Source organism: Pogoniulus pusillus, chromosome 30, assembly GCF_015220805.1.
Source record: "Pogoniulus pusillus isolate bPogPus1 chromosome 30, bPogPus1.pri, whole genome shotgun sequence".
Lineage (NCBI taxonomy): Eukaryota > Metazoa > Chordata > Aves > Piciformes > Lybiidae > Pogoniulus > Pogoniulus pusillus.
The window spans coordinates 3,148,436-3,704,173 of record NC_087293.1 but is presented as its reverse complement, the minus strand read 5'-3'; the positions used below and the strand labels follow the sequence as shown (position 1 = coordinate 3,704,173).

General features: G+C 44.7%; 8 protein-coding genes and 1 non-coding gene across 27 annotated transcripts in view; 3 read left to right on the top strand and 6 right to left on the bottom strand.

Annotated features, from left to right (window-relative positions):
• ZDHHC8 (zinc finger DHHC-type palmitoyltransferase 8) overlaps positions 1 to 36,956 on the bottom strand; it is a 162,585-nt gene extending 125,629 nt beyond the window's left edge. The window contains exon 1 of one of the 4 annotated variants that reach the window (XR_010307783.1): positions 36,728 to 36,795. Coding sequence is in view for 1 of the 4 variants with exons in the window: in XM_064168247.1 (XP_064024317.1) it covers positions 36,728 to 36,831 (104 nt within the window). In the remaining 3 variants the exon portion in view is untranslated. Of the gene's footprint in view, positions 1 to 35,815; positions 35,873 to 36,727 lie in introns of those variants that run through there. The other 3 variants (XR_010307782.1, XM_064168247.1, XM_064168248.1) reach the window with 3 other exon arrangements.
• A 6,018-nt stretch (positions 36,957 to 42,974) lies between these two features.
• On the bottom strand, positions 42,975 to 55,866 carry RANBP1 (RAN binding protein 1). Its single transcript, XM_064168416.1, has 6 exons — positions 55,763 to 55,866; positions 53,704 to 53,840; positions 51,849 to 52,006; positions 49,356 to 49,484; positions 47,493 to 47,558; positions 42,975 to 46,541 (listed from the first exon to the last, which is right to left on the bottom strand). Exons 1-6 carry the CDS (start codon positions 55,775 to 55,777, stop codon positions 46,417 to 46,419), a joined length of 630 nt encoding a protein of 209 aa, XP_064024486.1. The 5' UTR covers positions 55,778 to 55,866; the 3' UTR covers positions 42,975 to 46,416.
• On the bottom strand, positions 47,278 to 47,410 carry LOC135189089 (small nucleolar RNA SNORA77). The gene has a single exon (XR_010307920.1). It is a non-coding gene; the product is annotated as a small nucleolar RNA SNORA77 (small nucleolar RNA).
• A 508-nt stretch (positions 55,867 to 56,374) lies between the features above and the next one.
• On the top strand, positions 56,375 to 64,090 carry TRMT2A (tRNA methyltransferase 2 homolog A). The gene is made up of 11 exons (XM_064168415.1): positions 56,375 to 57,068; positions 57,803 to 57,911; positions 58,792 to 58,973; positions 59,820 to 59,934; positions 60,190 to 60,305; positions 60,882 to 60,993; positions 61,732 to 61,854; positions 62,445 to 62,520; positions 62,998 to 63,114; positions 63,330 to 63,426; positions 63,707 to 64,090. Exons 1-11 carry the CDS (start codon positions 56,458 to 56,460, stop codon positions 63,993 to 63,995), a joined length of 1,947 nt encoding a protein of 648 aa, XP_064024485.1. The 5' UTR covers positions 56,375 to 56,457; the 3' UTR covers positions 63,996 to 64,090.
• Positions 64,091 to 65,364: 1,274 nt separating this feature from the next.
• On the bottom strand, positions 65,365 to 84,783 carry DGCR8 (DGCR8 microprocessor complex subunit). Its single transcript, XM_064168414.1, has 14 exons — positions 84,645 to 84,783; positions 78,922 to 79,921; positions 78,318 to 78,480; positions 76,774 to 76,916; positions 75,770 to 76,052; positions 74,484 to 74,681; positions 73,073 to 73,174; positions 72,409 to 72,507; positions 72,019 to 72,101; positions 70,815 to 70,915; positions 70,309 to 70,415; positions 69,973 to 70,100; positions 69,481 to 69,594; positions 65,365 to 69,152 (listed from the first exon to the last, which is right to left on the bottom strand). The coding sequence occupies exons 2-14, from the start codon at positions 79,642 to 79,644 to the stop codon at positions 69,069 to 69,071; spliced, it is 2,328 nt and encodes a 775-aa protein (XP_064024484.1). The 5' UTR covers positions 79,645 to 79,921; positions 84,645 to 84,783; the 3' UTR covers positions 65,365 to 69,068.
• Positions 84,784 to 98,462: 13,679 nt separating this feature from the next.
• Positions 98,463 to 145,664, bottom strand: TANGO2 (transport and golgi organization 2 homolog). 3 transcript variants are annotated; one of them, XM_064168554.1, is made up of 9 exons: positions 145,593 to 145,664; positions 134,654 to 134,775; positions 125,176 to 125,264; positions 122,491 to 122,610; positions 120,150 to 120,264; positions 105,022 to 105,092; positions 101,665 to 101,818; positions 100,238 to 100,342; positions 98,463 to 98,818 (listed from the first exon to the last, which is right to left on the bottom strand). In XM_064168554.1, the coding sequence occupies exons 2-9, from the start codon at positions 134,707 to 134,709 to the stop codon at positions 98,698 to 98,700; spliced, it is 831 nt and encodes a 276-aa protein (XP_064024624.1). In that variant the 5' UTR covers positions 134,710 to 134,775; positions 145,593 to 145,664; the 3' UTR covers positions 98,463 to 98,697. The 3 variants fall into 3 exon arrangements, with proteins under 3 accessions (XP_064024624.1, XP_064024626.1, XP_064024627.1); XM_064168556.1 differs by lacking the exon at positions 145,593 to 145,664 and adding an exon at positions 145,480 to 145,560; XM_064168557.1 differs by lacking the exons at positions 101,665 to 101,818; positions 105,022 to 105,092.
• A 2,951-nt stretch (positions 145,665 to 148,615) lies between these two features.
• On the top strand, positions 148,616 to 470,870 carry ARVCF (ARVCF delta catenin family member). 10 transcript variants are annotated; one of them, XM_064168739.1, is made up of 22 exons: positions 148,616 to 149,082; positions 149,531 to 149,586; positions 166,994 to 167,062; positions 268,879 to 268,980; positions 273,496 to 273,733; positions 368,441 to 368,599; positions 377,692 to 378,299; positions 387,781 to 388,280; positions 398,955 to 399,138; positions 417,630 to 417,747; positions 419,029 to 419,200; positions 421,419 to 421,436; positions 425,737 to 425,808; positions 451,170 to 451,297; positions 452,234 to 452,384; positions 453,748 to 453,940; positions 454,702 to 454,813; positions 455,410 to 455,500; positions 456,696 to 456,749; positions 462,101 to 462,192; positions 464,159 to 464,272; positions 465,625 to 470,870. In XM_064168739.1, exons 3-21 carry the CDS (start codon positions 167,022 to 167,024, stop codon positions 464,258 to 464,260), a joined length of 3,135 nt encoding a protein of 1,044 aa, XP_064024809.1. In that variant the 5' UTR covers positions 148,616 to 149,082; positions 149,531 to 149,586; positions 166,994 to 167,021; the 3' UTR covers positions 464,261 to 464,272; positions 465,625 to 470,870. The 10 variants fall into 10 exon arrangements, with proteins under 10 accessions (XP_064024809.1, XP_064024814.1, XP_064024811.1 ...); XM_064168740.1 differs by lacking the exon at positions 148,616 to 149,082 and adding an exon at positions 149,211 to 149,228; XM_064168744.1 differs by lacking the exon at positions 166,994 to 167,062 and having other exon boundaries at positions 273,489 to 273,733.
• Positions 470,871 to 475,153: 4,283 nt separating this feature from the next.
• COMT (catechol-O-methyltransferase) lies at positions 475,154 to 503,884 on the bottom strand. 5 transcript variants are annotated; one of them, XM_064168845.1, is made up of 5 exons: positions 503,798 to 503,884; positions 484,808 to 485,090; positions 481,685 to 481,878; positions 478,901 to 479,032; positions 475,154 to 476,418 (listed from the first exon to the last, which is right to left on the bottom strand). In XM_064168845.1, the coding sequence occupies exons 2-5, from the start codon at positions 485,088 to 485,090 to the stop codon at positions 476,239 to 476,241; spliced, it is 789 nt and encodes a 262-aa protein (XP_064024915.1). In that variant the 5' UTR covers positions 503,798 to 503,884; the 3' UTR covers positions 475,154 to 476,238. The 5 variants fall into 5 exon arrangements, with proteins under 5 accessions (XP_064024915.1, XP_064024918.1, XP_064024912.1 ...); XM_064168848.1 differs by having other exon boundaries at positions 503,794 to 503,880; XM_064168842.1 differs by lacking the exon at positions 503,798 to 503,884 and adding an exon at positions 503,426 to 503,636.
• TXNRD2 (thioredoxin reductase 2) lies at positions 503,882 to 536,952 on the top strand. Its single transcript, XM_064168841.1, has 17 exons — positions 503,882 to 503,957; positions 505,121 to 505,186; positions 505,878 to 505,934; positions 506,092 to 506,236; positions 506,540 to 506,614; positions 507,169 to 507,247; positions 508,137 to 508,199; positions 508,719 to 508,789; positions 513,217 to 513,236; positions 513,902 to 513,993; positions 515,728 to 515,902; positions 525,101 to 525,237; positions 530,645 to 530,740; positions 531,036 to 531,128; positions 532,405 to 532,476; positions 534,245 to 534,342; positions 536,546 to 536,952. Exons 1-17 carry the CDS (start codon positions 503,882 to 503,884, stop codon positions 536,667 to 536,669), a joined length of 1,539 nt encoding a protein of 512 aa, XP_064024911.1. The 3' UTR covers positions 536,670 to 536,952.
• The last annotated feature ends 18,786 nt before the right edge of the window (positions 536,953 to 555,738 follow it).

Genomic DNA, 555,738 nt, shown 5'->3' with positions numbered 1-555,738 from the left:
AAAGGGGGGGAAGGGAAAAGAAAGGGGGGGAAGGGAAAAGAAAGGGGGGGAAGGGAAAAGAAAGGGGGGGAAGGGAAAGAAAGGGGGGGAAGGGAAAAGAAAGGGGGGGAAGGGAAAAGAAAGGGGGGGAAGGGAAAAGAAAGGGGGGGAAAGGGAAAAGAAAGGGGGGGAAGGGAAAAGAAAGGGGGGGAAAGGGAAAAGAAAGGGGGGGAAAGGGAAAAGAAAGGGGGGGAAAGGGAAATGAAAGGGGGGGAAAGGGAAAAGAAAGGGGGGGAAAGGGAAAAGAAAGGGGGGGAAAGGGAAATGAAAGGGGGGAAAGGGAAAAGAAAGGGGGGGAAAGGGAAAAGAAAGGGGGGGAAAGGGAAAAGAAAGGGGGGGAAAGGGAAATGAAAGGGGGGAAAGGGAAAAGAAAGGGGGAAAGGGGGGGGAAGAGAGAAAGGGGAAAAAAGGGAGAAAGGGAAATAAAAGGGGAAATGAATTAAAAAGAAAATAAAAAGAAAAGAGAAGAAAAGAAAAGAGAGAAGTGCAACGTGTGTGATTTACAGTGATTTACAGTTAGGCAGCACAAACACTTAAGGTGAAGTGAAGCAGCTTCGCCAAGAGTGAATTTTATAGTGCCTGAAGCTTAGGCATTACAAGAGCTCCAGCATTAAACAGAAAAACCCAACACCTGGCAGTCATCCAAGATACCACCCAGCACCCAAGAGATCTTATCTCCCAGATGGATGCAAGCATCTTTTCCTTAGTTCCTCCAGCCACTCAAGACTCCTGAAAAGAAAACTGGCCAGAGGAACACCAGGTGGGATCCTCTGCTGTGCTCCACTGCAGGCTCTGCCTGGCACACACACATGGAGAAAGAGACTTCCTACTTCTGAAAGGAGCTCAGCAGTGGAGCTGGATATTATCGCTGGAAGAAACCAGAGGAGATCTTGGATTCTTTTATGGTCTCTTCATAGGAAAAGGATTTCCCATGGATAGGGACAGATGAAACAGCTCAGCTTGGCAGCTGAGAACAAATGACTGCAAGGAAAGGGGAGACTACACTGGTGGGGATCATTCCCTCGATCATGATACAGATATACTTCGAGTGGAATCAACATCGTATAAATGCTACTCCTTAGCCTCAAAGCAGTCCCACTGCTCCTGCTTCCCTATGGTTTCAGCCATGAATTCTTAAAGCTTCTCAACTCATAACACAGCCTTTCAAACACGCCAAATGTTCACACCAAACACACTTGGCTTCCACATTTCATTTTATAAGCGAAACCAAGGGCATGGGACTGAGAAGTGACAAAGAGCAAGGCAATCCATGCTCTCTCTCCTGGGGAAATTTTGCCAGGAAAGGACACTATAAAAGTCAGGACTGTCCAGCAGGCTCTTCTCCCCCTCTACTCTGACCTGGTGACACCACACCTGGAATGTTCTGCCTAGATTTGGGCTCCCCAGTTCAAGAGAGACAGGGACCTGCTGGAAAAAGTCCCGTGGAGAGCCAGAAGGATGACTGAGGGACTTGAGCATCTGCCCTATAGACAGAAAGAGAGCCCTGGAGCTGTTTAGTCTGGAGAAGAGAAGGCTAAGAGGAGATCTGATGAATGTATACAAGTATCTGAGGGGTGGCTGCCAAGTGGATGGGGCCAATCTCTTTTCACTGGTCAGCAGCAGTAAGACAAGGAGCAATGGCTACAGATTTGAACATAGGAAGTTTCACCTCAGCATGAGGATAAACTTCTTTACAGTGAGGGTGACAGAGCAGTGGAAATGGCTGCCTAGAGAGGCTGTAGAGTGTCCTTCTCTGGAGACTTTCAAAACCTGTCTGGATGCATTCCTGTGTGAACTACCCTGGGTGATCCTGCCTTGGCAGGGAGATCGGACTAGATGATCTCTGGAGACCCCTTCCAACCTCTAAAGTTCTGTGATTCTGTGACTTGGAAAAGGCTATTCAAGCATAGTGACAACAGAAGCAGATTTTTTGCAACAGCAATAGATGAAATGAAAGACCTCCCCAACATCAAAGCTGTCAGCCCCTTCTGAAAATGATACAGATACAGAACACTTCACAGGTAGAGCAGCATCACAGCTCAGCTGTGTGAAATGCTATAACTCACTTCTCCTTCCTTTTCCACAAACAACTATCAAGTTGAATTCTTTCAGATGTGCCTGACTACCACACCTTAAAGTCAGATAAGGTGGAGATCTAGTCATTTTCTTTAGGGAGATTCACTTGTCCCTCTATTCTGTAGTCCCCTGGAATCTCAGCACTAGCTCATCAGCAAGATGGGATGAAGCTCATAGTGAAAGACAAAGGAAAATATCCTTTGTGGGTGGCCACATGATTGATGTGAGCATCTCTTCTCTTCTTGAAATTCTATGATTTCACAGAATCACAGAATTAATCAGGCTGGAAAAGACCTCTGAGATCATCAATTCCAACCTATCACCTAACTCTTCTCATCAACTAACCCATGACAGAAAGTGTCTCATTCAGCTTCTTTTTAAACACCTCCAGGGATGGTGACTCCCCAGGCAGCCCATTCCAATGCCATTGCTTTCCATGAATAATTTCTTCCTAACATCCATCCTAAACTTGCCTTGGCACAGTTTGAGACTGAGTCCTCTTGTTCTGTCACTGGATGCCTGGGAGAAGAGACCAATCTCACCTGGCTACAACCTCCTTTGAGGTAGTTGTAGAGAGCAAATGATGTCTCCTCTGAGCCTCCTCTTCTCCAGGCTGAACATCCCCATCTCCCTCAGATGAGATGAGCTCCTCGTAGAGCTGTGCTCCAGCCCTCACCAGCCTTGGTGTCCTTTTCTGGACACATTCAAGCACCTCAACATTTGTATCACCTTCTTTTCCTCAAGTTCACGAGCCAGCTTTAAACAGAATTTTATGTCCTTTCCTACTTCTACAGGAGATGCACACCTCCAGCTGGTTAGTATGAACCAATTTCCCTAGTTATAACCACGGGAAATAACTGCAGTAGTGCAGCTGCATTCATAAGAAGAAATTTGCATGTCCTAAAGTGCTTCATCCCTGACACTAGTCTAAAAATGCTCCTTCTTCCTAACTTAATTACCTGGAACTGACTCTTAAGTCCAGCTCATTACAGCAAGACTGCATTTAAAAATACCTCGTTCTGCCCATTCACCAGCTGCATCCCTGGTGCTCTGCAAAGCACAGCAGCTTGTTTTCATCATTTAAATTAGAGGCTTCTTTCAACAGCGGGCAAAAAGTTTTGTAAGTTGAACTGATGTTCAAGCAATTACCACTGATATTCAGCAGGAATACACACAAACTCTCTTTACTCTTGCCCTCCAGTGCTGCTTTGTGCCACGACCAATCTCCCAGCCAAAAAGTAAAGTATTTCCACTTCCAAAGTTCTGCAGTTTCCCTTCTGGATTGCCCACAAAGAAATTCACACAATAAAATGAGCGTTTCTGTATGCCAGAGGAAGAAGGGAAATGTGAGCCCTGCCTTCAGCCATCCTACACAAGACCTGATGAAAACTCAGAACCATACAAACCAAGGTCATGAGCTTAAAATACTGAGGTACACTGTTACTCAATGGAAAAAACCCAACATGCAATTCTTTGTGCATTTGCTACAAGCTGAATGATTATTCCAGGCTGTGAAATTCTTACATTACACATTCCTGGATTGAGTTCTTTTAGAAGTAGAAAAGTTTCCTTTGCTTTCCCCCCCCTCTAGAAAAGAGATGTTTCCTTTAGCTGAACCGCTTCATGATTGCAATAAACCACTGCAGGGTGCGGTGACAAACTGTCTAATAACCACCACACCTACCAGTGAATGAAGTCAGTGTGTCCCAGCACAGATTAGGTGTGGCCAGATTGAACATCATCATCATCATATCCTGTTGTGAATTATTACTTAATAACAAAAAGAAAGGCACAAGAGGGGGCAGGGAAGGTTAAGCGGTGCTGAACTTTCAAACAACTCTGCGTGTACAGCACACAAGGTGAAAAGAGAAGCAGAGAGAAGGATCCATCTGCATGCTTGAGAATGGAAAAGGTTTCTCAAGAAATCCTTTCCTGAATGTAGAATATGCAGACTTTTCCTTCCCTTTTTCCTCCTCTTCCCCTGTCAAAAGAGGTTAGGATAATTTTCCTTTGATCAGATCACTTGACACTTGCTGGGCTTTTACACTTCAACAAATAAATTACATTAGAGGGAAGAAAGCAAGCAACAAACATCAGAAACTGTCATGAGCCCTCCTGAAGGCAAGGTGCTGCTTAGCTTAGTCCAGTTTGATATTGGAGATTATCATGATGCTGACCAAATTTAATTCTGCCTTTTTTTCCTGATGCTGAAGCAAACCCAGGTTTTAAGTTTGTATGAAGTTTATATTAAGACCAAGCTCCAGACATGCAGGAGTCTAGCTGAAAGAGCCCATAGCTGCTGGAAGTGTGGCTTGGCATCTTATGGAATATTCTGCTTCAGTCTGAAACTTTTCTTTCCAAGAAAACAAAAGCAAATGTTGAAATTTTCAAAGCTGTCCTACAGCAGAACTATCTTTCCCTTACTGTTCATGCAGCTAGAGTTCAGACAACCAACATTTAAACTCTTTGCCCCTGTTTATAGAGAGAAAAGAAACAGGACTCCTACAAGAGCAAGCATGATTTAAAACTTGTGACTCTTTCACAACAGACATTCTTAGTCTGAAAGGTCTTTTTTTTCAGTATCATATCATTTCTCCTCTGTTTACACTCCAATTACTGCAACAGCATCAGTCTGAAGCACCAATTTTGAGGGGTTGCTTAAAGCAAAAATTGTCTTTCAAAATAAATGGTCCAAATATTTCCTTCTGCCCTTTAGGGAATTAACAAGTTTTAAGCATATGGTTTGTTGCTCATGCAACCAGGAGACACAGAGGCGACACTGTCAGCAACCCACAGTTCTCACAATGCAAACCAACAAATGTTAGGACATGCAGAAGTCTAAATATCAAATCATTCTGGTGGGGTTGGCTTTTTTTTTTTTTGGTCTTCCTAAGTTTTTTTCTTGCAAGAGGAAAAAGAAATTTTGATTATACTACTCCAGGTTGGAACAGTGACCACTTTCTCAGCAACATGTTCAGAGGCTCACAGGATGTTAGGGGTTGGAAGGGACCCAAGGAGATCATCGAGTCCAACCCCCCTGCCAGAGCAGGACAATGCTATCTAACACAGAGCACAGAGGAACACATCCAGACAGGCTTTGAAAGGCTCCACAGAAGGAGACCTCACAACCTCTCTGGGGAGCCTGTTCCAGTGCTCTGTGACCCTTACAGTAAAGAAGTTCCCCCTTGTGTTGAGGTGGAACCTCTTGTGCTGCAATTTACACCCTTTGCTCCTTGTCCTATGCCAGGGAGCAGTGAGCAGAGCCTGTGCCCCACTCCTGGCCAGCCCTCAGGTATTTCTAAACATTTATCAAACTTCTCTAAATCTTCTCTTTTACAGACTAAAAGGTCCCAGGTCCCTCAGCCTCTCCTCACAAGCCATGCCCTCCAGTCCCCTAACCATCCTCATAGCCCTCTGCTGGACCCCCTCCAGCAGATCCCTGTCCCTCTTAAACTGGGGAGCCCAAAGAATCACACAGAATGACAGGACCTTCAAAGGTCATGTCCAACCCCCTCTACAGTCAGCAGGGGCATCCTCAACTAGATCAGGTTTCCCAAAGCCCTTTTGAGCCTCACCTTGAATTACGTCCAGGGATAAGGCCTCAACCACCTCTCTGGGAAAGGGAAACCTGTTTCTTGTGTTAACATTTCTGGAATCAGAACACTTATAAAAATGTCATCTCAGGTGCCTTTCAGCTTCCTGGAGCTTGTAAGATATTTAGAATCATAAAATGGTCCAGCATGGAAGGGACAGAGACAGCAGAGACATCCTCAACGAGATCAGGTTACTTATCCAGCCTCACCTTGAATATCTCCAGGGAAGGGGCCCCAACCACCTCCCCAGGCAACCTGTTCCTGTTCCCTTGGAACTATCTAGGAACATGTTCCTAACTTCCAATCTAAATCTAATCTTCTCTAGTTTGATGTCCTCCAATTCTACTCCTGTCCACTCTCCCCACTGCATCTAGCAATGCCCATTTGATTCCTGCAGGAAGGAAGTATCTCCCTTAGTATTATTTTTTAAATCAGAAATTGATTAAAAGCAAAATTCTTCAAAATTAGAATCAGTCAGGGTTGGAAGGGACCACAGAGATCATTTAGTTCCAACCCACCTGCCATGGGCAGGGACACCCTATCCTAGAGCAGGCTGCCCACAGCCTCATCCAGCCTGGCCTTAAACACCTCCAGCCATGGGGCCTCAACCACCTCCCTGGGCAACCCATTCCAGCATCTCACCACTCTCATGCTCAACAACTTCCTCCTCACCTCCAGCCTGACCCTACCCATCTCCAGCTGTGCTCCATTCCCCCCAGTCCTGTCACTCCCTGAGAGCCTGAAAAGTCCTTCCCCAGCTTTTTTGTAGGCCCCCTTCAGACACTGGAAGGCCACAAGAAGGTCACCTGGGAACCTCCTCTTCTGCAGCCTGCACAGCCCCAACTCTTTCAGTCGGTCACAGCGGAGCTGCTGCAGCCTCTGAGCATCCTCGTGGCCCTTCTCTGGACACACTCCAGCACATCCACATCCCTCCTGTAATGGGGGCTGCAGAACTGGATGCAGTACAGTAATTAAATCTTTCTGAAATTCTTAACAGAATGCAAGCAATTATTTATCCTCTGCTGCTGGGCTCTTCTCACAGGTAATTGGAGACAGAACAAGGGGGAATGCCTCAAGCTGAGACTGGGGAGGTTTAGATTGGACATTAGGTAAAAGTTTTTCACAGAGAGGGTGGTCAGGGACTGGAATGAGCTGCCCAAAGGAGATGATGGAGTCACCAACCCTGGATGTGTTTAAGGGTCGTTTGGATATGGTTCTCAGGGATATGGTTTAAGGTGAATCTTGTAGAGCAGGGTTATAGGTTGGACCTGGTGATCCTGAAGGGCTTTTCCAACCTGGATGTTTCTTTGATTCTGTGACATACAGCTTGGCCTTCCACCCCCCTACCTTAATCCTTGGTTAAAACTACTAGAGGAGGAAAAAATATAAAGTCTCTGCAGAAGGACTCCTAGGGCACAATATTCTCCTTGTTTTATTGTGCCACAAAAGCCTGGTGATTATTCCTTCCCCCTTTTCCAACAGGGACTGATTTATTTAGTTGATGAATAGCTTTGCATGCAAGACTTTGAAATCCCAGTTATTTCTGTCTCAGAGAGTTGCTATGCTTGTAATTATTTCAAAGAATAATCATTACTTTCACTCAATCTGAGGTTATAAAAAACTAGATTTTTTGTTTAAACTAGAATCCATAAACTCACAACATATAAGGTCATGAAGGGTTGAAAAAGAGTCAAACTTGTGAAATATTAGAATCATAAAATCAGACAGGGTAGGAAGGGACCACAAGGATCAGCCAGGTCCAACCCTCCTGCCATGGGCAGGGACACTCTACCCTAGATCAGGCTGGCCAGAGCCTCATTCAGCCTGGCCTTAAACACCTCCAGGGATGGGGCCTCAACCACCTCCCTTTCCAGGCTCTCACCTCCCCCATGCTGAACAACTTCCTCCTCACATCCAGCCTGAGTCTCCCCACCTCCAGCTTTGCTCCATTCCCCCCAGTCCTGTCACTACCCAAGCTATTCTGTGATTAATGGAGAAGGCAAAGAGGCCTAAGCTTTTGTTCTGAGAAGATAAGAATGCAATGTATGGTACTGCTTAATACATCATATGATCCCCTTTTTTAGAAGTGAGAGATGGAACCTGCCAAGTTCATCTTGCAGAAATGTGACCACAAGAAACTGAAAGCCATAATTCTCTTTGTAAAAGCTGGCTGTGTGCTAAGATTAAAGGACTTTGCTGTAATTCCTGAGGAAGGAAGCAGTTTTTCCCTGCTATTTCTGCATGCAGTTAACATCTCCTACTTGCTCTGTGATCAGCTGTGAACGATTTCAACTAAAAAGAGGACAAATGCACCAAAACAACCCAGATCAACCCAAGGCAACCCAAGTTGCTTGGTAACCTTTAAGCTTTCCAAGGTCATGGACACTATATTGGATTTTTCATCTTCCTCAAACTAATAAGTGACTGAGGGGAAAAGAAAAGGCCCTAAGCCCAGCTCTTGTTTTTGCATCTGGACACTGAAAGTTCATATTCATCATCACATTTAAAAACCATATTGAAGTGACAAACCTGGCACAAAGGCAAGTGCTCAGAAAATTGGACTGCTGGAATAAAACTGTCCATGAATCTTTAAAGTCACTTGCATGTTACAAGAGAGCCAAATTTAATCTCTTTATTGCCTGTATTCCCTCAAGGGCTGCTGCTACTTTAAGCATGCTTGCTGAGCAGGTAGCTGTTGAGTATTTCTTTTCATTGTACCCAGTCAACGTATGGCCTCAGGCCATATTTGCTGCATGCTATGCACATTCTGTACTCAATATAGAATTGTTCTCCTTCTGGGATGTTCTGTTATAATTAACTTCATATGAACGTTGTGCTAACATTAGCATTTATCATCCTAACACCCTAGGAGTGGTTATAATCTCTCCATCTCAGTCTGATTTTGCAGATGGGAACCTAAAATGTGGTGTCTTCCCCAAAACCTGACTTTTCAGAGCTCTTGGCATTTTGCTGTCAGGGGAAGCTGTGATGCAAACATAACATGAAGCTGACAGCGTTCAGAGCTAGAAGCCCAAGTATATTACACTGCTCTTCAGAAAACCAAGACTGCAATCATGACTACAAGTTGATATGAGAACAGTTTAACCCAGCTACTTTCAGGCTCTTCACATTTACCTCTTTGCTCCTCACCTTGTTCCCTGATTTCCCACCACAGAAAACACAAGAGGCAATGTTCCTGCTCCTGTTTCCAATGGTAGCAAGATACAAAGCCTGGGTGAAGAGCTGTGAATGAGAAATGCCCTCTCTGCTCCATGCCTCCTCCTCCACAGTGTTGCAAAGTAGCCTCCTTGGGACAGGACAGACTCATTGTGGGTAGCAGTTTCCTCTGCAGAGGACCATGCTCTGAGGCTGAAGCACATGAAATGGTGTGACCAGCAGGAGTAGGGAGGTGATCATGCCCCTGGACTTAGCACTCATGAGCCCACACCTCAAGTATTGTGTCCAGTTTTGGTCACCACAGTATAGGAGGGACACTGAGGTGCTGAAGTGGGTGCAGAGAACAGCAAAGAGGCTGGGCAGAGGTCTGGCAAACATGACCTATGAGGAGCATCTGAGGGAGCTGAGGTTTATTCTGGAGAAGAGGAGGCTGAAAGGGGACCTTACTGCACTCTACAACTGCCTAAAAGGAGGTTGTAGTGAGGCTGGAGCTGGTCTCTTCTCCCCAGTTACTAATGATAGGACAAGAGGAAATGGCCTCAAGTCGGGTCAGGGGAGGTTTAGGTTGGCTGTTGGGAGGAAGGTCTTTACTGAGTGGGTGGTCAGGCATTGGAACAGGCTGCCCAGGGAGGTGGTGGAGTCACCATCCCTGCAGGTGTTTAAAAGGAGAGTGGATGTGGTGCTTGAGGCTGTGGTCTGGTGATGAAGGATGCTGGGATGAAGGTTGGACTGGATGATCCTGGTGGTCCTTTCCAACCATAGCGATTCATAATGATTCGATGTTGTGCTGAGGGATTTGGTTTGGTCAAGGACTTGTCAGTGTGAAACTAATGATTGGACTCAATGATCTTGAAGGTCTTTTCCAATCTAAGAATTTCTGTGATTCTGTGAAGCATTAAGAGACTGCAGCAGTCAGCCACTGAACACAAACCTCACTGCTCTTTGTCAAGACTTAAAAACGTGGCCAGGTTTAGGAAGATCTTCATGAGGGCAGAAAAATGCCTAATTCAAAAGTCAACCTTGCCCCATTTCAAGTCCCTGTGACTTTTTCTCTTGATCTTGAAGATTCCAATAGGTAAAATGTTTTTAAACATCATTCTGGCTTAACCTAAGCATGCACAGAGCCCCCCAGCACAAAGCATCTTTCTTGGCCCAAATGGCTGTTTTCAGAGAATTAAAAAATAAGGTCTTACACTGTTAGTGTTGGGGATAATTATGATTCAGGGGAGAACTGTGATTAAGGTAGCTTGTGACTGCAACCTGCAATTCAAATGACACAACAGTGATTTTGTGCACAAGGGAGCCTCAGGGGAAGTTTCACAAAACCTTAATGCCAGCAATCAGTGACAACTGTGGCAAGAGCAGCCCAACCCTCTCTTCCTCATTACAGACCCAACTGAATCAAGGGAACACCACATCTGGATGAAAACCAGCACCACTTTGGCACAGAAAGACTACTGCTGGCACATAAAACGAGGAAAGTCCCACCACAGGGGAGAGGGTATGGCAATTTTCTCAGAAGCAGCCTAGGGTAAGCTTCTGACAATCATTAAACAACATCTGACAACTGCTACAGTTTTGAGTAAGTTCAGTCCTTGCTTCTGTCTTCAACACGCTCAGGCTGGTATCTTTTACTGCATGTAGTTTGCTTTGCCATGGTTTTCCCTCTTATTCAAACAGTAGCCAAAGCTGGCCAGGAAAAAGTAAGAGAAAAGCCTGTATTTTGTTTGATTACCCTACTTTTGGAAGTTTTTCCACACAGAAGCAAAGAAAGTAAGTTTAAGAGACAGGAAAGACTGACTGAAGGCTTGAGAAGCATCTGACGTTACTTGCTTTAAACACGACTACAACTACTTTTTATTCCAATCGAGCAACTTTCTGCTTCTCATGCAAGCCTTCGTGTCAATAAAGCAAGCTGCAGTCTGGACAGGTGATCTGGTCTACATTGACAGAGTCAATCACAGAGAGAAGATAAAAACAGCCAAAAGAAATGTCTTCTGGCTCACAGGCTTCTTGTGAGTTATGAATGTCAGGGGGAAGGGTTCCCCCTTGAAAGCAGCTATTTAAAAAGTAGAACATAGAACAAATAGTGGCTTCCTACTGCTTTAGTCATCTGATTTCCAGACAAGCTTGCTACTCAAATGGAGGAAGGAATAGTAGAAAATTAAAGTGTTTCTTCATGCCATTGTTCATCTCTGAGCCCCAGCTGGAGCTCTGTATTCTGCTGCCCTGTGCCAGTCCCAGGCGCGACAGTTTAAGGGCCTGCCAAATGAAGCTGCTTTGTAGGGCATAATTGGTGAAGCTCTACCCAAACCAGTGAGCAAGAAGCCAAGGTTTTACAAAACCTGCAAGCTCCTTATTTTAGTTAAAAACATGTAGATCAATAACCACTCTTGTAGATATGCATGGCATTGGCTGAATTCAATCACTTCATTCTATTTTTTCCAGAGCAATTAATGAAAGCCATTTTTATTGATTAATCCAACAGCATCCTGGCTCTTGAGATTTTAGTGTAACACTGTGCTACTTTGAGCCTAGCTGGCATATTGTGGTGAGAAGAATTAGATTATAGGCTGTGAAAAGGAAACAACAGTGATGTTAGGGGACACAGTCTCAAGTTGTGCCAGGGGAAGTCTAGGCTGGATGTTAGGAGGAAGTTGTTGGCAGAGAGAGTGATTGGCATTGGAATGGGCTGCCCAGGGAGGTGGTGGAGTCACTGTCTCTGGAGGTGTTCAAGAAAAGCCTGAATGAGGCACTTAGTGCCATGGTCTAGCTGACTGGCTAGGGCTGGGTGCTAGGTTGGACTGGATGCTCTTGGAGGTCTCTTCCAACCTGGTTGATTCTATGATTCTACTTCACTGATAGGCTTGCTGAGATGTATAAGAACAAGAACATAAATATAGATAAGGGAGTCTCTCTCTGGGCTCTGGGGCTGCATGAACTTCTCTCTCTAACCTAACTTGCTGCCTGACTAATCCATCTGCTTCCTAACCCCCCAGCCAACACTCCAAACTCACCTTGAGCATAAGGCAAAGTCTGGGGTAAGGTAGAGGGGTGGGGAGAAGGTGGAAAGGTGGTCGGGAGTCCCTCCTGGGGACTCCGGTTTCTGGGAGGGCTGCTGTGTTTCTGTATTAACTTTTTAACTTGTATATTTCAATATATAGCTGTATGTATTGTAAATATCTGCTTGTATATTGAACTAAGCTGTAAATATAGCTTCTTTCATTCAATTTCCTGCAGCTGAGTCTAGTCTGGGTGATTTTGCTTGAGTGAGGGGGGCGAGTAACACCCAAACCATCACAAACACTGAAGCACTGAGCAAACAAAGCACTGTCCATGGGAGGAGAGAAAGCACACGTTTTCTATACATGGAGAACAACTATCTAATCTTGAGTCCTCTTTGCTTTCCAGACAAGGCCCTGCTGAAAATAACTGCAGCCCATAATACCGTTTGCTTGTTTTCAAAAGAACTCTTGACAAAGGAGCTTATCAAGGGCAGGTAACTTCTCCCTTCCACTACAAAGCAACAAAGAGCAGACAATCCTTCCAGCCAAGTCAGTTCCATTTCTCATCAAGAACACATCTATTTGAGAATTTGCATTTTCAGACTTTGTAACTAGACTCGAAAATTCATTCAGTGCACACCAGCGACTGAAGAAGATGCAAATTACAACCCAGAAATCCCCACACCTGGTCTCCATCCATACTAGCACCCACTTAACATTACTTTGGCACAGCCAGAGGAGTGAGACTGGTAACCACTGTAGTGCAGTTTATCACCTACAATTTCTCTGTAGTTTTACAGATGCACGAAAATGAGGCAAAGCTTACAAAAAGATTCCACTCGCTCAGCGCACAATTGCTGTTCAGTGATGTACCAGGGAAGCAAACCCCCCCCATGTTGTGATCAGAGCTCTTCTTAGAATCATAGAATCAACCAGGTTGGAAGAGACCTCCAAGATTATCCAGTCCAACCTAGCACCCAGCCCTAGCCAGTCAACCAGACCATGGCACTAAGTGCCTCATCCAGTCTTCTCTTAAACACCTCCAGGGACGGTGACTCCACCACCTCCCTGGGCAGCCCATTCCAATGCCAATCACTCTCTCTGCCAACAACTTCCTAACAACATCCAGCCTAGACCTCCCCTGGCACAACTTGAGACTGTGTCCCCTTGTTCTATTGCTGGTTGCCTGGGAGAAGAGACCAACCCCACCTGGCTACAACCTCCCTTCAGGTAGTTGTAGACAGCAACGAGGTCACCCCTGAGCCTCCTCTTCTCCAGCTTAAACACCTCCAGCTCCCTCAGCCTCTCCTCATAGGGTTTGTGTTCTAGGCCCCTCACCAGCTTTGTCGCCCTTCTCTTCCCATTAAATACCATGACAACTTAAGTCCTTTGCATTATTTGCTTATTTGAGACTTTGTAGTTCTTTCAGAATGACACAAACACACACTTCAGTGGCACTAAAATCCCAAACAGTCTACCTTAAATCAGTAAAATGGCTCGTATAGAAGTCAGCAGCAGACACAGAGCCACTTCATTTTTCTAATGTGTTTTTAAATAGCTAATACAGGACAGGCTCTTTATATAGCTTGGCACATGTGTTACAAATGTTTAAGCCTTAGGATTTGAATTTTTATTAGCCTCTTCTTTTGGACCTCTGACATAGCCCACCTGTCTCTGGTCACTCTGGATCATATGTCTCCTCAGAAACAAAACAGGATGCAACAGGATAGGCTCTTTCCCTTGCTGCCCAAGGACTTCCTAGGAAAGGTCTCTTTGGCATCATTCCTGAGGAGCAGAATCTCCCTACCAGCCCCTCGAGCACTTTTCTGAAATGGTCGACTCTAAATGAAAACCCAGAACTGTGACCAAAGCATTCAGAATCACCTTACCTCTGCTTCCCCATCCTGCCTAGGCAGGTTTGTCTTATCAGCCATCGGAAACAACTGGTGTGAGGAGTATCACAGTATCGCAGTATCACCAAGGTTGGAAGAGACCTCACAGATCATCAAGTCCAACCCTTTACCACAGAGCTCAAGGCTAGACCATGGCACCAAGTGCCACGTCCAATCCTGCCTTGAACAGCTCCAGGGACGGCGACTCCACCACCACCTCCCCGGGCAGCCCATTCCAGTGTCCAATGACTCTCTCAGGGAAGAACTTTCTCCTCACCTCCAGCCTAAATCTCCCCTGGCACAGCTTGAGGCTGTGTCCTCTTGTTCTGGTGCTGGCCACCTGAGAGAAGAGAGCAACCTCCTCCTGGCTACAACCTCCCTTCAGGTAGTTGTAGACAGCAATAAGGTCTCCCCTGAGCCTCCTCTTCTCCAGGCTAACCAATCCCAGCTCCCTCAGCCTCTCCTCGTAGGGCTGTGCTCAAGGCCTCTCCCCAGCCTCGTCGCCCTTCTCTGGACACGCTCAAGCATCTCAATGTCCCTCCTAAACTGGGGGGCCCAGAACTGAACACAGTCCTCAAGGTGTGGTCTAAGCAGTGCAGAGTACAGGGGCAGAATGACCTCCCTGCTCCTGCTGACCACACCATTCCTGATGCAGCACTGCTTCTTAGAGCATGAGAGGAACAGATTAAATACCCAATGGCTCCCAGACACTTTTGAAATACAACAAACCCAAAACAAAATCCACCCAAACATTCATTTGAGGTTCAACTGAATAAGCAAGAACCACCTGAGTGAACAGCAGGGACAGTCCAGTGCACCCCATACAACAGCCTTGTGCACTGGCAGGTGCTCAGAAAGGGACAGAAGCCTCAAGTGGAACTTGGTGCAAAAGGGTCACGTTTGGCTGCTTCAGGAAGTGGCAATGTCTGCTTTTAAGAGACTAAGTTTAAGGTGCCTACAAGTCACCTGTATGCAGCCCTACCCTTCCTCTCAGCAGGTGATGCAGGTGCTCAGCTACCTGGCTGGGCCTCAGAGAAGCTGATGTTAAGCAACTTCAGTGTGTAAAAGGGGAAAGTAATGAGGACAGCAAGAAAGGCAAGCCCTTTGCACCATACAGCTGACCACTGCAAAGCCCCAGCCAGACAGCGGTTGTGCACACAAGAACATTCTGTCCCCTAAACCCCAAAACTGCTTAAAACAATCTCTGTCCTGTTAATAAAGAGCAGGAATGTTCCTCGAAAGCAAAGGATGAGTTTGGTCCAGCAGGATTTTTATGCTTTGCTAGCAAGTTATTGGATGAGCCAGCTAGAATCACTACATCCAATTTGGGCTTCAAATATTCAATATATTCCTGGCAGCAGCTCTCCTCCTTGTCAAAAGAACTACTACTCCAGCAGATATTAGTTCCAGTTGTAATTCCAAAAAAGTAGTCCATTAAAATGCTGTCATGCTATGATAATAGTGTTTTCAAAAACCTGTAAATCATTTTAAATGCCTACAATCTCTTGAAAATCACAAGCATTTCACTACTACTCATATTAAGCAGGGCTGGCAGAAACACTGACAAAAAAGTTATCCTATACCTTAAATCAATTCCCCTCTCCAGCCAGCTCATTACTAATGATAGATTTTGAAATGCATGAGATCTTACAGGAGGATCTAAAAGGATCAACATAAGGAAGAACTTCTTTATTGAAAGGTCACAGAGCACTGGAACAGGCTGCCCAGAGAGGTTTCAAGACCTGGAGACTTTTGAGACCTCCTGGATGCTATCCTGTGTTGAGCTGTACTAGATTATGGTCCTGCTCTGGCAGGGCAGTTGCATCTAATGATGTCCAGAGCTCCCTTCCAACCCCTAACACCCTGTGGTCCTGTGAGCCTGTAAAAGTGAATGTAAGACAGGCACTTTTCAGATGCAAGCCAGGAAAATGTTGCCATTTGGTTCCTTCCAACACACACTGATACAAACTTCTCCATTATCTACAGCAGTTGCACCACCTGCAAACTAACAACTGCAATAAAGCTTCTGCAGTCAGTTTTTAGATCTGGGAGAGTGAGGGCAGAGAATGCCAGCTTTCCACTACCATCTGATTTCAGGGAGAAAAACCTGATGAGCCCAACAGTCTGAGCCTGGGCAGAAAAGGGACAGTAAGCACCAATCCCTTGCAAGTCATGGATAACTTGGGCAGCAGGATATTCACATGGGCAGGGGAGCAACATGGCAAACTGGCCTATGAAAATATTTGGGATCCTAATATCACTTGGAGCAGCAAGTTTGACCCACACAACTCCAGTCTTGCACTATCAAGAGTATTTGTTCAATGCTGACCATAATCTTTGTGCTTCAAAACAAATTTCTATCTTATTTTTTCGCTTCAAAGTCTTTCTCCCTGCTGTGAAAGACATTTCTAACAAAAAGTGCAGTTTCCACACCTAGCCTGCAGTTAATTAAGTCATTATGCATCAGGCAACATGCACTTCCTTTTGGAAAAGAAGTATGAAGGCTAAGAGATTAAAATCACTTCATTCAAGTGGGCAGAAAGCCTGTCAGCATGCTAAAGAGCAGCCTATACCTCACTTACATTTGCTCCAGGTGCTCACAGCAGTTATAAATCCAGCACAATTTTCATGTATTTAGGCTTCTTGTATCCAAAATGTTAACCCACTTTCAAAATTGACCTGGCATTAGTGCTTCACATGTGGACAGTAAATTAAAATGGTTTCTCGTGAAGTCATCAAGTTTAAATACAGATGACCTAATACAGTTGCTCATGTTCACAACACAGACCAGGTGTGGTAAGCCTGACTGCTGCAGAAGTAAATGAGTACCACAGTAACTAGGGTCATGCTGTATCATATGCTGCTCAAGCTTAGCTCAGGTGGCATTAAATAGGCAGCTTCTCATGGCATTAACTGTTAGTGCATGCCAGAGTCTGACATAAATATGCATTTGCAGAGCATCAGCTTTTTCTGTCCAGCCATGAGGCACTGGAATCTTAGAGAGGAGCCTCAGCTCATCGGACTAGGATATAAATGTACCTCTAGCAGTCTGGATACAGTACCAAAATAAATAGATACATGAAAAGCAGCTCTCCTGTATTTTTAAAGGGGCCCAGGAAGGCCAGACAATTGGCTTGACACCTGATGTGTGTGTGTGTTTGTTAATTACACAAGGAGCTGATGTGAGTACTCCTCTATATTAAGATGAAAAAACAGATTTCATAAGCAGATGGACAAATAACTCCCACGGACATGAATCCTGCATCCTGGTGTAACATCAGCCCCTCCCTAGCCATTGCTGCTCACACTCTTTACAATGCTTTCTTTGTATATTGCCTCTCTATACTTACCTATCAAAGTCTCCACATCCTCTTTAAAATACTATCTTATAAACTCTTTTTCCAGTTTCCCTCCATGTTCCCCTAACAGACAAACAAGGGAAATCATACCTGAGACCAGGCTGAACAGATTTCCAGCAGTGCTGGAAAACTTGGAGATCTGTCAGGATGTAGCTGTTGAGCTCACGTGAAAGCCTACATCCCCAGTAAGGATCTTTCTCAACATGCTCAGGTATCAAACTCCTTTTATCATCTTAAAGGTTTCAGTGCCTTTACTGAACTTGATAGAAATGGGTAATGGATTTAAAAGTCCAGAACAGAAGGAACAGATGGATGGATGAATGAACACAACAGTCTCATTTCTTTAGGAAACCAGGCTAAAACCAGTAAAAGTTTTGAAAAGAGATCCCAAATGCTATAACAGACTCCCTTTAATTTCTTGAATGACACAGTGTTTGTGAAGAAGTAGGTGTTTCCAGCAAGTATGTATGCACACAAAGTGAATGTGGATACAGGCACTAGTCAGGTTTAAAGACATACTAGTGAGCGAAGGCAAACCCTGCAGGGCTTAGGAGCAATAGGTAACATCTACTTACCTCTGCATACCTTTGGCACTGAAAAATGGCTGAATAATTACCACTAAATAGTTGTTCTGCTTGGCAACTCCTTTCTCTGCCCAGCACTTCATCTTTCTCGATAGCACAGGAAGCTCCCCTGAAGCAAGGATCAGCTGCTCACAGTGACCGTTCTGTATGTGTACCACAGGTTTTACAGCCAAGTTTCTCTACTGATACCTAACCCTGCCCAGGGCATCCAGACTGGATGGCTCCAGGCAGTCCCACCAGAACTCCTGGCACTGGGCAAAAGCAGTGCCAAGACATGGTTCTACATCTGTACAAGGAACAGAGAAATCTTTCACTTTAGCAGGAAGATTGGCCAAAGGGGAAACAGTGAAATTTTACTGTTTGGCATTATCTCCAGATTAAGGGAGGAAAAAAAGTGAGCAGACCAGGGCAAGTACCAGAAGATGGACACATGCCACTTCATTCTGGCAGGGCAAAACACACGGCTGTCACACCTCCCCACTTTAGTGCCTAAGAGTGTCATAGCTTGACAGGTGTAGCATGAGTAAAAGGCAATTTTGATGGAGTGCTTCAGGGTAGGAAAAGAAAAAAAACTATGAACTAGGCTAAAGCTTTAGTATGTCTGCTCTGGAAACTCCATTTTTCACAGAGCTTTTGACCCAGTCACTTCTACTGACATTGACAGAAGATTATTATTTCTGCTTGTCCCTTCCTGTGTACTTTCTTCTCCAGTAATAAGATACAGCTGCCAAAGTTACCCAAACAAATTCCTGGAAAACCAGTGGTAAATGTTTCATGTTTTGTTCTACTGGATCACTGACAGTACAGTCCCCATATCTGTAACCCTCTTCCTGCTCCCAGAGGAAAGGCAGATATTCTCAAGAAAAGGCTTTCTCAAAAATCTCAGCCCTGGAACCAAAATCCACCATTCAATAGGAATTAAACCAAAAACAAAACACTAGTAACGAAGATTTAAATGCAGCCAGAATTAATGCAGTTGACTTTTGAGGTAAAAAATTCATACCTGCAGCCAGCCCTTGTGGGAGGCCACTTTACAGCTTGTGCAGCCTTTCCATCAGCAAGGTCATAGAACCATAGAATCAACCAGGCTGGAAGAGACCTCCAAGATCATCCAGTCCAACCTAGCACCCAGCCCTAGCCAATCAACCAGACCATGGCACTAAGTGCCTCATCCAGGCTTTTCTTGAACACCTCCAGGGATGGCAACTCCACCACCTCCCTGGGCAGCCCATTCCAATGCCAATCACTCTCTCTGACAACAACTTCCTCCTAACATCCAGCCTAGACCTCCCCCGGCACAACTTGAGACTGTGTCCCTTTGTTCTGTTGCCAATTGCCTGGGAGAAGAGACCAACCCCACCTGGCTACAGCCTCCCTTCAGGTAGCTGTAGACAGCAATGAGGTCACCCCTGAGCCTCCTCTTCTCCAGGCTGCACACCCCCAGCTCCCTCAGCCTCTCCTCTCAGGGCTGTGCTCCAGGCCCCTCACCAGCCTTAGTGGCCTTCTCTGGACACCTTCCAGCACCTCAACATCTCTCTTGAATTGAGGGGCCCAGAACTGGACACAGCACTCAAGGTGTGGCCTGAGCAGTGCTGAGTACAGGGGCAGAGTAACCTCCCTTGTCCTACTGGCCACACTGCTCCTGATGCAGGCCAGGATGCCATTGGCTCTCTTGGCCACCTGGGCACACTGCTGGCTCATGTCCAGCTACTATCCACCAGCACCCTCAGGTCCCCTCTGCCTGCCATCACAGAATCCTGGAATGGCTTAGGTTGGCAGGGCCCTCAGAGACCATCTACCACCAGGAGCAGGGAAGCCTCTCAACTAAACTCAGCTGCTCAAAGCCTCATCCAACCTGGCCTCTAACACCCCCAGGGAGGAGGCAGGGAGCAGCTTGGAGAAGGCCAAGAGCTGTTGCAGGTTTGTGTCCCAGCTTGAATGAAACTCCCAGCTGAGGCTCGACAGCCTCCAGACCGTGCCAGAGAGGCTGTTACGGGAGCCACGCAAAGGGAAGCTACTCGAAGCCCATCTAAGGAGCCACATTCCCAAGACTCACAGAATCACGATGGAAGCGCTGAGGGATTCACAGACCGGAGCCAGCCACCTCTGCCCTCCCACAGGAGGGGAGGCTCTGAAGCGCCGCTAAAGCCCGAGCAGCTCACAGCAGGAGACGCTTAACGCAGCCCCTTCCCCTCCCAACCTGTGTAACTGACCTGCGCCGGGACCGTGAGCGTCAAAAAGGCTTCTGGCTGCCGCTGTCGCTATCGCTGCTTTGTCTCCTCCTGCAGCAGAGTCACACGGATGCAAACGTGACCCCGGGGGCTGGAGCTGCTCTGCTGCGAGCAGACTGCGGGAGCTGGAGCTGCTCGGCCTGGAGAAAAGGCTCCAGGGAGGCCTAAGCGCAGCCCTTCGGCGCCTGAAGGGAGCCCTCAGGCCCAGAGGCAGGCTGCGGAGGGGCTCCCCTGACCCAGCTTCAGGACATTTCCTCTTGTCCCATCAGTAACTGGGGAGAAGAGACCAGCTCCAGCCTCACTACAGCTTCCTTTTAGGTAGTTGTAGAGGGCAGTAAGGTCCCCTCTCAGCCTCCTCTTCTCCAGACTAAACCCCAACCAGCAATAGAACAAGGGGACACAGTCTCAAGTTGTGCCAGGGGAGGTCTAGGCTGGATATTAGGAAGAAGTTCTTCACAGAGAGAGTGATTGGCATTGGAATGGGCTGCCCAGGGAGGTGGTGGAGGCACCGTCCCTGGGGGTCTTCAAGAAAAGCCTGGATGAGGCACTTAGTGCCATGGTCTGGTTGATTGGCTAGGGCTGGGTGCTAGGTTGGACTGGATGATCTTGGAGGTCTCTTCCAACCTGGTTGATTCTATGATTCTATGTTTGCCAGACCTCTGCCCAGCCTCGTCGCCCTTCTCTGCACTGCTCCAGCACCTCAGTGTCCCTCCTGTACTGCGGTGACCAAAACTGGACACAGTACTCGAGGTGTGGTCTACACACACAGAGCAGTGACCCTGCACAGAAGGATCCTGGACCCATTGCTCCAGCATAAAGCAAGCTCCTTCTCTGCGGACAGTGGAGCAACAAGCACCTCTGCAACTGAGACTGAAGAGACTATGAGCATATTTGATCCATTCTGGTACCCACGAGCCAAACAAATTGCTGTTGACTATAAAATGAACAAAAGCAACAGAGAAAAAAACCCCAGTTGCCATATTTAAGTGCCATGTTCTCGTGATAACATGGAACAGCATCATATGCTGCAATAAAATGCCATAGCTGATAGTTTCTTGTCTTTTTGACACTCTGCTGACACAGAGTCATCAGCAAGTTTGCAGATGACACCAAGCTGGGGGCAGATGGGCTCTGCAGCGGGACCTTGACCGCCTGGACAGATGGGCAGAGGCCAAGGGGATGGCTTCAATAGCTCCAAGTGCAGGGTGCTGCACTTTGGCCGCAACAACCCCATGCAGAGATACAGGCTGGGGTCGGAGTGGCTGGAGAGCAGCCAGACAGAGAGGGATCTGGGGGTGCTGATTGATACCCGCCTGAACATGAGCCAGCAGTGTGCCCAGGTGGCCAAGAGAGCCAGTGGCATCCTGGCCTGCATCAGCAATGGTGTGGCCAGCAGGAGCAGGGAGGTCATTCTGCCCCTGTACTCTGCACTGGTTAGACCACACCTTGAGTGCTGTGTTCAGTTCTGGGCCCCCCAGTTTAGGAAGGACATTGAGATGCTTGAGCGTGTCCAGAGAAGGGCAACGAGGCTGGGGAGAGGCCTTGAGCACAGCCCTACGAGGAGAGGCTGAGGGAGCTGGGATTGGTTAGCCTGGAGAAGAGGAGGCTCAGGGGAGACCTTATTGCTGTCTACAACTACCTGAGGGGAGGTTGTGGCCAGGAGGAGGTTGCTCTCTTCTCTCAGGTGGCCAGCACCAGAACAAGAGGACACAGCCTCAAGCTATGCCAGGGGAGATTTAGGCTGGAGGTGAGGAGAAAGTTCTTCCCTGAGAGAGTCATTGGGCACTGGAATGGGCTGCCCGGGGAGGTGGTGGAGTCACCGTCCCTGGAGCTGTTCAAGGCAGGATTGGACGTGGCACTTGGTGCCATGGTCTGGCCTTGAGCTCTGTGGTAAAGGGTTGGACTTGATGATCTGTGAGATCTCTTCCAACCCTGATGATACTGTGATACTTTCTAAAGTGTTAATTACAAAAAGAATCAAACACACACTACAAATTGGATAGACTTGGGCCCTACAGTCTCTTCTGACCACTAATTCGTGGAGCTGGGGCTCAGCCAACTTCCAATGAATCTGTGGAGAGTTTCCAGCAAACTGTCATCGCAGCAGGACGCAGCTCTTGATAGGGTGATCATACGTGGCAAGTGAAGTGATGCTGAACTGTCACTAAACAAGTCTGCTTTATTGTGCCTGAATCTTCCTTTAAGGCTCAGCCAACACCAGAGATTGGAAGTTTATTGCCAGATAGGCAGTGCTGCTAAAATTCACCTAAAACCTCAGAGTATCTGCATGGGAGCAGGCTTTGGGGATTATTGGGACAGTTATTGATGGGATTCATTAAACACTGCCAATATTTGGTATCTGATCCACATGACCAAAAGTTCATGTTTTAAAGTACAAGATTCTGCACTTCTAAGACCACATTTGAAGAGATATTTCCAGGTGCAGGCTCACCAGCAGGAGACATATGAACCTAGTAGAGCAAGTCTAGTTAGTGGAGAAAGGGATTGGGGCACATGGCAGATGAGGAGAGGTTGAGAGAGCTATGCTCATTGAAATTCAAGAGGAAATGGCTGAAAGAGGATCTCATCATTGTCTTCACCTGCCCAATAGATGTTTATAGAGAAGACAGCAACAAAACAAGGGGACACAGTCTCAAGCTGTGCTGGGGAAAGTATAGGCTGGATGTTAGGAGGAAGTTCTTCACAGAGAGAGTGATTGGCATTGGAATGGGCTGCCCAGGGAGGTGGTGGAGGCACCATCCCTGGAGGTGTTCAAGAAAAAATTGGATGAGGCACTTAGTGCCATGGTCTGGCTGACTGGACAGGGCTGGGTGCTAGGATGGACTGGATGATCTTGGAGGTCTCCTCCAACCTGGTTGATTCTATGATTCTATGACCAGGACAAGCAGGATGATAGAGGCAGATGAAGTAATGCAATTGGCCAGGAGGACCAACAGCTCTCCAAAGGATTTAAACCAAGCACTTGAATACCTATGATAATGACCTTGTGGTGACATTCTAACTGGCATGCCAGGAGAACAGAATCAGGTTCTAGCTTTAGATGGACTTCATCTCATCTCTATAATTCTTCAAGCTACTTAAGCAGACATAGTAAGAAAGAGTGAGAAAGGAACTAAGGAGAGAATTCTGAATTAGATCCAAATCATTTAATTAGCTATCTCAATGCAAGTGTAAACTTGGTTTTATTAATAACTAACTAAATAAAGTAACACAGTACATAATTCTTTACTCCAAAGAAACATCTTCCAAAAGAGGCAGCCAAACTGGGACTAAAAGACAGAATGTATATCAAAATCAAAACCTTAAGTTTTCTAACTGAAGAGTTGGCAGGACTTGCCTGCCCAGGGCAATCAATCCCTCATCAGACATGCAGGCATCCACCCATCATACATGCACAGTATGCTGGTTTGGAGACACAGCACAACACACACAATGGCAGAAACAGGCCAAAGTATTTCTGGGGGACTCAACTAGTAAATTGGCAAGAAAAGGCACTTTATAAATGCCAAGTAGCAACCCCAAAATAGCTTTTCCTCCTGCTTTGAAAGCAGTTAAAGCCACGAAAATAAATAATGCCACTGTGAAAGATGCAAACAAAAGCATACAGCACATTCCTCACAGAAAATGCAGGGTCCCCACTACACAGAGCTCCTCTGTTCAGAAGAGGACAACAGAACTGTACAATTGCTAGGCAGCTCCTTCCTTGTTGGCCAGACACAACTCTCCTTACTTTTCTGGATCAAGTAAGTGCAGAACTCCTTCAGTGAGAAGGAAGATAGAGATGTGGGTTTACAGGCTGAGTTGAGCCTGATGCTGCTATTCAACACCATGCTGCTGACATGCCAACTTCAAAATGAAAGTGCTGGCTGGAGCAAAGTATCATGGGGCTTGAAGTTCAGATTGGAACATGGGAGGCTTCCTCTTCCAGGTTTTGGGGTGTTAGTGTTTCCTGCTGGGCTGGCTGTGGGTCAGGGGGTGAGAGGAGGTTGGTGGCTTCTGCTGCTGCTTCTGCATTGACTGCACATTCCTGCACACAGGCTAAAGGTAATGGTGCACTGGAGCAGATCTCAACTCTTTATCTCAACCTGGAGGCTTTTTTGTGTTGCACTCTGTCCTCTTTGTGTGGGGGAAAAGGGACTCGTGAGAGCAGGCTGTGTTAACCCAGGACAGTTGGTCAGCCTCTTTTGAGAGGGTACCAAATGTGAGTGAGTCACAATAAAGACAGTGACCCACTGAGAACACACAGTGTTTCTACACAGAAGAATTATAGCATCAACATATAAAAGCCACCCCAGCTCCACAGATAGGAATAGCTTTTGAACTGCATTTCATAACCCTGATTCCTTTATCTTTACTCTGGCATTTCAGCAGAAGGTAACCAAGCTGTGGGACACCTAGCGTGCCTGCACTGGGCAAAGAGCCTCATCCCTCTGAACAGACTCCTCTGGAGGTCACCGAGAGAGAGAGAGACTGAGAACAGCAAGAAAGCCCCCAACAAGGCAATAAGAACAATGCAAGAGACAGACAGCCTAGGAAGACCCAGAGTGACTGTAAAGACCACACAGAAGTTAGCCCAGAAGCCAGGGAAGTATTGTGTACAAGAGCTGTTGCTTAGACCAGCCCCAAGTCTCCTTAGAGTGGCTGGAAGTAGTGAGTAACTACTTGCAGCCTTTTAAACTCCCTATTTCCTTCTGCTGTCAAGTGCTTCTGACAGGGTAAATCACAAACTCAGATTATGCTAAAAGTCAGGGGTCAAAGCAGTGGTTTGCTACAGCAGCAATGCAGTCTGGGGTCAACACAAGTCCTGGGGCCAGATACCACTACAGATGAAGAGTTTGAAGGAAACCACAGGTAAAGAACATGTGAGTCTGGCAATCACCTTCTTCAGCAGCACTCTAGGGCCCAAAATCCACAACAGGCACCAAAGGAGGAGTTAGAAAAGCCTCACCTAGACAGTAAATGGAGAAGGTGGTAGCTGGCTCAGAAGTGCTTTTCTATTTTATCAGCTATGAACTGCAAATCAAACACAGCAGGCTAAAGGAGGTGTCATTAATTGTTCAGGTTTTGAACCACAGACACCACGTTTAGCTCTATCCCACTACCCTGTGCCATACAATGCAAGAAAAACCATTTGGCAGAAGTAATTAACTGTTGTGGAATGACATGCAAATGAAAATTTAAACACTACAATGTCAGCATTAAACTTTCACAGAGAGACAATGGAGCATTAGTGCATGTACCTCCATCATTATACACCCATGCAGATTTAAGTCTAAAAGAAACAGAACACTCTTGCTGGTAGCTGAGAAGGGCCTAAGCTGGCCCTGGATGGAAGAGAAATTCTAGAATAAACCATACCTTCAGCAACCCTCTCTGAAAGGATCATCTCCATGGAGTCTTGGGCTCAGGAGACATTAGCCTGGAGTTGGTATATATGTGTGAAACTTCTCAAACACTGAGACTCCAGTGGTACAGTGTCTCTCTGCCTCAGTTTCCCTTGTTGAGGCACAGGAATAACAGCAGTGGCAATTTAATTCACAAGTTATGCTGCTGGGGACCAGACAGGACACAGACATCAATGTAAGCACTGGAATGGGCTGCCCAGGGGGGTGGTTGAGCCACTGACCTTGGATATGTTTAAAAGTCATTAGGATGTGATGCTTGGGTTAGGGTGAACCTTGTGAAGTAAGGATATTGGTTGGACTTGGTGATCCTGAGGTCTTTTCCAATCTGAGTGTTTCTGTGATTCTGTGATAGGGAGTGGCAGAGTTCTGCCCCAGCTAGCTACCAGTGTAAGAAACAGCCACAGATAAAATCTTGTTCTTAATGCAGAAGAAGGATTAAGTGACTTGCCAGAGAGAGTACAGAAAGCTTTTTGCAGGATTAAGACCTGAGCCCAGGCACTAGGCTGCCCTAATAATAGTCCTAACCACAAAACTGTTTTTAAATCCATCCACACAGCCAAGACACAACAGAGTTTTCCCAGTCTCTGCTTTTACAGCCTTGCCCTCTGACTGAGTCCTGCCAGGCCAAACCCCAGCTCTATCCTAGAGACCTTAGAGAGCTACAGATTTAAAGTACAAGCACTGAGCTGATGTCTGCACCTAGATCACCAACTCAAACCACTAACCTCAATCTACATTCAAGGAGTGACCCAACAGAAAAGCAATTTGCTTGCCTATAGCCAGGTGGTAAGGAATGGGTTGCAGCAAGACTGTCAAAGATAAAAGACAGAGGTGAGACTTAGGCATCGTACAAAGGAAAATTGAGAAGACAATGAAAAGAAAGAAAAAGAAATCCTAGAGTCACAGGTTTGACCACATGAAGATGAACACACAGACTGGAGGTCTCTTCCAACCTGGTTGAGTCTATGGTTCTATAACCAAAAGCACTGTGCCTGTGTCGGAGAAGAAGCCAAGTTAATAGCGTGGGTCCAGGGGAAAGTTTGTGGGCAGTAGTTCCTGAGCTCACTGCTGGACAAAGCCCAGGGAAGGAGAGCATGTCCACCTACACAGCTAACGGCTCCTGCCACCTGGAGCCAAGAAACTGCGGCATCAAGTGCTGGGAGGTGGTTCAGCAAGCTGCTGGTGGCAGACAAGAGTTAACCACTGGTGCCTGGCGTTACTGGATCATAACACATCTGGAGAGCCTTACTGCCAGGGCAAACATCAATCCTCAGAGAAAGCTAAACATGCAAAATGAGCACTCACTCATGAGAAAGAAAAAAATGAAAGGGAGATTACACACGATGAAAATAATCCCAAATCACTTTTGAAACTGAACTGCCTGAAAAGGAGGAGAGGAAATGTTCTTCCCTAAGAAAATACTTCCCTCCCCCAGCTGACTGGGATCAGTGTAGGCAGAAAAGTCTTAAGGTGGACTTTTCCACTTTGAAGCACTTCTGTGATCAACCCAAGTTTAAATTACAATGATGCTTGTTTATAGAAATGTCCAAGCCTTCCTTATTCCCAGCACTGTACTCTAATTGTGCTGAAATAGATATTACACTGGATTATTTCCCTGAAGACAGAAAAAAAGAGTGAATGTAAAAGTCAATTTGGTTTTAAGAACCCTGGGAGGGTAAGGTTTTGTCTGACTTTATTTATGAAAGCCCTTACATATTTAAGCAGTTTCAAGTTTGCTTTTGTTAAGCTCCAACTTGAAAAGTAATCTGTCCATTAAAGAAGGCTCTGTGATGAGTTTAGCCTAAATGTGCACAGGGAGGGGTTTTCTAGAGAGTGTTCATTTCAAAGTGGCACACACAAACCTTGTCTCATAGAATCAACCAGGTTGGAAGAAACCTCCAAGATGATCCAGTCCAACCTATCATCCATCCCTGTCCAATCAACTAGACCATAATTAAGAGTAAAGCATTTCAGATAATTATCTTTATTATCCAAATGTAGATTTTATCTGATCTCACTTGTAAACTTATCATCTCTGTGTTTATGATTGCCTTCCTCCATTTCTCCATGCACTTGCCACAGGAATTACCAAGTAATCAGCCTCTACAAATGCCTCCATCAAAAAGGAATGACCTCACTTTACATGTGGCTTGACAACAACCTCTGTTTCACATATTCCCATCTTCACCTGGCCTGCCTTGCTCTACAAAGCTTGTTGTCCCCTTGCACAAAGGGCAGCATTTCCCAATGAGGTGACTTCACACAGTATTAAAGCACCTAACAAAAACGGTGCATGTGAACGCTGCAAACAGCTGCTTTGCTGTTTAGATCTCAAACTCAATAGCTCTTCTTTCTGCACCTGGCTCCGCTGTCCTTTGTTGCTGGATGATCTCAACACACAGCAGCAGAGTACAGATACTTCACAAGGATTTTGCATTTTAAGTCCAGAATCTCTCAGTTTACACTTTCATGAACAGAACACCATGGTAACCACTGCACTAAGTGTGGGTTACTGTACAGTTTATTCCATAATATCCACCCTGTGAAAAAACAAAGAGTCAAGGACCCACTAAAGTCTACCTAATAGGTTTAGAGCTCAGAATTTTAGGCACTTCGGAGAGCTTTGAAGCAAGTCGAGCTAAATCGCATTAGTAACTGCAGAAGAACAATCAGGGACTAATTAAATCCTCTTTCTGGGTAGAGATTACTGGCTGAAGATTTATGCAGCATCCACTGTGCTCTGGTCTACTTATTTGAATTAATTACTGCAATCACCAAGGAAGGATCCCCAAAACTGCCTGTCCTGCAGTAAAAGGAGAACTTGGCTGGCTATGAATTTCCAATCTCTGGTACTCCTTCCAAAACGATTATGAGGAATTTCCACTGAATTCTGCAGCATTACTGTTTCAGCCCCCATGCCTCTTCCTTTCCATTTCATTAGCAGCTCCCACAGACAAATGATTAACTAACAGGAGCTCTGTAACAGTGCAGCCAAATTGAACATTACTCTTGGATTAGGGAGAAAAAAAGTCTTGTATCTCCTGGCTGCCACTGAAGGACAGTAAATCACTGTCACACTTTTGCACAAGGGAAGCACTCATCCAGCTTTTAAGACACTTCTGCCCCCCTCCAGTATGCATCTATGTCATGTTGCCCATTGTCTTCTATCACCTCATTACTGTATTCTAGACATCCTCTAATGCAAGCTAACTCACAGCTTCCTTTTGCAGGCCTTAGAAAGTTTTCTTGCAGCTTATACACCAAGTAAAGCAAGAACAGAAAATGTTTCAGGTCATCTTTCTCATCTTTCACAGGTCCTACAGAGATCCCTCATGCCACAGGTTCCTACAACTATTTTCAGCTAAGAAGCACCTGGTAACAGATTAAGCTGTTTACACAAAAATGCTAAGTGTATAATTAGCAACTGCCTCAGATAACGAACCTCAAAACGCAGAGCTCCAAGACCACCACCTCTATCTGTCTCTCTGTGCAAGTTCTATTTGTGTTTTGAACAGCAGCATCCCTCAGTTTACATTTCTAACAAACTGCTCTCATTTCAGCAGTTCTGTAGACTGCTTCTACTTAGGAAAGGACACAGGTGTGGCATACTTGGGCAAACATGGACAGTGTTTGAATTAGCATCTTGAAAAGGACTTTAAACAAAGATAAATTGCTTGTGTATATTCATGCATAAAGGCTGAGAGGTCCACCCTGATCTGGTTGAGACACTTTCACTCCTGTTCTCCACACAGACCTAAGCTCTGCTCATTAGGAAATAGGAAGGAGGTTGCCAGCGGCATCAGTCATGCACTGACTACAGCTGCAGGTGGCCCATGTACAGGAATAACTTTCATAGCATTAACTGTTCTGCCTTTTAACTACACCTACAGTGAGCACTGAAATGCCACTGCGATGGCTGCACACCAGGGGATATTTAGGCTGGATATTAGGAAGCATTTCTTCACCTGAAAGGGTTGTCAAACATCAGAACAGCCTGCCCAGAGCAGAGATGGAGTCACCATCCCTGGTATCACAGTATCACAGTATCATCAGGGTTGGAAGAGACCTCACAGATCATCAAGTCCAACCCTTTACCACAGAGCTCAAGGCTAGACCATGGCACCAAGTGCCACGTCCAGTCCTGCCTTGAACTGCCCCAGGGACAGCGACTCCACCACCTCCCCGGGCAGCCCATTCCAGTGTCTAATGACTCTCTCAGTGAAGAGACTCTGCCTGAACATGACTCCCGCGTTCAAGTGGTACCTGGCCCTTAGAGACATGGTTTAGTGGCAACCCACCAGAGCTGGGTCGAAGGTTGGACTGGATGATCTTGAAGATCTCTTCCAACCAGATATATTCTGTAATTCTGCAGGTAGCTGTGCATCCCACAGCTGAAGATGTCTACCTACTTATCCATCACAAAGATGAGTCTCCTTGTCCCTCTCCCACCCTACAGAAAGCAAAAGAACATATTCTAGTTGATAGTAATCACTGGACTTTTTTTCTAAAAGGCTGAGTTTTAATAGCCTTCAGCATCTATGTGGCCAACTTTGCTGGTCCCCCTGGAAGAAAAGATGATAGAATTGACTAATTAAAAGCAGTAAGCCTGAGCTCTCTTACAGCATTACAAAGAAGTAAGGAAGTTCTCACACTTCGGTGAGATGGATTTTGCCTGTTGAGATTGCCTGTCTCTTTATCTTGTGTGACAAGGCTGGACAAGTTCTCTTTACAGAAATTAGATACCAAGATGAAGTTGCCACAGCTTCAAAGGACATTTCTTTGGCAAAAGAAGAAGAAATATTTTTCTGAAGCTGACAGACATGAGAGCTGAGATGACTTGGGTCGACCTGGCAAGCCTTTCCTCTGCTGGAGTGCAAGTTGAGTGGACAGGGAAAACCTGCCACTGAGGCAGTGTTCAAGACAGAAAATCACAGGCTCACAGGATGTCAGGGGTTGCAAGGGACCCAAGGAGTTCATCAAGTCCAACCCCCCTGCCAGAGCAGGACAATCCTATCTAACACAGATCACAGAAGAACACATCCAGACAGGCCTTGAAAGGCTCCAGAGAAGAGACCCCACAACCTCTCTGGGGAGCCTGTGCCAGGGCTCTGTGACCCTTACAGTAAAGAAGTTCCCCCTTGTGTTGAGGCAGAACCTCTTTTGCTGCAATTAACACCCATTGCTCCTTGTCCTATCCCAGAGAGCAAATGAGAAGAGCCTGTTAGGGTGTCTCAGGAGGCTACACTGCACTAACTGCAATCAGTGTTTGTGAAATCAGCTTTGAAATTCACCTGATTAAATGGATACCTTTTGCACACCCTTCATCCTCTGTATCCTGTCATCTGCATGGCTAACAGTGAATTTCTACTTGGTGACCTACCAGTTCCAGTAATTTCTTCTTTGGCATGTGGGAAGAATTAAAAAATATAATCAGAAACATGTTAATGCTCCAGGTAGCAAAGTATAGTTTGGAAAGAGTTTGAGAAGGGGGAATTTGTTCCTCTTCACAGTTAGCACTACCAGTATCAAACCAACTCCTAGGATAGCCAGAAACAGGCAAGGAAGATGAACTTTGTGCTGCAAAGGTTGTCTGCCTGTTCACTTAGTGCAGGGGAGAAGTGGCTTAGCAGAGTGGCAACGTTTCCATGTGCTTTCATGTGCACCACAGTGAGCCTTGGTCTTCTGGCATCATGTCACAAGCAACTGCCACCACAGCTACACCCAGATACACAAGCATCCTTTGGCAAGTCATTAGGCAGAGGCTAAGCCATAAGAGGGATGCAAAGTCACAGTCCAATGCAGAACTCATGCTGTCCAACAGCATATCTAGCTTCAACAATCTGAGCTATGATTTCATCTTTATCTCCATATTTGTATATCTGCTAATCAGCATCCAGTTCTTCTTTCTCTAGGCTGGTATAAAATGCACCTGTGCTACAGATGAATCTCCACAGCATGTGCAATATGTATTGTAAATTGCATTGTATCTTTGGTTGCAACTGAAATCAGAACACTGACCTAGCAGAAGTGAACCTCTGAGCATCTGGAACCAGAGTTCACTAAGTCCTTAAAATGCTTTCGGCAGGAAAAATGTCTTTGGATACAAACCAAGTTCACTAATGCAAAGATGATCTTCTATTAGCTTGACCTTTGACTTGGGTTTGTTTAGTTGCTAGCAAAAAGCAGATGATGCCTTCCTCTTTTTGTGATCCATGAACACACACAAACCACAGCAGGATGAGTCGAATACACGGTTCAAGAATTTCTGGTACACATAGAATTATGTTTCCATTAACTAACATCCAGAACAGTTATTATAGTGTTGAACTTTAAGATGCTATTACATACTTATTTTAGGTCTGTTTCAGTGCAGGATCAGATAATTGTGGGGTGGAGGATGGCAGTGCTTATGGATTTAAAAAGTGCCTCTATCATAATTTAAGTTTATCTGAATTTGTACCCAGCTAACTGATATGGTTAAGCCCCTGCAGAAATGCTGACTCCTGCTAGCTCATGAACTACAGTAACATGCTACACAAATGTGGGAGGAATACCATGAGTTGTTTTAAACATTCACTAATGCAGCCAAGCTTCCATTTTGCTAAAACCACCAGCCCTGCTACTGAGTACAGTTTCTTAGTCACTCTTCCTCCTTCTACCATCTGAACAGCCAAGGTTGAGACTATCTTTCTATTTTCTTTCCATCCCTACTGTGACTTCAACTTCAGTTGCTCCTCTACACCAATTTATCACTCCTTGGTTGTTTCTTGAAGGGTATTGATACTGAATTGTTACATCACAGACTGCATTAGAGAGCCAAGCACACACCTGTGGTGTGTATCTACAATTACCTCCCATTATGACTTCTAAGAACAAAGTTGAAGTCTCATTTTCAATATTGACTGAACAAATGTTATTCCTGCTTTCATTTCACTCAGAAAAGTACCTGTTTTATTATCTTGTATAAGGGAATAATACACAGCAGTGTTACTACCATTAGATCAAAAAAGTGGCACCTGCAACCCTTGTCATGAATTGGGTGTTTCTACTACAGAAAAGATGCTCAAGTGACAGCACACTACAGAAAACACAGTCTGAACATGGCTATTTTATCAGAAATTTCTAGCCTACAATAGTCATTGAGAGCAGGAAGAGCTTTTGTTCTCCCTGCTAAAATAAGAACATTTTCCCCTTAAAGCCTTGTGCTTTTAGCTTGCTGCATAATCTACAGACACAGGCACTACAGCTGCTAAACTAACTCAGAGGTTCACAGCACTAAAATCTATGGGGAAAGTAGCATGATTTAAACAGGTGAAGAGAGCCACTAGCTCCAGAATCATCAGAGAATCACTTAGGTTGGAAAAGACCTTTAAACTGGCAGAGTCCACCCACGACAGTTCATTGGACAACGTTATGCTTTACAGCATTATGCTTACAGCTGCATTCCCTACTAACACAGAAGAGAGCAACCTAAAGTAAGTTCTTAAAAGTTAGGTTCTGTGATGACCATGCTAAGGTTCATATCAGAGCAGTCATAAAAGCCCAGACTTCATTGAAATAGGTTAAATTGTGATATCTAACAAAAAGCCTTGTGAGGAGAGGCTGAGGGAGCTGGGGTTGTGCAGCCTGCAGAAGAGAAGGCTCAGGGGGGAGCTCATTGCTGTCTACAACTACCTGAAGGGAGGCTGTAGCCAGGTGGGGGTTGGTCTCTTCTCCCAGGCAGCCAGCAAGAGAACAAGGGGACACAGTCTCAAGTTGTGCTGGGGGAGGTCAGGCTGGATGTTGTTAGGAAGTTGTTGGCAGAGAGAGTGATTGGCATTGGAATGGGCTGCCCAGGGAGGTGGTGGAGTCCCCATCCCTGGAGGTGTTCAAGCAAAGCCTGGATGAGGCACTTAGTGCCACGGTCTAGTTGACTGGCTAGGGCTGGGTGATAGGTTAGACTGTATGATCTTGGAGGTCTCTTCCAACCTGGCTTATTCTATGGTTCTAAGTATGAACAAAAAAAAGTTTGGGTGGAAATAAGTTCAGCTCTGCTAGAACTGAATCGCTCTGGACTCTTGCAAGGTTAAAAAAAACCCAGTCTTTTCCTTCATTATTTCATCTGATTGGTTCATGTAAGTAAATGAACCTGATCATTATATACACCATTATTGATACATTCCTTCGTAATGCTTACAGTTACTGCTTGTTTACTCTCCTACTGTGACAATTAGATCACCTACTCACATGCTTGTATTTATTATTAAGGGTACACACATGGAGAGCTGAAAGCCTGCCATAATAGGGCTGTAACGTTTAGTTGCCTTTCCAGGCAATAATCTTGATAGCTAAACAGTTTAGTTCCTCCTGATAAAATGAGAAAGAATATAACAGTGACACAGTGAACCCTAAAAATAGTTAGCTGAGGAAAAAAAAAAAAGAAGAAGAAAGAAGAATCCTGAATGGAATTTTCCCAAATGAAAGCAGAAGAGTTCCACTGACCAACACCCTCATGAACTAATGGCATAGAGTGTGTGTTCCAAACACTCCTTATGTGCTGCTGTTTAGCAAAGGTGTTTGGACAGAAGCTAAAAATAGAGATACACTGCTAAAACACTGGCCCTGGCGTTCAACTTCAAAGAGCTTTTCATCTAGCGGAAGACACTCGTAACATGTGGCCTCCGCCCACAAACACATCCAAGGAGAAAGCCACCTCAGAGCCTCTGGGTTTTGTACATGTTGCTCAGAAACATTTGCAGTGATTAATTTTTGTATTCAGTAAGTGCTAAAAAGAAAGAAAAGGATTTTCATTTTCCACATATATTAACCTCCATCACCCAGTTCCACTGCACTCAAGTGCCTGACATCCCACCGAGTTCTGCACCCAACATTTGGTATCTGAGTCCCAGCTCTCACCAGTTTCATGGGTTTATGCACAGGTTAGTTCATTAACAAACACTGCTGCCTTAAAGCTTAATTTATGAATTAATAAACACACATGTGAATCTTCCTCTTTCTCCTGCTATGACAGATGGGCACAGATTGTATCAACAGCACTGCTTAAAGCAATTACTAGGCCAGTACCTCAATTGCTGCGTATCAGAGATCTACCTAAAATCAAGAGAGCTGTGCAAATCAACACTCCTGAAAATTCAGATCTACCTCAGCCTTTAATAGCATATCACAACAAAAAGATCTTCAGGACATAAAACAGTGCATGTGGAAAAAAAGACAAGAAATACAGATGCTCAGGCAAGGAGGAACAAAACCACCAGCACCCAAAGGACACTAATCCAACGCACACTATTTGCTTTGATTCCAAAGATAAAGATAGAGGTTACTAAAAACGCCCAGGATAAAAAATAGCAGCAATTCCATACAAATTTATTTGAGTATTTTTGAATGGACAGGACTTCAGATACTGCCTGACAACAGTTGCTCAATTATGTGTTACTTTTATTACACACAAGACTTGGCAGCAGCAGAGAACGTATGTCTGGGACAGTCCTCAAAAGATTTCCCAGCACTCTGAGATGCACAGGCCAAGATACAATATGGAGAGATCCTAAAAATACTTCATTCTGCATGTAATTATTCACTGATAACAGAGGGAGCAGAGCTAAGAATGAGAATCCATAACAGTCTGAAGCCAACTGCTTCTTCTGCACAGTAACAAATTCTAAACCAAACATCTCAGCTGATGTCCTGCTGCCAAAAGGATGTTTCAACAACTGTGTTACCAGGAAAGTCTTACATCACTAAGCCGTTTGTAGCTCTACATTGAAAAGTATGATGTGAAAACAAACATACAGCTTCCAAACAAACCTCAGCACACGTCAGGCATTTCTCGAGATGCAGGAAAGGTGAATGCCAGCATTAAGACTTTTTACTATGAAACCATGTAAAAAAATATTCACAGCACCAGTGACATCCAAGATCAGTATATGCAGGTTCATCACAAGAAGCCCAGCTCTGTCTTGCGTTTGCCCTCGAGCACCATACTATAATTAGACACCCAAATGATGAATGATAGGGCTTACATTTGTATCAGTTCTTGAAACACTGTAATAACCTGATAGGATTTACCAGCCCCTCACGTCAAACCCATTAAAAACAAGCGACAAGAAATCAAGTCACACTAAGTCAAGAGCGTAACTCGGCGTCTAAAGCAGCTCCGATTTAAGAAACCGTTAGGCAAAACAACACTTGCATTTTATTCTGAACTCCTCCAGCGAGACCATCGTACCAATACCCAGCACTTTGAAACAGCGAGAATCGTACCACAGCCAAACCAAGATGGATAAAGACACTGACACGTACTCCCACTGCCGTGCAGCCTTATGTTTGTAACGGCTTCAACGAGCTCGGTTTAATATTTGCGACGGCAAAACAAGGAAAAGTGAAAACAAGGCAAGAGAAACAATGAATCTCAATAGCCAACAGCAATCTTTCACCTTCCCAAAACGCAGCTTAGCCAAAGCTGATTTGAGAGCAGGCTTTTTGCAGCACCTCTCCCGAAATACCACCACCGCCTCTGCAGGGAAGCTGCCGTTACCCCGGCGCAGGCAGGGTTAGCGAGCTACACAGCTCAAGTTTATATAAAGGGAGAGGAAACAGAAAGCTAAAGCACTACACCGCTCACATATTAATATAGCCACAGGAGATCTGCGAGCTGACCGCCAGAGCTCAATTCTGCATTTCAGGAAGATGGGAATGAGAGAAGAGGAAACCGAAAAGGGGAGGAAAAAAAAAGAAAAGAAAAAGTTTCCCCCTCCCTCCTTTAAGCAAATCTAAATTTGTTCCTTAGGTCCTCAGGCTTCGAAGAACAGTTATATAAACATATGTAGAATCCATAACGCTCAGAACAGGACTCCTTCCAGTTCCAAAAGGCTCGGGATGAACCCCGAAACACGGCAGAGATGCCTGGAAGAGGCCAGCTCTCGCTGCTCGAGCAGGAGACTCGGGCAGCTCCAGCGCAGGCTGCATTCACGGCTGCCGGCACCCCGGCGGCTGTGGCACTCGGCGCATCCCCTGCCGTGCACCAAGCCCCGCTCCACGCACCGGGGAGACCGGGCTGCGGTTAACGAGCACCTTTGATGTGCACAGCCGGCAGCTGCAGGGGGCTGAGCGGGTTTATGTGCCATGAAATGGTGGATCTGGCTGTCAGGCACATTTTATGAGACGGGGTGGGGGGGGAGAAATAGAAAAGAAGCCTCTGCAAAACCAAGCCGGGAAGAGATAGCGGGAGGCAGGCAGGGAGCGGGACCAGCAGCGCAGGGCCTGGAGCAGCTGTCAAGCACGGCCGCCTCCCCCCGCCGGGTCGGGCGGCCTCAGCCCGGGCCCCCCTCCGCCAGAGCCGTACTTACGTGAAAACAAAAAATAAAGTAGTCGAACCCACTAATAAGGCAGCTGCTGTGGAGACAGGGATGTATTTAGTAGGTTTAAACCTCTTTCCAGTGCTGCTGGGCATCCTGTAGTTTACACATCACTATGTAAATCCGACCCGAGAGGAGGGAGCCGGGAGGATGAGGGGACCCTGCGGCGCGGAGAGAGCGGGACCCGGGCTGCAGGGAGGGACGGGAGAGGGACGGGGAGCAGCTGACCTCCAGCACAGGAAATCCCACCCACACCGCCCAGCCCACTCGGCTGATGTCAACCAGCCCCTTAAGGTAGCGCTGCGGGGAGACAGGGGCGCGCAGCCGGCGCGGCCCCGCTGGCGGCACTGCTGGAGCGGACCGGGCGGGAGCGGGAGCGGGAGCGCCGCGAGGGCAGCCGGAGCTCGGCCCCGCGGCCCCAGGATCGCCCTCCCGCAGCGGGCACCTCCGCGCCGCGGCAACCCTCGCTGGCGGCGCCGATCTCCTTCTCTCCCTCTTACAAAGGAAAAAACTACAAGACCAAAAAACCCCAACCCAGACAGGGAACGTATCGAGCTCTGCAAGGCTCCTTGTGGGACATTAAAGCTCCGCTAACAGTCGGCTCTACAACAGCGCTCTAGAGCCCTGCGCGCTGCCGCCCTGCAGCAGCGCCCCGCAGAACCAGCACGGCTGTGCCGAGAGGGTCCTTGCAGGAGGAGCGTTGCAGGATCAGGGCCTGCAGTAAATCCAGAAGTAGACAGCTGGACGTAGATTGTGCATTGCTAGATCAGTGAGTAAACCCCTACATTTCACTTAACTAACTCCTGATCCACGGTATCAAGGGCTGCTGCAGCCTGCAGATTTAACTGAGTGCAAACATAAGGTAATTTAGCGTAATTTCTGTTTTCAAATCTATCATTAGCATCGGAGGCAGAAATGAAGCAATTTAAGGTAACATCAGGAAGCTCACCAAGTCGGCTTTCTAAAGACCTCTGTGTGAATAGCATCGCTGTTCATTTTCAGAGGGCACCACCCAGAAGCTCTTCTTACTCGGAAGCAAACCTTCAGACAGAAGGAAGGGTTCAAGATCACTTGGAAGTTTAGAAGTCAAGACCAGGATCAGAAACTTGCTCACCCCCTTCTGCTCCCTTCATCCTCAGCTAATCCCCCCATTTGCAGCTGCCAGCAGGCAGATAAACTAACCACTGGGTAAGGCAATAAAAGCCACATTTGAAGCTTCTGAAGCTTGAGTGTTCTTAGAAGTTTGCCCTTGAAGGGTATATGTTCCAGTTCTGTTCTGAAGAGGCATTATATCAAGTAACACCCCCTACGCCCCCCCAAAAAAGGCAACTGAAGGTCTTCAGCTTTACAGCTTGAAAGAGAAAATTGTGAGCATCACCTTTAATATAAGCCAATTCAGCAAGTTTCAGCTTGAGGGCATATGGTTGGGCCAGATCTCAAGCTTTTGCTAACATCTGCCCCCTTCAAAACAAAACAGACAAATGAAAAAGGTACTCTCTCCCTCTCTGAGAACAGCTTTAAAATTGCCATGTTTTATCCAAAAGGGACTAAAGCCAAAAGGCAGCCTAAAATGAACTCCAGACTTGGGTTTTTGAGGAAAATGAGGGGCAGCATCTACTGAAATGATTTTTGAATGCATGGGGGCCATTAAACGTTTCCTATGCTTCACTACTACTTGTCATGCCAGCCTATTGAAATAAATGATTCTTAAAATCCTTGTGACTATAATCAGAAGGTCACCAACTTGACAGAGAACCAAACTTGCATGCTAATGGGAAAGCCTCCAAGCATGTCTACACCAGCATATTAGGATGGATCAAAAAAAGTCTACTTTGGAAGCAAATCTCTTGATCACCCTCACCTACCAGGATGCCTACTGCTGAGTGGTCTCAAAGTAGGTAACTGAATTCCTTTTCAACAAAACTAGGCTGGAAGATAGCTTTCAGGAGCACACCTAATACACTCAGATCATCAGTTTAGCATCACTTGCATAACCAGAGACTTACTCAAAAGCATTGCTTAGGGCTTGAAAAGTAGTGAAGTGATCTCTCAGGTAAGTCAGATTTGCGCTTTAAGTGTGGCCACGCAATTCTCCTTTCTAGCTGAACAGAAGCATCCTGCCAAGTTTCTAGCAAGAGGTAGGGAACAATAAGCACAAGTTAATTTTAAGGTACATATTTGGAGGTTGGCAATTTATTTTTTAAGGACAAGACCTTTCTGGAGCAGTAACATGCCCTGATATGAATATAGAACTTACTGAGAGTAATGAGGTGCATAAGGAACATTTTCTGATTAGGATTCTCACCTCTCTAGAAGGTCTGCTTCTCAAAGGCAGCTTTGCAAGTGGCAGTACTCATGGTCCTTCCATGCTTCAGAATGATTTTGGACACAATAACACTTCTTCAGTCTCCCTGTCTGAATTGCAGTCTCAATTTAGAGGGTTAAGAAGACTCAGCAGCAACTCAGGTGATTTGGTTGTTTTTTTGGTTTTAGGGTTTTAATTTGTGTCTTTATTTTTATTGTAGTTCCCTAGGCATGCAACACTGAGACAGACTGAAGAGCCAGTGTGAGTGTGTGGCATTGGGGGCACAAAGAACTGTAGCTTTGATAGCAACAAAAGGTGCATCTCCAAACCTCAGCTCATCTTAAAAAAATCACTGTGCAAGCCTGGTCATCCTGTGGATCTAAACACTTTGGCTGTGCAACTGTGCGCTCAAGCAAAGCCAGCAATGCCGGAAGAGCAGTTACAAGGCTACAGTGTCAGGCTGAATTGTGTTGTGAGGTTACCACATTTTTTTCTGCTGCACGTTGTAGATCACCTATCAGACAGCAATACATTTCTGCAGCTTGGTTCACCTCCTTTCCTTCCTGCTAACATTCCAGTTCTTGAGAAGGATGTTTTCAAGACAGAACAGTGCTCAGCAGTACTTTATGCTATCTCACTATTAAAAGGCAAGTACATTTAAAGCCATGAGATGGCTTCACACCTAAACAAGTCACTCTCCTGGAACACCTTTATTTCAAGGAGTGTAGTTTCTGGGTTTGCACTACCTTATTAGCATGCCAGAAGACCTTGGCAGCACTGAGGTAAACAGCAGTGACAGAATGAGTTAGGAAAAGATGTAATGACTACCCAAAGAGCTAGTACAGCTGAAAAGAACAATCTAAAAGTCATCTGGCAGAGTAGGACTAGTAATTGCATGCCTTTATGCAAAATTTTACTCTCAAGTTTTGCCCCAAAAGAAAAGGCCAACCACAAACAGAGTGTGGGAGCCACACGCCAGAGCACTATTCTCAAAGCTGGTAAGATGAACGGAAACTCAGAACAGAAAAGCACCAAGAAGTATTGATTGTCCTGCAATTCTCATATCAAATAATAGCACTAATATTTGGCATACTGGAAGTAGTGAAAAATCCATGGAATCTTTTACTGGTCACTATGCAATTCAGCTTGTAGCAGCTGCTGTCATTAAATCATTACAATAATAAACAATTTTGCTTTCCTTACTGGATTTGCTTACTACAATAAATGCATTTAGCATCCCATGTAGTACCAGCAACCTGCAAGCTGTTCAGGGTCAATGGCAGGACCATGAAGGATCAAAGTTATTTTTCCTCTCAAACTTGCAGTGCTCACTGCAGAGGACATCTGGACCATCATGCGCAGCACAGGGCTGGCAAAAAGTCCAAGCAGAGCTCGACAGCTCAGGGTACAAGCCAGACCTACTAAGCTATCCACTGGAACTTTAATAGAACATTTCTCATGTAGTTGTTCAAGCTTATTTTTATTATACAGATCACAAAATGACTACCCCATAATGACTTTTCAGCAGACTAAACAGATAACCTACGTAATCTTCTAGATGCTTCCAACAGATATTTTCCATGGAGCAGCACTGGCTTAGGGCAGAACTCATGTAAGGTCTTTTTCCCAGCTGCAGGGATGAGACACTTCAAGTTGCATTTATGAGTGATTAAGTAATAATGTGATGAATAAGTAGGCAGACCAAGTCCTAAACCATTCCTCCAAGGAGCTTCTTACACTAGAATGATGTGGGCCTCTGAGCAGTGTTGAAGGTTCACCCACCTAATGAAGTGCAGTTCTCCTCCACTGAGATGCTGCAGAAACTCAGAAAGCCAGCAGCAGTTCATGTACCAGCAAACAAATTAAGATATTAAAACTGATGATCTATTCATATGAAGCAATGTAACTTTAATTATACCTAGCAGAATACTCTTGAGAGAAATCCTCCACAGAATGCAAAATATTCAGTCATTTTAATGTCCAGTCCATCTCTGTTGATGTTTACATAGCTGTAATTGGTTTTATGGAAAAACAATGGTAGAAAACAAAATACTTTCAGCTACTTGAAATGAGGACAGGCAGCACAACATGAGTAGGCAACAACTTCTGACACCATTAGGTTCTCTGTTAACTCATAAGTAAATTGCATATCTTAATACAACAGTTAATATCTACAGTACAGTAAACCATATTTGTAGTCAAGACTGATAAACAACCATCACAAAAGTGTTGGACTTCTTCAGCTTGAAAGTTGAAGAGAAGTTTAAGACTACAGTGTTCATTAAATACTTGCAGCAGTCCACAAAAGAGAGTTTGCTGTACATAACATCTAGTCTAGAATTGTGCTAGCACCTTGTTTGTACTTAAAACATTGGTCATTATACTGGTTAAAAGCATAAGAGACAAAGTATACCCCACACAAACCCCCCTTTCAACATCAATACTTAAAGAAACTCTACAAATATAACTTATGCATCTAATGGAGATTGCATTTTCAGTGGGAAACTGTAGCAAACCAGTTACACAAACAGGTCTTGCAAAGGTGAGTAGGTCTTCAGTCACTGGTTAATGTCTGCTGTGATAGATGTGGACAAAGATATTCCAGACCTGAATTTGCATACTGAAAGAAAGGAACACTGGTCATAAATCCACTGCATAGCTGTAGGTGGTAAGAACTACTCAGCTCTTAACTGGAAGGTTTTTCTTCACAACTTCAAAAATTATTTCCTAATTATATAATTGCCCAAGGACCTTGTTTGTTTTCACAGGAACTAAGTGTGAGAAATCACTTCCTTCCATGCACAATCTACTCTACAGCTGATTACCTTAAACTTTTTTTCATCAAGCAAAAATAACTGATCTGTTGGTTAGCTTATCTTCTGACTCTGAAAATGATACATTGTTAAAGAGGTTAGTAAATGACTGACACATCATCATAAAAGCACAAATTAACAGAGAATGAATCCTTTATGCACACCTCGTTTCACTAAACAAGTCACAAACAGACACTTTGGAATTAGTTTGGGTACTCAAAGTAAGTAACTAGTTTGCCATAGACACCGCAGAAAATACAGCTTTCTAGGAACAAGCAGAACCAGCCAGAACACATCAGAGTACTGGGAGCAGAAGGGCAGAGACGAAGAGTGCTACAGAGAATAACTGGAGAGAGGTCTGGGTTTGCTTGAAACAACCTGACCATTGTTAAGTACTCAGCTTTGAAGGCTGATGGCAATCTGTATAGGTGATCAAAAACCAGTAAGGCAGTTTATAAAGTTATCTCCCCTACAACCTCTGTTTCTGCAGAGCTGCATTTCAATATGATGATCAAACTGAGTAACTCTGAAGCAGTTTTGTCTTAGAGAAAAGTTTTACAAACTTCTTCATTCAGTTTTTCAGAGGAATGCACAGAGATGAAGCAGCATAAGGCATAGCATTTCTGCTGTGGGCTGAGTTCAGCATAACTTGTTACTAGTCATGAATTACAGCATCCACCTTCTGGAGCTGGCAGATTCTCAGACTGAGAAACCCACACCAGTAACTGGCATCATTTGTCTGCAGGTGCTCCTTCATAGGTAGGGAAGGACTGCTCAAGCTGTGGATGCTTTTAAACCAAACACCTCCCCAACACATCTACACAGGATACCAAGAAAGGAAGAAAAAGATGGCATACCTCCACATCTCACCCATCCTGTGCCCCTTCTGCACAGTCCTACCACAGTTCTTCTCATGGTAAAGTGATGTGTACAAATTAAGCCTCACATTTTTTTTCCAGTTACATCCTTCAATTTCTTAACATTAAACAAGTTCCCAGACATTTATGCAACAAAAACTGAAAGAGCTATTCAGACTTATATCTATTTTTCCCCCTTTAAACACAGGTATTTCTTGAGCATGTAGCACCAAAGAAAGATTCACAACATTGTCATGCCTGCATAGTGTTAAGAAGAATTTTAATTGTCTGAGTTTTTGGTATCACAGAGAACTTGTTTGATACAAGCTACCTTATTACACAGGGTGGGGGGGAAATTCCATCATTTACAGTGTTATAACACAGCAAATTGGGTGGTTTGCAATTTGTGAACGAGACATTTAATATCACTTAATACAAGCTTATCCCTGCAAAGAAAAACACAGCTATTCAAAATTAGCACAGGATTTAGAGAACTATTTTGAAGTAGTTTTTGTAATATAAAACTTCAGGCTAATTTTTTTTTTTCAAGACTAACTACTTGTTAAGAAGATACTATTTTGATGCTCTTCAAAATGTAACTATTTCTGAGTTAAATCTACTATTCAAGTGTCCTCAGACACTCCTCCATCCAGTTTTATGCACACAAAACCATTAGTACCAACAAAGGGTTATTAAGCCTGGCTATATGGCATTTTTCTGAGCTTGAAGCAAGCAACATTTGTACAAATTGCAGACTTCAGCTTCACTGATCCTGCTGCAGATTCCATTTTTACTGAAAATGGATTAAAACCTCTTAAAAATCTTTACTTGTACCTTCTCCAAGATTCTGCTATATTCTTAGCAACACTGAGTGCTTAAAAAGACTTTATTCTCTAGCCAGCTGCACCAACAAAACCACATTCCCATTATTTTAGTCAACACTTAGGAGTTACCTTGCCTCACTGGGAGTAAAAGGGGAAGTAGCCACTACTCAACAGCAGGTATGAAAATAGCCTAGAACCCAATTTGTCTTTAGGATCCTAGAGACAAATTAAGTCTCAACAACCCCCTATAAAGTGCAGAAATTAAAGATTCAGCACATTCCTGTACTGTGTCTGAACAGTGAATCAGAAAAGCTTCTCCACAATCATTGTTACTGACACAATACCTTCAACCAGGTTCAGACATTTCAATCACACTGAAGTTATTGCCATTTCAGAAACAAGTATAAGGCAACTGAGACGTTTTCAGTAGTTGCCCACCAATTTAAGGAGGAGCTTTTTGCACTATGAGCCCATCTCTTTTGAAAGAAATCATTCTCATTTCTGAGCCAAGTTGTTACTTAAGGCGCTCTATTGCCTGACAAGTCAGGTTTTATCAGCTCACTCAATAAGCCTCGACAGTGAAATGGTTTGAAAGCATGAGTAACTGGTGACCTGGGCAGGGGAGACAAGACACAACATCAGCCACAACTCTAGCACACTTGCTATACAGTAAGCTACAAAAACAATTCAAGGACATCTCTTGGTAGACTATGTTACATAGAGGAAAGTTAATAATTACAGTGACTTACATAAAAGCTTTCTTTCACTGAGATCAATTGAAAAAATACTTACTGCTTTTTAATTTGTAGACCAGCACACCTATGGCTTCTAAAGTGACCAGAACATTGACTAACCATCCTTTAGTTTAGAAGGCTAAGACATTCTTCATTCAAATGCTATCCAGAGAAATTACTTTACTTAGTTGTCCCTCCTAACTTGCCTCTGAGATTGCAGACTTGGCTCAAGGATGGTTGTAATTCATGAAGTGTAAACATGGATCAGTTAACCTAAACAGGAACGGAAACATCATGCATGAGTAAGTAAAGAGGGGAAGAAGAGAGGGCAATAAAATTAAGCAGTTGCCAATTTCAGATTAAGACAAATTAAGCCATTCAAGTGGTTCCTCCCCTCTTCTGTACATTTGACAGTGAAATCAAACTCACCCATTTTGCTGCCTTCATCACTTTGCCCTTCCAGGCTAAAAATACATTCCCAGTAAGAGTTCTTTAAATAAAAAGCAAAGCCTTTAAATGAAAATTTAAATTTATTTTGAAATTTTAAAATGGAATTTCTGTCAATTTAGACACACTGTTCAACATTATCAGATCAGAGAATTTACAGTGACTCATGGATAAAGATTTTGCTTTTACATTCAAATGTAAAGTATTTCATAATAGCTTTGCTGTTATTTCCAAACCAGAAACACTGAAGAGCATTTTACTTTGCCTTTCCACCATCTTTGTTAATTCAGTTGGTATCTGCTGTACTTGAAGGGGAACATGCACAACACCCAAGGAATTACTTCATTTGAATGAAGTGAGTACCTTAATTACAGTTTCAGATTTAAGAGTGATTCATTGTAGCATCAAAAGGCAGTGCTAAGTAGAAAGACTTTTTTTTAAGGTGTTTTTCTCAAGTGGACTGCAAAGCCTGACCTACTTGGAAAGCCTCCTAAGACAAAAAGGTCTTGCCATCCAAATTTCACATCATACAGTCTTGAACATTAGCAAGTTCTGTCCATCACTATCCTAACACTGTCCTTGCATTCCTGGTTAACCACGAAGTTCAACCAATCAAGACTAAAAAAAAAAGTTATTGCTTACTATTTTCCTTCTCTGTAGCACTAACTTGAGATGAGATAAACAGCAAACGCTTGTAGGGAAGAGATTTGGTCACTTTGGCCCATTCTAACCAGGAGGGTGCCCCTCATTCACATACAACATAATTAACTGCTCCCAAGTGAATGTCAGACCACCACTCTCCAGGAGGCACAGCCTCCCACCACACATCTTAAAAGTTCAGGATCCCTTCAGTTAGTAAAACAAAAAGCAAGCTCCAAAGCCCTGAAAAAAACCTTCCAAATTTGAGTACAATTTTTAATATATGCTGACACAGGCAATCTCATAGTAAGGTACTTGAACAATTAAACACCGTAGTGTAACAGGCTACTGCTGCCTTCACTCAGCAAGCAGCACACCCTGGAAGATCCGGGACCACAGCAGCACCTTTGTGCTCATCACGCATTTGTAATACTAACAAGTTTGGAGAGGGAGCAGAGATTTTGTTTTGCAAGGGGAAAATACTTCTCAAGTCTCACAAAATACATTTTCTCCCCCACCATTAATTAGACTGCCTGATGAGACAGGAATGATCAATCATCTGATTCCAGAAGCATGCTGCATTTCGTGAATCCCAAGCACATTCTCTGCTCAGGAACATAAAGCAGAAGGGTGGAAGGTCTGTTACACTACAGTTTTAGAAGCCATGTAAGTAATATCTATGTTGCCTTAATCTTCCCTGTTGGTAAAGTCTGTTCACCTACAGAATCCCGAGTTACGATGATATGCATCTCAACACTCAATGAAACAAGCTCTTAAAGTATATAGAAAACTCAGTTCTGTCCTCTGATGCTGTGTTCAAGTTTGCTTTATTCACTCTTTCAGATGATAAATAAGTGTTTCCACTATGGAAAAGAAAGTTAGCACAGTACATTTTCATGACTGGGGAATGGATTTTCTGAAGACATCTTCAAAAGGGCAAAAGCTTAGAAAAAACAACTTGAATGGTGAGAATTCAGTTCCTTAAAGTCCCTTGTAAAAATTAAAAAAAAGAGAAAATAAAAAAAGATTAAAAGGAAAAACTGCAAGGCCCAGGATGACTTTTATTGCTTCTCTTCATTTTTTTCCTTGGTCTCTTTCTTCTCAGATTCTTTGCTCTCTTCCTTTACAGAAAGCTCTTCTAGTTTTTCAGCAACTTTATCAGCACTATCATTTTTGTCTGTGCCTGCTAAGAGATTGATTAGGAAAAAATAGTTACATACAGGCAAGCAATGGATTTTCCTGTTACAGGGGAAACAGCAGAGAAGTGGAGAGTGAGTGGGATGGTGTGAGACAGCTGCTATTTAGAAGAAGAACAAAAGTAAAGAAATTCGCCCCTGAACACTGATTATTGCCCCCTCTTTGGTAGTTAACCAAGATATCAGAATTAAAGAACTAATATTTGCATATTTTAGTAACTCTATAAAAGAGCCTAATCAGGATGACTAAGAAACACATACCCTTTGGTCAGCTTTGTTAACACCTGTTAACAGACTCCATACAGTGTCATACAGTAAATGTCTCTGGTCCCTAATTTCTTGCCTATCTTAACAAAAACACACCCCAAAAGTCATGTTCCCCAGTTTGGAACTATGGAATGGGAAGTTCTGAACACTACAAATATTCATCTGTATGTCCTGAAAAGCACAGCCTGCAGACCACTAGTGATCTGTACTTTAGAAAGGCCTAAGTGTTTATTTTACTTAATGAGGATCTTGTCACACAGTGTGTTCAAGGGACCTGTGAAGACAGCTTCACACACATTAACAGATACAAAAATTAAGTATTCTGCTTGCATGGTCTTTATATTTGTGTAGTTTGGGAAGGGCAACTAGAAGGAGGAAATATCACTGTCATTGCAGTGTTCCAAGTTTATCTGCGTACTCTAAACCCGAAAGGCTCCCTTCACAGCCTGCCCAAAAAAGAGCCATGTCCCCACAGCTGTTGTAACAGCCTCCTACAAGGAAGAAGGCAGTTGTCACTCCTGTGAGCCACTACTCTTGCAGACAGGAAAAGCACCTGAACTGAAGACTGCAGTTCAGTACAGAGTGAGTCTGCTAAAGCACAATGGCGCTCCAGTGGGCTATAAACACTCGAACAACTCAGTAAAAGCAGCATCATATTACACTTTTAACCTTACCTTTCTTTGATCTCTTTTCTACTTCATTCTTGCATTCTTCAAATTTTGCCTTGAATTTCTGTGCATCTGTTTCAGTAAAGATAGAGCATTCTTTCATTAGTTTTACCTCCTTGCAGCACTGAATACTTCCAATCTTGAGGAAAGACACAACTTGAGTGCTACACAAAATTCTTGAAGTACACCTTTGTGCAGAAGTAGTTTATTTTCTTTAGAAAGTCATTAAAGCAGTCTATTTTGCAAGATACTTAAGACAATGCCAGAAGCAGCTATTTTATAGTTATTGCAACCCCAGCTGTCCCTACCCTACAGGATTATATGCCAGAGACTCCCAATACAACTATCTGTGTGCAAAAGACTGAAGATTAGCTTTGTACTGCCATCTTTGCCAGATATGCTATACCCTGAAAGACTTCCTTGCCATAATTTCCTAGCACTAAGCAAGCAACAGAGAGCCTGCTTCATTAGTACAGCTTTCAGATTCAATACCCAAAGGCCTAGACTCAAGCTATTCCTGACTACAATAGCTGAGGAAGTGTAACCTGCATTATATTCTGGTCTAAGACACAGCCATTCTAAGCAGATGACCAAGATACAATCATGTTTCTACCAAATACAAACAACAATACACAAAAACTGATCAGCCAAGATAAAAACATCAGCAATTTGGTACGCCAGCTTGGTCTGACTGACCACACGAGGTCACTGTTGCCCCAGAGGAATTCCAAAGCCACTCTGTTCTAGAAGAATTTGCATCTATTCCTTTTCAAATATCCCCAAAACCGAAAGACACTTGAAGGGCACGCTTTGTCTGTTCACTTGTCTTCTGCTTAGTCAGACCTGCAAAGGGTAGAAATATAAAGGCACTACTCCCTCAAGACAAACGACCGAAGCTTAACAACCTCTAACATGAGGAAAAGACTTTCCAAAAATGAGTAAATAGCAACCAAGCCGCTTTTATTTCATATCTGACCAAGAGAAAAAGTAAGCACTAAGCAGGAGGATTAGAAAGACTTATTTGGCTAAACAACGCAATACTGGAGACTTGATAAAAAGGAAGCAAACAAGATACATCAAGGTCTTCCCAGATGTAGGCAAATCCATCTAGCTTCAAAATACACAGCCACTTTCCTAGCCATCTGATGTGCAGGGGGAAGGTGGTGGCTAAAACACTAAACTTGTGGCAAACAGTAAAGTAGGAAATGCAACATCTTCCTTTGAAAAAAAGAAGCAAGGTGAAACAGGAAAAACCCTCCACTGATTTGATCAAGTCCTAAGGGCCTGGAAAAGCTGCACAGTCATTCAGCCCTACTAGCTGATCTGTAACAACAGATCTACCTCCTGTTCTGATAGTAAAGCCACTCCAGGAAAAGCCACCAAGTAGGCAGACAGTTGAGTTTGACTAGTATTTTTCATTGAGTTTAATCAAAATAAAGACGACACTATGCTTCACATAAAAAGAATAAATATCAGCTGTACAGAAACCTCAGGTCAGTATTTCCTTGTTCCTAATGCAAAAATGTAATCTTAACTACCAGATAAACCAAAGTAAGCTGCATGTATTAACCTCTACTCCACAGTGTTACTGCTTTTCTAACTGGCATTATATTTGCATGAAATGGCTTAAGCTACAAAAAAAGTGCCTAAGGCAGAAAGCTCTATAAATATTACTGGAGACCTAATTAGTACACTGTTTGTCAACACATACAGTTAAATGATTAACTGACTTCTGTCAGAGCAGTAATTAGCTAACACTACCATGCAATAAGACACAGCTATCTACACAAGTGGTTTACAGCAGTGTTTAGACAAGTAGTATGACACAACAGTATAGAATCAATGCAAGCTCAGTGGCAGTCCACTCACTCTCTGCATTTAAAAACCGGATTGCCAGAAGTTCAGCCTTGGGGCTTTCATCTGCAAAGTCAGCATGTGTGTTCCAGACCCACGCCCTGTCGCTCCCAGCAATAGGCTTCAGCTCCATTAAGGGTGTGACTGAAAAGAAAGCATTAAAAGATGTACACAGCACAACAGTACATGTTTTACATCAGCCTCCCTAAATCTTACTGACAACTGTCTGTAACTTACGTAAAGCACTTAAAGCAGAATTACTTTTTGGATAACTAGAAGACAATGATGTCCATATACTTGAGAATGTAAGGAAAAAATACAACATGATGCAAGCCCATTACTGTATAAAAGAATGCCAGACTCCCTTTTGTTAAGAAACGGAAAGTTTGAGTCATTCCTTGTTTAAAAGAGATGACACAGATAATAGGAGACATGCAGACACTAAGCATAGCTCTGAATAGCCAAATGGCTTTGGAGGAAAAGGCACCCAGAGAAACAGTATACATTCCTCTTTTGGACACTGAAAATACTACATAAAATGCTTTTTATAAAAATTTATCACCCAATAAGTATAAAGCTCTACTACAAGACAATCTCACAATGCTGCAGTGTGCTCAATACTTTCAATACATTTGTTCCTCCCCAGTAAATGGAGCCTCTGGGACACTAATTACTTCACCTGACTGATTGGAGAAGTTGGAATGTTACTTCTCACACTAAGGCCTTTTTACACCGCACAAAGGTTAAACAGGGGTCTTTTTTCTTCCTAACCCCTGTGTCCTTTAAGAGAAATATAGTGTCTACTCAGTTTCCTGCAACTTTTTGGAGTTAGAGATCTAGTTCTACTTTCTTTTAATACTTTGCAAAAATGAAAAACACTTTATCTGCTGGAGAGAGTCCAGCAGAGGGCTACCAGGATGATTAGGAGACTGGAAGGCATGGCTTAGGAGAGGCTGACCTGGGGCTTTTTAGCCTGGAGAAGAGACTTTGAGGGGGTTTGATAAATGTTTATAAATATCTGAGGGCTGGCCAGGAGCGGGGGGACAGGCTCTGCTCACTACTCCCTGGGATAGGACGAGGAGCAATGGGTGTAAATCGCAGCACAAGAGGTTCCACCTCAACACAAGGGGGAACTTCTTTACTGTTTAAGGGTCCCAGAGCACTTGAACAGGCTCCCCAGAGAGGTTGTGGGTTCTCCTTCTGTGGAGCCTTTCAAGGCCTGTCTGGATGTGTTCCTCTGTGATCTGTGTTTGGTAATATTGTCCTGCTCTGGCAGGGGGATTGGACTTGATCTCCTTGGGTCCCTTCCAACCCCTAATATCCTGTGTGATCCTGTGATCCTTTCTAACGTCTGTGAGTCAACATAAATTCCATGAAGAAGTCTATACTGAAAGCAGATTTTCCATAAGAAACAGAAACACTAACCATTTATCAATTCTGTTTTGTATATCTGCAACATTAATTTTCATTAACAAGAGTTTTGCTTTCACTGATCAGTGACTGCCCTGCTTTCATATTTGCCACGGTAGTCACTGAAGAGGAACACCTGTGTCCTCTGAAGTCTGACTTTGCTGAAGAGATCTGCCCAAAGAAATGAGCATCATTGCTTCTGACATCACATTTGTATTGAATTACCTCAAGCAAGTAATTTCAAGTTATCTAAACGTAGCTTGACTACACACAATACTATACTTTCCATATAAAACCAAGAGTATTACCAAAGCCTTACTAGATTAGTTCACTTGCTACTGCTTATATTGACTTTCAAGTTTGTCTTGCCCTTTCATGTCTATTTTTTATTCAGAGGATTAAAAGAACAAACCTCTCCTGCTCCATCAGCTCTCAATACACATTCTTTTTGAATGAGTTGGCTGAATATACCATGGTCATTTCAGTTTATTTCACAAGCAGAGAAAGGCAGCCACGGATTAGTTTGGGACCTCAATATCAGTTTTCTGATTATCAGGCAACTGTTTCCATCAACTTAGACATTTAGCTCCAAGTAGTAAATTACATAATTGCTTGTCTCATTCTGTTATCAGAACAAGGTGGCATTCATTAATTTCTTATCCTAAACAGCACTAAGGCCATGATTTTTCTACACTATTAATTATTATATAATTAGACACACACTGGGAACAATCACATATCTGTGTATCCTAGATAAATTCTGAAGTATGTTTAGAACATTATCAGAGTCTGAAAAACAAAAATATCCAACCAAACAAGAATTTTTAGACTCGGCCTTGCAGGCAATAACCATACCAAACTGCAGCTTTTTTTTCCATTAATAAAAATACACACTCAGTGTTTCTGACACTTGCAGCCTTGTGTGCAGAGCAAGACACAACTGCACTTACAGTCTAATACAAATCTGCTGCCTCTTTAAAGACACAGCAACTTTCTAGCTACTACCAAAAAGCCACTGAGCTCTTTATCTACAAGATACAATTCTACAAGGTTATTCTTTAAAACAAAAATAGGAAGTATAGCAAAGGAGTAACCTACTATAATGGTTTGCACAGATTTTTAAGGTTTTATCCCTCCTCATGAGGAGGCGAATTGTTCCCTTTTCCTTGTGTTTCAGGAGTTTCACATCACCAGTTCCTCGTTCTTTCCATTCTGGATGGTCATTTGCAGATGCAAATCGGAATAGCTTTGCTCGCCTTGAAGAGAGAATTGAAGGAGTTAGCCTACAGGCAGAAACACTTACCAAAACAGCATGCTCAGCAGCACAGCACAGTTGTCTTGTAAAAAGCCACACAAGAATGAAAACAATTCCTTTTGTAAGATTCCATGTTCTACTTCAGCATATACATTCAATAACTGATACACATTCAGAAGTAGTTGTAAATATTAGGAATTAGATATCTAACAGCTGTACCAAAACCGAACAGGTTCTGAAGGCACTTTTAGGGGACTACAAACACAATTGGTGTTGGCAGCCTTTTGAAGTTGCTAATTAACAGGTTTCACTATAGCCAGAATTCTTACATATTGTGAATGCAACCAATAATATTCATTAACTCAAGAAATCGAGCAGCTTGAGGCTAGATTCCTGTACAATTCCAAGTGCAATGAGTTTGAATGCCTCACTGTCTACTCACTCATTTGCTTTTCACCCCAAAAATCTAACTTCCTATTGAAAAAGCTTAGTGCTGCACTGCAGTGCAACATACCTGTTTCAGAACATCACTGTTTCACCTTCCAAGATGCCAGTGTGCCAAAAGAGAAACAGGAGTAGCTTGGGACATTAGTCAGAGCTGACCCAAGAGACACTCTGAGCTCTGCTAGCAAGGAGTTTATGACACTGCTGTAGGAAAGGAAGCAACTGCTCACACTAGAGACATATGAAAATACACTTCTATTGAAAATAGAAAAGACAGTGACTTGCAATAAGGCAGATGTTGAGGACAGCCACTCTAACAGATGCTCTGATGCAGAGGAATTTTTGTTCCAAAGCAAGTCTTTCCAAGTTGGCATTCAGTAAGCAATTCCCCTAAATTCAGCTATCAGAACAATCAATATTGAAAGATTCCTTTCCTTCTTTACCATCCTACAGACATAAAAACCTACAGAGCACAGAAACGTACACTATTTTTTTTTAACTTAAAGAGGAGAGAAAAGGAAAAAAATTTCTTTCCATCTGATACTGCACATTGTATGTGCAGAGGCATAATGGTCAGAAATTTAATAATCACTTTTGTTTTCACCAGAATCTATAAGAGAACTCAAATCTCTCTTCCAGATGAGCACTATTCTTCTATGATTAAGAAAAAAAGCAGTACATTTTACCTTCTTAAAGCAAAAATATGGATCAAACTCAAATTATCTAAGCCTTTAGCCTACACATTTATTCAGGTAAATGATACTTCTCCAGCAAGCTATCTTGATCTGACCATAAGCCCAATCTAAAGATAAAACTAGATTTACAATAACAGAAAGATCTTGCCCCAGCATTGTACTGCATGTACTGCTTTTATTGTCTCAGCATATCATACATCACTCTCTACAGCTGGAGATGTATGGCAGCAACACTGTTTAGATACTAATTTTCTGCCCAAGACACTTGTTTAGACTGTGATTGCACAACTGCAAACCTCTAATTACCAGCCAAGTTAATGTATTATTTTGGCCTAAAAACCTACAGCCAGATTCCCAAAGCCTGCCCCCTTCTATTGTTCCAGACTTCAGTTTCTTGGGGCATCTTCACCACCAATCTCTGCCACTCCAATAAATACTAACCAATTTAGATTACCACTTCATACACAGAGCCTCCTAACAAATGACCTAGCTTTTTACAAACACACTCAAGAATAAGTCTAATAAACATTTTGATAATGTAGAGAAATATTCTACTTACATCTTAAAGAGCTCTTCCTCATCCTCTTCCAGAGTTTTTATTTCTTGTTCAGGAAGAGAAACTATGGGCTCAAATTGAGGATCGTGGTTAGAATCATCTGCATTTTCAGTAGAAGCATCATGCTCTTCATGTGTTTCCTGGAGAGAGGAAAAAACCATAAAACTTCCTACATGCTTAAAATCTTAATTACTCATATCTGCATTTAAAATAAAAACACTTAATGCCATTGAATGGCTAGACTTCAGGAGCTGAATACCCTGTAGCAGTAAAAAAAAAAAGCCTATTGTTTTCAGCTGTAATGAAAGTCAATATACAGTTATACTGGAGGGAAAAAAAGCACATTTGCAGTGCTATTTGTTTTAATGCTACCTCACTTATTAAATGTCCAGAGACTTGGCCTTGGAGCAAGAGTTCTTGGCTGTGGAAAAATAATTTTTACTATTTTTCCTATATAATGTGTTTCATGCTACTGTAGCACTATTGTTATAGTGCCCAACAACCTATCATGTAACAGGGAAAGAGAAAAAAACAATATATTAAAGCAATCAACTAACCCATCATGGGGAAACCATTACATCCAGAAGTTATTTTAGTCTTATGTATCAGAATCACTGACAATCAAACATCAGTTTGAAGCAGAGTTACAATACCCATGCAATAATTTAAAGTTTTTGGCTTTAAGGCTCATCGAGGAATTTCAGGTTATGGTCAAACAGCCAAAATACTACTTTCTATTTATTTACTTGGGAATTGGTCACAGCATTCATTAAGCTTAAGGATGTGACTCGGGAGTAAATGATAAACATCTCTAATACTTAATATATATGCACTGCTATGAAGCATTTAGTAGAGCAGCCTAGAAGGGAGATTAATCTGCAAGTTTGATGAGGCCACAAACAGCTATCTCAGGTCAAAAGAATCAAAAGAGGAAGGAAAATCAGTCTATACTTCAAACACACTTAAATTTTATTTGTACTTTAGAGATGAAAGAGTCACTCTTACACGGTCTATTTAGAACATCCTTTACAGAGCAGGTACACACCACACACAAAGCAACTGACACGAACAAGTTTATTTTTACTAAACAGTAGAAAAAACAGGAGCAGAGAGGGGAAGGAATTGCAAGAAATGCTGCAAAAAAAAAAGTTCTAGTTACGCCAATAACATCACACCAACTATTAATACTTTTATCTGTCTAGTATTTCGGTATGCAAGGGGGAAAAAACCAACGAAAAAGCTGTTAACACATCTGCTTTAAGATAAACAAGAAAAGTAACACCGGCCAAACTTTTATGTAGTAGTAGGTAGCACATCATCCGGCCTGTGGCTGACCAGTTGGTTACAGAGGGTATGAGAAACGCACAACAGCCACAAGTGAGAGAAAACGGCCCCTGTTGCCATGTTAAGATGCCTCCCTGCCGCGATATGAAGCACATGAGGCTACCCATCTCGCCGGGCCGCGGCATGAAGGGTTCGGTCAGCAGCGCTGGGGGAGGGGCGGAGAAGAGGGAGGAGAAGAAAGGAGGGAAACAGGGAGAGGGATCACTCAAAAGCGCCCGAGCCGCAGACGAAGCCATGGTGCCTACGAGAGGCTCCGGCGCCCTCACGCTGGCGAAGGGCCGGCGCAGGCCGGGTGGAGCGGGCGCGGACCGCCTCAGCCTCCCACGGTCGGTTCCAAGGGACAGGCCCCAAGAGACACACGTGCCCGAGCCGCCTGGCGCGGCCGCGCATCCCCGGCCCCACCGCGCCAAGCCAGGCGGAGACAAGGCAGCACTGCCGTTGACTGTTCTCCGGGAAGGCCCCGAGCCCGTCCTTCCCGACCCCAGGCCTTGCCTGACCTCGGGTCTACAGCCCTGCCTAAGCCTTTCTGCTCCCATGGGCCACCCCACGCCGCCTGCCCCGGCAGGCCCTCAGGCCCTCTCTCTGCCCCTGGCCGGGCCCCACCTGTTTCCGTTACTCTCCCGCCCTCATGGCCGCACTACCTCCTCTTTCCCCCCTCTCCTGCCTCCTCATCAGCTCCAGACCTTCCCCCCGCGGCAGCCGGCTTCACGGCCCTCACCTTGTTGTCCGCCATGGGCCAGGCTCGCTCGCTCCGCTCGCCGCCGCCGCCGCCTGCCCAACCGCTTCCTGCGCGCGCCCCCGCCCCTCCGCCGCTACCTCATTCCCGCGGCCCGCGCGCGGCCGCCGCAAGGCCCGATGGGAGGCGCCCGCCCGCCTGCGCCCCGCGCTGCGCCGCGCTCCCGGCGTGCCGCGGCGGGCAGAGAGCCGGGGACAGCGCCGCGCCCAGGCGCTTCGTGCCGCCCCTGGCCGTGCCGGCACCGGTCTGAGGCGCTGAGCCCCTCTGCCGGACCGGCGTGCCCCCGCCGAAGGTCTTTGTGCGTTGTTGTTGTTGTGCTGTTGCCGAGGCGCTGCCCGTCAGCCCTCGCGGCATGGCGGCGGCCGCCGCGCGGCTGGGCCCAAGATGGCGCCCACGGGCGTGAGGCAGCGGGGCCGGGCGGGAGGCAGCGGGGCCGGGCGGGAGGCAGGCGCTGCTCCGGCGGCTTCGGGCACGGCGCGCTTGGGGCGCAGCGGCCCCCGCGCGGGAGCAGCGGCAGCGGCCAGGGGCAGCCAGGAAAGGGGGGAAAAGACAGCAAAGAGGCCCCCTCGGCCCCGCGGCTCTTGCCGCCGCCCGTGGGTGACGCCACAGCCCCGCCCCGGGCGCCCGGCAGCAGGAAGCGCGGGGCCGGGGGGGGCTCTGGCGCCGGCTGCGGGAGCATGGCCGAGGAGAGCGATCGGTGCGAGCCCAACCGCGTCATGCCTCCCGCGTCGGAGGCTAAAGATGAGGCTGAAGCGGAAGGCAAGGCCGATGGAGGCGGGGGTGACCCGGCGGAGAGCCCCGCAGCCTGCCCCGACGTGTACAGATACATCAAGGGAGACCTCTTTACCTCCGAGATATATAAAGTAGAGATACAGAACCTTCCCAAATACATCGGATTTAACGACGTGAAAAAGTTCCTTGCCAAGTACGGGCTGAGTCCCCACAAGATAAAACTTTTTGGGAAGCAGACCTTCGCCTTCGTGACTTTCAAGAGTGAGGAGGAGAGGGACAAGGCCATGAAAGTCCTCCATGGCGTTCTGTGGAAGGGCCGGCACCTGAGCGTTAGGCTTGCCAAGCCGAAAGCTGACCCCATCGCAAAGAAGAGGAAGAAGGAAGAGGAGATGGAGCGGGGAGAGGTGAAGCGGCCGGCGCCTGCCGCTGCCGCTGAAGAGGAGCCTCTGAGCAAGCAAATAGCGGATGTGGTGACCCCGCTGTGGAACATGCCCTATGAAGAGCAGCTGGCCAAAAAGAAGCAGGAATGTGAACAAGTGCTGCAGAAGCTGACAAAGTAATTCCTGTTTGTAAAGCTACTGTAATGTTTACAAGACTTGGCTTATTGTGGGATATAGCTAAATTGCCCTCTGTAACGAAGTTAGAGGTAGGTCAAAACCCGGATCGCCTGGGAACATAAATAAAAGATAATCTGTGATAATAACACTTGAGAACTGCTCCAGCCGGCAAAAAAAAAACCCACCCCGAGTTTGCTATTGCTGTTCTTGCACCAGCCTTGAAATACCCGTAAATGAAGAGATAATATTTTAAGGGCTGTTGTACCAAAGGCCTAAGAGGGAAGATGTTTGGTCCTTAAAAAGGAAAAAAGAATACTGTCGAAGGGTGTAAAATAATCTGTAAAGATGGTAAATTACTATTAGGATTTTCTCTTTTAAAATCCACCTTCATTTTTTGTGCCTAGTCTTTGTGGATCAAAGTATCAACCACTTCTGTCTCTTGCCTTATTACTTACATAGGTAGAGCTGGCGTTCTTTTCCTGCATGGGTTCGTTGAGAACTCTAGTGCTTACCTTTATAACTGCTAGTAACTCTTACTTTTCCAGGTTATAGTTCTTACAAGGTTGGGAGGGGAGTAAGTAAGCCTGCTAAAAATCTTTTCTCAAAGAAACGATCTGATGATCTGATATTTTTATGCCCTGTACAACACCACCACCACCCCCGTCTTTGTGCAGCTGTTAACCTCACTTCTTACAAATGTGTACTTTACAATTCTCGTTTCTGATTTGGGCAGGGAAATAGGAAATAACAACCGAGCTTTGTTGCCGTGGCTATTCCTGCAGAAGCAGAAGTACAATAAGCTGTGCTGTCCAGTAGAGGGAGTGAAAGCATCACCTCTGCAGGTAATTAATCCTAGGTAAAGTATGGAATGGGGTTAATAAGATTAAATTAATCACTTCCACTTGTAATGAAGAAGACCCATGATGTAAACGCTTCATTGTGTAATGAATGATGAGTTTTAGACATTGGTGCTTTTCCTTTAAGGACTGTGGAAGTACAGAAAGCAGAATGTGATGAGTTTTAGACATTGGTGCTTTTCCTTTAAGGACTGTGGAAGTACAGGAAGCAGAATGTGATGAGTTTTAGACGTTGGTGCTCTTCATTTAAGGACTGTGGAAGTACAGGAAGCAGAATGTGATGAGTTTTAGACATTGGTGCTTTTCATTTAAGGACTGGAAATACAGAAAGCAGAATCTGATGAGTTTTAGACATTGGTGCTCTTCATTTAAGGACTGTGGAAGTACAGGAAGCAGAATGTGATGAGTTTTAGACATTGGTGCTCTTCATTTAAGGACTGGGGAAGTACAGAAAGCAGAATGTAATGAGTTTCAGACATTGGTGCTTTTCATTTAAGGACTGTGGAAGTACAGGAAGCAGAATGTGATGAGTTTTAGACGTTGGTGCTTTTCATTTAAAGACTATGCAGAATAGTCACTGTGAACAGGATAGTCTGAACTTTGAAATGAAGATGCTGTTCCTGCAAGCCTCATTGTAGGCCAGTACAAACATTCTTCAACAGAGGCAATCTATTAACTCATTAAACAAGACTTACTAATACTAGTTCAGTGTTGCTGTTAGTTCTTAAACGTCAAAACCTGTGAATATATTCTGCATGAACTGTGTCCATTTGCAAATACGTTTAACCATATGAGAGCTGAGAAACTTGGCATGTCCAGAGAAATGCTCTGTTAAGTATCTTACCCAACTTTCTTTTAAATCTAGACGGAATATCGCAATAAATGTGAGTTCTTGATTGGGATTGGTGTAAATCAAGAAGACAAAACTGTGGGTTGTCGTCTTGGCAAATACAAGGGTGGTACTTGTGCTGTAGTGGAGCCATTTGATACTATTCACATTCCTGCTATTGCCAAAAAAGTAGTCAAAGCTTTCCAAGACTACATAAGGTGAGCATAAGTGAAATGAGTTACTGAAAAGTTTTGATGCCTTACTCAAAAATAGTGATAAAATTAATCATGGAAAGCTGACTGTTCTTTCTGAGCTTTAAGACCTGAGATATGCCAGTCTCAATTTTCAGTAATTCCTTGATGTTCTCATCTTGAGCCTTCATCAGTATTTTCCTCTTGCTCAGCTTCTTATTCTGAAGTGGAGAGACAGGTACCAGCTAAACACATCTTGCATTACCAGCAGTAAGATGTATAAGTGTACAATAAACAGTGTCTGTTCTTTGAAAGCTTCTTCCACTAGCTGAAAAGAAAGAAAAGGCTTTTTCAAAGAGGAATTTGAATAACAAAGGTCAATTGCTTCTTTGGATGAAGAGAAGAATCATCCTACAATAAAGAATAACCCCAAAGTTGTACACTTAAGCCACAATATTTGTTAGAAAAAGGAAAGCTTTCCTTAAAAGGGAATTCATTCCTCAAAAGCAGAAACAGAAGAGTCATAAAGATGGAAAGTTTGAGCTTGGTACAAAGAACAGCAGTCAACGAAGGCATTATAGGATGTGCCATTCTCAGTGCATTGAGAGGCTGCCCAGGTCCTGCCTGTAATTTTGGGTGGGTTAAAATGGGTAAGGGGACTGTGAGAGTTAGAGAGCAATTCTTTTGCAGTAGGAGATATCTATTAGCCTCACATTTTCTTTTTTTAATTCAGAGTGGAAGTCATTCTTGACAAGTCTGTACTTAACATTTTTCATCACTTGGCATGATGAGCTCCTTTTGTTTCAGTAAAATGTGGAATTGTTAGTGCAAAGAAGTAGTTCTCTGTTGAGTAACTGAGCTTTGTACTTGCAGGTCGACTCCTTACTCAGTTTACAGCCCAGAAACCTATGAAGGTCACTGGAAACAACTCACAGTCCGTACCAGCAGGAATGGCCACATCATGGCAATTGTTTATTTCAATCCTCAGGTATTTAAGTGGATATATAATGTGCAGCCCAGACACAAAGCTTAAATCACTTACATTTGGGTTTATGAATAGTGCATGCAAAAGAGAAGCAGAACAATTACTTGGTAGCTTACCTTACCTTACTACTCCTCTGTGTAGACCAATCTGATGCACAGAAATTAACTAGTCATAATATGCTTGTAGAAGGTGTACACCAAGTCAAGTTTTTAAGTGACCAAGATGATTATCCTCCCTTCTTTCAAATGAAACCTTTAGAAATTAAGTAAAGAAGAGCTAGCTGACCTGAAAATTTCTCTGGCAAGATACTTCACAGAAGGGACAGGAAGGAGTAGCGGCGTTACTTCTCTGTACTTCGTGGAGGAAGGACAAAGGTGAGGGAGTCAACTTTGTTTTGGGTGATTTTGGTGCAACAGAGCAGTAGGTAGCACTTTCACACCATTATTTTGCCTATTTCATAAAAGTAGCAGCAGTGTAGCTAATCTGCTGAACAGTTACTTAACCTTTTCCACAAAAGACTCAGGAAATCTCCTCTAGCATTCAGTGGCTAAAGGCTGGTAGAGTTTCAGTGGGTGAAGCCACTAACAGTTGCTGGCTGTAAAGCTGTACAAACAGCTGGCTATTTACTGTCAACAAGTAACTTCTGCCTCCTTTCTTCCCTATTTCATGTTACTTTTTTTTCTTCATCTGCCCCTCTTCTTCCCCAGAGCACAAGGCTCACACTGTCTTTACCTAGAGACAATGTAGGTCCTGCTGTTGACATCACTGGAGCAGCTGTACATTGCAAGAAAGTAGTCCTAAAAGGATATGGTAAATGTTGGCCCACTCTGAATTACTGCTTAGTATGGAGCAGATTTGAAGATGACTACAGCTCTGTTAAAAATGGTGACAAACACATTTGTCTCTTGTTCTCTTTGTCTTGTTTCCCCATGCCTTGCCCTCTGCCCCAGGAAGTCTCCCAGTCTCGAGGACCTGCCTTTGGAGCACGTGGCTGGAGATAAGTACATATACGAAGAACTTCTTGGCCTGAAATTTAGAATTTCTCCTCATGCATTTTTTCAAGTAAGGATGAGAGGAAGTTGCTAATTTACCTGGACTTGCATTGTTGCCCTTAAGATTGGCTAATGCTGTGTAACAAGATAGTGTATGCTTGGAGCTTTAATCTTCTGCGTATTTGCTGTGATTAAATACCTTGGAGTGTTGTGTTACGTTTGCCTGTAAAACCAGCCAGTGAATGAGTGTGAACTTGCTGGGGGCATGCTAAAGACAACTCTTCCTTCCTTTTTCTTAGTTGAGTCTCATTTGCCTGCTGCTGAGTGGCAGCCATTGCATATATAAAACGTGCAAGATGTAGTTCAGGCATCTCTGCGGTATTAGTTTTTGTTTGCTTTTTCCAAACTTATTTCTGCCCTTCCAACACTTTCAAGCCTCAGCAAGTAGCTTATGTCATTGCAACAGAAGGTATTGGAGTAGGAAAGAAGTGCATTATCACATGGCACCCTAAATACATGGAAGCTAAACTATATTTTCTGTTATTTGCCAGAGATAATAGACATTAAGTCATGTTATCACTGGAACATAGGTAACAAAAAAAATACTGCTCAGAGTGGAACAAGACTTATGGAAGCCTGATCTGGTAGCAAGTGCCAGTCTAGGTCAGGTGTGTGTGATCTGATCTGAGGTGTGAAGCTCATTTGTTTCTTAGAAACAAAAAAAAGAGACAGATGCTTTCCTAAGACTCATTCAAGCACATTCACTGCTGATGGGAGAGGCAGACCCATCTGAAATGCAATTTCACAGGTGAACACGCAAGCAGCAGAAGTGTTGTATACTGCCATTAGGGAGTGGGCACAGCTGAGCCACAAGAGCACTGTACTTGACATTTGCTGTGGTACTGGAACTATTGGGATTTCTTTGGCAAAGGTGAGTAATTTCTCTTCCAGAATATAAGCCACTTTTAACAGATGTAGCTCTTTAGTCGTGCATACAGTGAAAGACTGCACTTGGTGCATGTGAAGTGCAACACACACTAATTTTTTTAGCTCATTTCTTGTTAAAACAGTCTGCAAACAAATTATTATGAAAGCTCATCACTGTATTGGGCAGCCCAAATGATTTTGAAACTAATTCAGTCAAAAGAGGCAGTAGTTCTGTAGCATAGCCAAAACTGACTAAAGCCTATCAATTTAGCTTGGGCTTTCTCAGAAAGCTTTGGACACGAATAACCAATGATTTCTTACACAATTTAGAGAGTAGAGCTTGCTAGACCATAGACTTCTGGCCCCTGACAGACTTCAATTGTGCTGGTGTCTTTTAACATACAAGTTGGGATTTATCAGCCTAAAAAGTCCCTATTTATTTGCACAGGTCCCTTCTCAGCCTTTTTTTCTGGCTGCCAGGCAGTAATTCTCTGACCAGGTAGTAGTCAACATTCATGTATAGTAGTTAAGTGCTGATGCTGTGAACAGTGCTTACAATCACATACCATATGTCTTTCTCCTTTGATTCCATAGCAAGTAAAGAAAGTGATTGGAATTGAACTCTGCCAGGAAGCTGTGCAGGATGCCAAAGCGAACGCCCAGATGAACGGTTAGTTAAACTGAAACGCAGAGATCAGTTGGTTAAGGAGCAAGGTGGTTGTGTAGCTCGTTTCTCATTATCTAAGCAGCTTGGAATTACATGTTGTTGATAGTAATCTTGTCCCTTCTAAACATTTAATCTCCTTTGAAAACAAACACCATGTTAGTCTGTGAGATCAGTTTTCCTTTTGACTAACAGCTTGGGCTTCTTCCCTCCAAAAATACAGTATTCCAGTGTAAAAGTGAGATGAAGCCACAGTTAGCCTCATATCTGTTTTTTGGTGGGGTTTTGCTTTTGGAAGAAGCTCAAGTTACTGTTACTTAAATGCTCTAAAGTAGCAGAGATTGTGTAAACGATACTGAGTTCAGGGCAGTCTATAACAGTTTGTAGTTTATAAGGCATCCAAACTTAGCATCCACTTTGAACTTACTGAAAGATGCTTTGACTAGGTAAGAACTCTGATAACATCTTTTCCTTTTTTTACAGAACTGGATAATATTGAATTTCACTGTGGGAAAGCTGAAGATATTGTTCCATCCCTGATCAACCTATTAGCAAATCAGGAGCTGATTACTGTTGTAGATCCACCACGAGCAGGGCTGCGTAAGTTCACCTTCTCTTTCAAATCTCTTCTGATTGGTGTTTGGTAGTGAACCTAAGGAAATGCCAATGGAATAAATTAAGCAGGAGGCTTCAGGTGCAGCTTCAACAGCTGGATAGTGCAATAGGTTTTGTTCATGCTGGAGGATAACCTGGAGTTCTTGTGCAAGTCTGTTGCTACATACAGAACTGGTAAACAGCTTGTTTTCATCATCTAGATTCCAAGGTAATTCTTGCCATTAGAAGAGCTGAACATCTAAAGAAGCTTATCTATGTGTCCTGCAATCCCAGAGCTGCAATGAATAACTTTGTGGAGTGAGTATGTCTTGCATTAAGTTGACTTAGCATATTCACTAAGAAGAGTATGTGTTTCCTGGGGAGGAGGACTGTTGTTGGCTTTTTATTTGGGAGGTTTACTACTCACCAGAAACAGCTCATAGCTGCTGCACAGCAAGCTTGGAAGTGCCCTAAGTGATAATGGAAGTATTTGGGGTGGCAAATAACTCAGAGAATAAAACCTATCCTTAGAAAAGCAGGAGTGCTGGACAGAGCACTAGAATAGTAATAGTTCTTCCTTCCTTTCTCTCCCATCAAGCCTTTGCCGGGCCCCTTCCAACAGGGTGAAAGGAGCTGCTTTCCGCCCTGCTAAAGCAATGGCTGTGGACCTCTTCCCTCAGACCAGGCACTGCGAGTTACTGATATTCTTTGAAAGGGTTGAGTATGCAAATGGAAGCTCTGCTGAGGCAACAGCTGATGCTGCCCAAGTCACAGCAGCAGGATACACCTCACAGTGCTTGGATGGCACTGACCCATCTACCACTGATGTGAGCCAGGCAACGTCTGTAGCTGTAGATACTGCACCTGAAGAGAGAGAATCAACCTGACTCCTGAGAGGCAGTTTCCAGAACCCACTCCTGCTTGTTAACTTCTTCAGGACCATTATTTCTGTAACATCCAGGTAATAAATCTCTTTACAACAGAGTAGTTGCAAGGTTTCTTCATCAGACCAGTCTGAATTAATTTGCATGCTGTAGTATTAGGCCATATCCTGCTTTTCTTCTCCTGCCCTTAGTATTTCACTCAAGTGAATTTCCCCCTCTGTGCAGTGGTCTTGGTCTTTAAACAGTTGAAAGAGCTTCAGGTAAAGTATTCCACAACTACATTCATGCACAACTCTGACACCTAGGCTGCCTTTTAATGCACACCACACCTAAAGGGGCAGAAAATGGCTGCAATTTATCAAGAGCTAAGCCCTGTAACAACCTCTGCCAGAAAGAAGAGTTGTAGCTATTGAAAACACTTCTAAAGGGAACAGATACCAGGTTGACCCTCAGCAGAGGGAAGTCATAGAATCAAGTCAGGGTTGGAAGACACCACAAGGATCATCTAGTTTCAGTCCCCCTGCTGTGGGCAGAGATACCCTACCCTAGAGCAGGCTGGCCAGAGCCTCATCCAGCCTAGCCTTAAACATCTCCAGGGGTATGGCCTCAACCACCTCCCTGGGCAACCCATTCCAGGCTCTCACCACTCTCATGGTGAAGAACTTCCTCCTCCCATCCAGTCTTAGTCTCCCCATCTCCAGCTTTGCTCCATTTCCCCCAGTCCTGTCACTACCTGATAGCCTAAAAAGCCCTCCCCAGCCTTTTTGTATGCCCCCTTCAGACACTGGAAAGCCACAAAAGGGTCACCTCAGAACCTTGTCTTCTCCAGACTGAACAGCCCCAACTCTTTCAGGATGCTCCAGCCCTCTGATCATCCTTGCAGTTCTTCTCTAGACACTCCAGCGCTCTACATCCTTCTTGTAATAGGGCCTCCAGAACTGGATACAGTACTTCAGGTAGGGTCTCGCCAGAGCAGAGTAGAGAGGGATAATCACTTCCCTTGGACCTCCTGGCCACACTTCTGGTAGCCCCCTGGGGTGCAAGTGCACACTGCTAGCTCGTCCAGCCTAAATAAGGGAAGAGCACGAGGATGTGGTCATCAGACAATTCCCCACTGCTGATCTTCCAAGCCAGATGGGGAGGAAGCTGCATCCCATAGCCTGAAGGGAGTGATCAGAGACCTTTTTCTGAGGTCCCATCTCTTAACATTCCATTATTCAACTTAATTCCAAATGCCGTCTACTGTAAGCATTCACTGCCTTCAAGGGTGCAGAGAATGTACTCATTTAATTTCCACTTTAAAATCCCTACTCAAATCAAGGAAGAGCAGCTCCTGTGCTTAAGCTATGATAGTACTGATCACGCTGGAGCATTTTATAATATCAAACTTTATTGCTCAAAACTAATTGTCTGAAAAATACACATGTAGTACTCAAAGACCAAACACAGAGGATTATATGATTGTGCAGAAATAAAAAAGCAAGCAGAGGCTCAGTGAAAATGAGGCTTTATAGTTGTACCAATTTAGCACTGGCATCAAGCAACTGCACCCAGCACAATTCAAACAGCAACCACTGTTACCTACTTGGGCAGCAAGAGTGAATTTTGCCATGTTGGTTTTTTTTTTTCCCTCCCACTTTCTCAGATACACATCAGAATACTGCAGCTGATCGTTTTATTTGGTTAACAACAGCATGGCTTCTTGCACTTCACATTTCTCCCCCCTGGAACCGTAGGAGGCTCTCACTTCCTGATTTTCACTCCAGAACCAAAATACAGTCTAGAGCTAATAAGGATGCTTGTAAATACTTGGATGTTACAAATATATTCGTATAAAGCCTAAGAGCATCACAGGAAAGTGGAAGTTTACATACAACAGTTACATTTATGCATAATAGTCTTTCCAAACTTCTGAGTACCCAACTACTTCATCGGTTTTGTTGAATAAATAGGTAAGAAAAAGCCATCTGGCTGGTGTTTAAATAGGTAGCATCTGCCTAGTTCATTGGAAGTCACAGTAAGTTTTCCATCAGTACCATGAAGATCTGAATGCACACTAATGTAATCCTTACAGTCACCATACCGCACCTTTGTTGAGAAGCACGTAATAGGCAAAGCAAAAACTAACTCCCAAAGGATGGAACAGTTCTCAAAAATACTCTCCATCCCTAGAAAAATACCCATCCTCCTCTGGCTATAGAAGGGATAAATAACGAATACCAGGGACAAAAGCAGCAGTTGTTTTATGCATTCATACAATCAAGATCTAAACCTTTACAGCCGATTACCTAGAGAACACACAAGAGTTACAAGACAAGTTTAGGATACATCCTGAATCACACTGTTAAGTGTTCATGCAGAAGCTGAAGTTAATGCAATGAACTATCCTCTATCACAGCAGCTCGTGCTTATGTGCAAATGCAAGACTGTTACACTCCAAACAATAGTAAACATTAAAACACAAGAATACTTCACAATGACATAAACAGCAGTTAAGTTGTTTGTTCCAGCAGTTATTGCGCTATTTCCTGGACATCTCTCCAGTTAAAGGCTGCAGCAAGGTCTAATACCATCTTTTTTTTTTGTTTGTTTTTGTTTAGAATGCATAATATACGTTCTAGGCTTTGGTTCACAATGAAATCTCTGGATGTTTTAATTAAGGGCAATGGTCACCTTGTGATTCTGATCGTGGCAGACTGAGGTAATACAGCAATCCTCTTAAAAAGAAAGAAAACAAATCTGTAAGCGAGGCATCTATGGATCTTCTGCAGGTGACCTGCAAATGCATTGACATTCTGATTTCAGAAGAATAGAAAGATCTGCAAGGGTGATTTGTCTTTTACAGTGCCATCCAAGTACAGATTCTTCTGCTGAAAACACCTAAGCTGAAGTAAAACCTACCTAAGAGTAATACATTTAGGCATAGAAGAGATAAGCCCTGTCTTTATCAAAACAAAGTAAAACTGAACAAAAAGCAACAACAAAAAGAGAGACAAGCAGTGATCACTGCTTGTCACTACTGCACCAATATTACATACCCTTCAAAAGATGGAGATTTATTAAAGCTATACCAAAAAAAGCAGAGGCAGTGTTTTTGTTTTCTTAGATAGGCCACTTCTTTAAGCAATAGTTTAGTCTTTCAACTACCCGTATCCTGGTATAGCAGAATTACAACTCAGGGAACTGAAAAGCTAAATACAATAGTAAAAAAAAAAGCAAACAAACATATGGGTGAATTCCTACTCGCAGAGACCTCTTAGCATATCAAACACAGAGTCAGGTAAGACTCCTCCTGTTTTCACCTCAAATATTATATGCATGGTAGAGAACATTAGTTGGAGATAAAACTGAAATCCACCTATTTCCAAAGGGATGGGTGAGCTTAAAAAGAGCTCTTACAATACTGATGCCAATATTGTTAAAACCCAGTAGGCACTAAATTCATTATACTGCAGCACTCTATATAGAACATGGTAAAAAACCCCAAACACACAAAAAATAACCACCAAACCAAACACCAACCCCTCTCAAAGCCCCAGATCACTGTCCAGGTAAGTACCAGGAGCTGCAGCAGTACAACTCTGGGACAATCACTGAAGCCCTACCATCAGCTTGGTGATCAATCTCTTAAGAGCAAACCAAAGAACCACCAAAACGGTTCTAAGAGAAGACTTACTGCAGTTGCCTAGCAAAGCACCCCATATGAGGAACACCACCACAAAGCAGTGCTTTTGCTACAGCCAAAAACCTGTTTCTTCTGTGCTTCATTTCATAAAGCCTCAATGACATAGTGAGTGCTGCCTGTTTGCTAGGATTGCATTTCAGAGTAGTTGCATATTTGTGATTTCTCAGTGTAACCTGTTATGGTCTCGCTCTACTCATTACTCTATGTCCTAATGTTCCAAATCTACATTCTAATTCTCATCGCAGAAGTTACGCTTCTTAAAAACCTAAAAATGTAATTAAAAGTAAAACCAGAAAAAACATCTTCATTAAAAACAAACTAATTTGCTGCAGTTATTTCAGATTACTTAGGGTTGTTGTATTCAGATATTTTTTTAATGGAGCAAATTAAGACTTAACTGATCACATCAGATGGATTCTGACTTTAAAAGAAATAGTGGGTTTATTGCTGGGAAAAGGGAATGGAAGGTCTTTGAAAACACATCATTGGCAAAACATTTTTAGCCTGTCAACCATCATCAGCTGCATTTTGGCTCCAAGCTTTGAAAACAGCCTTTCAAATGACAGTTTTTACTGTCATCAAATAAATAGGGTCCTATTTTCTTCTTTCAACTGACCTGTAAAGTGACCTAGACTCTTTTCAATTAAAATAAACCCCAGGAATTTTAGATATCCAGCCTGTTGCTCTTAACACTACCAGGTATACTTGTTCTTTTCAAGTAATAAAAGAATCTGCATACTGTGATTTTTGAATAACTAAGCCTGGCAGGAGACAAAACAAAACAAACAAACCAAAAAGAAACGGCATTACTGGCCTAATCCTATGACATTAAAAACATTGCTCATCACTTTCATGTGTTTTGTCACCAAAGTGTCCTATCAGTGCATATTATTATGTGCTGAAATGCGACAAAACTGTTCACAAAAATAGTTGTAGGCATGTTCATACAAGAGGGTGTCCACAGATTTCTTTGATATATACATATATATGAATGTGTGTATAGAAGAGAGTATCAGCTTCGACCTGTACATAGATACTTTGAATTTCATCCTTAAAACACATCCATTTCCAAACAAAATGGATAGCTTTCCAGAAAAACAACATAAAAAGTGCTTGTTTGATTTTTACCCTGTGTGAACATGCCTGTCCTCTGTGCATTTTGCCCAAGTAGAGATCGTTATGATCAATCCTTTAAACGTACATATCTCAGAGGTATCAAAACAAACAAAAAAAGTACTATTGCCCTGATGATGCAAAAAGAACAATGCATAACTGAAGCAGCTTGGATTGGAAAAGTTATCTTGCATTCTGCAGCAAACAATGTTTAAGTATTGTTGAAGATTTAAGTTCCTCCGTTTGTGTTATTGCTCCCCCACTGGTAGACTTTCTGGTTACACATCAACAGTACAGAGAGGCTCACTGCCAGGTTGAGCCGATTCCACTATTGTCATCTTGGGTTTCTTGCGTGTTTCCTCCTACAAAGGTAGGAAACAAACCACATAGTCGTAAAAATATCATCATAAAATACAGTTATTAAATTTTGAACCCTTTCAGCCAGACTTGTGCCAATCACTGCAAAAGGCTCATTTGTTCTAATGCTAAAAATAACTTTGCTCAAGTAGGCAAAATTAAGTTATACATCACTTGAAAGCAGAGAATGAAAAGCAGCCTCACTCCAAATCTCGAGTTTTGAGCAGCTCTCTTTACAGGAGGTACCGTATAAAACAGGCAAAAATCTGGATCATTTGAAGTGTGACCCATGACCTTCCTCCCATTTGCAAACCCAAGAGAGCATCTACTCACTCTTTCTTGTGCCAGCTTCTTCATTTCTTCCTGTAACTTGTTGAGGATGTGCAGATTTGGCTTGTTCTTTTTGGCATACTGCTGAAGTTCTATCACACTTTTATCAGAGGTTTCCTATTCAACAGAGCAATAAACAACAGGTAAGATTGTTTGATGGAAATAATGCATTAAGATATGTAGATCAGAAGGTTAATCTGTGGTCACTGTACTCCCTTAACTAACACCACCTATTTCCATGAGTTAAGTAGGTTACAGAATTTCAATCTGGATAATGTAAGATGAACACAGTTACTAATGCCAGTTCTGGCAACAGAGGTATGAGAATCAATTCAGAAGAGCACAAACACACACAGCCTTTTCCATGATAGGGAGAACCATTATGCCAATAAATACCATTAAAGCTCTCTTGGACTACATTTAAAACCCCAGAAAACCACAATCCCCAAAATACAAATCACAAGGTAGGTAACAACCAAACAAAAGCATGTTCACCTGTTTAACCATCTTGCTACTCTCTCTACCATACATACGCAAAAGAGAGCCCCAGTTTTTCACATGTGGATGCAGTAGCTGGAGGATTTTCTGAGAAGCTAATTGTTTCCCCACTCTCTTATTTTTGCCTGTAAAAATAATCGTGAAATCATGTCAGTGCTGGCACACCCTGCAATTCAGTGAACACCGAGATTTACTTGTGTTACTCAAGAGTGAAAAACAAAGAGCAGAATAAGCAGGTAACAAAGTAGAGCTAAATAAGCATTGGCAGAGTGGATTAAAAAAGGAGAGGAGGAAGAGACTACTACCAGAGGTCACACTGAGTAGTGTACTTACACCAGCCTCGCACCGTGTGCTTGCCACAAGTCATGACATACTCGCTCTTCTGATTTTTACCAGGAATCACTTCAAACTTTATGGATGTATCACCCATCCCATGGTTTCTTAAGCACAAACAAAATCAATATCATACACTAAGTAAGATTACAAATGGCCAAACTGGGTGCAGTTATCTCAGACAGTTCTTGCAATGGCAGTAATAGATTTGAGAGATGTGAATTAATAGAGTTCATTTTTGCATCAGGAACTTGCACAAGGCAAGCCTGGTCAAACAAAACCCAGAAGGCAAGAGGCATAAACAGCACACATGAATTAAAGGAAGATACAGCACTAACCAGTGCAGTCCAAACTGTGTCTCTTGCAACCACAGTGAGCTCAGTAAGCTTAGGCAGCCCACAAACATCCAAGTTGCTGAAAAACACTGAGGCTACCAGCAACTATGTAAACATCCTGCCCTGAACATCTGTACCCAACAGAATTAGCTCCTTATTCTGCAGCCTTACCTTTTAAGGCACTCATGGAGAATCTGATATGGAGACAAGAGTCCAGCTTTACTGGTGAGTTCATATACCCGTGAGTCCTCAATACTGATATGGTTAAAATACTACAAAAGAATTGAAAACAGTTATTGTGGTTTTGACCCAGTTGGGCCTTAATGTTATCTGCAACCCTCAGCTCTCCTCTGCAACACTAAATAAATTCCATTGCCCTGTGCTTGAGACTTAAAATATCATTTTGAAACCCACAATGGAGGTATTTACCAACATCATAAAACCTGCATACTTGTGGACAGAAAAATATTTTCACTCCAGTTTTACAAATTGAAGAAAAAAACCCCCTACAATCTTATAAATTCTTTATCAGCCTCTCTCCCTGTGAACCTGTCTATCTTATTTAACTAACTGCAAAATTCTACTTACCAAAATGCTGTGGTTCAATAAAAGAAAACATAACAGCTACAGGAATGTTTTGTATTTTATTGTAAAATGACAGAAACAAAATTGTCTGCATTTTCTTAATAGGATGCAAGGGCACAGAATATGGTGTTAGAGTCAAGTACAAAGACCTCATTCTGTATATTAAACTTTTTAAAATGAAAACTTTTCTTTCAGGCTTTTATGACCAATTTTTCAATACTCCTTACTGATGGTCTGTTACATGCTGAATTGAAAAACTGACCAACCAGACATCTAAACGTTTCCCACGTCTGTAAATACAGCACTTGCTGTCTGCTTAAAAGAAACTTTTCCTTTGATTTTCTTAAATCTCACCGTTTAAAGGCTGAAATTTAATCTGCCTGAGCTGGCACTAAGTAGCTTTCATAATCAAGTGAAAAAATGCTTCAGAAGCTTGGGTACTTTTAGTTCTTAGTTGGATCAGAGAGTCAGACAGCATCTAGCTCTGAGTTTTCCAAAGCATCAGGCCAGAACACTCTGGAAGCCAGGACAGCACAGGTTGGAACCTTTCAGGCACTGAAGTAAGTGACCTGGCATTTCAACAAAGGAATAGTTCTCTGCAACACAGTTAAGTTTTCTGACCAATTCCAATAGGAAAAAAAAAGGTAAAAAAAGAGAGATCTTGCTGTGAATGAAGACTTCCACATTTCCATCTGGATGAGGAAAAAAAAGCACTACAAATTTCTGACATTGAACATGTACATTTTTTAAAACAGACTCCAATGACAGCCAGCAAGCAAGAGTTCAGTACCTCAAGTTCCTCACTGTCTTTGGGCTTCTCCTCAGAGGTCTGTTTAACAAAGTCAGGAATAAGGATTTCCAGTGTAGCTCGAGCTGCAGAAAACATTTAAACATCTTGGTTACATTTATTTTAGACAATGATTGTACAGCAAAAGAGCACATGAAGCACTCTAAGCAAGCAACAGTCTCACCTAGAAAAATCCATTCATATTAGAAAACAGCTTCACAGATGTCAGAAAGTTTCTCCAGCAGCATCATCAAAAAACACGAGGGTACCTTCTCTGAATAGTCACCAAATAATTCCTACTTACTACTGCAAACACATCATCTTCAGGGCAGAAATTAGATCAGATAACTAAATCAGCAGTTGGTATTAATAAAGAAAACAAAAAAACATTACCAGCTTTATTCTTGGCAAGCTTTTTGCTGCTGGCAGTTCCTGCCCCATAAGTTACTCCATCAATAATCACTGAGGCTCCAAAAGGTTCACTTGGGTTCTCTGGAAATGGAAGAGGAATGAAAAAGCAAGCTGTTAATGTAGCTTTAGAGAGGGTCCCTGTGTGTCTGCAGAAGAATTCAGAATTCTTAGTAGCTTCCTAGTTGGTGGTCTACACATTTCAGAAACTGAGTTTACCATTTAACTTTCTTTTTTTGCCAGAGTTCTGATCATTCACTAAAACAATGTGTCCCTTACAGTCAAGTTTTCTGAACCTCAATGACAAGAACATTAAATAAGTATTAACTGTGCTCAGCCAGCAATTGCCCACAATTCACAGATACATACTTTTAGATGCATGGAAGTTATTGGAATCCATTCTCATGCAGCCATAGTTTTCCAAGTAAAAACTCACCCTGTTAAATATAAATTCAAATACAAGACTGCTCTCCATCCTCAAAAGCCATGTTTAAGAGACAGAAAAGACTTCCTAGCTAGAACTGGACTTGCAACAGACTTACAGGGAAAAAAGTCCATGTTTGTGGTTTTTTAGTGGTTTTAGATATCCAAGCATGAAATGAGCCCTTCAAAGCAGCATTTGGTGCATTAAAAAACTTCGTGGACTTACCACATTCAAAGAAATTGTAAACAGGGCGAACCTTTAGGACTCGTTGCATATATTCATGCAGTATGCAAACTTCAGATTTCCCATTGGGATTAATGACAAATTCTGCAAAAGACAAGAGAGGGAGGCAGCTAAGTAGTTCTGGTCTTTAAAAGGCAATTTGTACTACAAATAAACACATAAATAAATTACAAGCTCCACAGGATAAATGCCTGCTCAAATGACATGCAATGCTGTGGAATCAGACATGTGTAGTTATGACCTGAGGGTTCATTTTCAGGGGGTAAAAAAGTATTGAGGAAATGTGAGAAATTTCTATCAAACAACTGAAGCGCACCATTTATGAGCTATGTCAAATATTCTGTGTTCAATGTTTGCAGTTTCATGGCCTCTGCACCTCTTCAGAGTATTTTTGGCAGCTAACATCCATTAGAAATCCTTTGCTTCCCTTCGAACAACAGGCATGTAGACTTGAAACACACAAACCAAATTCATTCAGGGGTTTTCTCCCCTATGGAATCCTATTTAGTAAGCCATGGATTAGGGTCACTGTCCCCACTCCCTGAATATGCTCTTTATAGCTGAAAGGTTATTTTTCCCTCCTGCAATAGTACTGTTAGCCAAGAGCATAGACTCTTCCTCAGGGCACACTGATTTCGATAAAGTGCCATTAAGCCTTTAATTTAGATAGTTTCAATGTGACTCTAAACCTAAATTTAACACAGAGTGTATTAACTGAAAAAAAAAAAATCAACTGCATCTCCCCATGCCAGGGAACAGCCAATGCAATTCAGAAGCTTTAATTCTGCTTAAGAGGGAAAACCCAGAAGCATGACAAAGTACAAATCATAACAAAAGCCACATCAAAGGTCTATGGACATTTCATATATTAGACTGCATTTACATATACTGTCATGGCTACAGAGCCACTACAGACAGTAGCTAATCCCCCCCCAGCTCCTCATCAGACATGATAACCATTGAGGACAGCACAGCAATGATGTTATTTCTTAACTGTATCCATCAAATTTCTTATTTTTTTAAATTGTATTTCTAAGTTTGGATCATTCTGGCATTTTTAAGCAGTTTGTAATTTGAGACTAATTAGAACCTATATAGCACTGAGTGACCGGGCAGGAAGAGTTTCAGTGCAACCACGGTAACAAGTAGCTGAAGGCAGCGGTGACCAGTTCCCAGGACTGCAACTTCAGACAAAAATCCTTTCATTTAGGACTTATCCTTTTTTAATACCAAGTATATTTTGACAGTAGTTTTCCTTTGCTACACAAGATGGATGCAAGAGCAGAGCTCCAGAACAAGAGGACAGTAGACTTGTACTGGACTCGTTTCAATCAAGCTTAGAGCTGTAATCGGTCTTTGACAGAGTGCTGGTACTCCAGGTAGACAAACTAACCTTTCTTCGTAGGTGCATCTTGCACAGACAAGGTAATGAGTTTCTGGTTAGCAGGCAGGATGGGCCGCTCAGACTCTGCCTGCTTGCGCTTCATTTCACGATTGAATTGCCGCCTCTCGGCCCAGGTACGGAATTTCTTGACAGTAACTTGTTCGAAGTCAAAACGCTTCTCAAGATAGCGCCTAAAATCTTCCAGATCTAAGAAACACAAGCAAGTTAATCTCTCTGCCACTGAGCAAGCATTACTGTTTTAAACCTTAGTGTCTTTCTTTTCTTCTACACCAGGAGCAGAATTAACACATTCCAAGCAAAGATGCTATTTCCTAACAGCCAAACTAAGGCACGTTGGCCTTTTACTGCCTCAACCACAACATATTTGTGCAATGTGGAAAACAAAACAAAGAAACAAAAAAGAGCATTTTACTTCCTTACTTGAAGATCTTACTAAGCCCTAACCCAGCTAATACCCAACCCACTTTGGACAAGCTGCCAGAGTTGGGGCTGTTCAGCTTAGAGAACAGAAGGCTTCTGGTACAACTAACAGCAGCCTTCTAGTACCCAAAGAGGGCTGCAAGAAACTTGGGAAAGGAGTTTTTATAAGGTCTTGTAGTGATAAGAAGAGAGGCAATGGATTCAAGCTTGATAGGACATATTTAAACTGGATGTTAGGAAGAAATTCTTTAGGGAAAGGATGGTGAGCACTAGAACAGGTTGCCCAACTAGGTTCTGGATGCTCCCTCCCTGAAGGAGCTCAAGGCCAGGTTGGATGAGACCGTGAGCAACCTGGGCTAGTGGGATGTGTTCCTGCCCGTGGCATGGAGGTGGGAACTGGATGATCTTTAAGGTCCCTTTCCAACCTAACCCACCCCAAGAATCTATAAATCTGTGAAATTGGATGCTATTTGTGGATCCACAAGCAGCCTGGTTTTAGTCTGCAGCATGTGGAGGTTGCATAGAAAAGCTCAAAGAAGTCATGCAAACACTTGACAACAGCAATTCATATGTACACACTGACTTCATTGATTCTTCAACTGAGATAAAGTCTACAGGACAAACTCCAAAAATGTTCAGGTTTTGTCTGAAACCTTTGCACAAGTATTCTCTTCCTGTTAAAACCAAAACTCATTTCTGACATTGGATCTGCTTCTCCTGAAAGGCTGTGCAGAAGGCCAGTGGAGTACTTGATCTGAGGCAAGACACCATTCAGTTGCCCAGTCTGGAATAAAGCCAACGTATCTCAAATGCCACTACTCCAGCCACGAAAAGACTTCACTTCCCATACATACCTACGGATTCATCTTTACATACTTCAACTTTGGCCTTAACTTGTCCTAAGGCTCCTTGTGCTGCATCTCCCCCTGATGGGTCTTTGTCATCTAAAGGCCCAGAATCAGCAGCAGTAGAATCTGGTTCTTCTGTCTGGCAGTCCAGTTCTGAAGATTTATCTAAGTGCTTTACAGGTGATACTTCCCCATTTGGGGTGATGTCATTATTCTGTTCCCTTTCATCATTTTCCTTCATTTTTTTGTAATGCAAGCAGGGAATGCTACTAAGGGGAGGATCATGTTTCTGCAAATATAAAAGAATACAAAAGGTGTCAGTACCTCAAGGTTACCAAAAGCAAAACATAAAAACAAATGCTGTAATCAAGGTGGAAGTTACTTTTATTTAGCCTAGGCTCAAGCTTCTATTCGGTCAGTGATGATCTTCTGCTCAAGAGCCAAGCACACCCACTCCTATGGGATCTTGGCACTGTGTAGCACTGACACCAACCTTCAAAGCGTTTGCTGATTTAGATCCAAACTATTCTCTGTTCAATTACGTGCAAATGCTACATGCTTTCAGAAAATCCATTCAGATCTTTTGGGGTTTAAGCCCATGACATTAAACCAAATTTCTGCAGAATCCTTGGGTTCCTGAACATCACGTGCTTACTTCTGTAACCGTGAACCATAAGCCACAGCTCAGGCTAGTTTGCAGCTACAAATAAAAGATCAAAACATACTTTATGGCAAAACAAACCCAACATCTTTCAGCCATACGCTAGAACAAAAACGCCAAACAAGACCATCTCATTCACTTTTAACTGCCCACAATCATTGCAAAAATGAGAAAACAAAGCACCCCAAGAAACCTCTCATCATATTTTCAGAAACAGAGGTGTTTGTCAAGTATCTTAACTGTAACACCAGAGAGAAGCCTGCTAGAGTAGAACAATATTCAACTGTTTATAGAAGCGTATCTGATTTTCAAATCTCGAGTCGGTATTGAAATAACTGACAGCTCTCACCCTTATGCTTCCCGTTCCCAAGAAATAAGGTCTAGACCAGGTAACAACTCTAGATTCTCTATGCAGATACACAGGAATGCCTGAGTTATGGAATGTCATGATCCATCCATCTGGCAAAGGTTCTGTAGGAGGGCGGCCACGACCTTTAAAGCAAAGAATGACTTTAATCTTGGAGAAAATGCTTAGCATAGAAAAGGAATCAAGTTTTTATTGCTTTTTCTACCTCAAAGTACAAAATGACACTGACAGGAGACAAAAGTAGTTTCGCAGGAAGATTGTTTTGCATCACTAATGTTTACAACACTAATCCACATTAAATCCTGCTAAATTACAGATTCCATTATGTTTTCACCTGAACAGTAGCACTAATTTTTATATATACCGATTTGTTTCGTGAATTTTCTCTTTAGTCTTCTTTATGTATTGATCTAATCACAAGCACCCCTAAATGCCAGTCATACTGGCTTTTGAATCAAATGATTTTCCCAATAAAAAGTTTTTCACCTGACACTGAGGGACAAATTTACATCAAGACACCAGTAGACTCACAGACCCAAACAGCCAGCAATGAGGTAGGCCATAAGCCAAGACTTCCCTATTGTATGTGTCAGTGAAAGCACAATAAAACCCAGGATCAAGTCTACAAGCCTTTATACTTAAAATAGCTCCCAAGAATACTATTCCTTCCAGAAAATAAGGCTGAAATTAGAGTACAATAAGCCAATATTAGGAATCACACAGCAAAAGAAACAACACTGCAGTAAAATGCTTACACTCACACTCAAGTTAATAATGCACAGCCTCACTCCTTTCTAGTCCACAAATCACAGAATGGTCTCACTCTTTCCTACAGAGACCAGACTCAGCTTGGAGCTTCCTGACATTTCTGTGTTAGTGGAAAATTTCAGAGAGAAAAAACATTGCTTGGTTTCTTATTTCAGAATATAGTGAAGTTTAAAAATACTCTTCTAGAGCAGGTTACAAATCTAATTCTAATTCAAATTGTTTTCAGTTACATTCTCCTAGATTGTTTCACAGTCTCAGCTCTTCCTTATTTGTAACATTTACACAATAAAACTGCTAAAAAAAAAAAAAAATCACTGACTTTCCTAATGATTACTCTTTAGCCTAGTAGTACCTGCATAAAGACTCCACATAGAGCAGTTTCAATGACAGAAGCTATAACTAAATAGGAAGAAGGCTGCGATGACCACAATCTTCAGCTCTTTCACAGTACTGGAGAAAAAAAACCACCTTCACCTCCTCACCAATGAGGTAACACTTCATACAGATCCACACTCTAAAATGCATTCTTGTGACATACAAGAGGTGACGATCAAAAGCACCTGCAAAACTAAACTCTGCTGTGCAGGAACATGGAAAGTTCTCATACAGCAGGAAGCCTTCACACAATAAAATTCTGTAATGTATCAACTATTTCACAATCCTAAGCTCTGCTTGCTGATAAGACTTGTTCTACTGACATAAGCCACACAAACAAACCAACCCCCAACACTGGAGATATTTAATCAATATTAACTTACTTTTAAGTACAGTTTTAATTTTGGTCATCATTGGCTGCACACTTGTTTCTCCATCAGACTGGTGATCACTTTCACCAGCATATTTGTCATTTTCTAGTCTCCTTGTTTTGGGTGCTCGAAGACCCTCTTCCAGCAGAGCATCCACATCATTATCAAAGTCATCCTGAAAGAGACTTTATCAGACACTATCCTCCTGGGTCTACTAGCTTCCCTTTCCCCTCACAAAGAAAAAGTGTGCAGTCTTGCTATGTACTTCCACACAAAGAGAAACTAGCAATTTCCAATGATTGCAGTAAAAAGACTGAAAAATAAGAAAATAAGTTTTTGTAAGTGAGAACTAGTATTTTTCACAATGAAATCAGTTACAGCTGTGCAAGAAGCCATTTCAATATTATTTTTTAGACAAGATTATGGAACACAACTGAGACATGACCAAAATAACTTACACAAATTTTCAGGCAAATTACAGTCCCTGAAAGATTCTGCCTGACTCAAATATTGCACATTTCTAGGAGAGATGGTTTCGCCGAGTATCTTTGCACGTTTTTTTTCCCCCTAGTCACCTGGAAACCCCTTGCCCACCAAAACCTGTGGATTTACTTACCTCATATGAGTAATTCAAGGTTTCTTCATCCACTTTATCTCTTTGAACGATTGCTTTAGATGTGAACCCTCCTCCTTCTTCATCTATTTCCATCAAATTGTCGGTAAAATCTTCTAGCTCATCCAGAACTGCATATTCCACTCGCTTTTCCTGATCAATATCATTTTCATCATCCTTCTTGTCATCATTTTCACCTCCTACTCCTACAGTTTTACCATTGCTACCACCAAAAGGACAAACATGCAAATCCCCATTGACATTATTCATACCAAAATCTGTATCTGCCTTATAATCCTGCTCAACTCCAGTGTACAGAACTTTCCTATCTTTGCTTTTGCAGCTCTCTGTAAAGCTAACGCTAATCTTTACATCTTTAAGTAACTTAAGATCTGGGGTGAACTTTCGAACTGTAGGTGCATGACGAGCAGTTCTTGGGCTTTGGTCACTATTGTTAGGGTCTATTATAAGACGACTTTTGTAGCAGGCAGATCCCTTTGTGAGAAGCTGTGTTCTGCAGATACTGTGCGTGTCCCCAGCAGGGGTATCTGACTGTCCATCACCACCAGAGCCAACGTCCATTACCTCTGCGTCACTGGACGTTTGCAGGGGAGGTGGTGGAGGCTGTTCATTAGGCGGCAGAGGTGGGGGACAAGTATGATTCTCCACATTCATTTCTCTTGCAGGTTCTTTAGGGAGGGGTGGTACATTTTCACAGCTCTCCATTTTTAATAACTACTGTTTTAAGAAAAACAATCTTTAATAAATGCTTATAGCTATATTCCTAACATGCATAAGTCCATCAAGATTGGTTTATCATGCTCTATTCAATATGCAACACTGATGATTCAGTTAAGCTGACTACATTGTTCTTTTCATTAATGTAGACAGCTTTCAGAATCACTGTCTCAATTATTGGAAATCACAATGCACTCAGCTTAAATAGCTGAAGACTAAGACTGCATCTTCATTGGACAAGCAGATCTCCCTTTCTTCTTTCAACCTACAAGAAAGAAAAAAAACACAACAAAAACTTTGTCACAGGAAATAAATGGAAATAGTATCCCAGGCAAAAAGAAAAAAAAAAGTCACTCTTTTCAGCATAAATGTCAAGAGTGACATTTTTACAGTGAAAAAAATAAGTGTTTCTCATACCATTTTGAATGAGGCTGGCTTTTTTTACTACTTGATCTGTACACCAGCACGAGAACTTGCTAACACATATTCACTTGCACAACTGTCTCTGCTTGGTTAGCAGACTAGGCACTAAGCATGGAACGTGCAGGAACCAGACTCAGAAGTGTGCATTTTGGGGGGGCTGTCCCATGATTTAAAATAATCTGGTGTTCAAGCCATACTTACCCACACCACAGAAAGGACAATTATCCTACAGTTTAAGACAATCTGCAAAATCAGTAAGATTTCAACAACTATGGTCTTATGGGGGTTTGTTTTTCACATTGTGGGCTCTTTCTACCACATTAATTATATTTCTGTCATCTGTGGAGCACTTAGGGAAAGAAAGCATAATTTCTTACCTGCTATTTTGGCTTCTCCGAGTCCCCCTATGTCATCCCAAATTGGGCTTGAATCTTCCTACCAGCTAAAAACAAAGCAGTGCAACTCTGCCCAAGACAGATGGCTGAATCTGCTCTGTTCAAAGCCCTTCCAAGTAGTAGAAACTATTCTAGGAAGACAAGCTCTGAGTCCTCAGTGCTGCTGCCTAACATTCGAAGGCAATAGAGCAGAAAGTCTGGGTTGTCATGAGGGACTTCAGAGAAGCCAAATATAATCCTCTAACGTATCTCTGAGCCAGCCCAGACAATAAAAAAACAACAGCAATACCCAAACACCAAGTGGGGCAAGGCAGGAAGCTGGAAATTAGGCATTATAATGAGGTCAGTTAAAATTCAACAGCAGACAGAAGTTACCTACCTGGAAGCTAGAAGAAAAGCAAATTATACAAACAACAGAGCAAACTCTTATTTTAGTAATTTGACAATTAAGAAAGTTCTGCTGAGGCATTAGTTCATATTTTTTGGTTGGCTTTTGTTTGGGTCTGTTTCAAATATACTCAAAACTGACATATTAAGTATGCTGAGCTTGACATGTACTGTACAATTACTAAGGAAAAAGACTCCCTTTTGATAAAACTTCTAACACAATCCCATCTTCTCTGACACAAACACAACTTTGCAAGATGAAAACCAGCTCACTGACCAGTAAGACAACCAGTTCCATACATTTCAGTCTATATATCTGCATTTAATTTTAAAGTGGTGATTAATTCCTTCTTCCTTCAAAGGTTCTAAAACACCCAATATATTTCTAGAAGTGTTATGTACACATTTGTTCCTCGTCTTCAGATTAAAAAAGAAGGAAAAAAAGTCAATGACAAATTAAGTTCTCCACAATAAATAATTAGCATCTACACTGTTCATTCTGAACAAAAGAATTAAAAGTCACAGTACTTCAGTGAATTCTAATCTTTCCATCTTAAAGTCTTTAAAATATCACAGACCAATCCCACGCCATTTACACAGAACTGAAGCAGTGAAATTGATAGAATTCAAGAATGCCAAGGTCCAACTAGAAAGACCATCAAATTGTAAGGCATGATTGTGGATGCAGTTCCAACATTCCTGATACATATCCCACTCCTACGCTAAAGGATGTTTTAATGCCACCAATGTTAAAACAATCTTCATCTGTCTTAATTTGGTAGTTCCTTGGCACTACACCTCTGCTCTTTGAAGAAAAGACATCTTATTATTCTATTCATGTACTATTAACAATGAAATTCTTGTTGTCTTTCCCATCTTGCTGGCCTTAAAATAATGAACAGCATACCAAATCACTGCTATAGACTGTCTACTGCTTAGTACTGTGGCCAGAAAAAGTACCAGACCAAGATGAGTTTAAACTAGGTCTGCATTTCCAGCGATAAAACTGCCACTTCCTTAGGGTAAGGAAAACAGTCTGGCAGTGCTTCAGTTACACAGTGGGCTACAATGCACTCCTACAAACTACAAAAAGCCAGGGAGAAACTGAGTAACAGGGTCCAATTCCAAATTGTTTTCTTGCCAAGTGATGGTACAATGTGCCCTTTATATCAAAGGTTGGAAAAAAACAAGGAACACACAACAAAACCAGGAAGGATTTTCACTTTGATACTAGATACTTGGAACAAAAGACAGAACTGATGAAACCCACAAGGATGAGTTAGATAAGCCTGTAGATTGACCTTAGACCTAGGGCACTCAACCATCACATATAAAAAGCAGACTTAGCATACCAGCTAATTATTAGAACACAACATTAAGTTAGTCTGCCTACTGTCATGCTTAATTTACCCTGAAAGAATAAATTTTACTCTCCAAAGCTCCACCAAATTCTAGCAACAGTTTCCAGAAAGAGTCCTTAAAAAGACACGGAACACCACCAAAAGCTGCAACAGACAGCAGAAAACACTGAAGGAACTCGGGATGCACTGTGGAAAACATGAATACGCAGATCATGTTCTGTCTTTTAAGACAGGAAAAAAATCAGAATCTTAAAATGTGTAACCAGTGCTGCCCAACTCAAAGAGGAGCTCCTTCACTGCTTGGTGTGTCAGCAGTCCTACAAGCAAGTCCAGTGAAGAACTTATTTTCTTTATGAATGAACTTATTTTCTTTATGAATGAACTTATTTTCTTTATGAATACCTGTGGCTGTAATCAGGAACAAGGAACAGCATACCACAGATGCTCTCTCCTAAAAAAAAAAATCACTTCTAGAAAAAAAACTGAATTCCTTGTCAGGAACTGCTTACTTCAAATTCAGTGGATCCCAAAGGGAACAGTGACTCAGAGCAAACTGTCTGCATTTGCTACCTAAAGTCCTCATCTTGCTGCTGGCAACTCTACCAGTAGAATCTGAGGCACTGGTCATACTGAAAGATCCACCCCAGGTTTAACCACTGTCAAAGTAATTTCTCACTCAGAATTAACCTACATAATTTTTATCTTTTTTAATACATAGTCCTAAAATTAAGTTAGTTCTATTTACTACCAACTGCTAAAAAGCCTCCAAACCCAAAAAAACAAAACATGAAGTCTCACGAGGAAAATACCATGTAAGTTAACTAATACATACAGGAACCCTTTTGTCTCCCCACTACCACCTTTAAAATAAAACCAATTTCTGTAAGTCATCAAGGCAGGTTAACAAAACACAGTCAGGGCCCAATCATAACATTATCAGTGAGAAATACAGACAAGGACACAGAACTTCTCTAGTTTATAGAACTTCATTCCGTTTCAGAACAGAGTACATAACTTTGCCAATTCAGATGATGCCTTTCCAAAGTAATTGCTGCTTGTATAGCTTGACCAGTTTTCTAGCATGGATTAGATAGTTTCAATTCATTGTGTAAAAGAAAAATTTTGGGGTTGTTTGGGTTTTCCTTGAGATTTTTGTTTGTTTTTTAAAATCTGCAAATCAGAGGCTATGAAGAAGGAACATATTCTTACTTTACCATTACAAATAGCTCCCTCTCTCTAAGAGGAAACAACAGGCATAAGGAACTAAATTCCCTTCTCATCCTCTAAAAAAGCAAAACTGCTCAAACTAGTGACCTAACTCCTCATCCAGGTCTGGAAACAGGAACCTTTAAGTTAAATCACCTAAACAGAAGGAAAAAAGGATACACTTACAAAAGAAAATGTAAAGATCTGATTCCAACATCTTGCAACTAAAATGAATAAAGACATTAACTAGGCTCCTGCAGCAAGCCCTCCATCCCAGTTTATGAGGCAGTGACGCCTGGATGCGAGGGGGCACATGCTCTCATCAGGCAAACAGACTCTATAGATAAACCTGAATCCTACGGAAATGAGGTGCAAAAGAGAGAATGCAATTTTGTGGATAAAAAAAAAAGGAAAAATTTAGGACAATAAACCTTTCAGGAAACGGAAAGAGGTAATCTAAAGCAAGACATAAGCGTACTTCGCCATTAATAGAAGAAACACAGGAGGCCTCCTGAGAGCTACGGCGCGACACACAGGCTTTATCCTCACCGTCCCGACGACCCAGAACTGAATAAAGCGCACGGAAGTCGGCACACACTTGATGAATGGCTGCCTTCCCACCTGCGCACTGTCTTCTCCCCTGTATAAATGGATGTGCCCAGCGGAAACCCTCCCTCTCGCCCTCCCTTTGCCCTGCCTGCACGCGTGGTGCGAGGCACGATGCTGGGGAGAAACTTAATGCCAGAGTTGATACTCGCCATCACCCCCCTGTCAGAGACGTGCGGAGGACAGAAAGACACGGCGTTTCTACGCTTTTTACTGTCCTGAATACAGTTACACGATAGGACCGAGTAGGGTGGAGGCTGGGGAGGGGCGGGAAAGAGGAGAAAAAAACAACTCTCTCAAAAAAATCCCTGAACAAAACCGAACAGCAGGTCTCAGGGAAGGCCGCTACAGACGGGGGCGGGGGGAAGCGCCGCACGGCGACACAAGCCAGAAGGCCATTCGCCTCCGCCGCTCGGGGAAAGGCTCCTCACGGCTCCCTACTCGCGGCGCTAGCCCGGAGGCGGGAGGCCGCGCCACACAGGCGGCGAGAAGCGCGACGGCCCCAGCGGCCTGTGGGGACGGAGGGGTTACTGCCTGCGCCGCGGCGATTGGGCTGCTCAGGGCCCACTCATGCACGCCCTGTCCGCCGCCCCACAGGGCCGACACCCACCTGAGCCATGCCCTGTGTCCTGCCGCTCCTCCGCGAGTGCAGGCAGAGAGGGAGGAGGGCAAACTCGGCCGCCTCACGAACACCATCCCCCACTCCGCGCCACTGCCGCCATCTTTAAACGCCTGCTCCGATCCACTCCGGTCCCCGCGGGCAGGGCTCCGCGCTCAGCGAGCCAATTGCGTTCCCAGCCTCTTCTGTCAGATTTGAAATCCCGGTGGCCATTGGTGGATCCCCATGCATGTTAACTTGCTCCGCCAATAGGGACGCGAAATGCAGCTACGCTCACAGCAGGAGACCAGTGAGTGGCAGAAGGGGGCGGGCCCGAGCCCCGGGCGGGCGCGGCTGGCCGTGGCGGGCGGAGAGCGGGCGGAGAGCGGGCGCGGGGCGGGCGCGGCTGGCCGTGGCGGGCGCAGAGCGGGCGGAGAGCGGGCGCAGGGCGGGCGCGGCTGGCCGTGGCGGGCGGAGAGCGGGCGCAGGGCGGGCGCGGCTGGCCGTGGCGGGCGGAGAGCGGGCGCAGGGCGGGCGCGGCTGGCCGTGGCGGGCGGAGAGCGGGCGCAGGGCGGGCGCGGCTGGCCGGGGCGGGCGGAGAGCGGGCGCAGGGCGGGCGCGGCTGGCCGGGGCGGGCGGAGAGCGGGCGCAGGGCGGGCGCGGCTGGCCGGGGCGGGCGGAGAGCGGGCGCAGGGCGGGCGCGGCTGGCCGGGGCGGGTGGAGAGCGGGCGCAGGGCGGGCTCGGCTGGCCGTGGCGGGCGGAGAGCGGGCGCAGGGCGGGCTCGGCTGGCCGGGGGCGGGCTCCTTTGTCTGCTGCCCCGGGCAGCCGTCCGCGCGGGCTCGGGGCGGTCTAGAGCTGGTGTCAGCGCCGCTGCCATCGCGTTCGTCTCCAGGGAGAGTTCCCCGGCGGCTAGGAGCAGTGTTGAAGGAGATTGCTGAAGGGAGCGAGCCGGCAGGGCAGCCGCTGCGCGGCCGAGGGAGCGGCGCCGCGGCTGCCCCGGCGCACGGCGGCCCAGGACCTGCTGGGCCTCTGACAGGGCCCTTGGTTTCAGCGCATCCAGAATGCAGCCACCGGAGCTCCTTAGCTAGGTGCGGTGGTCTGCGTGCAGTGGAGCACGTACTGGTAAAGCCTCCGTACCCTTACAGGGCAACGAAGACAATTCAGAGCAGATTCTTGCCCCATTCATCTGTGCAGACGGTGTGAGATTCGGTACCTGGGAGGCTGGCCGGTTCTTAGCACTTTCTGTCCTTTTACTCAAGCTGCCGTTACTTTGGATTAGCCAAACAGCAGAAGTAAGGGTGGGTGGAAGTTAATTGCTTTATATCACAGCTGACAGGGCTGCTCAAGGCTTCCCCCCTGCACTAGCTAGCTTGAAAGCAGAGAGCAGTGCTTGTGGGGAAAACGTTTTCTATCTCAGAGCAGCACAACTACAGCCTGAGACTCTCAACATTGATTTACTTAAAAAGGATAAAGCAGGAGCATCTTTTCATGCCCTGCCCAGCAGTTCCCAGAATAAGCCCCAAATACGATTCCAGCATTTAAACAAGTCTAAATAATTATGAAAACCATTTCACACCACTTATGTAAAATCACTTCTAAAGGGTTAACAAACATCTGCTGTTCTGATACTTTATAAAGCTGCTTCTCCCTTTGAAATAGAGAACTACAGTAGCTTTTATTGATGCACTTTAATTACAGGGTTGCCTCATATTGATCTGAAATCAGTAAGAGATATTGGTTTAATCACCAATGGTGTAATAGCATTCAACTCTGATAGTTTGCTTCTATGTACAATTTCAAGACATGAGTGAAATACTGGGAAAAAAAAAACATTTTCATGTCTTTCCAGTGCCTAAATGCTGTTATGAAAGATATCAGTACTGTTTGGATAATATTGTAATATTTTGAAGACCTCTTAGGCCTCTTGCCTTTGCCTTTCTCAGATGAGACCAACATGTCTCAGGGATCAGTGCTGGGTCCCATCCTCTTTAACGTCTTCATAGATGATCTGGATGAGGGCATGGAGTCAGTCATCAGCAAGTTTGCAGAAGACACCAAGCTGGGGGCAGATGTGGCTGGGTTGGAGGGCAGAAGGGCTCTGCAGCAGGACCCTGACCGCCTGGACAGATGGGCAGAGTCCAATGGGATGGGGTTCAATAGCTCCAAGTGCAGGGTGCTGCACTTTGGCCACAGCAACCCCATGCAGAGATACAGGCTGGGGTCGGAGTGGCTGGAGAGCAGCCAAACAGAGAGGGATCTGGAGGTGCTGATTGATACCCGCCTGACCATGAGCCAGCAGTGTGCCCAGGTGGCCAAGAGAGCCAGTGGCATCCTGGCCTGCATCAGGAATGGTGTGGTCAGCAGGAGCAGGGAGGTCATTCTGCCCCTGTACTCTGCACTGGTTAGACCACATCTTGAGTACTGTGTTCAGTTCTGGGCCCCCCAGTTTAGGAGTGACATTGAGATGCATCATGAACTATCACTACCATCATCTATGAAAACCAGTTCCTAATGACCAGGGGATTTTCCTGTACAACATACAAGGCTGGACAGAAACAATTCCTGAAAACACAAAATACATAAAACCTGTAGTGAAAACAACTCTGAGCTTCCTTATGGAGTTAACAGGCTGCACGCATCAGAATGAAGATTAGGTGGAGCCAGTGTCTTTTTCATAGTCTTACCATGTCAGGAACTGAACGCTGCACTGCTCCAACAGGGAAAGCTACTGAAAGACAGGTTTTGCTCAGCCCCTATTATTTCTATTTCAGTAAAATAAGTTGGTTTGTGAGTTTGTTTGGTTGGTTTGTTGTTTTGAGGTTTTATACTGGTAAACTGGTATTTGCTTGCACTATACATTTCTGTGTCTCACTTCTGGCAGAAATCTGCTTTCCTCAACCTAACCTCTGTCAGTCATCACCTGACAGCCATGAGAAAGTACTGTGTCCAGTTCTGGGCCCCTCAATTCAAGAAAGATGTTGAGGTGCTGGAACATGTCCAGAGAAGGGCAACAAAGCTGGTGAGGGGCCTGGAGCACAAATCCTATGAGGAGAGGTTGAGGGAGCTGGGCCTGTTTAGCCTGGAGAAGAGGAGGCTCAGGGGTGATCTTATTACTGTCTACAACTACCTGAAGGGGCATTGTAGCCAGGTGGGGGGTGGCCTCTTCTCCCAGGCAACCAGCAATAGAACAAGGGCACACAGTCTCAAGTTGTGCCAGGGTAGGTATAGGCTGGATGTTAGGAAGAAGTTCTTCACAGAGAGAGTGATTGGCATTGGAATGGGCTGCCCAGGGAGGTGGTGGAGGCACCGTCCCTGGGGGTCTTCAAGAAGAGACTGGATGAGGCACTTAGTGCCACGGTCTAGTTGACTGGATAGGGCTGGGTGATAGGTTGGAGTGGATGATGTTGGAGGTCTCTTCCAACCTGGTTGATTCTATGATTCTATGATTCTATATAAGCAACTCAGATCCTTCCTCTAACACTAAAAGAAGTGGTTGATTGCTATTGAAGATAACTGAAGTAGACACATCCTTTGTCTCACTGGTACCACAGAATCACTAATCTTGCATTTGGCATCCTTGCAGATTTAAGACATACTAAACTGTGTGGTCTACAGAAGCAACTCTTAACTTCCATTTCTTCCATTGGAAAAAAAGTCAGTTGGTTCCATCTCTTAAGTTTCAGATTGCTGTTAATTTTTTGTCCAGCACCATAGTCATTTATCTGAAGACACTGTTGAAGTGGGATTTGACAATTAAGAGGTCAAATAAAGTAATTCAAAAAAAGGTAGTCTCCAAATTTGTATTAAAGAAAAAGTGCCAATTTCTAAGTAACCAGGTGACCTTCACATTAGAAACTGGACTGCACAAATCACTCATAAATAACATTATCTGCAGTTGCCCACTGGACCTGGGTTGGTGCCACTGTACATTACTTTTTCTTGATACACAGAACAAACTTAGGGATGAAAATCCTTCATTCTTAAATACACTCTACTTATCCATGAAAATATTAGAGAAAAAAAACACAAACATAATGTCTGTGTGGTACAGGATAGAGATTTTCATACTTTGCTTTCTATATGACCTCTCATCAAAATAGTCCAGAGCATTCTCCTAGAATAGATAATATTTAACTGGTGTTTATGAAGATTGACTTAAGCATAGAAGACTCCTCCCAGCCAGCCTCGTGGCTGCTTTTACCTCACACATCTCTACCATATGCTACTGCTTAGCTGTTAAACTAACCCTGCAAAGTCAACCTTGATGATTTCTCAAGAGCCACAGTAGTACACCACTGACAACTACTCCTTTAGACATTTTGGCTTCTTCTCCCAAACTTCTGTAGTTGGTGACTTCTCTTGAGCAGCATTTTTTCTTGCGAGTAAACTCAAATCATGATGCTTTCAATTCAAGCCTGTATTTTGTTGTTCCATAGGACCACTAAACTAGAGCTAAGAAACTGTTGCTCCAATTCCTTACCTTGGTTTGCTATATATACTGCTGGTGGCATGCAGACATGAATCAGGAGCATAATCTTTGGCTGCCAAAAATCCAGGTGTAATTGCACTTACATGAGCAAACCCATAAATGTCAGTACCTTTGTTTTCCCCAATAGAGACAAAATAAGTTATGCTTCTGAAAGCACAATTGTGCTGGTATGGCTGTTTTTTATGTAACTGCTGTTCAGGGATTGCTTTGCCAGTCTAAACACACACATTCTACCCAGAGAGTACTCAGACTTGACTGGCACGATATATTGCTGAAGAAAATAGAAGACTTTGCAACTGCCACAATGCAAGGATATGGATACAAAGTCCCATCTAACACTACCTGCATCTGTAAGTAAAGCAGGCCAACAAAAGGAGATTTATAAAGCAAAACATTTGATACTAGGTAATTAATCTCCATGCTATATGAATTTCAGACAGTTTTGCTTCAGGCTAAACCTATTACCTATTGAAGTATTCTTAGCGCATTCCCGAAGCACATTTACCAGTTCCATTCCACCTGAAAACAGCCTAATTTCTGCAATCTGAGGTTGCCCTGAAATGGAAGCCAAAGCACAGTAAACCAGGACCATCAGAAAAATCCTCTAGGAGCACTGCTGATCAAACAGAAGTTACTAAGGCAGACCCCTCTGTAATGGAAAGGACAGTTAATTCCTTTCCAAATGCCAGTCATTCAAGTAAGATGCGACAAACATGAGAGGGATAAAAGCATTTGACTAAGACCTTGAGTCTATGGTTTTAGCCTGGAGAAGAGGAGGCTCAGGGGTGATCTTACTGCTGTCTACAACTACCTGAAGGGTGGTTGTGGCCAGGAGGAGGTTGCTCTCTTCTCTCAGGTGGCCAGCACCAGAACAAGAGGACACAGCCTCAAGCTGCACCAGGGGAGATTTAGGCTTGAGGTGAGGAGAAAGTTCTTCACTGAGAGAGTCACTGGACACTGGAATGGGCTGCCCGGGGAGGTGGTGGAGTCGCCGTCCCTGGGGCAGTTCAAGGCAAGGTTGGATGTGGCACTTGGTGCCATGGTCTAGCCTTGAGCTCTGTGGTAAAGGGTTGGACTTGATGATCTGTGAGGTCTCTTCCAACCCTGATGATACTGTGATACTGTGATACTTCCAGTACTTACTGACAGCAGAGCTGGTACAGGGAGAGAAAGCCCCCAAGCTTCCTCATTTAGCTTCTTAAGAGAGCATATTGTTTGTAATCAGAGGCAAAAGCCTCAGCTATTGAATACTAATTATAATGCTGTGCCACAAGAAGAAACACTATTGGCTCCACATATTCTCCAGTGTATTATTTAGTCTATCTTAATTAATGTCCAAAATGTGATGTGGTTTCCTCCACTGAACAGAAGCAATCAATGTGTTTACCCAATCTTGTAAGTTACTGACCAAGGCTGGCTCTATGCCCGCATGGCTGGCATGTCAGGGGAGATACCCACTGACAACACTCCTCTGTCAACACAGGCAAAGCTTGTAAAGCACCTTATTGCATTAGTAGTCACTGTTGTTCTGTGACTACAAAAAGAACAGGCTCATAAAATTAAGTTTCATAAAACCAGCTCAGTTCCACAAAAATTTACTGCAAATATTTAAGCAGAATCACAGAATTTCTTAGATTGGAAAAGACCTTCAAGCTCATTGAGTCCAAACATTAGTTTCACACTGACAAGTCCTTCACTAAACCAAATCCCTCAGCACAACATCTAATCATTATGAATCACTATGGTTGGAAAGGACCACCAGGATCATCCAGTCCAAATCAGGCTGCTCAGAGCCTTGTCAAGCCTCACTCTGAATAGCTCCAAAGCAAAATGATTCTGAAGAATGTGCTGAAGATGCTTTAATTCAGAGGAAGATAAATGAGGAGTGAGTATGCTTCTAAGTGCTCACATAAAGTTTAAACAAACATGTGATGGTCTTAAAGTTATCATCACACAATTGTAATTGCAGACACCAACCATACTGTAGGACAATTGCATTTCATATTAATTTTCTTGGCTAATAATGTATTCTGCTTATTTTCATAACTATTATTTCTAGGCTATTCAAAATAAAGACGTTTAAATCTCATACCCATGTATCAAACATCGCTTCAGTGAAGGCTTTATAGTCAGCACAGGGCTCTTCTGCTTTGGGTTCTGGTGATTTTTTTGTTTAGGTTGTGTATTTGGTTTTGTTTGGGGTTTTTTTTTGTGTGTATGGTTTGTTTGTTGTGGAGTTGGTTTTGGTTGGTTGTAGACTGACCAGCTCTAGTAACAGGAAGTTGAGTCCTGTGTCCAGTTCTGGGCCCCTCAATTCAAGAAAGATGTTGAGGTGCTGGAACATGTCCAGAGAAGGGCAACAAAGCTGGTGAGGGGCCTGGAACACAAATCCTATGAGGAGAGGTTGAGGGAGCTGGGGGTGTTTAGCCTGGAGAAGAGGAGGCTCAGGGGTGACCTTATTACTGTCTACAACTACCTGAAGGGACATTGTAGCCAGGTGGGGGGTGGCCTCTTCTCCCAGACAAGCAGCAATAGAACAAGGGGACACAGTCTCAAGTTGTGCCAGGGTAGGTCTAGGCTGGATGTTAGGAAGAAGTTCTTCACAGAGAGAGTGATTGGCATTGGAATGGGCTGCCCAGGGAGGTGGTGGAGGCACCATCCCTGGGGGTCTTCAAGAAAAGCCTGGATGAGGCACTTAGTGCCATGGTCTGGTTGATTGGTTAGGGCTGGGTGCTAGGTTGGATGATCTTGGAGGTCTCTTCCAATCTGGTTGATTCTATGATTCTATGAAGACATTTTCTTCTGGGAGGGTGAAATGGTATGGGCAGGGTTTATTCCAAAATGAATGTAGTTTATTAATGTTGATATTCAGGAATCTCACCACAGACCATAGTTGTTAATAATAATAGCTTCTTTGCATGGTCATGAAAAGTATTACACAGAGGGAAAACCAGGGAATCTAGAACAGTTAAGAAGTAACTAGCAACAGTATAACAAACATTAATTCAGCTATCAGAAATTGGAAAGAGAATCTTGTGGTCAATATACCACTTGTCCACTAAAGGGATTCAAGAAGCTCCTTTCTGCTTAAGGCAGAAGGCACTTGGATTTAGTTAGAGAATATCTACTCACAAAATATTATCTCTGGACTCCTGGTGCTGAATTATGGTTTCCAGACAGTACCCAAACACTTGAAGGGAGTTCTGTTGGCATCTTAACAGCTGTTGAGGCTTCTAGATCTTTCCAGGCTCTAATGGTGCTGGGAAAGAGGCAGATGATCTCTGACATGATCCTGTCTCCTCCTGGACTCCAGACTTGGCGTGGATGTTTGCAGAGGTGCAGGCAGGATGTCTTGCAGATGTGCAGAGAGCACAATGTTGGTGGCACTTCTTGCCATGCCATGAGGCTCTTAATGCCTTCTCCTGGTAAACTTCAAGTACAGCAAGTTTCCAGGTAGTCAAAGCTTGTACATTAAAACTAAGCTGGTCTGAAGCACAAAGCAGAGCAGAACACACCGAGACAGGGCAGAGGACATAGTCAGAGCAGACTGCTTGCAACTTAGCTCCATTTACATTATTTGTCTGAGTGTAATGGCTTCTTTGGCCACAGAGATTCACCCACCAGCACGGCACTTTGCCAAGCTGGCCGTATTCGGTGAAACCAGAGCTTGCTTACCCTTATCTAACGAGTGGAGGTCCCTTCCAACCCCTGTCGTTCTATGATTCTCTAAGTGCATAAACACCTGTGGGTTTGTCACTTTGGGAGGGGACATAATGGCCCAAGGCTTTGTTTTTCTCTAGCCCTTGCTTTCCTCCATCAGCAGAATGGGGCAAGCCAGGACCTGTTTTAGGCCCATTAGCCTTCCACGACAGAGGGGGCACTTGTTGGTCACTAGAAGTTGGAGAGTATTTCAGAGAACTGATTACTGTGACACTTGGTCTGTAAATATTCCAGTCAATATATCCTGTTTACTGACCTGAAAAACAAAGCAAAATGCCTCACACTTGAGTTATTAGCTTTAAAGAAGTGTTTTCCAGTTTCTTACCTGGAAAGGACAAATATAGCTATGCCAAAGCACAGAGTGAAAACAGAAAACAAACCACAACAGAACCCCCAAAATTCTCAGGAAAATACAGTGCTCCTCAAAAGGAATAAGCTACCAGAAATGGACTTAGAAGCTCTTTCATTACTAATACTTCCTGAAAGATTTTATCTTACCACACAAAGTTACAGGCCAGTTTGCATAAAATGGGCAAAACTGCACAACCTATTCATGTTGACAGAGTGGTCATCAGATAAGACTTTATTCTTAACACAGATGTAAAGCACAATAGTGAAACAACTTTAAGCAAAAAAAGATAACTGAGTTTTTATAGATATTATACAATATCTTCCACTACCATTTGAATAGAAAAAAACTACCTGAAGGGAGACTGTAGCCAGGTGGGAGGTGGCCTCTTCTCCCAGACAAGCAGCAACAGAACAAGGGGACACAGTCTCAAGTTGTGCCAGGGAAAGTATAGGCTGGATGTTAGGAGGAAGTTGTTGGCAGAGAGAGTAATTGGCATTGGAATGGGCTGCCCAGGGAGGTGGTGGAGGCACCATCCCTGGAGGTGTTCAAGTAAAGCCTGGATGAGGCACTTAGTGCCATGGTCTGGTTGATTGGCTAGGGCTGGGTGCTAGGTTGGAGTGGATGATCTTGGAGGTCTCTTCCAACCTGGTTGATTCTATGAAAGACAGGGAATGAATATCTCTTGCAAATTTATGACTTAGAGAAGATTTGCTATCTAAGCAAATTTAGTAAAATGGCATGTAATGCTTTTCTAGATACACCTTTTGTTTCCTTTCTAGCCCTTAAAATTACTACTTTAATTCCCTTTTCATTCTTAAAAGCACTTTTATAAATATAAACCCACAGTTCACTTTTTCCACTTGATTCATTGCAACTATAATTTGCACATGGTAAATGATGCATTTCATGAATAGCTGATAGTTTCTAAGGACAAGCACCATTTGTTGCTATCTGCACTGCAGTTCTGATCCTTCTACTGAACCTGAAACTCATGAGCTTCAAAAAAACAATGTTTAAGAAGGTCACTTTGTTAACTATTCTGACATCATAGAATCAACCAGGTTGGAAGAGACCTCCAAGATCATCCAGTCCAACCTAGCACCCAACCCTATCCAGTCAACCAGGCCATGTCACTAAGTGCCCCATCCAGGCTTTTCTTCAACACCCCCAGGGATGGTGACTCCACCACCTCCATGGGCAGCCCATTCCAATGCCAATCACTCTCTCTGCCAACAACTTCCTCCTAACATCCAGCCTAGACCTCCCCTGGCACAACTTGAGACTGTGTCCCCTTGTTCTGTTGCTGGTTGCCTGGGAGAAGAGGCCACCCCCCACCTGGCTACAGCCTTCCTTCAGGTAGTTGTAGACAGCAATGAGGTCACCCCTGAGCCTCCTCTTCTCCAGGCTGCACACCCCCAGCTCCCTCAGCCTCTCCTCATAGGGTTTGTGCTCCAGGCCCCTCACCAGCTTTGTTGCCCTTCTCTGGACACATTCCAGCACCTCAACATCTCTCTTGAATTGAGGGGCCCAGAACTGGACACAGCACTCAAGGTGTGGCCTGACCAGTGCTGAGTACAGGGGAAGAATAACCTCCCTTGTCCTACTGGCCACACTGTTCCTGATCCAGGCCAGGATGCCATTGGCTCTCTTGGCCACCTGGGCACACTGCTGGCTCATCTTCAGCCTACTATCTATGAGTACCCCCAGGTCCCTCTCTTCTTGGCTGCTTTCCAGCCACTCAGTCCCCAGCCTGTAGTGCTGGTTGGGGTTGTTCATAAATAAAAAAGTAAGGAGGTTTGTTCATTACTGTTTTAATTGTCAGAAAAATCAAATCCCAGATTTAGAATTTCGGTTCAAGCAAAACAAAATACATTACTACTCATCTGCTTTTATGTCTGAGCTCTGACTTGTTTTTCTTCTGCCTGTATATAAAAAGAGAGTTCATTATTACAGGACCACTATAAAAGCTAAGCTTTATGAATGTTTTTAGCATGAAATGGCATGCATGCATTTTGCTTGCCACTTAGGCAATGTCTTTGAAGAAAACACCTTGTAAGTGGCAACCCTTTCTTAAGATGTAAGTCTGCTATGCAAGCCATTGGAATGGAGTTTTGGTTTTAATTGTGCATTTGTCACATTCCAACTGAAGACAGCTATGGCTGTTTCTCTGCATCTAAAAACAATAACATTTTTACTCATACATGGTTTAAACAGTCATCAAAAGCAGAAAAAGACTAACCATTTACTACTGCTCAGAAAGACAGCCTGGAATTATAGAATCAACCAGGTTGGAAGATTCTATATCCAAGATCACCCAGTCCAACCTAGCACCCAGCCCTAACCAATCAACCAGACCATGGCACTAAGTGCCTCATCCAGGCTTTTCTTGAACACCTCCAGGGAAAGTGACTCCACCACCTCCCTGGGCAGCCCATTCCAATGCCAATCACTCTCTCTGTGAAGAACTTCTTCCTAATATCCAGCCTATACCTACCCTGGCACAACTTGAGACTGTGTCCCCTTGTTCTATTGCTGGTTGCCTGGGAGAAGAGGCCACCCCCCACCTGGCTACAATGCCCCTTCAGGTAGTTGTAGACAGTAATAAGATCACCCCTGAGCCTCCTCTTCTCCAGGCTAAACAGGCCCAGCTCCCTCAACCTCTCCTCATAGGATTTGTGCTCCAGGCCCCTCACCAGCTTTGTTGCCCTTCTCTGGACACCTTCCAGCACCTCAACATCTCTCTTGAATTGAGGGGACCAGAACTGGACACAGGACTCAAGGTGTGGTCTGACCAGTGCTGAGTACAGGGGAAGAATAACCTCCCTTGTCCTACTGGCCACACTGTTCCTGATGCAGCCCAGGATGCCATTGGCTCTCTTGGTCACCTGGGCACACTGCTGCCTCATCTTCAGCTTCTATTAGTATCCCCAGGTCCCTTTCCTCCTGGCTGCTCTCCAGCCACTCAGTCCCCAGCCTGTAGCACTGCTTGGGGTTGTTGTGGCCAAAGTGCAGAACCCTGCACTTGGCCTTGTTAAATCTCATCCCATTGGCCTCTGCCCACCCATCCAGCCTGTCCAGGTCCCTCTGCAGGGCTCTTCTACCCTAATGGAAAGCTCCAAGCTTGAAACCATGTACAACCCAACAAGACTGTACTGATCCCCTTGCATTCAAGGTGGTCAAAAAAGTCATTTATATAGTACTCAATCAACAACTTTTGACTAGTCATGCGAGCAGTCCTGTTCTCTAGAAGCTATTTAAATATGCAAATACAAAAGGAACAATCAATTAAATGCTGCTTTAGCATCTCCTGGCAGTTAGAAATCTGGGAATGGCCTTTCACACTACTTCACCTCAAAGGCAAGTCTAATTTACTGTTGCCTCTATTACAGAGACACACACACAAAAGAATGCTTGAACACACAAGCCTGAGTACTGAAGGATAACTGCAAATCTTGTGAAGAGTACCAGAAATCTTGCTACTTTGTAAATATGATCACAAGCTTGCAAAAAGAATACATTCAACACATCCAGAGGAAAAAAAAATCGCAGTGATCCATTACTAAACTTCATATTCAACAAAACAGAACACCAATAAAAGCAAAATAACTTTGGGTTTTGAAATACCTTGGCATTAGCTAGAATCTTCTCTCACCTGCACTGGCACTGAATAATTGAAAAGAGCATGCATTTAAATAGCTTTTTAATTCACAGGTGTTAGAACATACAAAGTGCATCTTAATAGCCAACATTTCCAGCAATAGAAGACTGCAATAATGTCACCTTACTACAAAGAGCTATTTTTACTTAAAATCTGGGAGCAGTCACTCCAGGCTTTAACATATTACACCAATAAAGAAATTAAGCCAAAACTGCACAGGTATAAACCAACTGATTTACATGAACTTCATATTTGGCTTCTCTTGGCAAACCAATCCCTATGCCTTACCTGCCTTCTGGGGAAGAAAAGGAACACTGCTAATTAGATGATGAAGAAACAAGATGTCACAGCACCAATGTTTTTATTCCAGCCAAAGAAGAGCAAGTCTGCTCCTGTGATTTTTCCAGTAAAACAGAACAGAGACTGAACTAGATTTCCTTTATACTCTTCAAATCAACTCTTCTCTGCTGAACCCAGCCAGCAGCGTGCGCCAGAGAAAGAAGGAAAAAAGCCTCAAACCCTCCCCATACCAAACCAGCTCCTGTCAGTTCCTCAAAGGCAGTGAGGCATGGTGAAAACTTGGTCAAAGGTTACTTGTAAAACGGTGGGCACCCAAACAGAGCCCACCCGTAGGCATGCAGGCATCCGGGCAGCTGGCTACAAGGAGTGTTGGAGCCTGGCACTTGAAGTTGGGGGTGGCAGAGACAATGCCTGCGTTATCACACCTAGTGGCTGAACTGAAGGATGAAGTGGAAAGGCTAAGGGCTATAAGTGAATGTGAAAGGGAGTTGGATTTATGGCACCAGGCTCTGCAGACCCCCTTAGCAGAGGGAGGTGACCCAAGAAACAAGGGGGAATGGACACAGCCGCCTGTCAGAAGGGGCAAGGGAAAACCTTTCCAGCCCCCCTCACCTCCTCAGTTGCTCTTGCACAACAGATACTGAGCACTAGAAGTTGAGGGGGGGTGGTGGTTTTGGAGGCAGAAGCATCACCACCTGGGGGGTTGACTAAAGTAAATCAGTTGCCCCCTCCCATCAGAACTTGTACCCAAAAGAAAAGTAGGAAGGTAATTGTTATTGGTGATTCCCTTATCATAGAATCATAGAATCAACCAGGTTGGAAGAGACCTCCAAGATCATCCAGTCCAACCTAGCACCCAGCCCTATCCAATCAACCAGACCATGGCACTGAGTGCCTCATCCAGGCTTTTCTTGAAGACCCCCAGGGATGGTGCCTCCACCACCTCCCTGGGCAGCCCATTCCAATGCCAATCACTCTCTCTGTGAAGAAACCAAAGGCAAAGAATCCCTGTGCTCTGCCTTCCCCAGGCAGAACACTGCACCACAGCAATGCTGAAAAGTTTAAATGTTACTAAAGCACTTCATGCTTCCTTTAATGCACGTTGGAATAAGCTACACAATCTTAAAAGCACATGTTGAAATGAAAGCAAAGTCTGGTAAAAACTTCTGATAGAACAATAAAAGTTTCCCTGAACATCTTGAAGAGTCTACTCAAAACATCCTTAACCAGAACCAGAAAACCACACTCACTAAAAAAAGCAAAGCAATGACTTTGCCCTGGGCAAAGATGTTCCTGCACTGAAGGAAGGGTGTTATTAAAAGCTTTATTTCTGATTATAACTTGTTGCTTGATGTGAAAATAGTACTGTTTTCTGTTGCCTTTATCCCCAGGATTTGTGAGCCTGACAGGGTATGCTATCACTTTATCCAAACTTTTGCTTCCCTTGCTATTTTTAGCTTGTGGAGGCTGGCACAAAACGTTTACGAGGTCTTAATGGCTTGTCGTGTCATTGCTATTGTTACAAACCATTCAGGTGGAAAGTTGTTAAGTGTGCAGTTTGAATTCATAGGTGCTTGTTTTCCACTGGTTGACATCTGCATTGATCATGTTGCGCTCCGTGAAAGTAACTTGGCCTTCTGAATCTATGAGAACCACCGTGTTAGTCCTGAAACAACATAAGGGCAGAAGATTAAGCCCTGTGTCCATTAGGTATTTTTTTCAAGGTTAAATACCTCATCCCCAAAGGTTTTAGCACTTTTTTTTGCCCCCTTTTTATCTTGCCTGCATCATCATCACACTAACATGACAGAAATCATCCTGTCAAGTTCAAATGGGTATTTTCAGTTCCTTCTTCATTGCTCCACTGCTCTGATTCCCTGTTGCACCTGCAGCAGCTTATAGAGCTGCTTATAGAATCATAGAATCATAGAATCAACCAGGTTGGAAGAGACCTCCAAGATCATCCAGTCCAACCTATCACCCAGCCCCAACCAATCAACTAGACCATGGCACTAAGTGCCTCATCCAGGCTTTTCTTCAACACCCCCAGGGACGGTGCCTCCACCACCTCCCTGGGCAGCCCATTCCAATGCCAATCACTCTCTCTGTGAAGAACTTCTTCCTAATATCCAGCCTATACCTACCCTGGCACAACTTGAGACTGTGTCCCCTTGTTCTATTGCTGGTTACCTGGGAGAAGAGGCCACCCCCCACCTGGCTACAATGCCCCTTCAGGTAGTTGTAGACAGTAATAAGATCACCCCTGAGCCTCCTCTTCTCCAGGCTAAACAGGCCCAGCTCCCTCAACCTCTCCTCATAGGATTTGTGCTCCAGGTCCCTCACCAGCTTTGTTGCCCTTCTCTGGACATCTGCAGAAAGTATGATAAAAGGTTAATTTTTTTTTTACTGCCAAGTGTTTCATCCAGAAGTAACATAAAACTAAGGGTTGTTTTTTTTCCCCACATCCTACACATACCCTGCTGGGTTATTCATATCAATTGTACTCTTGCAGTTCAATTCCCCATTAAACATCATTAATTATTATCACAGGACCTTGACACATGATCACAGAAAAAAAAACCTCTCCTGCCTCTAGGAACCTCCCAAAGTGAAAATCTGTTTTCATCAAAAGCAGATTCCACTCATGCATCTATGTCACTCTGTCATGTGTAAGCTAATAACTCTTAATGGACACTGCAGTACCCCACCAGAAAGCAATGACTGACAGGAGTAGGAATTTTCCACTTTAAAGTGCAAAGTATCCATTTTTCAAGTGATGGCCTTTCACAGTTGTTCACTCCTATAAAAACCTGTTTTAATTCCTCAGAAGAAAAACCTGAGGCCTAATCAACAACTTCTATTCACTGTGCTATGTTGCTAAGGTAAATATAAGTGTGACTGTACAACTCCAGTAGCAGTGTTGTCAAAAGAAAAGGGTTAAGTCACTCCAGGTTTTGCAATCAGGTGGTCTCCCAGATGGCAAGGGAGATGTCAGATCACAATCAGAAGCCTTGGAACAGCATCATTTTGATTTGAGATATGCTTTGCTGCAGTACACATCTATTTCTGACTGTGTTCTTTTTACCTTGTTCCATAACCTGGGCAGCGAACGCACACAGCTGCATACTTGTTCATTATAGGGCGTATATAATCCTTCCCTTGGTCTTCAATGGCAGGGTCTGGTAACTGACTGAAAAAAAGTAGCAAAGCAGTTAAAAACAAAAAAAATCAAGCTGTGATCAAGCTGTGTTGCCATCAGAGTGGTTGACACCAATCCCTTTTCAAAAGGTACAAAAATGTGGACAGTGTTCGTGTGCCAGTTTGAGGCTAACTGGAATATTTTAGTGAGAAGATATAGGTGATAGGCTATGAAAAGGAAATGGTGGTGATGTCTGCTTCACTCATAGGCTTGCTGACATGCATAAGAACAAGAGCACAAAACATAGATAAGACAGTGGATGTGTGTCTCTGAGTGCCTGTCTTTCTCCCTGGGCTGCTTTCTGTGTAACTAATCCTTCTGCTTTCTAACTCCTCCTTGCTGATCCTCCAACCTCACCTTGCACATAAGGCAAACTCTGGGATAAGGTAGAAGGGTGGAAAGAAGGTGAAAGGGTGGTTGGGAGCCCCTCCTGGGATCTCTGATTTCTGGGAGGGCTGTTGTGCTCCTATATTACCTTTAGCTTGTATATTTCTGTATATATCTGTAAATATTGTAAGTATCTGCTTGTAAATTGTGCTAAGCTGTAAATATAAAGCTTCATTCCTTAATTTTCAGCCAGCTGAGTCTAGTCTGGGTGACTTCATAAGAGTGGGGGGGGAGGGTAACACCCAAACCATCACAGTTCAAATCTGAAGTATGAGGAAAACCAAAGATAAACCAGCTCATCAGCTGCTTCCCAAAGAGATTTGTTTAAGCTTTTAAACTATTATGTTGCTTTAAGAAATATTTGTCATATCTTGACAAGTTTTTCACTTTTCTTGTTACTGTTTGTCTGTCTTTCTGTATTTTAGTTTCAACTACAACACTAGTCCCAGAATGCTAGAGGTTGAAAGTAATGATGAAGAAGTTTTTACATTTGGAATGCAGTTCTTTTTGTGTCAATGCAGAGTAGCCACACAGAATAGCTAGCACAAAGCTGCTCACATCAACAAGTGCTTACTCTGCATGTCCTAAGAAACTGAACCTTACCCTTAGAGTGAGCCTCCACAAAGCTCACAGTAAGCAACTTACACATGCCTTGTTCTGCACTCATTCCCCTCACTAAGAACAGTGCAATCTTTAAGGGAAAAGGGCACAGAGAAATCAGTGTGCAGCCTAAGAACAGTAACACTGACTGCAATAATAATGCTTACTCTGTCTGCTGTTTGAAAATCAATATTGTTGAAGAACACTACTTTTACCTTTCATTACCCAGCTTTAGTCAGTTAACTCAAGGCTAAAGTTTCTTTCAGTGTCAAAATAATTTCTTAAACTGGTCCTATCAGATTTTGAGTAAGTTCTGGCTGTCTTACGGCTCTTCATTATTCATCACTGTAAGAAGCTCCTGCACCAAGTCTTCTTTTGTAAGGTCTTGACTTCTCTTGACCACTTCTGTGAAAAGCTGCTTTCCATACTGAAGTTTCTTCCATGGGGTATCCAACAAAGAATTACTCAATCCATATATTCCTGTACACACAAAACCAAACAAGCCACTTATTAAGGCCTAGAATGAAGAAAATTAACTTAGGTACTATGCAAAAAGTAACTTCTAATTTATCTCATCCCAGAGAGTCTGAGGGACAAAAGGAAATGCTAGCAGTAATTCCTTATGATTTGCACATTCATCCCATTGCCAGCTTTCATTTTGCTTCAGAAGTAAAAAGTCATTAAACTATGTACCCAAAAAGTAATGATTTTATCAAATGATATGCAACACTCCTTCAGAGAGTAAGAGTTTCCTAGGTGTGCAGCTCAATAACCAAACTATGTCTTAGCCACTCTTCTGGACCACTGCTTTTGACTGTTTTACTGGGGGGAGGAAAAACCCCACTCACTTCAGAGCATCACTGCTGCAAGTATACTAAAATAAGCTGAATTGAAGCTTTTCAACACTGTCATTCAGACAATGTACACTGTGGTATGAAACCAGGTAAACCAGCAAACCCCTTTTTTACCTTCAGAACTCCTCACAAAGAGAAACATGAGGGTGTTATGTAACCTAAGCACAGAAGAACTCGGAATCAGAACACTGTTGAGTGTACATCTGCAAAGCAAATTTAACCCTTCAAGCTTTACATGTCATGAAATCTGTACTAACAAAGAAAAATGTTCATCATGAGACCCAGCAGCTGTTGGAGTAACCTCTGACATTGGACACTTGAGATTCACCTGGACAGCATGCTGGGCCATGCTGTCTAGACTGTGTTTTTGCCAAGAAAGGTTGGACTAGATGACCCTTGAGCTCCCTCCAATGTGCAATCCTATCAACAATCAACTGTTTAGAGATCAGTGCCTGTGGACCTTTAATTACATTCAGGAGGGATTCTGTTTTTACTCTTGGAAAACACTGCAAAAGCAACATTTGGTGACAAAGGGATTTCTCTTTAAAGGTACCCTGCACATCTCACCACAGTCCAAACAAATAAGGACAGAGATTACCAAGCCTAAAGGCAGCCACCTACACAGAAAAGGCATTTGTTGTTGAAGTATGGAAACAAGACCTACCTTTGCTACAGCATGCAGACAGCTGAAATTTAGGATTCATTTTCTCACTACAGCAAGACTGTTTCTTTTTTTTTTAATTATTTGCATTAAAACCTGGTTTCTTGCTTGTAGCTGCACAAAATTTAACAGCTGTTTCCAAGAATGGATGCTGTAATTGCTACAGTAACTGTTTGCCTACTGGCAGCAACATTTTGACTATTAAGCAGGCAAAATAAGCCACTGCCATTAACTGCTATCAACCAACTGCACTGCTCAGAGCCTTCTACGTGTCCATTTAAATTGGCTTTTTGATGATGAATTCTGGAGTATTGTTCAATATTGGCTGGCAAATGACTAGATTTTAAATATTTTAAATCCATGCACAGATTTGCTTCTTCTTTAGTTTGGTTTTGTTTTTAAAGTCCACTCTGTCCCTAGGAGAGCACAGCCACGCTTTGACCTTATCGGTGCTGGGTAAAGAGAGTTAGGATCAAGTCTACAAATCTTTGACAATTCCATTACTGAAGACAGACTTCTGCCCTTCTGTCATAGCTACCTAATGAATGTCCCCTTCTTTATAGTGCAGGTGGCTACACTGAGAAGGATGTCCTAGCCAAGCTGGCAGCTCATGGCTTGAACAGATTCACTCTATGCTGGGCCAAGCCCACAGAGTGGTGGTGAATGGTGCCACATGCAGCTGGCAGCTGGCACCAGTGGTGTTCCCCGAGGATCAGTGCTGGGCCCAGTCGTGTTCAACTTCTTTATTGATGATCTGGACGAGGGGATTGAGTCCAGCATCAGCAACTTTGCAGATGACACCAAGCTAGGAGCAGGTGTTGATCTGTTGGAAGGTAGAAGAGCCCTGCAGAGGGACCTGGCCAGGCTGGATGGGTGGGCAGAGGCCAATGGGATGAGATTTAACAAGGCCAAGTGCAGGGTTCTGCACTTTGGCCACAACAACCCCAAGCAGTGCTACAGGCTGGGGACAGAGTGGCTGGAAAGCAGCCAGAAAGAAAGGGATCTGGGGATACTGATAGATAGTAGGCTGAAGATGAGGCAGCAGTGTGCCCAGGTGGGCAGGAGAGCCAATGGCATCCTGGCCTGCATCAGGAACAGTGTGGCCAGCAGGACAAGGGAGGTTATTCTGCCCCTGTACTCAGCACTGCTCAGGCCACACCTTGAGTCCTGTGTCCAGTTCTGGGCTCCTCAATTCAGGAGAGATGTTGAGGTGCTGGAAGGTGTCCAGAGAAGAGCGACAAAGCTGGTGAGGGGCCTGGAGCACAGCCCTGTGAGGAGAGGCTGAGGGAGCTGGGGGTGTTTATCCTGCAGAAGAGGAGGCTCAGGGGTGACCTCATTGCTGTCTACAACTACCTGAAGGGAGGCTGTAGCCAGGTGGGGTTGGTCTCTTCTGCCAGGCAACCAGCAACAGAACGAGGGGACACAGTCTCAAGTTGTGCCAGGGGAAGTATAGGCTGGATGTGAGGAGGAAGTTGTTCACAGAGAGAGTGATTGAGTCACCATCCCTGGAGGTGTTCAAGAAAAGAGTGGATGAGGCACTTAGTGCCATGGTCTAGTTGACTGGCTAGGGCTGGGTGCTAGGTTGGACTGGATGATCTTGGAGGTCTCTTCCAACCTGGTTGATTCTATGATAGAAGCATTTAATAAACTATTGATTCTTTACCAAAATTAGTAAATATTTGAATATAAGAATACTTCCCCCTCCCCTTTTTCAAAGAATGTAAAGAAAGGAGATGAAGACAATGTTTAAATAGTTAAATTCTTAAGCAATATAGCTACATTCTGTCCAGCACCTGAAATGAGCCAACAAGAAGGCTGCAGAGCGACTGTTTCCAAAGACTTGTAGTGATAGGATAAGGGGCAATAGTTAGATATTAGAGAGAAGTAAACTTAGATTGGAAGTTAGCAATAAGTTCTTTACCATGAGGGTGGTGGAACAATGGAACAAGTTGTCCAGAAACGTAGTTAAGGCCTCATCCCTGAAGATACTCAAACTCCCTCTGGACAAGGCTCTGAGCAACCTGATCTAGTGGAGGATATTCCTGCTCACTGCAGGAGGCTGGACTAGATGAACTTTGAAGGTCCTTTCCAACCCCAACCATTCCACAATTCTAGGCTTCTCTAAAATAGCAAAAAGTAATGTTCAGAACATAGTGCTGAAAGCCTACCAGGACTGAGAAAAACAGGTTCTGGTTCTCCTTTGTTTCCATAGTAGCAAATTACATCTCCTTTGGTGGTACTGAAAAATATAAACAAGAATTTCTCCTTGAAAAACCATCAGCTTCTAGATTTGATTATGCTTTAATTTCATGCAGTCTTCAAACACAGCATGACGTTTCTCCCACTGCTACTTCGATGATATCACTGCCCAGAGATTAATTGATGAGTTACATTAATCTCCTCCTGTCAAAATCCTGCATTAGCTGTACCACTGTCAAACAGGATCATTATCATTTTTAAACATAATTGTAATAAAATTCAATAAACTCCCAGAAGTGCTGCATGGAAAGCAGCCAGGCTTACCAAAACCACTCTGCATGGGTTTGAAGAACAGGAGGTTTGGTTGCTTGGGGGAAGGGGGCATGATAAAGGCAATTTTTAGGCTCACTTATGGCAGTGTTGCAGGGCATATTTAGGTCCTTTAAGTGACAGAGGCATTTTCAGGCTGATTTCAAGTAATTTTAGTTACTGCTTGTAAGGTTTTTTCTCTCTCTAATTTTAGGTAATGGCTCCAGTACTCGCTCCTTCTTGTGCACAGTTTAGCAGGGAGGATCCCACTTGTGCAAAGACAGCTGCAAATAACTCACTTGGCAGAGACAATACCAGCACACCTAAATAATGCAGATTAAGTAGTTGTACTGATACCAACAACCCAAACCCCAAATCAACTGATAAGAAAAATAGAAATAAATCAAGAGAGTCATCAGTAAGCCTTGTGGGGAAATTGGATTGCCATTAGATGGCTCACTCTGAACATCCTTCAGATCCATCAGCTGACATGGAAAAGTGACTCCTACCTGTTTGCTACTGCTTGGTGGGGAATTCTTTTAGTTTGGTTGAAGAGGGTTTGCTTTGTTTTTAATTTACCAGGACACAGCCATGAAAACATGGAGTTCTGTATTTCACTCTAGTGATTTACTTGCTCACTGTGGAAAAGGGTATTTATTCCAGTCCCACAAATATATTCTGACTGCAGTTCAGCTTTCAATTTGTCCCTCAAGCTCTAGCTCCTCAGACAGATGAACTTCTTGGATAAAAAACAAACACAAAACTTGCAGCTAAAATTGAATTTGGACTGAGTATCATAAAGCATAATACAGTAGAGAAGTAATTTCTAGCTCCCCATTGTTTCCTAAGGTAAAAAGACATATCTGTGCCTTAATGTGAGTATATAGAATTCAAGCCCATTAGTGTGTTCTGGCAGTTAAATTGCTCTGCAGAACATCCACTACTCAAACATTAAGAGCAAGCAAAACAGTCTTGATTTAGCTGCTGATATTCTTGAAAAGCCATTCTGAAAGACTTTCTGCAACATCCTCTGCAAGACACTCAGATGAAGAGGGAAATATTAAATTGTTCATTACACAAGTCAGAAAAGGCAAAAGGAGGAATAAAAATCCCAACCCCACAAAGCAAAAATAAAATTGCCTTTCCTCCTCCTCTTGCTCCCAGATATGTGGGACTCTTTGGGTACCTTCCAGAAAGGTGTCCAAGTTTCTTGTCTCCTTGTCTGCCAGCACCACCCTTTTGTTTCTGCTGCTCTTTGTTTTACCACGGGGGGCCCATCCTTCCACCAGGTGGGCAAACCCACTGCCATCCATCTGGTTGTACGTCTGGATTTTGTGTTTTCCCTTCCCTATGCCTCTTTGTAACTCCTCTACCTCAAATAGCTTTTACTTATCATTAAAGTTTTCCTTTTTTAACGTCCAAACCAAAATAAGACTATTTATTCAGGTGTGGTTTACCTTTTCCTCTCCACATCTAATTCCTTTTGATTTTCAAAGAAAGAGGGAGAGAAGGGAAGTCATCCTACAATGGTACTGGTTCTGTTAGATATATTGGGAGTCTCTGGGAAATTTAAACTAGAGGCAAGACAATTAATTTGGCATAGTTAGAAGACAGTAGTTACCTGTTGCTTTTGTTGTTAAGCCTCACCTGAAAAGCTCTCCTTCAATTTAGAGTTTACCTACTATTTCAAAGAAATGTGCCATTTCCTGACCTCTCTTCCAGTGGCTTAAAAGACATTTTTTTTCCTGGAGCTAGTTTTACAATTGTACCATCTACTTTTTTTCCTTTCTTTAGCTCCTTTGGTTAAATGACCTGAGATATTTAGTTTTGAAGCTAGATGGATGCTGTTAAAAATTCAGGTTATCAGCCTCCCATACGTTCTTCCCTCAGCTGGATTCTGCCAGGCCTTCAAGGAAGTATGAAAAACTTCAGCTAACCAGAATGGCTGAGACGTATTTTATTTGGCTGCTGATATTAAGCTGCATATCTGTGATGCCTGGGACCTTACAGGAGTAAAAATGAATGGAGTTCAAAGGATCAACACTAGAAGTAAGAGATCTGGGTGCATCAGTTCAGTTATTTGAAAACTGAAACCTCTGAAAAGAGGTCAGTGTTAATCCTCTTGCTCAGGCATGTTCCTGCCCTTGCAGAGCCTTACATAAACAAAGTCTAGACCCAGGCTGAGAACTGAATGTTCTTTATACTTCATCTTCTCAAGGCCTTGTTTATGAGTGTTTGGTCAGGACCAGCTGGCTATTTTAGCAATGTCAGGTCTTTCCCCTCCTCAGCATTCCTTGTATTATCTTCATGACTAGTTACTGGTTAGCATAAAGTGAAGTTAAGGTGTATGATGCATGTCTATCACAGCTGGGTTTAGACACCTTTTTACAAGCTTGGTTATGATGGGTACATAGAGAGTTGGCTCACAGTACTAATACTACAGAGAACCCCTCAGCAATCAAAAGTGGAGAGCATTGAGCTGAGCCATTGTTAGCAGACCAGTCTGACTTCTTGGTTCCAGTCACCAGGATACTGTGATGGTTTGGGTGTTACCCTCCCCCACACACTTTGGAAATCACCCAGACTAGACTCAGCCATAGCACAATATACAAGCAGATATTTACAGTATATACATTTATAGACAGAAATAGACAAGGTAAAAGGTAATACAGAAACACAACTCCTCTCCCAGAAACCTGAGTCCCCAGGAGGGTCTCTCTACCACCCCTTCACCTTCCCCCTACCCCTCTTAACCTTACCCCAGTCCCAAGGAAGAATGGAGGTTTGGCCAGGGGGTTAGGAAGTCAAAGAAACCGAGGGTGTGGTTAGAGAGAGAGATGCAGCTCAGATCTCCTCAGCAGGAGCAGTGAGACTATGTTTGGATTTTTGGTTTTATACATCTCAGCAAGCCTTTGAGGGAAGCAAACACTACCATTGTTTTACCTTCCACAGCCTGTAATCTAGCTCTTCTCACCAAAACATTCTAGCTTGCTTCAAACTAGCACAGATGCAAGGTACCAGACTACACTGGCACTCTGCACATGAACAGGGGCACAGAAAAAGCAATGTATGAGGAAAGGATTTTAGGTCATCTGAAGCTGCTGAATTAGTGCATTTCATGGAGCCAGCCATTTATATTGAGATTATTCCCCTTCACTCTGCTCTTGTGAGACCCCACCTCAAATACTGCATCCAGTTCTGGTGTCCTCTTCGTAAGAGGGACATAGAACTGATGGAGTGAGTCCAGAGGAGGGCTGGTAATATATTTAAGCAAATAAATGAACGTCAGTGAGGTCATGACATGTTGTATTTCTAGCTAAGGCACCAGCAATTACACAAACTGCTGCTGCATTAAATACTCTTTTCACATTGTAGAACCTGCATCTGCTGTGGAAGGGCTATGAACAGATCAGAGCAACTGTTATCACCTGAGGTCTCAGAAGATAGATTTTTGGATGGAAAGGTAGACAAATGGGCCAAGTAAGCCCTTGTACACAGCTGCAAGACAAATTCTGCCATAAATGAGGCCACATGCTGAATAAGTAGGCACTACTGACTTCCTTTAGCAGTGGCTTTTTATGTGAAAGAATATTATCATCTAGCATCTGTTCTGAGATTCTTGTGACTAACAAATTCAGTAACATGTTCCCCTGGAGTTCAACAAAAAGAAGGGGAATAGGCACAAACTGCAGGATCACTAATTTAGAACATCTGTATTGTATTGTTTCTACATTTCACATTCCCCCAGGAGTTTGTTTCCTATTACATTCACCTCCACTACAGCACTGCTGCTGCCTTGTGTCAAAGGAAGACTGAAGTCTTCCAAGAGACTTCTGAGATGAGGATACTGTGCCAATCAGCTACTCTTATCATTGGGCTCTACCTGTTCTTTTCCTACTGTTTGCAGACACTCAGTAATGCACACTGAGGCAGAAGCCAAGATGAAGCAAAAAAAGGAAACCCCCAAAATCACTCTAAGCATGATCATATCAATAGTCTGAAAATCCTGCCCTGGGCTGGGTTAGGAACTGGCTGGAGGGCCGGACCAAGAGAGGGGTGGTGAATGGTGCCACATCCAGCTGGCAGCTGTCACTAGTGGTGTCCCTCAGGGATCAGTGCTGGGCCCCATCCTCTTTAACGTCTTCATAGATGACCTGGATGAGGGCATGGAGTCAGTCATCAGCAAGTATGCAGATGACACTAAGCTGGGTGCAGATGGGCAGAGTCCAAGGGGATGGCGTTCAATAGCTCCAAGTGCAGGGTGCTGCACTTTGGCCACAGCAACCCCATGCAGAGATACAGGCTGGGGTCAGAGTGGCTGGAGAGCAGCCAAACAGAGAGGGATCTGGAGGTGCTGATTGATACCCACCTGAACATGAGCCAGCAGTGTGCCCAGGTGGCCAAGAGAGCCAGTGGCATCCTGGCCTGCATCAGGAATGGTGTGGTCAGCAGGAGCAGGGAGGTCATTCTGCCCCTGTACTCTGCACTGGTTAGACCACATCTTGAGTACTGTGTTCAGTTCTGGGCCCCCCAGTTTAGGAGGGACATTGAGATGCTTGAGCGTGTCCAGAGAAGGGCAACGAGGATGGGGAGAGGCTTGAGCACAGCCCTACGAGGAGAGGCTGAGGGAGCTGGGATTGGTTAGCCTGGAGAAGAGGAGGCTCAGGGGTGACCTTATTGCTGTCTACAACTACCTGAGGGGAGGTTGTGGCCAGGAGGAGGTTGCTCTCTTCTCTCAGGTGACCAGCACCAGAACAAGAGGACACAGCCTCAGGCTGCGCCAGGGGAGATTTAGGCTGGAGGTGAGGAGAAAGTTCTTCCCTGAGAGAGTCATTGGACACTGGAATGGGCTGCCCGGGGAGGTGGTGGAGTCGCCGTCCCTGGAGCTGTTCAAGGCAGGACTGGACGTGGCACTTGGTGCCATGGTCTGGCCTTCAGCTCTGTGGTAAAGGGTTGGACTTGATGGTCTGTGAGGTCTCTTCCAATCCTAATAATACTGTGATACTGTGACTCAGAGTCTCTTCACAAGTATAGATACCAATTTCACTGGAGAAGTTGTAAAGGCATAATTACAGTGATGATAATAGGACCCAGCAGACACATTAATTTATTTTTCAAATCCCAGCCATAGCTGATAGGAGAAAGGGAAGAAACTAAAACTACATGAAAAAATCATGGTCTTAGATATATCATCCTGTCAGAAAAAAATGTAAGCAATAATAAGTGTCCTAGGAAAGATTTCAGGCAGCACACATCTCAGTAGTAATAGATCACAGAATGTCTTAGGCTGGAAGGGACCTTAGAAATCATTTACTCTGATCTGCCCACCACAGACAAGGATGCCTCTCACCTAGACTCATCCAATCTGCATCCACAGCTTCCCCAGGCAACCTATTCCAGAGTCTCACCACCCTCATACTGAAGAATTTCTTTCCAAGATCCTGTCTAGGCTTACTCTCCCTCAGCTTAAAACCATTCCCCCATGTCCTATTGCAAGACACCCTTATGAGAAGCCCCTCTCTAGCTTCCTGTAGGATTGCTTCAGGTATTGGAAGGCAGCTCTAACATTCCCCTAGAGTCTTCTCTTGTCCACACTGAACAACCCTAGCTCCCTCAGCCTACTTTCAGAGCAGAGGTGCTCCCGCCCTTGGATCATCTTTGTGATGCTTCACAGCAACATGAAAGCCATGGAGAGTTTGCCAAGATTACTTCTTAGTTCTGATGCAATGTCCTTCTGCAACCCTGACCTGCTTCAATTTCAGGGTGGCTCCAAGTAATGTTCAACAAAAGCACTGACAGAAAGAAAAAGAAAAGTAATGAGGTAGTAAAGCTCCACAGGGGTGTGGTTATCACCAAGCTATCACTCCCCTGGGCACTGAGCTCTAATCTTCTATCAGGGTGGATATTTCAAACAAGGACATGGGATTGGTTTATGAATAATGTGTGCATGTATTTTTTGTGCAAGGAGAAATGAAACTGACAGCTCGAAATGCTGAGCAGTAGTTCTGGCTGAGTAATATGTTTCACAGATTAATTTTCTTCTCTTCAATGTTCATGAGCTCATCAGAAAACTTTCTGCTTTGAAACTAACAACAACCAAGCAAACACCAAGCCACACAATCATTTTTGTACATATACAGCCTACCATCAAATGAAACAGTGAAAAGAATACTGCTGGATACCACAGCACACAGAGCCTGCTTTCATAGAATCATAGAATCAACCAGGTTAGAAGAGACCTCCAAGATCATCCAGTCCAACCTATCCCCCAGCCCTAGCCAGTCAACTAGACCATGGCACTAAGTGCCTCATCCAGTCTTCTCTTGAACACCTCCAGGGATGGTGCCTCCACCACCTCCCTGGGCAGCCCATTCCAATGCCAATCACTCCCTCTGTGAAGAACTTCCTCCTAACATCCAGCCTATACTTCCCCCGGCACAACTTGAGACTGTGTCCCCTTGTTCTGTTGCTGGTTGCCTGGGAGAAGAGACCAACCCCACCTGGCTACAACCTCCCTTCAGGTAGTTGTAGACAGCAATGAGGTCACCCCTGAGCCTCATCTTCTCTAGGCTAAACACCCCCAGCTCCCTCAGCCTCTCCTCACAGGGTTTGTGTTCCAGGCCCCTCACCAGCTTTGTTGCCCTTCTCTGGACACATTCCAGCACCTCAACATCTCTCCTGAATTGAAGAGTCCAGAACTGGACACAGTACTCAAGGTGTGGCCTGACCAGTGCTGAGTACAGGGGCAGAATAACCTCCCTTGTCCTACTGGCCACACTGTTCCTGATGCAGGCCAGGATGCCATTGGCTCTCTTGGCCACCTGGGCACACTGCTGCCTCATCTTCAGCTACTATCTATCAGTACCCCCAGGTCTCTTTCCTCCTGGCTGCTTTCCAGCCACTCAGTCCCCAGCCTGTAGCACTGCTTGGGGTTGTTGTGGCCAAAGTGCAGAACTCTGCACTTGGCTTTTGTTGGTGATGTCTAAAAATTTCTTTGGTGTTATCCTGATTTTTTTTTTAACCAGGCAAAAAAATGACATCAGAGGTAAGAAATAAAAACATTTCACAAGCTTTCTTTCCTTCTTTTGACATTGGACTGTCCATCTCATTGGACTTGGAAATGACTGAAGATCTGTGCAGAAATATTTCAAAGGTGGTAGTACAGAAGATGTTAGAGATGTAGCTGGACACTTCATTTTCATGAGGCAGTTAAAAGCAGCAAGACAGCTGTGTTCTGCAGAAGGTGGTTCTGGGACAGACAGTGCATGAGAAGAAATGCCAACTTGCACAGCAATTATGATGACTTGTCTATCTACATTCTTCCCACACCCTCAATCTGATCCTATCTCACTTTTCACTGGAAAGGCTTCTAAATGGACATCTCTGGAGAGCAATCAAATCCCTCCCCCATAGCATTGTCTTGTTAGCCATACTGAACAAGACAGCCCATGTTTCTAAACGCTGGTCATGCCACTCAGGTGCTAAATCTGATCCTATCTCACTTTTCACTGGAAAGGCTTCTAAATGTAAATCTCTGGAGAGCAATCAAATCCCTCCTCACTAGCATTGTCTTGATAGCCATACTGAACAGGACAGCCCATGTTCCTAAAGCCTGGTCATGCCACTCAGGTGCTTTAATCTCATGAGGCCCTGCACTATCAACAGTTAACTCCTCTCCCAGACATGTTTCCTTCAGCATGCCATTTTTACCTCATCATAATGACACCAAGTTAGGCAGCATAGAGAGGCTCTTCCGAGGGACTTGGGTAGTCTAGATCAATGGGCCAACATCAATGGGCAGTGCTATAGGCTGGGGACAAAGTGGCTGGAGAACAGACAGGCAGAGAGGGACCTGGGGGTACTGGTTGACAGAAACTGAACAGGAGCCAGGAGTGTGCCCAGGTGGCCAAGAAGGCCTTCATAGAGTATGCCTCCACAGAATCAGCCAGGTTGGAAGAGACCTCCAAGATCATCCAGTCCAACCTATCCCCCAGCCCTATCCAGTCAACCAGACCATGGCACTAAGTGCCTCATCCAGGCCAATGGCATCCTGGCCTGTATCAGGAATATTGTGACCAGCAGGACCAGGGAAGTCCTTCTGCCTCTGTACTCAGCACTGGTCAGGCCACAGCTTGAGTGCTGTGTCCAGTTCTGGGCCCCTCAATTGAAGAAAGATGTTGAGATACTGGAACCTGTCCAGAGCAGGGCAGCAAGGCTGGTGAGGGGCCTGGAGCACAGCCCTGTGAGGAGAGGCTGAGGGAGCTGGGGGTGTGCAGCCTGCAGCAGAGGAGGCTCAGGGCAGAGCTCATTGCTGTCTATGACTACCCAAAAGGAGGCTGTATCCAGGCAGGGGTTAGCCTCTTCTCCCAGGCACCCAGTGACACAACAAGGAGACAGAGCCACAAACTGTGCCAGGGCAGGTTTAGGCTGGACATTAGGAAAAAGTTCTTCACAGAAAGAATGACTGCCCATTGGAATGGGCTGCCTGGGAAGGTGGTGGAGCCACCATCCCTGGAGGTATTTAAAAGGAGGCTGGCTGAGTCACTTAGTGCCATGGGTCAGTTAATGAGAAGGATGATAGGTTGGACTCGATGATCCTAGGGATCTTTTCCAACCTGGTTAATTCTGAATTCTGTAATTCTGAGTTTCAACAAGGCCAAATGCCAGGTCCTGCACTTGGGTCACAACAATCCCAAGCAATGCTACAGACTTGGGGCAGGCTGGAGAGCTGCCTGGCAGAAAGGGCAGATTGTAATAGACAGGGGGTTGTAAAAGACAGGCAATTGAATATGAGCCAGTAGTGTGCCCAGGTGGCCAAGAAGGCCAATGGCATCCTGGCTTGTATCAAAAATGCTGTGGCCAACAGGAGTAGGGAGGTGATTGTCCCCTTGGGCTTGGCTTTGGTGAGGCCACACCTCGAGTGTTGTGTTCAGTTTTGGGCACCACAATACAAGAGAGATGTGGAGGTGCTGGAGCAGGTCCAGAAGAGGTCAACGAAGCTGGGGAAGGGACTGGAGAATAAATCTTCTGAGGAGCAACTGAGGGAGCTGGGGATGGTTAGTGTGAAAAAGAGGAGGCTGAGGGGAAACTTCATTGCTGTCTATAGCTACTTAAAGGGAAGTTGTGGAGAGGCTGCTGCTGGGCTCTGCTCACAGGTAATTGGAGACAGAACAAGGGGGAATGGCCTCAAGCTGAGATTGGGGAGGTTTAGATTGGACATTAGGAAAAAGTTTTTCACAGAGGTAGTGGTCAGGGACTGGAATGAGCTGCCCAGGGAGGCCATTGAGTCACCAATCCTGGATGTGTGTAAGGGCTGTTTGGATGTGGTGCTTAGGGCTATGGTTTAAGGTGAATCTTGTAGAGTAGGGTTATAGGTTGGACTTGGTGATCCTGAGGATCTTTTCCAACCTGGATGTTTCTGTGATATTACTACAAAACTAACCAGATGCAGATTTCCACATTAAAAAAATATGTACAGTCTCTCTCTCTGTTTTTATAGAATTGAAATACAGACTTTTACATACATTTTATTATTCTATATTTATGTATCTATTCTCCTCTCCACACACACTTTCCCATCCCACTGTTCTGGCAAGCTGCAGTTTCAATTGGAACTCAGTCCTATCCATCATCACATCAAGGATTTCACTCTCCAGATCAGAATATGAAGAATTCTATTTCAAATGCAGTACCAAATTAGTCAATACAGGTGATGGCACAGTTCACTACATTGCCCCTGAAAACTGCCTGTCATGAAGGAAGGCAGAAAAACTGAAATGAAAGGCCTTTTCCTACAGCATCCTCCAGCTTTTCAGTATGGGACAATTCATCTATTCCTTGTGGAGAAAGTGATTCATTCCTACCACACAGGGATTTTATTGGACATAAACAACATGGACTCTTAACTGATGACCTGTCAGAGATTCTGTGCTTGCTGGGGGACTGACAAAAAAGCTGCCACTTCAGGTTGTCCTTCAGGGCAGTCTGTATTACACACTTGTCAGCGTGGAGCACAAGTAAGATGCTGCCACAACAGCCCTAACATAAATTTGAGATAGCAAGGGAAGTCTGAACAACTCCAGCAACTAGATTTGTTGCACACAAGCACAGGTTTCCCCAAGACAGAAATGCTGTCCCAATCACCAATAAAAGCAGCTCACTATTACTTCACATATGACAAAGGGAGACAGAATGAAAACTGCTCTGCATCTTAAGCAAACGTTTCCTTAGAGATCAGTCCAGGCTTGCTCCTCACTCATCAGACCTACTGATATTTAAAACAGGAGAAGCAGCAAGAATGCTTTCTTAGAAGCTAACCTTGCAGCCACCCAAGACTGCAAACACTGTGGCACGCCGTACATGCAGCGTTAAAGTACATTTAGCACACAATAGGTATTCATGATTCTTACTCTCAGCAGCCACAGCAAGATAATAGACTGAAGAGATTAGAAACCTGAAAGCACTCAGGGTTTTTTTTTCCAATACAGCATTCTTTTTAATAAGAGAAATGAATAGCATTTAGAGTGAGATCATGAGATGCCACAGAACAGATTACACTAAAAGCATCAAACTCTATCCGTGTTTCCAACAGCCACACAAAGCTGGGGAAATAAACCAGGAGGTTTTACAGCTCTGTGGCTCTTTCCAGCTCACCCTTCCTCACATCACTGTGCCTGTATCATCTAGCATATTGTCAGCATTAGAATATAGGAGATACAAATGTCTTTTCCTGAAATGTGTACCTGAAGGCTCAAACACTGTAAATCTCTCTTTAAATGTGCTGCTCACATGCTCAGATATAACCCTCCCAACAGCACTTCATTTACACTTTCAGCTTGAGTTTCCTCTTCACTTCACACCACTAACACAGCCAACAGAGCCCCTGTAGCAACCAGAGGTTTGTTACACAACAGAACCTGCTAAGAACAGCCTTCAGTCATAGAATCATAGAATCAACCAGGTTGGAAGAGACCTCCAAGATCATCCAGTCCAACCTAGCACCCAGCCCTAACCAATCAACTAGACCATGGCACTAAGTGCCTCATCCAGTCTTTTCTTGAAGACCCCCAGGGATGGTGCCTCCACCACCTCCCTGGGCAGCCCATTCCAATGCCAATCACTCTCTCTGTGGAGAACTTCTTCCTAACATCCAGCCTAGACCTACCCTGGCACAACTTGAGACTGTGTCCCCTTGTTCTATTGCTGGTTGCCTGGGAGAAGAGACCACCCCCCACCTGGCTACAATGTCCCTTCAGGTAGTTGTAGACAGTAATAAGATCACCCCTGAGCCTCCTCTTCTCCAGGCTAAACAGGCCCAGCTCCCTCAACTTCTCCTCATAGGATTTGTGCTCCAGGCCCCTCACCAGCTTTGTTGACCTTCTCTGGACACCTTCCAGCACCTCAACATCTCTTTTGAATTGAGGAGCCCAGAACTGGACACAGTACTCAAAGTGTGGCCTGACCAGTGCTGAGTACAGGGGCAGAATAACCTCCCTTGTCCTACTGGCCACACTGTTCCTGATGCAGGCCAGGATGCCATTGGCTCTCTTGGCCCCCTGGGCACACTGCTGGCTCATCTTCAGCTACTGTCTATCAGTACCCCCAGGTCCCTTTCCGACCAACAAAACAGCATCGACCACAAGACTATTTTCTGTTTACACATTTGTAATGTGTAGTGTACCATTTGTACTACAGTCCACTCTGGAGAGCTGCTCATTTCCTGAAATGACAAGTTTACACACCTTACAGAAATTGCTCTGCATCATTAGCTTGCCAAGAATCTAATTTCAAGAGAGTATCCAAGGCTAAGGACGTAACATATCAAAAGGGAGAAGTTAATCAACACATACAGCTTTCAGATACTCAACAAGGAATTAGGACTGCATCAGCACAGAACAACTATTCAGTAGAGCATACAAGTCCCTGTCAGCCCAGCACGGAGGAATAAACAAACAAAACTGACAGTGAATGATTTCCTTAACAAATGAATCTACTTCAGTATGACTGTACTAGCAGCTGCTACAACTATTCAACTTAACTGAAGTAGAACAAACTTACTGCTCGCTAGGTCACACCCCGAATATTATGTTTGCTTAAAACCATAGTAAAACTATTCCTTCTGTGTGCTAGTTTGAAGCTAGCTACAATGTTTTGGTGAGAAAAAAGGTAGATTATAGGCTGTGAAAGGAAAACTATGGTGATGTCTACTCCCCTCAGAGTCTTGCTGGAGAAGAAAGGACAACATCAGAAAACACTCTTGCCATTTTTTGTCTCACTCTGCCTTGGGTTTCTGACTGAGCTGCATCTCTCTAACACACACCTTCCACTCACCTTTGCTTCTTAACCTCTTGGCTGAACCTCTATTCTTCTTTAGGACTGGGGTAAGGTTGAGAGGGGCAGGGGGAAGGTGCAGGGGTGGTTGAGAGACCCTCCTGGGGACTCAGGTTTCTGGGAGGGGAGTTGTGTTTCTGTATTACCTTTTACCTTGTATATTTCTGTATATAATTGTATATACTGTAAATATCTGTTTGTATATTGTGCTAGCTGTAAATAAATAGCTTCCTTTATATTCCCAGAGCTGGCTGAGACTAGTCTGGGTGATTTCTAAAGTGGGGGGGGGGGTGGGGAACACCCAAACCATCACACTTCTGTTATCTTCTCAGTTCCTGAGAGCCTTTCCAATTATGAAAGCCAACCAGGCAGCAACATGCACCAAGAGAGAACAAAAAGTCAAATCCTCTGACCCTGGTAAAAATTGATGTAAGCAACAGAAAAAAAGATGGGAAGTGTCTGGTGGGATAATGAACCTTGTAAAGTAAGGATCAAAAATAACAGAAAAGCAGCAAAGCCTATGAACTCCTAACCTGCTTTTGGGTTAAACTTCTGGAAATGTAATTTAAATGCTTCTAAGCAGGCACACCAAGAAGAAATAGAGTCCTGGCATACCTTCACAGGTGCTGCGTGTCTGCCTTCCTGTATTCACCCTTTTAGACTCTCATCAGCTATGTGAGTTTCATGTGACTTTTCCATCACATCATAGCAAGTTAAAAAATGAAAATAACCTGGCAGAATAGGAAATAAAGGTCTTTCTTAACAAAAACTCAAACCCACAAAAAAAACCCAAGCAAACAAAAAACCCAAACCTGGCAAAACGCTTGCATGTAAGTGGGAGACCACAGAGTAGGTAAGAAATGACTGATAAGCCTGAACCACCAGCTGAATGTGGTCTAATACAGAAAGTGAATAGAGGAAATGCAAGGCCAGCTACTGTAGGGTGTTAGGATTTATGTTCACTGAAACCAGCAAACATTATGACCTCCTACTTTACAGAACCACAGAAACATTCCAGTTGGAAAAGACCCTCAGGATCATCAAGTCCAACCATTATCCCTGCTCTACAAAGTTCACCCTTAAACCATATCCTCATGTACCACATTGAAACGACTTTTAAACACATCCAGGACTGTTGACTGAACCACCTCCCCTGGGCAGCCCATTCCAGTGTCTGACCACTCTTGCTGTGAAAAAAATATTTCCTAATGTCCAGTCTAAACTTATCCAGTGGCAGCTTGAGGCCATTCCCTCTTGTTCTATCACTATTTACCTGTCAGAAGAGACAAGCAGCAGCCTCTCCATAATATCCTTTCAGGTAGCTGTAGACAGCAATGATGTCTCCCCTCAGCCTCCTCTTTGTCAAACCAACCATTCCCAGCTCCCTCAGTCACTCCTCATAAGATTTATCCTCCAGGTCCTTCCCCAGCTTTGTTGCCCTCCTCTGAACTCACTCCAGCACCTCCACATCCTTGTAATGACCTGCCCAAAACTAAACACATTACTTGAGGTGTGGCCTCACCAAAGCCAAGTACAAGGGGACAATGTACTCTCAGGATCCTTACAGCAGTTATCCAGATATCATCACACCACCAATAAGTACGGTGTGATGATGTCTGGGTAACTTTAGGTGCATGTGGTTTCTCAGAAGCATGCTGAAAAGCTGAGGGGGACAAGGCCCTGCACCATCCATCTGTCTAATAAGATTAATGCTTCTGCACAAAGTGTGCCAAAGCAGCAGTGTGCTCTTGGCATTTTACACCTCCTTATGGTCATGAAGTATGCACCTGAGAACTGATATACAGCCTGAAGATGCCTTAGTCCTGGATTTCCACCCTTCTGAATCAGGCATAATGCAAATGAAAACCAGCATACCTACTTGTGGACAGAGGCCACATGCACATGTCAGGGAAAGGACTGTGCTGACCACATGGCCTATAATCAAGTATCCAAGGTTGTTTCTTCAGTTACAGAAGCTTGAAGAAGGTAAATGTATTTGTTATGTGCCAATTCTTTGTTCATGTTTCAGCAAAGATTCATGATACAGCCACTCTGACAGGAACAATAGCTTGAAAGCTTTCAACTGTTATAATCCTGTCACAGCAGGCCATCTCTCAAGGCAAAAATGAAAAGGTTCTGAGGAATTATGGAGCTAAGGTTTTGTTTCCTCCAAAACACAAGCAACAGACCTCAGGGTAAATACTGGCTATGGCCTAGCAGGGAAGAAGTCACAGGAAGTTTTGTGGGATGCAATAATTAGAATACAAGACAGCCCTCCAGTGTTTGAAAGATGAAAAAAAAGGACACAGAAAACTATGGCTAGAGAAACATTAGGATCTTGCCTGCCAGTTAGCAAAAGAGACTGCATTGCCAGACTTCCATGGTAAGAAGTATATCTATGTCACTGCCATTAGCTTTCTCCCTTTGACATTTGAACTGTGATGTTTTGTAGACTTACTTCAAGTCAGCTGCTAATAAATTAAATCCATTGTAAAGATGTCCTTCTACTGAAACTTTCTTCAAGTAAGAGTAGCTGTCCAGATCTGCAGTCAAGAAGTTTGTTACAAGAGCACCTAAGAAAGAGAAGTATATAGAGCAACTTGTGTGTGTGAACTCACTCTTCTGACAGGTTCCATAACAAACAGTAAGATACAAAGATTCCTGTCATCAACAGGATATAGCAGTGAAAAAACCCCACACCACAGAAACAGCCAAACAGCCTTTAGAAGCTCTGCTGCACTGTATCACGTTCACATTAAGAACTTGACTTCTACTCTGAAGAGCTCAGTCAAAAGCTCTTGCTCAGACCTTCTACACAACACATATTTACTGACAGTTCTATAACAGGTGTTTTTCTCTTCTCACACCCTGCCAAAATCTTGCTTCAATTAACCAACATATGACTCTAAAACCAAATACCTAATTTGCTTCTCTGTGTACCACCTTTTGCCACTGCAACATATGCCCAGTGTAGCATCATGTGACAGTTACAGACCTATGCTTACTTTTTAAAACCCCATCAGATGCAGTCTTCTGGAAGAGGTTTGGTTTTTTTTCCCCTCTTACATCTCCCCCTCTGATTTATCAATGTGTAGTGGAGAAAGGACTACAATAACATTTAGCCTGACCTCCAGCATAATCCAGGCTGCACTGTTTCTCCCAGTTAGGTGTCTGAGCATGAACATACATAATTTAAAAGGCTAATCTAAATGTGACTCCATGCTTGTCTAGATGCCAACTGCATCCTGGGGTGCATTAAGAGAAGTGTGTCCAGCAGTACAAGTGGGCAGGTCTAGGGAGGTACTCCTCCCCCTCTACTCTGCCCTGGTGAGACCACACTGGGAATATTGGATCCAGTTTTGGGCTCCTCAGTTCAAGAGAGACAGGGATCTGCTGGAGAGAGTCCAATGGAGAGCTACGAGGATGACTGAGGGACTTGAACATCTCTCCTATGAGAAAAGACTTGAGAGCCTCAAGGCTGTTTAGTCCTGAGAAAAGAAGGCTGAGAGAGGATCTTATCAACATCTACAAATATCTCAGGGATGGGGATAAAGATGAAGGTGTCAGTCTCTTTTTTGTGGTGCCCAGGGATAGGACAAGAAACAATGGGTACAAGATGCAACACATCAGGTTGCACCTCAACACAAGGAGACACTTCTTTATGGTGAGGGTGACAGAGCACTGGAACAGTCTGCCCAGAGAGGTTGTGGAGTGTCCCTCTCTGGGGGCTTTCAAAATCCAATTGGATGGACCTGCCCTGGGTGAACCTGCTGTGGCAGAGAGGTTGGACTTGAGATCTGGAGGTCTCTTACAACCCCTAACATTCTGTGAATCAGTTTCAAGAGAGCACAGTGCTGCACATCCTGCCTGAAGGTAACTTCAGGCTCCAGGCACTACATCTTGTTTTACTCTTGCTCACTTGATTAGAAGAATCTCATTATTTAAGTTCCTGTCACAGGTACTCAAACTCAGCAGTCTACAAATTCCATTTACAGCACATAAGCATTTAATCTGTCCTTAGTGCTGCTAAAAATACTAATACTATAATCATCACTATTGTATTGGGACATCATAGAATCATAGAATCAACCAGATTGGAAGAGACCTCCAGGGTCACCCAGTCCAACCTAGCACCCAGCCTTATACAGTCAACTAGATCATGGCACTAAGTGCCTCATCCAGGCTTTTCTTCAACACCTCCAGGGACAGTGACTCCACCACCTCCATGGGCAGCCCATTCCAATGCCAATCACTCTCTCTGCCAACAACTTCCTCCTAACATCCAGCCTAGACTTTCCCCAGCACAACCTGAGACTGTGTCCCCTTGTTCTGTTGCTGGTTGCCTGGGAGAAGAGGCTAACCCCACCTGGCTACAATGTCCCTTCAGGTAGATGTAGACAGCAGTGAGGTCATCCCTGAGCCTCATCTTCTCCAGGCTAAACACCCCCAGCTCCCTCAACCTCTCTTCATAGGGTTTGTGTTCCAGGCTCCTCACCAGCTTTGTTGCCCTTCTCTGGACACATTCCAGCACCTCAACATCTCTCTTGAATTGAGGAGCCCAGAACTGGACACAGCACTCAAGGTGTGGCCTGACCAGTGCTGAGTACAGGGGCAGAATAACCTCCCTTATACTGCTGGCCACACTGTTCCTGATGCAGGCCAGGATGCCACTGGCTCTCTTGGCCCCCTGGGCACACCGCTGCCTCATCTCCAGCCTACTATCCACCAGTACCCTAAGGTCCCTTTCTTCCTGGCTGAGCTTGTTTGTCCTTTTCTTCTTTATTTCTACTCCCTCATACCTCTTCCTTTTGCATTTTTATCAGTCTTCGGCTGCAAATAGTTTGTCAGTGCTGCCATCTTGCCTCTCTTACTGATTCCCAGCCACGTTCCACCTTCTTTTCCTTCCTCCATATCCAGACCTAATGGAGTAAGTAAGAGTTAGGCTATTACATTCACTTAAAAAAAAAATCTCAAGCTCAACTCAGAATTTATTAATGTAAATCCTGAGTCTTGATCAGGCTGGATAAAATGCAGTAGGTACAAAACCTACAAGACCATTATGGATAAATAAATCCACTTAAATTACCTACCCTCCAATCTTGCACTATCAAATATTTCCCAGGCTATTACAATAATAGAGAGAATGGGAGAAAAAAAATGATGTAAAGGTAAATGATAAGTTTTGCCTTTATGTTAAAACACATAATACTTTAAACTGGGCTCAGAATACTCAAAAGCAATTTTCAGAAGATTGTTACTTACAAGTTTAAATATAATCAGTAGCCAGAAAAAGCATTTAAGAGTAAGGTAAGGAATTGACAAAAACATTAGACCATGGTGTTGGTGGTTTACATTGCAGAGAGAGACTGATGAAAGTGAAGCCCACAGCCAAAAGACAGGTTAAAAGGAACAAACAAAACCACCCAAACCACCATGTGCTTGTAATGAGCAGCTCATGTTAACCAACAAGCATTTAATGGAAAGGCAAGAACCAGTTCAATGCAACATGCATACTGTTAGAAACTATTTCATTCTGGATCATCAGGTGTGATGGTTTGGGTGTTCCCTGCCCCCCCACACTTTGGAAATCACCCAGACTAGACTCAGCTGGCTCTGGAAATTGAATGAAGCTTATTATTTACAGCTTAGCACAATATACAAGCAGATATTTACAGTATATACAGTTATAGACAGCAATATACAAGGTAAAAGGTAATACAGAAACACAGCAGCCCTCCCAGAAACCTGAGTCCCCAGGAGGGGCTCCCAACCACCCCTTCACCTTCCCCCTACCCCTCTCAACCTTACCCCAGTCCCAAGGATGAATGGAGGTTTGGCCAGGGGGTTAGGAAGCAAAGTGGATTAGTCAAAGAGGCTAGAGAGAGATGCAGCTCAGCCAGTTCCCCAGCAGAAGTAGAAGCGAGTGCCTTATCTATGTTTTGATTCTTATTCTTATACATCTCAGCAAGCCAATGAGTGAGGTAAACATCAGCCTTGTTTTCCTTCCACAGCCTATAATCTAGTTCTTCTCACCAAAACCTTCTAGCTAGGCTCAAACTAGCACATCAGGTCACAAGATAACTCTCACTATGAGATCAAAACAACAAGATTCTTATTCAGAAAACCCTTTCTCTCTTCAGTACCCAAAACTGCAGTCTCAAATTTAGCCATATGGTATCTTGACAACACTTTTATTGCTCTTCCTTAACAGAAGGCACACGAAAGAAAAATATAGCTTTGCTGAACAATGCCCAGTGATTACCATACAGCAGTTTCTGTTCTCCAGAACTGCTACAAATGCAAGATGTTTTTTTTAGATTTTTAAGTCACACAAAGCATAAAGTTGATTTATTTTGGTTCAGCTTGTTGCTGTTGTTTGAAATAACATTATTAACCTGAAGGCACTTATTCATGGGATCACCACAGACAAGAGCAGCCAAAGAACAAACCACTTTCTTACACCAAATATGGACCCAGCTGATGAGGGTATAAAAGACAAAAATTCAGGGCCTTTTAGTTTTCAGGAGAGCTTTTTGTTTGCTTGCTTTAAACTGCCACATAGCTGGGGAAGCAGCATCCAGAATGCCTGGCACAAAACAGAAATGTCAGCCAGACCGTGGCACTTGGTGCCATGGTCTAGCCTTGAGCCCTGTGGTAAAGGGTTGGACTTGATGATCTATGAGGTCTCTTCCAACCTTGGTGATACTGTGATACTGTGAACTTCAGAAGGAATGGAGCTGTAGTGCAGCAGGAGTAATTTATCCTCACAGGTCTCCTTGCCAACGACAATAACACACAGCATCAACAAAGAGTATCTGCAAAGTCAAAATCTTGCTTGTAGACAATGGTTTGTTTCCCAGAGCATCATTTCTGCTGCTGAGAAAAGGCAGAAGTATTGATTATGCTTAAAAATGACTACAGCTGAATTCCCTTTGAAGAACCACCAGACAGCTGGGTGACTGTGCTATCAGTTTAGCAAAATGCAGACACAAAACCTAATAAACTGATGGATCAGTAACTTGAATTATCCTGTAGCCTATAAATTATTAACTAATAACAAATTACATTTTTTTTGCCTTTCTAGAGGCTTGGTTTAATGATTTCAAATCACTATTACAGACTGTGAGTGGGTGAAATAATCCCACCTATCCTAAGAGGTATTTCAGTGTATCTGACAAAGCTAAACTGATCGTTTCTGATGGATAAATTAATCTGATCTCTTTCCACTGCACTGCTCAGAGTGAAATCAGTTAAAGAACATTAAACTGCAAAAAACTCCACAAGGCATTAAAACACAAATAAGATAGTAAGAGCACGACTCATCTTTCAAACTGCTGACATGTTTTCCCCAGAAGGGTAGAGAAGAAGCATATTTCCTAATCGAAATGCAACACCACCACCACCACACTAACAAAAACTCCAGGCCATAATGGCCTTATAAATTGTATGCAAACCACTGAAAACAACAGGCCATACATACATACCACTAAGGATCTCATTGCTGGTGTCCCAAAAATCAGCTGATTTGGATGGTCTGTGGTAAAATTCATCTCTATTAGCTGCTAGAATAAGCCTGGAGAACAGAAGAGGAAAAAGATACCATTACTCACAAATTGGAACTTCACAGTACAGGCAGGAACAGAATCCAATTCTTGCTGCAGCATTAGCTCATTTTAAGCATGAAACCACCCTTTATCATCTCACCTTTATCACTCAGTGTAAAGCTCAAAAGACATCTGACAGCAGCCTGCTCTCTCATTGTCTTGAGACATTCAGCAAGTCTATCTTGTGGGAATGGGGCAGCTATTACTTGTCAAAGAATAATACTCACAACATAAGAGATTGAATTAAGCAATCTTAAGATTCCTCATCATGTGAAGTTAAAGCCTAAAGGAAATTTAAAGCTAACCCACACATTTATAGGTAGCATCAAAAAGAATAAAAGCAGAAGCATGAGAGTAGTTTTTTGCTGGATCATTACTCAGGATCATGTACTCACAGTATTTTTTAATCTAACTTTGACACCTAAAGCTCTATTTATATGGTTCAAAGAGACAAGACAGATGCTTTTGTCTGTAAGTACTCAGAACAGGGCAGATTTGTGATAGTCTTAAAAGTCCAGTCCCATTGGAAATTCATTTGAGGAAACCTCAGCATGCTCAGGGAGGCAGAGAAGGGAAAAGGCATGGGGCTCTGTAATAGCCAAGAGGTATTCTAATAGGACATTATCAGTCTGTTTTTTTTCCTGTTAGTTTAGGGTTGTTTTCTTTACATGGGTAGTTGCCTGCATAATCTGAGTCCTACCAGAACAGTAGGACAAAGTACATGAATTGTTAATGAGAGTCAGCTCTTGCAGCAGAGGAACTACAAGCAGCCCTGGAGGCTACACATTCAGGAGGCAGGGAGAAGTTATGAAAAATAATATGTAGTTGAAAAATGCTGCTGGATGAAATCCATTATTTATATTTAGAAAGAAACACATTGTTCTCCAAGACCAAATGCTGCCCTGATGTAAAGCCTGCTGTAACTCTTCACCTGCCATGTAAAATTTGATCAATTTGGAAATTTTATACTTCTCTAATCATCTCTGTACTTTAGTTATTATCATAAATGGCACCTGCAGGCTTGAAAAAAACAAATTCAACATGATCACTGATACATAAGACAGGACAGGTCTCCCTCAGAATTTCCAGGCTTGGCAGCATTGTAGATCAGTCAAATTCAATGATAACACCATTTCAAGCCAGTCAGGCTGTGAATGTAAAGCAGGTAAGATTGAAAGAGTCAGTACAGCCAGCCAGCTTCAGAGGAATTTAAAACAGGCTGAGTTCTTGGCCTTTGAAAAACCAAAAAATGGTTTCTTTGCCCATTTCATCCAGCAGAAGTTATTAAAACAAAGTAATTTGTTTGGTGTACTCCCCTAGAGATCATACAAGTGCCTTAACTGAAGGGACTGTTACAGTCATTGCAGTAGCAGTTAGTGCTGCAACACTGAAGTCCAGGTTACTCTGTGTGCAGATCTTCCACCTTTTCTAAGTGAGAAAGTCAACATTTTCTGATCTTCAAAAGCAGCGGAAGACAGTATCAGAAACCAAATGTAGTGGCTTGCTGCAGCATCAAATAAATGCCTGGTATCTATAAATAAATCACTTCAGTGGGCTTCTATGCTGAGGAGCAGCATTCAGACACTCCAGTTTCAAACCTGTTATTTTGGAATTTACTTTTTTAAGTGTTTTTCATCAGTAGAACATCCTCACCTGAAGAGCAGGTTATGGATTTGGCTGATCCAAGTAACGGACAAAAGACAACTGTAACCCTAGGCATATGCCAGAGACTCAAAGCAACAGGTGACTGCAGGCAGACTTCTGCACTCCATCACACCATGGCATGAATCAAGAGCTAGAGCTTCCAAAGTGCTGCTCATTATTACCCATGACATGACTTGCCTTTATTTCAGTTGCAAGATTGTGAGCATTCCCCAATTTCTCCAGCTATGTTGTTTAATATTTAACTCTAATGAAATGACATCTTTCAGAAACCTGCAGATTTTCTGAACTAGTTTCCTATAACCTCAGCATCCTCTTGTCAGTTCCTCCTACTAGCTGCAAGTGAATTCAATTTACACAGCAGAAGCCGAGTTTGCTATGGTAAACTGAAGTTAGGCCACACAATTTTCATTCTCATCTCAAGCCACAGCACATGAGAACCAATTCCAACAGAATCTCATTACTTAACTCAATACTCAAATGTACTGACAATTTCTGCAGGTTTCTAGACTTGCCTGCAAATTCATCTCTTCAAGAATAGGGTTTTTAAACACGATCATGAGGTGCTCAGTTGCACATCAGAAATACTGTAGATAAGGAATTATAATCAGCTATAAAGAAAATAAAGAAGGCAAACACTTTGCAGCATCCATTCTGTAAGGAAGACGGTTAGAATTTTGCCCAGAGATAACATCTATTAGAAAGCACAGCACATGAACAGTTTTATCTTTCCAATGCCTTTCAGACTTGCATTATTTCTGCTTTTCTAGTCTTTGATCTGGCTTTCAGCTGTTTTACCAAATTTCTGTCACCTCCGTTTCCCACATGCATCCTCCTGCTACAGGTTTTTATTTAAACAGACATTTCTCATGTTAAAAAAATAGTCTGGCAGAAGTCTATTTCTCATTTCAGTATCACAGTATCACCAAGGTTGGAAGAGACCTCACAGATCATCAAGTCCAACCCTTTACCACAGAGCTCAAGGCCAGACCATGGCACCAAGTGCCACGTCCAGTCCTGCCTTGAACAGCTCCAGGGACGGCGACTCCACCACCTCCCCGGGCAGCCCATTCCAGTGCCCAATGACTCTCTCAGGGAAGAACTTTCTCCTCACCTCCAGCCTAAATCTCCCCTGGCATAGCTTGAGGCTGTGTCCTCTCGTTCCGGTGCTGGCCACCTGAGAGAAGAGAGCAACCTCCTCCTGACCACAACCTCCCCTCAGGTAGTTGTAGACAGCAATAAGGTCACCCCTGAGCCTCCTCTTCTCCAGGCTAACCAATCCCAGCTCCCTCAGCCTCTCCTCGTAGGGCTGTGCTCAAGGCCTCTCCCCAGCCTCGTTGCCCTTCTCTGGACACGCTCAAGCATCTCAATGTCCCTCCTAAACTGGGGGGCCCAGAACTGAACACAGTCCTCAAGGTGTGGTCTAACCAGTGCAGAGTACAGGGGCAGAATGACCTCCCTGCTCCTGCTGACCACACCATTCCTGATGCAGGCCAGGATGCCACTGTCTCTCTTGGCCACCTGGGCACACTGCTGGCTCATGTTCAGGTGGGTATCAATCAGCACCCCTGAAGCTCCAATTACATTTTGCCTTCAATAACTCTTGACACAAAACCGTGGTTTGTTTATAGCATCTCAATACTAAAAGTAAGCAAAGTCTTTCTGGTGTGATTAAATACTCCCCATCTCAAGTTTAATACCCATTATCCAAATTTAGCACAAAGTCAGTATACAGGATTGTTACAATCCAAGCATCTCCATTTTGTCTTTCATGAGACATAATCACACTGACAAGAAACAGCATTAAGTGACCCTCATCTTCTAATAAACTGCAAAAAGCCTATTCAGCTATTTTTATAGCTGGAATAATTCAACTATATTAGGATCTACATATTAAGATTTATGTTAATGTTGAGGCAGAGAGATGAAAACAGGAGAAATCATTCCATTAAAGCAATTTCCTACAATGTAACTCTGTTCCATTAAAAAAGATTGTATGATTATAGCTCTGAAGCTTGAAACATGTATTTATTTGTAAGATGCACACAGCATAGTTCAGAAAGATGTAAAGGCACTGTGTTACCTTTGACAGTAATAATAGACTACAGTCAAGTGTTTGTTACACCACACTATATTACAAATAGGCTGAGGGAGCTGGGATTGGTTAGCCTGGAGAATAGGAGGCTCAGGGCAGACCTTATTGCTGTCTACAACTACCTGAGGGGTGGTTGTGGCCAGGAGGAGGTTGCTCTCTTCTCTCAGGTGGCCAGCACCAGAACAAGAGGACACAGCCTCAAGCTACACCAGGGGAGATTTAGGCTGGAGGTGAGGAGAAAGTTCTTCACTGAGAGAGTCATTGGACACTGGAATGGGCTGCCCGGGGAGGTGGTGGAGTCGCCGTCCCTGGAGCTGTTCAAGGCAGGATTGGACGTGGCACTTGGTGCCATGGTCTGGCCTTGAGCTCTGTGATAAAGGGTTGGACTTGATGATCTGTGAGGTCTCTTCCAACCTTGGTGATACTGTGATGCTGTGAAAAAGGGTGGAACAGCAAGCTGCAAGGGCACAGGGAGGTAGATTCATTAGTGTATCACAGAGGTGAACTGTAAGCTTTTTGGCTGAATTAGGTGCTGAGGAACACTGCTTGATGTACTGCTCCAGAAACCAAAGTCTACCTGGACAGAAAACTTTTAAGTGTTATGGCAAACATTAGTTTGAGAAAGTTTATTGGCTGCAAGACAAAAGACATGCACAGACAGGGCTAAGTTCTTTTAATTGCAAGCTTTGGGATTTTCAAGTAGGACAATGCAGCAATTTGGAAAGATCAGAGCCTGGGCAGAACTTATCTGAGGCTTGTACGATCTGTGTAGTCATAGAATCATAGAATCAACCAGGTTGGAAGAGACCTCCAAGATCATCCAGTCCAACCTATCACCCAGCCCTAACCAATCAACCAGACCATGGCACTAAGTGCCTCATCCAGTCTTTTCTTGAAGACCCCCAGGGATGGTGCCTCCACCGCCTCCCTGGGCAGCCCATTCCAATGCCAATCACTCTCTCTGGCAAGAACTTCTTCCTAACATCCAGCCTATACCTACCCTGGCACAACTTGAGACTGTGTCCCCTTGTTCTATTGCTGGTTGCCAGCTTTACATTTCCTTTCTCATGTTTGGAAGGAACTCTTCTCACTTGCTCCCTGAGACAGGACAAGGAGCAATGGATGGAAGCTGCTGCACAGGAGGTTCCACCTCAACACAAGGGGGAACTTCTTTACTCTTAGGGTCACAGAGCACTGGAATAGGCTCCCCAGAGATGTTGTGGAGTCTCCTCTGGGGACTTTCAAGGCCTGTATAGATGCTTTTCTCTGTGACCTGACCTAGACTGAATGGTCCTGCTCTGGCAGGGGGTTGGACTTGATGATCTCTTTGGGTCCCCTCCAAACCCTGACATCCTGTGATCCTGAGAACTTGGTCTAATGGCTGTAGTACTGTCCAGAGATTTAGGAGGGCTGGGTACCATTCCCAACTGATAAACAGACATATGTCCTTCAGAAAGCTGAGGCAAAGGTGAAAAAAACCTCCAGAACAATTTAAGAAATAACTTCAACATTCTTAAAGGAGAGGAAAAAAAGATCTAGTGATTGCATCTTAAGGGGAAAAAAAGGAAACTAGTTATGTCAGCCTCTTCGCAAGCAGCATGGCAAAGCGCTGCGTGCTAGATCAAAACTTAACCGAGTTAGACCGGCGACTTTCTTGGCAGCAGGAAGGCAGGATTTGAGCGGCCGCCCCACGGGAACCGCCCGCAAGGCGCGGGAGGGCTGAAGCGGGCCGCAAGGGGGCGCTGCGCTCGCCCAGCGGAGGCGGCTGGAACCGCGCGAGGGGAGGGTGCCCCTGCTCACCGCGGCGGGGCGGGAAGCGCCGGGCACTGCTGAGCGAGGGGAGGGTGCCCCTGCTCACCGCGGCGGGGCTGGAAGCGCCGGGCACTGCTGAGCGAAGGGAGGGTGACTCTGCTCACCGCGGCGGGGCTGGAAGCGCCGGGCACTGCTGAGCGAGGGGAGGGTGCCCCTGCTCACCGCGGCGGGGCTGGAAGCGCCGGGCACTGCTGAGCGAGGGCAGGGTGCCCCTGCTCACCGCGGCGGGGCTGGAAGCGCCGGGCACTGCTGAGCGAAGGGAGGGTGCCCCTGCTCACCGCGGCGGGGCTGGAAGCGCCGGGCACTGCTGAGCGAGGGGAGGGTGCCCCTGCTCACCGCGGCGGGGCGGGAAGCGCCGGGCACTGAGCGAGCGGGGGGTGCCCCTGCTCACCGCGGCGGGGCGGGAAGCGCCGGGCACTGCTGAGCGAGGGGAGGGTGCCCCTGCTCACCGCGGCGGGGCGGGAAGCGCCGGGCACTGCTGAGCGAGGGGAGGGTGCCCCTGCTCACCGCGGCGGGGCGGGAAGCGCCGGGCACTGAGCGAGGGGAGGGTGCCCCTGCTCACCGCGGCGGGGCTGGAAGCGCCGGGCACTGCTGAGCGAGGGGAGGGTGACTCTGCTCACCGCGGCGGGGCTGGAAGCGCCGGGCACTGCTGAGCGAGGGCAGGGTGCCCCTGCTCACCGCGGCGGGGCGGGAAGCGCCGGGAACTGAGCGAGGGGAGGGTGCCCCTGCTCACCGCGGCGGGGCTGGAAGCGCCGGGCACTGAGCGAGGGGAGGGTGCCCCTGCTCACCGCGGCGGGGCTGGAAGCGCCGGGCACTGCTGAGCGAGGGGAGGGTGCCCCTGCTCACCGCGGCGGGGCTGGAAGCGCCGGGCACTGCTGAGCGAGGGGAGGGTGCCCCTGCTCACCGCGGCGGGGCGGGAAGCGCCGGGCACTGCTGAGCGAGGGGAGGGTGCCCCTGCTCACCGCGGCGGGGCGGGAAGCGCCGGGCACTGCTGAGCGAGGGGAGGGTGCCCCTGCTCACCGCGGCGGGGCGGGAAGCGCCGGGCACTGCTGAGCGAGGGGAGGGTGCCCCTGCTCACCGCGGCGGGGCTGGAAGCGCCGGGCACTGAGCGAGGGGAGGGTGCCCCTGCTCACCGCGGCGGGGCTGGAAGCGCCGGGCGCTGAGCGAGGGGAGGGTGCCCCTGCTCACCGCGGCGGGGCTGGAAGCGCCGGGCACTGCTGAGCGAGGGGAGGGTGCCCCTGCTCACCGCGGCGGGGCGGGAAGCGCCGGGCACTGCTGAGCGAGGGGAGGGTGCCCCTGCTCACCGCGGCGGGGCTGGAAGCGCCGGGCACTGCTGAGCGAGGGGAGGGTGCCCCTGCTCACCGCGGCGGGGCTGGAAGCGCCGGGCACTGCTGAGCGAGGGGAGGGTGTCCCTGCTCACCGCGGCGGGGCGGGAAGCGCCGGGCACTGCTGAGCGAGGGGAGGGTGCCCCTGCTCACCGCGGCGGGGCTGGAAGCGCCGGGCACTGCTGAGCGAGGGGAGGGTGCCCCTGCTCACCGCGGCGGGGCTGGAAGCGCCGGGCACTGCTGAGCGAGGGGAGGGTGCCCCTGCTCACCGCGGCGGGGCTGGAAGCGCCGGGCACTGAGCGAGGGGAGGGTGCCCCTGCTCACCGCGGCGGGGCTGCGCTCGGTGATGGAGGTCCCTTCCAACACGAACTGTTCCACGATTCTGTGAAAATCTGCCACCAAGAACGCCATGGCCTGGCACTTAGCACTGAAACAGATGGCTTAGAGTAATTTATCTCAGAGGTATAAGAAAAAGCACTTAACAAAAGGTACTGAGGAAGTCAAACACAATTAAATATTCCTGAATTTGGGCCAAAACGTCTCCATCCCTGTTTCCCTATTTTAACACTGATAGCAAGGTGCTTTCTGCTAGAAATCAATAATTTCAACCCTGATGCCTTTTTTTTTTATAGCAAGCAAGCTACAGTAGGCTTTTAAATATTGATTGTGGCAGAAAGTTCTCTTGCCAAGAAACTACAGTTCACTTCCAAAGGGCTTTCCCAAGAGGCATCAAATTGATGAATCTGTCTTTTGCTAACAGGTAACACAAAGAAAGTCAGACCAAATAAATGGATATATTAATTCAGCACCAGCCACATCATAAACAAACCTCCTTTTAAGGCAGATTGCAGATGCAGGAAGGAATGCACTCTATGGACAGCTAAAGTTTTGGTTTTCCTTTCTTTTCTCTCCATAGAAGAGCTACTCAATACAGAAGGGCAGGAAAACAAGAGAGTGAAAGGCATGGTGATTTACTGAGGTGGTGGAGGCACCATCCCTGGAGGTCTTCAAGAAAAGACTGGATGAGGCACTCGGTGCCATGGTCTAGTTGACTGGATAGGTTGGACTGGATGATCTTGGAGGTCTCTTCCAACCTGGTTGATTCTATGATTCTAAGCTGAGGCTGTTTCTGGATGAATACCAATACCTGTACCCCACAAAGTAATATGGAACCCTTACAGACTGTATAAATACAGAAGGCAATAGAATTCTACAGCTTTCTTACTAGCCTAAAGTGCTCTTTCTCTATTACATGCTGATGATACTTAAAGATACTGATGTTCAATGTGAACTTTAGAATAAAAGGCTGTAATGAGAAAGGAAATTATTCTCCTGGGCTGCATCAAAAGAAGCATGGCCAGCAGATTGAGAGAGGTGATTCTGCCACTCTGCTTTGGTGAGACCTCACCTGGAGTACTGCATCCAGCTCTGGAGCCCACAACATAGGAAGGATACAGACCTGATGAAGTAGGCCTAGAGGAGGGCCACAAAGATGATTAAGAGGCTGGAACACCTCTGCTGCGAGGACAGGCTGAGGGAGCTGGGACTGTTGAGCCTCAAGAAGAGAAGGCTCTGAGGAGACCTTATAACAGCCTTCCAGTACCTGAAGGAGGTCTACAAGAAGGCTGCAGAGAGTCTGTTTTCAAAGGCCAGGAAGGATAGGACAAGGAGCAATGGTTTGAAATGAGAGGAGATTTAGAGTGGATGTTAGGAACAAGTTCTTAACTGTGAGGATGGTGGAACACTGCAGTGGGTTGCTTAGGGAGGTAGTTGAGGCCCCATTCAAGATGAGGCTTGACAACCTGATCTAGTGGAGCATGTCCCTGCTGACTGCTGGGGGCGGGGGGGGGCAGGGCTGGACTAGATGACCTTTGGAGGTCACTTCCAACCAAAACCATCCCATGATATTAACAGAGGATAAATTAATACACAGTGTGGTTAATACTTCTGCTCTACTGTCAGGCCATTACTTTCTAGGATAAACTCAAATGGTTGGTTTCAATGTGAAGAGCCTCAATGTATTTACCCTACTGAAAGAAGGGTACAGCTATAACTGTGATGCTCCAACAAAAATTATTCCTCTTGGTTTAAATGATAAAATAGAAGGTGGGACTTTCAAACTCTCTATTGCAGCTTTCTTGTACACCACATGACAGACCACCAGCAAAAGATTCATGACTACAGAGCCCAAGACTTCTGTCGTAGTCTGAAAACAAAGGGTTCTCAAAAGGTTAAGTCTCCCAGTGGAGAAAGTCAGGAAGTTAAACATTACAAAACCATAACTGAAATGTAACAGAGGCTTGAGTTTATAATTCAACAAGAATTGTATTACAAGAACAAGAACTTGTATTAAAAGAACAAGAACTACAAGAACTTGTATTAAAAGTGTATACAACAAGAACTTGTATTAAAAAGTGTATATATAGCAACAAATGGTTTTCTATTTAATTAGAACCACCTTTACCTGTATGCATTTTTTGAAGCTGGTCGGGGGTCAAATTTAAATAGAAGGATGCACATTGAAGAACTGATGTTTAAATCTTGCTTCTTCCACAAAGGCTCACTGCAAGGTCATTCTGTAATTGCCTACAAAGTAAAGGAAGATCATGCTGTAATTTACAAGTAGAAAACCTTGCTTCTAAACTGAAGCTTAAAGATTGAAACTCTCTCACTAATAGCTCACAGTAGAAATAACTTAATCAGGACTTGAAAAAAAAATATTTTGCAGTTAGTAGTTTACTACCAAAATTCTCTTGGTTCTTATTATCTTGGCTAATTTATCTTTCTAGGAATGAAACAAGCATCAAGAAAATACTGACAAAGTGCTAGCAATACAAGAAACACTATTATGTAATTTTCTGTTCATCCTCAATGAAGTACTGTTACTCTCCCCCATTTTATGTAAGGAAACATGTTTCTGTCTGAATAAGGAGAAACTAAGACTCAAGGTGTTGTAGAAGAAAATAAAACCTGATCTAAGACACTCCCAAGCCTAGAAATAAAGTATACTTTAGGCCAAGCTATTATTAGAGCCCAGGATAAAGTATTGTTGTTTACTATCAGGAAAAACATCAGCTACCAACAAAAAAACATACTGGATCATAGTGCACATTTTGAGGACGAGTTTCCAGCACTTGTGGTGTGTTTAAAAACTCTGGCCATGCTCAGATGGCATAACAAATGTGCTTTCTATTTCAAAGCCACATTTCAAACATCTTGTGGTAACCCCAATGAAAAGTCTTCTGGTAATAAAACTGCAACTTGATCATCACTTTTTGCTGCTGCTAAAACAATGATCAGAATGCTACCAACCAGCTGTACATACCCAAGTTTGACTGCTACTGAGGGCTTTTTCCATGCAAGAGTTTTCAAGGGATGGGAATGGGACAGGCAGAGTTCAACACCACAAGGCTGTCTGAGCAATCTAGAGACTGATGCAACATCTACACAAAAGTAAGACTTTTAGTGGTACTTTCAGTGCCTCTCTTGCACTTAAATTTCCACATAATTTACCTTGAGATATCAAGAAATTTATGATCTTGACTACATTTCTTATTACCAGAAGCAGAGTTACACGTGCAGCATTTATGCACATTTTTTTCATTAACAGCTTGCCAGTAGCTGCTTGCTCCTGTTAAGTCACAGTACAGTACTACAACTAGCCTGCTGTTGCTGTCATGGCACAAGTTCAATCTTGCAATCTAATACTCTGCAGAGACTCTTCTGTTGCAGGAAATGAAATAACTTACATAAGAGGTGCAACACTTCTGACATGCTTGCCAAGGCACAAGAAGATTCATCAAGGGAGTGTGTGTGTGTACATGTACAATTCACACAGTATTTTGAACTCCATGACAAAAGGAATGTCCCTCCCTAGGCTTGAGGTGAGGAGAAAGTTCTTCCCTGAGAGAGTCATTGGACACTGGAATGGGCTGCCCGGGGAGGTGGTGGAGTCGCCGTCCCTGGAGCTGTTCAAGGCAGGACTGGACGTGGCACTTGGTGCCATGGTCTAGCCTTGAGCTCTGTGGTAAAGGGTTGGACTTGATGATCTGTGAGGTCTCTTCCAACCTTGGTGATACTGTGATACTGTGACTTCATAGTTTACCAGCTAAGAGCAACAATAGCCAACCTACCCCAACTGTTTTCTGTTTAACAGATTACACAACAAGGCATTACAGAAAACAGAATTAAATCACATCCTAGGATTTCTTCTCCCCTAGGAAGTCAATCTCTAAAGAACTGATTTAGTAATTAATCAGAAATTGAAGACACAGATTTGAACTTTGGAAAGCTGATTTACTAGCCACATGTTTAAAGAGATCCATAGCAGCTTCAGTGAGCAAATCCAATTAGGTTTAAGGTGTTATCACCATTCTCAGACTCCTGAGTTTTCCATAGACTGCAATCATACTGGACTTGTACAGCTGAGCTACCAGTTCAGAAAGATTTGGATCTTCTACACAGAGATCTTGTTAGCTCTTCACAACATTCAAGACCTTGTACCTCAGTTGCTTTATGTCACTAGGTGTAAGTACCACTGACCTCTTCACACCTTCAACTCGTGGGAAGAAACTGAAGCTAAACTAAAATTGCAGTCACAGTTCAGATCACAGAGCACAAATTTCCTAAAGCAACAGACAGCTTACAAATATAACATAACTAAAACACTACACAACTCTAAGGTACATCTGAAACCTTTTATACTTGCTTTTTTTACTTTACATTTCTGATGCTGTTCAGCTATCCGGGTGGTATCTGTATGCCATACCTCGCCTCAGTTTCTTTATTCAGGATATCATTTATTCTACCAGAAGGGATTTAAATTGCAGATCTTCCCATTAATTCCACCTCTGGAACATTACATTGTTCTTTATTCTGCACCTGCTACTTTTCTTTCAACCTTGTCTTGTCTCTGTCCAGAACCATTTTAGTTTACGTCCTTCTCTCACCTCCAAACCTACTCTGCCTTTCCATACTTATTCTGTCATTGGACATTCTTTTACCCCATTTGGTAATTTTTCTGTCTCCAAGAACGTGGAAGATAGGTTTCTTCATGGCACAAGTTCTCCAGCATGCTTACTGTACAGCCAAAACATAGTCAACAAGACTTCCATTAATTCTACAGCACCTTCTAAACAGGTCCCTACCATACACTTGTCAGTCCACCCAGTCTAGTGGGTGAACTAAACCCTGGCTAACAGTAGGAACCCTGAACATCACCAAGTCTCTCAGATTCTCCCTGTTGGAATACTGGGCTCTCAAAGAATCTTCTCAAGGATGCACAATTCTGTATCACACAAGCCTCTAGTGAATTTGGGGCAAGTAACACAGTTACTGCTCCTTCCCAAACCATGCAAATCTCACAGTGGTTATTTATACAACAGTGCACAGGCTACTCAGAAATCAAACAGCAGATTTTTTTTGACTACCTAAAAGGAATCTTTTTGCTGAAGCCATTCTTGGAGAGAGGCTCAAATTAGGACGGATGAGACCTTTCAACCCCTGTCCTCAACATTACAAGCAGAACACTGCAATAAATGTCAAGCTAAGAACAGAGGTTTATTTTAGCTGACTGATTGCTACTGTTCTGTTCCTCAAGCAATCTTCTCACAGCCAGCTCCACCAGTAAATGGAAGTGGTACTCCATCACTGGCAACAACTTGACTGAACAAATAATTGGGAGCAGAAGGAATGTCAGTGAACAACTGTGCTGCACTAGGCTCAAGGCTGGGCAAGACGTCCTCCTTCTGACTGGAAGCTCTGTAGATGACAGTGTCCCTCCTCTCCTCAGCCCCCCACATCTCAACAAGATATACTAGAAATTGCTGCACCAAAGAAAAAGAAAAAGCTAGATTTCAGTTATGCAAATTTCAGTTTTACAGTTCAAATCTTAGGTTGACCTCTTCCTTTTCTCCCTGATCCGCAGCCTACAAGGGATGCAAACTCTGTGTCTGTATCACACACACAGTATCACCAAGGTTGGAAGCAGAGCCAAACATTAAGCAGTGGCTCACATGACACACTGATGATGCCAAAAGGACCCAAATTAATACTCAAAAAATACTTGCAAAAGTAGTGCAAGACTGATCCTAACCATGGCTCTGAGAATTCATGCTGCAAAATCTTCCTTGGAAGCCCACAAAAAAAAAAGGACCAATTATCTGCCTTCTATTTCAGCAAACATAACTTCAAAGATGTTAGTCTGGTTTTAAGATGTGCCAAAAAGCTACATATATAAAAAATAACCTAGACTGAGCGATGTCTTGCCTGTTTGTTGAGCAATTTGTTATAAATGTAAGACAGCAACTTACAATTCAGTTGAATAAACAGTTCCATTATAATTACAACTTTTCACATCTTTTGGAAGGTAAAGGGCTACAGTTCCTATGATCAAGGCTGTATTACTGTCTGCCTATCATAAATTAACTTCACTCCATAAACCACATTGACTAAAATGCATTAAGAGTGGCCACGAAGCAAGCAATACACCAGAATAACACTCTAAGCCACTGGTCACTGCTCCCTGCTTTACAAAGTATGACAGCTTCATTCTCTTCATCTTTTCCTCAGTGTGAGCACTGACATTTGTATATGTTGTGGTAGGCCTTATAGGCTGAAACAGGCTTATACATGTACTGGCTTGCCCAGACACATTTTTCTGCTCTCCCTCCTTATGTTTTGGGGAGAAGCAACCGCAGGAAAGAGGACAAAGAACCTGAAGCCACTGAGTCTAAGGACTCTGGCCTGCCCAGACTTGTTTATACCCTGTGGTAAACAAGGTACACACACTTAGCTTGTGCCTGCCTTGTGCAAGGCCTATGCTTTCCCCAGATTTAGATAAAGCAAGCCTATGGCCTCACCTAATATGGTCAAGCTTGGCTAACTGCCATTCTGATCAGCTATTCTGTGTCCAAAGGCCCATTAGTCTCGGCTACATTGATAAAAGGAGAAACAGCAGGTAAACACAATGTGCTCTGCCACTGTATTCATGCCTGCTGCTATTGCTTACTGTCTCTGTGCATCTTGAATTGTCTGGAAACTGCTTGCCTTGAGTTTACCAGGAACAGGCTCCAAATGCCTCCACATGAGCAGCCTGCATAGCCAGCGTGACATTGTGCTAAGACTGCACATTGCAAGACATCCTGCCTACACCTGAAAGTCTCCTGCCAAGATGAGAAGTCCTGGATGAACAGATTGCCCAGAGGAGCCAAAGGACAAGGTCAGAGATTGTCTACCTCCTTTCCCCAGAAGCCTGGGAAGAATCAGAAGTTGCTGCAGCTGACAGGACAGTAACAGAATTCCCTGAAAGCATTTGGGTACTGTTTTGTGATGGTTTGGGTGTTACCTGCCTCCCCACACTTTGGAAAATCACCCAGACTAGACTCAGTGGCTCTGGAAATTGAATGAAGCTTTATATTTACAGCTTAGCACAATATACAAGCAGGTATCTACAATATATACAGTTATATACAGAAATAGATAAGTAAAAAGGTCATACAGAAACATAACACCCCTCCCAGAAACCTGAGTCCCCAGGAGGGGCTCACAACCTTTCTCCCACCCCTCTGCCTTACCTCAGATCTTGCCTTATGCCCAAGGATGGTTGGCTGGGGGGGAAGGGGGTTAGGAAGCAGATGGGTTTAGTCACACAGACAGCAGGTTAGGTTAGAGAGAGAAGTGCAGCCCCAAAGCCCAGACAGTGACTACCTTATCTGTGTTTTTGTTCTTGTTCTTATACATCTCAGCAAGCCTATGAGTGAAGTAGACATCACCATTGTTTTCACAGCCTGTAATCTAATTCTTCTCACCAAAACATTCTAGATAGATTCAAACTAGCACATGTTTGAAGCTGTAGCTAGCCCTGCGAGTCAGGAGATAATATTTTGTGAGTAAATATTTATAGCCTCTTGTAATTCACCATTGCCTTTTGCCATAAGCAGGAAGAGACTCCTTGAATCCATCCAGTGGGCAAGTGGTGTGTTGACTGCAAGCAGTGTGTTGACTGCAAGAACTTTCTCTTCCAGTTCAATTAATGTTTCTATATTTTGCAAGCTATTTCAAGATCCTATGTTATTATCTGCATAAAGTTTCTTTGACTATGGGAAGAACCCATTATAATTAAAATTAGTGGTCAGGGGTGGCAAGAGTTCTGAATATCAAAATTAATAAACAATGTTAATTTGGGAAGAATGTAATGTTGCATTAATTAATTACCCCTTCATAACAGTACATACTGAGTCATGCCAGTCTGTTTCAGAAGCAACGCTCATGGAAGAGATCCCTTTCAGCTCCCCAGCTGAGAGGTACCCATTTGCAGCATCAGCACGAATATGGTAGGTAATCCTTAAAACTTTTGGGTGTTTTGCCTGGTAAAGTGCAAAGAAACCCACTTGGTGAAAGCAAGGATATAAACCACCATTTTCATGGGCAGCTTTCCCTGACTACTCTTGCTGAGTATGGAAATATGGCTCCCAGTATTCATTACATGTCCTGCCAGATAATTAAATGGACTACTCAATAAAAAAAAAAACCAACCTGTTGACAATTTATCACTTTTAGGACTACTGTTTTAATAAACAGGTTTCAGGCTCCATTAGCTGATTTATTGAGTTCCCTTCAAATAATCAATTCAGTCCAGCTGTTAGTGCAAAGTTACTGGGCAACAGAGCCCACTCAAAAACTGCCAGTCGAGAAACAGCAGCAGAGTAAGCTTGTAACACTCACCACAACCATCTAGAGGGACAAAGACTTGAAACACTTGGATGCCTTTCTACAATCCACATTCATTACTATTGAATAGCACCGCTTTGACAAAAGCATCTTTATCCTACCCTGCTTGATGTTACTACAATTCTTTAAGTCATATTACTGCTTTTAGTCACTCTGAATATCAAAACAGGATTACTTAGCTTGGGCTCCACCTGCCGGCCCTGACACAACCATAAATGTTTTAGGTCCTATATAAACAGTTTGACCTTTTTCCCTGCCGTTTTCAGCCAGAACTGTTTAAGCCAGATAAAACAGTGCTACCCTTTAAAATAGCTGCTATACTTAATTGGCAAAGGAGGCCACCAATGCATTTTGGTATCTCCTTCAATCAAAAATGACATCGTATTTCCAACACCTGTTAGGGTTTTACACCCAGGGCTGGGTGTCAGCCTTAACATTCTTAAATAACATATTGTAATCCTGACTCAAATTTAGATATTCTGAAATGTAAAACAACTCAGAAACATTAAATATCTTTATGTCATAATGTATATGTATAATGTCATAATGTATATGTATATGTCATAATGTATATGTCATAGACATAAGCACATAATATTGCATTAAAAAGATCTTTATACAAGTGTCATTTCTTAAAGTTCATATTCACATAAAAGAAGCTGCTGTAACTATGAGGATGAGACAAACACACTGTGCAGAGCTGCCATTACAAGGCAGATGTGCTCAGCTCAGTGTTCTCATCATTCCCCTGTAGCTTGCCACAGATCAAGGAGAGAGAAAGATGAAAAAGATAAGGTCAGCACTGGCTTCCACACTTGCACTTGATCCTGAAGCAAATCCAAAGCCTGATCAAAAGTGGATTTCTAGCTCAATTTCCATAGAAAATGTGTCTTCAGAACTATCCTCAGAAATGCAAGAAGCAGCTTAGTTAAATAGGAAAGGCTAAGTGGTGGCATAACACATGCCTTGTGGTTTTCTTCTGTGAAGACACTGCAAGCCAGAACACACATACTGCACAACACAGAAGTTCCACAGAAGACAGGGAAAAACACTGTAAAGGTGGAAACAGTGAAGACTTGATGCTTTCTGGATAATAAGCTTTTACAAGATCCAGTCTGAACATTCCTACTCAGTAAGACAACAGCTATCAAGGATGAAATGACAGCAACAATCTTCTGTTCCTGTAATATGTTTCTAGTTTGCTAACTTATGCCTAATACACACAAACCAGCTTGACAAAAATTACAAACACCCTGTAATTAAGCATTCTGCTCCAAATGGCACTGCAGATTTGGAAATGACATTCAAGTAGCTAACATTCTTATTGTGTGCTACTGTACTCTGTCAGACAGTACAGTGTGTTGTTTTGCTCATTTTAATGATCTGTTAAAAGCCTGAGTGGATACATGCCAGCATAAGGTAGCTTTTAGAGGGACTATCAAGAGAGCAAAACATGATAGATTGTGTATGTTCTTTCAATAGGGTTCTACCATCATTTGGTTGATTAGAAGCAATCAGTTGACAATTTGGCATAAAACCATTTTACCCTTAAGAACTCCCAGCAGCAGCCTCTGAAAAATGAAGCCATTTGTTATGTATTTTGTTTTCACAAATGAAGCATCATAAATAACATCTGTCAGCTACCACAGTGATCTCAGTCGCTTTGCAACCGATTCAAAACTGTTGTTGAGGTGTAATCTAAGAGACAGCTAAAGATCATAACTCACTGGATTCTGATAGTTAATATACCACAACAACGACTGGTGGTCAGCAGAGTCTAAAACTATTTCACTATTTCTGATTTTGTCCAAAGGAAACAGAGCACTGCACTCTTCAAATGACTGTAAAATTGGATGCATTTTCTTTCAGTAGTGGAAGGAGATTTTTTGTTATATGCTGAACTTTAAAATTATGGAAAACAAGAGATGCTTGATTAGTTTTTGAAAGTAATCTACCTCTTTTTCCCCCACCACAGAAAAGCATCTCTTGATTGCCTTCTTTAAAGCCTTTTACCAATTTGCTTTTGCATTTCCCTTGTGTAGCACATGCCTATGCATACTAATACTAATAATTAATGATAGAGACGAGGTAGAATAGATTCACGACCTGATGCCTTTCAGGTTGGTCTATATAAAGAAACATTTTAAACTGACCTAATGTTTGTGAACCTGCCAAGGCAAAGAGAAGACAGTCTTCACTGCAAGAGGCAGCAATGCAAAGCAGAAGGAAACACAGAGCATACTGTGTAGGGTGCATGCCATTCCCAGGTTTAATGAGCTGATTTTCTTTTCAGCTCCTCAGTTTCTCCCTCTGGCACCTTACTGGATAAAGTCCACTGTACTTATTCCCAAGAGTAACAAAGACCAGTAAACATCACCCTTCCCCAAAACCAAGCTTTAAAAACATTTGCAAGAGATGAAGTAAGACAAGCCTCTGCCCCAGTTTCTCCAGAGAGCAAGCTTTCCCTGTGCCACCAGTCTTTTTGTTAGGATTCTTCCTCCTTTCAGGCCAAGACTGCTGATTCTAGCTTCCACAATTCTTTTCTTCAGGGAGGAACCAGCAAGGAATCACTCCTTTGGGCAAGGAAGTATTTTGTCCACTTCTAAGTTACAGAAAGTCTATGTTATAAATAGTTAGAGGAAGTAAGCAGTGGAACAATCACATATACTTGCTCCTGCCTAGAGGTGCTTCCCTAGGCCCTGCCAGAGGAATATCAGTCTATATAGACCTTTGACCTGGCACAGTATGGTTGGTTTTAGATTCTTAAGCTCAATTTCCTGTGAAGGAAAGGCTGCAATCACCACTTAAATGTGTTTTTACACTTTACACACGCAGGCCCAGGGCAGCTAAGTAGATGAAAGGAGCCCTGCAAGTATCCTTACTTCAAAAATATATTCATTTCTTTCAAGACAGTAGATAAAAAATGAGCACTGCAACACAAAAAGAGCTTCGAAGCTTATTGCTTTGAGTTAAAATAATCCTTCTAGGAGACATCACAGTATCACAGTATCATCAGGGTTGGAAGAGACCTCACAGATCATCAAGTCCAACCCTTTACCACAGAGCTCAAGGCCAGACCATGGCACCAAGTGCCACGTCCAGTCCTGCCTTGAACAGCTCCAGGGACGGCGACTCCACCACCTCCCCGGGCAGCCCATTCCAGTGTCCAATGACTCTCTCAGGGAAGAACTTTCTCCTCACCTCCAGCCTAAATCTCCCCTGGTGCAGCCTGAGGCTGTGTCCTCTCGTTCTGGCGCTGGCCACCTGAGAGAAGAGAGCAACCTCCTCCTGGCCACAACCACCCCTCAGGTAGTTGTAGACAGCAATAAGGTCACCCCTGAGCCTCCTCTTCTCCAGGCTAACCAATCCCAGCTCCCTCAGCCTCTCCTCATAGGGCTTGTAAGGCAAAAACAAAAGAACTGTGTTTGTTCTACAGCTAACAAAGTTGTTTATCAGTAATTTAAATGCGCTCTTTGAAAAAAAAAGCATAGCCATGAAAGGAATGTGGCTGATCACTGTCAGCATTCAGCAGGTTCACTTGGAACGTGAGCAACACCAGTGCCTAGGCATACTCATTCTGCTGCAGGTATGGGTACAAGGCTGGCTGTTTCCACACTCAAGAACATCATTGCTATGGTAGTAAACATCCTATTACTGAGTCTGGAAATAAAGTGTAGGTAGATTAACGAGAGAGGTACATAACTGCACTGAAGCACTGCCAAACATACCAAAACAGCTACAGAGAAAAATACCAGCCAAGCCTTTGGCCACCTCACTTCAGCTATTCACTGAGGCGTTTTGTAATGAAAGCAGATGGCAAACTGGCTTCAGTTAAAACCAAGATACTTGAATCTCCATGGAGTCAGGATCAATTCAGTCGAGCTGAAGCCTGAAAAAAACCTCAACTAACTAAATAAAATAATTAAGTGAGGGAAGTTTGTGTGACACGCTTTGATTTTTAAAAGCACACAACACGCAGCAAAGAATGAGCTAGCGACCAGCGTGCCCCAAGCCTCTGTCGTGTTGGCCTCACACGATCACAAAAGACAACTCAGCCCTGTGTTTTCAGCATCTACGAACTGAAACATCAGCAGTTTTCGTTGTCTTCCTATGACAATCTGCCGTCAGACGACCACCATATGATAACCCGGCTACTTTATTAGACTCTCGTACGCGACACAAGGGCCAAGCAGCCACCTCCAGCGCCAGAATGAGATGGCACCACACAACCGCGGAAAAGAAGTGGCGGTTGACGCTTTAAACCATGCCAATAGTTGCTCGTGGGTACATTTAGGACAAAGTTTCTCGAGTGCACGGTGCCGCGCAGCAGCGCTCTCCTCAGCGCCACTCGCCGCGGGGAGCGGCCACCACCACTGCCGAGGAGCGCTGGGCTGGGAGGGCCCTGCCGCTACCTGAGGCACGGCCAGCCCCCGCCCCGATGGCAAACCAGGAGCCCCTTAGCGCCCAGACACACCGCGCCGCGGGCTCCGCACCCGCCACAGCTGGAGGCTCAAAGCCATTTCCGAGCCTGGCCCCCACCCCTCCCACCGAAGCGCTAACCAGGAGAGGAGCCGGCCCGAGGTGACTCTGCCAAGACGTCACGGAACAAGGGGTGCGGGCTGCATGACCTCAGCAAAGGCCGCCAAGAGCCCCACCACCCGCTCCGCACTCACCCAGCGCCCGCCGCCGACACCAGCACACCCCAGCCGCCCCGCTTCCGGGAGCCCAGCCAGTTCAAAACAACGCCCGCCGCTATTGGCTGCGGGAGCCCCGTCCCCGCGCCCTATTGGGGGACGGATGTCCCGCCTCCTCCCCGCCAGCTGCCATTGGCTGGCTCGCACGCAGGTGCCCGGCGGGCACTGCTGTCGCCCTTGCCCCGTTGAGAGGCGCTGCGGCTTCCTGCTGCTCTCCTGCCCTGCCGCCTGCAGCCACCTTCCGAGGAGGGCCCGGCCTGGGTGCTGGAGGCACCGCATGTCCAGTACTGCCATGTGCCCATGCCCACCATGGCAGATTGGAGTAGCCATCCCCAGCACTGGGCTGTTTCTTGGCCACCTCAGCCTGCTTCGAGCACAATTCATTTCCAGGTGTGAAATAATAACGTCAGGGGCTTGACCTGATTGTCAGAGGGCTCGTGCCTCTGAGGACCTCTGCACCCAGGACTGAGCTGTTGACAACGAGTCTGGAAGTGGATACCTACCCCCTTCCTGAATAAGGTCACTGGGTGGCACATTAACATGACTCCCTGTAGGAGAGACGTCCTTTCCAAAGGCCCCAAAGTCACGCCCAGAGCTTGCAATGGTGTGAATTCAGGCCAAGATTGCTTTCCTGAGCACAGAGGAAAATGTAAGTGACAAAGTCCACATTGCTTTCAGTTACTGAGCACAGCATGATCAGAATTGATAACTAAACATACAGTGTTTTAATTCAGATCTCTGCAATTTTAGGCTGAGATTGGATCTGTGCCATCTTTTTGTCCTTTCGTACTGAAATGTTAGCATACATGCCTTGGGAGGAGAGTTGAGTAGCGTAGTCATATGTGTTCAGTATGCACTCATTTTTGCTTCTTAGCACATCAACTTTAACATTAAAATTGCAGTTAATTATGTAAAGGTCTTCGTTTGGGCACCCTGGTACTAAAATTCTGCTTTGAAATAGTCTGTTTCTGTTATTTTAGCCTTGGTTCATCAATTTAAGCCCAAACAGGGCAATTTTTCTCTCCTGTGCTTTGGCAGGCCAGCTTCACTGATCTTCATTTAACACAAGCACCTGCTGATTGTACATAACCTTGGTCCCAATGTGTACTAAATCAACTTGCTTTCCTCTCCCGTGGTAAGCTAGGCAGTTACCCCACACTGTAGAGTTAAAAATTAGTGGTGTTAGCTTTTACTGATTTTTTTGTTCATATTTAAAATATATTTGGGAATTTGGTATCACTTCAGAGTAATTTCAAACACTTTTTTTTTTTTTAATGAGGCTTCAGAGAAACAGCCTGCTGCAAGGATTTGTGAATATTGGATTTTGTGGCCATTCAAACTCTTCCCTCCCTTTTTTTGTGTCCTCTTTTTGTTCTGCTTACAACAGCTTGGTTATTGGTGTCCCTTTTAGACCCTGTCCTAGGAGATCTGTGTATAGCTCCCATTGTTTGTCAAACTTGAATAGTCTGATCCCAAGTAGCTGGCGACTGTGTATCCACTTTAAGTGTCTTTAATGAAGAGAGTGATGCTGGCTGTACAGAACCTCTATTGGTGAGAGATAAAACCCAAGCAGCTTAGTGAAAAGCTTATGGAAATGTTTTGAGTTAGTCTCAAAAATTAAGAGTCCTGACATTTGTTTAAAAACTTTGATCTTTCTTTTAAGTTCTGGAATGCATATTTTTTTGGGATGCATAAATCACAGCTTTAAAGGATTAAATATCTTTTCCTTGAGAGCTCTCAAAAAAGTTGTTTCTAAAGAGGAGGCTCAGAGCAGTTTCCTCGAGATCAGCTCTTGATCCTATTTGATATCTCTATCAATTGTCTAGATGATGAAAGATCTTTAGTAAAGTCTGTAGTTTAGTACACGAGTGGATAATTCACTCACATGACAGATTAGTTATGGAATAGTCTGGTGTGTCCAATTATACCATCCCCAGACCAGTAAAATGCATTTTAATGGGCAAAAAATGCAAGCAAAAGCATCTGGAAACAAAGAATGTAGGGTTGGATACCAGCTTGGTAAAAAGTACTTCAGAGAAGAATTTAGCCATTACTGTATTGTGTTTTCACATGACCTCTTTAGGATAATCCTGTGATAAACTTGACTAATGTAATGCTTTAATGTATAAAATATAGAGTATACATCGGGGAGCCAGGGATGTGATACTGCCTCTGCCCGCAGCACTGGTAGCTTGCAACACTGCACCATTTCTGATACCCATTATTAGGTAGGAAGGATTAAAAGCGCTAGAAATAATCCAGAGGAACATAAAAATAATGAAAGTGATGGATAGTGAGATATAAAATAATGGTGTAGGAAGCTTGAGCCATTCAGCTTATCCATAAGCTGCGAGGTGGCTGCATCGCAGCGCAGAGCCCACTGCAATGGTGAAAAGGTCAAGTCAGACAAATCCCTAGGGAATCACGGGCCAGCATTACCTGGCTGCATTGCACCTGACGAGCCTTCTTGTCACAGCACGCATTTCGGACATCAGTGGCGCTTGCAGTGCCTGCCTACAGCTGTGAGAAGTACCCATTAGCATCCCGAGACCAGGACGGCACTGCCGCCGGTGGGCTCCGTGCTGCAGACCGTTTAGCGCCGTTTCGTTTGCCAATCCAGTGAGGCGACACAAAAGTCCCTGATGCTTCGGCCAAAAGCGCACTGTCAGCGCACCCCTCTACCAGGCGGGCATCCCTGCTGTCGCACCGACCACTGCTACTCCTCCTGCCGCTCCCGCCGCCCGCGGCCGCCTGGCGCGCTGCTGCCCAGCTCGCCCGCCGAGGGGCCGGGCTGCGCGGGGACGGACAGTGCCGGTGGCCAATGCGGCGGCTGCGCCCAGCCACTGACCGGAGCGGGGTGGAAATGCACCAATGAGGCTTTGGTTGCTAGGTGCGCTCGCAAAGGAGCTGCCCAATAGGAAAATTCGCCGCGCAGCAGCACGCCGCCTTCTGTGTTCAGCCGCAGATCGGCAGCTCCAGATAGGCAGGGGTCGGCGGCGGGTGGGTGGGGGTCGAGGCTCGCTGGCGTCCGCGGCCCGCCCGTTTCTGTGGCCATGGGGCGGTGGCAGACGAGGATGCCTCTTCTCTCCCGCTAGTACTTTCCCCCTTAGTGTGAATGTGGAGGGATGATAACGCCCTGCTTTAGAAAGAGTTGGGCAGGCGGTACTGAGGCGGGCTAGGGGGCGGAAAATGCGTTCTGCGCTCCCGCTGGGTCTCTCCTAAAGGACGCTTCACGGGCGGTTGTTTTCCGGAGAGTAGTTTGGGAAGGGCACACATTTCTAAGCCTTGCCCTTGGACCTTTTTCCGGAGTGGCTTTGGGAGCCGTCGGGAGGACCGTGCTCCCCCAGAGCCGAGCCGGGGTGCGGGAGCGGGCATCCGCAGGCCTGATGGCAGCGAGTTAGTGCGCTTTGTAGAGAGGGGACGGCCCCTGTGTGCGCCAAAAACGCAGCCAAACAGCTTAGGGGAAAAGGTAAATGCACGAAAAGGGTTAACGATTGCTTCCACCTCCCCCTCCTGCCCCCGGCTGGATAAAGACGGTCTTGGATACCCTTTGTAAATAGGAATGTGGAGGTGGGAGGGGAAAATGAGCCCGATTCAGTCTACTACGTTGCCCTGGTGGGTAAGAAGGCGGTAGAGAGGCTACTGCAGCCCGGGTGCTCCCCCGAGAGAATGCGCGGCAGGACGGACGCGCCTTCCGCGGGAGCCGGGCACCCGCGGGGCTGCTCCGGGGCGGGCAGGGCGTGAGCGGCGGGCGGGGAGCACCGCGGCGGGGGCTCTTGCTCCCGGGAGCGGGGAGCGAGAGAGGAAGCGAGGGGTTTTCGTTGCTACGCTGCCCAGCGGCTGCTGAGTATTGAAGAGTTGGTTTTTTCCCTTCCCCCCCCCCTTCCTTTCTGTGTGGCACAACTGCCTCCTTGAAGCCAGCAGGAGGGAGGAGAAGAAGCTGAGGACAGAGAAATAGAAGACGGAGGAGATGGTAAGCAGATCGTTGGGTTGGGGAATGAACGAGGTTGCCAGGCTGGTTTATACTGTGAGAGGTTCTTGCTGGATATAGTACGTTTGGGATGATTTTTTGCATCGTGATAGCAGACTAAGTCTTCTTTGTTCGCTAAATATTGCTGGTTAAGGTTGACCGGCGTTCATCAGTTCATTGCGAGATACGCAGAGAGGAGCTGATGTATATGAACAGCTAAAATTACATACGCAAGCCACACACCAGCAACCCCTAAACAAACCAGCGTTGTGTTAATCCTGCAATACGATGGGCAGTTCTTGTCATGGAAGGAAGTCATTGCTCAGGTTATTTGTGGCATGCAGAGGAGATAGTCTCTTTGTAGCCAAGACCAAACAAAATTAGCCTTTTTATTCACAAACATAAAATCCATTACAGACTTAGAAGCCAAAGTTAGTTGTTGATTTTTTTTAAATTTCCATGCACTGTTGCTGTATGAGATAAAAATCTCATGTTTGCAAAACTTGACTGATCAACTCTTCAAAATGCTGACTTCTAGCATGCAAAGAATACTTTTCTGCCTTTTTTCCTCTTATTTTTTCAGTGTGGGTACTTGTTTGCAGATGTGGGAGGGGGAATTGTTACACTTTGCTTTTTGCAGTGTAGTGTGGTGCCATAGGTAGGTCACAAAACAGAATTTGATTCTTTGCGTGTTGAAAAGAACCAATCTCTAAGCAGATTATTTTATATCAGGGAGAGACCTGTTTTTATACTAATAACATCTAAACCACCAGATTCAAGTTTGGAGGGGAAATCCCACCCCCTGCTGTTTTGTAATAATAGAGTACTTCATGGTAAATTCGTGATTCTAAATGACAGAATAATGGCATTGGCTGATTGTTTCTTCCTATGGGTGAAGTGCTGCAGTCTGTATTGTACATCAGCCCTTTAAGGTTCCTTAAATTTAAACATTTTGTTTAGAGAATTGTGCAGGACAGCATAGTGCAGTAGCAAAACCTGACATTTTTGTGCCTTTAACCATGTTGCAAGGCACTGCAAAAGAGAAAAATAATGCAGCTTCATGTTCAATCTGCTGTGGGAAAAAAAAAAGACTTGTTAAAGTAATACAAGATTTACATGGCAACTAAAGTGACTGAAAGGGCTGGAGAGTTTGGAGTTTCTATAGAGAAAAATAAGTTGTAAGCTATGCTGTGATCTTTATCATGCAAGGTATTTGGTTAGGTGGCTGTTAAATTTATTTTAAGCAACATCCCTGAATGCTTGTCTGAAATATTTAAATTATATGCTCCATTAAGCAACTGGATTTATCTTCCCATTGCTTGGCTGAAAGAATGTGTGGGGAGGGCAAGGTTTAGAGGGACAATACATTTTGACTGCATAGTTTCACTGCGTAGTTTTATCTCTGTGTGTTGTTCAGAAATGCATAGAATGTATTTTAGTTGACATTGGTGATCTTTATAAAGTTGACTGCTGGTTTTATTTGTATGCCATAGTTGCTGTCAACACAAATAACTGAATTTTAATACAGCTGTAGATTTGAGCTACTATTTAGAGTGGCTAGAAAATAGTTCCCTTCTTCGGTTTTCATCTGTCCATTCAAAATCTCTGCAATGGAATTCGGTCGTAGCAATTCTTTGATGTTGGAAGAAGGGGTAAGAGTTACAAATGGGGATTGCTGTGGTAAGTTAGGATGCTGCACTAGGAATGGCAAAATTCCTGCCTTTTGCTTACACTTCACATTTTTCACAAACCACAGTGTAGAGAAGCTACCTTATCACGAAGACCATCTGCTTGCATATCACAGTTATATAAAACTGAGCCTCTCTATTTGATTTTATGTAATGCAACACAGAATTTCTGCATATTTCTGGATCTTGATTAGTGTCAGAATTGATGCACTGTGAGGAAAACATGTTAGAATTTTTGTTCTACGAGGTTTAGAATTTGTTACTCTTAATATTTTATTGTGTGCATATAAATCATTGACAGAAACATTGCAAGCAAATGCTGTAGCAGCTAAGCGTGAGGTTATGTTTATGTCTTTACAGGTTAACCTGAGTATAACAGGATCCTGTCTAGTCTGAGTGCATTCTGTTCATAGTAGCCACCAAAGTAATCTTCAAAGCAGAAAGGGTAGATCAAATTTTTGACGTTCTTACCCATCTTTATAGAAGGAGTAAAAAGGCCACACCAATATGGATAGAATTTATCAAATGTGTTGCATGCAGTTACCTTATTCAGACTTTATATGAGTCACCTGGAAATTGGCACTGAGTTTTCTGTTAAGATTAAAATCTGTGTGTTTTCAGAAAAAGTGTTCTTTCCACAATGCAAAACGTGGAGAGTCTGCATGTAACTTGGTAAACATCTTCCCTTCAGAGAAAGAAAGTAGCAACAGAATGGGTTTAAGCAGTAAAATAAGAACAAGATCATCTTGGGAAGCACTCTTGGATTGCAGGTAGGATGTGGTCTTCTTGTGTGCTGAAGCAAGAAAGACAAAAACCTATCTGAACTAAGTAGCAACCATCTTTCTTAGTGGTTTTTCTTCCCCTCAGCTATTTTGTCTAAAAGCCAAACCCAAAAACCCTGGTGCAAGCTTTGAGTTTCTTGTTTATCCTTTTTGCTCTTACTCTTGCATTTCACAGGCAATCCTAACCAAGCTATAAAACTACTCCTGGTTCTGTATGCTGAGGTCTAATGCATTGTTCATTTTAAATAGCATGTAAGAGAAAGAACTAATTCTAGTAATTCTGTTTGCTTTTCTGCAGCATTGTAAGAACAGGCAGCTCAATTTAGGAATGCCCAGCCTTTTGAAAAGCTGGCAGTCAACCCTCTGGCAGGCACATTTTCAAGAAGTAGCATTTTTGGCGTGTGTTACATAAATGGCTAATCATTTAATAGCAAGTGGACAGCATCATTAATTTGTACACACTACATCAAGCAAAGCATCCTACTGGAATCCCGATGAGGCTCATTGATTGCTCACATATCTCAGGATGACCTGACATATCGACCCACCAAAAATCATGCCTTTCTTGGAACATCAGTTCATCTTAGGGGGGGAAGAAATGTACAGGAGACCCAGTAGGAACATGTATTTGGCAGGCTTTGTATTTTAATCTCTGGTAGAGAATACTTCCATTTAGTTAATGAAGCTCACATCTAGTCTCTAGTCATTCCTACAAAGAACGTGACTGACTATATTTCCTCATCATAGCTGTCATTATTAGGAGGATACCACTACTGAAACAAATGGCCTCTTGCTGAAAATAATTAATCTTAACTAAGGCAGGCACCATTACACCCTCGACATGACAAGCTTACTTTATTTATTTAAGTGATTGCTTTATCAAATTCTGTAAAAGTTCAGAGTGTGTTTGTACCCTCATCTTTTTCTATGCAGCTGATATTTTGGCTGTCCAATCTGGATAAAAGGGATGGAAATGTCACTGGTTCCAAGTAAGAGCCATCTAAAGTTGGTTCTAAGAGGCTGGCTGCAATGAAGTCAAAGGAGCTGCTAAATAATGCCTTTCAAAACCAGGCCCTCCAAAGAGTTAACCTCGGAAAACAAAATCAATGGGTACTTGTGGAGATGCCTAAACTTGTGTTTTCTCAAGGATAGACTTTTTATGAAGACAGGAAATACTTACTAGCAGTAGTACACTGAAGAGAGAACCTGTGAACCTGAGTATCTGCAGTTCTGCATCTCTCCAAATACACTTTTGTGAAGGATCTCTTGATCTTGCTCTGCATGTCTTAATCCTCTGTAATCAGCAGGTATTAATAACCATGAGACAAGCTGAATATTTTTTTTAATATAGAGTATTATTAGAAAGAGCAAAATTGTATTGTTTACATCACAGATTCCAGGCCAAGTAGCCCAAGAAAATCATCTGTCACTTGTCATGATTGTGGTAGTGCAGTATTGCAGGCTACTGAGATCCATTAGGAGCACATGGACACGATAGGGCTGCTCTGCTTCGCTCTCCAGTCTGTATTGCACTGGAATACTGTTCTCTTTCTGAACTACAAGCAGTATGCCTTACATCTGCAGATACAACAACTTTCTTGGACAAGTTAGGGTCTTTATTCCATAACATCCTTGACTGCAATGTCAGACCCTTCTGTGCATGCTTCAGTTGATGTTATATATAATTGGATTTTTCTGCATCTCAGAACACATGCATTTTGTTTCAGAAGCTGCAACAGAGTTTCTGTGAGCTGCTGTGTGTATATATATGCCTGTGCACCACTCATCTGTTAGTTTATGATTTGTAGGTCAGGGAGAAATTGAGATTTTGCTATCTAAGCAGTATCATCTCTTTGCTGCTTCAGTGCTTACATGACATCCCAGGTTGGCTAAAGATTAAAAGGACACTGTCAAGGTATCTTTCACAATTCCATTTTTATTATTTATTTTGTTTGTCTTATTATTGCTGTCATAAGCTGTAGGAATCTTGAAGTCTAGTGCTTTGCCAAAAGGCCTTTGTCCTCCAGAGCAGTTACTGTTTAGCTGCTTATGGTTTATTTAAGAGTTGTGAAGCATTTACTGTCTTCTGAAATACATTACTGAAGAGTTACAGCCTACACACTGCAAGCGAGAGGGAAAGAGTAAATCAGTTTGGGGCCAGTCCTGACATTGTGTAGTTATGGTAAACTCAAAATATTTCTTATTTCCCTTATTTGCTTCAGAGTTTGATAATTTTTGGAAGATACAATCAGGCTTGCTTTGCATAGTCATCCTTGAGAGTGGATTTATCAGGGGATTTATATCCTGATACCTGTATTTTGAGTTCTCTAATGAAGTAATAATCTCTGTAAGAATTCTTAGAGGTGCAGTGGTATTGACTGACTTCTTGCTGAGCAGTAGCTCAGAATACTGGCTAGGGAAAAAAACATAAACCTTAAAAGGTTTCTATCATGGTTCCCTTTTTTTCTAAGCTTTTTTGATCCTCATCTCTGCTGTCATAGAAGAAATGATCATGTTTTTGGTGGGTTTTTTTGTACAGAAAAAATTACTCTCACTTGTTGCTGTAAGAAAGTATTTTCTTAATTGATCTGCATTCATTGCAGTGTAAAGTTAGTGAAATGAGAGCTACTGTTTCAAGTAATTGAATTGCCTGTTTTTCAGCTCCACCAGTGGTGTAATTTCTACCCAAGAGATGGAAGCATATTGGCACAGTTCCTTCATGGGACCTTCTCACTACAGTAAAATTTCTCTGTTTAATTTGGGTTCTGTAGTGATGCAACTTTAACTGCTATTCAGAACAGTGACAGAAGTGATTGCACTGACTTGGACTTGATTATTCTTATGGCTAAGAAACTGTATTGCAGTACTTAACTAAGCAGTACCCATGTCTACTGGATTCATAGCCTGATGAGAACCAAATGTATGTAGTGATGTTGGACAGACTTTATTTTTGCAGGTTTTAAATGAAAAAAAACCTTCTTGACAGTATGCAGACTAGCAAAGGTTGCAGAGATACCCTACAAGAGAGTGAGCTGCAGAATTACTTCAAATGTGGTTCATAAACAACAGTGTGCCCAGGTGGCCATGAGAGCCAGTGGCATCCTGGCCTGCATCAGGAATGGTGTGGTCAGCAGGAGCAGGGAGGTCATTCTGCCCCTGTACTCTGCACTGGTTAGACCTCACCTTGAGTGCTGTGTTCAGTTCTGGGCTCCCCAGTTTAGGAGGGACGTTGAGATGCTTGAGCGTGTCCAGAGAAGGGCAACGAGGCTGGGGAGAGGCCTTGAGCACAGCCCTACGAGGAGAGGCTGAGGGAGCTGGGATTGGTTAGTCTGGAGAAGAGAAGGCTCAGGGGAGACCTTATTGCTGTCTACAACTACCTGAGGGGAGGTTGTGGCCAGGAGGAGTTTGCTCTCTTCTCTCAGGTGGCCAGCACCAGAACAAGAGGACACAGCCTCAGGCTGCGCCAGGGGAGATTTAGGCTGGAGGTGAGGAGAAAGTTCTTCACTGAGAGAGTCATTGGACACTGGAATGGGCTGCCCGGGGAGGTGGTGGAGTCGCCGTCCCTGGAGCTGTTCAAGGCAGGATTGGACGTGGCACTTGGTGCCATGGTCTGGCCTTGAGCTCTGTGGTAAAGGGTTGGACTTGATGATCTGTGAGGTCTCTTCCAACCTTGGTGATACTGTGATAAAGCACAGACTGTCTTGGGGAAGGAGAATCTAAGGTGTAACACTTAGCTTGGGATAGTTACACCACTTTCAGGCATGTGAATTAGATGCCTGACTTGGAAAGGAGAGCTGCTTCTGACTGCAAGTTAAAACAGCAGAGAGAGACTTCTCTAGAGGTTGATTCAGTCTATGAGTTTGAGTCAAGCCTTTTAACTGGCACTTTGATTACTCTCTTTCTCTGTTGAGTGACAAATACAGATTATACATGCAGACTAGTTTCCTAAATTGAGCATGTATGATAGGTGCTGGAAGAGAGTAAACATGAATATAGACTTGAGAGCAGCCCTGAAGAAAAGGCCTTGGGGCTACTGATCAACAAGGAACTCAACCTGAGCTGTCAGTGTGCACTTGCAGCCCGGAGAGCCAGCTGTATCCTGGGCTGCATCGAGAGAAGTGTGGCCAGCGGGCTGGGGAGGTGATTCTGCCCTCTGCTTCACTTTGGTGAGACCCCACCTGGAGTACTGCTTCCAGTTCTGGAGTCACTATTACAGGAACAGTAAGGAGGTGCTGGAGTGTGTTCAGAAAAGGGCCATGAGGACGATCAGAGGACTGGAGCTCCTCTGCTGTGGAGACAGACTGAGAGAGTTGAAGCTGTTCACTCAAAAGAGAAGACTGTGAGGAGACCTTATTGTGGCCTTCCAGTATCTTAGGGGAACCTACAAGAAAGCTGTTGAAGGACTTCTTAGGATATCAGGTAGTGATAGAACTGAGGGGAATGGAGCAAAACTAGAAGGGAGTAGATTCAGATTGGATGTTAGGAAGTAGTTCTTCACCATGAGGGTGGTGAGACCCTGGAACAGGTTGCCCAGGGAGGTGGTGGAAGCCTCATCCCTGAAAGTTTTTAAGGCCAGGCTGGATGTGGCTCTGAGCACCTAGTGTGAGGTGTTCGTGCCCATGGCAGAGGGGTTGGAACTGGATGGTCCTTGAGGTCTTTCCCAGTCCTGACAGTTCTGTGATTCTGTAATACTGCTCTTGCTCTGTACTTTCATGTGGTGAGTATTCTGATTGCTCATGGATAGGTTGGATTTTCTTTAGACAACTATTCATGCATCTCACCTGTGAGGTTATTTGTATGAGGGGAAAAACAGTGATTTTGGTCACTTTGTGTGGTCATCAGAACTTTCTGTTAATGGTTGGTTGAGTTTCTTGTGATGTGTAATTGACATAGCTTGGCTTGTAGCAGTCCCTTCAAATCCATAAGCTTGCTGGAAGGGTTTGTTTTGCTGTTCCTGGGAAGAGCAGGAAGCCTTAGACAAGTGCATGTGGAGGGAAATGCAGGCATAAGCATGACTTATGGTGTTATACTGTGGCCTGTCAAGGAGAATCCTTCTACAATCAACAGGAGATGCATAGGAAATGCAATTAAAGTGTCTCAGCAAACCAGTGTTCCTTTAAAATGGTCTGGTTTGGTGGGGTTTTTAAAGCAGTGCTTCTCTAGAGTGTGCACAGAACACTGATTATTCTTTGAAAACAATATTCTGTTCTTTGATAGAGAATCCTTACATTCTGCTGCTCTTCTGTACTTGAATAAAATGCCATAGGGATTGGACTGCTGAAAGTAAGAAGTCTTCTCCCTCTCTTGCTTGGCTCTTTCTCTGTTTGGACAGGCCTGTGACAATGAGTGTTGTTCTTTTAAGATGTTTGCTCTGCAATACTCGAAAGAAAAAGCTTCTACATGTGAATATTTAAGTGTTTCATTGCATTGTGGGAGTAATGTTGTCTGTATTAACTTTTCAGTACTTCACAAATCTTCAGCTTGTGGTTAGTACCCTGCTGTTGTGTATCAGTGTCGAGTTTTTATTTGCAAATTAACTCTGCTTTAAAAGAATCATAGAATCAGCCAGGTTGGAAGAGACCTCCAAGATCATCCAGTCCAACCTATCTCCCAGCCCTGTCCAGTCATCTAGACCATGGCACTAAGTGCCTCATCCAGTCTCTTCTTGAAGACCTCCAGGGATGGTGACTCCACCACCTCCCTGGGCAGCCCATTCCAATGCCAATCACTCTCTCTGTGAAGAACTTCCTCCTAACATCCAGCCTAGACCTCCCTGGCACAACTTGAGACTGTGTCTCTTGTTCTCTTGCTGGTTGCCTGGGAGAAGAGACCAACCTCCACCTGGCTAAACCTCCCTTCAGGTAGTTGTAGACAGCAATGAGCTCTGCCCTGAGCCTCCTCTTCTGCAGGCTGAACAACCTCAATTTTCACCCAAAGGTGAAATAATCTAACATTTCTTCTGCAAACCTTAATCCAATGCAAGGGAGCTTCATTCATGTTGATCAGTAAAACGGCAATAGACCATCCATAAAACTTTGATTCACTTTGGCATAGCAGTAAGTGTATCCTAATAATGGTCCTGAGGTATTGGAAGTGTTTTATTGTATGCAGTAGCTATAAATTTCAGTGTTTCCCACTATGTGTAAGTTGCAATCGCTTCTGCCTGAATAAATATCACATCTGACTTCATTTTGTCAATGTAATGTCAAGTGAAGTCTCAAACACAAATTGTGACTTAAACAGGCACTGTTCTGCTTCCTTGCTCCACAGCCTGACTCATGCCATGCTGGTATAACCTCTCCACGTATTTCAGACTGGTTCTTCTTTAATTCAGTGTGACGATACAAGTGGTGAGTTATTGACGGCAGCTAAAGTGAGACCATTATGACTGGAATCAATAACACACCTGCATAGAATAACAACTACTACCAGGGACATATTTTGTATTGATTCAGGAATTTATACTGTCTCCACTACCCCCAGTCTGCTACTTCCATAATTTATGTAATAGAATCTCTACTTTAGAGAAGCTGTTGCTGAGTTAAATACCAAGAACTGATGACATATCAAAATATAAATTACAGATTGAAGATTTTACTACAAGCAAAAATAGCACTTGTTAAGTTCCTGTGGGTTCTGATTCAGGACCAAAGGCACTTCCTTACTGCAGGCTGAAAGATAATGGAGGTAAAAAACCATGTTCTCTCTCCTGAGGCAGTATTTTAAAGGTGAAGGGTAAGATGCTGGTTTTTATCTGATGTGGTGGTGGAAGCTTATTGAATTGTACAATCCATAAGCTTGAAACCTTGTTAGAATCATTCAGGCTGGAAGAGACCTTTAAGATCACTGACTCCAACCATAACACAACTACCTTGACCACTAAACTACGTCCTGAAGCACCACATCTACAGCTGCATTGACGCCTCTAGGGATGGTGATTCCACCACATCTCTGGGCAGCCTGTTCCAGTGCCTCACTACTCTCTCAGTAAGGAAGTTTTTCCTAATGTCCAATCTAAACCTCCCCTGGTACAATGTAGATCTATTTCCTCTCTTCCTGCCAGTGGTTACCTGGGAGAAGAGGCCAGCAGCAGCCTCACTCCAACTTCCTTTCAGGCAGTTATAGAGAGCAATGAGATCTCTCCCTCAGTCGTCTCTCCTTTAGACTAAATGCTCCCAGCTCCCTTAGCTGTTCCTTGTATGATGCCCTCCAAACCCCTCCCCAGCCTCATTGCTCTTCCCTGGACATGCTGCAGGGCCTCAGTGTCTTTCCTACCCTGTGGTGCCCAGAACTAAAACTAGTACTGGAGCTGTGGCCTCACTAGGGCTGAGTACAGGAGCACCATCACTTCCTGCTCCTGCTGGACGCTGATTTTGATATAGGCCAGGATGCTGTTGGCTGCCTTGGCCACCCAGGTATGCTGCTGATTCATGTTCAGGTGGCTGTCCATCAGCACCCCCAGATCCTTTTCCTCCAGGCTGCTTTTCAGCCACTTTCCCCCAAGCTTGTAGCATTGATTTGGGTCGTTGTGACCAAAGTGCAGGACCCAGCACTTGGTCTTGCTAAACCTCATTGGCTGAGTCTGTGGATTGAGGCTGTCCAGATCTCTCTGCATTGCCTTCCTCCCCTCGAGCAGATCAACACTGCCACTCAATTTAGTGTTGTCTGCAAACTTGCTGATGGTGCCCTCGATCTCCTCATCCAGATCATTAACAAAGATATTAAACAGAACTGTCCCAAATACTGAGCCCTGGGGGACACTGCTTGTGCCCAGCCACCAACTGGGTTTAACTCCATTGATCACAGCTCTTTGGTCTCGGCTGTCTGCCCGTTTCTAATCTAGCAAAGAGTCCACAGCAAGGTTCTTGGGGAGGATGCTGTGGGAGATCACATCCAAGGCAGAGTCCAGGTAGACAACACCCACCAATCCAATGGAAAATTACTGTGTTTTCTACACTGAAAAGAGGAAAATATCTTGATGGACTTTAAGCATGATCAGAAAAATTAAACAGTGTAGCACAAATCGTTTGGGCATGTGATGCCTATATGAAATGTCATACAGCTTCATGTACACTTCATTCATTCTTGAGTGTCAGAGCACTCAAATTTGCAAGGTCTGCATGCCCTGCCTTCCTAGATGTACAGCCTTCTATTTCTGATGGTGTTACCATCTTTATGTCCAAACATACCTACAGGTTGTCAGCAAGAGTCGAGATTTCAAGCTTGATTTTTTTGGACAGTTGCCAGTGTTCTTTTTTGAAGCCTTACTGAGAAGATGGACAATTCACAAAGGAATTTCTTGAGCTCTTGGACTTTCTGCTAACAAGTAGCAGAGATCTGCTGCGGTGAGCAGCCTGACCTTTGAAAGAGGGCCAGTGGTGCTTTGAATTCTGAGTAAAGGGAATATATGAGAAACTCTCTGGGTATTATAAATAAGTTGAGATGTTGGCTGAGCCTTCTAGTGATCCTTTAAGATTTTAGGCCCACATTCAAGAAGGAATTTAGTCTCCCAATGCCTGTTAAATTCCACTGTGTTTCTTTGCAATATTGTCACTGAAATCAAGGGAGTTGGGTTTAGGAATCCTTCGAGAGATCTGAATTGCAAGTATAAACTTCCTTTGACTTGTCTCTTTTAGGTATGTGTAGTTGTTCCAGCTTTGATTAATTTGAGAAGATGTGTTAAAGAATTAAATAATTACAACTACTTAAAAAATGCACTTGCAGCTCAATTGGAGAAAAAAATGTCAGCTTCCTCAGACTGCCAAACTAAAAAGAGGTTTTGACATAAAACAGGGTTTTTGGTGTTGAGATGTATATTTGTATTTCTATGCATTTGGATTTCATAGAATCAGTCAGAGTTGGAAGGGACCACAAGGATCATCTAGTTCCAACCCCCCTGCCATGGGCAGGGACACTCTGCCCTAGAGCAGGCTGCCCACAGCCTCATCCAGCCTAGCCTTAAACACCTCCAGGGATGGGGGTCTCAATCACCTCCCTGGGCAACCCATTCCAAGCTCTCACTACTCTCATGCTCAACAACTTCCTTCTCACATTCATTCTGAATTTCCCCACCTCCAGCTTCACTCCATTCCCCCCAGTCCTGTCACTCCCTGATAGCCTAAAAAGTCCCTCCCCAGCTTTTTTGTAGGCCTCCTTCAGATACTGGAAGGCCACAAGAAGGTCACCTGGGAGCCTCCTCTTCTCCAGACTGAACAGCCCCAACTCTTTCAGTCTGTCCTCATAGGAGAGGTGCTCCAGCCCTCTGAGCATCCTCATGGATTTGGAAGACTTGAGGTTGTAGTATAAACACCTGAATCCTATGGCCTTTTTCACCATGCTGGTTTAAAACAGCACACAGTTTTGAAGGCATTTCATACACAAACATGGTAAAAAAGGTTCAAAGGCTCTTACAACTCTGAAGAGTCCCAAAATACAAAGTTTTCATTCATCCAATTGTAAACCATGTAATTAAGTCCAATCTCCAGTTGAGACTGTGTAATTCAGAGACTATTGAACATCCCCAATTGCCTTGGGCTGTCTGGTGGGCTATATTGCCCACAATTAAACAGATGAATACACAAATAAGGGCAGGCATCTTTCCAAACACTTCCAGCTATATTTAGCAAATTCTTTTCATTTCCCTCTCTGTAGGAGGGTGGTGATGTTGGTAACCTTAACGTTGGCCAATAGAACCGTGAGTGTCTTAAGCCCTGTCCTACAAGATGGTTTACTTTCCTGTATTATTTTGACCTTGCATTCTCTCTCTTCAGTTTGGATTAATTCTGTTTTTTTATGTTCTGAATAAGAACTTTGCTTCCCCTTCACCATTTGAATAGAGGAATCAGTAGAAGTCAGTTCTCTGTACCACCAAGGAACAGGAAGAAAGTTTCACAAGTTAAATGTTCTGAAGTTTATGGAAGATATAACTCAGAGAGGAGGAACACTACAAAAAAAAATCACCTTTTAATGTAAACCAAAGCTGCAGACTCAGTATTTTTTTAATGATTAAATAGTTCTGCTTATTCTGTACTTATGAATCTGTGAAGCAGTAGGTTTCACAAAGCAAGGGATGCTGTTCTTTGATTTTTTTTTTTTGTGAGCAGCAAAGCAACCTATTTTGGTATTGTAAAACTTCAAAAGCACTACTACAAGTATCTGTCTTAAAGTACAGAGGTATTGTTTCACAAGTAGAGAAACTTTGGAGCTGTAATCTGTAAGAAAAATCCTGATGGTCTAAGAGTTTCTGTCTCAGGTTAAATTCAAAAGGATAAGGACTGCAGAGATCTCGGAAGCTTTATTGTCTGCATAGCTGCTCAATGAAGAAAGATAGGATTTCATGCAGGGCCTGTTTTAAGGGAGCTTTCTGCTGTCTGTGGATCTCTTAAGTACATCTGCATGTGCCCATGAGGCTGTTATACAGAGTATACAATTATTTTGTTTACTGTTTTGAGATTGATGTGGATAGAATCAATACTGGTTTGCTTTTCATTACTGGAGGCATCTGAAATGTGGACCGACCTTATCTTAACTTGTGTCAAATGGATCACAGTGCCCTTATCCACACCATTTGACCTTCTAGGATGTTCTTCTAAGAACTGGCAGGCTTAGCATGTCACTTTTTTTCCTCACCTGAATAAATGAAATCTAATTAGGAGGATCCTACTAATACAATGTTAGATACAGATTACAGGTGCATGCAGTGTGTGGAGAGTCCAGAATGAAAATAGCTGTAATGACAGAGGGGGAGGGTGGAGGGAGACCCTGAAATAGGCTGGCTTAATTTAGAGCACAAGATTGATAATTTAGTGACTGTAGTAGCTGCACAGATATAAAATATTTACAGCAAGTTGGAGGATTCTAATGTGGAAAAGAAATATCTGCAGACATTTCCTTCTAGAGACTATAAAATGAGAAATGAACTATGCACAAATATAACAATTATTGGTGATTAGCCACCTGATAGTTATTTCTCTATTCCTCACAGAGGTGCACTTTGACTGAATACACATGGATTATATGTTTTAAGAGGAGAATCATGAACAGAAATGACTTCTCCTTGGGAAACCTTTGACATTTCCCTGCCTGTTAACGTTGTCCTTCGTACAGCAAATGTCACTTGAGACTTCTGTAATAGAGCACAAAGAAAGATGCGTGTGCATTCTTGTCATTTCACATGAAATCAACTGACTCATTTCTGATAGAAATCTCAAGAGCAGTGAGTTTATACAGGTTTCTCCAGATCCACCTCAGAATCCACCTCAGAATAACTACTTGCATATGTTCTTGAGGCAAGGAATGTAAATAGCAGATTCTTTGCGAGGAACTATTTAATGCATCTTTGATGCTATGAAATGGAAACAAGCTTATTTGGAATGTACAATAACAACCCAACTGGTTTAAAGTAGGTGTAATATCCTAAAGTAAAAAACTCTGCCTGTTTTGCATGTCCTGGTGTGACCAGGGAATTCAGAGCAGTCATTGGAAGATGAAGGAATCCAGCTCTCTGCATTATTGGACCCAGAGGCCATACTGTGTCATTACTAATGCACGCAGGCATGTTCAATAAATTTCATGGTTATACATCTCATTGTCACTTTCAGAGTTCATTGACTTAAGCAGTTCCCACTGATCAAGAATACTCCAACAGGCAGCTCAGCCTAGTACCTATATAGGTACAAAGTGGAGAAGACTTATGTCAGTCCATCTTGAAGAAGAGGAGGCAAAGTTGCAAGGAAAGGATCTTGATGGTGCAAAGGGCAGAAGGTTTCAGGGATGTAAAACAATCTCCCTTTACATTTCTTCCTGGTGAAAATAACCCAACAGTGACTCTCCCTGCAAGGGGTGTGAATGGAGAGCTGGATGGACAAAGGTGCAGGCCAGGCTGGAATGTGGCTGCAGTTATTTGGTACCATTAGCAGGCATATTTATGAAACCATGCTTGATTTTGTTTGGATTTTTAGGGTTGTTTCTTTGTTTTTAACAACTTAGTTATACCCATTTCAATTAATGCTTAAGGTCAAAGTTCTCCCTTTAATGAAATAAAGAACTTAAAAAGGTTTCAATTTAAAGGCTTCCATTCCTGCTTTGTACAGCTGGCTTTAAAGCATGTTGAATATAATCTTCTAATGAGTTTTGGCTTTGCCAGTCCATACACGTTTGTTCCATTATCTCCTTTGTTTCTGTTTGGTATTTTGTACTTTGTGAGTAATATTTGCAATTACTTTTTTACAGTGCCACTTTAGTAACAGCAGCAGGAAGCCATACTTGGCTCAGATGGAACATTTTGGCCTCTAGAGCTCTTGTTATTGCAGTCAGAGTAAGAAATAACTGCCTGCTTATCTTTGTGGTATTCTGATTCCCTTCCTCTCATCCTCTTTTCTTCTTCAGTATTGCTTTATTGGTTAGACTTAAGGCAGATGGTAGGAATAGTAAATCCATGTTGATTGTAACAGATAGCATCTCTCGTTGACGCGTCTGTAACTAGGAAGATGAAAACAATGAGCAGTAAATATTTTGGACCAAGCTGATTTCATAATTGTTTTGCCTCTTGGACTGGATAAGCAGAGCAAAACTAATTTCCTTTTATTTCTGCACATTTTTTAAGAGCCTGAGATTTACTGTGGTGGTTTATTGAGCTGTACTTCTCTGCTCAGTGCTTGCTGCTCTTTGTTGACATAGTTAATGTTACCCAGAGCTTTCATCAGTGTGGCCTGCCTATTGGGAATGTGGCACACTGGCATGGTCAAGGGACTGGAAGTCTGTGCTTGGTGTTCACCCCTATAATTGGTCTACATTAAAGCTTCTTGAGGACATATTTGTAGTATTGAAATAAAGGTGCTTAGCCTTTGTTTAAAATCCTGTCTCCTGTGGAACTCGATTACCTAATGAGCATGTTTTACACATTTCATAGGGACAAAGCCTGAGCTGTTCTGTTTGTGGCAGCAAAATGAAACAGTTTTGGAACCAGGTCATCATTTTCAGCATCAATAGAAGGTCGTGCCCTTGTCAGCTGGCATTGGTTCAACATGAGGTTCCAATCAGAATTGGCTGCATTGTACTTAGAGATGTTCTTTGAGACCTTCACCCTTTACTATGTTTGGAACTGCTAATGTAGTGGGTCTTCTGAATATGTAGAAGAGACTTCTTAAGACAGTCCTTACCTTCAGAGCATATATTCATTAGTTCTCAGTAGCTGATCTGACAGAAAGAGGCTTTTTCAAGCTCATGATCCAGCACTTCATTAAGTGCTCTTCTTCGGCATCATTTCTTCTCTCTCTAGTGTTGTGTGCTAAGCTGTGATACTTATTTGACAAGTTCAAAGTACAACTCCACTTCTGCTGCCTCTGTGGTTTCACGTTGGCTTGGTTCCTGAGATGTTCAGAGCTTCTGGGACTGAACTTTTAAAACAAGGTTCTAAGATAAAGACTGGAAATCTCATTCTCTTGCTTTGCTGCTTGATTTATCCAGTGTTTTGCTCAGCTGTGCAAAACCACAGATATCTAAAATCACATTCTCTCCTCTCTATTGCCATTTTAAGAGTATATTATTGCAAAAAGTTAGGGATGTGTTTTAATAGCAGGTGCTTGTCCCCACCCAGAGTTGCTCTAGTCTGACCTTTTTACGGTGCATGTATCATGCATATGCTTGAATTTCTCTTCTCGTGAATCAGCTGCTGACTAGAGGTTAGCTTTTAATCAAGAGATTAGCAAAATATGAAGCATACTTTCTGATCTATGTTGCTCAAAAAAAAAAAAGAGACTAAATTATAAAGCAGAGAGATCTAAGTTAGGGATAACTGTAATTTCCTCCTGAAACCTTTCTAGGTGCTACAGGCACGTGTAGGTAGCAGAGTACACGGATTTGTAGCTCAGGTGTTATCTTGGTATGTTTAAAGTATAAATTAAACCAGCTTGCTGTTCAGCTTTTGATTTTCTTAATCACTGAGATTCTTAATGATGATTTTTAATTATTTTTTTTTAAAAACAGGCCATAGTTTGCCCACTTCTTTTTAAAGACTTGAAGCTTTTCAAAGGAGTTACAAGGGCTCGCCAGACTTACAAATAAAGATGGAAGGGTCAATGTAGGGTTTGCTGCAGTGTTTTAGAATTCAATCAAGATGTTAGTGGCATTTTGAAACTCTGTAATATTAGCCCCCTAAAGGCTGTTTAATGTTATTTCTGATTGTTATCACTGTTTGCATTTCTTTTTGGCTAGGGGCAATTGTTGTGGTTATTATTTTTGGAAGAATCTTTTTTTTAACAGGGCAAGCAAGGGCAAGGTTTTGCTTCTGACCTCTGGCTTGAATGTCTCAGCAAGCAAAGTCTGAATTGCTAATAAAAACGAAAATGTTGAATAAAAATCTGGCTTAGGGTTGGATTTGTACTGATTCAACATATTTCTGCCATCTCCCTCACTGCTGCTTCTGGATCAACATGACCCCTTTAATGGAATTGAACTGATTTTCCATGGATACACTCCTCCTGGTAGTATGCTTCATGTCTGTGATGAGGTTTCTACTTTGTTCTGCAGTACTTAAATGCATTTACTTACTAGAGTTGAGGATAGATAAAGCATCCTATTTGCTAGTTAGGTAAACTTTCATCAAATGCCATCCTAAAGTCACTGGAATGTGACTGTATTGAGGCTTTGTGTTGCCTTGTAACCTGTAAATTCTTATATGAAATCTAAAAATGACCATGGAAGGTGAAGGCACCCATGAAGAATATAGAGGTTTTTAGAAGGTACCCAAATGCTGCCTGGCTTACAAGAGTAGGAGGGGGAAAGCCCAAAATATTCCATCATAAAAGCAGTCTGCAGTGTATTTTGGCATGAGTTTGGGCTGTGAAGCTGTCTCTAGAGTTGTCTCATCACTCAGGTCAATGAGGCATTAGTCATTAGTTACAGAGTTTCAGGATTTGATCTGTCTCTTATGTTTTTCAGGGATATCCATAACTTTGAGTTGTGCTTTATGAACAAGGACAGGGACCTAACAACCTGCCTGAGAGGGTGGTAAGAGCTGTCAGATTTGTTTCTTTTATTACCTACATATATTTGTGAATTCTAGAAGGCAAAATTGTTACTAATTCAATCCTTCTTGTTATTTACTGTTCCAGGCAGTCTCACAATTGTCATTCTTTAGCCAACAATAACGTGATGACAGACTAAATTCATTTTATACTCACAGTCTTTAGTGGCCTTTTTCTCAAACAGGAGGACTAGTGAGCTAAGTATGACTGAAATATGCAAGGGTTTGAAGTGGTCTGCTTGGAGTAGCAAACCATCCTGTAAACCCAATTGTCTGTATAATCAAAATGGAGGATAATTAACTGCATACAATGTGACTAATAATAAAGCTTCCAAAACTTCAAAAAATGACTTCTGCACAATGTTTTGCTCTGCTGCTGTCTTTTAGCAAGGGAGTGAATTGACTTCCCAGTTAGAAGTGTCTGCTCTCAGCCACACTGTTTTGTCTTCAGTTGTCCCATCAGGCTTCATTTGAGGTTGTTACTGAGCTCTCTGTGCAGGAGTCTGTGATGGATGAATGTACAGTTACAAATTCAGGGTTTCTGTACCTGGGTGATGGGATGTATGGCTTTCTGCAGCGTTTGACCCTTCTGCTAACTTACTGGGTTTGAGTGAAGGCTCCTTGTCAGAACAGTGCAGTCAGTATAATCAAAGATTAGGTGATTTATTAACTTGTATGACTTCATGGAATCATAGAATGGACCAGCTTGGAAGAGACCTCCAAGCTTATCCAGTCCAATCTACCACCCAGCCCTGTCCAATCAACTTCAAGTGATTTGGGAAGTTATTCATGGGATAACTGTCCAGACAGAAGACTTTTTTAGATGAGGAAAAACCCTTCTACAGTAGGATAAATAAGCATAATTTTAAAAGTTGGTCTGTCAAATGACTAAATGCAAAAGACATCTGTTGGAAGGTAGGAGAGCCCTGCAGAGGGACCTGGCCAGGCTGGATGGGTGGGCAGAGGCCAATGGGATGAGATTTAACAAGGCCAAGTGTAGGGTTCTGCACTTTGGCCACAACAACCCCAAGCAGCACTACAGGCTGGGGACAGAGTGGCTGAGAGCAGCCAGGAGGAAAGAGACCTGGGGGTGCTGATAGATAGTAAGCTGAAGATGAGCCAGCAGTGTGCCCAGATGGCCAAGAGAGCCAATGGCATCCTGGCCTGCATCAGGAACAGTGTGGCCAGCAGGACAAGGGAGGTTATTCTTCCCCTGTACTCAGCACTGGTCAGACCACACCTTGAGTGCTGTGTCCAGTTCTGGGCCCCTCAATTCAAGAAAGATGTTGAGGTGCTGGAACATGTCCAGAGAAGGGCAACAAAGCTGGTGAGGGGCCTGGAGCACAAATCCTATGAGGAGAGGTTGAGGGAGCTGGGCCTGTTTAGCCTGGAGAAGAGGAGGCTCAGGGGTGATCTTATTACTGTCTACAACTACCTGAAGGGGCATTGTAGCCAGGTGGGGGGTGGCCTCTTCTCCCAGGCAACCAGCAATAGAACAAGGGGACACAGTCTCAAGTTGTGCCAGGGTAGGTATAGGCTGGATGTTAGGAAGAAGTTCTTCACAGAGAGAGTGATTGGCATTGGAATGGGCTGCCCAGGGAGGTGGTGGAGGCACCGTCCCTGGGGGTGTTGAAGAAACGCCTGGATGAGGCACTTAGTGCCATGGTCTGGTTGATTGGTTAGGGCTGGGTGCTAGGTTGGACTGAATGATCTTGGAGGTCTCTTCCAACCTGGCTGATTCTATGATTCTGTGATTCTATGACAGCTAAATGAGTCCCTGCTAAATAAGTCCTTGCTAAATGAATCCAGTTGACTGAATAATGCAAACATTTTTGAGAGTCTTAGCTTTCTAACTTTATTTAAATAGTCTCTTTCTCACTTTAAAGGAAAGTAAAATTTTGGGTGAAAGATGGGAATGGAGTTTACACTGTACAAGGAAAACTGAAAGTTGTTGCTGCTTAATATTCTGAACAATATAGAAGAGGTAGGAGATTCCTTAGGAGAGTTTTCACTGCAACAGCCGTCCTGAGGTCAAGTCTGTAGTATTTAGAGTGAAGGAAAATAATTGTAGGGGAGAAAGAGAAGAAAATGTCAGTAACTCCAGAAGGAGTTATCTCCTACCAAATAGCCTCACTACTTGTTCAAAATCAGAAATCAAATACTACATCCAGGTCTGGTGGCCTCAGCCTAAGAGGGACATGGAACTGCTGGAGCAAGTCCGGAGGAGGGCCACAAAGATGATCAGAGGGCTGGAGAACCTCCCCTGTGAGGACAGATGGAAAGGATTGGGGCTGTTCAGCTTGAAGCAGAGAAGGCTCCAGAGAGACCTGATAGCAGCCTTCCAGTACCTGAAGGGGGCTGCAAGAAGGCTGGAAGGGGACTTGTTACAAGGGCACGTAGTGACGGGATGAGAGGGAATGGCTTAGAGCTGGCAGAGGGCAGATTTAGACTGGAGATGAGAAAGAAATTCTTACCGAGTGAGGCTGGTGAGACACTGGAGCAGGTTGTCCAGGGAAGCTGTGGACATCCCCTCCCTGGAGGTGTTGAGGCCTTGAGCAACCTGAGCTAGTGGGAGGTGTCTGTGCGCATGGCAGGGGGGGTTAAAACTCGATCATCTTTAAGATCCTAAAAGGAAGTTGTAGTCAGGTGGGAGTCAGGCTCTGCTCCCAGGCAACTTGTGACAGAACAAGCAGGCATGGTCTGAAGCTGTGCCAGGGGAGGTTTAGGTTGGATATTAGGAAGCACTTCCTCACAGCAAGTGTGTTTAGGCACTGGAATGGGCTGCCTAGGGAGGTGGTAGAGTCACCATCCCTGGAAGTCTTTAAGAAAAGAGTGGACCTGGCACTTGGTGGTGTGGTTTAACTGTTGTCATGGTGTTGGGTCATAGGCTGGACTTGATGATCTCAGAGGGCTTTCCCAGCCTCAATGATCCTGTGATTCTATTCCTTCCCATATAAACCATTCTATGAATCTAGGAGATGAGATGCTGTTTGTGGGTCCACAATCGACCTGGTTTTAGTCTGCAGTGTATTTGTGAAGCAGAGGAACGTACACCCTTGAAAACGTTCCTCTTTCTGGTAGTAAATTGTGCTATCATCACCAAAGATGCTTTTTACAGAGTTCAAGACTAAGACTGATTTGCTTGTTTCAGCAGTGAGGTGTGCTCTGTACTCATTTGGAGGGGGATGTCACCCTTAATCAGAAGTGCCATGCATTTGCAGAATGATGCTGTTGCAATTTGTTGCTTGTCAGCCCTGAACGCTGCTTAGTTCCTTTACAAGTGCAACTTGTTGGCTGCTACTGCTCACTTAGAAAACAATTTTAGGTTTCTTTCTATTAGTTATCTGTTCAGAGCTTTTTATGATAAAATAGAGCTGCAATTATTATTATTTTTAGTAATACAGGTCTTGGTGGAAAATCTGAAATGCTGGATGCATTGGGAATTGCTCTTGCTCCATCTGAGGTCAGCAGTAGTATTTCTGTGGCTTTCAGTGGGAGTAATGTTGCACTGTCTGAGCTGAAGGTGGAGACTTTCCATCTTCCTTCAAAAAACATTTAGAGTCTGCTATAGCTAGGCTTGCATGAGACTAAGTAATTCTTACACTGCTTGATTATGAAAAAAAAGGATATTTCTTAAGTGGGAAAAAGAAGTTTTAACCTTTTTTTTTGTTGTTGTTATGCCATCATAGTGACTTTTCTGGTTGGTTGGGTTTTGTTGTTGAATAGAATTAACCAGGTTGGAAGAGGCCTCCAAGCTTATCCAGTCCAAGCTATCCCCCAGCCTATTGTGGAGGGGAAATGGTGTGAGATGATCTTTTCCAAAAGGAATATTGTTTATTAATGTTGCTATTCAGAACTCTTGCCACCCTCAACCACTTGTTTTAATCATATTTCAGTTCTTACACAGTCATGGAAACATTCTATGGATAATATAGCTGGGATTGTTTAGCCTGGAGAAGAGGAGGCTCAGGGGTGACCTTTTTGCTGTCTACAACTACCTGAAGGGTGATTGTGGCCAGGAGGAGGTTGCTCTCTTCTCTCAGGTGGCCAGCACCAGAACGAGAGGACACAGCCTCAAGCTACGCCAGGGGAAATTTAGGCTTGAGGTGAGGGAAAGTTCTTCCCTGAGAGAGTCATTGGACACTGGAATGGGCTGCCCGGGGAGGTGGTGGAGTCACCGTCCCTGGAGCTGTTCAAGGCAGGATTGGACGTGGCACTTGGTGCCATGGTCTGGCCTTGAGCTCTGTGGTAAAGGGTTGGACTTGATGATCTGTGAGGTCTCTTCCAACCTTGGTGATACTGTGATAATATCTAGATCTAGTAATAAGCAGCAAAACATATAAACATTAATTGAACTGGACGAGAAGATTCCCCTGGTCAAATGCTACTTGTGGTCAGTGTGCTGCTTGCCCTGTAGATGGGCTCAAGGAGCTCTTTCTGCTTATGGCAGAAGGCAACGGAGAATTACAAAGAGGCATGTAAGCATTTACTCACACATTATCATTACCCACTGTGCTGGTTTGAAGCTAGCTAGAATATTTTGGTGAGAAGGATTAGATCACAGGCTGTGAAAGAGAAACAAATGGTGATGTCTGCTTCACTCATAGGCTTGCTGAGAGGTATAAGAACAAGAATCTAAACATAGATAAGGGAGTCGCTCTTCGTCCGGGCTGTGGACTGCATTTGTCTCCCTAACCTCATCCTCCATCTCTGATTAATCCACTTGCTTCCTAACCCCCCTGGCCAATCTCCATTCTTCCTTGGGGCACAGGGCAATGTCTGGGCTAAAGTTGAGGGGTGGGAGAAGGTGGAAGGGTGGTTAGGAGCCCCTCCTGGGGACTCAGGTTTCTGGGAGGGCTGTTGTATTTTTGTTTTACTTTTACCTTGTATATTTCTGTCTGTAACTGTATATACTGTAAATATCTGCTTGTATGTTGTGCTAGCTGTAAATATAAGCTTCATTCAATTTCCAGAGCCAGCTGAGTCTAGTCTGGGTGATTTCTAAGGTGTGGGGGGGTGGGGAACACCCAAACCATCACACCCACTTGCTGGGCTTAGCCACAGTCCAAACAGTGCCCAAATGCTTTCAGGGAACTCTGTTTTGTTGGATGTTGAGACTTAAATCTTCCCAGCTTCTGGGGAAAGGATGCAGACAATCTCTGACCTTGTCTCCTGGCTTCTCTGGATGATCTGTTATGTCCAGGAATTCTGAGCAGGACTTTCAGGTGCAGAGGCAGATGTGGTGCAGTCTCAGCACGATGTCACGCTGGCCACATAGGCCGATCGCATGCAAGCAGCCAGGGTCTGCTCCTGGTAACTCAGGGCAGTGGAGTTCAGCAGGCAAACACTAAGGCAGCAGACAGTTGCAGCAGGCAATGGCAGAGCACAGCTGAGCACAGCAGAGAGAGCAGGGGAGCAAAGCATGTGTTTTACCTGCATATCTCCTTTTATCAACGTGGGCCGAGGTGGATTGCCCTTTGGACACAGAATAGCCAATGAGGATGGCAGTTAGCCAGACTTTACCATGTTAGGCAAAGCCACAGGCTTGCTCTTCCCCACATGTGGGAAAAGCATGGGCCCTGCACAAGGCAGGCACAAGCTAAGTGTGTGTGTACCTTACCACAGGACCCTGGGCAGGCCAGACTCAGTGGCCACAAGTTCTTTTGTGTTTTCTTCCTGTGCTTGCCTCTCATAGAGCAGAAGAAGATGCCTAGGCAAGGCAGGACGTGTATAAGCCTATTTGGGGCCTACCACAACACAGCCCTATCCAGTCAACTAGACCATGGCACTAAGTGACCCATCCAGTCTTTTCATGGATGTCTCCAGGGGCAGTGACTCTACCACCTAAACACCTACAACTCTGAACATCATTGCACCATAAAAACTGCTTCTTTATGATTATTTTGCTTATATACTTCAGTGTCTATTATTATATTGTAGACAGGAGTAGGTGTAGAGGCAAGAAAGAGCACTGCAGGATGGGTGTTGGACTAATGGTAGGCATAGCCTAAACTCTACAAAGTAATGACTTTTCCAGAAGTTAATACTATAAATAGATACTTCCAGAGCTGTGGCTGTGTGATTTAAATGGTCTGGTTTGATTATTACATGGAAAATGGAGTTGACATCATTTGAAGTATCTTCTGGACTGCTAGATTTCAGACCTGAGCCATCCAGAACACATTTTTTAATCTGTTATAACCCTTTTTTCCCCCCTAGTAATGACCTTTCCCCCTCTAATTCATTGTTCCCAGAGGAATGTCTGCTTATTTTGAGTTTCTACCATCTTTCCTGAAACAATCAAGAACAGTAAATTAATCTTGTTTAATTGATAGTAGCTTAATCCAACTACTTAATATGCTTGTGAGCAAGCTATTTTGCTAAAAAACCCAAACCTAATTAAGTTTAGTATTAAACTAAGCCTTGGGCATGTCAGATTCTTTGTCACACTCAGGAAGTTCAAGATATGACCCAAATACTCAAATGACCCAGAGAGCATTTTGGTTTATAAACATTTGCTGCATAAACAAATCAGAGCTAAGTAATTTTAGAAAGGAATTTCCCATCCATGTAGTGTGTACTGTATGTAGACATTAATTAGTGATTTTTCATCTGTAGTTCTTGGAGAACAGTTTTATCTGCTTTATCTGACATTGGGTTTGATTTTGCTGAATTTGAACTTTCACTATTGTCCCTGTGTGTCATGGGCATGCATTCAGTCTAAATCTGATGACTTTACTCTGTGTTTTATGCCTGACAATTTACTTTAAGGATCAGACAACCCTTCCAGAATTGATAATAAGTCCTTGTTTTGCCTTAATTATTATCCACACAATTTTAATCCTTATGGTGTTGTTGAATGGATAAGGTTTGCCTTAAACCAGCAAGTCTGCAGATGACACTAAGCTGGGGGCAGATGTGGCTGGGTTGGAGGGCAGAAGGGCTCTGCAGCGGGACCTTGACCACCTGGACAGATGGGCAGAGTCCAAGCGGATGGCATTCAATAGCTCCAAGTGCAGGGTGCTGCTCTTTGGCCACAACAACCCCATGCAGAGATACAGGCTGGGGTCGGAGTGGCTGGAGAGCAGCCAGACAGAGAGGGATCTGGGGGTGCTGATTGATACCCACCTGAACATGAGCCAGCAGTGTGCCCAGGTGACCATGAGAGCCAGTGGCATCCTGGCCTGCATCAGGAATGGTGTGGCCAGCAGGAGCAGGGAGGTCATTCTGCCCCTGTACTCTGCACTGGTTAGACCACACCTTGAGTGCTGTGTTCAGTTCTGGGCCCCCCAGTTTAGGAGGGACACTGAGATGCTTGAGCATGTCCAGAGAAGGGCAACGAGGCTGGGGAGAGGCCTTGAGCACAGCCCTACGAGGAGAGGCTGAGGGAGCTGGGATTGGTTAGCCTGGAGAAGAGGAGGCTCAGGGGTGACCTTATTGCTGTCTGCAACTACCTGAAGGGTGGTTGTGGCCAGGAGGAGGTTGCTCTCTTCTCTCAGGTGGCCAGCACCAGAACAAGAGGACACAGCCTCAGGCTGTGCCAGGGGAAATTTAGGCTGGAGGTGAGGAGAAAGTTCTTCCCTGAGAGAGTCATTGGACACTGGAATGGGCTGCCCGGGGAGGTGGTGGAGTCGCCGTCCCTGGAGCTGTTCAAGGCAGGATTGGACGTGGCACTTGGTGCCATGGTCTGGCCTTGAGCTCTGTGGTAAAGGGTTGGACTTGATGATCTATGAGGTCTCTTCCAACCTTGTTGATATTGTGAAAAGTGGCCTTTCATAGAACAGAATTACAGAATGAGCCAGATTGGAAGAAACCTCCAAGCTCATCCAGTCCAACCTAGCACCCAGCCCTATCCAGCCAACCAGACCATGTCACTAAGTGTCCCTTCCAGGCTTTTCTTGAACACCTCCAGGGACAGCAACTCCACCACCTCCCTGGGCAGCCCATTCCAATGCCAATCACTCTCTCTGACAACAACTTCCTCCTAACATCCAATCTGTACCTCCCCTGGCACAACTTGGGACTGTGTCCCCTTCTTCTGTTGCTGGCTGCCTGGCAGCAAAGCCCAACCCCATCTGGCTACAGCCTCCCTTCAGGTAGTTGTAGACAGCAATGAGGTCTGCCCTGAGCCTCCTCTTCTCCAGGCTGCACACCCCCAGCTCCCTCAGCCTCTCCTCACAGGGCTGTGTTCCAGGCCCCTCACCAGCTTTGTCTCCCTTCTCTGGACATATTCCAATACCTTAACATTTCTCTTGAATTGAGTGTCCCAGAACTGGACACAGCACTCAAGGTGTGGCCTGACCAGTGCTGAGTACAGGGGCAGAATAACCTCCCTTGTCCTACTGGCCACACTGTTACTGATCCAGGCCAGGATGCCATTGGCTCTCTTGGCCACCTGGGCACACTGCTGACTCACATTCAGCCTACTATCAACCAGCACCCCCAGGTCCCTTTCTGCTGGCTGCTCTCCAGCCACTCTGTGCCCAGCCTGTAGTGCTGCTTAGGGTTGTTGTAGCCGAAGTGTATAACCCTGTACTTGGCCTTGTTAAATCTCATCCCATTTCACATAGCAGAAGTCTATATGGTCATTTATTATGTGTCTTCTTGTGTTCTACTTCATGGCTCTACTTCATTCTTCTAAAATGCATTAGTATTGAAAATTAATCTGCTTTTATGGATCCAAAAGGCTGCTCATCCATGACAGTAGATGCACATGGAAACATGCTCATGTACACCTGTCCAGGGTAGGTTTAGGCTGGATGTTGGGAAGAACTTCTTCATGGAAAGAGTGATTTTCATTGGAATGGGCTGCCCAGGGAGGTGGTGGAGTCACCATCCCAGGAGGTGTTTAAAAGGGGACTGGATGAGGCTCTTAGTGCCACAGTTTAGTTAATTAGAAGGTGATAGGTTGAACTCAATGACTTCCAAGTTCTTTTCCAACCTGGTTAATTCTGTGACTCTGTGAAAGGAGCCACACTGCTCTTGAAAACAAACATGTACCTTCTGATACCTAGGATGTAAGTCTGAGTGTTTCCATCAGGTCAAACATCCAATTCCTCTGTGATGTCTTTGCTAGCTGATTCCCTGAAGCCATACTGAATTTCCCCATGTGGACACAATTGGCAGATTAGAAGTTTAGGATTTGATCTGTACTTCCATAGCAAGAGTCATCAGCAGAACTTCTTAGTATTCATTCAGTATTCTTGGGGCATCTCTGGCAGTGCTGGAGTAATGTTGACATGGGCTGTTAAAAATACAGTGAATAAAACTTTAAGACCCAACCTCTTGATTTACTTTTCTCACAGCAACATCTGATAGAATTGTTGAGGCATAAACATTAGGAAAGAAATCTCCTTGTATTTAGATGCAGTAAAGCCCTTTTCAAGCAGATAAAGGAAACAGATAATGAAAAGAATTAAGCAGTAAGTACAAAGGATTATCTTAGAAATACCTTACAGAACCTGCTCCATAGTATGGCCCTCATCAGAAACTCGTTCTCTTCAACTGAGGTTTTGAGCAGCTGAATCTCGTTGAGAGATGTCCCTGCCCATGGTGGGAAGGTTGGAGTAGATGATCTCCGAAGTCCTTTCCAACTTGAGCCATTGATTCTATGATTAATTAACTGTGAATTGCAAAATGGATACAGGTGGAGTTGAAATTTGGCAGCTGCTGTGCTGTGCTGTGTGAGTTTGGTTGTTTTCTTTCTTCAGGTGTTAAAAAGCACACTCTCTACAAGAGGACAGCCACTTTTATTTAGGTCTTGGTACCTTGTTGATTTCCTTTAATTCCACTGTTACTAAAGTTCCACTGTGAACTTTCAAAGGATAGTTTAGGAAAGGTTTGATGGTAAGCATTGATGGAAGAGTGCCTCTTTTCCTCCTTAAAGCTATGTACATGTACAAAGTGGTGCTGTTGGCTTCAAAAGAACAAGTCTTCCAAATCTGACTTAGCTTTGAACTAGAAACTTGTTGAAAATAGTGAAGAGTTTTGCTAGACTTTTCTCCTTCTGCAGCTTTGCCTCTCAAGAACCTGACAACTTTGTTACATTTTGGAATAGCCTTGTGAAATACCTACGCAGTAATATTGAGAGCATTAAACTCCAATGAATCCCAGAATCATAGAGTCAACCAGGTTGGAAGAGACCTCCAAGATCATCCAGGCCAACCTAGCACCCAGCCCTAGCCAGTCAACCAGACCATGGCACTAAGTGCCTCAGCCAGTCTCTTCTTGAAGACCTCCAGGGATGGTGCCTCCACCACCTCCCTGGGCAGCCCATCCCAATGCCAATCACTCTCCCTGTGAAGCACCTCCTCCTAACATCCAGCCTATACTTTCCCCAGCACAACTTGAGACTGTGTCCCCTTGTTCTGTTGCTGGTTGCCTGGGAGAAGAGACCAACCCCACCTGGCTACAATGTCCCTTCAGGTAGTTGTAGACAGCAATGAGGTCTGCCCTGAGCCTCCTCTTCTCCAGGCTGCACACCCCCAGCTCCCTCAGCCTCTCCTCATAGGGTTCGTGTTCCAGGCCCTTCACCAGCTTTGTCACCCTTTGCCATGTAGATTTAAAGCTGAATTTTCTCTCCATCTGGAAGGTTACGCTTGAACAACTGTGGAGATGCATTGTCCCATGAGAGTTCTGGCTGGGCTTGTTTCTCTGAAGCAGTGTGTTCAGAAACAGAAGGGAAACACAGGCTGATATGTCTCAGAAGCTAAAAGCATTGCTTGTTCCTCCCCTCCTTCCTGACTGGAATTCCAGGAATTGTTGCAGCTTTAGCCCTGCCCACATCAGTAGAAAGGGAGATTTGTTTCTTGCCACTGCTACCTACTGTTGTCGAGATGGATCTCAGGCATTTTTGATTGGGGGTACAAGGGCATATTTAACTGATTAAAATGCTCATTTGCATATAGTGCCATTGACATCTTCGGCATGTTCCTTCTCCTGATTCAACTGTAGTCTGTTCTGTGGTGATCCTGTTGCTTTCCTGAGGTGTTTCTATGAATCATGAATGGTTTGGGTTGGAAGGGACCTCCAAAGGTCATATAGTGCAACACCCCTGCAGTGAGCAGGGACATCCTGGAGGAACTTTTTAGGATATCAGGGAGTGACAGGACCAGGGGGAATGGAGCAAAGTTGGAGGTGGGTAGGTTCAGAGTGGACTTGAGAAGGAAGTTCTTCACCATGAGAGTAATGAGAGCATGGAATGGGTTGCCCAGGGAGCTGGTTGAGGCCCCATCCCTGGAGGTGTTTAAGGGCAGGCTGGATGAGGCTGTGGGCAGCCTGCTCTAGGGTAGAGTATCCCTGCCCATGGCAGGGGGGTTGGAAGTAGATGATCCTTGTGGTCCCTTCCAACCCTGACTGATTTAGGCTGGAGGTGAGGAGAAAGTTCTTCCCTGAGAGAGTCATTGGACACTGGAATGGGCTGCCCGGGGAGGTGGTGGAGTCGCCGTCCCTGGAGCTGTTCAAGGCAGGATTGGATGTGGCACTTGGTGCCATGGTCTGGCCTTGAGCTCTGTGGTAAAGGGTTGGACTTGATGATCTATGAGATCTCTTCCAACCTTGGTGATACTGTGATACTGTGACTCAGAGTCTTGTTGAGCCTGACCTTGAATACCTCTGGGCCTCCCTGGGCAACCTGTGCCAGTGTTCCGCCAGTATTTGGAGGTACACAGCCTTGTCAAAAGCAGATGTTCTGCAGTGATCTGTGTGTGCCAGTGATGTTGTAAGATAAAAGCTGCTTCATGGTCAGTTTTAACCAAGAAAAAGTCCACTGATTTACTGGACTCCTTCCTGCCTTCCCAGTGAAAGCATCCTACTGCTGTGTACACACTTTCTGCCAGCAGGTGGAAATATACATATACAGCTCATCCACTGCCTGACTCCTGTCTTTGGCTGCCTGATGTCTCTCTCCCAGTCACGGCAGCTGAAAATCCTACATAAGATTTGCAACATAATGGCACTTGCTGTGCCAAAATTTACAGGTTCAGCTCTTTTGTGGGTGCCTAATCGCTCTTGGACCTGTCCAGTGTCCCTTCTTGGTGCTGCAGCATTATCACTGAGCCTTTTTACATAGCCACACGTTAAATAAAAAGGAGTGCTTGTTTCAAATGAACGTGAGCAGTAACTTCTCTAGAAATAAAAGGGAATAGGAAAGAGGTAATTGTTTTTATAAGGCTTAAATCCTGATATTTTGTTCAAAATACTTAGCAGCAGTGATAGTTCTCAGCTGAATCAAAGGAGTAAAATGGAAAAGGGGATTGTGCTGTCTCAAGCCAGAGGAGCAGATGTTCATGGGAGGGTGATTTTTTCATCTGTCTGATGTTAGTAAATTTATGCTATGTATGGAGGCAGATTAGGAAAGAAGCTTATTTTGCAAATGTGAGACTCAGCTGCATGTATTCCTTTTTGTTTTCCCTCCTATTGTCATTAACAGTTACACCTGTGAGCAAAAGGTAGATCCTGAGGGAGGTGGTGCCAAAGCCTGAAACCAATATAATTATCCCTAGGTAGTTCTGTGGGCATACAGAACTCTGGTCCAAGGGGCATGAATACAAAGCATCATCTGCTGGGTAAAGACAACAACGAAGGAGGGAAAGAAATAACAGCTCTGCCTGTGTGGGAAAGTGATTTTATGTATGGGGGGAAAGTCCTGTGAAAGAAGCTAGAATTTGCATTCTCTCACTCTTGACTGGGCTTTCCATTCTCAAAATGGTAAAAATTAGTGCTATTTCTTTTGTCCCTTTTTTTATTGCCCCTGAAAAAACAAAACACAGAACTACTTCTCAGTACCCTTCTGATCAAGAGATGCAAAGGGTGATCAAGAGATACCAAGGGGTTTTACCCCCCCATAATATTAGGAAATGAATAGGAAAAGGTTATCTGGCCTTTCTGAGGAAACTCATTTATGAAGAGAGGAAGAAGACACAGTCTTACTCCTTTCTGACCAATAATGTGCATAGGTTATACTTTGCATCTTGGTCTAGAGTCTGATCAGTTCTTTGTTATTTCTGCACATGCTGTAATGCATTGCATTTTGGAGAAGGCAGCACTGGAAGCTATTGTGTGTGGATTGCTAATTTGTTTGGGGTTTTTCCTTTTCAAAGCAAGTTACTGGGGTGTGATGAATTAGAAACCCACCCTCAAATCAGGAGCATTTGATCAAATGTAAAATGAATAACCAAACTGTATTAAAGTATGCAAGTAAAATTATACCTTTAAATGTGATTCATCCAAAACTGCATGTGTGTAAAGCACAGTAGGGGAAAAAAGTGTCCAGTAAAGTCAGGTTAATGGGAAGAAGGACAGTGCAAGAGAGTGGCATTCTCTTTTGGCACGTTGTAACCACAGAGTATTTCAGAGTCGTTTGAGTTTGTTAAAAGGCAGATTTTGCTAGGAGGGATAAATGCAGGATTGTATTTGTCAGTTTATAATAGGAGTGGAATTTCATTAGCACTACTATTCATTTGTGTTGTGGGAGGAAGAGTAAAATAGATTCTCATTGACTTAAAATGTCACTGTCAATCCTAGCTGCTGGAATTCTCTGCAGTGTGTTGGCTGAATACATGAAAGGAAATAGGACCATGGGTCAGGCCTGCTCTCTCTAATTAGGATCCTTGGGGGATTGTGTGGGCTTATACATTTGGGGGGTTTTGTTGCAGTTGTATAACATTGTGTTTTTGTCTTCTAACACCCAGGCACTCTTTGCTTTCTGATACTGCTTCATTTTAAGTCCTGTAGTGAAAACTCTCCTCTCAGTTGCCAAAGCATAATCTGTTGTGCCTGGATTTCTCTCCTGGATCTCTTGCAAAGTCCCTGATAGTTCTTCACTTGGTTTATTCAGCTTGATTTTCTTGTCCTGCTGCTTGACTGTCCTTCCTTCAGTAGTCCTCTCAAGTGTCTGTTTAGTCCATCCTTCAAAGAAATGGACAACAAATCTTTGTATCACCTTTCGCTCTTCACATTCATTCTGTCCTCTGCTCTGTCTTTCTAAGCTTTGCTGCTTGCCACAAATTTCAGTATACTCCTTTCAAATCAAAAGTCTGCACAGTGGTGAAAGATACCTGTGATTAGTTTTGGCTTTAGTTTAAACTCAAGAATTATCATCTCTGCCTTTTCCAATTGCATGCTGGCTATTAAATCCTAGACTTCTTGGAATGAGGTCTCTTAGCTTATATATATATGTTTTTCATTAGAAATCCTTGGTGAAGGTTGCTGACAAATGCTGCCCTCCTTGCTGAAGGTGGCAGGTAATAATGATCCTGGAATTTTCTGCTGCTACTTCTGAACAGCCTTTGAATTATGGTTTTCATGAAGTTCTGTGTTAGTGTGCAGTGAAGTGATTTTTAAAACAAAACAAATTAAATCAGCAAACCCTGCTGTTAATCTCTCCTTCAGAAATACCACGTGAGCTCAAAATCACTTTGTCCTCTTGTGACTTTCTACCCCCACCTGACTTCTGAAAAGTATCATTGTCCTGGCATCATTTTCTAAGGAAGGATTTTCATTCCTAGGTTCACAGAATTCACATATTCATAGAATGGTTTATGTTGGAAGGGATGTTAAAGATCACCCAGTTCCAACCCCCCTGCCATGAGCAGGGACACTTCCCACTAGCTCAGGTTGCTCAAGGCCTCATCCAGTTTAGCCTTTAATGCTTCCAGGGAGGGGATGTCCACAACATCCCTGGACAACCTGCTCCAGTGTCTCACCAGCCTCACTCGGTAAGAATTTCTTTCTCATCTCCAGTCTAAATCTGCCCTCTGCCAGCTCTAAGCCATTCCCTCTCATCCTGTCACTACGTGCCCTTGTAACAAGTCCCCTTCCAGCCTTCTTGCAGCCCCCTTCAGGTACTGGAAGGCTGCTGTCAGGTCTCTCTGGAGCCTTCTCTGCTTCAAGCTGAACAGCCCCAACCCTTTCCATCTGTCCCCACAGGGGAGGTTCTCCAGCCCTCTGTTCATCTCTGTGGCCCTCCTCTGGACTTGCTCCAGCAGTTCCATGTCCCTCTTAGGCTGGGGGCACCGTAAGTAGCTGCAGTACTCCAGGTGAGGTCTCAGATGACCAGACTCACCATCATTCTCATCCAGCTTTGTAATAATTGCTCTTTTTTTCCCCTTTGTTCTGCATCTTTTTAGAATTGTGGAACAAACATTTAAATTCCCTCTTTCCAGTAGCCCCAGAGGGAATGATATTACCTGGAATCATAGAATCAACCAGGTTGGAAGAGACCTCCAAGATCATCCAGGCCAAGCTAGCACCCAGCCCTAGACAATCAACCAGACCATGGCACTAAGTGCCTCATCCAGGCTTTTCTTGAACACCTCCAGGGAAAGTGACTCCACCACCTCCCTGGGCAGCCCATTCCAATGCCAATCACTCTCTCTGGGAAGAACTTCCTCCTAACATCCAGCCTATACTTTCCCCAGCACAACTTGAGACTGTGTCCCCTTGTTCTGTTGCTGGTTGCCTGGGAAAAGAGGCCACCCCCACTGGCTACAACCTCCCTTCAGGTAGTTGTAGACAGCAATGAGGTCTGCTCTGAGCCCCCTCCTCTCCAGGCTAAACAACCCTAGCTCCCTCAGCCTCTCCTCACAGGGTTTGTGGAAAAGACTTCATTGTTTGGCCTCTTATTTTTTAAGTCAGCCTTAGTCATTAATAGACACCAGAAGCATCAAAGCCCTCAGCTTTACAAGTCTTCAGTGAAAAACATAGTGTCCCTTACAACACTTGAGTACTGGTTCCTCCTTGATTCAGAGGGGACAGTTTCATGTCTTTATAGTAGCAGTAATTGGTGCTAGTGTGTAAGACAGGAGGTTTTGCTTCTTTAAATCCAAACCAACATCCATTAGACACATACAATGAAAAATACCAGCAGTGTTAATCCCTTCTGACTCTTTTATAGTAGGTAGTCTACCACTGCCTGGTTTAAATATGGCTTGAGTTGAACTGCTGCTTTTCAAAATATTTCCACTTATCTCTGAAGTCATAATTATGGCATTCATCATATTTGAATATAATTGCTGCACTTTGCATTCTCTTCAAGTCGTGGGACTTAAGTAAGGAATGAATCTAAGATATTGCTTCTCTTGCCTATTAGAACCTGCATTTTAGACCCCATCTCCTTTGGTGTTTGTCAGTTCTATTTCTAATGAGGCTTTCTTCTGAAGAGTACATTTGAAGTCATGTAGGACTATGCAATAATATTACTCTGCCTTGTTTTGAATGTGTCACCTCTTGATGGGAGAGAGTTGAGCATCTGCAGTCTGAAGTACACAGCCTCAGTTTGGAATTGATTAGAAGAGTTGCTAAGCTCAATCCTTTTCTGTCACAGCCATGGTGGTTTATGTATTTGAACGTATCAAGTTTGCTCCTGAGAACTAATGAGTGTTTGTGTTTTGGCCCTCACTTTGATTGCTCAGAGAGGTAGTTGAGGTTGCATCTTGGAAGGGATTCAAGATGAGGCTTGACAGGACTCTGAACATCTTGATCTAGTTGAGGATGCTCCTTACTGCAGAGGGAGTTGAGCTAGATGACCTTTGGAGGTTCTTTCCGACTCAGACCATTCTGTGATTCTACAGTTGGGAGATGCTTTCAGGATGTTGTTCTTCTGAGGGACAGAACTGTCCTGATTTCTACCAAAGCACAAATAACTCCTCTTTTCAAAGCACTCAGACTAATGATTCTGAAATAAGAACTTTACTGAGAATGTTACTGAAACCTGGTGATGCTTGACCTTATTGTCCCTGCTACCTTTCTCTTTTTCTCATCTTTTTTTGAAGAAGATACTGAGTTCTGGGAGTACTTGCTCCCAAATAGCCTTCTTTCTTGCTCCTTTGGTGCTGGTCAGCCATTTCTGGTGCTCTCTGCTTTGCTCTGCAGTGACGTTCTTTCTGCATGCACTGAGGAGGAAGAAGTTCGTATCAAAGATGGTGCAACAGAGGATGGCATTTGTGCAGCCTTGCTGATGGTACAACAGAGGATGGCATTTGTGCAGCCTTGCTGATGGTACAACAGAGGATGGCATTTGTTGCATCGTTGCTGGTGGTGCCACAGAGGATGGCATTTGTGCAGCATTGCTGATGGTGCAACAGAGGATGGCATTTGTTGCATCATTGCTGAAGGTACAACAGAGGATGGCATTTGTTGCAGCATTGCTGATGGTACAACAGAGGATGGCATTTGTGCAGCCTTGCTGATGGTACAACAGAGGATGGCATTTGTGCAGCCTTGCTGATGGTACAACAGAGGATGGCATTTGTTGCATCATTGCTGGTGGTGCAACAGAGGATGGCATTTGTGCAGCTTTGCTGGTGGTGCCACAGAGGATGGCATTTGTGCAGCATTGCTGGTGGTGCAACAGAGGATGGCATTTGTTGCAGCATTGCTGATGGTACAACAGAGAATGGCATTTGTTGCATCATTGCTGGTGGTGCAACAGAGGATGGCATTTGTTCTGCATTGCTGGTGGTGCCACGGAGGATGGCATTTGTGCAGCATTGCCAGTTCTCCCCACTAGCTAGACCAGAGAGGAGAAAGGCTCAGAGTATGCTGAGCATGAGCCACATGAAGTCTTGCTTCACATTTTTCTTATCTCTATCAGTCTTTGCACTGGGATGCTCTAAAGTTTTTGTAGTCCTTGGGAATTATTTCCATCTGTGCCCTTGCTACTGAGCAATTGCTGTATTAGCAGAGTCCAGTTGAGCAGTATTTCTTCAAGAGCTTGAGTCCTTGCCTGATTTGTAGAGGACAAATGCAAAGGGCAATTGCAAATGGGTTACTGTGCTGTTGGAGCTCTAAACAGCCTTCCTTCTTGGCTCTGTGTCAGGTAGTACCTCAAGGGTGAGGTGGGCTGTGAACCTTGAAAAGATTTAAATACCTAAGTGCAGGGTCAAACATTTGTATTGGTGAGTGTCTTAGCAAACTGGGCTGAGAGTGGCCCAGTAACTATCATTTTGTTTAGTGTAATTTAGGCAGCAGTGAAAGTGGTGATCGGGTACCAAGCGTTTGGAGCTCTTACATTTCTTCATTAGCTTTCCCTACAGTTTACTGCTGATTTCACTAGAGAAGCTCAGGTTTGAATTAACTTTATGAAGCACAGTGATAGGTTGTTGTGCTGTGGGGAGAAGTTGTGTCTAGAGTAACAATACCTGCACAAAAACCTGGTAAACCAGGAGAGGAAGAGGTTGTACTGTTAAGTCTTCCCAAGGAGAGACATTAGCATACAACTTCTTTCCCCCTGTGGACTTTGTCACCACCATTCAGCTATTTTAGGGTATTCCATCAATGTGTAACACTAAGGGACAGGGAATTCCTACCTTGTGGACACTACCCTGTAGCTTCTGGAGGCTCCACCACCTCTCTTCCTGTACAAATGCATAGACTTCACCTCTTCTGGAGCCACCAGTTCAGCACAGTGCAGCATCCACCATTCTCAGTGACAGCCTCATAACTCTCCAAGCACCTCCTTTATTCCTCTCAGGTGTGCAGAAAGTGGTGGGCTCAGATTGGCTTTGGCAAGAAGCTTTGGCCGGGCGCGGTGGCGCACGCCTGTAGTCCCAGCTGCTAGGGAGGCTGAGCTCGTTGGATCGCTTGAGCCCAGGAGTTCTGGGCTGCACTGCGCTATGCCGAGCGGGCGTCCGCGCTAAGGCCGCCATCAATATGGTGAGCCCCGGGGAGCTGGGGCACACCAGGTTGACTAAGGAGGGGTGAACCGGCCCAGGTCGGAGACGGAGCAGGTCAAAGCTCCCGTGACGGTCAGTAGCGGGATCGCGCCTGTGAATAGCCACTGCAGCGTAGCCTGGGCAACACAGAGAGACACGGGCTCCTAAATGAATTTTTGGCCCAGCCAGCATGGGTTTAGGAAGGGCAGGTCCTGCCTCACCAACCTGATCTCCTTTTATGATCAGGTTACCCGCCTGGTGAATGTGGGGAAGGCTGTGGATGTAGTCTACTTGGACTTCAGCAAAGCCTTTGACACTGTCTGCCACAAGAAGCTCCTAGCCAAGCTGGCAGCTCATGGTTTGGACAGATTCACTCTGTGCTGGATCAAGAACTGGCTGGATGGCAGAGCTCAGAGAGTGGTGGTGAATGGTGCCACGTCCAGTTGGCAGCCAGTCACAAGTGGTGTTCCCCAAGGATCAGTGCTGGGCCCAGTCCTGTTCAATATCTTTATTGATGATCTGGACGAGGGCATTGAGTCCAGCATCAGTAAGTTTGCAGATGACACCAAGCTAGGAGCAGGTGTTGATCTGTTGGAAGGTAGGAGAGCCCTGCAGAGGGACCTGGACAGGCTGGATGGGTGGGCAGAGGCCAATGAGATGAGATTTAACAAGGCCAAGTGCAGGGTTCTGCACTTCGGCCACAATAACCCCAAGCAGCGCTATAGGCTGGGGACTGAGTGGCTGGAGAGCAGCCAGGAGGAAAGGGACCTGGGGGTACTGATAGATAGTAAGCTGAAGATGAGCCAGCAGTGTGCCCAGGTGGCCAAGAGAGCCAATGGCATCCTGGCCTGCATTAGGAACAGTGTGGCCAGTAGGACAAGGGAGGTTATTCTTCCCCTGTACTCAGCACTGGTCAGACCACACCTTGAGTACTGTGTCCAGTTCTGGGCCCCTCAATTCAAGAAAGATGTTGAGGTACTGGAACATGTCCAGAGAAGGGCAACGAAGCTGGTGAGGGGCCTGGAACACAAATCCTATGAGGAGAGGTTGAGAGAACTGGGCCTGTTTAGCCTGGAGAAGAGGAGGCTCAGGGGTGATCTTATTACTGTCTACAACTACCTGAAGGGACATTGTAGCCAGGTGGGGGTTGGCCTCTTCTCCCAGGTAACCAGCAATAGAACAAGGGGACACAGTCTCAAGTTGTGCCAGGGTAGGTATAGGCTGGATGTTAGGAAGAAGTTTTTCACAGAGAGAGTGATTTCCCATTGGAATGGGCTGCCCAGGGAGGTGGTGGAGGCACCGTCCCTGGGGGTCTTCAAGAAAAGACTGGATGAGGCACTCAGTGCCATGGTCTAGTTGACTGGCTAGGGCTGGGTGATAGGTTGGACTGGATGATCTTTGAGGTCTCTTCCAACCTGGTTGATTCTATGATTCTATGATTCTATGATTCTGTAACAGATGGATGCAAGAAGGTTATCATTGACTAGTACTGGGTAGTGGCTTCTCAATGTGAAATCCATTCCCTGCTCCTTTGCTGTTTCAGTGACCTTGCTTCAGTTCAGTCCAGTCTGCCACTGAAGCAGATTTGCTTTGCTGTTTACAATTGGTTCTCCCATCTCCAGAATATATATCTGAGCAAAGTGATCCTATAACAAAGAATCCATATGTTGCCATGGGAATCTGTGCCTTGAACTCACCTGGTAGAACTGTTGCTGATTTATGGCTTGGTGTGGGGATGTCTGCCTGGTCTCTTCATTTTTCTAATCCTTCACACATGCAAAGGAGGTAGTGCCCACAGTTAAAGAAGTGGGCTCATCAAAGAGAAAATATCATTGCAAATCAACATTAACATTCTCCTCTGAGGACAGCTGGTTGCAAGGAATGGTGAGGAACAGCAGAATGGAAAAGTGTAAGGATCGAGTGCTGGAGTCTCTGACCTCCTGTTGGAGCATCAGGCCTGCCTTGTATAATAAAAGCTATTTAGAAGTTGCTGCTGTGTTCAACGTGGACAGAATTTTACGATGCATAAACTGGGAAACGGAGCCAGCAAAGGGACTTAGCAGAGTGATGAATGGATGACAGGGTGCAAAACTGAAACTCTGTTTTATTCATGGCTTGTGAGGTCAAGAAGGACTGCTGGGAAGGGCTGGCAGTCGAGGGAGGAGGATACAGAACCCAGCAATCTGAGCATTCCCAAGCCACTCTGTCACATGTCTTCTTGCAGTTACAGCTGCAGGTGTGTGGGGTAGGGCTGGGCTGAAGAGCAGTTGGAGCCACACTGAGAATGGAATCCAGGAGGTTCCACCTTGACATGAGGAGAAACTTGTGAGGGTGCTGGAGGCCTGGAGCAGGCTGTCCAGAGAGGTTGTGGAGTCTCCTTCTCTAGAGATTCCAAGCCCTCCTGGTTGCATTCCTGTGTGACCTGTCCTTGGCAACCCTACTCTGACAGGGGGTTGGACTCAAATCTCCAGAGGTCCCTTCCAACCACTTCCATTCTGTGATACTTTGCAAGATTTTCAGTAGTATCTTTAGACCTTTTCCCTGCTCCAGTTTCACCACTGTCACCAGTATCACAACCCTAATCCTCCTAAATCTCAGCAGTTTATTCCATTAGGTTTTAAGCAACAGGTAACAAGAGGGCTTTTTCCTCCCCCTTTTTGTTTCAACGCTCCCACCCCACAACCTCTACTCTCCAATTATACTGTGGAGAATATGTGATCAAGAAACCCAAAATCATTATCTTGATCTGGAGCCTAGCTAGGAGTTGATTCATCTGTTCAGTTGGTTGTGACTGCTCAAAAGACTGTTAGAACCTGATAAGTCATTAAACTACCTTTTGATTGCATTGGTCATGCAGCTGTTTCTCAGCAGAATGCAGTTAATGTAACTTAATTCCAAACAGATGAGTCAAGTTAAGGTCCTGCAATTATTCTTTGTAGTGTTGTCACAGGATATGTTCAACATGCAGGTGCCTTTTTAAAGCCTCAGACATCACAGAGTAAACCAGAATGAAACAAGGCTAAACCAGAGCAATGAATGCAATCTGATTTCCAGTTGTTCTTTATTACTTTCAAAAATCTGTTGTAAAGTCTTCATGTATTTCATTTAAAACTGGCAAAGAGATTCTTTGAAGAGATGTGATTGCACTGCAAAATGCAGGCTTTTCTATCCTCTCTGTGTCCTCTGTGTCTTGCATCTCTAAGGATTTCTGCCAAAAAACATTGAAAAGAAAATTAAGGAGGCACTCAAGGTAATCATTACATGGAGAATTCCTTTACCTGGTTGCAAATGAGAAAATAGATCCTGATTAGTTTTACAAGAGCAAAGGCCTTTAGTTTTCTGCTGGTACCTTGTGGAGTATTTTCCTAAACAGCAGAAAGGACTTTTATGTTTGGGGGAAGCTGCAGTACTTCTTTTCCATGCAGAAATCACAGCCCCTTTCTCTTCACATACCCTTAATATTATAACCTTGTAGCGATGTAATTTGATTACAGAGGAAAAAAAAAAGCCAAACAATATTAAATTGAAAAAAAAAAAGAGTAGAAAATATTTGGTTGTGATTCTTTGTAAATGAAATATGTGACTCTGCCTGTGGTGTTGCTTTTGGTCTAAGCAAGAGGTATTTTTTGGCCAGAGTTCAACCTGCTTTTGCCCACCAGTGTTGCTGAAAGCCTCTTCAGAGCACGAAGGAAGTGGGTTGAAGGTGGATTCATTCTTTTCACCAACATCTTTTACAGCAGTGTGATATTTTTCAGGGAACAGCCTTTTGCTGCCCAACCTGACAGTTCTTCACTGAGAGAGTCATTGGACACTGGAATGGGCTGCCCGGGGAGGTGGTGGAGTCGCTGTCCCTGGAGCTGTTCAAGGCAGGATTGGACATGGCACTTGGTGCCATGGTCTAGCCTTGAGCTCTGTGGTAAAGGGTTGGACTTGATGATCTGTGAGGTCTCTTCCAACCCTGATGATACTGTGATACTGTGTGTGATACACTCATCTGTGAGTCCCCAGGTTAGGAACAGGTGAGTGGGAGAGCTCTAGATGCATAGCAGTAACTCAGTAGCCTGCACACTGCTAGCAGGCCACTAAGACACTCCTGCCCTCTGAACTGCTTTCCCTGCTGACTTGGAGTATTAGGAAAACTAAGTGTGCTGGGTAAGGTGCTTTTCTCAGCCCTGCCTTTGTCCTTCCAGCAGTATTGAGTATAGCTTGGTTTGCTCATTTACCTACATGTCAAGCCAAAATATCACTAACTCATTTGGTGCATCTGTCCTCTCTGAGCTAAGGTCCTCCACCACGCAGTGAGTAGGTGAAGGTGTCCTTTGAGGAGCGCAGTGTCATTTGACTTTGTCGCAGTCTGAAGTAGTCTGTATTTTAAATGGGAGGAGATATGCAGAGGAGTGCTGAAAACAGAATTTGTGAACCTCTTTGGAATTCTTTTGGATATGAGTATCAATACAGAAAAGCTGTTAGAACATTTTAAAGGCTACCCAAAAAGCGCTTTCAGTAGAAACTGTTCATGTGAATGTTCAGTGTCGCTTGTAGGTAAATATTTTCACCCTTTCCAGATACTTGTTATATAACAAATTGAATGCAATTATCATATCTCAAGAAGTGAAGGTCCAGATTGCTCTTGATTTACACAGAAGGCTGCGTGGAAACCAAGTAAATGAGATGAGGATTGTTTATTTAGAAGAGCTACAAATTGCATTGAAATGTTTATCATGTAGAAATTCTTGTGCAGCAGGGTTTGGTTTCTCCCCCTATGAGATGATTTCTCTATTCTCTGTTACTGATATGCTGTAGGAAGTTTAATAATAGTGCAGTTTTATTGCTGTATAAATCTCTGTTATGGCAACCTAAATCTCACATGACAAACTTGAGACAAAATCGCATTAATTGTGTCCTTCTGTTGACTTCAGCTGAGTCAGGTCCAGATTCTTTGACAAAATTAAAGATGAAGAAATGCAAAGAGGCTGTTTGTCAGTTATGCCTATAGAGACAAAGCTAAAAGAACTTAAAATGGGGGGGTCACTGTGCTAACACTTCCTGGGGAGAAGGTGGTGGGGGGTATAGATATTGATGAGTTTGACTCTTCTGCGATTGCAAAGTCTTGGAACCACACTTCTCATCTAAGTAGCTTTAAACAAAAGACTCTAGGATATTAAGCACAGAAATTGAGATTAATGTGTTGTAACAGGGAATCCTGGCAAGATGACAGGGGAAAAAACATTTGCTCTGGTAGCATAAACTCATCAAGACAAATGTGGATCTCTTTTCAGTATAGATTACTGTCTGTAGGGAATGCCATCACACTTCCCTTGTGATGCAGACGGCAGCCACTAATATGAAGCTTTGGATCAATTGGTTCATTTCTGACTGCAGTTGCTTACCCGTGCTGCACTGTAATGAGCTTATTTTCCATAGTGATTGTAGGTAGGTGGGGGCAATGTGGAGGGAAATAAAAAACCAAACAGGAGGGATTATAAAGAAAGCAAGGGAGGTGATTTAAAATCCTTCATGTGGAAAGAGAGGCTGAGAGATGGTTCTTTTCCCTCACTTTTTTGCATGGCTACTCTTCTTCCATTTTACTAGCATCTCTAGTTAACTAGCTCTGTTTCAGTGGCCTTCAATGTACATGCAGGGATTTGCATGAAAGGAAGAGATGTTACAGAGACTAAAATTTGGCTTTGCTTCTGCTCTGTCTGATTATTTTGTTTTTATTGTAATGATTTAGATTCTGAGGATAATTACAACAGTATCTGATACAGACTAAAAGGTCACAGGAGAGCTATTTTTAACCATGATACTAGAAATTACAGTAAATTATTAATAAATTCAACATCTAATGTGACAAAACCTGACAGTACTTGCCTTAACTGCTCATAAGCTACACAGAAGGCTGTTGAAAGAGTTCTTTCCAATTAAGCAGAAGTACCAATGTATAAAGCAGAACTGTGTTCTTTTGTCCTGAACACTGCTGCTGGGGTGCAGGTAATCAACTTGAGCTTCATAATCACAGGATCAAAGAATGTTGGGGATTGGAAGGGACCTCAAAAGATCATCTAATCCAACCTCCTGACAGAGCAGAATCCCTAGGGCAGGTCACACAGGAACACATGCAGGCAGGTTTTGAATGTCTCTGGAGAAAGAGACTCCACAGCCTCTCTAGGCAGCCTGCTCCAGGGCTCTGACACCCTCACAGTGAGGAAGTTTCTCCTTATGTTCATAGAATCAACCAGGTTGGAAGAGACCTCCAAGATCATCCAGTCCAATCTAGCACCCAGCCCTAACCAATCAACCAGACCATGGCACTAAGTGCCTCATCCAGGCTTTTCTTGAAGACCCCCAGGGACGGTGCCTCCACCACCAGCTTGCACCCATTGCCCCTTGTCCAGCCGTTGGCCATTCCTGAGCAGAGCCTGGCTCTGTGCTCCTGACACTGCCCTTCACATCTTTATAAATGTGAATGAGGGCAGCTCTCAGTCTCCTCTGGGCTAAAGAGCCTCAGCTCCCTCAGCCTCCCCTCACAAGGGAGATGTTCCACTGCCTTCAGCATCTTTGTAGCTCAGTGCTGGACTCCTGCAAGCAGTTTCATGAGGTCCTTCCTGAACTGAGTGGCCTAGAACTGGCCATAGTATTCCAGACGTGGTGCAATTTTTGGTTTGCTGATAGTTGTTGCTGCTCATCAGTAGTCCACTTGTTTCCCTATGCTGTGCTAGGAAAAAGAGTCTCTGTTAACTGCACCTTCTTCATAATTCTTACTCATGCCTAATGGATGTGTAATGTACTGCAGACATTAGATCTCCTGACAGGCAGGCAGATTTTGAATGAGGTGTGACACGTGGCACAGTTGACACCTTGAAGGATGTTTGAAATGCCTCTGACTCCTAGAGCCAGAGACCATCAGCAAGCTACTATCTGTATCTTGTCTTTTGGTGATGCTGCAGCTCCTAGTTCTGAGTTACTGCTGACATCTTTCACCTTTAACTGTGACAGCACGTTTAAATTTGAAGTATAATCTGATGTCAAGAGGCATAGACTGTAACCTCGGATGAATCAGTCTTATGAGGAGCAGAGATATGATTTGAGTAATAAAGTTACTACCTCGGAAAGTTAGGAGCACAGGTGATACTGGTTTTAATGTAACAACTCTGTTCAGGAGTAGGAGGTGTGAGGATTTAGGTATTTTTACAGAGTCCCCTGGCTGTTCCACTCGGGCGCTGCTCAGCAGTGCTTTCACGAAGCGTGCTTTCTTTCTCTTCCTTTGAATGTTGTTATTCATTTCATGTGAAAAATAAAGTCAAGAGAATTCTAAAGCCCCATGAAGAAGTTTTAAGAAAAGAGCTCTCAGGCCTGGAGCACAGCCCTGTGAGGAGAGGCTGAGGGAGCTGGGGGTGTGCAGCCTGCAGAAGAGGAGGCTCAGGGCAGAGCTCATTGCTGTCTGCAGCTCCCTGCAGGGAGGCTGTAGCCAGGTGGGGTTGGTCTCTTCAGCCAGGCAGGCAGCAGCAGAAGAAGGGGACAGAGCCTGAAGCTGTGCCAGGGCAGGTCTAGGCTGGATGTTAGGAGGAAGTTGTTGGCAGAGAGAGTGATTGGCATTGGAATGGGCTGCCCCAGGGAGGTGGTGGAGTGGCTGTGCCGGGAGGTGTTCAGGAAAATTCTGGATGAGGCACTTAGTGCCATGGTCTGGTTGACTGGCTAGGGCTGGGTGCTAGGTTGGACTGGCTGATCTTGGAGATCTCTTCCAACCTGATTGATTCTGTGATTCTATTCCTCCTGACTATGATTCTGTTCCTTCCTGGTGTTTGTCAGCTGCCCTGGCAGCAGCGAGGGCTGTCCCCTAAGTGTCTGAGCAAAAGCAGGAAGTTTACAGTTACTCTTCTGACTCCAGTTTTGTCCTGACTCCTTGTTCCCCCTCCTTATGAGAGCTGACTTTCCCTGCTTTTTCATTTCTTACTGGAAGCTGCTGCATGTCTTGAAAACACAAAATTCCTGTGTGTAGCACTCAGTCCTATGGAAGCAGACATTTCACCCACGAGTGAATGATGCTCTAGGCACAGGGTGTTGCAGTTGTTACAGCAATTCAGGTTTGGGCAAATAGGAACAGCTCTTTAAAAATGAAGTTTTGTAGGGTCTGAAATTGTTGAAAAACACTGCATAGGAAAATAGTGAGTCCAGAAATCCACACCAGAGAAAATCAGACATCCTTTCTCTTTTATCCCATACATTAGAGTACTGCCCAGGATGTGGGAAACCTGATTCAGCAGAGACTGTAAAAGATACCTCTTGCATCTAGGGCAGATCCTTACTGCAGGCTTCCCTGACCCAGGCACTCTCAGTATCTTCTACTGCTATTTCTCCAAGATAATTAAAATGTCCTAACTTGCTTTAGATCTTCTGTTTGAATTTAGTCTGAAGACTAAATTTGAGTGGCAGGAAACCTGAGTTCAGGAAGGTGTCTTCACTGCCTGCTTCTGAGGCAAGTCTCCTTTCATCTCTTCACTGAGGAAGATTCACTACTAATGCAGCTCTTGATCATGGAAAGATCAGTTTTGAGGTAGATCTAAGCTAACCTAATAGGCAGAGCTGCCAAAAAGGTCTCTCCCTTCACTTTCTTCACTGCTACTTGTGTTTCACAGTGGCAGCACAGGAGGGGAGGTAGTAGGATGGCTCCAGTCACCACTTGGTAGCTGTTGTGTTGGCTTAGCCATCTTGGGGACTCAGGGACAAGGGAAGGTGGAAACATGTGGAGCTCCTTTATAAAAGGGAACTCCTCTTTCTCCTCTCTGATTCGTGAATCTGCCCTTCATTTCACAGCTTTTGTTACAAGACTGAAATGGAACATGTCATGTCAAAATGAAATTTGGAGAGGGTCTGAGCAAGAGAAGGAGCTGTTTGAAATTCACTTCCATCTGCTGAACCGAGAAATCAATTATTCACACAGCCTGGGTCAGGATGTAAAATGAGTTAGTGTATTACCTGCACTTAACTTTGCTCTCTGTGCTTTGAAGCAGGATATTTGAACCTACACATAGGAGGGAGTGAGGAGGAGGTGGTGGGTTTTGGTTGTGGTTGAGTGTTTTGTTGAGTGATGTATTTTTGGGGTGGTGAGGGTTGATTGTTTGCTGTTTGTGCAGTGAGATCGTTGTCAACTGGAACGTATGGAGAATATGCTGTCAGGAGGGGAGGTTTAGGCTGGAGATTAGGAAGGAATTCTTTACAGTCAGGGTGGTGAGACACAGGCACAGGTTGCCTAGGGAGGGCATGTATGCCCCATCCCTGGAGGTGTTTAAAGGCCAGGTTGGTCTCAGCCTTGAGCAACCTAATGTAGTGGAAAGTCTCCCTAGCCATGGTGGGGGATCAGAATTAGATGACCTGTAAGGTCCCTTCCAACCTGAGGCATTGTATGACTCTAGAGATGGATAGCTGTTACTGCCTGTCTGGGGAGAATGATGCTTGAGTTTTCAAGGCAATTTCCTGTCTGTCCAAGGATAGCATGAAGCTGAAACCACTTAGACCTGCCTTCTGATGAGGTCATGGTCCACACTGTGGTAGTGGCTGCTAAGCTTACACAAATGAGCAGAGCAGAAGTACAAAGGTGCTTTCAGTTGTTGGTAATCTGTTTTGCTGTGAGAAAATAGGTCACTGAATAGCAAGAAATGCACAAATGTTAAATTATATCTATTTCAATAAATGAGGCTCTCTTTTTTTTTGTGTGTGTGGATCTAATTTTAGGCTCTTTTGATGTAATGCTGCAAGTTTGATTTTTATTTTTTTTTAACTTGCAACCCTTTATACTGGTTCAGAAAATATGCATCATGGTGGTTAATATTAAGGCAGTATATTCTGCATGCTTTGGCTTGCATGGAGCAACCTATACCCTAAAGGAATATTAGACTTAAGGGAAAAACGTTGCAACAGTTAACTGGAGGCAATATACAACTCAAATGGTCCCTTTCAGCATGTTAGTGGATGCAGAGATGCTGTAGCAAGTCTTTGTAGTCAACCAGAAGGTGACAAGTGACTGTCCTTCTGAAGAGCCATCTGTATAGGGATGGAATCATCTTTATTGTCTTCATTTAGTTACCCCAGGCCAGCGTGTGTCTCAAGCTCTCCCTGGGATTTAGTTGCATGGCTTGAAGCTATTTATATTAGGCAAGGAGGGAGTTAGCTATTCATAGCTGGGCATGCTTGCAGGGAGATGTCAGGAGGCAGAAATGGCAGCTGGATTAGGATCCTTTTGGTAGGCAGTGACTTCATAACTTTTCAGCTCAGAACTCTTGTTTGTAACGAATCTTCATTTTTTTGGGTGTCATTTCTGCATCCTGTCTAGGATTTGGTAGTCCATCATCAGGTGGTTTTTTTTCCTCCCTGAATTTTTGTGTTACATTTTTACTTTTCTCTGAAGTGTCTTTTCCCTGCCTGTTTCACCCCAGCTTCCTCATTAATGCCTAGCTTCATGCCTGCCCCTGTGTTCAACCTCACAGCCTCATTCTGTGTTTTCTGATCTAGGGTTTCAATTTTGACAACACTTTGCATGCCTGGTGCTTTATATTGCCACTCAGAGGACATGGGGGTGCTTTGCTGTAGTGAGTTATTTCAGTTTTCAGAAAAGAGAGGCTTTAAGTGACAGGAAGCCATTGGGTTTTAGTTTTCCCAGGATCTAAATACTCTCTGGATGATGCTGCATTTGTTGTGCCATCTATCAGCCAGTTCTAAGCTGTGGAGAGGGGGCAGCGTTTTCACTTTTCCATGAAGCTCCCATGCTATGCTGAATGAGGGAGAAAACTTCTCTAGGCAATAATTCAGGATGGTAAAAGCTTTTTGTAAAGCTCTGACTTAACATTCCTGTGTATTAAAATACCTTTACAGATGCAACTGGGAGCTGCAGCCAAATAAAGCTTTCTGTTCTATTTATTTTAGTTTTAGGACCGACTTAAAAATGCTTATTCACTTATTCATTAAACTGAGTAGGTGTTCTGAAACAGTTTCAAACCCATCTGCAGAACTGAACAGAGATTCTAATCTGGTTATAGGAGTTTGTAGGCTTAATGGAAAAAGTCCCCAAATGTGGTCTTATTCTTCCTTACATTCTAAATAGCTTTTTTTTCTCTGTGGCAGATGTGTTGTTTTCTTTCCCTTTGCTTTTCTCTTTATTTTCCTAGTTGTTGGAATGTGGTAACATTCCTGGCATCGAAGAGAGCTAAAAATTGAAGCTAAAGCACTGGAAATGGTCTTCTGTCTTCCTTGTGCTTAATCTATTTACATGAAAAAAGGCTGGATTATTGACACTGTATCATATTTATTGTAGGTTCCTGGATCTCGTTGCCATAGTTACATCTGGTAGTCAGAAAGACTTTTGCTGGGTTCAAAGTTATGCTAATTGACAGTTTCTTAGGGAGAATAATCCTCGAATTTCAGGGAATAATCATTCTCTTTTGCTCTAAAACTTGAGGAAACTCTTTAGTTTCCAACCACAATAACATCCCCCCCCAACCCAATACGACACCAAGACTCTGTGCACCGCAGTTTGTTGCAGAAAGTGCTTTTGTTCTTGAATGCTTTTCTGCTGTTTGTGCAGTCCTCCTCTTGCTTTTCTCATCTTTCCCCACCTCCAAAAACAACAGCCCCTTTCTGATGCTAGGATAGACTTGTCTGGAAAAATGACAGCAGTGTAATGTCTGTCTTGAGTTTCAAGGTCCTAGTTTTGTAGGTAATGCAACCTATTGTCCGAAGAGAGGCTGGGTTAAGCATGTGGTAAAGCAAAATATTGTTGCTGAAGCACCTTTAATGTTTTACATATTCTAAAGTAAATTGCTTTTCTCCTGCAAAAGAAACAAACAAACAAAAATAGCCCAAAATACCCAACAACAAAAGCAAACCTAAAACCCTCACCAGTGTTTGATCCTGGGCTTTCTCTCATGTTGCTGTCAAGAAAAGAGAAGCCAAAGCGGTGAAATTGAGCAGAGTCTTTGTACTGAAGATTGGTTCTAAACAACCCTTGGTATTTGGGAATGGTTCCTAACAGAAAGGCTGGATCTCCAAGCTTGTCACAAATGCACAAGATGGGGAAAGCTACAGAAGTTGTTAATTTAAGCTATTTGGAGGTAGAATCAGGCCACATCTACCTTGAGATCCCAGCTTACATTAGTGTAAACTGATTTATGGCATGGAAGGGAGAGTTTTACCTTCCTTTGGAGAAAGGACAAGCTATGCCTCCTGCAATTTTTTGCCACCTTATGTGAGTAACTAAAATCCTCTTACAGAAAAGCCTTTATTGGAGCAGACTTAGATTTTCTAATGCTAGTGTGTAACAGTACTCAGGTCTTGTACTTTTCGTTCTGTGGTCATCTAGGAAGAAGAGGAACAGTTTCTAGTCCAGCTTCCTTGTAATGTCCTCTTAATACTGCATATTCAAGGTATTCTAAACTGAGTCTTCTGAATGAAGATTTTACCTGGTGAAATTTATTTATTCAATTAAATGTTAACTTTACCAAATGAAAATATTGAACCTTAGGCACTTTTAAGTCAGCAAAGTTATCAGAAGAGCTTCTAGAACTGGATAAACTCAGTTAGAAGCAATTCAGGGGGAATTACTGCAACAATTGCATTAAGCACCTCTAATGGAACTCTGATTTGAGACCATTTAAGGGCTTTCTGGTCTAGTGACAACTAAAGACTTCTGCAAAGGTGGATTTTTTTATTAAGGAGCAGGCCAGAATCTTTTGAATATGCCTTCTGAAGCAGTTCAGACTGCTTAGCTTTGTGAGGGTTAGGAGCTTGTGGCTAGGTCCTAGCGAGTGGTTTAGCACCGACTGCGCAATGCAGCCGCTGGTGAAGAATCTTGGTCCTCAGAAACTGTTGAGCCTGCTGGTGAGGGGAGCTGCCAGAAACAGCAGGGTGGGAAGGCTTGAGATCTTGTATTTAGGAACTGGGGACTGGGCTGGGTAAGTTTGAGCTCTGTAAATATTAGCCTGGGTGTCTGGGGTAGGAGGCGATGCCTGTCTGCACTCTACCCACCTGCAGTCACTTGCCGTGGCTGAACTGCCAGCCAGGCAGCTTGCTCAGGCCACCTTTCAGCTCCTGCAGGCTGTGCCCACCCTCTTCATCTTCTCTTCCCAGACTGCACTTGTCAAGCTGCTCCTGGCAGCCTTGGAGTATGGCATGGAGGAACCTGAGGTGCTTACAGGTGTTTGGGGTTTTCAGTGGCAGCTTAGCAAACCAGCCAGGAGTACAAAATGTAACTTGCTGAAATCAGGGACATGGTCTAGTGAGTGAGAGAAATTACAGGGTACCAGGAGCTCTGCATTTTATGCCTGGCTCTTCTGCTCTTTTGCTGCAGCATTACACACTTCATATGTGCTGTGTGAGCCTTTAATGATGCTGCTTTTAAACAGGAATAAAATATGAAGTGAGTTAGCAGTGATGGCTAAATGGCTCCTCAAATAATATTGGAAAGATGTTCTGTATTTAAGTTTGTAGGATACTAGCAATCTTTGTCTGTGGAAGTGAAATACCTTTTTGTTATAGGTCTGTTGGAACTCAATGCAACAGCAGCGGTGTTGAGCCTGTTGAGGTTGACCAGCTTCAAACTTTAGCATGCATGCTCTGAGTGGGAATTCAACACTCTGCTGGGTTAGGAACTGGCCCAGCCCAGAGAGTGGTGGAGAATAGTGCCACATCCAGCTGGCAGCTGTCACTAGCAGTGTCCCTCAGGGATCAGTGCTGGCCTCCATCCTCTTTAACATCTTCATAGATGATCTGGATGAGGGCATGGAGTCAGTCATCAGCAAGTTTGCAGATGACACCAAGCTGGGGGCAGATGTGGCTGGGTTGGAGGGCAGAAGGGCTCTGCAGCGGGACCTTGACCGCCTGGACAGATGGGCAGAGTCCAATGGGATGGGGTTCAATAGCTCCAAGTGCAGGGTGCTGCACTTTGGCCACAACAAGCCCATGCAGAGATACAGGCTGGGGTTGGAGTGGCTGGAGAGCAGCCAGACAGAGAGGGATCTGGGGGTGCTGATTGATACCCACCTGAACACGAGCCAGCAGTGTGCCCAGGTGGCCAAGAGAGCCAGTGGCATCCTGGCCTGCATCAGGAATGGAGTGGTCAGCAGGAGCAGGGAGGTCATTCTGCCCCTGTACTCTGCACTGGTTAGACCACACCTTGAGTGCTGTGTTCAGTTCTGGGCCCCCAGTTTAGGAGGGACATTGAGATGCTTGAGCGTGTCCAGAGAAGGGCGACGAGGCTGGGGAGAGGCCTTGAGCACAGCCCTACGAGGAGAGGCTGAGGGAGCTGGGATTGGTTAGCCTGGAGAAGAGGAGGCTCAGGGGTGACCTTATTGCTGTCTACAACTACCTGAGGGGTGGTTGTAGCCAGGTGGGGTTGCTCTCTTCTCTCAGGTGGCCAGCACCAGAACAAGAGGACACAGCCTCAGGCTGTGCCAGGGGAACTTTAGGCTGGAGGTGAGGAGAAAGTTCTTCCCTGAGAGAGTCATTGGACACTGGAATGGGCTGCCCGGGGAGGTGGTGGAGTCGCTGTCCCTGGAGCTGTTGAAGGCAGGATTGGACGTGGCACTTGGTGCCATGGTCTGGCCTTGAGCTCTGTGGTAAAGGGTTGGACTTGATGATCTGTGAGGTCTCTTCCAACCTTGGTGATACTGTGATAAATACAGTCTCTATTCTATCCTAAAGCTCTAGTTCCCTTTTGCTGTTGTTTAGCAGCAATCGTGTACCTGTCTCCCCTTGCCACTAACTCTGAATGGTTGCTTTTCAAAAGTAGTGGAATATTCTTAAATTTAGCCCTTTGTGTTATCCATTTATTTATTAGTAATATTGTGATGTATATGTGTGTGGGTTTTGCCTTAGGTAGTTCAAACTGCACAAACTGCATTCTGTTAGCATTTCTTTGGAAGGTGTGATTGGTTTAGGAAATCATTCCCCAAATTAGAATTTACCAGACCAGCTCAGATGGCTTGGAAATAAGATCAAGCTATCCTTTACAGCAGGGCTAAATTTACACAATGTGTTTACAGTTATATACCATTTAGAAATAATACAGAAATCAAATCACAGGCTCACAGCATGTTAAGGGTTGGAAGGGACCCAAGGAGATCTTCGAGTCCAATCCCCTTGCTGGAGTAGGACAATATTATCTAGCACAGAGGAACACATCCAGACAGGCCTTGAAAGGCTCCAGAAAAAGAGACCCAACAACCTCTCTGGGAAGCCTGTTCCAGTGCTCTGTGACCCTTACAGTAAAGAAGTTCCCCCTTGTGTTGAGGTGGAACCTCCTGTACTGCAACTTACACCCACTGCTCCTTCTCCTATCACAGGGAGCAGTGAGCAGAGGCTGTCCCCCACTCCTGGCAGCCCTCAGATACTTAGAAACATTTATCTAATCCCCTCCAAGTCTTCTCTTTTCCAGACTAAAAAGTCCCAAGTCTCTCAGCCTCTTCAGCCCCTCCAGTCCCCTAATCATCCTCCTAGCCCTCTGCTGGACCCTCTCCAGCAGATCCCTGTTCCTCTTCAACTGGGGAGCCCAAAACTGAACACAGTGTTCAAGATGAGGTCTCAGCAGGGCAGAGTAGAGGGGGAGGAGAACCTCCCTTGATCTGCTGGACACACTCTTCCTAATACACCCCAGGATCCCATTGGCCTTCTTGGCCACAAGGGCACATTGCTGTGCCATGGGTAACTTGTTAGCCCCCAGGTCCCTCTCCACAGGACTGATTCCCAGCAGATCACCTCCCAGCCTGTACTGGTGCAGTTTATTATTCCTCCCCAGGTGCAGGACTCTGCACTTGTCCTTGTTGAACCTCATCTGGTTCCTCTGTGCCCTGCTCTCAGTCTGTCCAGGTCTCTCTGGACAGCCGCACAGCCTTCAGCCTTCTTCCCCACCTGGACAAAGAAAGAAGTCCAGAAGAGGCCAACTCCACTCTCTCTCCCTCTCCCTCTCCCTCTCTCTCTCTCTCTCTCTCTCTCTGTCCCCAGATAGGAACCCAGCAAGATCTCATGCATGATCTGGTCAGTCAAGGTTAGTATTCAGTGTGGATGAAGGAGGAACAAAGGAACAGGGACAAAGCCAGTGCCCATAGGCCAAGAGAGTGAAATTGTTTATATGTTGTCTTTTCGTACCAGTTAGCAAACCAATGAATAATGCAGACTTCATCATTGTTATTCTTTCACATCCAGTGCTCTAATTTGTTTAGATTCTACACTGAACTTTCAGGAGAGTCCTAATTTCTCTTAGTGGAATTTTCCAATGAGCCTTAAACTACCACAATAGGACGTTGTGGAGGTGGGGAGATTCAGGCTGGATGTGAGGAGGAAGTTGTTGAGCATGAGAGTGGTGAGAGCCTGGAATGGGTTGCCCAGGGAGGTGGTGGAAGACTCATCCCTGAAAGTGTTTAAGGCCAGGCTGGATGAGGCTGTGGGCAGCCTGCTCTAGGGTAGGGTGTCCCTGCCCATGGCAAGGGGGTTGGAACTAGATGATCCTTGTGGTCCTTTCCAACCCTAACTCATTCTATGGTTGTATGAAATGGCCTCAAATTGTGACAGGGGAAGTTTAGGTTGAAACATTAGAAGAAACTTCTTGACTGAAAGAGTGGTCAGGCTTTGGAACAGGCTGCTCAGGTCAGTGGTGGTCACCATCCCTAAAAGTGTTCCTAAATATGTAGACATGGTATTTTGGGGCATGGTTTAGTCAGCACGGGGGCATTAGGTCAGTGGTTGGACTTGATGATCTTAGAGGTCTTTTCCAACTGAAACAATTCTGTGATTCTGTGATTTTTACCCCCCTGGTTTTCCAACGTTCTGTGCTGTGCATTTGCTTCCAAGAGCTTGTGATTTAGACTTATGGATAAGACAAATTCAGCTACAGGATGGTGTTCAAATGATCTTGTAGCATTCCAATCTTCCTCTCTCTTAACTTGGCTTGTAGTGCTACCTTCAGAGAGAATAGGACAAGGGTCAGGACTATTTGTCTACTCAGAAGGATGCTGCTAGTTCCACAGCTGTAATGCCAGCAGTGGGAACTTTATTGGTACCTCTAGTTCAGATAAATCAATTTTGTAATTAAAAATCAGTGATGACTTTAAAAGGACTTTTGTCCAGTTTCTGGTTAGCATTAACCACCAGTTTTACTGTGGCAACACTGCCAGTCTGTGCTACTGAATGTTTCTTTTAACAACCCTCTGACCTAACTGGAGTAGGGTGGGTGTAGAGAGTGGTAGTTGCAAGTAATAGGATATAGTTTCATCCTTGCTGACAAAGAGATTTGTGTCCCTCTCCTGGTGTTTATGCCTAACATTCCAAAATGACCTGTCCAAATGAACAAAAAATACTTCCAGGTGATTCTTTGAATTGGATGAAGCAAATGGAAGCATTTCAGCAAACCCATGGACATCAGTTACTGAATATGTATCTGGATTATACCACAGCAGTTACTCAGGTGTCCCTAGCTAGCAGAGATGAGCCTCCAATATTCTGAGGCCTTACACTGAAGCATAGTGATGTATGCTCCCTAAGTGAAAAGGCAAATCCAGGCTGGATTCCATCCTGCTGGGTAATTCAGCCTAGACTTCTCTCACTGAAGTGGAATAGCCTATTACCACACTGTTTGCTTCAGTCTTTGTTTTACTGTTCTCTGCTCTTTGTTTCCAAAGGGATGAAACAGTCTTCACTACCTTATTTTGTGCTGCCATATTTCCTTGGGAAGAGGCAGGATTGCTTTTGCTCTATAAAGAAATTTGTTCTATACAGCTTTGCTCTATAAAGTAAGCAGGGAAGGACTGCACTCCGGAGGTGGTTTGTGGTGATGTACTGGTGGCTGTTCTTCTCCCTGGGTATGGTACTTCAGTAATTCTGAAGCAGTGGTTCTTCATGTTGTAAAAAGAGCAGTTGATTTAAGCCAGGCTGTTTGCAGCAAGGAGGCTCAGTGGTGCAGCTTAGGCCAGTTGTCACCTGTTTGATGATTAAGGATGCAGCCACTGTTGGTAGCCTTCCCATGGAGCTTCAGCTGCTGCTCTGAAAACAGCCCTTTGATGGAGGGCAGAGAGAGGCTACCTTTTTTCCTCCTGCAGAAGGGCAATGCCTGAGAAAGACAGCTGCTTCTGAACTCCAGAATCTGGAATGGATCAGTGGCCTGTAAGGGCTCTGGAAAATCACAGAATCACAGAAACATTCCATTTGGAGAAGCTCCGCAGGGTCACCAAGTTCAACCTTTATCCCTGCTCTACAAAGTTCACCCTTAAACTGTATCCTCAAGCACCACATTCAAATGACTTTTAAACATATCCAGGGTTAGTGACTCTACCACTTCCCTGGGCAGGACATTCCAATGTCTAACTGCTCTTCCTGAGAAAAAATGCTCCTAATGTCCAGTCTAAACCTGCCCAGTAGCAGCTTGAGGCCATTCCCTCATGTTCTATCACTATTTACCTGTGAGAAGAGACCAGCAGCAGCCTCTCCACAAGGTCCTATCAAGTAGCTGTAGAGAGCAATTAGGTCTCCCCTCGGGCTCCTCTGTTTCACACTAACCATCCCCAGCTCCCTCACTTGCTCCTCGCAGGATTTATTCTCCAGGCCCTTCCCCAGCCTCCTTTCCCTCCTCTGCACTGGCTCCAGCACCTCCACATCCCTATTTTGTTGAAGTGCCCAAAACTGAACACAGTACTCGAGGTGTAGCCTTGCCAAAGCCGAGTCCAAGGGGACAGTCACCTCCCTATACCTGCTGGCCACAGCACTTCTAATCCAAGCCAGGATGGGGTTGGCTTTCCCTGCCACCTGAGCGTACCTCTTGCACACAGTGCTGCGGTTTTATCTCTTGGTGTTAAGCTTTGTGAGGAATCAACAGGATAACGAAGTTACAAGACAGAATATTTTTAGCAGCAGGGTTGCCTGCAGTTTCTGCAGCATGGTTGTAGTTAATGGTTACAAACCAAGTTAAGCCTAAATATTTGAGGAAATTAGCCTGCCAAACTGGATGGGAAGGAACGAACACATACCAAATTGTTCTGATGAAGCAATATGAACTCGGGATGACTTTTTCCTCTCTGTAATGAGGGGGAAATGGTTCAGTTTTGCTCTTTAACAGATGCTGCCTTTGAGTCGTAACAAGAAGGAGAGAGAACAGATAATGATTTCCAGTGCAGCTTAGTTTGTTGCAAGGCACAATTAAGCTTCGAGATAAATGATTCGGTTTTTAGAACACCGAGAGCCAAGGAATTAAGCTCAATTCTCACCCACTGCCTGTAGGGTAGCTTTTGACTTCTGTAAAAGGCAGCATTGTGCATTTGGAAAAGAAAGCTCATTTTTATGCTTGTGTACCATCTCTGCAACTACACATGTGCAGTGACAGCTATTTTGCATCTATTTTAGGGCAGGTTATCTTACTTGATTCTTCTGAGAAGCTGAGCACGTTGCTATAGCTACTGAGCTTGTGGCTCTGCTGAGGGTTTTTTTTCCCATCAACTTCTAAATGTAATTGTTAAATAAGGCTGGTACCAAGCCTGTGACATTCTGCTGTCAATTCTACTTTCGGGGGGTGGGGGGGTGGGTTAAAATTGGATTTGTTTATGTAATTCTAAGAGGTACACAGAAAGATGGATATACCATTTAAATGTAAATATCCAGAGATGCCAAATGAAAAAATGAGTGTGCAGGCTTTCTACATCAGTTTTTGCCTCTTGCATTTGTTGAATCATAGAGTCTAGGTTGGAAGGGACGTCCTCAGGTTGTTCAGAGCCTTGTTGAGCCTCACCTTGCATACAGAATCACAGAATCATAGAATGGTTTGGGTTGGAAGGGAGCTCAAAGGTCATCCGACTCCAAGCCCTTGCCATAAGCAGGGACACCTCCCACTAGAGCAGGTTGCTCGAGGCCTCATCCAGCCTGGCCTTAAACACCTCCAGGGAGGCAGCATCCACAGCCTCCCTGGGCAACCTGTTCCAGTGTCTCACCACTCTCACTGTAAAGAACTGGGGGAAATGGAACAAATCTAGAAATGGGGAGATTGAGACTGGGTGATGGGAAGAAGTCCTTCACCATGAGAGTGGTGAGACTCTGGAACAGGTTGCCCAGGGAAGTGGTGGAAGCCTCATTCCTGAAGGTGTTTAAGGCCAGGCTGGATGAGGCTCTAGACAGCCTGTTCTAGAGTGAGGTGTCCCTGCCCATGGCAGGGGTTTGAAACTGGATGGTCCTTGTGGTCCCTTCCAACCGTGACTGATCTATGAAATCCTCATAGAGCATCATTGCTGGTAGCCCTGATTCTTTCACAGGAGTGGGAATCTCTTAGTTGCCTTCCTTCTGTGACAGTTTTGCAGAGTGAAGCTGCTATCAGTAGTAAAAACCTATAGCTTGACTTCATCTCCAGATCAAGCACTGGTGCTTGCATGATCACTCCAACAGGACAGTCTCCACATTCTTGCTTCATGTAGATCACAGATTATTTATATTTGGATCCTCTGGAAAGAAAATCCAAAGACCCTTTCACCCCACCTCCATTATCTTACTTCCCATTATTTTTAACTCTCAACTTTTTTCTCCATACCATTTTGGAGATAATTTTGGAGAATTAAGTGTTGTCACTTAATTTCCCTGTTTGAGACCCCTGAAGCATCCGTATTCAGAACGTCTTCGAAGGGCAAAGCCTCTGCTTTGTTCTGCCTGTCAGAAGGGTTAGTGATTTTCCTACATTTCCAGTAGAGCCTGAAATTAGTTGTGTGCTGATGTTCTACTGAAACAAGCATGGGACTCCAAATTAACATGGCTTTTATTTGTAGCTTGTTTTGTGCATGGTCATAATCTATAACACAAGTAGCACACTGCTTGCTGCACAGTCGTCTTAAGTCTGTGTGCTGCTTTTATGGCACAGCCAGCTGGGTGGCACCAGTTCCTGCCTGGAATCTTTGTGCAGAGGGGATCTAATAAGTGTTTATAAATATTTGAGGGCTGGGGGTCAAGAGGGAGGGGACAAACTCTTAGTTGCATTCTGTGACAAGACAAGGGGCAATGGATGTAAACTGCAGCGCAGGGAGTTCCACCTCAACACGAGGAAGAGTTTCTTTACTGTAAGGGTGGCAGAGCACTGGCACAGGCTGCCCAGGGAGGTTGTGGAGTCTCCTTCTCTGGTGACTTTCAAGCCCTGTCTGGATGTGTTCCTGTGCAACCTGCACTAGGTTGTACGGTCCTGCTGTGGCAGGGGCATTCGGTTAGATGATCTGTGGAGGTCCCTTCCTACATCTAACATCCTGTGATCTCTAATGCTGTAGTTACTTTGCTGCCTGCTTTCCAGGCAACAACACAGAGTAACTTTTGATTTGTCTGTTGTTTGCATTGTTGTTAAACATATAAACAAAGAAAAGGTGATGCCAGAACATTCCTGGTCAGAAGACTCTGGTTTTGCAGTACACTGAGGAGCAAGACTTGTTTGGGGTGTGGTGCATACACAGTTGAGCTTTGGCATCATTCACGGCTTGTTAGCTTCTTCACTTTTAATTCTTTCAGGAAAGTAGTAGGTATCATGTTTAAAAATATAGAATCATAGAATGGTTTAGGTTGGAAGGGACCTCAAAGATCATCCAGTTCCAACCCCCTGATTGTTCTCTTCAAAGAGAAAGTGGCTGGCATTGGAATGGGCTGCCCAGGGAGGTGGTGGAGGCACCGTCCCTGGAGCTGTTAAAGAAAAGACTGAATGAGGCACTTAGTGCCATGGTGGACAGGGCTGGGTGCTAGGTTGGACTGGATGATCTTGGAGGTCTCTTCCAACCTGGCTGACTCTATGATATGAGTGATATATATAGACATGTTCAGCATGGCACTAAGCCTTGCTTGTGCAACTCCCTGAGTGCAGCTGAACCCAGGTTTTGGTGTGAATTCTCAGGCACTGTGTGGCTTCCAGGCGGTTTGAGCATGGGCAGAGACTGCCCTCGAGAAACCAGTTTTGCGAGCAGAGGGAATGCAGAGGCTTCATGTAGTTGGTTGGTATTAATTTCTCAGTGGTAAATGTAGACATAGAATCAACCAGATTGGAAGAGACCTCACATCATCCAGTCCTACCTATCCCCCAGCCCTATCCAGTCATCTAGACCACAGCACTAAGTGCCTCATCTAGGCTTGGCTTCAACACCCCCAGGGATGGTGACTCCACCACCTCCCTGGGCAGCCCATTCCAATGGCAAATCACTCTCTCTGTGAAGAACTTCCTCCTAACGTCTATCCCCTGGCACATGGGTATTATGAGAAGAGAATATGTGTAAGAAGGTAAAATTTAGAGCTTTTGAGAAGAATTTCCTGCAAGTGTCTTTTAAAAAATGAAACAAAATGAAAGTTCCTCTTTTTTATTGCTGAAATCTATCTGTAGTCAGTGCCTTCCTTCACGTGTCCTGGTACCCATACAACAGCTGCCAGTCTTTGCCATCAGAAGTGCTGAATCCTATTTATTGAATAGGACTGAAAAAAACTTGAAAGCATTGGCATAAGATTCCTTTGTCCCTGAACATAACCTGGAGGTGTGATTGGAATTCTTCATGTTGCCTTGGTGTCTCAGTGTGTAATGGATGAACGAGGGTAATGCAGGTGGCAATTACAGTATCACAGTATCACAGTATCATCAGGGTTGGAAGAGACCTCACAGATCATCAAGTCCAACCCTTTACCACAGAGCTCAAGGTTAGACCATGGCACCAAGTGCCACATCCAATCTTGCCTTGAAGTGCCCCAGGGACGGCGACTCCACCACCTCCCCAGGCAGCCCATTCCAGTGCCCAATGACTCTCTCAGGGAAGAACTTTCTCCTCACCTCCAGCCTAAATCTCCCCTGGCACAGCTTGAGGCTGTGTCCTCTTGTTCTGGTGCTGGCCACCTGAGAGAAGAGAGCAACCTCCTCCTGGCCACAACCTCCCCTCAGGTAGTTGTAGACAGCAATAAGGTCACCCCTGAGCCTCCTCTTCTCCAGGCTAACCAATCCCAGCTCCCTCAGCCTCTCCTCGTAGGGCTGTGCTCAAGGCCTCTCCCCAGCCTCGTCGCCCTTCTCTGGACCCGCTCAAGCATCTCAGTTGCATGTGTTAGAGCTTGCACGAATAGAATGGTTGCATTTAATGACTGGGCAATAAGTGTATCGTTCTTCGAAGGGGTCATCTGCTGGACAGCTGCAGTGGGTTCACAGGGATAGTTGTGTTTTTTTTCTTTCTGGAGTGAAGATCTAGAACTTAGGGAAGTTCAAGTGGATCTGCTGAAAACTGTAGGGTGTTCAGCAAGAATAAATTGCTCCCTGCAGATCTGTGGTCTTTATTTTTCCTCTCTTGACATAGTTCTCTCTCTTCAAGCACCAAGCGATTCGCTGCTGCTGATTGCAGAGTCCTAGCTTTGTGCACAACCACCTTCACTGTGGCTCAGGTAAAACACATTCTGAAGTCACACATTAAAAAGAATGATTTCATAGAACAAAGTGTGAGCAGAACAGTGACCGTTGTGTGACCTGCAGACTGGGTTTAATAGGTAGCTGTTTTAGTGTTTAATTGATAGGAGACCTGCTGCTGGTGAAACCTGGTGCTTCATCTGGCCATAGCAGAGTTTCACTGACCCTTATTGATTTTTTTTTTCCCCCCTTTCTTTTCTTGGTTTTTTTTTCCTTCCTCCCTTATTCTGACTCAAAGTCTTGTTACAGTAAAAGCTGATGTGTGACAAAGAAAACTCTAGCAATAGATGCTTCTGGGACTCGCATACCAAGCACATCATTGTTTCTGTGCCTCTTTGAAACAGTTGCCTATCTCTAGCTCTAATGATACACCAGAGGAACGAATCAAAACCTGGTCAGCTCAGTACCAGAGTTTTTTTCTCTTAATCAAAAGAATATATTTTTGCTGCAGAGCCAGTTGCTAGCTCCAAGTAAAGCTGGAAAGTGCTGCCTTGTCCCTCAGAAGCATTTTTCTGCAGGCATGGTTTTGATGGATGTGTGAAGGGAATACCATCTGCCTTAGGGATGGTAGAGGGAGCTGTGTAACACAGGGTTCCCGAGGGGTTACAAAGCTGTAGGACGTTTAGAAGTGTCGAGGAAAGGGAAAGGAAAGGCAAAGGAAGTCTTTTCTGCTGAGAAGCAGGCTACTGAAGCAAGATGTGGATTCAATTTGTCCTGTATTTTTAATACCATCTAAGTGCATCCTGGCTTTTGCCTCTCAAGTTTTTTTACCAGGCTGTCTTCTTCCTGTCCCCATAAGTCATTTGGATTTACATGGAATCCTTTGTAGCCTCTGCAGGCTTAGCTGTCATTTAGATCATTGTAGCAGTGCACTGATGGGCTGCTCCCTCCTGCTGTCATTTACAGACTCCATGGGTGTCCTCACCTTTCCTCATTCATGAGTTTCATGATTCTATCCCCTTAAAGGCAAACGGTTGGAAGGACTCTAACATGAATGCCCTGGCTTAGAGATGCACATATTTTATGGATGAATTGAGCTCTCACATAGGTTGTAGGCCTGGTGTTTTGAACCAGATCTGCTGACCATTCAGATTTCATGGGATCTCTGTTGGGCTACATCAGTTTCCTCTGGGGTAGTTTAAAAGGAATTTCAGCTCCATTGTATGTACTGCTGTTTTACCTGTCCTAGAGCAGCATCTGAAGCTTGAGATGTCTTTCATTTGAGCCACACTAGCTGAGAAAATAACTTTATTCACGTTTGAAAGGAAATCCAACTTTAATAGAACTGGCAAAGAGTAAATCAGACTGAAATATTCTGTAGCTAATGGAGGTTGTTAGCACTGGTAATTGTATCTGTACTGTGGTATAACACATGCCCTGATCAGGGACCATGTAGCACTGTCTGCTGGTCAGGAGGTCACCAGCTCTAATTCTCCCTGTTTGTGTAGGTTTGGAATAGACAAGTGGAGATGGAAGGGATTGTGCTTGGGAAGATTAAAGAATTGCTTATTTGAAAGCATGAAGTCAGTACAAGAGTGATTGAAGAGTGTGAACTAGCGAAGCACTGAGGGGGACGTTCTGCAGTGAGGTAGCCAGAACAGTTTCCTCCATCACTTCAGTGTCATCTGGCCCCATGAAAGTGGTGTGAATTGATCTGGGAGCTTAATAAACAAACACTGTCCATGTGGGTGGGTGTATCTGTGGCACCAAGACTTAGAGTCAAACAAAAACAAGGGCAATATATGTTCAGCCTTCACCTTTCGTGCAGCAGTAGGTGAAATCAACAGCAAGAGTAAACCTTTTTAGTTTACAGCAGAGTTAAGAGTAATGTTTAATTCATGTTCAGACCCTTCAGCTTTTAAATCTTCTTGTTTCATTACTATAATTCTTAAACAGACTTAATAACCCCCTCAATTCCCATGATGACCCTTTCAGAGATGTCACAGTGTATCTCAGCTGCAGAGGAAGTTCTGCAGAGCATTAATTATACCCTGAAAGTACAAATAAAACACTTGACATTTCCCCCACATCCTTATTGTGTTGTTTTACTGAGGGTTTGTTTTTGGTGTGGTCTTTTTGTTTTGTTGTTGGTTTTTGTGTGTTCTCTTTACTGATTCAAAAACTAAGGTCTAAAAATGTGTTCCAGAGCTTGGTTTGGGTGTATGGAACTTACACCCACTTGTAGATGATAACAAAAAAAACCCCAAAAGTAGAAGAATCATCTGCTGTCCCTGATGAATGGTTGGGGCTACAGCTGAAAGATGATAACTAAAGGTAACTGGATGCATTCCTGTATGAACTACCTTCTGTGATCCTGCTTTGCTGCAGGGGTTGGGCTTGATGGTCTCTGGAGGTCCCTTCCAACCCCTAAGGTTCTGTGATTCTGTGATCGCTAAAGAGACCATGGCTGGAGCACTGTCCTCTGAGGAGAGGCTGAGACACTTGGAGCTGTTTGATCTGCTGAAGAGAAGACTTAGAGGGGATCTAATCAATGGTTATAAATATCTGAGGGCTGGGTGTCAAGAGGGAGGGGACAGACTCTTCTCACCTGTGCGCTGTGATAGGACAAGGAGCAGTGGATGTAAAGGACAGCACAGGAGGTCTCATCTCCTTCCAGCTTCTTTACTGTAAGGGTCACAGACTTCACCTGGAAATCTGTGTTCAGTTTTGGGCTTCCCAGTCCTGCAGGGACAGAGATCTACTTGAAAGAGTCCAAGGGAGGGCGACTAAGATGCCGAAGGGGCTGGAGCAATGCCCTGTGATGAAAGGCTGAGGGACCTGGGGCTGTTTGGTCTGGTGAAGAGCAAATTTAGAGAGGATCTAATCAACATCTTTAAATATTTGAGGGCTGGGGGTCAAGAGGGAGGGGACAAACTCTTAGTTGCATTCTGTGACAAGACAAGGGGCAATGGATGTAAACTGCGGTGCAGGGAGTTCCACCTCAACATGAGGAAGAGTTTCTTTACTGTAAGGGTGGCAGAGCACTGGCACAGGCTGCCCAGGGAGGTTGTGGAGTCTCCTTCTCTGGTGACTTTCAAGCCCTGTCTGGATGTGTTCCTGTGCAACCTGCACTAGACTGTACGGTCCTGCTGTGGCAGGGGGGTTGGGTTAGATGATCTGTGGAGGTCCCTTCCTACCTCTAACATCCTGTGATCTCTAATGCTGTAGTTACATCTTCTGCCTGCTTTCCAGGCAACAACACAGAGTAACTTTTGATTTGTCTGTTGTTTGCATTGTTGTTAAACATATAAACAAAGAAAATGTGATGCTAGAACATTCCTGGTCAGAATGTTCTAGCAGTTTTGTAGTACACTGAGGAGCAAGACTTGTTTGGGGTGTGGTGCATACACAGTTGAGCTTTGGCATCATTCATGGCTTGTTAGCTTCTTCACTTTTAATTCTTGCAGGAAAGTAGTAGGTATCATGTTTAAAAATATAGAATCACAGAATGGTTTAGGTTGGAAGGGACCTCAAAGGTCATCCAGTTCCAACCCCCTGCCATAGGCAGGGACACCTCCCACTAGAACACATTGCTCAAGGCCTCATCCAGCCTGGTCTTGAACACCTCCAGGGAGGGGGCTAACTCCCTGGGCAACCTGTGCCAGTGTCTCACAATATAATTAGCAGCAAAAGAAATCAAAGCGAATTTGGGTTCTGGCTACTTTTACACAGTTGAGATAGTCCTCTGTGGGTGGTGTTCTCATTTTGTAAAGAGAACTAAGGTACAGAAATAAAATATGAAGCCATCAAACCAATCTGTAACAGTGCCAGTGATAATAACTCCTATCATCTGACACAAAGTCCATCTTTCTTCTGTGATTCAGAGAAATTTAGCTGCAAGAAGCTACACTATTTTTTCTGTCTAGCCTGGAATACTTACAGAAAGAGCAGCAGGATGGAACTTTCCCATTTCTTTTCAACCTTTATACCTGAAGGGAGGCTGTAGCCAGGTGGGGTTGGGCTCTTCTCGCAGGCAACCAACAACAGAACAAGGGGACACAGCCTCAGGTTGTGCCAGGGGAGGTATAAGCTGGATATTAGGAGGAAGTTCTTGACAGAGAGAGTGATTGGCATTGGAATGGGCTGCCCAGGGAGGTGGTGGTGTTGCTGTCCCTGGAGGTGTTCAAGAAAAGCCTGGATGAGGCACTTAGTGCCATGGTCTAGTTGATTGGCTAGGGCTGGGTGCTAGGTTGGACTGGATGATCTTGGAGGTCTCTTCCAATCTGCTTGATTCTATGGTTCTTTGAAAAATGAAACAGTTAATAGAGAATGTCTTGGGTTGGAAGGGACCTTCAAGATCCTAGGGAGTCCAGGGAGAGACAATCCTTTGTTGCCTCTATTGATGCTGTAGTTGTTTTGAACAGACATCTCCCCTCTCTCTGCCGGTCTTCATCTCAATCCCTTGCAGCTACAGGCAGCAGCGATCATGCAGGTGTTGTGCTCTGGCCAGCATGGAGCAGTATCCATGCAAAGGAGTTTCCATACAGAAATCTGCTGAAATAATAACAATGGAAATGGCATGAGAATGTGTTATTTGTGCACTGTAATTGCAGAAATGCTTTGGAAATACATACTGTGCTTTGAGACTTGCAAGCAGATCTAATTTGAGTTAATTACATGTTGTCACATGAGTTAAAAGGTATTCAGAGGGACTCCTGCTCAATGTGTTGTAGTAACTATCATGTGCTGCTGCTGGTGCAGTAAGGGGAGTTAATTTGGAGTGATCAACTGGAACTTCATACAGCCCAGGCATGGAATTAAAAATGCTGAAACTGTTTGTTATCTCATTTTGCCTTAAAAGAAAGCTTCACAACAGCAAATGACTCTCGAAGAGCAGGGAGAGCTCTTTCTGTCATTTACATGCACATGGACTAGCTGTTTTCCATGAGGTTATCCCAACATTGCTAACTTTGGACTTTGTAGGTGGATAGGAACATGGAGTAGTGGTCAAGGTAAGCCAGTCAGCTTTTGAGTTCCTGTCGTGTCCCTGTGCTCTGATTCTGCTGGTTAGTAGTAAAAGCAAGTGTTATTAGTAAGGCAGCTCAGTGGGATGAAAAAGCATGGTCTGGTTTGGAGATGGAGACTCTGTGTGTAAACCATGCTGGGTTGAGAGAGTTAGAATACAAGAAGCTACACTGGAGTTTTTGTACCAAAGTCTGTCCTCATGAGAGTAGTCACACCAAAATCTCTAAGCCATAACCCACTGGAGGGGTGAGGAGCTGTAATTTCCAGTGACTTCAAAGGAATTGCTAATGCCTGATTTCTGTCAGCATTTGATCTCCTGAAAATTCAGAGGAATAAAGCCTAAAGGTGTGGGTCCTTTGCTGAAGGCTTTGGAATCCAGAGTGTGTGTTTTGTCTTAGAGCCACTGAATAATTTATGTTGGAAGGGACTTCTGGAGGTCATCTGGTCCAACCCCTGCTCAAAGCAGTGTCTTTAAACCTTTTATCACATCTTTGTAAGACTGGGCATATAAGAGTAGCTTGAAGCTACGTTGGGTTCAATCCAGCCCTAAACCATAAACTGTAACCCTTTTAGCTTGAGCTTCACCTTCAAATAGTGAGTGTTCACACTCTCCATAGCAAACTAACAGCACTAACTTCAGTATCTTTAGTCTTGAAAGACACCAGCAGTGGTTGGTATGATAATTACTGTGGAGGTGTTAGCACTGCAGGGTGACCAGGCAGGGGGCTGTGGCTTTTGGGAACAGAGTTTCTAGTGCAGATCACACATACACAAATAGATAAGTCACAAGAAAAATCATTGCAAACTAATATGCTAAGACAAGTAAAGGTCTTTCATGGCATGATAGCTAAAAAGTAGTTTAAATGTTCATTAATCCATTTTTGTGTTCTTTTCAATTTCCAACTCTTTCTCTTAAGATCATTAGAAACAACATGCAAAAGGGTGATAAGTGGGATCACTTCAAAGATAAAGTTAAAACTAGCTTGAATAACAGTGGATGGAGATGCAAGTTAAAAGAATTGAGGTCAGGTGGAGTTAATCATAGAATTAACCAGGTTGGAAGAGACCTCCAAGACCATCCAGTCCAACCTATCCCCAGCCCTAGCCAGTCAACTAGACCATGGCACTAAGTGCCCCATCCAGGCTTTTCTTGAACACCTCCAGGGATGGTGACACCACCACCTCCCTGGGCAGCCCATTCCAATACCAATCACTCTCTCTGTGAAGAACTTCCTCCTAACATCCAGCCTAGACCTCCCCTGGCACAACTTGAGACTGTGTCCCCTTATTCTGTTGGGAGAAGAGCCCAATCCCTACCTGGCTACAATCTCCCTTCAGGCAGTTGTAGACTAATGCAGGATGAAATGTGCAGTTTGGAAGATGGCTGAAGATCTACTTGAAGCAGCAAACCTGTCTGCATTTGCATTTCTTGGAACTGCAAAAATTAAAGTGGTCTCTGTATTTCTAGTCACATCATTAATATCTTAGGTGGAAGGTAAGCACAGTAATAATTTCTGCTGTATAGGATCAAAGTAGTTGCAGTTTACTAGCTGGACATAAGCTTTCTGAAAGGCTCTAATTTTTAATGTTTAAGTGGATAGAACATCATGAGGGAACTCTGGTCTTTTGATGCTGAAGATAAAGTATGTCCACAGTGACCTTATGGTTGAATGAAATTAAGAATGGCAAATGTTGGACATCTGTGGTGATATTTGCTCAATGTTTGAAACATATGAAAGGTGAGGTCCAAATTTTTTTGGTACCACTTCAGATGAACAAGGAAAGGGAACTGCCCTTGCAGTGTAACTTTGGGATACTGTTTGGGCATACTGTGTTAGCTAGCAAAGATGATCAGGAGCAAAAAGCTCTTGATTTGAGCTGCTCATGGGTTAAACACACCTTCACTGAGTATTTTCTGTCTTGGGTAACTGGGGAGGTCCCAGGTGACTGTAATTTAGTAAATGGGATGCCCATCTACAAGAAGTGCTGGAAGCAGGATCCAGGGAACTACAGGTTTATTAATCTGAAGTGTTTAAAAGTCTAGAGCACATTCCCATGAGGAAACTGGGGTTGTTTAGCCTGGAGAAAAGGAGGCTCAGGGGACACCACCTCACACTCTACAGCTACCTGAAAAGAGGCTGTAGCATGGTCAAGGTCAGTCTGTTCTCTTGACTAAAAAGTGGTAGGGCGGGAGGAAATGGCCTCAAGTTGCATCAGGGTAGTTTTAGGTTGCATATTAGAAAAGATTTCTTTAGCAGAAGGGTTATAAAGCCCTGAAACAAGCTCCCCAGGGAAGCGTTCGAGTCTCCATCCCTGGAGGTATTTAAAAGGTGTGTAAATGTGGCACTTAGGGACCTCGTTTAGTGATGGACTTGGCAGTGCTGGGTTAGCAGTTGGACTGGATGACCCAAGGGTCTTTGCCAACCTACATGATTCTGTGATTCTAATGTGCTGTCACATACTAGACTTTCTGACTCTGTGGCCAAGAGAAAGGATGTAAGCTGCTGCATGCAAGTTGCTGTGCCTAATCTGGCATTCTTTGCAATGTATAGAACATTTGGCTCTGTATCTTTCACAGTTTGTGTTTTCACAGTATCATCAGGGTTGGAAGAGACCTCACAGATCATCAAGTCCAACCCTTTACCACAGAGCTCAAGGCCAGACCATGGCACCAAGTGCCACGTCCCATCTTGCCTTGAACAGCCCCAGGGATGGCGACTCCACTACCTCCCCGGGCAGCCCATTCCAGTGTCCAATGACTCTCTCAGTGAAGAACTTTCTCCTCCCCTCGAGCCTAAATTTCCCTGGCATAGCTTGAGGCTGTGTCCTCTTGTTCTGGTGCTGGCCACCTGAGAGAAGAGAGCAACCTCCTCCTGGCCACAACCACCCCTCAGGTAGTTGCAGACAGCAATAAGGTCACCCCTGAGTGAACAGTGGTCACAAAATGATACTCAAGAAGCAATCTCATGTAGTTGAACCATTTTGTAGTGTAGAAAAGAACATCACTAGAACACCCCAAATCTGGATTATTGCTGGAGGATCTGACTTCTGAGAGAGAACTTCCCTTGTCAGCTGCACAGTCACCCCCCTCACTTATTGAGTCAGCAAAGGCACAGGTGACCTTTCTCTTCTGCCACAGCAGAAGGACTAGAAATAGTGTTTGATTGGGAAAAGTGGTGAGCACAAAACTGCAAAGCAAGGTGTGTTCTTTCTTAGAGTCTAGGGCCAACCTGATACCTTAAACACACCAGTTTCAGTTTTCAGATGTTCCACTCTGCATTTATAGTGCATCTGATTGCCCTTGACCTCTCCTCTGCAGATAGTAATCTCTTGTAGAGTGCTCATAACTTCTGCAAACACAGAAAGAGGAAAGTAATGGCACGTTTAGATTATTATCTTGGCTTAGCTTTACTGTCACTTTGTTGTTCATAGGCACAGGGCAGATAGATAGTCCTGAACCTCCTCCTTCAGACTCTGTAACTGATGGGTAATGCATCTGTTTCCTCTAAATTGGCAAGCTGAGATGAGACTTTGAGCAGCTAAGTAACTGGAGTCAAGAATAAGCGCTTAGCCCTTGCTTGGGTGATCAATCTCACAGGCTCAATAGGCAGCAGGCTACGGAAATAGCAGGAGAGAGAATCTGCAAAGATGTGGGATGATTTCTTTAGTGTAAATGTGGTTTCGTGTCACTTTATTTCCATGACTCACTGTAGCTAATATAAACAATACAAGACAGAAGAGGATTGGCTTTCTGAGGGTGGAATCAAATATGAATACATTTTAGAGGGATTAAAGCTGCAGAGAAATCAGGAGGAACTTTCCCGGGTTACCTCTGACAGTTATTGTGCCATTGCTGGCTGGAAAAGAAACGTTTCAGCTTTCTTATTCAGCAGTGCTAGCAAAGAAAAAAGAAACAGTTGAAAAGGAAGAGTTAATTTAACCCTCTGGCCCACTGTGTATAGTGCTTATTTTATGCTGTTCCTGGAGTAACCTAAGCACCTTTTGAATTATACCTGTCAATACGCCCAGGTAGAGGCAGCAACAGAACCAGGAGAGAAAATGGAGGAGTAAGGAGCAAAAAGCAGGAGTAAGCAGCTGTGCTTTGAAAGTACAACCGAGTCATGTTTACGCTGTTGCAGTGCTTTGTCCTCGCACCTTTCGCACTGCCTGCTAGAACTGAGGGGGTTTGCATCGCGCACAGCAACTTGCTTGTCTGGTGACTACGTTGTTGACAGCTCCTGGAGGCCTCAAGTGGGACTAAGACCATACTGTGCTTGGTACAGTACAAATGAGGAAAATTAAGTCAGTCCTTCCCCAAGAAACTCACTGGAGAAAAATCTAGCTGTGATGGCAGCTGTGGCTGTGTCTCTGTGGATGCCTATTAAGCTGCAAAAAGAGCCAGCTCCTGTTACAAAGAACATATAAAGTACAAAATATTCCTGTTTCTGTTTGGCAGTTGTCTTTTATCTGTACCAGTGTGTGAGAGAAGACAGCAGAGCAATCTACAACACAACATCCACATACAGATCGTGTTTGTTTTATTTGCCTCGCATATTGAAGTGGACCTACTTGGATTTGGTTCTAGTTCTCTGGCACATACTACAGGCACTTCTCTGAGCAGTACTTTGTAGCTTTATCTGACCAGGATGGAAGGGCAAGCCTGGTCTGGTTTTCTTTTTTCCCTCATACCCTCAGCATTTGGTGGGAGAGGGCTTTGCAGCTGGAGCATTTTCTGGCTGCAGGACTCCATCACTGCAGGCTTTTTTCCTCAAGTAATTCCTCTTTACATTCAGCTCTGAAATCCCACTGGGTGCCTGCTCAGCAGTGCTTAGACTTCTGAATATTGAAAGCAGCAGGTATGGTGAGAATGGAATATTTTAAAGAGCAGAAGAGACACTTGGTGTAGTGTATATTATCTGGCTCTCCATAGGTTGCACTGGAGAGAAAAGCTCTTTGAGAGTCGCTTAGGGTACAGCTGTTTATAGAGAAGTGACTGGGACTTGCAGGGTGTGAGAGAGCTCAGAAACAAGAGTGGTGCTAGGTGCATGGAGAAAGAGGAAACAGAAAGGCATCTCTGAATTAGTGACTGCTTTTAGACAAGATGGATGTAATTCTAAATTAAAAACTTTGCTTGGCAAGGGCCTGAGGTGAGAGACATTTATCCAAAAGGAGACATTTACGGGCAAAGCATCTTATTTTAGTGCCTGTCTGCTGGAAAATGGGAAGATCATTATGGTAAATGCTCATCCCTTTAGATTAAGTTGTTGGCTGTGATGTGCTCAGACTTTGTTATGTTCAGAGGGTTTTGTAACCAAGTGTGACTTCCAGCAGAACACCAAAAATGCAGTTGAAACTCCATGAGCATATCAAGTAGGTTTGTGTAGGTCAGGGAAGCAGAAAGAAGGGTGATTCTGGGCTCAAGTAGGATAGCTTCATGTCAGGCCCCTGAATGAATGCTTTACTGGCAGGCAGGCAGGCAGGCATGCCTGTGGAGGGGTGCATGGGGAAAGAGGGAAGTGGAATACAGGCCAGAAATCAGATTCTTGAGCAAGGTGTTTTTCTTTTCCTTGGATGGGAGAAGTAGCTGAGCAGTAACTTTCCTGTGAAGTCAAAAGAGGCCACCTCTGACATAAGGTCTCTATGGGGAATGGTACAGAATGTAAGAGACAAAATAACAGGCAATGTTTTTAAGGGGTCTGTTTCTTTTTCTAAGGAGGACTGTTGAAATAGAAAACCTCCCTGAGCGTAGCAAAGAGTAAATTCAACCTAGTTACATTACTGATACTCTTCTTCTGAAGTGCCTTTCTCAGTTGTCTAACAAACAGCAAAAGGAATGCTAATTCTGCCAGTAAGATTGTTTCCTTGCTATGCTGAATTTCTCTGCACATTGAATTCACTCTGAACTTTAAAATAGCTTTCTGGTGTTTGTCCTGGTGGCCTCTTGTTGCTTTGCTTGCTTTTGAATCGATTTGCAAGCTTTCACTTGCTTCCTTTCTGCATCAAGATCTGTGGGGATAAGAGGTTTGTGTCTTTTCCTCTGTCCTCTACTGCCCTGCTTCCTCGCCTTCCCCTCCAAAATGTGTTTCATGCAGCACTGAGCTCATCAGCTGAGTTTTTTAGTACTCAAATGGAAGAGTTCTGTGATGGGAGTTGGGCAGCAGTACTGTAATACAGTTGGCCTGTATGACTAATCAGTTAGATAAAGAATTCAGGCTGCAGAATAACAGAGCCTTCATGCTTGATTGATGATAGCAGCCAACTGACTTACTGCCCTTACTGCTAGCATCCCCCACACCATTAGAGAGGATTTCCAGCACAGCACAATAGATTTCTCCTAGTAAGCATAATGCTGGGGTTTGTGGTACATGACATGAGAAACAGAAGAAAAGCAGGCCAAAATGGTTGGTTCCCTGCATGTATTTAGAAAAGCAGGAGTGGAAGAGTCTGAAACCAGTGCTTGCTCATCCCCTACCTCCATACTTCCCACCAAAGGCAGTGGATAAGTCTCTGTCTTCAGCACAGTGTAAAGGATGTCTCTCATTCCTAGTGACTTTTACCATGGAGCTTGATTTGCTTTGGCAAATCTCCCAAAGCACAGGCAGGGCTGATTTTTTTTGGCTAGTAGAAGTAATTTGCTTTGAGTCAGGGCTTATGGAACTGGCATTATACACAAGCATAGAATATATGGATTTCCATAACATATATTTTATGGAACTCCTAAGAAATAAGGAAAGAAGGAAAAGGATATAAATGTATCTTAATTTCTTTTGTCTTGTAAGCTGTAAATAGCTCTCAGAAAATCATAGAATCATGGAATCAGTCAGGGATGGAAGAGACCACAAGGATCATTGAGTTCCAACCCTGCTGCCATGGGCAGGGACACCCTACCCTAGGTCAGGCTGGCCAGAGCCCCATCCAGCCTGGCCTTAAACACTTGCTATGGGTTTGTTTTTTCTTCTGAGATGTAAACTTACTGCACCCTCCACAAAACCATGAGTCATGCTGGCATTATCCACAAGCATAGAATATATGGACTTCCATAACATATGTTTTATGGAACTCTTAAGAAATAAGGGAAGAAGGAAAAGGATATAAATGTATCTTAATTTCTTTTGTCTTACCAGCTGTAAATAGCTCTCAGAAAATCTTAGAATCATGGAATCAGTCAGGGTTGGAAGGGACCACAAGGATCATTGAGTTCCAGCCCTACTGCCATGGGCAGGGACACCCTACCCTAAATCAGGCTGTCTAGAGACTCATCCAGCCTGGACTTAAACACTTGCTATGGGTTTGGGTTTTTTCCTGTGATCTAAACTTACTGCACCCTCCACAAAACCATGAATCACACTGTTACATTGAGGCTGCAAAGAAGAGCAGGTTGAGGTGGGAGAACTTTCTGTTGCAAAGAGAAAGATGGAGGTTTTCCTGCATGAAATCAAAACCCATTTATAAATCTCAGGAGAGCAATTCCACTCTCTTGCTTTACAGAGAATAAGGAGGTGAAAATAGGGATGTTTCTAACACATAACAATGCATTTTATGGACACAGCAAACTTAGCAGACGTAAGGTGTTGGCAGATTGATTGCATTCTGTGTCACTGCAGAAACCTAGCTCTGGGTTTTTTTTTGCTTCTTGAGTATCATTTTGTGACCACTGTTCTCATTACAGCTACTAAAAGAGAAGCAAGAGGAGCCTAAAATAATATCTGTAAGCTTGATACTTGATTTATATTGATGTAGATGCTGTTTGGAGTGGAACTCCTCTGAGTGCATAAACTAATCAGGTATTTCTGTTGTCAAACTGCAGTTGCTAGATGGAGATACATACTTTGATTTATTATCTGTACAAAGAAATTGTCTACACTGTAAATAGCTGCTGATACTGTCTGTCACAGAGCTTGAGCTTTGTGTTTGACTTAGTACTGGTAGGGTACAGCTACAGTACTGGGCCCGATTCTGTTCAATATCTTTATTGATGATCTGGACGAGGGGATTGAGTCCAGCATCAGTAAGTTTGCAGATGACACCAAGCTAGGAGCAGGTGTGGAGCTGTTGGAAGGTAGAAGAGCCCTGCAGAGGGACCTGGACGGGCTGGATGGGTGGGCAGAGGCCAATGGGATGAGATTTAACAAGGCCAAGTGCAGGGTGCTGCACTTTGGCCACAACAACCCCAAGCAGTGCTACAGGCTGGGGACAGAGTGGCTGGAAAGCAGCCAGGAGGAAAGGGACCTGGGGGTACCGTTAGATAGTAGCTGAAGATGAGGCAGCAGTGTGCCCAGGTGGCCAAGAGAGCCAATGGCATCCTGGCCTGCATCAGGAGCAGTGTGGCCAGCAGGACAAGGGAGGTTATTCTGCCTCTGTACTCAGCATTGGTCAGGCCACACCTTGAGTGCTGTGTCCAGTTCTGGGCCACTCAATTCAAGAGAGATGTTGAGGTGCTGGAAGGTGTCCAGAGAAGGGCAACAAAGCTGGTGAGGGGCCTGGAGCACAGCCCTGTGAGGAGAGACTGAGGGAGCTGGGGGTGTGCAGCCTAGAGAAGAGGAGACTCAGGGCAGAGCTCATTGCTGTCTACAACTACCTGAAAGCACATTGTAGCCAGGTGGGGTTGGTCTCTTCTGCCAGGCAAGCAGCAACAGAAGAAGGGGACACAGTCTCAAGTTGTGCCATGGGAGGCCTAGGCTGGCTGTTAGGAGGAAGTTGTTGGCAGAGAGAGTGATTGGCATTGGAATGGGCTGCCCAGGGAGGTGGTGGAGTCACCATCCCTGGAGGTGTTGAAGAAAACACTGGATGAGGCACTTAGTGCCATGGTCTGGTTGACTGGCTAGGGCTGGGTGCTAGGTTGGACTGGATGATCTTGGAGGTCTCTTCCTACCTGGTTGATTCTATGATTCTATACTGACTTAGATCTAAAGTTAAATGTAGTTAGACACTGAAATTTCATTGTGAAGTTGTTAACTGCAGGAAGCTTCTTTTGTGGAGAACTAAATTGGAAGCTTTCAAATCCTTGGTACCCACAGACTAAATGATCTCAGCAAATGATTAAGTTTTTTCTTCTATCACTGATTCATCAACAGTGTCCTTCCTTTCTAGTTCCATTACTCACAGCAAAAAGATTTCAGCATAAAAGGGAACATTACCTTTCACAGTTAGCCTTCTCATTCTGCTTGCTTAATTCTCTGTTGCCAAAATGTAAGCCACAGAAACACAATTACAACATTGAGTGACTGGAATTGATGAGATAATTTAGGTATTGGAAGTGAATTTGTTGTTTGTGATGTAGGGACCTGTCTGACTGGCTGAAAGCTGGATACCTGTGGCATGAACCAGAGACAGCCCTTCCCAAGTGACTTTGCTAATGGGAAGGTTGCCTGGAGTGCTGCAGTGTGTGTGTCTGACAAGGGTTACTCATTTTAGCAGCTTACCTTTTGATCCAGATGCACTTAACATCCTCCATATCACAGGCCTGAAAATCGAGCACTAGGTCAACTTGCAGCTGAATCTAACATTGTGACACTGTTCTCGACCTGCAAGTTCTTGTGTAGCTTAAAATCTAGCAGCCTGCAGCTCTGAAGCTGTTATGCTAAGGTTCTGGACTCTGCATGTGCATTACCTAAAAGATGCTAAGTTCGCAAGTGAAGAAGAATGAGTCACAGTATCACAGTATTATCAGGGTTGGAAGAGACCTCACAGATCATCAAGTCCAACCCTTTACCACAGAGCTCAAGGCCAGACCATGGCACCAAGTGCCACGTCCAGTCCTGCCTTGAACAGCTCCAGGGACGGCGACTCCACCACCTCCCCGGGCAGCCCATTCCAGTGCCCAATGACTCTCTCAGTGAAGAACTTTCTCCTCACCTCCAGCCTAAATTTCCCCTGGTGCAGCTTGAGGCTGTGTCCTCTTGTTCTGGTGCTGGCCACCTGAGAGAAGAGAGCAACCTCCTCCTGGCTACAACCTCCCCTCAGGTAGTTGTAGACAGCAATAAGGTCTCCCCTGAGCCTCCTCTTCTCCAGGCTAACCAATCCCAGCTCCCTCAGCCTCTCCTCGTAGGGCTGTGCTCAAGGCCTCTCCCCAGCCTCGTTGCCCTTCTCTGGACACGCTCAAGCATCTCAGTGTCCCTCCTAAACAGGGGGGCCCAGAACTGAACACAGGACTCAAGGTGTGGTCTAACCAGTGCAGAGTACAGGGGCAGAATGACCTCCCTGCTCCTGCTGGCCACACCATTCCTGATGCAGGCCAGGATGCCACTGGCTCTCTTGGCCACCTGGGCACACTGCTGGCTCATGTTCAGGTGGGTATCAATCAGCACCCCCAGATCCCTCTCTGTCTGGCTGCTCTCCAGCCACTCCGACCCCAGCCTGTATCTCTACATGGGGTTGTTGTGGCCAAAGTGCAGCACCCTGCAATCCCTACTCTGAAATGCATCTGTTGATAAACCAGGTTTGAAGTGATGAACTTGACTTATGCTGTGCCTCCTGAGCAGATGCCAGAGGTAGTCAGTCCAGTTACAGAGATGAGAAATCTGCTACAACTTGAGGTGCTGTATGTACAGTGTTCATCTAAGTCAGTAGTACTCAGTGGCATGGGGGGAAGAAAATCCTCAATTTGATACCTGAGTGGAGCAAGGGCTGTTCTGGATATATGACCATTATGAAGATGAAATTTTCAGCCATTTTGTCCAAGGGAAGCAATTCCACAATCTATTTGCTAATAATTTTTTATGTGTTTTAGGCTAGGCATGTCTCACAGGCAGCTTTGAATGGTAAATTAATTTTACTTCAGTCTTTTGCAATTGTCTTGCTCTCCTGGGTCTATAAATCAGAACAATTGATGTTTAGCTTGCTTAAAGTTCAATCACACCCAAGCTTTTGGCTCTGGTGGCATCTTAGCTGTAGAGCTCTGCACCAAAGGGGAACAGATGAGGCAAGAAGCGTTTTGTCATTTTCTGTTTTCATGTTTCCTTGGGGAGAATAAGCTGGGGAAAGGATTGTAACCCTCTGGTGATTTGGTGAAATGGATGGGTGGTACAGAACATGAAAACTGCCTGGAACAAGAAATCTCCTCTAGCCAAAATGTTACTTAGTTCTGATGCTCCATGGAAAGTAAAGGAAGTAAAAAAGAGACACAGAAGAAGGATTGTGCTAGCTGGGAAAAGTTTCCAAGGAAGCATTACTGTGTTTTGCCTGTAGTACTTGCTGTGTGGTGAGTGAAGAGTGTTCCAGCATCCACCAGGAGCCTGTTGTCCTACTGGACTCAGAGCAATGTGTCCCTCTGCAGGAGTGGATTCATTTCCCATTTTTGTTTACTTGCTGTAATTCCATATGGGCAAATGTGCAAACATGGGCAATGTCCTTGGGAAAATGCAGGAAAGATGCAGAAGAAGGGAAATAAAAGGGACTGTAGTGTCTGTAAGACACTGTGATGGGTAGAAGTCAGCTTCTTACAGTTCCTGCAGCTAAAGGAGGAAAATAGAGAACCACACAGGATGGGTCAAGCAATAGAGAAATACCTCTTTTTTCCTGCTGGACTTACAACCTGTGTTTCATATTTTGCCCATCTCCCTTGTACTTCAGCTTTTAGAGGTATTTAAAGGTCTTTGTTAAGGTCTGTGCTCTGCAGAGAAATCTTAGAAGCCTCAAAGCCACTCCTTCCTCCTTAGTCTAGACACAAGTTGTGCTGCTGATGTCTCATTTCCTGACTCAAGCAAAGGTATCAGTTCTGGGTGTTAAGGCTTCATTATCAGGTTGACATTACCAAATTAATATGAATTAATGATAAGATTAACATGGATTTGCACAGTCTTTGACACTGAAATGCTTTTCATTCATCGGTACAATCGGGAGACACAAAACCCATCTGTCCTTTCTCTGAGGACTTTCATTCCTTTGTGTCTTAGAATTATAGAATCAGCCAGGTTGGAAGAGACCTCCAAAATCATCCAGTCCAACCTATCCCCCAGCCCTATCCAGTTAACCACACCATGGCACTAAGTGCCTCATCCAGGCTTTGCTTGAAGTCCTCCAGGGATGGTGACTCCACCACCTCCCTGGGCAGCCCATTCCAATGCCAATCACTCTCTCTGCCAACAACTTCCTCTTCACATCCAGGCTAGACCTGCCCTGGCACAACTTGAGACTGTGTCCCCTTGTTCTACTGCTGGTTACCTGGGAGAAGAGCCCAACCCCACCTGGCTACAGCCTCCCTTCAGGTAGTTGTAGACACCAATGAAGTCCCCCCCTGAGCCGAGTCTTCATGTTCACTGTTTCACAAACCAGTTTGAAATCTTTGCCTTAGATGTTTCTTAGCAGTGATGGGACATTAAATGCTTATTTACCTGGATCAGCTTCACCTTTCTTAGCACCTAATTCAATTCCTTGATCAGAACCTATTTCTGATACTCAGAATTCAAGCGAGTCTGGGTTTGATGAAGTATGTGAGCCATAAGGTCCAGACATCCTCTGTCATTTGCTGAGGGATTCAAATCCTGCTTTTCAAATACATGTTTTTTAAATTTTGATTCAATGTTAGCATTTCTTTAAATGGTATCTTGGAAAAGTTGTTCACCTGAATGCTTAAGGAAGTGGAATATGGCATGAAAACTACTGATAACTACTGGGGTGCATGAAGAGGAGTGTGGCCAGCAGATCCAGGGAGGTTCTTCTTCTCCTCTGCTCTGCCCCAGTGAGACTTCACCTGGAAATCTGTGTTCAGTTTTGGGCTTCCCAGTCCTGCAGGGACAGAGATCTACTTGAAAGAGTCCAAGGGAGGGCGACTAAGATGATGAAGGGGCTGGAGCAATGCCCTGTGATGAAAGGCTGAGGGACCTGGGGCTGTTTGGTCTGGTGAAGAGCAAATTTAGAGGGGATCTAACCAATGTTTATAAATATTTGAGGGCTGGGGGTCAAGAGGGAGGGGACAAACTCTTAGTTGCATTCTGTGACAAGACAAAGGGTAATGGATGTAAACTGTAGTACAGGAAGTTCCACCTCAACATGAGGGAGGGGACAAACTCTTAGTTGCATTCTGTGACAAGACAAAGGGTAATGGATGTAAACTGTAGCACAGGAAGTTCCACCTCAACATGAGGAAGAGTTTCTTTACTGTAAGGGTGGCAGAGCACTGGCACAGGCTTCCCAGGGAGGTTGTGGAATCTCCTTCTCTGGAGTCTTTCAAGCCCTGTCTGGACTTGTTCCTGTGCAACCTGCACTAGACTGTACGGTCCTGCTGTGGCAGGGGGGTTGGGTTAGATGATCTGTGGAGGTCCCTTCCACCCTCTAACATCCTGTGATCCTGTGAACAATCAAATTGCATAAAATATTTTAAGGTAATAATTCTAAACCTGCTCTATTAGAAGGTTAAAAAGCACAATAAAAAAGTCTGTGGACAGTCTGGAATTCCATTTCTCAAGGGAGGGTAGTTTCAAAGCAGCTCCACTCAGATTTATTGGGCTGCTCAGTGGAACCTTCTTCAAGGCACTGAGCAATTAAACCTGTGCTCTTAAACAGCATCTCTTCTGTCCTAACCTGCTTTTGCTTGTCTTTGTGCTCACCAGTGGCAGCATTGTATAGGGAAAAAGAGCAGCATGGATTTTATGGAGACAGTCCTTCAGTGGAGCTAAGTGGATACTGAACTAAACAATAGAATGGAGTAGTAGCCACTGATAACTAAAACCACCAAAACAAAGACAAGGGCTTTTTTTCCTCCCTTTTGTCTTGGGCCTCTCGTGCATGTTTTGATGACCAGGACTAACATCTCCTAGCTGCCCTATGATTTTTCTATGTATACTCTTAAGGTCAGCCCTGTTTGAAAGATGCCAGGCTGTTAGGAGTAGACATTATTCAGTGTGTTTTGTGCAGCGTTAAGAACAGTTCATCATAGATGAATGGTTACTGGAAAAGCAGTAACACAATTCCTCTAGTAGTGTGCTTTGATGTTATTAGCAGAGGCAGTAGGTTTTTTTCCATCCAAGCCATCCTAGAATGTTGCTTGGATCTGCCAGGAGAGGGCACGTGTTATCCAGAGCAAGTCTCCCCCACTGCTGTCCTGTGATGCTTTGGGTGTTCCCTGCCCCCCCCACTTTAGAAATCACCCAGACTAGACTCAGCCAGCTCTGGAAATATAAATGAAGCTATTTATTTACAGCTAGCACAATATATGAGCAGATATTTACAGCATATACAGTTATAGACAGCAACATACAAGGTAAAAGGTAATACAGAAACACAACTCCCCCCCCCGAAACCTGAGTCCCCAGGAGGGGCTCTCAACCACCCCTTCACCTTCCCCCTGCCCCTCTCAACCTTACCCCAATCCCAAGGAAGAATGGAGGTTTGGCCAGAGGTTAAGAAGCAAAGTGGGTTAGCCCAAAATGGAAGGTGAGGTCAGAGAGATGCAGCTCAGGCAGCAGCCCCAGTGAGAGTGGTTATCTGGTGGTTTTATTTCTTGTTCCCACACATCTCAGCAAGCCTATGAGCGAAGCAGACATCACCATTGTTTTCCTTTCACAGCCTGTAATCTACTTCTTCTCACCAAAACATCCTAGCCTGCTGCAAACTAGCACACCTGCTGCCATACTGCACTGGGGAACTCCAGAGCTGGAGCAAATTCAGGCATCAGCCCAGAACAAGGCTTGCTGTTGTTCAAGTTTCTAAGAGAAGCTGCTCACTCTCACATGCCTCCTGCCATTTAGAGTCATAGAATCAACCAGGTTGGAAGAGACCTCCAAGACCATCCAGTCCAACCTAGCACCCAGCCCTAGCCAGTCAACCAGACCACGGCACTAAGTGCCTCATCCAGGCTTTTCTTGAAGACCTCCAGGGACGGTGCCTCCACCACCTCCCTGGGCAGCCCATTCCAATGCCAATCACTCTCTCTGAGAAGAACTTCTTCCTAACATCCAGCCTAGACCTACCCTGGCACAACTTGAGACTGTGTCCCCTTGTTCTATTGCTGGTTGCCTGGGAGAAGAGGCCACCCCCACCTGGCTACAGTGCCCCTTCAGGTAGTTGCAGACAGTAATAAGGTCACCCCTGAGCCTCCTCTTCTCCAGGCTAAACAGGCCCAGCTCCCTCAACCTCTCCTCATAAGATTTGTGCTCCAGGCCCCTCACCAGCTCCCAAAATGTTGTGACCACCCTGAAAGAGAGGCCTGAAGGTTAGCTGTGAGAGGTTTTAATCGTGATCCCACTCTGTCTTACCAAGGTTGCTGGCAGATCTGATTTCATCTGTGTTGCGTGGGGCTAATGGCTTGCCAGGTACGGGGATATCAATAAATAGTTCTTAATTATAAGGTGTATTGAATTACTGAAAGGGGAGCTAATAGCTCTTTATGACAGTGTTGTGCATAACACAGCTAGCCTGCCAAATGGAAAGGGGATCAAATAATAATTTGCACAGTCAGATGTTTGCAGCCACAGAGACAGGTAACAAGATTTGAATATCATTGATTCATCTGCGAGCTGAACCAGAGTGCAGGCAGTGAGACAGCAAAATAACCTGCTGCTGTGTCAATTAAATCTCTCTGGTAAACAATCCAAACAAGTGGAATTCTGCTGCAGGAATTTGCTGCCCTTTTCTATAGCAGTAGCTTGTTCACTGCTTGGACAGATCTGGTGTTGAAATGCTAGTTGGGTTTGGGGTGTTTTGGGGTTCTTTTTGTACCTTCAAACAAGGTTTTGCAAGGATTGTTGCTGTTAATTCCTGAGTTATCTCAGTTGTAGAGAGTCAAGATGAACAATTGGCAAGCAAAGCTGTAAACAAAAGGAAACAGAATTTCATACATTGTAAACATTTAGCTGCTTGGACACTGCCTGAGGGGGACATATCTTACAGACACTGGATAAAAAACAAGTCACACAGAATTTGTTTATAGAATCATAGAATCAGCCAGGTGGGAAGAGACCTCCAAGATCATCCAGGCCAACCTAGCACCCAGCCCTGTTCAGTCAACCAGACCATGGCACTAAGTGCCTCATCCAGGCTTTTTGTGAACACCTCCAGGCACAGTGACTCCACCACCTCCCTGGGCAGCCCATTCCAATGCCAATCACTCTCTTTGCCAACAACTTCCTCCTAACATCCAGCCTAGACCTCCCCTGGCACAACTTGAGACTGTGTCCCCTTGTTTTGTTGCTGGTTGCCTGGGAGAAGAGCCCAACCCCACCTGGCTACAACCTCCCTTCAAGTAGTTGTCAAGAGCAATGAGGTCTCTCCTGAGCCTCCTCTTCTGCAGGCTCGCTCTATCTGTCTATGTGTGATGGTTTAGGTGTTACCTGCCCCCCCCCCCCCCCCCCGTTGGAAAATCACCCAGACTAGGTTCAGTCGACCTGGAAATTGACTGAAGCTTTATATTTACAGCTTAGCACAAGATACAAGCAGATATTTACAATTCATACAGAAATATACAAGTTTAAAAGTAATACAGAAACACAGCAGCCCTCCCAGAAACCAAAGTCCACAGGAGGTGCTCTCAACCACCCTTCCACCTCCTCCCACCCCTCTACCTTACCCCAGACTTTGCCTTATGCTCAAGGTAGTTTGGAGGGTCAGCCAGCAGGGTTAGGAAGCAGATGCATTAGTCAAGCAGGTTAGAGAGAGAAGTGCAGCCCAAAAAGCCCAGGGAGGGACTCTTACCTATATTTATGTTCTTCTACATCTCAGCAGGTCTATGAGTGAAGTACACACCACCATTGTTTCCTTTTCACAACCTGGTTGGTTGTGTTGTCTCCCTTCTGTCATTTTGTTCATAAAAATGGGTATGGAGATTTCATATTATCATCACAGAAAGATTTGGGATAGTTACTGAATGCTCCCCAAAATACTAGGTTAACTTTAGGGCCTTTTTCTTCTTGTTCTAGTTTATATTTGCTTTGGTAGCATCTCTGGTGCCCAGTCATGGACCGCTCTAGACCTTAGAGAATAGGGATTTATAACTGACTCTTTAATATTTCAAAGTTCCCTCAAAAGCTACAAGCTGAGACCCAAAATTTAATCTCTTTGCATCAGCTTAAGTGCAAAGAGTTCAGAAAACACTTGCCTTGCAGTTCTGTAGTGTTTGGGCTGGACTGGAGAAGCACATCTCAATTCATCATGCAGCCTACATTCCTCCTGTGCGTAACAGTACCCTGGGAAGGTCCTACTGTAACTTCGTCTCTCTTTTCCTTGGCCACTGGTTGAGAGTAGGAGTCTGGAAGACTGAAATAGCTGAAATGTTTCAGGCCACTCTTCTACTTCAGTAGGCTTGCAGTGATGTTGAATTTGTTCCAGCTTCTCCCTATTTTTAGATGTTGTAGCATGAAATTTCACACTCCTCAACCCATGGCTCCAGGGCAGTAGCACTCATGTGGCCAGTTTGCCAGCTCCAGTGGGACTGGTGGTGTGAGCACAGGCTGCAAGCCTGCATCCAGTGGGACTGATGGGATCTTGGGGTGTATTAGGAAGAGTGTGTGCAGCAGAGCAGGGGAGGTTCTCTACTCTGCCCTGCTGTGTTCAGTTTTGGGCTTCCCAGTTTAAGAGGGACAGGGATCTGCTGGAGGGAGTCCAGTGGAGAGCTGTGAGGATGATTTGGGGACTGGAGGGCATGGCTTATGAGGAGAGGCTGAGGGACCTGGGTTTTTTTAGTCTGGAGAAGAGAAAACTGAGAGGGGATTTAATAAATGTTTATAAACATCTGAGGGCTGCCAGGAGTGGGGGACAGGCTCTGCTCACTGCTTCTTGGGAATAGGACAAGGAGCAATGGGTGTAAGTTGCAGCACAAGAGGTTCTGCCTCAACACAAGGGGGAACTTCTTTACTGTAAGGGTCACAGAGCACTGGCACAGGCTGCCCAGAGAGGTTGTGGAGTCTCCTTCTCTTTCAAGGCCTGTCTGGATACATTCCTCTGTGATCTGTGCTAGATTGTGTGATCCTGCTCTGGCAGTGGGTTGGACTCGATCTCCTTGGGTCCCTTTCAGCCCCTAATATCCTGTGATCCAGTGGGACTGATAGTGTGAGTACAGGCTGCAGTGCTGCACCCAGTGGGACTGATGGTGTGAGTACAGGCTGCAGTGCTGCACCCAGTGGGACTGATGGTGTGAGTACAGGCTGCAGTCCTGCATCCAGTGGGACTGATGGTGTGAGTACAGGCTGCAGTCCTGCACCCAGTGGGACTGATAGTGTGAGTACAGGCTGCAGTGCTGCACCCAGTGGGACTGATAGTGTGAGTACAGGCTGCAGTGCTGCACCCAGTGGGACTGATAGTGTGAGTACAGGCTGCAGTCCTGCATCCAGTGGGACTGATGGTGTGAGTACAGGCTGCAGTCCTGCACCCAGTGGGACTGATGGTGTGAGTACAGGCTGCAGTCCTGCATCCAGTGGGACTGATGGTGTGAGTACAGGCTGCAGTCCTGCACCCAGTGGGACTGATGGTGTGAGTACAGGCTGCAGTGCTGCATCCAGTGGGACTGATGGTGTGAGTACAGGCTGCAGTCCTGCATCCAGTGGGACTGATGGTGTGAGTACAGGCTGCAGTCTTGCATCCACTGGGATTGATGGTGTGAGTACAGGCTGCAGTCCTGCATCCAGTGGGATTGATGGTGTGAGTACAGGCTGCAGTCCTGCATCCAGTGGGATTGATGGTGTGAGTACAGGCTTCTGTCCTGCATCCAGTGGGATTGATGGTGTGAGTACAGGCTGCAGTGCTGCATCCAGTGGGACTGATGGTGTGAGTACAGGCTGCAGTCTTGCATCCAGTGGGATTCATGGTGTGAGTACAGGCTGCAGTCCTGCATCCAGTGGGATTGATGGTGTGAGTACAGGCTGCAGTCCTGCATCCAGTGGGACTGATAGTGTGAGTACAGGCTGCAGTCTTGCATCCACTGGGATTGATGGTGTGAGTACAGGCTGCAGTCCTGCATCCAGTGGGACTGATGGTGTGAGTACAGGCTGCAGTCCTGCACCCAGTGGGACTGATGGTGTGAGTACAGGCTTCTGTCCTGCATCCAGTGGGACTGATGGTGTGAGTACAGGCTGCAGTCCTGCACCCAGTGGGACTGATGGTGTGAATACAGGCTGTAGTCCTGCATCATCCCTCCCTGGAGATATTCAAGAACCATCTGGATGCATTCCAGTGTGGTCTGCTCTAGGTGATACTGCTCTGGCAGGGGAGCTGGACCTGACAATCTTTGGAGGTACCTTCCAGCCCCTGACATGCTATGATCCAGTGGGACTAGTGTTGAGTACAGGCTGCGATCCTGCATCCCTTTTTTTCCCGGCATTATTTAATGAAGAATGCTAACTGTCAGAGCTTTCTCCTTCAGAGCAGACTTTGTCACAGGCTCTAGGTTTGTTTGTAATTGTCAAGTCGAGAGGGGGATGCTTGGCTGTGTAATGAGAATGTTCCCTGGTACCTGTTGTCCTGGGCAGTACGTGTCTGAGTAACCAGTGGAGAAATTTACGTCCAGGGGCTGCTCATGGTGAGCAATCCTGAGTAAATTGATATAATAAACTGAAAAGAATACAAGGCACTTGGAATGACATTTTTAGCTTTGTTCATGTGTTTCTGGGTAAAGAGGACTTTTTTAATGGTTTGATTTCTTTCTCAATTGGACTCAAAAGAGCAATTTTACATAGCAAGGGAATAATGCGAGGGTTACACAATTTACAGGAGATGTAAACACTTAGTAGAGCTATGGCAGGGGAATGAATTTTCAGGGTTATGACTGGGCAACTTGTATTATAAGATGTGATTCAAGATGAACACTGTGCCCAGTTTACCTCATTTGATTTTACTGCATCCTCTTTAGTGAAAGAGAAACAAATTGATCACATATTCACTTGGCCGCAATTTTCCCTACATCACAAAAAGGTAATCCTCTCCTCTTTAAAATTCATTTAGTTACTTCCATTTAACTGTGATGCTTAAAAGCCTCTGTTTTGTGTACAACTTGACCAGTTTTGGGTTGCTTTTATTTTCCTCCAGCATTTCACTTCCATAATGAAGAGAGTGACTGTATCTGATGCTACCTTTAGTAACAGCTCTCTTGATTATGTACGTGGGTAGATGTTTTAGCACTGCAGCTGTTCCCATCCAACCTTTATGTGCTGATTGGATGTGCACACCAAAAAAAAAAAACCAAGGGTAATTTTTATTGAGATGTGTTTCAAAATAGTTTTCTAACACTGAGGTACTGGTGGTGCATCAACAGAGGGGAAATGTTGCAGCTGACTTTGTGGTGAATAGCAACACACCAGGTTGTTCTTTGTATGCTGGAGCTAATGCTGCTTTCAGGGGGAGAATGAAGCTGCTCTCACTTTTATCCAAAGAGAGTCAATCCTCAGACCAAAAAATCCCTGAAGGTATCACACACAGTATCACAGTATCACCAAGGTTGGAAGAGACCTCACAGATCATCAAGTCCAACCCATTAGCACAGAGCTCAAGGCCAGACCATGGCACCAAGTGCCACATCCAGTCCTGCCTTGAACAGCTCCAGGGATGGCGACTCCACCACCTCCCCGGGCAGCCCATTCCAGTGTCCAATGACTCTCTCAGTGAAGAACTTTCTCCTCACCTCCAGCCTAAATCTCCCCTGGCACAGCCTGAGGCTGTGTCCTCTTGTTCTGGTGCTGGCCACCTGAGAGAAGAGAGCAACCTCCCCCTGGCCACAACCTCCCCTCAGGTAGTTGCAGACAGCAATAAGGTCTCCCCTGAGCCTCCTCTTCTCCAGGCTAACCAATCCCAGCTCCCTCAGCCTCTCCTCGTAGGGCTGTGCTCAAGGCCTCTCCCCAGCCTCGTCGCCCTTCTCTGGACACGCTCAAGCATCTCAATGTCCCTCCTAAACTGGGGGGCCCAGAACTGAACACAGTACTCGAGGTGAGGTCTAACCAGTGCAGAGTACAGTGCATTGCCCCTTCCCTTCCCAAAGCAAATCCCAACAAACCAGCCCCCACAACCCACCCCAGGTTCTGTATTGGATAAAGGATTTGATCCACAGTTCTGATAAAGTCTTCATCCTTTTCTTCTGTTCACACTTTTTCACAGATTCATTGAATGGTTTGGGTAGGAAGGGACCTTAAAGATCTTCCAATTCCAACTCCCCTGCCATGGGCCAGAAGCACCTTCCAATAGACCAGGCTGCTCAAGGCCAAGTCCAACCTAGCTTTGAACACCTCCAGGGAGGTCCACAACCTTCCTGGGCAACCTGTGCCAGTGTCTCACCACCCTCACTGGAAAGAACTTTTTCCTAATCTCCAGTCTAAATCTCCCCTCCTCAAGCTTCAGTCCATTCCCTCTCATCTTATCACTGCAAGCCCTTGTGAAAAATCTCTTCCCATCTTCCTTGTAGCCCACTTCAGGTTCTGGAAGGTCAGGACAAGGGGCAATGGGTGGAAGTTGAGGCATAGGAAGTAAACATGAGGAGGAATTTCTTCACTGGAACAGGCTGCCCAGGGGAGTTGTGGAGTCTCCCTCTCTGGAGATATCCAAAACCCACCTGGATGCATTCCTATGTGATCTGGTCTGAGGTGATCCTGCTTTGGCAGGGGGGTTGGGCTGGATGAGCTTGGGAGGTCCCTTCCAGCCCCTGACATGCTGTGATACACAGAGCCTTCTCCATCTTATGATATCTAATTATTTATAACAAATTAAGATTGTCTAATTGTACAGCAAATGAGCTGATGCCTATGAGACTAAAAATCAGTGGTGTTTGTGTGCAAATTAAAGAGAATATTCTGTACATTGAAGCAAAACAGCTGAGTTTAAAGATAGGTAGAAACTGAATGAAAAAAAAAAATACATATATCTGTTCCTCTCTTCAACTTCCATAAGATTTCAGCAGTGTCATTATCATTTGAAGCACACTGATTACCACGTGGAAGCCTCTGTGTTTATCTGCCACAGTTAGGCTCCAAATGAAGAAGTTAAAATCCTCAGAGTCAGTTCCATTGTTCAGGCAGAGCATGCAGCAAGCCTGGTGCCTGCTCCCATCTCTTGGCACTCGCCTGCATTGAAACTGCAGTTAATGAGGGCTGCAGTTAGTGACTTCTCACAGGGGCTCTGAAAACGACTTTGAAGGTGTTTGAACACTCTGGTATCTGTGCGCAGGAAATCTTCAATGCATGTGGCAAATGTACCCCTGTTATCTACAGGTTTGAATTTTAATGGGATTTCTTGGGTTCCCTTTTGAGCAGCCCCATTCTTAGGAGTCAGCATGGTGATCAAAGGATAGGAATATGGATATGAAAGGGAAGAATTCTTTCTAATCCCAGGTTTTGCTGTGCATTTTGCCTTGGATACGTTAAGGTGTGTCTTACTGATGAGAACTTTACTTCCCTGGGAAAAATACATTGGAGTCTCAAGGTTAAAAAGCTCTATAAATGTTAAATATTTGCATTATGATGTTAATGGTGGTATTTCATTAGCTTCTTGCTGGTGAATGGAATTATGACAATCTCTTCTGCCTTTTCTCTACTCAACTTGCTTGCTTCTGTGACAGGATTTCAAGTTTTCTTAGGGATTCGAAACTTCACAGTTGACAGCAGCCTGTGCAGGTTAGAAAGAGGTCTGTGGCAAAGAATTCAGTGAATTAATTATCTCTCCAAATTGTCATTTTGGAATGTACCAAGATGTTAGATCACTTTATTTGCACTTTTTGCTCCTGCAGTAACTGACTGATAGATTTCAGCATTGCACTGCCTCGGAGGCAGCTCACATCCTGGTGTGTGGAGAGCTGTGATTAGTGATCACAAGGCAGAGTTTTGAATGATGGTAGCCAAGTGAATGAGTTTCTTGATTTGGAAAAGCAATTATGACCTAACCATTGTGAGTGCTTTGAAAATGGCCTATCAAAAATACAGGGATGTGACACTGGTTGTTAGTTTAACTTACTTGTCAAAGCAGCAGTATATGAAGCATGCTTACACCTTCCATTTTCATTTGACCCAGTTAACCTAATTAGTCATGTCTGAGAGTGGACAAAAGTCTTACAGAACTGAAATATACCCTGTAACATCCTGCTAGCTTAAATACAACCAGAATAATGCCTGTTTCCTCCAAAGAATTTAAGTATCAGATCCATTAAAGTCTTGGCAGAGCACTGTGTCCAGCAGCGTGGCCATTACTGTGATTCCCTTCAGCTTAATATATGCAAAGCAGAGCAGCTTCAGGAAATCTCAGCGATAAAACTTCTGTTCCAGTGGCCAAGTTAATCATCTGACTCTTCATTGGAAGGGCTGTGTTGTTTCCATGACAATTGGATGGGTTTCTGATTGACAGACATGCAATTAAAATCTGCCCTTCTAAAGTGTAACTTGCAGAGACCCCATGAAAGCTAAGTCATCTTCTGTGAGAATCTTTCATGGAGACAGTGTTAGACTCAGCAAGGGGATCACAATTGGTAGGTCTCAACACCAGGAAACACAGCAGAGTAATACTAAGATTTACTGTGCCCTTAGTCTTCAACTTTGATTCCACCTAAATGTGGACTTTTATTCTCTTATTGATTTAAGCATCCCTGGCCTTAGTGATTTCCTTTAATTAACACCTAGAGTGCAGTTCTCTGGTTCTTGGACAATCTAATTTCCTATTGCCTTCACATAGAGCTGTGCATGGCTAACAGTGGGAGAGACTATTAGGTTCTTAATAATAAGGTTATGCATATAGCAACTATGAAGAAAATATATGCTCTAGCTTGACCAAAATGTACACAAATTATGGAGGTTTTGTGAAAGATTAGGGTTTTATTCAATAACCTAAAATTCACTTTATGTTATTAAACCTCAGATACCATTAATCAAAGGGAGGTCATTCTGCCCCTGTACTCTGCACTGGTTAGACCACACCTTGAGTACTGTGTTCAGTTCTGGGCCCCCCAGTTTAAAAGGGACGTTGAGATGCTTGAGCGTGTCCAGAGAAGGGCGACGAGGCTGGGGAGAGGCCTTGAGCACAGCCCTACGAGGAGAGGCTGAGGGAGCTGGGATTGGTTAGCCTGGAGAAGAGGAGGCTCAGGGGAGACCTTATTGCTGTCTACACCTACCTGAGGGGTGGTTGTGGCCAGGAGGAGGTTGCTCTCTTCTCTCAGGTGGCCAGCACCAGAACAAGAGGACACAGCCTCAGGCTGTGCCAGGGGAAATTTAGGCTGGAGGTGAGGAGAAAGTTCTTCCCTGAGAGAGTCATTGGACACTGGAATGGGCTGCCCGGGGAGGTGGTGGAGTCGCCGTCCCTGGAGCTGTTCAAGGCAAGGTTGGACGTGGCACTTGGTGCCATGGTCTGGCCTTGAGCTCTGTGGTAAAGGGTTGGACTTGATGATCTGTGAGGTCTCTTCCAACCCTGATGATACTGTGATACTGTGATACTGTTAATAGCAGCGTTCCAGTGGAGAGCTTATTTGCCTCTGTGTTTTCTTTCAGTGTCTGGGTGGCCTCTGGACACACAGAAAATTCCATCTCCCTTTCTAAGGGACCAGCCTGCTCTAGGGTAGGGTGTCCCTGCTCATGGCAGAGGGGTTGGAACTAGATGATTCTTATGGTCCCTTCCAACCCTGACTGATTCTGTGACTCTAAAAAAAGCAAGACTTAGCTGAGGCCTGGAGGGAATAGCAGCTTGTTTTACTCTATCATGGAGATGTATTAGTGTTCTATCAGCAGCTTAATAGATAGAAGCTCTGCAAATTCTTTCTTCAGCCTGCACAGGGTGATTACATTGTTTTGACATCAAGTGAACTGTTCTTTGTTCATTCATTAATATTATTCCAGCAAGTCACAAACAAGGCTATTTTAGTGCAGTTTTGCAGCACTGATTCAGTGACCTTATATCTGATGTCATGTTCACAGGATCCATTTAATTTCTGTGTGTTTGGAGATCTCAGAAGCACCCACAGCCTGTGACACTGCTGTGACTGGCAATCAAAGTATCTTGCTGGTTTCCAAGGTATTTGTATGAAATATATTTTCTCTTTTAATGAATAACTAGGTCAAGCTGAGGTTTTTTGAGACCAGTACTTTTGGCCTGATCTATCCTTCGCTGCATTTTCAATGCCACAGAAACCAGAGACATCACTGAATCATTCAGGAGGAATAATGCAATGAGAGAGGGGAAAACTAGCATCTGAACATCCGTGGTCTGCCACAGCCTTATAGTGATGGAGTCAGGCTGGAAGCTGGCTTGCAGAGTCCCACACAAGTGTCACGAGTGTAGTATTTGCAGTTGCTTAGCTGCTTACATTAAAAGGCATGTGTTCAGATTAAAAGAACAGATGTGCAGCCACATTCTGTCTCTTAAATCTGAAGATTATAAATATTTAAGATGCAAATAAGACTGGTGTGAGGGTTGTTGCTTCTGTGTTTTTGATGGTTAGGCCTGTTCATCAGCTTTGACCCACGTGGAGCTCGCCAAGAGGACGCTGTCCAGGCTGGCAGAACTAAAATTAGATCTGCCAGCTCTTTTACTGCTTTGTGGTTTCCCCTGTCGCCTTACTCCCTGCTCTGCCTGCTTCATTCCTGTGTGTTTGAGCTGTAATGAGCAGTATGCTTCCACAGAAAGGCTCTTTAAGGCACAGTATCTCAATTCCATCCGAGACCAGAGAGATCAAGAATGCAGCACAGTGTATCCACGCTTTCAAATTCTGTGCCACTGTTAGTTTCTCTGACCTCTTTTGTTCTGATTTCTCTTTGTTTTGGGAGCAAAAGCAGAAAGGTGATGTGGTGCTGAAAAACTAATTCAACAACCCTATCAAATGTATACTGATAATGGTAAAAGCAAAGCAGTTCCACGCTTAATAACCCTACCAGGGATGAGCACTAATGCTACTATCGTCATGGACAGCAGGAAACTATAGCATGGCACAAATGTATGTGAATTGTTTACCCCTTTATTCTCTTCTCCCAATCAATTATTCCCTCTCCTGACCAAATGGGAGCTCTGTGGGACAGACTCAGTGTGTGCTTCCTTCACTCTTCTCCTTATTTTCCTTGTTTCCTCACTTGCCTGTGTTCTTTCTCTTCCATTTGTTTTTCCTCTGCCTAGCCACAAAAAAATAAAGAAGTTCTCTGCAGTCACTAAATCAAGTATCAAAAATGTTAATTAATACTGATTAGTCCATTGCTGCTTCATACTGTCTAATATTTAGGCAGGCTATCACAGCAGCCAGATGAAAGGCATCCACTGAGAGCTAAACGCAGTGATGGAGGCGCTACCGACAGGCGCAGTGACACTTCCCTGGTGCTAGCTCCAAGCGCGCCTTGGCACAGGCTCCTGCTGCCAGTTCACACTTGGCACTGCTGCCTTTGTTTACAGTGGAAATGTGGGTCTCTTCAGTGCCCTTCCTTCTCAGGGTTTTCTGTGTTCTTCCCACTCACAAATTCATTTGTTGTCAACATGTGCTGTACTCTGAGCACTGCCTCTGCTGCATTGAGCTGGTTGATTCGACCTGCCAAAGACACCTTTGTTCTCTTGTTTGTGTCTCCACTAGTAAGGAAATACTGTGTTAGGGACTCTGAGGTCAAGCTGCCACTGAACTAGATTAATCAGCTTACTCTAATTGTTGAACTTCTGGTGATCTAGGTCTGCAGGCATTGATTCATTTTAAATAGAAATCATAGAACCAGCCAGGCTGGAAGAGACCTCCAAGATCATCCACTCCAACCTAGCACCCAGCCCTAGCCAGTCAACCAGACCATGGCACTGAGTGCCTCATCCAGGCTTTGCTTGAAGACCTCCAGGGACAGTGCCTCCACCACCTCCCTGGGCAGCCCATTCCAATGCCAATCACTCTCTCTGACAACAACTTCCTCCTAACATCCAGCCTAGACTTCCCCAGGCACAACTTGAGACTGTGTCCCCTTGTTCTGTTGCTGCTTGCCTGGGAGAAGAGACCAACCCCACCTGGCTACAACCTCCCTTCAGGTAGTTGTAGACAGCAATGAGGTCTGCCCTGAGCCTCCTCTTCTGCAGGCTGCACACCCCCAGCTCCCTCAGCCTCTCCTCACAGGGTTTGTGTTCCAGGCCTCTCATCAGCTTTGTTGCCCTTCTCTGGACACATTCCAATGTTTCAACATCTCTCTTGAATTTAGGAGCCCAGAACTGGACACAGTACTCAAGGTGTGGCCTGAGCAGAGCTGAGCACAGAGGCAGAATAACCTCCCTTGTCCTACTGGCCACACTGTTCCTGATGCAGGCCAGGATGCCATTGGCTCTCTTGGCCACCTGGGCACACTGCTGGCTCATCTTAAGCTACTATCTACCAGTACCCCCAGGTCCCTTTCCTCCTGGCTGCTTTCCAGCCACTCTGTCCCCAGCCTGTAGTGCTGCTTGGGGTTGTTGTGGCCAAAGTGCAGAACCCTGCACTTGGCCTTGTTAAATCTCATCCCATTGGCCTCTGCCCACCCATCCAGCCTGGCCAGGTCCCTCTGCAGGGCTCTCCTACCTTCCAACAGATCCACACCTGCTCCTAGCTTGGTGTCATCTGCAAACTTACTGATGCTGGACTCAATCCCCTTGTCCAGATCATCAATAAAGATATTGAACAGGACTGGGCCCAGCACTGATCCATGGGGAACAATACTGACTTACTGTACTCTCCTCACTCTTTCTCAGTTAGGTTTCCCATACCCATTTCCCCTCCCAGTATTTCATAGAAAAAGCAACAAGAAGCTGCTTGAAATGAGCAAGATGTCAAAGTTTTAGTAACAGAATTCCATTTAATCTCCCTTCATGGCCTTACAGATAAATAGAGAACTACATAAGCCTAAGGAATCATTGCAGCTTCTTTACAGTAAGGGTGTAATAAATGTTCTGTATGGAGAGAACTACAGTAATACAGGAAAAAGAGATGAGAGCAGGCTCCATAAAAAGGGAAACACCATGGCAAAGCAAATAATTTTGCTTCAGAAGTGTCTGGAGAGCCAAATGCCTGCTGCTATCACATTTAGAAACTTTAAAAAGAAGAGGCTGAACTCTTGAGCCTGTAAAGACAAGATGAAATCCCACAAACTGTTCCCATCCTTAAACTTAATGAACTGAAAGCCCCAGGAAACAAGTGGTGTTACTAAATATGCTTTTACTAGACTTCAATTACCATGAGATTATAGGTACTGAGATAACCTTTCTCTGAGGGTGGAAACAGGTACTTCTGGAAGCCAGTGCTGCACATTTTAGCTGCTCTCCTTTGTCTTGGGAATTGCAAAACCTATAGCCAAGTAATTGAGTAAGTTGGAGTTTCTTTAAATATACCTGAGTTGCTGTATCTTTAAATAGCCTAAGTAATATGACTGCCTGGTAGCCTGTGTGTATTCAAAGGAAGCCTACAGCTTCTAAGAGTTCTGGGACTTGGAATGCAAATATTCCTTCTTCAGTCAACTGTCTGCTTTGCCTGTGAATTCCCAGTTTATCAGGAAAGGTTACAAAGCTCTGCTCCTCTGTAACAGCTACAAGTGATTGAGTCATAGAATCACAGAATTAACCAGGTTGGAAGAGACCTCCAAGATCACCCAACCGTTCTAATTCACTAACCCATGGCACTAAGTGCCTCATCCACCCTCCTCTTAAACACCTCCAGGGACAGTGCCTCCACCACCTCCCTGGGCAGCCCATTCCAATGCCAATCACTCTCTCTGTGAAGAGCTTCCTCCTAACATCCAGCCTATACCTACCCCGGCACAACTTGAGACTGTGTCCCCTTGTTCTATTGCTGGTGGCCTGGGAGAAGAGACCCAATCCCACCTGGCTACAACCTCCCTTCAGGTAGTTGTAGACAGCAATGAGGTCTGCCCTGAGCCTCCTCTTCTCCAGGCTGCACACCCCCAGCTCCCTCAGCCTCTCCTCATAGGGTCACATTATCAAATGGACAGCAACCAAAAGCTGAAAAAGGGACTTTGCAGTACAGCCATGAGTCTCAGCAAGCTCAGGCCTTCCAGAGTTTTGAGTTCAAGCTCTCAGCTGGCACCAGACTCTTCATTCCCCTGTGTTGGTTAGACTGCATCCACATGGTGATGGTCAGCGTTAGCCCATCCAGTTGTTTGCCTTAACCCAGACAGCACACTGGGGACTGCCACACACAAAACCAGGTAGAACAGAGGCAGCCCATGGGGGTTTGAATTGCTTGCCTGGCAGAAGAGACCAACCCCACCTGGCTACAACCTCCTTTCAGGTAATTGTAGACAGCAATGAGGTCTGCCCTGAGCCTCCTCTTCTGCACGCTGTACACCCTCAGCTGTGCTCCAGCCTCCTCCCCAGCCTTGCTGCCCTTCTCTGGACACCTTCCAGCACCACAACATCTTTCTTAAATTGAGGAGCCCAGAACTGGACACAGCACTCAAGGTGTGGCCTGACCAGTGCTGAGTACAGGGGAAGAATAACTTCTCTTGTCCTACTGGCCACACTGTTCCTGATCCAGGCCAGGATGCCACTGGCTCTCTTGGCCACCTGGGCACACTGCTGGCTCATGTTCAGCTACTGTCTACCAGTATCCCCAGGTCCCTCTCTGCCTGGCTGCTCTCAGCCTGTAGCCCTGCATGGGGTTGTTGTGGCCAAAGCGCAGAACCTGGCACTGGGACTTGTTAAAACTCCTGGCACTGGACTGTGCCCATCTGTCCATCCTGCCCAGGTCCCTTTGCAGAGCCCTCCTGCCCTGTAACAGATTGACACATGCTCCCAACTCAGTGTTGTCTGCAAACTTATTGATGCTGGACTCATTCCCCTCATCCAAATCATCCGTGAGGATATTAAGCAGAGCTGGGTCCAGCACTGATCCCTGGGGCACACCACTAATGACTGGCTGCCAGCTGGATGTGGCACCATTCACCACCTCTCTCTGGACCCAGCCCTCCAGCCAGTTCTTAACCCAGCACAGAGTGTCCCCTGTGTTTGATTTCTTCTGTACTTGGATATTGCTCCTAGCAGTCTCTCTTACACAGAGCAGTGAGTTTGGATGCTGTTTGTATCTTTCCCTAGCAACTGGTTTTCATTTTAGATTGCTCCACTCCTTCACCTTTAATTTCCACTTTGCTTTGGGAAGCAATTTGCATTAGTGATTATAATCTGTGCTAATGTAAGACTGTTTTGTGTGCACGCCTGAATAGAAATCCTCCTTTTCCCTCTTCATGTGAACTTCTCCCTTCAGGTCATCATTAATAAATAGAAGTTACAAAATTCTTTTTCAGCAAAGACAAACGGAATCATTGTTGTGCAGTTAAATAGAATCAGCATCATTTTGGTGTGAGTCGAGCAGACCTGCTGCTACGTGTCACTCAGGTACAGATCCTTCCAGTTTCTACTAGCCAAAGCCTCTTTAGTGAAATCAATGCTGCTCTGCCACATTAAAAAATACACATGGCAGCACATCTGAAGTGAAGTGACTGCTTCTACCTTCCTGCAGGGACAGGGCTCTGCTCGGAAGAGTCCAAGGGAGGGTTATGAAGGTGCTGAGGGGGCTGGGGCACTGCCCTGTGAGGAGAGGCTGAGGGACCTGGGGCTGTTTGCTCTGGTGAAGAGAAGACTTGAAGGGGATCTGATCATTGTTTATAAATATATGAGAGCTGAGAGTCAAGAGGAAGAGGACAAACTCACTTTTACCCTGTGATAGGACAAGGAGCAATGGATGTAAAGTACAGCACAGAAAGTCCCACCTCAACATGAGGAAGAGCTTCTTTACTTTAAGAGTCACAGAGCACTGGCACAGGCTGCCCAGAGAGCTTGTGGAGTGTCTCAGTTCTAATTTAAATTCCCAAAGACTCAAATATAGGCGATAGAACCAATAACAATTGTATAGAGTGCCCTTCCCTCTTCCCCCTTCTTTCCCAAAAGGAAGGAATTAGATGTAGGGAGAGGAAAAGGTAAGCACACCCAAATAGATAATCTCACTCTGATTTGGCAGTTAAAAAAGAAGAAAGGTTTAATAATAACTTAAAAAGGTATCTGAGGTAGGGAAGTTACAAAGGTATAGGGAAGGGAGAAAACCAAGATACAGAATGTGTAAATACAACCAGGTTTTGATGTAATGGGTTTGTCTGCTTCATGGGTGATGGCCACACGGTGAAAGAAAGAGAACCAGGAACAGGATGGTGATGCTGGTAGGCAGGGAGAGAACAGAAAGTCCCCCCTGCTTTTATGGACCTTTAGACAGTAAGGCCTTGAGCACAGCCCTACGAGGAGAGGCTGAGGGAGCTGGGATTGGTTAGCCTGGAGAAGAGGAGGCTCAGGGGAGACCTTATTGCTGTCTGCAGCTACCTGAGGGGTGGTTGTGGCCAGGAGGAGGTTGCTCTCTTCTCTCAGGTGGCCAGCACCAGAACGAGAGGACACAGCCTCAGGCTGTGCCAGGGGAAATTTAGGCTGGAGGTGAGGAGAAAGTTCTTCACTGAGAGAGTCATTGGACACTGGAATGGGCTGCCCGGGGAGGTGGTGGAGTCGCCGTCCCTGGAGCTGTTCAAGGCAGGACTGGACGTGGCACTTGGTGCCATGGTCTGGTCTTGAGCTCTGTGGTAAAGGGTTGAACTTGATGATCTGTGAGGTCTCTTCCAACCTTGGTGATACTGTGGTACTGTGAAGGGGGAGTGAGCTAACCATGAATCACCTGGTGGTGCTCAGACCCACCCCTGGGGAGGTCAAGACCACCTAGGGTCAGGTTCAGGGTCTCTCCCCCTGGAGGCTTAACTCTGTACATGGAGTCTCTGGAGGTTTTCCAGCCCTGTCTGGATGTGTTCCTGTGTGACCTGCGCTAGGTTGTATGGTTCTGCTCTGGCAGGGGGGGTTGGACTCGATCTGTGGAGGTCCCTTCCAACCCCTAACACCCTGAGATCCTCTGATTCCCTACCCATCTGTATGCAGTTTGCTAGTTGGGAGATGTTGCTCAGCTGCACACAGATGCATCCATTGGATGGTTTCTGGAAGGTGTGTGCATCTCCTCCTGTCCCTGAGAGTGCTGTGGGTTCTGCAGCTTTGCCATGGCACCTGAGGCCTTTAAAGCTATTTTTCTGTGCTTTGGTTTAAAATAAATCCTGCCTCACAGAAATGGCTGCAAGAGGTGGAGATGTGAATGAGACCTCATGCAGAATTCTTAAGGGCAAGCAGAAGGCATCACTTAGGTGTGAAGGATTATTTTTGAGATCCAGAACACTGCCTTCTTACTGATAGCTCTGACCTTCAGCAGGCTGTCACTCTCTATGTGATTTCTCCAATCTTACCTGTATTTTACATTCCTTTCTTTAACCTTGTTGGCATGGAGTGGTAATCTGTCTGCCTATGGTAGGTCTTGTGTCAGTTACAGGGGTTAGGAATAACTGTAAGAGTGGCTGCTTGAAGCGTCCTCGTTGTCAGATTAGACCAGCAAGACTTTGCAGTATGGATGCAGATTTATGGAGACAGTGTAGCTCTGAAGTTAAGCTGGGCTACCTATCATTTGGTTCATAAAATACTGCTAGTTGTTAAGCTGTCTTTCTCCTTCCAATTGGCCACAGAGAGTGCTTAGGGAGAACTGAACAATTTTCAATTACATATCTTTGGTAAGAAATGTCCTAGCTTGACAAAAAAGCTGGTATCTGCCTTTTGTTGAGAGTTGAGACCCTGCCAGCTTAATTGCCAAGCCAGTAGATGTTAGCCACTGGCAGTCAGCACAGCATAATTGCAATGCTGTGTAGCACTACAGGCTGGGGACAGAGTGGCTGAGAGCAGCCAGGCAGAGAGGGACCTGGGGATACTGGTAGACGGTAGCTGAAGATGAGGCAGCAGTGTGCTCAGGTGGCCAAGAGAGCCAATGGCATCCTGGCCTGCATCAGGAACAGTGTGGCCAGCAGGACAAGAGAAGTTATTCTTCCCCTGTACTCAGCACTGGTCAGGCCACACCTTGAGTGCTGTTGTCCAATTCTGGGCCCCTCAATTCAAGAGAGATGTTGAAACTAGAATATGTCCAGAGAAGGGAGACAAAGCTGGTGAAAGGCCTGGAGCACAGCCCTGTGAGGAGTGGCTGAGGGAGCCTGGGGGTGTGCAGCCTGGAGAAGAGGAGGCTCAGGGCAGACCTCATTGCTGTCTACAACTACCTGAAAGGAGGTTGTAGCCAGGTGGGGTTGGTCTCTTCTGCCAGGCAAGCAGCAACAGAAGAAGGGGACACAGTCTCAAGTTGTGCCAGGGGAGGTCTAGGCTGGATGTTAGGAGGAAGTTGTTGGCAGAGAGAGTGATTGGCACTGGAATGGGCTGCCCAGGGAGGTGGTGGAGTTGCCATCCCTGGAGGTGTTGAAACCAAGCCTAGATGGGGCACTTAGTGCCGTGGTCTGGTTGATAGGACAGGGCTGTGTGCTAGGTTGGACTGGATGATCTTGGAGGTCTCTTCTATGATTCTATGTGAGATCAACACGGAAGCATCTGAGTCTTGTCTGCAGGATGCTTCTCCTTGTTGTAATCACAATGAAGCTGTTAGAGTGTTGTGCTGTTCCATAGCAGCTAATCTGTGTTGTGTGAGTGCAGCAGGATATTAACTGTAAATTGCAGGTTTGTTGTTGTTGTTTTTCTTTAATTAAAATTGTCAACAAAGAATTTTCTTTTTATAGTTCACTGCTAAAAATTGCAGCCTGCTTTGGGAAATCTGTGCTGAAGGAGTTACTTAAAGACACACTGAAGTTTGTGCAAGTTTGACTGCACAGTAAAATGATTTTAAAAGCCAGCAGGGTAACCATGACATGGATGTATTAAACTTCCCTGTTTTTTTAGGCAAGACCTTTCTCAGCTTCATCAAAACATTTTCAAATAGAGGCCAAATGACAGAGCTTAATTTCTCAGTTCTTTTCATCTACTATGACAATGAGCACTCGAGGCAACATCTCAGAAGCAGCATTGGTAAGGGTTGTTGGTTTGGGACTTGTCACCTGCTGACCTCTGTATATGGTGTGTGACTCAGGTGTGTGATTCAACCTAGATTAATGAAATAATCTGCAATTTTAGTTGGAGTCATGAACCTAGAGCTTTTATCTGCAGCACAACTCTGCCACCAGCACTTGCTGTTCTTGTTTTGCCCAGGAGTTGGGTTTGCATGATGCTCTGGAAGGCTTTGCACGCTAAGCATATTGCACTGTAATCATGCAGTGATTACATGCACCATGAGAGTGGTGAGAGCCTGGAATGGGTTGCCCAGGGAGGTGGTTGAGGCCCCATGGCTGGAGGTGTTTAAGGCCAAGCTGGATGAGGCTCTGGCCAGCCTGCTCTATGGTAGGGTGTCGCTACCCATGGCAGGGGGGTTGGAACTAGATTATCTTTGTGGTCTCTTCCAACCCTGACTGATTCTGTGATTCTATGTTGTGGAGCAGTATCTCCTATTCTTGTTGAGCTGAGGCATGAGATAGCAGTGAGTCAGCTAAACCCACTGAAGTGGTCCCCTCAGGACTATGACATGATGGTAAAGGTCTGATTTTGAGGTAGTCATGTGGGCATGCACACACCACTTCTGGGTACAAGAAACAAGCATATTAAGAGGCTCTTGGTGTTCAATCAGTAACTTCAATGCTGTTGTCTTGAGAGTTTTAAGCAGCAGTTATGAGCCCAACTGTGCAGTTTCTATCCAGGCTAAAGAGTCATGGAAATTATTACAGAACTGGGTCTGGCTTGTTTGAGGAGAGGAATTTCTCCCCTGGAGAATATAACCAGCTGCCATCAGAGTTTCCCACAGTCATGAACTTCCCTGGCACTAATGTTGTGTTATCACTAAACCCAGGATTCCTTTTTCCTTTTCTCTTTTTCTCTTCCTCTTTTTCTTTTTCTCTTTTTCTTATTCTCTTTTTTTCTCTTCTTCCTTTTCTCTTCTTTTTCTCTTCTGATTCTTCTTCTGATTCTTCTTCTTTTTCTCTTCTGATTCTTCTTCTGATTCTTCTTCTCTTCTGATTCTTCTTCTCTTCTTTTTCTCTTTTTCTCTTCTTTTTCACTTCTTTTTCACTTCTTTTTCTCTTCTTCTTTTTCTCTTCTTTTTCTCTTCTTTTTCTCTTCTTTTTCTCTTCTTCTTTTTCTCTTTTTCTTATTCTCTTTTTTTCTCTTCTTCCTTTTCTCTTCTTTTTCTCTTCTGATTCTTCTTCTGATTCTTCTTCTGATTCTTCTTCTGATTCTTCTTCTTTTTCTCTTCTGATTCTTCTTCTTTTTCTCTTCTGATTCTTCTTCTGATTCTTCTTCTCTTCTGATTCTTCTTCTCTTCTTTTTCTCTTCTTTTTCACTTCTTCTTTTTCTCTTCTTCTTTTTCTCTTCTTTTTATCTTCTTTTTCTCTTCTTCTTTTTCTCTTCTTCTCTTCTTTTCTTCTTTTTCTCTTCTTCTTTTTCTATTTTTTTCTCTCTTATTTTTCTATTATTTTTCTCTTCCTTTTCTCTTCTTCTTTTTCTCTTCTTCTTTTTCCTTCCCCCCCCCCCCCCCCCCCCCCCCCTTTTTCTTTTTCTTTTCAAATTAAATTGAATTCTAAATGTTTGGAAAATCACCTTTGCCTTCAATTTAAAATGACTGAATTTATCCTGTTTCTGTAATAGATCTACGGTGACTTTGATTACTCCAGCAAAAGCTGTCATGTTCAGTTGGGATATCCTTTGTCTACTGGTAAACAAAATCAGGTCATTCATCAGCTAAATGAAATGAAACTTCCTATTAGCACAATGTAACAAAATTCCTTCTCATGATTTGCATAAAAGGTGATGGAATGCTGTGTTTTAATTTAATTGGGTGTGATGAATTCTTAGGAATATTAGGCTGTAACATTTTAAATTGCATCTTTAATAAAAGGTGTTCAGCTGCAGTTTTATTGCTGCATAAATCCTTGCGGCAGCGTTGTCGGCAAAGTCTCCCTTCCTCCATGTGTGTGTAATACAGATGTGCACCTGTGTGCTGATAGACTCTGCTTGTTTTCCCACTCCTAGATGTCTGTGGTTCTAATGAGAAATATTAGGGAAATAGTACTAGCAGCTGTCAGCAGCTTCTTGATAGGAAGATTATAATGCATTAACTTTGAAGAGTTAGGAATGTATAATTCATGGCAACTCGATGGATTTTGCAGATCTCCTCCTTGTGTACAGTTGCTAATCTATATGACATGATGGAAAACAAATCTGGGAAACACTGTCATTTAGGTTTGTGGCAATCAAGGAACTGTAGTTTTAATGCAACTTGCCTGTTTGATGTTTAGGAGAAAATCCTAGTCCTATATTAAACCCACTAAACTGTCTTATAAATATTAATTTACCAAACACATAAAGGCTGTGACATTTCCTTTGGTAGAAAAGATTAGCTCTAATTTACTTGCTTGTATCCTAGCACACTGAAGTGATTTACTGTACACTGCCTTTCGTGGTTAGAAATTTCAGAGGTTTTCTTCTCAAGTGCCATGGCTTCAGCAACAGACTGATACAGCCTGTGCCAGGTGAGAGAAAGCAGCCCTGCCAAAAAGGACTTGGGGGTTCTGGTGGATGAGAAGCTGGACGTGAACCTGCAATGAGCACTTGCAGCCCAGAAGGCCAAAGGCATCCTGGGCTGCATCTAAAGAAGTGTGGCCAGAGATGGAGAGAAATGTTTCTGCCCCTGAGCTCTGGTGAGACCTCACATGGAGTGCTGCAGCCAGCTCTGGAGCCCCCAACACAGGAAGGACATGGGCTGGATAGGTGGGCAGAGGCCAATGGGATGAGATTTAACAAGGCCAAGTGCAGGGTTCTGCACTTTGGCCACAACAACCCCAAGCAGTGCTACAGGCTGGGGACTGAGTGGCTGGAGAGCAGCCAGGAGGAAAGGGACCTGGGGGTGCTGATAGACAGTAAGCTGAAGATGAGGCATCAGTGTGCCCAGGTGGCCAAGAGAGCCAATGGCATCCTGGGCTGCATCAGGAGCAGCGTGGCCAGCAGGACAAGGGAGGTTATTCTTCCCCTGTACTCAGCACTGGTCAGGCCACACCTTGAGTGCTGTGTCCAGTTCTGGAGCGCTCAATTCAAGAGAGATGTTGAGGTGCTGGAAGGTGTCCAGAGAAGGGAGACAAAGCTGGTGAGGGGCCTGGAACACAAACCCTATGAGAAAAGGCTGAGGGAGCTGGGGGTGTGCAGCCTGCAGAAGAGGAGGCTCAGGGCAGACCTCATTGCTGTCTACAACTACCTGAAGGGAAGCTGCAGCCAGGTGGGGTTGGTCTCTTCTGCCAGGCAAGCAGCAACAGAACAAGGGGACACAGTCTCAAGTTGTGCCAGGGAAAGTCTAGGCTGGATGTTGTTAGGAAGTTGTTGGCAGAGAGAGTGATTGGCATTGGAATGGGCTGCCCAGGGAGGTGGTGGAGTCACCGTCCCTGGAGGTGTTGAAGAAAAGCCTGGATGAGGCACTTAGTGCCATGGTCTGGTTGACTGGATAGGGCTGGGGATAGGTTGGCCTGGATGATCTTGGAGGTCTCTTCCAACCTGGTTGATTCTATGATTCTATGACCTGATTGAATGGGTCCAGAGGAGGGCCATGGGGGCTGGATCAGAGGGCTGGAGCACCTGTGCTATGAGGACAGGCTGAGGGAGCTGGGGGTGTTCAGCCTGGAGAAGAGAAGGCCCCAGGTAGACCTAATAACAACCTTCCAGTACCTGAAGAGGGCTACAGGAAGGCTGCAGAGGGACTGCAAAGGCCTGCAGTGACAGGACAAGGACAATGGTTTGGAGTTACAGAATAGCAGATCTAGATTGGATGTTAGGAAGTTCTGCACCATGAGGGAAGTGGAGCTCTGCCAGGGAGGTAGTTGAGGTCCCATGCCAGGACGCTTCAAGGCAAGGTTGGACGTGGCACTTGGTGCCATGGTCTAGCCTTGAGCTCTGTGGTAAAGGGTTGGACTTGATGATCTGTGAGGTCTCTTCCAACCCTGATGATACTGTGATACTAAAGATCAAGCTTGACAAGCTCTGAGCAGTCTGCTCTAGTGGAGGATGCCCCTGCTTATTGCAGGGGGGTTGGACTAGATGACCTTTGGAGGTCCCTCCCAACCTAAGCTGTTCCATGATACCATGATTCAGTGGAGGAAACAGGTGCCTGCAGTTTGCCCAAGGTAGCAGAGCCACTGTTTTCTTACCCAGTGCTGTATTTACACCACGGGCAGCATGCAGTGACTCCAGCAGTGATTCCTAGGCTGTTGCTGAGTTTCAGCCCTGACGTTTTAGGAAGTGTCAGTTCTTATCCATGCCCTGTCTGTACAGGGGCACAGGCTCTTGTCTGCTTCTGTAACACTTGTATTAAATGTATTGGCAGTAACTGCTGCTACCCTGAACATCTCTTTGAAAGCTCTGTGTATCTCTCTGTGTTGACTGAGCTGTTTCAGAGGGGGGTTGTAACTTTCTGGGCATTTTGCCACTGCTCCTGTCCAAACTTTGTCCACATTTGTGTCAGCTGGTTTAGCTAATGGTTGCTGGCTGGATGTTAACATGCTGATTTACATTATAATGAAGAAGGAGTGGGAGTTTACAAGGGAACACAGAGCTCAGAAGTAACACAAAAATAATGCTGCTTTAAATACGTTTCTAAAGATAATTGAGTGTAAATATTGGAATATCAAACAGCTTGTAGGCTGCCTCTTTTGATGGAAAGCCTTGTAATGAGTGTACAGTGTTTGCATCACACCTTTAAGTGGAGAGACCTCGCCTCCCGTGGCTGTTTCATATGTTTTGATGCAAGTTGTGACAGAGTATATACCCACATACTGAGCTGTGTAATGTAGGTACCTCATGTCTGCCATCTGATCTCTTGTAGAAAAGCAGAACTCTGTTGTCAGTCAGAATATCCTACATTTCTCTGTGAAATAAAACAGCAGTTTAGCAAATAAGGCTATAAGGCAAAGGAAGAAGGAGCTTAGGGCAAAAAGGGGGGAAAAAAGATCCTTCTCCTTACCTCCTTGTCTCTTAAGAAAAGGAATTCACAGAAGATGCAAATGCAGCTCAAAGGATGCTCTTCAGCCCTGCCTCTTCTCTTGGAGAGCACAGTTGGAGGGTGTGAGCTTCTTGCAATCACTATGGATCAAAAAATGGAGAGACAATGTTAACTTGGGACCAAGTCAGCTCTTTTCCACTGCTCTCCTTTCCATCAGTGCAGACTTCCTGTGATACACTGTGGTAAGCAAGAGAAGGTAGTTCCTGAAGACTGCTTTTGGGATTTTAATGTGCAGTGAGGGTACAGGTGCAGGTAGTTTTCTATTACCAAATAAATTACAGCATCCAAACTCTTTATTAGTTATTTTAGTGTCAGAAATGCCAAAGAGAAGCTCATTCGAGTGACAGGAAGGAGCCAAAGACACAAGCTTTCCATTCATGCCCTTGGCAAGGTTTTGCAATACCTGCTCATAGTAGTATTGCAGCTGAAATGAAAAATGGTTTGCTTGCCTGCCCACACAATTTATTGTCACTCTCATTTGTTTTGGACTTTACTCCATGCCTTGGCAGCTTTAATTGCACCTGTTTGTGTGCACAGGCGAGGGATCTGCTCGGTGCCACAGAACGTGTTTCATTAGTGGCTCTGTGTAATGCTCTCTGATCAGCAGGCTGGCACTGAGTGAACCAAAGGCCAACAAGTCCACTGAATTCAGTGCATTTACCCAGGCTGCAAACTGCTTCTCACACAACTGACTGTGCTGTAGTCATTCTCAGGAACTGGGTTCAGAAGCTTTTTGGGTAAGGCACCAAGAATTGAGTGTTTCTGGATTACTGGCACAGTCTGGGCTTAGTGGGTGATGCAAAACAAACCATTAGGGAAAATGAGTGGTAAGACAGATTGCTACAGTGCTTTCCATCGGGCTGCTTGTGTGAAAATCCTGGCCTGTCACTGCTGCACACACTTGCAGTGGTCTCTAAGCTGTCCTGCAGTCCAATAAACTACTCCCATTCTCATCACGTTAGATAGAAGTTTTAATAACTAATTATGTTCACTGGAGTAGGACAAGAATGAAGTAGTGGTTGAGATGCAATTGTGGAACTTGCTGAATGGCAAGAAATGGTTCACTCATAGATGCTTCACTTCCCCATGCATTTTTGCAGTGTCAGCATGTTGTTGTCCTGTTAAGTCCTTTATGCTGAAAATATTTATCTTAATTAGTTATAGCTAGAGACTAATTGTCTTAATTTCATTTTTTTGTTTAGCCTTTTGTTGGCAAGCAAACATAAAACTGCTTGGAATCTCAAACTGTAACTGGGGTAATTAGTTACAAGTGAGAGATAATAAGCAATTTGCAATGGTTTCTCTCCACCTTTCTCATCTGAGAGCTGTAAGATACTTGATTAAAATCAGCAATAAAAGTGTATCACTGGCATGAAGCATCATTTTTGCAATGAAGTACAGGTAGTTTATTAAATGTCCTGTGGTTCAAGCTGGTGGTTTTTTCCCTTCTCCCTCTCCCCTGCAGTAGAGAATCATAGAATCAACCAGGTTGGAATAGACCTCCAAGATCACCCAGTCCAACCTAGCACCCAGCCCTAGCCAGTCAACCAGACCATGGCACTAAGTGCCTCATCCAGGCTTTTCTTGAACACCTCCAGGGGCAGTGCCTCCACCACCTCCCTGAGCAGCCCATTCCAATGCCAATCACTCTCTCTGACAACAACTTCCTCCTAACATCCAGCCTAGACCTCCCCCGGCACAACTTGAGACTGTGTCCCCTTGTTCCGTTGCTGCTTGCCTGGCAGAAGAGGCCAACTCCCACCTGGCTACAGCCTCCCTTCAGGTAGCTGTAGACAGCAATGAGGTCTGCCCTGAGCCTCCTCTTCTCCAGGCTGCACACTCCCAGCTCCCTCAGCCTCTCCTCATAGGGTCACATTATCAAATGGACAGCAACCAAAAGCTGAAAAAGGGACTTTGCAGTACAGCCATGAGTCTCAGCAAGCTCAGGGCTTTCAGAGTTTTGAGTTCAAGCTGTCAGCTGGCACCAGACTCTTCGTTCCCCTGTGTTGGTTAGACTGCATCCACATGGTGATGGTCAGCGTTAGCCCATCCAGTTGTTTGCCTTAACCCAGACAGTACACTGGGGACTGCCACACACAAAACCAGGTAGAACAGAGGCAGCCCATGGGGCTTTGAATTGCTGTCAAAACTCCAGCTGATGTAGCTCTTTGTTTTATCCACTCTGGATGTGTTTTGTTGGCAATGAAGCCTCCTCCAGGCTTGCCTTGATCATCATCTATCGCTGTCTTCTCTTACTGCTAAGCTTCCTGGCTGCACAAGGTACTGAATGTTTTAACAATACTGCTTAAGGAACAAAAGAAAACAATTAGTTTGAAAAGACATTTAGTCTTTCCTGATGCCAGCAGTGAATTTCAGACATGGCATTTAGTATGATGATGATTATCTCTAGCTAATGATGTCATTATGACCTCTCAATCATCACTAGGCCACCAGTTACAGTGTGAGTGTTTCTCTTCTGAAGCACCTGATACCTTATGACTTTTATATTTATTTATTTTACTTAGGTAATGACATCTGCCCCTGTACTCAGCACTGGTCAGGCCACACCTTGAGTGCTGTGTCCAGTTCTGGAGCCCCCAATTCAAGAGAGATGTTGAGGTGCTGGAACATGTCCAGAGAAGGGCAACAAGGCTGGTGAGGGGCCTGGAGCACAAACCCTATGAGGAGAGGCTGAGGGAGCTGGGGGTGTGCAGCCTGGAGAAGAGGAGACTCAGGAGTGACCTCACTGCTGTCTAAACTACCTGAAGGGAGGCTGTAGCCAGGTGGGGGTTGGTCTCTTCTCCCAGGTAACCAGCAACAGAACAAGGGGACACAGTCTCAAGTTGTGCAGGAGTAGGTCTAGGCTGGGTGTTAGGAGGAAGTTGTTGGCAGAGAGAGTGATTGGCATTGGAATGGGCTGCCCAGGGAGGTGGTGGAGTCTCTGGGGATGTTCAAGAAAAGCCTGGATGAGGCACTTAGTGCCATGGTCTGGTTGACTGGCTAGGGCTGGGTGCTAGGTTGGCCTGGATGATCTTGGAGGTCTCTTTCAACCTGGTTGATTCTATGATTCTATGATCTTATGAACGAGGAAAATGCAGTTTCTTCCCACATTACATGTTTAGAAAAGGTGAAACAACCCACAGCCATATATGAGGGCTAGAGTGGATCTGGGGCTTACCCAGGATGTCCCAGGTCAAGACAAATGCCTTAGGCTGCATGTCTTGTTGCCTCTGAATCAACCAGAAGAGAAAACACAGATGGGAAAGGAGCAAAGAAAAAAAATCAAGCCAAGTATTTTTTCAGCAGCTTTGGTCTGCTCCAGGTCACACCAAATATAAATCCTGAAATGTTTTTGGCTTATAAAAATGAGACTATTTTAATAAAATGCACAAAACTACCTTGCCTGCAAGAGATACTTATGAGACAAAAGCTAAAAGAAATTGGGCTTCACAGAGGCCCTCATCCTACATCAGACATCTTTAATTCTGTTTTAGCACCAGTTTGGTTACAGTGAGCCTGCAGGGTTGAAGTGCCTTTCCTTACTGACCACTGATGTGTTTGGCCTTGCTGCACCTTTCAACCAAAGGAGGAGGGGAAAGGAATGGTCTAATCATAGGATCATAGGATGGTAGGGGTTGGAAGGGACCCAAAGAGATCATCGAGTCCAGCCCCCTGCCAGAGCAGAACTATGCAACCTAGCACAGATCACACAGGAACACATCCAGACAGGCCTTGAAAGCCTCTAGAGAAGAAGACTCCACAACCTCTCTTGGGCAGGCTGCTCCAGTGCTCTGTGACCCTTACAGTAAAGAAGTTCCCCCTTGTGTTGAGCTGGAACCTCTTGTGCTGCAACTTACACCCATTGCTCCTTGTCCTATCCCAGGGAGCAGTGAGCAGAGCCTGTCCCCCTGCTCCTGCCCTCCCCCTCCTCCTGACTCCCAGCCCTCAGATATCAAATCAAATCCCCTCTAAGTCTTCTCTTCTCCAGACTCTCCTCACAAGCCATGCCCTCCAGTCCCCTCATCATCCTCCTAGCCCTCTGCTGGACCCTCTCCAGCAGATCCCTGTCCCTCTTCAACTGAGAAGCCCGAAACTGAATGCAGTATTTAAGACGAGGTCTCAGCAGGGCAGAGTAGAGTGGAAGGAGAACCTCCCTTGATCTGCTGGGCACACAGCCATGTTGCAGGCTGGAAGTGGAAGAATTGTGGCATGTTTGCTTTATGGCTAATCTTTAGCCTTAGTGAAACTAAGCAGGAATCATCTATTTTAAATGTTCTTGGTTTGAGAGAATGAGACTGAGAATATGAGACAGAGGAACCTGATGCTATGTGTCTGAGACACTTCTAGGATCAGAAATGCTGCAGTGGAAATAGCATCTGGAGCTGAAACCAAAGAAAGAAAAAAAGATATGTTGAAAAATGCTGAGTTCTTTCTGGTGGATTTCAAAGGTGAATCCCTTCCTGCACTGATTTCTCATATTTCCTACTGCTAGAAGGAAAAATGTCAGATGGGATGAGATGTATTTATGTAGCCACAGTTGACATTTTTAGAGTCAGTAGATGGTATTTAGACCTGGATGACTGAAAATGCTATGGTGCATACTTGTGGAGGAAGTACTTTTTGGCTTTTAAATCTATGAATAAGGAGGGAATTAAATATATATATATATATATATGGGATTAAACTCTTTTAAGTTTGGAAATGTTTGATATATGCACATATGGGTGGCACTGGGACAGAAATCAAGCTGACTGGAATAATTTGGTAGCCAAACAAGCTCTACCCATGGAGTTTACTTTCTGTATTCCAGTTCTGTGAGATTTAGTGGGGGGGTTCAGGTGATAGTGGCATAGATGTCAGAAGTAACACTAATTTGTACAGCAGCATGACTCAAGAAGGGAAGGGAAACCAAGTGGAGATACAGCTAATAGATTTCCACTGTGTTATCTGAATTTCATCGACTTAAAAATGAGCCCCTCCTTCCTGCTTCCTCTAGATGGAAAAAAAAATGTCTTTTTTCCCCCTGTTTCTTTGTTTCTGACAGAATTCTCATCAGACCAAGTGAGAATTTCTCTCTTAAAGCCACTGCAGGAAAGGCAGACTATTAAAGGTATTGTGTCTTTGCAGTTGCTCACCATAGCTGGAGTATTTTGCTGCTTTGTTCTTAAGTGATTGTCCTTTTCTCAATTATCTTTATACCTCTCAGGTATTCATTCCTTTGCATGCTATTGGAGGACAGCTAAAATTTGTTGTAGAAGAGTGGTAGAATAAATGAAGGGCAGAAAGAGGGAAGTACCCTTGATAAACCTTAAAACTGTGGATGTAGGACAGGAACCTTCGTGCTTCTGTGTTGTGTTGAGAGCTGATGCACTGCTCAGGGTGAAATACAAGTCCTAGCTGAGCAAAGCAAGATGGCACTTTTCTGTGACTTCACAGCACCTCTGGTCCATGTCTCCCTTCTCCTTCCATGGAAAACCCTAATTTACTTTCATTTTACCCCTGACAGAGCAGGGGATGTCTCTTACTGCGTGGCTTCTTCCTATGACCACATTTACAGCAGGTAACTCTTAAACATTTGCTTCCCATCCCTTTCTCAGCTTGTGCTGGTGCTTTCCTAGGGCTTTCCTGTGCCTGAACAAGCGAGATTAAAGACTGTGGTTATGTCTCACATCCCACTTCTGCAGTAAGGGTTATACTCTTAAGATGTGTCTTCCTCTCTCCATTCTCTCCCTGCCAGCTACGTTTCGCCCGTTCTTGAGATCAAAACCCCAGTTCTCTGGTGTCTTAGAGGATGGCCACAAGCATTTTCAGCTGCTGTGAATCCACCTCAATACTTTGGTGTGTCTGTTTTAAATCTGGGAGCTTGGTGGTGAACCATGGGTTTCAGTATTAAAGTACTCTGGTGTTTGTTTTCCTGAGACACGACTCCCTTCTGTGTACCGCTTTATTTTTCCCTGTGTAGGTGGATCATAGTTTTAGCCAAGCATCCTTCAAAAATAATCTTCTGAATAACAAGTATCACATTGCTGATTTTAATAAAGTGCTTTCCTTTTTCATTTGCTGATTTTTAGATTCAGCTTTGTCCTTTTTCTATCTGTTAAAACTGAAAGGGCATGTGGCCCATTTAAAGACTCCTTGTTGTTTGTAGGAAGGATTCTCAGAATACATCACAGAATACATTTGCTTGGCAGAGACCTTCAAGATGACCCAGTCCAACCTCAACAGAGTCTATGTTGCATTTGCTGTGGGAATTGTTTACTGCTTACCTCTGTTACTCATCTAGTCTTAATGACCTGAGTGAGAAGTGTTTGTTGTAGCTGGAATGCGTTCCTGTTGATATAGTGCAGGATTCTCATTTTGATATAATAGAGGGGATTTGGTTTAAGCATTTTAAGTGGCTAGACATATACAGCTAAATTACTGTTCTTCTCTGCTCCACTACTTCCCCCAGTCCCTCTGGATTTCAGGTCAGGGTCAATCACAGCACAGAAGACAGCTGTGGTAGCTGTCCAATCCAATTGAAATGAAGGCTTATGATGAGGTCAGATTCAGAACAGGTTGCATAGGCAGAAAATGAGGGATAGGGAACAGAGGGAGTCAGAGAATCATAGAATGGTTTGGGTTGCAAGGAACCTCCAAAGGTCACCCAGTCCAACCCTCTCTGCAGCAAGCAGGGACATCCTCCACTACACCAGGTTGCCCAGAGCTCTGTTTAGCCTGACCTCGAATATCTTCAGAGATGGGGCCTCAGCTGTCTTCCTGGGCAACCTGTTTCACTACCCTCATGGTGAAGAACTTGTTCCTAACATCCAATGCAATTCCAAGACCATGAGGACCTCTGCCACTCTTTCAGCTGCATAGCAGAGCTGAAGGGAGACCCTGTATCCCCATGCTGTGCTGACTGCCTTAGCATTGCTGACTGATAGCCAGATGCTTGCCTCTGTCGTCAGAGCCACTAATGGAAGAAACCCACACAACATTTTCTCTAACCCATACAAGAAACAGTCAAATTATTCCAGCTAAAGTTCTCCTAAAAGAGAAATGTAGCCTGAAGGAAAGATCTACCAGGGAAAACTTCAACCCAAACGTTTCAGTTTTGATAGAGCTCCAAGCCAATGAATAAAAAGCTCTTATAATAAAGATATGAATCTTAGTGGTGAGAATTGCTTCTTGTAGTGTACTATTGATAAATGTATGAATGTAACACTTTGCAGACTAAGCACAGCACTGCATTTCTCTTTCATGCAAGTGAAGACCTAAATGAGTAGAACACACTTGAGTCTGGACTAATCAATGGGGTTACTATGGCATCTTGATTTACCCAGTGATATGAGCAAGACATGTCCTGAATGTTATTCTCTGAAGGCTATTTTGACTGACAGTTTAACCTCAAAGAAGCCACAATGCTTGGCTAACATAGTAGAAAATGCTTCTGAGAAAGATTTCTGCTCTGAAGATTCAGCAGTGTCTTTCATGTGGAAAAAGTTGCAGCTCTTCTGGCACTGTTTCTGCCCCTCAAACAGGCAGCAGTGTTCCCCTTTGCAGGGTGTAGCAAAGACTGTTGTGTGGAGCAATACTATGTGCCAAAATCCATCCTATGGAATGATGAATCTCTCCAAGACTGTCATTGAAATGTCTCTGCTTGTCTTGCCTTTCAATGTTTATGCATGAACTGGATGATTATTCAAGGCATTGGATGAGCTAAATACTTTTATTTGGCTCAGATGATATTTATTAGCTCTCAAATGCATCTTTGCCATGTAACACTAAAAAAGCTTTGCTGTTAATCTGGATTGAATTCTAAACTTAAAAGGGTAAAATGAACTCGAGTTGCATTTTAAATGTACAGATGCTGGAACAGTGAAGAGTCCATCACTGCCATCTTCCAATCTGCACATACATTGCAGAAAGCAGATCCAATAGTTTTGATCTAATGGAGTAGGTTTACTTAGCGCCTCAGGCTTCCAAATTTAGCCTGGTGGAAAAGAGACTTGATTTAGAATGAGACAGATGTTACTGGAGAGAATTAGAGCTAGTGGGCTCATTCTGTTTCTTCCCTCTTTTTATATTGTTTTAATCTCCTCTTCATTGATACTCTGCCTGTTTTCAGGCAAAGTCAGGTCAAAATCTGGTTATGTTAATGAGAGAGGTTGAAGTATGGAGGAGTAATGTAGTAGGATTGGTTGGTAAGAACCTAACAGAATTAATTTGATTTAGTAGCTTTAAGAATTAGACATGAATATTGGCATTTTTTCCTCTCTTGCTTACACTAATGTTTTCAGGCCCCTGGTAGAGCACTTGAGCAGCCACAAAGCCCACTAGATACCACTGTGGAAGTTAAGACCCGTTTAGAAAACCAGGAGAGGGCTTTTTGGGTTGAATTTTTTCTCCTGAAAGCAGTAAAAAAACCACAGGGAAGATGTGGTCAACCAGCAACAGAACAAGGGGACACAGTCTCAAGTTGTGCCAGGGGAGGTCTAGGCGGATGTTATGAGGAAGTTGTTGGCAGAGAGAGTGATTGGCATTGGAATGGGCTGCCCAGGGAGGTGGTGGAGGCACCATCCCTGGAGGTGTTCAAGAAAAGCCTGGATGAGGCACTTAGTGCCATGGTCTGGTTGACTGGATAGGGCTGGATGCTAGGTTGGACTGGATGAGCTTGGAAGTCTCTTCCAACCTGGTTGATTCTATGATTCTATGTGTATTGAGATACTGGAAGGTGTCCAGAGAAGGGAGACAAAGCTGGTGAGGGGCATGGAGCACAAACCCTATGAGGAGAGCGTGAGGGAGCTGCGCATGTTTAGCCTGGAGAAGAGGAGGCTCAGGGCAGACCTCATTGCTGTCTACAACTACCTGAAAGAAGGTTGTAGCCAGGTGGGGGTTGGTCTCTTCTCCCAGGCAACCAGCAACAGAACAAGGGGACACAGTCTCAAGTTGTGCCGGGGGAGGTCTAGGCTGGATGTTAGGAGGAAGTTGTTGGCAGAGAGAGTGATTGGCATTGGAATGGGCTGCCCAGGGAGGTGGTGGAGTCACCATCCCTGGAGGTGTTTAAGAGGAGCCTGGATGAGACACTTAGTGCCATGGTCTGGTTGACTGGACAGGGTTGGGTGCTAGGTTGGATTGGGTGATCTTGGAGGTCTCCTCCAACCTGGTTGATTCTATGATTCTATGTTTGCTCTCAACACCTCAGGACTGTGATTTTTATCCCCCCCCCCATCAATGCCACTTTCCTAGTGCAGCATGCTATGGGAGATAGTGCATATTTGATTCAGATAGGTTAAAAGATCTATTTCCTTTTTGGTGCATTTATTCACATTAATCTTAAAAGCAGTAATTGGAAATACTCTCATAAACCCCGAGACTGGAGCCCTAGAATTAAAAAACATTTGTTATTACCTAGGAATATAGCTGTGCAGTTTTATTAGCCTTTCTTCTCCTGTAATCTATGGATCTCATTTAGCTGCATGCAGCCCTGTTCTTCTGAAACATAAAAGGAAGGAAATCTCTCAATGGCCTGAAATCAAATTATCTCTCTGTGCTAATCTACATGTTAAACACCCAAGCCCACTTCTTTAAAGGCAAATAGTTTTACTGATAAGCCAAGCTAGACTGTGTGCTTTGGGTACAGGAATTAAGTGGGGTTTTTTTTTCGTCTGCAGAGTACTATTTATAGCATCAATTAACTCCTCATGGTCGGGATAAGTCATTTGACACATCTGTTGCTGAGCTTAAACACTCGCTGTTGTGTGGGTCACAGTTGGATTTTCTTCCTCTCAAACCACAGTGAAATGAGGATTTTCTCGTGGCTGTTGGTTTGAATACACTGTCTGCTGGCACTGTGGCACAGATGAAGCAGGCTGTTGAGCTGACCTGATCTTTGTGGCTTGCCATTGTCTTTATTTTATCTGTGCAGTAATATCTTTTATGAAAGCATTATTCTGACCATCTGCAGGATTTTCCAGCCTTGCTGGAAGATTTCAGTCCCTGCATTTTGCCAATGAGAAACTGCTCTGGCTGCTGCCTACCCACTGACTCTCTTCTTCCACTGCTTTGTGAAATGGAGATTTAATGCTTGTAAAGACATGGCTGCCCTCAGCTGTATTTCCTCACATGCAGACCATTTCAGGCTGCATTCCCACCAGTAGCTTTTCCCTTAACATGGAAGCCTTTCTAGCAAAGCTCCAAACATCTAGAAGGCAAGAAAGATGAGGACACTTGGATTATTGTTTAGTGCAATCTGTTAAGTATTCTGTGGAAGTAATTGCACAAGGTTGTTGCAGTTTGCTCATGTGATTGGCTTCTTTGTGGCCAAATTGGATTGTATATTAATGAAGCCAAGCTTTAAATTACCTGGGGAAGAACTAGGGAGTAAAGTTATGAATTTGCTGGGTTTGATTTTGATCTTCTTCTCATTGAAATAGCCTTGTTCTAAGAATAGATGTATTGATTTTTGGTGGCTCTTCTTGCAAGGCAGCCTCTACAGTATTGCTGCTGCTGAAAGTGAGATCACACCCAGACCATCCACACAACCCTGTGCAGACAACAATGCCTTGATAGTTAATTTGATGCCTGATAATATCTAGCAGTCACATAAGCAGCCTGAGGTTGGGTTTTTTTTCCTCACTGCTTGGAGGACAATATTCTAGTAAAATGGTTACAGTGGAATTTTCTACTCAATAAGTTTGCACAGATTGTTTCTGCTTGCAGCAGAAGCACAGCAGCTAAAGTGTCAGTGAGAATCAGGCTGGGGTCAGAGGAAGTGGTGAGGCTTCATCCACACAGCTTCTGCTAAAAGCAGCTTTGAGAGGACTTGGAGAACTGAATATGCATGAATCAGAAAGGGCCCACAAAGTGCAATCCATTTCTGACTAGAGCTCCTTATTGATTTCAGCGGGGGAGACCTCTGAAAAATCAATGCCATGCAGCAGCTTTAAGATTCAGTGACATGTGTTGTCGGGTGTTAAAGTGATCAGCCTATGGACCAATCAAGCTGGTAGCAATCACGTTAGGAAAGTTCCAGGGCAGAGGAAAAGGGGTCAAAAGTTCCATATTCCAAAAGAGATACCAAAGTAGGAGCTTGTTCATTCTAGCTTTAACTTCCAAACCTCATATTACTTCTGCAGAAAAACCAAAGAATGGGAAGGCAAATGTAAATGTTTCTGAGGGTATATTAACATAGGCCTGGTCACTGGAAGGTGTCCAGAGAAGGGCAGCAAAGCTGGTGAGGGGCCTGGAACACAAACCCTATGAGGAGAGGCTGAGAGAGCTGGGGAGAAGCTGGAGGCTCAGGGCAGACCTCATTGCTGTCTACAACTACCTGCAGGGAGGCTATAGCCAGGTGGGAGTTGGCCTCTTCTGCCAGGCAACCAGCAACAGAACAAGGGGACACAGTCTCAGGTTGTGCCAGGGGAGGTCTAGGCTGGATGTTAGGAGAAAGTTCTTCACAGAGAGAGTGATTGGCATTGGAATGGGCTGCCCAGGGAGGTGGTGGAGTCACCATCCCTGGAGGTGTTGAAGCAAAGCCTGGATGAGGCACTTAGTGCCATGGTCTGGTTGACTGGATAGGGCTGGGTGCTAGGTTGGACTGGGTGACCTTGGAGGTCTCTTCCAACCTGCTTGACTCTATGATTCTGTGATTAGAGTGTCCAGTGCTGAGCAAATGGAATTGCTGAAATAATCAAAATACTCTGAATTTTTCCATGAGCTTTGTGCACATCATTCAGCTCAGCTGGTTACTTGGCTTCTCCATATGGGAGGGAGGGGGAAGTGCTGTCTTCCAAATGCTACCCAGCTAAAGCAGATAAATAGAAATTAAGTTGTTCAAAACAGTGATTCTCTTTGTGTAGGGAATGGACTATTAATGATGCTAAAATGTTCATGGTTGTGGTTGAATTGACAGAGTTTACACTTACACCATTCAAACTATTAAACATTGGAATGAGCTCCTAAGGGAGGTGGTGGATTCCCCTACATTAGACAGTTTCAAGGACCAGCTTGATAGGGTGCTGAGCTATCTCCTTTATATTCACAGAATCATTGAGGCTGGAAAAGAACTCTGAGATCATCAATTTCAGCCTATAACCTAACACCACGACATCAGCTAAAAGATCTTACCCTAAAAAAGTTGGACTAGGTGAGCCTTGAGGTCTCTTCCAAAGTGGTATTCCGTGGATGAATTCTTTGGTAGCAAGGGATTCTGACTGCCACAGTGACATTCAGCAGACACATCCTGAAGTCAGAATTCACCCATCTCTACCTTGTTCAGTCTTCTGATGCTTACAAGATTCCACCTAGACCCTCATTTGAAAAGAAATGAGGAGAGTTTGCTTACCCAGGGAATTTACAGTGCACAGTGTGAATTTATAGCCTATCACATACCCCATTAAACCTTAGGGTGGACATTGAGCAGCTGTGAGGTAGCCTGATGCCACTTTGCTGTGCTGTTTTATGCTTAATTAACACAAACACTGACCTTTGAAGGAAGTGTGACACAAAGAGTGCTCTGTGATGGAAGTTCAGCTTTCTTGGTGTAGACAGGTCCTGGAGAGCAAGAGCTCTGCTTCACAAAGATGCTGTTACACCTTGCTGGTCAAGAAACAATACATTTCAGGGAGAAATGGAAATCTTTTATGTTGGTTAAAAGTATTCATAGGCTAAAACATTTACTTTAAAAATGGCCCCTGTAAAAATATTTCCATTTGAAGTGTAATGTGTGGCTGAATGATTTATGCTATTATATGTATGCAGTTGTTAGAAAGGTGTTCTGGATTGCTCCAGTTTATTTGCCTTGCCATTTGGGAGTCCAGGGGAGCAACTGAAATGTTTCTATTAGGAAAACAGAGCTACAGTATAATTAAAGCTTTTTAGGCACACTGTATCACCAAGCCCTGAAAATAATGCTTCAGATTTGGGAGGGAAAACCCAAAAAAACCTCCTAGTAGCAAAATGCTGAGGTGAGGAATTGGTGCTGAAGGGAATGTGTAGGAAGATGACTGATGTCACTTAAAGATGAAATGATTCATCCACAAGAGAGATTCTAAAAGATGAAAGGCAGTTGTGTTATGCTGAGAACTGTATCTTATGTAAGTTAATACAGTGTGATTTCAGTGCTTTTAACTAAAAGGCTAATTAAAGTATTGATTTTTAGACAGACTGGGAACCATTGTGGCAAGATGGGAGATGCTGTGGTGCTATAGACCTGAGCCAGTTCTGTAGCAAGCCAAGCGCTGGAGCTGTATTGTGCATGCAAAGATGTGTCTGGATTCTTTAGTTGGTGTTGCCAAAGCCAGATCAGGTTATGATGTTCTGCAGATGTATTTGCAGTTTTGGGTTAGTTCTGCAGTGATTCCTGCTAGATGATTGGATGGAATCTGCTACTGAGGGAAGCCCCCAGGTACTACACACACCGGCTTGTTCACTGCCATCATAGAGCCAGTCAGGGTTGGAAGCAACCACAAGGATCATCTAATTCCAACCCATCTGCCATGCCCAGGGACACCCTTCCCTAGAGCAGGCTGCCCACAGCCTCATCCAGCCTGGCCTTAAACACCTCCAGCCATGGGGCCTCAACCACCTCCCTGGGCAACCCATTCCAGGCTCTCACCACTCTCATGCTCAACAACTTCCTCCTCACATCAGTCTGAATTTCCCCACCTCCAGCTTTGCTCCATTCCCCCCAGTCCTGGCACTCCCTGGTAGCCTGAAAAGTCCCTCCCCAGCTTTTTTGTAGGCCCCCATCAGGTACTGAAAGGCCACAACAAGGTCACCTGGGAGCCTCCTCTTTCCAGACTGAACAGTCCCATCTCCCTCAGTCTGTCTTCATAGCAGAGCTGCTGCAGCCCTCTGAGCATCCTCGTGGCCCTTCTCTGGACACACTCCAGCATTTCCACATCCCTCTTGTAATGGGGGCTCCAGAACTGGATGCAGTACTCCAGGTGGGGTCCCAACAGAGTGCAGCAGAGAGAATCACCTCCCTTGCCCTGCTGGCCACACTTCTCATGCAGCCCAGGCTATGGTTGGCTTTCTGGGCTGCAAGTGCACAGTGCTGGCTCATGTTGAGCTTCTCATACACCAGCACCTCTAGATCCCTCTCCTCAGGGCTGCTCTCCAGCCAGTCACTGCTTAGCCTGTATTTGTGCTTGGGATTGCCCTGACCCAGATGCAGGACACTGCACTTGGTCTTCTTGAACCTCCTGAGGTTGGCTTGTGCCCACCTCTGCAGCCTGTCCAGGTCCCACTGGATGGCATCCCTGCCCTCCAGCCTGTCTGTCACAGAGCTGGTGAGCTGCAGTATTCATTCCTATGGCCTCAGGATCCAAAGTCCCTTCACAAGGAGCTCTCCTGTTAGCATTTCCTCTGCCCTTGTTCCTCCCCTAGTTTAAGTCTTGTTTCACAGACTGCTTCTGTCTAAAGGAACAAAAAAAACCCAACCAGCTTTTTTTTTGGTTTTGTTTCTTTTGACACCACCCCAGTATGTCTGTCTGTGTCTAGCAGAGAACTCCACTGGAACAGTCTGCTTTGTGAATTCCTCATTGCTATTCACTGGTAGAGATTGTCACGTAAGGGTCAAATTAGAACTCAGTCAACCACAGCAGCAGCCAGAGGAGCCAGGCTCAAGATACAATTCTCCATAAGGTCTGAGAAGCAGTTTATTTGGGATTTGTTACATGTAATAGATGTGTTTTTAGGTCTGTTTTCCAAAGTGTCACTCTTTTGTCTGTAGAAACTGACTTATGCTTAATTTATTCCCTCTGGTCATTTACTTGAGAAGTAGTTTTTCTTTCCTCTGCCTCTTGACTTTCACCTTTGGCTGTATCTTTGCAGAGTTTTGTTTTATCTGGTAAATTTTGAGCATGGAATTTACTTCTGTTAGTTTAAGAAAAATAGGCTTTCTGGCTGGATTGTTCCATGCCCTCTGAGATTGGAGCCATGCAAAGAAAAGATGGTGTAATTTGGTGTCTGAACTGGCTTCAAGGAGGCAGACAGTACCTGGTCAAGCATTAAATCTGCTGGGGCAAAATCTCCCTGAAAATGTTCTAAACCAAATCTGCTGGGGCAAAATGACTCTCTGAAAACGTTCTAAACCATTTTAACCAGCAAAGTGACTTTGTACTGGCTCTGCTTGTCATGGTGGCAGCCTTTGTGATGTGGCAGGAGCTCAGAACTGGGCATGCTGCTTCACAGAACCGTGCCTTTGCAAAACGGGTCCTGCTCTCTTCGTTCCCCAGCAAAAGCAGGTAGGAAATATGCAGTTGCTGATCCAGAGGAGTTTCGGTGCTAAATGTAGTGAGACAAACCAGAGATTTACAGAGCTACACAAATGACCTCATATCCTAAAACCTGCTCTCACTTTTGTATGGGATTTTGTAGATGATTAGATTACAGAGGGCTTATACAAACACAGTGGCTGTAAGGCATTGTGCACTGTGCATCTTGCAGAAACCAAGGTTTGCTCTCTAAGTGGTATCTCTGAAAGGATCTCGGGGGCTCATACATCAGACATGAAGCCTAAAGTTGCATACCTAAATAATTGTTCTCATTTCTGAGTGTCAAGTTAGATTTCTGTGTTTAAAGAGTTTGGCTGCACTCTCCAGTTCTGTAAGGTTCCAAATCCTCGTTCCAGTCAGCATTTTTCCCTGGGGTAGGACATTAACAGCAAGTCTCACAAGAACATGCAAGTATTGATCAACAACAACAAATCAGATTAACCAGGGTTGCTTGGTTGGTTTTTTTTTTTTCTGTAGGAATCTTCAGATTGGCATCACTGAATATTTCTTTCTCCTCTAAGTTAGGGTGAAAGCAGTGCAATAAATAATGTATACAACGCAGTGAGGAGAACTGGGGAGACGACTGCGTGCAGACGAGGCTGCGATGCCTTATTAACTAACTCTGTCTTCTCTTTCCTCTCTCTTGTAGCTGGTTCTGCTTGAGGCTGCTCTCCTGCTCTGTCTGTACTTTTCTGTTGGTAGTGGGTGATGTCACAGCAGCTCTAAGGCTCCCAGCCCGGTCCTCCACGCGGTGTGTATCGCTCGGTTTGCTCTGCATGCTTCTCCCTACTGCATGGGGTGGAGGGGAGCTTTCATTCTGTGCTGCTCATCTCTTGTGGCACTTCAGGGTGAAAATGCAATTAGCATGCGTTATGCTGCAGTTCCATAGGTTATTTAAACCCCATATTTGCTTTCATTCTGATGGCTTTCTTCCTTGTAGAAGCACAGAGCTACCATTCCCATGCATGCTTACAGGCCTTTGCGTTTGCTCCTGCAGCTGCTGATTTGCTGTGTGTACAAGCTTCCTGGTGCTCATCATAGCACCATCTGGGTAGCAGGACCTAGTGGACTTGAAATTGGGCTGGGAGACAGCCATGCTCAATACTCAGACTACTGGGCCCCAGAAATCTCCTGCATGCCCTAAAAGCCACATCTCTTCTCCCTGAGAGAAGCCTCTGTGATGTACTGCAGCTGGCTGGTGAACACAGCTCTCTTCAAATGCAGCCCATTCAAGTACCTGATTGCCTTAAGCCTACATCGACACTTAGATGGGCAGGATACTTTGAAAAGTGCAATGAATTTGAGGTTCTCTAGGACTGTTAGGATTTAGGTGCCCAAATGTCACAGAACATGACCTCTCCTTAATCTGAAGGGCTCTTCAGAAGCTCTTGACTACCAGTTACATCCTGTAGCAGCAAAATTAGTGTGCAGGGTTAACAAGCTTCTCTGTAGAGGACCAACTGACCCTAGACAAGTCTATTTCCAAGGGCCTTCAAGCTGGGGTATTAGTGCATAGGACCCTCTTTTGGGCTCTTTGCACAGAGGTGATTGAGCACTTAAACTATATTGATTTATAGGAGGCCTTTTGATTCATTAGTTCTTCATATGATCAGTTAGAAAACCCAGATCCTCTTACTTTGCTCTAACTCTAATGCAACCCTAATATATTTGGAGTCACGTAGGCAGGAGAGATTTGCTGCTGTCAGCGTAGCCTTTGACACTCTCTAGGCAAGTGTTTGCTGTCTTTAGAAGTGCAGCCTAAGGAATAATCTTTACCTGGCTGCTATGGGTCTAATATTTTCATTTATTTATACCCTTTTCAGTGCACTTTAATTTATTTACAAATGGTAGCAAATTGCAAGTGGCAGCCTGAGTAAGTAACTCATGAGTCAGTGCTTTTATTTTTCTTCTCTAGTCTAGACTGCTGATAATGTAAGTTGTTGAAACCCTGGGTAAATAATTGGGAGTGCAATCAACAGCAAGCAAGTATTTATCTGCTAATAAAGCGTTTGAAATGCAGAAGTCTGTCTTTGTCCAAGAGTTCTTAAAAGGCAGTTATTGGTCCTGCTGCTGTTTCTGCCTAGCAGTTAGGATTTTTATGGTCACTAATTGTACATCTGAAAATTGATGCAGTTTATTTTCTGCCTGTGTTTTTCTTTGCACGGGGAGAAGAAGCACAGTATTTAAGATTGTAAGGAGGTTAACATATTTTCTGCACAGAGATCTCTGTAGCTCCTTAGAGATTTGTACCATTTATAGAACCCAAATTTTCTGGGTTCTCTCGTGTGGCAGCAAGGGCTTACAGCTCATTAAGAATTTTCTGAATGAGAGCTTTGTCATATTCTTAGAATGTGACCTGAAAGTTTTATACCAGCTCAGTCATCAGCTGTGACTTTTGTTATTGAGGCTGATCCTGCTTCAGAATCTGTATGAGAAGAGCTTCTTGATTTTTTTCCTGCTGCTGTTGGGGATGCTTTTCCTTAGAACAGAAACTCACATTTGATGTTCTAAAGGGAACTTATTTTAGAATTTCCAGTAGCTTACATCTCATCATTTTCTTCCTCCTGCATCCCTACTTGATTCACTTTCTAAAACTGGTCCATAGAAGTCTCCAGCCTCTTGGGCCCCTACAAGCTAATGGCTACGTCACAGCACAGTCACATGTGAGAAGGAGCTGGTTTAGCTGCAGAGAATGAGTCGCCTGAGAGATGGTCCTCCGTGGGGAGTGATTGAGGAAACCTGAGTTCCTGCTCTGCAGCACCTCTAAGGAGCCTTCTCCATTCATTAATCCCTGTCACAATTGGACTCTTTTTCTTTTTCTGAATGTGGAGCATCTTTTCCTCTGAGGTGTATTTGGAGCTGTGTCAGTCAGGCTGTTCTACTGTAGCATAAGGGCAGTGATAATTAGCAGTCAAGTAGCTGTCTTTAAGAATATATAGCTAGAAATGCCCCTTGCTTCAACCCCCATGCCTGCTTGCCCCAGAAAGGGACTAATGCCTTTTCCTGCAAAGTCCCCCTTCTTTCACCTTCCCTCTAAGGAGCCTATGAGCACTCCAGGGAGAAAAGACAACAAACAGAGCTGTCTCCATCTGTGCAAAGCAGGGAAGCACAAAAGCAGAAACGTGCAAGTTGGCTGCACATGAGCAGTTTAGGTCCAGAAAGTCTGGCTGTGTTTATGTGTAGCTGTGCCAGGGCTAAATCATGCTGAGATGTAGCAGGTGAGTCACACAGTCCTGTCCTGCCTTACACAGGCTTCCTGTGGATCACACTACCCTTTTAGATGGTGGTGATTCTCCTCTGCAGAAACCAGTGCACTCCCTGAAGGTTTTAGAGACTTACAATAATCTAGCTAAACAAGGTCCAGAGCACAAGGTCTCTGAAGCTGACAGCCTGGTCTATATTTGACTCATTTGTGACACTTGGAAAAGCCTTTGGTGGTTTTTGGTTTTCTTGTAGAATCTCAGCAGAAGTTAAATCAATACACAGATGAGAAAAGTGACTTCTGCTTACGGGTCTGGAAACATAAAAGGCTCAAATGGTTGTTCTATGCGAACATGAGGAGCTTCATACATGGTAACTTGTGGTTTCCAATCACCTTGATTCCTTCCAATAGCAACTCCCTAGGAGTTACCAACGAGCTGCACAGCTGCTGGTAGGTTATTTCCCATGAAATCAAGGTTTATGTCATTGGATTTAGGTCTGTTACTTTTGCCCCAGTGGTTTTTGGGTGTGTTGAGTGATTTCAACCACGTATGACCAAAGCAGGGAGACCCTGGGCCTCATGAAGAGTTCCCAACAACTTTTGTGAGAACATGCAGCTTAGTATCTATTGATAACCTTCTTGGGGAACTTAACAGTATATGGCCACATTAATTACCAAAGAATCAGCACAGGATAGAGACCTGATAAATGTAAGTTGTGGAAAACACATCAGTCAAGAGCACGCATCCTCTGAAGGCACCGAAGCACAAAATGCAAAGCTTCAGGAAAGCAGGGTTTGGTGGTACCATTGCTTATGGAAATGCTTGTTGATAAATGGCAAGCAAAGAAAGTCTGGCAGCAGGAAGAATGACTCCTGATTTGCACATCAAGGGGCAATTTCTAGGGACTGAACTCTTAGTGCAGAACATTACCTGTTCTCGAATTACAGGAGCTGGAGAAAATTGTGCCTCTGTGCTCATCTCAGAGGCGCTCTAAGTAGTTTAGTAGTAAATGGTAGTAAACTAGTTACTTAGCTTTAGGGAAAGAAAGTTGAAGCCCTCATTAAAGCTTATGTTGCTAATTTTATACTCTTATGAAAGCCCTTGAAATGATGTTCACATTACAGGTCTGTGGAAGCAGAGGGGAGTTTTGCTGCATGCACCATGGAGATGAAAGTAGGGTTTTAAATGGAATGCTTCATAACCCTGCTAGAGAAGGCATAGGGCAGAAGCTAAACCCCATCTAGCTGGTCTCTGAGGAGTTCTTTTCCCTGCACTAAGAGACAAGCAATGCTGTGTGCTTTCCATGGATGATGTTTGATTTTGGCTTTTGCATTTGCATTATTAGTGAGCAGCTGCATGAAAGACTGTTTCGCTGGCTACCACGCTGCAATCATCAAACCCATTTCAACTGCAATTGCACTGTCTGCATTTAAAAACGTTTTCCATGTGTACTCCTGTAATTTAAAAATGAAAACTATTTTCATCTACTGTCTACTAAAATGAGGGAGGAGGATGTGTTTCCAGTCACTTGGAAAAATAAGTGGACACAGCTATTTTTCTTATGCCATTAAAGAAAAAAAAAAAGAAGTTATCTCTTGGCCTGCTAAAAGACAAAGATTCCAGGTGTCTCTGGTGAGAAGGAATGTGGTCCTCATTCCCTCCAAAGCCATATCTTGGTGGGTTTTTTGAATATCTATTTCTCTTTTTTTAAGCACATTATTATTTGCACAGTGAAATTAGCTTTGAAGAGGGATGAAACCCCCTTGTCAGAGCATACTTATGCAAAAAGATCAAAGGAATAAAATATAAATTCTCTCCAAGGTGAGCATGCAGGGGTTTTTTTTGTATTATTTTTGAGCAGGGAAGCCTTGGATTAATTACTTTAAAATAAAATCAGTGGATGGAAAGGAAGTCTTTTCAAAGAGCACTGCAGTTTGCTTCATGAGTGAACAGTGTTTTTTAGCAGGCCAACTAACCATGTGCATTTTTATTTCTAACCTCTGACCTGTGCCCTCCCCACCCCTTTTACCTAACCCTTTCCGTTTGCCCTGGTCAGTTAACAGGCAGGAGCCTTTGAAAACAATCATGGATGACTATGATATCAGGTCTGCTGCCAGCATTTTAGCATCTGTTAAAGAGCAAGAAGCTCGTTTCGAGCGGCTTACCCGTGCACTCGAGGAAGAGCGGCGCAATGTCTCCTTGCAACTTGAGCGTGCCAATCAGCCCGCAGAGCGAATGAGCATTTGCAACATTGGCAATGGGCAGCCCCTGGCAACCGCCTGGCAGCAGCTCGTACTGCAGGTAACAGCCTGCTCGTTTTACCTGTTGCTAGAGTCCACCTGTTCCAGGAAGTCAGGTGCATCTTGTTTGTTGTCACCATTTCATTCTGTCTTGGGATACTCCCGAGCTGGTGTGCTTTGTCGATTTGGTAGCACAGACTAAGAGGTTGCTTTTACTTCCTGTTTGCTCATGGGATGCTTTAAGAAATGTATGCATCCTTGAGCATTAAACCTTGAAGAGAGATCTTCACACTCCCCTTGCTGTAATTATGGTGATGTGCTGGTGATTGAAAAAAGAAGGCTGAATCATAATCTCCACAGCAAACAAAATTTCCATTAGAAACAGTTGGACTTTGAATAGAGGGAGCAGTGTGAAAAGAAAGGATTTCCCTCCTGCATAGTCTTTTTGTTTGTGGAGGAAGGACTTCATAATTCTTTTCTCCTGTTTATTGGATTGATAGACCTTATTTTATTGGTGCAAACTGGCTTTGTGGTAGCCTGGGATTTCCAAATACTGTTTTGCTTGCTATGTCTTCTTTGACCATTTAAATGTGCAATGATAAACTGCTTACAAGTCTAAATTACTTAAGCTTGCAAATCACTGTGACGTGCAAGGTAAGTCATGCAGAAGCAATAGCACCATTTGTGAAGGTCTGTTTCCTCAGAAAACATTGCTCAATTCAGAGAGAAACTCCAAGCTGTGGGCATGCTGAAAGTTGTTTCCCAATTACACCAGACTGTTTTACAATTCTACTTGCATTGAGCTGTGTTCAGGCAGACTTTGCATTAGGTTATCTCAGCACAGTTTTCCTATTAAGAGCTACCCTGTTTCTGGAGGTGTGGCTGCTTGAATATTGGACCTCATGTGAAAGAAGCTTCCCCTGGCCAGGCTGAAAGTCTGGTAGGAGCTATAGGTTGTTATCCTCAGTTGGGCTGGGGAGAGAGAGAGAGGGAGATGTGCTTAGGTGTTTTTTTAACAGAAAAAGGACAAGTTCACCTTCACTTTTTCTCAATGACTTTGTGCAAAGTGCTGGATTAATAGCTCCAGAATGAAATTCCTTATCCACAAAACTGATGAAGCATGAGTTTTCTGCAGTGTTATGGCTTAAGGTCTAACTGCTTCCAAGAAAACTTAATGAAAGAGTTGAAGTTACTGGGCTCTACGTGACTCCTATGGAGAAACTGCCCCTGTCAGTGACCCCAGACTGAATCTGTGTATGCTCAGCTCGTCGCCACTGTGCGAGGGGAGCTTTAGTTCATAAATAATTAGTGTTGAGGTTTCCAGAGCAGCTTGTATATGAAATAAAATGATTGAATGGCTAAATATGCACAGTTAAGAATGAATGCAAGGTTATTTGTGTGAATTTTCATTAAGCGTGCTGAGAGCCAAATTCCTCTCTGACTTACTGGAATTAATTAAACCGTGTTTAAATGAAGGATGGAAGCTGTACATTCAGTCTTATGCAGAATATACAAGCCTTTCATCTTCACTCTCACACACTGTTTCATTGTTAAGAGTACAGGAGCAGAAGGCGCTCTGCTCTCTGCTGTCTGTGCAGATGCTCACACACTGCAGGCAAATGCAGCTCTCAGAAGCTGTTTGGGTGAGAGCTGATTTTTGCTTAGCACCCTAGTCGACCTTCTGTTGGAAGTAATAACAAAATAACTCCAACAGGAGCTTTCCCTGTTTAAATTTATATCATATTTAAGTATGCTGTGCGTAACCTAGCTGGTCTGAGTACAGCTGGGCAAACTGAGGAGCCCTGTGTCCAGTTCTGGGCCCCTCAATTCAAGAGAGATGTTGAGGTGCTGGAACATGTCCAGAGAAGGGCGACAAAGCTGGTGAGGGGCCTGGAGCACAAATCCTATGAGGAGAGGTTGAGGGAGCTGGGGGTGTTTAGCCTGGAGAAGAGGAGGCTCAGGGCAGAGCTCATTGCTGTCTGCAACTACCTGAAGGGAGGCTGTAGCCAGGTGGGGGGTAGCCTCTTCTCCCAGGCAACCAGCAATAGAACAAGGGGACACAGTCTCAAGTTGTGCCAGGGTAGGTCTAGGCTGGATGTTAGGAAGAAGTTCTTCACAGAGAGAGTGATTGGCATTGGAATGGGCTGCCCAGGGAGGTGGTGGAGGCACCGTCCCTGGAGGTCTTCAAGAAAACACTGGCTGAGGCACTTAGTGCCATGGTCTGGTTGATTGGCTAGGGCTGGGGGATAGGTTGGACTGGATGATCTTGGAGGTCTCTTCCAACCTGGTTGATTCTGTGATTCTGGCAGCGCTCCAGCTGTTTCCAGAGAGAGGCTGTGGCGCTGCGTGCAGCCAGAGCCTTGGCTAGCTGCGTGCTCTTGGGGAAGCTCGGTCTGAGCCGATGCATCCCGTGTGGCAAGTGCAGAGGAGGACGTGGCCTTTCTGCGGGTAAACACCGTGCTTAAGCCTCTCGCTCCCGCGGAACTTGCCGGTTTGCCTCCGGCGCTGGAGAGAGGTTTCAGCCTGCCCGCGCACAGCGCCGCGCCCCGCCCCGCTCCCGGCGCTGCCTGGGGCCGGTGCAGCCGCCCGCGCTGGGTGAGCGCAGCGCCCCCTGGCGGCCGCCGCAGCCTGCCCGCGCTCCGCTGGGGCTGCCGCTCAGACCCTGCCTGCCCGCCGCAGCCTGCCCGCTGCAGCCTGCCCGCGCTCCGCTGGGGCTGCCGCTCAGACCCTGCCTGCCCGCTGCCCAGCTCGGTCTGGCGTCATTTGGTGTAGCAGGCAGCCCTGAGTGATGTTGCTTCTGAGATGTCACCTCGGCCGCACCTACAAGGGTGACCGGGTTGGTTTAATTGGCACGGCTCCGTGAGTTTCAGAGAAACTTTGCCAGGGCTGATCAGTTGGGGAGCTGAATAAGGCTTGCATTCAGAGTTTGTTTCCTCGTTGGTACCTGACGATTTCCATTCCTGTTAATGTTTTATAACCAGAATAAAGCACAGCATTCAGTAAACCTCATTCACAGTATCACCAAGGTTGGAAGAGACCTCATAGATCATCGAGTCCAACCTTTTACCACAGAGCTCAAGGCCAGACCATGGCACCAAGTGCCACGTCCAGTCCTGCCTTGAACAGCTCCAGGGACGGCGACTCCACCACCTCCCCGGGCAGCCCATTCCAGTGTCCAATGACTTTCTCAGTGAAGAACTTTCTCCTCACCTCCAGCCTAAATTTCCCCTGGCGCAGCCTGAGGCTGTGTCCTCTTGTTCTGGTGCTGGCCACCTGAGAGAAGAGAGCAACCTCCTCCTGGCCACAACCACCCCTCAGGTAGTTGTAGACAGCAATAATTCACCCACATAGGTGTGATGATGCCTTCAGCATCTGGGTCTAGTTGAGAGGCATCCCTGCCCCTGGTGGGGGGAGGTTGGAGTGGATCATCTCTGAGGTCCCTTCCAACCTAAGCCATTCTCTGGTTCTAAGGTAATACACACAAGAAACTGGTTAAGTACAAATCCGGGGGGCGAGGGGGCAAATAAAGTGAGGAAGTTTTTGAGTCAGTCTTTATTGCTCTCATGATTATGCATTTGTTAAGAGGCATGGTAATAAGCACAGGCTCAAAATTCACTGTCGTGTTTAGTTACTGTCACACCTCTGTAACTAGTAAAAGCTTTGTTTTATGTTTCTCCAGGTCTGACATATATCCGAGCAAGGCTTTTCCTAAGTTGGTACCTAGTTTTGCTGCAGATGTTCTCTAACTCTGTGTTTAACCAAGGCATTAACAAAACAGAACTAAAAAGAAGAAACTTAAAAGAAATAAGAGACTGGTTTGTTTAGCTGTCTTCTGTTAGCACTCTAACCAAAAAAGACCTGCAGACCTCCTCCCAGTAATGCCCCAATAATGCCCCAAAAGGCCATCCTGAAATGTCAGTAATGACCAGGTTAACAAAATCCATTCTTTCTTCCCTTTACAAATGTGATTATACCTGCTCAAAGAAAATCACCTGATGGGGAAAAGCTCCAGAATATTTGCCTGGTTACAGTTTGGATCATTTATCACCTGCAGCACTGCATCTAGTTCTGGAGCCCCTATTACAAGAGGGGTGTGGAGATGCTGAGTGTCTCCAGAGAAGGGCCACTGGATTGATCAGAGGGCTGGAGCTGCTCTGCTATGAGGACAGACTGAAAGAGTTGGGGCTGTTCAGTCTGGAGAAGAGGAGGCTCCCAGGTGACCTTCTTGTGGCCTTTCAGTATCTGAAGGGGGCCTATGAAAAAGCTGGGGAGGGACTTTTCAGGCTATCAGGGAGTGACAGGACTGGGGAGAATGGAGCTAAGCTGGAGATGGGGAGATTCAGACTGATGTGAGGAGGAAGTTGTTGAGCAGGAGAGTGGTGAGAGGCTGGACTGGGTTGCCCAGGGAGGTGGTTGAGGCCCCATGGCTGGAGGTGTTTAAGGCCAGGCTGGATGAGGCTGTGGGCAGCCTGCTCTAGGGTAGGGTGTCCCTGCCCATGGCAGAGGGGTTGGAACAAGATGATCCCTGTGGTCCCTTCCAACCCTGACTTGATTCTATGATTCTAACTTACGTGCCAGAGCAAAACCACCTGTTTAAAACCTAACAAACCCACTTTCCTCTTCAAAAAAGAAAGCCCAACCAAACTTTTGGCAGGTATTTCATCGCTATAATTAAGCACCAATATTCTTCACTCTTTATGTTAATCCGAGGTGCCTGTGACTGCTGCCAAAAATGACATTCTGTGAACTGAGGCTTGGTTTCAAGTAAAAGGTGAACTCTAAAGCACACCAGAACACATGGTGAGAATTAAAATGAAAAAAAATGACAAGATGACCTCAAATTGCTTTTCTGAGAAAATCCCATCAAGTTAACCTTTCTGAGCTGCACTTCAAGCAACAATAACTCTTCTGCCTGTACCTAAGATTCCCTGCTCCACGGTGACACAGACTGTTAGAATATAGAGACTGGTTCCAGTGCTTTGACAGGACATGGGTGCAGTAATGTTGTGTTTGTGTTTGACTAAAAATGGGTTCTGAGCTGCCCTGAGTTGTTGCTTCACCTTCTTTTCTCCTCTCCCATTTCTTATGGAATGCAGTTCCATCTTTGCATGTAAATTTGTATGTAATTAGTTCTTGGCTTCTATTATTATATAACATATTTGTACTCATATTATGGGACTGACAGCATGGAAAATTACTACTTTTTTTTTTTTCTTCCATTTTCCTTGCCTTACTGGTAAGGTCAGGTACAGACAGCAGTGCTGTTGGTTCATGACAGCTCCCTGGTGTTACAGTACTGTTTCCTGTTACAATGCCATATAAGCAGAAAAAAATCTCATCTGTGGTTAACCCATGAGTGTTCTACTTCTGCTGGTCCTGAGCAGACTGCAAAATGTTGGGAAGTATTTTAAGGAGAGTCCTAATTCCTTTACAAAACCAGCTGAAGCCACAGATCCTGTGTGGTGTGCTCTAGGTGATCCTGCTCTGGTAGGGAGGTTGGACTGGATGAGCTTCTGAGGTCCCTTCCAGCCCCTGACATTTGTGATTGTGTGATTCTGTGAAATGTGAGTTCTGGTTCAGGGGTGCAGTACAGTTCTGTGTCAGTCTCTGATGTCAGGGCTGTTCTCCAGCCAGCTGCTGGTGCTCTCAGCTCGCCTCCCCCTGTAACTCAGCTCTTGCACTGGTGCTCTCAGCTCCCCTCCCCCTGTAACTCAGCTCTTGCACTCTTCTGGCCGGCAGCTCTCTGTGCAGTTGCACATGCACCAGCTATGCCATCAGCCTGATCCTGTGAATTTAGTACCTATGAGTGGTCTTACTGAATTTCTAGGAACGACCTGGGTCAGGTTTCAGGTTCTGCATATCTGCAACTATTCAAAGGTTCCAGGGAGGAAGGAGGAGAGGGACATTTGGGAATATGACTCCCACGGGAGAATGAGTTCTCAGATCAGAATTCAGTGTGAGATGAGAGATATTTTTGGTACCCGTGAATCCCAACACTGTTAAGAACTGGACCAGAGGCCATTACTCAGCTACTTTTCACGTTGATGTGTCCCTCATGCCTGGCTTCTGGTAAAGATAAGAGTGGAGTCCAACTTGGAGGCTGGAGTTTTTGCCACCTTTTTGAATAGGCATTGTCCCATCTCTGTAAAAGCATCAACTCCTGTGTTACAATAAGAGTCAGGATCTTCTGCTGATAGCTCAGTAACAATGGCAACTGGAAACAGGGAGGTGATGTTTCTCAGGCCTGGGTACTGGAGATGACATAAGACAGTGTTGCTGAGCCAGCCTGCACCTCACAGGAACTGAGCCAGTGTAGGAATTACTGCAGGTGTTTCAAACAGAGACTTTCCAAAGCATTCTTGCACTGCTGTGAGCTCCTCTTGTTTGCCTTTCTGCTGGGATTACCCAAATTCCAAGACAAATCCTAGAACTGCTTCCTGTGTTCCAGGAGGAACGTTGGTAGCACAAGGCTAGAAAAAGGAGAGTTTGTGCAACAGCATCGTGGTGTATCTCATACAGGAGCCTCTGAAAGATGCACTCAGGTAGTGTTTCTGGGGGAACTTCTATTTCCTGGCCCTTGTATTTCTTGTTAGAGCTTCGCCCTTTGATTATTCTTCAGTCTTCATTTAAGGCCTTAGATCTAAAAATATGGATACAAAAGTGAATGGGAATATTAGCATCAGTTTCAGCAACACCTAAGAGGATTTGACCAGTTGCATCAGAGGCTACGAAGTGCTTTCCACAAGAGATTAGTTGATAAGCAAGCCATCTAAACCCCAGTTATTAGAGTTGTTTGGGGCTCAGATCTGCTGGCATGCAGCAGAATCCACTCCAAATCTGATGAAGTGTTTGCATAAAGCTTTGTCAGCAAATCTAAAGCGTAGATCCCATAGGATTCATCAAAACATTTAAAAGAGGGAAGAATCCTGCAACTGGGAAACTGCCCTTCTGTCTGTTAAAGAAAGAAGGATTTTAATCTTTCCAACACAGTGTTTGGGTGGGTTTTTTTCCCCAAAATTTAGTCATGTACACACTTTACATTTTTACATGTGCAGATTGCAAATGAATCTTGAAGCTCCAAGATGCCTGCATTGGCAAAACTCTTACTTTCTATCATCACTTAACACGTCTCACACTTCATCTCTTTAAATGTGTGCTCTGCAACTCAGATGGTAGCTGCTGAATTCCGAAGTGCCACCTAATGTTAGTCAGCAGGACAGCAACTGGCTTGTGTTAATGGTTACAGCAGTGCAAAGAGAGCAGTGACCAAGTTTAGTCTCAGCACCTCAGAAATATTCTTGCAGTTTCCCTGGCCTTGAAGTCTCAACTTCTTTTGTTTTGTGTGGCTGTTTTTATTAACTGCGGTTTTGGAGGCAAGTGAAAGGCAAGGATTGCAGTACTTTGTTTGCCAAGGCTTGTGAAAGAACCTATTTTCCACAACTGGTAACCTTCCTGGCCTGGAGCTATGCCAGGTTTAAATTAAAATGATTTAATTTAAATGCCAAACTTAGTGTTTGGTAATAATTTTCTCTTATTTTGTGTTGCTTAACTAACAGAACTATGCTTTATTCTACAAGTGCTCTTGTGATACCTCTCCTCAAATACCATGTCCAGTTCTGGTGTCCTCATCATAAGAAGGACACTGAGCTGTTGGAGCAAGTCCAGAGAAGGGCCACAAAGATGATCTAAGGGCTGGAGCACCTCTGCTATAAGGATAGGCTGAGGGAGCTGGGGTTGTTCAACCTGGAGAAGAGAAAACTCCAGTGGCACCTTACAGCTGCCCTCCAATACCTGAAGGGATCCTACAGGAAGGCTGCAGAGGGACTTTTCATAACAATGTCTAGCAGTAGGACAAGATGGGATGGTTTTAAGCTGAGGGAAAGTAGGTTTAGAGTGGATCTTAGGAAAAAGTTCATCAGTACAAGGATGGTGAGACTGAAATAGGCTGCTCAGGTGAAGTTGTGGATGCCTCCTCGCTGGGGGTGTCCAAGGCCAAGTCTAGAGCAGCTGATTCTAGTTGAGAGGCTTCCCTGGTCATGGCAGGGAGGTTGGAGTAGATGATCTCTAAGGTCCTTTCCAACCTAAGCCATTATGAATAAATTCTGCTTGCTGTGTGCACCTTATTAGTTAAAGAGGTTGTTCTTTGCCTGATGTCTCAGAGTGTTGCAAGATCAGTACCTATAACTGCAAGTAATTATTAAAAACAGCTTAAACCGTGAGCATTCAAATGCAAACATGAAAACATTCAAGTGCAGTATCAGGTTTAGCAGGAGTTTTTTTTCCCAAAGTATTCACATTTACCACATTAGTTCCTTGATGATTAACCTCTTACATTTTAAAGCTGTCATTTATTTGCCGTGTTCTGCTGCTTGTTCATTTCTCAGCTCGCAACACAATTCATTGTCTTTTTAAGGATATTTAATTCTCTTACTCTTTAGTTCCCAAGCACACTGCTGTACCAGTTCAGATGAGATGTGCAGGAAAAGAAGAGTTTAAAGCTTCACAACCCTTTTTTTTTTCACTGTATCTCTCAATTTTATGAAAAGATTTTGTTCCTAATACAGGCCTTGATCCGTATGCGTGCAAGTGAGGCAGGCTTTTATCCCTACAAGGTGTTGCACAGGAGCTAGTTGGTCTTTGTAAGCCTCTCCCCTTGCAGAGCCACATGGAACTGCAAGAATGTTTTCCAGAAAGTTTAAAACCAACAAGCAGGCAAAGCAGCAATTTCCCCTTCCCCTGAGCCCTTTGAGCTTTGGACCTGAAGGGTTCAACCTGTGTTTTAAAACCAAAACCGCTCTACAGTTCCATTTCAGCTGTCTCCAGTTTCTCTAAGCTCTTTTGGACTAACACTGAAAGGGCCCAGAATGAATGTTGGGTTATGATGACATTGATAAATGACTGAGTCTTTTGCTAGTTTAGGCCATCTTATTAATGGCTCAAATTAGACTCTCGCTCGCTTTGTCACAGTGGACAAAGATGGCCATGGGCAGCTTGAGGCTGTGTGCCAAATAGAATTAAAGGCTTTGATTTAAATAAATGTCACAGTTTACTTTTTTTTTTAATATATCACAGTATCACCAAGGTTGGAAGAGACCTCACAGACCATCAAGTCCAACCCTTTAGCACAGAGCTCAAGGCCAGACCATGGCACCAAGTGCCACGTCCAGTCCTGCCTTGAACAGCTCCAGGGACGGCGACTCCACCACCTCCCCGGGCAGCCCATTCCAGTGTCCAATGACTCTCTCAGTGAAGAACTTTCTCCTCACCTCCAGCCTAAATCTCCCCTGGCACAGCCTGAGGCTGTGTCCTCTTGTTCTGGCGCTGGCCACCTGAGAGAAGAGAGCAACCTCCCCCTGGCCACAACCACCCCTCAGGTAGTTGTAGACAGCAATAAGGTCACCCCTGAGCCTCCTCTTCTCCAGGCTAACCAATCCCAGCTCCCTCAGCCTCTCCTTGTAGGGCTGTGCTCAAGGCCTCTCCCCAGCCTCGTTGCCCTTCTCTGGACACGCTCAAGCATCTCAATGTCCCTCCTAAACTGGGGGGCCCAGAACTGAACACAGTACTCAAGGTGTGGTCTAACCAGTGCAGAGTACAGGGGCAGAATGACCTCCCTGCTCCTGCTGACCACACCATTCCTGATGCAGGCCAGGATGCCACTGGCTCTCTTGGCCACCTGGGCACACTGCTGGCTCATGTTCAGGCAGGTATCAATCAGCACCCCCAGATCCCTCTCTGTCTGGCTGCTCTCCAGCCACTCTGACCCCAGCCTGTATCTCTGCATGGGGTTGCTGTGGCCAAAGTGCAGCACCCTGCACTTGGAGCTATTGAACCCCATCCCCTTGGACTCTGCCCATCTGTCCAGGCGGTCAAGGTCTGCTGCAGAGCCCTTCTGCCCTCCAACCCAGCCACATCTGCCCCCAGCTTGGTGTCATCTGCATATATATGTATTTTATAGAACAAGCCCCCAAACTGAAAGAGCTTCCCTTTTAAAGCTGCCAAATTACTGGTTGAATAGTTTGGGAGGGTTTTTTATCTCTAGTTGTGGTGACTGGGAATACTGTTAAGAGTTCATTTGAGGAACTTCATCTAAAATGTATCTTCAGCTGCTGACAGAGGGGCATTTTTAGGCTATTGTAGTTAAAGATTGAAAAGAACTATTGCTTTCATGTTTCTAGTCCATCTAAATCAGCTCTTGTTCCTCTCCACAGTCTGTTTTTCATATGTAAATATTTCAGGTACAAGAAACTTGCTGTGGAATAAGATTTCACACACAGCCCTTGATTCTTTCTTCAGAAGCAAGTCCAAACAGCTTCAGGTTTTGTTTTGAGGAGGCTAGGAATTGCCCTAAAAATGAGATGATTGTACAGATAGCTGTGATTCTATCAATCCACTACGTAATGGCAAAGCACATTTTTGCCCTCTAAATGAAAACATGATGTGTGTTAAGCTGGTGTCTTCTAAGCAAGTGATTGTAAGGTGTGCCTTGAAATACAGCACCAATCATCTGGAAAACCCCAACCCCCAAACAAAAATATAAGGAATGGAAAGTGATTAATGCCAGATCTTTCATTCCTGCAATTTGAGTGTCTTTGTTTTCCTTTCTGATAACTACTGGTCATGGTGTTCCCCAAGGATCAGTGCTGGGCCCAGTCCTGTTCAATATCTTTATTGATGATCTGGACGAGGGGATTGAGTCCAGCATCAGTAAGTTTGCAGATGACACCAAGCTAGGAGCAGCTGTGGAGCTGTTGGAAGGTAGGAGAGCCCTGCAGAGGGACCTGGCCAGGCTGGATGGGTGGGCAGAGGCCAGTGGGATGAAATTTAACAAAGCCAAGTGCAGGGTTCTGCACTTTGGCCACAACAACCCCAAGCAGCACTACAGGCTGGGGACTGAGTGGCTGGAAAGCAGCCAGGAAGAAAGGGACCGGGGGGTACTGATAGATAGTAGCTGAAGATGAGGCAGCAGTGTGCCCAGGTGGGCAGGAGAGCCAATGGCATCCTGGCCTGCATCAGGAGCAGTGTGGCCAGTAGGTCAAGGGAGGTTATTCTGCCCCTGTACTCAGCACTGGTCAGGCCACACCTTGAGTGCTGTGTCCAGTTCTGGGCTCCTCAATTCAAGAGAGATGTTGAGGTGCTGGAAGGTGTCCAGAGAAGGGCAGCAAGGCTGGGGAGGGGCCTGGAACACAAACCCTATAAGGAGAGGCTGAGGAGCTGGGGTTGTTTAGGCTGGAGAAGAGGAGGCTCAGGGGAGACCTCATTGCTGTCTACAACTACCTGAAGGGAGGCTGTAGCCAGGTGGGGTTGGGCTCTGCTGCCAGGCAAGCAGCAACAGAACAAGGGGACACAGTCTCAAGTTGTGCCGGGGGAGGCCTAGGCTGGATGTTAGGAGGAAGTTGTTGCCAGAGAGAGTGATTGGCATTGGAATGGGCTGCCCAGGGAGGTGGTGGAGTCACCATCCCTGGAGGTGCTGAAGAAAAGACTGGATGGGGCATTTGGTGCCATGGTCTAGTTGAATGGGTGCTGGTTTGGACTGGATGATCTTGGAGGTCTCTTCCAACCTGTTTGATTCTATGGTTCTGTGTCTCCCCAGAATTCATCTCCATTTCTATCCTTGAAATACGAAGGCAAAAAAAAAGATTGTGAAAAGCATGGTGATGGAAATGCAGGAAAAATCCTGATGGATCTGTTCTAGACTCATGCAACCATTTTGGAGCAAGTAGAGCTGCTTCAAAAAGGCTCCTGGAACTTTCCCAGTAGGTGTAAAAATGATGGAAAAGCTGAAGAGGGAGAGACTCCCTACACTGTTCTGTGTTCATTTGTCTGTGTTAAAATCATGACAGCAGGGCACAGCGACACATCCTGGTGTACTTTAGTTCTCTTACTTGTTTATTTACAGCATGAAAGTCAGGGAGCAACAATAAAATCCCCTTGGCATGGAAGCACCTATATGAATATCTAAAGCTGGGAGCTGCCATAGGTGATGCTGGTGCTTTTGCCTATATGGTTAGCTGGGATTCTTGTTTCATCTTGTGCATTCTTGCTCCGGTGGGTTTATGGAAGCTACATATCACCCAAGCCATATGTTATGTTTCCAGGCAGAGCTGTAAACCATTTCATTTTTACTACCTCTGAGAGCAGATCAATCTATAGTGCAGCACTCGTGATGCAGAATTTTTTAAGGATAATGGTAGAAAATGAAAAAAAAAAAAGAGGGAGAGAGAGAGAGAGAGAGAGAAAGCTTGGCCCAGATACTATACTACTCCATCTTCCAGAGAATTCAATCACTTCCTATTTATAAATGTTTAATTTCTCAGAAGAAAGGAGGTTTTCTCCCTACTTTTGCAGCTGGGGAAAAAAAATGTGACAGATTAAGAAATTAAGGAAAAAAAGAGGGGGACAGGGAAGGGAGATTGTGATGTAGTCAGCAGTCTGGTACTAATGGATAGAGCTTTTGTTGCCAGAATTTAGGAGTTCAGTGTAACCTTAGAGATCCAATCCATAACTCTTATTTAGGTAATTAGTTCTTTTGCTCCAGCATTGCCAAATCCAAGCTTTCAGAATTATACCAGCTGGTAAAATATTGCAGGTGGCTAAGAAATAAGGGGACTTGAGATGGATTTTGCTTTTTTTTTTTTCCCTCCCCAAATCTTTGGCTTTAATTTGAAACATGTTCAAAATTTACTTTACGAGCAGAAGGGCTACACATGATGGTTTTAAAAGAAGAGGAAAATATCTGTTTTCAAATAACAACCTGGCTCCAGAAGGTGGGACTTCAAAATCATGAAACGCTAATCTTGCATGGCTGCAGAGGGAGCTGGCCAGGCTGGATGAGTGGGCACAGGCCAATGGGATGAGACTGAACAAGGCCAAGTGCAGGGTTCTGCACTTTGGCCACAACAACCCCAAGCAGCGCTTAAGGCTGGGGACAGAGTGGCTGAGAGCAGCCAGGAAGAAAGGGACCTGGGGGTACTGATAGATAGTAGCTGAAGATGAGCCAGCAGTGTGCCCAGGTGGCCAAGAGAGCCAATGGCATCCTGGCCTGCATCAGGAGCAGTGTGGCCAGTAGGACAAGGGAGGTTATTCTTCCCCTGTGCTCAGCACTGGTCAGGCCACACCTTGAGTACTGTGTCCAGTTCTGGTCCCCTCAATTCAAGAGAGATGTTGAGGTGCTGGAAGGTGTCCAGAGAAGGACAACAAAGCTGGTGAGGGGCCTGGAGCACAAATCCTATGACGAAAGGCTGAGGAGCTGGGGCTGTTTAGCCTGGAGAAGAGGAGGCTCAGGGGTGATCTTATTACTGTCTACAACTACCTGAAGGGACATTGTAGCCAGGTGGGGTTGGTCTCTTCTCCCAGACAGCCAGCAACAGAACAAGGGGACACAGTCTCAAGTTGTGCCAGGGGAGGCCTAGGCTGGCTGTTAGGAGGAAGTTGTTGGCAGAGAGAGTGATTGGCATTGGAATGGGCTGCCCTGGGAGGTGGTGGAGTTGCCATCCCTTGAGGTGTTGAAGAAAAGCCTGGCTGAGGCACTTAGTGCCATGGTCTGGTTGACTGGCTAGGCCTGGGTGCTAGGTTGGCCTGGATGATCTTGGAGGTCTCTTCCAACCTGGCTGATTCTATGGTTCTATGATTTGCACTGATATCTGTGGGTTTACAACATGAGAGACTTCTTCTGTGAGCTGAGAATTTGAAGCCCATCCAGGAAGGTTCTCCACTCGGTCATTTTGCATGCAAGAGTAGCTGCTTCAGTGCCCTATGGAAACAGACTTCAGAATGGTTTTTTTTCTGTGACAGTGTATAAAGGCCTGGCATGTGGCCACTTGCATGCCTAAATTGAATGGTACTTTTCTGTGCCAGCATAACCTCGACAAAAGTTGAGCTACTTTAGGTTGTTAACTGAAGAAAAGTTGAACAAGGAGAAGGCAGGGAGAGTGCTGGGAAGGGACTTCTTGCAATAGCTTATAGTGATAGGACAAGAGGGAATGGCTTTAAGCTTGAGGAGGGAGGATTTAGGCTGGAGATTAGGAAGAAATTCTTTACAGTGAGAGTGGTGAGACACTGGAACAGGCTGCCCAGGGAGGTTGTGGATGTCCTCTCCCTGGAGGTGTTCAAGGCCAGGGTGGATGAGGCTTTTGAGCAACCTGGGCTAGTGGAAGGTGTCTCTGGCCATGGCAGAGGGCATGAAACTAGATGCTCTTCAAAGTCCCTTCCAACCCAAACAACTCTATGCATCTACGAGTCTGTGAGTGTTGTACAAAAGTTTCCCTTTTGCTTTGGCCTGTAAGTATTTTATTAGTGGCCACTACCAGTTTGCTCTAAGTTATTCCACTGTAAATAGACTCAGGGCAGGGTTTTTCTCCTCTCCATTGAAGCAAATCCTTTGCTTCAGGTAAATGTTATGCAACATCTACCATTGCCCTTCTCAACATTTGTGGCATTGATCTTTAAACAACATCAGGATCAGAGTTGGCTAACGTAGCTCTGCCCTTTTCTCTGCCCCTAAAATACAAGGCCTGGGTGCTAATATGCAGCTGAAGTGCTGACACTGCCGGTAACAGGAAAGCTGAAATTGGGATTAGATGGGTCTGAAACATTCCTTCCTGTCTTAGATGTCAGCATAGGAGATGCCACCTTTTCACGTTGATCTGGGAGGATTGGTACTAATGAACATGTTAATTATGTTGACACTGGAAGCATGTTTTAGAACGTGTAGGGAACCTGAAGCTGGGCTGAAAAGCTGCTTTTGTGCAAAGGTGCCTATTCTGATAAGTAAGAAGATGAAGTTTAACATGCCATCCTTTCTGCTGGTCTTGCTGCCTCTGACTATCTTTGTTTCCCAGGGATAGTCTCTAATTTGATTTGATTCCAGTAGCTTTTAGGCCCTAATTACCATTGTTCAGCCACCAGCTGTTCCAGTGGTGGGTTTATTGATTGCTTTGGTTTGCTGCAGGAACCCAGTACGAGGAGGAGACCCAACCACTGCTCCTCAGCTGGCGACTGCGGGCAGTGCTGGTGACTTAGCGCTGGGGAAGGACTTAGCTGCCTGCCTCTCAGACCTAGTCAACAGCTTACATCTGAAGGGCGAGGCTCTACTTCCAGTGCTGGCACCCTCCCGCCTCTGCGGTGGGTCCAGGGGGCAGAAATAGCTTCAGGTTTCGTTAAGATGGGTTTACACCTACACTGGTCCCTTTCTGGTAGGACTTGATGTCTTAGCGTATTTATTAACGTGTCCCCTTCTTTTTGCATTGTCTTGGGAAAGGCAGGAAGGAGGATCCGATCCTAGAATAAGAAGCGTGGGAGGCTCTCCTCCTTCCCAGGGCTTTCATGGAGGTTTGCAACCTGGCTGCCTGGTCAGAGACATTAAAAGCTGGGTACTTCCAATTTACTGGCAGTAAATGGATGTGAAAATCACGCTGCGAAGACCAAGGTTTTGTGCCAGGATGTGTTGCAAGGTGTAGCATATATGGCATTCACTTTCTGTAATGAGTGATTTAGCAAGACAACGTTTCGATGGATGTGGGACTGTTTTGTGGGAAGGTGAATGGCTTCAGAAAATGAGGCCAGCTGTGGTTTGAGCTCTAAACCTCACTGCATCTAGGCGAGATGGAGAAGGGAGGAGACTGATGGAAGATCCTGTGTCTCCGGTGTTGGTGCGCTGGGGATGGCATTCATCTCGAAGTGAAGTGCAGAAAGTAAGCAAGCAAGCAAGCGGATTTCCTTCCTTGTGCTTTCTTGTGAGACCTCCCTGGCGTTCCGGAGGCAGCTGCGCTTGCAGCGCGGGCGGCATCTGACGGGCTCTGCCGCAGCAGCCAGCGCTGCGAACGGGCGCCCTGTTAGTGCCACTCTCGCTCTTTGTCTCTGCAATCCTGCGGGAGGGCTCCGGGCTGGGGGGCGGGCCGGGGAGCGGGGGAACCCCGGGGGCTCCGGGCGCGCCGCCGGTCTGTGCCCGCGGGCCGCCGCCCTCCCGCGCCCGGCCGGAGGAGAGACGCCGCCGCGCCCCGCCCGCTCGTCCCCCGCGCCGGAGAGGAGAGGAGCGGAGCCCGGCGGCCGCTCCCCGCTCCCCGGGCGTGGCCCCGCTCCGGCTGCGGCTGCCCGTCAGTTCCGCCCCCCGGGACGGAGGCTCCCGGGCGCCGGGGCAGTGGAGGGGGAGAGCCATGTGAAGGGGACGCGTCCCTGGCGGGAGCCGCCAAACAACCGCCTTCTGCCGTCGGAGCGCTGGTGGCCGGTGGTGGCTTTGCCCTGGATGGGCTCTGTCTGTAGGGAGGCAGCGGAGGGACTCCCGAGCGGCGAGGTTGCCGGTCAGGTTGCAAAAGGAGCGAGCTGCACGGAGAAAAGAGGCAGTGAAGGCTGTCAGAGCAGAAGGCTGGGTCCGGAGAGGGTCCGCAGGAAGCTGGAGGTGTTCTCTGCTAGGGACCTTACGGCTGGCACCTCGCATAAATGCCTGCAGAACTCAAACAGGTTAGTGCTGAACTTGTGTCCTTCCCTTCGGGCTCCGGCAGTTCTGTGCGTCCGCATGTGCAGTGGTCCTGTGGCGTGGAGAGGAGAAGGCTCTCAGGAGCTGGAAGCGTCTGTTTACTTGTGTTTTCGTGTTCTAGCTGAGAACTAGGAGCAAAAGCTGAACTGCTCTTTCTGACAGAGCATTCGAGAGATTCTGCTTTTGTCTGGGTTGCGTTAACGGATGAAACACCCAAAAAAAGCAAGCCATTGTTTTCCTTGACCTCCTTGTCCTGCTCAATCCATCTGGGGAACTCTCTGACATGAACTGCTAGAAATCGTGCTTTTTAAAAGGAAAGCTTTGCCATTGTGCTTTTGTTAAGTGTTTGCTTTTCCCATACAGTGTTGCACTGCTTTCTCTTTGGTTTTGTTGTTGAACATACCAGACAAATAACTTCAGTTTTTCACTCTAAATGTTACCTTAAAGGGGGAAAAAAAAAAAAGCCTCTTGGCTGTCATCTTAATAATTACAATGGACTTGCAGCTCTGTGCAAAACTAGATATCAGATATTATTCTTTACCTTGGAGTGTCATTGCCGAGTAAAGCTGTTGAAGGCTCGATTTAAACAAATAGAGATCGTTTAGACTCCTGTAATTTGCAGGTGCTTACCTTGTTAACCTCCTTCATCTACCTCGTAAGCCTCAGGAAACCTTATAAATTGAGGTGGCGGCAGGGTAGAGCTGCTCCTCAAACTGGGATGAGGTGTTGTCTTTTTCTTAGCCCTCTTCTTTATTCTCTGCCTTTTAAATTTAAAACAGGTTATTTTAGGGTGAGGAAATGCAATGATAATCCATCACTGGTAATACATCTATGGATGTATTCAGGTTCACTGCACTGGAATTGTTAGAAGTGCTTCAGTTTGGTTTGTTCGTGCTATGTCCAACTTGTCTGTCTCAGGAACAGAAGGCTGAATCATTTCTCCATGCAAATAGGATGTTGGTTCCTTTCAGGGGAAGTAGCCCTTTCATCTGGGCCCTCTTTGTTTGTTGGCAGTTCCTGTGCTCACTGCCCTGCCTGCTGGAGGTGATCGAGTCCTGGTTATGCGTAGGTGCTTGTGTGCTGTGCTACCTGTGGACCTCTCTGGAAGGAAAGGATTTTGGTTGTGTACACAGCCCTGTCCGTACTGCCCGACACGAAGTAACTGTGGCTGTCAAATGACATGCAATGGGTTGTTGATTTTCAGATAGATAGAGTTAGCAGCTCTTTGGGGTGTGGGCTGTGCTTTTTCAGTACATGAAGAAAAACCTGGAGGGAAAGGAGCAGAATGCTAACTGTAAAAAAGGTGTATTTGATGTGTTGTGACTTGGCAGCAGAGCTGCATTTTTGTCTTCTGGGGTTTCTACTTAGATAGGAGGAAAAGCTTGAGTGGAGGATCATAGTTAATCACTTAAGGTCATACATTTCAGTTCACTTGTAAATTCTTCTTCCCTATCAACCCCAAATCTCATGGTTTTAGTGTTTCTGCTGCCTGTGATAGTTGAGGATCAGACAGAAATATGTTATTTTATCTTTGCTGGTGGAACAGGGGATCTTGATGTATTCTGAAGTCTTCTTGCAGTATAATTGATCAGTCTGTTTCCACAGCAGTGTGTAAGAGAATGCCCAGCTTAATGAGAGGCAGTAGTTTTAAACTGTGAGTTGTCAGAGAAATGTATTGTGCAGTTACAGAGCCTCTAGAAAGCAATCCTTTAGCTTTAATGATCACAATTAAGTAAGGCTAAGGTAAATGGATAAATGACTTTGAGGTGAGTGGCAAACCTACACCATCCATATGGACAGGAATGGGAAAGATACTGGTAGGAACTTCTGCCCCATTGACTAGAGACCTAATGTGTTCAGAGACTCCTAGCATTAAAATCTAAGTAAAGACAGTTATGAAATTGTAATTAAACAGACCCAAGAGTAACTGTCCTTTTGGTTTCTGCTGGGAATAGTCCCTGAAGTCCTGGGCCAGAAAAGCAGCATTATACCTGAGAGCATTGGTAGAGGAAAATGCTGAGAAATGGTTCTTGTTGCCATGAGTGTGCAGGGCAAGTGTCACCTCCTTGGCATTCTCACTTGGCTGCTCCCCTTCCTGCTGATGAGGGACCAAGACTGCTGAAGTTTGTGCTGAGTGTCTGCAGTCTGACATCTTGCAGTGGCCTGAATATAAGTACAGAGTTTATGAAATTCAAACTGATCTTGAAATCTGGAGCTCTTAGAGTAAGTTTGGTCACTGTATGACATGCAGCTTTGATCTGGATCTGAAACCTTAAGAGTTGGCTTGCCTCAGGGTCCTGAAGTGAGGAAGGAGAAAGGAGCTGCTTAAAGTGACTTATACCAGAAACTCTTCAGTTCTGCATTGCTGCTGCTTCAGAAAATACTTTGCTAACTTCCCTAATTCAGGCACTGAACTCAGTAAGACTGCGTGAATTCAGCACTTTGTCCCTGAAGTGTCTCACTAGAGGATGGTACCACCAGGAGACAGTGTGGAATCCTCGACCTGGCAGGATGGATAAGTGGTTAATGCATTAGTGCCATGCCTCATATGAGGCCGTACCAGTGATGGAAGTCTGGTGGAAGAAATGTTCATGGAGGTGCAGCACGAAAAAGCAGCATCATTTCTAAACAGTTGCACAAGTCACATTAGAAAAAAAACAAGAAGGAAGCTTAGTATTTAGCATGGATCTTTATATGGATTCCCACATATGATGAGCTGCACAGTGTGGGTATAGGCCTTGGCAGCTCTGAAGTGCTCTGCCACCTTGGAGTAAAGAGATAGAATCATAGAATAGAATCAACCAGGTTGGAAGAGACCTCCAAGATCATCCAGTCCAACCTATCACCCAGCCCTAACCAATCAGACCATGGCACTAAGTGCCTCATCCAGGCTTTGCTTGAAGACCCCCAGGGACGGTGCCTCCACCACCTCCCTGGGCAGCCCATTCCAATGCCAATCACTCTCTCTATGAAGAACTTCTTCCTAACATCCAGCCTATACCTCCCCTGGCACAACTTGAGACTGTGTCCCCTTGTTCTATTGCTGGTTGCCTGGGAGAAGAGGCCACCCCCCACCTGGCTACAGTGTCCCTTCAGGTAGTTGTAGACAGCAAAGAGGTCTGCCCTGAGCCTCCTCTTCTCCAGGCTGCACACCCCCAGATCCCTCAGCCTCTCCTCATAGGGTTTGTGCTCCAGGCCCCTCACCAGCTTTGTTGCCCTTCTCTGGACATGTTCCAGCACCTCAACATCTCTCTTGAATTGAGGGGCCCAGAACTGGACACAGTACTCAAGGTGTGGTCTGACCAGTGCTGAGCACAGGGGCAGAATATCCTCCCTTGTCCTGCTGGCCACACTGTTCCTGATGCAGGCCAGGATGCAGCAGTCTACAGCGTTGGTTCCTCCCCGTCCCCAGAGCAAATCTTTTGCCAGCAGTTGTGACCTCTGTAGCAGAGCTGGGCAAAGTGAATGCGTTTTCTGGGACTCGGCTACTGAGCTGTTGTACTACAAACTGCCACAGAGGCAGTAACTCCCTGCAGGAGGGCAGACATTGTAGTAACTCTTTATGCAGTTACTGCCTAATTTGGGTGTGGAGCTCACACCTGGTGGTGTGCCTTTACATCCTGATACAGGAGCTTGCACAGTGGGGTCCTTCACCCCGACTGATGCTCTGGAGCTGCAGCGGGGCGCTGTGTAGGTTGTGTGAATGGGAGTGCTGTGTTTCTGCAGTGCTCTGGCAAGAACCATGTTCTTTTCAAAGCGACACTGTGTGCTCTTTGAGCTGTTGGAATGCATTCCCTTTGTGTGTCTCTGTGCACACGTTTGTAACACAAGCAGAGCACCCCAGCAATTGGACTTCCTGAGGCTGTGTTGCTTAACCACCTGTCCCAAAAGTTGTGAGGCGAGGTGGTGCACAGGGAGAATCAGTCTGGCTGCAGGTTTTGCCACTATAGTTAAAGAAACCTCTACACTCAACGTCTTTCCTCATGTAGAAATACTCATTATGGAAGGGCAGAATGGGGAGGAGAAGCATGTTAGGCAATCACATTTGAAACTCCACTGGCTGGGCATTTATAACAAGACAGTTCTCCTACATGCAAGCTCAAAAGCCCTTCTCTGGATTCACCTCTGCCATGCAATTTAGGGTTTGATACTGATTTCAGTAGGAATAGAATCATGATCTCTGGTTGAAAATAGTTGTGGCATAGAAAATGTCTCTATATTTGGGTGTTAATAAGGCATTTCACAGGGTGTTAGGGGTTGGAAGGGACCCAAGGAGATCATCAAATCCAACCCCCCTGCCAAAGCAGGACAATACTATCTAACACAGAGCACAGAGGAACACATCCAGACAGGACTTGAAAGGCTCCAGGGAAAGAAACTCCACAACCTCTCTGGGCAGCCTGTGCCAGTGCTCTGTGACCCTTACAATAAAGAAGTACCCCCTTGCATTGAAGCAGAACCTCTTATGCTGCAACTTACACCCACTGCTCCTTGTACTATCCCAGTGAGCAAGTGAACAAGTGAGTCTTCTCTTTTCCAGACTAAAAAGTCCCAAGTCTCTCAGCCTCTCCTCCTAAGCCATGTCCTCCAGTCCTCTCATCATCCTCCTAGCCCTCTGCTGGACCCTCTCCAGCAGTTCCCTGTCCCTCTTCAACTGGGGAGCTCAAAACTGAACACAGTATTCAGTATTTCTCTGAGCATGAAGGTTTTAGTATGTCCTCACTGTGCATTTGTCTGTTCTGCTGCTGCCTGCCATTTTCCCAAAGGATGCAGCGCGTTTGCAGTTACGCAGACGTTCTCAGGACCATTCTAAGGACAAGACCAGTGTGCATCCACCTTAAAAACTGAAGCAAACCCTACATGCTTTATGAAAAGAGGAATGGCATCTTGCACCAGACTGTTTTAGGCCCTTGGGAGAGCTGTGCCTTCCTCCTGGGATGGAAGAGGGAGGAGAAGAAGAGGCTCACTATTAAGTAGCTTAGCTGGAGAAATAAAAGCACAAGAAGTGAACAAAGGCGAGTGCGTAGGATCTGTGGCTGGTGAAACAAGAAGACAATACAGGGCTTTCCTATCTCGAATGACTTGGCCTGGGAGCTCTGCATACATTTGCTTTGGTCAGATCCTCCCAAGGACACAGCAGAACATTCTTTGTATTTTTCAACATTCCTGTTGTTTCAGTCGCCTCTTCTGTGTGACTGATGTTGCCCAGCGAAGCCTGAAAGAAGCTAAGGATGCATGTGTGGGTTCCTAGTGGATGGGAACTTTATTCTGTTTAACTCTGCCTTCCAAGTTTGGGTTTGTTTTTTTTTTGTTCATAGGAGTCTTGCTCATAATTTTGTATTAGCCTCTGTATTTGTCATAGCATTGCACAGGCTTGTTTATACTACAGGAGGTAAGAGAAGGAGATAAATATTGCAGTAGCTTTAATGGTGGTAAGGTTGGGATAGCAGAGGTGAAGCTTAGTTTATATTCAAAGGTTTTGTTTCCAGTGAGCAATGGGAGGTGGGATTCTGCCAGTCAGTTTTCTTTGGTTTTGCTTTTCCTTATAAGGATGAGGTTGACCTGATGATTCCTATCTGTGTCCCAGCCGTGGAATAAATAGCAAGAGGAGAGGTTTAAGAGTGAATGGAGTCCCTGAAATAAATCCTGAGGTGAGAGAGAGTGTATTTCAAATTCCTCTATACAAGGAATACTGGGACTCCAAAGCTGATAGTTTTGAATTTCACATTGTCTTTTGTGTCTCTTGTTAGGTTGCAGCCAGGCTGTGGGATTTTATTTTGTTCATTTGTCTGCGTGCCCAGGCAGTGCACAACTCTAACTGTACCTGGAAGGAGCTTGATGGCACACAGAGGCTAAAATCTCACTTTCCCTGGGGAATTGTAATCTTTTTTATCTACAAATGGGTGGGCAGGATCTCTTCTGCCTTGCTAAGGAGTGGTTGTTCTACAAACTCAGTGCTCCCTGTACACCACTGTAATGTGAAAATTCATTACTTACAGCGTGTTCTCTGCCTCTTTGATGAGTCAAGCCCACACCTGCTTACAGCAGGAAATTGAAATGCCTGAGTATTCCCTTTTGGCTAATCCCACACATCTATCCTTAGCATCATAACACTTCTCTTTGGCATTCAGAAATAAAGTGAAAACTGTTCTTAAGTAAACCTGGAGAATTCTTTGAGCTTGGGAATTTCTGCCTCCGCAAGCACTTGGCACAGCTCTGAACTTTTATTTTTAGTAGAATTTTCTTAGCCAAACTATTGTAATGTTCAGAGAAAGAGATGTTCCTGAAAGCCTGAAATGAAAACCTTATCTGAGGGCTTCTTTTTATACTGCAGAGGGTGTACTTGTATGTGTACATGCATGTTTATGTATGTTTCAAATCTGCAGATGGTGGAGATGATTTTGGCAGCATTACTCTGGATGTGTGTAGCCTATCACTGCTCAGAATGATCTGAAACATGGAGAAGACTTTTCAGCTTACAAACTTGTAATTCATTAAGGAGCTGATAAAAGATAGGCAGCACAATTTGTTTATGGATGGGAGAGCCTCAAGATGTAAACAGTTCCTCTGTGTGCTCGGGATTATTCTGCTGTTTGACTTGTAAAATCTTTCAAATGGTTTTAGCAGGTTTTGCATCTGAAGCTATTTGCATCCCTCTCTTTTGATGAGAGGGTTCTCAGGTGAATTCAGTGTTAAGAGAATAAAGGCCCCTTTGGCTTCCAGGCATGGCAGCATGTGAGCCTGAGCTGGTTTGGTTTGGGATGCGTGTAGCAAAGAGCGTAAACCAGTGTTGATAGCAGAACAGTGTGCAGCTATGGGAGCTTTCCAAGTCTGAATGAAATGGAATTTAATGCAGGATATTGAAAGGTTGTCAAATTTCAAGTAGCTGTGGAGAAATGCTTGCTAAGGAAGGCCATCGATAGGACTCTGTATATGGCACTTCACACAGGACTGGCTTACAAGAATGCAAACCAAGTTGGTTTGCTCTGAATGGACAAAATGCCTTATTTGTAAAACAAATTATGCAGGTGCCTGGATTTCTCTGTCAAAGTCTTCCTGAATCCTTGCTCATCACTGGTAAACCAGACCCTTATTCTTTAGAATTCTCTTCCATGGCACCACTCTCATACTGGCATAAATCTTGTGGAGCAACTCCTCTGCTTCTGCATCAGGTCATAGAATCATAGAATCAACCAGGTTGGAAGAGACCTCCAAGATCATCCAGTCCAACCTATCCCCCAGTCATGCTTATGTTCTCCCAAGTAGGTGATTTACTCCCAGTCACCTTGCTGGCTTTGTTAGTATTTTGTCCTTCTTAACCCTTCCTCCTAATCATAGCAGTGATGACCAGGATCATTCTCCTGTTGTTCACACACATTAAATTAGGAGGAATGTATTACCATTTCAATTTAATCCAGCAGATGCTTTATGTGGCTGGCCTCAATTATACTGGTTATCAGCTCATCTGTAAAACCAGCAGTTCTGTTCTGGGAGACCAGTGTTGCCCAGCTGGGCTGTCTTGGTGATGTCTCTGCCATTTTAAGTCTCTGATGAACCCTGGATATAGTTTTCACTAGTTTAAGAATGCAGCTCTTTACAGATCCTTTTTATGATGCTCTAATGAGGGAACAGTTAAAAATACTCTTCTCCTGGGTTGTAAAAGATTTCAGCTTACATGCCAGATGCTGTGAAAGTAAAGAGTGACTTTGTAAATTATAGATGGTATTTATAAAGTACATATTGATGCTGTTGATGTCCCCTTGAACTCCTGCCTATTTTTTTTCAAGAGTAACCAATGATACTAAGAGTTGCCTCTAATGAAAAGGGAATGTTTATTTCTGTGCTGGTAACTTCCAAAGCTCTGTGTTTTCATTACCTCCCTTAAAAGTTGCCTGGCCTGTGTGTGATGATACTTGAGCTGTTTTCTGTCGAGTTGGTGAGTTTTTGGAAATGAGCTGTTCTGCTGCAAAAGGAATTCTTTACTGTCTGGTTTGCCTTTCCCTTTTTTTGCTGCTAGATCTTACAAATACAGACATGCCTCAGTGTGTGAGGAGAAGTGGTCTTCGTATCATAGGAGAATGAGGTGATTCTGGAATGCTCATGAGAGAAGTGATTTGACTTCATGGGGGAGAGATTTCCCTCGGGGTGCTCAGTCTCTGCTCATTTGGGTAAAGAAAGTGAACAGGTGGAGTCACTTCCTAAAGCAAGAGTTTGGTGCCCTGGTCATGCCTGGTGTGAGACTGTGACCTCCTCACCTTACTGGGGCATCAGTAGGGCAAGACTGGGCTGCCCAGGGAGGTGGTGGAGTCACCGACCCTGGGGCTGTTCAAAGCAAGATTGGACGTGGCACTTGGTGCCATGGTCTAGCCTTGAGCTCTGTGGTAAAGGGTTGGACTTGATGATCTATGAGGTCTCTTCCAACCTTGATGATACTGTGATACTGTGACTTAAGACATTCCCCAAATTTAAGAATTCAAGATATGTATAGTGCTGCATTTTACACATGTGCTGAAGCCTACATTGCCACGATAAGGGCTGCAAGAGAGCTCTGCATGGTTTATGTGATGTTCCAGATGCACCCTACAGCTGGTTTGCAAATACAAGGGGAAGCAGAGTTCTGCCTTCCTCCCCAGGAAGGGAAGCAGCAAGCCTGGACAGTGGGAGTGGATGTCAGCTAACACTGGTGCTTGGGTGAAGTTAAGCACACATCTTTCTAGGTGAAATATCAGTGAGTTAGATATGTGGACAGCCTGTTCTTGCCTTCTGGCATTGGCAGGTAAGTTAGTAGGGATTTAATAAAACATAGGAAAAGTTTCTTCAGTCTGCCAGTGAGGGCATGAATTCACTCCTGCAGGATGGTTGTGTTCTAGCAATAAATGTGTTGGAAGTCTGCAACCCCAGCTTCTCCCCTTCCCCCCATGCATTCTAATAAGCTTATTGTACTTTCTGGGTCTTCATTCTTGCCTTTGCCCGAAAGGAATGGACTATGGTATGTTTACAAGTCTTCCAAAAAATTCAGTTTCTCACATTAGCATATGCAAATGGGAGTAAATGTATGGAAATGTATGCTAGATGAGGAACATTCCACATTTGTCCTTAGCAATTTCAGCTCATCTGGGTCATTCCCTCCCTTCCTGCCATGACACGTTGTTTTATTACCTGAGGTTAGAATGCATCTTGGTCATGCTGACACATTTATCTTGTATTTTATGATGTGATCTTATCACATCCCATTTCTTTTCTCTTTCCTATTCAGCCTTTCATCTGTCAGTGACAGTCATGACACCAGCTAGTGGCACAGTAATACCAGGGCTATGTATTAGTCCATACTGTTGGCAATTTGTAAGGGTAATACTTTGCTCCTAAGGTACAATATTCTTTTTAGCAGGTTATTTCTGGAGGAAAGAGCCATTTGTAATTACATCAAATGCAGCAGCCATCAATCATTTTCCATGTAGGAGATAGCAAAAAAAAAAAGCCTTCCTTGGGTAACATCCAGTAAATGTGAAGCAAACAGAAGGTGACACTGCACCCTTCCCTCTTGGCTGCAACAGTGCAAGGAGATGCAAAGTGCTCATTTGTTGTTTGTGTAATGGTGGCAGACAGACCTTTGTATTTGCACTTGCAGCCTTTGTGTTTTAACCTATAAAAATCAGTCTTTTCCATCAGCTTGGAGCATGTGAAGCGAGAGTGAGAAGGTTGTTCAGGTCCATTATTGAAAGCGTTGTGGCCATTTTGAACATGTTGGATTTGCAGATGTGTTGTACATCTTCAAAGGCCAAATTTGCACAGAGAAAGCTGCTGCTGTGTAAACAAATCAAAAATAAGGGGCAGGCTTTCAGACCTTTCAAGTTTACACCAACTCCAAATCACAGAATCATAGAATCATAGAATCAACCAGGTTGGAAGAGACCTCCAAGATCATCCAGGCCAACCTAGCACCCAGCCCTAGCCAGTCAACCAGACCATGGCACTAAGTGCCTCATCCAGGCTTTGCTTGAACACCTCCAGGGACGGTGCCTCCACCACCTCCCTGGGCAGCCCATTCCAATGCCAATCACTCTCTCTGTGAAGAACTTCTTCCTAATATCCAGCCTATACCTCCCCCGGCACAACTTGAGACTGTGTCCCCTTGTTCTATTGCTGGTTGCCTGGGAGAAGAGACCACCCCCCACCTGGCTACAATGTGCTTTCAGGTAGTTGTAGACAGTAATAAGATCACCCCTGAGCCTCCTCTTCTCCAGGCTAAACAGGCCCAGCTCCCTCAGCCTCTCCTCATAGGATTTGTGCTCCAGGCCCCTCACCAGCTTTGTTGCCCTTCTCTGGACACCTTCCAGCACCTCAACATCTCTCTTGAATTGAGGAGCCCAGAACTGGACACAGCACTCAAGGTGTGGCCTGACCAGTGCTGAGTCCAGGGGCAGAATAACCTCCCTTGTCCTACTGGCCACACTGCTCCTGATGCAGGCCAGGATGCCATTGGCTCTCTTGGCCACCTGGGCACACTGCTGGCTCATCTTCAGCTTACTATCTGTCAGTACCCCCAGGTCCCTTTCCTCCTGGCTGCTTTCCAGCCACTCAGTCCCCAGCCTGTAGTGCTGCTTGGGGTTGTTGTGGCCAAAGTGCAGAACCCTGCACTTGGCCTTGTTGAATCTCATCCCATTGGCCTCTGCCCACCCATCCAGGCTGTCCAGGTCCCTCTGCAGGGCTCTCCTACCTTCCAACAGCTCCACACCTGCTCCTAGAGATGTAACTCGAGATCAGTTAGTGCTGCATCAATCCACTGGCAGTTGGATTTGGTGTCTAAGTAGTGCCTCAAACATCTGCCCTCAAGTTGCTTTAAATCTGCTGTGACACGCTCTTAATCCAGTATGGTTTTCTGCCTCTTGCTTTTTGAGACTCCAGTCAAAATCATCTTTGTGTTTCAATTACATGGGATCAGGGCTTTTTCTTTTTTCCTTTCTCAAAGCTGACATTTTTAAATTTCAGCTTAACAGTGCCAGTGCCAACTTTTCACTACTCCAAAATGTAATTTCCTTCCTTTGCTGCCTCTATCAAAAGGCAGAGCAAATATTGTGTAACTTGGCTGGCTTCCAGAGACTTCCCAGAATCATAGAATGGTTTAGGTGGGAAGGAACCTCGGACATCATCTACTCCAGCCTCCCTGCCATGGCTAGGGAAGCCTCCCAGCTAGACTCAGATGCTCAAGGCTTTATCCAGCCTGGCCTTGAACACCCCCAGGGAGGAGGCACCCACAGCCTCCCATGGCAGCCAATTATGGAGTCTCACCACCCTTGTACTGAAGAAGTTCTTCCTAAGATGCAGTCCAAACCTCTCCCTCATCTTAAAACTGTTCCCTCCTGCCCTATCTCTAGACACCCTTATGAAAAGTCCCTTTGCTGCCTTCCTGTAGGATCCCTCCAGGTATTGGAAGGCAGCTGTATGGAGCTGTCTTTTCTCTAGGCTGAGCAGCCCTCAGCTCCATCAGCCTGTCCTCGTAGCAGAGGTGCTCCAGCCCTTGGATCATCTTCGTGGCCCCCTCTGGAGCTGCTGTAACAGCTCTGTGTCCTCCTTACGATGGGGACAGCAGAACTGGATGCAGACAAAAGAGCCCCTGGTAAAACCAACAGCCAGCATGCATCAAGATAGCAAAGGAGGAGTCCTGTCCAGAGCAGCTAAGTGCTGGCTGTGCCTGTGTAAATACACTGCAACTGTGTGGGTGTGTTTCAGGAATTGTTCTTTGTATTTTCTTGCATTCAGATTTGGCCAGGGTGCATTATGTGGATACTGTTTTGGCAACTGGAGTAGCAAAAATATTTACAAGCTCTTATCCCTCCTTCCTGTATTTAGGATTCCCTTAAGTGTTTTGTTTTATTCTTCCAAAAAACCCAAAACCTGTTTTTCCTTTAAAGAGACAGGGAGAATTCTAGATTAGTCTGCTTTTAAAGATGCCTTTAAAATGCACCACTTCAACTAGATTGATTTTTAATATTTCCTGTGGAGTACAGAGATTATATTTTAGAATGGCTAACAAATGGGGAAAAGGTATTTCTCCTCCCTCTTGAAATGCAGCTCTGCTTTCTCCTCAGGAAAAATGTCAAGCTTTGATGCTTCATGCAGTATAGCTCAAGCAGAAATACTCTTTGGTGGTTCTGCTGGGTTGCATTTCCCACAGTGGTGGTAGGAATCCAGTGTGAATGCCCATAGGATCGTGTGGGCTCCTGGTTTCCATCCACAGTGGACACAGGCTGTGAACATTGATGGGATCAGTCTGGTTAGTGTGTGGGAGGTAACACCGGAGAAGAGGAGGCTCAGGGGGGACCTCATTGCTGTCTACAACTACCTGAAGGGAGGTTGTAGCCAGGTGGGGGTTGGGCTCTTCTCCCAGACAACCAGCAATAGAATAAGGGGACACAGTCTCAAGTTGTGCCAGGGGAGGTCTAGGCTGGATGTTAGGAGGAAGTTGTTGGCAGAGAGAGTGATTGGCATTGGAATGGGCTGCCCAGGGAGGTGGTGGAGTCGCTGTGCCTGGAGGTGTTGAAGCAAAGCCTGGATGAGGCACTTAGTGCCATGGTCTGGTTGACTGGATAGGGCTGAGGGATAGGTTGGACTGGCTGAGCTTGGAGGTCTCTTCCAACCTGGCTGATTCTATGATTCTACTTGACTCTGTAGGGCTGGGTGCTAGGTTGGACTGGATGATCTTGGTGGACTCTTCCAACCTGGTTGATTCTATGACTCTAACATGAAATGCTGAAGACTGACTACTCCACTGGGCAAAATAAGCTATATATTAATCCTGGCAGTTTCTGGGACTTGTTGCAGAGTTGGACTGGGTGAGCAGAACCCCTCACTGGTTGTCACAGTGCTGCTCAATTTTTTTCACTGCTCCCTGAAGTTCTAGATTTGGTTCTGCTGGCACACAGCAATTTAGAGCTGGCTTTCTGGTGTAAGCCCTGTCTTGTTAACTCTGGGAGAAGCACTGTCCCAGGCTGGGCTTCGGGCCAAGGTACAGGTCCCTGTGAAATGTCTGTGGATTTGGCTGAGAATGGAAGGAAGGTGAGGATTTGGCTGAGAATGGAAGGAAGGTGTGGATTTGGCTGAGAATGGAAGGAAGGTGAGGATTTGGCTGAGAATGGAAGGAAGGTGAAGATTTGGCTGAGAATGGAAGGAAGGTGTGGATTTGGCTGAGAATGGAAGGAAGGTGTGGATTTGGCTGAGAATGGAAGGAAGGTGTGGATTTGGCTGAGAATGGAAGGAAGGTGAGGATTTGGCTGAGAATGGAAGGAAGGTGAAGATTTGGCTGAGAATGGAAGGAAGGTGAAGATTTGGCTGAGAATGGAAGGAAGGTGAAGATTTGGCTGAGAATGGAAGGAAGGTGAGGATTTGGCTGAGAATGGAAGGAAGGTGTGGATTTGGCTGAGAATGGAAGGAAGGTGAAGATTTGGCTGAGAATGGAAGGAAGGTGAAGATTTGGCTGAGAATGGAAGGAAGGTGAGGATTTGGCTGAGAATGGAAGGAAGGTGTGGATTTGGCTGAGAATGGAAGGAAGGTGAGGATTTGGCTGAGAATGGAAGGAAGGTGTGGATTTGGCTGAGAATGGAAGGAAGGTGAGGATTTGGCTGAGAATGGAAGGAAGGTGAAGATTTGGCTGAGAATGGAAGGAAGGTGAGGATTTGGCTGAGAATGGAAGGAAGGTGAGGATTTGGCTGAGAATGGAAGGAAGGTGAAGATTTGGCTGAGAATGGAAGGAAGGTGAAGATTTGGCTGAGAATGGAAGGAAGGTGAAGATTTGGCTGAGAATGGAAGGAAGGTGAAGATTTGGCTGAGAATGGAAGGAAGGTGAGGATTTGGCTGAGAATGGAAGGAAGGTGTGGATTTGGCTGAGAATGGAAGGAAGGTGTGGATTTGGCTGAGAATGGAAGGAAGGTGAAGATTTGGCTGAGAATGGAAGGAAGGTGAAGATTTGGCTGAGAATGGAAGGAAGGTGAAGATTTGGCTGAGAATGGAAGGAAGGTGAGGATTTGGCTGAGAATGGAAGGAAGGTGAGGATTTGGCTGAGAATGGAAGGAAGGTGAAGATTTGGCTGAGAATGGAAGGAAGGTGAAGGCTGTCACGAGCCGATCAATCGCATTGGACATGAAGGAGTTAAGACTGGAAATCTGATTGCACAGCTGAAATCTCTATTTGAACTTGTAGTCTCTTGAGAGAAAATGCCATTCAGCACCGTTGCACAGAGTTATTCCATTCTTAATTTTAATTGACATGTCCCAGAATGCAACCTTCTCTTCTGAATCCTTCCAGCAGAGATGTTTGTGAGGCAGTGTCTCTGTGTGGGTGGTTTCTGTGGTTTAAATTCAGGTCATCATTAATTTCCCTTTTGGTACCAACATCCTTTCCACTCTCCTTATTCACTCAATAAGTCTATGAAATTTGAATGAATCTTTCCCTAACTATGGTGTTGCTCACCTCCTGGGATTTCAGCTGAGTGATCTGACCCTGCTCCTTTTTCTCCCTTGTCTCTCCCTTTTTCCTCTACCCACCCCCGTGGATGCCTGTCAGAGGTAGAAGTGATGCTTTCATGGCAGTGGTAGCCACTTGCCTTGGTGACAGGAGTATCCTGTGCAACTTCAGTGACAGAAGAGTAATCATTTGAGTGGTGTAGAAGATGGCATCAATATTTCAGCTCTTTTGGAGGTGGGGGGAAACTTCAAGCAAAAACTTGGGCCTGGTTTAATATCACTTTTTCATTCCTCAGCTGGGTTTGAATTTTATCTTTGACTCAGATGTTGTAGAAATGATGCAGTTCAATACAGTCTTCAGAGTGTTGGCTCCAACTGAGAGCATGGTTCTTGGCCACTTTCTCTGCTTCCTACTTACAAAATGCCTGTCCCTAGGCTGACTTTAATTTGATAAACTCAGAGCTAGAGCCTAGAGTCTTTATAAATTCTCCATTAATCTTGATCTGTCACACCTCTATACTCTGAATATTTCCTGTGTGCAAACTCTCCTCTGCCTTCTGGTGTCCTGGATGAGCTCCTGCAGAGCTTGCTTTTGCCTGATTTCAGTCTGTTTAGCATAATAGCAGGGCATGCAAATAGTGAGCATCTCTGACCTGGTGTTCCTTAGTAGAAAGTTATCACTGCTGGCTTATTTTTTCTGGTGTGGAGTTTGCAGCAGGAAGGGGACTTTGTCCATGGGTCATTCTGTGAATACCAACTGTGATCAGAGGAAGGGAGCTGGGGGTGTGCAGCCTGCAGAAGAGGAGGCTCAGGGCAGACCTCATTGCTGTCTGCAACTAGCTGAAGGGAGACTGTAGCCAGGTGGGGGGTGGCCTCTTCTCCCAGGCAACCAGCAACAGAACAAGGGGACACAGTCTCAAGTTGTGCTGGGGGAAGTCTAGGCTGGATGTTAGGAGGAAGTTGTTGGCAGAGAGAGTGATTGGCATTGGAATGGGCTGCCCAGGGAGGTGGTGGAGTCACCATCCCTGGAGGTGTTCAAGCAAAGCCTGGCTGGGGCACTTAGTGCCATGGTCTGGTTGATTGGCTAGGGCTGGGTGCTAGGTTGGACTGGATGATCTTGGAGGTCTCTTCCAACCTGGTTGATTCTATGATTCTATGTCCCTACTTACTGCAGAGGGGTTGGATAAGATGACCTTTGAGGGTGCCTTCCAACCCAAGCAATCTGTGAATCCCTGTGATCCAGAGGAAGAGAAGCTACATTTATTTCTGTTACCTGGCCATTGTCTTTTGGTATTCTGCTTTTCTCTTTGAATTTCAAGCAGGTGAATTCAAAATACTGTAAATCACTGTGTTTGTACTCTTGCCCAGCTGCCTGCCTGCCTTAGCTGGGGTGGTGGCTTTATCAATTATTAAAGCATGAATTGGTTTTATCCAGCCCCAGTGCAGAACACAGCCTGCTGAAGATGCTGACTGGAGGTAAGTAGGAGAGCTTTGTTCTCAGCAGAATCATTCCTCTTTTGTATGTTTCCTCAAAAATCTAAAGGGTTTGGAACCTGTTAGCATGCCCATGTGTCTCTCTAAACTACAGTGTCCATGAGATTCCAAAGGTACTCTGTCATATTTGCAGTGTATGTCTGTGTGTTGTGGTTTTTCTTTCTGTAACTTACTTTCTTCCCTCCATATCCCTATGCTAAATGTCTTGGGGGGGGGTGAAAAAGTTGTTTGTGCAGCCTATTGCTTGGCCCAAGTGCTTATTATCAGTGGTCACGTGCTTTGCCTAAATATTTCATAAGATCAGTGTGTAGTGTGCAAACTAACCCTGCCTTTTCTCTTCTCTGTGCATTTCCACTTGTACCTCATTAGTAATTTAGACAGGCTTGAGGTGTGTAAGATTTTAGCAGATAGTTTATTTCAGATGTGCTTTGGTTACAGTTTTCCTCTTGTTGTGCTCAAATGACAGTAGTAAGAGACTTTGTTTTCTTGCTTTTCTGACTGTATAATGCTGAGGTCATCTTGTATCTGTAAAGGGTGTCTTCTGTCTCCTCGTGCCTCCAGCATGCCAGTAGGACAAAATATGAAGGCAGGTTTTGGACACTGCTTCAACCTGACTCCTGTTGCGGCTGGGTGAGAAGTACATCTGTGAAAGTCTCTGCACAGCAGTCAGTGTGTCCTGTGGTCACAAGTCTGAGGCATTGCTAGGACTGGACTCCAACACTTAACAGTAACAAAGCCCTCTGAAGGAATCCTAAGAAACTAGTCAGGGGAAGTGAGCTGGCATTCAATAGCTCCAAGTGCAGGGTGCTGCACTTTGGCCACAACAACCCCATGCAGAGATACAGGCTGGGGTCGGAGTGGCTGGAGAGCAGCCAGACAGAGAGGGATCTGGGGGTGCTGATTGATACCCTCCTGAACATGAGCCAGCAGTGTGCCCAGGTGGCCAAGAGAGCCAGTGGCATCCTGGCCTGCATCAGCAATGGTGTGGCCAGCAGGAGCAGGGAGGTCATTCTGCCCCTGTACTCTGCACTGGTTAGACCACACCTTGAGTGCTGTGTTCAGTTCTGGGCCCCCCAGTTTAGGAGGGACATTGAGATGCTTGAGCGTGTCCAGAGAAGGGCAACGAGGCTGGGGAGAGGCCTTGAGCACAGCCCTACGAGGAGAGGCTGAGGCAGCTGGGATTGGTTAGCCTGGAGAAGAGGAGGCTCAGGGGTGACCTTATTGCTGTTTACAACTACCTGAGGGGTGGTTGTGGCCAGGAGGATGTTGCTCTCTTCTCTCAGGTGGCCAACACCAGAACAAGAGGACACAGCCTCAAGCTACGCCAGGGGAAATTTAGGCTTGAGGTGAGGGAAAGTTCTTCCCTGAGAGAGTCATTGGACACTGGAATGGGCTGCCCGGGGAGGTGGTGGAGTCGCCGTCCCTGGAGCTGTTCAAGGCAGGATTGGACGTGGCACTTGGTGCCATGGTCTGGCCTTGAGCTCTGTGGTAAAGGGTTGGACTTGATGATCTGTGAGGTCTCTTCCAGCCTTGGTGATACTGTGGTACTGTGCACTTGCAGTTTGAATAAGGCAGGCTGCAGCAGTGAGCTGGTGGCACCATAGTAATGCCACAGGGAGCTCTGTTCCCTTTTCCTTGCACAGAGACAGAGAAGTGGCTCTGGTGCCTTTCCCTTCCCTGGAAAGAGTGTGATTTCTGTTGCACTAAGTGCTTCTAACACAGCTGCTCTTCTTGGAGAAGGGGTTGTTACAGGTACTGAGTTTGGACAACTCTTGCTTTGTTCCTTGCAGTTTGGAGCACAGCCCTTTCTAGGCTCAGGCCATACAATTGGAGAATAAATGCCAAGAAAAGATGTGGATCTGTTTGAAAGAGTCTCTTCCTGACTCAGGGTGGAGAAAAGTTTACATGCTGCCCTCTTCCTGCTCCTGAGTGCAGCAGTGTGCCACTGCAACTGCTCGTTTGGTCCTTCTGGGCTGACACAGAGAAGGATGCCTCTGCAGAGGGTCTGCTTTCCACTTCCCTCTCAAAGTTTCCAGTCAGACAGTACAGAAATTTACAGGAGATTTTTCCACTGAGTGTGACAGAAAAAGATCTGCACCATCTGCAGACTCAGTAGACAATGAAGAATCCTGAGTACAGGTCCACAGTGGCTGAAGTTGTAAGCAGTAGTGATTTGTTATTGTTTATTTGCTGTTTGAGTGGATTTGTTTGGGGTTTTTTGGGGGGTTGAGTTTCTTTCCTGTTTGGGCCAGTGAAGAGCTGCTTCTTGTTATGTTAAGGTCACTATGCTGAGGGCGAGAGAAAGCAGCTTATTGTTTGGGTTCAAGCTCTAGAGTTTCACCATCCAAGGATGGTGGATTTTGCTTCTACCCATCCAGGAAGATTCAATGGACTGGATTTTTGATGCTTTGCTTGGTCCAAGTTCTTCCAGGAACATCATTATCTCTGAAGGCAATTAACTGATGGGAAATGCATGCAGCTTCTTGTGATGTGTGCATCAAGAAAAGTCGAGTAGGTAATTAATTTCCAGTTCCTCAGATTAATTGAGAGGGAAATTGTTGTCTTTAAAGAGGTGCTAAATAATCACCATTTGCTATATTTAGCTGTCTGTTGAAATAACATAAGATTTAGGGACAGTAGACCCCTATAACCTGGTGCTCCTTTTGGAGGGACAACAGCAATGCAAGCAGCCAAATATTTCTGCCTTTCACTTGCTGGAAGTGCAGAAGGCTGGCTGCCAGCTATCAGGAAAGCTGGGAGCTGCTGGATACCTGCCTTACTGTGACATGCTTTTGCTAATTTCAGCCTTTGTGGCTTTCCAGAACTGAAAGTCATCCACAAAAGTACCTAAGTGCATCACAGCACAGGGGCCTGGAGGCTCTGTTGTCCCTCAGATTCAGTGATGATGGCTGAGGAATGACTCTGGGAGTAGTGTGACCCTTCTAGAGAGCCAGCTGTACCTCCTGAGTTTGCTTTACAGAGCAAACAAAGCAGTAGTAGTGGCAAGGTATCTCTGAGCTCTCTCCTAATAATTAAGTGTTTGAAGAAGCCCTTCCTCAGTTTTCTTCTGGACTTTGCTGTAGATACCTGTTGGTAACCACCACCACTTGATAGACTCTGAAGTCACTACTGAGTGGGAAATTATGTCAGAAGCACACTGGGGGTGTGGTAAAGCTGTTTAGGGTGTTTGGAGGCATGGGATGTTATGAGGAATAGTTTTACACTAAAAAGGCCTTGTAGGAGGCTTAAATGCTACCAACTGTCAGACTAGATCCAGGCTCTGTGTTATCTTTGGAAGTCTTAGCTTTGGGGGGCAGTGAGTTGCTACCAAAAAAAGAGCTGGAGGCTGTTAAAAGCAGGTGTTGATGGCACAGCAAGTTATTTTTTGCTGGTGCTGAGTTGAACTTTCAGCCATCTGGTGCTAATGGTGCCAGTCTTGAATTCAGTCTTTCCTTGGTAGAAATTTAATTGCAGTGTGATGAATGAAGGTTGTGTGCAGTGTATCAGTTGCATTTTTGAGTCTGATGGTAGCAAGGATCACTCTAGCGAGAGGTGCATTAGAGCATGCTGTGGGTGGCTGCTGAGCTGGAATCTCATCGAGGACCTCTTTTCTCCTGAAGAGGCTGTGAATGTCAGTGTGTAATATGATGGGGTGATGTGTCACTACCATGGAGACAGCCCACTAGGAATTAAGTGTAGGCAACAGTGGTGTAAAGGTTAAGCAAGCACAGAATCAGAGAATCATAGAATCAACCAGGCTGGAAGAGACCTCCAAGATCATCCAGTCCAACCTAGCACCCAGCCCTAGCCAATCAAATAGACCATGGCACTAAGTGCCTCAGCCAGGCTTTTCTTGAACACCTTCAGAAATGGCAACTCCACCACCTCCCTGGGCAGCCCATTCCAATGCCAATCACTCTCTCTGTGAAGAACTTCTTCCTAATATCCAGCCTATACCTACCCTGGCACAACTTGAGACTGTGTCCCCTTCTTCTGTTGCTGCTTGCCTGGCAGAAGAGACCACCCCCCACCTGGCTACAATGCCCCTTCAGGTAGTTGTAGACAGCAATGAGGTCTGCCCTGAGCCTCCTCTTCTCCAGGCTGCACACCCCCAGCTCCCTCAACCTCTCCTCATAGGATTTGTGCTCCAGGCCCCTCACCAGCTTTGTTGCCCTTCTCTGGACATGTTCCAGCACCTCAACATCTCTCTTGAATTGAGGAGCCCAGAACTGGACACAGTACTCAAGGTGTGGCCTGACCAGTGCTGAGTACAGGGGCAGAATAACCTCCCTTGTCCTGCTGGCCACGTTGTTCCTGATGCAGGCCAGGATGCCATTGGCTCTCTTGGCCACCTGGGCACACTGCTGGCTCATTTTCAGCTACTCTCTATCAGTACCCCCAGGTCCCTTTCCCCATGACTGCTTTCCAGCCACTCAGTCCCCAGCCTGTAGTGCTGCTTGGGGTTGTTGTGGCCAAAGTGCAGAACCCTGCATTTGGCCTTGTTAAATCTCATCCCATTGGCCTCTGCCCACCCATCCAGCCTGTCCAGATCCCTCTGCAGGTCTCTCCTACCTTCCAACAGCTCCACAGCTGCTCCTAGCTTGGTGTCATCTGCAAACTTACTGATGCTGGACTCAATCCCCTCGTCCAGATCATCAGTAAAGATATTGAACAGGACTGGGCCCAGCACTGATCCTTGGGGAACACCACCAGTGACAGCTGCCAGCTGGATGTGGCACCATTCACCACCACTCTCTGGGCTCTGCCATCCAGCCAATTCTTGATCCAGCACAAAGTGAATCTGTCCAAGCCATGGGAGCTGCCAGCTTGGCCAGGAGCTTCTTGTGGCAGACAGTGTCAAAGGCTTTGCTGAAGTCCAAGTAGACTCCATCCACAGCCTGCCCCACATTCACCAGGCAGGTAACCTGATCATAAAAGGAGCTCAGGTTGGTGAGGCAGGACCTGCCCTTCCTAAACCCATGCTGGCTGGCCCTGATCCCTTGGCCATCCTGTAGGTGCTTTGTGATGGCACCCAAGATGACCTGTTCCATCCCCCAGCCCTATCCAGTCAACTAGACCATGGCACCAAGTGAAGCATGACAGAGAGCACATATTCATGCTACTGTTAAGAATATGTTGCAGATGTAAAGAACATATGAGAGAACATGCCTCAGCCCTCAGCTGAGACCATCTGATTAGAAGTGCCTGATCTGAGGAGGTTATTTGCAAGATGGGAACTTCAGAAACCTATTCTCTAAGTTCGAGTGTGGAGAGGGTTTATAATGATGATGGAAGAGCTGGATTTGAAGGAGCTTTTTAACAGAGATCATGGAGTGTATGTTTGCATGCTTTGACTTCTTAAAGCAATCATGTTAGCAGGATGACAGTGTCTGAAGGTGTGCAGAGGTAGCTTTGCTGGGCTGTTTGATATAGCTGGGAAGAGTGGAGATGAAAATGGGCAGGCATTAAGTGTCCCTGCTTTAAAGACATCTCTACTTTCCTGTTCAACTGCTAAAGATAATTTTGAAAGATCCTTTTAGTGTTTCACCCAAGGTAATGACTGCTGGAGGGATTGTCAACACCTTGTTACTGAGACAGAGGTTAGGATGTTACAGTTCCTGCATGCACTGAGGGATATGAGTCTGCTGGTGTGGGTCCAGAGGGCGCCTAGGAAGACAGGCTGAAAGAGTAGGGGCTGCTCAGCTTGGAGAAGAGAAGCCTCTAGACAGACCCTAGAGCTCCATTGCTGTGTCTGAAGGGGACCTACAGGAAGGCTGGGGAGTGACAGTTTAGAAGAGCCTGTGGGGACAGGGTGAGGGGTGATGGTTTGAAACTGGAGCAGGTTAGATTTAGGTTGTTTATCAGGAGGAAGTTCTTCACAATGAGAGTGGTGAAACACTTGAACAGGTTGCCCAGAGATGTGATTGAGGCCCTGTGCCTGGAGACATTCCAGATCAGACTCATTGTGGCCCTGGGCAGCTTGATCTAGTTGGAAGTGTCCCTGCTGACTGCAGGGGTGTTGGTCAAGATGACCTTTGGGGGTTCCTTCCAACCTGCTGCAATCTATGAAATAAAGGAATGTACTTAGGGGTTATCTGAGGGAAACTTCAGTGCTTCTGGCTTTTGAGAAGTCTGACTTTCAGACCATACCTGAGTGGAGCTAGGAAGAGCAGAGATGTGCTGTAAAGTGCTGAACAAGTATTCAAGTGAATTCCTTGTTTTAATGTGTCTCATTTCAGATTATGGCATATTAATTATTTGGACATACATGTTGTGGATAGGGTAGATATCTGCAAGACAAACTGTTCTAAAGTGTTCCAGTCTTATTTTTATACCTACTTGCCTGTCTGATGAGCAAAAGGAAACTCAGGATCTTTTGTGTCACAGTAAGTAAGCAGTGCTGACTGAAGCCTGTTTATTTAGCCCCAAGTAAAGAAGATAATTACTATGCCTGCATTTAGAGCTGCTGCAGAGCCGAATGTGGGGGAGGCGATTCAGGATGGCTTTGAGGTTTTCTTTCCTGTTGGCTTGTTTTAGGTGGGGAGTGTCTAGAGAGAAACTGGAATGCAGATTTACAATTTCAGAACCAACAGGATGTATTTTGGTGGCTAAAATGGAACAACAGAATCATGCAGTGGTTGCAATTGGCAGAGACCTCTGAATGTCTTTTGCTCAAACCCACCTGCTCAAGCAAGGTCATCTAGAGCTGATTGCCCAGGACCATGTCCAGATGGCTTTTGAATGTCTCCAGGGATGGAGACTCCACAACCTCCCAGGGGAGTTTGTTCCAGTGCTTAGTCACCCCCATAGTGGAAAAAAAATCTTAGCTGATGTTCAGCCAGAACCTCTTCTGTTTCAGTTTTGTGCACACTGCCTCTTGGCACTGTGCACAGCCAGAAAGAGCCTGGCTCATCCCTGCAGCCTCCCCTCGGGTATTTATTTACAGTGATAAAGTCTTTCAGATTCTTCACCTCCCTGCCTGGCCCACATTCCACTTGCTGTGTGCCAGGAGCTCCCCCCTAGCCCTGCTTTCTGCCAGCTTTCTGTCCAGTTGGTGGCCCCAGGATGTGTTGGTGCCTGGGGCTGTTCCTCCCCAGTTGCGGGACTTTGCACTTTGCCTTGTTGAGCCGAAAGTGAAATTCAAAGTGAAAGTCGTTGAAGTGAGAGCACTTTGGCATATCTGTACATGCTGGTTTTAAACAATGACCTTTGGTCTGAAACACTGGAAAACAATGATGTGGGCATGCCAGAATGCTGAACAATTCCAAGCATTGCCTATACTAAAAGAGCCAAGAAATCTGGTGCACAGACCCTGAGCTCAGGTGATGCTGTTAAAACCAATCTGCTGATTTAGAAGGATGTGTGTTTAGTTCACACAGCTTGGAGCAAACAGAGTACTGACTTCAAGGGTATTTTATCACAGTATCAACAAGGTTGGAAGAGACCTCACAGATCATCAAGTCCAACCCTTTACCACAGAGCTCAAGGCCAGACCATGGCACCAAGTGCCACGTCCAATCCTGCCTTGAACAGCTCCAGGGACGGCGACTCCACCACCTCCCCGGGCAGCCCATTCCAGTGCCCAATGACTCTCTCAGTGAAGAACTTTCTCCTCACCTCCAGCCTAAATCTCCCCTGGCGCAGCCTGAGGCTGTGTCCTCTTGTTCTGGTGCTGGCCACCTGAGAGAAGAGAGCAACCTCCTCCTGGCCACAACCACCCCTCAGGTAGTTGTAGACAGCAATAAGGTCTCCCCTGAGCCTCCTCTTCTCCAGGCTAACCAATCCCAGCTCCCTCAGCCTCTCCTTGTAGGGCTGTGCTCAAGGCCTCTCCCCAGCCTTGTCGCCCTTCTCTGGACACACTCAAGCATCTCAACGTCCCTTTTAAACTGGGGGGCCCAGAACTGAACACAGTACTCAAGGTGAGGTTTGTTTCCAGAACCCCTCTGTTCAAGTAACCAGCTCAAAAGAGGAAAGTTGCAAGGCATATGCCCACGTTAGCAGTTAGGAGGTGCTGCCTGCTGCCTGTTGTCTTTTCAAGTAGCTTACTTGTGGTTTCCATGTGAATGTTGTTTGTGCAGGGAAATCTGGATTGGTTGTGGAATGGGGTTAGGTGTTTGCTCTGTGGTTCTGTTCATGCAGTTACAAGGATCTTCTAGAGAAACCACAAGCAACCTTAGCTTTGGTGCATCCGTGTTGAGATTGATACAAAGATCTTTGTTTCTGCACTTTGGAACTTAGAGGAAGGACCATCATTTTGCACTCCATGTTTCTAAAGAGATGTGGATGAGTGGAGCTTGAATCATTGAACTTGGAACCTCTGAATGATGGGTAGTTGTTTCATGTCTTTTGAGAAGCCCTTGGGGGGCTTCTTGGTTAGCAGAAAGGAACAAGCACCTCCAGGAACTAATTACTCTTCTCTTCTGAGGCTCTGTGCACCCCAAAGACTTGCTGTTGGTGGAAGGGGCATGCTTGTGCTTTCCAAGTAGTCATCTCACAGAATCACAGAACTTTAGAGCTCAAAAGGGACCTCCAGGCATCATCAAGTCCAACTCCCCTGCCAAGACAGGATGCTGAGGGTAGTTCATATAGGAACACATTCAGGTGGGTTTTGAATGTCTTCAGAGAAGGAGACTCCACAGCCTCTCTGGGCAGCCTGTTCCAGGGCTCTGTCACCCTCACTGTAAAGATGTTTCTCCTCATGTTGAGGTGAAAGCTTCTATCTTCCAGTTTGTAGCCGTTGATCCTTGTCTTATTGCTGCTGACCACTCAAAAGAGATTGGGTCCATCCACTTGACACTCACCCCTCAGACATCTGTATACACTGATCAGATCTCTCAGCCTTCTCCAGATTAAGCAACCTTGGCTTTCTCAGTCTCTCTTCCTTGGGGAGATGCTCAAATCCTTCACTTTCATGCAATTGCACAAGGCAAAGTAACCCTGATGTTGCTGCTTCCTTTTCACTTCTCTGCATGATACAACTTGGGAGAGAATGGCAAATTCTGGGGCTTGTGAAAGCTCAATGACTATTTGTAGGTGTGTGGAAGAGCAGCAAGGTTCTTAAATTGGAAGAAATGTCAGGAGAGAAATTTTAGTTATAATCTCTTGTAGGACTTCAAACTTTCTTTCTAGTCCAGCAGAGAAAGAGATGCTTTGAACACTTTGGATTTCCAGGGCAAAGATGTGAAATGGAGACATCCTTCTCATACTGCACTACCTTCATCGAGGTGATAAGGAGAATGAAACTGGGTACTTTGTAAGGTTTGTGCTTCCCTCTTGATCACTCAGTGACTTCTGTTCTGGGACAGCAGATGTCATCAGTGCCTTAAAGTCTTAATGTGGCATCATAGAATCAAGCAGGTTGGAAGAGACCTCCAAGATCATCCAGTCCAACCTAGCACCCAGCCCTAGCCAGTCAACCAGACCATGGCACTAAGTGCCTCAGCCAGGCTTTTCTTGAATACCTCCAAGGACAGTGACTCCACCACCTCCCTGGGCAGCCCATTCCAATGCCAATCACTCTCTCTGCCAACAACTTCCTCCTAACATCCAGCCTAGACCTCCTTTGGCACAACTTGAAACTGTGTTCCTTGTTCTGTTGCTGGTTGTGTGGGAGAAGAGCCCAACCCCACCTGGCTACAGTGTCCCTTCAGGGAGTTGTAGCCAGCAATGAGGTCCTCCCTGAGCCTCCTCTTCTGCAGGCTGCACACCCCCAGCTCCCTCAGCCTCTCCTCACAGGGCTGTGCTCTGTTCCTCTATGGATAAGCAGCATGTACCCCTGGCAGGGCTCCTCCCTCCCAGTTAAAATAGAATGCTTTAGAGAATGACAAAAAGAACTTTGAACTTAGATTCACTTCTTCCCAAACAGAGTTGTGAGGTGGGTTGGGAAGCCAAGACAGAAAAATCAAGCTGTTACTTTTATGTTTAGTGACAGTGAGAATGAAGAGATTAGTCTTGAGTTTTCAGCTCTCAAGTGGTGTTACTGACATCAGGAGCTTGGCTCAGATCCCCCAGAGCCATGATTTACAGCCAAATGCTGGGGAAGGGTTGTTCTCATGCAATGGCAGTGAGTCCTCAGCATAGGATAAAACCTTGTGTTGTACCTGTCTGATAGGGTAACTGTTAGGCTTTTTAGGTGAGGAAAAGGTGGCAGTTGTTTTAACCAACAGGTGCCCAAATCTCACTTTTCATTGCATCTTTAGTGGTTTTGGACTTCATGTTGACCCTGTTTTGTCCTCACCAGGCTGTTTGAAGACCCACCTCAGTGGGATTTAATGGGTCCCCATTGAAGTACAGAACCTATCAGGCCAGTGTGGGTGCTTTAGTCATGGGGTCAGTGCAAGTTCAGGCTGGAAACTCTTAACTCTGAATGATCAATCTTCCTTTCTGTTCAGAAATGTCTCAATTAAATTAAGTGGAGCTGAAATTGAATCAGAATTGCCGTGTGCTTACAGAGACAGAATGCTGTTCTCTTGCCATTAGTACTTTTTATTTTTGCCTTTATTTTTTTCAGTTAAAGATTCCTGAGGAAGGGAATAGCAGCAGGTTCTTTGGAAATCTCTGGAATAATGGTAAGACAGAAGAGGTTGGTGACAGTGAGAGTATGGAAGGCAGAAGGCATTTCTGCTGTAGTGGTGCACTGTCGGTGCTTGCTGCATAGGGTCGGAGTGGCTGGAGAGCAGCCAGACAGAGAGGGATCTGGGGGTGCTGACTGATACCTGCCTGAACATGAGCCAGCAGTGTGCCCAGGTGGCCAAGAGAGCCAGTGGCATCCTGGCCTGCATCAGGAATGGTGTGGCCAGCAGGAGCAGGGAGGTCATTCTGCCCCTGTACTCTGCACTGGTTAGACCACACCTTGAGTGCTGTGTTCAGTTCTGGGCCCCCCAGTTTAGGAGGGACATTGAGATGCTTGAGCGTGTCCAGAGAAGGGCAACGAGGCTGGGGAGAGGCCTTGAGCACAGCCCTACGAGGAGAGGCTGAGGGAGCTGGGATTGGTTAGCCTGGAGAAGAGGAGGCTCAGAGGTGACCTTATTGCTGTCTACAACTACCTGAGGGGTGGTTGTGGCCAGGAGGAGGTTGCTCTCTTCTCTCAGGTGACCAGCACCAGAACGAGAGGACACAGCCTCAGGCTGTGCCAGGGGAGATTTAGGCTGGAGGTGAGGAGAAAGTTCTTCCCTGAGAGAGTCATTGGACACTGGAATGGGCTGCCCGGGGAGGTGGTGGAGTCGCCGTCCCTGGAGCTGTTCAAGGCAGGACTGGACGTGGCACTTGGTGCCATGGTCTGGCCTTGAGCTCTGTGGTAAAGGGTTGGACTTGATGATCTGTGAGGTCTCTTCCAACCCTGATGATACTATGATACTATGATAGCTCACGCTCTACAAGCTGACTTTCTTCCTTTGCATGCCCCTTCCAAAGTCCCACTCTGCTCTTTCCAGAGGAGGCATTTTGTATGAGGCTCACAAATCATGAGTTGGAGCTTTAGAGCACTGCAGAGAAGGTTAAACACATTTGTGTACCATTGTTTTGCCATATTTAATCCCTGTTGGATACAAATTCTGTGTGTGGTGGTGCAAGCCCTCCCACCTCATCTTCTGAGTTACCTATTCCTGCATTTTTGTGCTGTGGATTGGATTGAAAACGAGGCCTTAGGTAATGGTAATGTCCACTCTAGCAGGTTGAGTGTGGGAGATGAAGACAGGATGTAGTTGCATCAGGAGGATATAAATGAAGTCCCTAAGATCTGCTTATATCCAATAAAAGCTAGTTGGAATGACAGGAGAGCCTTGGAGACAGGTTTTAAAAGCTTCTGTGAGTAAGAGCTAAACTGAGGGCACTGTGTCTAGAAAAGCTTCTCCTGTTTTGGATTAGGAGGTGATATATTTAACTACAGCTACTGCAGACTTCCCAACCTGACTCTTGCCAGTGCCCAGTGCAGTGCTGGAGGAGCATTTTTGCTGAGGCAGTTGTTGTACAGTAATTGGAGGACAAACATTTGGTAGTTCAGCAGCGTGGTTGAGTACAGGCCAGCTTTTAATTGTGGTCTGTGGATCCTGCTGATGTTTCCAGAGGCAGCTGGAATGGCAGCAGACTAGTTAGCCAAGTGCTGGGGAAATGCTCCCTGTGGAATTTCCAGGCTTGAAGGAACTGGAAGGGTTTGGGTTGGTTGTTTTCTTTTGCCTTCCTTGACATGTGACAGTCTTAATGTGGAATATTACTATGTGGTTTCATTCCTATGTGGATAAGCAGCATGTGCCCCTCTCAGGACTCCCTGCCTCCCAATTAAAACTGAATGCTTTCCATACTGTTAGAGAATGATACAAAGAACTTTGAACTTAGATTCACAGATGCCAATCAAGTGGAGAAATAGTAAGACTTTTTCTTTCCCCCTGTGATTGCTGTGAGATTTCCATTCCAGTGGTTTTGCACAATCCCAGCTCCATGTTTGTCATTGTGCTGGTTTGAAGCTAATTGGAATGTTTGAATGAGAAAAAATAGATTATAAGCTGTGAATATAAAGCTTCATTCCTTAACTTCCATCCAGCTGAGTCTAGTCTGGGAGAGTTCACTGGGGAGTGGGGGCAGCAGACAACTCCCAGAACCACTGCAGTCATCTGCCAGGAAGAAAACACATCATGATGTTGATGGAGCAGTGAGGTATCTTGACTGCACCACAGCTGTTGGAATGTGGTCATTGGCATTTCTACTGCCTGGATTAATGCCTTTGTTACCCTTTCTTGCACTCAAAGGGCTTACAAAAAACATCTAGAACCTCCTATGCCAGAAGAGTCCCTGGCTTAATTTATCTTTGTGAAGACAGAATCTGAGGAAATGATCCTGGTTTATTCTCTCTCTTCCCATCTTCCATGTTTTATGCCTTGTTTAATTAAATTGGAAAAAAAAATAGTTGCAGTCCAGAAATGCTCCTGCCCAGAGTCAGCACAAGCTCTGACAGCCTATCATCAGACTGAGGAAGGGTTTGGTACTGGCTGCTGTCTTGGGGAGCCCTGCTCTAGTGTACTGCTTACAGAAAAGTAGTTCAACTCAGCTGTGAGGAGCTAATTTTCATAGAATTGTATGAATTTGGCATCCTCTGTGTTTATCAACTGGCTCTATGAAAAGAAAATATCATGGGGCAGGGATCTGCTGGAGAGGGTCCAGCAGAGAGCTAGGAGGATGATTAGGGGACAGGAGGGCATGGCTTGTGAGGAGAGGCTGAGGGACCTGGGGCTGCTTAGTCTGGAGAAGACTGAGAGGGGATTTGATAAATGTTTATAAGTATCTGAGGGCTGCCAGGAGTGGGGGACAGGCTCTGCTCACTGCTGCCTGGCATAGGACAAGGAGCAGTGGGTGTAAGTTGCAGCACAAGAGGTTCCACCTCAACACAAGGGGGAACTTCTTTACTGTGAGGGTCACAGAGCACTGGAACAGGCTCCCCAGAGAGGTTGTGGTGTTTCCTTCTGTGGAGCCTTCCAAGGCCTGTCTGGATGTGTTCCTCTGTGCTCTGTATTAGATAGGATTGTCCTGCTCTGGCAGGGGGGTTGGATTCGATGATCTCCTTGGGTCCCTTCCGACCCCTAACATCCTCTGAGCCTGTGAAAAGTTAATTTGATGACAAGATCTTTCAAGATTTGGATTTGCAGAGCCTGAGATGATAAAAGTATTAAATCTGCTGATTTGAATCCTATGTAGGATCCCAGAAATCTTAGATAATGAGGTGACAATATAAAGATATATTTGAATGAGTTGTGTGATGGTTTGGGTGTTACCTGCCCCCCCACACTTAAGAAAATCACCCAGACTAGACTCAGCTGAACTGGAAATTAGAATGAAACTTTGTATTTACAGCTTAGCACAAGATACAAGCAGCTATTTACAATAGATAAAGAAATGTACTAGTTAAAAAGGTAATACAGAAACACAACAGCCCTCCCAGAAACCAGAGTCCACAGGAGAGGCTCCCAGCCACCCTTCCACTTCCTTTCCACCTCCTTTCCACCCCTCTACCTTATCCCAGACTTTGCCTTACATTCAAGGTGAGTTTGGAGAATTGGCCAAGGGGATTAGGAAGCAGATAGGTTAGTTAGACAGCAGGTTAGGGAGGCAGCCAGAGCTAGAGAGCTCAGCTGTGTTATCTGTATTTATGTTCTTGTTTTTACACATCTCAGCAAGCCTATGAGTGCAGCAGACATCAGCATTGTTTCCCAGCAAGTCTATGAGTGCAGTAGACATCAGCATTGTTTCCCAGCAAGCCTATGAGTGCAGTAGACATCAGCATTGTTTCCCAGCAAGCCTATGAGTGCAGCAGACATCAGCATTGTTTCCCAGCAAGCCTATGAGTGCAGCAGACATCACCATTGTTTCCTTTTCACAGCCTATCATCTAATTCTTCTCACCAACACATTCCAGCTAGCTTCAAACTATCACATGCTGTCATGTATTGTCCTATTCAGGGACTTAGATCGGGAGAGGTGTGCCCCCTCTTTGCTTTCTCTTCATGTGACCTGTAAAGGCTCAGGACATTTCCTTCTGCTGTTATCTGTTCAGCTAGGCACAGCCTAGCAGAAAGAAAAAGGAGCTGTAGGAGCCTTTCTTCATAATGATGAATTTCTGTCTCCTTCCCTGTAGTAGGCAAGTGGACAGGTGTGATGGTTTGGGTGTTCCCCACCCCCCCCACACTTTAGAAATCACCCAGACTAGACTCAGCCAGCTCTGGAAATATGAATGAAGCTTTTTATTTACAGCTAGCACAATATACAAGCAGATATTTACAGTACATACAGTTATAGACAGAAATAGACAAGGTAAAAGGTAATACAGAAACACAACTCCCCTCCCAGAAACCTGAGTCCCCAGGAGGGGCTCTCAACCACCCCTGCACCTTCCCCCTACCCCTCTCAACCTTACCCCAGTGCCAAGGAAGAATGGAGGTTTGGCCAAGGGGGTTAGGAAGCAAAGTGGGTTAGTCCAAAATGGAAGGTGAGGTCAGAGAGATGCAGCTCAGGCAGCAGCCCCAGTGAGAGTGGTTATCTGGTGGTTTTATTTCTTGTTCCTATACTTCTCAGCAAGCCTATGAGGGAAGCAGACATCACCATGGTTTTCTTTCCACAGCCTGTAATCTAGCTCTTCTCACCAAAACATCCTAGCCTGCTGCAACCTAGCACAACAGGCCTTGGGCAGGTTAAAAGTCTCTGACCATTTCAACCCAGTGAATCGTGTGCCCTGTGTGAACTGAGATGACAGCAGGAGGTGTGCCAGGAAGCATGCATGGCTCTGGGGCTGAAGACTGGACTTGTAGCTCTGTGTTGCCAGCAACAGTGATGCTTCCAGATGCTTATGCCTGTATGTTCACTGGGTGGCAAGAGACATGGCAACTGAAACATAAGTTGTGAGCACTGCCCACAGAGCACAGATGTAAAGAATGTTTGCACTTACTTGGACATGTGACCTGTTCCTGCTGGACAGTAATAAAATCATAGCATCAGTCAGGGTTGGAAGGGACCACAAGGATCATCTAATTCCAAACCCCCTGCCATGGGCAGGGACATAATAAATGAGATCAATTTGTAGGTAAATGTGTGATGCTTCTATGCAGCAAGAAGCAAAGCCTCCTGTCTGCTTTCTCCAAATTGATCTTTGCTTCTCAGCTTAAAAAGAAAGGCAGCAACAAACCAACAACCTGAGACCACAAATCATAGAATCATAGAATCAACCAGGCTGGAAGAGACCTCCAAGATCATCCAGTCCAACCTAGCACCCAGCCCTAGCCACTCAACCAGACCATGGCACTAAGTGCCTCGTCCAGGCTTTTCTTCAATACCTCCAGGGACGGTGCCTCCACCACCTCCCTGGGCAGCCCATTCCAATGCCAATCACTCTCTCTGGCAACAACTTCCTCCTAACATCCAGCCTAGACCTCCCCTGGCACAACTTGAGACTGTGTCCCCTTGTTCTGTTGCTGGTTGCCTGGGAGAAGAGGCCACCCCTCACCTGGCTACAGCCTCCCTTCAGGTAGTTGTAGACAGCAATGAGCTCTGCCCTGAGCCTCCTCTGCTGCAGGCTGCACACCCCCAGCTCCCTCAGCCTCTCCTCATAGGGTTTGTGTTCCAGGCCCTTCACCAGCTTTGTTGCCCTTCTCTGGACATGCTCCAGCACTGCTTATTTAAAAAAGGCAAAAATAACCCTAAAAACATGGCTAAAGTGAATATTTTTCCCCCAGTGCTGGTATTCAGAATTGCTACAAAGATGTGTCCTCAAAACTGAATTTTGGGTCTAATAAACTGCCCTGCTTGTTTGGAATGGATTGGTTAGGGTGCTGTTCTCTGGCTAATGGCATGTCAGCTTAATACAGATTCTAATGCTCTTGGCTGGGATTGAATGGAAGCTACTCGAGTGAGAATTTCCCAATGACACTAGAGCCTGGAAATTGCCATTGTGCAATATGCATGGCTACAATGGAGCAGCTTTACTGGAATCAACAAAAAGACTAAGTTCTTAGTTAAAAAAAAAAAAAAGAGAGCAGATTTGATTGTTTTCTGCAGTGATTCAGAAACTCAAACTTCTTTCTTTTGTTTTTTTTTTTGCATAGAGGCTATCAAAGTGTCCTTTTGAAATCGTTGTCATGAGTAATTCTTGCACTGCATTTGTAGTTATCCCAATGAGCAGGGTTGGACTAAAACCACGTTTTAAAAGTTCCTGCATCAATGCTATTTCTGCAGCAATGAGAAAGCAGGGATTTGATGGAATTAATCGATTTCATCTGTGCAAAAGATAAATGGGAGGCTAGGAAGGAGCTAGGAAGGGCTTGTAATAAGATCAAGACACAAGAAGAAAAGATGAAAAAAGATTTCTGTTGCCTGGTTTGTAGACAGAAATACGTAAGAGTCTAGCAGGAAGAAGCAGAGCAGATTCCCAAGGCAATCCCCAAATGCAGCAGATGGGGTATGGAGTGTTCTGGTTCAAGACAGAAGTGGAAAGAAATGGGAATTCTTCACAGAAGGCAAATCTAGTGGGTGTCAGCTCTTCCCCCCGAGGGAGGGAGAGAGGTAATTGAGCAGCCAGCTTCTACTCCATCCTTGGTAGGCTCCAGATCTGGGCCTCTGTTCCTTGTCTCTGACTAAATTTTACTGAATGTGACCATTTTTTACATGGAATCATAGAAAAAGCCAGGTTGGAAGAGACCTCCAAGATCATCCAGTCCAACCTAGCACCCAGCCCTAGCCAGTCAACCAGACCATGGCACTAAGTGCCCCAGCCAGGCTTTGCTTGAACACCTCCAGGGACAGTGACTCCACCACCTCCCTGGGCAGCCCATTCCAATGCCAATCACTCTCTCTGCCAACAACTTCCTCCTAACATCCAGCCTAGACCTCCCCTGGCACAACTTGAGACTGTGTCCCCTTGTTCTGTTGCTGGTTGCGTGGGAGAAGAGACCAACCCCACCTGGCTACAGCCTCCCTTCAGGTAGTTGTAGACAGCAATGAGCTCTGCCCTGAGCCTCCTCTTCTGCAGGCTGCACACCCCCAGCTCCCTCAGCCGCTCCTCATAGGGTTTGTGTTCCAGGCCCCTCACCAGCTTTGTTGCCCTTCTCTGGACACATTCCAGCACCTCAACATCTCTCTTGAATTGAGGAGCCCAGAACTGGACACAGCACTCAAGGTGTGGCCTGACCAGTGCTGAGTACAGGGGCAAAATAACCTCCCTTGTCCTGCTGGCCACACTGTTCCTGATGCAGCCCAGGATGCCATTGGCTCTCCTGCCCACCTGGGCAAGCTGTTTTTTTTTCTGGATGAAATGCTTCTGCAAAACTTCCCAGCCTAGCAGAGAAGGACCTATTCTGCTGCTTCATGACCCATCACTTGTGCTACTGCTGACATCTGGAAGCTAGCCACTGATGACTGAAAACACCATGTGTGGTACTCATGTGATGAAATGCCACTATGAAGTTGAGTGCTGCAACTGGTGACCCATCAGAAGTCACGTACCAGGGGAATGTGATTAGCCTAGTGGCTTGGTGTTCATCTCACCTAGAGACTGGCTTCATCTTTGTTCTTCCTGTCCAGTTAGAGTTACTCTGGTGTGAGGTGGCAAAAAAAAGTGCTGCATTTTCTAAGCTTCCAAGGGATGTCTGAAACCAGCTTTTCATTCTGCTGGGCTGCAGGATAGTTCTTCTAGGCATGGGAAGCTTCCAAGGGGAAAAGCATGTCTTTATTTGCAAGCATGGAAACACATGCCTGGTGTCCCTAAGGTCAATGCCACAAATCCTCTTTAGTTGAAGCTGGAGAAGAGTTATCACCCTTTGACATCTTCATAGATGACCTGGATGAGGGCATGGAGTCAGTCATCAGCAACTTTGCAGATGACACTAAGCTGGGGGCAGATGTGACTGAGTTGGAAGGCAGAAGGGCTCTGCAGCGGGACCTTGACCGCCTGGACAGATGGGCAGAGTCCAATGGGATGGGGTTCAATAGCTCCAAGTGCAGGGTGCTGCACTTTGGCTACAACAACCCCATGCAGAGATACAGGCTGGGGTCAGAGTGGCTGAGAGCAGCCAAACAGAGAGGGATCTGGGGGTGCTGATTGATACCCACCTGAACATGAGCCAGCAGTGTGCCCAGGTGGCCAAGAGAGCCAGTGGCATCCTGGCCTGCATCAGCAATGGTGTGGCCAGCAGGAGCAGGGAGGTCATTCTGCCCCTGTACTCTGCACTGGTTAGACCACACCTTGAGTGCTGTGTTCAGTTTTGGGCCCCCCAGTTTAGGAGGGACATTGAGATGCTTGAGTGTGTCCAGAGAAGGGTGACGAGGCTGGGGAGAGGCCTTGAGCACAGCCCTACGAGGAGAGGCTGAGGGAGCTGGGATTGGTTAGCCTGGAGAAGAGGAGGCTCAGGGGAGACCTTATTGCTGTCTGCAACTACCTGAGGGGAGGTTGTGGCCAGGAGGAGGTTGCTGTCTTCTCTCAGGTGGTCAGCACCAGAACAAGAGGACACAGCCTCAGGCTGTGCCAGGGGAGATTTAGGCTGGAGGTGAGGAGAAAGTTCTTCCCTGAGAGAGTCATTGGACACTGGAATGGGCTGCCCGGGGAGGTGGTGGAGTCGCCGTCCCTGGAGCTGTTCAAGGCAGGACTGGACGTGGCACTTGGTGCCATGGTCTGGCCTTGAGCTCTGTGGTAAAGGGTTGGACTTGATGATCTGTGAGGTCTCTTCCAACCCTGGTGATACTGTGATACTAGAGGCAAGGCTGTCTACATTTTGGTAGCTTTACAGCTGAGCAGCACACCTGCAGTTCATGGCAGTGCCTATGCAGTACAAGTTGCCTTAGCTTAGAGATGTATTCCCTCCCTGCTCCCGAGACTCCTCACAAATTGACAGGACCCACTTCAGTTACATTCTTTAACTTTTAAACTTGTTTTTATTCCCCTTTGCCTTCTGTCTTCCGTCCCTAGAGGTGGCCCAAGTGTTTTAGAAACAACATAGTCAACTGGAGCTCATTGAATAATTCAGCTGTTGCCTGAAGTGATAGGGAAAAGAGGACGACCCATTTAATAAATCAACCAGAGCTAAAAGCTCTGTGGTTTGTAAAAACTGTTCCTCTGCCCTCCCTTTGAACTACTGGAATTTCTCCTCTGAAACACAGTTTTTTCTTCTCGCAGTTGGAGTTTCCCTGCTCCCAAAGGGTGCCTGATCTACCTGCTGGTTATTCCTGCAAGTTGTTTCTGTTAAATGGATCTTCTTTTCAGAGAGTACCGAGGGTGTTGCTTTGGCAGCATGGGGAGAGGCTGAGGGAGCTGGGATTGGTTAGCCTGGAGAAGAGGAGGCTCAGGGGTGACCTTATTGCTGTCTACAACTACCTGAGGGGTGGTTGTGGCCAGGGGGAGGTTGCTCTCTTCTCTCAGGTGGCCAGCACCAGAACAAGAGGACACAGCCTCAGGCTACGCCAGGGGAAATTTGGACTGGAGGTGAGGAGAAAGTTCTTCCCTGAGAGAGTCATTGGACACTGGAATGGGCTGCCCGGGGAGGTGGTGGAGTCGCCGTCCCTGGAGCTGTTCAAGGCAGGATTGGACGTGGCACTTGGTGCCATGGTCTGGCCTTGAGCTCTGTGGTAAAGGGTTGGACTTGATGATCTGTGAGGTCTCTTCCAACCTTGGTGATACTGTGATAATGTGACCCTTCTCTCCACACAGTGTTCCTGGCCAGTTGTCCTCTTTCATGGTGGCTGCTTCTTATTCCTCACTAAGGCCTTCTGAGATGCTCTTATCAAAGCCACTGCTGCAGCAGTAACATCCCAAGAGCTACCGAGTGTCGCCTCTGACATTCCTTGACCATTTTTAGCCCCAAAAATAAAGATACTTGGGGGCTGCTGAAGTTTGCCTCGTGAAGTAATGAGAATTGACCTTCCCTCTCCATACCTGCCTTTACTTTCCTTTAAATAAATGAGAACTCTCTAAGTGCTCTTCCTTTCTTATTTGCCTCTTTACAATGGATCTAAATGCAAAACGCTGCCTTCGAGGGACATAGCACAGGAATATGCCTGTCTAGGGAAGTTCATAAACCTTTTGCTGAAGACATTCTTCTGTCTGTAGTCTGTGTCAGACTTTCATTTAATCCCACTGGACAGCTGCTTGCCAGTCCATCAGTCTGTTACTCTCTAAGTTGCTTTTTCATTGTGGCTGTGACTGTGGAATAATCCCTTTATTGCACCCACGCAAGGAGCGCTGCCTTAGCTGGTGTCCTGCCCGCTGAAATCAGAGGTGTTTATTAAATTGCCTTTTCACTTGTGGCTCAGTTGAAAAAGTGGCATAGTGATCAGTAGGAGAGACTTGCTCTGCATGCCTCGAAGCATCAGCATCTCCACTGTAGTTTATTGGGGTTTGTTTTGTTCTTACAAATGGGCCCTGCTTCACTCTGTGTATATTGGCTCATGCTAACCGTATTAGATTACTGAGCTTTGTGTTTCAGAGGCTGCTGGGGATGAATGTGTGAACACTGCTGTGCATAAATAAATGATTGTAGGTTTAAAATCAAGGTCTGGGGAGAAATGATCCATTTGCTTCTCTTGCTTGTTTTGACTGGAAAGTTGAATTAGCAGCTAAAATGTGTGCGGTGGTGTGTTAAACAGCATTGAATAGGAGGCTACAAAGATAATCCTCTGGGGACAGGCTGTTGAGGTTGGTGTCTTTCAGCACTGAACTCGGAGCAGGCTTTGCTGTTCTGTTGTCAGAGCTGAGGTGGTGGCTTTTTCAATAAAGTTTTGTACCCCTTGGAGCATCCCAAACCTCTTCCTTAATCAAGAGGTGGAGTGCAAGGTAACACTACTATTGATCAGTTTCAGGAGCTTTTGGCTGGTTTTGTTTTGTGCTGTGTTTCTGTGTTTGTAAGTAGTTGGGTTGCTTTCTCTCTAGCTAGAAGGCAAAGAGCTTCCCATTACAACATGTGGCTTCCTCTCCAGCCTCTTCTCACAAGTGTATTCCAAATTAAACTCTCTTTTAAAAGCCAGAGCGTTCTAGTTCGTTTCTCTTGAAACACAATGAAATTCAGATGACTTACTCCAGACATGGGCCAAAGAGACTAAACAGCATGTCTGGATTTTCTTGGTCCCTTATCTGCTCTCCAGTTGTGTGTAGGTTGGTGTACTGTGGATAACTTGGGGGGTCAGAAAATGTCCCAGGTCCAGAAGTTGACATATTCAGAGAGTGAAAAAAAGAGAAGGAAAAGTGAGCATCTGATGTCTCTTAGTATGCTTTCTGCACTTGAACCTTGAGAGAACTTAGAGTTTTAGGTTTTAACCTCCTGTCACTAGAGTTAGAAGTAATTCAAGTGAGTACTGAGCTTCCTAAAGAAGCTTGGAGAGCTTTCCAGTGGCAGGGAGTGGCATGGTGCCCTGCTATGGAAAGACAGAGCTGCAGAAGTCATGGTGAGAAAGTTGCCAGCATCCTGGCTGTGTGATGAAGAAGGATTGGGGAAAGGATGAATTCTTGCATCTCTTGTGCCCGTTTTGTGTTTAAGAGACTTCTTTAGAGAAAACAGAGTGAATTTGGAGGCCCTTAAGAGTGTTTTCCAAAGAGAGGTAAGGGGTTGGGTTTTTTTCTAGTTTGGGTTAAGTTTAAGCTCCATTTAAAAGTAAGCCTGCTAGTTTCCACAGCTCAGCTCTGATTTTATTTTCCCCACTTGCCATACCAGCAGCAAGCTGTGTTATCAAATGTATGACCAGGCCAAGTCAATACATTCTAAATGTATCCTAAGTTGTTTTCTGTCTGCCTTAAACATTTTTGTGAGGTTACTGAAAGACTCACTTGGTGCCTGTTCAGACAAGCAAGGGAAATTAAACTCTTCTCCCCTTTCCTTACTTTTCTGTCCCCATGTTAGGCTGAGCAGGCTCTGTCTTGAAATTACAGAATGTGCTTGGTCTCTGAAGTGGAGGCAGCAGAATTGGTCTCAACTGCCCTTTTCCAAAAGGCTGTCATAGAATCACAGAATGGTTTGAATTGGGAGGGACCTCCAAAGGTCTCGTCCAGCCCCCTTGCAGTCAGCAGGAACATCCTCCACTAACGAGACCAGCTTGCTCAGAGCCTGGTTGAACCTGACCTTGTATCCAGAGATGGGGCTTCAGCTCCCTCCCTGGGCAATCTGTTCCATTATTACAGCAGCCTCATGGTGCAGAACTTGTTCATAACATCCAGTCTAAATCTCCTCTAATTTCAAACCATTGCTTCTTGTCCTATCACTGCAGGCCTTTGCAGACTCCCTCTGCAGCCTTCTTGCAGCCCCCGTCATGTACCATGTGCTGGAAGGCTGCTATTAGATCTCCCTGGAGCTGTCTTCCTTTTTTTTCCTTCTTCTTTTCTGTTCAGGAACTGGAGAAGGTTTTTATTTAGTTGTTTGGGCTTTTTTTCCCCCCCTCTTGAAATCTTATGCTACTACTGAAAGACTGTCCTTGTCCTGGTGGAAAATACTTTGTGTTGCTATAGGACAAAACATTTCAGGGCTGTGGTTTTCACCTTGGTGCAGCTATGTTAAGGTAATTGTCCCCTGTTACTGCATTACCACGGTGAGGGATCTGCCCCCTTTGGGGTTAAGAGCAGCAGAAGCTAATTGTGTTTTAGTGAGTGGTTGGATGCGTTCAGGCAGAAGCTGGCTGGAGCACAAGCCGTTCTTACACTGCTGGGTGCCAGCCACACGTTTGTTTGTGCTGTTGTGGAAGCTGCTTCCAAACCACTTTGCTCCATCTTTTGTCACCTCCTTAGACCACAGTTGCCCTACTTATGTTTTCCTGTGCGTAGGAGATGAAATATTTTGTTGCTGTAAGGTTTCTGCATTCACTTATTACAAGTGAATTAATGCTTTGATGCTGTAAAGGATTGTGGTGCTTCCAGATACACCTTGGCTTATGCTGGTGGGAATAATGCTGACTGTTAACAGAACCTGGGTGCTTTTGAAAATGTTCAAAATAAACTAGAAACAAACAAAAAAGCTTGACAAAAATCCAGCCTGTAACCCTGTGGGACTATTTATTGACTTCATCTGCAGTGAGCAGTTTTATAGGTGTCATTCAACCACTGTATAAATAACTGATTATAAAGCCACCCCTCTTGACCAACCCAATGGCTCTTTGCTGCTCAGCTGGTCCTGGCCTGTTGTCTGTCAGACTGGCTGCTGTTCTGTGCTTTGTTTCCCAAAAACACAGGGAAATAGTTGGGTAGGCTTCTGTACATAACCCCTGACATCCTTCTGATGCAAACCCATTCTGTTTCAAAGCTTGGGAGGTATCTTCACATGAAGGTAGCAGAGGGATTTGGGTGGCTCAGTTGGAGAAGAGTTGCTCTGTGTTTGTGGGAGAAGGATGTGGTATTTTTAACAGAGAAGGATGATGATGTTGTTAGGCCAGCAGCTATTTGGCTGCCTGCCTTGCAGCCTGCCAGCAGATCCTGTTGCACAAGCCAGCCTCACCAGTGCAGCAGATGGTGAGACCAGTGCCGTGGTGAGCCATATAGTAACAAGGAATGATTGCTTAGACTGAACCACATCTACTGATTCATTAGCACAGAAATCTGCAACAAGGATGCAAAGAGAAAAAAGAAACCAAAACATTTTTTCCTAGAAAGATCCCTATAAAGTAAGGGCAGGAGTGAGCTGGTGGGCTCCAAAGAGAGCTTGAGGGACTTCATAAGAGAAGCCTGTAAACATGCATCCTGGGCTGCACCAAAAGAAGTGTGGCCAGCAGGTCGAGAGGTGATTCTGCCACAGGTCATAAAGCTTCTTGTAAAGGAGATACATCTCTCTGTCCTTTTGCCTCTGTAGTTGGATGCCATTAGGTTAGTTGCTCTACATCCCTGTTCCCCAAGTTCTCCAGTGTGCCACTGTTGGAGTCAGGTGTCCCACTTGAGCATCCTGTTCCCTGCACCTCTCTTAAAATGAGCAATCTCTGGAACACAGTGCAAAGCAGAAACAGGCATGCTAGGAATGGCTATGATGAACAGTAGGTTGCAGGGCTAATAAGTGAAATGGTTTATTTTGGCCCAGTGCCTTTGATTGAAAGGGGCTGGTAATAAAAACTCTGAGGCAGAGCTCCTGTGACTTGTATTTGATGGTTGTAAAAGGTTGCTGTGAAAAGGGAGGAAGAAATAGCTCATGCTGATGTATTGGTCGAAGAGCTGGCTGCCTTTCCAGAGTTACTAAATGGGAGGCTGACTGCTGCGGGCATGTACTGAAGGAGATGGATGTTGGGCATCAGATGCTAAGGTAGGGTGGGCAGTAAAGAAGCAGAGGGGATGAATGCTGCTAGAAAATAGCAAAGGAGATTAGAAGGGTAGCTGAGGTTGAGAAAGTGAGAATATTGACTGTGTACTGAGGGAAAGCAAGGACTTTTGGCATGGACAATGCTTAGGAAAAGATTAGCAAAACTAATTTGAACTGGAGTTAAAGGAAAGGGGGAAGAGGACAAGATGAGGAAAGGCTTCAGGGCCCAAGCCAGGCACATCACTGAGAGGACTGCAGAGTTTTTTGCCTTTGTGGTTTCACTGCATACTGCTGGTATATTCTCACTGCCATGAGAGGGAATTACTGGCAGTGTTCATGGGAGTTCTGCAGTTTAAAATCCTGTGGAGTTAATCCTTCCAGCACCATTTTGCATTTTAGCAGGAGCCTGAAGTGATACACAACATCTGTGGAGAGCATTGCTGAAATTCCTGGTAAATGAGTTCCAGAGGCAACCTTCCAGTGTGGGGCATTTCACAAAATCTGATGCACAAGTGAAAGAAAATTTAGATCTGTTACTCCAGAGTAGCCTGGAAAGTTAAAGAATTGGGAGTCTTTTCTTTGGCTGATGGGAGAGACAGAAGTGTCTTTGTCAGGCACTTGAGACTTGCTGGGACTGACGACTGATGCATTGCATAAGCATAGAAGGAGTGGGGAGGCACTGAAATGCAGGGGAATAATCATAGAATCATAGAATCAGCCAGGTTGGAAGAGACCTCCAAGATCATCCAGTCCAACCTAGCACCCAGCCCTAGCCAGTCAACCAGACCATGGCACTAAGTGCCTCATCCTTTTCTTGAACACCTCCAGGGATGGTGACTCCACCACCTCCCTGGGCAGCCCATTCCAATGCCAATCACTCTCTCTGCCAACAACTTCCTCCTAACATCCAGCCTAGACCTCCCCTGGCACAACCTGAGACTGTGTCCCCTTGTTCTATTGCTGGTTGCCTGGCAGAAGAGACCAACCCCACCTGACTACAGCCTCCCTTCAGGTAGTTGTAGACAGCAATGAGGTCTGCCCTGAGCCTCCTCTTGTCCAGGCTGCACACCCCCAGCTCCCTCAGTCTCTCCTTATAGGGTTTGTGTCCCAGGCCCCTCACCAGCTTTGTCACCCTTCTCTGGACACCTTCCAGCACCTCAACATCTCCCTTGAATTGAGGAGCCCAGAACTGGACACAGCACTCAAGGGGTGGCCTGACCAGTGCCGAGTCCAGGGGCAGAATAACCTCCCTTGTCCTGCTGGCCACACTGCTCCTGATGCAGGCCAGGATGCCATTGGCTCTCTTGGCCACCTGGGCACACTGCTGGCTCATCTTCAGCTACTATCTATCAGTACCCCCAGGTCCCTTTCTTCCTGGCTGCTTTCCAGCCACTCAGTCCCCAGCCTGTGGCACTGCTTGGGGGTTGTTGTGGCCAAAGTGCAGAACCCTGCACTTGGCTTTATTAAATCTCATCCCATTGGCCTCTGCCCACCCATCCAGCCTGTCCAGGTCCCTCTGCAGGGCTCTCCTACCTTCCAACAGCTCCACACCTGCTCCTAGCTTGGTGTCATCTCTGGATCCTAGCTTGGTGTAATCTCTGGATACTCTGTGCCTCAGTTGGCTCTTCTCTGAAATGAGCAGCCCTTGAAATGAATTCTGGTTTTCAACTTCTCAGGATGTTGAGGAGGTGGTGACTGTGAGCTGCAAAATATTGTTGGAAGGTGGCTGGATTATTTCAGGTTACACAGCCCGGATGAAAGCAGAGCCTTTATTTGCGGGGCACATCTGCAGCACTGGAGGGTTGTTGCTGTCCCTGCTTTGTAGCAAGGTCACTTCTGTCAATACCATCCAGATGTGTATCCTCAGGGTTTGTCTAAACAGGGTTTGCACTGCGTGGTGTTAATAGCTCTTACGCTGGCTCCCAGCAGGGTCCCACCCTTGTGCTTTCACCTCAGTGTTTATTCACTTCTGCTACCCTCCCACTGCTTCCTATTTTTTTCCCCTGTTTAACTGCCTTGATTCAACAATTTGGGGGGGGGGAATAAATCTTGTTATTGTCCTTATATAGAAGAGAAAAATAAATTAAAACCAAAAACAACAAAAAGGAGGGACTAGAATGCCCATTACAGAGAAATGATGGACAGGAACAGAGCTGGGAACTTCTACCCCTGGGACTCATTGTAGAGGCAGAGAAGCAGTAAAAATTTTGTAGTAGAGAAGGCAGTGCAGAGTTAACCATTTCTGGAAGTTAATCTCATAGTAAGATACTTGTGGCATTCCAAATTGATTTCAGTGGTGGGAATCAGGAAGCTCAGGGCTCCATTAATATTCACTGCGTGGTGTAACAGGAGTGGCAATACTTGCACAGGGTGTTGCAAGAGAGGAGGTTCAAGTGCCTGCTCTAAGCTGGCATTTGTCTGCTCTGCTCTTGCTTCTGTTGACAAGTACCAGGTGATTTTTACTTAAGCTCAGGAAAAGGTTGTGAAAGGTTTTTGCTTTTTGCTGGTGGGCAAAGAAGGGATGCTGTGGTTCTGAAAACATGAGGGGATGAAGCCAAGCACATCCTCTTCAAAATGTGGTACGTGATAGTGTCATTGCTCCAGGCACTTGGTGCTGAAGTCAGTGTAGGAGATAACTGCTTCAAGCCAGCATGGCCATAATCCAATCAAAACTTCATTTTTTGCCTGATTGTGTTGGCCTGAGCAAGTCAAATGTTACCCAATTTTCTGACCCAGTTCTGTTTTGTGCCTCCAGGACAAACTCTGTTATATGCTTCTGTCTCTTCAAATACGTGTTTTCAAATGTGTTTGTGTGAGTTCCTGAACCATTTTAGAGGTGGGAGAGAGCAGGATAACACTCAAGAAAATATTATAAAAGCTTTCAGTTGGATTTTTTTGTCTTTCCTACCCTCTGGCTTTTGTTTTCTTCCAATGGCTTTATCCTAGCAGAACCAATCTGTTCCTTCATTTGTACTGCTGAGATGGATTTAGCAGAGCTGTGCCTGAGATCATAGAATTATAGAGTGTTTCTGGTTGGAAGGGACCTCCAAAGGTCATCTAGTCCAACTCCCCCTGCAGTAAGCATCCTCCATTAGATCAGGTTGCTCAGAGCCTTGTCAAGCCTGAACGTGCATATCTCCAGGGATGAGGGCTCAGCTTCCTCCCTGAGCAACCTGTTCCAGTGTTGCAGCACCCTCATGGTGCAGAATGTGTTTCTAACATCCAGTCTAAATTTGCTCTAATTTCCAACCACTGCTGCTTGTGCTGTCACTGCAGGCCTTTGGAAACAGTCCCTCTGCAGGCTTCTTGTAGGCCCCTTTCAGGTACTGCCATGCCACTGTAGGTGATAGCTAAATGAAACTTGCTGCTGAAAGGTGTCCTGCATCACTAAGCCTTCTGCTCAGCCTGGGCTTTTCTTTTTAGGGTTAGCTGCTGTGGTATTGGTTTCAGCTAAGCAGACTGAGGTTGCTGCAAAAAATAGTATCACAGTATCACCAAGGTTGGAAGAGACCTCACAGACCATCAAGTCCAACCCTTTACCACAGAGCTCAAGGCCAGACCATGGCACCAAGTGCCACGTCCAGTCCTGCCTTGAACAGCTCCAGGGACGGCGACTCCACCACCTCCCCGGGCAGCCAATTCCAGTGTCCAATGACTCTCTCAGGGAAGAACTTTCTCCTCACCTCCAGCCTAAATCTCCCCTGGTGCAGCCTGAGGCTGTGTCCTCTTGTTCTGGTGCTGGCCACCTGAGAGAAGAGAGCAACCTCCTCCTGGCCACAACCACCCCTCAGGTAGTTGTAGACAGCAATAAGGTCTCCCCTGAGCCTCCTCTTCTCCAGGCTAACCAATCCCAGTTCCCTCAGCCTCTCCTCGTAGGGCTGTGCTCAAGGCCTCTCCCCAGCCTCGTTGCCCTTCTCTGGACACGCTCAAGCATCTCAATGTCCCTCCTAAACTGGGGGGCCCAGAACTGAACACAATACTCAAGGTGTGGTCTAAGCAGTGCAGAGTGCAGGGGCAGAATGACCTCCCTGCTCCTGCTGGCCACACCATTCCTCATGCAGGCCAGGATGCCACTGGCTCTCCTGGCCACCTGGGCACACTGCTGGCTCATGTTCAGGTGGGTATCAATCAGCACCCCCAGATCCCTCTCTGTCTGGCTGCTCTCCAGCCACTCTGACCCCAGCCTGTATCTCTGCATGGGGTTGTTGTGGCCAAAGTGCAGCACCCTGCACTTGGAGCTGTTGAACCCCATCCCCTTGGACTCTGCCCATCTGTCCAGATTAAACTCAAATAAGTTTGTGACAAATTAGTTTTTGGAAAAGTAAAAATGATTCTTGGGATACAAGAGGGGATCAAAAGGAAGGAGCTGGACTCTAACCTCAAAGTGCAGTTGCTGCTGTAGCATTTGGTGGGCAGCAGTCCACCTGCAGAATGGGCAGTGATGGCATTTTTGCTCAGTTTTGTGAAGTGGCTGTGACATAACCCTGATGTAGTTGTAATTCAAAGATGCCACTTCTCACTGTGTTTTGTTTTTCCCAGTTTATAACATTCAGTGGAGGAATTTCCTTCCAACATTTTCCTCCTCTGATACGTAACTGTGCATTGGCTGCGTTAGCCAGGCTTGGCTCTTGACTTACATGTAGCCACATACATTTAACAGAGTTATGCTTAGAGAGGAATTTTCCTCTTGGTGCTAAATCTGGGACAGCAGTCAAGTAGGTTCTGCTGGCCTACTAGTCCATCACTGCAAGGTCAAAGGTCTGCACAGAATTCAGCTGCTCTAAATAATGGCTGGGAGGCAGACAACTACAAACTGAGATGGCTGGCTTTTGTTTAATGGTTTTAACTGGCATTGAGTGTGCTGGGTAAACTCATCCCCCCAATATTTGGCCAGATTTAAGTCTTTTTGCTCTGCCACACCCAAATGATGGTCATTTTTTCAGAGGAGCATCCTGCTTTATATAAAGCTCTACAGTTGCATTTTCCAGCTAGATCATGATTATTTTTTTTGCTTCCTGTGTAAATGTTCAGGCTCCCATCTCTAGTGCCAGGTGGATATAAAGTGATCTGCATTGTTTCAGGTGCTCAGTCAACAGTCAACCTTTTGGCAGCTTCTGTACTGTTGCTAAATGGAAAATCAATTTCACTGCTTTTTTAATGCTTTAATTCGTTATTTGCCTAAGAGCTTTTATTTCATCAAGAGATTGGTGTTAGTAATTGTTCTGTAATTACAGTCACAAAGGTCTGTGTTCACCTCTTCTCAGCACAAGCCAGGCCGTGGCTAAAAACTGCTGTGTGAGGAAGGGCAATTAAAAGGAGTTATTTCAATAAACAGTTTGTACTGAAGGCTTCGACTCCCCACACCCACCCACACTGACTGCTGTTTGGAAAGAGTTGAGGAAAACACCACTCCCTTAGTAGGAACTCAGGCATGGCTGAGCCTTTGTTTTGATTTGTTCCAGTTGTGATTTGTCTCTTGAAGTGGGCCTGGGCTTGTCATAGAATCAGCCAGGTTGGAAGAGACCTCCAAGATCACCCAGTCCAACCTAGCACCCAGCCCTATCCAGTCAACTAGACCATGGCACTAAATGCCTCATCCAGGCTTTGCTTGAACACCTCCAGGGATGGTGCCTCCACCACCTCCCTGGGCAGCCCATTCCAATGCCAATCACTCTCTCTGGGAAGAACTTCTTCCTAACATCCAGCCTAGACTTCCCCTGGCACAACTTGAGACTGTGTCCCCTTGTTCTGTTGCTGGTTGCCTGGGAGAAGAGACCAACCCCCACGTGGCTACAGCCTCCCTGCAGGTAGCTGCAGACAGCAATAAGCTCTGCTCTGAGCCTCCTCTTCTGCAGGTTGCACATCCCCAGCTCCCTCAGCCTCTCCTCATAGGGTTTGTGCTCCAGGCCTTTCACCAGCCTTGTTGCCTATCTCTGGACATGTCCACCAAGTCTCCTCCCTGCTCTTACTTTTCTCCAAGGCTCCAGCTGTTGCTTTGTACCTGACGATTAGACCACTCCTCAGGAGTGGATGAGAGCAGTGTTTGAACTGCTAATACAACCTCTCAGGCCAGTAATTAACTTCAGTTGCCATCTCTTAATAAGGTGAAAGTACCCCAATTTGAGGCACACTTAATCATATGTTAAAACTGCCAGAAAAGGTGTCATTGTCTCCTGTATAAATGGCAAACTGAAATGAAGCACAGAAAGGTGAGATGCACTTTGCCTTTCTCTTAAAGAAATCACAAGTACCCTGCCTTGTTGAAGGGGAGTGGATGTTGGATATAATGCAGGGCATGTGGGAGGTGCAGCTGCAATCCCCTCTGCCTTCTCAGAGGTGAGCTGCTCTTGCTTCTTAAGTGAGCTCTGCTTTGTGTTTATGCAGATCCTGATTTTCAGAGGAACAGTTGCAGCTCTGTGCAAAATAATGTGTTAAAAAGCAACAGGTGAGGAAAAGGAAGGTGGATTAATAATACAGCAGTTCACACGTTCCTTCTCTTGGGGAATGTTATCCTAGTTGGAAGGCAACCTTTGTATCCTGAAATAAAGTTGGAAAATTATAGGTAACCAGCCCAAAAGTTCACCCAAAGGCTACAGAGGAGCTGATGTTAGAAAGCACAGCAGAAACCTTTTTCATAAAGCTGTGCTGTATTGAGCTGTGGAATGACTGAACGGTCTCAAAGGAGGTCAAAGCAATGTAAAGCTGTTGGGTGAGGCTTCAGAGGACCAACCCAGAATGAGCAGAAGGTTAGATGGTTAAATAGTCTAAACAGTGAGCAGAAGGTTAGATGGTTAAATAGTCTAAACAGTGAGCAGAAGGTTAGATGGTTAAATAGTCTAAACAGTGAGCAGAAGGTTAGATGGTTGAATAGTCTAAGCAAGTTGTCTTCAATGTCTCTGCTCTCAGCTTATGCTGAATGAGCTTATTATTTAGATGCTCACAATGAATTAGATAAGCAGTGAAATAACTAACAAACTAGGCACTGAAATGGTTATTGCAGATTTTAGAGCTGGCTTTATTTAGATGAATGAGGTAGTTCTTTCTGTCATTAGCTGTGCCCTAGCAGAAAGGAGTTGGTTTCTTAAATATATTTCCTTTGTAATGTATGAACATCACAATGAGAAAACAGAGTGTGGAAGGACAGCACACAGCTGCTTCCTTTAGAGGGGGAGCATCAGAGACTGTAGGTGGCTCACCTGCAAACTCAGAAAATGCTTTCTTGGTTTTCTTAGATGTCCAAAAATTCTCAGGTTCTTTGCTACAGCAGTAGAGACAATCAGCTCATCAAATCATAGAATCACCCAGGTTGGAAGAGACCTCCAAGATCATCCAGTCCAGCCTAGCACCCAGCCCTAAATGTGGGTATATAACATTGATTAGATATTTAGGCAGTTTTTCAGGTACTGCTAGAGTATGGGTAGAAGTTGGTCTACATTTTTGCTGTTCTCTAGGCTGCTGTTTCTTTTTCCTTCAGCCTTTTTTTTAGGGCTGAGCTATCAGTCAGCAGAGTTGCTTACTCTGGAATGCTTATAGGTTCTTCCTGCAACCCCTGGTCAGCAAAGGGACTTCAGATACTTTACACCTGCTGACTGGATCCTAAACTGGGAATCTTTTGTGCTGGGACTTCTGGCAGTATTCTAATGTCTCTAATGTCTTTTCCTGATGGGCGTTTGTCAGCTAAACTGAACCTAAGAGTCTCTTTTATGCTGCTTGGCTTTTGTGATTCTTAGTACAGGTAATTTAACAAGACTTAGCAAGCTGTTTGCTTTAGCTTTCATTCTTTCACACACACCACGTGCAGCCTGCTGCCTCCCCAGTGAAAAAGAGTAGCAGTTACCAGTGGTGTAAACCCCCTGACCTCAGTTCTGCAGGTTTTCTCTTTATGTGTTGCAGTGCAGCATCCTACCTGTGCAAGACTCCTGTGTTGTGTTAGAGAATGCAAGGGGATTCAGTAGTGATTCACATCGCTGCAAAAGCTGACCGAGTTTCTGACACTTCAAGGTGTGTCACAGATGAGATCTTTTCCCTTCCTCTTTTCATTTGTTTAAAGAACAAAGTGGGGAAAGTCTGAGGAAGTTGAGTGCACAGACCAGTGCTGGGAGTAGATGCTGCTCTTGGTACCCTACCTGTGGTTTGCTTTTCTGTCTTAGAGTGTTAGCAGAGATCCAAAACGTAGCTGTCAGGTGAAAGCTTTCTTAGGAGAACATTACTCAGAAATCCTGAGCTGTGAATTACAGTATCACAGTATCATCAGGGTTGGAAGAGACCTCATAGATCATCAAGTCCAACCCTTTACCACAGAGCTCAAGGCCAGACCATGGCACCAAGTGCCACGTCCAGTCCTGCCTTGAACAGCTCCAGGGACGGCAACTCCACCACCTCCCCGGGCAGCCCATTCCAGTGCCCAATGACTCTCTCAGGGAAGAACTTTCTCCTCACCTCCAGCCTAAATCTCCCCTGGCGCAGCTTGAGGCTGTGTCCTCTTGTTCTGGTGTTGGCCACCTGAGAGAAGAGAGCAACCTCCTCCTGGCCACAACCACCCCTCAGGTAGTTGTAGACAGCAATAAGGTCACCCCTGAGCCTCCTCTTCTCCAGGCTAACCAATCCCAGCTCCCTCAGCCTCTCCTCGTAGGGCTGTGCTCAAGGCCTCTCCCCAGCCTCGTCGCCCTTCTCTGGACACGCTCAAGCATCTCAATGTCCCTCCTAAACTGGGGGCCCAGAACTGAACACAGCACTCAAGGTGTGGTCTAACCAGTGCAGAGTACAGGAGCAGAATGACCTCCCTGCTCCTGCTGACCACACCATTCCTGATGCAGGCCAGGATGCCACTGGCTCTCTTGGCCACCTGGGCACACTGCTGGCTCATGTTCAGGTGGGTATCAATCAGCACCCCCAGATCCCTCTCTGTCTGGCTGCTCTCCAGCCACTCTGACCCCAGCCGGTATCTCTGCATGGGGTTGTTGTAGCCAAAGTGCAGCACCCTGCACTTGGAGCTATTGAAGCCATCCCCTTGGACTCTGCCCATCTGTCCAGGCGGTCAAGGTCCCGCTGCAGAGCCCTTCTGCCCTCCAACCCAGCCACATCTGCCCCCAGCTTGGTGTCATCTGCAAACTTGCTGATGACTGACTCCATAGAATTCGTTTTCAGCAACATAAAATCAGATCAATCCAGGCAGTTTTATTTCCCTGTCATCTTTTGCCTGGTGTGTGCACATTCACCTGGCCTTTTTTTATTCAAGCAATCCAGCCGTTTAGTCCTTTGCATTCCGTAGTCATCCAGCTGAGGCTGTTACTTCCCACTGGTCTCAGAACATCTCACAGATTTGGATGGGAATTGCCATTTGTCGTCAGAAAACAAAATTCAGGGTGGGGGGGGAAGGCATTTAAACTATTCTGTAATAAAATTGTGTCCTGATTTCGTTTTTCTTTGTATTTTGATATTTTGTGTGTTGTGCATATGAAGTCCTCACCTCTGTGATCTCCTGAATTCCTGTTGCAAGCCTTCATACTAAGGAAGAAATCCTGTGAGTTTGGACAAAACCAGATGAGTTAGGATAGCTCCTCTGGTCTTTGTAGTAACTTTAATACAATGCAGTTGTCCTTGCTTGGGTTTTTTTATGATTATTAAAAGTGGCTTTTCTCCAGAGTAATTGCTCTGCTTTACCAGTAGTATAATTCTATTTGAAAAGAGCATTGTTTTTGCTTCAGGACAGAGTATTTGCATCAGGAGTTACTCTAAGAAGTTGTAGCTGTGTCTTTCCTGCAGTCAGCCTCCAGGTAATGCACAACTACAAAAGACATCAAGACATTGTCTGACAATCTGTACTGTGAAAGCAAAAGTTGGAGACAGAAACTTTTGGAGAGTTTTTGGTGTATTTATATCTTGCAAGAAGTCACTGGTGCTTTTTGTCTGGGGAGAGCTTTGCAGGAGGTTCCTTTCATCTCTCTCTTGAAAAACCTGAACAGTATTTTCCTTTTCAGAAGGAGACTGATAGGTGAGGTAAATCTGAATCAAATGGCTCAGTTCCAGAGACTGCACAAGCTATGGGTTTATTGGTAATTAACATGTAGCTGTGGCTTTTTCCCTTTTCACCGCTCCCTAATTGGTGTTTCCCCCTTCCCTTTGTCAGATGCTTTCACATTCTGGCAGTGGAGGTGCATTACCTTCCCGTGGTCTGCTCGAGTTAGCTCCTCGGAAATACCTTTAGAGCATGAGCTGTCTGTAAGGGTCTGGACTGGTGCTTAATGAACTGAGTGTGTGTTCCTTCTGTTGTCAGCTGCCTTTTGGGCTATGTTTAGCCATTCCCCAGAGCTGCACTGCAGACATGAAAGCACAAATATGACATCTTTCAAAAGACTGGGCAGGGAGTCGTGGTGGATTTCATTTTTCACCACCAACCGAGTTGTGGCTGCGTGCAGAGATGCTTCTATCATGGACCTCACAGCAGTCTTCACTTGCTCCTTGGTGGCTGTGCTCTAAGATTGAAGGTGGAAGTGCAAAGCACATCTTCAGGTCCTTTCCCTTAGTCCATTTTAAGTGGATTTTGTGTAAATCAATGCTTGCAAATGAGCCCATTGTATAACAGTTTCCTTGTGTGACAGAGGACAAGACTTCACCTGGCATACATTTTGTGTACTTAAAATCATTTCTCCTAATCCATATTTTTTTATTAAACCCTTTGATTCCCCAGCTACTGTGCTGAGACTTACAAATACTGCCATTTTTTAATCTCTCTAGCTGGATTTTGTGTGATGTTTGTTTGGGTTTTTTTTTTTCAAAGCAAGCAGTGAAGAAACAGAGGAAAGCCCAAGAGCTGCCTGTATTTGATTTACTTGCTAATTAATCATTAGTGTCTTCCAGGTGGACAGCAAATGTGTTATGATGTCTTTCAAATGTGCATGCAGGCTAGTGAACCAAACCAAAATGAAGTACATGCAAAAGATCTCCTCAAACCTGAATCCTTGAAGAGCAAAGTAGGTGGCTCTAGGAACAGCTCAGTCTGTATGCGAGGAGGTTACTGCGGTTGTATTGACGCGGTGATGTGGGTACTGTGGTTACTGCTCCTTCTAATCCTTTGTGTATCCTTCCACTGTATCAGAGGGGCTGGAAACGGAACATTTATCATTTTTGTTGTCTAGCATCTGGAAGAGAAATACCTCCTCCTAACTGAAATGTCAAAGGATTTAATCATTGGATGGGACAGATAGCCTGAATTAAAGAGGAGCGGTTCATAGCTTTAAGAGAGATGTGCCAGCTCTCAGAAAGATGAAGTGCTCTACCTGCTTCCATATGGCATGTTGCAAATCTTTCACAACAACTCTCCCAGACAGGAGGAATCTTCCCACCTTTTTCATTTGCTGCATTCCTAACTGCTGCATTGTGCACTAATGGTTTATATGGATCACTTCAAAAGTCTTGGCTGTCGTGAGCCCCATAGAAGATGAAAATGTGTCTGCCAGCCAGCGCCGCTCCTGCTGCCTCGCCTTCGCTGTCTGCTTCACAGCAAATGCTGTTCTCTGGAGGCAGCCTGCACTTTTGTTCTAGGTATTATGTGCTTGCTAAAAAACTGATTGCTAGCAAGGCTAGCAATCACATTTAGGAATGTGATTTTAAGCCTTTCTACAACCCCTTCTGGTTTTCACCAGTGTGACCTTAGCCTGGAGAAGAGGAGGCTCAGGGGTGACCTTATTGCTGTCTACAACTACCTGAAGGGTGGTTGTGGCCAGGAGGAGGTTGCTCTCTTCTCTCAGGTGGCCAGCACCAGAACAAGAGGACACAGCCTCAGGCTGCGCCAGGGGAAATTTCGGCTCGAGGTGAGGAGAAAGTTCTTCCCTGAGAGAGTCATTGGACACTGGAATGGGCTGCCCGGGGAGGTGGTGGAGTCGTCGTCCCTGGGGCAGTTCAAGGCAAGGTTGGATGTGGCACTTGGTGCCATGGTCTAGCCTTGAGCTCTGTGGTAAAGGGTTGGACTTGATGATCTGTGAGGTCTCTTCCAACCTTGGTGATACTGTGTGTGATACTGTGTGTACTGTGTGTGACCTGGCAGCATCTACCTCTGTAGGAAGGTAGTTTTGAATGTACTGCAGTCATGCCTGTGTCTGCCAGTATGTGTTTCCTTTAACCATCTCCTGCAGCAGAACTGTCCTGCTGGAGTTCTGTTAGTAGGCTGCTTTCACATTCATATTCTTGAGGTCTCAAGTATGCTGCTCAGGACCTTTCTGATGTTGCAAGAGCAGTTTGTCTAAAGAGCAGTCAAGCAACTGGTCACAGTATCACAGTATCACCAAGGTTGGAAGAGACCTCACAGATCATCAAGTCCAACCCTTTACCACAGAGCTCAAGGCCAGACCATGGCACCAAGTGCCACGTCCAGTCCTGCCTTGAACAGCTCCAGGGACGGCGACTCCACCACCTCCCCGGGCAGCCCATTCCAGTGTCCAATGACTCTCTCAGGGAAGAACTTTCTCCTCACCTCCAGCCTAAATTTCCCCTGGCATAGCTTGAGGCTGTGTCCTCTTGTTCTGGTGCTGGCCACCTGAGAGAAGAGAGCAACCTCCTCCTGGCCACAACCTCCCCTCAGGTAGTTGTAGACAGCAATAAGGTCGCCCCTGAGCCTCCTCTTCTCCAGGCTAACCAATCCCAGCTCCCTCAGCCTCTCCTCGTAGGGCTGTGCTCAAGGCCTCTCCCCAGCCTCGTCGCCCTTCTCTGGACATGCTCAAGCATCTCAATGTCCCTCCTAAACTGGGGGGCCCAGAACTGAACACAGTACTCAAGGTGTGCCTCTTGAGCTTGCAGCAGGCAGTCTGATGTTGTGGTGGTGGTACAGGAGGAAAACCTTGGAGTGCAGGATTGTAATTTAGCTGGGACAGTGCTTTTCTACAATAGATGTCAACTTGAGGATACTCCAGACAGGGAGCTGGGGCATCCAGGTTTGGCTGCATCATATGCTGGTGCTGCAGCCTGAGTTCACCACTGGGTGTGGTAATTATAGCTGGTGTTCAGGTTTCTGAATTGGACTAAGTGGGTATTGCATATGTGAGGGATTGCTGAAACTGGAGACTTGAACTAAGTAAACATCAAAAGCCTTTGACTCTGCTAGAGAGCCTTGTCCTCTGTTTCACAAAGGGGTTTGCTGGCCTGTGCAGGTGCATCCAGGAGATCTGGGAGGAGAGGTGGCAATGCAGTGGAGGAGAAACATCTGGGTGAGTAACGGATGAGAACGCACAACCTGTGCTAGGGTTTTACAAGAGGATGGTTGTGGGACTGTTCTCCCTCTGCTGCTGCTACACTCTGAGCTTACCCAGGATGGGGAGGGATGACTACTACACCAGCAGTGAGTAGAGTTGTGGCCCCTCGCAGCTGTCATTGATGTGTGATGAATGAAGCCTCTCAATGAGATGGATAATGTTGGAAAAACCACATCATGCAGAGTTGTGCCAGGTGTAGTCAGGGTCCAAAAATACCTCTCCTGCACTGATGAAAGGGAGTAGGAGGAGAGGATATGGTGGATGTACAGATCCATTTGGTAGTAGGGACACCAGCTACTAGGAATAGGTTGGTGTAGAGAGAGTAGCAGAAAGCATACGAAAGGAGCAGCAAGCTTAACGGAGCGAGTAGATGAGCTGATGGCCTCACATCAGCTGCTTCTCTTTACCTGCAGATGCCACACTTGTGGCTGCACTGCCAGCATGTAGTGGCTTTTCTTTTTCATTAAGTATGGATTGGAGATTTGGAAGGTGGTTTTCATGACTTGTACATATATGGACAGACTTTGAATTTGGTTGCAAGAAAAACTTTTTCTTCTTTTTGACTGAAATATGCTGGTGTCTTGGTTCTAATTCAAGTTTTCCAGAGTCTCAAATATAGGTGATAGAGCCAATAATAATTTGTAGGATGCCCTTTCCTCTTCCCCTTTCTTTCCCAAAAGAAAAGGAATTAGATGGAGAAAGAGGAAAGCTGTGCAGACCCAAATAAATAATCTCACTGCGATTTGGAAGTTAAAAGAAGAAGAGTTTAACAATAAATAAAAGGTATGTGAGGTAGGGAAGTTACAAAGGTATAGGGAAGGGAAAACAAGGTACAAAACATGTAAATACACAACCAGATTTGATGGCAGTGGGTTTGTCTGCCTAGTGGTGGTGATGGCTACATGGGAAGACAAAGAGCAGCATGAAACAGGAATGGTGATGCTGGCAGGGAGGAAGAGAGAGCAGGAAGTCCTCCTGCTTTTATAGGTCTTTAGACAGGAAGGGGGAGTGGGCTAAACCATCACCTGGTAGGGTTCACACCCACCCCTGGGAGGGGTCAAGGCCATCTGGAGTCAGGTTCAAGATAACTCCCCCCACCCCCTTCCCCCCCGGAGGGTTAACCCTGTACAGCTGATGAACTTCCTGGGTAGTCACCACACCTGACACCTTTCCAGAGTATCTACGGGGCTGCAGTCTCAGAAGCACAGCAAACCATATGGGGAGCCAATTAATTCAGTAGATATTAATTAATAAGCACTGTTCCTCTGGGGAGCATCTTTCAGCACGTCGCTGTTTGGCCCAAGATGCGTACATGCATGAATGGATAGCGAACGTGCTTTGCTGCACTGTCACTTGTTATTTCTCTTGATAGGCTGGGGGCTGCCTCCTCTAGACTGCTGCTGCCAGGCTTTTAGAAGAGCAGGCTGCAGTTAACGCTGAAGCTGTCTCTCAGCCACCAGCCTTCTCACATCTAACTGGTGTCAACACATGTCGGTTTTCACCGTTGCCCTGTGGGCTGCTTAGCTGAGTCTGGCCAGCTCCAGGCAGTCTGTGGTCTCTGTGTTTGGAGAAGCACACTTCAGTGGTGTGCATGTGGAATGCCCAGCTCTGAGGATTCCATGTGCATGTCCATGCACTTGTGGAAAAGAGCTGTTGCATGAACGGAGAGTGCATTGTGTGTGCCTTCTGCTTAGTATGAAGCAGCTTTGTTTGCATGCGGCAGTGCGCTGGCGGGAGCGGAGCAGGCTGCATAGTTAGCAGGCACTGCAGGGCAAGCCAGCTGAATTCCAGGCTTCCCTTGAATTCCTCTTCCTTTAGAAAAAGCTCCACTGGCCTGTCATCAAGATCATATAGCTGCAAGACAGAACAGTAATCGAATGCTTGTGTTGTAGTGTGGTGACTGATGGTGAAGATGTTAAAATCTCTCCATCTGGTCCTGACAAGAAATTAGTTCTCTCGTGAAGCATTTTTAGTGGTAACAAGATATAAATGGTTTACAGAAGCTGTTTGCTGCTGACCACTTGAACTTGCTTAACTGCCAAAACTGCAAAATGCTGCTTAATGCTATAAGCAGTGGATTTCACTGATGATTTCTTCTGCTGGGGTGCTGCTGCAGGTGTGAAGGCAATGTTCTTGGAACAGCTCGATCGGTGATTTCTTCCAAAGGGGTTTTAATCTGTGTACAATTCCATTTGACTAATTGTGGGGATTTGTATTGCTATTTGCTCTGCTTCCTACTGCACAGGCAGATAGAAACCTATTATTGGAATGCAAACACGCTAGGATGGAAAATGCACCTTCATTGCACAATGCAGTGCTGCTTCAGAATTGACAGTGTGCTGAGATGTGACCTTGCTGCTAGAGGACTGAACCAGAAAGGCTTGAGTTACTCTCCCTTTACAGCTTCTCTGGTTCTTATTAGAATGCTCTCCATTTAAAAATGGTCTTCTGGTATGTATGGTCCAGTTGATTGGTTAGGGCTGGGTGCTAGGTTGGACTGGATGATCTTGGAGGTCTCTTCCAACCTGGTTGATTCTATGATTCTATGATTCTATGCAGCTATGTGAAAAAGAGAGAACTTTCTTCATGGAAGTCTGCAAAGAGTAAAGAGGCTTACCTGATGGTCTTGCTTCCTCTTGGAGAGGTGTGGGTATAAAATGCATTTGTGGTGACAAAGCCATTTTTACCAATGATACCTTTTAAAAAGCAGTGCACTTTCCAAAATACTTGGAATTTAAATATCTTATTTGAACTTCATGGAAGAAATTGTGAAGTGCTTCTTCAGTACTTCTTTGCTGTGTATATTTGTATGGCTTTCACTCTCAGCTTTCCATAGAACAGTTTAGGTTGGAAGGGACTTGCACCCTCAGCAAGTTTGCTGACGACGCCAAGCTGTGTGGTGCAGCAGCCAGGCTGGAGGGCAGGGATACCATCCAGAGGAACCTGGACAGGCTGGAGAGGTGGGCACAAGCCAACCTCAGGAGGTTCAACAAGACCAAGTGCAAGGTCTTGCATCTGGGTCGAGGCAATCCCAAGCACCAATACAGGCTGGGCAGTGAGTGGCTGGAGAGCAGCCCTCAGGAGAGGAACTTGGGGGTGCTGGTGGATGAGAAGCTCAACATGAGCCAGCAGTGTGCACTTGCAGCCCAGAGGGCCAACCAGAGCCTGGGCTGCAGCAGGAGAGGTGTGGCCAGCAGGTGGAGGGAGGTGATTCTACCCCTCTGCTCCACTCTGGTGAGACCCCACCCAGAGTACTACATCCAGCTCTGGAGCCACTATTACATGAAGGATGTGGAGATGCTGGAGCATGTCCAGAGAAGGGCCACGAGGATGATCAGAGGGCTGGAGCTGCTCTGCTATGAGGACAGACTGAGGGAGTTGGGACTGTTCTGTCTGGAGAAGAGGAGGCTCCCAGGTGACCTTCTTGTGGCCTTTCAGTGTCTGAAGGGGTCCTACAAAAAAGCTGGGGAGGGACTTTTCAGTCTGTCAGGGAGTGACAGGACTGGGGGGGAATCGAGCAAAGCTGGAGGTGGGGAGAGTCAGACTGATGTGAGGAGGAAGTTGTTGAGCATGAGAGTGGTGAGAGGCTGGAATGGGTTGCCCAGGGAGGTGGTTGAGGCCCCATGGCTGGAGGTGTTTAAGGCCAGGCTGGATGAGGCTCTGACCAGGCTGATTTAGAGTAGGGTGTCCCTGCCCATGGCAGGGGGGTTGGAACTAGCTGATCCTTGTGGTCCCTTCCAGCCCTTACTGATTCTATGACTTTAGAGATCATCTAGTCCAGCTTTTGGGGGATTTTCAAAATATCATTAGTAAGGGACAGGTTCAGCTTTTCTTGCAGATAAAATGATTTGTGAATTGAACTGTTTTCCTGTATTCAGATTCCTTTCAGAATGAATGGAGGCAGTAGGGCAGGACACAACTACTGTAAGAGGTCTCTTTCCCAGTAGTAGCTGTGTTGTATCTCCCCCAGGGTACCTTCTGAAGTTTTGCCATTTCTTGCACAGTCACAACTGCCCACCACAGGTCAAAGGAAATAGAGCTGGAATGCATCATCTTCTGAAGAGCAGCAGGTATCTGGGTTAGAGAAGGACTTAGATCAGCAGCCTGTCAAAAAGTTTGAGATCTTTAAAACTAATCAGTTGAAAATAAAGCATCTTTTACTGATGGTTGAATAGTTATGATCATATATAAAGTAGTCTGATAGAGCAGCTGCCACATGCCATTTCCCTCTCTCAAGGAAACACTGTCTGAATACACCTATAAACAGTGAATAGTAAATAAAGAAGGAATCAGTTGGTTATTTCAGAGCATGATTCAGTGCTCTAAGCAGTGCTGTGCAGTATTCAGTCACCTCCAGACTGTTGATGTGCTTTTAGCTTTTTAATGAAGGACCATGTCTTCCATTAGTACAATTTATAGTTAATGTCTTTATTGGTACAGTCAAATCTCACCTATCAAAATGTCACCAGTCTTTTTCAGACGTGCATAACCTTTTCTTCTTAGTACTTGCAGCCTATATCCTTAGCAGGGGAAATTATTAATCCCTGATGAGTGCAACTGAAATGACACATGAAGTCAGCAGAAAGCTTTCTAGCCAGTGAGCTGGCAGGGCATGTTTGTAAGCCAGGGAACTGCAGTGCTTTGCAAAATATTAGGGACCCAAAAGCACAATGAATTATGTCTACAAGGTTTACAGAGCTAGCATTAAGAACAGCCATAATGCCTACTGCTGAGGCTGTACAGAGCACATTATCTTCTGTGTTTTCTGGGTTTCCAGACTCATTTTAGATGTAGAGTAAGAGTCTACTATTATGTGTTGGGTGGCTTTTTTTAAGTGAATGATACAGTTATCCTTAGGTTCCCTTTCATTTTCTAAATGCAGCTGTACTTAGCTTAAACTTCTTGGCAAAAATAGTTTGCCAGGTTTAGTTTTCTTTTCTTCTTCTTTTTTTGTCTTCTTTTCTGCCTTTTTTATTTTTGTTTATTTTTCTTTGTTCTTCTTTTTTTTCCTTTTTTCCATTTTTTCTTTTCTTCTTTTCTGCTTTTTTCTTTTTCTTTATTTTTATTTTTCTTCTTTCTACTTTCTTCTTTCTTTCTCCTTTCATCTTTCTTCTTCTTTCTTCTTTCTTCTTCTTTCTTTTTTCTTCTTTTTTCTTCTTTCTTTCTTTCTCCTTTTTTATTTTTTCCTTTCTTTTTTCTTTCTTTTTTCTTCTCTTTTGTCTTCTCTTTTGTCTTCTCTTTTTTCTTTTTTCTTCTTTCTTCTCTTTTTTCTTCTCTTTTTTCTTCTCTTTTTTCTTCTCTTTTTTCTTCTCTTTTTTCTTCTCCTTTCTTCTCTTTCCTTCTCTCCCCTTCTCTCTCTTCCCTTCTCTCTCTTCCCTTCTCTCTCTTCCCTTCTCTCTCTTCCCTTCTCTCTTTTCCCTTCTCTCTTTTCCCTTCTCTCTTTTCCCTTCTCTCTTTTCCCTTCTCTCTTTTCCCTTCTCTCTTTTTCCCTTCTCTCTTTTTCCCTTCTCTCTTTTTCCCTTCTCTCTTTTTCCCTTCTCTCTTTTTCCCTTCTCTCTTTTTCCCTTCTCTCTTTTTCCCTTCTCTCTTTTCCCTTCTCTCTTTTCCCTTCTCTCTTTTCCCTTCTCTCTTTTCCCTTCTCTCTTTTCCCTTCTCTCTTTTCCCTTCTCTCTTTTCCCTTCTCTCTTTTCCCTTCTCTCTTTTCCCTTCTCTCTTTTCCCTTCTCTCTTTTCCCTTCTCTCTTTTCCCTTCTCTCTTTTCCCTTCTCTCTTTTCCCTTCTCTCTTTTCCCTTCTCTCTTTTCCCTTCTCTCTTTTCCCTTCTCTCTTTTCCCTTCTCTCTTTTCCCTTCTCTCTTTTCCCTTCTCTCTTTTTCTTGACTTTCTTCTTTTTTTCTTTTCTTTCTTTTTCTGCCCTCCCTCCTTCACCCTCCTGCTCCCCTCCTTCCTCCTTTCTGTTTTAGACTGTGTCCAGAGTTGCTGATTCCTTATTAAGAATCTGATTTAATTCCTGCCTGTGTGAACTGATAATTGATGGGAAGCTGTAAATAGCCATGTGTTTGGTCACTGTTGACATGGATAATTGCATTAAGTTTAGAATCAGGCTGGGTTTCTACCTATGGTGTGTGAAGTGTTCATTGGTGTTTGACAGAATTTGCCGTTGAGGATGGGTACCTTTGTCTTCCACCCAAATAGCTAGGTTGTTCCTTTTGCTCTTCTTGACTAACTGTCATCCCTTGTAAGCAAGATTTATTAATGTGCCTCTGTCTTTGTGTTGTGTTCTTGCTCTTCCCTGGCGTGTGTAGCTCAGGGCAGTGCTGCTCCCCCATTGAGAGCACAAGTGACAGATGCAGGGGGGCTGGAAATGGGATGGCTGGCTTGTGGTGTGGGAGATGGCTCCTGTTGCATCCTTGGTTATGCTTTCCTAGAGGGTCTCAGAAAGACCCTTTCTGTCATTTCCTAAATGGAGTGCTGGTATGCTGTGATGGTTTGGGTGTTCCTCGCCCCCCCACACTTTAGAAATTACCCAAACTAGCCTCAGCTGGCTCTGGGAATATAAATGAAGCTATTTATTTACAGCTAGCACAATATACAAGCAGATATTTACAGCATATGCAGTTATATTCAGCAATATACAAGGTAAAAGGTAATACAGAAACACAACTCCCCTCCCAGAAACCTGAGTCCCCAGGAGGGGCTCTCAACCCCCCCTGCACCTTCCCCCTGCCCCTCTCAACCTTACCCCAGTCCCAAGGAAGAATGGAGGTTCGGCCAAGATGTTAAGAAGCAGAGGTGAGTGGAAGGTGAGGTTAGGGAAATGAAGCTCAGTCAGCAGCCCAAGCCAGAGAGTGAGAGAAAATGGTGAGAGTGTTAGCTAATGTTTTCATTTCTTCTTCCCAAACTCCTCAGCAAGACTTCTGAGGGAAGTGGACATTACCATTGTTTTCCTTTCACAGCCTATGATCTAGTTCTTCTCACCAAAACATTCTACCCTGCTTCAAACTCGCACATATGCTTGTATGGAACAGTTCAGGCACAATCCTGAATCCCAAAGCCACAAGCAAGGCACTGTGCTGTTGCTTGTGTTTGCTTCTGTCAAATCAAATGCTGGGCTTGTGTTTGGGTTTCTTGTATTTTCTACCTTCTATCCTGTCAGAACCAGTACGAGCTACACATCTAATAGGAGCACAGCAACAAAAACACAGGCTGGGCAAACCACATAAAAACCCCAGGAAGGGCACTGCCTTGTTTGGGAAGCCTTAAAAAAGAACCTTGATACAGTGCTGTGTGTGGAGAGAGCTACCACTTGTCAGAAGATTTATACAGAGAACTAAAGCAGTGTTAGCATGATGACATTCAAGGCTGAAATATTTCTCTCCTACTTCCACCATCTCCCCTTTTCCTGCAGCTGTTTTTTGATTCTTTCCTTTGTAAAAGTCACTGGGGTTTGGCTCTCACATGCCACTTCCCATTGTGTAGATTCTGTCCCTTCTCATTTTTTTCCTGCTCACTCTTTTCCCTGCCATGCTTTGGTTCGTTTTTTTCCCTCCCTGAACAAACTCATGCATTTCTACTTTGCCCATCTTTTCCTGCTATGCTTCTGGCTCCCAGGGTCGCTTTTGCAACTTTCAACTTTCTGCCAAGCTTGCTCTTTTCCACACTGTTATAGAGGGGTTTGAGGCTGAGCTTGGGGTGACAGCCAATGGCATCCTGGCCTGCATCAGGAGCAGTGTGGCCAGCAGGACAAGGGAGGTTATTCTGCCCCTGGACTCAGCACTGGTCAGGCCACACCTTGAGTGCTGTGTCCAGTTCTGGGCTCCTCAATTCAAGAGAGATGCTGAGGTGCTGGAAGGTGTCCAGAGAAGGGCAACAAAGCTGCTGAGGGGCCTGGAGCACAAACCCTGTGAGGAGAGGCTGAGGGAGCTGGGGGTGTGCAGCCTGGAGAAGAGGAGGCTCAGGGCAGAACTCATTGCTGTCTACAACTACCTGAAGGGAGGCTGTAGCCAGGTGGGGTTGGTCTCTTCTGCCAGACAACCAGCAACAGAACAAGGGGACACAGTCTCAAGTTGTGCTGAGGGAAGTATAGGCTGGATGTTAGGAGGAAGTTGTTGTCAGAGAGAGAGATTGGCACTGGAATGGGCTGCCCAGGGAGGTGGTGGAGTCACCATCCCTGGAGGTGTTGAAGCAAAGCCTGGCTGAGGCACTTAGTGCCATGGTCTGGTTGACTGGATAGGGCTGGGTGCTAGGTTGGACTGGATGATCTTGGAGGTCTCTTCCAACCTGGTTGATTCTATGATTCTATGATCTGAGGCCAATGCAAAGGTTATTGAATAATTTAATATATACAAAGAGAACTCTCCCCCAAACTTATATGCACCTAATCCCCCACAAGTTCTTTGATACGGTTGGTGAAACTCTTTTGCAGAATGTCTGTATGCAGCCAAATGAGGCAACTTGGTAAAGGGTTTAGAAGTGTTTCTGGTCAGTCTTGTGGCGTTGCCTGCTGCTGGTAGAGTTAATGAAGTTCCTTTAGCAACTCGAATCAAGAGAGTCCAGATACTCACAAGCTGGAAGTCTCAGTATCTGTGTTCCCAAAATACAGATATACTGAAAGCCACACGGGGTTGGTTTCCCGCGGAGCTGAGAGCTCAATTCGAATCGGGGCAGGCTGTCTGAGAAGGTTCCACGGGCACGGCAGAGGTGTCCCGTGGCTCCCAGGACGCCATCGGGTGGTCAGCAGCCGCCTGGGCAGCGCAGGGCTGCGGCAGGCCGGGGCCGTGCTGCGGGCGGCAGGGCGGCGGCGCTCGGGCCGGAGCCGCGGGCGGGCCTGGAAGGCGTCCTTCGATCTTCGCTCGTCCGCTGGGTCGGCGCCAAGGGTCGCGGAACAAAGCAGCACGGAGAGCAAACAGAGGTAGTAGCCCCGGGCAGGGAGAGGTGAGCGGAGAGAGTGGCAAGAGCTTCTTGTTCACCTGGCGTGCCCTGTTTATCAGATGTGGGCCGAGATGAATGGGCCTTTGGCCACGGCGTCATCCAGTCGGCCAAAACACAGCAGATTCGGAAGGGTCCGCAGGTCTCTCCCCCCCGATACGGGGGTAGCGTGGGCCTTGCCCCCGTGGGCCACAAGCTAAGTGCGTGGCTGTGGAGCCGCTTCCACAACGCGTTACACACCTCGGGGCAGGGCAGGGCAGGCTTTGTGGCACAAGGCCTGGTGTGCCCCTCTGCTCCGTTTAATGTGTTTACCTCTGGTTTGGGCAGAAAAACATGTCCAGGCAAGGCATGTATAAGGATATCTGGGCCTATGGGCCCTCCAGGACACACACTTAGGCTGTATCTGTTGATAACTGTTGTCCTGCCTCCCCGATTTCGCAAGCTGAGCCGTGCAATAGTGCAGGTTTCTGTCAGCCTCCACCCGAGGATGTCTTCATTTCAGAATGTCAAACCGGATCAGCAAACCTGACTCATGGCTTCAGCAGTACTTTCTGGGAACACTTTTGTGCTGCTGGGGACAGAGAAGCCTTCCTGTACAGAATCACAGGAACAGTGTGGCCAGTAGGACAAGGGAGGTTATTCTGCCCCTGTACTCAGCACTGGTCAGGCCACACCTTGAGTGCTGTGTCCAGTTCTGGGCCCCTCAATTCAAGAAAGATGTTGAGGTGCTGGAACATGTCCAGAGAAGGGCAACAAAGCTGGTGAGGGGCCTGGAGCACAAATCCTATGAGGAGAGGTTGAGGGAGCTGGGCCTGTTTAGCCTGGAGAAGAGGAGGCTCAGGGGTGATCTTATTACTGTCTACAACTACCTGAAAGCACATTGTAGCCAGGTAGGGGGTGGTCTCTTCTGCCAGGCAACCAGCAATAGAACAAGGGGACACAGTCTCAAGTTGTGCCAGGGTAGGTCTAGGCTGGATGTTAGGAAGAAGTTCTTCACAGAGAGAGTGATTGGCATTGGAATGGGCTGCCCAGGGAGGTGGTGGAGGCACCGTCCCTGGGGGTGTTCAAGAAAAGCCTGGATGAGGCACTTAGTGCCATGGTCTGGTTGATTGGATAGGGCTGGGTGCTAGGTTGGACTGGGTGATCTTGGAGGTCTCTTCCATCCTGGTTGATTCTATGACTCTATGATTATGGTTGGAAAAGACCCTCAGGGTCAAGGGATTGAAGGGATCTGTGAAGGGATCCTACAGGAAGGCTGCCGAGGGACTTTTTGTGAGGACATCTAGCAGTAGGACAAGGGGGAATGGTTTGAAGCTGAGGGAGAGTTAGGTTTAGACTGGATCTTGGGAGGAGCTTCTTCAGTACAAGGGTGGTGAGACTCTGGAATGGGATGTTCAAGGAGGTTGTGGATGCCTCCTCCCTGAGGGTGTTCAAGCCCAGGTTGGATGAAGCCTTGTGCAGCCAAGTCTAACTAAGAGACTTCCCTGGCTATGGCAGGGAGGTTGGAGTAGATGATCTGTGAGGTCACTTCAGACAGAAGGCATTCTATGATTAGACGTCGCTATTTCCCTCTTAGAAACAAGGTAACCCAAAAGCTGAGAAACAGAGGAGGATGAAGCCTGCTGTCTATTTATGAGGATATTTCCAGTGCTGTGCTGAGGGTGAGTCCCAGAGGCAGGCACCCTGCTCGTTGCAGGGTGTCCATCGCTGCTGGTGGGCTTGCTGCTGCTCAGCTGTTCTGGCTGAGTCTGTCCAGCTGTTTAAAATAAGGTGGGTGGGACGACTGGCTGTTTATGACTGAAATCTTTGCAAGGAGTTGGAAGAAAACTGAAACACTTCCATTTGAACTCTGAGAAAGACAGCTGTGTGTATAGCTGATATAAGGACTTCTGATGCTGTCTGGAGAACTTTGTTCCTCTAATGCACTTACAGGAGCTGGACTGTAAAAAATAGCTTTTTTTCTTGCCAAAATTTTACTAGTGAGGGATGGGTCTATTGGAACCAGTTCTTTTTATGTGAAAAAGACAGAAGGCAAGACTGGGTACCTTGATGCTGCATATTCTACCAGAACAGATGAAACTGGCACATCCTGCACAATCCTGGATAACAAAAGGAGTTTAACACAGGAGGCTGGTCTGCCTGAAAGGGAAGTACTCACTGCTGCCAGCATGTATGTAGGGAATTAAGCATTTTGAAGAGTTCTGGCCAGGGTATGAGCAAGCTGGCTAAAAGCTACACGCTGTATCCTATTTGCAGCTTCAGCTTGGCAGGGCTTCTATGGAAAAATTAAAGATTCCCCTTCCTGGCATAAAACCACAACAAGGAGTGGGAGTGAAACACAATTGTCCTAGGTTGAAATAGCAATCCTGTAGCTTTCCTTTTCAGCTGCAGGGAAGTACAGCATTTGGAGCACAAATTGAGTTTACTGACTGATGCTTCGTAATAGCAAGTCCTTAATTTCATCCTGTATGATCCCTTGTTGTTATCTGTGTGTGTTTAATTGAGAAATGGTTCTCTGTAAAAGCCCTCTGAGAACCTGTTTGAAAGCAACTTTGATTACTGGCTCTAGGGCTGTGTCTTGTTTTAATCTTTATCGTATTTGAACTCCATTGTCAAGTGCCAAACAAAGGCATATCAGAAATAATAATGAAAAAGATATCATGTAAATAATTGGATTGTTGGCAAATGTGATTGGATTTCAAATACTTTAATCCAGGAGTGCTGACTCTGTGCGCAGTGCCAGCAGGAGTGGTCACAGAATGATGCTTATTTCCAGCCGCTATGTGCAGTGCTTTAGCCACCACTGATGGGAAATGAAGAAAAGCCACACACACTTAACTAAGATACTGAGATCTGTGAATGTATTTACCTCTGGGCAAGTAACTTTCACCTTAGCTTAAATGACTTTTCCTTTCTGAGGTCATGCTCATCATGAGGTAATAGCAGTCCTTGCTCAGTGGCCTGACTGCCACTCTTTAGCATTCTTAGTATGCACAGAATGGACTCTCATGGGTTCCCATGAATTTTTGGAGTGACAGTGCTTGGGTGAATGATCCTCATCTCTTCTTTCTTACCTTTTCCCTCTGTCACTGATTCCTACTATTACACAGCCATCTCAGTTACGCTGGCAAAACAGGTTTGGGGAGCTGTGCTGTAGATAGAAAAGGTTGAAGGATGGGAGAGGCAGTCATTCCTTGGTGATGGTGGCTTCTTACTTGAGTTGGCACGATGCTCTGGTTTGCAACTTGGCTTTACTTGAAGTACTGCTGGCCCATCTGACAAGGGGATTCACCAGCACTCACTAGTGGGAGAGGGAACTCCTTAAGTCAAAACCATTGCTAATCAGGTTACCTTCCCTAGCCTCTTCCCTAGCAGACAGAACCCACCTGTGTTACATTTAAATATAATTTGCTGGGGGGGAGTCCTTCACAGGCTTCAAATAACTTGTTCTTGGATGGAAAAATCTTCAATTCAGTGTAGCAATCAAGTAATAGCTGTGTGTGTGTGCACATGAACACTTCTCTATGGTCAGGTTTCTGGTCAAATAGGAGCAGGTTTTCTGAGAAAAAATGGGTCTGCCCTATTAAGTGGTTAGCAAACTTTTACCCACTAAGTTTTTCTTACTTGCATCACTCATATTTGCTATCCAGAAAGTTGAAATGTGTGTGTCTGTGTCTTACCAGCCCTTAACTTCCCAACACTGGGACTAGTTAAACCTTCATGTGTGAGGTTCAAGGGTTCTGTTACACCTTTAGGCCACTCTTTGACCTTCTATTTGAGGTGAATAGCATGGACCTTAGGGCTGAATGAGAGACCTTTGATCCTTCTCAGTTGTTCTGTTAGCTGTGCTCTGAACCCACTGCAGTGTATCTGCACCTTGCCACAACTGTGAATCCAAGAGCTGAACAGGTTGTGCCAGCAGTCACTATGTGGACGCCAGAGATGAAATGTTCTTAGTCAGCATTTTCCCCAGTCTCTTTCTTTTTTTTTCCTTCTCTTTATACTGTTTGTTGCTATTTTAACACTGCCTTAGCAAGTCTACCTGCTGTCTTCCCAACCTGTGTGAGGATTGTTCATGTGCAAGTAGGGAGTGTAAGCTCAGGCTTACAAAATGAACAGACAATGTGTGAAGTAAACGGACTAATGGAGGAAAAAAGCTATTGGTGAAGTCTCTTGGGCAGCTGAAATAGCACAGTAACTGCGTCGCACTCAGGGAAATTGTCTTTCTGCTGGAATCTCTTCCCTTTGGAAGATTTATGGCAGATGGAGTGGCCTCTGGCTTTGTTGGCTTGTTTGTGTCTTTTGGTGTTCAAATGGGCTTGTAGTCATCCAGAGACCTCCCGCCCAGATTGTTCCCTGCTGTCTGCGGTTACATAATGCTGAGAGCCTGGCCTCTGCCAGAAGCCCTTCACACTTCTCCTGCTAGGTTTTGTTCAGACGGTAGCTGTCGGTGTGGAGCTTGGAAGGGGAAGGAGGTGAAATACAGAGGGAAGAAGTAGAATGCAATTTAACACGGGTAGTCTCCTGAGGAGCTGTTTGGACTGAAACAGTCCTGCTGTCTTGGTGCCAAGCAAACCTGCTCTGGTGCCTAATAGTGGGAGACGTTGGCAAGCACATTTCTTATGTGCCAGATGATTACATTTATTGACAACCCCTTTTGTATTCCCTAGAATGAGAAAGAATTTATTTAAGAAACATCTTTCTTGGATTGCAGACTTAAAAATTAATCAGTGATCCATTTGTTCTGTCTCCCTCAAGATTATACAAGCTTGGGTTTGGTTTTCAGTTGGGGTGGGTTTTTGTGTGTGTGTGTGTGTTGTAGCGGTTTGTTTTGCCACAAAAGGCATTTTTGTTGCATAGTTCAGATTTAGAGGCAAGATTGTGGGTGGGTGAAAAGATTAGTTAAATTTAACACTGATCTGATCTGGCTGCTGGAACACCCAAATAATATTCCAGTCTTGGTCATAATTCAAAGAATGCAGAGATGCTTTACATCTGCCTTGAAGTTCAAAAGCAATTCTCTAAGGTAGTTTTGTAGCAGTGGAAGCAGACATGGCTGTGGTAGCCTGGAACTGATGGGCTGGGTCTGGCAGATATTGATTTAATCCAGTAGTGATGTGTTTAAGTGGCTGAGCTAGAGTCTGGGACACACAGACGGTGTGAAGAAACTTGCTGCTGTAATCTGCCAAACTGACAGCCCTTTTTGTTTTAGATGGAGGACCCAACTTGTACTTCTGACTCTTATGTGCATGTGAGTTTGTGGACTTGGTGTCTAGCAGTACATGCATCTGTTTAATTTATGACTCCAGCTCTGTAGGGCCAAGAAGAAATGAAAGCTGAATGCCTGTCTTGCAGAAAGGAATGTGCAAATGAGTCATCCCACACCACTCTTCATGCCAGCATTGTAGAGGCAGCAGGTGGAGATGAAAGACAATTTTCCAGTAAGCTTTTTAATCCATGATGTAACCTCATCTCACCAAAAATCTCCCTAATTTAGCCTTGGTTTGCTCTTCTGAAAGACTCCAGAGAGGAAGCAAGTCGGATGCATTCTGGGTTGGGTCAAAGATTAGGCATGCAGATTTTCCTTGTGTTTGTCTTTGGGAGGTAGCCTGGCAACTTGGAGTGAACTGTCCATACAAATCTTGGTGAGAAACAGTAATTTCCTGCTCATTTAGTATGGTTTCTTAGTGGGCAGACTTTCCAGATAAACAGTAACCAGGCTGCTGACAGCTAAAAGAAATGGGGCTAGCCTGAACACTGTGTCTGCCAGCTGTTGGGTTTTTTCCCCTTCATCACATTCATATTGGAATATAGAATCAGTCAGGGTTGGAAGGACCACAAGGATCATCTAGTTCCAACCCCCCTGCCATGGGCAGGGACACCCTACCCTAAATCAGCCTGGCCTTAAACACCTCCAGGGATGAGGCTTCCACCATCTCCCTGGGCAACACGTTTCAGGCTCTCACCATCTCATGCTGAACAACTTCCTCCTCAACTCCAGTCTGAACCTACTCACCTCCAGCTTTGCTCCATTCTCCCTAGTCCTGTCACTACCTGATATCCTGAAAGGTCACTCCCCAGCTTTTTTGTAGGCCCCCTTCAGGTACCGAAAGGCCACAATAAGGTAACCTCAGAGCCTCCTCTTCTCCAGACGGAACAGCCCCAACTCCGTCAGTCTGTCCTCATAGCAGAGGTGCTTCAGCCCTCTGATCATCCTCATGGCCCTTCTCTGGACATGCTTCAGGATGTCCACATCCCTCTTGTTTATAGGGGCTCCAGAGCTGGATGCAGTACTCCAGGTGGGGTCTCAGCAGAGCAGAGTAGAGGGGGAGAATCACCTCCCTCGACCTGCTGGCCACACTTCTCCTGCTGCAGCCCAGGCTCTGGTTGGCTTTCTGGGCTGCAAGTGCACACTGCTGGCTCCTGTTGAGCTTCTCATCCACCAGCACCCCCAAGTCCCTCTCCTCAGAGCTGCTCTCCAGCCACTCACTGCCCAGCCTGTATTGGTGCTTGCGATGTGCTTCAGATAATGGCTAAGATTTTATTTCATCTTGCTGGACCACTGAGAGAGAAAAAGGGGTTGTGGCTAAGGGAGAAAACGATGGATTGTGATACCCTCGGCCAATTCTGAGTACTACCATAGACTTCTGACATCTCAAGTGTCTGAGGCCTGGATTCATCCTTCAGCTCTAATGCCTTCTCAAAATCATAGAATCATAGAATCAACCAGGATGGAAGAGACATCCAAGATCATCCAGTCCAACCTAGCACCCAGCCCTATCCAGTCAACTAGACCATGGCACTAAGTGCCTCATCCAGTCTTTTCCTGAAGACCTCCAGGGATGGTGCCTCCACCACCTCCCTGGGCAGCCCATTCCAATGCCAATCACACTCTCTGTGAAGAACTTCCTCCAAACATCCAGCCTATACCTACCCCAGCACAACTTGAGACTGTGTCCCCTTGTTCTATTGCTGGTTGCCTGGCAGAAGAGACCACCCCCTACCTGGCTACAATGTGCTTTCAGGTAGTTGTAGACAGTAATAAGATCACCCCTGAGCCTCCTCTTCTCCAGGCTGCACACTCCCAGCTCACTCAGCCTCTCCTCATAGGATTTGTGTTCCAGGCTCCTCACCACCTTTGTTGCCCTTCTCTGGACATGCTCCAGCACCTCAACATCTTTCTTGAATTGAGGGGCCCAGAACTGGACACAGCACTCAAGGTGTGGCCTGACCAGTGCTGAGTACAGGGGAAGAATAACCTCCCTTGTCCTACTGGCCACACTGTTCCTGATGCAGGCCAGGATGCCATTGGCTCTCTTGGCCACCTGGGCACACTGCTGCCTCATCTTCAGCCTACTATCTATCAGTACCCCCAGGTCCCTTTCCTCCTGGCTGCTCTCCAGCCACTCAGTCCCCAGCCTGTAGAGCTGCTTGGGGTTGTTGTGGCCAAAGTGCAGAACCCTGCACTTGGCCTTGTTGAATCTCATCCCATTGGCCTCTGCCCACCCATCCAGCCTGTCCAGGTCCCTCTGCAGGGCTCTTCTACCTTCCAGCAGATCAACACCTGCTCCCAGCTTGGTGTCATCTGCAAACTTACTGATGCTGGACTCAATCCCCTCGTCCAGGTCATCGATAAAGATATTGAACACGACTGGGCCCAGCACTGATCCCTGGGGAACACCACCAGTGACAGCTGCCAACTGGATGTGGCACCATTCACCACCACTCTCTGGGCTCTGCCATCCAGCCAGTTCTTGATCCAGCACAGAGTGAATCTGTCTAAACCATGAGCTGCCAGCTTGGCTAGGAGCTTCTTGCAGCAGACAGTGTCAAAGGCTTTGCTGAAGCTTGGTGTCATTTACCTGCAGAACTAGTGACAAGAGCTGGATGCATCCAAGGAGGTGATTAGACTGTGCAAGATCTGAACTGTTCCAGAGCTCCTGTTCTTTTTCAGTAAAGAAGAAGTAAGTTACTGTGTGTGTAGATACCTTGCTGAGCTGCATGAAGGTATTTGCTGTGAATCTGAATTTTTGTTGTGTATCCATTTTCCTGCCTGGAAGATGTGTCCACACTTGTCTCTTCTAGGAGCTGTTTAGGTCAGCAGAGTGCTCTGTCACATTGCAGCGGTATTGCCCTTTTGCAGTACAAAAGCTCCTGGTGATTGCTTTGTTCTGAAAATCAATGGGCATACTTGATTTGCTGAGCATTAGCTTTAGTGGGACTGATTAACACATGAGTTTTAAGTATATATTATCACATCTCTTGAAGCTGCATGAGATGTAATGTCTTGACACCTCTGGTTAACACCCAGTCGATCTGGAAAGCAGGGCAAGGCAGTAGGGAGCCCTGAGAGACATCTTACTTGTCAAAGTGACAAATTGCCCTTTCTGATTCAAAGGACCAGCTTGCACGGCAGAGCTAAGTAGCTACTGGAGAAAGGGGAGGAGAGCATGGGAAAAATACCCTATTCGTTTGGGCCTTCCCCTGTATTTCTTGTTGTTTGCTGCTCTGAGTTGAAGCCCTTTGTTTTCCTTAGTCTGAAACAACAGCAGGTTGAGAGGAGCAAAGCCTCTGGGATTCTGCCGCTCCCACTTCTCGCTCTTATAAACTGTTTACAATCTCCTTCAGTTCCCTAGCTTTGTATGGAATAGTTCAGTGGGTCAGCTTTCCCTTTAGCTCCATCCATCATTCCAGTCAATTAGAAATAGTTGAAGGCCAATTGCCCGGTCTTCCATTAACTGAGACACTTCAGATTTGTTTAAAATAGCATAAAAGCCGCCTTTGTTGACCGTTGGGCAGGCACTGTGGATTTCCCCCTGATGGGCAGTTACCGCGTGGCTGAACAGAACCCCAGTGTGTCTTGCAGTACTTGAGGGATGAACATTGCTACCGCAGGCCTTGTCTGGGTTTTGATTCCTTCTCCTTCACCTCCGCCTCTTGCTTCGCCTGAAAGGTGTGATGCCTTCAGACAGTCAATTACCAACCCTACTTGCAATCATAAAAAAGCTGCTCTTTGTGGCTTTTCAAAACTTCTGTCGTTGAGGGTTTTCTTTTTCAGTTGCTGAAATGTTCCTTTTTAACCTTGGCGCTTTAAAAGCTCTTGGCATTATTTGTTAGTCGCTTGTCGTGTGTGTTTCTAAAGGACAAAGGAAGTGTGTAAGTGTTCAGGAAACAGTTGGTGCATTGTGGTGTGTAGCTGAGTTCATTCTGGTACCCCATGCCAGGACTGCCTGCTTTCATTTAGGGCTAACGTTTTCCTTATGTTCAGAATGGACCAGCCTTAGGGCAGAGCTTGTGTGAGAGCTCTTAACACAGAGCTTGAGGCTTGTCATAGGTTAATGTGTTTGGGTTCATACTGGAGTGAGCTGAATCCATTGTGTGTATAGCCATAGTTAGGTATTTTTTTATATATATATATATATATATATATATATATATATATATATATATATATATATATGAGCCACGTTTTGTTTTACATGACATTTATCCAGAGAAGCAGACTTACTAAGTGGAGATCAGTTTCTGTGCAGCAAAGTAGATATTTATGTATTCCTATCTTAAAGTCATATCTTGTATCTTGCAGCCTCCCCATCTAGTGTGTACTGCCTGGGTTTCAGCACGGGCCGCTCTGGGTGCTTTGTGTTGCCTGCATGGGTCATCGGTTGATCCTAGCTGTGCAGCAGTGCTTCCCCTGGTGGTGAAGACCTTGGTTAGATGTGACCTGTGCTTGGTGCTGAAAACGTGTACCTTGCTGTGATTTGTTTGAACTGGAGGAGTGCAGTGTGTGGCAATCTTGGGCTCTGTGCTTTCCCAGAAGGTGCCCTGCCTCAGTAGTGCAAGCAGGGCTTGCCTATTCCTCTGTTCCTGAAGCATCACCTGAAAAGAGTCCTGTAGTCCTGTATGGCTGCCTTTCAGATGGAACAGGCTTAGTGATGTGCACATACTGTAGTTAGGCTGGATTCCAACTGTTGCTCTACTGAGATGCACAGAAAGCTCTCTGGACAAATGTAGGGCAGAGAGCACAGCAGGGATCTTCAGGCTCTGGTGAAAGAAAGGGTGCTCTGCCAAGGCAGGAGATGTGATGGTAATCAGATTTGAGAGTCTTTAGCTACTGGGGAGATGAATCTGTTTCTGGAAAGAGATCTGCCACAACTACACCAAGTTAAATAAATTCCACCAGTGATTTTTCTTCCTCATTGATGTGCCATTGGGATACCAATCTAATGTAGATCTCAGGACAGACTTTTCAATTGGTGTGTTCTTTCAGACTTGTCTTTTTGTCTTCTTTCTCCTCTACATGCCTTCAGCAAATATCAGCTTGAGGACAAGACTGAACTTGAAGTGCAGACCTAAGCTGGAAGGAGATCAGTGGGCCAGAACATCAGCCTCAGACTTGACTCTGACAAAAATGAATGTTTGCCTTCTTTGCACTTACAAATTATCTTATGCTTTGCAGAGGATGAGGCTTTAATAAGTAATTTAAACAAAGAGTAGTAGGAGGAGAGACAATCCACATTTAATTCAATTAGCATTGTTGTCCAATGTCATTAATTATGCCCAGACTTGTAATGAGTTTCACAGGAGTTGATACACTTGAGCTTTGTCTGCACAGAGGTTGGCTGAGGACAAGTATGTCCACTGTTGTAGAATCCAGCCTTTGTGCTTTGCAAAAACCTTCACATTTGCTGTCTGACAGTAGCCTGCAGTAAGCAGTAGCCTGAATAGCCTGCATTGCAATCTCCTGAACAAAGAGTATCTCTGGGAGAGTGATGATTCGATGTACATGTTTTCAGTGGCTTTGAAGAGAGACTGTTGTAGTGGAAGTAATAATCTCCTGCAATTTTATATTATTTCCAGGCTGGTTTAAATTGTTTCATAGGCAGAGAATAAAGAACTTTGTTTACTGTCTTAACGTAGGATGTCTAATCCTCCTGGGGGAGGTTATTCTTTTATTAAGAAAGATACAAAATAGCTACTTTGATGGAAATGCAACTCCTAGGAACTGGAATGGTGATGATTATAGGAGCTGTAGTATTCTAATGCAAAATAAGCCCTAGGAGATATGTGCCCTAAATGGTAAATCGTTCTGGTTTTTAACAGAACAAGAATTGCTGTTATTTTATGATTCTTGCTTATTTTACAAGGTCTTTAGCTGTTTCATCTGCACTTAACTTTTACAGGCTAGGGATAAATTGATTGTTGTTTTACTTTTAAAAATAGCTTGGGTGTTTTAAAGCACACTGGAGGTGCAAGCACAGATCAGCAGGGTGAGATTCGTTTGGTACCAAGAGAAGCAGGGAAGAAAAGCCACGACTGCTGACACCATATGCAGCATATGTACCTGAATGGGAATCTGTTCTCGTCCCGTAGTGGTCTGGATTCTTCTTGGAAGGAGATAAAGATATTGAGAGGAACCTCATGGGTAATGCTCAGCAATACTGGGGAGGGTATTACCTTGAAATGTGTGTTTATTGCAAGAGAACTTTTGCCTTTTTCAAGGGCCCTGAGAGGTCTCAGTGACCCTGACCAGCTTTGTGTGAAGCTTCCACCCAGACACCACCTATTTATTGAAACTTAGCTCTGGGTCTTGAGCCCATGCTTGGACTGTGCTGTGCTGGAGAAGAACTGGTCCCAGCCAAGCTACAGCCATGCCTGTGCCTGCCCATGGACCCCACCAATCAGACCCTGACCTGCAGACTGACTGCCCAGCCTGACCTCAGGCCTTCCTTGTCACTGGGGGCCTTTCTGGCTGCCACTGATCCTAACCCTGACCTGCAGATTTGCTTCCCAGGCTGGCTTTGAGCCTCTCTCATTGCTTTGTTACTGGACTGCTACTTGGACTTGGCTGCCATAGCAAGTCTGTCCTGCTCACCTGCTGTGGAAGTAGGCCCCTGCTCAGCCATCCAGACGATTCCTCTCTGCGCCATGTCACTCGGGGAGCCGCTGCCCACTGATGCTCCCTCTGACACGATTTCTGTAGCTTGGCTGTTATGCCTTGAGTGTTTCAAAGGGAGGGTCCCTGCAAGAGGAGGGAGCCAGCCTGCAGGATTATCAAGGGTCCTGACAGTCTTCCTCTGAAGAGGACTGGAAAGAAGCTCCCTGTAGATTTAGTTTTCGCAGACGCTCAGTTGATGACCAGGATTCCTGTGGCATGGCAGATGCCTTTTGTGCTGAGGAACACCCTCTTTGTGACAGTAGGGAAAGGACCACAGGGTCTTGGCTAGTTACAGGAAAAGAGGAATTGTCTGGCTGCTTTTGCTTTGAAGGCCCCCAGCAAGGTCAATGAATGAGTGTGTGTTGTTCTAAACTGGAGTTGCCTGCCTCTAACGGGCAGGGATTTGCTGGTAGGATTATTCATTAGGGATGTCAGGTCCCAACTCTATCTGGCAACTTGTGTTTCACTTTGAATAATTAGACTTACCTGCCAAATGATTGGAATCTGAGATGCTGAAATGTGTTTAGCAAACAAGCGTCCTAAATACTGACTCAGAAGCTGAGCACAGAGGAAGGCAGTTGAAAGGGGTAATGTGTCCCAGTTTCTGCAATTTCTGATGACCTAAAATCCTTAATGATGGGAACTAAAAACAGATAGCAAAATCTTTGCATCTTTTCTACGTTAGTGTTAGCTTGTGAGAACTCCAGGTTAGCAATGTGGAGAAAGTAGTGGTTTTGGAGATCAAAGAATCATCTCCTTAAACTAAATCAGAGCCTAAACTGGGTGCTACATTGTCCCCTTTGCTCACTACATCCCTTAGTAGCTCACAAAGTAAGAAGGAAGAGACACGGTGAGTCTGGCTAGTTCTCTGTCTGGAGATACCTACCTTGAACTTTGCAAGCTTTTCTTCTTTTTGATCCTTAGGACAGTCTCTTGCTAACAATAGTTTTCTCATGTAGGAATTCAGATCTGTGCCCTATCTCCCTGAATCTTCATTTTAGAAGCAGCCCAAGGATAAAAACTAGCACAGTGCTCGTTTAAAGTCAATATGCTCTAGTTTGCAATTCGCTCCTCTTTAAGTGCCCGGATTTAAAGGTTTCCTTTGCCCACAGGCAGTCTGAATACAAAGGGAGACTTTTTTTTTCCCCTAAAGAAAAAGTTTTGTAAAAGCCCAAAGAGCAAAATGTTTCTTTCTGCCTTCCATCTCCCCAGGTTTATTATCACAAAGCATAGTTCACCTCTGAATAATCCAGAAGGGAATGAAGAGATGTAAATTCATGCAGTGCCTCCAAGATGCAGCTAGATAGTAGAATGATGGATGTATGTTTGCACATGTGTGTGAAGGGAGTGATAAGGTCCTACCTTGAAGCAGTTTTGGTATTTTGATGCCTTGGAGGTGATGATGTGGTTTACAGGGACAGGTTGTAGTGGAAAACATCTCTGTGTGTAACTGGTTTCTTTGCTGTCAGCAAGGCTGGGGTTGCATGATCGCAAGTAGAAGTTCAGAGTCTTTACTGTTTTGCAGTGCAGTGTAAATTCTTCTGTTTAGTGGGAGGCTTTACTGTGGCTGAGGAAACAGGAGCTGAGGATAGAATATAGTATCTTCAAGAAAAATATGAAGGGATTCATAGATTTGTCCCAGGAGCTAGTTTCCTCCTGCAGCTGTGGGCAGAAGACATAATGTGGCATCTGAGCTCTCCCATAAAGCGTTGGTTGTGTATCATAAGTGAATGACCATAATGATGCAGCACTGCAGACTGGAAGGAGTGATTTCCTCCAGGATTTTCTAAGCCTTATTCACACTGATTGATTTTATACTCTTGAGTTATTCTGTGGTTTCAATAGTAGTGAAATTAGTGCCTGCTTGTACCACCGCTGGTGCTTCAGCATGTGTTATCTCTGGAGGCTGTCTGTTTCAGTCTGACTGAGATGATTGCCTAAGGCACATTGTCGTGGTCTTGGTTAACCTGAAAATGGAAGCGGCTTCCTAACTGAGTTTCCAAGTTCCAGAGTACAGCTGTAAATAATGGAAACAGACCAGGGACATCTCAGCTTGTTTCAAAAGAAATTCCAGATCACGCAAGGATTAAATGACACTTTTCACTGTGGAGCTTTATTGACACCTCAGTACTTTGCTCCTGCTCAGCACCATAAGATCACTTGGGAAGATACTGTCCTTCAGGGCTCACATAAAACAGGGCACAGCAAAAGGAGCAATCCAGAGTTCATCACTGGAATGAGGTATATTTTTTTTCTAACTAAAATATTGCAGAATCAAAGATTGTAGTTCCCTGGTGGGTGAAGTTGCTCACAGAGAGAAAATATACAAACCTCTATGCAATTGGAGTTCTCATTTTGTTCTCCCGTGATGTGGGCAGGTATACTGAATGTGCCCACTGTCTTTTCTTTAGGTAGGAGGTCTTCACTCAGCAGTCTGGGGCTCTAGGTCAGAAGATAAGTGTTGTGGTGATGTTTGTGTGAGTGTGGATATTCACTAATAAAGGATATGCCTTGTGTGACTGTTCCACGAGATGCGCGAACAGAAGCGCTGCTTTTGGCTTCGAGGCCTGTGTAGCCTGATACCTTCAGGGCTTATAATGAAATGAACAGGCTGTCTGTCATTTCATTTTATGGAATTGAGGATTCATAATGCTGGGGAAGTCTTGTTTCTCAGTATGCAAGCCAGTTCTTGCTGTGAAACTTCTGAAACACATTCATCTACCAAAGGGGAGCTTCTTGCCTATGCTGAGATACACAGTTGGGTAAGAAAAAGGAAAGGACAGGCATTAGTGCTGGTGAGAAGCAGAAATGTGCCCTTTGGGCAGAACCAGCCTTTGATCTGCTCTCTGCTTAGTGTTTCTTTATGTTGTCTATCTGTTATAAATTTTAAATAAACTTATATCCAGTTTAGCTATTCCAGACCTAGTGAAGGGAGGATGGCAGAAGGGTAACTCTTCTAGGATTCAGCTGTTCATCTCTAGCTATCTCTTTCTTTATCATTGCTTTGGAGAGTTTGAGAAAGGTGTCAGTTTAATAGTAGGTCTTGATGGTTTATAGACTTAATGGAGTCTGAAACTGAGTATATTTTACCAAATGGAAATAAACTTGTGATAGTGTGTAAGATTAACTGCTCTGAAAGGCCATGGTCCTGTTCATTGTGGAACAGCATGAATTTTTCTGTAGACAAAAATTCCACTCCTCCTACGCTGGGCACTGAAGAGAAAGCTTAAAACAGGTTTAAATACAAACTTAGAAGTCTGTTAATCTGTAGTAAGTTACCTATAAATATGAAGTCTCTAGATGCTTCACATGATTTCCACTTACTGAGCTGAGCCCAGCTATAACAGCTTTCAAGAGAGAGCAAATACTTCTTTCTCTGAATGTCTACTTGCAAATGGTTGGATGAGAGGTGTTTTTTCAATTGAGAAAGCTTAAATCAACAGAATAGTTAATATTATGATGGTGGAAGCAAAAAAAGTTAATTTGTGTTTTTACCTGCTGCTTTAGGAACAAAGCCCCAGTAACCAGACATCAATAGCAATGATGCAAGAGCCTCAAGAAATGGTGGAAGAAACAGTCACTGTGGAGGAAGACCCAGGCACTCCCACTTCCCATGTGTCTATTGTCACTTCTGAAGATGGAACCACAAGAAGAACTGAAACCAAGGTGAGAGGTGAATAACCAGGGAGGAAAATGGCAAAATACCACCTAATCAAAACACTTGAAGTAGGAGGAAGCGGCTTGAGCAATGACAGTGATGCTGTTGTGATCTGCAGCGATTCTGAATGTTCTGTTTGCCAGCAAAGCTCAGTTCAGGGCTTCTTTATTTTCACCTCTGAGTCAGTTTTGGTCCCTATCAGCTGTGCTGGTTAGTTTGTGACTTCTTTGGAAGAAATGCTGTTTTTTCTCTAGTGGCAGCAACTACTGTTACTTACAGGAAGGAAGTGATAAAATTACAGTGGGGATGGACACCTCTTTATAGGCACTAACAGTAGTGCATAGTTTTAGGAGACTGTAAGCACAGATATGCAAGTGAATAAAATGATAGCTACGACTGTAAAAATAGAGGAGAGGCCATGCAATGGTCCTAGATAACAGGGCCACAGGGAACAAAATAGTTTGTCTGAAATAGTCATGCTACTGATAAGGCTGCATGTTTGTCATAGCCTAAAAGGTGAGATGTTCTCCTACGTGTGGTGTACCTGCTATTTTTCCATCTTCCCACAGAAAAGGGTGGTGGCAGCTCCAAAACAGGCATTGTGTCTGCCTATGGGATAAGAACATTGTTAAAACAGCAACCCCAGAGCTACTGTTCCATTTCAAAGAGCAAAGCCTGATGCTGCTACTGGAGTTCATTCCAGACACTAAAGTGTGTCCAGAGTGGGGAAGTGTGCATAGGTGTCTTGCTCTGCAGTTTTGTTGTTTCAGATAATGTCACTGACTTCAACTTACATAGTACTTGGAGATGTTTCCTCATATTCATTGCTAAAAAGAACAACCCTTAAAGTAAAATGCAGTTGTTGAGTGAAGTGATCCTGAAGTGTCAGGGTTGGCTTGCCCTAACTCTGCCAGAAGAGACTTTGCTAAGTCGGTGGTTGTCTCATAAGTGGCTTTGTTTCGACTTTTCTGTGCTGTGCTAGTATGGCAGAGATTTAACATCTCTTAGATGTGAATCTGAGATCAGACTTTATTGTTTGTTTTAATCACATTGGTCCTCTGTTTGCTTTTCGTTTTGGTAAGGAGTGTGAGAAGAGTCACTTGGGTTTAGTAGCATCGCTTAAGCGTTCTGGAGTTAATTGGCATTGACTTGCTATCACTTCTAATAGGTATCATCATAGTGCTGTTATAAATCATACTGTTGCATTGAGAGCCTTTCAGAGAAAGGTACCTCTGTGCAGTGCAAAGTTCTGACCTTGATGCCCAGATGAGTATATCAAAGGAAAGCATTTCTCTAGGGTGAGAGATGCAAACACGTGCACTGAACATGCCCTGTGCAGAAGCAGGATATTTGTTGATCCCAGAAACTGCTGTTTCACGTCTCTGCCTGTTCACTTCTGACAGAAAAATCCCTCAGCAACACCAACAAGAAAATACCAAGAAAAAAACAAAATCAAATCACACACAAAACAACAACTACAAACCAACCCCCAAAACCATACCAAAACACCAAGCAAAAAACTCCAAACACAAAACACACCAACCCCCACACACCAAAACACTCAAAACACACACAAGAAGCCACTCCACCGCAAACCCTCCAAACCTCCAAAACCCAACCAACCAAACCAAAAACCCACATGACTAATACGGCCTCGCTCTTAGTATTCACATACTTATGCTTGTAAAAGAGAAACACTGCTTTTGGTGGGAATCCTCATATGTATTTTTAGTAATAACTAATTTGTTATTTAATACAGGTAGTGTGTATTTGTCTTGCAAAGAAGCTGGCAGCACAAGATCCTTCCTCAGACTGAGTAAATAACACAGGTCATGTTTTTTTAAGAGCCGAAGAGAGCAGAGATGTTTTCTAAACATAAGCTTTCTTTGCTGGGTGGTTGATGTGGGGATTAGTCAACCTAATACCATTTAGCCTGCATTTCTTGATTCTTCAAAAGTATTTTCTCCTTTATTTTTGCTAAATAGTGTGAATTTTTGGCTTACTGGAGAGTGATGCCTCTGAAACGCCTGCTGAAATGAAGCAGAGCAAAAGCCGTATCTGTGAACCCTCCTGTGTGCTGCTGTTCCTTTATTCCCCTTTCCCTCGTTGTTTCAGAAGTGAAATTTACAGAGATTATTCTCTTCAGTAGTGTATTAAATAAACAACCTTAATCTAGAAGCATTGACAGTTTTGCTCTGCTTTTCCACACGTCTTCGAAGATGCCTGTAGCAGTGAAGCAGGAAGAAGGTATAATGGAATTTCCTATTTGACATGTTTTAAATAGAGAACATCTGCCTTTTCAAAATGAGATATCTCAGAGTCATTTTCCTCAAACTGTTATTCTCTTAGTGCTGTACTAAGTCCCTACATAACATTCACTGCACAAAAGATGTAGCAGATAATACTTCATTTCAACTTTATAATCTGTCTGGAAGCCAAATACCTATCGTGCTAAAACAGTGAAAGTCACCTTGGGGAGAGACTGCTGCTTCTTGCCTGTCAGCTGGATCTGTGCCACGTGTTCCAGGGAGCCTGTTTGGAAGTGGCTCAAGAGAACTCAGTAAAGCAAATTAGATGTGCATGTGCTTGTGGTAGTGTTTACTCGGTTTTTTTTCCATCAGGCACCTTTTATCTTTGAAATGCTAAAAGATTGAAGTGATTTAGGTCACTTTCATTCATTGAAAATGATATTTTATGATAAGGAACTGTGAAATCAGTCTGACTACAAAGTTGTTTGATTTGTAGTCCATCCATGTGCTTGATGCTTTCTAACACCCAGCACAGCCAAATCTTTCCCAACAGCTATTAAGTGCTGATTCCACTTCCTAGCACCAGCAATGGCAAAGTGCTTTTGACTGAAACTTCAGTTGTGGCAGTGCCAGGTACCCTAAGCTGCTGTTCTTTTGAAACTTTGCAGAAAATTCAAGGGAATCAGGTAATAGAGCAGGAATGGATAAAGTTGAGAGCCCTTTCAAAATGTGAAACTTTAAGCTTGAAATCAAAGGGGAGAAATTTGAGCTGTTGTTTTGAAAACCAACAGGGCGAGTTCTTACATAGCGTTTAATAGAAAGGTAATAGCCTCAACCCGCTTGGGTTGATTAACTTCTGCAGTCTGCAGTTCAAAAACAAGCTCTCAGAAATGTCAGAATGCTTTTATCCTCATGAATTCCCTCTCATTCTTTGTTTATGACACAGTTTCAACAAAACTTTTAGCCCTGTCAGCTTTTCCAGTGCACTTAATTCATCAAGATCCGTAAAAAACAAAACAAACCAACCCAAAAGACAGGAAAGGCAAAACAAAACCAACCTCAATAACAAAGTAATAGAATGGTTTGAGTTGGAAGGGACCTTTAAAGATCATCAAGCTCCAAATCCCTGCCATGGGCATGCACAGATTACTCAAGATCCCATCCAACTTGGCTTTCAACACTGCCAATCTTGGGGCAAAGGCAAAATTACAGGTACCTGCTCACTTTAACTGACATCACAGCACTGTCTTTCCTTCTCTTGTCACTGTGCACTTGGAAGGATCTACTTGTCCCACCTGCACAGGTAGCCAGTAAGACTGGTTTTCATGTTTGCCCTCCCACCCTTCAGGAAGAACAGAAAAATGAGGAACAGAAAAAATACAGAAGCTGCTTCAAATCCATGAATATTTCTTTTGTGCTCTGTTGGCAAATACATTTCCAGAAATATAATTAGTGAAAACATTATCCTGGGCCCTGTAGCAATTATGTTATTAAATAATTCCCCCATCTGCAGGGGAGAACAAGGGTAAGGTCAGTAAACCTGGAATGTACTTCTGTGCTGGAATGGAGGGAGCAGCAATGACAGCACTAACTGCAGCCTCACAAGACTTTGGATGCAGGGGGCCTGAATAATTTGGTACATGGGAACTTTTTTTTTGCTGTGGTTGAAACTTCAATATATTTTTCAAGAAACAAAGAGTTGCAAATGTATTTTAAGCATTCTTAGGGAAGTCATTTGAGGCTTTCATCTGACGCTCTGCATTGAAGCACCTTTGATTTGTAATTGAGTTTAAAAAAAACCCCAACCTTTAAACAGGTTTTCTTTTGAGATGGAAAGTAAATGGGAAGTCAAATGACACTCTCAAAGTAACTTATATCTCTCAGTTTTTCATTAGAACATATCTGTAGTGAGGAGTTTGTGCTAATAAATCTTTCCTGAGCTGGGGTGCATCTGGAGGATCAGGTGTGTCTCAGATAAGAGAGTCTGCTGGGACTCCCATTTGGAATAGCTTCCTTCTCTCTGGCTAATGCATCAGTATTAAGGAAACCACAAAAATGCTGGGAGAGAAGATTGCTGTGCTGTCAGCTCTTATATTTTAAGAAATACAAATGCAACATTCCCTTGAGATGGATCTCCAGAAATAAAGAGGGGGGTGGGTGATATTTGGTTGGGGGTTGTTTGTTTCTTTGTTTTGTTTGCTTTTATTTCTTGGAAACCTAATAAATGGACACCCCTCTCTGTGCTAATTGCTTCCAAAAAGCTTCTCTTTATTGTCCTGCAGGCAACAACCTCTGCTTATCACATGATAAATCTTGTGTCTCAGTGCCTGCCCCTGACAAATGAGGCATGAGTGAAATAGTCTCTCAGAATACAAAAAGACTGGCTTTGATTGCCCCACCATAACACCTTTAGCATTATTGAATGCTTTTATGCTATGAGAAATGTCTTCTTTACTGCTTGAGTGAAATGTTCCTTTTTATGTCTCTGACAAGGGGGGGTTGATTCTTTCCACTCCTTAACAGGGGCAGCATTCAGAAAATAATAGAGGTGAAGCTGCGCTAACATCATAAACCTGTTCTTACATGTGCTGCCTGGCACTGATTCTCTTTGGACTAGCCACAGCCATTGAAAACTGGTCTGTGCTACATTCAAATACAGGAAAATAAGGCAAATTGTGAAGAGCCTGCAAATCAATCTCCAGCATTCCATCTTGGTCGTATTAAGAACCCAAATCTTTGTAAGAGCATGCTGAAAAATTCATTAAGTGATTGGTAGGTCACAAATTGTCTAGGAATTGATCTTCATAGTGTTCCAAAATTCTTGTGCTGTTTTTGTGTACTTGTGCTGCATATTGGTAGACAGTTGCCCTTGCCATAACATGCCTGTGCTGTTACCTCATCCTCTTTGACAATAGCAATGAGCAGTAGTCCAGAATTGAGAACTGGAATGCTGAGTGAAGACACAGCAGCAAAGCCTTTCTCCAAGGATCCTGCAGGTCAGAGCTTGTTGCTGCAGCCAGATGTGGTATATTAGGTTCTTGTACTGTCTGCTGTTGACAGCTCTATGGCAAGTGACCTGTGACAGACTGTGCATGCATGGCAGTGTGTGTCTTGGAAATGAAAACTTGCAGTTAGATTTAAAAGGACCTGGCTCCTGTTGAGTAGTGCTGAAAGAATGGGCCTTAGGAGCTTATGTGAGGACTACAAAGATGATGAGGGGGCTGGAGCACTGCCCTTTGGGGAGAGACTGAGGGACCTGGGGCCTCTTGCTCTGGTGAAGAGAAGAATTAGAGGGGATCTAATCACTGTTTATAAATATGATGACCAAGGGAGGGAGCAAGGAGCCAAACTCTTCTCAGTTGCACCCTGTGATAGGACAAGGAGCAATGAGTGTAAACTACAGCAATAAAGTTCCACCTCAAGGCGAGAAAGAACTTTACTGTGAGGGTCATGGAGCACTGGAAAGGCTGCACAGAGAGGTTGTGGAGTCTCCTTCTCTGGAGACTTTCAAGCCCTGTCTGGATGTGTTCCTGTGTGACCTGCCTGCTCTGGCAGGGGGGTTGGACTTGATCTATGGGGGTCACTTCCAACCCCTAGCATCCTGTGGTCCTGCAATCTTCTTGGTGTCTAGAAGCTATGTCTTTGTTCCTTCCTGGGCAAAAGTATCCATTTCTGATCCATCAAGTTGTCAAAATGCAGCCTTGCATCCTGATATTCCCATCACTGGTTTCTAAATTCAAGAATGCACAAGTCCAGCACTTTGCATCCAGGTTTCTCATTGCTCTGCAAAACTGGCATGTTCCAGGCCTGAGAAATGCTGCTTTTTCTACTCTGATGAACATACTCCATTGAATAAAACTGTTGTTTCAGCCTTCAGCAGGAACACTGAGCTGTGCTGCCTTGTGCCTATCCTCTTTACAAAGAGCTACTGTCAGCTACGCCAGCTCTTTTGCTGCCCACTTTTGTAAATGCCATGGCAGTTCTCATGTTGATGAGTACAGGTAATAAGCAAAAACTCTTGTTGAATTCTTTGTCATGAAAGAAATGTTTAGTTTCCAGTTTCAGGTATTAAAATGTACACTTTAAGAAAAAGAGAGTGGGAGAAAGCAATTTGGAGATGATGAAGGTAGTATCTTGCCTGATGTTTCTTTGCTGAGGAAATGCCTTTGGATGGAAGAGGAAAATCCTTTCCTCTCTGGCCCAGATTAGATACTACAGCTGTGTGATTACCTGGCTATGCTTTATTCAGCATTGTGCTGCTGTTCAGTGATGCTGCTGGTGGAGAGCCATTTGTGCTGCTTTCAGTCATGCAGGATTTCATTACTTCATTAGGCTGAAGTATCATTTGCTCACAGATGTCTCTAGGAAAAGAAATGCTGTTTGGGTGTTTTTTTTTCTGTTTAGGGTTTCTGTGTGAAAACATCTGGCTAGAGGACATGTCTGGAGCTGTTTCAAGAGATGTATTCTAATTATTTTGTTTTAGCAGCAGCTTGGCTAATCTGGTGCCAATCTAAATGTTTAAATCAAAGGCTATAGGTCAAAATCTCAGTTTGGATTTCAGAGCCACTGAGTAATGCAGGAATAAGTGTTCTAGTTTCTGCTTCTTCCAATGTATGCATTTCATTCTGTGACTTGCATGAAGAAAACTAATTTATTGTTGCTTTTTTTGCTTCTATAATACTTTTAAACCCCAAATATCTCTTAACAGTTTTGGTTTGTGTTCCTCCTGCCCCTGTGTGTAATACTCCCTAGTGGATAGATTCTTTCTCTCATCTCCATGGGTGCCTTGTTTTGTTGCTTGGTTGTTGTTTTTTCCCACAGAGGGCTGAAAATCAGCAGTTATTAGGGTTAAGGTAATTTTAACCTATAAAAAGTAATATATTAGGGTTAAGGTAATTTTAACCTATAAAAAGTAATAGGGTTAGGGTAACCAAGATGAGGTTGACTTCTGCTTGTCTTTGTATTCTTCTGAAAGGAGTTTTTGCTGGTCACTCTGGAAGACAGTACAGAAATGAATAGAACTGAGATACCAAACACAACAGAAAGTCTTTGGCTGGTTTGTAAATAGAAGTTGCTTTTGTCTAGCACTGCCATCCACAGATGACCAGAGCTTTCCCATGAGACAGAACATTCCTGGAAACTCTTGAGGCCTCTTTGTTCGTACCCTTTAGCAAGAAACCCTGAACGCAAGTGCCCTCTGGGCACTTAACAGTCTTCAGTTTTTGTCAGTTCCTGGCAATAGTCTGATTCTGTCTGTGGAAATGTCATTTGTGCAAACAAGATAAAGCTGTACTCGTGTACATACTTTCCTTTCATGTTTCACACGAGCTTGTCTAGCCCAGTGTGTTCAGAGGAGCTACAAAAGCTGTGTGGCATTAATGTTCATTCCTGCAAGATTTGTTAGTCACTAAAACTGTGGAATGACAGGAATAGAATCATAGAATCAACCAGGTTGGAAGAGACCTCCAAAGTCATCCAGTCCAACCTAGCACCCAGCCCTAGCCAGTCAACCAGACCATGACACTGAGTGCCTCATCCACTCTTTTCTTGAACACCTCTAGGGATGGTGACTCCACCACCTCCCTGGGCAGCCTATTCCAATGCCAGTCACTCTCTCTGGCAACAACTTCCTCCTAACATCCAGCCTACACTTCCCCCAGCGTAACTTGAGACTGTGTCTCCTTGTTCTATTGGTGGTTGCCTGGCAGAAGAGACCAACCCCCACCTGGCTACAACCTCCCTTCAGGTAGCTGTAGCCAGCAATGAGGTCACCCCTGAGCCTCCTCTTCTGCAGGCTGCACACCCCCAGCTCCCTCAGTCTCTCCTTACAGGGTTTGTGTCCCAGGCCCCTCACCAGCTTTGTTGCCCTTCTCTGGACACATTCCAGCACCTCAACATCTCTCTTGAAATGAGGGTCCCAGAACTGGACACAGTACTCAAGGTGTGACCTGACCAGTGCTGAGTACAGGGCAAGAATAACCTCCCTCGTCTTACTGGCCACCTGTTTGGCTTCTGTGATGATGGTCAGATGCAAGCAGGTCTTAAAAGAGAAAGTAGTGGCCCTGTCTAAACGCTTGAAGCCCAAAATGTTTGTGTTTGAGATCTTGGTTTCCTAAATATTGCTGCCAAATGTGAGCTCCATCAAGTTATGGTGCAAACTTGATCCAGAGCAGGCAGGAGCCTACCATAGAGGAGCTTTTATGTCTGTCCAGCCAGAAAATGTGATGTGATCCATGCAAATTGTGCGAGGACAGGCTCTGGCTCCTCAACATCATAAAGTCTACTCTAGGAGAGATGCCTCCTGAAAACATTTGGGCTAAATCTGAACTGGTGTGATAAATTTGCTTCCATGTGCTGTCACGTAGTTTAGACTGGCTCTTGGGAAGAAGCTCTTGAGTACAAAAGTAGGATACTTAGGAAGGTTGTGGATGCATCCTCCCTGGGAGTGCTCCAGGCCAGGTTGGATGAGGCTTTGAGCAGCCAAGTCTAGCCAAGAGGCTTTGCTGCCCATGCTGGGGAGGTTGGAGTAGATGATTTTTAGGGTCTCTTCCAGCCTAAGCCATTCTAGGATTGATGCTGTTTTGATTTGGTAGGAAGAGCCTCACAGTGCACTCAGCTCTGCCCCTCTATAACTTGAGTTTTCAGCTTTTAATAGAAATATATCTCCATTATAAAATCCCAAACCTATCAGGTGAGCTCATGAGTACACCAGTGCTTCCAGTCAACAGGCGTGGCATGGAAGTGCTTTGTGCTGCTCTTTCCTCTCTTCACTGTTCTACCTCCTTATATGCGTCTCATCACATTGTGCAGCAGGGAGAAAATGCCAACAATTGTTTGCTGTTTCCTCACAGGTTACCAAAATGGTCAAAACGGTGACGACGAGAACAGTGCGCCAGGTGCCGCTGGGGCCCGACGGGCTGCCGGCCATGGACGGCTCCTCTCCCATGGGCAGCTACACGGATTCCATCGACAGGAGGTACATGAAGAACGGCGAGCGCTACATCACGCCGCAGGCATCCTCCACCCTGACCAGATCTTACAACAACTACAGCGATCCTTACCCCGAGAGCCACGAGGGGCAGTACCGCCCTTACGTCGGCCACGACGGCTACGGAGAGCTCTCGGAGAACTACGGCAGCTTGTCTCGGGGCGTCAACTACCGCCCTCGCTACGCCTACGTGCCGGGAAACACTTACAGGCCAGACGATGGTAGCTTCACCTTGCCAAGCAGAAGGGATAACTATGCTCCCGTTGCCCAGCCTCAGGTGCCAGTGGGTAGCAATGTTGACTTGAACCGCTCCCAGCCAGAGCGCTTCCAGCCAGAGCCCTATGGACTGGAAGATGATAACCGCAGCCTTGGGGTAGATGATGAAGGGTATGAACTGGATCCTGATTACTCCACTGTGAACAGGAGGACGACTGCAGGTGTGCCAGAGAGAGGAAGACCTCACAAAGGAAGGTAAAACCCATTTGTTTTTTGTCTTGCTAATCGGCACCTGCTTTGCTTTGTTTAAGCTCGTTATGGTCTGGTAAGTTCTGGAATTGCTTAACTGAAAAATAGGTGGACACACCCCCCCCATTTCATTAGCTCATAACTGACTGCAAAATGCACATGAAAAACAGAAGAGTGAGGGTGCTGCTCAAGAGCCCTTTTCACTGTGTCTCTAGTCTGTGTAATTGAGGTTGATTTCAGAAAGCAAGCAATAATCTTGTGGAAGAGGAGTAAGTTACCTTTTTTGTTCTTCCTAAAACAGAGTCGTGACTCCATTATGTTGTCCTAGAGCCATCTCACACCAGCAAGGTGAAAAGAGGGATTTGTAGTCTGTGAGACTTCTGGCAGGTCTGATTATGTGCACATCTGCCAAGCAAACATTTTGAACAGCTGGCTGGGGTTGCAGATGAGCTGCTACCTGGTGGTGAAGGGATGCCTTGTTACATAAAAGCTGTCTTGTGAGGTGTTCGACAGCCTCAGCTCCTGATCCTGTGCTAATTGCACAGTCTCGGCTGCATGACCAAGTTGTGCTGAACCTCGCTGTGAAGTACTTCAGCATTTTGTAAGACCTGATCATTATTTTGTTCTGTGCCTAGAGAAAGAGGAGATAAGAGCATCTGTGTGGCATTTAATGTATCTGAAGTGACCAGTCTCACAAATTACACGTGGTTCAGTGCCCTTTCCAAGGCATGTTCTATTTTATGCCTAATTTTCTGATATTAGTTGTTATTTGCTGGGCTTGTAGCTATCAACTCTTGCTTTTGGAGGAAAAAGAAAAATAAGCCAGGCTTGGGAATAGAGTCTTCTTACTCAGCTGAATGTCATCCTCTGAGTATGAACCTGAAAAACTTGTATATTTTGTTTTCCAAGCAGTGTACAAACTTTTCTGGATGCCTACATGAAGTCATACTCTCATGTTTCATGTTTTGATATAGGTTTAGTTCTCATTCTTTTCTTTTTTGCTTTAGAGCTGTAAAGAGAGTCTGGAACCCAACTTCTATGTCTGCAAAAGATCTCTAGTTTGAATACTTCTGACCAAGGGCTTCACTTAAGCAGCAGTAGTTGCTGAGATTTGGGTAGGCCTTTTTGCTCTCGGGAGTCTACACGTACTTCAAAGATGATCCCAGGGCTGGCATAGCTCTGCTGTCAGGATAGGCTGAGGGAGCTGGGCTTGTTCAGCCTAGAGAAGACTTCGGGGGACCTTAGAGCTGCCTTCCAGTACCTGAAGGGAACCTACAGGAAGGCTGGAATGGGACTTCTCATAAGGGTGTCTATCAATAGGACAAGAGGGAATGGTTTGAAGCTGAAGGAGAGTAGTTTTAGACTGGATCTTGGGAGGAAGTTCTTCAGCACAAGGGTGATGAGACTCTGGAATAGGTCACCTGGGGAGGTTGTGGATGCCTCCTCCCTGAGGGAATGTTCAAGGCCAGGCTGGAGTGAGGCCTTAAGCAGCTGACTCCCATAGTGGGGAGGTTGGAATAGATGATCTCTGGGGTCCCTTCCAACTTGTTCTATGATTCTCCTTGGAGGTGTTATGTCATTTATCCTGTCATTTTCACAGCCATGGCTCTATCTTCTTCACATTTCTGAAAGTTCATTTTAAAGCTAAATGGAGTCAAGTACCTGCAAATTCTCATCTATATTCAAATGTGAAAAATAAGAGGGAAAAATTGTCAAGGCATATCTCCCAGAACTCCCTGTTAAGTCCCTCGTGACATCTTTGATCTTGCAAGCTTACCAACCAGTGGAACCACATCAGCATTTTATGGGGCCAAAGGGAATACCTGCAGCCAGTGGGTGCCAAAATACCGATGGGTCCATCGGCTTTGATTGTTGCTCCTCTGCATCTAAGCAAGTTTCCAGTTCTCTGTAATAACAGTCAGGCAGCAGTGCTTTTAAATTTTTATTAACATGTTTCCAGCTCTATGCCTGATGAATAATTAAATGTATTCTTAGAACACACTATTTGCATTTTTAAATTCTGTTGGATTTTTAAACATCCCTTTGATATATTGTTCCATGCAGTTTGGATAGGACCAATCCACTGTTTTCTGTTTTACATTTCTCTTGTTGTGAATTTCTTTTCTATTTTTAATATGATCAAGAGGTTTTGACAAGTAATTAGCCTGACTCTGACAGCAAACATTAGCTGGTGAGAACATCAGAAGATTGCATGGGGGCCTCTTCCTAAGTAGTTACTTTTTGACATTTCAAATAAATACTTAACAGTTCAATAAACCTGCATTTCAGATCTGCTACTGATCTGCAGGAAACTAAAGACTACAAATGGTGCTTTGTACTAGATGAAGGTAATTACTACTTGATTGTTCCTCTCTAGGATTTTTAAAATCACTTGGTCTTAGTGAAAATGATTAAATAAATGTGATAAATGGGTAGCACTTTTGATTTTTAAAGTTGGATGTCTGGAGTAGGTATAATAACACTGCTGGAAGCTTTTCTGCACATGCTGCCATTCAGATTGGGTGTCTTCATCATGTTGGAAATGGATTCTTCTGGTGGCTGAGTCACTGAAGTTATTCTCTCATTTTCTCCCCAGTAAAGCGCTGCCCTCATTTGTTAGTAGTTTAAAGGGAAATTAAGGATCCTTAGTGTCAGTTCTTAGTTTCAGTGCTGTTATGAGAAGACTGAATGGAGGCTTCTCATTTGAATCTGTACGTGGTAAGGAGGCAACTCAGCTCTGTTTGGAGGGAAGCCCACTCAAGGGGATTACAAGTACAGATTGTTCTTTCCATCCGTTGCCTGCTTCATTTGATCAGAGATGAGTATCTGTTGTGCCTTCCTTCTGTCATCACCAGCCACAGCAAAGGATTCAGTCCAGTTTTGAATCCTCATGTGTGCTCTCCTATGGGGAAGTGGAGCCTGGCAAAAGCAGGACCTCATTCTACAAAGTCTTTAGAGTTCCTCTTCAATTTGGCACAAAGTTCCCTACTGAAGTTCCAAGCCTTTCTGGTCTTTTATCCTAAGCAGACACCAGCTGCAAAGTCTGTGATGAATGTAACACTTGTATGAGTTGTCGAGGATTAAATGTGTAAATCCTTCACCTGTTTACTCAGATCTGCTTATGTTGAAGCCACAAGGAAGATGATAAATCCACGAGCTCTCTCCCAGTTTTTATCTATGCTAGAATATGTTTTGATCAGTTCCCTGAGACAGGTGATTAGTGAGACCCAAGGCATCCTGAAAACTCAGCTGCCTTGCTGCAAACAGATGGAAGGCAAGATGCTTTCAGTCAGCAACTCTGGCATGCTACCAGATCTCTTCAGTCCTGAGAGTACAAAGCTCTTGGCCTCCTGAGCACAGATGATTTTATCTTCTGAAACTCTCATTACTCCTTCTGTGTCAAGTGTCTTTCCTTTCCAGTGTAGCTGCTCAGCTGGTATGAAGGTGAAAAATCACATTTGGTCCCCACAAGCCTGACTCTGAAAGATGATTTCTTTACTCTCTGTATGTAAATGTGTTACTAATTTTGCTCATTTGTCTTCAGAAACTGAGTGTTTCACTGCCTGATAGATACTTACTTTTCTCATCCCTACTCTTTGCCTAGTCTGCTCTTCTCTGTCCCCCAGTCCCCCTGTTAAAGGAGGGGAGATGTGCCTTTACCTTTGCCAGAGTGGGGATCTCTGTCTGCTAAGGCAGTCAGAGGCCTTGAAGTAGCTCTGCTTGGTGCTGCCTGAGCCATTTGCTCCTTTGCAGGTGGTCTTCTGTGGTAAACTGCGTCACTTCAGTGCTGATAAGCAATGGCAGAGCTGATACTTAAAAACTCCCTTGCAAAATAGTTCAGAATTGTTTCTCTTTAATTAGAGCAGGTTCATTTGTTTGGGGTTTTTTTGTTGGTGGGTGAGTTTGTTTGGTTTGGGTGTGTTTTTTTTGGGAGGGTGGGTGGTAGTTTGGCTTTGGTTGTTGTTTTTTCTCCTTTGTTGATTTGATTTTACTCTCTCCAGATTTGATCACTGTATTTAGCCATTGAGCCTGGTGTGGTACTTGCCTTCACTGAGGTTTCTTGTGCATCTCTTATGTGCATGCTAGAACCTCAGAGTTTCTAGATAGTTACCAAAAGTCTTGAATGGTCAAGTGTCCAGGCATTATCTTTGCTGCCAGGTGAAGTTGCTGGGGTTTGTTACTGGTGCATTAACTAGTGGCTCTTGACACTGTTTCATCTTACACAGGTGTGTTGAATCTGTCCCATGTGGGCTTATTTCAGCAATAGTGTTTCTTGTGTGTGTCTTGTCTCTCTAAATACTTGAGTGACAGTGTCTTACATCAAAGTATTTGGCTTTCTGGACTAAAATACTTGTCAGACTTGCAAATCCTATTTTTTCACTAAGGAGATGGTCCAGCAGAACCAGGCTGAGATTGGCAGAAACAGAGTTATCAGCAAGTGGGACTGTATGAATAAATCTTATGAGGAGCGACTGTGGAAGCTGGGGCTGTTTAATCTGAGTAAGAGTAGGCAGAGGGGGGACCTCATTGCTGTCTACAGCTAGCTGAAGGGAAGTTGTGGAGAGGCTGAGGCTGCTGCTGGTCTCTTCTCACAGGTAATTTGAGACAGAATAAGGGGGAAATGACCTCAGGCGGAGGCTGGGGAGGTTTAGATTGGACATTAGGGAAACGTTTTTCACAGAGTCATGGTCAGGGACTGGAATGAGCTGCCCAGGGAGGTGGTTTAGTCACCGACACTGGATGTGTTTAAAGGTCGTTTGGGTGTGGTGCTCAGGGCTATGATTTAAGGTGAATCTTGTAGAGTAGGGTTCTAGGTTGGACTTGGTGATCCTGAGGGGCTTTGCCAAACTGCTTGTTTCTGTGGTTCTGTGAAAGTCACAACAGCTGTTAAAAGTCACTTAGGGTTCAGAGTGTGTTTCCTTCAGAAAGTGCTGCTGTCCTCCTTACCACCACCTCCATGTTTCATCCTAAACCATCCACAGTTCTCCATACCCGCTCGCACTTCGGAGTGCAGTCTCTTCCCTCCAGCATGAAACAGCATCTTCCCATGTCCTGTTCTGCCCAGCTCTGTGTCCTGGGGATTTCAGCAGAGGGAGGGGATCATGAAAAGCAAGGATCATAAAATCAGCCAGGGTTGGAAGGGACCACAAGGGTCACCTAGTTCCAACCCCCCTGTCATGGCCAGGGACACCCTAATCTAAGTCAGCCAGGCCAGAGCCTCATCCAGCCTGGCCTTAAACACCTCCAGCCATGGGGCCTCAACCACCTCCCTGGGCAACCCATTCCAGGCTCTCACCACTCTCATGCTCAACAACTTCCTCCTCACATCAGTCTGACTCTCCCCACCTCCAGCTTTGCTCCATTCCCCCCAGTCCTGTCACTCTCTGATAGCCTAAAAAGTCCCTCCCCAGCTGTTTTGTAGGCCCCCTTCAGACACTGAAAGGCCACAAGAAGGTCACCTGGGAGCCTTCTCTTCTCCAGACTGAACAGCCCGAACTCCCTCAGTCTGTTCTCACAGCAGAGCTGCTCCAGCCCTTCTCTGGACATGCTCCAGCATCTCCACATCCTTCTTGCAATAGGGACTCCAGAGCTGGATTCATTACTCCAGGTGGGGTCTCAGCAGAGTGGAGTAGAGGGGGAGAATCACCTCTCTTCTCCTGCAGCCCAGGCTCTGGTTGGCTTTCTGGGCTGCAAGTGCACACCACATCATCAAAGCCTGCTGTCTGTTGTCAGTGCATCAGCAGCTTTGTTTAGAATAACGGAAGAAATAAACCTTTTTTCCAAAAAGCATTGTTAAAAGAAGTAGCAAGTTGAGATGTGAGTTGGTTTTCCTTTTAATGGCTGGTTCTTTAGGTCTTCAGATTAATACTTGACACCTAGTGATTTGCAATTAAAAGTTAGCATTGTTGGTACAAGAGTTCAGTGGTGCTCTCTTGTGGAGGTTTGTGTGACACGGGGGAGAGGATACAGCATAAGGAAGATGGATTCTGTTTGGAAGGCTTTGTGGAAGTAATGCAAACAAACTGCATCCCAAGACAATAATTATCTTTGTGTGCTTGCATGGATGAGAAGGAGAGAGAAACCTAATTGTGCAGCTGTAATTGAGGTGCTGTGCAGTTATCTGGTGGGCAGATCATGGGACTGGTTGAGTGGCAGGTTACCAAGTCAAGCAAGCAACAGCTGTGCAGAGGCCAATTATTAAAATTAATCTTCTGCTACTTTTCTTCTATGCAAGCAATAAGAATTTAGCATGAGGATGAGTTTGAGAAATGAGGTTTTGTTGTAGTTCTAATGCTGCTTGTCCCAAATTTGCATATGTAAGACCAGATTTTTTGCTTCAGGAGTATTTAAAGGGGTTTTGGTATTGCCTCTGCTCTATGTATATGAACAAAAGGAAATCTTTTCACTGTTGCTGCTTTCTTCTCGCAATGATGGAAGCAGCTTTGTTCTGAAGCAGAAGACACAAAGACTGTTTGGATATTGTAAATTACTGTGTAGAGCATAGACTGAGTTGTACAAGCACACGTAACTGCATCATAGAATCAAGAAGGTTGGAAGAGACCTCCAAGATCATCCAGTCCAACCTAGCACTCAGCCCTAGCCAGTCAACTAGAGCATGGCACCAAGTGCCTCATCCAGTCTTCTCTTGAACACCTCCAAGGACGGTGCCTCCACCACCTCCCTGGGCAGCCCATTCCAATGCCAATCACTCTCTCCGGCAACAACTTCCTCCTAACATCCAGCCTAGACCTCCCCCAGAACAACTTGAGACTGTGTCCCCTTGTTCTGTTGCTGGTTGCCTGGGAAAAGAGACCAACCCCCAGCAGGCTACAGCCTCCCTCCAGGTACTTGTAGACAGCAAAGAGGTCTGCCCTGAGCCTCCTCTTCTCCAGGCTAAACAACCCCAGCTCCCTCATCCTCTCCTCATAAGGTTTGTGTTCCAGACCTTTCACCAGCTTCATTGCCCTTCTCTGAATATGTTCCAGCACAGTTTCAGTCCAAGCTTTGGCTACTGGCTTGTTTTCATCCTTTCATTCAGTTCATGGTTTAGAACAGCAACTAAAGTCAGTGAAGGTGCTTTTAACATTAAAAGCATTAATTGTACAAGCCTAAGTTCAGTCTCCACCTCCAGTTGCTCTGCTCCCCAGAGTCTAGTTTAATTAGCAGTCCCTTTAGGATAACAGCACACTCAGTTTTCTTTTTGAGTTCTAATGGTCTGTACTTCCTTTAGCACGGCAGCAGAAATTGACATCAGTCAGTGCTTAAAATGAGAGTTTATAAGAATCACCTTGCAGCAATTAAAACCACTTGTTTGGCTGAGGTAGCTACAGTATTGAATGTTAGCTGCTCTGGCCAGGAAAAAAACAGGAAGGCAAGGAATTGTAGCTGGTTTGAAAAGTAGATGTGTATAAGAAGTCAGTTTATGTTAACATCTGTTAAAAGTAGTAGTAGAGGATGAAGAAGAAAAATCTTCTATAGACTTGAGGTTTAAAATAATGGGAATAGATGGAATTTTCATTCAGCTCCTCAGTTGATCTCCTCAGCTCTTCGTTTTCTCAGCCATGTTGGTGAGTTGGAGTGAGCCTTTGGGGCAAAGCCTCTCAGTTTTAGATGTTAATACATCACTCATATACAAAATTGACATGTCTGTGACCAGTGGCTCATTAAGCACAAGCTTCTGCTTTCCCTTTGTATTTCTCCTAAGGACTTAAGTGTTACCTCACCGGCGCACGGCATGTGCACTGAAGCTGCCTTATGCAAACTGTGCACGTTCTGCAGGATGCAAGGTGTCCCTGTGAATAAGGGGTGAAGTATTATCAGTGCACCTCACTAACAAGTGCTGAAGTTGTAAATGCCTTTCCTTACAAATCTCTTACAGAAATGTTCTGTCTTAGCAGCTAGAGGTGGGAGCAGTGATCAGAGAGGGAGATTTGCTTCTAAAGGTTAGAGATTATAGTTGCAGCAGTGGTTGTTAAAGAAAAAACACTACACAAATACTGATGTAGCTACTGGGGAGTGGGGGGTGTGAGAATATGGTGGTTTAGAATATTTTCAAGTGTGTTGCTTGTCACTTGGCCCTTAGAGTGAACAAAGCTATGCTAAAAGCTGTGCTAGCTGGTCATGACCAGCCTTACTTCAGTTATACCAAGGCAACTGTGGCACAAGGAGATGAATGCCATTTATTTTCATAGAATCATAGAAGCAGTCAGAGTTGGAATGGGCCACAAGGATCAGCCAGTTCCAACCCCCATGCCATGGGCAGGGACACCCTACCCTAAAGCAGGTTGCCCAGAACCTTGTCTTACCTGGCCTTAAACACCTCCAGGGTGAGGCTTCGACCGCTTTCCTGGGCAACCCCTTCCAGGTTCTCACCACCCTCATGGTGAAGAACTTCTTCCCAACATCCAGTCTGAATCTACCCATTTTTACCTTTTTTCCAGTCCTATCACTACCTGACATCCTAAAAAGTCCCTCCCCAGCTTTCTTGTAGGCTCCCTTAAGATACTGAAAGGCCACAATAAGGTCACCTCAGAGTCTTCTCCTCTCCAGACTGAACAGCCCCAACTCTCTCAGTCTCTCCTCATAGGAGAGGTGCTCCAGCCCTCTGATCATCCTCATGGCCCTACTCTGAACACATTCCAGCACATCCATATCCTTCTTGTAGTAGGGGCTCTCCAGTTCTGGACACAGTATTCCAGGTGAGGTCTCACCAGTGTGGAGTAGAGGAGGATGATCGCTTCCCTCAACCTGGTGGCCACAAGTTTTAACACTGTAAATGATCTTAAGAGTGTCTGACTTCCAGGTTAGTCACTGGGGAAGAAAGCTCAGAGTACTGGACTTGTTTTTAATGTCCAGCAGCTTACTCTGCTCTTAAAAGTCTGAGCCAGGTTTCTTGACCAAAGGCTTTCCTGTGTTGTGTGTGATTCTGTACAAGCTGGACTTCAGGGCTTAGACTTCCCACCACCTTTGACATTGTTACACATATTGATGAGGTCGGCATACTTGCATGAGTACCAACATGGAACTCTGCAGACTTGTTGAAAAGTGCCTGTGTTCTCTGCCCAGGCCTTGAATGCTTTTAATTAGAGATTTGGTTTGTTGCAGAAGTAGCAGCATTAATGAAGCTTGATGTTTCCTACTGAATGTAATCCAGCTCTATCATAATTGTTTTGCTAAGTGACCAAAATGAAAGCAATCTGTCTGATGACTTGCAGTTGCTGTCATCTTTTCATTGCTAGCCAAACAAACGCTGTGCTGTAGTCCCATTGCTCAGTACCCAGCTATGGTTCATTTTCAAGTTACTGCAAATAAATTATTTGGAAGTATAAATATGCTGTCCCTAATGATGTTTGTGATCATGGAAGCTTTGCTCATAGCTGAAATCCCCATACTGGCTCAGAGACACGGAGTGTTTCAATCTGCTCTCTGTTCTTTTTTCTTCCCCCACCTCCCTCACCCATTCTCTTGGGACTGTTGCTTCTTACAGGGGCTACGATGACCCCATTGAGACAGAGATGGTTGAAGAGAGGATACCTTACCTTCACGGCAGCTACGCGGCCCCGCTGGCACAGCCAGAGAGAGGGAGCATGGCCAGCATTGACCGGCTGGGGAAGCGCTCTCCCTCTATTGACAGCATCCGTAAAGACCCCCGCTGGAGGGACCCTGACCTGCCCGAAGTCATCGCCATGCTCAGCCACCCCATTGATCCGGTCAAGTCCAACGCCGCAGCCTACCTGCAGCACCTCTGCTATGAGAATGATAAAATCAAAAAGGACGTGAGGCACCTCAAGGGGATTCCCATCTTGGTGGGCCTGCTTGACCATCCAAAGCCAGAGGTCCATCGTAAAGCCTGTGGGGCCCTCAGAAACATCTCCTATGGCAAAGATAACGAAAACAAGGTGGCCATAAAGAACTGTGATGGGATCCCTGCATTGATCAGGCTGTTGCGAAAGACAAATGACATGGAAGTCAGAGAGCTAATTACAGGTCAGTGTCTGTAGTTTCTTTAATTCATTTTCTTTAGAGTCAGCCTCAGGAGTGAGGAATTTCTGAAGAACTGAGGGAGGATTGAGATCACAGAATGTCAGGGGCTGGAAGGGACCTTGAGAGATCATTGGCTGCAGCTGTTTCTAGCTGCCCCGGGTTTGTGGTGTGAGAGAGGCTGAGGGGAACGTGCCCATCAGGGGGAAATGGAGATCAGCTGTGTATGTAGCACGCTCGGGTTTCACTGGCTGCTGAGAGATGGATGATGCTTCTTGGATGCAGCATATAACTGCGTGTGGTTGAGGTACTGAAGCTTAAATGAGTTATGGCAACTTCATTGACAGGTAATTTGTAGTGCATTTGCCCTCAGCGTGTTGTAATGATGAGGTAAGATATGCTAATCTAGAACTTGCATTTTTAATCTCTTGGAGAACAATCCTGCTGCCACATCCACACCACTTCACATTGGTGGAACAGTCAGTCTCCTCAGGAACACTTCCAGCCCCCAGTTCTGGGGTTTCTGAGGCTGTATATAAAGTTGCACTGCTTCTGGGCTGGAAAACTCAGATTTTAAGGAGTATGGAGTCTGCTGTTGAGATGCTGTGAGTGTGGGGTTTGCTTGTTGCCATAATCAGAAGAGGAACAATTACATTTTAAAGTTATTGAGTTAGTGCACACTTTGCAGGGATTTTTCAATCACTTAGAACACCATTATTCAACCTGGTTTTCATTTGATCTTAGTCCTGGATAGCTTCCAAAAAGAACAATAAAGTATATGCCAACTTTCAGAGTTTAGCCATTAAGTGGAAGAGGGTGGAAAAGGATGTCAGCTCTTAAACTGAGGAGAAATAGATTGTTCTTCAGTCTCCCATAACTCATGAGGAGTGAAATGGATTTCCCTTTCTCTTCTCAAAAGCAGCTGAGATGTTTGGATGGAGACCAGAACAGTTGCAATGAATTTCAGTGCCAGAACAGAATTTTTCAGGAAGTTTTGTGAGTGTGAAAATGGGTCCAGGACTAACCATTTGGCTGCCTTATCAGTGTTGGATTCTCCGAGCAGAGCCTATTGCAAACGTTGGATTGAGCCATTAAAAGTAAACAGCATAATTCTATAATCCTCTCCAAAACATTACAGCAGCTCTCCAAGTTTTTCCTGGTAATCATAACTCTCTGAGATGAAGAGTGGCCTTGGGTGTTCCAACTGTTCTTCTCCAGGCATTATAGGATGTTCATCAAACTCCATCTGAACACACAGCATAGAAACTAGCAGGGATGTTTTCCATTGAGCTGTCTGTTCTGTCAGAGAGTCTCTGAGGAGTATGTGTTGGTTGTGCTTTGTCTCTTCATGGAAGCTCTGTAGGTAGTATTTATATTCCATTTGCTCCACTCATTTAGTGTGATGGCTGACTTAACACTTCTTTCTTTAAATAAAGACTATCAATTTATCTACTGCTCTGGTTTTACTCAAAACTCATTTCTGGAGTGCTGAAAAAGAATGAAGTTGTTTGTTTAGATGCAAGAAAAGAGAAGCCAGTCTATAATTTACTCTGAAGGAATATCATTATGATGCTAAGTTGTAATCAGTCACTTTGGAGATGGCAAAACCAAACTGGGATGTTTTCACTTTTCACTCTAAATGGTCATTTCTTTGATTTCCCATTGAACAATTATTTTTACAGTTCCAATGCATTTTGTTTGACTAATTAAATGTAGTCTTTTTCCTGTAGTTTAGGTTTAGCTCTTTATTTCCCCTTTCTGACAAACACTGGGAATAGTGTGGCCATTAACCTAAACAGATGTCCAATAACAGATGATGTGCATTTGATCTCCACCTAACCAGGAATAATTTCATCCCACTTCTAAAATGATACCACTAGATCCGGTGTGAGACATTCAAGCATCAGCATAGAAGAGAGGAGTATTCCAGCAATGCCTCTGTGACTGATGCTGGTGGGCTTGCAGCCACTGTTCAAAGCCTCAGCTGATAATGTGGAATTGTCCATTCGAAAAATGAGCTCCAAAAGTCAGCAGAGAAGCAAGAGCCAGCTTGAAGTGCAAAGGGAGCATTCAGCCAGAGCAGCTACAAAAGGACTTTTTTTGCAGCCTCAAAAATTCAAATGACAATTCTGTTGGTTCTCATGGTAGAAGTCTTGGCTTCCTATCTGGGTACTTTTGCCATCAAAGTTTCCTTTCGTACCTTTGCCATGAAAAGTTCTTACTATCTCTGAAGTGAAATCTCTGGGGACTTCTGCAGCAGTGCAAGAAAAGAAAAAGGGAGGGAGGGAGGAAGGAAGACAGGGAGGAAAAAGGAAGAAAGAAGGAAAAAGGAGGGAAGAAGGAAAAAGGAAGAAGAAAAGACAATGAGATACAGAGCTTGCTTTTTTATTTCTTTAACACAGTACTGTCTGCTTCTCAAAAGCTGACTAGGAATTGTGAGATGCTCGTCCCAGATGGGGACCAATGACACAGTAACTCCACTTTCCAAAGAGGCTGAAGTCATTTATAGAAATGCAAAGCATTCAAATGTTTGAATCCAAGAGCACTTGCAAAATATTTCTTCTCCAGGTGTGGGGCACTACCTGCAGGACAGGAATTACAGGAGAGCATACACTTAAGATGTGTTATTTGCAGCTGGAGAGGGAGCTTTCTGGCAAAAGAAAGCATCGTTCTCATCTGATCTGAGAGTCTTTAATACAGCTCCATGGCCTCTGATTGACTTGAGCTGAGGCAGCAGCCACAGCTGTCCAGAGCAGTATGAATCAGACCACAGCCAGCTGGGTCTAGTCTGTGGGTTAATGGAGTGGGGAAATAGCCACACCAATATGTTAAAAATGCATAAAGGAGACATGCAGTGGCCAGGGAGTGTGATGGAGGAATCAGGTATGTGATGCTCTGTGCTGGATGAGCAAGACTTGATGTATCAGAAGTGTGTTCATTTGGCTGATTCCCAGAATATATGTTTTGGAGAATCCAAGTTAGACAGAGGCACTGAGATGCAATTTTGGAAGCAGGCTGAGTATACTGATACAACAATGCTGCCAGATAAAGCAAGGCAGCAGCTTTTTTACTTCCAGATAGCACTCATTTTAGCAGAATCCTTCAGGAAACCTGCTCTGGGTTAGTGCTACTTCTGTTTTACCAGTCTGCAAATGGCACTGAAACAGGCTGTCCTTCAAGGTAAGGCATGAAAAAGTAGCTTCAAGACTCAAATTACATTCATAAATCACCACAGATCTAATTATTCTTTCTTTTTAAAGTGTGGGATTGCAAAATATTTCCCATCTACTGTTCTGAAAACAACACCCAACCAACTATTTAACTATTAGCTGCAATAAGTGAATCATGAGCAGGGCTGTGATGTGGAAACATTCCTTTTGCATCTCTTTGTAACCTTGGGACTGTACTACTGAACTTCCAGTGGATCATTTTCCTGAGCAGTGGAGATAAATGAGGATTAAGCTGACAAGGAATTAAATCTGCTCTGATTGGGAAAGGTGCAAAAGTTTTATCTTGAGTGATAAAGGGAGAGGTTTGGAGGTTTTTCTTGGTGAAGGAAATGTTCCCATCAGATATGCAGGACAAAAATTCTATTACATTCTTTGAGAAGCAATCAGAAGTTGGTAGCTTTAATGAGTAATTTTGTTCTTTGTGAGAAGATTGAAAGTCATTTTGTTGTTTAATGACATTGCACTGATTTTAAGTGGTGCAGAACATGATTTTCCTGATGCTCTCTGTTGCCAAACTGGTTTTAATTGAAAAATGATTGACCTTCAAAATGCTCTGCAGAGGAAATATTTTGATCTAATACTAGAATAGAAACTTGCAGATTGATCAACTTGCTCAGAATTCACACCTTCTAGGCATTTATCTGTGCTAAGATGCTGTCAGCTGATCAGACACTACCTTCTCTTTGAAGCACCCTGCTGCTGCAGAATTTCTCATTACAGATCAGCATTCTCCTTGTGTTTTCTAGTGGAAGGTTTTTCAGAGGCTCTCCCTTCATGGTGTGTTCTGTGACACAGCTGCCTTCCAGCACCTGGAGAGACCTACAAGAAGGCTAGAGAGAGACTGTTTAGAGAGGCCTGTAGTGATAGAGTGAGGGACAGTGGTTCGAAATTAGAGAAGAGTAGATGTAGATTGGATGTTAGGAAAAACTTCTTTAGCATCAGGGTGGTGGAGCCCTGGAACAAGTTGCCTAGGGAGGGAGCTGAGGGCCCCATCTTTGGAGCTATTCAGAGTGAGGCTTGACAAGGCTGTGAGCAGCCTGATTTGGACTGGATGATCCTGGTGGTCCTTTCCAACCATAGTGATTCATAATGATTAGATGTTGTGCTGAGGGATTTGGTTTAGTGAAGGACTTGTCAGTGTGAAACTAATGATTGGACTCAATGAGCTTTTCCAATCTAAGAAATTCTGTGATTCTGTGGTCTAGTGAAGGATGTCCCTGCTGACTGACAGGGGTTGGACTAGATGACCTGTGGAGATCCCTTCCAACCAAGGGAGGTTGTTCTGCCCCTGAACTCAGCACTGCTCAGGCCACACCTTGACTACTGTGTCCAGTTTTGGGCTCCTAAATTCAAGAGAGATGTTGAGATGCTGGAATGTGTCCAGAGAAGGGCGACAAAGCTGGTGAGGGGCCTGGAACACAAACCCTATGAGGAGAGGCTGAGGGAGCTGGGGGTGTGCAGCCTGGAGAAGAGGAGGCTCAGGGCAGAGCTCATTGCTGTCTACAACTACCTGAAGGGAGACTGTAGCCAGGTGGGGTTGGTCTCTTTTCCCAGGCAACCAGCAACAGAACAAGGGGACATAGTCTCAAGTTGTTCTGGGGGAGGTCTAGGCTGGATGTTAGGAGGAAGTTGTTGCCAGAGAGAGTGACTGGCATTGGAATGGGCTGCCCAGGGAGGTGGTGGAGTCACCATCCCTGGAGGTGTTCATGAGAAGATTGGATGAGGCACTTAGTGCCATGGTCTAGTTGACTGGCTAGGGCTGGGTGCTAGGTTGGACTGGGTGAGCTTGGAGGTCTCTTCCAACCTGATTGATTCTATGATTCTGTGATTCTGTGTTGAAGTTCTCAACTTGACCACTGCTAAAAGAAGCAAAGCTCCTCCACTCTTCAAGACTTAAAGTGAGACAAACAAGTCTGTCAAATGCTTACAGGACCAATATACAAAAAGACCTGGCAGGGGAGTTGAAGTTGATAATCTCCAGAGGTCCCTTCCAACCCCTAACATCCTGTGAACTGCTCAGAGAATTGAATGCAGAATGCTGTTCTTTTCCAACTGATACATTACTTGGTGTGGACCATAAGTAAAGAATTAAGCATCTTCTGATTTCTTAGTGTCCTTGGATTTTTGTAAGGAAGCAAGCACAGCAGGAAAATATTTCCCTTGGATTTTGGCAGATAGGAACCTGTCTGTATTCTGCCATGATTTCTTTAGCAATCTTCCTGCAGCTCCAAGAAGGCAGAGATTCAGGAATTTTTGTCTGTGGCCAATAACCTCTTCTACTATTGCATAAATTCTACAGCTGTGTTTATAGATTATGGTAATTTTTAGTGTCCTCTTAAATCTGTATCTTTAAACACAAACTTTTAGCTGTTGTCCTTGCTTAACATGCTGAAAGAGTAGAGCTCATGGTTGTAGTTAGAAATATTTAAGTAGATTGCAAATACTATTTATGGACAAAATAAAGATTGGTCATAGAATCACAGAATGGCCTAGGTTGGAAGGGCCCTTAGTGACCATCTACTTCAACCTCCCTGCCTCTCAGCTGGACTTAGCTGCTCAAGACCTCATCCAACCTGAGCTTGAACACCCCCAGGGAGGAGGCTTTCACAACCTCCCCAGAGTCTCACCACCCTCATACTGAAGAACTTCTTCCTAAGATCCAGTCTAACCTTACTCTCTCTTAGCTTCAAGCCATTCCCTCTTCCCCTTGGATCATCTTTGTGGCCCTCCATGGATTCCACTCCAACACTTCTGTGTCCTCACTTTGATGGGGACACTAGAAATGGATGTAGAGTTCGAGATGGGGTTTCACCGGAGATGGTTGAGTTGCTGTCCCTGGGGCTGTTCAAGAAGAGACTGGATGAGGCACTTAGTGCCATGGTCTAGATGACTGGATAGGGCTAGGTGCTATGTTGGACTGGATGAGCTTGGAGGTCTCTTCCAACCTGGTTGATTCTATGATTCTTTGAGGGTAGGAGGCTCTTCAGAGGGACTTGGGTAGGCTCAGATGAATGGGCCAACATTAATGGGATGAGTTTCAACAAGGACAAATGCCAGGTCCTGCACTTGGGTCACAGCAGTCTCAAGCAATGTTACAGGCTTGGTGCAGTGTGGAGAACTGCTGGCAGAAAGGGACCTGGGGGTTGTAATAGACTGGCAGCAGTGCCCAGGTGGCCAAGAAGGCCAATGGCATCCTGGCTTCTATTAAACATGCTGTGACCAGCAGGAGCAGGGAGGTGATTGTCTCCTTGGACTCGGCTTTGGTGAGGCCACACCTTGAATGTTGTGTCAGTTTTGGGCACTGTGATACAAGGGAGATGTGGAGGTGCTGGATCAGGTCCAGAGGAGGGCAAAGAAGCTGGGCAAGGGTCTGGACAATTAATCCAATGAGGAGCAACTGAGGGAGCTGGGGCTGGTTAGTGTGAAACAGAGGAGGCTGAGGGGAGAGACCTCATTGCTGTCTACAGCTACCTGAAGGGACATTGTGGAGAGGCTGCTGCTGGGCTCTTCTCACAGGTAATTGGAGACAGAACAAGGGGGAATGGCCTCAAGCTGAAACTGGGGAAGTTTAGATTGGACATTAGGAAAAAGTTTTTCATGGAGAGAGTGGTCAGGGACTGGAATGAGCTGCCCAGGGAGGTGGTGGAGTCACCCACCCTGGATGTGTTTGAGAGTCATTTGAGTGTGGTGCTTAGGGCTGTGGTTTAGGGTGAATCTTGTAGAATAGATCCTGAGGATCTTTGCCAACCTGCATGGTTCTGTGATTTTGAAAAGCAATAAGTCATCTTCTTTCTCCAGTCCTAAAATTCATGTTACCTGTGGTCCAAAAAGCCAATATTTGTAGTGAAAGTGGATGGGAAACACAGGTAGCTCATTTCTCTTGGAGGTGGTTGTTCTACTGCTGTTGAAGATACTGAAACCTAGACACAGATCTTCAAGTCATAAAACAAAGATTTGAGCTCTGGAAAACTTTAACACAATCCTGCCATATGAGAGCTCTTGGAATATTTTATTGTAGGTATTTTTGGCTTTTTAATTCTATGTCTGCCTGATTCTTCTTTAGGCAGTAGAATTGGCCTTTGTCGTTTTACCATCCAGATACACACATTCAGCCACTCCTCCAGGAAAAAAACAGTGTAAATATCAATTGTTCCTGTTTGTTTCTTGCATAATGTCTGGTTTGGAGCCAGTTTGTTAGGAGAACTGAAGGCTTTCTTCCATGGCAAAATGGGGGCAGTTAGCACTTTCTGCTTAGTTTTGAGATTCTTTTCCCCTGGTATCTACTGATTTACAGTGACAAAGAATGATATGTTGTAACAGATAGAGAAAGTTAATTCATATTTCACCTATACAGTCTTGTTTGAAAGCCAGGAACAGTACAGGCTGGGAGGTGATGTGCTGGAGAGCAGTCCTGTGGAGAGGAACCTGGGGGTCTGGTGGCTAACGAGTTAACCATGGCACAGTAATGTGCCCTTGTGGCCAAGGCGGCCAATGGGATCCTGGGGTGTATTAGGAAGAGTGTGTCCAGCAGATCAAGGGAGGTTCTCCTTCCCCTCTACTCTGCCCTGCTGAGACCTCATCTTGAATACTGTGTTCAGTTTTGGGCACCCCAGTTGAAGAGGAACAGGCATCTGCTGGAGAGGGTCCAGCAGAGAGCTAGGAGGATGATTAGGGGACTGGAGGACATGGCTAATGAGGAGAGGCTGAGGGACCTGGGGCTGCTTAGTCTGGAGAAGAGAAGACTTAGAGGGGATTTGATAAATAAGTATCTGAGGGCTGGCCAGGAGGGGAGGACAGGCTCTGCTCACTGCTCCCTGGCATAGGACAAGGAGCAGTGGGTGTAAGTTGCAGCACAAGAGGTTCCACCTCAACACAAGGGGGAACTTCTTTACTGTAAGGGTCACAGAGCACTGGCACAGGCTCCCCAGAGAGGTTGTGAGGTCTCCTTCTATGGAGCCTTTCAAGGCCTGTCTGGATGTGTTGCTCTGTGATCTATGTCAGATAGTATTGTCCTGCTCTGGCAGGGGGTTTGGACTCGATGATCTTCTTGAGTCCCTTCCAACCCCTAACATGCTGTGAGCCTGTGAAAAGCAGGCTCATCCAGTGTGTTGTCTGTGAATAACAAGGGCCAAACTGCAGTACTGTTGTAAGGTTTTGGAAAAAGACTGAAGGAAACATGATGGTGCTGATTCTGTTTCTGTATTAATCAATGTGGTGTCTAAAGAGATGCCTGGGTTTTGTGACCATCACCTTCAACAGGCAACACCACAGCATTTGACTTCTGAGGCCCTGCTAATCATCAGCCTTTGAGGTTGTTGTGTAAGTGCCAATCACTACTCAAATGGAGATAAAATTCCTGTCCCTGGTACCTGTCATGGCCCTATATGGATAGTAGTCTGCTGTTGGAATAGGACGTTTGGCATTTCACACTGGGAACTTCTAGCAGGGAGAGCCTGAGTGTGGAGGAGAGTTCCCAGGAGATAGCTGCAGTGGCTCCCCTGAGGCAGGGCTGCTGGCTCTGGCTGCTCTCCGCACTGCTGCAGCGCTTCCACTGATGGGCTCCAGTGAGTCTGGCTCTTGGACTGTGCCAAAGTAACAGGTACAAAGTCATTCTCCCCTGATTTCTAGAAGTTTCCACTTCGTATGGTTGGAAGCCCCTCGATAGAACAAGGGGCAAGGGTTTGAAAGTGGAGCAGGAGAGATTTAGATTGGACATCAGGAGGGAGTTCTTTCACAGCAAGAGTGGTCAAATACTGGAACAGGCTGCCCAGGGATGTGGTTGAGACCCTGTCCCTGAAGACATTCGGGATCAGACTCATAGCCCTGGTCAGCCTACTCTAGTTGGAGGTGTCCCTGCTGGTCACAGATGGGTTGGTCAAGCTGACCTTTGAGAGTCCCTTCCAAGTGCAGTCTGTCAATCAGTGGTGCCTTTAAATTGCAGGTTTGGGGGGTTTTGTAAAGCTCCATCCACGGTTGTGTAGTGTAGCTGGCTCCTGTTAGAGATTGTGGCTTTCTTTTTCTTGATCATATGGATGCTCCTCTATAGAGAAAGAGGAGCACAGAAACTTGTAAGTAGTTTTTTCTGCTGAAAACACAGCAACATGTGGTGTATGAAAGAAGAGTGGCAGTTCAGTCAGCACAAAGCTGGTCTCTTCTTTTTCCCATTCAAAGAGTGCTCTTTGCAAACCTACCATTGTCTTGCAGATAATTGCTCTAACTTCCTAATCTGAACCTGGAGTTTGTGTGGTTGAGGCCCTGTCCCTGGAGACATTTGAGATCAGACTCATGGCTCTGGTCAGCCTCATCGAGTTGAAGGTGTCCCTGCTCACTTTAAAGGGGTTGGACAAGATGACCTTGGGGGTCTCTTCCAACCTGGTACAATTTATGACTCTTGGAGTGATTGAAAGGGACTGAAACAAAAGATGCACCTGTGCTGCTCTTCTGTGTTTCAGTTTGCACATGTATGGTAAGGGATGAGTGTCTGCAATGTGCACTGTTGGAGGAACACAGAGAATCCCTCAGATTTATGTTGTGCCCACTTAGGGAAGATTCCCTGTGTGCTCTGGGGGGATCCAGCTCTTTCAGTTGGGCTTCTTTTCACGTTTTTCCTTGGCAATCAGAGGTGGCTATCTGGCTCTCTCCAAGTGTTGTTACTGATAGTTCTCAAATGCTACCAGGCTGGGACTATGCAGAAATGATCTCTGAAGTCAGTGTCCTGGTTTGGTCCTAACCTGGTAAGCATCAACGGTCAGGTCACTCTGCAAGCCTGGGTAATTTTACTGTTAAGTATAAGTTAACTAAGACTCTTAAGTTGTTCTGATGTTTGAGTTCTGTCTCCTTTGGCTCATAACTGGGGTAAAAATGAAAAGAGAGAAGTTTTGGTTTTCAGCTTCTTCATGGAACCATGTCCTTGTGTAACCAGGTGATTTGAATGCAGATATTGTCTGTGACAGGAAGATGTGAGAGTAAGTAATAGAGAGGAGTCTTGAATGAAATATTGCCTTATCCAGTGGATCAGCATAAGATCAATGATCCTCCATAAATTCATCCCTGTTTTTAAGACTTGCTCAATATACTTGTCTACTGCACTGGATGGATTTTTACTTTATGAGGTATAGTTAGACTTAAAGTTTGTATATAGCAGCAAAACTCTATTGATCTCCAACAGTACATCACTTAAATGTACTCTATCCTAGGTCCTGGTAACTTCAGAGATACCCATGTCAGGATAAAAGCCCTTCCATGCTTTCAGGAATGCTTCTGTTGCAGCAACAGTGGGATTTTCCCTAAGCTTTGTGCTAGTCCAGCATCTCATCAGGTGGTTTTGCCTTCTTAGTTCTGCGATTTAACCCTCTAGTGACTGTCTCTAAATCCAGGGGTTCTAATTAGTCTAGAGATTTTAAGTAGTGATTATTCTCTTGTTATTGAATAAGCACTCTTCCTCCTGCAGGCACCCTGTGGAATTTATCCTCCTATGAGCCCCTGAAGATGGTCATTATCAACCATGGTCTGCAGACACTTACCAATGAGGTGATTATACCCCATTCAGGTTGGGAGAGTGAACCTAATGAGGACTCTAAGCCTCGTGATGCTGAGTGGACAACTGTCTTCAAGAACACTTCTGGTTGCTTACGGTAAGGCAGTACTGTGGAGTGTTTATCTGTTCACCACGTCCTCTGTTTAGGATTTTGGTTGGAATTACTTTGATTGGAAATCAAGTATCAGTTCTCTTTCACCTCTGCAGAAATAACCCCCTTTCAGCAGCCACAACAGCAGGACGTATTGGCCTGCCAGGAATTCTCTTGTAGAACTTGTCCACTGAGGTCTGTCCAGTGGAGTCAGTGCAAAGAGTAGGTCATTCCTCCCAGTTAGGTTAAGTGGATCTATAGGGTGCTGTATAAGATGATGGAGAGTTGCTGGGGTCGCCTAGATCGTGCAGGGACCGGAACGATGCTGAGACATCAATGTGATGCGTAAGTCAAACCTTTATTGCAGATAAAAACAGTGCTTATATCGAGAGCTCATACAATGTGTATAACCCTCATAGGTTGCACAACAGAGTATGGGCTGTCCACATGCCCTGGGAAGAAATCTGACTGACCAGCCCCCTTAGTCCCCTTGCACAGCTAACTTTGCAGCTTCTCTGCCGACTTTTCCAAGGTTGTTTTCCCCCAAGCTGCACTCCTTATCTCACATCCTTCTCTGTGGCCTGATAGTACCCCTCTTACTCTCTTACTTCAAATCACTCAGCGCTGCCCAAGCCCTAACAGAGAGTGATGCAGGTAAGGAGAGAAAAAGCCCCAAGTACTGAGAGTCACACTTGTATTTGTCTACTGTACTGTGGTCACTGCACTGTTTCTACAAACACTGCTTCCCTTGATGATGCTGATGTTATTTGAAGAGTGTGTTTTCAAATGACTCCCTTCTTGGTTTTGGGCCTTGTTCTATCAAAAGGCAGTTTTTTGCAGATTGTGGGGAACTGGTGTCATGGAATTACACTGAGCCTGAAATGTGGATCTAGTTTGAGCCACACTTTACTAGACACACTTGTAGTTTAAGCTAACTTAATTAAGGTCCTATAAGAAATCACTTAAAAACTGAGTTATTGATCATCTAAATAATCTATTTCTACCATTCCTTGCAAAGGAGCCTTTTCTGGTTAGAAATTCTATTCACATTTCTGAGACTTAACTTGAGAGTAGGACATTAGATGGTAGAAAGTTGGGGTCAGGAATCCTAGTACAGTCTCAAGAGCCAGTGTTCCTTAAGCACAGAGTCCTTCATTTTGCTTTTCTTTGACATAAAGTAATGGAGATGTCCTGTTAGATTCTTCATCTTTGTGATGAAAACTCAGTTAAGTTGGAACTAAACTAATAAAGATTTGGCATCATCACTTCTGATGCCCTGAGGTATATTTCTGTCAGGTTCCTTCTGATCTTCACAAGTTGGTTCATTTCTGTTTCTCGAGCTTGTGGTCTCTAAATTGCAGGAGTTATTCCCCTGAGTAAGTACACAAATGAAGAACATAGTGAAAAGTGTTCTGAAAGGATCCATTACTGAAATTATTGCCAGTCCCACTGGAACCTGAGGTCCTTAAAGAGGCTCCAGACATCATAGGATTTTACTTATTGTTGTCTGCTATTCTAATAATGTTCTGCAAGAGGAAATTAAAGGAGGGGGGAGGGGAAACAAAAGATCTGTCTGAATAAGTATTAGATTCTCCAGTAGAAGTAGACAATAAATTGATCATTAGTAGACTAACATAAACTACATCATAAATTTTTATTAGTGTATCACAGTATCATCAGGGTTGGAAGAGACCTCACAGATCATCAAGTCCAACCCTTTACCACAGAGCTCAAGGCTAGACCATGGCACCAAGTGCCACGTCTGTATTCCAAGATAGCTTTGAGGAGGGGTTGTTGTTGTCTGGCTGAGTTTTTCATTGTAAAATAAAGTAGTAGTTTTACAGGACATTTAAATGCTTGGGTCACTTTGGACAATGTATTTTTAAGGCTGAGGAAGAGGTGTGGGGCACAGTAGTTCTGAGATATGTTAGAGAATTTGAATTTGAGATAAGTAAAAGTGGTCCTGATGCACTTTAAGTGTGTCAGGACAGCAGCCAGTGAATGGTCACTGCTTTTGTTGTTGGAAACATGTTTCAGTCCTTCCATCTGCAGTCTGCTGTCATAGGCCTGGAGGACTGTCTGTTTCCATGTGAAAAACTGGAAGCTTCAGCCAGGTGTGGGGCAAGGTGATTCCATGCTTGAAAGTAGTTCAGTGATGATGAGAGGTGTAGCAGGTAGTATAGCAGGGGGTAGCAGTAGTTCAAAAGTGGTGAGAGGTATAGTGGGGAAGGGTAATCTGAAAAAGGTCATTTGTCCATATCTTCTTATGTCTCCCTGGAGAGAGAGATCCTCTTGCACTGTCTTGATGTCTCCTTACTCCTTAAAGTGAGTTAAAGTGAGTCCAGGCCAACAGACAAAGATGCAGGAGTCAGTGAGATATGAACTTAGAATTAATTGTACTTCACAGAATCACAGATCACAGAATTAACCAGGTTGGAAAAGACCTCTAGGATCATTGAGTCCAACCTGTCACCTAACCTTTCTAATTAACCAAACCATGGCAATAAATGCCTCATCCAGCCTCATCCTAAACACCTCAGGGGTGATAACTCCACTACTTCCACCACTTCTTGTTACAGCATTGCTGGTACTACATATTCTACTTTTGTAGAGCACTTCCAGAGCTGGAGATAAAAGTGGACTTATCAAAAGTAATTTTGTTACTGATGTTGGAAATCATTTTGCATAGTTTGTTGAAATCCTCTATGGCTCTTTCTTAAAAGCACCAGGAAGATAAGATAGTTAACACCAGCAGAGAACAAATTGTTGCAGCCATCTGTCTTGACAGACATTGGTGTTTTAAACCCTCTTTTCCTACTCTTCTCTCATTGACAGGGTAGCTGGTTCTAGAAATTCAATTTTCCATGAATGGAGCTTATTGCAGACTACACACTGATTACCAATTTGATGGTTAATTGGAAGGTTGGTCCTCCTGATGGTGTGCCAGCCTTCTTTATCCCATTTGGAAGCGAGCCTCGAGTGTGTGCTGTGCTGTCTCCCAAAGCAACTGAGAGAATCTTCGACATTCAGAGTTTTCAGCTGTCCTTGCAGTTCAGATACCTAAGCAGGAGACAGGCAGAGTGCATGCAGGGTGTCATTCATTTCACTATCATCTTTTCACTTAATGAAGTTTATCAACAGATGTGGGTGATTTTGTTTCAAACTCAGTGATTCACAGCATGAGCAACCAGTTAATTATTTTGCCTTTTCTTTTTTTTAACACTGCTCTCTCATCTTTACTTTGTTCTTAGTCTAGGTCTCTTCTTTGATAATGTGCAATCTTGGAAACATTTATTTCCAAATAATTGAAAGCAAGTAATTAAAAGCCAAACCAAACAAACAGCAAAAACACCCCAAACAAACTGAAATACAAACAAAGAAAGCGACACAAAAAACCTCCCCAACACCACAATAAAAAATCAACAAATCCCCAACACTTACTTGGCTTCTGTCTCCTCTCTAAGTCCTGATCCATCCCATTTTCCTTTCCACTTCCATCCTGTCAACAATACCTTTTTCTCCATCTGCTATTTCTAAGTCTCCCTCCTCACTTTGGGATTTCAGGTGCTGGTGTAGTGTATGTCCAGGTCTGAGTAGGGCAGGGTCAATTGTATCCTGTGTGGTAAACTTAGTCTGCATGTGCCCGTGGTTGGATTAGCATCTGGTATTAGCAGCACAAGAGGCTGTAGCCAGGTAGGATTGGTCTCTACTGCCAGGCAACCAGCAACAGAACAAGGGGACACAGTCTGAAGTTGTGCCAGGGGAGGTCTAGGCTGGGTGTTAGGAGGAAGTTCTTGACAGAGAGAATAATTGGCATTGGAATGGGCTGCCCAGGGAGGTGGTGGAGTTGCTGTCCTTGAGGGTGTTCAAGACTAGATGAGGCACTTAGTGCCATGGTCTGGTTGACTGGACAGGGCTGGGTACCATTTTGGACTGGATGATCTTGGAGGTCTCTTCCAACCTGGTTGATTCTATGGAAGAATGCTTTAGCAGAGGGGTCAGTACCTGGGGGCAGTGTCTTAGGTGACATCTGCACCTGCACCAGAGCTGCTTCCCTTGGGAGTTAACTTTTCAAGGTAAGAACTACAATTCGTGCACTCATAGCCAAGGTAGCTTACTGACTTTGTGTAGCCCTGCTTCCTACCCACCTTTGCAAATACCAAGCCTAAAATCCACCTGTGGTGCCTGGTGTGGAATTTAGTCTGCATGGGCAAAGGACTGGTGCTCAGGAGTGGATGTGCCTGAGCTACTGTTGGAGAAAGACCTGTGCATGATACTGAGTAACACTGGACCCAGTCGTTTACAAGCTGGAAACCAGAGAAACAGCAGAGTTTGTGCAGAGTTTGTTATCCTCAGGAAAGCCATTCAAATACTCCCTCTTCTACCATGAGTTAACTAACTCTGGTACATAGAATCATACAATCAACCAGGTTGGAAGAGACCTCTAAGCTCCTCCAGTCCAACCTAGCACCCATCCCTATCCAGTCAACCAGACCATGGCACTAAGTGCCTCATCCAGGCTTTTCTTGAACACCTCCAGGGACGGTGACTCCACCACCTCCCTGGGCAGCCCATTCCAATGCCAATCACTCTCTCTGCCAACATCTTCCTCCTAACACCCAGCCTGTACTTCCTCCAGCACAACCTGAGACTGTGTCTCCTTGTTCTATTGCTGGTCACTTGGGAGAAGAGACCAACCCACCTGGCTACAACATCCCTTCAGGTAGTTGTAGACAGCAATGAGGTCACCCCTGAGCCTCCTCTTCTCCAGGCTAAACAACCCCAGCTCCCTCAGACTCTCCTCATAGGGTTTGTGTTCCAGGTCCCTCACCAGCTTTGTCTCCCTTCTCTGGACATGTTCCAGCACCTCTACATCTCTCTTGAACTGAGGAGCCCAGAACTGGACACAGCACTCAAGGTACTTAGTTACATCCTTCCCAAACTGTGACAGCTCTCTGACAATCTACACATAGCTACTAAGAATCAAAACAAGAAAAGGCAACTGGTTAAGTTTGAGATTGACTTTGAAGACCTGTGTTTACCTTAAGGGTTCCTTCCCCCATGACTGTGGCTGCTCTAAGGATCTTTAGAATCCTGGTATCATCTGGAACACGACAAGTGGGCTGTGTGTGCCATTCCATTCTGTACTTGGCTTGCCAAAAACTTGCTCTGAACAAATGTTTTTTGGAATCTTGTATTCCCCTTTGCAAAATAAAGATTTAACAGCAAAGGCAATTTGCAAACTGTGATCTGATAATGAAATTCATGAGATGCTTTGTCTGTAATCTTTACCAAGAAACACTGAAGTGTTCAGAAACAGTGCAGATGGTGATAATTTTGTCTCCATTCTCATCCTGACATCAGGAAAAAGGTGTTTCCTCTTAACACTGCTGTGTTTTGTTTCTAGAGGCAGACCCTATATGGTGGATCTGCAATATCTGTAGTAAGTTTACTACTTAAAATGGGTAGATGCTGCCTTGGGTGTAATCTTAGGAAATAAAGATATTCTCATAGTCAGTTGAACCTGTTGGGAGAAATAAATGTAATGGAACTCTGAAAAGGAGCAGTAAAAAGACAAAGCAAAGACTGATTTATTGAAATTAAGTGGGCTTTTTGATTATGAAAAAGTAGGACTGGAGAAGAAGTAAGAAAGAGATTTGCTAGGAGAATCATTAAACATGTGCAGATGTTCCTTTTATTTCATTTGGAGTACAAGTTTCATGTCTTTGCATTGGATTTTATTCTTTTAGGTATGCAGAGAATCTCTTCTAGTAACTGTCTTTTTTATTTCTTTAAAGCCCTCAATCCCTGCTGGGATTTGCATTCCAGAAGCATTCATTTTTGAATTGCATTCTCTTCCAGTTTAAATAATGTCATCATTTGGTGCTTCTTAGCAAGGCCATTTCATGACCTTCCTACAACTCTGATCCAGATGTGAGAGTGGTTTAGGAGCAGAGTACAAGCCGAATCACTGCAGGACTGCTGGAGCTAAGTCTGCCTCACTTGCACCCTGGCAGGACCAGAAACTGTCTCCCCAGGTTTATTCTGGGCTGTTTCTCCATTATAGAGGGGAAGTGCCATGTCTGTGGGTCAGCTGCAGTCACTTCTTGTTTTGTTTGTGTAGCTACCCACCAGGATTTCTGCTTCTCTGGAAGCATCGAGAATTTTAATGGCTTAAAAGTGAAATTCATTCTAGGCTTAATTGCTGCTCTCTGCCTAATTACTTTTAATTCTCCTTTGGATTTTTTCACTTCTAAGAAGACGGAGTAGAACTTAGTTCCTAAATTGCCAACTTTCTAGCCTGATGCCTGTGCTAAACTGACCTGCTGTCAACGAATGTTAAATGAATTAATTTGCATAGCAAGCAGATGCAAAGTGCTCCTTTTTCCAGGGTACCATCTGTAGTTGCAGCATTTCTTGTCAGTTCTCCAAGTACACAGCAATTCACATTCACAAATAGCCCCAGGGTTCAGAGACCTGGCCATGGGTGTACCAACACAAACAAACTGCACCCACTTGACTTCCACTAAAAACATGCATTCTTCAGATCAGAACTGCACAGAACAGCTTGTCCAACATCAGCTCCTGAGAAGAGAAGGGACAACCCCGTGGTTAAAGCTGCAACAGGGGACTCGAGAAGTACAGATTTAATTGCTCTTCTGCAGCTATTCTGGCAATTACAGGCAAGATTAATGATATAAACCTTTTTGAGGTCTAATTTTTTAATAGCCCTATCTCCTCCTGGTTTGGGTGAGATTCAAGCTCCTCAGTGCTTGAGTGGATGTGAATTTCAGTCACTGATCTTCACTCTCCTGTCTTCAATGTGGGATTGGTACTTCTGTCCTCACCTTCCCCTGAAGTTGGTAAATAGCAGTAGTTCAAGGAGATTGAAGTAGTTGGTCCTAGAGAGAACTGCTGAGGATAAGCACCTCCTCTAGGTGTAAATTGAGAGTTTGGTCCCATGGAATCAAAACCTAAGAGTTATGATAAGTGTGAGATACAATAATTGAAGATGAGATGAGAACTCATAGTTTCAGAACTGCAAACATACTCCACCAGGATAAGAAATGATGTATAAGTATCTGCAGGCTCCTGTTACCTACTTCAAAGGAAAGAGGCCTGCAGGCACTTGATGGTGAATCATTAACACTTGGGGTGTACCAAATAACGTTTTTGTGTGACAATGTTTTCAGCCTTTTACTGAGGACAGAGAGCACTAAGGTCCATGCATGCACACCTTGTCCTGCAGGTGTAGCTGACAGTGCTTGAGTTGTACTCAAGGGAAGTGTCTTTGTGTATTTTGTGTGTATGCATGCAAACACCTACTGCACACCTGGTGTGCAGCTGAGGCACATGGAGGGTAAAGAAGGCTGCAAATTCTGTAGTGTTTTGGCCAAAAGTTCTCCTGCTGCACCTTGGAAATGATTCCATGAATGTCTCAGTGATACTGGTGTGTCCTTTTTTTAATTTACATCTCTGTGTGCTGGATTTGAGGAAGGGAAGAATGGCTGTCAAAGGCAAATGCTTATGCCCTCCTTTCTTATTAATGATTAATGTGTGGCTCTTCTCTGAAGAAAAGTGCTTGGGAATTAGAGCATTCAAAGTGAATTACCTTCAAGCTCTAGCCATCTTTAAATCCTGTAGGCATGGGAGTACTGTGTGGTGACAGTCACATAATATTTGTCCTACCTGCACTCTCATATACTTCAGGCAGCTTTAATCTCCAAAGTGAAGGAAGAAGGCCCTTAAATGCAAATCTTTGGCCTGGAAGCGCTGTCTAGTGAAGAGCAGAACACAGGAGGTGAAGCTCAGGTGATACTGCTACAGTGCTGCCAGCCAAGCTGCCTTTGGTGTTCAGGGGAACTTTGCTTATTGAAGCATGGCAGGATAGAGAAGATACCTAAATGTGAGTTTTCAGGTGCCAGCTTTTTATTGAGTCCTTTTTATGAGCAGCAAATTAGTAATTGAGCTTCCTGAGTCTACAGCATTAGTACAGAGCCCTTCTTGCAGCAGCTACATTTCTCCCCCATTGCAAAAAGGATTCTTTGACTAAGTCCTGTGTTTGACTTCTCTTCTTAGTTGGTGTTCTCCATTATCACAGTTCAAGAGGTCCTTTAGTACTCCTATGCAGGGCAGTTGTTTAACCAGAAGGCTGGACAGAACTTCTTAACAAAGCTTAGTGCTTTCATGTCCTACCAGAGGAGATGGAGGAAGATGTTGCTGTGTCTCTGTCCACCCACACACCATGCTTGGAAGCTGGTGCACTGCATCAGTTTTCATATTGGGTGCAGCTTTTGGGAGACTGCTGCTGCAGAAACTGGAGCTGATGATACTGTCAGTGCTTTGCTGTCCAACAGGTGCTCCTGAGCTGGACTTTATAGCTTTGGAAAAAAGATAAAAACCCAAACAAATTTCCTGGTAAATCTTCACTTTGGAGGCAGCAAGCAGGATGGAAAAGGAAGAAGCTTATCTGCCCAACCCAGACTGGAAAAAAACCAACTCAAATTAAAACCCCACACAATAGAGAGGAGTGAGCAAAGGCAGTTTCTTAATTAGCTTACCAGTGCTGTGCAGGATCACAGCATATGGCTGTCCTGGGGCTTATATGATGAGCAGAGCGTTTAATTCGTGCTAGTGAGGAGCTGTTAGGGTTCCTCCTGACAGTTCCTGATGTTTAGCTTGTAATATAAATAAATTATGCATAGATTTTAGCAGCAGAGACATAACCTACTTACATGCAACCTTAATGCTTTACAATCAAATCTGGAGTATAAATTTAAAGTTGTGCACTTGCTTATTGCCTTCTGTCATTACTTAGGAATGAATCTAGGTCCCTTCTCCCTTGACTGTCAGGAAGGGAGTCTACTGAAATGTCTGCCACTCTGGTGGGATGAAGAGCAGGACCAAAAGCAAGCTCACTGCAGTGGACATAGTTTGCTTGGAAGGCACACGGACCATGATCCTTTGTTAGATAAATACCACCTCCTTTTTGTCATTTCCAGATGCTTTTTGCATTGCAGCAAGAATGTGTGATAAAGGAAGCAGACAGAGCTCCTTAGCCTGTTCTCCAAGCAGAGACTGGAATAATTTGGAAGTGAAGTAGCTGCTGGGCATCATGGAATTCTTGTGTAGTGTTTCTGCATCATTTTGCACTGCAGGAGAGCAAGCTAAGGCCCTTCAAGTAGTTCATGAAGTAACCAATCAGCATTTAACTGAAAAGATGTGGCACAATGTTTTGGGTATAGAAAGCCACAAATGACCTTAAGATAAGCCTTAAGATCTGTGCTTTGTTTGTTAAACTCTCCTGCTGGCTGTTGAGCCCCTGCTTACTGCAGGTAGCTCTTCTAGGCAGTGCTGATGTGAACATGAGACATGTAGCCATGTCTTGTAAATCTCTTCCTCTGTGCCCGTGTCAGTGGAGCACAGACTAAGCTTGTGAAGTTCTTTTTCAGTGGTAGCTACCATGGTCTGTACTCTGTTGAGCATCTGACCAACTAAGCAAAACCAATCTTTATGCCAATAGCTGGAAGAGGTTTACATGCAAGGCACCTGGCGATGCTTCATTGCTTGTCTCTTTGGTCTGTCTGGATGCTTAAGTGGAGCTGAGGTCTCAAGAGATCTGCTCAGACCTGATACACCTTTTCTCAGCTGAACAGCTGCTGGCTACCTAAGGTCACCATCAGCAGAGCTCCCCTATCTTTCTGTTCATTTCATTTGGACTTTGACTGCTTCTTATTTTCTTTACCACATTCCCTGCTTGATTTCTGACTCAGCTGTTTGCTGCCAACCCCCATTATGTTGTATGGTGTCTGACCAATGCTGCTTTGGTCAGGCTGTCTTTGTATCAAAGGCAGCTGCTTTCTTTTTCTCTCTTATTTTTAGAACAATGAACTTAATACCAATTAGACTTTTGGTATTTCATGTGAACTGAAGTATGGAATTCATTCTGTTCCTTGGTGAAATGATGGAATAATTGTTAAATGCTGCACATTCCTGCTTTGGGACATTCACTACTGAGAAATCTGCTCAGAAATAGAATACATTTATTGTAATATTATTTATCAACCCCCCTATGTTGACATCCACATTTCTTAATAGTGCACCAAAGTGTGGGTGTGGAAGAGTGACTTTATAGCCAGGGTTCAAAATAGATGGAAAGAACAACTAATATATTTAGACTTGTGAGAACCTTGTAACTCTGTAGGAGCCAGTTACATTTTACCCTGACAATACAAAAATAGCCATCAGAAGGTTGTTTGCAATGATAAGAAGCAATCTGAGACCCTGTGGTGTGCACAAAGATGCTGTTGCAAAGAGCTCATTGCTGTCCCAGGTGCAGGTCTCCTCCATGCTTCTTCAAGAGAAAGGTGGAAATGTTTCTTGAAGGATATATGAAAAAGAATTCCAGATCAGCTTTCTATTTATATAAAAAAATTCCCCAACTTGTTGTCTTCATCCCCAGCTGGATCTCTAAGCAAAGTGCTTTTTACACCTCCTGAGCTGATGCAGGGTGGTTAAGTGTTCAGTAATACTCTAACCTCTGGCTTTCAGCTCCATCTGCAGCACTGTGGGATAACAACTGATGGCCCTTTCCAGCCAGGTGGCAAACACAGCAATAGCTTTGGAGATGGTAGTTTTAATGTTCAGAGAGAGAAGATGTGCTTTTGATGCTTGTATTTTCAGGTTTCTTTATTATTGGGGGGGGTGGGGCAAGAAAAGGCAAACCAAATGCCCCAAACTCTCCACATCTCCACTCTGTCTTTCATATTGTTAGGAGGAGCACACTGGGGGCATTACTGTATGCTTGACTATATGATTGCAGATGACACCAAGCTGTGTGGCACAGTCAACTTGCTAGAGCGCAGGGATGCCATCCAGAGGGACCTGGACAGGCTGGAAAGGTGTGCCCAGGCCAACCTCATGATATTCATCAAGGCCAAATATAAGGTCCTGCACTTGGGTCAGCGCAATCCCAAGCACAGATCCAGGCTGGGTGGCGAATGGCTGAGAGCAGCTCTGAGGTAAAGGACCTGGGCTCTGGGTTGATGAAAAGCTCAACATGAGCAGGCAGTGTGCACTTGCAGCCCAGACAGCAACTGTGTGCTAGGCTGCAGCAAGAGCAGTGTGGCCAGCAGGGCAAGGGAGGGGATTCTGCCTCTTGGCTCTGCTCTCCTCAGACCCCACCTGGAGTCCTGTGTGAAGTTCTGCAGCCCCAATACAAGAAGGACATGGAACTGTCAGAGCAAGTCCAGATGAGTGCCACAAAGATGCTCAGAGGGCTGCAGCAGCTCTGCTATGAGGACAGGCTACAAAAGTTGGGTCTCTTCAGCCTGGAGAAGAGAAGGCTTCAAGGATACCTTATAGTGGCCTTCCAGTATCTGAAGGGGACCTACAGGAAGGCTGGGGAGGGACTATTGACAAGGCCTTGTAATGACAGGACAAGGGTAATTGGGTTTAAACTGTCAGAGGGGAGATTTAGAATGGATGTTAGGAGGAAGTTCTTTCCAGTGAGGGTGGTGAGACACTGGCACAGGTTGCCCAGGGAGGATGTGGCTGCTCCCTCCCTGGAGGTGTTCAAGGCCAGGTTGGATGAGGCCTTGAACAACCTGCTCTAGTGGGAGGTGTCCCTGCCTATGGCAGGGTTTGGAAGTGGATGATCCTTGAAGTCCCTTCCAACCTAAACCATTCTATGATTCTTTGACTTTAAAATAGTGAAAATTCAATGCCATGCATTTAAGTATTTTCTTTTGAGGGCAATTTTGGTGTGTGGCACAGACAATAGTAGCAGCTCTCTTATTCTGGAGGTAGTGAATACCAGCTCTTGTTTTGCAGCTGTGAATGTTACATTCAGCCTTGCATATTATTAAGACAACTTATTTGGTGCTAATAACCTGATCTAAAGTATGAACAGATTTCTCAGCACGTTCCCCACCATTTTCTGAAGCCTGTAGTGCCCGCAGGCTGGATTCCTACCCTGGTGTGTTTCTGTGCTGCTAGGTATTTACTTTCATTTAACGTTTACTCAGTACCTCTCTCTTTTGTTTTCCCAGCAGAAGCATATATTTGAACAGCCTTGCAAATCCTCTTCCAAAAGTCCTGTCTACAGTCTGAGCTCCAAGAATTTGAGGAATAATCCAGGTTGCTTTTTCCAGCTAAAGACTGGGGGTTTAGTCTTTAGAGTGAGATTTGTGCTTTACTCTTTTACATAAAATCAGTCATACAGTTGACTTCTTCCCCATGTACTTTGAGTAAAAGGGGTAGGATTTCTGTGTCTTGCTTCTAGAATGGTTCATTCATAGAATCATAGAATCAACCAGGTTGGAAGAGACCTCCAACATCATCCAGTCCAACCTAGCACCCAGCCCTAGCCAGTCAACCAGACCATGGCACTAAGTGCCTCATGCAGGCTTTTCTTCAACACCTCCAGGGACAGCAACTCCACCACCTCCCTGGGCAGCCCATTCCAATGCCAATCACTCTCTCTATGAACAACTTCCTCCTAACATCCAGCCTAGACCTCCCCTGGCACAACTTGAGACTGTGTCCCCTTGTTCTATTTCTGGCTGCCTGGGAGAAGAGGCCACCCCCCACCCGGCTACAGCCTCCCTTCAGGTAGTTGTAGACAGCAATGAGGTCTGCCCTGAGCCTCCTCTTCTGCAGGCTGCACACCCCCAGTTCCCTCAGCCTCTCCTCATAGGGTTTGTGCTCCAGGCCCCTCACCAGCTTTGTCATCCTTCTCTGGACACCTTCCAGCACCTCAACATCTCTCTTGAATTGAGGAGCCCAGAACTGGAGTGTGTTCTGTATTTACTGGGAAGCTTGCTGTTGCCCCTTGCAGTGTGCTGTTGTTTTAAAATACATTTTTTTTTAGTTAAATGGACTCTTGGAAAAGCATTGAAAAGCAGGCAGAGCAGCAGAGGCCTCTTTGGAGGCAAAGAGACAAGGCAAGGGAAGCAGACTGTACAGAGCACCAGAGATGAGTGGCAGGTGTTATTCATCCCTGATTTGTGCAGTCAGGCAGTTCCTCCTCCCCATTCCCACCCATTTCACAGTATCACCAAGGTTGGAAGAGACCTCATAGACCATCAAGTCCAACCCTTTACCACAGAGCTCAAGGCTAGACCATGGCACCAAGTGCCACGTCCAGTCCTGCCTTGAACAGCTCCAGGGACGGCGACTCCACCACCTCCCCGGGCAGCCCATTCCAGTGTCCAATGACTCTCTCAGGGAAGAACTTTCTCCTCACCTCCAGCCTAAATCTCCCCTGGCACAGCCTGAGGCTGTGTCCTCTCGTTCTGGTGCTGGCCACCTGAGAGAAGAGAGCAACCTCCTCCTGGCCACAACCTCCCCTCAGGTAGTTGTAGACAGCAATAAGATCTCCCCTGAGCCTCCTCTTCTCCAGGCTAAATAATCCCAGCTCCCTCAGCCTCTCCTCGTAGGGCTTGAATAGGCAGTCAGTTTTGTTTTCATTTATAACAGGATTTTGCCCATCAACAGTGCCTCCAAAACCCTGTGGAGTTCCTGGTTTGAGTTGTTCAAACTTTTCTTTGGCTGTAGAGGGTTTGATGTGAAACTGCCTGAGCAAGCAGGTCACTGAGATAGTCTTAAATTCCAAAATCTTGATGCTGTTCCAGTTGTTGCATGGCAACAGAGTAACAGAGTTGAGAAGCACCTCAGCCAAGGTTTTGGCTTCCTATTCTGTTTGATGTCTTGTGTCAAAAGCTCCATCCAACAAAGAATGCATTTCTTCTGATATAAAAGGATGCTTGTCTGAGAGGTTCAGTGGAAAGCAAAACTCCACTTGATCCAGGTCTGGATGCCTTATGTTGCTATCTGTCTGCTGAATGAACTTCAGGAAGTGCCTGCCCTGGGTGAGGCTTTGCATTCCTTCTGTGGAGTGTTGCCTTTTGTGAGATGATTGTAGATCCTCTGTTGATGGCTGCTGCAACCTCTTGCCTTCTACTGTGAAAGCTGCCTTTGGAATGTGATTTTGTCACGTCCTGCATTCCATAGCATGTAGTAGATCCCTAAGATGCACCAAGACCAATTGCGGGGTGGATGTGAAATCAGAAGGTGTTGTTCCTAACTCCGGCCAGTAGAGGACAATACCAGGTTGCCTGTTCCCTTGCCATTTCTGTCCCTTTTAATGACCAATACTGTCACTTTCTCTTCTATGTGGTCACTTCTGTCTCCATGCTACAGCCCCTTCTGAAGATCCAAGATGTGTATTTGACCGGTAACTGTCAGTTGATGTTGCTCAAGGGTGTAGATAGTATAGAGTCTTAACATCCTGAGACAAAGAAAGGCAGCCTGGCATTTTCCTGGGATGCAGGAGCTTTTGAAGGTTGCTGTGGATTGTGGAAACCAGCCCTGGGAGCACTTCTCCTATCTGTCAGTCTCAGGAGCTTGCTTGAAGCATACTGTCTTCATCTTCACCATACTCACTTCGCTTTAGGGATTCGTTTGGTGTGCTTGTGCATGTATCTGCAAGGTGAATATTGCTGTGGGACTGGGGGCATCTTCGCTGCAATTTGCAGTGTTGGAGCAGCAAGAAGAGCAGACTGAACCACATGCTGATCTCCCTGTGCTTGGTCTTCCTGAGATCTGTTAGCGAGACTTGGGTGGAGAAGAAAATGAGCTGAGTTCTCCGGCAGGGCTGGGCTGTAGTTAAAGACATGGAATTGATTTTGTTGTTCCATTCCATGTTAGATAAGTCCCGTGGGCTGCAGGAACTGCATTACCCAAGGAAGGAGGACTATCAGGATCCCAAGGGTGTTGGGTATTTATAGAGCAGATGTTTCTGCATGAGATGCTCGTAAGGATACATTTCCTGAATTGTTAGTTACAATGTGAGAACTGCAAAGTTGGATGTCTGGATAACTTATTCATTGCATTAATTAGCTATTAATTTGATGCTTCAGAGTTTTCATGCTTATTTCTGCCTGATATATGTGGGATTTTTTTTCTCCAGGCATTAATTTTCAGGAAGTTGAAGATACAGCAAGTGATACCAGTTAGACACACTTACTGATGTGCTTCTGTGCTCTCTTTTTCAGTTATGACCTTGTTGGTGTCTGCTTTAATCCTAATACAGATCAAGAAATAAAACAAGGTGCAAAATACTGTGCTACAAGTGGACCATTAAAAAAAAATCCCTTAGGATTGGGCATTGGGACAAGAAAGTTGTGAAAATTGGGAGCTTTGGGCAAAATTTGGTAGCTTTTTTCTTTTTTTAAGGCTGCATTTGTTATGTATTTTAGCTCATTATTTCTAAGACTTAATGTGGTAATGAGAAATGTGATACAGAGCTCCAGATAAGCCCTTTTTTAGTGCATTTCTGTCACCCTGAAGCTCAATAAATAATGTCCCACTTTAGTAGATGTGCTTGGAGGTGGAGCTGCTATCATTTATTGTTGTACCTCCTGAAATGTATCACAAGGAGTTTGAATTTCTAATTTCAGTTTCATAAAGACTTTACATTCACATTTGTGTTTGGGCTTTTGATATGAAAGGATTAGTACAACAGAGATGGGGAAAGAGCATGTAGAAGTCTCTCTTCCATGTATCTCTTTGGATTCATGTTTTAATATCCACTTTACCAACCCTGTATCAGCCACTGCTACAGGTGAGGCTCTGTTAGGATTTAGGAAAAGAATTAGGAGAGAGTGGCTGGAGAGCAGCCAGGAAGAAAGGGAACTGGAGGTACTGGTAGATAGTAGCTGAACATGAGCCAGCAGTGTGCCCAGGTGGCCAAGAGAGTCAATGGCATCCTGGCCTGCATCAGGAACAGTGTGGCCAGCAGGACAAGGGAGGTTATTCTGCCCCTGTACTCAGCACTGCTCAGGCCACACCTTGAGTACTGTGTCCAGTTCTGGGCCACTCAATTCAAGAGAGATGTTGAGATACTGGAACATGTCCAGAGAAAGGTGACAAAGCTGGTGAGGGGCCTGGAGCACAGCCCTGTGAGGAGAGGCTGAGGGAGCTGGGGGTGTGCAGCCTGCAGAAGAGGAGGCTCAGGGCAGACCTCATTGCTGTCTACAACTACCTGAAGGGAGGCTGTAGCCAGGTGGGGTTGGTCTCTTCTGCCAGGCAAGCAGCAACAGAACAAGGGGACACAGTCTCAAATTGTGCCAGGGGAGGTCTAGGCTGGATGTTAGGAGGAAGTTGTTGTCAGAGAGAGTGATTGGCATTGGAATGGGCTGCCCAGGGAGGTGGTGGAGTTGCTGTCCCTGGAGGTGTTGAAGAAAAGCCTGGATGGGACACTTAGTGCCATGGTCTGGTTGACTGGCTAGGGCTGGGTGCTAGGTTGGACTGGATCTTGAAAGTCTCTTCCAGCCTGGTTGATTCTATGATTCCTTTATCTCTGTGTTTCATTCGTGTTCTTAATTGAAAGTTAATGTGCTGTTACAGCAACCAGCTCCCAATTAAATGTCTTCAGATTGTGAGATGTCTCTGAGAAAATGTGAGGGTTGTTTTTCCTGGTCATTCAGTTAACATAGCAGCCTGGCTAGGGGATGGGGAGACCTGGGCAGGAGCCATGATTGATTTGTTAATTACCAAGAGATTGACAGTCCTTCCAGGTAGTTTAAAACTGACTGCATGGTGGTGAAAGCAAGAGGTGATAATTGTGTCCTGAGCTTTTTACATGGGTTTATGGAATTCAGAGGCTTTAAAAGCCTGAAGGTTAGCTGGGTTCTGGTCTAAATTAGTGCAGTACACTTTTGAGCTGCCAGCTCAGTTGCCAGCAAGCACTGTTAAGAGTCATTTTATCACTTCATTCCCACCCCCCTAAAAATCAAGGCAACAGTTGGGAAATTGACTTTATTTATTTGATAGTATGTTGATGCTTATGCAAGGCTGAGGCTTCAGCCCAGAGTGTACATGTGCTCTGGACAAGGGAGGCTAAGTTCCTAACTCCCCTCCACCAATTTCTGCAGTCACTGGGGTGTGCAGCTTTAATAACTCCAAGTAGTCTTTCAGTGTTCTGTCTCCCATATTCTGTCCAGGCCATTCTTTTGTGCAGTTTTGAGACATTTAAAGCCATCTAAAGATACTGACTCTTGTCTTTTGCTTTCTAAATGTGACTGATCCAGGCTTTGTGCTGACTGTGCCATACACAGTGTGATAGGTGAGCTTTAAATGTCAAAATGTTGGATTTAAACTGGCTGCCAATAACTTCCAGTCAGAAGGCTGGAGAATATAGAGAAGATTTGCAGAACCTTTGAGCTGTCAGCTTGACAGCAGTTGTACATGGTGACTTCTGCATCTGTGGAGGAATAACAACAGGCACCAGTACAGGCTGGGGGCTACCCTGCTGGAAAGCAGCTGTATGGAGAAGGACCTTGGAGTCCTGGTAGACAGCAAGTTCTGCATGGGCCAGCAATGTGCCCTTGTGGCCAAAAGAGTCAATGGCATCCTGGGGTCCATCAGGAAAAAGTGTGGCCAGCAGATATAAGGAGGTTCTTCTCCCCCTCTGCTCTGCCCTGGTGAGACCACACCTGGAATGCTGTGTCCAGTTTTGGGCTACTTAGTTCAAGAGAGACAGGGAACTGCTGGAGAGAGTCCAGCAAAGAGCCTCGAGGATGACTGGGGGACTTGAGCATCTGCCCTAGGGAGAGAGACTGAGAAACCTGGGGCTGTTTAGTCTGGAGAAGAGAAGGCTGAGAGGAGATCTCATCAATGTCTATAAATATCTGAGGGGTGTCAAGTGGATGGGGCCCCAATCTCTTTTCAGTGTTCTGCAGCAATAAGATAAGGAGCAATGGCTACAAATTGGATGATAGAAGGTTTCACCTCAACATGAGGAGAAACTTCCTTACAGTGAGGGTGACAGAGCACTGGAAAAGGCTGCCCAGAGCAGTTGTGGAGTCTCCTTCTCCAGAGACTTTGGAAACTCACCTGGATGCATTCCTTTGGACTACCCTAGGCATCCTGCCTTTGCAGGGGTGTTGGACTCTTATGATCTCTGGAGATCCCTTCCAACCTCTAATATTCTGTGATTCTTTGGAGCAGAGGCCAAAGAAAGTGAAGAAGAATTTTCTATGCAGATTGATTAAATAAAATAGACCTCACTGTAGACCTGGTTTTAACCTCTTTATTTTTCAGTTTCCGTGGCCATGGATACTGCTGAGCAGTCTTGTAATTTTCCATGTTTTCCTTCAGGTGCTGAAAGTACTTTTCATGTTAAATATTCTGGCTTTGAAATTAACTTCTTTGTTTCTTGTATTCTCTGAAAACTCCTGGACAGGCCACTGGACTCGCCATCAACTTAGCAAAGTGTCTTCGGAGCTACCTCTCTGACTGTGTTAAACTTTCTTGTTCAGATTCAGGGAGCTGCAGATATGTTCTACTGAGATCTCATAGGCTTGTCAGACTACTCTGCTTCCAAATTATTCACCCAAGATAATGAGTTCTTTAGTAATTGTAGTACAAATTGATTCAACTTTGATGGTGAAGGTTAGAGAGCTGAATTTTCTTTTCAATCTCTCCTTTTGTAGGAATGTAAGTTCAGACGGAGCAGAAGCACGCAGAAGACTAAGAGAGTGTGATGGCTTGGTGGATGCCCTTCTTCATGCTCTCCAGTCTGCAGTTGGCAAGAAGGATACAGACAATAAGGTGAGCTTGACTACTAAAGCCTTATGTGTGCTTTTGTTCATTTAGGCTAAGGCCTTGCACAGGGATCTGTCTTCTGTTTGCTGTTGTCAGAGGGGGATTGTGCTTGCCTGAGGAAGTGCAGTCATTGCCTTCCTCTCATCTCCGTCATGATACCCAGGGTATCAGTATGGGGTATCAGTATGATGCTGCTATGTTGCCTTGTGTGTCTGATGAGGTGAGCAAAGGCAAGTGGCTGTGATAGGTGAGGAGAGTCCTTTATTATTGTCACTGACATCATTGCTGCTGTTCTGTGTTATTTAATTGACATTTGTAAGCTCCATCTCCAAATCAAAACTGAGTCTCATTGTGTTGTGCTTTGCACAGTACCAGCAAAGGAGTCAGTTCCCATTTTGAACACTAGATTCAGCACCCCCTCTGAAGGCTGCAGTGTTTAGGCTTTAAGACATCTTCAGACTTGCAGCACTTACATTGTGATTGGGGCTTTTTTAGATGCAGAGTTTGATTAATCTGGTTTTATGAACATCTCTTTCTGTAGTGCTTAAAAACTTCTTTATATGCATAAGGAATGTGGTAAATCTAACCTGTTCCAAAAGGAAAAAGCACACTATTGCTCTACAGCAGCAAGAAGGCTTGTAAAGCATTGTTGCTTTATTCTTTTTGAGTCTCACTACGTGATGGACTGTAAGAGGGAATTCTAAAGCCCTGTCACTTAATCAGATAATTTTGCAAGTGGATTTTGTAACCACCTGGTGGTTTCCATTGCAACCTAGAGAGCACTGCTCTTGTCAAAACCTGATGTGCTGTGGATTAGCTATTACTACAGGACAACGTGTGTGCTCATTGAAATCCTCACAAGGCCTAGGTTTTGACCTAGAGAAAGTTTAATAAAATGGGCCCCTTGGGGATTGTAAAGGTTGAAAGAATGAAAGAGAGGCTTATATTAAAATAAGATCCTTATATGATCATTTTCCACTGTGTGTTTGATCTTCGGGTGAATTGTGTTCTTTATGTAAGACCAGGTAGTATTTTTTATTAGAGTTTTCATTTTGAATGGGGACTATTTATGAAGCACTTCACTTTGGCAAGAGTAAGAATTGGGTTTAGAACAAGAATGAGCCTTAATTTAAGGGGTCTTCACTAAATCTTCCTTGAAAGCTGTATTCTCTTCCTGGGGCTAGTAGGCTTTTCTTTGAAACTTCTCCAAATCCTCTGCTGTGTAATGTGATGGTTTGCAAATAGCAGAGTGCAGTAGCTACTGTAACATAAACTTCTCTCTGACAGTCTGTGGAGAACTGTGTGTGCATCATGAGGAACCTTTCCTATCACGTCCACAAAGAGGTGCCAGGAGCTGATAAGTACCAAGAACTAGATGCCAATCAGACCACAAGCACGGGAGGCTCTCAGAAGAAGAAGAAAGATGATGCTGGCTGTTTTGGGGGGAAAAAAGCTAAAGGTACGTGTTGCAGAGAGCTCAGATCTAGAAATGGGTTTGGGGACACATTTTGCTGTGTAGGCTGCTCTTGCAAGCACGTTCATCATGCTGGTATAGAATGATGCAGTCTGTGTTTGTAGTGTTGTGGCATGTGTTTGTCTCTCTCTTTGCATTGCTGCTGTTATTTGGGAGTGTTTTCCACAATTGCTGCAGTTCCGTTTGGCTTTGTATAGGAGTGGAGCATGCTGACAGATGACACTGCTGCTGTACAGAGGCAGGTGTGCTCTGCCTCTCTTCCAGGCTGCAGTGTTCTTGCATCTGTCAATTCTGTGCTGAGTCCACTTGCTTGGCTGTGTAGCATGTGTCTCCTGGCAGCCAGGCTGGCATGTGTTCATGCCCATGCACGGTAGCCCTGTCTCTGTGTCTGTCATGCCTCCAGTCTCTCACATTTGAAAACAAACTAAATGCCTACCCTCCTACTCACAACCAAAACATACAACCTCCCAGATCTGTCACTCTTTGGCTAATTTAAATTGCAAACATGATTTTATAGCTTTTAATTGTCAGTCACTTTTAGACCTGTTCTCTCCTCTGGGGCATGAGTGTTGCAAATGAATTTCATTACATGAGAGGATTAATAGTCTCAGTAACTCTCCTTCCATCTTCCCTTTGGAAAGAGACACTCGAATTATATCTGTTTTCTTTGTTGTTTTGGAGAAATGACTATTATAGGCTGAATTTAGGGATAATTAACTTCATTTGCTGCCTAGGCTCCATTCTCCTCACTCTTATGTACTCACATCCTAGTTAATATTTATAGCCAGGTCCAATGAGATCTTGGTCCTGGAGAGTCTATCTAGAATTGTTTGAACTTGACAGCTTGTGTGCAGCACACAACTCTTCCTGTGATCTGACCTGTACATGTTGTTAAAATGTGTTGTGTTTCTGTGTGTTAGGGAAGTCATCACAAGGTGAACTTGCTTTTGCAGACTTGAGAGCCATGCACTTGATTGAAACCATGTTTCAAATAAAAAACCTATGGCAATCTTTTAATGACCGGAGGGGAAACGGAATGAGTAAACCTTCAGCGTTACATCCTTTGGAAACCTTGACTGAGTGCTGACTCGAGCCTGTTCCCTGCCACTTGCAGTCCCTGTTGTTTTGCTGCTTGAGATCAACACAGTCAGTGAAAACATATTCAGACATGAAAGCTCTAAGTGTGCACTGTGGGAAGAGAGGAGCGTGCTGATTGAGAGCCATCATCCTCCTCTGGGTGACAGTGAAAGGAGAGCGCTGTCAGGTGGCTGCCCTTTGTCAGGTGTCTGCTGCTTTCCTTTGGGGCTGACCTAGATATACTTCCTGTGTCTGTACACCCTGATAGCTTCAGTTTATCAGCCAAAGCATCTGATCATGTCTTTTTGGACAAATTGGTCTCAAAATTATCTGACACTGGGGATGAACCCACAGATTTCGGCGAGCAGTGCCGGCACTCGGCGACAGCTTGGGTTTGGCTCTGTGTGTTCAGCAGGAAAGGACAATTTCCAATGTATATTTCAACATATTTTTTTCTTCTCCCTTTTTGCAGTGCTCTTTTTAAAGTGTGCTCTAGAGGGAAATCAACTGGTAATAATGCTGAGCTCGCAGCTGGTAGTACGTAGATCAGAAGGATAGAGGAGAAAAGGCAACTGCTGTGTTTAAAAAACAAAAACTAAAATCTATTAAAAAGCTGCTTTTAAAATTGTAAAGAAAAGCTTCCTTTTCTCACTGTTAAATTGATGTGAATATGTGGTCTGAACCTCTGTTGGTTTTTCTCAGTCCAGGAGCTTAAAACAGATCTATACACTTCCCTTTCAGTTCACTTCATCTTGCAGTGTTTCCATGTTTATTTTATTTCATGGTCATTGATCATAGCATTTCAAACACCTCTGCAAAGGGTTAGGCATCCTTCTGTCCCCTCAGTTCTGTGGGCACCTTTTCTTTTCATGAAAAGAGGAAGAGAGGAAAAAAAAAGCTGTGCAGGGAAAGGAAGGGAGGGAGGGGAGGTGGCGTTTGTTTCAGGAGAAACAAGAGAGGAAGTCTTGGTTTGGCTTTCTTTAATTTGTGTGAGTTCTGTAGTCTTCTTGTAGTACTCAGGTTTTGAACCTGTGCTGTGAAATTCTGCCTCTTTGTGACTGTTCCTTTGTCTTTTCTTCCTTCCTGTAAATTTTTGTTTTTCTTTCGCTGCTTTTCTGGTAATTAGAGGAGTGGTTCAATCAAGGTGAGTCTTTGCAATTCTTTCTTTTCATCATCCCCATAATATGCTTTGTTCAGCTTTTATGTGCAAGGCAAAGAGCTGAGATCAAGGTCTTGTTCGTTCACCTTCTCCTCTGCTTCCCCTGTGCATCCTCCCATCCATTTCAGTAGGCATGGAAATCCTCAAATTGAGTGAGCTTTTGCAGTTTGGTCTTTTCAGACTGAGAATAGAAAAGACAAGGGTTTGTTCATTCCTTGTGAGTGCAGGAAGGGAATTGATTTGCAACTGGTCTGATAACTCCAGGAGAGAGGAAACGCCTAAGTGTGTGAGCTGCCTCACCAAGTAAAGCTTTACTAGCTGGTGTGGGTAGCAGTAGCTGTGGAAATGCAGTAGTTTGGATGCATGTTCTGAGGGATCCTTGGTATTTTGTCTTCTATGGGCATGCATGCCTGGGCTGCTGAGTCTTTATTACTGACACTCAGACTAGCTAGATGGAGCTACCCCCAGCCAGTGCCCTGGGGGATGTGCCCTTTAGTTTCTTATGCCAGCACAATAAGTAAAATTGCAATTGGAACACACAAGGCTGAGGCTAAACTTTGCCTCCCTTACTTCACAGCTGGGAAGTTGTTAGGCTGGGAGTGCCCTGGGGATTTCCATTGTGTTACTGAGGCTGATTCGGGGTGTGGGGGGGTAAAGGCAGAGTCATTTTCAATTTGTGACACTTGCTTCAGCTCTGTAGGTTCTGGAGGGTTGAGCCAAGGAAGAATTGTTAGAGAAAAGGCCCAAAAAGCAGCTGCTCCACCCAGCAAATGCTGCCTGTAAGACACTGCTGCCAGGCTGTGAGTGCTGAGCCTGTGGAGAATGGGCATGTGGGCAAGCCAGAGCTCAGCCCTTGCTTTCTGTCACTGCGCTGCAGTTTGGTTCAGTGGCTGTATTAACAAGTGCAGTATTGGCAGGGGAAGGTTGTTAGGAAGAATCTTTCCCTTCAATTTTCTTGTTTTTTAACCAGAAAGAAAGCATTTGGGAATTAATCCTTCAGGGGTTAACAAAAAAAAATACAGTGTCTAGCTGAAGAGCTGTTTTGCTTATCCAGTAAAGCAAAACGACGTTTGAGGAAGATCAACAGCAACATTTAGTGGTTAATAATTCTGGGTCACACTTCAAAGTCCACACTCAGTTTCTGACAGATTGAAAATGCTGAAGGTCATGTTTTGGTTGTTTCTTACATAATGAAAAGTGAGGGGGGGAAGGGGAAAGGGAAAGAATTTTAATCCCACTGTTGCAGAGACCATAAATTGCATCTCACACACACACACAGAGGTCTCACGTCAGGCAGTTTTCCCAACCCAGAGTACTGTGCCAATTCCTGCAGCCAGGTCTCGTAAAACAGACCTGTCAGCAGGCATGTTCTGGGCTGTCTGTCTCTTGGCAAAGCTTGGAGCTATGCTTCTGATCCAATGGCATCGTCTTCCCTCTGGCATACCTTGAGTTGGAAAAGATGGAGAGCGGGGAAATGGCAGACACTGGAATGTACAAAACCAGAGCCTTAAGCTGCTCTGCTGCTGGTGTGGTCATTTCAGCATCTGCATGCATTAAAGTTACTGACAGGTCTGAGTGCAGTTAGAGCTGCAGAAGCTGGCAGTGAAGTTGGTTCTCTATGGTATCAGGCCAGGCTTGTAATTATTAGGGCCTTGAGCCTGCTAAATTTGGTCATCTTTTTAGAAACTCCAAACCAATACATGTGGGTCCTGTGAAAATCAAATGGGAAGAAGACCAGCTGGGCTGCAGATTGAGACCTTTGCCTTCTGGATGGGTTTCTCTGAAGTCTCCTTACGTCTTAGTCCCCTTCTCTCAATAGGAAAGCCCTAGGGAATGCAGGTGCTTTGGATATTTCTCAACCTGGCCTTTGCTCAGTTTGACTAAGCAAGTAATTTTTAGGGCTGAAATCCCCTCTGTCTTCTGAATTGCTTTCATTTGTAAACAGCTGGCAGCTCTGGGTTTGAACAGATGTGGGTTTGCCTGCAAGATGGGGTAGTTTCTCAGAGGCCTGAGAGACAAACTAGCAAAGGCTTCACAGAAGATGGTCAGTGTTTGCAGTCTGGCCCAGAAATTGTGAGGCAGTGCCTGCAGAGCACAGGTGGTGTGTGCTGTCCTGATGAAAGATGGTTTGGTAAATAGGCAGCTGCTTCTGCATTGCCAGCTCAAAAGACATAGCAGCCAACGCTGCCCTCCTGGACAATCTCTTCCTTACAAAGCAGTGCAGAAATAACCTGCTGCTTACTAAACACTGCACTGCAAAGCAGGGAGCTCCTCCTGTGCTGTCTCAGTTCTGTGGGGTAATAGAAGTACCAAACCTCAACGTTTAAATTATAGAGAGGACTTCTGAAATGAGTAGTTGTGTTGAATAGGGTCTGGCTTTCCAAGTACACGTCCTGAGGTTTAAAGTAGCTAATGCCAGAGTCAGGAAATTTGAGGTCATGTGAAAAAAGCAGTTTGTCCTGCTTATAGATACGATGGAGTCATATTTATTGGTCTGCCTCGAGTCTGTAATCTTTACCAAACACTTGACTTCCTTCAATGCCTTTTTATTTTTCACCTTCCCTCTGCCCAGTTTTTTTTCCTGTCAGTGCTCTAAGAGCCAACAAGGCTTTGCAGCCAGGAGCTGGGTTCAGCTGCCATTACGAAATGCAGTGTCCTTCGGTGATGCACAGCAGTTTTGTTTCTGGCGTTTGCCTCCCTGCCCAACATGTTTCTCATTCTTTCTTGGAGTAAAACCTTGATAGAGGGCTGCAAAGTGCAGCTAATTCCTGTCCTTCCCTTTAGAAGAGATGTGTTCCAGAAGAGTGGCACAGTAGCTGGCTGCAGGACCTTTTGGCAGCTTTGATGGCCTTTCTCATGCTTTAATCCAATTACTTCAGATGAACAGAATTTCTAGCTGCATGTTTTGTTCTGCACAACAATTAAAGTTGGTTGGGGTTTCCAAATGAGTCTGTGGTGATAATTCCAAAGAAAGGGAGGGGATGGAATGCTACCTTGAGTTGTGTTTTTCCCTCTTGGTGTTATTTCTGAATATTCTTGGGTGGTATTTAAAAGCTCTTTTTCTTCTCTGTGTAGTACCGCTTGTGTTTATCCCTTTGTCGAGAGGGAAGGTAGAGTGGCCCATTGAATTCACTGTGCAGAAGCTGTTCTAGCTCCTTGCTGTAACAGGGCAGATTGGCCTTTCCCATTTTGTGAGCTATTCCCAGTCAAGAGTCACAGTAATCTTCAGGTTACATTTTTCAAGGACCATTTTCCTTTTTGCTTTTAAGCATCTTCACTAGAGGAGCTTTCAGCCCTTCCCTTAAACCTCCCTTAAGAGCACAGTAGGGTCCTTGTTCAGAAGCCACCTCTGGCAGCTTCAGTTGTGTTGTTTTGACTTCATCCCATCACACCTGCCTCCCCTGCTCTCAAGGGACAGGGAATAAGCAACTTGATTTTCCCCTCTCTAAGTAATTGGGGAAGGCTAAATTGTACACTGCAGTCCTCAGAAGTCATGCAGATTCCTGCACTTCCTTCCAAATCCCTCTCTCTGCTGTCAGTACTCCTGATGGCAAGGTGCCTGCTTATCCCACAGCATCCACAGAGGCTTACCCAAGGCAGTGTGTCATCCTTGAGAAAAGGAGATAAAAATTAACCCTTCCTGCCCAGATATGTACATAACCTTGAATTCCCAGCCTAAAACTGAAGCCCAAGTTTTTATTCTGCTTTCTGTGAAGGGTTGTATAAATTAAAGCTGGTGTAATGGTTTGAAACTCTCTCTTAGCAAAGTTACTTTCTAATAAATAGCCAGAAAGGCACTTTATTGATTGAAGGGCAAGTCAAGGTTAAGTTGTTGGCTGCTGTCTGTACAATATATTAAATCTAGGTTTTCTTGTCCAATAATCACAGTAGAATAGAGGCCGCCAAGCAAGCCTGTTTTTTGCTCTGCTGCTCAGTTTCTGCTTCAGGTCCAGTTGTGAAAATAGCAGTTCTGGGCTTCTGAAGGAGGGGCATAGCTTTGCCAAGAGGGAAAGTGACCCAACTGTCCAAAATATTTAAGCACTCTTAAGACCCACTGAAGTGCTACTGCTAAGAATGCTTGCTGATCAACCTGAAGGTAGCACAGATTTTTGTCCCTAAGTTGCTCACACTGAAACTGCAGCTGTGCAGTTGGGTTGCAAGTCAGAGATGTAGCAATACAGCCTGTGATTTATATTCTGAGTCTGTATCTTCTCTCATCTTGACAGTAACTTACCTGTCAGTATGCTGACACTCTTTTCCATCTGTCTTGTATTTTTTTGCACAGGAAAGAAGAATGGAGATTTGGACAGGAATTTTGATACACTTGATTTGCCTAAGCGGTCTGAAGCAGCAAAAGGTAATGCTAATGTTTCTGCTTGTGGAAATAACAAAGAGCCTGGAAGCTGATAGCTCTTAAAGGGACATGAGAGCTGGGGGATCTTCCTCTTGCATTCAGTTAATTGAAATAATAGATGTGTCAGTACTTGTTGCTATCTAGCACTAATACTGGGCATAACCAGCTTTTAGAGAAAGCTGCTGAATTGATGGAGTCTTGTGGGAGCCCTTTTGGTTTGGTGTTAGGTGATTGTAACTCCACAGAGGGGTGAATGCCTGCTCTCTTCCTTCACACCTCCGTTGCACATCACCTGCTCTAGGCGTGCAGGAGCTGTGAGATGCTCTATGTGTACTTAGCAAGAGCCTCTTCCCTTCCCTGGCATCTTTGCTGTTCTTTGGTGTGTTAATGATCTGGAGAATGAGGGCAGGGAAGGAGTCCTGTTTCTTTGTCTTTACTGACAATCACTCTTCTCCTGCTTGCTGTGAGTAGTTCTTGTAGTTTTTCAGAATCAGGAGTTCCACAGAAAAATTCTGCGCTGCAGAGCTCTGGCAGAGGTGAAATCTTTCACAACCTGCATTCCCTTCCTGCGTGCATGGGCCTCTTCTTAATTGGAGATTAGGAGATGCTTTGGGAGCTCAGCAGACTTCTGGATGGTGTTTGGAGGCTTGCACAGGTTTTCATTTGTCTTGTGTGCAGTCATTGCAAAGATTCAGCCATCGTCATGGCAACTGCTGCAGTGCCACCCTGTCGGCCTAGCCTTGCAGGAAAAGCTCTCCCCAGCATCCTCACCCTAATCATCTGTGAATACTCAGACCTACCTGCACAGCCTTCAGCAGGAAAATCTGCATCACCTGTTCTGGAGAGTATAAAGAGCCAGCATGACTCAATGGAAAGATCCTAGGGCTTGGGATACCTGAATTATGCTACTTCTGTGACCTCAATTCAATCAACTTTGTGCTTCAGTTTCCTTGCTGTTAGCTGAGGGCAGCAACAGAGCCTAATTTAACATCCTTAGAGATACACTGATAGTAATGGTATAATTGTGCATGTAAAGTGCTGCACTCTCCCTTGGATTCATGGCCCTGTGATTGATGATATGCAAACTAATCCCAGTATATAGATGGAACTAATCTATTTGCAGGCATCATTTACAATGGGTACAGTTTGTAGTCTAATGTCTAAACACTCATTTCCATTTGATGCATTATTACATAAGATACTAATGCACCTCTTAGAAGGTACAGTGCCCTCCAGTTCTGAGAGCTGCAGGAACCTCCTAACCAGTGTTCACTTTGCCATCAGCCCAGGCTGTGCAATGATTACATTGAAAGGCAAAGAGACATCTTAAGGATGCAGAAAAAGAACAAAACACAAAATACAGCAAAGGCTTCATCACTTTCATTCCTTTCTGACCATAGGTGCCACCAAAGGGAAAAGATGAGAATCAAGGATTTCTGCAGATAAATGTGTCTTGTGTAACTTTGAGATACAGATCTTTCACCTGGCTCTGTTGATGGTAGAAATGTTGTTGCACACTGGATGGGAGATTTCTCTCTGAGCTTGCACAGCTCATTATTCACCTGATAGAAATCATACACTCTTGAAGAGGTTTGGTTTGCTAATTTTGAGATACACTCATTTAATACAAGCCAAACAGATTTTAGTCTGACTACATGTCTCATGCTAGATGAGATAAGGAGATTAATCCCACAGCATTTTGAAAGAAGCCCTTTGACATGGAAAAAAGGCCTGAGAAACTATTCACATGTGTGCCACGACTGAAAAATAAATCCAGTGATTGCATTTTTCCTCACTTCTTTGCTACTAATGTGCTACTAAGCATCTGGTTTACATCAGAGTTCCTGTGGATACCAAAGGTTCTAACAGGATTGGTAGGACTTTGAATTGTTCAGTAGGATAAGGAAAATAAAATTGCCTTTTATAAAACCCTTAAAAGCTCTGGTCAGATCTGTGCCAGAGAGGATAATTGGCTCTGATGAGATCAGCTCTCAGCTGAAGCAGAGCCTCCTTACTAAGACTGAAAAAATCACACAAGTTTTAATGATCAAAAGCACTCAGTTTGAGTGACACATTGAAGTGCTATTTCAAAAATCAACAATTATAGATTAATCTCTTTCATGTATTATTAAAGCCATATGAAAGTTAGTTTTCAGTTGGAATCTTCGTGGGCAAATGAAGCTGTGGAGTGATGAGATTTGTTCATGCAGTGCAGCAAACGAACAATGTGGTAGTTAACAAATATTGGGATGCAGTCTTGTGAAGTTCCCTCTAATCCTTTAGTCAGCATCCGTGGGGCTTATCTGATGGATCTAAGGGTGAGGTTTCAAGAACTCAACATCATCATTGCCCTATGAAATACTGTTAGGTGTGATTACTGAGCTTAACTGCTGGTGTGCTTACAATCACCTGGAAAAACATGGACTAGGAGCAGCAAACTGATGCAGCCTGATCTTCTGTCATCTCTGGAAACTTCACCTGGTCTTCAGGTGACTTTAACTGCAGGAATTGCTGCCTATCCTGCAGCCAAAACCCAAAAACCTTGGTCATTTCTAGCTGGGAGGCTTGGGGGGAGAATTGTCTGTGTGGAAGACAGAGATTTTCTTAGCCTTTGTTGAAGATAGTTTAGGACCACCTGCATGTCCTGAACAGTCCAAAGGATCCTCTGAGTTATTACCTGATCTGAGTTTTCATTCTTGGAGCTTGTTTTATGGAAAGGAACAAATGAGGGCAGTAGTTTTTTTTTGTTGTTGTTTGTTTCAGCATTTTCAAAATTATAAACTTAGAGTCTCCTTTTCCTGTTTTTTTAATGGAAAGCAGATTTTGCTGCAGCACAGTATTTGAGCAGTCTTCAAACCATTTCTAAGCCTTAAGAATTTTATGTGCTAGAAATTCTGGCAGGGGAAGGCTCCCAGTTCAGGGTTGTTATCTGTGGTAAACTGGATAATGTCAATTGGGAGAACTTGCAGTGCTTTCAGAAGCTGTCTCATCTGATGTTAAGAAATAAATATATGTGCTCTGGCAGTGTCCAGAGTGCTGCTGTCCTCATGAGGAGAGACTGCAGAGGAGAAGCTTCTTATTTCCTCTTTGTTGAAAGGAGCATATTTTTTTTTCCCTGACAGTCAGAGAGGGGATAAATTTGGGGGGGAAAGTGATGAGAGCTTGGATAGAGCTCTATGAGAAGAGGGCCAGCACTGACAAGAGATTCTGAATGCTGTCCTTGGACCTTGATAAATTTAGTACTTCCAAAACTGGTGTCTGTGAGGGTCTGGGGAGAAAGTCTTGCTGAAATCCTTTCCCTCAGTATAAAGTAGGTCACTGGTAGTGGTATTGGCTGCTTCTGCAGTGTGTTCTCTTCTGCACCACCACAATGTGAATGCTGATTTCTCCTGTGTGCACATTAAATACACAGCATAGTACAATTCCTTTGCTTTTTTCACAGAGTCCTTATTTCTGAGCAGGAATAGTGACAGGAGGCTGATGCATTGGGGGAAAGATCAGGATTAATCATACCTGTGCACTGGAAAAGCAGTGTCTCAGATGGCAGACTGAGATAAGGTTCTCTGAAAAGAATCAGCCTTGATATGTGTCAGCCCTCTGAAGATGTTATAAAGGTTGTAACATTTAATCCTCCTGATGTGAAGGTGTTGGATTGTCCATCTCTGTTCATCAGTGCTGGAACGTGGGAAGAGAAGGTCCAGAAGAACAATCCAGCTTTTCCTGTGGAATCAGCAGGTTGCTCCCAATTAAATCCAGATCTCTGTGCTGTTTAGTTTAAGCGAGTCTCAGGGCTTGGTTTCTGCATGCATACACCTAATGTATGAAAGCTCCAGTGTGCTTTGGGTGTTGAAGTTCAGCTGCCTCGTTAGGGAGGGGAATGTTTTCAGCCATAGAAGGACAGATGCAGGTACATTTCAGACCTGGTGATGAGCTAACTCACTTTCCTGCAAATCCCTTATTAAGGTGGTTATTAACTTCTCTTTTCCATTTTGATTCTCTATGCTTACTTCCATGTTAAGGGGAACAGAAGCTTAGGAGAGAGCCAAATAAGAAGAGAAGTTTAGGAGAGAGTCAGGCAAAAATACTGCACTAGTGCTAAAGCTGCCTCTAGCTGGACAAATCTGGTTTGTTGCAGCATGGACCTCACAGAAGAGCAAAATTTATTTGAAAGCTCAGCTTTGTATGCACACTTACCCTGGTCAGCAGCCTGTGTAGGTAGGGAATGAGATTTGGGGTGAACTTGTCAGCAGGTGGATTTGTTCTTTCTCCATTATCTGAAATCCTCAGCTGCTTTCCTTGTAGCCTGATGCCGATGATAGATTTTCTCTTCCAGAAGGTAAGTGTTCAAATTCACTTATAAATCTTTGTGTTACTGCTCCAGGAAATTAGACTTCCTGGCACTGTCAGGGTAATGACTTTAACTTAGTAGATTACAAAAATGCCAGCAATTTATCTTCAGCTAAAGGCAACATGGTGAGGGGAGAGAGAAACTTCACTGACGCTTTCCTCTGACTTTAGGTTTGTAATTAAGATGAGCTGCAGTTCTCATTTCGCTGCTGGATTAATTCCCTTTCTTTGAATCTTCACAAGTTGACTCAAGCACTCACCTACCCTTTCTAGTTCCCTTCAATCATTAATTTTGATTGTCCTATTGTGAATAAATGAGTAGAACTGATTGATTAATGGAACCGTCCCCACCCCTCCTGTGGCTGATAGTGGAAATTGAGGGGCTGGGAAGATCTCCTCTGTGAGAGCAAGTAACATGTTCTGGTATTAACAGGAAGCTTTTCATGCATGTTGAGAATTCCTATCAGAGCTCTTAAGTGTCTCTCACTTCTGTTGCTGTGCTGAGCAGGGTGTTCATTTGGGTCCTGTGTGGCTTTAATAATTTACAAAGCAGTGAAAGATCTCTCATCTGTCTTGCAATGCTTTCAGTCAGGGAAAATTTATTACCTTGAACGGGGAGATTCCCATATGAAGCCTGCCCTTGCCAAATTTCCTTGAGGCTGGGACCTGTAACTTCTCATTCCTTTTCCCAGCATCTGTGAGGGGTTCAGAGTAGGTAGCTGGGAATCCTTTCTTTCTTGCATACCTGATCTTGCTCTGGAGGCTGAGCAAGCAAACAGTTTTTTCTGAGAAACACTACTGCTGTGACTGAAACCCGACAGAGTGCAGTAGTGCTGCTGAGACTCTCACAGCTCTGCTGTGTGGCATTTAGTTATTGCACTGAATCATGTGAGAGGAAAACGAGACTGTTACAGGACCAGCTCTGCCTCTGCCTGCTCAGGAATGTGAAAAGTAGTTTTGGCTTTGCATTCTGGTAATTGCTGCCATGTTTGTCACATCGTTGCTCACTTCTGAGAATGCATCAGCCTTGTAGCTCTGTGCCCTGCTTTCTGCTCCCTTGCTTTGTCCATGGGGACATCTAGGCAAAAATTGTATTTACAGATGAGACAGACTAGGTTGCTGGTAGAGATGAAATGACATCAGTGTAACAGATGAGCTCTTGCAGCTGTGGTGGGGGGAAGCTCAGTGGTTATGTGACTGTCCTATAAACGGCCCAGTTAAGAGAGATTTGGGAGCTTGAAGAGTTGTGCTGCATGGAGGAGATGGAAACTGAAGAAGAAATTTCTGCTGCGCTAGCTAAAGGCCACCCCTGTCCACCCCCAGTATGGACACTTCATGGTGTGAATGTCTTTTTCAGTTTTAGATTATGCAGCTTTGAAGTTTAAGGTGAGAGAGCAGTGGTAAATAACTGCTGGGGTGTGGAGGCAGGAGGAGTGATTGTAGTGAGGTGAGAAATTCGTTCATCTCTCTATTTGTTCAGAGATGTGAATATTGTGAAGCTCTTCACTAAGTCGTGAGATGGTGGCTCTTGTCCATCACTTCTTGGCTCTGCTCTAATTTGTTTGCCTGTAGAGCTGCTCTTTTCCACTTCATCTTCTGTCTCTCTCTTAAGGGTAGAGGTCACAGGCATGATGAGTTAGGAAGACAGCTCTGGATTGTTTCAGGCTACTCCTTCTGAATGAGAAAAATCTGACTCACCTCCAAGGTACTTACACCAAAAACAGTGAAACAACTATTCCTCCTCTTTATCTTTCTCTTGAAATCTTGAATGTTCAGCCTTCCTCAGTGTATGGAGAGGGAAAGCTGGTGGTTGGAGACAAGATTCTTCTCCCTTTCCACCTTGAAGTCCTTTCACCTGCCTTTCTCTCATGGGCCTCTAAAATAACTCCATTAGTCAGCTTCCAGCTTCTTGCCTGGGGCTGACACCTGAGAGTTACAGTGCATTGCAATAACCAACAGTGTCTCCAAGACAAGAATCTCAGGTGGTGAATTCCCTTTCCTGCTTCATGTGAGTTTGTGGCCAAGTTACAAATGCACAGAAAACGAGGCTTCTGCATGTGGTTATAACATCTTAAACTAAACCAGCCTCTGTATACTTGCATAATAAAGTAGGCTATGGAAAACTAAACAGCAGGAACTCCAGTCAAGCACCTGATAATTACAGCAGCTACCAAGGAGATGGAATGGCAAAGGGACAGAGTTGAAAGTAAGAAAGTCTCATTTTCACATTCTAGCATTGCTACTGATTTGCTGTGTGACCTTGGGCAAGTTAATGGCATTCAGATGGCAGAGCTGTAGTGAGCTCATTCTGAAGTGCCTGCTTCCAGTGCCTTCACCAGCCTAATTCCTGGCGTTTTCACTGCTGCTGCTCTAAGCACTGCAGATGGAGTGTGCAAAAGCAGAATTCTGCCTAAGTACTGTGTCTCAACACTGTGTGGTAGAACCACAGCCATGAAACAGTCAAATCAAACCCTTTCTGTTAAGGGTGGATAGCGCTGGCTGGCCCCAGTGCAATGCTGCGTCAAAGTACAGTGGAGTTCACGCTGTAGAGAGTGTTTTGGAGGTCTGTAGTGCTGTGAGTGGCTTTGTGTTCTTGCTATGCATATTGTTACACTTTGTGTTTTCATGGAGAAGTTCACCTGTATAATTTATGATGCTGTGTATAGACAGGTACATAGAGAAACCTAAACGTAACTCAAGCTCTTGGCAAGTTTTACAGCCCAGCTACAACGTTTACTTTAGTTAGTGCAGTATGTGCTCTCTGGCAGTGCAGGATCTTAACCCTTCAGCACCTGACTGGATTTTCATGTCCTTTATACTTGGTCAGTATTTCTGATGATAAAACACTTAATGTCAGTCATACTTTTTTTCATTTCACAGCCCTCCCTGTACTGGTTGCCCCAGCTAAGAATGGTTCATCCTCTCTTTTTTCTCCCCCCACCCTTTGGCTTATGTGTATGTTTTTCCATGTCTCATTTAGCATTTCTGTTCTAGAAGCAATTCTAACTGTTGCTCTAAAATAGAATGCCTGTTGTTACAGGGCATAGCTCATTATACAGATGCTGCTCAAGGACTGTTTATAAAATGAGAATATGCCAAGAAAGTCTGCCAGGTATAAAAGCAGGAGTTGGCAGGAAGGTGATTATCCCATGTAACTAACTGCCTCAGTCTTGAGTTTTAGACACTGCAGTAAAAAGCTCCTTGCATCCATCCTTCCATCCATCCATCCATCCATCCATCCATCCATCCATGTTGCATTATGTCAGGTTTCTGCCATGCCACTTACTCAGATTCAGTTAAGAAACAGCAGTGAGAGCTCAGATGCTTTCCCCACCTTTAGCATAGGTGTAAAAACTGAGGTGTGCAGATCAGAAAGTTGTCCTGTTGCCTAGCTAGTATTATCATGACGTGCAAGGAAGAGGAGCTTGGCTTCCATCAGACTTTAGAGATGAACTTTCATGTCAAAATCAATTACAAAGCCCTTGCTGCACCAAGTTAGGGTTGTCTCTAGTGTCCGTCAAAAGTACCGCAGCGAAGTTCTGCTGACAAAGCTGCTTGACGAGTTAAGAGAACAGTGAAAGTTTCAGAACAGCTGAGGCAGAGAAATGGTGTAATGTTGTTTTAAATCCCTTGCCAGATTTCCAGAAATAGTAAAGGAAATAGCTCCAGCTCCAGGTGAGTGTTCTGGAGGCTGTGCCTTCAGGAGTAATGGGAGTCTGGAAGGCTTTCGCAGAGGCCTGCATGGCTCTTGCCTTCAAAACTCCTGCTTACATCTCGCCAGTCTTACTTAAAGCATCTGTCTGGGAGGCTCTGGTTGTCCTCTGTGGTGTTCTGCCAGCAAAAATGCAGAGTAATGCCCCATAGTTAACCATTAGAACAGGTTCCTCAGAGAGCTTTTGAAGGTTTCTCTATCACTGAAGCATTTCAAGACCTGACTGGAACAAAGGCTCAAATAACTTGGTCAAAATCCAGCATTGAGCCTGCTTTGAGCAGGAAGCTGGCCCAAGTGACCTCCCTGCTTGCTCTGTATGACTCTTGTTAACTGATCACACAAAGCCAGCAAAAAAAAAACCTGCCTGTAAAAAAATCCAACTTTTGACTGGCAGGGAGACTGAGATGGGAAGAAGAATGAGAGAGCCCATTTGCCATGGAACCTAGGAAAGGAGCACCTTAACTGGTGGATCTCAGGTTAAGTGATTGTTCTATGGCTCTTTTTTTCTGCCCCCTCCCCACAAGGTATGGCTTTTTAAAAAGACAACTGTCTTTTGATCTCTAATACATTCTTTCTCTGATGCCAGCACAGTAAACCATGGAGTCCTCAAAATACTTCCTTCATCAGTCTTTGAGGGTCTGCTTGTACCAGCTAATGATGGGGGAGTCAAAGTGGAATAAAAATGAGCTAACTGCAAATTAAGGTACTAGAGATCAGGTGAGGAGGCCTCCTTACAGTGCAGCCAGGGCAGGAGAGGTATGTGCAGTAAGGTGGCTAACTTGGACAGTAGTTATTATAGTTAATGGAGAGCTTTAATCATAGAGTTAATCTGAAAATTAAACTAAACTGAAATGTCAGCTAACCAGTGCATTCTAAATTGCAGGACTCACTGATGGTGCTCATTAGTCAGACTGAGGCTGCATTTGTGTTTTCCAGAAATGCAAATAAAGAGAAGCCAAAAATTAGGACTTCTGCTTTCTCAACATTAATTTCTAGTATGTTTAACTACACAGCTGCTGCAGTCTTATTATCTGACTCATTACTTTGTAAACCACTTTCAGATACCTTGAATGTGAAAGCTGCTGTATGAAGCCATATTTATTCTTATAACCCTGAGTGCTCTGCACAGCCTTAAAAGCTTCCCCCCACCTTCTCCAACGTGACAGGGGAATGATACAGCTTAATGTGCCATGTACCTCTGAGTGTGAATTGAAGAAAAATGACCTTGAACAGAGAGGCTGAAGCTTTGCTTTGTAATGCAGACACTTACATTTACCTGTCAACTGGAGGTGGGGGGAGTCTTACCTCTGTGTGGTTTAGAAAGCCCATGTCAATCCAGCTGCTCATTGCTCTGAGCCCGCTGAGAGCTTGATTGCTGACCCAGCCATTTTCAGCTGATCAGTGTGAATGTCCACCAGTATGTGGTAGAAAGGAGAGCCCTTTTATTTCAGCCACTCAGACCATTGGTTTCAGCTCTGGATTTTCAGTGTCTTAGTCACAGGGAAGGCTGGATGTCACAGTGTGACATGTAGCTGGTCTGTGTAGGAATAGACACATGGGTCAGGCTTATGTGGGAGGAGGATGTGTGAAGTGCAGTCCTTCCATCTCATGTCCGCTTCAGTCACACTTTGCACACCTTGCAGTCTCCTCACTTTACTGAGTATGTTGCTACTTTCATGGAGAAACTTCTGATTTCCTTTAACCAGTAGCCTCAGTGGTGTATAAGCAGCTGACAGGGAAGGGGAAGTGGGACATAGAATCGTATAGAATCAACCAGGTTGGAAGAGACCTCCAAGATCATCCAGTCCAACCTAGCACCCAGCCCTAGCCAGTCAACCAGACCATGGCACTAAGTGCCTCAGCCAGTCTTTTCTTGAAGACCTCCAGGGACGGTGCCTCCACCACCTCCCTGGGCAGCCCATTCCAATGCCAATCACTCTCTCTGGCAACAACTTCCTCCTAACATCCAGCCTAGACCTTCCCTGGCACACTTTGAGACTGTGTCCCCTTGTTCTGTTGCTGGTTGCCTGGCAGAAGAGGCCACCCCCAAACTGGCTACAATGCCCCTTCAGGTAGTTGTAGACAGCAATGAGGTCTGCCCTGAGCCTCCTCTTCTCTAGGCTGCACACCCCCAGCTCCCTCAGCCTCTCCTCATAGGGTTTGTGTTCCAGGCCTTTCACCAGCTTTGTTGCCCTTCTCTGGACACCTTCCAGCACCTCAGCATCTCTCTTGAATTGAGGGGCCCAGAACTGGACACAGCACTCAAGGTGTGGCCTGACCAGTGCTGAGTACAGGGGCAGAATAACCTCACTTGTCCTGCTGGCCACACTGTTCCTGATGCAGGCCAGGATGCCATTGGCTCTCTTGGCCACCTGGGCACACTGCTGGCTCATCTTCAGCCTACTATCTATCAGTACCCGCAGGTCCCTTTCCTCCTGGCTGATCTCCAGCCACTCAGTCCCCAGCCTGTAGTGCTGCTTGGGGTTGTTGTGGCCAAAGTGCAGAACCCTGCACTTGGCCTTGGACAGCTGAGTTGAGTTGTGCAGTTACACTGCATTTCAGTGGCAGACCTGAGAGCAGAGATGAAGTTCCCTGGCTCCTAAAGTGGTACCTTGCTTGTTGGTTCATGCTAACAAGCCAGGTAGGAAGCCCACTCCATTTTGAAATGTCAGTTGTTCTTGTTCCTCTCATAAAGCCAGGAAGAATATTTCATCTAATGAGTTTTGTTTTGAGACCTCTAAAATTGCAACCAGCAAATCTGTAATCACTAGCAAGCATATAATTGCATCTTGTCCTGCTGAGAGCTTAGAAGTGATGAGTAGAAAAAGCATCTCCAAAGACTCATTCAGAGTGTGGGAGGACAGGAAGATCTTCACAAAGGACCAGCCCTAACCAGAGTGTCCCCTATGACCTTTAAAGCACTTGGGAAACTGGAAGTCTGTGTTCCTTGCAGAAGCAGGTTTCCTGCTCCCCTTTTGGGGGCACTTTGCACTTCAGGTCATAAAGTGTGCTAGTGATCACTGCAGAGCACAAAAGGTGACTTGGAGCCGTGTGAAAGCAGAGAGATGAGTGATGCCAAGGGTGAGTGCGGTGTTCACTGCATTGCAGTGTGTTGGGGATTTCTCAAGGAATGAAAAAGTGGAGGGGGGGGGTGAAGAGTGTGAGACCTAATCCCATTTATTGAATTACATGAGTGCTGCTTCCAAGGAAGTACTTCCCTTCAGGTAAGTGCTGCTGTTGGAAACTTCAGTCTTGGTAAAGAAAAGCATGACTTGGATTGGGGCACTTCTGTCAGATTTTGCTCAAGAGTTAAATCCTAACAAGCTGGTCCCTTCCAAATCCTACATGCTGAGAACAATGCTGAGATTAAATTCACTGGCATAAAATTGCATTGGCAGTTTTCTGTGGCTGGATCCCAGCTTCCCTGAGACACTTAAAATTAGATTCCACTCCTCTCAGTGCAGTCTGTAGGCCTGTATCTAAATTCAGCTCCAGACTCAGATGGCCCTTGAGAAGCCATCAGGGCATTCATTAACACTGCCTTACTTATGTGAATGAGTAGAAATGGATACAGGTGGTAAAATGATGGAAATTCTGATGCTCTTGAGGAAGAATCTCCCCTTATTTACACTGACACTGACCTTTTCAGAGTTTTCTATAGGCATGAACAACCTCCACAGTAAATGTCAGCTTCTGATTAGAATCTTTTCCATGGGTGGCTTGAAGCTCGTTTTTTAACTGCTTGGTATTACCAGAAGAAAGCTGCACTGAAATGGAAATCTGTCTTAAACAAAGCAGCCTTTGGGTTAGGGCTCTTTGTACCCTTTTAATAGTGATGAAGTTGTTTCAAAGAAGCTGTCAGAGCTGCTTTGAGGTAGGGTTTGCTGGGGCTTGTAAAATTTCTCCTACGGCTTTCTGGAGGTTTGTGAGTGCAGCCATTGCTGTGGGATCATCAAATCACAATCACAGGACAGCTTAGGTTGGAAGGGACCTCAGACATCATCTACTCCAACCTCCCCACCATGAGCAGGGACACCTCTCAACTAAATTCAGCTTCTTCATCCAACCTGGCCTTGAACACCCCCAGGGAGGAGACAGCCGTAGCCTCCCTGGGCAGCCTATTCTGGAGTCTCACAACCCTTGTACTGAAGAACTTCTTCCTAAGATCCAGTCTAAACCTTCTCTCCCTCAGCTTCAAACCATTTCCTCTTGTCCTGTCACTTGACACCCTGGCACCCTTGTGGAAAGTCCCTCTCCAGCTTTCCTGTGAGGGTAGGGCCAGGCTGCCTTTGGATGCTGTGTGGTGTTCCCCTGTTGCCTCTTGAAAGATGCCCTTGTGCTTCCTCTGCTTGTTTCAGTTGTGTATCCCATTCACTGCTCCGCTCTGAGGCCCCAGTTTTTAATTTTCCTCCCTCCTCCTTTCTTTTTTTAACTTGCAAATAGATTTATCTGTGGCTATAAAATGCTTGTGTGGATGGCCAGCTAAGTTCAGAGGACTGCTGCTCTCCAGATGGTGTTGTCTTATCTCACAGTTTTGCTCCAAATTTCAGTTTTATAGCAAGGATTCTGTTTCCAGGAAACCTGTAATTCTCTGGCCAAAGCTGCTTTGGTGTCAGTTCTGTATCAAGCAGCAGAGTTTGTTTGCATGTCATGGGAGCTTCCCTGGTTTTGTAAAAGCTGGCAGCAAGGAGAAGGGTACCCCCTCACTCCATGCCTTCAGTGTGCTGTGCCCCAGTCAATCCCAATTCAAATGATGGAGGGGCAGCAGCATATTCTTTTGCCTCATCTGTAGTCCCTGCCCAGATACAGTGCCTTGAGGATGAGTGAAAACATCTCTGTTCTTGAAGGCATTAAGATTTGCAGCTTATGCTGAAATCCATGAGAGTTAAGTACTCAAATACTATACTTTGAAAACCTGGGCTGCAAGGTCCAGTTTTTGTTAGAGGAGGTGAAGGAAGCCTTTACTTTTTGCTGGTTCCACTGACATTTCTTTGACATTGAAAACATCAAATTCTTCTTCTTTTTTGGCTGCTTGGGAGCTCCTTGAATTGCCTGACAGCAGCATGGTGACTGTAATTGAGACAGATTAGAGGCACTGGGCTGCCTTTGGGTGCATGTGGCAGCTTTCGTGAAACAGAGAGAAGACTCAAAACACACTTTTGACTTTGGAAGCTGTAGCAGGAATTAATTAGCAATTTCAGGACACAAACAGGATTGGAGGAAGTGTTTGGGTTGGAGTATAATGAATTATTTAGTAACATGAGGGAAACTTTCCATATGGCACTTGCTTATAAAATGCTTATAAAGGCGAGATTGCAGGACTCTGCTTGTGAGGAACCAGACAGGCTGCCATTGTCAGGCCTGGTGGCTGGGTGTCACTCCCCTGGCATTCCTCTGGGGCCTGCTGGCTGCTTCTCAGCTGGGACTGTGGTAACATTTCTCCCAAAAAAAGGTTAGTTGTTTATATCAGAATATTTCCTTCCTACTGGGAAGTATTTTGAAGTGTGTGATGGTTTTGTGAGGGTAGATCCACTAGAGAATGGACAGGTTTATTCTTCCTTCTTATTCAAGGGATTCCAGCTGTGGAGTTGTGCTGCCCTTCACTGCCTTAAGCTGCCTGGCCTCTAACAAGCAGCTGAAGTGATCTGAATAACCAAATACCTGTGTAATGGCTTATGACCAGTTAGGAGACTTCATATAGAAATGATGAGGAGAAGCAGGAGTGTGGGGAGACTCAGTGAAGCATGAGTAACACAGAAAGGAGGTTTCAAATTGGCTTCCAAGAGTAGTTCAGTGTCTGTGAGCTCTGAAAGATTAGAGGTTTCTCTTGAAGTTGTTTCTCCCTTGGCACTGAAGGTGAAGCTCCAGAGAGGATGTGCCAGCCCAAGTGCAGACGCTGTGTGTTGATTCTTGCCCATCGCAGCTCTAAGCAGTGCCCACTGCTGACACTCCCAAACTCTTGTCAGAAGCATGCAGGCTTTCAGACCAGAGCAGAAGGTCCCTCAGCAGCTGGCCAGGGTTTTGAAGGGCAGTCAGTGGAAACCCTCACAGTCCCTCACCTGACAAAGCAGTCCTGTTGCTGTGGATTCCCGAGTGATGGAGGACTGGGTTTGCCTCACTGCTGACCATTCAGTGCCAGCTCTTCAGTGCATGAAGGCAGAGGAGGGCTGATCCCACCTGGTGCTGTGGGTCCCCCACACCTTGCCTCACCACAGGCTTTGTGGGAGATAATAGCATCCATGGATGCTGCATCCAAGCAAAGCAGTGGCCGCTTGCTGCAGTCATTCTCAGTGACACCAGCCAGGCTGCCAGGACTGCTGGCTGCTGCTTCTCTTAGCTGCCAGCTCTGCAGTACCACCTCAGGGGTGGGGAGGCCAAGAGCACTCCAGTCTGACAGCTGGTTCCCACCTGATGCTGGGTCTTGCAGCTTTGCACTGTACAGCACTGTGGCTTCTCTTGCCCTCCACAGTCCTTTATGAGCTCTGATCTACTGACCTGCTATGTCCAGTATCTGACAGGGAGGACACTTATCCAGTGCCCATATCCAGTCTCATGCTCCAGCACATTTCCTGTGGCCTTCTCTTGGAGACAGGAAAGAAGATACTTAAGAGGTCTGCAGAGGTGAGAAAGGGTTTTGTGCTTTTCCCACCTTTGTTGCATAACTTGGTACTTAATGTCTGAGGATGTGTGGCTGCTTTGGCTAACCAAGTTGTGCCAGGTAGCTTTTTGAATTCTGCCTTGCAACTGTCTTCTGTAGTGTTTCCTCCCTTCAGTGCTTCCCTACCTGCTGGGGTTTTTTGACAGTAACTTTATAAAGCTTTTCATCATCTAAGCAGTTCTGAATAACGTCAGAATATTTTTAATCAAATAAATTTACTGAAGTGGCATCTGGAGCCAAGGACTAATATATGATTCCTTTTGCAGTAAGCTTTCTCTGCAGACAGGTTTCTGGTGCTGGGCTAGGAGGAAGCTAAAAGCTCATTAGCTTCCTGTAGTCAAAGCAGCTGATTGGCATCTGGAACTGCAAAGCTGAGTTTTACTGGGGCTTGAGGCCAACAAAGAGTGATTTGGCACACATGATCCTTAGCTAAACACACACAAAAGACCAGAGGAAAGAAAATGCTAGGTCCAGGCAGCCATGAGTTGAAGGAAAGACTCCCTGATCATTGCTGTTGCTTTTCTGTGATGACTTTAGTTCTGAGATGTTTCTTTCTGTCAGTGATTCTCTTGGACTTGTTGATAAGATACTAACAGCAACACACTGCATTTCATTACTGGACATAGCTGTTAGGCTTTTTAATGGGCTTTCCTTCAGGGGATCAATCACTGTCTCTCTCTTTAATAAACACAGTTTACACAGTAAGCTCAAACCTTCAGACAGTTGGGCATCTGCAGCAGAAACAGTAGTGGGCAGACCCTGTCTCAGATGTGAGGTCTGTTCAGGTGCAGCACATGGCAGCTATGACCAGAAAAGCAGTGGCATGTTTTACTGAGCAGGGTAGGGTCATGTAAGGAAAATGCTTTTACCTGACTTTGGGGTTTTTTTAGTTTAACAAAAGTCCCTGAAAACATAGACATCCTGGCATGCATACCTGAGTGTGCAGTTGTAAAAGCAGTTTTGTTTATGTAATGGGAAAAGTAATAATTTTCCTCAAGTTCCCAATCCTCATTAGTTTTGCCAGACATCTCTCTATTTCTTTTGTGCCTTTGGGAAAGCTTAGCTAAATGGAAAAGGCTTGCAGTGTGCTCAAATAAAGCAGTGAATTCAAACCCTACCGAGGCAGAGAGTAAGCAAATTCTAGTCTAGAGTTGCTCCATGTAAAAGCTTTTCCCATTAAGAAGAGAAGTCCCTTTCCACACCTGCTTGTATCAGGTGAGGCTTTCTGTAGTGCAGCTCCTTGCTGGCACAGTTCCAGAGCTGTACATAGCAGAGCCAAAATCATTCCTTATGGATTTGGGTTATTGTAGCATTCCTGCATGTTCTCGACTTGTGCTTGTAACTCTGAGAACATTAAGTTGACATCTCTCTGAGCTTCCACATTCTCTCCTGGTGTATCTGGCCCAAACGCCTGAAGCCAGACTGGGCAGCCAGGCTGGGCACTGGATAGATTGTGCACTCCTTGCAATTGCTGTCTGTGGCTGAAAAGGAGGGGTGACAAAATAGAGCTGTTTGGTGCCAGGCACTAGGAGACACCCCTCAGGGCATGTGAGTGGTCACCAAGCACCACCATCTGGGTCCTCTCAGAGAGAAGAAAGCAAACAAGTCAGTCGTGTATTTCTGGGCTCTCTCAGAGACAGGAACAGATGTGTCAGAAGCACCCCTAGCCAACTGCAGCAACAGCAGCAGCACTGATCTCTAGAAGAGTAAGTGTGGACATTTGACCTTGCCCACTGTTCTGATATTCCTATTATGTAGCAGACAGCATCTGGAAATTCAGCTTTTCCCTCCCAGGGAAACATAACATGATCGATGACACGCTTGGTATTGATCCTGTAGGCATGGGCCAAGCTGCTGCCTGTTTAAGAAATCCCCAGTGCATTGCACATCGTCTCTCTGCCCAGTGGCCTTTTGGTATCTGCTGTTTGAGGTGCATGCCTAACCTGAATGCTTCAGGAACAAGCTTCCCTGGAGGCAGCAGGCAAGATTGCCCACATCTAGGCACGCTTGCCTGGCTGCTCTTCCTGGCATATCGATCTGCTGTCAGGGAGATCATCAGCCTGAGGATCTAAATCTGGTTTTTGTCCTAAGGTACCGTAATGGCTGAGAGTAAGGGACAGCCTTTACTCTCTGAGGGTACTGCAGACACAGAATTTTTCTCCAGGCAAGAAAGTGTTCACCCCTAGCTTAGAGTCAGGTGTGCCTGAGCCAGCAGGAGTGCAGTACCCTTGCACAGCTAGCAATGTCACACTGTGAAACCCTGCAGAGCTGGCAGACCTTTGCTGCAAATTAGTTTGCTATTCCCTTGTGTATGTGAGCCAGGAGTTTGAACCAAGTCCCACTTTGAGACCTTGCAGTGGTGATGCGGGGCTGGGAGCTGATAAGGTAACAAGGGGAACTTGCACTTACGCATACTGTGCTCGGTGTGTTGCTCACAGAGCAGATACTCCAGTGTGTGTTCTATCTTATTTAATGTTTGGGGTTTAGATACAAATTGCATTTAAAACCAGACTTGTTTTCAGAATAGCATAGAATCAGAAAACATGATTGTTCCCTTTATTGCTGTGTAGTAAATAAAACCAACTTTGGATCAGAGAGGCTGGCAAGAGAGGAAGTGTTAACATTTAATGTGCTGTACTTAAAGCCTCCAAGGTCAGATGGAAGTCTTCTGGGAGTGGGGTGAAGGCAGCTACTTACATGAGCTATCCATTTTAATCTTTCAGCCAAAGGGCTAAATGCTGACTTTGGGTCTGAAGAATTGGGTGTTTCTGAAACCCAAACAAACCACACTGCAAAAGGTGACCTACAAATGCTTGGATGTTCTGCCCTCAACCTCGCGCCTGCTTGCCCCTTCACTGGCAACCTTTGGCAACTCCTCAGCACCAGCCTGGCTGCCAGACATTTCCTACTCCTCAGTAACAGGCCTATGGGGACAGCACAGTCCCCTTTTGAACTAGGAGCTTGGGTAGTGCTCTAGTTCTCTGCTGTAACTTCCAGATCCTTATTAAGTATTGGTCCTCCAGAGCTTTCACTACTGATTAGCGAAGTGAGGAGAGAAGGTTGTTAACAGAACATCTCCAGTTGCCAAGAGACTTTGCTGCATACGCTTGAAAAAGCCTTTGTTATTGGGCAGCCTGTCAAACGCTGCTGGGAGAAATGCTGCTTGCAGGTCCTTTGGAAAGGGAAAACTCTGTTAGCTTTAAAATCTCTGCTCACGGAAAACAGAAGTGCTGGAACTCACAACTCACACAAGGTCAAAGCGGGTTGTGTTTAATCGAGCCACCTCTTTGTTCAGTTGCATATTCTTTGGATATGAGGTGGAATATGACCAACCTCTTACAAAGCACTCTCTGTAAGAGAAGTTACTTTGATGACAGCTTGTGGAGCTTGGGAAATGTAAAGAATAATAGAAATAGCAAAAGACAGTTTGCTTTCCCAGGCATCCTTGTTTCTTCTGCACTGCCTTGCCCTCCCGTTTCCTTTGCTTGCTGCCTTTCTGTCTTCCCTGCAGTCAGCCGAGTTGTTTTTTTTGCATACCTCCATGCCTGGTAGTGCTGGAGACATTTCCTGTTCCATCCTCCGAGGTGGGGGGTTGCCTCCTTCCCTTTTTAGCTAGCGTGCCATTGCTTCTTTCTTTGTGGGAGTATGTGGTAAGCTGGGGAGAGTTTATGTAATTTCAGAATTTGTGAGTGACTTAGCCAGATGAGTTGGAAAGGTCACACAGTGTGCTGCTCATTTTCTGCACAGAAAGGCCCTTAAACGTACCCTCAAGCCTGATTTGAGTCTCGTGTGTCCCACAGTATTCTGGTGGTTCTTTTCAGTGCTATTCAAAGGCAGTTCTGTCTGTCTTCAGAGCCTCCTGCTCAGTGGTGGATGCTGCATTCATGATTGAATCTCTGCAGTAAGCGTAATACCTGTGCTGACTTGTGCTGTGCCTTGAAGTGAAAGCTACAGGGACTATTCAGAACTTTTCCACCTCTTATTTCTCCTTCATTCGTTGCAGGAGTTGGCTTTGCCTCTGCTCTATGACACTCAGTATTCTACATGTATCTGCATCAGGCTGCATTCTCCATCGATTATGCCAAGCCTTTGGCTCTGTTGGAGCTGGCTACGTTTTCTCTACTGTTAAGCCTTTCAATTAGAAGAATCTTGCAAGTTTATGTTGGCATTCAAGCTGCTTTGTGCACTGGGTGCTGAAGCACAGCATACAGATGGAATGAAGCCCTTGGGTCTTTTTTCCAAGGATGTGATTACTGTAACCAGCTGCCTCCCCCCTGCCTCCTAGGGGGCTGCTGCAAAACCATACTGCGGGGTGAGGCACCCCTGGAAGGGGACTGATTTGCTGCTTGCGGTTCTGAAAACGTTTCTGCAGCAAATAATTCTGAACTCTGCTTTGCAACTGTTCAGCTTACAAACAATTAACTACAGGGGCTGGAAGGAAGCTACCAGCCTGTTGTCAGCAGAGGGCAGGAGTCCAGCGGCTGTGGAGCTTTTCGTTCACGCAGTAGCAAATTGTTCGTTCCTTTTACTGACATGAATATTTACCCTTTTCAGTGTTTTCTCTTTCTTCCTTCCCCTTCCCCCCCCGCCCCGCTTTAATGTCTTTCTTTTTGCTCATACCTTCCCAGTTGCTTAGGGCGCTGCTTTCTTATCTTCCAAGCCTATGACCTTGCGGAGGAAGTTGCGGTTTGGGCTCCTCTCGCTCCATCTGCCGGTAGCTGTCACATCTTGCGCTTGAAATTGACCAGCACAGGGCGAGCAGATCAGCCCTTGAACTTCCACTCCTGCTTGGCAGCACCCTCGGTGTGGCCCTGGAATGCATCTCTTGGTTTACTGTCATCCCAGAAAAAGTCCAGGTGGTGCTGTGACTTCTCTGTACTGGGAACTAAAGTGCAGTCAGTGGGAAATTGCTTCCAGAGCAGCCTGAATCCAGACGCTCATGTAAAGATGTCTGTGGACCTGCAAGAAGGAGTAGTTGTCACAGTTCATTTTGGTGGTGGTTATTTTTCCCAGGGGCTAAGGTTTTGGGTTTTTTTCGTTTTTCCTCAAACTTTGCCAGAGTCCTTCAAGCTTCTTATGAAATTTGTCTCTCTTTTCAACCAGCAAGCCAAAGGCTTTTTTAGGTAGAAATCAAAGCAGCACATTTCTGCTACAGTAGTGGGAGACGTCTCTGAGCAGTACTCACGTGTCTGACCAATGCTCAGTTTCCCATGCCTGTAGGAGGAAAATGGAATGGGTGAAGTGGAATAGATTTGGCAGCCTTGCTCCAAAGACAGTTGTCAGAGTTTGAGATGAAGCTGGTATATCAGAGATAGGCACCTGGTGCAGGAATCTGTGTGATTGCCAGAATGCAGCTAAGTGTAGGTACAGGTTCAGCATTGCCAAGATGAGAGCAAAGAGGTTTGTGGAGGAGATAATACAGAAACTGCTGCATCATTCTTCGCACAGGGACCGAGGGTTGAGTGGATGGAGGTGGTTAATCAGCCCCAGTTAATTCCTCAGGTGTTCCCTCTTCAGGATTGAAATTGCTGTCTGTGCTGTCACTGTTCTGTGGGCAAATAAAGGATAATCCACTTGGCATCTCCTGCCAGTGTGAACAAATCCATTTGCCAATTTTGAGCAACTCTGCTGCAAAGCAGCTCACCCTCCTCTTGTTTCTTCTCAGAAAGATGAGACCACAGCCTGTTGGTGAGGGTGAGTCAAATGTGGAAGATTTTCCTTTATCTACACATTGGTGCCAGCAGCTGGCAGGAGTGGTTAGATGCTGTAAAATGCCTGACACTGACAATGACATCAGCAGCCAAGGCATTTTCTGTTCCTCTAACAGGCAAAACCTAATATAGAGAACTTATTTACTTTGCTTTCTGCAATGAAAGAAGCAATAAACGACTTATCCCCATGCTTTTCCAGGAGGAAACAGTGTAGATTGCAACTCAGCACAAATCTGTAACCGGTGGAAAAGTCTCATTTATTCCAGGAGAAACTGTTTGTTTAAGGACAGTGCTGAAACTGGGCTGTAATTAAACCAGCTTTTTAAAGGCAAAACCAGGGCAAGTTTCTCTTGGTTGATGCACTGCCTGTCACTAACGACCCTCTTCTCTCATTTCCATTCAAAAAATGGCTGTAAACAATTAGCCATATAGTGCACAAAAGTAGCATTACCTGGGAAAAAAACAATTAAGATGATCTTGAAATTAAGGAAATCAGTTTTGAAGAGAAGCAGGTGCTTAATGGAGGTGAGACCAGCTGTGCTTCCCAGGAACGTGCTTGAAGCGCTTCGTGGCAAAACGTGCGAGGCCTCCACGCAACCCTGGAAGGGGATTTTGAATAATTCAGACAAATTGCACCCTATAAATAGCAGAGCTGGATTCATTAGGACAGGAGGCAGATGGAGAAAAGAGAAAACTTGTTTGTTTCTTTTTAAGGGACTCTAATGCTTATGAAAAGTGTCAGCTTGCTGTCAATGAGGGAAAAACCCTCCGGTGCAGCAGGAACTTTCTTGCTATTAGGTTCTCATCTCTGCTAATGAGCAGCCATCCATGAGGGACATTTGTAACACTTTGTTTTAGCTACTCCTTGCCTGCCTTTTTCTAGCATAAGCAGGCTGACACACAAGTGCTGCAGTGCTGGAAGAATGCAGCAGTTGAACAGGGAAGCTGTCAAAGAGGACAGAGTTTCATATATGGTGCATGGCGTTTGCTGACTCCATTTAAAACTAATAGGGCAGAGGCACAAATGTAGTTGGAAAGTGGGGATGTGTGGAGCAAGGTGGGAATCATCCACCAGACTGGTTCAGGGCTTATGCCCCAAAGCAGGAACGTACTGGTAATTGGTAGAGGAGATGCTGTGCGTTGCTGAAGAGAGAAGGTGAAGGCATTTTTGAGCTGCTCTTACACTAGTGGGTAGGAAGAAGCTGGGGGAGAGGCTTTTCATGCATGAAGAGAAGTAATGACAGAAGGCAGGGGGGAGATTCGTGACTGGAATGCAGCTCTGTTCACAGGAGGTAAGCAGAGGTGAGAGGGTTGTTGCATCTTAGTATTCTTGTATGGGGAGATGCCAAGAAGGAAGAGTGTCCAGCCAAAAAGGAACATGCAGCCTGTCAGAAAGGGCACTTTGTAGACCTCACTTCAAGAACAGGAGAGGGTGAACATGTCAGGCTCTTCCCCAGTGTGCCAAAACTGTAGCTAGACTCTTCAAAACAAAGCCATCAGAGAGCAATTGCTTACTGTTCACCCACAGACCAGTCTGAGCTGAAGTACAGAAGTGATAAATGCTCTGTGTGGATATTATCTGCTCATGAAGCCACCTTCATCTCTTTTGTTGGTCTGATTTACATCTCAGCAAGGCTTCCTTAACTGGTAACAGTGTCCAAATTCAGTAGGCTATCCTAAGAGATTTTTTGTTAAGTCTCAGTGTTGAGGAAAGGAATACTGCACACTTAGCAGGCAGCAGGGGTCTTTCTTGTGGAGTTCTTAGATTGCCAATTCACCTTGTGAAGTGGCAGAGGAAAAAGGTGATGTGAAGGTCATGCTGGAGTCACGTAATCACAAACTTATTTGAGGGATGGAGAAAAGCTATACAACTGTTCATGCTTCATGTATTAAGTAACTACAGTTTTTCTCAGCGTTCAATATAGAGGGCAATGATCCCAACTCAAGGAGAGGACATTGGAGAAGAGAAAAGTAAGAGGTATGGATTGGCAGGGTGCCTTTGGGGATTGCCATCTGTTGCAGCTTGCACATATTGGTAGGGTGTCATGTAGCAAGCAAGTGGTGGCATTAAAACTAGTCACAGACTCATGCAGCAGGTTAACTATCTGGAGGTTTGGGAAGAATGCAAGCCTGGTGGGATGCACGTGAGGAGCTGAGCAGGGAAAAGGGTGAGCCAGCACGTGGCAGCTCGGGGATCCTTGTGCATAGATGAACTTTTTGGTATGGAGAAAAGAAAGCCTTGGCTGGTGAAGCGTTTCCTTGCTTCCAATGGGGTAAATAAGCCCTGCCTGTATCTCAGGGAGTAACATGGCCTGTGGTTAGGGATGGCATTATTCAAGGTTATAAAGTATGGAGTTCTGAGACTTTTAGCAGAGCCCCACAGCAATATCTAGTGTGAAACACAGAGAGAAAGAGTTAGATTTGAAAGGTTAGCTTTTGTTTCAGAAAGCCTTCAGCAACAGAGACTGTTTAGAAGAAAGCACTGATGAGATAGCCACTGGGTAGGAGAGCATTGCTCAGTTTGTCTGCTTCCAGATTTGATTTCAGGTGCCTGAAACACAATAATCTGTGATATGGGCTGGGAAATGTGTGTGTGAGATGGGTAATTTTGAAGAGAAAGGACTTAGGATGGGAAGTGGTTTGTTGGTTTCCTTTCTTGTTATTGGAAAGCTTGCTTTGCATTATGCTACTGTTGTCACATGCAGAGCATTCTTTTCGTGTGCATCTGTAATCTTTTACAGTTGTTCTGCTCAAAGCAAGCTTTCAGTTTCCTCTTAGCTCAGTCACACCTTTATGCTTGCTCCCATGCCATGTTTTTTCCAGAAAGCCTTTCCTTAGGTCGTGCCTGCTGACCTTTACTTATGCAGACACCAGGAAAGCTACAAATCCAGAAATACCTCCTAGCTACAGTAACTGCAGAGGAGTCTGTGCTGACCACGGTTTGCTTGTGCCTCCCTGTGCTCACCAAATCACAGAAACATTCTGGTTGGAAAAGTCCCTCAGGATCACCAAGTCCAGCTGAGATCTCTACTCTGCAAGGTTCACCCTGACCCATATCCCCAGGCACCACGTCCAAATGACTGTTAAACACAACCAGGCTTGGAGACTCCACCACCTCTCTGGGCAGCCCATTCCAGTGCCTGACCACTCTTGCTGGGAAAAAAATTGCTCCTAATATCCAGTCTAAACCTACCCAGTCACAGCTTGAGGCCATTCCCTCTTGTTCTGTTGCAGTTTACCTGTGAGAAAAGAGCAGCACCAACCTCTCCACAGTGTCCTTTCAGGTAGCTGTAGACAGTGATGAGGTCTCCCCACAGCCTCCTGTTTTTCAGACTAAACAGCCCCAGCTCCCTCTGTAGCTCCCCATAAGATTTATTCTCCATATTCACTTGGGGGGATTTAGGTTTGTGTTCCCACAACCTGATCAGCACCACGATCACAGAGATCATGTTTGTCTGGCAAGCCCTTTAACTGGGTGCTGGCATACTCTTCCCTCATCAGTGCACCATGTCACGCCACAGTGTGTGAGGAAAGAGGGATAAAGATTGCTTCCAAATATGCAACAGCTCGGAGTGATGAAGTTCTTGCCCAGGACCTCTTTTTTAATGTAGGTGGACAGATAAATCCTAATCCAGTGGCTGAGGAAGTGAAGGCAGGGATGCTACTGTCAGTTACTCAGCATGACAAAAGGATATCCCTGGCAGAGCTGAGAATAGTTCTCATTCCTGCCGTGCTTCGACTGCAAAGCTGATACGGTGACCCTGGGGATATTTAGTTACCATATGTGTCTGTCCCAGTCTCTGTGTGCTGCCACTGCACACAGTGGTGTATTTCTTTACCTAGGATTCAACTGGAGTCAGCATTTCTGCCTGCCCCTACCAGTTGGAGATTCTAGTCACTGACATCTTGAATCTGCCTCTTGTCACTTAGGTGTGAGAAGTGGGAGGCAGATATGATTGTGTAGCTTGCTGGGTTTGGCCCTGCTTGTGTCTGGAATGGTGTAGAGGTAGATTTGAATGAGCACATGTACAGGGTTAAGACTCTTGGGAGAGTGGTGTTGAACTTGACCCCAGGTGGTCCTGACCCCTCCCCAGGGTTGGGTCTCAACACTACCAGGTGAAGGTGATTAGCTCACTTGCCCTACCTGTCTAAGAGCCATAAAAGCAGGGGGACTGCCTGGTTGCTTTCACTCTCCCCTGCCTTCAACCCCCATCCTGTTTCTGGTTCTCCTCTGTCTCACCACGTAGCCATCACCCACCATGTGGACAAACCCATTGCCATCAAGTCTGGCTGTATACTCTCAGGTTTTGTATCTTGTTTCCCCTTCCCTATACCTTTGTAACTTCCCTACCTCATATACCTTTTATTTATGCTTAAACTTTTCTTCTTTTAACTTCCAAATGGCAGTGAGAGAATTTATTTGGGTCTGCACAGCTTTCCTTGCTCTCCATCTAATTCCTTTTTCTTTTGGGAAAGGAGGGGGAAGAGGGAAGGACATCCTATAAATTGTTATTGGTTCTATCAACTGTATTTGAGTCTCTGGGAAATTCCAATTAGAACTGAGACAGCAGAGGATAGGAGGGCAAATTTGCAAGCCAGTCTGGAGGTGCAAAGTAAGAAGCCACAAATCGCTTCTTACAGCCTTGTTATTGCACTCATAGACTCAGCCTGCTAGGCAGTGTGTAGTGTAGCACAGGTTGCAGAAAGGATTGTCAACTTGAAGACAAGCAAAGGGACTTTCAGCCCAGGTCGAAGATCCTGTGCACAAGTTCCTGTGGGCACCATTTTCTGCAGTGGATAAAATGTCCTGGACATGGCAGAAGCCCTTCTGCTTGTGGTGCAGCTTTCTCTTGGCTACAGATATGATTAAGTAAAGGTCTGCTCTGTGTTTATTCAAGCATTGCCTTCTCTGCTTGTCCTCTTTCCCCACCTGCAGGTTTTGAATTACTGTACCAGCCAGATGTGGTCCGACTGTACCTCTCCATCCTTACTGAAAGTCAGAACTTCAACACTCTGGAAGCTGCAGCAGGGGCTTTGCAGAATCTCAGTGCTGGCAACTGGACAGTGAGTGCAGGCTTCTCTTTAGCCTTTTTTGTTTCTTCTGTGTCAATAAAGAACAAAACTATGTCCCATTATCACCATGCTGTTACTTTGTGTATTCACATCTCTTGGATAAGGGAAGGAGGTGGTAACTCCAAAGAAATTATTTCCATTGTATTTGCCCACTTAAGATATTTTGCATCTTCTGGACAGATGATGGAAGTGTCACTGAGCTCGTGGTAATTTAATCATGAGCAGGCTTTACTGCTTAAAGCACTTAACCATTGCTTCATCCATTCAGAGAAGCCTGTTGTTAGATGGTCGTGTCCTGAATACTTATGTCACTGGATTGTCAGCTTGCTCAGGAAACTGCACTCCAGAGTGTCCTCTGAAATCCTCTCTGAAGCATCCCCAGCACTAATCAGGCAGTTCTCTCAAAGGTATGCCTGACCACTTCTGGAACCACATGGCAGACTGGGGCTGCTCAGCCTGAGGATCAGCAGTGTGGTGTTTCACAGCTGTCTTGGATACAGTTTGTTTAAAAAACAATCATGAAACAGAATAAAAGCTTGAAATTGGAGTTGGGAGATAACAGATGCTTTGGATGCTTTCCTGTTCCCTTCAAATGACCTCCTTTTTCCTAGTCCAGAGGGATGTGTTTCACTCTGAGGTGTGTGCAGAACAGATGCTGGCAGATGATGCTCCTTCTTTCTGATGTTGTCCACTTTCCCTAGTGGCTTGCTAAGCTTTACAGCAAACCTCTGCAGCCTTTCTACCTTGGCATTTGATGAACGTGAATGATGGGTTAATTTATAGATGCATCAGCACACAACCTAAGTAGCCTTTGCAGGGAAAAAGAATGCATTACAGCACTGAAAGAAATGCCATGGGCAAGGAGAGGGCAGGCTGTGAGCTCACAGTCCTCTGCGTTGTTTCTTCTCCCTTGTGTGTTCCAATCAGTGGTCCACATACATCCGTGCGACGGTGCGGAAGGAGAGAGGCTTACCGGTGCTTGTGGAGCTGCTGCAGTCTGACTCCGACAAGGTGGTGAGGGCTGTGTCAATTGCCCTGAGAAACCTTTCCATGGATCGGCGCAATAAAGATCTCATAGGTATCTTCTGAACTGTTTCAAGCAGGCTGGGATGTTGGCTGCCCTTGGGACCTCATTTTCTGCCATCTGTGGTGAAGATTCCTTTAGTATCCAGTTTCCATCCATGCTCTCTAAGATTACTCTTCAGCCACCAGTCAAGAGCTGTCATCTCAGAATGTATTTCCAGCCTAGTCGCAGGAGCTGTGGTTTGAGGGGAATCTCTGACTGAGAGTAAGACCAGATGTAGGTTTTTGCAGGAGAGGGCAGTGTCAGTGTGCATGGGATTAGGGGCATTAAGAGGTTTCTTGACTCCTTAGCTCTGGCTGGCATGGCATTTGTGCCCCTGTGTTAGCATGGGTGGTGTACTAGGTGGTCTCCAGAGGTCACTTCCAACCCCCAGCATTCTGTCACACACTGCTCTTAGGCCTGCTATTTAGAGTAGGAGTTTTGCCTGAGGAAGCACAGTGGACTCTAAAGTGGTCTCTTTTTTGTACTTTCTCCTTCCCTTCTCATTATTTTGTGTGGTAGGTACCTGTAGAAGCTGGGCACCAAACAATTTACTCTTCATGGAATTAGCTCTTAAGCTGTGCTCGCTGCTTCTCTTCCAGGGGCTAAATAAGCATTCACCCACCCAGAAACATTGAAAGATTCCACTGTGAGTTGGGTCTTCCTCTGGTTGCTTCTGTACTTAACTGATGTATTTGTTTAACCTATAACCTTGTCAGGGCAGGAAATATTGGTGTCACATTCAGGACTATCATCAAACTTGATACTAACAAGTAGCAAGGTGGGACTCTGCTTTAATATCTCAGGTTTCTTTTTGAATAGTTCAGAGGTGCAGCTAGGCAAATGGTACAGACAGGCACTTGGGAGTGATAAACTCTGGACTCTCTGGTTTTCCTCCAGTACTGTACACTGAGAAGGCTAACTGCACCCAGGAGGAAATCATCTTACTTTTGTTGGGGGAAGGTTAATAAATGCATGGCTGCACACCTTGCCCCAGAAGGCCTATTACAAGGCTAAGTTGAGTAAGCCATGTGCGTGTATTAGCATGAATATGTGGCATTAGCAGCAGCTACTGGATGCTTTTTGCCTCAGGCATTGCAAAGTATGATAGATGTTGGCTGTAAAATTATCAGTAAAGATTTACTTTTTTTTCCCCCCTCAATACCTTTTAGCATTCATCATGAAGGACTTTTTCTTGGGTATCAACTCTCAATCCCCTTGATGTGAATGATAAATTGTAAAGTTACAGTCTTGAGTTTCCAAACACATGTATCATAAAGTTCTTCACCATGGCAAACACCCTTGAGGTTTATCATTGAGGATGGGAAGCTGAAATGATTATTAGGGCTGACTAATGGTATCTCTTCCCCTTATCTAGGTAGTTATGCTATGGGTGAGCTGGTAAGGAATTTGCCTAGCAGGCAGCAGAGATCTGCAAAGAACCTGGAAGAGGATACAGTGGTCGCAGTATTGAATACCATCCATGAAATCATTACTGACAGCTCAGAAAATGCCAGGTCTCTGATCCAGACACAGGGCATTCAGAAGCTGGTAGCTATCAGCAAGTCAAGGTAAGTGACAGTTGAAAACAGAATGCTTAAGAACTCACTGAAAACATGAAGATGTCACTGGGAACAGCAGCTTGTGCTTTGTGGAAGCGTGCAAGAATCCTAACCTTTCAGAGCAGCTAAGATAGGCACAGTAAAAACAGCCAGCACCCTTAGTAGGGTGACTTAATTAAAGCCTCTAATTGAGCAGTCACTTCAGTCCTGTTAGGACATGCTCTCCTCTTGTCAGATACATCTTAGCACCACGTAAGCATTTGCAGTGAAACCATCATCTTTAGTTATTAGTGTGGGAGGCTTTTTTCCTGTGGCAACATTCCATTCCTGAAATGCCACTGATGAAATCTGTTTCTTTGAAGTAAAATGGTTAACGAGGTACAGTAATTAATGTTTATAAAGGTGTGAAGGGTGAGTGTCAGGAGGACGGAACCAGACTCTGCTCAGTGGAGTCCAGTGACAGGACAAGGGGCAATGGGTGCAAGCTGGAGTAGAGGAGGTTGCACATGAACACAAGGAAAATCTTTATCACTGTGAGGGTAACGGAGCTCTGGAGCAGGCTGCCCAGAGAGGTTGTGGAGTCTCCTTCTGTGGAGACCTTGAAAACTTGCCTGGATGAATTCCTGTGTGACCTGCCCTAGGTGATCCTACTCTGGCAGAGGGGTTGGACTGGACGATCTGTCAAGGTCCCTTTCAACTCCTGACGTTCTGTGATCTGAATGGTCTCACACTGCTTGATACTTAAGCTCTCGTTTTACCTTGCAAATCAGCCAGTCTCCCAGAGAAACAAAAGCAGCATCTCACGTTCTTCAGATGATATGGAGCTATAAAGAGCTACGAAATGCCCTGCAGAAGGATGGGTGGAACAAATCACACTTCCAGGTAAAGATGCTGGGTCTTAGGCATTTCCATTAATACTGAGTCTGAGTGGAAGTTGTTCTAACTTGGTCTAATACTACAGTGTGGTGGGCTGGGGGACCTTGGTTCTGTTTTTCTGGGTGATAGAACAGTGTGTTGCAATTCATTCAGTCACAGCATCGTGCAGGTACTGCTGGGTGTGTTTTCCAGCAGTCTGAAACGTAGCTCTTCAGGGTTTTGGAGGATTGCCACCTGATACAGGCCTAATGTCCATGCTTTTCTGGAGGAAGAATTAGCATGAGCATGGCTTTCCTCAGTTGTCTCTCATTTGAAACATTCCATCTAGCAGTGCAGGGCAGCCACCTGTTCCTGACATGCAGCCTCCTCGTTTTTCCTTCTGAAAAGGTTGAGCTCCTTTTACAGACCAACAATGCTGCCATTTAGATAAGAGGGAAAGTATTCCACCAGCAAATCTGTGTGAGAATAAAAATACTTCAGGGCCATGCCCTCAACAGAAAGGGGGGTTAGCAGCATTCTGTAATCTCTCTCTCTGCTCTGAGGTTTTGTGACTTGAGAAAAATGAGTAACAATGCCATATTTATGTAATTTTTGTTTTCTAGTCTGTTTCTGCAACTCCAAAGGGTTCCAAAGGTACTGCTGGCAAGTCTGGCTATGACGACAGCACTTTGCCTCTAGTGGATAAAAGTCAAGGTCAGTTCTTCTCTCTAACACTTTTTCTGCTGTGCTTTCTTTGCTTGTTTTCTGGATTTGCCACATCTGTGCTATGGGAGTGCTAGGGCCAGGAATGAGGAGGTAAAAATGTGTTATTTATGTGGTGCTTTCTACCCCACAGTTCCCAAATGATCAGTCCTATTAGCTGGATACAGGTAGTGTTCCTCCCCTTGTGAAATACACACTACTGATGTTGTCCTCTCAACTTGTGTGCAGTGTAATCAGTTAAATCTTCCTGGGAGAATCTGGGGTAGACTGGGTGAGTTAGAATTTTGGAAGATGAGAACAGCCTCGTTTGGCAGTGAAATATCTGTTTTAAATATATACACACACACTAAGAAACGCAGCCTACAGCTGGGCAGTGGGCTTGGCCTTACCCCTCCTTAGGAGTGAGGTCTTTCCTTTGTCAAATGAAGTGCCTGCTTTGGCAGTGCTTCCTGCTCCACTGTGCAGGTTTTTCACTGGAGATGGTTCATCCAAACTCCAGCTCATCAGGCCTGATGCAGCTCCAGCTCCATTGTGACTGCTTTGTCTCTGGTTCTAGTTTCTAACACTCAGATGTAAACATTTATTTTCAGAAGTCTTTGGTCTCCTAAGTCAGAGTTTCCCATGTGGCTCTTGACCTGCTCTAACTGCAGAAAAGAGCCCCACACTGCTTTGTCTGTTTCCACCTTCCCTGTCCCTGGTCAGGTAGGTGCTGCATGTCATGCAGACATCATGCAGTGGTTTGGGTCAGTTTGCTGATCTGACAGTGAACTTTCTCCTGTTTGCTCTGTGGGTTAGCTTTCTGTTGGCTCAGCAAGCTGCTAGCGTGGATTGTGTGCCATGTGAAGCTGCACTCTTACTTAATTTCTTTCTTTTCTAATATGGGGAGACCAGACTGGAGCTGGCAGTCCAGAGCAGAGCTGTGGTTTCTGTTACCACAAGGGGAGAGAAGGAGTTCTGTATCCAGTGTCAAAGCAGAAAATGCAAGGATTACCATGTGCTCCTTGGAGAGCTCAAATCAAACTTCCCTTTCTGTATGGGTAGCAGTTGGATAGTTTGGGGTTTGGTTTACAGTAGTCTCTATATTCAGCACTTTATAGACCTCTCTGGTCCTGTGACTAATGTAAAGCTGCCAGGTGCTGAGAAAAGCTACTGTAGCTCAAGTGGATCCCATGTTTGTGTTCTACAGATAATGAGAAGGCTGGGAGTCGGGACATGATACCTATGGATGAACTTGGCCCAGGTAAATTCAGTCACAGATCAAACCTTCTGTCTGTTTCAATAGAGCAGACTGTCACTCACAGCAAAGTTCAGCTATTTCTCTAGGTGCAATTCTTTCAGATGGATAAAGCTGACATTTAAAAACAGAACATCACCTTACCAAAAATTGGTCTTCAGCTTCCCTCCCCAGCCCCCACCCCCTTCTTTTTTGTCTGTCTTTCTTTTAAATACTTGTGGAGTGTACAAACCAATTCTGTAAGTGTATAATGGAGATCTCTTGACCTACTTTCCATACCAGTCTCTGCCCCTTGAGGCAGCTGCATTCCATGTTAGAGATCTGAAAGTCTGGGGATTCAGAATTGCAGAATGTCAGGGGCTGGAAGGGACCTCAAAAGCTCATCCAGTCCAGCCCCCCTGCCAGAGCAGGATCTCCTAGACCAGATCACACAGGACACATCCAGGCAAGTCTTGAATATCTTTAGAGAGGGAAACTCCACAACACCCCTGGCAGCCTGTTCCAGTGTTCTGTCACCCTCACCGGGAAAAAATTCCTCCTCATGCTTCCATGAAACTTCCTGTGCCTCAGCTTCCACCCACTGCCCCTTGTCCTGACGTTGGGCATCACCCAGCAGAGCCTGGCTCCAGCCTCCTGGCACTCACCTTTACATATTTATAAACATTAATGAAGTCACCTCTCAGTCTCCTCCAGGCCAAAGGCTCCCTCAGGCTCTCCTCCATAGAGAGATGTTCCATTCCCTTCATCATCTTTATGAAAATTGACTTCAATGTAACCCTTGTGTTTAAATCCATTCTGCCTTTGTTTTCTGTTGTTAACAGCAAAAAAGAGTTAGTGTGGATGATAATCCTGCCTCCACCTTTCTCATTCACCTGCAGCTAGCTGGGGCCAGCATTTCTTACAGACTGAGAGTAGCCATCAAATGTCAGTGAAGAGCTTTGGGATTGATAATAGCTGTGGTTTAAGCCTTGTAGAGGGTTTTTTTTCTTTACCAAGGTAGATAAAGGTGCTGTGTGGTCTCTTGGGATTGCATTTTCCTTCTTCCAGGTGATGTTGTTTTTATTTAATACCTCTATTAATGCCTCCAAGTCAGACAGTTTGATACACTGCTGTTTGTGGCTGTAGCTGGAAAAAAGAGTGAGTTAGAACCAAGCTGAAAGCCAAGCATGCTCAGAAGTTCAAAGAACAGGTATATGTTACTTTTTGTGGTGTGGAAAAACGAGATGCCACCTGCCACGAATCAACTGTCCATGTGTATTTTGCCTAAGGGAACACTGAAACATTTGTTCTCACAATGGAAGGAAATAACTTCAGAGAAGCTTTCCTGGCAGGATAGCTGTGTGCAAGCAGGTGCTGCAGTATGGGCAGTGCTGAGTGCTTATAGACACAATATTAATTGTTGCCTTATGCTTTCAGGAGTTACTGGTACAGCTCTGAGGACAAAATGAAGTGCAACTTCACAGCATATGCACATCAGGCAGATTTTCTGGGCCATTCTGTTCTCCAGACTTTTTATCACTAGTAGAAGATGAAATCTGTCAAGTTTTCCTAACCCCAGCTCTTGAGTGCTCTTTAACTCCAGTCTGACTGTAACTTTGTTCTGTCTCAGAGGTCAGCTGAGAAGGGACTAAATTAATTAGCCAATTTACTATCCTTAGTTTCAAGGAACTGGAATAAGACCTTGGTGCTTAATCTCTTTCCTTCAGGCTTTTCCAGATGCCACATGGTCTTTGTCTTATGGGCACACTTAATGTGAAAACTGCTCTGGACTATTTTCTGATTTTAACTTCATTGTGGACTTTGTATTCAGGAGTTCTGGGGTTGTTTTCCACTCCCACCTGGCAGATCTAAGGAGCAGAACATCAGTGTGCTGTCTCTGGGTTTGTACCTGCAGTAAGCAGTGAAGTAGTATCCCCACATAACCACACCAGTCTGGGTCGAGCATCCAGGAGAGTCTGACCCCAGCTATGTTTGCCAAGAAAACCCATGAGAGAGCACCAGAGAAAGTTGCTTGACATCCCAGCTTATCTTTTATTGCAGAAGGTCCTGTGTCATGCCTTCTGTTGTGTGTTTTCCCTTTCCCCTTGCCTTACTCTCTTCCTGACTTAGCTTACCCTAAGACTTTTCTGCTTTATATTCAGTGTCTGTTAAGGAATTGTCATCTGCCTCCAGCTTTGTGTCGTCTGTTTCATTTAATTAAGATCCTTCTAGGCTCATAGTTATCTTTCTGCTGCACTGCTCTGATACTGAACTCCGATGACCCCAAACACATTAGGGTGTGCAGAACAAAGTGAATTTCCATGCCAAACACGTTGGAGGTACCCATCCATTCAGCCTGGTCCTTCCAGCTCAGTCTTCCTCCTGTTCCCCTGCAGCACACCAGGCTGCTTCTTCTGGAGCACCACTGCCTGGCTGTTGCTCATCTGTCACTTCTTTGTCTTGGGGTTAAGCTGCCTTGGTGCTTTGGCCTCTCCTGTTAACCCACAATGCCTCTCGTTCAGGGTTGCTGTTGGTATCTCAGCCTGTTTGGTAATGCTGTGGAGGTCACACTTCTCTCTAAAGGAGGTAGTGTGACTTGGGAGACAGAAAGATACTTCTCCCATAAGCAGGCTGTACCGGACCAGATTCCTGTGACTGGAGCAGTGGGAGGGCCTGGTTGGTGCATGGATGTCTTGGGAGATGGAAGAAAACATATCTTATGTCTTACTGTGGGATGCATTAGACAGCCCAGTGCAGAAATAGTTCAGGTCTGTCAGACCTCATCAGCTCCAGGCAAGTGGCTCTGCACGAGTAATCTGAAGATCATTAATGTTTATTGTCATGGTTCTGCCCGAGGCTGGCTGTGACCCTGAGCTGTCTGCAGGAACAGCAGAACTGCAATCTCAAGGCTGTGTGACACATTTGTGAGGTCTCAGACTGTATCTGTGCCTCAGCCTGCAGTCAGTCAGACAAACATCTGTGAGCTGAGAGGTGTTCAGAGCAGAAACACATAGTTCAGATCCCCCTGCCCTACACGCCTGTCTTCGGGCATAACTTTTCCTTTCTCCTCCTTCTCTTTCTTGAGGTGTTTGGAGGTTTGATCTTTGTAAGTTGAGAGCCATGTGAGGGCACAGACAGACACTCGGCAGGCATTTGGTCCTCTAATCTGTGATGGCATAAAAGTGTTGCTGCAGAATGAATGGGAGATACTCAGTGAAGCAATGCAGAAGACAACTTCTCTCCTTCTGCTCTGGCCGATGAGGCTGCAGCTGGAGTGTTCTGTCCAGTTCTGGCCTTCCCAGTTCAAGAGGGACTGGAGAGAGTTCAGAGGAGGGCCACAAAGGTTATGAGGGGACTGGAGCATCTCTTTTACAAGGAGAAGCTGAGAGACCTGGGGGGCTTTTAGCAGATTGAAAGGGGAACTTACCAATACATGTAAATATCTAAGGGGTGAAGGTCATGAGGATGGGGCTGGGCTCTTTTCAGTGGTGGCCAGTGATAGGACAAGAGGCAGTGAGTACAGAGCAGAACACAGGAGGTTTTGCTCAAACTGAAGCAAAAGCTTCTTTACTTTGAGGGTGCTGAAACACTGGAGCAGGCTGCCTGCAGAGGCTGTGGAGTCTTCATCTCCAGAGACTTTCAAAACCTGCTTGGCATCCTGGCCTGTATCAGGAATAGTGTGGCCAGCAGAACCAGAGAAGTCTTTCTGCCTCTCTGCTCAGCATTGGACAGGCCACACCTTGAGTGCTGTGTCCAATTCTGGGCCCCTCAATTTAAGAAAGATGTTGAGGTGCTGGAAGGTGTCCAGAGCAGGGCAGCAAGGCTGGGGAGGGGCCTGGAGCACAGCCCTGTGAGGAGAGGCTGAGGGAGCTGGGGGTGTGCAGCCTGCAGAAGAGGAGGCTCACGGCAGACCTCACTGCTGTCTGCACCTCCCTGAAGGAAGGCTGTAGCCAGGTGGGGTTGGGCTCTGCTGCCAGGCAAGCAGCAACAGAACAAGAGGACACAGTCTCAAGCTGCAATAGGGCAGGTTCAGGCTGGATGTTAGGAGGAAGTTCTTCGCAGCAAGAGTGATTTGCATCCGAATGGGCTGCCCAGGAAGGTGGAGTCACCATGCCTGAAGGTGTTTTAAAAAGAGACTGGATGAGGCACTTAGTGCCATAGTTTAGTTAGAAGGTGTTGGACGATAGGTTGGACTCAGTGATCTCAGAAGTCTTTTGCAGCCTGGTTAATTCTGTGTTTCTTCTAACCTGGCTGTGGCCAGCACAAACAATGTTCATGGCCCTGCTCTGTGACTGCATTTGGTCCAGGTCAGTGTAGATGTGTGGGTTTCTATCATGTGGGCAAACAGTGCCTCTTTCTGACACAGGAACTCCACAAAAACCATGACTGACTTCTTCTTAATGATCTGTCTGAGACAAGCAATACACCAGGAAAGGAACATTGTGATAGTTTATGCAAAACCTTTGTGTGGTGTTCTAAGAACCCAGTCTGTCAGGACATGAAAACATTCATGATCCCTCAATTACACAGGGGAAAACAAAAGCCTACAGGGAGCTATAAATTTGAGTGTCATTTACTGCAGATAGACAATGCTGTCAAAGCAGAGCAGGAGAGGATCTATTTGTCACTGATAATGAGGGAAATTTGGTGCATCAGGAAAATAAATGAAGATTTGCATTGGCTGACAATGATTCAAAGCAGAGGTTGTGAAATAATTAGAGCCATGTCTTTACAAAACCCTCTCACACTTTCCTGCCTTGTGTGCATCGCTTTCATATTGTTCCTTAGCTGTCAGGAGACAAAGTACCAACAGGTGCTACTTTGTCATGAAAGACAGGCCAAACATAGCAGGAGCTGCATCAAGATTTCCTCCCAGCTCCACAGGCCCTTTTTCTCAATGCTCTGGAGGGGTCTCTTCCAGATTGTTGTCGTGTCCTGCTAGTAGCCAGGCTCAGGAAGAGTGGGAACATGCTGCAGAGCATTCAGGGAATGAACACAGCCAATTAATCAGGCTGCTAAGCAAGGAACACAAGATTTGGGCTGAATTTGGAGCTCATTAGCCACAAGGTGTGAGATGACAACTTGCTGCTTTCCTTGGGCACGCTGAAAACTGCAGCAGGCTGGGATGAAAACAGTGCTGCTTGCTAATGAGTGCCAGCATCTGGCAGGGATACGAGTAGGAGGCTTTTCTGGGTGTGTTTGAAGCTGGCACAAATGAAATCTCAGAGCTGCAGCACATGTGAAGAGCAGGCTGCCAGCGTCTTTGGGTTGGGACTGTTTATTTTCCTGCTCCTTTGCTAAAGAATTCTTCTTGCTTCAGCTCTGTCTTCGCTTTTATTTGTGCTTCACCACCTGACTGTTGTGTTATTTCTCCTCAGATGGGTACTCCACCATCGATCACCGGGACAAGGAGCGCAAGTACAAGACCACTGATAACACAGGGGACGCCTCTGAGAAAGAACCTTTAAAAGTGAGCTTCCCCTTACTGCTGAATGCTAGTGGAAGCCTTTCAAAGAAAGCAATCCTGGTGTCCTCAGCAACAGCTATGGGGTAGTTACTCACCGGGGGTTGTAAACAGCTGCTTGGGTTTGTGGGGAGATTTTTTCAGCTAGAGGCACTCTTCTGTGATTAGCATTGACTAGAAGCAAAACCAAAGTGCTGCCTTTCAGTGCAGGAGCAAAGGCAAGCAGCTGCTGTATTCTTGCCAGTCAATGAGGCCGTAAAAACGGGAAGTGTTTGTTCTGTCACCCTCTTCCAGGCAGCATTCCCTAGCCCTGAAGTGTGTATAGCTGTGCTCAGAGTTTGTTCCAAAAATAGCCACTTCAGACTGTCACACTGCTCTATTGTTTTCACCACCAGAGGTAGGTGGGAGCTTGTATGTCTGTGCAGCAGCGTGGTGAGCAGTACTGGTTTCTGTAACACTCCTTCACAGTCCTGATGCTGGGCTACAGCCAAGGAGATGGAGAGGGCAGGAGAGACATGGACTGTTACCTGTGTGCCTCACAGATTTAGACATCTTTCTAATGAAAAATAATAATCATCTTGCTTCCCAAAGCTCTCTGCTGTGGGTTGTGTGCAAGTGTGTAATTTCTGTTGCATTGTACACCTTCTCAGTAGCCCTTTTTAAAGTCTGGTTAATGCCATGACCATCGGTTCTCCCTGGCCACACAACAAGCTTGTGTTTTCTCCTGAGGAGGAAGGGGAGGATTCACTGAGCCAAGAGTCAGTGGTAGGAAGCACTGTCCTTAGTAACCTTCAGCACACTGCTGATGATGCCAGCAAATCCAGGTGATTCATGTGGAGTGGCAACAATTCAGCTTCAGTCAGTTGAAAGGGAAACCTGCTACTATTGAACAAGGGGAATTAAAAATGTGACTTGGAGAAAACTATTTTCATCTATCAGGAATTAGGAAGGTGTCCTGCTGCATCAGTCTGTGTCCATCCTTTCTGTGCAGGTACATCGTGGGGAATGGCTTTAATCCAGCTGGACATCTTTTTCAACACAGGTCACTCCAGTTTGCCAGTTCTGGGTGTAGCTGCACCCTGTTGAAGGTTGCCCAGTGAGATTTTTTAGTAGAGGTGGTTGTGCTCCTTCATTTGGTTTTGGAAATGATAGAACTGAGCTGATGGGTTAAGTCATGCAGCATTCCCCCCTGCTCCAATGTGGCAAGAGGTGGCCCTGCTTGAACCAGAGTCAACAGAATAAACTTTCTAGTTCCCTCCTTGCAGGTCTGATGTTCTGCAAGGTTGCATTGGGAACAGAAGCACTGAATGACAGAAGAAGGTTGATGAATAGGAGCTCAACAGAAAATGCCTTTAAGGAACATAAGGCTAAGGCAGACAAATGTAACAAATGTTATGTTATTTTGCTACTCAGAAGTCATTAAGTGGTCTGGTACAATTCTCAAAGTCACATCAAGCAGCCCAAATTCCAGTGTGTGTCTGAAGTGAAGCACAAACCAATTGAGTAGTTGGCTTTACTTTCAGAAGGGGAAAGAGAAAAGCCATTGCACCTCGACAACGTGTCTCCCATACTCTGTGCTGCCTTTTGGTTTAAGGGCAGAGGGTAATCCAGAGTCAGCCTGTTGTACACATCAAAGGTATGCCACGCCATCGCTTGGGCAGAGCCTAGCAGCTGCTAGTCCCCCTTCACTGTGTTGTGAAACAGCAGTGTATCTGTGTGGTCTTCCACGGGGTCTTCTCATGAACTGTTTGAGAACTGCAGCCCTGAGGCTCAAGGATGGTGAATAATGAGGGCAGGGAAGTGTGCAGCCTTTTGGCTGCTGCAGATGCTTTTGTCAGTATTGTGCCTTTGCTGTTCTTGTTTCTTTCTCTACCACTAATTTTCCCCTGTGCTGCAGTAAGCTGACTTGTTTGGTGGTTTTGTTTGATTAATCCGCTCTGTTTTGCCTTTAACTCCTCACCCTGTGCTGCAGAATGACACAAGTAGGAAAAACATTAACAGGAGTAACAGGGCTTCGGTGAATCTGGTGGATGCCCGTGACATTAAACCCCAGCCTGTTGACTCCTGGGTCTAATTTGCATGCATGGTAGGTCCTTTTCATGGTAATTGGTGCTAGTGATTAACTTGTCTCATGCATGATCTGTATCTCTGTGGAATCTCTTCTAGGCTAACTGCTAACTGGGTCCTTTCAGACAAATGGAAATGCGTTTTGGGGGAGGGGAAAAAAAAGTGCTGTTTATCTTACCCAGTGTCGATTTAATGAAATGCAATCAAACACCACTGTTTGATTAAAAAATAACCTGTCAGATAACTAGACAGCAAATTAATATCCCGAGTGATAGGTTGTCAGTTGAAATGTGAAAGATTTCTGCTGCTAGGCCATGGGAATGAATTTGAATAGTGTGTCCCTGTTCCAAACCTTTTTTTCCCCCTCTATGCTCATTATAAGGATTAGGCTGAGACCTCAGGAAAAGCATATCCCTGGCTATTTATGGGTGTCCCCCGAGGTTCCTGTGCGTTGCCCATCTGCAGGAAAGCTGCTGGTTGTACACAAGTTACTTTGCAAGGAGAGATGGTTTTGGTTACACAATAAGCAGAGCCACAACTCGCACTCCTCAGCCCTTGTGTTGTGTTTTGCTGCTGCTAAAGCAAGATTCCTTTTGTCGCTTTCGAGTTGTCTGCTTTCGCCACGTGCCAGGTTCCTCAGTAATGTCACTGAGCCTTTCTTTGCTCCTGCCACTGCTAATCTGTCTCCTGCTGTCTTGCTAGACAGCCCTCTGCCCTGGGTGTACCCTCTGGCACTCCATCAGATGTGACACTGCATTTGGAACAGCAGGTTTTGTGCCCCTGGCTATGACTAAAGGAAAATCTTAGTGCCTCGTGGAGGCGCTGGGCAGCTTTCCCATCCGAGTGGACAATAGGCCTTTTAGGCCCAAATTCCAAAGCTTCACTGGCTCCCAAAATTCTACATGGAGAATACTTGCATGAGTGGGAGGAGCAAGTCCTGTATGGTTTTGGGTGATATTGTTGGGTTTTTTATTCATTTCCCCTCCCCCTGCTTTGTAATTCAAGGGTCCAGTATAAGCACTAAGCATTTACACATTCTCTCTGCTCCTGGGTTGGAAGCACCTGCCCAGAGCAGTCTTTCAGCATTCTGGCACCATGAGTTCCCCACAGCTGGGCACTCTTGGCCCAAAGAGCAGAGATAAACATGTGTGGTGTGCCCATGTGCTTCACTCCCTCTGAGCAGTGAAGGCTTACAAGTGGGGTGCAGACCTGAACAGTGAATTCCATGCTCACTTTCTCCCAGCCATACCCTCCAAGGAACCCACACTTTTGGGATAAGTTGGTGTTCCAGCCACTGTCCTCCCTGGGTGATGGAGATCACCACGGTGATGTTAACTGCTGGTATTAATTAGTTTTGACTTTATTTTACAGGGCTAAAGTCCAACCACATTTTTTTCAATTGAGGGGGGAGAAACCAACATCGAATCGACACAGAGGATCTCATCAGTCACCACTGCCATTCAGATTTGGAGGGCGCTGCCTCGCTGGCCAGGCTGCAGATTCCAGGAGGATGAGGGGAGAAAGGAACCACAACTGACTGCCATTGCCACCCCCGGAGCACCATGCCTTACAGCCAGACAATTTGCTTTTTAACTCAGTTACATTCCCACCAGAAACAGCCTCCCCCTCCCCCTCCCTCCCACTCCTGCAAGAAGAAAGCAAGCAAGAAAAGAGAATCCAAGCTGCCCTCTAGCTGGCTGTTTTTGGTGACTCTTAGGTATGGATGGTGCCAAGTGTGAGAAGTAAAGGTCATGCAGCAGCCAAGAAGACAGCTTCACAAGTGAAAGAGAAACTGCAGGGTGTTTGCAGTTCTAGGTGTAGCCATGAAGATAAGAATAGCACTTTCCTGGTTTGGGGCTTGTTGTTTTGTGTTTCTGGTTTGGGGGATTTCTTTTGAACTGTGACTCTAACATTTTTAAAGGCTTTTTTGGGGGGAAAGAAAAAAAGTTTAGGTTTGCTTTATTATTTCCACAGAAAGTGCAGGGACATTGAGTGGGTTTGTTGGATTTCAATGAAGGGAGAAAATGCAGAACAAAACCTATTAACCGCTAGTCAGATGGACTGGAGGGTGGATGACAGAATTGATGCAAGCTGTATAATCTGCTTTTAGAGTAAGCTATATCAATCACAGTGCTGTATTATCATTATAATCTGGTGTACAATACTTCTGCCTTTGGAATTCTGTAACGGCTCTGTTTTCATTTCCACACACTGAGCAGCAGCTCACTGAAGTGTTCCCGGTTCAGCAATCCACGCTGCGGAATGGCTGGCTTTTTATTTTCTTGTTCTCCAAGGCTGCAAGGAGGAGCTTTGCCGTTTGGAATGTGCCAGTGTTGCGTTGGTGGTGGTGGTGGTGGTGGTGGTTAACCATTTCTTTTGCCATAGCTGGTGACGAATTGGAAGAACTCTTTTTGGTTGTTTTTTTTTTGTAGGATGTCTTATTTTGAATGTGCTCAAAGTTTCAGATGGGTCTGTCACTTACGTTTGATGGTGAATTTATCACTGCCAGATCCGTGTTTGCTTTGGGCTGAGGTCCTAACCAAGAACGCCACAAAGGGAACTGGTTTGGTGCTTTTAAAATCCTCATCATCATTCCTTTGTTCCTTTGGGTTTGAGATTTACATATTTCATTGGGTGTGAAAATCACCCACCTGCAGCAGTTCTCCTCGAAGATGCCTGCTTTGTGTAAGGGGGAGTTTTTACCTCACGAGAACATACTCTGCATATGGTATCTGCTAAAGACTTCAGATCACTGATTTTCTCCAGGCATTGGTCAAGGGAGCGCAGCAGATGAGAATTAGGAAGGAAATGTCTTGCTAGTAGCATCAGAGGACTTTTGCTGATTTTATTTGGTTGCCACCTTCAGTTTAAAGCAAGCTCCTAAAAACGGTGTGACTGGAAAGCACATTTTTGAGTTTAGCCTAACATCATTGGAGGTTTTCAGTGCCTGCCGTTTCCTTGGTAATTAAGAAGGGGAAATATCCAATGACCTCACCCCCCCCAAAATGTTACTGTAATAGTAAACATTAACTTTTTTTTAATATTAAAAAAAAAAAATTTAAAAACTAAAAAAAAAAAAAGGGGGGGGCAAGTACCAAGAGCTTTGTATCTTCTTGAGTATATGAAAAGTTGACATGAATACATATATATAAATAAATAAAGCTATATATCTATATATATATATTGTTGTGCAGAGGATAGGTTAACCAAACCATGTAAAGTAGTTTGCAGGAGAGGGAAGCATTTGTTGATTCAGGGAAAAAAAACAAACAAAAAAGACTGATGCCAGAAGCTGTCAGTGATTTGGATGACACATGCTCCTTCCCACCCTCCCTTTTCGACCCTCATCTTCCACACCTAGGTTGCAGTGGTCCCTTCTGGGTCCTGGGGAAGGTGAAGCTGCTTGGAGCAAATTAATAAATCAAGAATTAGCTTTGGGTTTGGTTTTTTTTTTTTCACCTGCATGAAGAGTCCTGTCGGGCCAAAGATGCTCAGTGGATCAAGGGAAACAAAGAGATACATCTGTGGTTATCTGTGTCGGGGCAGCGTCTCTCTGTGTGTAGACATGAAGTGTGGCAGCGAACCCAGATCCATCATCTGACTGTATTCTATCAATGGTGCTCTTTTCATACTTGTTCTGCCAATACGCGGAGACCCTTTTAACCAAGCTACACAGAAGAGTTTTATATCACTTTTGGTTATGTACTTGGTGTATTCTTTTTGTATATGAAAGGATTTTTTTAACAACGTTCAGTAATTAGCAATGGAACCTGCTTTGTAGTTGATTAGAACAGTGCGAGAGAAGGGCCGTGCTGTCAGTCTGTCCCTGATCTACTTCAAACCATATATCTACCAAAGGAGTCTGAGCAAAAGTTCACTTAAAATAAAGACCTGACTGTTGAAAGGAGTCTCTGCTAAGACTTTGTGATTTAGTTATTGTATAGGTATTTCAAAGCCAGCAAGAGGCTAACAGAGAACTGCAGGTAGGGGGAAGAGAAGTGACTAGGGGCCAATTATGTCCATGATCTCCTCTCCCACAGATCCCCTGGCTCTCAGTGGGGCACTACAGGGACCCTCAAAATCCAGACTGGATTTGTCTCTGTCATTAGTGGGCTAACAACACCCAGGAGTATTTGAGAAGCAAATTCAGACCCTACCCCACTTTCCCCGAGAGGTCCTTTTTGTATTTGCACTGCACCTTTCAGGTCAGGTGGCATTGGCTGCCCAGGGTCACTGCAGCAAACTGTGTGTGGGGTAAGTGCGTGGCAGGCAGCGTAGCAGTGAGCTGCCAGCATGCTTTTGCTGCTGCAGAAAAGCAAAGGATGGCATCTGCAGAAGTCAAGCACCATGTCGGTCGGCTGAGACTTGCCCTGGGCATTGTACGTCTTACCCCTGCCCTTCCCATGCCTTACTGTAGCGACTCATGCCCCCAGGTATGTAGCAATAACCCATCCCTTGCTCTGGGTTTGGTCTTCTCAACAGTGTGGGTGTTGAGGAAGAGAAATGGACTAGGGGGTGACTTGCATGTGAGACCTACCGCCTTGTGTTATCAGCCCACCGGCTGACATCCAAAGCAAGATACCTTTGAGTCAGGTCTGGTGATTTAATGTCCTTGCTGGTGGGATGTGTGCCCACAGCTGCCCTTACCTCTCCCCTTGCTGGCACAAGTGTGGCTGTTTGAGCTGTTCTGGGATGTGGGTGGATGAACCTGTAACTGTGGTATTTTGGCAGCAGGGACTGTATGTAAAGAAGGGAACGTGGCAGTGTGTGTGACTAAAGCTGCAGTAGGGTCTAGAGTCTCCTGCCAAAAGGCAGGCAGTGCTTTTTAGGGCTCAAGTATGTGACCTCCTCTTTTCCTGTTGTCTCCACTGTGAAAACTGGAGGGAATCTGCCTGCAAAGGCCTGGGGTAGAAGAGATTCCTACCTGCAGAAATTCTAGTGGGAGGGGTGGTTGTGGAAGGAAGCGATGGCGTTGTAAGCCTCCTGCTAAAAAGGAGGAGGAAATTAGATGGCCCAGTGAGGGCTGAGTTAAGAGGAGAGGGAGACTTCCGATGGCTTGTGATTACTGCAGAACTTTGTTCCCAGGGAGATGGCTTGCACGCCTCCCAGGCATCTTCATTAAGTTGTGGCGATACACAGAAGTGTCAAGACTCCCTTGGAGAAGCATTGGGTTTGGTTATTGAGTGTGTGAGCAGTTGTACTTGTGCTTGCAGCTTCCCGGGTTGGTCTGTCTGCAGAAGCTGAGGAGAGTGGAAAGGCAAGGCTGTTTCTGTCTTGAAGTAGGAATTTAGCCTTAAGTGTAACTTGAGAAGTTGTCGCCAGCTTGAAACGCTCCCCAGAGAACAGCCTGGGCAGCCCTAAGTCCTGATCTTCAGTGTCTTCTGGGCAAACACCTGCCTGTCCTAGTCCTGCTCCTGTGCACTCACATGTGCCAATTCTGACTGACTCGGTAGCAGGAAAGCAAATCTTGTCTTTGCTGCCAGGACATCACCAAAGGGCCTGGCTTGGGGACTAGGAGCTGCCTTGCTGAAAATGACACCTCAGGAAAGCAGGGGGTGGCACGTTTGTCACAGCAGATTGGGAAGTTCTTGCCAGCTCTTGAGGAGCAGTTTTCAGTAATGCTTTCTAGCATGCAAGGCTTATGCTGGGCAAAGCAGTTTTCACTCCTAGAGCAGTTCCAGGAGATGGAGGGTGGTGAGTTACCTTCTGTTACTTGCCTTAAAGTTGAGCATATGGGCTCAGCTACTTGTGAGAGAGGTGCACATCCTTAAACCCTTTGAGTAAGCAAAGCTTCAGAAGCCAAATGGGCACATGAGAGTGGTTGTGGCCTCTTCTGCTGCGCAGCTGCCCACTCGGTGAGAGCTGCAGTGTGCCAATAGCTTCAACCAGCATTCTGGTGCTGTTGGGGTGGAGTTGTGCTCTCACAGCTTTTGAAGGCGTTTCCGTAGGCATAGTTTCTTGCAAAATGTCCTTGTTTTGATGCCCTTAAATCCAGCGTTTCCTTATCTCTGAGAGGGAAGTTCTCTGATCTATTGGTACGTTAACTAACCTAGTGCATTGAAGGGGAAGGGATTACGAACCCTTTTTTTTTCTGTCTTAAGTTTTACATCAGGGTAGGATGTTGTGAAAGTCCCAAGGTGAGGAGGAAGACAGTGCAGATACTACAAGGCCTGCCAATCTGGTTCTTGCTGTTCAGAAAAAAAACAAATTAACTAGACTAAGAAGCTTACTGGTAATTAGTAGCTAATGTGTTTGTAACTATCATGTGCCTTAAAATTTTCATGGTAGGAGAATAAAAAGGAAAAAAAAAAATCAACAATGTGTTTTCTGTAATACTGCTCAGCATTCTCTGTAGTTTAGACTGGTGGGATTTTGCATTGTATTTACACTGTACTATAAACTGAAACACTTAGAATGGTTTGATTTTACAAGTATGGAGAGGGAAAAAAATAAAGAACCAAGGTGGGTTATGCTTTTCATAGAACAAATGTTACCGTGACAGAATGTATTATTATTATAGGATCTTTCCATAATGCAGACAAGTAGAATGCTTGTTAGAAACCAGGTATGTAGGATAACAATTTGGTGTGTTTTCAATAAACCATGCCTGGAAAGAACACATGTGCCACTGCTTATCTTTTTCTCACATCAGGGATCTCAAATATTCGTTGGCTTTTGCAACGGCAGTTTTCTGTGCTGGGAGATGGCTGAACCCAAGCTCAGGTCAGCACTCGTCGTTAGGAAAAGGTCAGTGGTAATGAGGGCAATTGGAATATCATTTCTGACTCAGAGCTGTGTGCTGGAGGTTGCAGCATGAGGTCCTGTGAGGACCCTGGGCTGTTGATCGTGGTGGGTTGGTTTTTTTCCCTTGTTAATAGACAGGCATATTTTTGTGGGGAGGACATCTGCGTCACTGTGCAAAGGCCTGCACCTTTGGGACCGTGACCCTAAATGCCTGATGGCTTTTCCATTTGGGAAGTCACTAAGCCTTCCCAATTCAGTCATAAAATCTGTGTAACTTGACAAAGATTTCACATTTCTGAAGTGTGTACAGGCATCCTCCTAAGTGTGTAAGAGTAACAGAACCCTTCAGCTTGCTGTAGCCACGCATGAGGTTTGGTTGACAGAAGAAGTTGCTGTTTTGGGGATGTGCCAAACAATTTACATTTGTTGCTGAGGAGGTAGGAAAATCCTGATCCTTGGAAAGTCAGCCATGTATTTCAAGTAACAGCCAGCTACTGACAGATGTTCGTTCTCCTGAGAACTGCCTCTCCCTGGCACATTCAGCTGTGTTGGTAAGATCAGCAGGGAGGCTGATGCACTTTAAAATGTCTTGCTTACTGCCCTGCCTTCATGAAGCAGGACAAAGCCCAGTAAATCTCGACCTAAGCGCCTGCCAGGTCTCTCAGAGGGAGTGGAGGTCAGGTTTCCTGTGCATGAAAGGTTGAGGAATCACTGACAGTAAGTTTGCCCTGTGTTAATTCCTGATTGCACCATTCACAGCACTGTAAGGTTCCATTTACTTGTAAACAGCACTTGGAAGGTCATCTTCAGCTTTCCTTCCCTCCTTATTTCAGGTGTCCTGCTGCATCCCCAGGAGTTCTGTAAAATCGTTTCCAGGTTGTGTTTTTGCAGCTGGAGGATTCAGCTTCTTTCACGACTGCTGTGGTGAGATGTGGACTCCTGGGCTTGGCACCGTGCTGCGAGGTAAGATGGGTGTTGTGCTGCAGTGAGGAGCCTGGCTCCTTTCCCTTTGTGGATGCACTAACGTGGCAGTGAATAGCAGATGCTGTAGGTAAGGTACTGAACCAAAGCAAATGTGTCGTTCCCACAACTGACCTTTTAGAGCTGTCGGAGTGATTTCGTTTCCAGCTTATCACAGGTTGGACAAATGGAAGCAGTGAGTCCTGCAGGTGAAAGGTTAACCTGGTAACAACAGGCAAGAAATATCACAGCCCTCCTCTGTTTCAGGTTTCAGCAGTGTCTTGGGGAAATATTCTGTCCTCATGAGTCTCTTCCCTGGTGAAGGTCTCTGTGCAACTAAAGCAGAGCAATGGCAGGATCCCATTCTGGTAGGAGCTGGCAGGGGGTGTTTTACGATGGGATGCTGTTTTATGATGAGACCATTGACTGACCTGTAGAGACAGGGGCAAGGACTAAACCTCTTCTACTGAGGTTAAGGTGCGTGCAGAGCAGACATGGCTAGGAGTCATTCATGAGGTACCTGGGACGATTCCTAGTGACTGACTCAACCGAATGAGCACACATCACTGCCCTGGTGGTGTACCTTCGGTGGGAGAGTTGGGATCTCTGTGCTCTCTCTCCCCCCTCTCGTTCTTTTCTTTGCATATAGTGTTTGATTAATTGCCCCACACTCTCCAGTTGGGGTGCTTTCACCAGCTCCTCTACAAATGTGCAGACTGCTGCTTGCTCTGGGGAATCATCTCTGCTTTAAGGATTGCTCCGTGGGTGCTGCTGACAGCTGAACTGGAAACCTTCTTAGCCAAGAAGTGGCATTTCCATTTATTTAGCGCTAAATAGGCACCCTCAGGGGGATCATTCCCAAAGTCCCAGGGGATCCCGAGCTGATGTTTTCATTTATCATACAGGAGTTTTCACAAATTCGCCCATACCAAATACAATGATTCCTCCTACCTATTAAATTCACGGGGTATGACTCATAGAAGTGTTTGAACACCTGTGCCTGCACACATAGTGTGGGACTGCCCTCAAAAAGCCACTCTCAACACTGTAACTCCCTTTCTTATCTACCTTTACCTTACACTCCAACCAAAGCAAAAGCTCAAAACCAGCATGTGCAGTAATCTTACTCTGCAGCGTGTGAGAATCTTTCTAGGCAGTCCAAAACAGAGACTGAGCTCATGGGAAACAAAACCTTGGTTTTGAAACGCAGGGCTGAAGCCTTTTGAAATGTGAGGTCGAGGAACAGGCTTAAGGCCTGTTTTTAAGGTGATACTGTTATACTCAATTCCTTTTAGCTTCCTAATTTAATAATGGACTAATGCTGACTTTGACTTCCTCATAAACCCTCCTCTTCTCTTGCACACTGGTTTAAAGTACCTGTTGCAATAGTTTGAAATACATCATCACATCCCTTTGAGGTAACAGCAAGGATCCAGCAGACACCAGAACTAAATTTGATGTGTTGGCCCTGAATTGCTGAGACTGCCTAGGGAGTAGCTGTGGTTTGGAGAACAGACTTCAATTACCAGTATTTGGTGGGATCATCAGGTCACACCATTTGTGACATGAGTTGTGAGAATTTGCCAAAAGCTGTGTGTTGTTTGGAGATTTCTTCCCACTGGGAGCTTTCTGTCAGTGGTAACCTCCTCAGCGGGCATCTCTCAGATGCACACTTCCGTATCTGCTTTGTACCAGAGCAGGTTGTGTCTTGTAACTGCAACAAGCTGATGTTGCAGTAACACTCAGCAGGCTTTTGGACTGTATTTGATTTAGCAGATCCCTTGTCTGCCTTTTGCTTCTCTCAGAATTCAAAGCCTGACTTCATTTTGAAAGGGACCTCTTCTCCCTGCGAGATGTCACTGTTGTGTGCCAGTGGCTCCAGATCATATTTGCTCAACTGACCAAAAGCCTTTTTTCTAGTTGTCACTCATGCAAACTGAGTCAGGCTTTTCCCTTTTCATTCCTTGCCACCAATAATTAAGAGCCTTTCAGAAGTGTGCTAGAGTGGAAAAACGTTGCTTGCATATGGAATTCTGTACATAATCTGACAATACCCACACTGTGCTTATTTTTACAGCTTGCCATGGGGGAGATCCTTTCCATTCCCTTTTTTTGTACTGGCAGGTGGCTGTTGTTTGCACATGCATTGCATTCTTCACTCACACATCTTTGAACCATCCGTGCTACTCTACAGGTTCTCTCCTCTCAGTTTCTTGACAGTCTGGGAGGGTCAGTTTGGCTGTTATCTAGCAGTGGGGATCTCTTGAGACATGCAGAACAGTTCCACCTGTTTACTCCTACATATCCTTCAGTAAGTATCTGAGACTTTTTTTTTGTACCAGTATGCAAGTGCCCTGCTATGGCAGGAGTGTCTGCTTAGGTACAAAGGTGGTTAAAGCTAGAAACACAAGAGGATTCTTTGGAGTTGTGACCTCAGGTGTACAGAAGATAAAAGCCCCTGGTTAACTGTAGGTATCCATATTTTGCAGTGTGCTCTAGAAGCTTGTGGGTGGCAGTAAACAGGCCTGAAGATTATTTTATTGCAGATTCTGCAAAACTTGCTTGGAATCACCCAAAGCATCTTGGCCCAGTGACTCTGAATGGAGCCTGAATACTAGGAATGTGCTGCTGAGCAAGCTTACAGAACAAGCCCTTGACTTACAGGGTGAAAAGTGCTAGATGTCAGTGTCTGCTCCTACACAGGACAGCACAACACAGTGGAGCCTGCATAGTCTAATCCAGTACAGTAAATCTTGTGTCCTTCTCAATGTGACAGTTTCAATTGTTAAAGAAACTCTGATAATGTTGCTTCTCCTCTGCTTGTGAAATGCACACGTTACAAGCTGGTTGGATCACCATGGTTTGCTTGGTCCGTTTCTAAACTGCCTCTGTTGCCACAGCCTGAGTTTTCTTCTGTACTGTGCTACAATTCTCTGCTTTGATCGCTGTTGGTGTGCTGGAGATAGACTTTCTATAGCACACAGGCCAGGCAGATACCACTTCAGTAAGGTGGAATATAAAAGGAAGAAGTTGAGACTGAGGCTGAAAGAATCCATAATGGGAAAGATAAGACTGGTTATCCCTAATTTGCAGTCTGACTTTGTGTGGATCTTTCTGTGGCTGTTCCAAAGCTGGAAATCTCAAGTGCAGTGCAGAATTCATGGGGGGAGGGAAAGGAAGTCACGTGCCTGCTCCATTGTTTTTTTCACTTTTATTTATAAATGCCACCATTGCTTCATATAATCACAGCAGGGCATGCCAGGAAATGCCAGGGGATTGTTGCAGTGTTCAGGTGAGTTCAGAGACTTCAGATTTGGCTTTGTATCTTCTCAGTGATAACTCTCACTATTCATACCGTGCTTAGAACACTGAAGTTAACCAGGATGTGCAGGACCCCCCTGGTAAAACCCATTCTCTCTGGTCTTTATTGTTATACAGCATCTTAAACATACACAGCACTTCAGAGTAAGCAAGTGCTCTGCCCATAAAAGCATAAGCTATATGTATATACCATGAGGGATAAGTAAATACAAGGGGATAAACAGCATCTTCCCAAGTCTCTGATATTAGGCAGTTCTGGTGTTCCTTTGAAAAAAGGCTTCTCTTTCTGTTTTCTGCCTGTTACTGTGTTTATTTTAACCTATTTACTGCCTCAGGTTTCCTTAACTCTGCATGGGCATAATTTGCTATGTTTGTCTTTCTCAAATTTCTGATCTTGTTTTCTTGTCACTGCATGGGTCAGCCTCCTTTCAGTGCCTGCCCTTTTCTCTAGCTTGAGGTGATTAACTTTGCAGTCACTGTGCAAAAACGTGTCTGATACCATGCTATGAGCCTTCACTGCATTAAGTGTCATGCTAGAATCAAGGCTTCTGCAATAGTCTTTTCTTGATAACAGTTATCAGTTTAGCCTGGGGACTCACATCTTCAGACGGTGCAGCAATATTCCGTACCCCACCCTAAGCCGAAACTCTTGTTGTTGGGGTTTGAGCTCAGCAGAACAGTAACAGTGTGTGGTGTCTGCTGGACGTGCTGGTTAAGGCAAGGCAATGTGCATCACCTTGGACTTGCTGAATTATGTGAAACAATGGCACAGCCCTCTGGGCAGTTACCCTACTTAACCCTGACCTTGGTTTTCACCTGGTCTAAAATGATCTCCACTAGCACTTGCTTTAACTACAGGCTCCAAAATACAAAACCCCCCAAATGTAAAGCATGGACAAGTTAATCTGTGCAGTTGCATTTATGTCATTTAAAACAAAGGTTGAGCAGTACTGGCTCTCTTTATCCCAAGAACACAGCCTTTTCCATAGCATCCTCCACCTTCATATATTCCAGATGAGATGGGTAGTTAGTGCATTGGAAACGGGGGTTGTTGCGGATATAGTTAAGGAATTCTGGAGCTCCTGGGACGATGACATTGTCAGCCAGAAGAACAGAGCCCTTCCTCAGCAAGTTGCATTCCTAGAAAGAAGAGAAATTGCTTCATGGTGGCTGTTAAGCAGACATTGGCTTGAATGCAAATGTGCTTTCACGTTAACCATGTCATACTCAAGTGCCTGCATCCAAAAATCCTGTTGTACTCTGGGTTTGGAGGGAAGAAAACACATAGGACAAGCTGAGTAACTCTGTGATCCTTTCTGGTCCTGTTTAATATGTTGCTTTTCCTTAGAGATGCTGATAACATTTTGGGTTGGTCAGGTTCTGAAACAGCAACTTGAGTGCAGTAGAAATGTGTAGTTTGTTGCTCAGATTGTTTCCAACTCTGTCTGCACTACCGTTAAGAGAGTTTTGGTTTGGTTTTCATGCCTAATGTTTGAAATTGCTTTAAAACCACACTAAAATGTTGTAGTAGCTCCTATGGTTCCTCTGAGAGATTGGCATGTACCAGGCTGCTTTGGCCAGTCTCAAGCTCCACAACTGCTAAATGAATGAAGATTTTCTGCACCTGCTTTCCTTTTATCTTGTACAACTTTCTGCTGCATCCCTGAGGTGCTGGGCACAAAGCAGGGTTGGTGCACAATGAAGATCAGTTGGACAGATTTTTAAGGCATAATTAACTTGCAACATTCACTTCAAGTGCAATATTAATCCTCAGTTAACCCACAAATCTAATTTTTACTGGTATTTGTGTCTAGTAGAAGTTGCTTATCTGGTGTCTGGTAGAAGTTGCTTATCTGAGCTTGCCAGCAGTTTTCAAACAGTGTGTAGTTAATCAGGCTGGTTGTTATCCTGTGCTTACAGGCAGCAGTCAGAGCCAAAACACAGGGTGGGTTTTGTTGCTCCCAGTATATTAGAGAAGTCCTCCACTGACGAGCATGCTGCAGAGGCTGTTTAGCTTACTGCTCTTGCCTCTGGTGACTGGACACCAGTCAGCACAGTAGAAGGAATTTTCAAGACATAGCAGCTATCCTCTAGTCTGCTGTGCAGCTTATAGAAGCCTACAAGTGACAACATGCTGCATATTCCACTGGTCATCAGGATTTCAGGTGCTCTTCAAGTCAGCTTTATCTAGAAGTGCATGGTGAGGAATGCTGTCTGGACCACCTTCAATGTACCTTTTATATTCATCTTTCATACACACTACTCACATTGCAGTACATGCCAAAATTTCATGTTAGAAGGTTTGTAATATCAGAAAATGTGGGGATCTTTTCTTCATTCTTCCCTTCTTCATTTTTTAAGTTAGGCTTTTCTTTAAGCAAAGCAGCTTTGTCATAGTTGCAACAGACTGACCACTATGGTGAAACCAAACTACCTGTTTGCTTTGGCTGTGTTGTGAAGGTTAACCTCTGATAAGGATGTGCTAACTCTTCCCAATGGAAAGAGTTCAGTCATCCTTAGCCATTTCAGAAGAATGCATTCTCTGGGCACAAAATAAGCATAGGGAGGGACCATTTCCTTTAGCTCTTGCTGTGTAAGTTCAATATTGGCTGCTCATAACTCCAAACAAATTTCCTTTTCAAGCAGCTGTCTGGAGGACAGGGCTTAAATTAAAAAGCAGGGGAGCCTTAATGAGAAAATAATATCATAGTCCTCAAGCCAGGGTCTGAAGGTAGTTGGCTGTTTCTCAGTGTGAGAAGCAACCTCAAAAGAAAAAAAAAAAGAGTGAAAAAAAAACTGGAAAATGATACTTCTGTACAAATAGTTAGGCAATTGTAGAAGATTTAATCAGCCTGCAGCTCCAGGCTGTGTTGACAGATAGAGATGTTGTGAATCTCTGTTATTTAACACTTGAAAATACATTCCTGTCCAGAAGGCCTGCTGTAGTTACTTCACCTATCACTGCCTACTGCTGTTACAGCCAGCTTGTTTAGCAGTGCTGTCAGTAATGGGTAAAGAGGGTTGGGAAGAGCCAGGTATGATTTTTACACATTCAGGACTGGAGACAAGAGCTGGACAGCACTTCCCTGTCAAGTACCTGGCTGGAGCAGTCTGCATTCCTCCGCAGGTTGCGCTGTGGCTAGTTAATTAGATGGCATAAAGACTCCCCAAAGATGACACCCAAGCTGTGCTACCAGGAGGGTACTTCACCAGCAGGATCTGCTGGCACCCCACAGACCCACACACAAAAGAAAAGAATCCTGAGGAAATTATGGAGAGGTGGAAGTGGCATAATGCAGGTCCTAAGTCTCACCTGCTCCTGTGGTCAGGGTGTTTTGGAGTCAAATGTTCTGGTTCATGACCCAGACCATGCACTCCTCCAGCTGGGATTTCTACTGCAGATGCATTTGTACAGAAAACAAAATGGTTCAACAGCATTTGCCAAGTCCTGAGCTGTGCAGTGTCAGCAGTGAGATCCTGTCCCCCAAATCCTTTCTTTTTCTTGTAAGGATTCTCTTTAGGCTGCCATTCCTCATTTTAGAGGATGGGGTCATTCATAAAGAATATAGGCCTCAGAGATCAAGCCTACTTCACTTGTAAGACTGGAATTGTGCAAACTGACCTGAATCTGAATGGTGTCTGGTGCGTATTTGTCTTTCCAGTGGTCCAGGAAGACAAAGTCCAGAGTATCCACTTCGTATTTTTTCTTCAGCTGGGGGATAATTTCATCTGAAGGCCCTTCTAGGATTTTTACCTGAAATGCAAATCCATCTGATGAATTGTGAACCACAAACAAAAAAGCACATGCCCCTAGCTCATTTTAAACTGTGGCCAGACATCAGTGATCCTGTTTAGAGCTCAATATTGCCTCAGTTGAACTATTTCAACTGAGTTGTGTTCCAAAATGTGGGTTTGGGTGGGATTTTTGTGACCTGAAAGAAAGAATGTGAGCTGTTCAGAAAGTGTTTCTGTTGGATGATCTGATTATTTACTGGAAACATAGAATCATAGAATTAGAATCAGTCAGGGTTGGAAGGGATCACAAGGATCATCTAGTTCCAACCACCCTGCCATGGGCAGGGAAGGAACCATGTGAATCTCCTTTTGAAACCAGTACTTTTAATTACATCTCAGTTACATCTCAGTTGAATCCTGTAGTCCAAGGGAGGCAAAAAACACAGAGAAAAGGTTAGCTTAGAATAAAAGCTTGTGGCTATAGTATGTAAAACTGATATGGCCAGTAGAGGGAGGAAGCAGGACAAGAGGCTGCTACATCTTCCTTAGAGGTTTATTGGCATAGGTACTGTTAAACCAAATGAAGCTGCTGCACTGCACACGGATTTGTTAAGCAAACACCACGTACTGTGAGCAAAGGACAGAAGTGGAAAGGAAATTGGTCTGGTTTATGACTCATGGCTGATCAGATTAAATCAGATGGGGAAAATGCAATTTTAGATGTCAATAGTGCTTCAGGTTCTGTTCAAGAAGTTAAGAAATGCATGAAAAGATCTCACGGTGGGATTTATTCTCTCTGGTTTTAGCGTCTGTGTTGAAATGAGCTGTCGAGTCAAACAGACAGGCTCTTCTCAGACAGGAATCCTCTGGTCTGCTGAAGATGCCTGCTCTGAGCTGAGATGGATTATAGTCTGGAAATACCTGCATCTCAACCAGCTGTGCAGAGATGACACCTCAGATTGCACAAAATGTAGGTGTGCCAAACTAGAGTAGTGTAAATACATCTCATCTGCAGTCCACTGCACATAATGCAACTGTTTCTTGTGAGCTTTTTTTAACCAATTAGACTATGGTTCATTTTCCCTGTTGTACTCAGTCTTGACACTGATTTGAACCTTTTAGTTTCTGCAGAGGAAACCAGTATTCTGGTCTAGCTTTTGGGAGGTAACATAGTGAAGTCCTCAGCTGCACTGCTTTGAGAGGTCAGGAACTGTAACTAGGCATAGATCTAGTTAAATTAATGAGTGTGGGTGAAAAAAAAATACAGCCACCACCACCAACAAAATATCAACGAAAAAATGCCAGCTGGAAATCCTGGAGAGGCCTCTGAGTGTCAGGAGGACTGGAGGAATGTCTGGCAGAAAGGGATCTGGGGGCTCTAATGTGCAAGCAACTCAATATGAGCAAGCAGTGTGCCCAGGTGGCAAAGAAAGCCAATGGCATCCTGGCTGGGATTAGAAATGCTGTGTCCAGCAGGAGTAGGGAGGTGACTGTCCCCTTGTACTCTGCTCTGGTGAGGCCACACCTTGACTATTGTGTTCAGTTTTGGGCACCTCAATATAAGAGGGATGTGGAGGTGCTGGAGCCAGTGCAGAGGAGGGCAAGGAAGTTGTGAAGTGCCTGGAGAATAAATCTTATGAGTGACTGAGGGAGCTGGGGCTGTTTGGTTTGAAAAAGAGAAGGCTGAGGGGAAACATCATTGCTGTCTACAGCTATCTGAAAGGACCTTGTGGAGAGGTTGGTGCTGGTCTCTTCTCACAGGTAACTAGTGATAGAACAAGAGGGAATGGCCTCAAGTTGCCACTGGGTAGGTTTAGACTGGACATTAGGAACAATTTTTTTCCCAGCAAGAGTGGTCAGGCTGCCCAGGGAGATGGTTGTGTAACCAACCCTGGAGGTGTTTAAAAGTTGTTTGGATGTGGTGCTTGGGGATATGGTTTAGGGTGAACCTTGTAGAGTAATAGGTATTGGTTGGACTTGGTGATCTCAAGGGGCTTTTCCAACCTGAATGTTTCTGTGATTTTTGTGAATCTGTGAGGCAGTCCTGCAGATCAATAATGGCAGTAAATCTAACCTGGTATGCAGTAGTAGTTACTGATTTTATGAAAAGCACTGTGTGTGCTGGTGTCCTGCAACTATAGGATGTGAAATAACTGACTCTGGAACCTCCTGCCAGGCCTGTGTCATCCTTACAGTCACTGCAGGTTTTGAAAGTAGCTCCCTGCAAATGGCAAAATACCATACTAACCAGTGAACAATGAAGAGGCCAAACTGGAAGAGGAAGCCATTCAAAATGTTAAGGACATATGGATATATCTGATTGTTTCTGGTCTTGCCTCTCTGAGTCCTCATCCTGACTTGTATAGCAAAGAACTTCACAGAACAGCCCTGATGGTTTTGGTCACACAGATATCTTGACAAGCCTCAAACTCTACCCTGACTGTCAGCTGGCTCTGCAGCATATTTGGACCCCTGAGTGATGCTAACAGATTTAGCTCACCCACACTGTATGTACAGCAGACACTGTTAGCTTCTCCCTGCTGTCAAAGCTAGGCTGTCATACTTGCTTGACAAGCAAAAACCAAATTCAGACTTATTGTTGTTTCTGCAGATGAAGTCCTGCTCTCTGTGTATTGCCTCCTCTTACCAACCAGACACCAGTGATATTTACCTTATCTTGTACTCCAGCAAACTCAATCATCTGTTTAGCTATAGCAGCAAATGCTGGGTTGAACTCCACAGTGAGAAGGCGAGCTCCTGCCTTCAGCAGCCGAGCAATCCGAACTGCTGAGTAGCCACAGTAGGTTCCCAGCTCCAGCGCAACTGATGGATTGACCTCTTCCACTGTCTTGTCCAGAATTAAGCCTGTATAAAGTAGAAATAGGTTAATTTTTGACAAAATCAAACTGACTCACATACAGAAGAGCAGGTTAGTGAGAAGAAACTTAGGAAGTCTGTGTACCCAGTTGCTCAGGACATGTTAAAATGAAGGGTTGTTTCAAATCATATGCTGTATGCTCTGCAAATTGGCTTGTCAGTGATCAAGCTGATCATGGACATTCTAAGTCTGAAAATGCAAACTTTTGACTACAAAAAACCTTAGTTTCACAACAGAAACATGTTTGAATAAGCAAGTGCTTGAATTTAAACGTTCATAGTGTTACAAGGGGAAAATGCAGTTTCAGTTGCAAGAGCTTACTGCAGAAACAGACCATATTTGTGAAGTATTTAACTCCCACATTTTCAGGGCTCACATTTAGTGCAAGTGTTACATGCAGCAGTCTGACCCCAAATTGCTGTCTACAACTACCTGAAGGGAGGTTGTAGCCAGGTGGAGGTTGGTCTCTTCTCCCAGACAACCAGCAATAGAACAAGGGGACACAGTCTCAAGTTGTGCTGGGGGAAGTATAGGCTGGATGTTAGGAGGAAGTTCTTCCCAGAGAGAGTGATTGGCATTGGAATGGGCTGCCCAGGGAGGTGGTGGAGGCACCATCCCTGGAGGTGTTCAAGAAAAGAGTGGATGAGGCACTTGGTGCCATGGTCTGGTTGACTGAATAGGGCTGGGGGATAGGTTGGACTGGATGATCTTGGAGGTCTCTTCCAACCTGGTTGATTCTATGATTCTATGAAATTTATCATACCTAGATACTTGTTTTTAAAGGGAAATACAAAAGACTAGTCATAAAACTGCAAAATATTTGGATTCACTAGATGAATTTATGGGATGGAAAACCTGAATCAAGTGTTAACACAAAAAGAAAGCTCCCTAAAGAAGTGGCAGTGAACTATATTCAGTCCCTCTGAAGGAAAGATTTATTTGTGAGAAAATTGTCTTCTCTTACTTGCATGGCTAGAAACTAGATAGCTAAGCTGAAAATGCATTTGAAGGGATGTTACTCAGCTCCATGGACTTTTTCAGTGTAAATATATATTTCACAGGATCACAGGATGTTAGGGGTTGGAAGGGACCAAGTTGATCATCAAGTCCAACCCCCCTGCCAGAGAGTCCAGGAGATCCCTGTCCCTCTTAAACTGGGGAGCCCAAAACTGAACACAGTATTCAAGATGAAGGATCACCAGGACAGAGCAGAGGTGGGGGAGAACATCCCTTGATCTGCTGGACACACTCTTCCTAATAGACCCCACATCCCATTGGCCTTCTTGGCCACAAGGGCACATTGCTGTGCCATGGGTAACTTGTTAGCCACAAGCACCCCCAGGTCCCTCTCCACAGGACTGCTTCCCAGCAGATCACCTCCCAGCCTGTCCTGGTGGAGTTTTTTATTCCTCCCCAGACGCAGGACTCTGCACTTGTCCTTGTTGAACCTCCTCTGGTTCCTCTGTGCCCAGCTCCCAGTCTGTCCAGGTCTCTCTGGATGGCTGCACAGCCTCCAGCTGTATCAGCCAAGCCTCCCAGCTTGGTGTCATCAGCAGACTTGCTGAGCAGACTCTGTCTGTCTGTCTGTGCCCTCATCAATGTCATTGATGAAGATGTTGAACAGGACTGGCGCCAGCACTGATCCCTGGGAGACAGCACTGGTCACAGCTCTCCAGCTGGACCTGGCACCATTGATCATCACCCTCTGAACTCTATCTTGCAACCAGTTCCTACCCCACCTCTCTGTCTGCTCTTCCATCCCACACTTCCTCATCTTGCTCACTAAACTGTCATGAGAGACAGTGTCAAAGGCCTTTCATAATATTGTATTTTCCTGGGTAGAATTTGCTTGCAAACAGTTTGGTGATGGTGCCTGCATCTCAAGATCATGTTCAAATTCCTCAGAATCTTAGGAACTGAAGACACATTAACTTTGATGTCTGTTATCTGAGGCAAGGCCATCTCATCCAAGTGAAACCAGAGAGGAATTTTAAAGAATATAATCCCAAATGATTGATGTTTAGAGCTTTAAGAATTACTACTCAGCCCCCACCTACTGTTCTGTTGCCCTAAGCACCCCAGCTGAGGGGTATGCAGGGGAGCTAGTTCCACAAAACATACCCATGAGAGAGAATAGTTTTTATTCCAGTGCTTACAGTTGCATTTCATTAGCTGTATTAATCCCAGACTAAGCAAATTTCCCCTGCAATCTCCCAGCAAGAGGTATTTCACTGTCTGATTCACAAGGGAACATGTAAAGGTTTGACCATTACAGGTTTCAGAAAAGATTGCCACTTTTCCTGCAGCTAAGAAAAATATCTTTTGTCCATGTATTTTCCTTTAGGAGGCAAGAACAGGATGATTGCTTCCTAAGAAGCAACCATGCCTGACAGCTGCTTTCGTGTACTATGTGGGTGGAATTCCTCCCTTCAACAGTGACTTAAAACTTAGGCCATATTATTACAGTTTTAAATGCTTCTTTTTATATTTACTATATTTCAGTTTGGAATCTGAAAGTACTTTTGCCATGGTCTAGCCTTGAGCTCTGTGGTAAAGGGTTGGACTTGATGATCTGTGAGGTCTCTTCCAACCCTGATGATACTGTGATATTGTGATACTTACATGAATTATGCCTTAAGACCATCCTGCATAGGAGCTGCAGTATAACACAACCCTAGATTTTGATCAGGAGTGGTCACAGCCCCAGTTTTGGTTGTTTGATTTCCTGGATTACTCACTGGATACCCCTCAAAGACATCTGCACAAGCATGCATTACTTTTATATCACTGTCCACAACCCTGTTATGGACTGGTTTTTTCCCCAGCAGATGGAAGTTACCATGTGAATGCAATAGTATGTCCTGCACTATGCCAGTCCTAAAGGATCTCTCAAGTGCTGATCCTCGCTGCAATTACCTTTCTCATTGCCCACATTCATGGCCCATTCCTTCTGGGAGCAGTACTTATCTATAGTGTCCACCACACTACGGGGGTCTCCTCGGACTGCATTCTGCAGCACGAAGTTCAAAATCCTCTGTTCTTTGCTCTGGTTCATGATGAAATTGGTTATTTTCTCCCGGATTATTTCATTCCAGAGAATGGCAAGAGTTGCATTTGTCCTGATAAGCACCACGAAGAGCAGCAGAATGAAAAGCAGGATGAAGACAATGAACAAAAGGACTGAAGAGCTCTCCAGCATCTGGAAGGAAAGAGAAAAACAGCCCAGGGTTAAGGTGGCACGGGAAAGAAATATCCTTTTGGTAAATACTAAGCTGAATAACTCTCAACCAACCATACTGAACAAGAACACATAGAGTTATATTGTGGTATTGTCCAGAGCAGATGAAAATGACTCTCTGTCACTTGGCAGGGGATGGTGCTCCGTGGCACTCCCTTTAGAAGGCAGTTTTACAGGCCGTCAACAAGTAGCTTTATTTAATGCTCTGGTCCCTTCCCCCACGCAGCTGCTCACTCTTGGCTCCAAGCATGCCACTTGCACAAGGAGGCTCTCAGCATCAAAGCCATTCTGGCTGTTTTCAAAGGATTTTAAATCTTAAATTAGAGCCTGCATGTGATCCTACTCTCCTAATTTTTGGGCACCGGGAAACCTCTAAGCTGGCCTTGCTAAGAAAATACAAATGTCTTGTCTTTTAAGCAGAGTATCAGCAGAAACTGGGCGCTGATAGGCAACAATCTGTTTCAACTCAGCCTGCAGGTCCTAACTTACCACCCTGCAGGCGGATCTCTTTCCTAGCACTTGTTCTTCTTGCAATCTGCAGAGGAGCTGAGCTTGATGTTCCAGCAGGATTTGATCTGCCTCCTTCCCTACAGGGCCTACAGCAGAGGTACCCAGGTGGAAAGGCTTACAGAGGATAGGAGCCTTTCTCCTGCTTATAAAACCTTTGACATGAGCCATCAATCTGACACTCTTCAGAACAAAAGATACATTTTCTTGTAGAAAGTAGGGATGTTTCCTCACTGCTTATAGAAACAGAAAGCTGAATCCCTGAATCAGAGAAGAGCCCAGGCTCTTAAAATCGAGAGATGCAGCAAGAAAGCATACTGTACTTTTTTGATGGTCAAATTATCCAATGGGATTATCTTTATTTCCCCCTGAAGTTCAGTGTCATAGCTGCAGGTGTGCAGCATGGGTAGTGTCTGTTTGTGTTTGAGAGTTTAGGGCATCTGAACCTAAAGCTCAGCAGATGGGATGCATGCCTCTGTAGAGCTCAAGCAATAAATCCCATCAAAGCCATTTATCTGATGGATTTTGGACAAGCCAGCATACAGAATGGTCCATTTTCTTCCATGCAGGAGTCCCAGCACAAAAGATCTGATAAAGAAAGGGTTCTTAACAGTAAGGAATAAATTTGCCCTCTGCGAGGATGCCAAACTAAGGCTTGGATTTTCCTGAGGAGTCTCTGCGTGTGAAGCTCCTCTCGTACAACTCCAAGCACACCTCATTTCTGATGGTGTAGCTTACAACACCTCCACTTTTTCACCTCTGCTTCCCACAAACAGGGGCTGACAGTTGCACACCAAGAGGAGAGCACAGTTGCAATATGCTCCAGTTAATATTGGGAAGAATGAATGCCAAGCTCATTTGGTTTTTTAGTTCTATTCAGGCACTTGAATACAGGTCTAAAGGATTTGGAGCCAATTTCTAAACCTCAGCAGGGTGGCTTGAGTTGCACTGGGGTTTAAACTTATTTTTAAAGGACAAGCCACTCAATTCTTTCTAGTGTCTCTCTCTATTCCAGCTTGCTTAAAATGGTGAACAACTTCCACTTGCACTGGTATTAACGTTCTAGGAGTTCAGTCAAACTGTTGCTACAACAGGAGCTACATCTTCAAAAATTCTGCCTAAGCTGCCCAAGAGCAGAGGCAAAGAGGCTACACAATTAGGCAAATGTTCCCCCAGATCTCTTCCATCCTTTTTTATTTGTTTTCCCCAAAACTGTCCCAGGAAAATACAAAATTTTATGAGTGGTCAGACCTCCTTTCTGTAGCAGGACTTGGCATGCATACACACGGGAAAAATCTATGCCTCTGCTTCTAATTGAATCATCATGCAGAAGACATTCAGAGTGCAGGAGATGACTGAGTTTCCACGGAGATATGTTCAACCTACAGTACAGCCTGTGTTTGTTCACCCATCCACTTATCTCAGTTGCACAGCAAGCACGACTTGTTTGGAGCAGGTAGAAGTCTGTCTCTCTTGTCATTAAGTAGTCACCAATGTTAATAGTTACCTTTAATGCTTTCCCCACAAAGTCTGACCTGAGATGTTTCCTTTCTGCACAAATCCTATGAGGAGAGGCTGAGGGAGCTGGGCCTGTTTAGCCTGGAGAAGAGGAGGCTCAGGGGTGATCTTATTACTGTCTACAACTACCTGAAGGGGCATTGTAGCCAGGTGGGGGGTGGCCTCTTCTCCCAGGCAACCAGCAATAGAACAAGGGGACACAGTCTCAAGTTGTGCCAGGGTAGGTATAGGCTGGATATTAGGAAGAAGTTCTTCACAGAGAGAGTGATTGGCATTGGAATGGGCTGCCCAGGGAGGTGGTGGAGGCACCGTCCCTGGGGGTCTTCAAGAAAAGCCTGGATGAGGCACTCAGTGCCATGGTCTGGTTGATTGGATAGGGCTGGGTGCTAGGTTGGACTGGGTGATCTTGGAGGTCTCTTCCAACCTGGTTGATTCTATGGTTCTATGATTAGCACATGAAAATGTGGCTTCTTGGGTTCTCTGAATTTAGTTTCCTTGCTAATAAAACCTGCTTCTTTACCTCAACAGGATCATGAAGGCCCAGATGTGAATTTTTCCTCTTTCCTTCTATGCACTTGTAGTTGTCCTGATCAGGCCCAACTGTCCTGCCCCTTCCAGATGGGGCTTCTGCCACATTATAACGAGTAACTAAGAAGAACTTCTTTACTGTAAGGGTCATAGAGCATTGCAACAGGATCTCCAGGGATGTCGTGGAGTCTCCTTCTCTGGAGACTTGCAACATGCAAGTCTCCATCTGGCTGTGTTCCTGTGCAACATGCAATAGATTATATGGTCCCAGTCCAGCAGGGGGACTGGACTCAAAGATCTCCAGTGGTCACTTCCAACCCCTGACATCCTGTGATCCTATGACTATCTATTGATTAACAACTTGGATTGGGCTATGAAAAGGTCATTAGTCTAACTGAAAAAAATACTTCTCTAGCTTCACTTGTTCTGTCTTCACCTGGCTTTCACAGCTGATGGGCTGCACAGCCTTTGTTAATAGATTTGCATTACTAACATAGTTAAAAACTAATTATTCTGAACTGCAATGAGTGGATAGAGCCCAGAAACCATTTCTTGACACCAGCAGGTATCTAACCCTTGTGCCTCTGGAGAAGGAGAACCATGTGTGCCCTGCATACCAGTGACTCACTTGGTGGCTCTCCATCTGCATTCAGAACTGAAGACTTGGCATTCAGAATTGTTTCAGACTGCTGTTAGACATAACCCCTTGGTTACAATGGATACTTTAGCATTCTCTAAGTACAGCTTGCCACAGGCTGTTGCTTTGGCACTATGAGATTCTGCCAGTATCTTTGGAGCTGCCCTTCAAAGTCCTGTTGGGCAGCAAGAGTGGATGATAACTGCAGGATGAGGTAGGTGGCATATTTTCTGAACATCTTTCCTCCTTTACTGCTCAGTGTAGATATGAGACTGTTTGGTCTGAGAAACAGGGCGAGAGAGCATGTGTAGGCAAACAGCCCCACCCCTGTCCCACAGGAATGGTGAGACTTCTTGTGACTTCTTTTTTCAGACTGTGAAGACTTCTTTATATGCCTTAACAACAAGAACCTGCTTGACAAAGGCATGTTATGACAGGATGAGTTAATGGCTTCAAACTGCAAGAAGTCAGATTTAGAGTAGCCATTAGGAAGAAATTCTTTACCAGGAGAGTGGTGAGGCACTGGAATGGGTTGCCCAGAAAAGCTGTGGAGGCTCCAACTCTGGAAGTGTTCAAAGCCAGGTTGGAGGAGGCCTTGAGAAATCCTGGTCCAGGAGGAGGTGTCCCTGCCTGTGGCAGGAGGGTTGGAACTAGATGATCTTTAAGGTCCTTTCCAACCTGATGGTTCTATGGCAGTCAAACCCTGCTCCTTCACCTTCACATTGCTGCCCAGGCATGGAAGGGTGTATTTCTATTGTCTAATTTCCCCATGCTACTGTGGCTTTAGACCTCAAACTTACAAGCCATCACGTGCTCAGAAGCCCATGTGTTGAAGAAGGACAGCATCTGCATTGTCTGCAGGCTGGGAAATGCTAATCCATAATGTGAATTCTACCATAGAAGCAGAGCCTCCACAGATCCTTAGAGGTTGCTCACAGGAAGCAAAAAGCTGTTTTTTCTTTTCTATTCCCAGACCAGTTCGTTTGGTTTTGCTTTATCATGGAATGTTTTTCAACTATTGGGAGTATTATTATTATTCCTACATAACAACCCAGCACCCTCTTCAAGTGGTAGTATGAATTGATCTTACCAGAGCTTCTTTAGGAGGCAATTACCCTGAAAAGTCACTCTCCAGAGAAGGTAACTTTTAAAAGGAGCAAACCAGAAACACCTTGATTTTCTTTTAGTTTTCTTTTAAACACAGGTTGTTTTCCAAAGTTTCTGTCTTCTTAGATGTGAAAATAAATGTAGAGATAGCAGTGGACTGTACAAGTAGACTGCCAAGAGCAAGATGCATCTGTGATGGTCACGCACTCAGAGGAGAAAAAAAAAGCTGTACCAAACCCAGATAATTTCTTTCATATTCTTAGCTGGGAAATATTTGAGATGAAAATTAAGTGCATAATTCCACCAATTTAAAACTACCACTACCTAAGAGACAGTCATGTTATGACAGCTTTAGAAAATGCAACTGCAATATTAGCTTTAATGTGGATTCATGAGATTCATTAAATATGAAATAAAACTGAACTTGCACATAGCCAACTCTCCCATAACCACTTATTACCATGCAGTCGCTCCTGTTATTTAACGCTTGTACTGAGGTTCCAAATACACAGGTTAGCACTGCAGCCTCCTCTGTGTGCTAGAAGCATCATGATAAAGTGAGGCTTTTCTATGAAAGCTAAAAATTGAAGTGGAAAACAGTGGGCAAAATGAAAAATTCAGCAATGGAATAAAGGGAAGACTGGAGGGGTAACGTTATGGAAAGGAACGAGTAACACAGATTGCTAAATCTGGTTTTGAGAAGACAGAGTTTAAAAGAAAACATATTAAATTTTCATGCCCAAACCTGTCAAAGTACTGATGAGAGCCTTTCTAAAGCACTGAGTTATTTTCTTAGGCATCTAATCTTACTCATTTTGGCAGGTTTCATAAGACCAGATCCTAACTTGATAATGCACTTCAGCAGTTTTCCCCTGATGCGAACCATAATCAAACAATCAGCACTGGAATGGGAGTACTTGTCTCAGCTACAGAGATTTCAAAAGACACTTTCCAACAGAGGAGCAAACACTAACTGTGAGAATCTGCTGCTCCAACTCATCTGCCCTTGAAGATAGAATACCTAAGGCGTTCCAATGGCTATAAAAGAATCCTCAAGAGACTGGCTTGGACTTAGAGATCTACTATAATGCCAGTGCTCATTAAATTGGAGGATTCACTACCCCCTTACTATCATCTGATCTCCAGCCTTTCTGAAAATGACAATGCCCATGTGATGGAGCACAAACCAATACAACCTGATCTTTATTCTCTTACAGCTGACTCTGGCCATTTCACTGAAGGGTACAATGAGGATCTTTCAAGAAAATTTTCCAAATACTGTTAAAAAATAATTGGTCCTAGAATCCCCTGGAGTGAAAAAAAAAATCAGAGCAATTGGTAACATCAATTTTTGAGGTAGCTCTGAGTAACTAGATTAAGTCAAGCTGAGATGATTTTTTTCCTCAGTGTTTCATAAACCTCTGTGGAAGTTGTCATAACACTATCAGAGGAAAGTGTATGGAGATTTGATCTGACCTACTGATTGCTACTGTTTCTCTCCCAGATTCCAAACAACCTCCCTCTGCTAAAATCTGGTATTTACTGAGTAGAAAAACAAACATGCTGAAAGTAAGCATCTTTAAATGCTCTTGACTTTTAATAACCACATATGCCTTGTTGAGTTTCATTCTTAGTGGATTAAAAAAGTATCAAATTTTATTATTTAACTATTCTGAGACTTATTTCATTATGTTATGAGTAATTAAGAAGACTTCATTTCCTTACAGATGCAAAAATAAGAGGTGACAGACACTAAAATACTTGGGAGGTTCAAAACTGTTGGATAGGAAAAAAATTCTAATCAAGGCAAATCCTTATAAGCCTAATTACAGAACCTCTCATTACAATTTTGGCTTGGATAAACTGATACTGCTTTGCTTCATAATGAAAATGAAGTCCCAAACATAATCACAAAAGAAAATTCTGATGTATATACTGTTTCTACAGAAACAGTATATACACTAGACTGCTATTCTCCAGGACTGAAATAAGAGTGAAACTTTGTGATCCCGAGCCAGGAGACTTAGGTTTGAGGCTCATTTTGACAGTGTTTTTCTGATCTGACCTTGGCTGAGCTGCCTTACCCACCTCTTTGTTGCAAGAAGACTAAGTTAAAGTTACTTCTGTAACTTTCAAAGTGTTGTAAAGCTGCATTAATCTTTGTTAGATAAGTCCCTGCTATGTACAAATGGGTAACACCTGAGAATTCAATTCAGTCCTCAGTTCAAGAGAGATGTTGAGATACTGGAACGTGTCCAGAGAAGGACAACGAAGCTGGTGAGGAACACAGCCCTATGAGGAGAGGGTGAGGAGCTGGGGGTGTTTAGCCTGGAGAAGAGGAGGCTCAGGGGTGACCTCATTGCTGTCTACAACTACCTGAAGGGAGGCTGTAGCCAGGTGGTTTGGTCTCTTGTCCCAGGCAGCCAGCAACAGAACAAGGGGACACAATCTCAAGTTGTGCCGGGGAGGTCTAGGCTGGATGTTAGGAGGAAGTTGTTGGCAGAGAGAGTGATTGGCATTGGAATGGGCTGCCCAGGGAGGTGGTGGAGTCCCTGAAAGTGTGCAAGAAAAGACTGGATGAGGCATTTAGTGCCATGGTCTAGTTGATTGCCTAGGGCTGGGTGATAGGTTGGGCTGGATGATTTTGGAGGTCTCTTCCGACCTGGTTGATTCTATGATTCTATAAAAAGGCAAAGTGAATTTATCTGCATTAACTGAAGAGGTCAATTTTGAGATACCAAGACAGCAAACACCCATGTGATGTTTATGAACAATAGAGAAAACATGGAGGCAAACAGTGCTTCAGACACTTTCCTTAAGTGATTCTAGCCTGAAGACACATCAGACCTTTGAGGAAAGATGATGTTACAGCCAATCTTGCTCTACTTTTTCATTCACTTAATCTAACTTCCAAGTACTGGTTAATTAAGAGTTTATTTTGAGTCTCCAGCCATCCAAACAATACTTTAGCACACTAATGTTAAAGGGATTAGAAGCTAATTTAGACTTTATTAGCTCACATAACATGGTGAATGAGAAGTGATTGGTAAATTTATACCATTCAGCCTTTCTTCACAGAAGAATCTCTCCATTGGTCTGATGGTACTGAGGATAATAGAAATGGTCTAGGACAGTAGAGTGCCTGGGGACAATAGGGCCTAACTCGTGGCAGGGCTACTCTCTGCTGCTAAGTCTGCAGAGAGAAGAATGCAATAATACAAACAATTTTCTTGAGGCTTTTACAAGGGCCACACAAGTGAAGAGACTAAACCCTCCTATACATGTAACTGTGTTAAGGAGGTAGCTGTACCTTCTTTTTAGAACAGGGTTAAAAAGGTTTAAGTCCAAAGTCTTTAAAAGCTTTTGCTGAAATTATGCCTTTAAGTATCTCGTGCACTAAAAGTATGCAGATGATTTGCACATTAGTAAGGATAAAATAGCTAAGAAGCACTGCAAAAACAATGCAGAAGAGTCAGCACATTCTTACACATATTTTAACAATGCCTCTTGCTCTGCACTGGGCCAGAGGAGCTCAGCATGTGCCACTACTAAGACTGGATTCTGGCTCTTTGTCCTATGCTGTCTTGAATGAGGCCATCTCTGTTTTGTGGTGTTTTGTTTTTCTTGATCTTTTCCCAAACCAGGAAAGGCAGAGTATTTTGGTCAGAAAGTCTGAACTAAATTCTGCCAAACATAACTTTACCCCATTGCTCTAGGCAACACAATTCAACATCTTATTTTAGTAGTTTTAAAGGTTAAAAAAAACCCAAACCAAACAAAAAAAACCACCAATTTTTACCTCCTATTCTGTTGTTACTGATCAGACATTTTCAAACATGTGCAAGACTGAAGAATAGTCAGCATACTGCCAAATGTGAAGAGCTTGTACTTCAGTGGAAACTTAGTCCAGGAATTTGACACTCAGACTTTCCACTGACATCATGAAAACAAACTGAACAGACTTTATATAATTTTTCACTAAGTATTTCTTGCACAAAATCTCCATTTCCCTGGCCCTAGTTTCTTTTTCAAATGACTACAATTTCGCTTCACTACCATAACTATAAAAATTCAGACTCCTATAAAAGCAAAGTTCTGATGATTTCCCACCCATCCCCTAGGCCTTTTGCCTTTTCTTCTTCCCTCTTCCCAAGTTGAAAGGAAACAAATACAGGTTTCTTCTTCCTGAATAAAAGAACAGAAGAGTGCCTATTGCCTACTAGGGAGCCTCATCGACTAAGCTCCACAAAGATGTTTAAATCCATTTTCCCCAGAAAGATTTCAATTAGGATAATTGCTACTCACTTGAAAGTTGCTTCACAGTAGCCATTGTCTAAGTAGTATTGGTTGCTAGCAGCCAAAGGGAAAGAGTTATATAATGGTTATTTGCCCCCTAAAGAAAAGGGTTTAGAATAAAATGTCCACACAGGCTGTGGATCTGTAGTGTTCTCATCCTGAGTGGCCTAGCAACACACTGAATGATTAAAGTTAGGGGCAAAGGAATTCTTCAAGGATAAGAAATGCACTTTTACCAGGCCTCAAGCAGTCAGCTTTTCAGGAACAAAGTCCTTTCAGGTACCCACAGGAAGCAGTCTTTTCTAATAGTCCTTATTCCCACTCCAGAACCCTAGAGGCTTTTGTAGTATTGGTACTAGTGTTTGAGGCCAGTGGTTGGCATAGCTCAGCTGAATTGTACAAATCCCACCTGGGATGCTAAAAGGAGAAAGTGCTCTTCCCTGTCAGCACACTAGGAGCTGTGAAAAGTTTTTTGGCTGAGATTTTAATGTTCCCCAGAAAGGCAAAACAAGCTCCCATTGAATGATTTTGTTCCAGTTTGAGACAGGGAGAAAGGGCAGGACCAGGAAAGACCAGACTGGCTAGTTGTCCTCAGCATAATCACCTGTGACAGACCCTGTTTCACATTCTGTCTTTGTACCACAAAAGATCAAGGGCTGTATCCATAGTGTCCCAAATCCCCACTGCATGCTCCTGCCCTGCTTCCAAGGCTACCAGCTAATCTAGTGTAAATCTGTCTGTCTCCCAGCACAGCTTTCTGTTCTCCCCAAGCTGCTCTTCAGGCTGGGGGAGCACACACCAAAACTTGGCTGTAAGGACACCCACTGAGGGATCTGAAAAAGCAGGAAGGAAATTACTGCTGAAATATTGGCTTATTTCTATGGAAATGAACAGCTCTAACAGGCCAGCAGGACTAAAGCATTGTGTGGGAAGAAGCAGCCTAGCTGAGACAGAGCAGGACATGAGATCTTCATCTCAACTCCTGAGTGAATGCCTTCCCCAGAGAAGGAGCTGGAGTGGGCATAAAGTGTCTCTTACTTCAGCTAGAAATTGCTTTCTGTGAAAACTCTCCTGGGAGAGTTTTAGCAAGACTGGTACGGATGGCCTCACGCATTAAGATCTGGTTTCAATGAGTGCTGCCAAAATGATGTTTTTTCAGAAAATTCCCAGTCAGTTCTAATTCCAGTGATCCTGAAGGAATGCTAAAAGACAACACTGTCAGACTGGCAGAGACAAACCCAATGCCAGCTGCAGGCTGCTGAGAAATATTGCTAAACTTGTGCGACAAGTAAATTGTTAGCAGTGTTAATATGGTTAAATTCTTTTTCCACTGATGCAAACTAAAATTTGCCTTTTCCTTATATTTGAACAGTGCTGTGCAAATGCTTGAGAGTCTGAACCTGAGGGCTTTGTAAGAGGAGTCCGTGGCTGAGTAAGCAGAAAAAAGTAAGCTTAAGTGCAGAGACAAAGTAAAGGTTGCTTATGGAGGTCACTGAGATGGCAGGCAGTTGACAGTATTGGTAAATATGAATTTGTTTTTACAGGACAGAAGGTAAAGAGTGTCCATAAAGGGTATCAAAAAGACACTCTATAAGTAGCAATAGGGCTAGCAAGCAAAAGTACTAGCTTTTTGTATGTTCTTCACAGACATTTTGCTGTGGCAGAACTCCCTCTTGAAAATGAAACCCCCCATAAAATACAGCTGCAGGCAACACATTTATAAAGGCAGCTATTCAGTCAAATATGACTGAACTGAAGCTTGACTTGCATTCAGCTTTTTCTTGAATACAAACGAGTACCAAATTCCAGCACATTTACAGCCATAAATCACATTTTCAATTCGGTTGGGGTTATCTCATCTCACTTCTTTCAACTGTCAAGGTTTACAATACAGTACAAATGCATTACACACAAATATGTCCTACTCTTTCTCTGCGAGAGCTGCTGCTGCCCACAGCCTGGCTTCCTGACAATGAGTACCAGTCAGCCCGTGGAAAGCACCACTTTCAAATTCACCACTGTTTAAAATAGTGACATTATCTAAGCTAACAAATCATGTCAAGTCTGAGAAATAAGAAAATATAAATATGTACCTTTCCCAGTACAGCAGAAGCTGTTCTCTCCAATCTTTTCCTGTGCTGCTCTGATGTGGATTTTATAGAATAAGAGTCCAAGAGCCTGCAGTATTCAGTCACATTCGATCACATCACAGGAATAGCTTATCAGTTCTGTTACACAGACTCTAAAAGGAGCGGTGTCCTTTTCCCCAACTCCTCCTTTCACAGATTTCTGCACTCCTTAAAGGTGCTCAGTGCTCTAATAACCTTAGAGAAAGCTATTCATCTGTCCCCTAATGACAGTGTTCTTGTTACTTAGTTACAGCACAGTGAATGCTGACAAAGTCAGGTATGAGCCAAATCTGCGTTCAGTGTAAATGCATTGTGTTCAATCGAGCAACTCCAAGAATGAATTTGGCCCAAGGGATTTTTTTCCTTCTTCAGCTCAGACGTGGCAAGCTACAGCCAGTGCAGAAGTTGCAGAAACAAGACCCAGGCATGTGAACTAAATATAGAGTGCTGCTGGAAGGAGGGGAGGTATGTACAGCAAATTGCTTAACACCAACTACAGAAGGAGGTGCAATCAATACATTACATATAGTACAATTGAATTTCTAGAGCTTCTAATTGGAAAAATATTCTGCTCCAAATAGCTCTAAGATAAAAGAAGAGGCTTATTATAATAAACCTTGCTCTTGGCTTGACTGTCTGTCTTGTTTCCTTCAAGGTGGAAACAACATAATCAAGCTGCAATTAAATTATACCATAAAAGATAAGAAAAATCAAAAACCAAACCGTGTGGTAGTAGTTCTCTGCTGTATTCTCATTATCTACTCAGCAAATGTTTGAAGCTCTAGCATAGAAACTTTGTAGAGATTCAAAAAAGTGCTTGTATCAGAAGTGGCAGAAACAGAACTGAAATCAGGCTTTGTCACATGAGCAGGGAGGTCCTGAGAGCATGACAAGAGAAGAATAAAAAAAATCAAGTGGATGAACTGAATAAAGAATTTGGGGGGGGGGGGGGGGGGGGAAGGTAGGTGCAGATCAAAGTGGTTTTAGTAACTCCAAACAAAACATAACTAAGACCCAGCAATATAGCACAGTACCCAACGTCAATACAGAGTAACTTTAAAGTATCTCTTCCATATATAACAGAGCTTAAGCTCAACAAATATTTTCTTATAATCCAGACATCAAGCAGAACAAGGAATGAAATAAGCAATACTGCACTCCGGCTTCACTGACAGTAATTTCCTGTCTGGTCAAAAGCTGGTTGCGAACCTATGACAGGTTGTGTCTGTATGATCCCTGACACCACCCACAACTCAAATCCACTGAGAATGTCTTTTACTGGTGGGCTGTAGAGAAAAGAGCTTAAAACAGTAAAATATTCTATGCACTGACCTCGTTCTGTAAGCATGCAGCTATCCTTTGGAAGATGTCCTTGGAGTTAACTATAGCTAGTTGTGAAATGGTGGGTGGAATCAACCCAGCTTCTGCTTAGCAACATAAATGAGTGCCAAGATTTACCAGCTTGAGCAGCATCCCCTGACAACATTTCTAAAGGACTTCCAGCTTTGAGCTGAATCATATTCTTCAGGCTAGCAGCATGGGAGGAGCAAACTTGCTTCTGCCTGCCCACAACTGTTTACTTGTACGATAAAAGCCATAACTGCAAAGTAACCCTTTCTGCTGTCTAGATACTTCATTACACATGTAAAAAAGGTGCATGGCACTATTTGTAAATCAGATAAAGCCAGAGGTTAAACCACCCAGACTGTGTGATAGTGTCTAGTGTCTGTAAAGTTGCTTCCAGATGAAGAAAGTTGGTATCTTATAATATGATATCACAGGATATTTTTCCTCCAAAGCAAACGTTGATTTGGCAGGCTGTTAAGAAATTGGTTTACCCCTTCCTTAAATGCACCCTTTTGCTCAAGATAGGGCCAATTTAGGTAGGGACATTTTGGTAGGATTTTACTACCATAGTAAGAATGCTACAAACTCCATGGTGCGCTCCTGTCTACACTATTCACATGATTTATCCTTCTCTAGATAGCAAAACTTGACTCCAGTATCAGTACATGCAGGTTAGAGAGCTGTGACAGGTATTAGTGTAACACAGTTTGTATCAGAGACAAGATCTTAAAAGATGGTTCTGGCATCGCAGAACATCAGGAGACTGCTTTCACAGGGCACAGTTGTGGGAAGATGCAGACCCAGGAAATCTTAGCTTGGGAGCAAGATCACACAAATGGCAACAGGTCAGGGGAACTGGCGAGTTCACTGACTCGCTCTGACAGCTAACAGAATTAAGCTCAGATTTGTCTGCACAAAGTTGAGCAGCCTTGCTCACATACAGAGCTCCCAGTCTCGAATGGAGACTACACAGCTGCAATCACATGATGCAGTGTGGCAGTGCTATCCCCACTTGCTGTGCATAGCACGAAGCTAAAGCTTTCTCAGTAAATCCATGCCTGGCATGACAACAAATGGCATTCCCTTCTTCTAATAATCCTGGCCAAAGTCTGGTTTTTAAAAGCCCAAACAAAGGGAGACAGGAGAGCTAGCACATTATCATAAACCCTACAGATCATGTGAAACAGTGAGTGGAAGAAAATTCCTTTGAGCTTGCATTTTCAAAACAGCAGGAGGGATTTGCTTTTATGTGAATTTGCTGGTTTCAACAGTCAAATTAGGTTCTCTTGCTGAAAAACATGCAAAAGAGGAATTTTGAGAAAGGAAGCAGAAATGAATCAGGAAACTGCCTGGAGGTATCTAAAATAGCAAACAGCTAGAAGGGAAGGAAGATGGCCAGCAGAGTTGTACTCTGACATTCAACACATTATTCAAGCAGTTAGACTATTCTGTGCACCTTAAATGTTATCACATAGCCTTAAAATATTTCCTGTTTTCAAAGACTTTGTAACTCCTCATGAGAACTTTGAAGGTCTCTTAAGTCTAGCACATTTCTATCTTTTCTCCCCCTCTTTTTTTGGGAATATATGCTAAAGCATTCTAATGAAATAAAAAATCAGTTTTACTTGAAGCTTCCTCTGCTTCTGCTGGGTTTTCCTTCACTTGCAATGAGTTTAGGTGCTTTAGACAAACTATGATTGTGTGTTAAGAAGGTAGGAATAAAATAGCATAGATTAAATCCTAAACAACAAGAAGTCCTACTCTCAGACAAATTTCTGCAAATCCAAAAGCAGCCAAGGCAGGAATAGCAACAAAACTGAAACAGTAACCCGTTTCTGTTTGTTTCTGAACTCAGGCACAAATGTCTCTAGCAGAGGAAGTGCTGTTATCTGAAGGATGTAACAAGATGTCCTTTGGGGGTACTTGGCAAACATTAGAACAGTTGTTTTTTCTTAAGGAATCACATTTTAAATTTGAATTTAACTTATGGCCTAAAGTTATTCTGTGATATGTGTACTTTTTTTACCTTTTACAGACCTTGCATAAGAACTTATGCTAATTATGCTAATAGGATAGATTTGTCCCAACTTAACAAAACGCTGTAAACTTTGTAGACTTCACATAAAAATCTGACTGCAAACCAAAATTGGTCATTTGACTTTTAACTCTCTTCAAGACTGATTTGTCAAAGCTTTTAAAGGCAGATATTGAAAATGCAGAGAAACACAACAGAGTTTGATTGTAAACAAATAGCCACAGATTCCTTCAAGCCAATGCTCAATTAGCAAAGTCTCGCTAGACAAGTCAGTTAAGAAGCCTCAAACAAAAGTGGTAAAAATACTCCTCTGGTTTACCTAGGATCACTCTCTTAAAACAGGTGTCCTTAATTGTTACCAGAACTCCCATTTTAGAATGCTAGGCAAAGAACTAGCAATCTGAATTATAAGTGTTTTACCTTGCTTTGGGCTGGTACCCACCCCTCCCCGGCTACCATTTATTCTGTCCTTTCTGTAGCACTGGGGCACAGTTCTCTCGATTGCAGGGACTATGTCACCACTTCCACTTTTGTATTCACCACCTGCATGCCTTTCTTCCACCCTCTTTCTTTCCCTCCTCCTTCATGCCTAGGACATTACACTAAGCATTAGCAGAGGAACAAGGAAAACAACCCAATAAAAAGGTGCAATCAGTAACAAGAGAGATGGTAAGAAACCAAAACCTCCTACCTCATGCAGAGACCTGGTTCAACCAACCACCGATACACTACAGTTAACAGACACTTAGTAAATTATTCATTAGGTCATGCCACAAAATACAACCTATGGCATAATCCATTTCCCACCCCACCCACTAAACCAGAAACAATGTGATGGCTTCCAAGGTGGTATCTACCTGACATCTCTCTTCTTTCCCTTCTAGGTCACTAATCTGAGAACATAAGACACAAAACAAACCATGCCTGACCAACAAGAAAGATAAGATGATGTGCTCAAAAAGTCAATACTTCCAAAATGTTAGGTAGTAGAGGTATTTGGTCCCGGTTGTCTTCAAGAGGAAGAATTTCACAGAATCAGAGGTTAGAGGCTGGAAGGGACCTCAAAAGCTAATCCAACCCCTCCCCTCTGCCAGAGCAGGATCACCTATACCAGATCACACAGAAATGGGTCTTGAATATCTCCAGAGAGGGAGACTCCACAACCCCCCTGGGCAGCCTGTTCCAGTGTTCTGTCACCCTCACAGTGAAAAAACTCTTCCTCAAGTTTACATGGAACTTCCTGTGCCTCAGCTTCCACCGACATCCCCTTGTTCTGTCACTGCGCATCAACGAGCCATTAATAAATGTAACAAGAAGCATTTCAGATGAAGGGAAAATGTACATAATTCCACACTGTTCTTAGAACAAATTCAAAGGAAGAAAATCTGCCCATTAACAGAACTAATTAATGCTTTACAAAACCCCTTGTTTTCTTGAATCTATCTATATACATTTCTGAACCCTATTACAGTGGTGCTTCCTTTGCCCTTTTAATACCACACTGTTTACAGTGCACTGGATAAACATCTCCCCCTGGAAATAAATCAAACCACATCTAAGGCACTAAGTTAATTTATGACATGAAATATGACTAGATAAAACTGATAAAACTCTGTGCTGTTCAGTCTGATAGTTATCTTGTATTAAGGTGTTTTTTTTAACCCCAAGATTTGAAAACAAACGAGCTTTCACTGCAGAAACACGATGCTTCATGTAAATGATTCCTGATATTAGACTGTATTTGCCACTAAAGGACTTCATGCTTGCATTCTTAAAAGAAATTAAGATATATGTTACATGTACATTAAAATAGAAAATATATCACTATTTATTCAGATCAGCTTAATGCTAACCACAAATGAATTAAAATAAAGAGTACAAAGTTATAGGAGAGAAGCCAAAGACACATTAGAAACCACACCTGATAACCAGAATCTGTTCCTGGTCCCCAAGAAAGACTTCTGAAGTGCAGTGAAAGACACCTGCTCAGAGCTGACTGCACCAACTACGAGTGGCTAATGTGATAGCCACTTACTGATATTGTCATTGTGGGTAAAACCTACTCCTGATTACTCATTATTTGCCTCTGCCAGACTCGATATTATCAGACTTAGGAGAATGTGCGAGAGCAAGCGGAGCGGCATCACACACACTGCCTTTGTACTTTCTTCTGAAGATGGCAGTGCTGACGGGAAAGCCCCAGCCTGTGGGATTGCACAGGGCTTCATCATTAGCTGTGAGATACAGCCAGAGGGCTGGTGACACCCCAGCTTCACATGGTCTGCCAGTGCAGCAGCTAGGGATAGTTACGATTCCCTGATGACTTAAGTAGGATGCCAAGGGAAACCAACTGAATCGCTTCCAAGCTAGGAAAGAGAGGGTGTGTGCTGATGTGCAAACATCCAAAAGCAACTACAATCTCACCACTGCTGTGTAGGCTGTGGTTCACTTAGACTCTGAGCTTTAAAATAATAAAAGCAATCAGTGACTGTTACAATGGGCACTTGGCCAAGATCCTACCTTCAGAAGAGCTGAGAAGCATTACTGCAAATTTATCAATTCTTAATTTGCTACTGTAGGTGCTGCAGGGCCATGTCTTCACATAAACCTGTTTGGTGTTTAGGGGATTCAATTCTACTCTTGATCTTACAATTCTGAACTAAATGCTGTGTGAAGAGCATACACCTAATGCTATCTGATACGGTATGGGCTAGTGGCTAAAATTACTCTGCATGCATATACCTGAAAAGCATAAATGATTAGTATCTGAATATGCTTGAGGTTTCTTTAATTCGAAGGCCTCTCACTATGCCTTAGTGATTTACTGATTAGTGCTGCAGGAGGGGGAGGTTACCTTTTCAATATTTTTTTAATAGCAGGGATACTGGACAAGACACTGATCACAGGATGTTAGGGTTTGGAAGGGACCCAAAGAAATCATCGAGTCCAGCTCTGGCAGGGTGGTTGGACCACAATCTAGCTCAAGTCACAGAGGAATGCATCCAGAAAGGCCTTGAAAGTCTCCAGATAAGGAGACTCCACAACCTCTCTGGGGAGCCTGTTCCAGTGCTCTGTGAGCCTTACAATAAAAAAGTTCCCCCTTGTGTTGAGGTGGAGCCTCCTGTGCTGCAGCTTCCATCCATTTCTCCTCGTCCTACGCCAGGAAGCAGTGAGCAGAGCGTGCCCCCCCCTTGACCCCCAGCCCTCAGATATTTAAAACCATTTATTAAATCCCCTCTCAGTCTTCTCCAGGCTAAAAAGCCGCAGGTCCCTAACCCATCTCCTAAAGTGATAGCAAGTGACTCGCGTGTTTTCAAACATTAATGGCATTTTAAAACAACATTAATCAGACGTGCACTGGAGGATACGTTAGTTCCACGACCCCTTCTTTCGAGCATTCTCATTCCCTGCCCTTTCCCCCCTCGACTCCGGACAGAACGACTGACGCCTTCTGACACAAAACGGTTGGATGCTGCCCCCTCGTGATACCGCTCCCTTGCTGCGGGGCCAGCTGAACCGCCACTGCCTGAAACCGCTTTCCATCCCCTGCTCCCCCACCCCAAGGGGAAGCAGCTGATTTTGCCCCAGACTCTGATTTGGCCGTGGTTGTATCCATCACATTCTGACCCGCTACACACAGCTGCAGGCAGGGTCACTGCCGTGCTTGAGTAAAGGCCAACAGCCAGCGCTCCTGCAGGAGAAACACCCTGCGGCCGTGTTTTGATCAACGCCTACTCTGAGGGCTTTTACCGTAAGCTGCCAGAACACATTTCGAGCATTAACTCCCACAACTCCCACCCCAAGTAGGTCAACAACATCAGACTTGTTTAATGAACAGAGGCAGAGAGATGGGAAACGCTGAGGAAGGCTCCCTGGTGCTCTGACAGGTGCGGGTATTTGTACCACAGGTGTTAAAGCTGCATGTGCTGGTCTTGCTCCCTGACCCGTGCAGCATGGCCCCCCAGCTCATTTCAGTTGAGGAAGCCCTCCTCTTTCTGACCTGAGACCCTAGCCCCAACTCTCATGGCTGAACACATCTCAGTCAGAGAGATCCAAAGCAACATCACGTACTGCCTGTAATACCTCACAGAAGGGAAGGGACTTTCTTCTGACCACCTTCTGAGAGGTTTCTAACTTGCAGTTCGTGTGCTGCACCTGAAGAAGGAAGGGGCTGTAACAGCCCACCTCTCACCGTGTCTGTGGCAAGGGGACGGGTGGTTCCACGGGGGACAAACAGGGCTCTGAGCATCGGTGATGGTTCTGGGCACTCATTGCGATCCTCTTCTTTCCCAAAAGGCCTTCCCTGAACCCCTTCTGCATCAGCATCTCGGGAGGAAGACAGTCAAGCAAAGCGCGGGGCTGCTTTCCCTCCCAAGCGTCTGACTTTAACGCAAACGCGCGTCTCGACCGGCAGAGCCTGTGCCCGCTTCATCAGGCCTCTCGCAGCGGCTGCCAAGGCCACGTCCCCTCAGCGCTGCCGGGCACCGTGCTCGTACCGGCGGCGCGGCGACCCTTGCACCTCCCCACCCCCGGGCCCTCTCAGGCTTTCGCCGCCCTCACCGACCCGGCGTCGCCGCCTTCCACTCAGGCGCCGTGCGGCCACCTCGCAGGGGTCCTGCCTCGGCACGGAGGCCCTGTGCCGTGTAGCATGGCGGCGCTGTGGCGGAGGCGGGAGCGTCTCCTGGGGGCGTCGCGGCTGTGCCGTGCGGTACGAGCCCTCTCAGGTACGGGGTACCCGCTGCGCTGGGGCCTGGCCGGGGCCGCGCTGCCGCCGTTCCTCGCAGGAAGCGAGCCGCCCCTCCCAGCCCGGGCGAAAGGCGTCCGGGGAGGATGCCGTGAGCATTCCCGCAACCAGCACAGTGGGAAATGGCCCGCAGGCGCCTTTCTTGAGTGTCCGCTGTGGAGATCGCCTTCCCCGGAGGCGCCACTCTCCGCAGACCGGCTAGGAGGCGGGAGGGTGGTGGACTGCGTTCGTCCGAAACGGGTTCGGAGCTCCCCTCGCCCCAGTGCGTATCTCGGAGCCAGTCCTTCCGTCCTGCGTTGCTAGGGGGTCCTGGGCCGCAGGTGGCTGTCAAGTGCACAAGGCCTCTTGCACCCCTGTCTTGGGGTTCTCCGGATAAGTACCGGAGCAGCCTGAGAGGCAGCCAAACCTTTCCTCTAGGCTTGACTGAAACAGTTGAGGGGTATCAGTCGTCCCACTCCGACTGCCCACTGTGAATGCTAAGAAAAGCCTCCCCACTTTGCAGTGGCACAGCTGGCGTCGGCTCCTGACTTCCCTCCCTGAACTACTGGCAGCTATCGGCAGAGGTTGTCCTGATGCCCTCCCTAAGAAACGAGTTGTTACTCACCTGTGCACTTCTGCTACTTCAAAACGGCTCCGGGACAAGGCTGATCTGTGGAGAGGCTGAGGTGGCAAAAAGGAGCCAGCTTCCCTCTGACCGTTCTACCACGCCCCTGCAAAGCCTACCTTGCAGCTGGTGCTTTCCAGGGTGTCCCTACTGAAAAACCCTCATGTAGCACTTGTGCTGTAATGCTGGAGCTCTACAGCAGATCCCAGTCGCAACTGTCTAACCATGCATAAAAGTGTCCCGTGCTTCTTGGGATGATGAGTGAAAAAAAGCCTGAAATCTATTTCCTCACTACATTTTCATTGCTTTATTTTCTGCATTTCATTCAGAAAACCAGACTAGGGAGTTTAACAGTTTTTTGAGGATGGTTTGGAAGGCTGGAAAAACACAGTGCTGTAGTAAAGAAAGCTCAGTAGTCAATCATCACCAAACCCAGCAACGGTGCGTTGTGAAACACACTTTTTGATGTTTCCTTTCTTACATACCTCTTCCATCTTCTTTGCCTGTTTCTTTTCCTTTTTTTCACATTCTCCTTGCAGGAAAGAATGAATATGACCTTCTGGTAATTGGTGGAGGGTCTGGAGGCCTTGCTTGTGCAAAAGAAGGTTTGTATCTCTTCACTGACTTAAAAAGACTTAGCTTAAGTGGTGTTTATGGAAACTGAGTGTACTATTGGTGAGAAAGCTTTTCAAGAAACAGCGCCTTTCAGACCCTGCACATTAATCATTAACTCAGCCAGCTCCGTGCAGTTAATCTACAGATTAGTTAACACCCTTAGGTGGGGTGATCTTGTTTGACTTCCCCCTAACCTTTTTAAAAAATACTTACCTTTTGTCATGGGAAAATCTAATAAGCTTTTATTTTGCTGTTACTGTGAAATACTGAGTGCCTCCATAGATACTGTATTTGTTTAATGATGCTGTTTCTTATTTGGGTGGTAAATCAACAGTCCCTTCAGACTGTTTCTGAAAACTGGTTAACAGGTATTGAGAGCCTTGCCCCTCTTGAGTCTCTGTAACATGCTCAACAACCCACAAGGTTCTTAAACATCTCATTTAGGGTCACGTTGCATTTTAGGGTCAGTGGAAGCTAGAGGCTCTAGTCTGGGTTATTAAGTACCTTCTGGAGAATCTGCTGACTCCAGAGGAAACCAGCCTGAGTCTGGCATCTTGAGTTGGACAGTAAAAACCACCAGCTGCCATCCCTGGGCTCTTTTCTGTGCTTGTGCTACTAAAAATGTTTAGTTTTGTGGATTTCTCCCTCCTCTAAATATCTTTTCTTGCTTTTTGCTTACAGCTGCTCAGTTTGGAAGGAAAGTGGCTGTTTTGGATTATGTGGAACCATCTCCACAAGGTATGGAAGGGAAGTGCTAGGGTAATGCTTGGGCATGTGTGGGAGATAGTAAATGATGTGTGATTTCAGAACTTTTAAACTAATTGCATGAGCAATGTAACTGCATGAAGTGGCACTAACCTCAAGCACTGATTTATTTTTTTCTTTTTCTCCCAAGGAACCAAATGGGGACTTGGTGGAACTTGTGTGAATGTTGGCTGCATCCCTAAAAAGCTTATGCATCAAGCAGCCCTTTTAGGGAGTGCTCTCAAAGATGCCCAACACTATGGCTGGAATATAGCCCAACCTGTTCATCATACCTGGTAAAGTTTATTACCCTAATCCACTCCTGTGTGCTGCAAGTTCATAACAACTTTCCCAAGCTGATGTTTGTTTAAGCACAGTTAGGGAAGTGAATTTTGCATGAAGCTTCTTAGACTGCTCCTTGCTTAAAACAGACAACTGTACTTACGGGTTTCTCAGGGTAGATACTGTATTGATTTGTGCTTGATAGTTCACTTCTATAGCAGAAAGTACTGTAGAACGTTCTTAATTTCTGTCTTTGAGTAGCATAATCTGAATTTGTAGTGTGATGACTTCATGCTCAGTTTCCTTTATTGTGATAGGTCTGTGATGGCACAAGCTGTTCAGAATTATGTGAAGTCCTTGAACTGGGGACACAGAGTGCAACTACAAGACAAGTAAATAAGACTTTGAAATTCTCTTTCTTTCCCTTTTCTCATTAGAGGCAGTATTTTGAGTTTGTAAATCCTTTCTGCTCAGAACTGTAAGTGCCCTTGCCAATATAAGTGATTTATTTTTTTTCCCTTTTCTTTTTTGGGAAATAGTGATTAAAAGGGACCACACATGAAAGCTTTTTCACAGTGTAGTGATCAAGAGCTACCCTCTTTAATATGGAGAGGTTTTGCATTAATATGAAGCAGTCAGGGTTTCTCAGTATAATTTCAAGCTTCACCAAAATTTGGATGTCATACAAGTCCATAGATAACACTACCAGAGCAGCTGATTTTTTTAGTTACTGTATAGAGGAGTCAAGTGTGACACAACAATTAAGTGACTTAAATTACGTGACAGAGCTGGAAAGATTCCTCTGAAATTAGGTATTTTCTTCCTTTTCCTTTTCTGTGACCCTTTGCTATCCTTTCTAGCACTGCAGATATGGAAAAAAGCAGCTGATTGCATTTGATTCCTGTACTTTAAGTGTACGTTAATGTTGCTGTTTCCTTCTAAACAGGAAGGTGAAATACTTCAACGTGAAAGGGAGTTTTTCTGATCCACACACAGTCCGTGGTTTAACAAAAGCAGGCAAAGAGGTGAGCTGCTATGCTGACTTCTTCAATATCACTGACTTCAGACATTTCAGGTGTTCATGTGTTGGTTTTCAGGTCAGCTGTGAGCTAGAGTGCACTTTTGCAGATTGCTTTAGGTATTCTGTGTTGTTTTGGTGAGGGAGATCTGCATTTTACACCTAGAGAGAAGATACTTTTGTACCTGACTGTTGCTTACTAAATCCCTAACCTCTAACCTGTCAGTCAGGTGCCATTACTTTTTCTCTACAGATGGAAATGCTGAAACAAAAGGGTTTTTTTTTTGGTGGTCATACTGCTTTGATAGATGTTAACAGAGATGTAGAAAGAACCAACATCTCCTTATTACTCTGAGCATTAGGTCACCATTTCTGCATATTTAACAAGAGGCTGGACTTGTGTTTTTAACACCTTTCTTGAGGGTAATTAATTCTGTTACTGGTTAATATCAGCTTGATAGAGCAAAAGTTTATTGGAATACATGCCTAGTGTTTTCTAAAAACCTACCACTTTTGAGGTAGCTTAACTTCAGACCTTAGAGACAAAATTCATTTGCTGTCATCTTTGTGTGTTTTGTCCTAAGCAAAAAAATTATTTTATAAACCTGCCATTTGTACACAACTCTGGCTTCCAAGTAGTCATCAGAATCTTGTCCACTGCAGGAATAATTGTAAGCTTAATATTAAAATAAAAACTGATAGAGAATGTGCAGGAGAAACTCCTGCATGCATTAGTTTATACTTCCATCCTTTCTTTAATGCATTATGTCATTGAGATTATTGTGTCATATAAGTAGCAGATGGTAGCATCAGCGTTCCTATTTATCACTCTTTTGCACACAGATAAAGTCCAAAATCAGATAAAAGAATTTCAAATCTTTGATTTTTGTTTGTAGACTATTGTTACTGCAGAAAATATTGTCATTGCTACCGGGGGAAGACCGAAGTATCCTACACACGTAAGTTATGCTTGCCATCTAACAACCAGTGGCTTTACTGGTTTTATTGGAGATTATAAGGAAATTTTGGAGGATAAAGAATGTAAATATAAAATAACAGACAAGAGATGATTGTACTTGTGTCATGTGAAAAAAATATTGTTTATATAAAGCAGAGGCTTTTGAAAAGAAAACACATTTCCATAGAAAACAATTTCCATCAATTTACTGTGTTAATGTTGCTTAGAGCTGTGGGATAATTCAGGCTGGAGGTTGGAAGTGATCTCTAGAGGTCATCCAGTTCACCCTACTGCTCAAGGGGAATGGGGTCAGCTATGGAGTGAGCTGTGAGGTCAGATCATGTTGCTCAGAAATTTTTGCAATCCAGTTTCAGAAATCTCTAAAGGTGAAGGCTGGATAATACATCTGGGCAACCCCAAATATATCCTTCTTGGCCTGCTGTCTGTACTGTAGCTAATACAGCCTAAGGAGCTGTTAGCTACTTCTGCTGCCAGGAATTTCTTACTTGTGTGATCATAGGTTGCAGGTGCACTGGAGTATGGAATCACAAGTGATGATCTGTTCTGGTTAAAAGAATCTCCTGGGAAAACGTAAGTTACCTTATCATGGCTTTAACAGATTTTTGGAATTCCCACTTTATGGCAAGATGAGCAACGCTCAGAATTGCCTTTTAAACACCACTTTTCCTATTCTTCTGTTTTCCATCCGAGATGTTATTTTGCTATGCCATCACACTACCAACCTTCACTAATAAGTTTTCTTCCTTCTTCCTCTGATGAAATTCCCTTCTAAAATCAAATTGAATATGCATTTTCACCATCTCGAGTCTCCTTTGCTGGAGCAATTACACATAGAAGTCACAAGAGGGCAGCAGAAACTTAAACGAGGGCTGTACCGTCCCTACTCTGCTGTGGATGCACGTGGAATGCCTCTTTGGTCAGGAAAGAAACACCATCATTTTACGTTTTCTTAAGTGGTTGCCGTGTACAAAAGAAAGCACAATGAGACAATTGGCCTACCTTTGTTTTTTCTTATGCTTTGAGAGCCATTGTTTAACTGAAGTACTGAAAAATTGGTCTTAAGAGAAACACTGAGAGGCCAGTCTGTTTTTTTTACAGCACATTGCACAGTAAGATTCTGCATCAGCACTGCACCTACAGAGCAGTTTTGTACTGCAAATAATTGTGATAGGAAGTGCACATTTTTTTAGCATAGAGTTCAGATAATTTTTTTTTCTCTTAACAGTTTCAAGAAAGCACAATATATATGAAAAGGAGACTTGAAACTACAATGCTGGTGTTTTGAAAGCAAACAGAGCTGCCATTCATTACTGTGACTTTTGAATATAAAAAATGCATTATGTTAGACATCAAATAAACAGAGCTTCTTGGTGCAGTTTAAAAGGAAAGTAAATTTCCAAAGTTGTTTGTGGTATATCAGTTCCCTCTTGAATTTTGAGAGGATAATTTATGTAAAGAAATTGTTTTTTGAAAAACAAACCCAAAAACCACCAACTCCACCCCACCACTCTAAACATAAGATTTATCCCCCTAAGATATTTCTGTGAAAATGTGGCTTTTGTCCAGTTGCTGCTAATGCAAGTTGTAACAGTGTAATGTGGGAGGCTAGTGTTTATGTGTTGCATTCCAGAGATTTAGTCAAAATAAGCCTGCAGGGGCTACAGTAGCATTTCTGTGCTTTATCAGGCTGTGTCGTAGCAAATGAGGGAGGGAGTTGTTAAAGGTTGGTTTCTCTCAGATTTGTTGCTATTACAAATATTCCCAAGGTTCAGTTTAACACCTTTTGTTTTCAGTCTGAGCTGTGTTGTGCTTATTCTTTCTTTTCTCACTCTCCAAATGTACATATCTCAGCTACAAATTATGTGCCTGGAGGTTGTAGAACTGTCAGTCCTGCAGTTATTCATAGTTATATATTTAAAAAACAGCAAACCATTAACCAACTTAGATATACAAACACTGTGAAGAAATTCTCACTACTAAGATGAAGAGATTTGGTAGAGTGAATTAGAAAAGATGCCTTGAAATCTGTTCAGAATGAGTGAGAGATTGAGCAGGTGTGAATAAGGTTAGGTTCTGCTTTCTGAACTTTTATATTAGACATGGACAATGCCCAGGAACCTTCTACTTTGTAGAAGCAATTGTGAATAATGTAGTGACAATGCTATGAATGAATGCCAGCTGGCAGCAATTTTTGTCATCTAAGGAAAAGAAGAGCAAACTTATGCCCAAGTTGCAGCTATTCTCATTTTTTAGCCCCATAAATCTCCTGTAGATATTTCTTTATGGGGAGCTTGTGTTTTTTTGCAGCACTTCTCAGGAGCTAAGAGAGGAGGTGATTGTCCATTCACAGATGAATCAGGTGCCCTAGTGCTGGAAAAAATTATTTCCCACTATGTTAAATTGTTTGCCAAGCATAAACCCCAGACTAGCAGATTTTAATCTGTTGAGCTCAACCTGTTTTCTGTACACCTTCAGAACTTGTATGTTTTTACTATAGGACAGATAGATGTTATCTAGGCTCTTTTGTGAGAAAACATGTGTTGTACTGGCTCTGCAATCCCTGGGGCTTGTGGAGCTGCAGCCCCCATGTCTGCACTCCTCAGAAGTTTAAAAGCATCTCTGTTGGAACTATGAGATGGTGCAGACTGGTATAGGGTAAGGTGTAGGCCACAGTCCAATGTTTTATCTACTGTTTTTCCTTTGCTCTCTTAGCAGAGGAACAACTGCATGAAGAGCTTTCCAATTATTTGAGTGACTTCTCCTTTGCAGTAGTGCTTTCTTTCCTAACTCAAAAACTCTACAAAAGATTTTGTAGCAACTTGAAATACTATGTGGAATTCATCTCCAAAGGGTGAGGTCTTAACAAGTCTGCAATACACATGAACAGCAAAGGGATGTGCAGCCTGTCCACTATCTGAATGTCAGTGACTGGCCAGTTGGACCTACTTTCAAGTCTGGCACAGTGATAGAACATTCTCCTTTTTGTGTACCAAACAAATGTAGGGAACTGGTCAGAGGAGACTGCTGCAGGTGTAGGGCATCTGGGGACAGGCATGAAAACTGCTTATGCTGGAGAGCTGATAGACCTCCTAAATTAAGTGCTGATGGACAATTTTAGTGATTTTTTTGTTGTTGTCGAAAGGGGAGAAGTGGGAGCTGAAGTTTTATTTAGGATCTAAAATGAATGTATTTGGTAAATAATAATCTAAGTAAATATATTAAATGGAATGTTTATAACTGTACAGGAACTTTTGAAGACAGGTGCGATGGATTAAGCAAAATGAATCATCTGTATTAACTCTGATATCCAGGCAAAGATTGTTAATAACTATGAAAATTGTTTATTAACATTAAAACTTGCCAGAAAACTTATCCACAAGGTTCAAAATGCAGCGTTTGGAAGTTTATACGTGCAGGGAACAGGCAAAACTAGATCACTTATTGCTTGAAGTGGCAAACACAAACATTATACTGGAAGAGAAGATTTCTTGCAGTTGATTATACTGCGTGCCATTAATTATGCTGCTTGTCCACTAGAGGACACAGGAAGCTCCTTTCTGCTTGTGGCAGAAGGCAATTAGTGAATCACAAGAGGCTTTTAAGTATTTACTCACAAAATATTGTCAGACAGTACCCAAAGCACGTGGAGGGGTTGCTGTCAGAGTTTCCCAGGCTCTTTTCTCAGGAAAGTGGAAGTTTATAGCCTAGTCTCTGACCTGGTTCCTCTTGATTCCCAATTCAGCAGAAGCCTTGCAGAGGGGCAGGCAGGATGCAATGTGATGTGCAGCCTTGGCAAAATGTCACGCTGGCTATGGAGGCTGTCACGTGCAGGCATTTGGAGCCTGTTCCATTTAGCGCTCGAGGCATTGAGTTTGCAGGCAGTTTCAGGATGCAATAAGGCAGCTGTAACACCAGTAGCACACTGTGCTACTTGCTTACCCCTTTTTATCAATACTGGCCCAAGACTAATGGGCCTTTGAACATAGATTAGCCAATCAGAATGGCACTTTGCCAAGCTTGACCATATTAGGTGAAGCTTTCACTTTCCTGTGGTTACTTCCCCGAGCACAGGACGGGCAGCAGAGGAGCAGGTCTGGACAAGCCAGACGCCTTAGACTCAATGTCTCCAGGTCTTTTGTCCTCTTTCCCACGGTTGCTTCTCCCACAGCAGAAGGGGGAAGAGCAGAAAAACACGCTGTGGCATAAAATAAGCCCAGTTTTGGCCTATCAGGCCTACTACAACAGGAAGGGCAAATGTTTGGCATTTTGAAAAATCAGATGCTTAAAAAGCAGGTGGTTATAAATCAGAATGAAATCTAGCACTGAATAAAATCTTATATTAAGAATTGCAATCTACATGATAGGAAGATGATGAGTTTCCAATCTGCTTAATTTCTGATTGTGTTCAGTTTTTGTAATAAAAAATAACCACAGATAAACATACTCTAGAAATTTTGGGTTACATTTCACTTCTGACAAGACTGCTTTTGTGTTAAGACAGTTTTTGTGTTAAACACGTGTCACCTGCTGTCTCAGGGGCAGTCATGCCAAGGTGCCCTGTAAAGATGAGTCAGTAGCAATAGGTGCTGGGGGGAAAACCTGTCAGTGTCTACTCCAGGTGTTTCCAGCAGAAGCATATCATAGAACACAACTGAAGTATTTGTGATGCTTGCTCATTTCTCTGAGGTTTTCATGGCTTTCTTCACTTAGTCTGTCAGGATATGTGTTTAAATGTCACTTTACAATACAAACTAAATTGCTTATGTTTTATAAGACTGTTCTTTTGTTTTGTTGACAAAATAAGCCCATGTTACAGTGTTGCCTTTGCTGGAGTTGACATGCCACGCTCTTTCTTTCCACCAAACAACATTAAATGCACTCCTCAAACCTGTAATTTTGTAACTACACATACTTCAGGAAGGAATTTTGTATTTCTGCAGAGGAAAGCACAGTCTCATTCCACTGCTTTTATTCTTTTTTTCATTTCCATTTAACAGGTTGGTTGTTGGAGCTAGCTGTATCCTTTGCAAAAGCTGTGGTGATTTATGGCTATAAGCAGCATAAATGAGATTTTCATAGAATCAGTCAGGGTTGGAAGAGACCACAAGGATCATCTAATTTCAACCCCCCTGCCGTGGCCAGGGACACCCTACCCTAGAGAAGGCTGCCCGGAGCCTCATCCAGCCTGGCCTTAAACACCTCCAGGGATGGGGCTTCAACCACCTCCCTGAGCAACCCATTCCAAGGTCTCACCACTCTCATGCTGAACAACTTCCTCCTCACATCCAGTCTGAATCTTCCCACTTCCAGCTTTGCTCCATTCCCCGAGTCCACCCATCAAACCCATGTTTCACCAGCTTGGAGACCAAGATGTGTGATACAGTGTCAAAGGCCTTGCTCAGGATAGGAATTTTAGAATTCCAATGCTCATATGCTGTTGTTGAGTGGGTAACAGAAGAGTAACAGTTTTCTATGTAGTAGCATTACAGGAGTTAAGGTCAGCTGAGGGAAATATTTTAAGCCTTTATAGTTTTATTCAGCACAACAAAAGCCAAGGAAAGATGTTGTCTGTGTGAGAAGAACATGACAGCTCTAGGTAAAAAGTCCACTTGTCATGGTACCCTTTTATACTGCATTTATATGGACTTATTGTTGCAACTTCCTTAACTGATTCTTCACCAGATGTTTCACTTGAGTGTGCTGGTTTTCTAACGGGTATTGGATTGGACACTACAGTCATGATGAGAAGTATCCCACTCCGTGGGTTTGATCAAGTGAGTGTGGACTACTGAGTAAAAAGAACAAAAGCAATTAGAAGTAGCAATGAGAAAAAGCAACAACAACAGAGGGTTTATATAGGATTTGTGTGAAAACCATAACTGATTTGAGAAGCTTGATACTGTACTTGTGATCTCCAGATCTGCATGGAGATCAAGGTGATCAAGAGTTAAAGGTGATTGTGAATCCTCTGTTCCTATGAGATTTGATGCTAACACTACTTTGAAGGCATAGTTTCTACAGTGTTCTTAAAACAGTGAAAGAATTCTGAGGTTTCAGTTTTTCTTTAAAGTTTTCAACAAGTTTTTTCTCAGTAAAATAACTTTGAAAAATGTTAAGACTCAAAATTGAAGACACTGTCATCTTAATCACCTGAAAATAGTGTTTTCAGAATGGGAATGGGTGTGTGTTAATTCAATGTTGCTGGTACCATGGATTAAGATTACTGGGGTTTTTTAATGTTTAACTGCAGTAGTGCAAAATATTTGCAGGCCAAAGTTGATGGAGGAAGGGTAGAACTATGAGCTTGTTCTTAAGAAGTTCTTTTCACACAGTGTGTAGGAAAATTATTTTCATGTGTAGCAGCATTGTTAAGGAGGGAGTATTGCTGTTAGAAGCAGCAGTGACAAGTACCACTGCAGGTAGTGACAGCTTCTGATTGCATGCCAGCTGCTTCCACTTTGAAGTGGCTTCCTTGAAACTAGTGGTGTGTGTACCAGAGCTTGCAAAATACAGTGTAAAAACGTGTCTTGGCATTTGCAGTCACTGAGGAAAGCTACACCTGTAGCAGCATGAGTTCTGCACAAGATTAAGAGTGTGTATGTGTGGCATTTCATAAAACACACACAGTGGGGCTTCCTCTGAAAACTTCTTCCTTTGTAGGCAGGAAAAGCACAATGGACATTTCAAAAGTTAAGAAAATATTAAAGGAGATCATTATGTTCACTCTGTAGCTGCACTGAATCTGATGGAAACTGGTTAGTGAGCCAACATGTTTCTGAAGAGATAGAACCCTTGGATTAGTTAATACCAACTCTGAAATTAAAGTTTTGTAAGCTGAGAGTTTGCATGTAGTTGTTCTGTGTGAGTAGTTCTGTGACACTCTCCTTGGAGTTGTAAACATCTTTGACAAAGGGCAACCTCAATCACTGCAGTCAAGAGCAATGACACCTTCGGATAAACTGTCAGTGTGACACTTCACTACGTGTCTGTGGTGAGCATTGTTTCAAACAAGCTCTTAGGATGAAAGCATTATTTCCTTTTTGTATTAGAACTTTCCAGGAAACCTTAGTGATTCATGGTCTTTGCAGAGAAGTGACAGGTGTCATGGTAAAAGGAAATATTTTTCTTCCTTAGCTTTATGAAAGTATTTATTTCTCATCAAGCTGCCAGAAAGTGGTGATTATGGGAGTGTTAAATTGCTTTAAGATGCTATTTTTGTATAAGCAACAGATTATTTAAAAGCAACTGTTGTATTCATGTACCATTTAACTGTTTTTTTAATAACTTGAATATTTATATGTAGGTGCCCATTGGAATGGAGTTGCAGGTCACAGTGGCACAATAAATTATCATCTGTTGACAATGCATAGTCACCAAGTGCTGAAGAATGTTTGCAATGCACAGTGTAATTACTGGATTCTCATGAAGACAGCTGAAGGAGGATTTAATATTTAAATGGTCATATACCTAAGAATAAACAAATTTTTCTCCCCTCCCTTACTCAACAGCAAATGGCATCTTTAGTAACTGAGCACATGGAATCTTACGGCACCAAATTTTTAAAGGGATGTTCCCCAACCAAAGTCGAAAAATTGGAGAGCAACAGATTGCAAGTCACCTGGAAAAATACTGACCTGGGCACAGAAGAAACTGATTGCTTTGACACAGTGATGTGGGCAGTAGGTAAACTTGGCTAACATTTCTTTTCATTGCTTTCCATTCTGAAATGAAATGCTGTTGTTGTGTTCTCTGGGGGCAAACAGCCCGACACTTGGTTTTACTTTTTTTCAATTAAATATTTACTGAGCTGAACATTGATAGTTTTTTTTTTTCCTTCCACACATGACTTGTAAATTTCATGTGTTTTTAGAACACTGAATAGAATGCAGGAGCTGCAATAACTGAAAGACCATTCAGTCTTCCTCACACTTAGTAGAAGCATGGATTTCAGAAACTTCTGTGTTCTCTAAATCTTTCAAGGGCTGTCTTGAGTGTGGCCGGCAGGACAAGGGAGGTTCTTCTGCCCCTGTGCTCAGCACTGCTCAGGCCACACCTTGAGTACTGTGCCCAGTTCTGGGCTCCTCAATTCAAGAGAGATGTTGAGGTGCTGGAAGGTGTCCAGAGAAGGGCAGCAAGGCTGGGGAGGGTCCTGGAGCACAGCCCTGTGGGGAGAGGCTGAGGGAGCTGGGAGTGTGCAGCCTGCAGCAGAGGAGGCTCAGGGCAGACCTCATTGCTGTCTGCAGCTACCTGAAGGGAGGCTGTAGCCAGGTGGGGTTGGGCTCTGCTGCCAGGCAAGCAGCAACAGAACAAGGGGACACAGTGTGAAGTTGTGGCAGGGGAGGTCTAGGCTGGATGTTAGGAGGAAGTTGTTGCCAGAGAGAGTGATTGGCATTGGAATGGGCTGCCCAGGGAGGTGGTGGAGTCACCATGCCTGGAGGTGTTGAAGCCAAGCCTGGCTGGGGCACTTAGTGCCATGGTCTGGTTGATTGGTTCAGGCTGGGTGCTAGGTTGGCCTGAATGATCTCGGAGGTCCCTTCCAACCTGGCTGCTTCTATGACTCTATGATGTGTTCTATGACTCTACACTTGACCTATTCATGAAGCTGTTCGCTGCAAGTTCTTATTTATCCTGTTCAAGAGGCTACCATTTCTTCTAGGAATGTTTCTAAACTGTTTTGCTTAAGTTTGTTACTGCACCCATCATCACATTTGAATTGCTCCTAAAAATATGAGCTTACTGTAGGGAACCCTGGGACTTCAGAGCTCTTGGAAATCTGGTTAGGAACCTTGATCTATCTCAGGCTTCTCAGAGCAGACATATGATGCCTAGGTCAGAGAAAATCAGTTTCAAAGAATTTAGTGGTAAACAGGTATGAGTATAATTGCCAGAAATATGAATTAAATCTGTTCTTTGCTTCCTTTGAGTCAAATGCTACTTCTTGTAAGGATTCACACACAAAATGCCATATGGCACAAGGCTCCAGCTCACAGAAACAGAAGTACTCTCTGCATTGTCTCACTGAAGCTGCTTGCTTCTTGTTGTTAGCCCTCAGTTCCTATATTGGTTTAGATGCATAGCAAGCCCACCAGAATAGGAGAATTCTTGTCTTCTGTGCTTATAAAACTTTGTGAGTATCTGGAATTCTAGATAAATAGTGGATGGCTGCAGATAGTAGTGATATTCTGCATGCAGATGATATCTGACCATCAAAGGCTTGAACTTGGTGCCCGTGAAACCCGTTTTGATGCAGAAGAGCTATCAGTTTTACTAGCAGATTTTGCAATTCCTTTAGTTCATTTTTATACTGTTCTTTTTATCTGGCACAACTGGTTTAGAGTAGTGGGGAAGCATTACTCCTACTGTGGTCATAGAATGGATTCATTACAGGAAATGGGAACAGATTGGGCCCCTCAATTCAAGAGAGATGTTGAGGTGCTGGAACGTGTCCAGAGAAGGGCGACAAAGCTGGTGAAAGGCCTGGAACACAAACCCTATGAGGAGAGGCTGAGGGAGCTGGGGGTGTTTAGCCTGGAGAAGAGGAGGCTCAGGGCAGAGCTCATTGCTGTCTACAACTACCTGAGTGATTTCCCATTGGAATGGGCTGCCCAGGGAGGTGGTGGAGGCACCATCCCTGGGGGTCTTCAAGAAAAGACTGGATGAGGCACTTAGTGCCATGGTCTAGTTGATTGGTTAGGGCTGGGTGATAGGTTGGACTGGATAATCTTGGAGGTCTCTTCCAACCTGGTTGATGCTATGATTCTATGATTCTATGAAGTTGTTGGCAGAGAGTGTGATTGGCATTGGAATGGGCTGCCCAGGGAGATGGTGGAGTTGCCATCCCATAAGCCTGGATGAGGCACTTAGTACCATGGTCTGGTTGACTGGATAGGGCTGAGTGATAGACTGGACGGTCTTTGAGGTCTCTTCCAACCTGGTTGATTCTATGATTGTTTACAACACTTTGGATTTTGCCCATTGGACTAAATCTGTTGTCTTATTAAAGCTGTTGTCCTCTTGTTCCTTTCCTCTGGTTAAGTGAGCTTTCTGTCTTCCTAATGACCCAAGCAGAATGCAGATTGTGTGTTGTGACAAACATTTTCTTTTGCTTACCGTGATCACTGCTCTCTTAGAAGAGCAACAGGCTTCTATAAGTTATGGAAACTTGTCTGTAATAATGGATTACAGTCACAAGAACCAATTAAAAGCACGAGTACTTGCCAAGCCAGAGAAAGGTTATGCTCTGTGGAGATGTGACAATCCTGAACATTGTAGAATAATATTCATGAAGTGAGATGAAAATGTTTCCAAAAAGTGGGTTTCTGAATTCCCTATTTGATCTTTCTCAAGTGCTTTGAGGTGAAGTCACACCTGTGAAATGTCAAGTCAATTTGTTTACTTTTGTCAAAGATGGAAAAAAGAGCTATTAAATTGAAAGAAGAAAAAAAAATCTTGGTTTAGTCTTAATTGCAATGGAATAAGGTTGCCTTATATACTATTGCAACTCGGTTGTAATGTGACTTCACTCACGATTTTGATACAGAGGAGCTACATGTAATTACAACTTTTGTCATGCCTTTGAGTTACAATCCGTACTTAGAAACTGCAAAATGAATGATTTGAAGGTTTGGGGGGGTTGTGTTGACTTTTTCCCCCCTTTTTTAGTATTCATATTGGCACTCCACCCTTAAGGATTAAACATATTAACAGTTAAAGCTGGTTAATTGATGTGCAGTCCATATGATTCATTGTTTTGCTCTGTATCAACACACCCACACCAGGTGTCTTAGATAATAGGCTGGGAAACTTAGTAGTGGTGAGGATTTCCTGTCTGCAGATGTGCCAGTTACAATACTGATTGAAGAAAGTCAGCTTGTAGAGTTAGTTAAAAAGCAGCAGCTATTGTTAACTAATTGAAGCCTGAATTACAGCAGATATTCCCTTCACTTTTGTAAATGGATTGGGGAATTCTGGTAGGATTTCATGGGTAATGTTAAAAGTACTTACTGACAGTAGGATATAATTTGAGTGTGGCAAGCTGCTGTATTGTCCCTTTTGGGGAAAAACAAAACAAATGCAAAACCTACTACACTATATGTAGGGTTTTAGTTATCTCTGGGTATCTTTTCTGATGGCATGGACAAAGCTATAAAAGCAATCACAATGCTTTCTTTTCTGGCAGCTTTTCCTTCACTTTTGTAAGTGGATTGGGGAATTTTGGTAGGATTTTATGGGTAAGGTTAAAAGCACTTATTGACAGTAGGATATAGTTTGAGTGTGGCAAGCTGCTGTATTGTCCCTTTTGGGGAAAAAACAAAACAAATGTAAAACCTACTACACTATATGTAGAATTTTACTTATCTCTTTGAATATCTTTTCTGGTGGTATGGACAAGGCTATAAAATCAGGCACAGTGCTTTCTTTTCTAGCAGCTTTTTTTAACCAGACGAAATATTTGAGGTTAAAAAAAAAACCTCTCAGTTTGATAACTTTTAAATGTGATTTAAAGGTTTCAATTCAAAGCTTTTGTAGGTAACCATTGTGGACCTGTGTTATTTGCTGAGTGACTACATAGCACAAGCACTACGAGGAGAGGCTGAGGGAGCTGGGATTGTTTTGCCTGGAGAAGAGGAGGCTCAGAGTTGACCTTATTGCTGTCTACAACTACCTGAGAGGTGGTTGTGGCCAGGAGGAGGTTGCTCTCTTCTCTCAGGTGGCCAGCACCAGAACAAGAGGACACAGCCTCAGGCTGTGCCAGGGGAAATTTAGGCTGGAGGTGAGGAGAAAGTTCTTCCCTGAGAGAGTCATTGGACACTGGAATGGGCTGCCCGGGGAGGTGGTGGAGTCGCCGTCCCTGGAGCTGTTCAAGGCAGGACTGGACGTGGCACTTGGTGCCATGGTCTAGCCTTGAGCTCTGTGGTAAAGGGTTGGACTTGATGATCTGTGAGGTCTCTTCCAACCTTGGTGATACTGTGATAGTTATATTCCAGATCAGTGCAACAGCTATCTCTAAACCTTTATTTGATTCTGCCTGTCTAGTCCTGTCATGTCTTTTACTAGGGCTCTGTCAACCTGCTTTTGGGAAAATTCTTCTGAAATGCTAAGCTTTTGAGATCTTTTTGTGCAATATGAAGCCAATGGACTTTTAGATAGTTTTGCCCCTGCCCTCAACAATACAAAAATCTCTTTCAGCCCTAAGGTGCTATTTGAGTTGATCACTGATGGTTAGCCTTTACCTGCATGGTGGTTTAAATGAATGTTTTAATGGTGGAAAACACTCCAAAGTAATTTCATTTAATCAATAGGACTACTACTGTCTTGTATGGAATGCAAGTTCTGTTCACCCCTAAGTGTCTGAGATTCAAGCTCACTTAGAAGACTTCAGTCCTCACCTGAGGATTGAAGACCTCACACTATCAGTGGTGGCTGTGTACTGATTTCTGAGAGCCATCCTTTAAGGGTGTGCAAGGTCTTTGGTTAAAGCAAGCTTAGCATGGGAGAATGAAGGTAAAGGTGAACTGTAGCTTTCCTCTCAGAAGATGTTTCCAGCCTGCTTTACTTTGTACGGGACCTTGAAAACAAAACAAAGGAACTATTAGAAGTATATCCCAAACTGTAGTTCTCATTTGATTGTATGACACTTGGAGTTGCTTCTTTATGCTGTTGTTTGGGTAGGACCAAAGCAGCACAACCCCAGGTGCAGATGTAGAGTGGTTGATGATGGCCAGGTGCTTACTCATTGCACTGTGTCTGCTACTGTCTTTCTGCTGAGATGGCTTCTCTGTGTAGTAACTACTACTAGTCAGTGCCACAGAACACAGTATAGCTTATCAGGCTTGGCAAAGAATCACTACCCTAGCACAGACTTTGGGTCAGATGTTTTTCAGGTTGTTGCAGGCATGCTGAAAGGTTTCAGTAATGAATGAAATGTTCAGAAACATCCTTGTAAAATCAGTGCTTGCTGCTGTCAATGTGGCCAGGGTCCCAAACCTGTTTTTTTACCTTGCTTAATCTTAGTTTAGCTGATATTTTCTTGTAATTGAACATTAACTATACTGAATTGATCTTTAGTCATCATCAGCTGGCTGTATTGTAGTGAACACCTTGTGGGTTTTGAGAAGGCATTTGAACCAGGAAAGAACTAATTTGAGGAGTGTCAGGTACCCAAAACAAGATGAGAGAGAGTTCCGAGGCTGGGAACATCGATGAGGTTTTTATTGAGGTCAAACCAAGATCAGAATGGATAAAGTGATGAAGCACTGTGTCAGAATACCAGCGTGTGGGTAAGAAGTGGAGAAGACTCTGGCTCATGTTTTATGCCATAAGAACCATCCTGTCAACCTGCACTATCCTCCCAAGAGCCATCTGCAGCGTCATGCCTGAAAATAAAAGGCTTGGTTAACTCTAGCTTGGCTTTTTCAAATGCTGGGCAGTAAACAGACATTCCAGCTTTGAGGTTATGAAACTGCAGAAGACCCATTATAAAATTCTGCTGTCAGCTGCACCTTTATCACCTTGGGAAATCTTACTTTATGCAAGAGAGTGCCGTCACTCATTTGCTGCTGCTCACTTGACTATGCCTATTCCTGTGGTTTCTTCTCAGTTCAGCTGTTTCAGTCTCTAGTGTTGAAGGTCCTGCACCTGAAGGTGCCTGATTGCCTTCACCTTACTCTTTGTCAGCTGTGATTTACAAAGGCCCTTAGCAGGTGGTGTGGCAGAAATGCATCGCAGCATAAGCAGCCTAGCACATATCCGAGATGGGTGCTTTAACCGCTCTCTTGTCACTCTCTGTGGCTAAGCTGGCTGGCAGCCCCTGTAGGAAGCCAAATCAAATACTTGTTGTAAAAGCTAACAGCTTTTGCAAAAACAGATCAAAAACTATTTAGAATCATAGAATCAGTCAGGGCTGGGAGGGACCACAAGGATCATCTAGTTCCAACCCCCCTGCCATGGGCAGGGACACCCTACCTTAGAGCAGGCTGCTCAGAGCCCCATCCAGCCTGGCCTTAAACACTTCCCCAGGCAACCCATTCCAGGCTCTCACCACTCTCATGCTCAACAACTTCCTCCTCAGTCCAGCCTGAATCTCCCCACCTCCAGCTTTGCTCCATTCCCTCCAGTCCCATCACTCCCTGATGGCCTGAAAAGTCTCTCCCCAGCTTTTTTGTAGGCTCCCTTCAGATACTGGAAGGTCACAGTAAGGTCACATGGGAGCCTTCTCCTCTCCAGGCTGAACAGCCCCAACTCTTTCAGTCTGTCCTCATAGGAGGTGCTGCAGCCCTCTGAGCATCTTCATGGCCCTTCTCTGGAAGTTAAAAGAGATTGGATGCAGGCCCTTCAAGCAGAGACCTGTGGGCTTTTCACAGCTATGTTGTTACTGTATTAAACATGAGCTTATGATGTGATTCTAAAAGTGCAAGAGGCATGCAAGTATTTTAAGGGTCAGATTTCAATCACTGCTTTTCTTCTAGATGTCTGGCACGATGTCTTGCTGCTCTGACTAACAACTAAATCTAGTCTTGTGCCCTATTCAGTCATACACTCCTTGTTCTGAGGCAGTTCCAGGGCAGAAGACGTTTTCAAACTAGAAGCATGTCTGCTGGCTTTAGGGGAAGCAAGGAACAGAGGGAACCATCTCTGTGTTGTGTCCCTGGTGGGATTTGATATAGCTTTTTATTGGCCTCTGAATCTTAGAAATAAGATGTAAAGTCATGCTGTCTTGAAGCTGTAAATGGCAAAAGCTTAGGAGTTACAGGTGTGAAAGGAATGTCCTTCTGATTCCATATTTCTCAGAAATGGTGAGAACTGATTCTATAATACAAGTAAAAGAAAGCTGGGAAATATCAGAATTTCCTGACTTTGACATTAAAGCTTACCAAGACACACTGGATAAGCATTAACCTAAATTACTGAATTTGAGATGAGGCAAGATCAGTGACTGCAATTCTGGCTTGTGGAGGTAAGCCAGCATGGGGCTGAAGGCCAATAAAACTTCAAGTTTTTAAAGTTTTGTATTTGCTTTCAGAAATAATATTTAGGCAAGAAAAGCTGGGAGAGAAACTTTACTGTGAGTAGCACCACATTTTCTGTAAGTTAGCTGTTAATACCGAGCAGCGCACATGTTAAAATAGACTGGAATGGAAAGGTTAAGTGTTATCCTGCAGGTTTGATAAACTCAGCTGTTGTTGTCACAGGTCTTTAAATTACTCTATTGACAGTTTTTCTTTTTTTCCTCTTTCAGTGCCTGCCATTGCGTGCTAAGCTTTCTCTTGGCTCTGCCTGGCAGGAAAAAGGGGAAACTAGAAAACCCCATTAGTTGTCCATTTGCAGAATATCCAGGCTTTACTCTCAATACACAAAGAAATACAACGGTAGGAAGTTGTTTCACATCCGAGCCTAGATAAGGTCCTGGAGGTTTATTATTTTTGTTGCCTGATAGCATCAGGACTGGGGAGCAGGGGGCAGAGAAGGAACAGCAGATCAACATCCCATGGGGACAACAGAAGGGAAGACAGACAGATAGCCAAGTGCCGACAGCTTCAGTCAGTACTCCCAGAGGAAGTGTTGGTTTCACCAGATGAAATTAATACACAGAAGTCTTTACAGAGGCATTCAGATGTGACATTGTTTGGGGGGCCTGGCTATATGGCAGATGTATAAAGCAGTGAATCATATGTTTACATATAATTAGGTCTGTATTGACAAGCCAGGTTTTCCTTTTGTTTAATAATTTCCTACATTAACATCAAAGAGCTTGTTTTTGTAATGAGCACACATTTCCCTTTTTGCTTCTCTTTGCTATAGCTCTCTATTAACATCAAACAAAGTCATGACTCACGCAAGGCAGACCTATAGATGCAGATAGCCACGTTCATTTAGGGCCTCTGAAAATGGATGCAATGTTATAAATCTGCCTTAATTTGGATAGATTTGGGTAGTAGTTTCTATGTTCCTACAAATCTGGGGAGTACCTGCTAATTTCACTATGCTTACTACCCTTCAAATACCTCCTAGCCAATGTTTCAAACGTAAGATTCCAGTTTCTGGGTCAGGAATTTGCTTGATACTCTCTGGAAAGCACAGTATAGTGTTAATCAAGACTTTGGTGGTCTAAGTGGTAACTCTATACAGAAAACACCACAAAAATATTTTTAACAAGATGAGGTAGTTTAAAATCATTAGAAGAAGCTGTAATAAAATCTGGGCTGGGTAGATTTGACCTCATTTGTTTTTTAAATCTGTTTTAAACAGCAGTTCTAAACTCTACAGAAACAGCTCAAATTCAGAGTCTGAGATAAATAACAGCATTAAGGATTTGAGAACTAAGTATTTTTTTTCATTCAAGCTGAGTGTACTGAAAAAAAAAACTTTAAGTGTACCAGAGAGGACTTTGGGAATGTTTAATACTGAAAATAATCATGGATATTTTTTATCCACAAATATTCCCAGCAGTCTGTTTGTTTAGTACTGAGCACCATTCAGTTAATAGTTACTGGTTCAGTGTGGTTGATTAGTTGTAGTATGTAGATTCATACCACATTAGGAAACTGAACTTAGAAAGTGCAATAAATATTAAACCATGTGGGGTGTGTTTGTTTTGTTGCCAGTGGATGTTGTTCTGCACATTTTTAACGGATAACTTCCTCTAAAAGAGTCTGATCAAAGGCAATAGTAATAGATCTGATTTCACAAAGAAATTCATATCCATACCTTCCACCCTCACAGCTTTTTTAGTATAAGGTTTGTCATGTTTCTGCTTAGACTATCAAATAGCACAAAGTTCTTGGAAGCCTACAGTGGGCAATGTTAGATTTTGAGATTAACACTGCTGAAGTTTCCCCATAGTTCTTTCTTTAATATCGAGTTTGGTTTTTCTTTCTTAAGGCCGAGCTCCTGACACTAAAACTCTCAATTTGGATGCAGTTGGAGTGAAAACTAATGGTGAAACTGGGAAGATCATTGTTGATGCCAGTGAAGCTACTTCTGTTCCTCACATCTATGCAATTGGAGACATAACAGAGGTACTGAGTCTACATAAACTATTTTACAATAACAGGAAGCCCACTTTGTTCCTGACTAATAACTAGTCCCCAGATGTCGTCACGCTTTAGCATGTATCTTGGTGTTTTGCTCTCTTTCATTTTGCAGAGCTGTGGTGTTTATGCCAGCCACCTGGGTCAGTCATTTCCTTCACATGAATCTTGTGAAGTATCTCAGCATTAGAGATTATTACTGATGTTTATCAGGGGATGCATCATTGGTCAGAGACTAATAATAATAATGTTTTTATCACTTCAATTATCTTTCTAATAATGTTTTTATCACTTCAATTGTATGACTTCATACTGCCTGTGAGTGCTGAGTGAAAGCAGATCTTAACCTTCTGCAGGTGAAAACACTGGGAATGACCACATCAAGTTTTGTAATTCTGTTTTTCATGGGTTGGGGTTTATTAAGGCTAGCCACAAGACAGCATTTCATCTCCCTGACACTAAATGCTTCTGATGAAAGTATCTTCCTGTGGAATGCAATTGACTTGTTCATGAGATGTGAATGATTATGCCAGGTGAACATGAGGTGGGTGGTTCATTGCTTGTGTTACTGATTTTTCTTTTTGGTTTGGTTTTGGTTGTTTGAGGAGGGTGTTTGTTTTTTTGTTAAAGAAAGGCACATTATAACTTAAGCAAAATAATCTACTTATTGTAGATGCAAAACCAGAATTCACAGTATCACAGTATCACACACAGTATCACCAAGGTTGGAAGAGACCTCACAGATCATCAAGTCCAACCCTTTACCACAGAGCTCAAGGCTAGACCATGGCACCAAGTGCCACGTCCAACCTTGCCTTGAACTGCCCCAGGGATGACGACTCCACCACCTCCCTGTGGCCTTATTCTAGTCTTATTGTCAATCTGCAGTTTTCTGTGATAAGAATGTCTCATCTTGATCAAAGGACACTCAAATACTTTCAATCCCTCAATTTTCACTTTACAGAAGAACTTAGAGTCTATGTACTGTAAGTTGAGCATCCTCAAATATGTTGACTTCATTAAATAGAATGTTTGTCTGCATTCTCAGCTGTGCAGTTATAGAAGGATGTTTTTATCAGCTATCTGCTGTTCCTGAAAATTTGGGGAAATATGTAGAATACAGAGGCTGAGCATTGCAAGGTACAGAATTCTTTCACCTGTTGTTGAACTTAATGTAACTAAGCAAATGCCTTCCTACCAGCATTGGTTTTGATAGAGCGAAGGCATCCAATTTAAAAGTCTGGTAAATACGAATGTTGTAGCAGTAGCCAAACACTGGTGATAGGATAATTTGAGGGACCTTTTAAAGATTTCTTATTCTACCATGTTTAAAAACTCTTAAATGCCTCTCAAATTTACAAATGTTACAGGTGTTCCAAGTTCTTGAAGGGATCAAACAGGTTGCATAATGCCTTGGGAATAGCCTTGCAAATGGCAGAGATACTGAAATTTCATAAATCTCCTGACCGTTCCTGACCTCTTCCCCTCTCTGCAGACATGTTTCTTCCTGTGTATCTCCATCTTCACATGAATGACTTGCCATTTCCTTTTAAAGTGTGTTAAAACTCTTTCCTTCTCAGCTATTTTTTCCCCTTACTCTCACAGCTTCTCTGCTCTGTCCAGTCACTCTGAGGTTTGGGATTATGCACCATTCCTCTCCTTTCTTCTCACTTCACGTACAGATTTACTCTCTATTTGTCACTTTTTGCTCTGGGATATTTCCTGAAGCCCTCTTTCTGCTCTCAATGACCTACTTCCCCAGCTTGTCCCTGATATTGGCCTTGGATGGGCCTCTTGCTTTCCAAACTTTTAATTTCATCGAAGAAGAAGGTTGTTAGAGGCAAAGCTGGCAAGTCCTTAGATTCTGCTGCTCATTTTGCTGCCAGTCTGCAGTGTTATTTTGGGCAAGTCATTTCCTTTTAGGTGCTTTTTGTCTTCTGCCCTTTGAGGATTTAGTTAAGTAAGAAACACAAAGTTAGAGGCAGGATGCTCTCCTCTTTCCTACTCTGGATCTAAAAAATCAGGTCTTCATTTATTTGCCATTTTCATTTTGTTGTTAAAATTTGGATTTCCTTTTCCTGCTTTTGTCCTTATTAGTGTAGATTTTTTACTTGAGTTGCTCAAGAGGCACTTCTAAATGTAAGCATTAAAGAGAGTAAAGAGTTTTATACTGTGTCCCTGTGCAAGTGGAGAAGAACTGGGGATTAAATCAGTGCTCTGTAGAAATACTTTCTTGAGCTTTTATTTGCATATGGGCTCAATATAATTAAATCACAGTGTAGTACTCATGCACTTAGAGAGTTTAAAGAGAGAATGAATTGTTGCCTTTATCTTTTCCAACTCCAAGGTGAACCTCGTAATTCCATTTGCTAAACAATAAAGTTTGTTTGATTTGAACACTTCAATTAATTTTATCTATCTTTAAAAGCAGAATGAATTTAGATGATCAATGCCATTGACATGGCAACTGGCAGTGAAAGAAAGTTCTATGTTGATGCCCATCTCAAAGGATACACACAGAAGAATGAACTGCGTCCTGCTAAGAAATACAAAGCTGTAGATATTAGCATGTGATACTTTCTGGGCAAGACCTATCAAAAGAGCACAGGAAGGGGATTTATTTGCTGTGAATGAGCCTCAGTGATTCCTCATAAGATTATTTTTTTTTCCTCACTTGTTCCTGCTCAGGATTTTCCTTCATTCTGCTCTATCTTTGTCAGAGTCTCTTTGCTACCGTAAAATTCTGCTTCTCTTACCTTCTTAAATCCTCCTCTTCCCTTTACCTCACTACACTGAATGAATACTGAACTGCAACAAGTAATAAGAACTACTGTGTTGTTGTTGTTTTAATTCAGTGTCCTGTCTGGAAAGGGAGTGAGAGAGGGCTAGGGAGAGTTTGCTGATACCCTCAGAGTGACTGTTTTCATTTGGGAGTCTAATTCAGCTGGCAGAAATGGGAAACTATGTGCATGGGTGTCTTGTTGCACCCATGTATGGCAAATGGAATTTTAGTGTTTTCTAAGCTGTTCATTTAGGGAAAAGTGTGGGGGGAAAGCCCTTCCAGTCAGTCAGTTCATCTGTCTTTGAGAGAGGTTTTTCTAGCTTTGGCAAAATAGTCTCAACTGACAAGTGAAATTACATTTAGGTGTTTTCATCTTCTGAATTCAGGACAAGGAAGATCAAGCAAGAATTTTAGTTTAAATTTTTATATAGTGCTGATGTGAATTCTCTGTGTTAAAATTCTTCCTCTAATAATGATGTTGTTGAAGATCATGGCACACACTATAAAGAAGTTCTCTCAGGAGGAGGTTTATTTTATGGTCATGCTGCTGTACTTCTGACCTATTTCAAAGGGTGTTCTAACAAAGATGTGTAGAGAAGGTGGAATGTACAGTACACTGCTTTGAATAGAAATAAGACCAAAAAAAGAGTTGTGTTAGAACAAATACACATTACTTCAAAGCTTTTTAAACTCTCTTAGGAGCCATCTCCTTGAAATATCTGATACATTGGAGGACTCTTAGGAACAATTCCTATCCATAACAATCAGCAGAGTGCTTCTACACATGACTGAGAAGCGAATGTTCATTTCAACTATTTACCAAGGAAGGTCTTTCTGTCATTGTTTAGGAGAAATTGGGCTTTATCTGCACGGAGGTTTTAGTAATTAGTTGGGTTTTATGGAATGCATGGCAGTGCTTTCACAATTTTTATCTCTCGTTCCAATCTTCTATTCATTTCTGGAATGCCAAAACAACATCTGTATTTCCTGCTACGGAAATGATTGACAGCCACGTTTCAGGCAAATGTGTATAAGAAAAAACAAATGGCAAATTTCATCTGGTAAATGACATTTACAGACTTGAAAGTCAAAGTATTAGATTTGGAAAACCATGACTTGAAGGATCTTAAGGGGTAAAAAGAGATAGACTTGTGGTTTTGTGATATGTCATGAGCTGTGGGAAAAAGGTTGGTCTTCATTAACAGGGAGAATTGTAGTTTCTGTTACTGAGTTAGACCTAATGTTTGAAGAGTTGCCTTTTTTTTTTTTTTTTTTGCAATGAAAGTTTTAATTTAAGGGGTCAGATAAAAGCATAAATTAATATGCAGCTAATTGATATGGTATGTGTACTGAAGTAGATGGTAAATAATACCACCTACAGAATCTCTCTAGCAACACAGAGCTGGGAAAAGAGGAATGAATTCCAACAAATGTTACAAAACTTCAGGATCATGAAAAATAAGTTTAAAAAACTTAAATGTGTGTGTGGTAGGGAATCCTTATTGCATTTTCTGCTGAAAACTACTTTTGAGAAGGTAGTGCAACTACTCCCAAGTATGGCTTTGAAGGACCTTGACAAGTGTATCTAGAAAGGAGCTGTGTGAATCAAAACAAGTTTTATAAAGCATTCTGCATTGTCTCACAGAAGTGTGCTTCAGTTATGGCTTTATGACTTCATTCTTTCTAGATCTGTGACCTTTTTCCTTGGACAAACTCTCCAATAACTTTTTTTACTAGATTTATGAAGTCTCTCAGCTCTTATTAACTTCATGGACTGTTCTTCCTCAGACTTCAAGAAAATTCATTTGAAAATGCCTTACTTTAATTTGCAAAACCTTCCAGCTTCCTTAAAACTAGCACTGGAGTTCTGATGATGCACTGGTATTATGCCAGCACTTAAAATTTGGATTCTGGCACTCTGCACAGTCCTGTATGTATATAAAAAGTACCTAGACAGGACTCATGGCTTGAACTGGAGCATGTCCTGGTCATATCCTGCTATCTTTCCATTTCTCACTTGCAGAAAGTTAGCGTTTGCAAAAGCAATACTTTTCAGGGCACTCTTTAATACCAGAGGCTGAGACAATGACCAACTCAACCTGTAGATTGCAGTGCTGGTAAAAGAGTGTTCTACTTCTCCAGTCTAGGACCCATGTAGGAAGTCAGTAACAGTGCCTACCTTTGTGCCTGTTGTGTAAAAATGTGATGGACAACTTTTTTCAAAGGTCTGATACTACAAACCCACTATTGCTTTATTAGGCTTTTCCTGCTTTAAACAGATCATCTGAAGAATGTCTCAGTGACTTACTGTGGAAAGAAAGGGGGAAGTAAATGATTAGCATATGAATATCATCTGCTTTTCAAGGGGTGACATGATAAGACACAAGATTTTGATGCATTCCTGGTATTTGTTCCTTGCTTTTAAGACAGATACTAAACTCAAAGACTTAAAAGCATGTTTGGACAGAAATTATTACTGCCTTGTCTCCTTGGAGACCTGGCTACTCGGCTGGAATTCCAAAGATTTGGCTTTCCTCTGACTGTTGTCTCAGGGGAAATCCTTGGATGCTACTTTTCTTCTAGTTGAAGCAAAGCTTTGTGCTTTCTTCTTAGGGCCGTCCTGAGTTAACACCCACAGCAATAGCTGCGGGGAAATTGCTGGCTCAGCGTCTTTTTGGCAAGTCTTCAGAACTGATGGACTATGACAATGTGAGTTGTTATTTCTTTTTTCAATAAGAAACCTCAAATCTTATGGTTAGGGTGTTTGGGGGGAGGTTAATTGGTTTGGTTTGGGTTTTTGTTTTTTTATTGTTATTATTTTTTGTTGCTTTTAAGGATTCTTAAAGGAATTGCATTTTGTCATCTGGAGTCCAGCGTTGACAGTCACCAAAGTAGATGTGTGAGATAGTTACACTGCTTAGGCATGCAAATGTCTCCCCTGTATCTGCTTTGAAGCTGCTTCACATTGGTTTAACAGTAACACTTTCTGTTTCCTTGCAAGCAGGTACCTACTACAGTTTTCACCCCTTTGGAATATGGTTGTGTTGGCCTGTCAGAAGAAGCAGCTGTGCAACTTTATGGATCAGATAATATTGAGGTATGAAAGCATTTTTAATTTGGTAGCTGGTGTCAGAGTTGCTCTATGAAAAAGCAGAAGTTTCGCTGTTCTGTCAAGCAAAAGTTTTGATCCCCAAAATACTGTTTGCAGTATTGGAGTTGATGTCTTCAGAATTAGTCCTGACTTGAAAAGTAGTGGAGGAGCTGAATGCTAAGCTTACTAGGTAGCAGTTTCCATTATTGATAGGCTGTAACAGCTTTAAACCAGCTGCTGCTCTAGGAAGTTCTCCTGTGCAGCATCATTAAATAACTTTCCTTTGAATTCTCAGGGTTGCTGGTCGGGTTCTGCAGTCTAAACTTTTGGGATGTCCCCAGAAATATTCACACAAACTGATAAGTGTGAGCTTACAGAACTGACATCTATAAGGCTAAAATGCCTTGATATATCTGGGCATTGCATACTGAGGAAGAAATCTTGTATATGTTCACATCCAGTCCTGTGATACGATGAACGAGCTTAAGGCACTCACAACGAATTCATAATCACTATGCCATAAGAAAAAAATCAAACAAGTTACCCTTGCAAAGTTATGTTGTGCTACCTTTATTCACTCCTCAAAAAGCCTCTCAGCAGACAGCATATGACTCAGTAAGCTGTGGAAAAGCCAAGCACACTACCTCATGTCCAGTCAGTTAATTTTATTGCCCTTTTATGATTCTGAAATATAGTTTATACTACTGCTGTTACTATCTAGAATTATATAACTTAACTGTAAGACTGTTTTACTCACCTGATTAAGATAGACAATTATATGTGCCATAAAGAAATGCTGATAATGTGTATGTTTTGGAACCCAAGTTCAGCTTGGAGTCTTAGGCAAAATCATTAATGAAAAAAGAAGCATTTACTGTTCAGAATGCAAAAGGTTGACTTGTAATATATTCATCACACATATAGTATATGCATTATTATAGATATGGAAAGTTCCTGGATTTTATTTTCACCAAACAAGCTTTGAGAGAAGCTTGAAGAAGCAAAATACTTTTATTTTGATGCACTGGCTTGAGTACAATGATTATTCATAATGGTTTTCTTTTCAGTTTTGTTTTTAATGGTTCTCTACGAAAGGTTTGTGCCAAATTCTTGCTGTCTTTTCCATATTTTCTTTTTAAAATTATGAACAGGTTACAAATAAATAATTTTTTGCAAAACCCTTATAAATGTGTAGTAATAGTAGTCACTATAATCCAACAGAGCAATTTTTTGACATGATACCACTTGGTGTAACATAAATTGTTAATGTTTTCCCTGTCAGGTCTACCACGCATATTACAAACCTTTGGAGTTTACAGTGGCTGAAAGAGATGCGACTCAGTGCTATATGAAAGTGAGTGTTGTGAGCTTTTATCTTGCTTAAAACTGGCTGCATCATACCTTCTAAGTTAAAAGGAGGACTGTTTGGCAGAAGAATTCTCAAGATCAGTGAGATCTTTTCTTGGTGACAGAGTTCTTTCTGTAGTGTAACTCCAAATGTTGAATATTAATTTTGTATCCCATTGCATCTTGAAATTGCTTTACAGATATTTGCATTTTTCAGAGCTGGCATTCTGCTGATTGATACTATCTTTGTACTGCTTTTAAGGTCCTAGGAAATATTCTAAGTTCTATAGAAATTAATCTCTGCTTCTGCTAGCAAAGTTCTTAACTAGTTATGTGTAATATTTAAGCTGCCATCTCTTTGGGACAGTATGCTGCCTTCAGAAAAATCAAGCAGGAGTCTTACAAAACTAGAAAGTACTCATGAAAACAAAATCCTCCTTGTTTAGACCCAAGTGTTGGACTTGCAATATGTCAATTCCTAGAGCAATCCAGTTCCTTCAGTGTTTAAAGGTATTTTTGATGCACTTACTTATGTTAGATAAGGTGGAGTGGAGTGTTGGTAGAATATATTACAGTTTTCCTTATCTTCAGTATCAGGGAACTAAATGTAGTAACTTCTGTAGGTTCATCACAAATTATGTAGTTATTGTTGTGTTATGTAAATAATATCCATTGTCAACAGTTGCAGCCAGGCTTTCTAGCTATATTTTGTCACATCTCATTTGTATAAGTGCCTTAGTAGCTTGCCTTAACTTTCCCAAGCATGAGTGCAGCTAAGCTTATGCTGCTTCTTTTCAGCTTTTTCCTTTAAATTATGTTGATGGAAGTAGATATTTGAAGGTGAAGTAAGAATAGTATGATAGTTGTTGGATGATATTGAATATAGTCCTTCCTAAACTCTCAAAATATATGAATAAACATTAAATTTGAGAGTTTCAAATTCAGTTGCAAGAGAGATTTTGTCTTTTACATGTCTCACTATTTAAAAGTACTGTGTGAGGATTGCTGCTGCTGCTCCTGAGACTCCTAATGAAGCAATGGAAACCTTTACTGAATAGCAGAACATTTTACATTAGTGATGATTTAATGGGAGGACACAAGGAAAGATTGGATTTACTTTCATAATTATAAAGACAGTGTCCTTGAAGGAACTAAAAAGTTTTCATTAAGTTCTCTAATAAAAGTTAAGTGTGCAGTGACTCAGGCCCTCTCAAATACTTATTAGTTTGGCTGCTTTCAGGGCTTGACTCCTTTTTAGGTTGTGTGACTGATGTGGTAAATGTATCTCACCGAACATGCTGCTGTGTTTACTGCCTGTATCACAAAGGCACAAATTATCCCATAATTGGTAGTGGTTGTCTTTGGAAATACAGCTAATAGCTGAGGAGGATAGCTGCACAAACTTGGAGAATTGCTAAGGTGGCCATTCAGTGTCAAAACAAATAATCTGGTTACTAGACTACAGAAGGTATTATGAGGATTTCAGACAAATGACAAAACCCAAAGTATTCAATTTGCCACAGATTCTTCTTGTCAGTGGCTCCCAGAAGTCTGAAAGAAATGCACTAATAAAGCTTCAATAGTGAGAAGTGCTTAAGGATGAGCATGAGACCCATTGAAGTCAGTAAGACCGAAGCAAGTGTCTAAGTTCTTGGCACACTGGGAATAAACAGCTGAACTAGGATCTCGAGGCAATTTAGTTTCATTTAATTCAACTTCATGCCTTATCTTTAAATGTTCTAAGAAAAGATCTCTCAGTAATGTATTGTTTTCAGATGGTGTGCTTACGAGAGAGAGAGCAACGAATACTTGGCCTTCATTTCATTGGCCCAAACGCAGGCGAAGTTATTCAAGGATTTGCTCTTGGAATCAAGTAAGTGCAAAAGAATGTCTCTAGCTTCTAAAGCCTGCTTTTTAAGTTATTGTAAGATTATAAAAGATAGCTGCCTAGTTTTGGCAGCACTATAAAGAATTCATGCTTTTTGTTACTTTTATGTAGTATTGCACATTTTTCACTAAAAATACTGCAGTTCTTCATTAAGATGTACTGGATTTGGTTACTGCAACACTGGATAGAGTTAGGGAAGACCTGAGGAAAATATCTTGTTGCCTTGATACAGTTAAAGGAAAAAAATCAACTGCTACACTAATTTACTGATGTTAGTTTCCTCAGAGTGTAGATTCTTTTGCATTCTGTGCACAGCTTAGGAAATCATTGTGCCATTTTGCAGGGCACTTCTTTAAAAGGATGTTTGTGCTTTTCATAAAAACCTTTCTTTGCATAGGCCAAGCATTTCCTTTCCTAATCTCATCTTTAAATGTGCACATCTATTGCACCTCAAGAGGCCAGCAAGGACTTGTGTGATTTCTTTTTAGATTTCTGAGGTATAAGCTAACCATAATATGATTAACTGTAGGATGGTAGGACAGAGGAGATACTTTTTGTCTGGAGCTATCTAATAGCAGTAATAAACTTATTCAAGTAAGTAAACCTTTGGTCTGATCTTATTGAAGGGTTTGCTCAAATATTTAATGTAGAAGTCCTCCCTTTGAAGGAGTAAGAAATGATTCTGGGTTAAGTAGAAAATTGCTGCTGCACCTCTCATGTGCTACAATTATTGCTTACTTGTTTTGCATTTCCCTATTGCTAATTTACATATTCAGAAATGTTGATTTGTGTGTTTACATTACTAAAATATGGTTTTTAACTCCTCTTTGAAGGAAGTAGGCTGAAATGGAAGAAAAAACTCCCATTTGTGGTGTCAATTCATTTTCCTAAATATCATCACTATTTTACTGCAGTCTCAGTCTTAAGATTGTGAGTGACAAGCATAAATAAGAAGCAGAAAGGATTAAAAGGCAGGACCACAAGTATCACGTGAGGGCTATCTTGGAAATCACTGATTGCAGTGTACCCTTGGTACACATTTTCAACATATGTTTGTAGTCCATTAATTGCCAGCGGTATGGATTCTAGAACTACATTTTTAGGATGTCATTGTTTTGAAGTTTTATCCAAAATAACCAGAGAAAAGGAAGCACATGGACCTGGAGTGCTTTTCTGCCTTGCCTGAGGGAAATGAAAACGTTAGCCACAGTAAGAGGTTTTCAGCAGGTCAGATTTTTGTATTGCTTTTTACAAATTCAGAGCTTTTAATGTAGGACACCTCCTGTAAGAGTTGCTGTTCTCTTTTGTAAAATATTAGGTCGTACTTCAGCCTCTCCAAAGGATGATTTTCCATCTTCCCTCCCCACTTAGCACTCCAGTAACATCTGTGCTCAGCAATGACTTTTTTTGCTTGTCAGTGTTTTTTTTAGATATAGGTGGGGACACCAGAAAACATCTATGGCTCTCTTCCTGTGCATTTTAGAGGCAGAGAATATTTATTCATTAGAAAGCTTAAAACAATTCATAAATTTAAGGCCATTTCAAGTACTCTTACAGCATTGTCTGCCAGGAACAGCAGCTCAAAGGAAAGTAATCAAGTATAAGAATGTTATGACAAGTAAAAGGATTAAGCAAGTGGGATTTTAGCACGAGGGATTTTGGTGGGGTTTTGGTTTGTTTTCAAATGAAAGGCTTTTTCCTCTTACTTGTAACATTGATAATTTCAGTGTAACCACTACACTTTGTCTAAGGTTGTGGAAGAATATTCTAGTGTTCTTTCAGCAGATTGTTTCCAACAGTCCTAATTAAGATTTTCTTCCTCCATATGTATGTGTCTGTTTTTCCATCTGAAGTCAGACTTAGTGAAACACACATGTATGTACAAGAAAAGCTGAAGGCTGCAGTTTTGTCATATGTTTTTACCATAGACTCAGACGGGACTTAGGGCAAATTGCTTAATTCTCTGTCTCAGCTGCTATGACAGTTCTTTCCTCCCTGACAGTGTTGTGAAGCTGGGCATTTAAATGTTGTGTAAGTGCCTGAGAAATAATAGGCAGCATTGTCTGAAAAATAAGTGATGCTCCTCTCCCTGATAAAACGAACGAGAGCAGAATTTCTTTTATGACATTGTAGCTACTTGAAGTGAATAAAGTTTGACTTGGTGGGTCTCTTTTTTTTGTTTCTGTAGATGTGGTGCTACATATCCTCAGCTAATGAAGACAGTTGGCATTCACCCTACATGTGCTGAAGAAATCACCAAGCTGCATATCACAAAGCGTTCTGGTTTGGATGCTACAGTCACAGGCTGCTGAGGTTAAATACCATCCCTGGAAAGAAGGAAAAAAAGCCACAAAATATAGTTGTAAAGGAAAGGGACACTTGGGATTCAAACAGCTTTAATGGCTTGAGTTCCATAAATCTTCCTCCTTCTCCCTGTAGAGAGTTTTTCCACAGACAATCAACTTGTCCTCACACCATCACAGTTCTAAAACCAGTGCAGTCCTGCTGTAAGAAATCTTTGAAGTGCCCCTATCTATTCTTTTGCTGAGAACTAAGGAATAATGGGAGTTTTATATATATATATATATATATATATATATATATATATATATATAAATATAACTGAAGCCAGTGACATCTGAGGTCATCTACAAATTAAACAGTTGTCATTCAAGTTTCTCAGTTGGCTTGACCCCACCTAATGTTCATACAGATGCTAGGAATTGGACAGGGCTTCACTTTGAATTTTGGTGATGATATTTTCTCCTGACTGCTTGGATATCTCATTGCTGATCCTAGTCTTTAACACTGAGACTCTGTACTCACTAGTGGAAACATATTCCCAGAGTGTTTAACAATGGGTAAGCAGTCATCTTTGTTTGTTTTTTGGCTTTTTATAATGCACAGGAATTCAATAGAAAACCACATACACTGAAGCTGTGCTTCTGCTGGATGAATCCCAATGGATTAATCAGTTGGCAGCTTGGTCATAACATTATGGTGATGGCTGAGAACGAATGAGCTCAGAGGTGCTAAAGAAAGAGTTGAGTTTTACAGTGACTTCTTTGCCTGCTTTTGAAATGTCTAACTCAGTTCAGTGCAAATTAAATTGACACATCTCATAAATTACTCCTTGAGCACCATCTCTTAAGCAATGCTGACAAGTAGAATCAAAACCACTTAATAATCCAACTCATGCAGCATTTTCTGGTTTACAGAATGTGGAAATCTGCCTGACAGAGTGATAAATTTTGCTGGTTTGCTTTTAAGATTTTCTCAGTGATGAGCTGGATACTACATCTGAGTGGCTTTACATCTGGCTTTAATGAAATATTTTACTGAAGGGAACTGTATTAAACCGTGATCTAGAAAAGAATTAGACCTGCTCAGAACTGACACAGAAAAGAACCGCTTAGTGAGGGGTTTTTTTTTACCATTCTCGGCCAGAGTAGGAAAACACTAACGTGTTGCAAATTTCACCTTCTTTTCCTGCTAACCAGAAGGGGGAGATGCTGGCTAATTTGTGGCGGTAAAGAAACGGTAATCCGATCGTGAAGCCTCTTTGCAGAACGCTGTTAAACAGGTAGCCTGACAAAGGCAAACATAAAACAAACAGTACTGAATTTCAACCCGAGGTGCAGTTGCCAGCGTTTTGCTATGCACAGTCACATCGCTTGCCGCACCTTTTACAGCAGAGTAGGAAGAAGAGATCAGTTTGAGGTGAAACAGAGTGTATCCTTTTTGCAGTTAATTTACATCAGTGTTTTTTTGTGTGCAACTTGATGTTTTCACAGCTATCTCTTCTGCCTGTTGCCCAGTTCAGAACAATAGCCTGACGATCACGTATGTCTTTGCTGGTTTTATTTGATTGCTCTTTCACTGCTGCAGCATGCAACACAAGAGGTTGCTTTATTTCAAGTGTGAAATCTTTTTTATCATATTGTCAGAGAAAATCTTAGACAAAAAGTGATCAGAACTTCCTTCTGAAATATGATGTAATAGTGTTTATCATGCTCTTCTTGATACTAGATTACTCCATTTTCAATTGTTTGTTCTGAGTTAACAACAAAAGAAATCTTAAGTGCTTTCTCTACAAAACTTCCCCATTTTTGGACTGTATTTCTGGTCCATAAAAGAGAAAGCAATGATACAGTTCAACTGTGAGCAGCATTCCCTGTCAGATCTGTTAATGCCATTTTTCATCTGTGAAGTCATCCATAAGCTTCTAGTTGAAAAGAAATACCATGAGTGCAAGTGGAGCTGAAACACTGCCTGAATATTGTAACTGCCTTTAGAAGAAATGATGAAAAGTTTATGTCTGTATATAAATATGTGCATACCTGCACACTCAGAGGTTCCTGTTTCCTTTAATAAAGGTCTTATGAGTATGATATGGCCAAAAGCTCCATTAGAGTTTCCCAGCTATTTTTAAAAGTATCACTATAAAATGAATGAGTTTTAAAAAGGTTTTACTTAATGCTTCAAAACATCGAGGTGCTGAGCACCTCAGAGATTTTGCTGCAAGAAACATTCCACCTCTGACTAAACTGTAATGTGTATGCAGGCAAGACTTTTTCCTAATGATTAACTATGATAGTTCCTTTTATACCCATAAATGAAAATGTTGATGTTTAGCCATGTGGAAGAGGCTTCTCTTTTTCTGTCCTAACGATGCATCCAGCACACTAACTTCTCTGCCCCTAGAGACAAAGATGAGTTGATTTCATTCGTCATAAAGTTCAAAATGATGATTTGGGAGAAGTAAAGAGATGTCAAGGAAACATGCCCTCAGAGGATATGAGCTGTTAAACTGTGACATTCTCAGAAGTAATAGAGCTGTCTTGGTTTTAGAACTGCTGAGTGGACTGCATGAAAACTGATGCTGTGTCATGAGAAGCAGCCTAGTTCTGTTCCTCAGTTCATGGGAAATGTTGTTCCCTCCCTCCCCTCCCCAAAGTAAAACTAACCATACATTCATACCCACCTAGTCCTAATCAGAATCAACAGCAAGACAGAATGACAACTACTGTGATTGTGGTTTTTTTTCCTGAAGGATTCACCAGGGATGGTCTTTAAGAATTGTTTTTAAAAGCCTGACTGACATCAGTTGAATTCACTGATCTGCTCTGCAAGTTTTACTGATTGTATGTGAAAATGCACAAAAATTCCATGCAGTCAGGCTTCTTCTCAGGATGCCAGCTGATGAGGGCTTGTTTGTCAAACCACACCATGGTGCAACCAAGCCTGAGAATTCCTGGGTCCATCACATGTGTGATCCCAATATTTATTCTGTTGTGATTCATGAATGAATAAATATTTTTTCTAGAAAATGTTGACTTGTGTTTGTTTCATTTTGTGCATGTGACTTCTGCTTACAAAGAACTTTTTGTTTTGTCTTAATGCTGTTTTTCTTCATTGAGGTTATGTGTTCAGAAGATGAAGAAGCAGGTGAATTCTGGTGTCCCCATCATAAGACACAGAGCTGTTCCAGCAAGTCCAGAGGAGGGCCACAAAGATGATCCAATGGCTGAACCACCTCTGCTGTGAGGGTAGGTTGAGGAACCTGGGGTTGTTCAGCCTAGAGAAGGGAAGACTCCAGGGAGGACCTTAGAGCTGCCTTTCAATACCTGAAGGGATATCACAGGAAGGCTGGAAAGGGACTTTTCATAAGGGTATATAATGATAGGACCAAGGCAGAATGGTTTCAAGCTGAGGGAGAGTGGATTCAGATTGGATCTTGGGAAGAAGTTCTTTAGTAGAAGTGGTGAGATTCTGAACAGGTTGCCCAGGATTACTTCTGCATTTGTAATGTTTGAATTTCCTGGATGGTTTCACTGCAGTTTCTGTGTAATTAGTACAGCCAGGAAGAGTGGCTAAAAAATGCCAATCGTGTAACACAATTCTGCATGGTTTTTGCCTCCTTTTCAAACATATTTTAGTCTTGAAGCAAAGAAGAATATTGGAGAGGCATATAGACAATCTGTATAAATTGGGAATTGAATGTCCTGTGTTATTTCTGACATCATGATGGCTTGTCACCTGAACTAGAATATTCTGTCCAATTAAATTTTACCTCTCCTGTTGCACTGTATATCACAATACCTACTTTTCCCATTCCCGTGCACCGTATGTCATTTATACCTACTGGAAAATGTTTCTACAGTTTAGATTATTCCAGACTGGGAACTGGAAAAGACATTTCAGTACAGCACATGGACCTTTTGTGCTAGCATAGTTATTCTGCTTTAACATAGATGCCACAGTGTGATGTATTTCAAACCAAAACAGTTGCGCATTGTACACTTTGAAGGCTTCTCTTCAGAGGCTTGTGCCTGTCCAACATAGTAGGCAATTTTGTGCCTATATAAATTGCCATCTGTCTAAATCCCAGTGAAACCAGTGCACTCAAAATCAACGTTAGCCATTCATTTCAGTGGGATGCAAGTCTGTGTCTTAAGTGCTTTGTTAAAGGGGAATCAATGTAAGCTACATGCCAAAATATCTTTCATTATTACAGTTGGGGAACAGACTGCAATTATGATTCAAAACATAAAAGGTACAATAGACATCTATGATTAGGCTATGAAATATGCCTTTAATAAGCATAGTGCAGACAGTTTCTTTTGCAATAAGTAAACTTGTATAAAATTCATTGACTTTTTCATTCTTTCAGATCTCTGGGCTTCCTTTTTTAAAAGAGGGTTTTTAGTTTTATGCACAAAGTTTTCCTGATGTTCTTCCAGCAGAAAGGCTGGGTTTGCATGCATTTATTCTAGTGCCAAAGTTGAGTTTTACTGGGAAGAGAGGAACCAGCAGAGCAGACTTATGTTTTTTTCCAGGGTAGCATGCAGCAGATAACACTGTAATTATTTTAACTGATTTTTTTTTTAATGGAGTATTTCTGTCCACTACATGTCAAAGAGCTAATTATGTTTCCGTTGTGGCACTCAAAGTCAATACTGTCAGCTCTTCTTAGTTCTAATCCTCTACATGGAGTTTTGATGGGCCAGGTGAAATATCCCCTTCAGCACCTTACTGCAATTCTTGTCAATCATCTTGCCATGAAAAACATGAGTATTACAAAGACTTTGGCAACGCTGCATCTTATTTCAGTCATTAATCTTACATGCACCTTAAGAAAACACCATTCCAGCTACTGATGTTCTGTTTGGGATGTGAACAGGATCCTGTTTGCTGTGGGAAACAAAAGAAAACGATCTAATCTTTAACAGATATAATGGAACTAAACCACTGGTCTAGGGGAAAAAAAAACATTAGGATAGTGAACTGGTGCAGAAATTAGGCAGAATATCTCGTGGCAAAGAAGATTTAGGTGTTTGGAAAAAGTTCTTTACCATGAGGGTGGGGGGACACTGAAACAGGTTGCCCAGGGAAGTAGTTGAGGTTTCATGCCTGGAGCTATTCAAGGTCAGGCTGGACAAGACTCTGAGCAGCCTGATCTAGTGGAGGATGTTCCTGCTGACCTTGGGGTGGTTGGACTGGATGACCTTTGGAGGTCCTTTCCAACCCAAACCATTCTATAATTCTGTGGTTACAAGAAAGAAAACTCACATTTGCTTATTTATCATGTAATTGTAAAATGCCTAATTTCAAGCACTGTTTGAGTTAGGAGAGCACCCCTTTTGTAACCCCTAGACTTTATTTGCAAAGAGCACTGTTCACTGAAGTCCATGTCTAAGCCTGGTACTGTGCATGCCTTTTTTTTTTGTTGTTGTTATTTCTTGCAGGCAAGATCTAGCACATCTAAAATCTTCTGGTCCTACAATGGAAAATTAACATCATCCCTAAGAGGTTGGAATATAAACTAATAAGGCAGGTTTCCAGAATCTGATTGCATCAGTAAGAAAGATACGGTATGAAGGGAAAAGTGGATATTCCCTGGGGGGGTAATGTGAAATGGAGACCAGTCTTGTTTGAACAAGGTGCTTTGCATTGTTAGGTAGAGGTATTGGAAGTTACAGCCTGTCAGAACCAGCATCTCCATCTCTAAGCAGGGGGAGGGGATGCAGAACTTTTCCAGGTAGAAATATCAGCAGTTTAAGGTAGAAGATACAATATATTAATGCAATAATTTGAGGAGACCCTTTATAATCAATGAAAGATGAACTGTGAAGGTAACTCACCTATTCTTTGCCTTCAGAACATATAAAGACCAGAGAGACTGTTGAGGTTTTTTCTTACTTCTTCCCTTTAAAGAAACGTGGGAATCAGGCTGGTTCTACCTTGCTTCAGCATAAATCACAGAATGTTGGGGGTTGGAAGGGGACCTTGAGAGATCATCCAGTTCCCCTGCCAGGGCAGGATCACCTAGGGCAGGTCACACAGGAATGCATCCAGGCAGGTTTTGAATGTCTCCAGAGAAGGAGACTCCGCAGCCTGTTCCAGGGCTCTGTCACCCTCATGGTGAAAAAGTTTGACTTTGTGTTCACGTGGAACCTCCTCCGTTGCAGCTTGCACCCACTGTCCCTTGTCCCATCATTGGACAGCACTGGGCAAAGCCTGGCTCTGTCCTCTGGATGCTGCTCGTCACATATTTATAAACATGAATGAGGGCACTCCTCAGGCTCCTCCAAGCCCCAGCTCCCTCAGCCTTTCCTCACAAGGGAGATGTTCCACTCCATCATCTTTGGGACTCTGCACTGGACTCTTTCAAGCAGTCCCCTGAGGTCCTTCTTGCACTGAGGGGTCTTTAACTCCCTTGTACTTTCCAAATCTGGAACTGCCATAGCTCCAGAGGAGGCAGTTCTATATAGATCCAATCCTTATCTGTGGTGTAGTCCCCAATGAAGAATAAGAAACTAATCCTTTGCAGTGTTTGCAGTTGGACCTTCTGAAGGTCATCATCTTTCCTTAACAACAAAATGCATCAGATTCATGAGCTCCAGCAGCACCACATCAGGGTTTCCATGGTAGTGGCAAAGTGGACCAGCTGATGAAATCTCTTGTGAAATGCAAGGCCACCTTCTCTATGGCTGTGATTGCTGCGACCTCTAAGGACTTGTAATTTTTGTATTGAGTATCAAATTCTCAAAGTGCAGAAAGCTACCCTGGAGTGATGAGATGGTCCATGTTTGAGGCTTAAACATCTTTGTGAGGCCACCTCACTGTCTTTCACTCTCATTCTGGAAGCCCTAGTATTTCCCAAGTTCACAAGCTGGGTGAACAGTTGCTTTAAGCTATTGAGCTGATTGCCTAATAACAGCCAAGGGGGGGTGTTCACTTGGACCTACGTTATTGATTGAAGCATTCTCCCTCACTGTGCTTCAGTGAAGTGGAGCCAAGAACAACAAGATAAGAATTAATGTAAGTGACAGGGGAGTTTCTCAGACTCTGCTGGTGCATGTTAGCCTGGCCGAAGAGAAAAAGCAGCTGATACCCAGATCTTTTGAGTTGCAAAGGGTCTGGTCAGTCCTTGAAGGGGAAGCACATGAATGGACCAGTTGTCATCGCATTTTATTTGTCCTCCAACTTTGACTAATGGTGCATTTCCTCTGGCCTCCCACGGGCAGTTCGTGGCTGACTTGCTATGTCACTCCTCACGTCTAGTCACTGCCTTTACTGTCCACGCTGTTCCCATGGCAGGAACCTGGTGTCCTCTAGAAAGACACACAGGCACTAACCATCTGTCGTTCTTCCCACTCCTCTTTCAAGTGACCACTTCCCATATTGTGTGGCCTTGCAGGCTGAAAGCTGTCTGCCTCCCCCCTGCATGCCTGGACTACATGCCAGCTCTCTCCCTGCTTGATAAGGAACCTCCCAACATTCTGCCTGTAAAAATACTAATGGGCATCTCCCTGTTGATAACCAACTCTGCCTTTTTATTGTGTTCATGTGATGATAAGTTGTCTGGATCAACAAGGAATTGTCCCTTTTGCCACTTCATAGGCAAAGTTATTAAGGGTCAAATTAGGTGGGAGTTGTGAAATTAATCTTTGCAACAAGAAATAGTTTGTACTGTGCTATGGACCAAGGAAATAAAAAGAAGCTGAAGAACAGAAGCAGAAATCATTGTAGGGCCCAAAGAACCAGAGTGATTCAGAAGAAAGGATAAGAGAATGGCTGGCAGTGTTGTACAAGATGTTAAGCTAGGCCTGCATGCTGTGCTAGCTTTGGTCTCCTGCACCTGTGGACTGTGAAATCATAGACCAAGGCAGTTCTTGAACATCAGATGAGAGTCCTTCACACCCAAGGGGTCTTAGGAAGAGGATACCCAGCTGCACCAGAAACAGTGCTGTTATGCATATGTGAGTTGATGATGTTCTTTGCATGCCTCCAGGTGTGACCCCACTGGAACAATGCTCTTAAGGTTTGTAATAGGTGCTCTAGGAAAACTTGCAGCTATGGCCATTAATGCAGACCAAGCTGTGGCTAAACTGCATTTGTCAAGTGGACAACACTGGTAATGAACTTATGTATACTTCTATCTATAAAGACTACAAAAAACCTCAATCAAACACTTCTTGTGTAAAAAACCTGGGAGCAATTTTGTTTCTTTTTTTCAAGTAGTGGTATGGGGAATATGTCAGAATCTTAACTGCTTATCTGAACTACATGAATGCTGGAAATTAAGTTGAATGGATCTAAATTATATCTGGAATTTCTAAGCTAAAATTACAGTCCATCCTTCTGAGGCACTGCTTGACAGTACACCTGTGACCTAGGAATAATGTCCTCTGAGTCAGGCCTAGTTTAGATTCTCTGCTTGGGGACACAGCTTCTTGGGTCAGTTGTTGCCAGGGCTGTACTCACAGCAGTACTTAAGAGAGTTCTTTAGAAGAAAGCATGTAGATAAACCTTCAGTTTATGGATATAGAAAGTGTAACCAGCATCACCATGTTTTTCCAGAACTGTTAAGCAAGTTTAGGAGGGCAAAGATGCCACTTGGAGGTCAAACCTGTCAAACACACCAAGAGTTCCATGTGCATTTGGTTCTAACTTCAGAAACTGGGGAGCTGCAAGGGTAGGATGGAAAGTGCAGCTCCACTGAAAAGCTTCAAGTTTGTCTTCCGAGGTGAGAAGCCTGAATGCTGTGCTTACAATACAAAGCTGAAGGTGTGCTGGGTTTGTTTGGAACTTAAAGAAAGCTATTCTCATTTCCTGTAACTATTGCAATCTTGGCCTTTTTCCATGGCTAAGTCCCAGTTCTTAGCTAGCCAGAATGAAGTGGCAGGAGAAAATCAGTCTCTCTTTCATCTTGCAGTGTAGCTAGCAAAGCAAGAAGCAAGACTTTGAACCATTAATTCCTATGTCTGTGGCTTGATTTGCTGTAGTAGGAACTGTGGTTTAAGGGTTTTGTCTTCTCTTACCAAAGCTAATTGTTAATTGCATCTTCTTTTCTCTAGCTACTGCCACAAGGAATGACTGCCTTCTGTGCTGATGACAGATCTCCCCTTCTGTTATCAGACACTGCTCTTTTGCCATCTCAGTTTCGTAACAGTTGCCTGTGCCTGGGAGCCAGTGGAGCAGCCACATTGGGCAAAGCATTCTCTGAGGAGAACAGTGGAGGACAGAGTGATTCCCTCAGCGCAGCTGGGCCACCGCAGTTGTGTTCATTTTTTGTCTTCACCACAGTTCCCCTTCTCCTGCTCTGAATTCTTAGAACGATTCATAGAGTTGCTCTATGAACAACACACAGGGACAGTGCTGTAGCAACTTCAAAAAAAACCCAAATTTTATGGCACTGCTGTGCATCACCTTTGTCCAAATTATCAGGAAAGAGATGACTGTTGCAGGTGGCAGAGACTGCTGGATGACCAGCAGACCATGCACAGGGCATACATTTGCTGATTTCCTAGGTTTACCCCAGCACTACTGCTTCCTTTTCTCTCACTACTCTCATTGAGGTCATTTTGCTGCAGCTTGCATGCTGGCCTCTTTCCTGTGCTCAAGGAAGAAGCGGGTCTGGCACTTAACACTGTGCTGAGGTTCTGCTGGGCCCTAGGGGTTGAGTTTGCAGTGATGCAGTTACACTGGCGCAAAGTTCTGGAGATGTACCAGCACAAAGCAAAGTTTGTATGGGGGCAGCTTGCTCTGAAAAGAGTCTGCAAGTAGTACAGATGTCCTCATGGAGATGGGTTCCCAGGACTAGATCTCAGCTGTGTCAGGAATCAGCTTTGTATTCACGTACTTCCTTGAAATATTGGCTAATAGTTGATTCGAACAAGCAGAGATCATATTTCTAGTTTGGGATTCCCTTTATCCATCTTTCATTAATACAGGGATTCTCCACAACCAGAGAGCAGCACCACAGAACAGCTGGATCCATTTTGGCTTGACAAGGGGCATGGGCATTTTTTTTCATATATATTTATGGCTTTTGTGAACATTCAGAATGCTTTTTATAAATATTAAAAATAATCAAGGGTTCTGGAAAGAATTCTTACTGGATTGCCATCATCTGCAGGAGTTCTTCCATCTTCCTCTAGATTATGTATTACTAGCTGACACTGTGAACTAACTGGTCCAGCCTGGGAATTTCTAGCTATAGCTAGAGGAAAAGGGAGACTGCGAGGGGAATTGGTATCTCCTGAACATCAGAAAGAGCAAACACAATACAGGCGGCAGCCTGGCTGCCCCTGGAGCAAGCCAGAAGCAAGAAGCTTGCAAGCAGGCACCTCAGAAAGCTCCCCAGAGTTTTACTCTGCCTGCTGCACCCACTGTGGTTACCCTTGGTAGGTTACTTGCCCTGCTTGTCTTGAGGTAGCTAGAGCTGAAGCATGTGTTTCCCATTTAGAGCTTGGAGGATGCCCAGGTCTGACTTGGCATGCTGTCTGCACTGGGCATCAGCACTACAGATGTGGAAACCACAAACCCGATTAATATGAGCCTAGAGTAAAAACTCAAATAAGCTTATAAATAAAACCAGACTTGGAGATTATTTGTTTCCATATTAGTCTATAATAGACCCTACTCAATATGTTTGTTTTATTTGGTTTGGTGACCGACATAGGTATTTATATTTCCAATAAAAACTGAAATCAAAACACAAGAGAAGAAGTAAGCTTAAATTATTTGTGCAGAAGATGATTGCAACTGTCTGAAGCGTGTCATTCCTTACATGAAATGTTAGCCTGCTTTGAGCAGAGATGTGACAAACTCAGTACTTAATTTAGCATTCCATCAGAGCCCCAAATCCTGCATTTATTTATTAAAATGGACTCCTAAATGCACTCTAATTTTCAATGAACAATCCAGAGGTGCTGGGTCTAAATCTTGGTGTAAGCACCATCTGTGTGATTTTGGGTGAGTCACTAAGTGATGACTGTTGTCTTTTCTCCCGCCAGTCTCCTGCTAAGCTCTGGGCATGGTTGAGGACCTTCAGTGTTCATTTCCAGTGCAGCTTCAGCTACTCCCGTGCAGAAAGTGAAGCGGTCCAGAGAAGGGTTCCAGAGAACCATCTGAGACAGCAGTACTGACAGATGTTTTACTCAGTGGAAAAGATCTTCTGGGACCTGCTGGCTCTTTACCCATGGTGAGATTGCCTTCCTTCAGCTCCATTTAAGCACATCAGAAGAATCTATGGTTCAGCAGTGGTAGGGCAGCCAGTTTATTTTGGCTGTACTATGACACTTAGGATAGGACACCTGCATAAAGCCTGACAAGTCTTTGAAGTGAGACTCGTACCAAGGCCTTGTACACATCTGTGGTATGTAGTATCTACAAGTGATCAGTTAGGCTTACCAAGCTTTCAAACCCTACCAAGGTGACATCACTGGAATTGTGCTTCTCTGCCCTAAAGCTACTAAATAGACAATAAAGGGAAATAAGCACTTCCACATGCTAGTTTGGATCTCACATAGGCTATCAAAGGAGCATGCAGTTCTTGTGTCCCTGTGGGATGAACCTGAGCCTTGGGTAAGTATTGGAAGTGACTTTTTTGTGCTAGTGGGGCTCTAAGACAAATGAATCAACAAACAGTGCTCTCTTCCCATTTTTGCCTTGCAAAAACATAAAGGCAAAGACTCCCACACCCTTTCCTAGGATGTCAGTGGCAGAGGAAAGACACCGGCAGCCACTCCATTCAGATGTCCAGGTTTTCATTCTGATTGTTTCTCTGGGTTCCTTTATTATTCTTTCTCCCTCCTCAGCTGGTTGAGCAATGAGCTGCTCTTATGAAATGGCTTTTCAGCTTCACAATGGTCCTGACTTCTCATTGTTTGAAAGGCAAGAGGGTCATACAGAGTAAACTCTCTCATGCTAGATAGTGTTTTTGCACATGGAAATGTTGGAGGGCCACTCTGTGCTGTCAGCCCAGAAAGGCCAGAAGATGCCTTCAGATTCCCCAGGTGCCTCTGTGTTTGTTTTCTAATGTTATTGCACATGCAACATCATTAATATTAATGTCCAAAGCTTGTCTGCTCAAACACACTCAGCACATCTAACCTATTAGTCAGCCACAGGGATTAAGTCAACACTGTAAGGAATTAACCCTTTCTATTGCCCAGAGAAGAAATCAAAGCTTATATGACCTCCTTAAATTGCAAAAGGGACTTGATTTTTCTCTCACAAACTAGTGGAAATGCAACAGCCTGTGTACTGCAGCAATCAGAAAAGACTGGTAACTTGGAAGGCATTCTCTTTCCCATGATACATGCTACTGAAGGGCAGGAAGTTTCCCTTCCACCCAACTTTTTTCTTCTTTTGAATCTCCATTTCCCTGCGGGCTGCCTCAGGTACCGGGCGAGGCTTTGGCACATAGACACAATCAGAAATATAGGCGAGACTGCATGGAGCAAAGTGTCCAAGCGCTGAGTGAGTGCCCAATGGGCCGTAACAAAATGCACAACCAAGTCAAAGAAAAATGGAAAATATTTCATAAAATTCAGCTTTGCATCCCTTTTTCCTCTCTTGATATATGGCCTCTTTCTCACAGCTGCCCGGGCCCCGGCCCGCGTGTAAATATGTCAGTGCAGCAATGAGACGGAACACGGCGCAGGAGTGCCGCCGGCGGCTCCCAGATAAAACACTGAGCTGGAGCCCAGGCCTTTATTGTAAATAAAGATCAAGGCAAAGCAGCAACATTTCTGTTCGACTCGAGCCTGCCAAGGTTGCTGGTCCAGCTCCTTTCATGACTACCATATGTCCACATGGATTTCCCCTTCTAGAAAGTGACATGTTACTCTTCCGACAGCTCCGTAGCCATTGCGAGTTCCTCGATACTTTCCATCTGTTGCTTTACAAGAACCTGGAAACACTGGTGGTGGATGGGGCAATGGGGGCATGTGTGGGCATGGCAGGGAGAGACAGACTTCCAACTGTTGGCCTCTAACGCTGCTGCAGTACTAGGATTGGTTAGCCTGGAGAAGAGGAGGCTCAGGGGTGACCTTATTGCTGTCTACAACTACCTGAGGGGTGGTTGTGGCCAGGGGGAGGTTGCTCTCTTCTCTCAGGTGGCCAGAACCAGAACGAGAGGACACAGCCTCAAGCTGCACCAGGGGAAATTTAGGCTCGAGGTGAGGAGAAAGTTCTTCACTGAGAGAGTCATTGGACACTGGAATGGGCTGCCCAGGGAGGTGGTGGAGTTGTCGTCCCTGGAGCTGTTCAAGGCAGGACTGGACGTGGCACTTGGTACCATGGTCTAGCCTTGAGCTCTGTGGTAAAGGGTTGGACTTGATGATCTGTGAGGTCTCTTCCAACCCTGATGATACTGTGATGCTGTGATAACAGTGACTTTGCAGGGCACAGGGCGTCTTGAAGGGTTTTTTGTCTCTGCTCAGTAGAGGGCACTGGATCCTATGAAGAGGAATTGATACAGTAAAGAACAAAGTGCCTGATAGCTTTAGCAGATGAACTAATCCTTTTAATTCTGGATACTGGTAGTATGGGAGAGAAGTCTGTGAGCGACCATTGTGTGCTGAGGGACAACCATGGCATGTGTTAGCAGGTGATAAACTCACCTTTTACCTTTATTTATTTATTTAAATTAAAACAGGAGCTGCAAAATCAGGAAATCAGGTTAGCTTAAGCACTTTTCATCTGGCATCCTCCTAAGCAGCTGACACAACTGAAGGGAGATGCAAGCACCTATGAACTAAAGCTTGAACAGCCAGGCTGAGGTGGAAAGTGGTGGAATTGTGCAGGCTTGTTCCAGAGGGGAACCATAGGAGGGATCTGAGGAGAGTTGGTTGAATCAGGAAGTTTAGTGTTCTTTGTAGCCTTTGCTCCAAAGGCCCCACAGTTTCACTACAAAGTGATCAGTTTGTCTTGTCCTCAGCAATACCCACAAAGAACACACTTTCCATCTGCCCTGCTCTCCTCTCCTGCTTTTGACACTGAGTTCCCTTTGCTGGGGTTTGCTTTTTCCCCGCTCACGACTCAGCTGAGCTGTAAGCCAAAGAGACTACCAAAAAACAGTAGGAATGTAGGGTTTCTTCAGATTCTTTTTTTTTAAGTTTAGATGGATCTTGTGCATCTGTGTTGTAACTCCTCTAATAATAAAAAAGGTTTAATGCTAATAAAGAACATATATTAAAAAAAACTTCCTAAGCCTTCATCTGGCACTAGTCTAATAGGTTGAAGATTTGGCACACTTGTATAATTCAATAAGGGCTGAAATTATTCACTCTCCACACTGACAGATACTGAATTCTTGAGCTGACCTAGGATGCTTCGCTTGAGATGACAGCTCCAAATGCAAGTTAATTGAATACTACCACAACGTGTGCCCTAGCTCTGTTGAAGAAAACAGCAGGGTGAAGCTGTTGCACAAAAAGCAGATAGTTACTGAGGGTTTTACACTTCTACAGCTGCACATCTCACTGCACCCTAGCACTTGCCAGATGCAAACAAGGTTAAATGTGTTGGAAAACGTGGCAGTGGCTTCCAGCATTTGCTGATTGCTGAGCTTAGTGGGGCTCAGGCATGCCTGCCTTGCATAGCAGCAAGATAAGTCTCAGAGCTGGGACAGAGGGGCAGCTTTTCTTTCACACACCCTCTCTCTCACAAGTCTGAGCTTCTGCCTTTGCCTTGGCAATGCAGAATGTGGTTCAGGAGCTGCCCATGCAGCACAGGTGGCTGGCCCCTGGCCTGTAGTGCTGTGCTGCTGTTGCCATTTCAATCAGATAGAAGTCATGATTGCTAAGGGCTGTGGGCTTGGGGTTTTTATTAAATAGGTCAGCAGGCCCTAAGAGTTGGCAGCCACCTCCAGTCTGGGAGCTGTGTGATGAAAGGCCATATTATGGCAGGCTCCAGTGTATCTTTTTATCTGTCCTACTTGGTACGGCATGTTCCAGGTGGAGACTGGCTAGATGCTAGTGCTAAACCCTGCCTTAGTGCTTTTCTCTCATGACAACAGCACTATCCTGGCCCCTTGTCCTGTGTTTAGATCCTAGCTCCCTTTGACTGCCCTGGAAACTGCTGCTCCCATCACAGTTTTTTGATATATGGAGACTTCTCAGCTTGAGCACATTATTCTGTGAAAGGATGAACTTGAACTCCTTTGCAAATAAATATGCTATTGAGGTGGCTGCTACAGCCTGTATTAGGTTAAACCTAGTCTGTATTTGTAACCAACCTCACCTTCCACTGATCTGCATTTTGAAACCAGCCTCACCTTCCACTGAAGAAACCTGATACTGTGCCTTCATTTCTGGTAGTTCCTTAACACCACTCAGTAGAGAAGTAGGCAGATGATAAAGTTGGCTGTAAGTTGGTTCAGTAGCAATTTCCCTTTGCAGCTTTAAAATGTGGGGGTTTTCAATTTTAATTTTTTTATTATTAATGGCTCTTTGCCAGGTTAATAGGATACAGGGACAGAAGACTTCTGCATTATCCCCTGGAGTCTGGACAACCTGAGGTGCTGCCTGGCTCAGCTGCTAGAGGCGAGAAGAAGAAATAACTTCTCCCCAGTGGTTTTCTGGTGCTTGCTGGTGTGGAGAACAGGCGTGACTCACTCCAAAAGATACTGCTCGGTGCTCCCAGGTATCTGATCTGCCAAGCAAGGTTGGGAGCATCAGCTGCCATGAGTTTTCCCTCTCCTGAGGGAAGGCTGGTGTCAGCCCTAGCTAACTCTCAGAGGGCTGACATGGAGCTGTGTAGGATTGCGTTAGAGGCTGACTGCAAACGCGGTGCTGTTATTATCTGACGCTAGCCGAAACAAAAGCCAAATGTTGATGAATGTCTGATCTGAAAAGTAAACAGTTTGATTTTCTTTTTTTCCTCCTTTGCAAGTCAGGGGCCCTCTAGGGTTTTATCTGATTTTGGCAATCTCTTGCACATTTTGGGGCCTGGAGCATGTTTTTAATTGTTACATCACGAAAGTTGCCAAATAAAGTTGAATGCTCCTTAAAAACTCTCTCAATTTTGTGGAACTTCTCAACGGCTTGACTAATACAATAATTACTGGAACTAGGCTGTGCTGCCTAGTGGCAAATGGCATTTTTTCATAATGATCCTGTCTGTCATTAATAGCAGGATTTCTTCTTTCTCTCAGTGGGAGAGAGGCCAGAAAGCCATGGTATCTCTCTTTATTAATGACAGCCAACAGCAAACGGATAAAATAATCAATTATAGCTCCAGATAGGTAGATAAAGTGTAATTTATCATGTCAAAAACAAAAATGTTTTTAATTGGACTGTTAATCATTTTGTAATTTTAACTATAGAGATGAGGGCTCTACTTTGTGCTCAGACATCACTAATATTTCATACACTGGCTGATCTTAGTATAGCTTTAATAATAGTGTTTACTACTAACTGCCAAAGTATAGAATGTGATTCCTGCTCTCATTAGCTGAAACCCTCCCAGTTATAAAGGGATGCCCTTCTCTTTTTTATTTGCCCTTCTAGAAAGGTCCAGAGGAAAGAAAAAAGGGGGTGGTGGGCCGTGGTGGGTGGGTGTGTTTCATCTGACTAACTTTAAGAGTTCTTAGAATATGTTGATCTTTCTGTTTGATCAGGAGTGCCCATACCAGCAAACACATCACTGACATGATGATTTTGTGCTTTTTTTTTACAGCAAAGCAGATTAGTATAACACAGCAGAGACCAGAAGTTGAGAGTTTTGATTTCCAGCCATACCTGCATTGTCTCGTAAGTAGTTGGGCAGATGATTTAATCCCTCCTAACTTGTTCTCCCTGTCTGTAACAAAGGTATTAGATACTTGCCTCATCAGGCAGCTATAGAGTATGAGAGCATTGCAAGATTCCTGAAAGCTTGTTATAAAGATGGCAAACATCTGGATGGATGGATGGATGGATGGGTGGATGGATGGATGGATGGATGGATGCAATAGCATTCTGTCAGACAGCTACTTCTTTGAGGATGGAAATGGGAAAAGTTTATGGCTGAACCTAAATCTTCCCTGTCTTATAACTGAAAATGTTTTCATGGCACTCACTGCCTAATTTCAGGATCAGTGAGGAATCATCCAGCAGAAAGTTCTCACAGCACAAGGGTACTTCAGCTGTCTACTCTGGTTATTATTCCTATAGGTGTCACAAACAGATGCCCTGTGTGGGACCAGATTTCTATTTTACTTAGGAATTCTACTTAAAACAAAAAAATGCCAGTCATGCTAGAAAAAGAAATGTTGTGCCTCTTGAACATGCCATTGCCGCAAACACACTGCATTACTTCTCTGCTTCAGAATTGCTTTGCAGAGGCAAATTAATTTCCATTCCTCTTAACATGGTTTTCCTCTGAAAAGCTCTGCCTGCCTTAAATCATAGAATCATAGAATCATAGAATCAGCCAGAGTTGGAAGGGACCATAAGGATCATCTAATTCCACCCCTCTGCCATGGGAAGGGACACCCTACCCTAGAGCAGGCTGCCCAGAGCCTCATCCAGCCTGGCCTTAAACACCTCCAGGGACAGGGCCTCAACCACTTCCCCGGGCAACCCATTCCAGGCTCTCACCACTCTCCTGCTCAACAACTTCCTCCTCACCTCCAGTCTGAATCTCCCCACCTCCAGCTTAGCTCCATTCCCCCCAGTCCTGTCACTACCTGATAGCCTAAAAAGTCCCTCCCCAGCTTTTTTGTAGGCCCCCTTCATATACTGGAATGCCACAATAAGGTCACCTGGGAGCCTCCTCTTCTCCAGACTGAACAGCCCCAACTCCTTCAGTCTGTCCTCACAGGAGAGGTGCTCCAGCCCTCTGAGCATCCCAGTGGCCCTAAATCAAGAGCCAGTCTCTGTAGTACCCATCTGGGAGAAGAACATACACTTAAGGTTATTTGGCAAGGGCAGTTTTCACGTTCTGTGTTATGATGGGTGGTTTTGGCTATGGGTTTAATTTTGCATCCCTAGCATCTTCCAGTGCTGCTTGTTACAGAGCAGGCAGGACTGGATCTCCCCTGGGAATGGGGGAAATGTAGTGGACTGAGTGATTTTTTTACAGGTCTGATGGCAAGATTGAGGCTGTATTCATACTGGGAAACAGGGAGGAGAAGCTCTGGGCCTGACTTGCCCAAGCACAAATAAATTGGAGTTGCATGAACATCCAAAAAATTCCCAGAGAGTCACGTTGCACAACTTAATGGGCCCAGTGCCTTCACCTGTGCCCATTTTATGTGACTCTTAACTCTGGCATTACATAAAAACGAGGCTCACTCTAATGACATCAACAGCCTGTGGTGAAGAAAATATGCAGCTACTTTGATACAGATCCCTTTTTAAGGAGGACACAGTAGACAGTGAAGGGTTTTTTCCCCATCTGTTAGGTGAATGTTACAATACCTTGCTCAGAGGCTTACTCTCGACAATGTTCACTTTCAGTATTACACCAGCTGAGTATGGTGCTCTCTAACCCCTGGTTTTGCCACTTTGATTTTAAGCTCCTGCATTACATGGAAAGATAGAAAAGGGGGACATGATTTGGCTGGGGGAGGGGAGCAAATAGTATGGAGAGGGTGTTAAATGAACCAGCTGCTATGTGTGAAGTATCTGCTTTCTAATTGCTTCTGTTGGAATTCAGGGAGAAAAGGCACTGGCTACACTTAATTAATAAGGCAGGACTCACATAAACTCCAGCTGTGAGCACAGGACTGGTCTTTAAAGGATAAGCACAAGAGGTGGGGCAGAGAGTTTGATTTCCTTGCACTAAATCCCATCACATGCTGCAATGCTGTGTGTGTCCACTTAAGCCTTTTGGTTGGTCCGGCCGAACCAGACGTGAGGTATCTGTTGCTGTCCATGTGCCCCACCCCAAGAAAAGTGATCTGTCCTCAGCAATCAAAGGTGTGAGGCTGTCTTTCAAGCTGGAGTGAAACTGCTGTGTTTTGACTCGAGCTTGGAATCCCCCAAATGTGAGGATGTTTGATCAAAGGTCTTCATTCAGACTTAACAAAAGCATGGGCTTTTGCAGCTGCACCCTGACATAGGACTGCCCCTTGGTCCTCTTTTCTACCTAGTTCCAGAG

What these genes read in the sequence shown, in the direction of transcription:
- TXNRD2 (XM_064168841.1), top strand. Translation starts at nt 503,882, where the DNA reads ATGGCGGCGCTGTGGCGGAGGCGGGAGCGTCTCCTGGGGGCGTCGCGG. An exon ending in AAAGAATCTCCTGGGAAAAC is followed by an intron (nt 508,790 to 513,216) that starts GTAAGTTACCTT and finishes TCCATTTAACAG; the next exon opens with GTTGGTTGTTGGAGCTAGCT. An exon ending in CGACTCAGTGCTATATGAAA is followed by an intron (nt 532,477 to 534,244) that starts GTGAGTGTTGTG and finishes TATTGTTTTCAG; the next exon opens with ATGGTGTGCTTACGAGAGAG.
- RANBP1 (XM_064168416.1), bottom strand. An exon ending in GAGGAAGAGCTCTTTAAGAT is followed by an intron (nt 52,007 to 53,703) that starts GTAAGTAGAATA and finishes TCTCTCTTCAAG; the next exon opens with GCGAGCAAAGCTATTCCGAT. An exon ending in AGAAAAGAGATCAAAGAAAG is followed by an intron (nt 46,542 to 47,492) that starts GTAAGGTTAAAA and finishes TCAATCTCTTAG; the next exon opens with CAGGCACAGACAAAAATGAT.
- TRMT2A (XM_064168415.1), top strand. Translation starts at nt 56,458, where the DNA reads ATGGCCGAGGAGAGCGATCGGTGCGAGCCCAACCGCGTCATGCCTCCC. An exon ending in CTCCTCATGCATTTTTTCAA is followed by an intron (nt 60,994 to 61,731) that starts GTAAGGATGAGA and finishes GCAATTTCACAG; the next exon opens with GTGAACACGCAAGCAGCAGA. An exon ending in TCCACCACGAGCAGGGCTGC is followed by an intron (nt 63,115 to 63,329) that starts GTAAGTTCACCT and finishes TTCATCATCTAG; the next exon opens with ATTCCAAGGTAATTCTTGCC.
- ARVCF (XM_064168739.1), top strand. Translation starts at nt 167,022, where the DNA reads ATGAACAAGGACAGGGACCTAACAACCTGCCTGAGAGGGTG. An exon ending in AACACTTCTGGTTGCTTACG is followed by an intron (nt 399,139 to 417,629) that starts GTAAGGCAGTAC and finishes CTCCTTTTGTAG; the next exon opens with GAATGTAAGTTCAGACGGAG. An exon ending in CTGAGAAAGAACCTTTAAAA is followed by an intron (nt 462,193 to 464,158) that starts GTGAGCTTCCCC and finishes CCTGTGCTGCAG; the next exon opens with AATGACACAAGTAGGAAAAA.
- DGCR8 (XM_064168414.1), bottom strand. Translation starts at nt 79,644, where the DNA reads ATGGAGAGCTGTGAAAATGTACCACCCCTCCCTAAAGAACCTGCAAGA. An exon ending in TGGGAACGGGAAGCATAAGG is followed by an intron (nt 76,053 to 76,773) that starts GTGAGAGCTGTC and finishes TTATATTTGCAG; the next exon opens with AAACATGATCCTCCCCTTAG. An exon ending in AGATGCACCTACGAAGAAAG is followed by an intron (nt 73,175 to 74,483) that starts GTTAGTTTGTCT and finishes TGTCTTTTGCAG; the next exon opens with AATTTGTCATTAATCCCAAT.
- COMT (XM_064168842.1), bottom strand. Translation starts at nt 503,482, where the DNA reads ATGCTCAGAGCCCTGTTTGTCCCCCGTGGAACCACCCGTCCCCTTGCC. An exon ending in GAATGTGGGCAATGAGAAAG is followed by an intron (nt 481,879 to 484,807) that starts GTAATTGCAGCG and finishes TACTTTATACAG; the next exon opens with GCTTAATTCTGGACAAGACA. An exon ending in CAGACACCATTCAGATTCAG is followed by an intron (nt 476,419 to 478,900) that starts GTCAGTTTGCAC and finishes TCTTCTTTCTAG; the next exon opens with GAATGCAACTTGCTGAGGAA.
- TANGO2 (XM_064168554.1), bottom strand. Translation starts at nt 134,709, where the DNA reads ATGTGCATCCTTCTATTTAAATTTGACCCCCGACCAGCTTCAAAAAAT. An exon ending in TAAAAATGCAAAAGGAAGAG is followed by an intron (nt 120,265 to 122,490) that starts GTATGAGGGAGT and finishes TCTCTTTCTTAG; the next exon opens with GTGCTCTTGTAACAAACTTC. An exon ending in ACCTGTTTTTCTCAGTCCTG is followed by an intron (nt 101,819 to 105,021) that starts GTAGGCTTTCAG and finishes TTGTGTGTACAG; the next exon opens with GAATATATGGATTGAGTAAT.